Source organism: Podarcis vaucheri (genome assembly GCF_965113315.1).
Source record: "Podarcis vaucheri genome assembly, chromosome: 10".
Classification (NCBI taxonomy): Eukaryota; Metazoa; Chordata; class Lepidosauria; order Squamata; family Lacertidae; genus Podarcis; species Podarcis vaucheri.
Genome location: NC_138748.1, coordinates 10,030,239 through 10,519,453, shown reverse-complemented (window position 1 = coordinate 10,519,453; position 489,215 = coordinate 10,030,239). Strand labels below are relative to the sequence as shown.

Genomic DNA, 489,215 nt, shown 5'->3' with positions numbered 1-489,215 from the left:
GCCCACAAACTTATTTGCTGGGACAGGACATTGATGTTGTAGACCTTTGCTGCCAGCCATGGCAGAGCTCAGTGGAGGGAATCTCAGGGGCGGTACTTGCCTGGAGGCAAAGTCCATATATACAAGGTTCAGTCCGGTCCTAAGGTCAGGAATATCTCGGTTCACGTAGTCAGACGATCCAGGGTGGGTCAAGAAAGCCGAGGATCCAAGGTCACAAGCAGCAGCAAGGCCTGGCCAGGAATAATGAATGTTGTTTCCAGCAACTGGCTGAGGCTGAAAACCCTGCTTAAGAAAGCTGGAGCCAGCTGGTTCTCATCAGCAAGAAGGCTGATCAGCAGCAGGTAAAGGAACTTCACCTTCTGCTCCTTCAGGCTGCTGCTCAGCAGGTGAAGTCAACTCCTGGCCCATGACAATTTAGGTCTCCTCCACATAGCCAGGTCAGAAACCAGCCCAAAAAGGGTTGAAGAAGTATCTACCACTCATGAACCCCAGGAGTTGCAGCGTATGTTACCACCCTTCCTTAAAAGAGAAGACCTAACACTAGCTTATTTTATTTTATAAGTGACTGAATCACTGCAGTCTTTGAGGAGGACAGAATTCTCAAACTTTGACTTTCAGGAGCCATGATGGGCAAAACTCAAAACTAAACGTGATAGCCTTCAAAGTGTGAAATAACTTGTTGACATTTTCAAGAGAGATTAGGCTTCATTGCCACAAGCAATCCCCAAACCTGGTGATTAAATCTTAAATACTTAGGATATTGATGTAAGATATTGCTGCATGCATTCTGACAGGTCCTACTTGTAAAATAAATCTCCTTATGCAGTTCAATCCAGAGCAGTAGTTGGTGGACGTGTCGATGATTCAAACCTCAATAATGTTAAAACAACTTGGTGACCGAGTATATTGTGGAACACACTAATTTTCAGAATTGAGAAACTTCAGGCTTTGACCTTTGGGAAAGAACAATGCAGCGCTTAAAAGCAACAGAGAAACAGGTGTATCCTGTAGTCTTCATGAGCCATTTCTGAGCAGCAGTTTATATCATATAAATTAGTCATCCTAGTCATCATTCAATGACTCAATGTAATCCTTTTAGAGCTGATCACCACAAAACCAATGCTCGCTCCAGGATATAATAAGAGTTAAAGTAGGCAATGCAAGGCAAATTATTTCAAGCTGGCAAAGTCTCATTTTCAACTATGTAGCATACATATATATAATCTTTAAGATGATAACAATGCCAGAAATATGCTACTCAGTAACTTTTCAGCTTTAAGTGAGGATACCATGAATCCCAAGGGCATGATCATGATATTTATAAATAAAATATTTTTTAAAATGTTCCTGAGGAAATGGACTATTACTTCTTTGCATTAAAGGAAAAAGTTGAATGACTGAGAATGCTTCAAAATGACACTTCCATGCTTAAATCCTGATCTAGTTCCCAATAAATTTGAAATTTATTCCTAATCCTAGCTGTAACCACTAAACTAACAAATTACCTAAATTTACTTTGGATACTGATTCTGAAATCAGAAGGCTGTGGGGTTTTTTTTTACTACAGTTCACATGGAACCGTAAAGTTACTTGTACTTTATAGACTTCTAATTAAATGATTTGAGGGTTTTGATCTATGTTTATTTATCTATAAACCTCTTCTGCATTTTTACAGCTACGGTTACCATGCCTGAGCTCAGCAGCTTTTCCTGGCATGTAAACAAATGGGAAAAACTTCAATTCTGATTAAAACCTGCGCATTGGGTTGTTAGCTGTTAAAGGCGCAGGAGAAAAAGCTCAGTTCTCTTTGGTTGGTCATATTCACAGAAGTCCACACTATCAGAGTTGCAGAACATGAATCTAAGCCGTACTATTTTAAGAAGTGTGCGCAAAGGGCGGAGACCTAATAAATAAGTGTTTGTAAAGCACTGTGAGAACTTCACACAGAAAGCGTTATGTAAGATCTGCAGTACTGAACACATTAACTTTGGCTACCAGCCTAAATGCACTTGTTCCAGCAAAGCCGTACTGACTTAATGTATTTAGGCACTTAAGAGTTTTCTTAAGGACAATATAATACATTGTATTTGGAAAGAATGTATGCCATTATGAAACACCGTTTCTAAACTGGGGGAAGAAATTATGAAGTTTAAGGGCTCTTCTATACAGAAAGTAAATTGCACAAATTTCAAATAATCTGTTTTCACAGGCCCTGCATTTGCTTATCACTTGTTGTACGCAGACCACGTATTATCTCAGGCTCAGGTGCATGCCTTTGTTTGCAGAAAAATCACATTTTTAGCACTCAAATGTTTGATGCTGTGAAAAACACATGTGGCAAATCTAAGAACTGCATGTGTTTGTCAGTAACATTTATGCATGACAATATCCCGGCAGCACCAGCTCCCCCTCTGGTGTAATCCAAGTAGGACTTCATATGTTAAATGGAAAAATGCCCATTTTTGCTGCAACAGAATGACCTGGCTACCCTTCTGGTACATGTTTCTGGCTATATTTCTAAACACAAATATTCTTGTGACACCGTAACAGCAACCACAGAACGGCCTGAATTAAATAGGGACCATGTCACTGGGGGAAGTGTTCAACTGAGTTTGCTCCCAGGTTAGCATGCAAAGAAGATTGAGTCTCAAGAGGAGTTGAAAACATTGGCCGCATTAAGATAAATTCAACAGTGTAAATAAGTTTTGATGGAATACTGAAGGGTTTAGTTTATGTAAAATATGCAAGGATTTATGGTATGCAAAATAAACCATGGAAAGAAGAAGGGAAGTCATTGATATTTTGAGGATGTTTAAATAAGTATTCAAAACTGTAAAACAGAAAACTTAATAAAAAATTATATAATAATAATAATAATAATAATAATAATAATAATAATAATAATAAATTTTATTTATATCCCGCCCTCCCCAGCCGAAGCCGGGCTCAGGGCGGCTAACAACAATCAAATAATCAGTCAAATCACACAATCTAAAAATATTTCATTATAAAAATTAATTAAATCAAATTGATGGCAACCAATTAAGCAAAATTCTGTGCAGGTTGCCAGAGGAGGGAGTCAGGCTGCGCCCTGACCAAAGGCCTGGCGGAACAACTCTGTCTTGCAGGCCCTGCGGAAAGATGTCAGGTCCCGCAGGGCCCTAGTCTCTTGTGACAGAGCATTCCACCAGTTTGGAGCCGCAGCCGAGAAGGCCCTGGCTCTAGTTGAGGCCAGCCTAACCTCTCTGAGGCCTGGGACCTTGAGGATGTTATTATTTGCAGACCGTAGGTTTCTCTGTGGGGCATACCAGGAGAGGCGGTCCCGTAGGTACGAGGGTCCTAGGCCGTATAGGGCTTTAAAGGTTAAAACCAGCACCTTAAACCTGATCCTGTACTCCACCGGGAGCCACTGCAGCTGGTGTAGCACCGGGTGAATGTGATCTCGCAACGAAGACCTCGTAAGGAGTTTCGCCGTGGCATTCTGCACCCGCTGGAGTTTCTGGGTCAGTCTCAAGGGCAGCCCCACGTAGAGCGAGTTACAATAATCCAGTCTGGAGGTGACCGTCGCCTGGATCACAGTGGCTAGGTCAGGACGAGAGAGATAAGGGGCCAACTGCTTAGCTTGGCGGAGATGAAAAAATGCCGCCTTTGTTATAGCTGTAATCTGCGCCTCCATAGAAAGGGAGGTATCGAAGATTACACCCAAACTCTTAACGGACGGTGCTGGCACTAATTGCACCCCCGCAAGAGATGGGAGTTGCCCCCTCGATCCCATATCGCTCCGTCCCAGCCAGAGGACCTCTGTCTTCGAAGGATTTAACTTCAACCGGCTCCCACGTAACCATCCAGCCACAGCTTCCAAACATCTGGTCAGTGTGTCTGGGGCCGAGGCAGGATGGCCATCCATCAACAGATAGAGTTGGGTGTCATCAGCATACTGATGGCAGCCCAGCCCAAAACTCCGGACAAGCTGGGCGAGGGGGCGCATAAAGATGTTAAAAAGCATCGGGGAGAGAATTGCACCCTGAGGCACTCCACACACCAAGGAGTGGCGGGATGACAATTCCCCCCCAAGCGCCACCCTCTGTCCCCAACCAGAGAGAAACGAGCGCAGCCATTGAAGGACTGTGCCCTGGATCCCCACGTCGGCGAGGCGGTGGTCCAGGAGTTCGTGATCGACCATGTCAAAGGCTGCTGACAGATCTAGAAGATATATATATATGTATATATAGTCTCAAGAGGAGTAGTCTTAGGCCTTCTGCCACTGTGAGAGGAGGACTGCGGAAAGCACAGTGATTTGCTTTCATTAAAAATAAAATTATTTTTATAAATTGCTTACTATTTTTAAAATGCATTAAATAGTAAGAAAAAGCATAGAGACAGTATTTTCCCTTGCTCGGTAAAAAAAAAGACAAAAAAACCACCTTGGATTGTAAAGTGAACAATGACATGCATTAGCCCCAAAGACAATTACCCACAAAAAATGATGTAATTTTTGAATTGTGGTACAGTTTTCATTATATATTGTTGTGGCACACTTCAAATATACTATGGAATAGTTTTGCAATAACCTTAGCTCTGTGTTATTTCTCATAGGAATTGGCCAGCGGCAGCTGTTACATCCATAATTTTAAAAGGCTGTAAAAATTAGCGCGGTGCTTCTCCAGCTTTTTTCATTGCAGAATAACAGTAGTCACACCCTCTTTGATGCTTGTGCAGATATCAGTACACACCATGTTAGGGCTACACATAAACTTAACCTAGACAAGACAGGAGTCCTGTTAATGAAAAATGTTGATTCTGGGGTAGAGAGATAACATGTTTTGGACAGAGTTGCATTCTCCTTGAAGGCCAACACTTTTACTCTCCAGTGGTCTTGTTTGCCAACTGGTTTTTTTCCTAGAAAGGAATTACGGTACCTAGCCACAGTAATTCATGCTCAAATCACTAGATTGCTGTAACATGCTTTATTTGGTGCTGCCTTTGAAGCGTTATTCCAATTTATAATTGGTAAAGGTAAAGGATCCCTGGATGGTTAAGTCCAATCAAAGGTGACTATGGGGTTACGGTGCTTAACTTGCTTTTCAAGCCGAGGGAGCCAGCATTTGTCCACAGACAGCTTTCCGGGTCATGTGGTAGCATGACTAAACCACTTCTGGCACAATGGGACACCGTGACAGAAACCAGAGTGCACAAAAACGCCATTTACCTTCCTGCCACAGTGGTACCAATTTATCTACTTGTACTGGTGTGCTTTCGAACTGCTAGGTTGTCAGGAGCTGGGACAGAGCAATGGGAGCTCACCCCATTGTGGGCATTCGAACCACCAACCTTCCAACTGGCAAGCCCAAGAGACTCAGTGGATTAGACCACAGCGCCACCCACGTCCCCTACAATTGGTGTACCATGCTGTTTCCTGATGGTTAACTAGGGCAAGAACATACAGCAGCAATCTAAAGCAACAACCCCATTGGCTCCCTGTTGGTTTCTAGGCCCAATTCAGAATGCTAGTGTTGACCCATTCCTTGGAGGTACCCAAAAGACTGCTTCCATTCGTATACACCTGCACATTACACCAGACCAGATTTATACCCAACACCTGGGTAATGGAAGATTATACAGCGGGGGTGGGGAATCTGTTTCAGCCTGAAGGCCACATTATGTTCTGGGCAACTTTCCAGGGATAACATGCATTTCTTCCTGTCAATAATCCTGTCCTGTTAAGTCCTTCCCACCGCCTTCCTGCCCCAGTGTTGGTTTCATAATGTAGAGTTCTGCCCATGCTCATTAGTAAAATGTGCTATATTCCTCTCACTATCTCCGTCTAATCTACCTCACAGAGCTGTTCTGTGGATAAAGTTGCAAAGGCGGTCATGAACACAGATGATCTCTTAGAAGGGTGGAATATAAATGTAACCAATAAAATAACAAATTATTCAATTCCATCAACACACAGAAATAACTACCTGAGGACCACTCTGTTAACTGTTCAATAACTGAAGCTGACCAGAATAACCTCTTTATTTCAGCTTCTCTACGGAATTGCACCATATTGATTTCTGGGTGTCCCAGCCGTTGCACAACCCAAAGTTTGCCTTGAATGTGCTCTTAACCAACACAGAGAAGTTTTTGCAAAACCCTTGCCTATACCACAAACACCTTTGTTCGTCTCCACCCATTGTAGGGTGTGGTTTTTAAAAAATGGCTGGTGAATTCCATATATTTGCAGAGTGCCGGGTGATTCCAGAATGCTAGCCTTCATTAGACTAGCATATAAAATGCTAACCTGCTTCTGTACATAGAGCAATCCACTGTATCTTGTGTGATAGAGCCAGATTTCCCAATATTCTGCTGATTAAAGACAGAAACGGTCCCAGATTTAAAAAAGTCTTGCCATCAGATAAAAGCAAAAAATGTCTTTATTCCCTGTTGTTGTATTTGAAACATCTGTCTGAAATACAGCTGGGAATATCTATAGATTTTTTCAAAATCCACCTCAACCAAGATGCAAATCCTTGTCTTATACAAGGTTAGAAAACTCCCTCACAGTTTGGAATCAAATGAGATATTTTTGTTGAGGTGAGTTCAAACACTTAAGTAAGTCTGGCCCTACCATTGGGCAGAATGAAGTGGAGATCTATGAACTCTAAGCCCATCTGCTGCCCTCATGAGGCCAGTGTTCTATTAAAAAGGTAAAGGTAAAGGACCCCTGACAGTTAAGTCCAGTCGCGAACTACTCTGGGGTTGCGGTGCTCATTTCGCTTTACTGGCCAAGGGAGCCAACGTTTGTCCGCAGTTTTTCCGGGTCATGTGGCCAGCATGACTAAGCTGCTTCTGGTGAAAACAGAGCAGCGCATAGAAATGCCGTTTACCTTCCCGCCGGAGTGGTACCTATTTATCTACTTGCACTTGGACGTGCTTTCGAACTGCTAGGTTGGCAGGAGCTGGGACTGAGCAATGGGAGCTCACCCCGTCATGGGGATTCAAACTGCTGACCTTCCGATTGGCAAGCCCTAGGCTCTCTGGTTTAGATTAAAGCTCTACCTGCGTCCCTGGGTGTTCTATTACCAGTGTAAAAATAAGATTCAGCTGCCAATCTAATCAGCTTCAGCATAGGAAATAGGGGGGTATCTTGTCCTTTGCCTTGGGCAGCAAGATGTCAAATGTCCATTTGTTTCAGTGCATAAGATTGCAGGCTTAAATTATTTGCAGCTCAAGTCTGTGCATGTTTACTCTGAAGTCACATTGTGTTCAACAGGATTTATTCCCAATGTAAATACACAGAGGATTGCCAGAGCAACTGCAGCAATCAAGCTTTGCCTCACATTCTAGCTGTGAACCGCTTCCAATAAGCTTGGAATCAAAGCCAGAAATGGTTCGCAAGTCCACTGTTTGCTATTGCACTGATACACATCCATTGTTTCACCTATGCTGCAATGCTACAAGATCAGAAACACAGAGCAGTGCATAAGTTAGCTGGTAACTCTTAGCTATGAGTTCCCTTCATTGGTGTTTTATCTGTGGCCTTTACAAAATGTTCTTGCCCGTTTCCCATTTGTCTATCTCTAACCTGTCACTCTGCATGCCTACCTTGTCTGGTAAACACTTTGGATGGGTATTGTCTCTGTAGCTGTTCATTAGCCAATTGGTCCCAGTCCCCTGCTTGGAAATCACAGATGTCTCTGCAACATAAACCATTTTTCAAAAGGCACTCTTCCGCAGGTGGGAAACCACAGTGTAAACAATCAACCATCAGTGATAAGGGAGCCTGGGGCAGGTAAAAATCTGTATCTAGCCAAACAATCACAACTGCTTTTAAAAATAACATAAACATTTCACAAGGGAATAGCAGAAGCACATGTATTTACAGGCCATGAAGAGCCTAATGACAACTCACTCCTAAATGTTTGATCAATGTTGTACACATCGGCCCACGAATTAAATACTTTCTGTAGGATCCAAACAATGAAGGGCAGGGATGAGTGAAATAGAGAGGTGTCTACTGGGTGGCCGAAAAGATCAGTCTTCTTTTTATTAAGTGGAGCTATCTATGGTAAGTAGGCATGTGAAAAGCACATGCTACTAAAATGCAGATTGTATTAAACTGGGTGGAGTTGCAATGTTCAATACAAAACAAAGGGGCAATTTGACAGCGTAGCAAGGGGGACTTAGAAAGGGTAAGACATTTGCTATAATAATGCATAGCATCACATTGTTCATTAAGACAGTGTTAGGTCACATTTCTTGATGGAATGGAGACTGAAGCCATGGCAGGCAGGTCCTGGGGTGAAGTGGTTGTTATCCTGGGAGGGGAGTGGGGGGGCTTTTTCTTGCAATATAAGAACCAGAGCAGGGACGCGGGTGGTGCTGTAGGTTAAACCACAGAGCCTAGGACTTGCCGAGCAAAAGGTCGGCGGTTCGAATCCCAGCAACGGGGTGAGCTCCCGTTGCTCGGTCCCAGGTCCTGCCAACCTAGCAGTTTGAAAGCATGTCAAAGTGCAAGTAGATAAATAGGTACCGCTCTGGTGGGAAGGTAAACAGCATTTCCGTGCGCTGCTCTTGTTTTGCCAGAAGCGGCTTAGTCATGCTGGACACATGACCCGGAAGCTGTACGCCGGCTCCCTCAGCCAGTAAAGCAAGATGAGCGCTGCAACCCCAGAGTCGTCCGTGACTGGACCTAATGGTCAGGGATCCCTTTACCTAAGAACCAGAGCAATGCCAAGTAAATGGTGCAAAAACATTTGCAAAAGCACCTCCATCTTCAAGCTGAAAACAAAGTCTCTATCGGCAGCATGCAGGAACCGAGTCATGCCGAATAGACCACCAGTGATGGGCAGAAATTAAATACAGTTCACATGAACTTGTCTAATTCACTTTCTGAAATAATACGCAAACCTAAACACAGCTGTGCTTTGAAAAACTCGCTTCTCTGAATTTTGCAGTGCCGTTCTCCAGCCATGCGTACAAAAATGCATAGGCTAGGGTAAGATGCACATAAAACGCGTGTATTAGTGAAAATAACATACAAAGCTGCATTGTATATGGGGAAATTGCTTTGCAAAAATGTGTATGTTCAGAGAATATTGCACTAAAATGCTAACGAATCTTCATGAGGAGATTTTTAAAAATTCACATACTTATGTGAACTGAACTTACAACTGGAGAAATTAGAAGCTGATAGAAGCCAAAAACTGACAGCGTCAACCATCCCTATAAACAATAAGAAGAAAAAGAAGACACTGGCACACAGTTATACGTTTACAATGTTACGGCAGAAATGGAAGATGGAAGGAAAACATAGGAAGACAGGACCAAAACTTAGTTTCAGTGTGGAGTTCTAGTCAACAAAGCACAGTTTTCCAAGTTCCTTGATCTCCAAGGCAAATATATATATTTTCACACATTTAAATAATGTTGGTTTTTTAAATAATAATAATAATAATGTTGGTTTTTGACAAGTGCAGTGCTTAGTGTAATAATATAATAAGACACATTAAAAAATCTGGAGCATTAGGAAGGCTGCAGTACCAAAAGCAAGTGTTATGTTTGCCAGAGCAACCTCCTTCCACAACAGCAAAGTTAGCAACACACGTAATCCTGAGCTTTGCAGGAAAACAAGCACACGTGTGTTTGGCAGTTAAGGAAGAGAGAGATTTCCTCATATTACACCCCCTAGAGCCATTTCCCCAAGATAGCAAATTGGCAAACGTTGGCATCTTCTGTATGTGATGGATCTGACAGAGACCCAAGATTCTATCTGATTGGGCAGTTTCCTCCCCTCCTACCTGTCAATCACCACCCCTTCTAAAACACAAGATAAAAATGGGGAGGTTTGAGCTTGTCTTCCTTTCTATTTCCTGAAGCCATTTGCTTGTTTACTCCAAGCTCAGTGGGTCCTATGCATATTATCTGCTATATATTTTAGAAAGTGGCTTGTCTGTCCGGATGCCTCTTAAGGCCTCATAACCAAATTTTGCAGGAGGTTTCCTGACACTGAGGAGTAGGTTTTCATTTGGATACAGCATTTTGAATCAAACTTTCACAACTGCACCAATTGTTTTTGGTTTCTTAGAATTCCCAAGCAATTCTGGTGTCAGAAATGAGTTTTTCTCTAGTCAAACATACCAACTTTATCTCCAGTCATGTAATATCCTTGAGGTGGAGGTGTCTGAACTGGGCTCCACATGCTGAAATGTTAATAACATTTTATTTCTACATTTTTCAACATGTTTTCGGCTCTGCCGTGGCAAACACACACCCTTTTAAAAATCAATTGTTAGGTGAGGCCTAAGATCTATCCCTTATGATATATACCAAAAGGAAAACAAGTGAGCGTTCTTAAAACATAAAAAAGATTCATTCATATATGAATCAATTAATCAATCTTCCACAAAAGCAAAACAGACCTCCCTCACCATAATTATATAATTAATTCATCACATAATCACCACCATCTGGCATCTATAATAACATAAATATCCCTAAGCATTTCCAAAATTAAATTCCTTTCTTTAGGAGGATGAATACATACTGTATTTACTCTTTAAAATTATAAATTTCAGTGGAAAGCTAGTTAAGAGCATGCACTTTCTAAGCATTTCAGAGGACAGGTCTGAATATATACAGATTGCTGAATTTTACCCTATTCTTAATTTAGATTTTTATGTACTATGGTCCAGTACAGACATAAGGTCCCCTTGCCTGCTCTTTTATTAATGTGTAATACAAGGTGTGACTGGAATGTTCGGTGAATGGTTACAGAAATCAGACAGCGAGAAATATTCTAACATACAATCGGCATCGGAAACCCATGAAATGCTCACAATTGTGTATGGAGATGAAGCTGTGACTCGAAAGACAATGTCTGAGTGGTTTAAGCATTTCCGCAAAGGACGGCAAACTATCGAAAATCACCCTTGGTCTGGCAGACTGTCAACAAGCAGAACGGCGGCAAATGTCGACAGAGTTCGTGAGTTATTGATGTAGGATCGGCATCTTTCCATCCGAATGATGGCGGAAGAATTGCCTATTCCACGTGAAATTGTTACTGAGGTTACTGAGTTGTCCCACCCTCCATATTCTCTCTATCTGGCCCTGCCAGATTTCTTTCTTTTTCCAAAACTGAAATCTGCACTGGAAGGACACAGATTTTCCAACATTTCGCATGTCCAAGCTGCTGTGACGAGGGAACTGAAAGCAGTACAAAAAGAGGACTTCTCCAGAAGTTTCCAGCAGTTCTACGAACGTTGTCAATGGTGAATTGTATCATAGGGGGCCTACTTTGAAGGCCTGTAAGGCTGTATGTTTGAATATTTCTCTCTGTCCGATATCTGTGACCATTCACCGAACTTTCCGGTCACACCTTGTAGATTTAGCATGTAGTCGTGTCGTAGCTGGATCCTAAGAAAAATGAACGGAAGGAAAGGATGTATTGGCTCTGTTTTTCGTTACCTCTTGCTTAAGCGCTGGAAGATGTCTTTGTACAATGCAGGGCAGTGATGAGTCAGGGACTGGGTTACAGTATGAAAAGGATGAATAAAAGAAAGAGCAAGCTGTAACACACTGGGCCGTGTAAAGGTCTTGTGCAAAGCCTCCATCAAGAATCTGCACAAACGGAGGTGTTAAGTTGTGGGTGAACATATCAGACGACACAGCGATTCTTCAAACAGCTCTTGTTTATTCACAGGCCAGGACAGAACTGAACTGAAGGGCTCAGTCAGCCTGCTTATATAGAGCTCCAGTACAACGTTACTGTAGCAACTTTCTAAAACTATCCAATCACTGAACGTCACTTTCGATCCTTCATTTGCATAACTATCTACAGTATCCCTCTGCTGGCCCAGGGTGAGAACTTCAGTACATAACAAGAGGAGCTTTTCTCCCTCCGACAGCACTCTTACCCAAGTAAAAGGGCATTTCCTCTAATGGAAACACATATTTGGACCCAACCCATAGATAACATAAAGAGCTGGAACTACTTCCTATGTATTTGCTCACTGGTAACCCTTTCAACAGTACTGTAGGGCAGATCAATATTATAAGCCTTGCATTTCAAGAGACGAGACTGCAAAACAGGGGCACAGATGTTGACCTTGCCATTTAAGCAGACGCACTGCAAACATTCTGCAGAGCTGAAAATGACATGGCCTTGAACTGTAATTTGAAAGCTGCATTATAGAAATATCAGTCGATAAAATGTTCATTTAAAGAATCGTCATTAAAGAAAGTGCAAAACATAAAATCATACAAAACTACTGTCTCAGAAGAAGCAGCTAGGGAAGGTGACAACTTAGGAATTAACAATTGTAACAGGTCTAAAAGATACTACAGCATTCAGATTATTACTATTACTATTACTATTACTATTATTAGTATTAGTATTAGTATTAGTATACCACCCTATACTTGCAGATTGCAGGGTAGTTCATAACACAAAACTACAATATAAAGAACACAAAAATACATAATAAAAACAACAACAAAACCAAATCAATAACCCCCCTTTCCACAGCACATTTAAAAGGGCATTGGATGTCAGTCAGCCAAAGGCCTGGTTAAAGAGGAACATCTTCACTTGGTGCCTGAAGGTGTCTAATGAAGGCGCCAGGCGAACTTCCCTGGGAGAGCATTCCACAGACGGTGAGCCACTGCAGAGAAGGCCCTGTTCTCGTGTTGCCACCCTCTGGACCTCTCGAGGAGGAAGCACACAAAGAAGGGCCTCAGAAGATGATCTCAGGATCTAGGTAAGTTCGTGTGGAGTTACATTGCTACCTGTTTAGTACCATATTTATTAGACCTCCTCAAGGAAGATATTTAAAGGGTTCTCTAAGGATCAAACAGGAAACTATCTCATAAGGGGACAAATTATGCATTCTCTAACCCAGGCTTCCTCAACCTTGGCCCTCCAGATGTTTTTGGCCTACAACTCCCATGATCCCTAGCTAGCAGGACCAGTGGTCAGGGATGATAGGAATTGTAGTCTCAAAACATCTGGAGGGCCGAGGTTGAGGAGGCCTGGTCTAACCCCTTGATAAAATCTGCAGTCGGAAAACACATGGGAGACTGTTTCAAGCTCTACATCGGGAGAGAGAGAGGGTAGACCTGAAGACCTCAAAGTGTTCTTGGACTCCAGCTCCATCTGCCCTGGCCAGTATGGCTAATAGTTAGGGATGATAGGAATTGTAGTCCAACAACATAGGGAGAACCAGAGTTTCCCCAATCTCGCTCTAAATAGTTGCAAAGGCAGCACCTATCACTGAAGAGAATTTCAGCAAATCTGCTGTCTAGGATCTTGTAGGTAAGCTACAAACACTTAAAAACCCAACCAAGAATTGTAGACAAAATGGAAACATATCTGAAAGCAAATTACAGGCTCCTTCCCTTTTTTTACTTTTTCTTTTTAAAGACTCACAATTCGAGCAATTTTTTATTATTTTTTATGAAGGAGCAGACAGTACTGCAGATAATTTTTAAGGAGCCATATTGCAGTCGCCAAACTCTGCCAGAGAGGTTTGTGAGCCATTTCTCAGGGATGTCTCTTTTTGTACTAAGTTTCATGAAACACTTTATTCATGCCTTAGGAGAAGGGCTATTGACAAACAAGAAGGGAGTTCACAGAAGGCCAAGAGGGAGGCAACCTTGCAAGGCTGATGAATGGATCAGTCAACAAGCAGACTCGGCAAGGATGATGGATGGTTATGTGGGGGAAGAAAACAAAATCCTAAGTAAACACACATAACTTGGCTAAGAAACAAATTAAGCAGATTGTGACAGATGCCTAGAAATATTTGGATGGTGAAAACAAGGCTGGAGGTAAATTATTTAGGGTGGAGGTTATGGTATAATTATAACTAATAGGAGAAAAGGAAAAGGGGGGTGGAATTACTAAACACCACTAAAAAGATTCTCAATCATGAGCTCTAGTAGCACGTGAAAAAGCATTTTGGGAGGCATTTAGAGTAATAAGGAAAGTCTGCAGCTAGTTGGCACTTGGGAATAATCAACTAATGCTGGAGTAGGGATAGCAGAGTCATGTGCAAGAGAAAACTGTGCTCCTAAACCTTTTATAGTTGTATTGGAAAGGGAGTTTCAGCAAAGGCAGCCTGCATGGCAAATGCCCTCTTCTAGGCAAAATCCCCCAGGCCCCTCTTCTACACAGCTTTTAAAGGAGCAGGACTCAATTTGCCATCTAGGTCAGAGATAATTAACCCTAATAAGGGAGAGCAGGAGCCTTGAAGGGACCCATTACCTGGTCAGCAGGCAGGTTACCTGGCCACAAACTATGGTGAGATGTATTGTGCATATACTATGTTTGCATCTATAGCTACAAATTGGCAATCTGTGTCCGCTTTTTTGATGACGCGTTGTTTACATGCATGACGTGGACACGTCGAACGGCGTGCACACATTGCCACGGGACATTGAGGGAGGACAGCCCCCTCCTTGAAAATTTAAGGGGGGGCCACAGCCCCTTGCCCCCCATTGGCACCCTTCAACCTGTGGCAGATAGTGTTGGTAGGTGTGTGATTTTAAGCAACACACACACACTATCTGGCAAAGCAAGCACATATATCATTTTACTTGCAATTACATGTCTCAGCCATTCATTTATAAAGTCTATATACCATTTTTTTAATGCAGAAGCGCCATTTCAGACTGTAGTAGACAACAGTGGGAAACAAAGAGATCTCGAAAGGTGAAGCTAAATTCTCAGCAAAGTTTCTTGGACACATTTATTATTATCATTATTCAAAATTATAACAAGGCATATTATCCAAAAACATATCGTCCTTGTACCCCCCCATTTTTCCTCCCTCCCCCTCCCACACAAAACCCACCCACCCCCACCCCACCCCCGACTTCCCTCAATTCCAGTCTTTGGTTTCTCTGAGAATGCTGTTTTCTGCATGTTACAAAGCTGTATAGATCCTCAAACTATTTAGCTGATTATTATCAATAAAAAGTTTGTGAATGTTTATTCAAAACCTGCCAAGGAGTCCAGTTCGCTTTGTTGCGTCTTCAGATACTTTGTAAAGGGTTTCCATTCATCCTTAAAGTCACAGTTATCCTTGTCCTGTAGCTTATATGTCAGTTTTGCCAGTTCTGCACAGTCCGTCAATTTTTCTTGCCATGATTCTTTAGTTGGGGTTTCTTCAGTCTTCCATCCTTGTGCTACCAGAACTCTTGCAGCCATTGTCGCATACATGAAGATGTTTTTCAACTTTTTTGGCAGGTCTTTCCCTACAATCCCCAACAAAAATGCCTCGGGTTTTTTTAACAAATGTTAAATGGAACATTTTCTTCAATTCGTTGTAAATCATTTCCCAAATTTTTTTAATTACCTTACAATCCCACCACATATGATAAAATGTCCCCCCCTTTTCCTTACACTTCCAACATATATTTGAACTAGTTTTGTACATTTTCCCTAACTGCACTGGTGTTGGTTTCTTGGACACATTCAAGTTCAGACCACGAAAAAGAAATGTTAATAGCATATGCTATGTTTATGTTTCTTTAAAAATGTAGATTACTGTAGCACAGGGGGTTTTTTAAGTCGGAACGCAGTTCAGGCCCCTCTCAGGTGGGTGCCATTGCCATTACAGTAGAAGAGAACAAGGGAGGCGTTCATTGTGAGTTCCAGCATCTCTTCTTCTGGAAATAAAGTCCTGCTTTTGCAGTGCAATCTGCTGTCTACCAGATCAGGCTCCCTGACCAGAAGGGGAGTTCTTGCTGGTTCTGTTACCGTTGGATTCTGCTGACTTGGCGCTGAACAAGGCCTTCTTGGTAGTGGGTCCCCATTTGCAGAATGCCTTCCATTATAAGACACATCTGTCTCCCTCACTATTAACATTCAGGAGGAACACTAAAATATTCCCATTAATCCAGGTATCTGGGGGCTGAAAGATACTGTTAATGGCAAGCCTGAAATTGCTAGATCCAGTGGCGTAGCGTGGGGGGTGCAGGGGGGGCCCGGCCGCACCAGGTGCAACATCTGGGGGGCGCGTGCTCACACTCGCAGTGCTAAAATCAGTGCTAAAATCCATGGGTTAGGGGGCGCAAATTACTTGCCTTGCCCCGGGTGCTGACAACCCACGCTACGCCACTGGCTAGATCTGACTAGATATGTGATTCTTTTTAATTTTTTGCAGATGCTTTTAACTGTTTTTAAATCTTTCTACTTATTCAGTTTTTTAACTGTGCTGTTTTGTCGCTCTGTTGTTTGCTGCCCTGGGCTCCCTTGGAAGGAGGGGTGGGATAGAAATGTAACAAATAAATAAATGTCTACTCTGAAATAAGCATAATAAACTTTCCACTAAGTTTACTCCCAGGTAATGCTTCCAGCCACAATAACTGTTTTCTTATTCTTATTAATTTAATTTATTACCTGCCCTTCACCCTAAAGTCCCAGGGCGGGTTACAACCCAACATTACCAACTGTTGGAAATGAATTAAAAGCAGGGTGGGTCCTAAATATATACATCTCAGGTGTCAAAGGCCACGGTGAATAGGTACATTGCGTTCGCTGAAAACGTAGTGAAAGTGCATTTTAGTGGGGAGGGAGTTTCACAACTTGGGGGCTGCCTGAGTAAGTATCCATATGTAGACTCATCTAAATAACTGGTGAAATACAGATGCTTCTGATTAATAAACCACAAGTAATCTGAAGTAATTAGGCTGATCGCCGAAGAATTGATGCTTTTGAATTATGGTGCTGGAGGAGACTCTTGAGAGTCCCATGGCCTGCAAGAAGATCAAACCGATCCATTCTGAAGGAAATCAGCCCTGAGTGCTCACTGGAAGGACAGATCCTGAAGCTGAGACTCCAATACTTTGGTCACCTCATGAGAAGAGAAGACTCCCTGGAAGAGACCCTGATGTTGGGAAAGATGGAGGGCACAAGAAGTGGATGACAGAGAACAGGATGGTTGGATAGTGTTCTCGAAGCTACCAGCATGAATTTGACCAAACTGCGAGAGGCAGTGGAAGACAGAAGTGCCTGGTGTGCTCTGGTCCATGGAATCACGAAGAGTCGGATATGACTAGACGACTAAACAACAACAATCTGAAAGACAATAGGGGCAGCAGCAATATCATGATTGCTGTGTTGCATTCAGTGCAGGGCTTTGCAGCAGAGGTCCGGGGCCTTGTTCAGCAAAATGAACACATGGACAACCAATGTAGCAGTGCTGATTTAAACACACACACCCCTAAATAGTATGGCAATATATATAGGTAAAGGTAAAGGGACCCCTGACCGTTAGGTCCAGTCGTGACTGACTCTGGGGTTGTGGCGCTCATCTCGCTTTACTGGCCGAGGGAGCTGGCGTTTGTCCACAGACAGTTTTTCCGGCTCATGTGGCCAGCATGACTAAGCCGCTTCTGGCAAAACCAGAGCAGCGCATGGAAATGCCGTTTACCTTCCCACCGGAGTGGTACCTATTTATCTACTTGCACTTTGACGTGCTTTCAAACTGCTAGGTTGGCAGGAGCAGGGACCGAGCAACAGGAACTCACCCCGTTGCTGGGATTCGAACCGCCGACCTTCTGATCGGCAAGCCCTAGGCTCTGTGGTTTAGACCACAGCAGATGCATAATTACAGCAAAGCCCAGGTATAGGTAAGGAGAAGGATTCATTGGGAAACACAAGAAACCTCCCTTCCCAAAAGTATGGAGTTTAAAATAGCAACTTGCAGCCTTTTCTGCATATTAAAGACCATGGCACTTCCTTCCTTTAGCTGCCCTGTTTATGGAGCATTTTTCCTGATTTGCTTGCATAAAACTGACATCGAGGTTAGACTATGCCCACTCCTTCAACTAGTTATACCATGATAAACATTTACCCCCATTTCTATGCACAGTGTTTATATGCCTTCCCACTAATCCTTCCTCTATCCTACACCTTTCAAGACATTTTCCCATCCCTTTTCTAACTGCAAAAGTCCATTTTTAAAAAAACTTTAAAAAGTTGGTTTTTTTGTGCTAGGGCGCCACAGTTCTTTTAACTGCGCAAACCTACATTTCTCAAATGCATTCAAGTCCGTCCCTCAATATACTGACAGTCCGGAGGCAGCTTAGGAAACTGGCAACTCTTGTTCACCTGGGACTTTCAGAAATTTTGGTAGGTGTGGACCTCTCCTCTGATAAATAAAGGAGCAGTTAGTGCCTCTGCATGTTTGGAACACAGCAAGGAGAACTGCGAGTACTCAATTTGGCCATGTGAAACCCCCACAAATTAGGGATTCTGGAGAATTTATGGGAAACTATTTTGCTTGGAGAAATCTTTCCACTGTCAACCAACCAGAATTTCATGCCATTCTGCACCTCTCTCCAGAGAAGCTCCACCAAGAAATTGTGCCGCAAGCTGGTGTTTCACAGAATCGTGCATTATCTTCATATTTGTACTCTAACATAGGTTATAAATTGCAGCTCTCTGAACTGAGAGGCATTCAGCCTCTGGTCCCTTGCAATACTAGTTTAAATGCTCTAGGTGAAAAAGGTGCATGGATGGAACATGGGTGTGTCTGCGTGGAAATGGGTGGAAGCAATTTTCCCAGGCAAGCAGGCGTTCTCTTCCTGTATTGCAAGGGATCTTACTTTGCCACTGTGTACAAGCAAGCTGGCTTCAGTACAGTAGCTCTGTCATTGACTCACATTCCTGCAGAACTCTCTGTTGATATTTCCCATTGCGTGTGTAGGTCCCCAGGCCACCCCTCAAATAATTTCACACATAACACATAATTTTTGTTTTTGTTTTGGGGCACTATTTTGGCCACAACTTTATTAAAATACAAAATCAGTGAGTGGTTGTTTAGACATTGGTTATGACTATCTGTCCCCCCGCCTGGGACAGAACTGACATACCGAGGTCCGATTGGAAGCCAGTAGAAGGGAAAGTCAAAATTGGGGATCATTTGAGCTAAGCGTCGGACCCATGCCGCTCACCCCAGCAGCTCCCCAAGGCTTGCCGGCCCTGGTCCCATGACAGGGATTGGAGGAAATCGTGGCAAGCCCCAGGATTCCTTTAACGGAATTCCCTTCAGAGCAATAGGAGGGGTAGGCACAGCCTATCCTGACCCCTCCACCACCAGCATTTTATAACCAATGCCTAACCGCAACCTTACAAGTTGTGACGAATTGCTAAGTAGTAGGCAAAAACCAAATGGCACAGCCAAATGGCAAAATTCCTACTAGGCCCCTGCACCAAGGCAGGCGACCCCATGACAGGCAAAGCAAGGTCAACCGGAAAAGAGGGCAGGCGGGCGGGTGATCCGATGCACTCTGCAAAGAGAAAGAGAACCAGAGTGCCCCAATATTTAAAGACTATGGTCCCACCCACCCAATTTACAACATACAATTTGCCCCAGCAACCCGGTTATCCAATCAAAGTACCAGGCAACAACCATTAACCTGCCTGGCAACAATAGGGCTGGCCCGGCGGCCCACACTGCAACATGCACTCTCTTTAATTGGAGAACGTGCTTTGGCCTAACAGACTGATACCTTCCTGTTATGCAATATTTTTCCCACAACTTATTCTTCACCCTTTCAGACCTGTCCATTTTGAATTGTTCCAGCCACCATCCTCTTGTGTGCAGCCTGCTTTCTAGATCCCATCTCAGAATCAACATTATGTTCATTGCTCTCAGGTTTTCACTGTTTCAGATAGAATTTTCATGTCCTGCTAGCAATATCCAAAGTCCAGCCACGTTACAATGTGCGCAGTCCTACCGTATCAAGTTGACAATCATGAGCAGTCGCTATCTCCTTTCTAGTAACTTGCTTGCATTTTTTAGACGTAGTTGAGAGCACCATCTAGTGCTAACATGAGTTTGTTGATCCATAAACAAAGTGCATCCACCACATTGCATGCGCTTTCGTTTATTGTTTTCCTGAAACCTATTTACTTAACCAGACAGAATCTTTTCTGGGGACAATGAGAACGCATCATTCCACCCATGCCGGATAATGGTGAACATGATTCTCAAATTGACTCTGATGCATACATCAAAGGTGGTGAACATAATACCTTCCAGGTGTTGTTGGACTACAACTCCCATCAACCCCCACCAGGTAGCTATGTTGACCTCGGGAGACAGGAGTTGTGGTCCACAACATCTGGAGCGCACCTAAGCCAGACAACCCCTGGCTTAAGACTAACCCTGTAACAACAACAACAACAACAACAACAACAACAACAAGTGAAGAATATTCAAGACTTTGTTAAAGGATAGAAAATTGTTTTGTTGTTTTTTTGAATTTTAGTTATGCTTTTCAGGTCTATACATTTCACTAATTTTACAATCATTTTAACATTTCAAAACTTGACTTCTTTCCCCCTCTTTCTGCGGTTCCTTAAATTTACTTTTAATATCTTCTGCATATCCAAATTAACTTAATTTGCTCATTTATCCATCTACTTTAAATATATCCTATTTATAAATATATCCTACTCCTATCAAATATATCCTACTCCTATCAAACTGCCGGTTATTACAATAATCCTGCCAATGTTCTTATTTATCTGTAAATATTCAATAAACCATTTCCATTCTTTTATTAAAAAAAAGTTTGTTATCTTGATTTCTTATTCTTCCAGAAAGTTTCGCCATTTCTGTATATTCCATAAGTTTTTGTATCCAGTCTTCCTTTGCTGGGACTTCTTCTTCTTTCCATTTTGGGGTGAATAACATTCTTGCCACTGTAGTGACATACATGAATAAGTTTCTATACAGAGATTGACGGAGGTTCTAGGCTGCAATAGCCAAAGGTTTGTTATATTGTATAAGATGGGATGTTATGTTTGGAAAACATGTGCAAAAACCAATAAAAAAATTGTGTGTGTGTGTGTGTGTGTGTGTGTGTGTGTGTGTGTGTTTTCCATACAGTTTCGGTAGTTCTGTCCCTATAGTTCCCCCCCCCAAAAGCTTCCTTTTCCCTTTTTTTACAAAAGTTATTTTAAACATCCTTTTCAATTCATTATATATAATTTCCGAGTAAGCTTTAACTTCACTACAAGACCACCACATATGGAAAAAAAGACCCTTCTTTCTCTTTACATTTCCAACACTTATTTGATTTAGATTTATACATTTTTGCCAAATTTACTCGGTGTTGGGTACCATCGAGATTTCATATTCATATAATTTTCTCCTAGACCATAACATGCTGAAAATTGTTAACGACAAAATTCATTAAATAAACTGAGACCAATACAGGCAAGACGGAGGTGCTACTAGGTGAGTGATGCTCAACCCATCACACACCCCTGAAAGGAAGACATTGTACTCCTACCAAAGGATCAGGTCTGTATCTCTGGTTGCTTATCATTACACTTATCATTACAGGAGCGAGTGGCCACTGTGGCTTGAAGCCCCTCCATGGCTTGAAGTTGCGACCGTACATGAATGGCGATAGCTTGGCTACCATTACCCTTACTCTGGAAACCTACCATTTAGACAAGGGATGGGGAATCTGTGGTACTCCCCATGTTGCTGGACCATAAATCCCATTGTCCCTGACCATTGACCATGTTGGCTGGGGCTGCTGAGAGTGGGAGTCCAACCCAATCTGGAGGGGCACCAGTCCTCCACCTCTGGCTTAGACCATTGCACTACATTCTATATGGGGTTGCATTTTAAAAACGGAACAGAAATTGCACTTTGTCCACTATAGGGCCAGAAGATTGCTAATCGGGACTGGGCGATTCTTATCACATTACATCTGTGCTTCACGAGCCTCACTGGCTCCCAGTCCATTTCTGGGACCAAATTAAAGTGTTGCTGTTAAACTTTAAAGTCCTTAATGGCTTGAGTTACCCCAAAGCTTGCCTTCTTCCATATGTAGCTCTCTAAGACGTTCTTCAGAAGCTCTGTCCCAAATGCCTCCATGTATTCCATGGGTGTCCATTCAAATTTATCTACCTTTCCTGAATATAAACACTATCCTATTTATGTCATGTTCTCCCCCCCGCGCCACCCAGTTTTATTGCACATAGCCAAAGGCTGCCGCAATGTACACAGAATCATTGAACAATTAAAAGAAAATATACTGGATTGATACAAAAGACTTAAAACATTTATATTATCAAAACATTACATACTCTAAACAGAGCTATAAAAGTACCCAATATACAAATCAAGACATTAAACAATAAAATCCATAAGCTAAAATCATCACATGGCCACTAATATATCCAAAAACAATGTCAATTAATAGAGTGTGCAATTATACTTGGAGTTTGGTGACAAAGATAGAGCATAGCCTGATGTAGATAGGGTCAAATAAATTCATCTCCTTTACAGTTGGTGGCTACCTTGGCTATATAATTTGCTCTAATTTTCCTAGCGGCAGTTGCAAAGAGTGCTGCACGCCAGGTCACATACTTATCTGCGTCTGTGAGATGTAAAATCATGTCAGAGGGGTTCTGGCCAGGGGACCTTGTCATTATAGGTGCTAAAAAACCTTTCTCTTGCATCATTATATAAGGGACAGCGCAAGATATAATGCATAAGGTCCTCTACTTCAGGACATCCCCTAATGCAAACACGTTCGTTTGTTGGTTAACTCTTCCTCGTTTGCTTCTATCAGCTCAAACCTGGTGGCCTCAGATGTTCAGTTGACTGGAGATATAGTCTAAAATTTCTTGAGGGCACTGGGTTGGGGAAAGTTGATTTGAATCTACTGAATAAAGAAAATTAGAGATGTGACAAGTGTCTCTAGCACACTGTTGCTAACTTATTCAGCAGTGCAGTGGCCAGAAGCCAGATATGCTGGAAACCATCCTTTCCCTCCTACCACTTTCCCAGAAAATCTTGTTTATGCTTTGGGAAAATATGCTTTTCTTTCCTTCCTTCGTTTCCTTTAATTTTCCAGCTTAGGGGAAAAAAAACCTGTAAAAAGCACAGCACGCAGGAAAAAATTGTGAGAAAGTGCTGGGTGCCTAACAGCTATTATTGAGTATTCTTTTCTATTTTATGCAACTGGATCTTGTGTGAATTCAGGGCTAGGTGTTTTAGAAGGAAGCTGAGGAAATGCCTCTGCGCTCTTCCTTCTCACCCCCACTTCTAGAGATCTTGGCTGGGAGCTAATTGAAGATAACCAGGGCTGCAACCCTTCACTTTCACCCCACATGCTTGCAATATCTACCCAAAGAACCAATCATATCAGGCCAAAGGTAGAGATCTGAATTCTTCTGCACTCAGGTAGCACACCAGTCAAGATACTGGACTTGGGGTAGCAGTCTTTGTATTGCAGGAACCATAAGAAGAATCCAGGGGGATGAGACAAAAGGCCATCAAGTCTATAATTCTTCCCGAAGAGGTCTCTGGGGAAGCCATGGTTAGTGTATTCCAAACTAAGGCCCGGGGGCTGGATCTGGCCCAAACGCCTTCTAAATTCAGCCTGCGGACAGTCCAGGGATCAGCGTGTTAATAATAATAATTTATGATTTATACCCCGCCCATCTGGCTGGGTCTCCCCAGCCAACCTGAGCAGCTTCCAACAAAGTACTAAAATACAGTGGTCTGTTAAACATTAAAAAACTTCCCTAAACAGGGCTGCCTTCAGATGTCTTCTAAAAGTCTGGTGGTAGTTGTTCTTTTTGACATCTGGTGGGAGTGAGTTCCACAGGGCAGGTGCCACTACCGAGAAGGCCCTCTGCCTGGTTCCCTGTAACTTGGCTTCTCGCAGTGAGGGAACTGCCAGAAGACCCTCAGCGCTGGACCTTAGTGTCCGGGCAGAATGATGGGGGTGGAGATGCTCCCTCAGGTATACTGGACCGAGGCCGTTTAGAGCTTTAAAGGTCAGCATCCACACTTTGAATTGTGCTCAGAAACGTACATGAGTAGAATGTGTGCTTTTATTTAAAATGCATCTCTGGGTTATTTGTGGGGCATAGGAATTCGTTTATTTGTTTTTCTTTTCAAAATATAGTCCGGCCCCCCACAAGGTCTGAGGGACAGTGGACCGGCCCCCTGCTGAAAAAGTTTGCTGACCCCTGGTGCATCTACTTGTCTGTATTGTCTGCCTGAAAGGCTTCTAGGGTTTCAGATAGGAGTCTTCCACAGCTGTACTTCGAGATGTTAGTGGCTGAAGCTGCAAATTTTCAGCGCAAACTAGATGTTCTACTGCTGAACCCTCCCCAATATGCCTCTCCACAAACATGTGGAAATACGTATTTGGCAATAAACTGAACAGAAAGCGAATCTCATGAGAAATCTTTGCTCAAAGATCTTATCAGTCTCCTTTTTCAGGGAGGGGCAGTTGAGAAATCCATCAAGCAGGGAAAACATAAAGCCAACTGTTCTCCTTGTAAAAGGTGGTTTACTGGACACTTAAGATGGGAGAAAATGCATCGAGTGTCCTGGGAAAGGGTTGCTGCTGCTGTTCCCCAAACCATCAGACACTTTCGTGCCTTTCCATATGGACCAGCCAGGGGTGGGGAACATGCGTTCCTTGGCTTAGTTTGTTGGGGATCTCAATCTAATTTTATGTGAAGAGAAGGGGGGTGGGAAGGGAGAAAATAGGAAAAGGGAACGCAGATTGGACAACAGAAAGGAGGGGGAGGAGAGGGGGTGGCAGTCAGAGAGAGTGAAAAGGGTCTGGCCCTGATAGGGATGGGTGAGTCTGCCAAGTTTGGTTTTTCTCAGTTTCTCATTTTTCTACTCTCTCTCTCTCTCTAATTTTTTATTTCCAAAACCGAAAAAAGAAAAATTACAATCAAAGTCAACATCCACATTCATTTTCTAACATAAACCTATTACATAATTAACTAAATTAAAACATACCTAATTACTCTAAACTTCTTTGCTGTATACAAATATAACACAGAAATTTCATATTAAGGCTTTCATATTATAAATAATATTTCAAATTCCCCTATACCCCCCATTCCCCTTCACTGTGGGTACGAACCCCCCCAGCTAATTATCCCAGGGAATTATAGACTATAAAGTCATATTGTCAGCACTCTGGGATAAGCCACTTTTCTCCATGCAAGGAAACATATTAATAGATCCAGAGTTTTGGACTGGATTGAAAGGCCGGGAATAATTTCTTTGTTTATTGAGCTGGACAGAGGGATAAAAATTGTTGTCTTCTACTCATTTGAGCCACACTACAACCCCTTGTGTGAATCTTAGGTTGTGTCAGTTTGCATTTCTTAGTGCAGAAAGTATTGATCTGGTGTGTAGAGGTCTTTCCTATTCTAATTAATTCAGGAGGGTTCTGGAAGTTTCTCTATGTGAAAGAAGCAAGCAGAAAGTTCATGATGTTTGGGTTTTCCTTCAGAGAAGCTGAGTACAGCTGGCTTAAACTGGTTCTCTTATCTCTTCTGTCAAGGTCATGCTGATTATAATAGGGGGCAGAAGGAGCCTCGGTTTCTCTTTCTCTTTCTATCGCGTTTCCTTCTGGTGCGGTATTCTGTACATAGCATGCTTAGTGTCAAAGTTTAGATGACTTATAAGTTATTGTAAGTTTACGTCTGCTGCAACTGGATTTCTTATGGACAGCGCCAATCCTGAATGCATTGGATTTGCATGGACAGGCGGAGTCCCCCCCCCCAGGCAGCCCCCGGGTGGAATAATGACTCAGAACACTGTGTTATGGGATTAAAATTGGCCATAACTTTATTAAAACTTCAGATGTAGGGAGACCTTGGCTTAGACATTGGGCGTTGATCCCTCCCAGTCCCTGGCAGGGGAGCTGGGGAACATCAGGGTTATCCAGATGGAGTGGGGATTGGGCTGGCTCTGGAGAACATATGTTCAAGCAGAGAGCCCGCCCCCCGTTTCGCCGCCATCACAGGGGAGAGCAATGACAACCTCTCGGCGTATGGCCAACGCCTCCCCTCGAACAACCCCTTTAACAGGGAACCCTGGGATCGCTGCCGTGAAGAGGAGGGGGCGTGGGTCACCGCTTCAGGGCCTGCCCCCCAGTTAGGGAAGATAGACTAAAGGATTCCACCCAAAGCCTGAAACTGCCAAAGTTGTGCCGTTTTGCTACGGGGAAGGCAAAACCTGCCAATGCAGGAAAATTCCATTCTGGCCCTTCAACAGCGACTGTGACGTAGCAGAACCCTTGTACCTGTGAAGAAGAGGTTCACCTGCAAAAGAAAGCTTAACTGAGGGAGGGCAGGGTGGGAGAAGCTCTGGAGCTGACTGAGAATTCCCAGGTAAGTTCCCCCCTCTAGTGTGTGGGCAGGTCGGTCCCTCCCCTTACCTGGCCAAATCTCCTGGCGACGCCTCCCCAGCGTATTGGATAACTAAAGGTCTCAGCCCATTTGGCCATAGTAATCGTTAAAGAAATTGGAGTTCTTGTTGAAACTGCACTGAAAAGGATATATCAAGAACTCTGGCCAAAAGTTTCAATATAAGGAATAATTCCTACTCAAGAGTTGAAATGAAAAACGTGTATATTCTGCTAAGAATAACAGTTTGAAGCTAGTAGTAAATTTAAACACAACGTGTAAGTACGAGAGTTTTAAAGTAATGGTAAGTTTGGATACAACATTTAAGTACAGAAATAATGTAGTTTCAAATATAGTACAAAGGTACATGAAATACCAGTGCACAACAATTGTTTTATACAAGTCTCAATAGCAGTCAAAAAGAGTCCATATTATATAAAATCAGAATAAAGAATAAAGGATCAAATGGGGCCAAAAAGGAGTATCCGGAGTGTGAATCAGATGTACGACTCAGTAGTGGTGACCAGGACAGGGCCCTGTTTCGGAGTACACGCCTTCTTCAGCTCGGGGGCTGCCGGGGGGGGGGACTCCGCCTGTCCATGCAAATCTTACACGTTGTGTCTAAATTTACTACTAGCTTCAAACTGTTATTCTTAGCAGAATATACACATTTTTCATTTCAACTCTTGAGTAGGAATTATTCCTTATATTGAAACTTTTGGCCAGAGTTCTTGATATATCCTTTTTAGGGATTGAATAACTGGCAGAGGTAGGCGGAGACCTCCAGGTGTTTGGCTGGGGGGGGGCGAAGCCAGGCTGTACTGCCGAGAGCCACATAGGTCCGGGGGGGCCACGCAAGGCACCCCCCATTTGATGTGGGGAATGGTCATTGTGACCATTGTACTCATTTGCCTTCAGTAGCAGTGAAGCTCTGCTGGATGAAATACAATTGCCTCTGAACTATTTCTGGGGAATCCTGCAACGTGTGGAGCCAGTGTGTAGTGGTTAAGAGCGGTAGTCTCGTAATCTGGTGAACCAGGTTCGCGTCTCCGCTCCTCCACATGCAGCTGCTGGGTGACCTTGGGCTACTCACACTTCTCTGAAGTCTCTCAGCCCCACTCACCTCACAGAGTGTTTGTTGTGGGGGAGGAAGGGAAAGGAGAATGTTAGCCACTTTGAGACTCCTTCGGGTAGTGATAAAGCGGGATATCAAATCCAAACTCCTCCTCCTCCTCTTCTTCAAGTTTTTACTCTGCTATGCAGTGGAATCTGCTCTGGATCAATATTGAGTAGAATTTCAATGACAGTAAGATAGTGACTGAACCAACAAAACCCAAGAGCTTCATAGCTGAATGTCAGGTCCTGATCACACACTCTGACCACTTGACCACACTGCCTCACATTCCTATAGCAGCAGCAGCAGCAGCAGCACAAACCAAATGACATAGACCAAGCCATATGCCATTCCTCATTCACGCAAAGAAAAGCATCACACGTACCACTGAAGCCTTACCCATTATGATCTGTAGGCAAAGGTCTGCTCTGCTTGCCACAAATACATGAAGTAAAACCCATAATTTATAGAGCTGCAACATTTACTCTGTTAGTTAATTAAGGATTAAAAATCTTTTGATAGAAAGAGGGGGCATGATTATTAAGCATCCAAAATAATGTGATAAGAGAATAAAAGAGGCGTTAATGGTGAGTTCTGGCACCTCTTTTTCTAGAAAAATAGCTCTGCTAATAAATGATAACTATAAAAGGGTGGGGAAGAGTAAAAAAATGAAAGAAAGAAATCAGGGATAAAATGGATAGTAAAAAAAAAACCTGGAATAAATATAATTTTAAGAGGGAACTCCACAGAGAATTTGAACAAAAGAAAACATTCACAAATGGGACACAAGGTTTTATGGAGCAAACAAGGAACTAAAGAATGAAGAGATCATAGAAAGATATTTATGCAAAGAGGTCACTTTCATAGGAAAGATATGAGGAAACCACGCAACTGACCGTCTTAAAAGCTAATAAAGCATCTTGAACTAAAGGGTAAGGAATCTGTGAAAATAAATCATGGAAAGAGTTACATGATCAAAAATAATAAATCAACGAGCCAAAGAATGAAAAGCAGAAATAATTGCCCTGGGATGAGAGACGGGAAAACCAATCAGCAAGTAATTACGATAATCCAAGGGTGGCAGTGAAAGAAAGAAAAGAAGTCTTAGAAGGATAAAGGAGCAAAAGAATCAAAAGTAGTTACAAGAGCAGAATTTAAAGAGGAAGCTGCAGTAACATGAGCAGACATTGCAGAAACAGAAGATAGATATTGCATTAGGTGAGCTGAAAAAAGTTTAGATTGATGGCTTTGGTTGGCATTTTTGGAGCTAACGTCTTACTGCTTTATTGAGGTTTTATTTGTTTGAATAATTAATTTTATGATGTTTATACTGTTCTGGTGACTGATTTTATAAAGTAGCTTAATAGACACTCATAAACTCGAAATTATGGCTATGCTGCAATCACCACAGTAGAAGACAGGGGAATGCATATGGTATACTTCTCGGTAGTGGAGCTCACCCAGTGGAACGCCCTCCCATCAGATGTCAAAGAAATAAACAACTATCTGACTTTTAGAAGACATCTGAAGGCAGCCCTGTATTGGGAAGTTTTTAATGTTTGAAGTGTTATTCTGTTTTTAATGCTCTGTTGAAAGCCGCCCAGAGTGGCTGGGGAAATCCAGCCAGATGGGCGGGATATAAATAATAAACTATTTATTATTATTATTATTATTATTATTATTATTATTATTATTATTATTATTCAGATATGCAGATGACACAACCTTGATGGCAGAAAGTGAAGAGGAATTAAAGGACCTTTTAATGAGGGTGAAAGAGGAGAGCGCAAAATATGGTCTGAAGCTCAACATCAAAAAAACGAAGATCATGGCCACTGGGCCCATCACCTCCTGGCAAATAGAAGGGGAAGAAATGGAGGCAGTGAGAGATTTTACTTTCTTGGGCTCCATGATCAGTGCAGATGGTGACAGCAGTCACGAAATTAAAAGACACCTGCTCCTTGGGAGAAAGGCGATGGCAAACCTAGACAACATCTTAAAAAGCAGAGACATCACCTTGCCAACAAAGGTCCGTATAGTAAAAGCCATGGTTTTCCCAGTAGTGATGTATGGAAGTGAGAGCTGGACCATAAAGAAGGCTGATCGCCGAAGAATTGATGCTTTTGAATTATGGTGCTGGAGGAGACTCTTGAGAGTCCCATGGACTGCAAGAAGATCAAACCTCTCCATTCTGAAGGAAATCAGCCCTGAGCGCTCACTGGAAGGACAGATCGTGAAGCTGAGGCTCCAATACTTTGGCCACCTCATGAGAAGAGAAGACTCCCTGGAAAAGACCCTGATGTTGGGAAAGATGGAGGGCACAAGGAGAAGGGGACGACAGAGAATGAGATGGTTGGATGGTGTTCTTGAAGCTACCAGCATGAGTCTGATCAAACTGCGGGAGGCAGTGGAGGACAGAAGTGCCTGGCGTGCTCTGGTCCATGGGGTCACGGAGAGTCGGACACGACTAAACGACTAAACAACAACCACATACACAAACTGGTTCCTTAACCAAGAAAGGCATAGAAGCTAACTGAACAAGTATAGGACAGCGACTACCAACATCACAATTTTGTCCCTGGGATTCTAGGAAACAACAAAGTAGATAACACAAGGCTGGCGTCTTCCAACCGTCGAAACAAAATTAAAAAAAAAGTCCTTCCAGTTGCACCTTAGAGACCAACTAAGTTTGTTATTGGTATGAGCTTTCGTGTGCATGTACACTTCTTCAGATACACTGAAATACAAAAGACCCTTATATATAGTGAGAGGGTGGGCAGGGGTATTACTCAGAAGGGTGGTGGGAATGGGTGATTGGCTGATAGGTGTGGTAAACCTGTTGACGATTGCAATTGGTTTTACAGGAAAAAGCAAGGGGTGAGATGGCTAAAAATAGCTTTATCATGTATAATGAGGTGAGAATCCAATGTCTCTATTCAGACCAGGTCTCTCCCTGGTTTTAAGTTTGGTAATAAGTTGCAATTCAGCAACTTCTCCTTTCAGTCTATTTCTGAATTTCTTTTGTAGTAAGACAGCTACTTTGAGATCTCTTCCAACCGTGGTACACCATTTAAGCATTGAAAAAAATTGTTAAAACAGGGTGCCTGTTTTGTAAGCCAGCCAACACGCTTAAAGGGGTGAGGTTTCTCTTCATGTGCCTTTGAAATGTCCTAGTGCAGTTGGTACTCCAGGTTTCCCATTAGACAAATGGGGCATATAATCATAGGCGCCGACTCCATGGGGCTTGAGGGGGCCCGAGCCCCCTCAAAAATTCGTTTGGGGGGGCTCGGCCCCCCCAATAATCTCCGGCGCCCCTCCAGCAGAGCGCCATCGCCGCCGCTCCTCCCCCAGCCCAAAATGCACAGGGTCGGGCTGCCTGCATGCCTCTTGCCCTCCCTCCCGAGCAAAAGCTCCACCCAATTTCCTTCGGAGCTGATTAATAGGCGCAGCACGCTCTCCCCTATTCGCTCACGAGGAGGCGGCGCCACTTTATTTGCATATTCATGAGCTTATTTATTATTCATGAGCTTTCCCGGCCCCCCCCCAATATTTTTTATAAGTCCGCGTCCCTGCATATAATGGAAGGCATCCATTATAAGGAATGTCAGCTAGACGCTTCCTGCTATTGCTGTCTCTCCCAGCAGTGAGGGGACAGAGGAAAGAAAGCACTTCTTCACACAGTGCAGAGTTAAACTATGCACTGTTTTCCCCCTCAGGACGAAGTGATGGCCAGCAACCTCAATGGATTAGATAAATTAATGGAGGAGAAAACTATCAAAGGCTATTAGCCATGATGGCTTTGCTCTGCCTACCCCATTGGATGAAGCCAGGCTTCTGAAACCACATGAAGGGAGACTGCAATGAGGCTGAGGGTACGTTATGTCAGATGTAGTGGACTTGTAAAAGGGTAAAAGAGTATTGGGAAATAATTTATAATGAATTGGGAACATTTTTTTGAAAATACTTTAAAACACACACACACCAGAGCCCTTTTTGTTGGGAATAATTCAGATGGAAATTCCCAGGTGTCAAAAAAAATTTTTTTTGTATGCTACTACTGCAGTCTGTGATTTGTTAGCCCCAAAATGGAAAACGAGCGAGGTCTCAACTAAAGAAGAATGGCAACTTAAGCTGATGGAATATGTTCAGCTTGCAGACTTAACATACAGAATAAGAGAACAAGAAGAACATACGTTTAGAGAAGATTGGAAATGTTTATTGGATATATCGGTGAAATTGTGTACAGCTGAAAACGCTGGCAGCATTAAGATTAATTCAACAGCGTAAATAAGTTTTGATGGATGTAATAGTGGAATACTGGACGGTTTCGTTTATGTAAAACATGCAGGGATTTATGTTATGTAAAATGAACCCGTGGAAAGAGAAGAAGGGAAGCCATTGCTATTTTAAGGTTGTTTAAATGATTATTCTAAACAACAACTAAATGGGACCGGGGTGGACTTTGGTAATATGGTGCCCTGAGGGACGACAAAATTTGCCACCCCACAACTTTGAGTAGGCACCCATATACATATAAGTTGTTGTTGTTGTTGTTGTTGTTGTTGTTGTTGTTGTTGTTGTTGTTGTTGTTGTTGTTTTGCTCCCCCTCAGCTTGGTGCCCTGTGTGGGGGAACCGCCTGCACCATCCTAAATCCGGTGCTGATGGGGCAGACCAGGTAATGACTGGTGCAGAAGAAATGATATCCTGAGTTGTTTAGGGTTAGCCCTACATAAAACTACCTTTGGTACCGATAGGTCCTCTCAGGTCTCCACCTGGAAACTGCCAGGAAGCAAACACACAGTAAATAAGTTTTAAGGCAGGGCAGCTGTAGAACGAGTAAAGCTCCATTGTGGTTTCAACATCTGCCAAGATGTGCGCGATCAAGTAAGGAGGGTGGAGAAAGTAAGCAGAAGAGCAGATAAACGAGAAATATAAATAGCTCCACCGAAGCCACAGATAAGTGCAAGTATGCTCAAGGCATCTGTACACGTGAGGTGCCAAGGTCAGAGATGTCTCAAACCAAGATTTCCAGCAACCGGTTGTGTACCTCGTTTGTTAATAGTGCTCTGTTTCTACTGCCAAGTGGATAGCCTGAGCTCTGGTCTCTAGGAGGGCCAGCAAGGCTCCAGTATGTAAAGGTAAAGGTACCCCTGCCCGTACGGGCCAGTCGTGACCGACTCTGGGGTTGCGTGCTCATCTTGCTTAAGAGGCTGGGAGCCGGCGCTGTCCGAAGACACTTCCGGGTCACGTGGCCAGCGTGACGAAACTGCTCTGGCGAGCCAGCACCAGAGCAGCGCACGGAAACGCCATTTACCTTCCCGCTATAAAGCGGTCCCTATTTATCTACTTGCACTTAGGGGTGCTTTCGAACTGCTAGGTGGGCAGGAGCTGGGACCGAACGACGGGAGCTCACTCCACCACGGGGATTCGAACCACCGACCATACAATCGGCAAGTCCCAGGCACTGAGGTTTTACCCACAGCGCCACCCGCATCCCTGGCTCCAGTATGAGCTTGCCTGAATGCTCAATCTGCTGACTCCAGTGGCCAAACCCTGTCCACCAGACCCTATAAAGCAGGGGCCGTCAACCTGGCACCCATGAGGGCTTCCGGTGCTGCCCCAGACTCTGAACTTTCATCTAAAGTACAGTGGTACCTCAGGTTACAGATTCTTCAGGTTACAGACTCTGCTAACCCAGAAATAGTACCTCGGGTTAAGAACTTTGCTTCAGGATGAGAACAGAAATTGCACGGTGGCAGCGCAGCGGCAGTGGGAGACCCCATTAGCTAAAGTGGTACCTCAGGTTAAGAACAGTTTCAGGTTAAGAATGGACGTCCAGGACAAATTAAGTTCTTAACCCATGGTACCACTGTAAGTCTCTAGCCCTCCTAGAAAGAAAGTTACGGGACAAAATGTGCAGGTACCTTCTAAGTGATTTAAGTGAAAAGACAGTGATGTGGCACCTTGTATAGTATCCTTGTACTGCATAATGCAGAATTAGACAGCAATGGTTTGTTTGCATATGACAGGGAGAGAGAGAGAATGAATCTATAATCAGGAGCAGCAGGACATAGCTGACTTCCCATGGTAAGCATAAGGTTGTTGAGGGTGGTTGTCTCTTATTTTGTGTAATACCACACTCCCTCTTTGGCAGCCATTTTGGGACTGGCACCCCAGCACACTCTCAAAAGTCAAAATGTGCCCACTTGTCCAGAAAAGTTGATGAAGCCTGCTATAAACTTTGAGCCTCAGAACTTATCCTCAAGTAGCTTGTCTCCTGTTTTAGAACTATCTGCATACCCATCTCCGCTCTAGAAAAGGGAAAGTAGATGCAACTAAAACAAACAGAGCAATTCTGAGAGGAAAACACACATCTGAAAAATAAATTAGCCGATATGGATAGCCGCCAAGAAAGAGAAAGCATGGAAGCGAGAATTAAACTAGCAGACCTTGAAGATCACAGTAGACGCTGCAATATCTGCTTCCACAATTTCCCTGAGAAAATGGAGGACAAAAACTCAGTCAATCTCATCACACGCTGACTAAAAACCACAATCCCAAACCTGAAACTTGTAGACGATCTGAAAAAGAAACACACAGGTCTAAGACCCATGCCAAAAGCCAATGCCCCGCAGCACATGGTTGCATGCTTTGCCCACTACAAAAAGAAAGAAGACATATGGAACAATCTCAGAAACTCAACCAACCTCCGATAGGAGAAAATCCCATCCTGGCCTTTCAGAATTTATTGTAAGAGACACTAAACCGAAGAAAAAACCTACGCCCATTTATCCAACGTCTTCAACAAGCAGGAATCAAGTACCAATGGGGCTTCCTCTTTTGCCTCATTGTAACAACTGACACAACACAGCACACAGACACCAACATACCTGAAGCCCTGCAACTACCGGAGAACCTCAGACTTAACCCTCCACCAGAATGGCAACCATCAGACCCACCGAACGACAACCAAGACGGAAATACAGTGAACGATTGGAGGACAGTCAACAAGAGAAAGAAGAAACAACAGAAATGACATGACAATGCAAACCAAGACAGTCAAGTACCACTCAAAGAACAGCCCCATCGAACACACAACACAAGACTACGAACCAACCAACCAACCAACCAGGCAGAGGGCCTTCTTGGTGGTGGCGCTCGCCTTGTTGAACGCCCTCCCATCAGATGTCAAGGAAATAAACAAGACATCTGAAGACAACCCTGTATTGGGAATTTTTTAATGTCTAGTGTTTTACCATTTTTTATGTGCTGTAAGCCACCCAGAGTGGCCTGGGAAACCCAGCCAGATGGACGGGGTATAAAGAATAAAATTATTATCATCATCATCATCATCATCAACCTCATCTAATGTCATGGTCCGGTCTACGGGCGATCGAAGTCCCGGCTGAGGACGTTGGAACTGGGGGCAAGATGGCGGGGGGGGAGCAGGAACGAGAGTCCAGAAGCCAGGGGTCCAAGGCTCAGGAAGCAGGAAGTCACGAAGTCAAGTGTCCGAGGGTCGAGAAGCAAGGAGCCAAGTAGCCAATGTTCAAGGATCAGGAAGCAAGAAGCCAAACACAGCAAAGCAGGAAACGAGTTGCTGTGGCAAAGAGCTGAAGGGAAATGCTGACCTTATATCCCTTCTCGGCTCTTGCCACCAGGTGCAGTGAGTTACCAAGTGGCCTCACCTGTGTGGCTGCGCCTTGCCTCTCCAGAACAAACTTAGGAAGGCCCCAGTCCTGCGAAGCCCTACTGGTCACAGGGCCTGGCTCCTGCAAACACTCCTGACAGCAAACCCACACACCAAAGATTGACAACCCTGCATCAACAACCACTGCCAAATGAAGCAGCCAGAAACCACCTTGAACCAATGGACTGGTGAACTGCCCCTTTCCCCCCCTTTCCTCTCCCCCCTTGCTATCCACAGGGACCCCTCCCACACCAACACCAACCCAGATGACACTCACCCTTGCCACCCCTCCCACCCCACCTCTCCACAGACCAACCCAGGTGACAGTCCTCCATTCTCTCCAACTCCACCCACCCAGCCCCTAATATGGTTCCATTGTTGAGACATTTTTATCTGGCTCCTAGGAGGAGGAAGGAGGCTGCAATGTTTGAATAAAGTTTTAGGGTGTGTTATGTGTGTGTGTTTCATTTTGTGGTTGTAAATAAAAATGCTCCTAAAGATTTTGAGATATTCCACGCACAGTTATCTCTCTGTGTGCGATTCATATAACTTACATTGTATTGCCACTGAATTAATCTCTCATTGATCACATTCACCTGGTGCCTTCAAAACATATACAGTGGTACCTCTGGTTACGAACTTAATTCATTCCAGAGGTCCGTTCTTAACCTGAAACTGTTCTTAACCTGAGACACCACTTTAGCTAATGGGGCCTCCTGCTGCCACTGCGTGATTTCTGTTCTCATCCTGAAGCAAAGTTCTTAACCTGAGGTACTATTTCTGGGTTAGTGGAGTCTGTAGCCTGAAGCCTCTGTAACCTGAAGTGTCTGTAACCTGAGGTACCACTGTATTTAGGCATTTCTTCTCCCAGACCTTTGGCTAATTATATTATTATTATTATTATTATTATTATTATTATTATTATTATTATTATTATATCCCACCCATCTGGCTGGGGTGTTGTTGTTGTTATATTAACATTTATATACTACCCTTTGTTTGTTACTATGTTACACATTTTTGCTTTTTTATATTGTCAACCGCCCTTGGGTGAAGGGCAGTATAGAAATTTTATTAATAAGTAGCAATAAATAGTAAATACTTTTGATGAGCTTCAGGCAAGTTTCTTGACCAGTGCTTTGCCACTGGGAGTGAAAAAAGAATAATCCTCATGGTCAGCTCTGTTTATTATTAAACGTTTCCCTCTCCGTTAGGCCCGCCCCATTAATCCAGTCAGTCTAGTCAGATTTGGCCTGTGGTCCGGAACACGAGGGTAGGAATACTAGCATAAATGGTAATGTTCACAGCAGACATAATTTGTCGATCTGCCTGTGCCAATTTGGTCCACTGTGACACAAATTAAGAATCTCCTAATAAATCTAGAGAGCCCTGCAACTTGCCATATGGCACCCATATAAATGAAGATTAGACAGGAGTTGAATTCCCTGTAATATGATTATGGTATATAAATAGGAGCAGCAGAGACCAGGATAGCACCTCCCCATTCATTTTGCACTATCCTGGGACGCACAACCCTTTAACAAGCTCGCTCAGTACATACAGATTTGTTTAAAAGTCGCAGCTATGACGGAGAGTCCACCCTCTGCCAGGGCCAATACGCTTGCTGTAAATCCCAAAACATCCTCTATTTAGCAACCTATTTAGTGCAGTTCTTTTGATGAAACCCTCCCCTCCCCGAGCCTGAGAATTAAAGAAAGCTCAGATGAACGTTACCGTTTCAATTACCATGCCATATTTATGTATGTGATAAAAAACACTCCACCTTTCTGCCCCACCTCGCCGTAGTTCAAGGCAGCTTACAACAAACCCCATCTACAAGCAACAAAAGATAACAGAAGTTAATAAGAACAACACGAGGACGCCATCCAGCAAAAATGAAGCGTGTTGATCTCAGTGGGGGAAATGAAAGCCCCTCTCCTGTTTCTCCATTGAAATAAATAGGTATTAAAATGCATTAAAAGTGGCTGGATCGTGCCTATGACAATTTAAAAAAATATAACTAAAATAACAGCTGCTGGGGGGGGAATCGTCTATCCTATCTTACTGGTTCTACGACATACCACACCTTCAGTCATTATTCAAAGGCCTTGAGGAACAGGTGTGTTCTGTGCTCTGTGGAAACCACAAACGTCATCTGTCGTTCCACAGCCTCAGGGCCAACACAGTGAAAGCCCTGCTCCTAGCAGATATTATTCTAACTTCACACTGCAAGAACAAAACCCTACCTAGTTAAAAGATTGCACTTAGCAGAGGAATGTATATGGGCCAGGCTCTGAGTGAAGGGGGTGGGTCTATCCTTGTGCAAGGTTTTAAAGGATATGTCCAATTTCACAGTAGGAATGAACTGCTTTCAAGAAGTTAGTAGGGTAGGTTTTTAAGGCTGCAAACACACCATACATTTAATGCACACACACACACCGGAATCATGGAAACTGTCATGTGTTAAAATAAATTTAAAAATTGTCCAGTAGCACCTTAGAGACCAACTAAGTTTGTTCTGCTTTCATGCACATGTTGTTGTTTAGTCATTTAGTCGTGTCCGGCTCTTTGTGACTCCATGGACCAGAGCACGCCAGGCACTCCTGTCTTCCACTGCCCCCCGCAGTTTGGTCAAACTCATGCTGGTAGCTTCGAGAACACTGTCCAACCATCTCGTTCTCTGTCGTTCCCTTCTCCTTGTGCCCTCCATCTTTCCCAACATCAGGGTCTTTTCCAGGGATTCTTCTCTTCTCATGAGGTGGCCAAAGTACTGGAGCCTCAGCTTCAGGATCTGTCCTTCCAGTGAGCACTCAGGGGTGATTTCCTTCAGAATGGATTGGTTTGATCTTCTTGCAGTCCATGGGACTCTCAAGAGTCTCCTCCAGCACCATAATTCAAAAGCATCAATTCTTCGGCGATCAGCCTTCTTTATGGTCCAGCTCTCACTTCCATACAACACTACTGGGAAAACCATAGCTTTAACTATACGGACCTTTGTCGGAAAGGTGATATCTCTGCTTTTTAAGATGCTGTCTAGGTTTGTCATTGCTTTTCTCCCAAGAAGCAGGCGTCTTTTAATTTCATGACTGCTGTCACCATCTGCACTGATCATGGAGCCCAAGAAAGTAAAATCTCTCACTGCCTCCATTTCTTCCCTTTCTATTTGCCAGGAGGTGATGGGCCCAGTGGCCATGATCTTCGTTTTTTTGATGTTGAGCTTCAGACAATATTTTGCACTCTCCTCTTTCACCCTCATTAAAAGGGTTTAATTCCTCCTCACTTTCTGCCATCAAGGTTGTGTCATCTGCATATCTGAGGTTGTTGACATTTCTTCCGGCAATCTTAATTCTGGCTTGGGATTCATCTAGCCCAGCCTTTCACATGATGAATTCGGCATATAAATTAAATAAGCACATACACAGAACAAACTTAGCTGGTCTCTAAGGCGCTACTGGACAATTTTTTATTTTTTAAAATTTATTTTGACTGTGTCAGACCAACACGGCTGCCTACCTGAATCTAGCTAGTGTCATGTGTTAAGTTTGCTGGGAATTATAGCTCTGTGAGGGCTAGGAACACAGTTCCAAGGAATCTTTGGAAGTTAATAATCTGCTTTAAATGTATGGTTGTGCATGAAGTAAGAGCAGAGTATGAGAAAACTTATCTTATGGAAGATGTTGGGTAGAGTTGAAAGCAAATGCTCCATTTGTTAGGAGGGTAAAATCTGAGCTTCTCCTGTTGGTGATTTTCTTCATGGCCTTCAAATAAAAGAGAAGTCAAAAAGTTGCTGTGAAAGAACCTTGAAAGGTGAGCACAGGATGAGGTTTGCAGACGAGGTTGTATTAACACATTCTTGTTTCTGGACATGCTCTTTGATGGGTATTAGTAAGAGGATATCGTAATTACAACTGATCCTCCACAGACTCACGTGTGTGGGTTAACACAAAGAAAAGTGGCTTGTGCTTGTTTTTGAAATGCAGGGCTTACACATAAAGAGCCCAGTAGCAGAATTTAAATCCCATCATTAGGCAGATTAAATGGAACATAGGAATACGTTTTTCAACCTTCTTTTTAATATGTTCCGGCTCCTTAAGGAAGCTGGCACCTTCTTCCCTGTTTCTCAATAAGACAGACCACATACTGCAAGGTAAGTTTTAAAATGCTTTACTTACAGTTACTATATCCCAGACTTGCAGTTTCCTTAGTAGCAACGATAACATGCAGGTTGAAAAATGTACAGCAGGGGTGGCCAACTCCCAAGAGACTGCAGTCTACTCACAGAGTTAAAAACTGGCAGTGATCTACCCCCTTTTTGGGGGTTCGGGTCAAATTTGTTAATTTTTTTCAGGGAGCTTTTTCAGAGGAGCCACAGTTGTTCAGCTTCTTTGGGGGGAACCAATGATCTACCAGTGATCTACCGCAGACGTCCAGTGATCTACTGGTAGATCACGATCTTCCTGTTGGACATGCCTGATATACGGCAAGGCAGCCTCAGATCTGAGTCAGAGAGCTATGTTAAGGCATGTCTTTTTCTGTCCTCAGTGGGAGCTGGGGGAGGATAGGAAACAAGCTTTACATCACAGAGCCTACTCTAGGAATTTAGAACTCTGTGATTCTTAACCCCTTCACATACTAACTAGCATTGTTAGATTTGACTCCAAATCTCCCACACTCTTCACATGACAGAAATGGTTGTTTATCATGAGGTAACTTATCACCATGTGCATGTAACCAACTACTAAGCTGGTCCTCAGTGATGTTCTGCAAAGTGTCATATGGGATGACACCACTCTTAGCTTCTCGGGATTTCCAACCTGGTTTGAATGTACCAAGAAGTATGTTCTTTCCAACCACCTCACAAAATGGTTGCACGCACATCACCTCAAGGTACCGTGCGGTGAATGGTAATCTGTATTCACTGCCCATTGCCTGCAGCTAAGCTGCATTCCATATGGTCAAAGAACCATTGCATGAACCAGCAGCCCAAGTCACATGCAAATAGAATGTATGGGATTCACACTGGAGCCGAAACAAATGGCTCCCCAAAATTCAATTAGCCCTGCAAATGCTATGCATATTAAAAGAGATTGCAATTGTGGTTCTCCAGTTTATGACAGATTACCACAGCGTGTCTGTGTGTTGAAACAACTTGTCCCTGGTTTGGGATGTGGGTTTGAGCATAAGAGACAACTCTGATTGAAGTCCCTTTTGCAGCCCAGCCTCGTTTCATTATCATTTTAAGCGCATAACATCACTGCTCAGGAACATTGAACAGCGGCAGTTTTCCTTACAGCTGCTTTAATACTGAAAAGGCAAAAAAATAGGTTTTAATCTTTGTTGCCTCGGGGAACCGTGTTGCAGCACAAGGGGCATGCGCATAGCGGGTGTGTGTCTCTCATTAGAAAACGCAGCTTGGGTTTCAAATTAATAATTTTGTGACTACAGAACTGAGCTCGTTAATATCCTTTGATGTGTGAGCAAAGAGGCAGCGCTATCCCTTAGAGGCTCAGTTCATAAGCAGCTTAGACTTGTTACAGCAGACATATAATCCAAGGGGCAACACAGGGCCATCCCTACTCCTGACACTGAAAAGTGTGGCTTAGGAAAACACTTACATAAAAGTGTCCCCTAAGTACGGCCAAGACCAAAGCGAGTGACTAGCTCATGTCTAACACAGAAAAAGAAGTACAACAGGCCATCTCCTCTGTGTTCAGCATATTGCAGCGCCACATGTGAGCCAGGCCAAACCACAGCCCCAAATTGACTTGAGCATTAACTCAGAGCTTCCGGGGAGTCATGGCTCAACCAGTCCTACAACTTCAGGATTTCAGATTTAATGTTCTTGTATCAACCTTGATTCAAATGGCAGGATTAAACTGATAAGTGCTTAGCATGTACGATTAGGAGGAGGCTGAATATTTTACTTACCTACTGAACTTGGATGCCAGAGTTCACACAGAGCTGTTGCCAAATATTTTGGTTTGCTGATCAGTTTGTTCAGCATCAGTATTTCTGCTTCAGGTTCAGTATCAGTTTGTTGTTCAACAAACACAGAAATCTAAGCCAGGTGGTTTAATATTTTTCTCCTATTGACCCTGCACACATATCCCCTCTTGCCTGCCCCTAAAACCTATCAACCTTTTTTGCTACCCCATCAAAACCCAGTGCGGCCTTCTGTTGATCTGCCCGAATCTCAGCTCTCTTCCTTGATCTGCTTAAAAATGTGAAAATTCACCTTCTCACTTTCCAAAATTATATTAGCCTTCACCTATTCAGAACCCAACAATCCATCGTCCGCTGATCAGGTACTTTTACAATCACCGATTGGCAGGCCTAGGACCACACAGAGCCACTAATAATAATAATAGTAATAATAAATTTTATTTATACCCCGCCCTCCCCAGCCAAGATCAGGCTCAGGGCAGCTTACACCTGGTATAGAAACAATTGATGAAAATACAACTTAAAAATAAGATTAAAACACAACATTAAAATGCAGCCTCATTTCAGTAGAAACACATTATTGACACATTTGCAATTAAATTTCCTTCTAGATTAAAGGAAGCTGCTATTGGTTTCCTGAGACTGTTGTGGCTAATTTGGTACATTTTAAACGGGGGCCAGAATTGTTTATGGCTCCATGCTGAGAGGGGAAGTTTAGTGACTGTGGACCTTTGAGGTAATTTTTGGAAGTCAGGCCTATCCATGATGGAACTATGTCAGGCCTTACGAAATTGACCTCAGGGATAGACTACCTGCGGCTCTCCAGATATCACTGTATTGCATCCCTGATCATTAGACATGCTGGAGTCTGGCAACACTTAGAGATATACAGGTTCCCCTGAACAGGTTAGTATTTTGCATTTGTTTTTAACCTGCTAAGAGGATTATATCCAACTAATCAAGATTGGAAACAAGGACAGGGAAAGAGTTTTAGGTATTGTTAATTGTTTTTATGATTTGATTTTATTATATCCCTGCCTTCCTCCCAAACCCCTCAGTTAACTATACCATTACACAATTATAATACAATTTGCAATATTAAAATACCATAGTAGAGCACTTGCTTTGTTTTTGTGGTTTTAATTCTATATGAAGGTCAATTGTGTTATACTTTTTTTATTTATTAATTTACGGTGAACACCACCTTTATCCAAAGGTCACAGGACAGCTTGCAACATGAAAATTACAATATATTTTAAACATTATATTTTTGCAACCAAGGCTGGGATCATTTGGTGATTAAAAGAACTCTCCATCTGGCATTTGGTTTTCTGTATACTTGGATTTTTGTTTTAAAATATGGATGAACACTTGTTTGGCAGATGGGAAAATATATGGCTTAAGTGTTTTGGTTGGTTTGTTTGTTGTTTTGCAAAATTCGGCAAGATGTATGTACCCAAAATAAAAATATTTGGGCCAATTTTTAGTGACCCAAGGAACTTACCGTATTTTTCTCTCTATAGGCTGCACCTGACCATAGGGCACACCTAGTTTTCAGAGGGGGAAATCAAGGGGAAAAATATGATTCCCCCCCCCCCAGCTCTGGGAGCAGCGGACAGGCTGCACGCAACCTGTGCACGTCTCCCAGACCTTCTCCCTGCTATTGCGGGAGGTGGGGGAATTCCCCCATCTCCCGCAAAAGCCCACAGGAGGGAGAAGGGACTGACTCGGCCAGTCCGTCCCTTCTCCCTCCTTGGGGAAAAGCCCCCAAGAGCGACGTGCTCTTTAAAGGCTGCGCGGCTCCTGCGGGCTTTTCTAGAAGCCGTGCATCCTTTAAAGAGTGCGTGCTTTTGCGGGAGGTGGGGGAATTCCCCCATCACCCACAGGATCTGTGCAGCCTTTAAAGAGCGCGCCTCCCCGCTGCCCCCCGAGTCTGTGGGGCTGGCGGTGGGGGAAATGCTGCTTTCCCCCACCGCCAGCCTCAAAGACCAGACTCTCCTGGCTTCGCGTTGCTATCGCTGAAGCCAAGGAAGGAGCCTGCATTCGCTCCATAGGGCGCACACACATTTCCCCTTAATTTTTGGAGGCGGAAAAGTGCGTCCTATAGAGCGAAAAATACGGTACTTCCCAATTAGGTTGGCCAGATGCAAAAGAGGACAGGGCCTGTGAACCTTGAAAATCTGTGAAGAGTGGATTTCAGGAGGTACACCTGCTGAAATTGCCTCTTCTCCATGACCATCAAAGGTATGTTAGCACTATCGTCTCTTGTTGCATGTAAACATGTTGTGTCCACATGTGTAGTTGTACCAAAACAAAGTTTGGGACGCTTGCTTCAATCTCCATTCCATTTAAAGTAATGCAGTGTAGATATATCCCACTTATTCTTCTTACTGACTTAACTTGAGGAGGAAACCTTACTCATGGGTAGGGACTTGGGAGAAATTCGATTCAGGTCTCATTTGAAGCCGAATCTATAAAATTTGCAAATTGCTGCCAAATGTAGAGAACTCAATTTAATTTTAGTAAAATGAGAACCAAAACAGACAAGGTCTTCCATTCAGGGCTGGATTAAGACCTTTAAAGACCCCCAAGCACTTAAAAGAATTATGTCTTTTATATAATATATAAATATATCCCCAAATATATCTAATTCGAAATATAAACAATAATGAACCATAAAATAAAATGTTATTTTTTGAAACCAAACCTACAGTAAGATAGAAAATAATGTTTGTTTTTGTAGGTTTGTATAAAAATGTTTATTTTTGTTCAGCTGCACCATGGTAAATCCAGCAATGGGAAATTTCTGTGGTGCTCCCCTTGATGTACTTATATTGCTTAATGGTTACTCCAGCACAGCTTCCATCCCTACTTATGAGTAATTGCTATGTGACCTGTCGGATCAGGCCTTTTGCAACTGGAGCTATGTTTCCTCTAAACTGGTTCTGTTGTTTAAATAAACTGGCTGCCACACACCTGTTTGTGCAGGCCCACTGAGAAGTTTGTTTCCAGAGAGGCATACCTGCTGTAATCTCCACACTTTGCAAACTGTATTTGCAGCATCCATCTTAGGAAGGGCAGAATTGGCGTGAACACCTGGCTCCCGACAAGCCTCTACAAGAAGCAGCAGATTTATTTTCTGCGTCTAATGAGGCATCATAAGCACCTGCTGTGAAAGTGCATTTCCTGAAGACAGCTTTGTGTAGCATCAGCCTGTCAGAGTATCTTTTTGCAATGGTTTATTTCTGGGCGTGCCGCTATTAAGCATTGGACACAGCAAACCCAGCAGGGCTTTTTAAAATGTGCCAGTCACAAAGCAAGCAGGTCGGGGGGGGGGATGCGCACTTCTAAAAGAACATTTGCGCAGTTCAAAAATGCAAAGTTGCATTTTCTTCGGTGGCGTGACAAGTTGTGTGACGTTGCCAAAGTCATGAAAAGGGTCAGAAAATATCCAATATGTGTCAAAGCAGGAAGCTCCTGCAGCCAATCGGAAGCTGCGGAAGCCCCATCAGACGTTCGGCTTCCAAAAAATGTTCGCAAACCGGAACACTCACTTCAAGGTTTGTTACGTTCGGGAGCTGATTTGTTCAACAACTAAGGCGTTCGACTACCAAGGTACCACTGTACAGAGCAACAGGGAGAAGGAATCATGAGAGAAGCAATGACTGGCTTCACGGTTTTCTCATACTGCAATTTTTTTGCATAGCACACACACACACACACACACAGAGAGAGAGAGAGAGAGAGAGAGAGAGACATAGTGATTTGCGATATATCAACACGTTGATTTCAGTAAAGAGGACTTAACTGCTGTCTCTGTGCAATTCTTGGCTAGGGGTCAGTAAAGAGCTACCTTTCCACAGTCCACTCAATAAGTGTACTAGGGCTAAACTTTTCAGTTTCAAAAACTGTGAACGGATTCATATTTCTTCAGGATTACAGAGTAGGGCGAGCCGAGGTGCTTCTCCTGTATCATTGATCACTCCTCACCAAACACGAATAGCCTTTATCATGCTTTATCCTGGTGATTAATAAACACTGTAGCATCAAAGTAAATACAACACAGTTTATTTAATGCTGGATTGAACTACAGCTGTAACAAAGCAAATTTATTGCTTCCAAACCGGTCTCCTTTTCAAAACTTGAACAAAAACAGGACAAGGCCAAAACGTGATGTTTTAATTAATTCATTAAACCTTCAGACACAGGCACATGTACAGGAGTAATTTAATTTGATGTCACACAGCTCGTAAATTTTAGGAAGCTTCTAACACATCCACTATGATAGCTCAGATTTCTTCAAAGCTCTAATGTATCTTTAACCAAGGAAAATTTCCCCAATGTAATCCATTTGCTGTCCTGATTATTTAGATGCTATTCTAACTGATTTTAATGAGGTCAGTGAAGTAGGACCACACTTGAAGAGAACTTTGGAAAGTCTCAAAACATACTGGTTTTATTTGCTGAGGAAAAATATTTTAGTAAATGAATTTTAACTGTCCCAATTAATAAATGCCTTCGTTCTGTTTTAAGCTCCTATTAAAAAATCACATCGGTCTCTGCATTTTGCATCCTGCCGCCTTCAACATGGTTCACAACAGTTTTCCATTAGCATTCTTCTTTTTAAAATAATAATAATAATAATAATAATAATAATAATAATAATAATAATAATCCACTGCTGTGGCAAACCTGCCAACATTTGCAGGACAGGCTATTATGGCCCCATTACCAGTCAACAAATAAATGTTGCAAGTAGGACCCATGAACAGGTTCTCCAAGTCTTGACTGCACAAACAACAACAGCCAAGCAGTTGTCAACACTGGCTTGAACCCAACAGTATGCAAAATTCAGGTGCATAGCATGAATTTACTATGCAAAACATCTCAGTCCAATTCCTGGCATCTACACATCCAGCTTCAAACTGGACTGTCAGTCAGTGCAAACCAGGGAAGGGGAACTTGTGGTCCTCTAGATGTTGTTGGACTTTAACTCCCATCAGGCCCAGCCACCATGGCCAATAGTGAGGGATGATGGGAACTGGAGTCCAACAAAATCCGGAAGGCCACGAGTTCCCCATCCTTTGTGTAGATATATTGGACTAGATGGGCCAAAGGCCCAGCCTGGAAAAATATAGCTTCCATTACTGCTGGGAGGGGTGTGGGATCTCCAATTGCCAACAGTTCCCACTCACACAGCTGCAATCCCCCACCACCACCACGTCAAACATCATTCCAGATGGTTTCCCAACCTTCAGATGTAAGCAAAGAAAAGACAAAGCAGAAAAGCTCCGTTCCAAGAGTGGAATTTTGCTTGCAGTTCTTAGAATCCTGGCTACCATGTTTACAGATGCCAGCGAAGTAGCATGCATGATATGAACGCATGCATCCCAAGTTGTTGTGCAAAATACTGGGAGCAATATGCGTCAGCATCCCACATGGAACTGCAAAGGATCCTAGAACATACCACAGTCTTGCCTTCGTAATGGACTTGCAACCACCAAGGCCTTGTTAAAAACTAGGCTGTGGGACATAGATCACCTGGAACTAATCTCAGCTGCGGAAAGAACATGTTCCCCTCTTTATTTTTGACTCTCTTGGGCGCAGGAATTTAACCTTAATTACTTACCATTTTTGTTTAACCCGCAAGAAAGAAGGGCTTTTTCGCTGGCTAGGTTCAATTCTAATCCTTCTTCCTTCTAACCTCCTTTGGGGTAGGTTCACGGGTATGGCAGAAGGAGATAGGATCTGCCCATGTGATGCCCACCTGGTGGAAACTCTAGCTCACATGGTCCTTAAATGTAAAACGTATGATGATCTCCACCAACAATTCTTAGACCAGCTATGTATCCCAATATGGAAACCAGAGACAGAGGTCATACGCTTCTTATTACAGGGGAGAGACCAGGAGCTCACCAAGACAGTAGCTAAGTTCCTCTATTTGATTTTTTGCCGCCGAAGTACGCTACAGGATCCTGCCCTTGCTGGAGACCCACAGAGGTGAAATCGATTGCTCGCCTCTTCTTCCCTTTGGCAAATGACTGTACTGTTGAAATGGCGACGAGATCACATTGGCCTACTTATTCTGAATGTTTGTATGTGTGATGCCAATAAAGGTTTGATTATGATGATGGTAATGGACTGGATGAGAGCCAACAAACCAAAGCTCAGTCCAGTTAAGGCTGAGGCACTGCTAGTGGGTGGTTCCCCAAACTGGAAGGATGAGAGGTTACCTGCTCTTGATGAGGTTAAACTCCCCCTGAAGGAGCGAATATGTAGCTTGGGAGCCCTTCTGGGTCTTTTGCCAGTGGCACCCACCCTGTGGAACGCCCTCCCTTCAGATGTGAAGGAAATAAGCAGCTATCCTATCTTTAAAAGACATCTGAAGGCAGCCCTGTTCAGGGACGTTTTTAATATTTAACGCTGTATTGTTTTAAACACTTGATTGGGAGCCGCCCAGAGTGGCTGGGGAAACTCAGCCAGATGGGTGGGGTATAAATAATAAATTATTATTATTATTATTATTATTATTATTATTATTATTATTATTATTATTATTTTGCCGCCACTTGAAACTCAGGTAGCCTCCGTGACATGGAGTGCCTTCCATCAGCTTTGGAATATAAAAAAAATCCTTCCAGTAGCACCTTAAAGACCAACTAAGTTAGTTCTTGGTATGAGCTTTCATGTGCATGCACACTTCTTCAGATACACTGAAACAGAAGTTGCCAGATCCTTCTATATAGTGAGAAGGTGGGGAGGGGTATTACTCAGAAGGGTGGTGGGAATGGGAGATTGGCAGATAGCTGAGATGAGCCTGTTGACGACTCTTAACAACTGTAATAGGTCTTACAGGAAAAGGCAAGGGGTGAGAAGGTGAGAAATGGCTTAGTCATGTATAATGAGATAAGAATCCAATGTCTCTGTTCAGAACAGGTCTATCCATGGTTTTAAGTTTGGTAATGAGTTGCAATTCAGCAACGCTTTGGAATATGTTAGCTAAAACTTGCCGTCGAATTTTGAGAAAAGCAAAATTAAAGGAGAAAGTGGGGCTCCTGCTCAGGCAAAGAGGAAGTAAAAAAAAATACAATCAAGGAAAAAATATTAGTTTGATTTTACACAACAGGCATCACAGCTTAGTAGCACCCCCATTTTTTGGGGGGGTCACACTTTAACTCTCTTTAGTGGTAAGGCAGGGCTGTCAGGCTACCTGATCACTAAACCATGGTTTGTTGATTGGGAGCACCCTATAAACTCACACATTCCCCCCCCCCTAATTTCTTGCATGTGCCTTCCTTGGTTAGCGTTAGCCATGGTTCAACATTATATCTGAACCATAAAGAGTTACTTCTTACTGAAGTTTGCTTTTAGAGTAGAAATTGACCCGGGCTAGTTTCAACCACTAGTTTAAAGGCAAACTACAATTCGCTCTAGGTTGTTATTGTTGTTATTTTGCTTTTTGTGTTTAATTTCTTTATTTGATCGGAGCCATTTTTATCCCACCATTCCAAAAAGTTCAAAGGTGCACACAAAAGGAACTACAACAGATAAAAAAAAGCACAATTGAGATATGACACAACGCTAAAGCATCATTACTTAGAAGAAACAGAGCAGCAAAAACCTTAAGAACAGTGGCAAAAGGTTCGCCAAAATCATCAAGAATATCATCAAGGAAAGGTCAAGAAAAGGGGGAGGCAACTCTCTCTGGGCAGGGAATTCCAAGGTCTGGGTGTGGCCACTGCAAAGGCCCTGTCTCTTATTCCCCATCACACAGCACACTGGGTCGCCAGTAAGCTTAAGAGAGAAAAGTATTTTTTTAAAAAAAGAATTATAAACAATTAAAACTATGGTTAAATACAATGAAATATAACACTGAGCCAATTTATGCTATCCATAAGTTGTGACTTCTGAACAGGCCCCAATAATGCCATTAACTACAAGCTGGTTGCTGAATTCTTATTATGAAACACTTGCTGGTCTGCGACTACATATCAAAATTAGCATTATGATCTTAGGTTTCTCCCAGACAGCCTGTTTATTCAGCATTACCCCTGATTCGTTTGCGGGAGGTCAGATGATAACATGACAAGCAATTGTTACTCCACATTTTCCAGAGTGCATTTTCTCATCGCCAAGAGTCTGTTTTGAGGAGGAAGCAAGTTTGTTGTGGAAGAGAGCCAAATCAACTTTCACTGCGCTACTTGAATTGGCTGGCATGTTTTTGAATCCTACTCAAAAATAGTGACAGTCTGGAAGTGCCTTTTCTTATCTTTCCTCCCATATTAGTTTATTGAGAAATTCCGTTCTCAAAGAAAAACAAGCAATTACTTTTCAATTGCTGGGATTTGGAAATTGTTAAGTACTCTGTCTACTCCAGTACAGCAGGGTGAGAATCAGATCATTCACTTTTGCACTAAGACGCACAGTAATAATTTTAACATGCAGGAGGGAGCAATGGCAGGACACATGCCTGGCATGCAAAAGGTCCCAAATTCAATCCCTGACACCTCCAACCGAAAGCATGAGGTAGCAGGTAATGTGAAATACGTTTGCCTGAGACTCTAGTAGACAGCTGCTGCGAGTCAGTGTAGACAATATGGGGCTGAATGGACACACAGTCTAACCTGATAGAAGGCAAATTCCTGTGGCTTGTCGGTGGAAGAATCAACAAGCAATGGGCATTCAAGTCAGGTGCCTGGAATTGGGAAACGGGATCAAGGAATAGACCCTAGGAAGCCGCAGAACCCAATTGGAAGTAACTTGGCATTTTCCAAGGATAGACCATTCTCTCCAAAATGGCAGGTTACTTTCAAGGATAGACCATTCTTTCCAAAATGCAAAAGGGAATCAGAAATCAACATGACCTTGCTAAAAGAGCACCCAGTGAACCTTGAATTGGCGTATAGGCTAACTTTCTGTGCATGTGGCTGGTACATCCCAAACAGCCCATTGCAGGAATCACCTGCCACCTTGAAACAGTTCAGAACGGTCTCCCTCTATTGCTACTACAGTGAGAACTATAATAGGAGCAACAAGGGAAGCAGCGTACAGTTTTGTGAAAATAAATGGAATAAACTCGTAGTATATCACCTTGAATTACTTTAAGTGAGACATAGATACAAGTGCCCATTGCGTTACAGAGCGCAGATGCATGCCTCCCAGTGTAAGAGTAGAAAAAAGCCTCCAAATTTCTTCTTCGTGACGTACTTGCCATGTCGTGCACAGAATGAAAAGGCCAGGGCCGTCCCCTTATTTTCTAAGCTGCCTGTCATTTTGTTGCTTCCTAGGAAAGCACAGCTGCTGACATGCATGTGTTATTATCTGCAAATATCATTTTCACAGGTTTTTTTAAAATAAAAAATGACCCCCCCTCCATATATGTTATATTCTGCCTCCCCCTGTCCACCATGCACCTGAATACTCACCCAGCCCTGCCCTTCTGTTGCTCCATGCCTGCACAACACACCAGGCATATCATATGCACATGGCAGGATGGTGGGAGATCATATTCTACCTCCTGGCTTTGAAGCAAGAATCTGCCAGGGTAATCCAACTACACAAGGAGCTTCCCAGGAGCACCGTGAGCTTGGAAGGTGTAACGATTGATATATACAGTGCGTTTCTTGATAATTTTCTGGGGTTCAAACTAGTGCCGAGCTGAAAAGGAGGAACGTGTTTTGCAAACAGTTCTATCACACCGCACACCACCGTGACACAAGCCCTACTTTTCCAGTGAATTTTCTGCACCTTTTCGCAAAGAAATGTCAGTGCTCCCATGGTGGTGGGTACTGGGGTCTTCCGAGTGCTCTTTTTCTAGAAAAAGAGGTGCCAGAACTCACCACAAACACCTCCCTTGATCTCTTATATAATGGTAATGGTGCCAGAAATGAGTTCAGGTGAGTTCTGGATGGGGAAAAAAATCCTGGATCTTCCCCTGATCCAGATCTGTAGGCTCAGATTCACTTGGGGGCTCCTTAGAGAATCTACTAGGCCCCATACCATGGTTGACCATGTTCTGGGCTCTAAAATAATAATCCAAGAACAATTCAGGTGGTGGATGCCATCCCTTTTTCCAACCATGTCCTGGCCTCCAGCCACCCTTGTACGTCCCCCCCCCCGAAATGTTAGGGGGGGCACCATGGCAAAGGAGTGCTCGCACAACAGCACTTTGCCCAAAGCCCCCTCAGCTCTTTATAAATATAAAGATAGCCGAATACAGAGTTAGGACATAATGTGGGCAACTATTTGGATACACATGCGCACCCATTGCAAAATGGATGGATGGCATCCGAAAGTTATATGCGCAACTAATGCACATCCAAATGTAGACTTTCATCCATTAGATCTGCATCTGGGTGTACATATTCAGCATGCCTACATTCTCATTCTGTCCCAAACTGTCAAGCGTCAGAATGCACAACATGAACTAGCTGGCAGCAAACAACTTGCCATACAGCAAGAAATCTGGGGAATACAGGAAGCTGCCCCACATCGCGTCAGAGCATTGGTCCATGTAGCTCAATATTGCCTACACTGACTGGATGTGGCTCTTCAGGGCTAGGTCTCTACCAGGAGATGCTGGGGACTGAACATAGGAGGTTGACATGCAACCCATGTGCTCCCCCACTGTGTCACAACCCTTCTCTGAACTGGGAGTTAAATCCAGTTGCCTCTTTTGCCCCCAAAACTCAGAGCATGTTGTCACATCTTCAAATCTGATTTGCTCTGTGGTGCTGTGCCTGAAACCAGTCCTAAAACAAAGCCCTAAAAATTGCATCACACCAGGAGCATATTAGGAAGGTAGAAGATTTTGCAAGAGCCTTTTCATACGCCTTCTCAGAACGGTTTTCCCCACACTGAAAACCAGAACTCACGAAAATTCAGGACAGCCTTAGTTTGAACCACTTTCTTCCTTCACATTAGAAAGCTGACAGTTATCTGAAGCATTGAGTTTGTGGCCAATTCCTTACAGTCTACACTAATCAGGTGCATGCAAACCACTGTGTCTCAGAAATCAAAGTGCATCGTTAACTTTTTAAAAAATTGGGGTGGGGAAATGAACTAAAAACATTTATTCTTCTTTGTCCATTGTTTTAAGCACGGAATCTTCCCCTAGGATTTTGCAAAGTTCGTTCAGTCTCTGCTGCATTTTTGGCATTCCTGCAAGCTGGGATTCTAGTCTTTGTTTCTCCTCACTGAGGGTTAAGCGGATAGCATTGTCCAACTGCTCAAAGCGCCAGTGTCCTTCCCCATCAAACTGTAGCAAGTGTGTATGGTACTTCCTGCAGGAGAAGAAAAGAAACACTCAGAAATCCAGCAACAAAACCTCAAACATGATGAGCGGGCAGACTCTCAGGAAGACACCAGAAACGCAACAAGTTCCCTAGGGTTCATTCAGAAGAGCATCTGCGAAAGCTTGGAAGCTGCAAGAATTACAGCGTCCAGAAACTAGTGCTATGTCTGCAGAGAGCAACCTCCATTGGCTTCAACGGTTAAGAAGACGGTTTCTGCACGTGTTGTAGAGGGAAGTGAGGGGCAGATGGGGCTTGTCAACCTGGGAAGGGAGCCCATCTAGGAGAAGGAAAACTCTGATCCTAACCATTTACTGCCTTTTTCGATAAATATAAATATATATAGCTAGATAGATATGGGACGCGGGTGGTGCTGTGGGTTAAACCACAGAGCCTCTTGGGCTTGCCGATCGGAAGGTCAGCGGTTCAAATCCCCGCAACAGAGTGAGCTCCCATTGCTCTGTCCCAGCTCCTGCCAACCTAGCAGTTTGAAAGCACGTCAAAGTGCAAATAGATAAATAGGTATCACTCCAGCGGGAAGGTAAACGGCGTTTCCGTGCGCAGCTCTGGTTCGCTAGAAGTGGCTTAGTCATGCTAGCCACATGACCCGGAAGCTGTACGCTGGCTCCCTTGGCCAATAAAGCGAGATGAGCACCGCAACCCCAGAGTCATCTGCAACTGGACCTAATGGTCAGGGGTCCCTTTACCTTCCTTTAGATAGATATAGATTTTCCAATATTGTTCCAATAACAGCCTCATTATAACAATGCCAATTTTATCCAATTAATACAGTTATTAAAACCAATTATTTATATACTGAATTATACAGTTTGGTTAAAGTGACTTCCTCACCTGGTAGTTTTGATGGGTTCCTCTTTGTTTTGTTTTATTTTCTGCGTTCCAAAAGCTTAATAATTTCAATTGTATTCCCTTCAAGATAGTAATCCCTTATACAACAGCTACAATCTTATGGTTTCAGTTTGTGTTAATATATTAAGTACCGTATTTTTTTGCACCATAACACTCACTTTTTTCCTCCAAAAAAGTAAGGGGAAATGTCTGTGCGTGTTATGGAGGGAATGCCTACGGGTGGCATGCCTACAGATTTTCCTCCTCTAAAAACTACATGTGTGTTATGGTCGAGTGCGTGTTATAGAGCGAAAAATACGGTAATTTATAAAGTTCCGAGTTAGGTACTCAAGTCTGTAATCATTGTTATTTCCTGTGTGTGGTAATTCCTGCCCCCATGATGTTGTCCCAACCATATATGATGTTGTGTCCTTCATTCTTCCAACTGTTGATATTTCCCATCATGACTTAGAGACTTAGAATAAGTGGTTGTCTCACAGTTTTCCAATAGCCTCTACATCACTTCGTCTCGTGATTGTAAGCTTGTGAGAGACTCCTCTGTTTCAACAAATAAACTGTCCTCACCAGTCCGTCCCCCCCCCCCAACCTAGGAAGAGCAGTCCGATTCCAAACTGCCAGAAAACCTCTGACCTTGGAGCTGGCAAACTCCTCTCCTCCTTTATGTCACGGTGTAATTTTTAACCAATGAAACTGTGAATTATAGATTGGAATAAGAAAACCTGCGGAAGGGAAGGACGGAAGTCAACGGCTCTATGGAGCATAAAGCAGGATATATGTAATAAGATTTGATGCTTTTGTTGGTTGGTGTTGGTGTTCTTAAATCTCAATAAAAAGCATTTGGGGGGGAAAATTAACTGAAAAATTATAGTCGGTTATCTTTCCAGTTAGATTACGTTCAAAATTGTCTCAGCCTCCTTCACATTCCTTTGAAAATAACAGAGAGTGGGGGTGGTTTCATTCTATATTCCAACATAGTCCTTTCAAAGGATGAAACTCCTCCACCCTTTCCTCTCTCTCTCCATCCCATTCTTCTCACACATGCAGTTCCAGTTTGATGTTAAATTTCATGTTATTAATCCAGTTTCTTCAGCCTTCACTTTCTATATTATATTTTAACCTTGCATTCCGAGGAGGGTTGCCAAATCAGAAACGTAGAAGAAAAACTTTGAAAAACAAAGTCTGTGGCACCGAATAAAACCTTATCTCAATTCCAACCTTCAAATCCTTGTAGCTGAGATGTTCCGCAGTTTGTTGTCTCATCGCCTCTAGCATATGCCTTTACTTCAGTTAAAGCCCAATCAGCAAGATATCCTCTGCTTCTGGGCCCGGATTGGGGGGGTGTGTCACGATAGTCACATTGAACCCAGTGCTTTTGCTTGCCCTCACATTCCATAGGGAAGTGAGTACCAGACCGCAGGGCAATCTGCAGGTGAGAGCCCATTCCTCTCCCACCCAGAGAGGAATTCAAAGGAAGAGTTTCCCCCATCATTCTTTGTTTATCTCCGTCTGTCTCTCCCTGCGGTGTCGAGGGAGACCTCCATTCCTGGCACAGGCAGAAAGCCAGGAGGAGGTGGCGTTGCGGGCTCACGCCCCCAACACACACGTGGAGGCTGGTTTCCAGCCCTGCGCAATCAGGGGAATCCTCGGGCCGCGTCATTCCCTGAGCCAGCCAATCAGCTGGCTCAGGGGGTGTAGCTTGCCTCAATTAATGCAAGCACGGCCCCGGGATCTCCCTCTTTGGCCCACGCAGCTGTTGTGGTTTCCCTTCTGACCTCGCTATGGACTTCAGTTGGTCGCCGTTAAGGGGCCTGGTAGGAATTTTTTCCACTTGGCAAATTGGCACCGGCCATTTGGTTTTTCAGCTACCTCGTGGAAAATCGTCACAACTCCTTGGCTTTGGCGGTTAGGCATTGGTAGGGGTATTGTTATGTAGATGTATTGGGGGGAAGGAGTGCCATCACCTCCCCCAAATATTGAAGGTTGGCCGGGTTAAGGATTCCGGGGGGCGTTGTCTCGTCCGAAGCCTATGGAGGCCAGGGCCTAAAGCGCGCCCCCGAGCGGTGACCCCGGGGGAGTCCCTAGTTGATGTGCATCAGCAGGGTTCCCCCTGCTGGTGTTAACCCTATCTGGTTTTTTAGCAAACAGGCTGAAGCCGGATAGTCTGATAGGACCAATGCCTAAGCCAGGGGTCTGCAACCTTTAAGACAAAAAGAGCCACTTGGACCCATTTCTGAAGAAAAAAAACCTGGGAGCCGCAAAACCATTGCGACATTTAAAACAAATATATCTCCGGAGCCGCGATCTGACAGCGGGCGGGAAGGTGACGTTGGGACGGTGCATGACTAACACACGCACCGCCCCCATGCGACGTCACAGCCAGTACAGCGCCCGCCACAGTGGGGAGTGTCGGGGCGCACAATGCGCCTCCTCCGCTCGCTAGTATCCGCCCCGGTGTAAAGGTGTAAAAGAGCCACATGCGGCTCCAGAGCCGCGGGTTGCAGACCCCTGGCCTAAGCCAATACCACTCTTACCTGTAACCAATAAAGTTGTGGCCAATTTTAGCCCATTAACCTTAAATAATTGTGTCCTGTGTCTTTATTCCTACTGGGGGGAGGCGGGAACTCGCCACGCAAACAGGAAGCCCTAACCCTCCACTGCCTTGCAGGATATCTTCGGGAGAGGAAAGGCTAAGGAGCAAACCCTACACGAATCTGGAGTGGAGTCTCTAAGACAGTTGGATGGCACCTTGTACGCCTCCTTCTGGCAACTCCTGTAGCCCACCTGGTGCCAAACATATTGCTCTGCTTTCCTTTGGACCACATCAGCGAGGCCAAGATGAGGGTCTTGTTGGCTGGGCAGCCCAGGACCTCAAGACACGCTGCCCAGACTTGCGCCCCTAGGAGGTCACTTCAGTGTTGCTAACATGGTGGTTTGACTTCACATCTGGAGGTGCACTTCATAGTCTCTTGAGACAGACAGATGCCAACAATAGGTGCTATTTGCTTCAAGAGTCTTCCTGTGATTGGGAATGCCACATAATCGTGAGGTGAATACAGTACTTGATGAAACCTACATACATTATCTGGCAACAAGGTTTTTTTAAAAAGGTCCTACATAAAGACTCACCAAAGAGATGGTCTGTGTGTTATTGAAAGCAGGGATATGCCAGCCCCCTTAGCAGCCTGAAATATCTTTCCTTCGACGTCAATGCTGACAGCACTTGTACACTCATCCAGCAACGCATATTTGGGCCTTGTAAAGCAGGAAAACAAATAGTTATTCATTCACTTTTTGAAACAGCTAGGAGGCATGATTTAGGCGAACAAAGATGCACATTCTCGTGCGAATCACACTTGCAAGAGTGCACTGGATTCCCCCCACATGCGCTGAAATTTTGGATTCAGAGCAATCGTCTTAGCTATATACTGAATGAAATTCCCCCCCCCTTTTTATGTGGTAGGCTGCCCAAGATAACTTCTGTAAGCTAAATGAAAAGTTACATCAGACACCCACATATTAGAAATTCAAGGCAGCTCAAGCTGTGTGCACCCATGAGAACGATCCACATTTGAACTTGAAACAGACTTAATTGACGTGAAATGCAATTTGCTCTCATGATCACTATGAGCAAAGCAAATGAGGATCCTTCAGACTGTAAAACTGATTTCAGCAATCCTCTCCCAAAAAGTTGAAGATGATCTGCATCAAGTATTTTTCTTGATGCCCCCAGTGACATAGGGAACAGCTGGTGCAGAGATCTCTTCACCCCAAACAATGTCTCTTCTAAGTTTTTCTCTGGAAATGGGAGTCCATGCTGTTTCCCTCACCATGTACTTGACCAGGCACAGGCAAACTCGGCCCTCCAGATGTTTTGGGACTACAACTCCCATCATCCCTAGCTAACAGGACCTGTGGTCAGGGATGATGGGAGTTGTAGTCCCAAAACAATTGGAGGGCCGAGTTTGCCTATGCCTGTGCTTGGACTGTCCCTTAATTTCAAAGCAACCTGGACCACCTGCCACAAGTAAACAATACTTAAATGCAGCTTCTGTCAGCTTGGCAAGACAAGTTGCTGGACCTTAAGAAAATGGTTGTTTTTTGTGTGTGTGTTTTTGTTTTTCAGCACAGTAAGGTTCTTGTTTGTACAGACTATAAATGCGCAAAGAGCAACTCAGGAACAGCTAAAGTCTCATGTTGCCACCCTCCAAACCTCTCAGGGAAGGGGGACATAGAAAAGGGCCTCAAATGACGAGAGCAGGGTCCAGGTTAGTTATTATGGAGAGAGGCGCCTCTTAAGGTCTTGAGGCTTTATAGGTCAATACCAGCATTGAACTGGGCCCTCTACCGCACCATGTGCTTTATTCTGCCTTGAACCCCCTGAGCAATACCAATACAATCTACCCATGTCCATCCTATCCATACTTGGAAAAAATTTACTTACTTGTGGTAGAACATCCGAGCCATCCCCATTCTCTGCTTTTCTCCTCCGGACAGGACATCCTTCCAGTCTGTAACAGCATCCCACCCTTCAAAGGCACCCAAAAAGAACAGGTACATTTTACTCTCCAATTTAAACTTCCTTTTCTTTCTTTTCTCCATTTTTGTCTTTAACAGGTCAGCTTTAGAGTACAATCCTAACCATGTCTACTCAGAAGAAAGTCCTGCTGAATTCTAAGGAGCTTATTTCCAGGTAACTGGAGTTCAGAGAGCAGCTTTAAGTAACAAATGGACGTTTACTATACTGTACTTTGGGTATTTTTATAAATTTGGATTATAAACATATGCACAGTGCAGATGAGCTGCACAAGGGCTGCAACCTGAGAGAGGTAGCCTGGGCATGGGCTTAAAAGTTGAAAGCAGATTGAGCTTAAAAGGCTCAACTTCAGTGGTACCTTGGGTTACAGACGCTTCGGGTTACAAACTCCGCTAACCCGGAAGTAGTTGCTCCAGGTTGTGAACTTTGCCCCAAGATGAGAACAGAAATCGTGCGGTGGCGGCAGCAGGAGGCCACATTAGTGAAAGCGCGCTTCAGGTTAAGAACAGCTTCGGGTTAAGAACGGACCTCCGGAATGAATTAAGTTCATAACCCGAGGTACCACGGTACAGCAAGTTCCTACAGATAGTTCCTTGGAGCTATCTGTGGTCCTGCAGTATCTGCTCTGCCACCTTCTCTGGGGGATCTGGCAATGGCGCCGAGCAGGGCATCAGATTTGGAGAAAACCCAGCAACAATTATATTGCTATTAATTACCGTATTTTTCGCTCTAGAAGACGTACTATTCCCCTCCTAAAAAGTAAGGGGAAATGTGTGTGCGTCTTATGGGGCGAATGCAGGCTGCGCAGCTATCCCAGAAGCTAGAACAGCAAGAGGGATCACTGCGCAGCACTCCCTCTAGCTCTTCTAGCTTCTGGCTTAGCCCCTCAGTCCCTTCCCCCACCTCCCGCAAAAGCCCCAAAGAGCCGAGTTCCCTTTCAAGAGCCACGCGGAGTGTGTGTGCCCTTGGGCCCTTCTCCCTCCTCGGGGAAAAGCCTGCAAGCACCGCACACACGCTCCACGCGGCTCGTGAAAGGGAGCACTGAGCAGAGCCTGGGATGCATACAGGCTCTGCTCAGCGCTCCCTTTAAAGAATTTTTTTTTTATTGCATTCCCCCTCTAAGAACTAGGTGCGTCTTATGGTCAGGTGCATCTTATGGAGCGAAAAATACGGTACTTGCAAAGTCAGAAACCTTTCCAGACTGAAGGCAGATCCTGAGTTCTCCCAACAGACCCCTTCCTCCTCCCCTCTAAGTGGGCAGGTTGTGTCTGACATTACTGGGACATTGGTGGCGCTGTGGTCTAAACCATTAAGCCTCTTGGGCTTGCTGATTGGAAGGTCGGCGGTTCAAATCCCTGCAATGGGGTGAGCTCCCGTTGCTCTGTCCCAGCTCCTGTTGTTAAACCTAGCAGTTCGAAAGCACGCCAGTGCAAGTAGATAAATAGGCACCGCTGCGGCGGGAAGGTAAACGGCATTTCCGTGCGCTTTGGTTTCCGTCACGGTATCCCGTTGCGCCAGAAGCGGTTTAGTCCTGCTGGAAAGCTGTCTGTGGACAAATACTGGCTCCCTCGGCCTGAATTGAGATGAGTGCTGCCATCCCGCAGTCCCCTTTGCCTGGACTTAACTGCCCAGGGGTCCTTTACCTTTTTACCTCGACATTATTGGGGCAGCCCTGAATTTGCTCAAGTGTTTACCTCCTTCTCTTTGCACTATGTGATTCAAATGAACTATCTGCAGGATGCACTCCAGATCCTGGTCTTGGTAGCCCTTCTCGCGCATGTCGTCCACAGAGTCAGGATAGATCACTTGATCCCGTAGCGTTCCAATGGACATGTAAGGTCTGTAAAGCAGCAGAGAGAAAATTAGCCGCCTCCCGGGGAGTCACATCTCAACCCTGCTGTTTAGGGTTCTTTGAGCAGCGCATAATGCTTTAAATGTGGTGTTTCTAAATACTGTAATTATTTGAGGGTGACTGTTTCAGTAAACACACTCTAGAGAACAATGCCTTGTTTGCAGAACAGACTGCAGTGCAGCGACATGGATCACTGTGGCTCAAGAGCAACCCGCCTGATAAAGAAGAACCGCACATTATCCCTCGCACAAAAGTCACCTTGCCTGAGTACACAGTAGCGTACATCAAAGTAGGAATGCATTTTCCTGTTCAATTTCTTCCAGGTACACCGTGGAACTCTCATTTTTGAGCCTCGGTTATTCAAAAGCTGCGATTTTTCGAAATTAACATTGCCCACATCTAACAGTGAGTAGAATGCCCCACACCCCATTTTCCAAGACAACGGATTGTTTGTATACATTTATCAGGAGCTCCCAGGACTTAAGCAGGGAATCTTCAGCCCTTTGCTGCTCTCTGTGGTGAGCTACTAGGATTGCAGTCTGCAGCATATTTTTTTAAGGGATGTATTAGTTCTCAGCTGCTCGACTGGTCCTACCGATCCAGGCAGGCCACCAAATCCTCCTAAACAGGAAGAACTACAAAAGCCTTCCTCCTCCCAGGTGTCAAAAACGGTTATTTATGTATGCTTCTACTGCGGCCCGTGGTTTATTAGCCCAAAAGTGGAATACGAGTGAGATTCAAACCAAAGAAGAATGGCAACTAGAGCTGACAGAATATGCACAGCTTACAGAGTTAACATGGAGAATAAGAGAACAAGAAGAACATACGTTTAGAGGAGACTGGGAAATGTTTATTGAATATATCGGCGAAAATTGTGTACAGCTGAAAACGCTGGCAGCATTAAGATTAATTCAACAGTGTAAATAAGTTTTGATGGATGTATGATTGATTGATATTTATTATGGATGTAATAATGGAATACTGAATGGTTTAGTTTTTGTAAAACATGCAGGGATTTATGATAAGCAAAATGAACCATGGAAAGGGAAGAAGGGAAGTCAATGATATTTTAAGGATGTTTAAATGAGTATTTTATATTGTAAAACAGAAAATATATACCTACACAAACACAGCCTTCCTCCTTGGGCTAGAACAGGCATAGGCAACCTCAGCCCTCCAGCTGTTTTAGGACTACAATTCCCATCATCCCTGACCACTGGTCCTGTTAGCTAGGGATCATGGGAGTTGTAGTCCCAAAAGACTGGAGGGCCGAGGTTGCCTATGAGGTTGGCTAGAACTTGCCTGGGCAGCAAAAGCCTTCCCAGCTCTGGCACATTTTGGATTTACTCTTTCAAGCTTTCATTCCTAGCCTTGTTCCTCAGTATTGACTCCTGACTTGACTTCCCAGCTCTGACCTCCTGGCACAACTTTCTGGTTTCCAGCTTCACTCTGACAGGTGCTCAGCCTTGAGAATGTCCTCTGGCACATTCAGATAATGGCAGACACAGAAAAGTGCCGGACTCTAAAACTGTCTGTGCCACAAACAGGCAAATACAGCAACATTTCACCAGGTTTACAAGCAAAGAATCTACAAATATTTACGACCAGGGTACATGAGAACTAGACGTAAGATTCAATATTCGTTCTCCGCAAATGGAGCATAGCTGGATGCCTACAAAGAATTATTTCATTTGGGCTTATGGATGGTATCATTTTTGCTATAAAAAACAAACAAAATTTCCAGGACAATTTGCCAAGCTAGATTCTCCTATAGATAAGCACACAGGCAGTCTAGAGCGCTCCAGTTGGAGAACAGCCTTTACCAAAGGTGTCATGGACTTTGAAGACACTCGAACTCAGGACGCAAGGGAGAAACGTGCCAAGAGGAAGGCACACTTGGCAAATCCACACCGTGATCAACTCCTGCCTGGAAACCAATGTCCCCACTGTGGAAGGACGTGTGGATCCAGAATTGGCCTCCACAGTCACTTATGGACTCATTGTTAAAACCGTGTTTATGGAAGACAGTCTTACTCGGCTACGAGTGACTGTCAAAGAAAGAATATTTTTGAGCAGAAAGAGTAATTGCTTTGTTGTTGTTTTATGACAGGTTGAAGGTTCATCCTAAACACCTTGTGGGAATTTTTGCTTTACAGTTCCACAATTGTTTTCACATGAAAACTTAGTCTACTTTTATAGAAGTAGATACTAGAAATAAATTTTCACGGAATCAGATGCAATACCTATGTAAACATGATATTAACTGTAACTCCAAGGCTTGTGTTTCAGATCATCTGTGACATATCAGGACAGAGTTAGAGCACCAGTGAATATTTGCTTGACATTATATGATGGCTTCCCAGAAATAAGAGAGCAAATATTACAATGTATTTGGACAGAGGCTATATAATATTATAAGCCATTTGAGCAAAGGACTCTGTTTTATGTGTGAGAATCCCCAGAATCTCTGTTTTACTTGCTTTTATACACTGCATATGTTTTGAGGTTGTTTTATTATTATTATTATTATTATTATTATTATTATTATTATCCTATTTGTTTTGATGGATATCGTTTTTATACTAGAGATAGTGTACACCACTTAGGGGTTTTTAAAGGGCTAAAAGGTTTAGAAATTCCTTTAAATAAATAACTAAACAATGAAACATATGATGAGCACAGCAGTTGTCGGAGGATTCAGGATCAATATGTGCATGTGAAATGAGCTTAAGGCGGAACTGCGGTCTTTTGCTGTGGCTTACTAAAGGAATTCATTTGCTCTGGGCATTTAAAAAGAAAACTGCATTCACTGAATACTGGCACCCAGTGCTCCAAAAAATGCTTCCTTCTTTGTGTTACATGGACACATGTCACATGAATGTCACATGTGACAAATGACATTGACTCAGTACGACATCAGAGTCAGGATGTGGCATGACCAAAAAATGTTACATTCTTACGGGTTTTCCAGCTTGGTTTTTTGCTTTCTACAAATGCATATGTACATATTACGCGTGATACTATGTGTTCCCATGTCAGAAAGCTGTAATAATATTACCTGAATTTATTATTGATAATTTTACCCGATGCTGAAAACAAATGTGATCAGAGGACTTTGGCTCTTCCGCCCTTCCTTCCTTCCTTCCTTCCTTCCTTCCTTTCCAAAGAAACTGGTCTATACTGCATTTCACAAGGGTCTTTATCTTCACAGCAGTGGGAAGAGAGACAGTGTGGTGCAGTGGTTACAGTGCTGGACTGGGACCAAGCAGACCTAGGCTCAAATTCCCATTCAACCACAAAGCTCAATGAGGGGCTCTGGGCTAGTCATGCTCTCTCAGCCTAACCTACTTCAGAAGGTTGTTGTGGGGATTAAATGGGAAAGGGGGATCAAGTCATCTCCAGCTCCTTGGAAGCAAGGTGCGATATAATTGCAATAATAATAAGTGCCACGTCATAAAGATAAAGCAAATCTCTGACCGGAGAGGCGGCTGTCTCCAGTTCTCACATGCAGTGGGCATCACTATAGTGAAATCTCTGAGAAGACCGCCAGCTCAATCCACAATTCCTCACACACCATTTGCACCCGATGCAATTCCACACGCATATTATTTGGATGATGGTCCATGATTAACTATGTATAAATAGGGGACTGGATCATTTGAAAAGCGATTTAAACACAGAATCAGAACTGAAACAAACAACTGGGTAGTGAGAGCTAGTAAAGGTAAAGGGTCCATTAGGTCCAGTCGTGGCCGACTCTGGGGTTGTGGCACTCATCTCACTTTATTGGCCAAGGGAGCCGGCGGAGAGCTTCCGGGTCATGTGGCCAGCATGACTAAGCCGCTTCTGGCAAACCAGAGCAGCGCACGGAAACGCTGTTTACCTTCCTGCCGGAGCGGTACCTATTTATCTACTTGCACTTTGATGTGCGTTTGAACTGCTAGGTGGGCAGGAGCAGCGACTGAGCAATGGGAGCTCACCCCGTCGCGGGGAGTCGAACCGCCAACCTTCTGATCGGCAAGTCCTAGGCTCTGTGGTTTAACCCACAGCACCACCCGCGCCCCTCACGTGAGAGCTAGTATTGGTGGCAATTTCTTAAGGCCTCTGGACTGATTTTATTCTGTTGTTCCTGGGAGAACCGTCCCTCCAAAGCTTAGGAATTAGGCTAATATGGGTGCTGGGCTGACACAGCAGTCTTTCAAAACCTGCATCTTACAGATGTGCAATGCACATTTGCTGGAATTCTCAAGGCTAATGGATAGGAAAAAAATATCTATAGAAAAAATGATCTACAGAACACAACGGAAGGCTTTTGATGTCAGGGAACTGACATCGGAGCTAGAGGCGGAGGGAAGGCTCTCAAATGATGCTGGAGAAGGGCCCAGCAGGGAGAGAGGCTGGGGAAGCAAATCAGCGCAACACCAGGGATATAGAGGGGCTGATGGGGGAATCGGCGAGAGGGCTCCAGGACTCTTCACCGGACACCAGCGGGGAGAGCACGGGTCCTCTGCTACCCACGCCCACCCTGCGCAGAAGACTTCCGCGCAGAGAGAGTAGGAGGAGACTGGGTGTCAAACAACTTTTATGTTGGAAAAGATTTAAGAAGCGCCCACTGACGGATTCTGCTAGCGACTGAGGCAGCCACGAAGTGAAGGGCTGCCCAGACTGAAAGGTTTAGCAAGGCAACAAAGCCCGGAGAGGCGGCAACTTATGCACGAGCAACCCATACACATTACATTTACAGAACATAAAAACTAAGGGCATTTCTTATACTGAAGACTTTGGTGGGTTAAATACCCATTCCCCATCTCCCGGGAACTTTGGGAACTGTAGTTCTGTAACAGCTTGGTCTTTAACCAAGAATCCTCAACACCTTTAACAAACTGCGATTCTGATGATGCACTGTAAATTTGTACTAAGGGCAGCCTCAATGGTTTTTATGTATGTGACGACAGAGGCAAGGATTCTCTATGAACCAAAACGGAAGACGTGAACACCCTCAAGGGAAGAATGGTTGATAAAAATCTTTGTAATATGCAGAGATGGCATATTACAAAACTGACGGCACTGATAAAACATACAAGTAAAGAATCTTTTAAAGAAGACTGGGAACCCTTTCTAGTCTATAGAAAAAGTTATTTCCCATATGCGAAGACCACAGTGGGGTCTGAAGTGTAAGAAAATAGCAGAACATATTAGGAAACATGTTAGAGAGGATGAAATTAGACGACGGAACTTTAAAACGCAATTATATGTAAAGGTAAAGGGACCCCTGACCGTTAGGTCCAGTCGTGGCCGACTCTGCGGGTGCAGCGCTCATCTCGCTTTATTGGCCGAGGGAGCCGGCGTACAGCTTCCGGGTCATGTGGCCAGCATGACTGACTAAGCCGCTTCTGGCGAACCAGAGCAGTGCATGGAGGTACCTATTTATCTACTTGCCCTTTGAAGTGCTTTCGAACTGCTAGGTTGGCAGGACCTGGGGCTGAACAATGGGAGCTCACCCCGTCACGGGGATTCGAACTGCCGACCTTCTGATCGGCAAGCCCTAGGCTCAATGGTTTAACCCACAGCGCCACCCGCGTCCCTAATTGTATGTAACTTGGGTTATAAACATTGATGTTGGATGAGAAGGAAGTCACTAGTTCTGTTGAACTGGAATATGATTGTTGAGTATCAAATGTAACTTTCTATATGGAATAAAGAATAAAATATTTATTGCAATAAAATAAATAAAATAAAATAAATATGTACCGTAGATTTGCCCTGTTGGAAGTTAAGTTCTGTTATATACATTTGCCCATCATGACGATGGAGGAACTGCTAAAATATACACGTCTGGTGGAATGTCTAACGAAGAGCATCTTCTCTCTATAGCATTCTCCCACTCCATTGAAATAAGTTCAAGGGTGTTTTAGGGCAAGCTTTAGTTTCCACAACTCTCTCCAGATATAAATAATTGATTTGAGCCCAAAATAGCCAACCGTAAGCTTTCCTCTCCAGTATCCAAGAGCGCCTGCTAAATATTTCAAGGAGCTCAATTACCAAGCCTGAGCATAATTACCTTACACCCGCTAACATAGTTTACGGGGCACAGATCATAGAGCTTTCCCAGCACGATGTGTAATTAGAAGCTACTGTCACAGGCAGAAATATATTATTGCACAATAAACAACCGAACCGCAGAAAGAGCACAAATCCTTAATCTGGAAAGGAAGCCGTGCGATTGAAGGATAAGCCAGGTTAAGCAACGCTCCTTGATTTCATGAAATTTTTATCGGCTCCCTTGCAGCCGCGCAAATCAGAAACTGCCTCCGTCAGGGATTCAGAACCACTGGGGAGACGCAGCAGGGAGCTGGCTGTCAATCACGATAAAGTCAGCGCTGTGAAATCTCAAGCAGCTGTCAGGACATTTCCTGCCCTTTATGACACTTCCTTTGTAAGGCTCTGGTGCGAAACGGAGGAGCCGGAGAGTTGGGGAAAAGATTACAAGAACACGTGGCCTGAACGTAATGCATGACCGTGACATGCAAGTAAAAAAGGCGGTCAACTTTTCTTGTTACATCACCACTTGGGAGCACACTGATGAAGAGCTGTTGCTGACATGATCGTGATTGCTATTATTATTTACATATAAGCCAGTACAAGTATTTGAACAACTGCCCCCCCCTAACAAATAGATGTCAGTATCTGTTTCAAGCTGGGAGGCACAACAGGAAAACTGGCCAAATCTATAGTAAGACAGAAGCACTTACCGTGCTGGCCTGAATATAAGCCTCACTTTCCCCCCAAATTCAGACCGCGAAAAGTTAAAGTGGGGCTTAAATTCGTGACCTTACAAAAATGGGCTTTTATGACATTGCTGCTGAAACAGATATACAGTAAAACGGAATGGGCGTGAGTGCCTGCGGAATTTTAAGGGAGCGGCTTATATTTGGGTATTGCCTTTTTTTCCCCCCCCTTGAATTTTAAAGGTGTGGCTTATATTCGGGTGCGGCTTATATTCGGGCCAATACGGTATGAGAAACCATTCTAAACCACGTGCAGAACTGAGATGGGATAGGTTGACATGGCAAAATTATGTAAATATGTGCAACCAAAGGCCTACAAAAAGAGGGTGGGAAAGAAGTACCACATTCCTAAGATACGGCGACCAGGGGGAAAGCATTCAGTGGGCAGATGCAAGACATGTAGGTTTTTGAAATGGGGTGTGGGTAGCTGAATCAATTTACAGTGGTAGCTCTGGATGCGAACGGGATCCATTCCAGAGCCCCATTCGCATCCTGAAACGAACGCAACCCGCGTCTGTGCGTGCTGCGATTCGCTGCTTCCGCACATGCAGGTGACGTCATTTTGAGCATCTGCGCATGCGCAAGTGACGAAACCCGGAAGTAATGTGTTCCGTTACTTCTGGGTCACCGTGGAGCGCAACCCGAAAATACTCAACCTGAAGCTACTTCAACCCGAGGTATGACTGTATAGTGACTGTACGGTTATGTTTCCTGCTAAGCCTACGAAGACAGAATTCGGAGTCAGGGAACTCTGAAGAAAGGGCTGTGCATAAAGAATTGAAATATTCTACTGCACCACACAACCCAGTAGGGAGGAATGGTTAGAGTGGGGGAGGCACCCATCAGGCCCAGGGTCAGTGAAGATGGAAGCTAGGTTCAAAAAGCTCTGGGATGTGTGTGTGTGTGTGTGTGTGTGTGTGTGTGTGTCATATTGCTAGCTCTGGGTCTGCGTATTGGATACTCAAATCTGCAATCCATCCAGGAAGCTCCTTCGGCCAGTGATCTTATCACAGCTTAACCCACACTGGGCTGATCTTGATCTATAACGTGGGGAGGGGAAGGACCCTGAACCCACCGCCTGAGCTTCTTGAAGAACAGCAGAAGCAGCTGGGAAGAGAAGAGTTCAGGATATTAAAAATAATTTTATTAAGCTGTGTGTTCTTGATTCTCAATTCCTGAACCCACCGCCTGAACTTCTTGAAGAACAGCAGAAGCAGCTGGGAAGAGAGGAGTTCAGGGATAATTAAAAATAATCATGTTATTAAGCTGTGTGTTCTTGATTCTCAATTCCACCCTTTTACGTGGTTTTGTATGGTTTGTGGCATTTTATGCATTGTGACTTGCCGTTGCTTTTATCAATTGTAGTTTAGTAATTCTTTATTGTAAGTGTAAGCTGTTTAAATGTCAGCAAATAATACTATTTACTATTAGATTCTAATGGATTGTTGAATCTTGCTTTATTTGATATGTTGTTTATTTTAAAGTTACTGTTAGTTTTTTGTATTGGGTCAGACTGTTGTTATTAATGTTTGATGTTTTATTATGTTTTTATATGTGTTGGAAGCCGTCCAGAGTTGCTGGGGCAACCCAGCCAGATAAGTGGGGTATAAAATTATTATTATTATTATTAGATAAGATGGTGAATGTAATAAGTAATAGCAAGAAGTATTAAAATAATCTGCAATACCAATTAAATGAAGAAAGCAAAATTATGTACAAAATTTTTGCTTTGGATGTAATCTACATAGTTTTTATTATTTTTAAAAAAAGGTTTTAAAAAAGTTATTACGTGACATTTACACACACCTTAGGGCGCAAGTGTAAATATGTGTTCCTTAACTTTGACCAAATCCTCCGTCATTCAAAACCTCCCAGGCAAGGGGCATTATAAATATCAACTTTGACGTTGTGCAAAGTATTTTAGGAAATATAATCCCTGTCTGGGATTTCTCTAACTCTAAGCCCTGGTTCTAATTAGCAGACGGCCAGAATGCCTGGGACGCTAGGGGAGAAAATGACAGTTAATCTCTAAAGCTAATATTCCCTCCTGGAGACTTGCCCAGGTTACTCCTATACATTTTATAATGGTAAATTGTATGGTCACATTTCTGGGCCGTATCTCATGCTGTATCAGTAGGCACAATGATACAAAAACAATTCCTCAGGCTATCTGTGTATTCACTTATAAATGGAGAGTTCTTACAGATGAAGGCAAGCAAAATTCTCAATTAAACCATATGGAATCAAGACAATCCCCATCTGGGCAGATTCAGCTAGGGCTACATTTAATTAGGAAGACAACACAGCATGTTGCCTTAAAGGGCTAGTCTACTAATTCAGAGAAATCCAATACAAATAGTGGCATTTGCAAACTGTGCTGAGTAAGATTCAAGCAGATGATGGCTGCAATGTCTCCTTCATTATTGACTTTCGGGAGACGTTTAAAAACATTCCTGTTTACCCATGCATTTGATGGCTAAAAGAAACAGGTCAGGACAACTTGAAACCAGTAAGCTTTTAGATATCCTTTTTAAAAAATGTTCTTAAAGGTAAAGGGTAAAGGGACCATTAGGCCCAGTTGTGACCGACTCTGGGGTTGTGGCGCTCATTTCGCTTTATTGGCCGAGGGAGCCAGCGTACAGCTGGTCATGTGGCCAGCATGACTAAGCCACTTCTGGCAAACCAAAGCAGCGCATGGAAACGCCGTTTACCTTCCCGCTGGAGCGGTACCTATTTATCTACTTGCACTTTGACGTGCTTTCGAACTGCTAGGTTGGCAGGAGCTGGGACTGAGCAATGGGAGCTCACCCCGTTGTGGGGATTCGAACCGCTGACCTTCTGATCGGCAAGTCCTAGGCTCTGTGGTTTAACCCACAGCACCACCCATGTCCCCAAAATGTTCTTAGGTGGGTTCAAAATATTTTAAATAGGTTTTTGTTACATTTTAAAATGTATTGTTTTGATGTTTTTGATGTTGGCTGCCCTGGGCGACTTTGGGAAGAAGGATGGCATAAATAGTGACATAAATCCATAGATGTTTTCCTGCACTAGTCCAGTTGTGGTGAGCCCTCAGCCCTCCAGAAGTCGCTGAACTACAGCTCCCATCACTCCTGGCCACTGACCACGCTTGTTGGGGCTGATGGGAGTTAGCAGCATCTGAAGGTCCACAAGTTCCCCACACACCACCAGCAGCCCCTTTCTCTTGAAATATATTCACACAGAAAAGCCCTCTGGTGGTTTAAGCTTATTGTCCCCACTTCAGTTGAGAGTTATTCATGGCCGAATCTCACGGAAAGCAACAATGCCAGCTCTTCCATTGCTTTCAGCAGCTAGGTAAGAGCTAATGTGCTTTTCATGTTAGGAGTGGGCAGTTTTTAATCAAGCTATTGCACAAGATCCAAACATCATTAAAAGTCCCACTTGCTTTTGTCAAGATAGAGCAATATTCTGCTGTTGGACCACCCTAATTACTCTTCAAATTGCTGCTTACCCTGTGTCTGTATCTCGCGATGAGTAAGTCCCCTCCTTTCCTATATCCTCCCACCTACCACACCAATGTGAAAATTTCAATAATCCTCCTTTTGATTTTTCCCGTTTAGAGATTGAGAAGCATCCCTAGTGTCACTCTAGTGGAAGCTAGTGTAGCCTTTTAAGAAGTCTGTCAACAGTTGTTGACTATGGCCTTTCTCTCGTTTTTCTAAAATCAATACCTGCCCCCGCCCCAATCCAAGAAATCAAAGAAGCCCAGCTGACACTCATAGACCTCCGATAATCTTATATTGGTTCATTGTTTTTAATTGTTTTGTTCCTTTGAGTTGCCTTGAGCACTATATCTCCAAAACACTTGTTATTTATAAAAAATATATTGTTTTGCGAAAACAGATACAAGTAAAAGCACAAACCTCTGAGGAATGTAGAACATATGCTGAGGAGGTGGTTTGTAAAGAACTCCTTCATAGACAGGCCACAAACCACTTAGAATCCTGAAGAGAGAACTCTTCCCACAACCATTAGGTCCAGTGATTAGAAGATGCATACCTTCTTCCACCTACAAGTTATGAGAAACACAATAACCTTTGAGAAAGCAATTATTTCCATCAGCAATCTAACACAGGACTGACTTTGATGCAACGTCAACCAAAGTTTAGAGTTATGACAATGCGTCTCAACAAGCTATGGTTTTCTGTCTGAACTTCAAACTACAGCTTAGGAAGTAGGCTTGTTTCAAGCAACCATAGTTTTGACAAACCACAGTTTAGGGGTTAGGCAACATGCTAAACTGTGGTTAATCTAACATGGAAACGGACGCTTCCCATCTCTTTCTTGTTGCTGCGGCGAAAGAGGCGAGGCGGGAGGGCGATGCAAGCTGGAATGTTAAACCACAGTTTAGCATTAAAGAGTGTTTTTTATGCACATGATTCTCAGCGATCCACACAATTGACCTTTTTAATATTATGTTTGGGGGAAACACGGCAGTGAAGAAGAATGCTGCAGTGAGAATTATGCATAAAAAAACACTCTTAGACTAGTCTTCTGTGCTCTCACTGTGGCTTGGACAGGAAAAAAGCAATTGAAATATAATTGTGGAGTCCCATTTACCATAACCAAGAACAGTGGCTTCATATATATAGTCCATAGCTTGTGTTTTATTCCCATGTGCTTCCTCTATTGGCTATAAACTAACTGCAGTTTATTTTTTACTAAGTAGGAACATTTGGCTTCTGCAAAAATAGGTGTGTGAAAAACACGCCCATGCAACATGTGCCATAATCAACAAGAGTCCCAATATTTCTTGGACTGGGCCTACAGTTTTAGGACAAAACCTTTCCTCAGTTGACTTGACCACACTAAGGTCAAAATCGTAACATTTGCTTTCCACAATGTGTTGAGTTTTGCGGTCTTTATGAACTGAGATTAATATGGGAAATCTAGGATCTCATTCTATGTCAGCAATTTGTCGTTAGTGAAAATGGATATGATTATATTTAGATCTAAATGAATATCAGAGCGGAGGAAGTAAACTATATATAAACATGGCAATTTTTCGCCAGAATTTTTACCCCTTCTGCACTTAGAAAGTGTCTCTTTTTAAAGAGACCATGTATAGTTACAACAATCATAAACGTTATAGTGCTAATAAAGTATGAGACACCCCCTTCTCCCCCCCAAAACTAATTACACACACAGAGAGAGAAGTGGGAACTGATACCCTATGCCACAATCTCATACCATTGTGTGTAAAACGTTATCATTGTGTGGTACTGCCAATTGCTTGGGTTATTCCCACCTGATATATATTCCCCTACTGCCAAATGAGGAATGGCGCAGTCAGTAGAGCGGAAGACTCTTAATCTCAGGGTTGTGGGTTCAAACCCCATATTGGCTGAAAGATTCCTGTATTGCAAGGGGTTGGACTAGATGACCCTCGTGGACCCTTCCAACTCTGCAATTCTACAAATCTATGATTCCTAGGGAAGTGCTGAGCAGGCGAGGAAGACCCACGCGATCAGCCCTGGCCACCTGGTTGCAATATTAGCACACATTCCCTACTGGGAATTCCCCACTAAGATGTTCTGTGGGGGGGGGAGTGTGAAAGATTTCCTGGTGTTTACAGTGGTACCTCGGGTTAAGTACTTAATTCGTTCTGGAGGTCTGTTCTTAACCTGAAACTGTTCTTAACCTGAAGCACCACTTTAGCTAATGGGCCTCCTGCTGCCGCCATGCCGCCAGAGCACAAATTCTGTTCTCATCCTGAAGCAAAGTTCTTAACCTGAAGCACTATTTCTGGGTTAGCAGAGTGTGTAACCTGAAGCATATGTAACCTGAAGCACATGTAACCCGAGGTACCACTGTATTTCCTAGCACTGAAAGTTCTAGGAATAAAAATGTACCTACTAATTCGCCAGGTATAAAGCACCGTGTTTTTCTCTCTATAAGACGCACTTTCCCCCTCCTAAAAAGTAAGGGGAAGTGTGTGTCTGTCTTATGGAGCGAATGCAGGCTGCGCAGCTATCCCAGAAGCCAGAAGAGCGAGAGGAATGGGTGCGCACCAATCCCTCTTGCTCTTCCGGCTTCAGCGATAGCCACGCAAAGACTCTTGAGCGCAGCCGGAGCGCTCCTGTCTCTTCACTCAAGAGGCTTTGCGTTGCTTTCTTGTTTTCCTCCTCTAAAAACTAGGTGCGTCTTATGGTCGGGTGCGTCTTATAGAGAGAAAAATATGGTATTGCTGGCTCACGGCATCTACATGATCAGCTCTCAGCCAATTAATGTGGCTGAAAAAGTTTATCACATCAATGGGCCAACAGCTGATTTGCATATAAAGCCATGCAATGCTATCCACTTGGTGAAGTAGTGGGTTCACCATCACCATCATTATTTTTATCATCATCATCACATATGACTCACCCCACCACGCCATGAGGAAGCAGCGTGGAACAATGATATCACATGGATCTATGCATATGTAGGGAGAGAGGTTATATGCTTCTATTCTTTACTGTGGAGGAAGCCCCTAAAAGGATCCTCAAGGGAAAATTATGGGCTATCTGGAAAACCACATAGTCCAATTCCATTGCTGATACTCTGCCATTTATGGTGTCCTCTGCTCAGCTGGGTCCTGCTTCATCTCAGCGGATGGAACTACAGAACACACAGAAATTAATGTGTGCAGTTGATGTATTAAAATGAATGGGAAAGCCAGAGAAACTCTTGGGTGCACATCTGTGCTGAAGCACTTATGTGTCAGGATCAGGAAACAGCATCAAGAACACAGAAGCACAAAGATAAATTCCCTCCCTTACGGATCATGTCCTAATTTAATTATTATTTTTTAGATTCTGCTCTGAAGTTTGCAATTCCGTAGCTTGCACATTTGCTTAGTTCCTTAAAACTCAAGGTCCGTTTGAGAGCTTTGGCTGGAAATGAGCCATGCTTCAAATCCTGAAGGCTCCTACCGACTTTTAAAAGGAACAGGATCAGTTTACTGATATACAATCCTTGTTTACAGACTGCAAAAAGACAGATCGTGAATCTCAGGGCCAGTCTCTTCATGCTATTAATCAGGGGTCACTAACCTAAGACCCGGGGCTGGATCCGGCACAATCATCTTCTCAATCCTGCCTGCGGACAGTCCTGGAATCAGCGTGTTTTTACATGAGTAGCATGTGTCCTCTTATTTAAACTGCATCTCTGGGTTATTTGTGGGGCATGCCTGGTGATTTTACATGAGTAGAATAAAGTAAAGGTAAAGGGACCCCTGACCATTAGGTCCATTCATGACCGACTCTGGGGTTGCGGTGCTCATCTCGCTTTATTGGCCGAGGGAACCGGCGTTTGTCCACAGACAGCTTCCGGGTCATGTGGCCAGCATGACTAAGACGCTTCTGGCGAACCAGAGCAGCGCACGGAAACGCCATTTACCTTCCCACCAGAGCAGTACCCATTTATCTACTTGCACTTTGATGTGCTTTCAAGCTGCTAGGTTGGCAGGAGCAGGGACTGAGCAACGGGAGCTCACCCCGTCACGGGGATTCAAACCGCCGACCTTCTGATCGACAAGTCCTAGGCTCAGTGGTTTAACCCACAGTGCCACCGGCATCCCATGAGTAGATTATGTGCTTTTATTTAAAATGCATCTCTGGGTTATTTGTGGGGCATAGGAATTTGTTCATTTCCCCCCCCTTCAAAATACAGTCTGGCCCCCCACATGGTCTGAGGGACAGTAGACCGGCCCACGGCTAAAAAAGGTTGCTGACCCCTGCTATTAACACTTTTGGTGAAGTGAGAATTTCAGAACACATTTCTTCTCCCACAGTATATGGGGGAAATCCCCACAGTGTTTTGTTTTTTGCAATTACTGAGTAAAGTAGAGGCTGACACCTTGCCTTATGTGGAATCTGGACACTTGCCTTCTAGGTAGTGGCTCCCACCCTGTGGAACGCCCTCCCATCAGATGTCAAGGAGATAAGTAACTATACAGTGGTGCCCCGCAAGACGAATGCCTCGCAAGACGGAAAACTCACTAGACGAAAGAGTATTCCGTTTTGGAGGTGCTTCGCAAAACGAATCTCCTATAGGCTTGCTTCGCAAGACGAAAATGTCTTGCGAGTTCCTGCGGGGTTTTTCCCCTCCCCCCTTTTTCTAAGCCGCTTATCAGCTGATCCGATAAGCTGATAAGCCGCTAAAAGCCGCTAAAAGCCGCTAATAGCGCTAATCCTCTAATCCGTCAATGGGCTTGCTTCGCAAGACGCAAAAACCGCTAGACAAAGAGAATCACGGAACTGATTCTTTTCGTCTTGCGAGGCACCACTGTACAACCTTTAGAAGACATCTGAAGGCAGCCCTATATGGGGAAGTTTTTAAATGTTTAATGTTTTATTATGTTTTTATATATGTTGGAAGCCGCTGCCCAAAGTGGCTGGGGGAACTCAGTCAGATGGGCAGGGTACAAATTAATAATAAGTAATAATCGTAAATTAATAATAATAAGCAATAATAGTACAATAATAATAATAATAATAATAATAATAATAATAATAATAATAATAATAAATTCTCAGTAAAGGTGTCTGGATGAAAGCACAGAAAAACTAACTTCTTACTGTAAAGCTAAGTGAAGGGGTCACATCCACATCAGGCACACCCACACGCCCACCTGAATCCTGGGAACTCTAGTTCACCCCTCAACAGAGCTACAGTTCCCAGCACAAACAATCCTCCCACAGATTCTTTGGGGGAATCTGTGTGCTTTAAGTGTGCTGAGAAATAATATATGTATGGAATGTATGCTATCATCCGGCGCAGGAGGATGGGATAGATTAAAGAAGTATACACAAGCTAGTTAAAATTCCTTTCAGTAACTAAAAACAAAATCCAAAAACCAAGCCCAGTAGGTTCTGTTAATACTTCTAGCCAGCTATCAAGCATGCTTTTCCATCTTCCTGGCCCTCAGGGTCACGGATTCTGAAGTCTCAAGGTTGTCTCAGCAGTAGAGCACTCACCCAACTTTAATACTCTTTTCTTGACTTGATAATGTTTTTAAGGCAAGAAGCAGAACTGCTTGTCTACTTAGGAGGCAAAGATAGGACATCTAACGGTAGCAATGGAACCCAAGAGTAGCTCTTAGGTGCTCTGAGCGTTCCAGCTGTTGTTATTAACCTGGAAATGGCATGATAATGGGAAAAGGCCATCCTCACTGTCTAGCCCTCTTTGCACATCCCAGTCCACACATTTAAATCAATGCCTTGAGGGTGGCAGAACTGCAGCAACTGCCCTTGTCCTTAAGCTAAGGGCTTGTGTGCCAGTGACCCCATTCCCAATAGTTTAGTCAGTATAGCTGAAATCACTAATTGAACAGCGTCTGAAGGACTTGGAGCAACAGAACAATCTGGCCATTATGAAGAAGCGCTGCCTTTGGTATGCCTTACCCCCCCCCCCAGTTTGACTCCCTGGCACCATATTTGTATAAATTAACCATCCCAAAATACAGACGTGCCTTCACATTGGCCAGATTGGATGTGATGCCCTCTGCCATACTTGAGGGCAGATACCGAAGGATTCCAACTGAGAAGCGACTCTGCCCCTGTGGAGACGGCAAACTGGAAACAGTGGCTCGTGTTCTCCTGTCTTGCCCCCTTTATAAAGACCTGAGGAATGAGATCTTCACCCCACTGCTACTTAACATCCCAGGCCGCCCATCTGAGGCCACACTGTTCTTCCTGCTATCAGATCAGAATGATCAGACAACAGCAAAAGTTGCTAGGTTTATCAAGGGTGCAATGAGATTAAGGGCCACTATTTGAACGATGGTCTTGGTCATTTGACGGTCCTTTTTATCCATTGTTGTTGTTTTTTAATTGTGTATATATTGCTTGTTTTATGTTGCTACGGCCGTTGGCTAATGCAAATAAAGTTTATCTATCTATCTAGTCAGTATAGCACGGAACTCTTAATCTCAGGGTGATGCGTTCGAGGCCCACGTTGGGTAACAGTTTTTTGCTTTCCAGGGGGTTGGACTAGATGACCCTTGCTGTCCCTTCCGGCTATATACTCCACTCACTGGGTGGAACAAGAAAAAGGACTGTACTTACACAGGGCCTGTATACATGGCAAGGGCTCCTTACTACAAGTACTGATCCTAGATGTGTAATAGTTTACATGCATGTATAGTCTTTTCTCATGATCTCTGCAATGGACAGGGGCAAAAACCCATAGATGCCTGTTTTCCTCTGCACATTGATTTAATGTGCGGGCCGCAGCATGGGAAAGGGAATCCTGTCTCCCTGTTTACCAAAGTCAGAGAAACTATAAGCTTCTAGCTTTGAGTCACTACATCTGCTTTGCTTGGTTCCCCCTCTTTTATATACTGTTGTCCAATTAATTAACAGAAGGTACATGAACTGCATGCTGCATTTATGCTAACTGTGGTGGCCACGGTCGGAAGATTCTTGCACATCGTCTTACTTTGAAGTTTAGTCTTGACGCCACCACATCTCCATTTGGGGTAATGATAGGAACGTTTTCACAGATAATTCCATGATCAACATCTATTACTCTTCCTACAAGTAAAGCAAACAAACAAAAATTACAACATGTTAGTGAAGCACACACATGTACAGGAAGACAGACAAAAAGCTGCCAGTCTTGGGAGGGCTTATTCATGCAACGGAGCCCTGACCGTTAGGGTCCAGTCGCGAACGACTCTGGGGTTGCGCCACTCATCTCGAATTACTGGCCAGGGGAGCCAGTGTACAGCTTCCGGGTCATGTGGCCAACATGACTAAGCCGCTTCTGGTGAACCAGAGCAGGGTACGGAAACGCCGTTTATCTTCCCGCCAGAGTGGTACCTATTTATCTACTTGCACTTTGATGTGCTTTCGAACTGCTAGGTTGGCAGGAGCAGGGACCGAACAATGGGAGCTCACCCCGTCGTGGGGATTCGAACCGCTGACCTTCTGACTGGCAAGCCCTAGGCTACAGCACAACTTCTGAACCCACCCTTCTCCTTTCAGGATCTTCTAAGTCTGCAAAGCACTCCTTGGCTTCACCTTCACTTAGCATTAGAGAGAATGAATGGTATTAGGGGTGATTAAACAGCATTAAAGCACACTGCATGGTTATTTCTTTTAAGTCCCAGCAGATGGAGCATGAACGCTCTTTCCAGCCATTAGCTGGAATACGGTGTTGTGTGTTGGGCCGCAGAAAGGTTAGCCTGTCTCCTTTTGGCTGGATGTGAAGGGCACTGCCTTACCTAATGCTAAACAGGAGTCTCACAGCTGTTTCTCTCTGTGAATCTGATCTTAAACATTACACTGAAGCCAGCCTCTAACTTCTGAAATCACTGGTTTAGCATCGTATTTCGATATCCAAAGCATGCTTCGCTACAGATGAGCAGAAACTGTTCAGAAAGTAATAAGAAAGGTGGAGCCATTTGACTTTTTTTTTAACTTATATGAATCCACATGTCTAACCTAAATACTGAAACCCTTCTTCATCGCAAGAATGTATCACTGAATGAATGCAATACCTTTTCTCAAAGACCTAAAACTGTTCCAAATAGTTGAAAACTATTCAACTATTGTTCCTAATGTAAAATAAACAATCGTTTCATTGTAAAGTCTGGCAGCATTTCTCTGAAGATTAACAAGAGTTCAGATATGCTTTTAAATAATCCAGATTTGTAACCAGGGAACGACTAAAGCAGTAGCAGCATACTATAGCCACACTTTTGACAATGTATTTATAGAATGACCTTCCCTAACCCCCATTGTTGTATGCCACTATAATTGTAAAAGTAAAGGGACCCCTGACCATTAGGTCCAGTCATGACCGACTGGGGTTGCGGTGCTCATCTCGCTTTATTGGCCGAAGGAGCCGGCGTACAGCTTCCGGGTCATGTGGCCAGCATGACTAAGCCGCTTCTGGCGAAACAAGAGCAGCGCACAGAAACGCCGTTTGCCTTCCCACCGGAGCGGTACCTATTTATCTACTTGCACTTTGACGTGCTTTCGAACTGCTACGTTGGCAGGAGCAGGCACCGAGCAACAGGAGCTCACCCCGTCGCAGGGATTCGAACTGCCAACCTTCTCATCGGCAAGTCCTAGGCTCACAGCGCCACCCGCGTCCCTATAATATTGTAATCTATAATTGTAGATTACAATAAATACAGTAGTGGGCTATATAACTGCTTTATTATACACTTTTGATCATGAGAAGTGAAGGAGACATAACGGTATAGGGTACAATACCTATCCGAGATGTAGTCAGAAATATGTAAAGTGGAGATTGTCTCCTTTACAGTCTCCCTCCTACATAGAAAGGTTCTAATTTTCAACTCATGGACTTTGAAAGAGAGCTGGGAGAACTATCCTCAGAACACAAAACTTAACCAGAAAATGTGGTTACAATTTAGAAAAGTGCACACGATTTGAAACCTCACTGCAGAACCAGAAATTACTTTTCAGTAAGTTCTCTTAAAGAATCTTCTAATGAGGGTGAAAGAGGAGAGCGCAAAATATGGTCTGAAGCTCAACATAAAAAAACTAAGATCATGGTCACTAGTCCCATCACCTCCAGGCAAATAGAAGGGGAAGAAATGGAGGCCGTGAGAGATTTTACTTTCTTGGGCTCCATGATCACTGCAGATGGTAACAGCAGTCACGAAATTAAAAGAAGCCTGCTTCTTGGGAGAAAAGCAATGACAAACCTAGACAGTATCTTAAAAAGCAGAGACATCACTTTGCCGACAAAGGTCCGTATAGTAAAAGCTATGTTTTCCCAGTAGTGATGTGAGAGCTGGACCATAAAGAAGGCTGATTGCTGAAGAATTGATGCTTTTGAATTATGGTGCTGGAGGAGACTCTTGAGAGTCCCATGGACTGCAAGAAGATCAAACCTCTCCATTCTGAAGGAAATCAGCCTTGAGTGCTCACTGGAAGGACAGATCCTGAAGCTGAGACTCCAATACTTTGGCCACCTCATGAGAAGAGAAGACTCCCTGGAAAAGACCCTGATGTTGGGAAAGATGGAGGGCACGAGAAGGGGACGACAGAGGACGAGATGGTTGGACACTGTTCTCAAAGCTACCAACATGAGTTTGACCAAACTGCGGGAGGCAGTGGAAGACAGGAGTGCCTAGCGTGCTCTGGTCCATGGTGTCACCAAGAGTCGGACATGACTAAACGACTAAACAACAACAACAACATGTGAATAAGGATCACTGAGTTTTCCCAGTAGTGATGTACGTATGGAGGTGAGAGCTGGACCATAAAGAAGGCTGAGTTTGACCAAACTGCAGGAGGCAGTGGAAGACAGGAGTGCCTGGCGTGCTCTGGTCCATGGGGTCACCAAGAGTCGGACACGACTAAACGACTAAACAACAACAAGTTCTCTTAGTCTGAGTAAGTCCTCCAATCCTACCCTATTTCACAACATGCTAGGATGCTGTGGAATTCAATACATATTTAAGGCAGCACCTTAAAAGCCACCATTTAACAATCCTGCAAACAAGATAATCCCCAAAATAATATACATGTTAATAGATAGAATGAGGGGTGGTCAAAAATCAGCTGTGGGGGGAAAGAGTATGCATTGGAAGCAATGAACAAGAAAAGAGTATTTACTAAGGTTAGTTAAAGAGAAGGGAGATAATGGGGAGGGAAGTTTTCTGGATAAGCCAGGAAATAAAATAAGTATTAGATGAAGAGTTACAACAATTTCTTTAGAGAGGGCTACTGGAAGGCAAGCCGCATGGCATCCCATGAGAAGTAAGAGGCACGAAGAGGAAAGCAGAATAAGGGAGAGCTGAATGAAAATATTGGAATTCCATTAGCAGAAGACCTTCACACAAATGTACTCATACAATTCCTGGGATTGTACCAAGGTGGAAAAGTGAAAGTTTGAAATGCACTGCCACATTTTTCATTCTATCATGGAGAATACTAAACTAGAATGATCTTCCTGACATACTATGTTTCCATGTGCAGGGGGATTTTGAAGTGGTGGAGTATTCAGGTATGTCACCTTCCATCTGAAATGGTGCAGCCACAGGAACCAGGTACCATGTTGCTATTATTATTATTATTATTATTATTATTATTATTATTATTAAATGCACAGATCAGCCTTTAGCATCTCACAGAAAACAGTTTATAAAAGTCAAGAGTTGGATGTGGAATATGCATAGCTGGGACCAGAAGGCACCAGGATCTATTATTCTAGGCAAAGGGAACGAATTAAGTGGATAGTTTTGTTTAAATAGCTGGCCCAGGGTTTCAATTTCAAATTGCAAGCTGTTAAAGAGGAATCTTTAAAAAAAATTAAAAATGCATCATTCATTACCCTTGATTTCCAATGGGCCGTCGATATGTTGCTCTGTTTTATCACTTTTCTTATTGTTGCTTTCACATTCTTGAGAAACAGCTGTCCTTTTGTAAATGCCCCTCTTCACTTCATCGAAGACTGAAAACATGTTGTACACACGAGCTGTGTAGCCTGCTAACTCTGTGACCTGCAAAACGATAAACAATTGCAAAGATTAAAAACAGAACTGTGCCGACGAATTATTGTAGCACGTGCTTTTACTCTACCAAGCATACCGCCGTGTTATGTGCATTGTGTTCTGTTATTCCAGGGGGAAAAGATGATTCCATGAAAGCAATGAATCCAATTTTGATGGACATTCAGATATTTCTTCCTAAAGATAGGAGCTTCCTATAGAAATTCAGCTTCTTAGCGTAGTGTATGATGATGACACCACCACCTGAAAATCACTGGATGGCAGGGGCAGGAAAAACTTCAGCAGCTTTAAGCTGTCTGTAAGTGATTTGTGGACCAATAAACAACAACCTCAAGGAAAGAATAAGTACTTCTCTTTTTCATTTCTGCTGCCAACTTCTTAGAGAAAGGCAACACCATTCACTTGGCTTCAACCAGCATCTGGTGACTGATATAGAAAGCAACTCTAGGCCTAATGCGCTCCTGCTTGATTTAAAAGTAGGGTTTGATGCCTGCTTACCAATTTATTCCCCCCTTCCCTCCCGGAAACATTTGTTTGAGATGTTATTTGAAGGAGGAATTTTGCATGTGAACGAAAACTGGATTAATGGTCTGTTGTGGACTCCCCAATTCATCTACATCATGGGTAGGCAAACTAAGGCCCGGGGGCCGGATCCGGCCCAATCGCCTTCTCAATCTGGCCTGCGGACGGTCTGGGAATCAGTGTGTTTTTACATGAGTAGAATGTGTCCTTTTATTTAAAGTGCATCTCTGGGTTATTTGTGGGGCCTGCCTGCCTGGTGTTTTTACATGAGTAGGATGTGTGCTTTTATTTAAAATGCATCTCTGGGTTATTTGTAGGGCATAGGAATTCATTCATATGTTTTTTTCAAAATATGGTCCGGCCCCCCACAAGGTCTGAGGGACAGTGGACCAGACCCCTGCTGAAAAAGTTTGCTGACCCCTGATCTACATGCATGTGTGCATGCATACACGCACACACACTCATGCATGCTCACATATCGGGTCAAGCACAACAACATTCAGACTACTATTGCACACACTTTCAAGCATACTCTGATTTTTTTATGTCTACGTCCGGCAGTGTTCTGGACATGCCATTGCTGCTGTAGGTGCAGCCGGATTCAGCACAGCATGCATCCACTGTAACCATTTTACATCCCTGCTTTAATTTTGCAATTGATTTTTAAATACAGCTGTAGGATTTTTCTGGCTTTAAAAGAAAACGAAGAGAGATGTCCAGCGCTACCACAACATGCTGCTATACTGCTGCACAACATGAATTCCATAGTGTTATGATCTTACACACCTCTCTTTAACTAGAAAAGCATTTGAGTGATAACTGAAAGATTGACTTTAACAAAACAAAATTGGGGTCATAAAATGGTACCCACCACAAGGGTTATAATGAATGGGTGTTAAGTAGAGATAAATTGCCTTCCTGATCCGTCCCTGCCCATGTCTAAACCCCACTATTTTAAAAAGATTGACAAGTAGTGCTAAAGGCATATACATCGTAAAAACAGTGATATTCTTCCAATCTCTTTTTAAAAGACTGCTTTTTGCAGTCTGAGAAGAGACAGAAGCTCCACAAGTGAAATAAATAATAACAAATAATAATAATAATAATAATAATAATAAATTTGTATTTATGTACAACCTTTCTGGGATGCGGGTGGCGCTGTGGGTTAAACCACAGAGCCTAGGGCTTGCCGATCAGAATGTAGGCGGTTCAAATCCCCTCGACGGGGTGAGCTCCCGTTGCTCGGTCCCTGCTCCTGCCAACCTAGCAGTTCGAAAGCATGTCAAAGTGCAAGTAGATAAATAGGTACCGCTCCGGCGGAAAGGTAAACGGTGTTTCCGTGCGCTGCTCTGGTTCGCCAGAAGTGGCTTAGTCATGCTGGCCACTTGACCCGGAAGCTGTACGCCGGCTCCCTCGGCTAATAAAGCGAGATGAGCGCCGTGACCCCAGAGTCGGCCACGACTGGACCTAATGGTCAGGGGTCCCTTTACCTTTACCACCTTTCTGCCTAAGGCATCCAAGGCAATTTACAATTTTTATGGACTAAAAAAATGAGATAACATTTAATGTTGGCTGTGGGGAGGGAACAGTCCTGCTAGAGCAGGCCTTATTGGTGTCTGCTTCCGGCACATCCTTGCTCCTCCTCGCAGTATCCCAATGGATACCATCTGCCCAAGAGAGGCAGGAGCAGTCTGACTGAAGCAGGCCTGGTGTTCTCTGTGCCTCCTTCCCTCGGCCTCTTATTTCTCCTGACAGGGCAGATGGTGAATGACAAGGATTAGATGACAGTGTTGCGTGAGAACCTCATTAAACACAAGTGAACCAAACCTGCTGATTCAACGCTGAACATCTATGTGGAAGCACTCCCACACACACAGACCAATTTTACAACAGAATCATTCAGTTGTGTCTTGACCCCAATGAAAGATGATGAAAGAAATCGCCCGGTGGCGGCAGCGGGAGGCCCCATTAGCTAAAGTGGTACCTCAGGTTAAGAACAGTTTCAGGTTAAGAACAGACCTCCAGAACGAATTAGGTTCTTAACCCGAGGTACCACTCTGAATCTGAACCCAGAGGTCACAGCTAGCTATCACCGTCTCCCCTCCCACTTTCCAAAGCCATATAAGCTTGTGGGCATCAGCAGGTCTTCTCAGAGCAAATTCCATAAATTAACTGAGGGCTGGCAGAAGTTTTGGGCTTCATGTCTGGTACTGAGCTCTCTGTGCCCTGAAACGGGGCTGGTAACCTGTGTGTGTGTGTGTGTCCAAACTGGTTTGCCAGTTTGGGTGGGAGCCGGGATGTTTAACTGTCTCGCCAGAGTGGTACATGCTCTGGTTATCTCCTGCTTGGACTACTGCAATGCGCTCTACGTGGGGCTACCTTTGAAGGGGACACGGAAACTACAATTAATCCAGAATGCAGCAGCTAGACTGGTGATTGGGAGCAGCCACCGGGGCCATATATAGCACCGGGCCTAAAGGCTCTACACTGGTTCCCAGTATGTTTCCAAGCACAATTCAAAGTGTTGGAGCTGACCTTTAAGGCCCTAAACAGCCTTTGCTCCTGAAGGAGCATCTCCACCACTGTCATTCAGCCTGGACACTGAGGTCCAGCTCTGAGGGCCTTCTGGCAGAGCCCTCACTGCAAGAACTGAAGTTACAGGGAACCAGGCAGAGGGTAGGGCCTTCTCAGCAGTGACGTCCTCCCATCAGATGTCAAGGAGGTAAAGAGCAACTTTTAGAAGACATCTGAAGGCAGCCCTTTATCGGGAAGATTTTAATGTTGGATGTTTTGTTACCGTATTGGCCCAAATATAACCCGCACCCGAATATAAGCCGCAGCTTTAAAATTCAAGGGGGGAGGAACAGAGACAACATTCCGCAGGCACTCACACCCGTTCCATTTTACCGTATGCCTGTTTCAGCAGTGATATCGTAAAAGCCAATTTTTGTAAGGTTGCGAATTTAAGCAGCACTTTAACTTTTCATGGTCGGAATTTGGGGGGAAAGTGGTGCCCCGCAAGACGAATGCCTCGCAAGACGGAAAACTCGCTAGACGAAAGAGTTTTCTGTTTTGGAGGTGCTTCGCAAAACGAATCTCCTATGGGCTTGCTTCGCGAGACGACAATGTCTTGCGAGTTCCTGCTGGTTTTTTTCCTTCCCCCCCTTTTTCTAAGCCGCTAAGCCGCTTATCAGCTGATCCGATAAGCTGATAAGCCGCTAAAAGCCGCTAATAGTGCTAATCTGCTAATCCGTCAATGGGCTTGCTTCGCAAGACGAAAAAACCGCTAGACGAAGAGAATTACAGAACGGATTCTTTTCATCTTGCGAGGCACCACTGTATGTTCTTATATGTGTTGGAAGCTGCAGAGTGTGGGTGGGACAACCCAGCCAGATGGGCAGGATAAGAATGATGATGATGATGATGATTATAATATAATAATACGTGGCCAGAAGCAACAGCGTCTTAAAAAGCGACACACACATTTAAAATGCCACCTTTTGTGAGGGCAGCAGTAGGTTTCCTGTCCTGTTCTCCCCATGGTGCTTTCTATTAAAGCAGCAAGGGCTGGGACTTCTCCACTAGCTTCCACTATGTCTTCCTAAAGGTAAAGGTAAAGGGACCCCTGACCATTAGGTCCAGTCGTGGCCGACTCTGGGGTTGCGGTGCTCATCTCACTTTACTGGCTGAGGGAGCCGGCGTACAGCTTCCGGGTCATGTGGCCAGCATGACTAAGCCGCTTCTGGCGAACCAGAGCAGTGCATGGAAACGCTGTTTACCTTCCCGCCAGAGCGGTGCCTATTTATTTACTTGCACTTTGACGTGCTTTCGAACTGCTAGGTTGGCAGGAATGCTAGGTTGCTAGGTGCCAATTAAAACACAGGTGGGGATCAGGGGTTCATGTAGGGAGAAGATGTCTCTGCCTTCGTCACTGGAAGTGACATTAAAACATTACAGAAAGGTCCTGCCACAGACACTCTGCTAAGATAGTAAGATATCTGCTGAGATTGGCAGCCCTACCGAGATTCCCAGCCAATCACAGCTGATCCCAGAGGAAAGTGAAGCCTGAAGTTGGTGCCGATAAGCTTTAAAGCAGGGGCCAGCAAGCTACCGTATTTTTCGCTCTATAACACGCACCTGACCATAACACGCACATCATTTTTAGAGGAGGAAAACAAGGGAAAAAACATTCTGAATGAAACAGTGGATGTATCATTTTTGTGCTTCATGCTGTGGCCACAGACATGTGATCTGATGGTGAATTTGGGCTGACCCAATGCAAAGATCCTGAGGATCCATGTGGATCCATGCTTTTTAACCACATTTTTGCACCATTGCAGCCCCAGGCAACAGTGGGTGCATGATTTTTGGGGGGCAGGCTGTAGCCATGGACATGCTATGTGCTCTGATGGTGAATTTGGGGTGACCCAGTGCAAAAATCCTTAGGATCCATGTGGATCCATGCTTTTTAACCACATTTTAAGTGGGGAGGGAAGGAAAAACACAGAAGGGCTAAGAATGCAGGAGTGGGGTATAACGGGAGGGAGGAAAGGAAGGCAAAAGTTTCCCCCACGCACCCACCCAAGCCAGCCAGCGCGCTCTCTCTCTCTCTCTCTCTCTCTCTCTCTCTCTCCCTCTCTCTCTCTCTCCCTCTCTCTCTCTCTCTCTCCCACCTGCATGTTTTCAGCAGCACCGGAGCACAGAGAGGAAGGAACGGCACTCTGCTTTCCCCTCTTCTTTCCTGGAGGGGAGGGGCTTTCCCTGCTCTTTGTTCCGTTTCAGCAAACACAGTAAGGAAACAGAGGAGGGTGGGCAGTAAGACCCTGAGGCAGAATGCAGGAAAGCACCCACTTCCTCTTTTCAGGTTTCCCTTCTCCTGAAGCGCGATTTGATTTTTGCCTAATTTTTTGGCTCCAGGGACCACACATTCGCTCAATAACACGCACAGACATTTCCCCTTCCTTTTTAGGAGAAAAAATCTGCGTGTTATAGAGAGAAAAATACGGTACTTTAGGAGGGGCCAGTCCACTGTCCCTCAGACCTTGTGGGGGGCCGGACTATATTTTGGAAAAGAAAAAAAGAACGAATCCCTATGCCCCACAAATAACCCAGAGATGCATTTTAAATAAAAGCACACATTCTATTCATGTAAAAACATGCTGATTCCCGAACCGTCCGCAGGCCGGATTTAGAAGGCGATTGGGTCAGATCCGGCGCCCGGGCCTTAGTTTGCCTACCCATGCTTTGAAGCCTGGATAAGCTCAGTTGGTTAGAGCATGGTGCTGATAACACCAAGGCTGCAGGTTCAATCCCTGTATGGGACTGCAACATATTCCTGCCTTGCAGGGGCTTGGCTTAGATTATCCTCAGGGTCCCATCCAGGTCTACAATTTGAGGATTCTTTTTTTAAAAAAATTAAATTTTATTAAATGTTACAAAAAAATAAAAATAAAATAATATAAATAGAAAGAATACATAACCGTACATTAAAACATTTCTCTATACAATTTTCCAGAATGCAGACTAGAAAAGAAGAAAGACGAAAAATAAAAGAAACAAAAAAAGAAGAAGAAAAATACTTTTCATAATCAATAATTCCAAATTCACACTTCAAACATTACAATATATAAATCCTAGTTAAAATATTATAAAAGACTTCCACCGCATTCACCACACGTTTCTTGGTTATCTAATTTTTTTAAAAATTATTTATTTTCTATTTTCGCCATTGCCCGAGACAAAATGGCAGCCGGGTCGCTTCCGGTGGCTGAGGCGAATGCCAAGAGGGCAAAAAACAAAAACAAAACAAAACGAAAAAACCTCTTGGTTATCTAATTCACCTCACAATTTGAGGATTCTATGTCTGAGCAGTAGCTTCAAGGCCTGCTGAGCTGTACTAGGATTTTCCATTCTAGCACAGCCCACCACACTGGAAAGGAAAAATGAGTCACCTGATATCATAGCGTTATCAGGTGTCTATAATGTCCCTGCTTGCTCACCTGTCTTCTGAACTATATAACCCTATCCTGCACAGTTCTCAATGAAATGTGCATTCCCATGTACACTTGGATGAACACCTTTTCCTGGTGGAAAAAAGTCACATATAACTCTTTATTTGAAGGCTCAACCAGACCGAGTAGGTGTTGGCATTTGTTTGAAAAGTTTGTACTGAATATTAAGATTATTATTATTTATTTTCATCTTGCCTCTACTTCCAGAAGGTGCCCAGAGTGGCCACTCAAACAATGAATAAATACAATTTAAAAATCATGACAGGTAACCATCTCAAACATGTCAGAAATGATGACAGTTTGAGATGCAGGGTTGAGTTGTCTTTTAGCCCAAGCAACCCGGGTTCAAAAACAGTCCTGGCAAAAAATGAGGAGCTTGGTGTTGGAACTTTCTACACAATTCAACAGATTTGTACTTGTAAACCTGCACGTGTAGCTCTAGTATTACATTGCATAGTATTGGTTTCATCATGAATAAATAAATAATAATAATAATGTGGACATCTATTTCACAGCAAGAACTTGCAGAAATGTAAACCAACTTGGGAAATAAGAACACAGTTTTTAACCGTCTCTGGCGCTTAAGTTTGGACTTGTAGATTGCAAATCTTAACTTACATTAAAACATCGCCTGTATGGAGTAAGGCTGAGACATATTCTACATTCTCTCCACAGAAACATCTGGGGTGACCAAGTGCACTAGTGGAAGCCACTACAAGAACTCTCACTGGTGCAATGGATTTCAGTGTTTGATCTAGGGAAGGGTTTGTACCAACACCTGACCAATGAGGAATTTGTCAGCAAATGGCAGAAAACCATGGCTAAAAAAGCCACCTCTATTGGTCTGTCACCCCCCAACTGTATTACCTGGGTTATGAAGGCCCCCTAAAGACGTTAAAGCAAAGATTATGGGATAATGCACACAGTGACTTGCGATCTCGATCACACGCAGTCTGTAATCCGCTGGCAGTAGGAGTACAATATGGGCATGTCTTTAAGTTAACATCTTACATTAAAAACCTGACAGTCCAAACTACCAAAGGCTTTTCACCAAAGCCAGACTAAACGTCGTTCCTTCTGCAGTGTTGGATGGCAGGTTGAGAGGAGTTCCCTACCAGGAGACACTTTGCTCGTGTGCTCAAGACATCGATTCCATAAAACATATTTTGTTGCACTGTGCGAAGTATGAGCAAGCCAGGGCTGAACTGATATTACCCTTGCTGGTACCTTTCCTGGGAAAATCAGAGGCTCACTATGTCAGGTTCCTATTGGAAGACCAGACAAACGCTAGAACATTTTGGCAGTGGCAAAGTTTTTATCGGTGGTTGCAAGAACCAATGATCCCTATACCCGGAACAAAATGCTTTATTTAACCTGGAGGTAGGCTGTATGAATTGTGTATTGCTTTGTAACGATTTCTTGGGTCTCTGGACCCAAGTAATAAAGATTGATGATGAATATATTGATGTTGCTAAATCTGAAGTGCATGTACAGTCAGGGGCACAGCGTGGGGATGTGTGTGTGCTGGGGGGGCGTGGTCCCAGGCACACAATTTTTGAGGGGGCGTGAACCAGGTGCCCCCACGCAAGCAACCCCAGAGCAGCCTGGCTCCTCTCCACCTGTCAAGGGCTGTGTCGGCCGGCTGGGCTCCCCCTGGGCAGGTGGCGCAGCACGGCCCCACTTTGCTCTGGTGGGGATGGGGTCACATCGGTGGCATCGGATGGGCTGACGCCCTCTCTGCCCAACGCCCGCCCGCACCCACTCACCCTGGGCACCAGCAACTGATGCTACACCACCGTGTACAGTGGCTGTGGTGGCAACTCACCCTTCAGCCTTCCTTTCTAATTGCATGGAAGGTCTCAGCCTTCCTTTCTAATTGCATGTACAAAGCAATATTTCAAAAACTCCAGGCAGCATACATCCCCCAAACCCCAAGCTATTTACATTCACTTAACAGGAGTTCCCTGTCTCCCAGCCCCCTGCTGGTGGTGGCTGGGTGGATTGGGGAATTCTGGTGTGAAATATCCTGCAGGAAGCTGCTGATGGAGGGGGAAGTTGGTGAAAATCACTTCATGTGAATAGAGGAGCAACTTGGGATTCAAGTCTATTTATTCCTTAGGAAGACTAATGATCTGTGGTCATTATAAGAAATACAGTCATACCTTGGAAGTTGAATGGAATCCATTCCGGAAGTCCGTTCGACTTTCAAAACGTTCGGAAACCAAACTGTGGCTTCTGATTGGCTGCAGGAAGCTCCTGCAGCCAATCAGAAGCCACGGAAGCCCCGTCGGACGTTCAGGTACACAAACCAGAACTATCACTTCCGGGTTTGCGGCGTTCAGGAGCCAAAACGTCTGAGTTCCAGGGCGTTTGGGATCTGAGATACGACTGTATTCAAACGTAGACACAACAAATGCTCTTAAAAAAAACAACCTTGGGATTTAATAGTGACTATATCAAGGAACCTTTGAAGCTTCCTGTGAATCTTGTCCGGATTTCCTGTTCCCACCCTCCCTCAGATGGGTATACACAACTCCATTTTAGACTACGTTTACGATCCCCCCCCAAAAAAAACCCAGTTGTTATTTTTCTGCTGTCAAGCGTATTTCATCCAGTACCTCTTTGTAAGAAGACATAATCCTTTCAATGGCATCTGCTCCAGAGGCCAGTAAATTTCTTGAAGTGGTGAAGGTTTCTGTCCTCTCGCTGACCATCGCTTGTTTCTGACCATCTTCTAATTCTAAAAGGCAAGCAAGAAAGCTTAATTAGAGCAAACCTACTTGAAGCGTAGTCTAACTCCACTAAAGAAACTTCTCTAGAAGGAAAGGAGATACGGGCAAAATTTGTGTAGTTAAATCAGAATCAGTCAAACGCAGTTGCCAAATCCTGACTCAAAGAATGGGCCTGTGGCAGCAGCAGCGTGTCAAGGAGACCTTGACAGATACTCCTTCTCTTGCCAGCACACTCAAGGAAAGGAAACTGCAGCATCTGCCTAAAGTCTCCCCACTATGAAGTCATCAAAAATACAAGAGCATTTGAGTAATTCCGGTTCTGGAAGAACAGTTTTGGAGAGACTGCGGCAACTCAATTTCATATTTGCATCTCAGCATAATTCAAAGCACTGGTAGCTACATTAAAAAACCTACAATCAGGTGGCAAATGCGTAGTCTGATACGGCCCCTGAAAACCCCTGGTAGTTTGGCGACAGCAGCTGCAAAAACAAATGCAGTCCTACCGATCTCATTTGGGTCACATGGTGAAGTACCTGGCATAGATTTCTGCTGCAGTTGGCAGGGGGAAAGGATGTGGGGGAAGCTGTGTGCGGTCAAAATTGTGCTACGATTTCCATCTAGGGCCAAGGATCCAAATTCCACAGCCCATCATGGTGTGCTGTGTGTGCGCTCTGGTATACATACATGTGTGCGAGGGCACTTTTTTACTACACACATTTGGGGGGCCATTGACATGTAGCCAGTGTGGTGTGGTGGTTAAGAGTGGTGAACTCGTAATCTGGTGAACCGGGTTCGCTTCCCCGCTCCTCCACCTGCAGCTGCTGGGTGACCTTGGACTAGTCACACTTCTCTGAAGTCTCTCAGCCCCACTCACCTCACAGAGTGTTTGTTGTGGGGGAGGAAGGGAAAGGTGAATGTTAGCCGCTTTGAGACTCCTTTGGGTAGTGATAAAGCGGGATATCAAATCCAAACTCTTCTTCTTCTTCTTCCTTGGAGGACCATGTAACTATCAGGTCATAAAGCTTTGACCCAAAGGCCTCGGATCCAAAATACCCAAAAGAATACATTCTGCTATATCAATCAATTTACCTGCTCCCTCCACTCCTCTTAGTGCGGAGCACAACTGATTGTGGCAAGAGATTTTTTGAGGTGCACCAAAAACCATTCACCATGCAGGAGTAAAAAAGCCCTAGTTGTCATGTGCTGGTTGGTGAGGACGCAACTGGCCTCCAGCGTCACTTACGGACTCATTGTTAAAACCGTGTTTATGGAAGACAATCTTACTCGGCTACGAGTGATCGCCAAACAAAAAGGAGAAGAAAAGAAGGTGAAGACTTTTATAAAGTTTGGCAAGCTTTTTCTTTGCTAAGCACCTAATGTTTTATTTTAAAAGTGTGGTTCATGTCTCTGTTTGTTGTATTTTCACTGAACTGTAATTGAATTGAATTATTATTATTATTATTTATTAAGTTTCTATACAGCTCTTCACCCAAGGATCACAGGGCATTTTACAATATAAAACTGAAATTTCAGGAAGGGATTCACGATTATGTGGATTTCAAAAACACATGTGTTGTTTTTAAAGGACAGTACGGTTTTAAATTGTTGCAAGCCACCCTGAGTACCGCCATAGGGACCAGAAGTGTGGGACAGAATTTTTTATATAAAAATAAATACAAATAGTATAACATAAGCAAACAAATGGGAACAATTGTCTTCAGCTTTGCCATTACCCAGTTATTTGTCACCCAGTGCCCCAGGATTCCTGTTTGTACGTCTTAAAAACGTCGTTCATTAGTTCATTCTGTCCCTGTTTTCATCATACAAAATGATCCCAGAAGGGAATACAATCAATTATCATTAAAATAAAACATAATCCATAGTGCAATTGACTGAAGGCAAATTCTATCATGTGTGTGTAAAAAACCAAACCAACCTGTCATCAAAATAAAATTTAGGAAGCCTTAGGAAGTCAAAGAAGAATGTAGGAAGCTAAGGCTTCATTCTTGTACACACTGTATATATCTATTTATAATATTTATAAGCTGCCCTTCCCAAGGTGACACAGAAGTTTAGGGTTATTTATATTGCATATTGATTATTCAAAAGTATAACGCTAAAAATGAAGAACAAATAAAACTAGCGACATTTAAAAGCAATAAAACACATCTAAGTCACATGGGCAGCCATATTGTTCACCACTGGAAGGTTCCAAATTATCTTTAAAAGGCAGCCATATACAGAGCATCACCTCCCTTGGAGAAGCAGATGGAAACAAAATTTTCACTCACAGAGTGATGACACTTCAGCCAAAACTTCTGCGTTGCAGTGGAACCTTGGTTCTCGAACACACTCCATTCCGGGAATCCGTTCAACTCCCGAAACGGTTCCAAAACCAAGACGCAACTTCTGATTGGCTGCAGGAGCTTCCTGCACTCAAGCGAAGGCTGCGTTGGATGTTTGGCTTCCGAAAAACATTCAAAAACCGGAACACTTACTTCTTGGTTTTCAGCATTCGGGAGTCAAAACGAACGAGTACCAAGGCATTCGAGAACCAAGGTACGACTGTACTTCCCTCAATTTTTTCATGCAGATGTTAAAATGCACGGGGCACACAATGGAATCTTGTGGCACACCATAAGTCAACGGCCAACCCAGCGGAATTGCTCCAGAAAGATACCATGGTTGATGATATGGAAAGTTACTTAGAGGTTCAGGAGAACCAATCCGACTGAACCTCCTCATCCAGCCCTAAGTGTAAGTTGTCCAACAAGACAACCATGGCTGTGTCTATCCCATAGCCAGGCCTGAAATTGGGAAAGCAAGCTCCACTGAGCTCAGGGGCGGATTAGAGTCACATAGGATTTGTACTGTAAAGCCTGAATAATTTCTTCACCTCTACCATTAATCACTGATCATTACTAGAACTCTTAACAATTTGTTTCATTAGGGAAGTTTTTAACGACTGACGTTTTAATGTATTTTTAATCTTTTGTTGGAAGCCGCCCAGAGTGGCTGGAAAACCCAGCCAGATGCGCGGGGTAGAAATAATTTATTATTATTATTATTATCATTTATATTCACTATATTTTTTCCACAGAATTCAAGGCGGTGTTCCCAGGCACTGGCAAACAACTAATTACTTTCAGCAAAGTCCCTGTGTTATGTCCCTTCAGAGCATGTGCCGAGAGAACAAATTCCTCTCAAGGCTCGACTTTCATCTGCTTGTTTTGACTAGAACAGCTATTAAATGTGTTCTTGTTATTTTAGAAAACAAGCCCCCCCCCATTTGAGAATATTACAATAATGCATAGTTGAATAAAGAAATGTACTTTGTGGGGAATCATTTTATTTTTGTCACTAGGGCATTATGTTTGCGTTGTGAGGGGGGGAAACCTAAATTTTTTAAAAAAACGCAAACTGACATGGAAATGTGGAGAAGTCTGGGAAAATGACAAAAGGGAGTGAAACTGAAATTCAGAGATTTATGCATCCCAAGTCAAGCCTCTTTTGAGGCATGGGGTGGGGAGGAAAGAGGGAGAATAATTTCCTGGAATATCCTGACATGTCAGGCTGCCCATTCAATGGTTTGTTTCAGACCCCATTTGCATATATCCACTGCTGCAGAGGGATAGGCGATAACTAAATGCTGAATATAATAAATAGTGTTTGCACAAGTCAGTTTAATGTATTGATTACACGGTATGAACTGGCTAGAATTCATCTTGTTTTCTCTTTCTTTCTGAGACTGCTTGCAAGTACAGAAAAGGTCTTGCATGATGTGCTAAAATAGTTATCAGAAACAATTAAGAAAAGAACAAAAATTGCATGTGTGTAATAGCTGGACCCGCCTTTATTTAAAGGGCAACAAATCTGTAGTTGTTTCTTTTAGTATTATTGTACGTTTACTGCCAAGAAGATGTGCTGGGGGATTTTCTGCCAGGGGCACCAAGGTAATTTGACCTACCTTGGGCACTAAGCACCTTGACTTGAGCCTGGGGGCACCATTTACTATTCTGCCCAAGACAACAAAAGGTTTTGGGGTAGGACAGCTGTTTTTATAACTTAGCTTTTCTTAGAGTTGTTCCAGCTAGCCACACAATGCTGGGCAGACACAGGGTTGCTGCAGCTAAGAATATGTAGACACCTTCCTGACCGACTCCTCCAGATAATCCCACTGGGACGAAACCGCCACGCAAAACGTTTCACGTTCAATAAAATGTTATTACCGCCATCAGCAAATCCCGTCGCAGTGATGATGGGTACGGCCACCATAATCAAGCCGCTGCTGCTCCAGACGTACTTCATCAGGAATTGCTCCAGCATGATGTACCATAAGCGTTTGGACAAAATGAGGTTCATTTGGTCTGCTAGAGCTTTGTAGCTTTTCTGTAGCTGGTTCATTTCTACCTGCAGTTTAAAAATGCAAATATTGATAAGAGCACGGTACATGTGATTATGTATGTACTTTACACAGACAAGCCTAAACAAGTGAATATATATCTGTCCAGAGACAGACAGAAACCAGCAACACCAGGTGACCAGAAAGTAGACTCATATTCTTACCGGGCTTTTAGTACACCATTAACACCGGTCCTGAAAGACCTACATTGGCTCCAAGTACGTTTCTGAGCACAATTCAAAGTGTTGGTGCTGACCTTTAAAGCTCTAAATGGCCTCGGTCCAGTATACCTGAAGGAGCGTCTCCACCCCCAACGTTCTGCTCGGACACTGAGGTCCGAGGTCTGGCAGTTCCCTCACTGCAAGAAGCCAAGTTACAGGGAACCAGGCAGAGGGCCTTCTCGGTAGTGGCACCCGCCCTGTGGAACACCCTCCCACCAGATGTCAAAGAGAAAAACAACTATCTGACTTTCAGAAGACATCTGAAGGCAGCCCTGTTCAGGGAAGTTTTTAATGTTTGATCGTGTTTTTGATATTCTGTTGAGAGCTACCCAGAGTGGCTGGGGAAACCCATCCAGATGGTTGGGGTATGTATGTATGTATGTATGTATAAATAAATAAATAAATAAATAAAAAACTGTTAGGCAGGGTCTCAGTTGGTATATGTAAAGGTAAAGGTACCCCTGCCCGTATGGGCCAGTCGTGTCCGACTCTAGGGTTGTGTGCTCATCTCGCTCTAGAGGCCGTGAGCCGGCGCCGTACGAAGACACTTCCGGGTCACGTGGCCAGCGTGACAAGCTGCATCTGGTGAGCCAGCGCAGCACACGGAACGCCGTTTACCTTCCCGCTGGTAAGCGGTCCCTATTTATCTACTTGCACCCAGGGGTGCTTTCGAACTGCTAGGTGGGCAGGAGCTGGGACCGGACGACGGGAGCTCACCCCGCCGCAGGGATTCGAACCGCCGACCTTACGACCAGCAAGTCCTAGGCACTGAGGTTTTACCCACAGCGCCACCCGTGTCCCAGTTGGTATATGTAGTTTTGATCAACTCAACAACCCAAACTGGGTAGCTTGGACATATCTTCCTAGAAGTGAGTTATGCAGTGGAGGCTGCAACATTAAGGCAAACAAAGCACTGCTCTACCAACCTCAGCCTGCCCTCACCCAATCCCCACCCGCTTGCCCAAATTCTTACAACCAGTCCAGTGAGGTGGCACTGCTTGTCAGCTTCATCTACCTTAGCCTCAGAGTTGCTCTTGCAGAACTCAGCAGGGAGGAGGATGGAGACAAAACTAGAATTAATTGACTCTGGTTTTACTTACTGCCTTCTCTCCTACCAATCCTAATGGGCAACAGCCACCAATGGAGATATGTTAATTCCCAGGCTTCGTGTAAGATAATGATAATAAGTATGGCAAGAGATTGTTACTCACTCATCCTTCCACTTTGTTTCCCATCTGGAACCACCAGAAAAGCAACCTTTGTATTAATATGGTAACATAGGTAGACCTGTTGGTTCAAGATACCTGATCCTGGTTGTTTCACATATTACGTAGCAGCAAATCAAGGTGTGTACACCCAACAGCAACCTACCCCAGTTCCATGAGGGCTGTACCTATCGCCCAAATACTGCCTACTCTGATGGGCAGAAGACTTCCAGGGTATTAGACAGAAGTACATCTCAGCCCTGCTTCCATATCTATATAGAAATGTGAGAGGTTGAACGTGGGACACCATATATGTTCTACCACTAAGCTCCATCTCCTCAGTCACATAAAATGGTGACTCATTACAACTCTACCCATTCTACAGCTTCTCCATCAAGTTCAGTGTAGATCTTTGCACTATTCTATGGCATCCTTTCAAGCTGTAATGTTATGGAACAAGGTACACTTTCTGGCTCCTATGGGACACTGCTGCTTTGGAATAAGAGCTAATCCTTTAAACATCCTGCAACCCTCTTCATTTTGCTTGGCTAAGGAATCTCTACCAACATATACCAGCTGAACATCTGGCCAGTTAATGCTAACATCAACTCAATCACTTACAGCATGGATGATGATGATAATACTTTTATAACGAGTACAGATATTTATGAATCAGAATTGCTGTTTGCAAATGAATGGTGATTTTAGCAAATACCCATCTTCAAATTAAAACGAAACATTGCGTTGTTATTTTTAACTCCATCAAAATACAAACCAGGAGCCAAGGCAAGGATAAATAACATAAAAGCAAATTATAACTTAATGGCTTTGTTGCTGCTTTTAGATTCAGACCTGCAAGTCTTGCTTAGGTCAGAGAATTCTAGGAGCTTTGATTCAGTCAAACTTGATTATAAAAATTGCTTTTAATAATGTTTGTGTGCTTCTGCCTGGAGCTGTGATATTTGAAGTATGGCGAAGCATCATCCGCAGGAATTATCAACTCTGTTTTTGTGGGGAATGCTCTATTTAAGTGCATAACTGATATAGGCTTAGGTACCTGATAGTTGCTGAATGTGAAAATGAGCAGTCCGTTATTTTTCAGAGGATTAACCCTTAATAATAACAATAATAACAATAATAACAATAATAACAATAATTTATTATTTATACCCCGCCCATCTGGCTGAGTTTCCCCAGCCACTCTGGGCGGTTTCCAATCAAGTGTTAAAAACAATACAGCGTTAAATATTAAAAACTTCCCTGAACAGGGCTGCCTTCAGATGTCTTTTAATAAGAAGATAGCTGCTTATTTCCTTCACATCTGAAGGGAGGGTGTTCCACAGGGCGGGCGCCACTACAGAGAAGGCCCTCTGTCTGGTTCCCTGTAACCTCACTTCTCACAATGAGGAAACCGCCAGAAGGCCCTCGGAGCTGGACCTCAGTGTCCGGACTGAATGATGGGGGTGGAGACGCTCCTTCAGGTATACTGGACTGAGGCCGTTTAGGGCTTTAAAGGTCCGCACCAACACTTTGAATTGTGCTCGGAAACATACTGTGAGCCAATGCAGATCTCTCAGGACCAGTGTTATGTGGTCCCGGCGGCCACTCCCAGTCACCAGTCTAGCTGCTGCATTCTGGATTAATTGCAGTTTCCAGGTCACTTTCAAAGGTAGCCCCACGGAGAGCGCATTGCAGTAGTCCAAGTGGGAGATAACCAGAGCATGCACCACTCTGGCAAGACAGTCTGTGGGCAGGTAGGGTCTCAGCCTGCATACCAGATGGAGCTGGTAGACAGCCGCCCTGGACACAGAATTAACTTGCGGCTCCATGGACAGCTGTGAGTCCAAAATGACTCCCAGGCTGCGCACCTGGTCCTTCAGGGGCACAGTTACCCCATTCAGGACCAGGGTATAGGTTCTGTTATACACTCAGGTAATAATATTCCTTTGATCAACTTTCCTTTCTGTTTTCCTCTGAATGAGCCTGAGACTTGGTTCAGACTCCCATTGGCCCACATGCAATCCCTTGTGGGGCTGCATGGGTTCTTCATCGCCTTGTGTGGGCGCTCTGACCATATGAACTACTGCCTCCACGTGATGCCCACACACACAATCACTGTAAGTTGCAAGAGGACTGCTAAAACTGGTACAAACTGTGATGGCTGCATATGCGTTTGCCACATCAAAGCAATTATCGCCAGCAGTGCCACATTTCCCCACGCCAAGCAGTTAAGTGGGCACCACCAAGCACATGCCCACATGCTGCAAGTCAACTGCGAATTCCTCAAACGCTGACAGCTAAACTTGCCCATGGCTGCATATCAATCATTTCCTGCATAGCCTTAAAGGGTTAGGAAGGCTATAGCCAGAAAACTTCTATTCTAGATAGTAGGGTAAAGGTAAAGGTACCCCTGACCATTAGGTCCAGTCGTGGCCGACTCGTGGTTGCGGCACTCATCTCGCTTTATTGGCCGAGGGAGCCGGCATACAGCTTCCGGGTCATGTGGCCAGCATGACTAAGCCGCTTCTGCAAACCAGAGCAGTACATGGAAACGTTGTTTACCTTCCCACCGGAGCAGTACCTATTTATCTACTTGCACTTTGATGTGCTTTCGAACTGCTAGGTTGGCAGGAGCAGGGACCGGGCAACGGGATCTCACCCTGTCGCGGGGATTCGAACCACCGACCTTCTGATCGGCAAGTCCTAGGCTCTGTGGTTTAACCCACAGCGCCACCCGCGTCCCCAGATAGTAGGGTAGGAGAGCTGAAAAGAATGCCAATATATTTCACATCTGGCAAACAATGTGCCCCTTTGGTTTCGGATGGTACATGGGTAGATGAGTTTAAAAAGCCCGGGACACAAATTTTAACAGCCTTCCAGTGTATGTGGTGGTTCATTTACCAGAAGTGATGTATTCAGCATTAAGTCTGGAAGGGTTTACTCAATTCTGACCAAACTAAGCTCCTTGATGTATTATTTTGTTCTAGGAGGCTTAGTTTGTTCTGGGTTTTTTAGTCTCGTTTACCCATGTACTATCTAAAACCAAAGGGCACATTGGTTGCCAGATTTTATTTTTTACCAGCTCTCCTAACCCATTAAGAGAAAGCAACATTTTGGGAGAATTTGGAGGTACAGCTGGTATGAATCAGGCCTGCACTGTTCTTGCACCAGCTCTAGCTCCTTGTTCATCAGCACAGCCATGATGGTGATGGGAGTCTGCTCCAAGGAAGACAACTTCTTCTCCTTCCACCTGTGCTAAAGACCAATGTGACACCATAAGAAGTTCTGGTGCAAGCAGGACCCAGGTCCAGGTTAGTGACAAAAGAAGAGCCTGTTTTTAAGGTGAAAAACTGTGTCCCCACATTAAAACAAATTTTTAAAATGCGCACTGAATATATTTGCCACCTTGATTTTTAAAAAATACTCATTCATTTTATGTAACTAGTTGTTAAAGCACCCACAACACTTTGGCCTGAGCTATTTAAAGACTTTGCAGCGCTGCATCTCTGCTCAGCTACGCAGATCAATGGCAAAGGTTGTATTGCTGTCCACATTGAAAGAGCAAAGTTTTCCCCAGGCTGCCAAGTGAAAGTGCTGCATTGATCAGCGTGGGACAGGAGCGGGAGGGGAAATGATTTCTTGCAACCAGTACATTTGAAAGAATAGGAAGAACAATCTATAAGAAACGAATGAAAACAAAGCCCATTTTATGCTTAGCCCTCACATGTGTTTTCTCAGGAGTGAGTCCCTCTAAATTCAGTGGAGCTTACTTGCCAGTAAGGGTTTAGGGATTGCAGCCTTTGGCACTCTTACACGGGAGTAAGCCCTACTGAATATGATGGATTTACTTCTGAGTTAATCATGCATAGGCCTGCACTATCAGTCATCCAAACAACTGGGAGAGAAAGAGTAGAAAATGAGATTCACATGGGAGTGTGCAGATAAGTCCGTGGCCTTTTTATTCCGTATTAATTAATCCCAAACCTCAGGTTCTGCAGCTACTCTGGCTGCAACAGAAGGGAAATTCACCCTTTTGTAGGAAGAAAAGAGTACTTAGTACGTATTAAAGGGAGAGAGCTAATGATTGTTAAGCTACTAATGCCAGTACTTGCTCTGGCCTTTTCCAGGTAAAGGAGAAAAACAAGACTCCTTTACTAAGCCTGCAGGAACATATATTGTAAACAGGTCTGGGTGTCATAGGAATTCAACTCTCCCAGGGATGAGGGCAGCAGCAGGAGGAGGGATTGCCAAGTACTACAGCTGAGAGGTCTCTCCTGTCTCCGATGTCACCCAGCTCCTCCTCTTCTTCTTCTTACCTTGTGGCCCCTGTAGAAGGCGATCTCCTCCACGTTGGCGATGATCCGAGAGTGGACGTAGCGCAGGTAGCCCTTGCGCTGGGCCTCCTCGGCCACCAGCTTGCCAAACCTGGGCGAGCAGGCTTTGAGGACCTTGGCGGTGGCGTAGACCACCAGCCCGGCCAGGAGCGTGGGCCCGATGGGGCTGGCCCCCCTGGACCTGGCCGTCTGGATGAGGGTGTAGGAGGTGAGCACCACGTCGAGGATGGGCTTGGTCAGGTTGGAGTAGAGGTGCGCCACCGACTGCGAGAACATGGCCATGTCCTCGGTGAGCGACTGGTCCGGGTTGGCCAGCCGGCTGTCCATGTTGATCACCTTGTAGTAGGTCTGGTCGGCGAAGTAGGTCTGGTAGGCGTGATCCACCAGGCGGGTGCGGAAAGCCAGCGCCAGCTTGCCCTCCAGGTAGCGGATGGCGCTGTTGACGAAGGTGGCCGGGATGGCGATGGCCAGCCACTTGATCAGCTTCCAGGCGAAGCTGCGCGGACGCTTCTCCACGATGCTCTTGACGATCTTGCCGTCCAGGCCGGCCACGTAGATGGAGAGGAAGGTCCGCGACACCAGCGCCGCCGAGTGCAGGCACAGCCAGCCGCTCTCCGCGCTCACCGCCCGCGGGAAGAGGATCTTGCGCAGCGCCAGCAGCTGGCGGAAAAATTCCGCATTGGCCGCCGGAGACGCTCGGCCGGCGGCGGCGGGGAGACCCGGGCAAGGCAGCAGCTGCAGCTCCGGAGGAAGATCAGCCCGGCTGCCGCTGGCCATCTGCCTCTGCTGCGGGTCCTTCCTGCAGCCCGCCTGCCGGAGCCGCCTGCGGACCAGCGGGCAGAGGATCTTCAGCCCGTACACCGCAGCCAGCAAGCACGCCGCCCTCTTCGCGGCGCCCGAGCGGCTCCATTTCTCGCGCCCGGGGGGCATTTTCCCGGGGATCCTCCTCCTGCCTGGCTTATCTACTCCACCCGCCCAGAGGGAGGGGCGCAGGGACGGCAGCCGCTCATCCAGGCCTGGGGAGACCCATCTTCACGTGGCCCCCTTCCCCCCGCGCCGCCGATCGCGCCCGCGACCCAGGCGGAATGACTCCGGGTCCGCCGGCAGCCGAGGCTTTTTCCCTGCCACCACCGGCGAATCATTGCCCACCCCGCCGCGGCAAGCCACGCCCCCGCCGCCCGCTCATTGGTCGCCGAGGCCTGGGAAATCCTCGGCCGGCGAGCGGCGTCGCTTTCCTTCTGGTCCTCCACAGCGCTCTCGGTTAAAAAGTGGGATTCCGAAGCCGAGCAGCGGAAATCCTTTCCGCTGCCGGGTTGGTGTAGCGTCGAAAGCATCTGCTGTCATCTCTCTCTCTCTCTCTCTCTCACACACACACACACACACACTGCTGTCAATAAGGGACCAGCAGCCTCGAAAATAAGGGATTAGCAGCCAAAATAAGGGATTTTGCTTAGTTTATACATCAATCCCGCTTCGCCTTGCCGTGGCAAAGGGGCTTGAATAACTCAGAGAAGCTATGAGCTATGCAGTGCAGGGCCACCCAAGATGGACAGGTCATAGTGGAGAGTTTTGCCCAAACGTGATCCACCTTAAAAAGCAGAGACATCAGCTTGCCAACAAAGGTCAGTATAGTTAAAGCTATGGTTTTCCCAGTAGTGATGTATAGAAGTGAGAGCTGGACCATAAAGAAGGCTGATCGCCGAAGAATTGATGCTTTTGAATGCTGGAGGAGACTATTGAGAGTCCCATGAACTGCAAGAAGATCAAACCTATCCATTCTTAAGGAAATCAGCCCTGTGTGCTCACTGGAAGGACTTTGAATTTGAACTATGGATGGACAAAGGATTTATAGAGTTATGAAAGGGATGCAGAGGGGGAAATCACTACATTAAGATGCTGCACTGGTTGGAGGGTATGCTAAGCAGCACGTCGGGCCTGCCGTCGTCCTGGCGCGAGGAGTTCCATCGGCCCTTCCCCACCTGAGGGAGAGGAAGGGAGAGAGACTCTTGCCCACGCTGCCCGCGAGCCTGGCATGAGGCGGTTGCTGCCGCGGCCACTAAAGCGCCACCCTTCTGCGTCCCTCCCCATCCCCTCCTCTTCCTCCTCCCGCAGGCCGCCTACTCAGCCGCTGCCGCCTCCAGCTTCCCCTGGCAGCGCGGCAGAAGTCTCGCAAGAGAGGGGCTGCCTGCTCACCCAGCACCACCCATCTCCACATGACACACCCCTGAGGGGGGAAAGGGAGAGACAGAGACGCGGTAGCTCGTGCGCACTCTCTCTCGAGCCGGAGGACCCCGAGCCGCTGCTTCCCTCCCAAGCCGGGCAAGCGTGAAACGGACATCATCAATCCGGGACAGCAGCGGGAAACGGCACTGGGATAAGGGAGTTTCCCGCCAAATAAGGGACAGTTGACAGCTATGCTCTCTCTCTTCTCCCAGTGGTGGCATGCGGTGATCTAGGTGCATTTCCTTTCGGGATCTGCTGCCCCACACATGCTCCTGTCCTGGTGGAAGGTGTGGAACACAGAGGTGGAAGGAGGGGGTTCCACCCACCACAGGCTTTCTGAGGTCGATCTGTAGCCTAGCCTGCAAAAACGTGCCCCTCTCCCCCCCCCCGTTGCTTCTGCAGCCCGAATTGCAGCCTTCCCAAAAGGGTTGCATTGCGAGCCGAGGCAGTGGAAGCCGAGAAATTGTCCCTGCTCACATCCAGGGCTTTAAAAAGGAGGGGTTCGCACATGCAAGTTCCCCGTGCATAGTGCTGCCTTGCATATCTGAATGAGCCTTGCAATCAGAGATGCAAAATTTGGAATCAACTTTAAAAAAACACAAAACGAAGTTATCCCTGGAATGGGGACTGGTCAGGTGACTTGAGAATTCCGTGAATGAATCTGCATGTGCAAACTATTCTTAGTCACATCAAACTGTTGTTGTTGTTTAGTCATTTAGTCGTGTCCGACTCTTCATGACCCCATGGACCAGAGCACACCAGGCACGCCTGTCTTCCACTGCCTCCCGCAGTTTGGTCAAACTCATGTTGGTAGCTTCGAGAACACCGTCCAACCATCTCATCCTCTGTCGTCCCCTTCTCCTTCTGCCCTCCATCTTTCCCAACATCAGGGTCTTTCCCAGGGAGTCTTCTCCAAAGTATTGGAGCCTCAGCTTCAGGATCTGTCCTTCCAGTGAGCATCAAAATATTATTATTGCTATTATTAATAGCCCACACTTCACCCTAAGGTCCCAAGGCGGAGTACAGCAATTAAAACACATTGTTAAAAGCAGTTTTAAATAATTTCCAATCATAGAAATAAGGTGGGTCCTCAAAATATACATCTCAGGTGTCAAAAGCCAGGTTAAAGAGATGTCTTCAGCATCTTCTGAAAGCTGTATAATGAAGATGCCAGACACATCTCTATGCGGAGGGAGATCCACAATTTAAGGGCTACCACAGAGAATTCCCTCTCCTGGGCTGTCAACCCCCCAAGGTTCAGAGAGTGATGGAACAACCTAAGGGTGGGTTCTGTAGGGAAGAAGGCAGATTTTTCAGATGGCCTACTAAGGAGAAGAGCTCTCTAGTCATTTCTATACCGTTCTCAGACAGACCCTTGAGCAATAGAAAATAGGTTTGCTGCTGTGGAGATGAGGGGGACAGGGTCTTGGTACCATATTGATGCAATTGCATGTTCAGAAAAGTTTTGTTTTCTGTTTCTGCCACATCAGAAAAATGGTGGTGGCCTCAAAATAATAATAATAATAATAATAATAATAATAATAATAATAATAATAATAATAATTTATTATTTGTACCCCGCCCATCTGGCTGGGTTTCCCCAGCCACTCTGGGTGGCTTCCATAGAAACCAAAAAACACTAAAATATCATACATTAAAAACTTCCCTGAACAAGGCTGCCTTAAGATGTCTTATCGTTTTGACATCTGATGGGAGGGCGTTCCACAGGGCGGGCGCCACTACCGAGAAGGCCCTCTGCCTGGTTCCCTGTAGCTTTGCTTCTCGCAATGAGGGAACCGCCAGAAGGCCCTCAGTGCTGGACCTCAGCGTCCGGGCAGAACGATGGGGGTGGAGACGCTCCTTCAGGTATACTAGGCTGAGGCCATTTAGGGCTTTAAAGGTCAACACCAGCACTTTGAATTGTGCTCGGAAGGACAAAAGGATGTTAGGGCTCTCTGACAGCACTCCATTGATAGCAGAACTTGGCTAGCAGAACCTTCCTCATGCGCTAAGTGCTGAACTGAAAGACAAAGTGCTAAGAAGACCACAGCACAGTAATTATCATCTGGAAAAACCCTGTGTGGTTACTGCTGCCCTCATCCTGACATTGATTTAAATAACGTACAGTACATATATAAACATCTATTCTCGTTTGTGAGCTAGCAAGAATACAGTTTAAGGCTTGAGGTTTTCGCTTTCTGCAAGCCCAACATTTTTATGGCACTGTTTTGATGCTGACTTGTCTCATGAAGGCTGTGATCCTAACCACATTAATCACGGAACTTTCCCCACTTTTTAGTATTTTAGGTTGCAACCCAATGGGCTGCCAAAACATGGTGCCCGTGTCAATGAGTTCAAGCTGCAGTTCTCCTTTCCGTGGACTTTTTCTTTCTGCTGCTGGCTTGGCCGACTGTGGAATTTGGCTCCTAATTTACATATAAGGAAAACATCCAGTACACCACTTTAACATGCTTTAAACAATTTCTAAATTAAAATACTTGTAAGCACCAACACAACGATCCATTTTGCAACAAGAGGCTTGAAACATCTTTTTCTTGTGACTAATAGCCATTCATGTCCTATCTAGTTTTCTTCCTTTGAGGATCAACGCATACCGGAAAGCAGCTGTAATACTGCTCATGTTTCATGGCCTGGGTTCTGGTCAACGCCGTCCAGCTTCTCTGCAGACCTATGACTGAGAGGCCATCACATATGCATGCCATCTTGCCAGGTTCACCCCAAAATATGGCACCAATCATCTCCACATCCCTGTAATTAAGGGGCAGATGTACACATTGCAGATACACACACAAACACACAACAAATGTGGCCATCATCTCTCATAAACAATGTAGTGCATATGAGTGTGATTTGAAACCTCATTCTGGTTGGTAACTCTGGTTTATCTGTCTGTGTTGAGTGGTCCCAAAGTGTCAAATGAAATAAATGAAATTTATACAGACAGGTTGTTAACAGTTTGTGGAGGTCACTTTGATCTAATTTCACTGTTAGACACATAAACATCCAGAAATACACATATACACACGTACGTGTGTGTGTGTGTGTCTTTTAAAAATACAGTTTAGTTATTTTAATTGTAACTGTATTTAAACAAATGATATGGTTCAGAATGGAACAGCCATTTATAATGTGGAGGGCATGGATGGTTTTTGGAGGCAAAGCCTGTGGACCAAATAATGTGGTATTTGGAAGATTTGTGGAGCACTGCCATTACAGTAGCAAGAGGGCAAGTTGGAGAACTAACTGAAAGGAGAGTTCTGCAATGAGTCAGGAAGCCCAAAGTTAGATGTAACTGCAAACCAAAGTGAAGCCTGATGGAACACAGTCTGTGTAACAAGCTTAGTTTATTTAGCTTTTTCATTTAACCATTTATATTCCACTTCTCTACCAATTTGAGGCAGCATGCAGTATTCTGAAATCACGTCAGATATCACCACCCATATATAATAAGAAGCTCACAGCACTCCAAAAATGACACATTGCACAAAGCTGACCATATCAGCAGGATATGCAACATCTCTCAGCTTGCAGTATTTTAAAATCACACCAAGTGAATTAGCACCCATAGCTAAATATATATAAATGCATAGCACTATAATTATAACACATTGCACAAAACATAGCACGTTAACCAAGCATGAAATATATATTTACTTTTTTTTAAAAAAATAATTTTTCTTGATTTTCTTTCTTGCAACAAATATCCATAATCATTACTAAACATTCATTTTCCAATTTCCCCCCTCCCTGTTGACTTCCCTCAACCTCCATTTCTGGTTTGTTACATCAAATGGTACAATCTACTGTTTATATATGATACTATGTTTTCCCATTTTTATATTTCTTGTTCTCTGTAAATAAAATTGTAAATCCTGCCAGTGAGTCCATGTTTTTTTGTTTCTGCAAATATGTTGTAAAGGGTTCCCATTCTTTTTCAAACTCACTATTGTCCTTTTCATGCAACTTGTCCGTTAATTTTGCTAACTCTACATAGTTCATCAACTTTTCTTGCCATTGTTCTTTGGATGGTACTTCTCTGGTCTTCCAATTTTGTGCTATTAACATTCTTGCTGCTGTTGTAGTATACATAAATAATGTCCGTTTTTCTTTTGGCAACTCTTGTCCCAAAATACCCAACAGAAAAGCTTCTGGTTTTTTAACAAATGTTATTTTAAACATTGTTTTTCAATTCATTGGACATTATTTCCCTTTTTAAAAAAATAATCTTGCAGTCCCACCACATATGGTAAAATGTACCTTTCCCATTATATATATATTTACTGACCAAACAAATGGATGGCTTTAATGGCCCTTTTTAAGGACTAGAAGGGATTATACCTGACCAAGGCTGCAATCCTATACACATGACAGGGCAATGAGGTCATATTTAGATGCTTTCCCCCACAATCTGAGGTATGGTGGTGACCAGATGCCAAGCAAATAAGATCCCTGTCTCCTCTCATTTTAGAAACTGAACACAGGGAAGGGGGTAATTAGGGAAACTTTTCAAAAAATAGTATTTGCCAGGCTCGAAGGGCAAAACTGCTGTGTGGCTGGCTGGCATGCATCCAATCCCAAAGCTTGGAGGAAGGGAAAGAAAATCTTCATACATAAAGCAAATAAACAGGTTAACCAGGATAAAAGAGAATGGAATCTCATGTATAGCTCCCCAAATATGTTTCCATCCTTGCTGTGCTCAACCTTTTAAAAGCAAATCTGCTACAAGTGTTTCAGCAGAAACCTGTTGCTGCTTTTACAGTGTTCAGTAAAGGCTTTGGGCTCATCTGCAGATAGTTTTAATTGAGGACCCAAGGGCAATGAGCTGGGTTGCTAAGGAAAGGCACCTGCAAATGATATGACGGCAAAAGCAATAGAGCTAACTAAGTTGCATGGGGAAAACAATGCTTTCAGTACCAAATATTCCACACCATATACACAAGATCACATCCTTGTCTGTATTCTGCTTTGTTCCAGAATTAACACCTTTCTGGTTTCACGCCCAACAGCAGAGAAATAATTCCTACTGTGAGCATGACATGGCGGTTTAAGGTTGTTAAAGGGTAACTAATCCAAATGTGGAACATGCAACCCTCAAGTTATGAACCATCTTTTCTGCCGACAAGCTGATTTTAAACCTGCCAACTTCAAAGGAGTTGTGACTTTGTGTTTGTGTTTAACTTTCTACAACCTTTGGGGAGACCCAGTCCCCGAGAACAAGACAGTATCATAGCCCTTGGCAGCCTTGAGAAAAAAGAGGATCATAGCTCAAAAGACCACAGTAGAGTGACACCAGACTGCTAAATTATTCCTCTACAAATATGATCTGTGGTAGGTTAATTTCATGTCCTCCAACATTTCTCTGATGAAAATAGGGATGTCTTCTTCAAGTGTTATTTTTCAAGTGTTATTTTTCTAGAAAAAGTGCCGGAACTCACCAGGAACGCCTTCCTTGTTCTTTTATCATGGCAATAGCACCCACCTGAGAGATGTCGGGACTGAGTTCCAGTGAGCTCCAGCTGAAAAAAAGCCCTGATGATGATGATGATGATAATAATAATAATAATGTTATTATTTATAACATAGGGATTGAATCCTGACAAGACAGAAGTACTGTTTTTGGGGGACAGGAGGCGGGCAGGTGTGGAGGATGATTCCCTGGTCCTGAATGGGGTAACTGTGCCCCTGAAGGACCAGGTGCGCAGTCTGGGAGTCATTTTGGACTCACAGCTGTCCATGGAGGCACAGGTCAAATCTGTATCCAGGGCAGCTGTTTACCAGCTCCATCTGGTACGCAGGCTGACAACCTACCCGCCCGCAGACTGTCTCGCCAGAGTGGTGCATGCTCTGGTTATCTCCCACTTGGACTACTGCAATGCGCACTACGTGGGGCTACCTTTGAAGGTGACCCGGAAACTGCAATTAATCCAGAATGTGCCAGCTAGACTGGTGACTGGGACTGGCCGCCGGGACCACATAACACCGGTCCTGAGAGATCTGCATTGGCTCCCAGTACGTTTCCAAGCACAATTCAAAGTGTTGGTGCGGACCTTTAAAGCCCTAAATGGCCTCGGTCCTGTATACCTGAAGGAGCGTCTCCACCCCCATCATTCAGTCCGGACACTGAGATCCAGCGCCGAGGGCCTTCTGGCGGTTCCCTCATTGCGAGAAGTGAGGTTACAGGGAACCAGGCAGAGGGCCTTCTCGGTAGTGGCGCCCTCCCTGTGGAACACCCTCCCACCAGATGTCAAAGAGAAAAATAGCTACCAGACATTTAGAAGACGTCTGAAGGCAGCCCTGTTTAGGGAAGCTTTTAATGTTTAACAGACTATTGTATTTTAGTGTTTTGTTGGAAGCCACCCAGAGTGGCTGGGGAAATCCAGCCAAATGGGCGGGGTATTATTATTATTATTATTATTATTATTTATTATTATTATTATTATTATTATTATTATTATTATTATACCCCAGCCATCTGACTGAGTTGCCCCAGCCACTCTAGAAGGCTTCCAACATATATAAAAACATAATAAAACATTTTTATTAAACTTCCCTATACAGGGCTGCCTTCGGATGTCTTCCAAAGTTACTTGTATCTCGCATAACTCCAAATGCTGGGGTGAAAATTGGTGGAGATTCTATATCTTCCACACAGTACAAGCCCCACCCCCAACATGTTTAAATCATGTATGGCCATGAACACACATGCAGAGGCGAGAGGGGGGGGGAAACGCAATGTTCTGTGTGGATGTTAAATCAGACGGGATGAGAACTTCGGCCATTGCCTAATTCTACCCCAGCTCCTCAAGCCTTTCGATCTGCACCCTTATCTGCCCCCTGCCTTTTTTAAAAAAACAATATTTCTGGTTTCTATTCCTTATTTAACTGCTGGAGAAAAGCTGTCTCTGAGGGGAAGAGAGACACAGAGGAGTCCGGCCTTCGTGCCGCATTCACTCCTGGGGGGCTCATCGCAAGAGCCAGTTGCCTTCCTGCAAGGCCTACCTAGAAGGGTGGTTTTTTAAATATATAAAATAAATAAATCATCCATAGGCCGCTCTGTTTTGAGAAAATGAACTGGGTTGGTGGCTCTCGGTGAGTGCAGCCCAAAGGGCCTCATAACTGCTCAAGCAAACAGCCTGCAGCAGAAACGAAGGCCTCTGACCTCAGGCAAAGGTTTTGTGAAAAGAATTGCTGAGAGACAGCATATGAAGTTCCTCAAATGCAGATTTGCAAATGTAGATTTCCTTAAATCATTATGTTACGCTTCCTCAAATGTAGGTTTTGGTTTCTTTCAGTCACTTACTGTGGTTCTGAGGGCTGTAGGGCCACCAAAGCAGTACCACAATAGATAAAGAACGAAGCTTTTATTTTTGCAAGGGGAGGGCTTTGAATTTTTGCCTGCTGTTTGGGGAGAAGATGGCAGCCATGTTGGAACTGATCTGTGCACCTCAGGTGCAAAAGGACACCATCGCTCCCTATTCATTAGAACACTTGATTTTTAAAAGTGCTTTCCAATGAGCGTTGTGCTTGCCAGTTCAAAAAGTTGTACTGTTTATAATTCACAATCGGGCATTTGAGGATGACAGAAGCGGATGTGCCCAAGATGGCAAATTCATTCCGTGACCCAAGTTTTCCAGAACCTCCATCTTTGTGGTCTTAGAACCACACAGGCCTTGACTAAGGCCTAGTTTTCCTTCAGGTGATAAAAGCTGCCTCAGGGCTTCACCGCTTCAGGTCAAGGCTCACATGACTGAGGGTGAAGAGAGATATATATAAAGAGTACAGTAGTGCCCCGCAAGACGAATGCCTCGCAAGACGGAAAACTCGCTAGACGAAAGAGTTTTCCGTTTTGGAGGTGCTTCGCAAAACGAATTTCCTATGGGCTTGCTTCGCAAGACGAAAATGTCTTGCGAGTTCCTGCGGGGGTTTTCCCCTCCCCCCTTTTTCTAAGCCGCTAAGCCGCTTATCAGCTGATCCGATAAGCCGCTAAAAGCCGCTAATAGCGCTAATCCGCTAATCCATCAATGGGCTTGCTTCGCAAGACGAAAAAACTGCTAGACGAAGAGAATCACAGAACGGATTCTTTTCGTCTTGCGAGGCTCCACTGTAACTCCAAACACCAATGCACTTTTTTGTTGTAAGAAGACCCCACACTTCTTTATATGTGCATTGGAAAGACACAAAGTATAAACATGTTTGACTTTCTCATGTTTGGAATGTTTCTCCAAATATACATTCCTTCCGCATCCAAGACTGGATATTGGGAAGAAGACCCTTGTCACGTTGATTTTTCATGTCAGGGATTAAAAAAAAAATTAAGGAGAATTATTGACTCAGATGAGGCCCTAGGATTAGACAAATCCACAAAGGATAAGACTAGCAATGGCTATATTCTGCCTCCACTGTTGGAATGTCAAGTTGCTGGGAATCACAAGTAGGCAGAGCACTGTTGCGCGCTAGTCCTTTGATCAAAATGTAGAATTTAAGGATTTATCTTTATTTTATTTGTTTTCCCTCCAGTGGAGAGAAGTCTATTACTGGCTAGTTGGCTTTAAAACTTCGAATTAACAGGCATTTAAGAATTTAAGCATTCAATTGATTAGTGCAGATTTGCTTTAGCTGATGACCTGGTAAATAGAAGAGTATTAAACATGCAGTATGTAAATGTCCCCTAAATGTCTGCAATCATTTATTATTTCTGTATATTACTAATGTCATTACAAATTCATGTTTCTTTTAAATCTTTCAAGTAAAAGAATCATGCTCACCAAGGAGAAAAGAAAGCAGAAGGTAAGGAGGAATTACACTGAATTAAGAGGCAGGTGCAAATGTGATTTCTGCTTGCCAGAAATCAACCACAGAGAGGAGAGTATTTGCATCATTCAAGTCTGGAAACAGATTAATTTTTCCAGAGAGGTAGATGTGATATTATGAAGCCATTCACAGGGTTCAGACACTCCAATTTTTCTGCTTGTAGACAGAAATGTCCCGTGATTGGAAATGAGGAATTAAAAACCCATGCAAGTCAGCCATTCCCAAATCATGTTTTTTTGGTTCATATTGTCAGTGTCCTTTTCAAGGTTCTACTTTCAGGCTGAATTCTTTCACAACTGCTAACTCTTCTCTTTTGCTGCCAATGGCACTAGCTGTTTTGAGGATCTTGGTGGAATGATCCAGGGAAAGTTCCCTTTTTTTTTTTAAGGCAGTTTGTAATTGTTTGCCACCTTGAGCCTTGAGGTGGGATATATGTATGACTAAGGGCCTGTTTCTTTAGCAAGGAAGTGTACATTGTTATGACATTTTCCTGTCATTCTTAATATAACAGGACTTTTTCGAAAAAGAAAAGCTTAAATCAAAGATGAAGCTGTTGGGAATTTCTCCTCTTAAAAGCTCAGCTGTCAGCTTAGATCTCCTCAATCTGTGTGTTGTTAATCAGATATCTACCAAGAAAGATTGTTCTGGTGAGTTTAACTGCAAACTTAATTGTCAAAGTTTTACCATTAAAAGCATGACCATAAGAAAAATGTGGCTAAGTTCTCCAACATTCACTCCATCAGATTTACTCCTACTTCATCAAATCTGAACCACAACCTTTTTGTGTTCATTGAATGTCTTGCTAACTAAAAATGAAAACATAATGCCGAAAAAGTCGTAACCTACAATGAACATATCACCAATAATGAATACTGTATAGCACTGTTTAAAAAGTGTTTTGGTCCTGCACTCTTACCAAAACATTGGATGTCCCTCTTTAATTCCCTCAAAGGACTGTTAATCTTTTGAGTACTTTCATTACAGAAAATGTTCGAAAAGCAGTTCATGTGGATATTAACAGAGGAGTAAAATTCCCGCTGAGAAGGCACAATGTAGAACTTCCCGAGTCACCACAACGTAGACAGTCCAAACCATACGAAGATGACACTGAGCACAGGTACATCCCAATATAATTTTCTGAATTGTAATATTTTGATTCTTTGTATCTGTCTACCTAACGACGTACGTACCTACCTATCATAGACTACATTGGCATGCAGGTGCAGCTATGTGAAGAGTTATAGGTTCTAGCTGAAATGAAGACATCCCAGGAAAATGTTTTAATAATATCTGCACATCACAGATTCCTAGCTTTTTTTCTTATATATGCCACAATCTCTCTCACATTAAAGTGAAAATGTAAGTAGCCTATAAGAATGCTATGGAATTTTTTTGATCCTTTATGAAAATCAATAGCCATGAGATGCTACCATTTCTTTCTGGAGTCAGAGGATCCCAACAAGACACGCTGAGAAAAGTTTTAACATTGTGAAAGAATGGGAGGCAGGGCTTGGTGAGGTTGACAGTGGTTGCATACAGCTTGAGCTCCTGCTTTAAACTGATTAATAGATCTTCCTGTTGGTATAAAACTGTGTGAATTTTTTTACATTTAAAAGAGGTGTTCCATGTAGAGATGTGTTTGGGAGCCAACACAGCAGAAAGCCCACTTTAGTGTCCCTAGTAAAGCTATTGGGCTCAGAATCAACATTATTTATTCAAATAATAAAACATGACTAATTTATTTGGGCTCTGCATAATAAAGTGACACACCTCATTATCTTTTGCTTGGCTTGGCCTTTTGGTGATATGATTACTATCTTTTGTTCTCCATTTGACAAAGTGGAGTCTGGGACATGCAAGTTTATGCCACAATATACAAGTTAGCTTTGACTCAAGGTCCTTGAGGAGACCACAGCCTCCTTTTGCTGCTATATACCTGAAGTTTGTCACTAAGGCCATGAGTAGAGAGGCATAGGATTATATGTAAGAGTTTTAATTTTGCCCGAGTCAGCGTCAAGAAAACCTAAGAATACCAAATGCCCTCTACTTAGTCTGATAAAAGATGCAAATCTCAGTACCTCTGAAAATATGCACAATTTTCCATAAACAATAACACCTTGGAGGTTCCAGGCCTCAAGGAGGTTAGACTGTCCTCGACCAGAGCCAGGGCCTTTTCAGCTCTGGCCCCGGCCTGGTGGAACGCTCTGCCGCAAGAGACCAGGGCCCTGCAGGATTTGACATCTTTCCGCAGAGCCTGCAAGATAGAGCTGATCCACCAGGCCTTTGGCTGGGGTCCAGTCTGACTCCTTCTTCTTTTTATAAGACCCTGTATGTAAGTGGCCTCCCTAGCCCTTTCCACTGGCTCATATAAGACGAGTACAAACATTTGGGCCTAGTGAGCACTCAATACTCCCAACCCCTATAGTTATAATCCGTGGGTTGACATCTGATTTTATTCTGCTCCTTGATTTTTAGCTGTATTTTAATCGATTGTTTGATTTATGTTTTTAATGTATCATATAATTTGATGTTAGCTGCCCTGAGCCTGCTCTTGGCCATGGAGGACAGGGTATAAATAAATTATTATTATTATTATTATTATTATTATTATTATTATTATTATTATTATTATTAAATTTCCTTGTCATAATAGGATACAACAGGATGTATTAGAAAACAGAAGAAAATATCTCTCTGAAAAGCAGAACATTCAGTCCCAAGTAAGCTATGCTTATACCATGCCTACCAAGCTTTTTCTGTTACACTCAGTTGTGTCACTGTTGGCTCCATGCTAGTTGCAGCATAATATTTTGCATCCCCCAAATGGCTCTTGCTACAATTCCTGTGAGATCTTGTACAATAAAAGTTTATGCCCTAGTGATTTACATTTATTGCATAGTTTTGTTTAATAGTTGTCTTTCCCAAAATAGTGCTGGTGGTGGCATATAAACCCATCATCATCAAAATACTATTTTAAAATAAGATTCATAAGCATAAGTAAATCAGTGTACGCTAGTGGAAAGTCTCAAGGTTCATTTGATTGTCTGTCAGAAAAAAACAGATTTCCCAGGGTTTTAGAAGTTAAGCACGTGTCCAAGGACATACTGCATCTGCTACAAAGTGTTTTTATAATCTGTTGACAGTGCCTACAGTCTTCTCAGCCAGCAAATACTATGTGTGAAGAACCTTGGTTTTCAAAGGCTGCCTGCAGGCAAAGGAATTTCAGTAAGCCAGATGTAGACACAGCTTCTGGTCTATATTTCCAGCAGTTGAATAGGTAGGGACAGGCTTTATATTGCAAATAAAATATAATGCAGAGTGGATTTTTATCCACTTAAAAATATAATGGCTTCTGAAGTGCATAATTATATTACTTTTTGTGTTTTCTGCATCCTGAAGATAAAACTTGTGCTAAGATATTGCTGTACTGGACTTCCCGTGCTTTTTGTTTTTCATATACAGAGAATTCAGTTCTTTGTTGTTTTGAGAATTCAGATTCTAGAGTTCTTTTCACAACATATATTGTGGTATTGCTGGAGCTTTGTGCAGACATTGGAGACTAGGCATGGCGAGCATATCAGAATCACGTTTCCCCTCGCACACAACTCCAGTCCTAGCATCACATGATGGATTGTCATATTTACAGAGGGGCCTACGCTCATAGAGCCCATTGCCTGCAGGGTGCAGCTGCCCAATCTATACATTCTAATTTTGTCATGTACAGATTGCATTGCTGGAGCCTTGACATTTTTGACTACAAACGTAGGCCCATATGGAAAAGGATGATCCAATATTACAACGTGGTGTTACAACACCAGATAAGCAACCAAACATCACAATTGTGATCCCTGCACCATGCATATCAAACATCTACATGACACTTCGGTTTAATGTCAATAGTCTTCTTCTGCCAGTTCTTGCATTAATCACTGTGCTTAATTTATGAATTAGCTTATGACGAAAGAGGATCAGAACGATCTCATAAATTACATAAACAGAACAGGGAACAAGGCCAAATGGACTATTGAAATGACACAGCGTGACAATTATTAGCTTCTTTTGTCTCATTAAACCACACTTGCACAAATAGGATCGTAGACTACTGTGGCTCTCAGCAAACACACTGCCTATTTTTAACAATACATTTAAAATGTCTTGTTAAGTATGGCATGATAGTATTCTGGGAGCCATTATGGATCCGAACATGCTTTCAGAATTCTATCACAGTATACATGATAGCCCATTAGGTGTTGCATATTGCTAACATCTTTCCCTGTGCTTTTCATGCAAAAGTGCTTCATTCCTCTCCTCCTGCTACTGTCAAGTTTACTGCAGTGGAGCAGCAGTGACATACAGTGGTTGAACAAGTTAGTCACAACTGCTTAAAATAAGATGTTTCATATGATTCTGAAAAAGACTAAAACAAGGTCCCAGTTTCTCTTCATAATCGAGATATAACATGCTTAAAGTATTCAGAATTCTAAAAAATTGGGTAATTCCAGAGAGAGAGAGAGAGAGAGAGAGAGAGAGAGAGAGAGAGAGACTGAGAGAAAGAGATCGAGATCATATTGAAGTGAAGAACATGCATGTTTATACTAGTAATATAATATGTCAGCAGATTATATGTTGCTTAGCTGTTTAACTGTTCACCTTTTCATTTTCCCCACCTCATCCCCACAAAGTCCAGACTATAGTAACCCACTTGGCAAGTCTCCCAAGGTCAGTGATGACACAAATTTCAGAAGCCTTCGCAATGAAGAGCCATTGTTTGGATTTGTGAATAACATATTAGAGGCTACCGCTGGTGAAAGCTCTGGACCCATTGCAGCTTTCTTTGAAGAGGAGAAACAGCAGTTTCCGACTGCTCCTTCTTCCGATTCCAGCCATTCTTTCGGTAACAAAAGCATCATCGACCAGCTGTTTACCGATTCAGCTAATGCAAATGAAATATCCAGAATGCCTAGTCCTTATGATATGGAAGAAATGCACCAGATGTCAAGTTGTGCTCACAGGTGCCCTGCTGAAAGAGACCTCAGAGGCATTTTCACAGCTCCGGAGCAGATTCTCTTCCCAAACAGCCAGAGCTTAAATGCAAGCACCCAGGAGTCCATTAATCAGCCAAGAGATTACTGTATTCAAGAACGAAAGCCTGTAATGTTTTCTGAACAGCAAGAGAATGCTAAAAACTTTGGAAACACAGGTAAATGTAAAAGTAAAGTAATTACAATGTAGAGGTCTTCTCATATTTAAGGAGCCCAATAATACAATTAGCAAAATGTCCTTTTGTTAATATAAGTGCTTCATAAAGTAAAGGCAAAGGGACCCCTGACCATTAGGTCCAGTCACGGACGACTCTGGGGTTGCAGCGCTCATCTAGCTTTATTGGCCGAGGGAGCCAGCGTACAGCTTCCAGGTCATGTGGCCAGCATGACTAAGCTGCCTCTGGTGAACCAGAGCAGTGCACGGAAAAGCCGTTTACCTTCCTGCCGGAGCAATACGTATTTATCTACTTGCACTTTGACATGCTTTCGAACTGCTAGGTTGGCAGGAGCAGGGACCGAGCAATGGGAGCTCACCCCGTCGCGGGGATTCGAACCGCCAACCTTCTGATCGGCAAGTCCTAGGCTCTGTGGTTTAACCCACAGCGCCACCAGCATCCCTTAAGTGCTTCATATGAGGACCTGTATATCAAAGGGACCTCTTGAGGTCCTATATATTGAAGGGGATACACACAGATGCACTGCACTCACCATAGGGTGCTATTGGTAGAGACAATGTCTCTTACACACTGCTTTCTTTTTCTCCATGTAAGCGAATGGCAGCCATTCACTTGTCTGGGAGAAATTAGAGGGAAGGGTTGGGTGTATCTTACTAGGCCCAGAATCCCAACTGAGGAACAATATCTGCTTTCTCTCTAATGTATTTGCACTGCATCCCACTTTATCCCATATTACTGCATGGATTCCATCAAGAGGACAGAGCCAACCTCTGCAAAGCCCCACTTGTGCACTTGCACTTCTTTGTACAGAATACGTCTTGGCTTTTAAGCTTATTACCAATACCCTTGTCTTTTAAAATAAGTTACCAATATCATCATTATATGTGCAGTGCATTGGCTTCCTGCCAAATTTGGAAGTGGATTAACAGCATACATAACTGTTCTTATCATGGAGCTATGGGGAGATGCAGCAACAATTATCACTGCTGGTTATCTGGTTGCATTTGGAATTAGATTACAGAGAGACATATTGATCCAGAATTCTATGTGTGTATATGAAGCTTCTATACAAGTGGGGATTCCCATTCATTTCCATGGAGGAAGTCAGTGGGCGAATGGATTCCCATTAAAATTAATGGAGAAATTGTTGCAGGGAAAATGTTCATTAAGATCCTCCACACCTAAAACACATCACATCACATCACATCACATATGTGGGGTACATACTTGGTTCTTGCTTTTTTTGTTTTGTTTTTTAAATAGCTTTAATAAATGGTTATTAAGTACGTCCCATGGAGAGCCTCAAGGTCCATAAATAGCAACACCCTAGTGGCCCCGGGCCCTAAGGAAGTTAGATTAGCTTCAACCAGAGCCCAGGGCCTTCTCAACACTGGCTCCGGCCTGGTGGAATGCTCTGCCTCATGAGACCAGGGCCCTGCAGGATCTGATTTCTTTCCGCAGGGCCTGTAAGACAGAGTTGTTCCGCCTGGCCTTTGGCTTGGAGCCAATTTGATTCCCTCCCCCTCTTTCTTTTTTCTTTTCCTTCTCCTCCTGCAATGAGGCTACCTTTTAATATTTTAATGTTTCAATATTTTAATGTTGTATTTTAATTTTGTTTTTAAGTTGTAATCATTCTTCTTGTTTTTATTATTGCTTGTAAGCTGCTCTGAGCCCGGCCTTGGCTGGGGAGGGCGGGGTATAAATAAAAATTATTATTATGGGTGTATCTGAAGTTATATTTTATAACCTTTTTATTTTCAGTGGGATTTGAAAGCCAAAAGAGAAATATCAAGGTAGCAGACAGCATGCAAAATCGCTTAGAGAAAAGGTAAGTCTTTGAAGCTGTCAGGGAACTGCCATCGGGTCAGGGGGGAGAGGGGGAAAGCTGGATGGATTACAGAGAGCCCCCAAAGATCGTGGGGAGCAGCTCCTCCTCAGCAGAGGAGAGTAACCACGCCTCCAGTGGAGAGGAGCTTCAGGGCTCGGAGGAGGCGAGGCAGTGCCAGGACACCTTGCCTGGGCAAAGTGGGGAGAAGAGAGGTCCTCCGTTACCCACGCCCTCCCAGCGCAGTAGGCTTCCGCACCGAGAGGGGAGGTGCAGACTGGGTGTCAAGAAACTACTTTGCTGGGGAAGGTTTAAGGACCGCCCACTCACGGATTCTGCCAGTGAATGAGTCAGCCACGGGAGAGTGGCGCTCTGGACAGATAAAGTTTATTTTGGCATCAAAAGCAAGGCTTCACAGCCGAGCAGGGAGGCATTTGCCTGCTTGCTCTCTAGCAACCCCTTGGAACCCTAACAGAAGCATTTGTGCTTCATTTAACCCAGGGTTCGGCACGGTTTACCTCACCTGGGCCAGTTCACTCCCACGGAGATTACTCTGTGGGCTGGATCGAGTCTGCGCAGACACAATTTCTGGCACCGCGGAAGCGAGTCCCCGCTCTGTGCCGGTTTAGCGCAACGCGCAGGGACTCACTGAGAGGGACTCGGTTCGGGGGTGGCTCATCAGCCATTTAAACGACCCCTGTGGGCCGCAGGTTGTCGGGCCCCAATTTAATCTTTAAAGTAGTGATAGGGTGCCTAGTGCATATATGCAAGTATTTCTGTTGTGACAATCTCTATAGCACTCTGGCTCTCCAGTTTCAGTGTCCAATTCAATGTGTGCATTTTTAAAAGCCATTTGATAAAGCCACCGTGGCCAGAAAATAGTTTTATGAGCCACATCTGTCAGCCTGCACACCACAGGTTAGCGGTAACCAACACGGTTCCCTCCATATCTGGGGGACTACAAGCACCATGATCATTGACTCTCGGCCATGCTGCCTGGGACCGATGGAAGCTGAAGTCAGACAATGTCTGGAGGGCAACATGCCAAAGTCTGAGGTAAAGGGTATAATCCATGATAGCAGTTAATTAGTGATAGCTGCTGTTCAGCAAAGTATCATAGATGTTTACGTACTTACTGCAGTTTCTCAAAGCAAGTCACTGTGCAGTTGCCCTGAGGCCTAAGAGTTTTTAATTGATCTGCATCCTCCCATTGGAATGACAAAAGGACATACCAGCACATCACACTGAAGGTTAGGCTGGTGTTTGTGTTACATCAAACGATCCCATGCTATCACTCCATTTCAGGTTGCAAGATACCTCACACTCCTTCCCCAACTTTGTTTCCTAACAAAAATGGTTGTGTTGGGAAATACAGTGATACCTGTTGAATGTTTAGAAGTTATTACTGAGCAAGGAAACCTACTGCCTATTGCATGCAATTATTATGGAACAAAGATCAAGGCTGAGGATATGACTTATTTTAGAATTACAGTCTTTGGCCCCATTAGGCTAATGTTTTAAATTATAATGCATCTTATTCTTCTACTGTTACAGTGTGGCATAGAACAGGCGCTTTCAGATCAGGAGCCCAGTGTTAGATCTCCACTATTCAAGAGGGTATAAACTATTCAGTTAACACTATAGTTTAATTATAGCTACCATAACATACCAAAACACCACTAGCAATGTTAGTTTTAGTTTGGTGATCAGGGACTGAAACTGCGATGGAAGTGACTCCCCTCTCCCGATATTTTGCAGCAGGAAGGCTGGATGGGCAGAACATAATCTGAGTAACTTGCAGATATTTGGACTTGAGCAGGTAAAAGCTCTGTATGATTTGCATTGTGTGTAAAGGGAAGCAGCTCGAGTAGAATGCGGCATGTTTTCAGTGCTACTTATGATCTGAACATAGAATTATTTTATGCTGTGTGCCCTCTGGTGCTGAAACCTGGCATCTTGAGCACTTTTCTCATTGTATGAGGAAAGGAAGTCTCTTCCAATGAGCTTAGGTTGGGCTCTTGACTATTCCTTAATTGTCTGAATATTGGTTGGTGGGGTACACCAAATTGCAAGCAAAATTCTTAAGGGGTATGTTTTGAAGAGTAAATTTTCAAAAATGCTCCAGGTTAGCAGTGCTCCTTAGAGGAGCATGACTCACATTTGTTTCAAACACTGCATTTCGTGCCACTGTACTGAGAGTTTGTGCAAACAGACACATCATGATGCGAACTAAACTGGGAATCAGAATCGATTGTGGGTAGAGCTGAGGAGAATGCAATAAAGGAAGGAGGGACAAAGTGATGGAATAATTACAGCTGAGAATGTAGATGGCAATACAGTGGTACCTCGGGTTAAGTACTTAATTCGTTCCGAAGGTCTGTTCTTAACCTGAAACTGTACTTAACCTGAAACACCACTTTAGCTAATGGGGCCTCCTGCTGCCGCCGTGCCACCGGAGCACGATTTCTGTTCTCATCCTGAAGCAAAGTTCTTAACCCGAGGTACTATTTCTGGGTTAGCAGAGTCTGTAACCTGAAGCGTATGTAACCTGAAGCGTATGTAACCCGAGGTACCATTGTATAGGTAGCAGGCAAGCAGGTAGATACTATGGAACTCCAGGACAGGATAACATCATGCAGGTTGTTCCTGGCATCCACTATGCCTCTGTGGGCATGGTGAACAGAGTAACTTGCTGTAGGGTTTCCATTTTTGTTGGCCAACCCACATTCGTTGTCACATCTAGACCAGCCTATAGAATCAGCCCTTAAGAACTCAGTGGGAGCAAAAGGCTGAGGCGTGAACAAGAGAGATCAGTATTTCCTATGCTGGGATAGCTCACTCGGTAGAGCATGAGACTCTTAATCTCACAGTCATGGGTTTGGGCTCCACGTTGGGCAAAATATTCTTGCATTGCAGGGGTTGGATTTGATGGCCCCCATGGGCACTTCCAACTATATGATTCCATGGCAGCTCTTTGCTCCTTCTTTTCTAGCTCTGCTATAACGTCAAAGCAATTATTAAAGTTAGTATAATTTGAAATTAGTATGACAAATGCCATTATTAGTATGTGTAGCTTTTACTTGGGTTACCTTGGAGTGGATTTTTGATTTTTTTTCAAGTATAAAATTGACAGCCCTTTCTATAGATGACCTGATATGGCAAGCATCAAGACATTGACATTTTAGTTGTTTTCTGAAACTCAGTATGACAAAATGTTAGGTTCTGTATAGAGAATGGCATTAGTATGTTGGCAACTGACTTGTTTTTGAGAGTATGATTCAGCTGTTAAGGGGGAGTTAATTATGAAGTGGGAAACTATTACTAACCCAAAGAGGACTGGCTAATTGCCACTCATCACTCCTGTGGAAAGTGGGCAAATTCCCAAGGATTTATATCAGATATGAAGGTTGTGATGAGGAGAAACAGTATTTGATTTTCCTGAAGTGTTTTATAAATTAATTTGTCTGTTTTATTTATTCATTAAACCTATATCGCACCCTTCCTCCCAAAGGGGCCCATACTTTCTAGGTCATCTTTCAGGGTTACCCCTTCTAAGCCAGCTTCCAACATATTGAAACAAAGTGCATTACAAGAACAAAAGCATAGTGTAAGACACCACATGGCTCATCTCAAATGTGTGTGACAGGAGCCTATGTGCTGCACATGATACACTCGAGTGTTACCCTTCCCTATCAGTTCAGCGCTTATTTCTCTTGTGTGTGTGTGATAATGGAAAAGCTGAAATATTAGAGACTGTTCTCATTCTGCAGTGGTCCAGTTGCCTGCCATTCCCCCAAACTGCTCTCAGCAAATCTGAGGGCCACACCCCTAGAGTACATATGGAGAAAAGAGCTGGATCACTGTAGAAGCAGAACTTGGGAAGATCAGATCAACTTGGTTCAGGCAGTGGAGCTGCACAGATGAAGGGCAAGATGATTCTCCTAATCATACTCTCCATTTTTAATAGCATCAGATGTTGAATAAACTCATTTGTCTCATCTGGTGGTGAAAAGATAACTTACCCGGTTCAGACCAGGACAGAGGAACGGCCTAGAATGATGGAGATGCAGGAGAAAATTCACCAGACCTGCCAATGGCAGCACTCAAGAGGATGGGGGAACAAACTCCTGCAAAGAGCCTCACTTCCCCCATTTCGTTTCAGCAAGCTGTGTTTGTGCATGAACGAGAAGCTACAGCGCTTTTGTCTCAGGGTGCAATCTGGGGGATGCCTATAGTCCAGCCCTCTACAAACAGTAGTTGTAGCAATAACAATGAAGCACAAGACTCCCCGTCTGCAGCTTCAGGTGAGGGAAGGTCCTTAGGTCAACTTGGCTTGATAGGTGTTGCCTTTTACTCGTCCTTCCCACCAGACTTAAGCAATAGCAGAAATTGTGAAGCCTATGGAGAAAGTGTAGGAGGCCTGGTTCCTTATACTGAATGACCTCTGCTATGTAGAGTCAGTGTTGTGCAGCAGTCCCATGAGTGAATATCTACACCTTGTCAAGTCATTTAGCAAAGGTCCAGTGGTCCAGTTGCTATGAAGACAGATAATGACCTAGTAATCTTTATTTATGTAAAAGGCAAGTTATGTCCATTTTCCTGGGTTAACTTCGAAGCTTATGGTTTGAGCTCATGGTAGACATAGGAGAATGTGAGCTGCTTAGTGCAATATTATTGGAATGACTGGTCAACAATTTATGGGATTTGCCTGAAACAGAATTGAGGAACCCAAAGTAAAATGTACAGTAAATGAAGTTAGGCTAACATCATCTTTAATTTTCTTTAAAAAACCAACAACCCGAGAAAGGAAGCCTGCAGTTACTATGATCAGAATTCAAAGCATGGAAGACAAAAAGGTTAGTACTAATTTCAGATTCCTTAGTTTTCTTAATGGTCAAGAAGAACAGAACACATGTTCTTTAAGTCTTGAGTTTCTCACCTAATGAGTTGTTATGTAGCTTTAACTCTTCTTAAATAGGTAAACCACTGGGTGGAACAAGCCTATGAAGGTGAGGAGGGAGAATCTATGGTGGAAGATATCCCCCAGTCCAAAGCCATATGGGGCTCTTGACAACAGAGCAAAATGGGTGGTCTTTAATTCCCCCCCCCCACTGTCCCTTGCCACTTAGTCATTTTCATCTTTTAAATTTTTTTTCCCTCCCATGGGTTCTAAAAGATGGGGAAATTAGACAACATTCTTTTCGAAAAGTTTGTTAGTGCTTAGAATTTTGAGATATATATTGTTTCAGATGAAGAATCTCAGCTAAGCAACCAATCACCTAGTTATTCTCCAAACCGAACAGAGAGCTATGCCACTACTACATCTGCTGAGGTAAAGCGAGGCAAATATTGCCATAACTGAGTTTACACAAGCTTATCCAAGTGTCTGGGAATAAGCAGGGGTGCCAATGGTTTTTTGTTTTGTTTTAGCCCAGTAGAGTATATATATTTATGAGCAGGGTTGAATGCAGCAGGGTCACATAAACACCAAAAACCATTCCTATATGACATTAACAAGAATGGTGATTCACTGGACCCAGATGTGCACGATTAAACTGATAATTCTGTTTCAACAGTCTGAAGAGGAAGAGCAGGATGGAAGAGCATTGTCTTACTTTGAGAACTCTTTTGCAAGAAATGATGGCAATTCACTTCCAGTTTCAGGAAATCAAAAGCTGCAGTGCAGTTGCCAGTCAATGGCCATGAATTCCATTTTCCTCGACAAGAAAACAACTGACATTCACCCCCAGGCAAAACCAGCCAGGCTTCTGAAGAAAGATATGTTGCGCAGAGCTCAAACGCACAGATCATGTGAAAAGAAACATGCTAATTTCAAGGCGCAGCTCAACGCTTGGTCGCAAACAGAGACACGTGCTGAAGAAATAGAAAAATCTGACGCAGCCGTGCAATGCAATATAATGCAGGCTTGCAGCTGTAATAACGTGCCATCCTCTGTCCATAGTGCTGAAATCACCACTTCCGCCAGCAAGGTAGAGACCACTGGAGGGCAGAACATTCCTGCAGATGAATGCTGAAGCGCTGCTCTGAGAAGCATCCATTCGTTGAGTTAAGAGTTTGTCTCTTGAAACAATATATGGCAAAATAAACTTAGGCATTCTGGATTACAGTAATAAAGGGGAGGCGTGTGATTAAATAAAGTAGTCATATCAAATCAATCTATATGCTTATTAGCTGTTTAATAAATAGGGGAGTTTTGACCGATTTATTCTTTTTAAAGAACGTGGACACACATATTTGTCCTGCTCAGACACAGTTAAATCCCTTGGCCATGATCAAACATAGGGTTAAATGTACACTACAGTGATTGTAACAGGCTTAAGCATGGTTAATTTAGTGTTAATTGGAGCCAGTTTAAATAAGGTGTGTTGCGTTGGGTGGCGACCTCTTTTGCACAGCTGTTTGCTCCTGCCCCCCCCCCCAAAATTCAGTATATCCTTCTGTAGTATACACAACTGATAAGAACATATGGTAAAAGAAATGTCTCTATTTTAATTCTGCCTTTTTCTTCCCGAAGGCAATGGACCACAAACCATGGTTTGTTGGTAGATGAACAAGCTTGAACAAGCCCTCCTCTACCCCACCCCTCAACCTCCTCCATGTGGTTTAAGCACTGACTACAACCAGAATTACTTTGCAGTGCTGGTTGGGGGGCAGCACTTAAAACACAGTTTCTGGGTTTATATTCAAAAACTGTGGTTTATAAAACTGTGTTTCCTCTGCAGCTGACTGTGCAAAAGGAAGAGGAATGGAAAGGGACAGGATAGGGCAAGCTTGTTGCTTCTTCATGTGCCAAGAAACTGATGGCTTGGAAAAGGCCCCTTGCATCTGAATAGGATCGTGGAAAAGGGAGTCTTTATATAGAACCATTTGTTTCCACCTCTGTTGTCAACAAAACAAAATACTCTTTTCATTATCTGCATTAGAAATTGCTGAACAGGAACACAGAAATTCATTGTGCAATTAGAACTGTTAACCAAAGTTACTTCATTGTAATCTGCTATTGCATAAACATTATGAATGGTAGTATATAAAATAAAAAACATATTCCAAAACATCATTTCTCAGCCATTTAACTTAATTTAACCACTATTGGCTTTTACTTTGTTTGGATGATTTTCTTGAGCCTGAAAGGTTGATATTTACTCTTATTCAGTAGCTATGTGATCTGCAATCTGAAATAAAATTGTTTTCTTTTACTCTCTGTTCTTTGAAACATAACTCTGCTAAGACATCCAAATCCTCTATTGGCTGTTGACTGTATTCCCTGCTTCAGCACAGCCACATCAATGTCAGTCAGCCCTGACAAGCTGTGGTTGAACAGAACCTCCACTTTTATTTTAAACTCTGGCCTTCTGATTATTTCCCACGATCCCATTTTGTTAGGAAATGTTTTGGGTCAGAAGAGAGACATTAACTGTTGTTCTTTCAGTACTGCAAGAAAGGCAGGGATTATCTGAAGGTTAATATGCTGTGCCTTTTTCCTTCTCAGTGAGCATTGTTGAAAGATTTGCTGACCCTGCTTCAGCTGGGTCCTTCTGGTAGCACGTTTCTCAATCAGGAGACGTTGTCATGTAAAAGGTGTGTGTTCTCTGGCATTCAAACTGTGTTTTAAAGCACCAGAAGCAGATCCACACATAAAACAACAACAATAACAACCATTTTCCTTGACAGGCAACACACAAACCAGTAGACATTGGCCAAGTAGGTGTTTCTACTGCAGGACACTCCAGGGTGCAATAATTCCTACATAACTGAAAACTGAAAGAGCTTCATTTAGAATCTATAGCAACCTACTGGCAGAGGAAGAATCCAGAAGAAAGACACAAGACTATTTTCTTTACTTGGTCCTTTCCATCTTCTGCAGGCAAGATTTAAGTGTCCATTCTGGGCTTACCAGTCTCATCAGTCTTAGTAACTAAACTGCCTTGTACTCAACATTTTTGGAAAAGGCAATATATACAAACAGATTAGCAGTCGTGTCCGACTCTTCATGACCCCATGGACCAGAGCACGCCAGGCACTCCTGTCTTCCACTGCCTCCCGCAGTTTGGTCAAACTCATGTTGGTAGCTTCGAGAACACTGTCCAACCATCTCATCCTCTGTCATCCCCTTCTCCTTGTGCCCTCCATCTTTCCCAACATCAGGGTCTTTCCCAGGGAGTCTTTTCTTCTCATGAGGTGGCCAAAGTATTGGAGCCTCAGCTTCAGGATCTGTCCTTCCAGTGAGCACTCAGGGCTGATTTCCTTCAGAATGGAGAGGTTTGATCTTCTTGCAGTCCATGGGACTCTCAATAGTCTCCTCCATCACTATAATTCAAAAGCATCAATTCTTTGGCGATCAGCCTTCTTTATGGTCCAGCTCTCACTTCCATACATCATACTGGGACAACCATAGCTTTAACCATAGGGGCCTTTGTTGGCAAGGTGATGTCTCTGCTTTTTAAGATGCTGTCTAGCACACATCCTTCACCAATATTTCAACCAGTTCAAATGTCCTTTATGTAATAAAAATCAATTCAATAAACACATTTCAGCAAAGCAAGCAAAAAGAAGAGTATCATTTATACATCAGAAGAGTGTATATATTATATATAAACTGGGATGTATGTGATAACTCTAATTACTGAAGTTAAGAATACTGTTTCCAAAAGTTGTGAGCTGAAAGTCTTTCCTTTTACTAATAAACGTGCAACATTTTTGTTCTTGCCCACTTGCTGAGCTTACATGGACAAAGCCATCTCTTCAAATACAAAACTAAGGAGTGGTTTGCACTGCCTCTCTCGTCTGAGCAACCGCAGCCTTATAATCAAGGGATTCAAGTTCCTTTTTGGAATACTTGTTTGGCTGGAGTGCCACAAGGAAAAGGTGGGGTTTTCCGGTCCAAATGCATAGTATGGAGGCAAAGATATTCTAAGCTAGCATTTCTCAAAGTCACTGTGCCTTTGGGTGGTGAATGATAAGTAAGATGATGATGATGATGATGATAAATTATTTATACCCCGCCCATCTGGCTGAGTTTCCCCAGCCACTCTGGGCGGCTCCCAATCAACTGTTAAAAACAGTACAGCGTTAAATATTATAAAACTTCCCTGAACAGGGCTGCCTTAAGATGTCTTCTGAATGTCAGGTAGTTGTTTATCTCTTTGATATCTGATGGGAGGGCGTTCCACAGGGCGGGTGCCACTACCAAGAAGGCTCTCTGTCTGGTTCCCTGTAGCCTCACTTCTCACAATGAGGGAACCGCCAGAAGGCCCTCGGCGCTGGATCTCAGTGTCCGGGCTGAACGATGGGGGTAGAGACGCTCCTTCAGGTATACAGGACCGAGGCCGTTTAGGGCTTTAAAGGACAGCACCAACACTTTGAATTGTGCTTGGAAACTTACTGGGAGCCAATGCAGATCTCTCAGAACCGGTGTTATGTGGTCCTGGCGGCCACTCTCAGTCACCAGTCTAGCTGCTGCATTCTGGATTAATTGCAGTTTCCGGGTCACCTTCAAAGGTAGCCCCACATAGAGCGCATTGAGGTAGTCCAAGCGAGAGATAACCAGAGCATGCACCACTCTGGCGAGACAGTCTACGGGCAGGTAGGGTCTTAGCCTGCGTACCAGGTGGAGCTGGTAAACAGCTGCCCTGGACACAGAATTAACCTGCGCCTCCATGGACAGCTGTGAGTCCAAAATGACTCCCAGGCTGCGCACCTGGTCCTTCAGGGGCACAGTTACCCCATTCAGGACCAGGGAATCCCCCACACCCACCCGCTCCCTGTCCCCCAAGAACCAGAAAATGAAGTGTTTCCCATCCTGTAAGTGCAACATGAGATGCTGTACCTGTGTATTCTCTTCCTGCCATGCAAATGTTACAGAATACAAGGTATTCTATGGTGGCACTGGCTGAAGCTGCATAAAACAGATACAGGAAGAGGAAAGCCTTTTTAGATCTATTGGTTGTGTATGTTTGTGCAGTCTTTGAATTCACCTCGGGGCACTGCGACATGGATTCACTGCTGTTGCTCATCCATTCTCTTCTCAGCCTCGACATAAATCAAAACACATTTTCATCAGGGCACAGTCCCCACATAGCTAAGTCATTTCAAGAGTGCTTTGGCAGTTCATCATGGAAAATATTTAGGAATGCACCCCCTTCAAGAGACAGCTGGTTTTCAGTGCATCACTGCAAAACAGTAACAGGTTCCCTGACAGGCTCTCAGTCCCAAAATACCATTTCCATTGAACGTCTCACTTGGTTGAAGGAGGGCACAAAGAACACGCCCTTATAAACCACACTACCTATATTTTATAATGTATTTTAATATAATCTGTGGTGCAACAATCGCTACCTACTTTGATCTTTTCACTCTGTTGGAGTGCATGCTAAAAGAACTTGAAAACTTAATGTGTAAATCATTCAAAATCCAACTTCAAAAGGCCCCATGGACTGAAGATTAGTAAACATTCTACGCTGTATTTGTCTCACCCTTGTGGGATTTAGAGGCTGGAAGACAAGTTCAGCCCAGAGTAACTTTCACATGAGAAACCTTTCAAGCATAGTTCTAATTAGCGCAGCTGATTTCTGATAGGAGATCATGCATCTTCATTGACCATATGTTATCTCATAGATAGACAGATGATGATAGATAGATAGATAGATGATAGATACAGATATGCTCTTACTTTAGTCAGCGCTAAGCTATCAAGCTGGTTATATATGGGCAAGGCTAAAGCTCAAGGAAATCCTAATCACATGATCTCATTTGCATTTTGGCTGTACTATTGTAGTCATGGTTACCAGGAGCCAGAGCAAGTTTCTTAATGTAGAGGATCATACCTGCCAAGCTGGCTTTCTGGTCATAGAAATGAATTTATCAACTAGGCACCATGACCAAGCATGGAAATTCCATATGCAGGGTAACAGCTGTTTGGCCCAGCATAAGGATACTTCACAAGAATAAATGTTTCCTTTTAGAAACCTGTGATCCTAGGCTTGTTTGTGCTGTTTGTAGTTTCAATTAGGTACCTGTTCTCTGAATTCTGTACTGCAGGGTTTTAATGGAAAAACTCTTTTCATCGTTCTTCAGCTGCTTATATCTCACTATGATTTTTATTATTAAAAAATATTTATTTGGTTTTTCAAATTAGATTTTTACATTCACATATCCAACATACAACATAAAGACAAGCTTCCAAAGAATATCCAGGACTTCCCTCCTCTCCTTTGTGGGTCCTATTATTAATCATTTCCTCCTGCATCTTTTATAATAATCCAAATCTTTTTTGGGGGATGGAAAGAAAAGGCCAAATGGAATATGGAAAAATGGAATGATTATGTTTTTGAATACGTACAATCAGAAATATTTGCACAGATAGTTGTAGAGGATAGATGGGAAAACAAATGCCAAAGAATCAAGGGAAGTAATAGTGCCACTGTATTCTGCTCTGGTCAGACCTCACCTGGAGTACTGTGTCCAGTTCTGGGCACCACAGTTCAAGAAGGACACTGACAAACTGGAACGTGTCCAGAGGAGGGCAACCAAAATGGTCAAAGACCTGGAAACGATGCCTTATGAGGAACGGCTAAGGGAGCTGGGCATGTTTAGCCTGGAGAAGAGGAGGTTAAGGGGTGATATGATAGCCATGTTCAAATATATAAAAGGATGTCACATAGAGGAGGGAGAAAGGTTGTTTTCTGCTGCTCCAGAGAAGCGGACACGGAGCAATGGATCCAAACTACAAGAAAGAAGATTCCACCTAAACATTAGGAAGAACTTCCTGACAGTAAGAGCTGTTCGACAGTGGAATTTGCTGCCAAGGAGTGTGGTGGAGTCTCCTACTTTGGAGGTCTTTAAGCAGAGGCTTGACAACCATATGTCAGGAGTGCTCTGATGGTGTTTCCTGCTTGGCAGGGGGTTGGACTCAATGGCCCTTGTGGTCTCTTCCAACTCTATGATTCTATGAATCACAAATAAATGGGCTTTTTATAGGAACTGGATAGAAAGAGGGGAAGCCAACCCTAACATACAAGCTCGAATGAACAGACTGTGTACATGGATAAAGATATGAAGAAGGAAGGCCTGACAGGGGGCGGAGAGGGGAGGGTTGGAGGGGGGAGGGAGGGGGGAAAGGAAAAAAGAAGAAAAGTTAAACCGGATGGTATTTTGAATGGATTTTGTTATGTAAACCCTTTTTCAGAAACCATATATATTAATGCTATGTAGGTATGCATTGTAGTATGAATGAATTGTGTTTTGTATTCTTTGTTTATAGAATATATATAATAATGTTACGTTACTAAGCAAATTTAATAAAACAGTTAAAAAAAATAAATACAAAATAATCCAAATCTTTTACATCTCCATTATATCCAAAATTCACCATTAAACTACAAGTGTTAGACCAATCCTACTAATGATTTCAACTGTTTACAATGGTTTTTAAGGTAAATTATAAATTTTCCCTATTCCTTATTTAAATTTTGGTCTTCCTGATTTCTGACTCTTCCTGTCATTTTTGCCATTTTGGCATAATCCATCAACTTAATCTGCTATTCTTTGTCCTCTTTCCATCTCTTGACCAATAACATCTGCACAGCTGTGGTTGCATACATAAATAGGATTTTCTGCTCCTTTGGGATTTTGATACCTCACTATGAAATCTAATGCATTTGGAAAGGGCAAGGTCCAGTTGTGCAGATACATACACTGATTCTCCAGCAGGAAGCTAACTAACTAAATAACCATTTCCAAAACTCAATTTGCTTGCAAGAGGATTTGATTTCCAGGCTGCATTCCACACAGGCTCCTTTGTCAGCTACATCCGTCACCTCAAAAGGGGCCTTCAAACCTTTGCCAAAAAGGAGTCAGTTCCAACAGAATTAATAGTACTGCCAAGCAAATATGGCCACATGGTCCAGAATCAACATCCAACCTTTAATAGTTATTCTTTCCCAGTAATGTTTCATAAAGTGGTCCCATCACAGTTACCTTCAAAAATCCACCTGCTCATATAGAGGGCTAGCAATCTTATGAAGGGTTTTAGCATAGCCTTTCGTGCAATCCTAAGCACGTTTACTCAGGAGTAAGTCGTCCTGAGTTCAACGAGGCATTCTCCCTGGTAAGTGCATTTAGGATTGCAGACCAAGATTGTAAATTGCTTGGGGCGGGGATTTTTGCTGTGCCGTTGACAATGCTATTTATACAACAATTATTTCAAAATGTATGCAAGACACCATTTGAGTAAAAGCGACCAGTGCTCGGTTATGTTGTTCCATATTTAAATACTACTTTTCTTCACTGGGAAGCAGTTTGAAGTTGTATGTATTACACTGGCTAATAATATTAATAACAACAATAATAGCAAGAATTCATTTATATGCCACCCATCTGATTGGGCTGCCCCTGCCACCCTGGGCAGCCTCCAGCAAATTAAAACATCAAACGCAGTAAGACGTCAAACGTTTAAATACTTCCCTCTACAGGGTTGCCTTCAGATGCCTTCTAAAAGTCAGAGAGTTGTTTATTTCCTGGACATCTGATGGGAAGGCGTTCCACAGACCAGGCGCCACCACTGAGAAGGCCCTCTGCACATTTCCATATTCCAAGAAACTGTGATTAGTAGTGCGTCTCTGCTAGATAAATATGTTCATGTTGGATAATATGCGAAGTAGCCCTACGAACAGTCAGAAGGGTAGACCTCAGTGACCTCATAAGGTCACCCTTGATCAATGTTCTCACCAGTGATGCACATTGCAGAGAAAAAAGGCTGATTGTCACATGGAATCTGGCGTCCGTGACCACGCTGTACGTGGCATCGCGTAACCGAAGTCACCAACCCACTTCATTCATGTTATTGATGCACGCCCATCCACAAGGAGACATCAACTGTAGAGCCTATATGAAGGCAACGGAAATTCCAGCTGCTGTTTCCTAGGATACCTGAGTCTCCTGACTATGCATACCCTTGTCCAGATTAATCTGAATTTTGCGGCAGCAGCTGCATTCTGCCGAAATGCCTGCTTGCTCACCATAAGCATATGTAAATAGCAAATTTTTTAAAATCCTGTTGATATAGAATGAAGCCAGTGGAGCAGAATCGTCGCAGACAATCACTCTTTGGAATCTCATTCGGGCTCTGCATCTCCAGATCTAAAGCTTTCGCATTTTCCCAACAAATCAGATAGGTAGTAATGATTTCTGACCCCACAGGGAAGTTTTATTTAAAAGCTATCAAGCAGGGGGCATAAGCCATCTTCCTCTCTAGCTCATAAGAAAATTGCTTACTCCGTTGCGGCTACTTTTATGTTATCTCTGACGACTCCCGTCTTTTCCAAGTAATAAGCAAGCGGCAGGTGCTGCTGACTTGTGACTTTGCTTTGATGCCACTACACAGCACACAACATACCCCCCCCACCTCTCCCCGGCAAATTCATTAGGCAGGATTGCGTCAAAGCACCAGGGAATAGCAGGAGGGGAAGCGGTACTCGCGCCCACGCAGAAAAAGGTTTCGCTGTCATCTTGCATCGGTGGCATTCAGGGAAGATGCAAAATCATCAAGTCTACTGCGTTTAGACCGCAGATCAGCAGGACGGGCAGTTATTATCTTTAAATTGAGGCCTGGATCCAAAGAGCTGTGCCACCACTTTCCGCACACCCAGAAAGCGTTGGATCTCAAGTTCTTCGTGCAGATCTTCCTCATGGCAAACCTTGAAAAGCAGTCTGCATGGCCACGACCTCCCGGCAGATCAAAATAAAAATCATCGTCATGGCCAAACCCTCAGCCTTTGGATCTCGACGCTATTAAGAAGGATCGCTTCTCAGCAATATCTTCATGCAGTTTTCACATAGGTATTTTAGTTCCACTTGTGCTCACTTTACGGTATGCCTTGAGAAACAAGAGGGAGGCCTAATGTTTTACCATATGACGACATTAAAACTTGCTGCCTTCTGGGTAAAGATCTGAGGATTATATGAGAAATGCCATTTCTTGTCCAAATTAGCATACACAGCTGTAGGCCTCAGATACCCATTTGCAATTTTAAAGTTTTGCTGCCAAGTCTAGGTGGGTGTCTGAGTAGAGAAAACTTCCTAGCTAAGGCGGTTGTTAAAAAATAAATAAATAGACATTCGAATTCTATACCAGCTGCCTTAAAAAGCAGAGTATTTTGCTTTTCACAGTCACAATTTGTGGGTGGTTTTAATCGAAGCATAGTGTTAACCTTTGACACTAAAGGCAGCCTTTAATAGGTCAAAGTTAACAAATGACCAAATGCTACATAGATCACTATGGATTTTATGACGTGTCTTGACATTTATCAGTTTAATTGCCATAAAATCAAAAAGTGCTTCAAAAGTGACCTTTTCACATGAAAAGGGGTCTCTTTTTGGGGTTGTTTTGGAGCAGAGAAAAAGTTAGTTTCAGACCATAGCTAAGTTACCCTGGGCTCTAAAGTTAAGGGTGTTCACTGAAGGAAAGTTTACAACTCAAGGAGCCCATAGCCCCATTTTCCTGGGTATGACTGTTTAAAGCTTGCTGAATGAAGGCAAAATCTGAGACTGGTTGACATCATATTGGAATTAGAACTTTTATGCAGCATCATTCAGCAAGACTTCAGGAGTTTGGCCTCCTATGAATTTTACTACCACTTAGGAGAGGTAGGTGTCATTTTGCAAAATATATTCACACAATTCCTTATTAGGTTCTCTCACAGCAGTTTCTTGACAGTGTTCTTTCAAACTCTGTCAAGTACAAATAAAACCCCAAGAAAGGTTTTGTAATCAAGTGCCTCACCTTTATTTTTGTTCATTTACAATTGTCAGACAATTCTTTAATAAAGATATTTATTCTTATGTAGAGAGACACTGAACTTTCAGGAGGGTAATTTGAACATAAAAACATTCAGCTGTGTAGCACTACATTGTCATAAAATTTACACCACTTTTTATACATTATAGGCTTGGTTGGTTGAGCGACAAAACGGCGTTATGTTGAATGTGGAGGGAGAGGAGGATGACTGATTCAATACATGCCTTTCTGATGTGACAGGCAGAATTCCTCACGTGTTATTTCACCACCCAAATTTCACACGGCGAGGTGTTTGCCTAAAAATCACCAGCATGTGGAAACAAATGCTTGTGTTGAGGCATAACTGCTTTTGGACGCCACTTCAGACTTGGGCGGCGGATCGGTGGAGAGATATGGGAGAAATATGACTGAATATTCTGCAGCAGGAGAGGTGAGACAAATGTATAACTAAATTTTCTTCCATAAAAAGATAATCTCTGACATCTAGGTTTCTAAGTGCCGGGAACTTTAAAAAACAAACATAAAACAATACAGTCCAGTACCAATCATGTACTTAAACATGTTCCAGGACAGAGGCTCTAATACAGATTTTTTTCTCTTTTATAACAATCCATGTGACCCTTGAAGTAGAAAACATCTACTTCCCTTCTTTGGTATGTTACATAAAATAAAATAAAATGTCAACATCCATTTGGAAAAGACCCAAAGAATATATGTACTCCAACATTATATATTTATATGTAAAGCTTTATAGTTACACATGCCCAGTTCCTGAATGTAATATAGTTTATATTTATTACATACAAAAATTTATAGAAACTAGTTTCTTACACTAATTTTAACTGCTTTGATTTCAAGAGATGCAAGTCAGATTAGGAAATATGTTTTCATATTGTACTAACAAATCTGTTGGCTAAAATATTTTCATATACAGTACTTGGAACAACATTAGCACTTTGTTACAAAACACCACAGTGATTATTATTGGCACATTAAAAACCTTTCTCTATATGAAAATACACAAAATAAATAACTCCCCAATATTTTTCTTATTTTTAAATCTATGTAATTACCTTTAAATAATTTGCTCTCCAGTACTGGAGCCATTTTTACCGAGAAGAATATACTTTGCTGACTTCTTACCTTGAAAACATTATTTCAACTGAAACCATTCTAGGTTACACCAAATGGTAGCTGTACACAAGGCTATTTATAGAAAACAACAATTTTGCAAGAAAAAAAAGTGACTTGTTTAAATCCAAAGAATAATTCAGGATTATTTTGTCATCAGTAGCTACATTTAAGCTGTCAAAGTTACCCGCAATAACACACGTTTTAATAATTAAAAAACCCCATAAAACACATATTGTAGCCTCGCTGCTTCTGGCCTGATGCACATCCAGAAAAGAGGCAAAAGAAAGAAAAACGCACAAATCAATTGATTAAAGTGCTACTCAGATAATTTATCTTCACATTAATTTTTCAAATACTGATTTCATTGATGCTTCTCTCACGCTTCTAGAAGTTTTAAGGAAACACATTTGACATTTAGCGATAACCACGGGCACAGTCCACTGGGAGCTTCTCCTATGAAGGGCCACCAAGTCAAACGGAAGATGTACAAAAACATCCATGGGCTCATATCTATAGAATGCAACCAAAGTTGCAGTAACTTCTGAATCACTCGTTTTGAGCTAGTACTGGGTGAACATACCTTGTCGCCCTGGACCTAGCTCAAAAACAAGTCTAGCCTTTCAAAGTCCAAGCTGGGGTTGGTGGACAGTTCAGCTTTTAGGTCCCCATGATTACTGGTGACACAATGGACACTCTTCACCCCCCTTCTACTGCCGCTGAGAATTAATTTGAATTCCTCCAATCTGAATTGAGTGAGCTGAGAAGACGTCAAAATAAAAACTCACAGATCCAGAAGCAACGGATCCAGAAGCATGCTCATTAGGTACATAATGTTGCTTAGAGACACTGGGAAGTTAAAGCTGGCCCTTTGACATGCCTTGAAACGATCTCCCAGTAGGTAAATTTCAGAAAGGGGAGAGGGAAATTGGAAGCTGGAGTCCAAACAACCATCAGGCCAAATATGGGCTTCCGCTGTAATTAATGGTGCTCCTTTATTTATTTTTAAATGGGCACATTCTTCTGAATCCATCCAATTCTGAAATGTGATGCCACCCCTATTTTAAGCCAACACAGTTCTTCTTGGTGCACAATGCTTGGCATGTATGTTGGCTATATGCTTATATGCAGTCTGTAAATTTCTCAACCAGGAGCCACCAAGCTTTCAGGGCCACTGGGCATTCTTGGAGTTTTGAGAAGGTGCCATGGGCAGCAGGCACAAATGGCTACTGTGGGGACATGGCATAATGGATGCCACATCTCTGAGACGTGGGACCAGAAAATGGTAAGGGCATTCAATGGTGAAAAGGGGATCTGCATCAGCTACTACTGCACTCACTCGCAAAGAATTTGTACACCATTTCTGTTCTGAACAGATGGGAGAGTGGGTTGTCCTGGCATCCAATGAAACGTGGGAATGTTTACAGGACCATGTTTAAAGGGGCATGTTCAATATAGGAAGGGCCGAGCCAGTGCAAACAGGAACAGAGCAAAAACAGCCAACAGTTTCTGGTGTCTTGTGGATTTCTGAGGTCACCATAGGAAGTACTGGAGGATGAACTGGTACCTACTTGCACTAAGTTGGCAACTCTTTCCCAATGCCTGCTTTGAGATCCCTCTTTTTTGTCCTATATAGGCGAGCTGCTCTATGTCTGAGTTGGAATGCATTCTTGTACAAAGCCTTCTATGTTGAATGGGACAGAGTCTACTATTTTGGTATATTTACTGAATACATTCCAAACCCGCTTAATGTTCTTTAATCTTTATAGAATTCTCAACAACAACACCTCATCGTTACTAATGGTGGGCATCAATCATAACCTGTTTCCTTGGCATTTCCCTCAGTGGTCTTAGACCTTAAAAACATATTGACTTCCCATTCCTAATGTGAGCTTCCTTCAAAATAAATTCTACATGATCTCCTGCTCTCATTTTGCTTGTGACAGTGCTTTCACTATAATTCACAGGACAATAAAAGTTATGGAAATTAAGTCTGGTGCACATATAACAAGCAAGGCTACTTGTTTTTATTAAGTTCCTAAGAACTCACCCTATTTACTCATGCTTAATAACTTAAGGGGGGGAGAGAATGTATAACAGAAAATAAATGAATATTTTCTACTTAGCTAAATCAGTAGGGCATGGGACTCTTAATCTCAGGTTGTGGGTTTGAGCCCCAAGTTGGGTAAAATATTCATGTATTGCAGGGGGGTTGGACTAGATGACCCAAGTGGTCCCTTCTATACCATTCTGTCATACTATGAGACAAATCAAAATCTACCTGAATGTTGAACAAAATAGAAGATATGGATAAACCAGGGCGGGAGAGGGAGAGACAGAATTAACCAACAATCCAGAATTATCATTATTTTCCAAAGATGTGTTTGTAACAACGATGTGCTACTTTAGATCATCCCAGAGCGGGCTGCATGGTTTGTGACAAACATCTGTTTAGAGCAATCACCTTCTGATTCAATCAGACAAGCAACAAATAAGTGTTATTGTCCCAAAGCAGGTACAGTGGTGCCCCGCAAGACGAATGCCTCGCAAGACGGAAAACTCGCTAGACGAAAGAGTTTTCCGTTTTGGAGGTGCTTCGCAAAACGAATTTCCTATGGGTTTGCTTCGCAAGACGACAATGTCTTGCGAGTTCCTGGTTTTTTTCCCCTCCCCTCCTTTTTCTAAGCCGCTAAGCCGCTTATCAGCTGATACGATCAGCAGATAAGCCGCTAAAAGCCGCTAATAGCGCTAATCCGCTAATCCATCAATGGGCTTGCTTCACAAGACGAAAAAACTGCTAGACAAAGAGAATCACAGAACGGATTCTTTTCGTCTTACGAGGCACCACTGTAATTAGAGCCATAAGATGGTGAGCATATTGAGCTCTGATAGTACCAATCATCTGCCCTATCAAATGTGCTCCCTTGGACCCAAACTGGTATGGTCCATTCCACACACAACCCTAGGTGTAGACAGATGCCACCACTCCAATCCGGCACTGCAAATTTTTGTGCCCAAAGGACCTGATCCTCGGACTGGAAGCCTCCGTCCATCTGCAGATTGCTTTTGCTAAGCTAGGATGAGTTCTTAGAAGAGGTGTTTTAAGACTTCTCAAATACACCATATCTGAAACTACTAACTGACCTGAAGCACAATAGATCTGAATCGAACAGACCTAGAGATACATGTGGGCATTAGAACGTTTGAATAAAAGTGTTGTGCTTAGGTATGCTGTTCGTGTTCTGTTACAAATAAAAGTCCTAGTAGAAGAGATGGACCTGCTACATTGGAGAACATTCAAGATTAGTCCACCGATCTCAATGGGTCTACTCTTGAGTAGGGCTAAACTACATATCATCTATTGTAATTAAATAGCTGTATCTCGAATATTAAAACTAGGCTTTTCTGACAAAGTCAAGATGTAAAATATAAACAAAAATATGCTGTAAAATAGAAACATTTCCCCTTTACTCTTTGATTATAAACATTCACAGATTCCAAAAATAAAAACCCCAATTTTGTAGGACTTTTTCAAGTAACATTCGATTCATTGTTATTATAAGTAATTCTTGGTACTGTGACTAAGGCATTATTACAGCATAAAGCAAGATCAAAAGGAAGACTTATGCCAGCGTGTCCAGAAGGGAAAATAAAGCAATGGGGAAAAGGTGGCTGTGGATTTTGTGCTCTTGTTAGTGAGCTCAAATATACTGCTTTCGGCCTCTAACAGGTAGAGAGAGGGGGAAAATGTCAGGCCTGGCTTTAAAAAAATATACTCCCTAAGAAGATAAAATATGTTTCAGAAAAAGAGATGAGGATGGCGGATGGCTGAACGTCATTTGAGAGAATGTCAAAGAACCAAAATGCTGGCTAATGCTTTTCCGTTGATAAAGACGTCAGCGCAGTCTGGAAAAATAAGAAAGTTAATATAAATGGGAACACTATTTGCAATGCTCAACACATGGGCTTGTGACAAGGTTCTGTCTGGAGCAATCGTCTTTTGATCTGATTGGGAGAGCAAGGAGCAATTTTTATTGTCCCAAAGCAGATAACCAGAGCCACAGAAGACGAATAGATCACCGATTAAACACCCATACCCTATGTGGCTTTAAGTCCCAACCCTGCAAATTTCTGAGATCAGTTTGAAATCTCCTCCTGGGCATACCTTTCACACATTTCCCCTCAATTAAGGCTTTAGGCAGGAAAACCAGTGAAGGCATATTTAAGGACTGGCCCTATTAAAGGCAGCATTTTGGCACAGACTTCATTATCACTGGACTTTATTGGTCATTGCAACCAATTCCAAGAGAATGTTTAAGGGGCAGGCAGAAACCAGTTTCATCATAAAAGCAGACCGGTTTGGTGTATTTGCCCATTTTTAAAAGGCAGATGCAAATTAAACCCATTTTAAGGCAACACTGTTCGTTTGATGGAACCATACATTTCAAAGTTGAACGGTGGCTGTGGAAAATGTGGAATTGTTCTGGAAAGAGAGCAGCTAGCTTGAAAAGGTGAAGCTCTACACATCGGAGCCTTGAGAAAGACAGCGCTTCCTTTCCATCAGTTCCCTGCCTGAAACTTCAAAAGGTTAAAAGGGCACATGGATGTTCAGCAGAAAGAGCCAGTGGGAATGTAAGTCCTCTTTGGGGTCACTCTCATGCCAAACCTCCCAAACAGCTTTTCAAATGTGGGTTTTACAAGCAGCACTTAAAAATGAGTGATTAATTTGCCTTTTAAAGGTATCCTTTGCTGAAGAAAAGTCTTATTTCCTTTCTCCCAGTCACAAAGGAGGATGCATATGCCTTAAATGCAATTTGGAAGAGGCTATAAACTACAGATCGGGATCTATAATATTATCCCCTTAACTGTTTTTTTTTTTAATCCCAAAAGTCTCTTGAGCCAAATGCTATCCAAGGGAAGCAGAATCAGAAGGGGCAGAGGGAATAACAGGAGACACCCAGTCAATATAGCAGAAATTTGATGGCAGCACTAACTCTTTGATTAGTGCAGTTACTAACCTAGGTAAAGGTAAAGGGACCCCTGACCGTTAGGTCCAGTCGTGGCCGACTCTGGGGTTGCAGCGCTCATCTCGCTTTATTGGCCGAGGGAGCCGGCATACAGCTTCTGGGTCATGTGGCCAGCATGGCTAAGCTGCTTCTGGAGAACCAGAGCAGCGCACGGAAACGCCGTTTACCTTCCCACTCAGTGGTGTAGCGTGGGTTGTCAGCACCCGGGGCAAGGCAAGTAATTTGCGCTCCCTAACCCGTGGATTTGCGCCCCCTAATCCGTGGATTTGCGCCCCCTAACCCTAAACCCCAGATGTTGCGCCCGGTGCGGCCGGCCCCCCCTGCACCCCCCACGCTATGCCACTGTTCCCACTGGAGCGGTACCTATTTATCTACTTGCACTTTGACGTGCTTTTGAACTGCTAGGTTGGCAGGAGCAGGGACTGAGAAACGGAAGCTCACCCCGTCACGGGGATTCAAACCGCCAACCTTCTGATCGGCAAGCCCTAGGCTCTGTGGTTTAACCCACAGCGCCACCCGTGTCCCTTAGTTGCTAACCTAGACATGTGCTTTTAACTTCTAGTTCTTCTGCAGAACCACCTTTTCCTTAGGTATACAATTATATGCAGGAGGGGGTAGGAGAACCTTGCAGCCTTCCAGGAGTTGTTGGCACTATAACTACCAACTACCACCATTTCTGACCACTGGTCACACTGGCTGGAGCTGATGGGAATTTAGGTTCAACAGCATCCCGAGGGTCACAGGACCCCCACACCTGATGTAGGCTTCAGAGTGTTCTGTACTAGAGCCCTTTCGTTTTTACTTTTCTGTGTTTAGCTGGAAGTGAAGGTTCCACACAGTATTTAATCCAGAACTATATTACCAACCACACTTTCCTCAATGGCCAAGAGTCTTCTGCAGTGTTTAGCCATGAGCAAGTTTCATTCAATAAAAGGTGCTCAACCAAGTTAATGGAAAGTTTCCTGTGCACAGGTCTTGCCTGCTTGTTTGATCTTTTGGAGGGGAATAGAGATGAACATTAGTTGCTCCAATGGGGCTTTCCATTCTTTGGGGAGGGCAGAATAAGGGGAAATAGTGTATCTGCCCCCTCACCCTTTTTATGGTAGAAGTTCTAGCTCACCCATAGCTTCATAAAGGAGAAGGGGCTTCATGAAGGGATCAGCTTTTGTCAAATTTTACCAGGTTCAAGGAAGCAATGTGCATGGATCTGCTGTTGAACCAAACAGACTGCTACCCAGAATTGCTCGCGTGCAGTTGTGTTTCAAGCAACCACCCACAACACTACCCAAGAGAGAATGCTAAAAACCAGCGCCAAAATTCTCTGCAGACCTGCCCTGTGGCTGTTCTCGGGGGTCCCTTGTGCAGAGCAATGGTCGTAAAACAGTGGCAAGTTATTTCAAAGATAGGCATGCCCAAAGGAAGGAAGGAAGGAAGCGACCCAAAGGGCTGCAACACCCTGCCTTCTCCTTGCATACAAATGAATCTACTTTTGAAAGAAGTACGGTACTAATATTAAATTACAATTTCCACAGCAGGCAGCCGATTTCTCTCTCTCTCTCCCGCTTGTTTTGTAAGAGGCTGAGCACTTTTGTATCAACCCTCGGTTGCCAGGTAACCGTACTTTAATGATTCATTTGGTTTCTGACTAGCTGTTCTTTTTCACTTTTTTCAAGTGGGACAAAAATGCATGGTATATCATCAATTGAGTTTCGTATCGTCATTTCTAGGACCTCAGACATACACCCACATGGAATGTTTGTATCCTCCCAGAATAATTCCCTCCCCCTCACAATTGTCCCTTTTTGACTAATTGAAAGATCAGTGTCCTGTTTTGCTGTATTCGTCTCAAATGACATGGTTTGGAACAGGAAAGTGAAGCTGGATAAGACAGTAGAAAGGAGAACCAGACCAGAAGCAGGGCAGTGAGGTCATCAAGAACTGCTCCTTCACCACCACCCCCTGCCAAAAACAACACCACCCCGGCTTGATTAAATACACCAGCAGCTGAAAATCATTCCACATCAGAAGCATCATTGTCAGAAAGATGGTAATTACTTCCCTTCACCCGGATATATTCAATATACCTCCCGTCATCTGAATCTGAAATGCCACATGTACACAGTGAGTTCTCAAATAAGCATTCAATTTCCTCCAGTTTCTTCCCTTTCGTCTCAGGAAGGCAGCCGTAGAGGAAAATGAGTCCCACAAAAGCAAATCCCGCATAAAGGAAGAATGCTCCTGCAATACAAACAAACAAACAAACAAACAAACAAACAACCCCCCCCAGACACAGAGTTAATAGAAAGTTTTCCTCTAAAACAAAATACAAGGTCACAACAATAAAAGATCTGCTATATATCTTAGCAAAGTTAAAATGAAGGTTTCAGAAACAAATAATTATTTTAATATGCATTCAAATAATTATATTGGTCAAGATTCCAAATATTTAATTTTTGCAAAACCATGATGGCGTCCCAATAACACTCAAATCTCATTTAAAATTTCTTTAGTAAAGAGACTTGCTAAAGAATGCAAGTTACCACAGAGAGAGACTGGAGGAACTCAGTAATATGGGTTTTTGGGAAAAGGGCAAGGCTATCAGCTAGATTATGGGATGTGGGTGGCACTGTGGGTTAAACCACAGAGCCTAGGATTTGCCAATCAGAAGGTTGGCGGTTCGAATCCCCGCGACGGGGTGAGCTCCCATTGCTCGGTCCCTGCTCCTGCCAACCTAGCAGTTCAAAAGCACGTCAAAGTGCAAGTAGATAAATAGGTACCTCTCCAGCAGGAAGGTAAACGGCGTTTCCATGCACTGCTCTGGTTTTCCAGAAGCAGCTTAGTCATGCTGGCCATATGACCCAGAAGCTGTACGCCAGCATCCTTGGACAATAAAGCGAGATGAGCGCCGCAACCCCAGAGTTGGTCACAAACGGACCTAAGGGTCAGGGGTCCCTTTACCTTTTTCAGCTAGATTACAAGCAGCATGACTTGAAGGACTCAGGAATGGGTCCCCAGACACGTCCTGGCATCATGGTGAAGCTAGCAAGGTGGTAACTGCTGAGCCTCCACACCAGGCCCTGGATGCCACCTTAGTTTTCCTAAAGTGCAATGTCCCAGACTTTCCACTGTTCCATGCCAACATGGGTTTTTGTCACCACAATGTCACACAGCCAAGCATTACGCTTTGGGAGAGCTAGAATTTATGGGTACAAGCACAACTGTTGGGGAACCAACAGAGAGCATGTGGCCAAGGGCCTCTCAACCCTGAAACTGGCCCAGGATGACTCAGTGATGGGTGGCTTGGCAACACACCCTGTTCTTAAAGCCAAATGATTAAAAAATGTAAAACGTCTACTACTTGGAAGTTTAACTACTCACAAACCACTGAAAGCACTAATACAGCTTTGGGAACGCTGTTTAGAAACAAAACTCAGCAACACAAAGTCTTGAAAAGAGAATATATACACAAATTTTCTAGAGGCCTTTAAAAAGGAAAGCTAAACTGCCCATCGAGACCTTAGCTGATGAAAAGCTAAAATTCCAAGGATCTTAAACGCAATGATCTTGGTACTATTTAAGACAGAACACACTTCTTACCATAGTACGTCAGATATTCAGCTGTGTGCAGAAATGTAAGTGACACTAGGACGTTGAAAATCCAGTTCACGCCGGAAGAACAGGCATTTCCTGTACTTCTAGCCCAAAGGGGGTATATTTCAGAATTTACTGTCCACGGCATTGGTCCCATTCCTTTTAAAAGAAACATGCCACAAAATTAATATTAATGAACATTCACATCAAATACCAAAGGATCTTCAAAAATGGGATGTGGTACAAACAGAATGTTGGAACAGTAATATTTTACTTCAGTAGAAAGCCGCCATATGAGGAAAAATTAAGTTACTCAGAGATCTAAATCTTATATTGGGGGGGTATTATTCAGCACACACTAGTGTCTGTTGGGAGTGACAGAAGGAAATGGAGATTGAAGAATACTGTACCTAACTGTGGATCTAATGAAGGGATACTTTTGGGAAGAGGAAGACGGAAGTCAACCTGTTTTTATAGATGCATAGATGGAGGTATTCCAACCATTATTGTATGTATGTATGTATGGCTTAGAAAGATGACTCTTTATTGTACCTATTTCTGTAGTTCAGAAAATTGTCGTTTGCATAGAATTATTTAAGTACAGTGGTACCTTGGTTTAAGAACAGCTTAGTTTATGAATAACTTGGATTAAGAACACTGCAAACCTGGAAGTAGGTGTTTTGGTTTGTGAACTTTGCCTTGGAAGCAGAACATGTTTCGCTTCCTGTTGAGTGTGTTCCGTTTGTAAATTGAGTCCCCCACTGCTATGGGAAAGCACGCCTTGGTTTAAGAACGCTTTGGTTTAAGAACGGACTTCCGGAACGGATTAAGTTTGTAAACCAAGGTACCACTGTAGTTAAATGCTTGCTCCTACAATGCTAAAAGGACTAACTCTTCAACATACTGACACTCGGCACATGGAGCTGATAGTTTTAGCAAGAAGAATATACGAAGGATATTGAAACTGGCAAGGGCACCAAGAAAAGCAAAGAGATACTTGGGCTTTTGGGGGATTATTTTAAGTAAAGGAATGAGGTATGGAATGTGTTAACAATATGCAGAAATGGCAGGAGAATGTAGCCTTAATCCCCCTCCTTTGATTTTTCATTTAAATTTAAAATCAAGGAAGTGAACAGCAACATTAAGGGAACTGGAAAAGGGGGAGAAATTCCTGGGAAACACTGGGAAAAAAATATGAAAAATTAAAAAGGTATAGTAAAACAAAGGCTGAGTAGCAAGATGATATTAATCATTATTGCAAAGGTCAATCTGTTGAGTTGTTACATTCCAGGAGAGTTCCTGATCCAATATGAGCCTGAGGCTCTCACACGGACGTCTTTCTCGGGGGGAGGGGAGTAATGAGTGAGTGAACTGGGTTATACCAGTTATTTGAAAGCAGTATCTCCCTGCCCACTTTTGTCAGAGAACAGAGGTTTTCAATCCGGTGGCCAAGGAGACAGTGTGTTCAAATAATGGCAAGAGAGGCAGTTCGCTCATCATTTTCTCCTCGAAGTGAGGCAGGCACACAAATATGTCTAAGACTTTTATCAGTCCTAGAACTTTTCCTGGAATATAACAGCTCCACAGGTCCAATTTATTTCACATGAAAACTAAACACGCCAAATCTGTTTACCTGGTGCAAAGAAAACCAGGTATAAAATAAGTCCCACGAGCGCCGTCCAAGAGTATGGCGTAGGGCAGAAGTTATATGCCCAATATGTCTCTTCAGTTTTGAGTCTGGTCTCATTTGAACATCTGCAAGATAGCCAGCATATAAAACAAAGGTTTAAAGGTAAAACCGACATCTATAAGCAAAGAGCAAAACAAAGGCTTAAGGATAAAGTGAGCACCTATAAGGAAAGAATAAGAATCATTAAGTTACAGCAGGCAGACTCAGACCAGAGAAACATAGTGCCTTCTGGCTAAAAGCAGATCACTGCATGCAGGCAAAGTCTCTAGAAGAAGACCGTTCCATAATACCGCAGGCAGCTTATTCCATTGCTGAATTATTCTTATAGACAGAAACTTGACAAAAATTGATGCCCTGTGTATTTCAGAAGTGTTGCTTATTTTCCTGCCTCAGAGGATAAGGTGGACAAATATTGCTGCTCTTCTGATCTCCAGAGGGGTAGCTGTGTCAGTCTCCCACAGCACCCCCTCCCCAACCCCCCCCCAATAACAAAATAAGTCTCGTGGTACCTAAAAAGCTAATAAATAATTTTATTCAATTATTTTACTTAGGAACAGTTGCTCATGAAACATCCCGAAGCCATTACAATAAAAACATAGCCATAAGAATATACAGAAAACCAGTTTCAGATCAGGACTGATACAGAACAGGGTGGGGTAAATATCTCCACTTAAAAGGCTTGTTGAAATAAGGAGGTCTTCAACAGCTGCTGAAAAGAAAACAGAGATGATATTTGTGTGATATATTATGGGATGGAATTTTTAAGGGTAGGTGCTGTCACATTAAAGGCACGATTCCTACACCATACGGAATGAACCTCCTGATGAGATGGTATCTGCTGGAGGGCCTCTCAGGTATACAAAAGATGAGGTGGTATATTAAATATCCTGGTCCCAAGTTGTACAGGGCATTGTTCAGGGAAGTTTTTAATGTGTGACATTTTAGTGTATTTTTTGACTTTGTTGGAAGCCGCCCAGAGTGGTGGGGAAACCCAGCCAGATGGGTGGGGTACAAATAATACATTATTATTATTATTATTATTATTATTATTATTATTATTATTATTTGCACCAGCATCTTGAACTGAGCTCAGTAATGAATTGGTGGCATTGAGCAGTCAAGCCCACTTGCTCACAAAAGCTTATGCTGTATAATTACCGTATTTTTTGCTCTATAAGACTCACTTTTTCCCTCCTAAAAAGTAAGGGGAAATGTGTGTGCGTCTTATGGAGCGAATGCAGGCTGCACAGCTATCCCTGAAGCCAGAACAGCAAGAGGGATCGCTGCGCAGCGAAAGCAGCGATCCCTCTTGTTGCTCTGGCTTCTGAGATTCAGATTTTCCCCCCCTTGTTTTCCTCCTCCAAAACCTAGGTGCGGCTTATGGTCAGGTGCATCTTATAGAGCGAAAAATACGATGATTTGTTAGATGCCTCAAGATTCTTGTTGTTTTGCAGCTCTTCTGAGATTCTTTTAAAGCTCAGAACTGCCTTGAACCTTTTCTGCAAGCGAAACACACACACACACACACACACACACACACACTGTTCCTTTAGGACCCTGGAGTAAGATTCTACACACCGTTGTGGAAGGGTTTCCCCACGCTACAGAAGGCATAAGTGCCCAGAAGGCGGAATGCCATGATCATCAAGCTTCTCACATGGGGAAAGAATAACAACATTTCTGAAGCATGTAAAAACCAGAATGCTGTAGAAGGTAAAAAATTAACTGAATTCTGACTGCAAGCGTGCAGTCAAAATAAACAGGCCCCATTTCCTTTGTTCAGAGACTACCAATAGCAGCAGATGCCAGCTGGTACTTGCCTAGGTAGTTCTACTTCACGCATGGCTGTTCGTATTTCTCTATGCAACTGCATATGCAGATCCATTATCACATGGAGGAGGGGGGAAAGTGAGAACTGGGATTGGGGAATGGTTTCTCCTAGAAGCTCAGCCAGTTCTTTGATTTGGGGAACCTGTCTATGATCAGATTTGAAAGCCACAGGGAGAGAGCAGGCTTTGAATGCAAGCAGTTGTCCAATACAAATCCTAAACTGCTCCCCTTCACAGTCTAGTTTCCCCCATTAGTTTGGCTTTAATTTTTGACTGCTTTGTCTGTCTTTTCATACCATTAGCCACCTTGAACTTGAAAATGTTTATATCTGGCAGTCCCTTATAGAAAATAAATAAATCATATCTCATGTAGGCTTAAACACATATTGTAAAGATCGTATCAGCTGCAACCACAATCTCTTCTTTCTCATTTCATCTGCTTGTTTTGTATGAAGTGTGATGGCTGACTCCAGTAACCATGAGAGCCTTTGTGATAAGCCTTACATGGTAAAATAGTTATATATTCGCCCATTATTGCTAGTAATTAAGGGTAGAGGAGGCAATTTTTGTCTTTGCATTGAAGAGCAGCACTACGCACATGCGCGGTGGGTTTCTCCCCTACTAAACAAGTGGATTCAACACATCTTATTCTTTCTCTGACCCACCTTGTATGGCCAGATTCTTGTATTTACGTCAGTTTAAATTACGGACAATAGGATAACAGCTTCACATCCCATCAGCTCCTTTTAGTATTGCCGTTAGTATTTTTTGAGCAGGTGCACAGTGATGAATAGTGGCTGATTATCCATGTCTGAAGTGTCTTGAAGCAAACAATACTGTAATTGGCTTAGTAGATTCCTTTCAGGCAGCACTGCAGCTGCCCACTAAAGTGAAGTCCAATGTTTTCTTAGGAACGCAGTAAATAAAGATGCTAGTCAGTTTGTCATCTTGTATCCCTGTTAGGCGGTATGAAGTTGTCTGCTCAGTAGCTTACATTTGTAATTACCAAAACGCCCATCCTTATAACTGGCAGAATATGCAAAGCATGAACGTCTTGAGGTCTCATAAGGCAGGGGTTGGCAAGGTTTACCTCACCTGGGCCGGTTCACTCCAGCAGAGATCCCTCCATGGGCTGGATCGCGCACGTGCAGCCGCGATTTCCGGCGTCTGCACAGATGCGATTTCCAGCACCGTGGAAGCGAGTCCCCGCTCTGTGCCGGTTTAGCGCAGCGTGCGGGGACTCGCCAAGCAGGCAGCTCGTTTCGGGGGCGGCTCGGGGGCCGGTTAAACGACTCCCGTGGGCCGCTTGTGGCCCATGGGCCTTAGGCTGCCTACCCCTGTCATAAGGGATGCAGTGCATCTCTAGATGCTCTGCACTTGAAATCTCTACTGCAGGAACAAGGCTGGAGAGCAGTCTTCTGCCTTTAACATAATAGAGATCCTAGGAACCAGGAGAAACAGCAGGGTTTGGCAGTGTCCCAGACTGCAAGTCAAGAATCAAGCCTCTCCTGTCTACATAGCCTCACCTCTCTATCTGGGGACCTGATTCTTGGGCATGCTAAAGGATGGTGAAACTCTACAAATTGGTTTCTGTATACACAGGCATGCAGAGACTATAACCCTGGGCAGAAATAACTTCCATCTTCACACGTATAGCACTCAGGATGTTCTCCATTTTTCATCTTCATCTGAAGATAGCAGGGGTCTTCCTGTGAACAACTTGTGGCCTTACAACTTCTATCAGCCCCAGTCAGCATGGACAATGGTCAGTGATGATGTCAGTTGTAGGCAAATAACATCCGGAAGGGCCAAAAAATTCTCCTGCCCTGACTTAGGCGAAGTGCAGATTAAGTGAGGATTTCTAGCTGAGCTGCAGGGCAGGAGTGAATGTGAAGATGAGAGACCTATTCACTTCAAAATACTGCATGGAGGGCAGCAGGAAATGAAGCTGCTTACTCATTCCTCCCAACCTTGCTGGAAACACCAAAAATCCTCTTTCCTTCGTCACTCCATTAATGGCTACAGTGCCCCGAAACACAAACCAGGATGACAAACGAGACACGAGCCTAAGAGATTCATGCTGGGCTCTCATGCCTCTAATTTCTTTTAAAAGCAAATAACTGAACATGCTATTTATACTGTTAGGAAAGCTTAGCCTTCACTCTCCCAATGTGCACGAGGTGGTATTTCTTGGAAAGAAGGGTGAATGGGCAAAGATGCTCAGTTATTCTATCAGATAGGAAGAAAATAGGGCACATAAATGAAATTACTTCTCACCTCATTTATGGATTCCTTTCTTCACCAGCCTCCAATACTTGTGCATATTGCAGCAGGTGATTTAGGCCAAATTAGATTAGATGGTGGTGATCTGCTGATAGTAGTAATTATTTCCTATTTTCCTAAATAAAAAAAACTGTCATGGGAGCAGCCATGATTGCCTTAATGCAACAAACAGCAACTCCAGGGTGAGTGGATTGCTTTTGAAAAATGGCACAGGAGAAAGGGTTAACCCCCTGCCACATAGCATGTGGCCCTGTACCTTATTATATGAGACAAAGATGGATACCCTGTTGGATCAATCCATCAACCTCTGATGGATTATTTAGATGATGTCACACTGTGTATGTCCAAAGAACAGCTCCCACAAAAAACGTCCTTGCATAGTCAAAGTAATCTCAGCCTTTTGCTGCTTCTTGAGACCTTCAGCATTCCCCTGAGTTTGGCTCTTACTTCCGTTCTTCCAGCTGTGTCAGGGCTGATGGGATTCAAAGCCTTTCCTTCAGCAACTGAAAAGCCACGGCAGCACAGGGCCAAAGGTGCTATCTTCTCTTAGCTCAAACTGGAGTCAGGTGGATGATACGTTTTCCAATTGCTTTGTTGACTTTGGCTCCACCAACTCCCCACTTTCCTTGTCACACAGGATCAGAAAGCCAAGATGCCTGGCAGCTTGTTTTCCCAACTGTCACATTTAATTAGCCTCTCCAATTCCCATAGCTTCTTTAGCCATTCCCAGAGCTGGTTGCTTCTGAGCATGCTCATTAGTGTTGGCAAGTTGAGAGCTCTAGGAATTCTTCTCCATCTGCCTCAGACCTATTTTTTCAGCAAACCCCTGGAGAGGTATAAACAGAATGCCAGCCGGTTTTAAATCAGCTTTGTTGCTATTGCAAAAGCAAGCAGGAATTCCAAGGAGCCCAAGGGATGCATTTTTAAAGGGCTAGTGCAGTCACTTTCCAGAATAGCTGTTCAAAGTAATCATGGGGAGGTAGAGGAGAGACGCACACACTCTTCAACTTGCTCTTCAGTGACAGGGAACATGGCATACCCACAAAATGTTTTCTAAATATGAGGTATAGGAGCAAGCTTGGCATGGCGAGAAAGCAGCATATATATCTGATGTGTACAGAATCAAATAATTTTAAGTTGGAAGGATCATCTAGTTGAACTCACTGCGATGCAAGAATCCTGCCCACAGCTATCCCTGGGTGGGCTTGAAACACCAACCTTCTGGTTAACAGCCAGCCACAATGACCCTTTGCACCACCTGAGATGCCAGGTACTAGTTCAAGGTCATGTTCAGAATAGACAGAGCTCTAAACTTGTAACTATAGCCAAAGTCTAGCAAATATGCGCCTTTTGGGACGGCATCTTCAACACAGAACACAGGAAAAGATCCAGGCCACTGATGACCGTTGAAGCTGAAATGACACATGTGTTCCACAGGAAATCAAGTCACATCATTGGTCTACCTGGGACTTTTTGTATGCAAAACAGTTGCTCTACCACTGTGTAACAGCCTTTCCATTATTATTTCCAGCAATATTCTTGTTTTTCAATTGTAAGACATGGCCTTGTTGTTGTTGTTTAGTCGTGTCCGACTCATCGTGACCCCATGGACCAGAGCACGGCAGGCACTTCTGTCTTCCACTGCCTCCCGCAGTTTGGTCAAACTCATGTTGGTAGCTTTGAGAACAGTGTCCAACCATCTCGTCCTCTGTCGTCCCCTTCTCGTGCCCTCCATCTTTCCCAACATCAGGGTCTTTTCCAGGGAGTCTTCTCTTCTCATGAGGTGGCCAAAGTATTGGAGTCTCAGCTTCAGGATCTGTCCTTCCAGTGAGCACTCAAGGCTGATTTCCTTCAGAATGGAGAGGTTTGATCTTCTTGCAGTCCATGGGACTCTCAATAGTCTCCTCCATCACTATAATTCAAAAGCATCAATTCTTTGGCGATCAGCCTTCTTGATGGTCCAGCTCTCACTTCCATACATCACTACTGGGAAAACCATGGCTTTAACTATACGGGTCTTTGTTGGCAAGGTGATGCTCTCTGGCCTTACCAAGCTGCTTTAAGTGGAGGAAGGATGGTTTGGGAGATGCTGCTGAGACCTTTCTCACATGGTCACTTATTTCCAGCTTAGAATCACTATGCCTTTGGGAACTAGAGGACAGGGGAAATAGCTGTGGTCCCTCTGTCTCTTCACCCATCACCTGTCTCTATATAAAAAGCAGTTTTGGAAAGAGTATTTTGAGCATTAAGCAGCCATTAGCCAGGAACACTTCCTCTACTAGGTCACAGCCTGATCAAGGTGATTTGGATGGAGACAACAGTGAATTCTGTGAGAAGTGTATTCTGAGCATCACCACATGCAAACAAACAAGAGAACACGCTCACAACTCTGCTGCTATGGAAGTACTGTAAAAGTGTGGTTATTTTGGCCTCTTTGCTTAGATGCCCTAACCCGACACTGCATGTGTTGCCACAACATCATGAGGTTTATTTAGTTTTTGCGTATATAAATTATTTAGACACTCTTCCAACAATTAACTCAGATTAATGGAAATGCAAACCTAAAAGGAGAAAAATTATGGCAAAATAATTTGCAGAAAAATTATATGAGTCAGGGCTAAAGAGTTGTAAACAAGAACATGCCATGATTTATATGGACTATAAAATAATAAGGCTAGATAACAACATTTCCCTCAAAATTACTGAGAAAGTAGAAGCATAGCAGCCTTGTAGTTAAAACAGATTTATGCATATTGATCATCTTGTACTTTCCACAGACATCATACAAAGGGTGTGTGTGTATGTGTAACTGCCACAATAAATTAATAAATATAGCACAATATATATTCTTTATACTTCAGAATATCTCCAGTGATGTTTAACTGTTCCATCCCCAGCTGTGCTTCTAATCAATAAGAAAAGCCTTACGAAGAAAACCTCCCATTGGCGCCAATTAGAGTCACTCTCTTTCTTAAGGAGTTAATTGTGTGTGATTTTGGTCAAATATATAGCTAAACTTTTGCCCCTTATACCATGTGTTCCCAATGACAACTGGAGCCCTCTGCAACTAGTATTCATGAAAAAGGAAATCCTCTGATGTGGTTGCTAACCAAACAACTAAAGTAACATCTAACTTGATCCTACGCAGGACCATGGGAGCATTATAAAATTATTAGTATGCAGAGTAGCTACAGACACATTCTGCTCTGTTTTGTACAGCACAGAACTCTGGGCCGCCTAACAGAATTGGCTGAGGACAGATGAGATTCAGGAGACACAAAAGAAAGTAATTCCTCACAGCACATATGAAATCCCCCACTAAACTGTGTGGCGACAACCATTAATTTAGACTGCTTTCGGCTAAGCACAAACTACTTTGCAGAGATGTGCAAAAGTAGTCCCCTTTTGAATCCCTCCCCCATGTTCACCAATTTATTGGGTGTCATTACTATTCTTTGGGATGCGGGTGGCGCTTTGGGTTAAACCACAGAGCCTAGGACTTGCCGATCAGAAGGTCGGCGGTTCGAATCCGCGTGACGGGGTGAGCTCCCATTGCTCGGTCCCTGTTCCTGCCAACCTAGCAGTTCGAAAGCACGTCAAAGTGCAAGTAGATAAATAGGTACCGCTCCGGCGGGAAGGTAAACAGCGTTTCCGTGCACTGCTCTGGTTCGCCAGAAGCAGCTTAGTCATGCTGGCCACATGACCCGGAAGCTGTACGCCGGCTCCCTCAGCCAATAAAGCGAGATGAGCGCTGCAACCCCAGAGTCGGTCACTACTGGACCTAATGGTCAAGGGTCCCTTTACCTTTACTATTCTTGCTTTTAAGAACCAATGCTCATGCTGTCCTTAGCTTTCAATACAGTCAAACTCGGTTGTTGAATGTAATCCATTCCGGACACCGTTGGACAACCGAGGCGCAGCTTCTGATTTGTTGCAAGTGCTTCTTGCACTCAACCAGAAGTTGCATTGGACGTTCAGGTTCCGAAAAAGGTTCGAAAACCGGAGCATTTACTTCTGGGTTTTTGGTGTTCAGGAGCCGAAATGTTCGGCAACGGAGCCTTTTGAGAACCAAAGTTTGGCTGTAGTGTATGCATTCCTAAACAGCTAGTGCAAGACCATGTGTCTAGTACAATAGTGATAAACTCTTTCCAGGGTCAGATGCGAATCATTTGGTAACAACAGAAGGAGAGAGCTACTGCCCTTGTGTCCTGTTTGTGGGTTTCCCATAGGCATCTGACAACTATGGGAGCAGGATGTTGGACTGGATAGGAAGGCCTCTTCGTATCTTCTCTTGTGACTTATCCAGGAAGAAGCAGCAACAAGTGCCAGACCAACAGCAGATTAAAAATATGGCACTGAGCGTTATTAAAAGGAGGAATACTGCTATCATGTTTTTTGAAGTTTTCTCCTCACAGCACTTTTAAGCTCACAAAATTAAGAGAGAGGAATATTTAGGGCACAGTCCTTATCTGCTTTTAAAATAGATTAAAATTGTGAGGGATAATTATGTCAATACCCTGCCTCTGATTACCAGCTGTCCACTTCTTGAAACAATGACAACTAGATGGATCTTAGTCTGACTCAGAATGGCAATACTTAGATTCTCAACTATATGAACAGGAAGTCTGACAACATGGGTGTTGTTTCTGTGTGTGAACCAAAGTCATTGAGACTTAATTGTACAAGTATTCAGCTTACACATTATGCTGCTCGTGTATATTTCATCAAGGGCTCTATTCTTTCATTATGAACAGGAACTCATTTTTAAGTTTAGCAGCTCTAGAAAGTGGGCCAGGAAGCTATTAAATGCACATACGTAACCAGCTGCAAAAGGAAAATATGTTGTTACTTTTGTGTGTCTCAAAGAACCCAAAGGCACACCTAATCCTGTTCACAGTGGCCAACCTACTTCCCACAGGCATTACTGTGACAGATGAACAGAGCCAAACTATAGCTAATGGTTTACTGTGAGCACACAGATGGCTCTTGCTTCACTGCTCCCCCAGCAGTAGCAAAAATCACAATCCCTGGCTTAGTATTACATCCAAACCGAGGATCATGGTTTGCCGTGTTCCAAAAAACCCAACCATGTTCAGACAAGGTTTGCTCTTGACTAACCAAGTATGGTTGGTTTGTAGAGAAACAAACTATGACTCCCAGGTTAGATGCAGAAATAAGGCAGGGATCGTTGTTTGCTCTAGAGGTAGGGGAACATACACAAAATTCTATGGTTTACCATGATGTGCAGATGGGCCACTGTAATCCTGAATTTCAGTAATCCTGAATTTCACCACTAAATGTGCGCTGTATGTCCTCAGCACAGCACAGGGAAAAGCACAGCTGCATGAACAGGGAAGACTGTTTGCTTAACTCTCTCCAGCTTTCATACAATTTATTATGACACTAAGCAAGTGACTAGGCAACTGAACTGCAGTTGAGGGCACAATGGTGTCATTTTAATCAGTTTCGCCCAAACAAGGCATTTGCTACTGTATACAAACCAGAAAGTTTGTCTAGAGCCGAAACACCAGGAGCTGTGCTCTGCAGACTTCAGAATTTTTATCACCAATCATCCTGACAGCAATGCAGAAAATGCTCATGAACATCTAACACCCCAGAACGTCACAGCATGGCCAAAGACACTAAGCGGGGTGGACATTAAATATATTGTCTGCATTCTGAGCACATCCACCCTCCTGTTCTTATAAAGGTTTGTAACTCCTCCACTTTTCAATTGAGAAGGGTACCCTTGGACACATTGCAACCACCCAGCGATATACTTAGCAAACTGGTCCTTAAGCAGATCAAAATCAGGGAATAGAAAACAAGCTATTCAGTAGTGAATAACACCTCCCAAGAATACTGCAATGATTAATTAGGTTGCCAAGAAGCTTTTTGCATTCGCCCAGGTTTAATGAGACTTAAAGCTAAAGTGTTTCTAATGTCCTGATGTAAGCTTGTTCTCCAATGCCATCAATTTCAAACATAACTTTGATTTTAGTCAAAAAGAGTAAACCAAGTTGGGTTTTCTTTTCAATTTGTTTTCTTCTTCTTCTTCTTCTTCTTCTTCTTCTTCTTCTTCTTCTTCCAATGTGATATTCCCTTTTCCTTATGTTACAAGACTCACACTTCATTGGATTGCAAGAAAGCAACTTTTGCAAGCAAGCAACAGTATTTAGTTGGTCTTTTATGCTCTCACCATTGTGAAAGGTCTTCTTAACAGAAAGAAGTAAAGCCTTGCTTTAATGTCCTATTATTCTAAACGCTATTTCAGTCATTAGCCATCATTAAGTACAATTATAACAGCTGTAATCAACAGCACAAGAATAGAAGAGCACAGAGACATGTTTGTCAGAAGAACAATGATTACATTAATCACACTTGATGTTGATTTTTGTCTTGAAATATTTCAACTGTTTTAGAGTCGGAAGGTGAATTGTGAAGCTTCCAGATGACAGAACTAGGTTCTTCCCACATGAATGAACTAACAGCATGATTGTGTTCTAATCCTGAATGATACTTTCAAAAGGTAGTGCAATTCATTGGTGCAGCTTTGAGTACTAAATATAAATTTCATGCATTCTTATAGCACATTATACAAATACCATTTGCTAACCTGACTGACCTATACATTATTAAACTAGCCAGCCTTAACCTATTTCACAACTGCATTGAAGTTATGTTACCAATACAATTAGTAAATCCAATCTTAAAAAATTACCCTTTCATTAAAGTTTATTTATTTAATCTATTAAATAAATTATTTAATAGATTATTTAATCTATCTCAGGAAAATAAGATTTATGAAAATGACCAAAAATAGCTCAATTTTTTGGAATGCTTACAATTCTTCAATCTCTTTGTCTTTTGAGGAAAGGGGGAAAAAGAAGTGGAAGGCTAAAGAGAATACCGTTCTGCGTTGGGGTGTGGAGGTTAGGTTGTTATGATGCCTAAGCCCTTTCTAATGCCTGGATCCAGCAAGGGTTAAAACCTAATGGAGGATCCCATTGGCTGTACTGGTCACTAGTATAAGAAAAGAAGTTGCACTGTGCCAGAGAGCAAATGGGTGGGCCCTTTCCCTCACTTGGCTGGTAGTGAAAAAGACAAAAGTGCGGTGTGTGTTTGAGCTGGACTGGAAGCAGGCTGCAGGCAGACGCCAGAGAGTGAGAGCCATGCTTGATTTCTGCTTGAATCAAAGACTGTGGCTATGGGAGAAGCAAGACCCTCTGCAGTGTTAATGCTGCGAGCTCCTCCATCATAGGCTCAGGTTGCATTTATGTGTAAATAAACCATATATCATTAAGACACCACAGTCTCCGCTGTCCCTCATGCCAAGGAAACCGAACCCTGGGTAAATAAGCGCCTGGAAACCCTTTAATCTTGAGCCGCTCAGAGATTGGGATGGCATGCAAGAGTACATATTGAGAGGGGCCATATTCTAAAATCCCCCTAAAACTGAGAGGTATTATACATTGTTGCAATTGATGTAAGACTGAACTTCTACTGGCACCAAATTAGGAACTTTTATAAACACTGATGTGGACATATTTTAAAAAAGCACTAATGGTGTGAAAAGAGTGTGACACTCATTAACAAACAGCCCATTACTTCTGACAACTGTGACTAGATTTGTATGAACCCAAGTGATAATTCCACCTTCTCAAGCACAGTTTAAGTCAGTCATTCTGACAGCTATGCAGTTTGATGCATCACATGAAAATACTAAAAAGGAGTGAAATTTCAGCAGGTCAATGGGACACGGATGTCACAAAATAGTATGTAATCTTGGTATTTGCTTTTCAAGAGGTATCTGAATGAAAAGCAGTGTGTGTGTGTGTGTGTGTGTGTGTGTGTGTGTGTGTGTTATAACCATAAATCACAAGTTTTGGGTTGGTGGGACATATTAAAGAAGCATGAAGGGATATGGCACATTAGAAGGTAGCATCAGAGATGGCTACTTTGTGAATGCACACACTGGCTGCCTTTTGGCTCATTGAAATTCAGTGAGTAGCATGTTCTTGAATTCACCACTATCTATTTCCTTTGGCCTTTTCCCCTACTATTACTTTCTATGCCCCTCTACCTGGGAATAAAAAATGGGAATAAAATGGCTCACAAACAACGGTCTGTACAACAGAAAGCTCTTTAAAAGTATTTTGTTCAGTTTATACGACAGAAGGAAATGGGCTTGCTTCTTAATTTCTGCAAAAGAGCATTTGAGGGTGTTCAGAATTTGCAAGGAAGTCACCAATTACAAACCCAGTTAACCATACTGGAGTCAAATAGTATACTTCCTTTATATAATTTCCAAATTCAGAATGAATTTCTAGAGTTAGAAACTGGACTTAAGGACAGAGATTGTTTAAATTCCTTGCCAGCCACCTCCATATTAACTGGAAGTGGGGTAGTCAATAGCACAGCATAGTTTAGAAAATTTTACCAGACGTAGAAATATATTCTGGTAGATACCAGCCAAAGTAGTGAAATACGTCATCCTGAATTATGTTTCAGTTAAACTTGTCTCAAAGTATCATTACTGTCACTTCTTTGTCAAACAATAACGGGCTTCTGAGTAACTAAAGCGATTGATTAGTATAGGTACTCTGTTGCCATAGGAGCTAATGGTTGGGCATCCTTCTAGATGGGGGCATGGTCTTTCTTCTCCCTCTTCTGGCGGGATGTGATGTCATGGAAATGTCATGGAGTGCAAGTGAACAAAAGGGCCTGGAAAACTAGAAACTGGGCTGGACAGATGCAGAGGCTTGGCTTGCTCTCCAGGAGAAAATAAAGCTATGGGTTTGGTACCCCCACCCCCAAAAACAACAAATAGGCGAATGCAATCTGTTTGAGTGATACAGCTGTGAGCCTTCCATCTAATGCTAAGCCTGAACATATGTGTAAAATAAACCTTTGATCACAGAAAACCCTACCAGTCTCCAAAAACCAAAAACCAAGGTAATTGCCGGAACCCCTGAAAGCTGCTCAGAGATCAGGGTGCATGGTGCAATATTTACTGTTGCAACATTGTGTCATCTTTAATTATTTTTGCTTCTTGCCACCTCATCAATTTGATGTGCACTAAGTCCCTCCACTGCCAGAGTCAGCATTGGGTCTTGGCACAAGGGTTATTAAGGTTTGTTTTTGTCTTTGCCATTGATGTTCAAAAAGAAAGTGTGATGTGACCTTTAAGTCAGCACTCACAAACGATTCCATCCTACAGCGTTTTTATTTTTTGAGAAAGGGGGAAAATGGAAGCAAAATGAGAGGGTTTTTGACAAGAGGAAACCTCTGGTGCACATTATTATTATAATGACAAAATACCAGTTTGAGGACAAGTGTAACAGTGGCACTTCTTATAAAAGGATATTAAGGTCCTTTTAATATGAAATTAAGCAACACAAAAGCAACGTACCTGCCCCAGGCTGCTTCCATTGTAGACTTCCTATCGACAGGGACACAGGAGGACTCCACAACACTTGACTTGTTTAGTTTGTAGCAGAAGCCACAAATTGGATCCAGCATGCACCCATTACAGTAACTGAAAGAAATGAAAAATCACAATAATAAGCCCAACCTTTTCACAGCAAAACATCAATTAGCCAATGGAAGCAATCAGACTGGCTCATAGGGCAAGTTTGTACCTTGGATATCAACAACTTTTGGCAACTCTTGCTAACATTAAAACTGAGAAAGTTTTGCTGCGCAGAGAACATCTGCACAATTGCTGAAAATAAAAGGTAAATAAGCTGAACATACAGAATAAAATCCCGTCAAAATTAAGTAGTACAGATTTTCCCATGGTTTTAATTACATAATTAAGCATGCTGAAAGCTTCCCTTTGAAATAGAAGCAGACGGATAGGAGAAACATCAGCTGGATCATGAATATTGTTGCTAAATTCTGATGAAGCTGGACTAGCAATATAAATCATGCTAATGATCTAAGTTTAATGGTTTGTCTCCAACTTGTGTTTTGCTTGGAAAGTGTACATCAGCACACTGCTTGTTCACGTTAATAGTTCATTTTTAACTATGGTTTAAACTAGTGGTGGTGAACCTCTGGAATTTTGTGTGAACCACAACCATCTTTCCTGTGCCTGATATCATATGACATCAAGCAACTGACAGATGGGTGGCCCCATACAGCTGTTAGAAAGCAATCTGAGGAGGGCTAGCCACTTCTGGATCTGGACAGACAGAAAAGCCCAGTTTGATGGATAAGTCATCATTGGACAGCGGTGAAACTTTCCTCTCAATAAGTAGACAGATAAGAAAAATATCCCTACAATTACCAATTGCAGACAGGAAGGAATTAAGACACTATTGCACTGGAAATTAAGTTTTAGCAATGATAATTAAGGCAGGGTTGATCATCAGTCAAAATAGCATATATTTTGTGTGTTTGTGCGCATCTCTACGCACTCACACATTCTTATATACATCCCTAACTTTGGATGAACAATAAAACCAAACACACATCTTACACCAAACAGCAACAAAATTTACTAGTTTTTACTAGTAGTAGTTCAAAGCTACTAATCAATTGAGTATGCTTACTACTTTCCAGAAAGGGATAGATTCCAAGTACTGTTAGCAATTGTGACTTTTCCGTCCCTATTTATATGAGGGTTTGAGTCTGTAAAAAGGTGAGGGCTGTTCTTTGCAAGTGCGTGTAATATGAAGTCATCCAGTATCAGTGATGGAAATGATGTTACCACCACATGGAGACCAGCTCCTTTTCTTTCACCTTGTTTTTGGTTATTATCCATAAATTACATGCAAGATTAATAGCTGAGCCAGATAAAAAAAATAAGCAGATTAATATTTAAACGGACCTCATCCCTTGAAATAAACTGTGCACAACTGACTATAAGCCACTAAAAAGGAACAGTTTAATATTATAATTTTAAAGTATATCTTTTAAAACCAAAGGCAATGGTGGCATTATACTCCACTATAAAGTGTCAGGAGCTCATTCTACACTTGAGTAGGACCCTGGTAGAGACACACACCTCACTGACATGTTCCCTCCCTCCTGGTCGATCGTTCGGGAGTTTCAAAAGCTTTCTTCTGACCAAACATCACAGCGACCGATGCCAACAGACATCAGCACACTTAGGGATCCGCAGAGTCTTCGCAGCTTGCATAACAGACCTCAGCAACTCAGCATTTTGGCTAATCTACTTTATTTACATATAAACACACACGGAACACTGCAACATGACTCCCTCTCTAGCATCAGACAGCAAAGAGAAAAAGAACAAAGGACAATAGTCCCACTTCACGGAACACAGTAACACAAACATCCTGTCTCTGTCACTTCCCACTTTGTGGAGTCAAAACATACACCATCATGTGATAGACAACAATCCTATGACTGCAAACATGGAGCAGGAATTCTAACATAAAAGACATATGAGGTATTGCTGGTATGTCCAGTTATTGTCCATATGTTCAGTAAGTTTACCTATATAAATACTTTATTGGGAAAATAATGTTAGTAGGAGGAATCTAGTGGAATATATTGCTCAGCTTTTACAATGGGTGCCAGTTGTGGCCCAGTGCAGTTCACTGCTGAGCCAGGGAGGCCTGCACAGCTGGCAGAGGACGTCACTTCTTCCTACCTGAGACTTTCTTAAGAACTCAAATGTGAAATTGTTCATCTTTTCACAAAGATGTGTAACGTCTTACATATTTCTGTACTAGATAATTAGAAGGTAGCCAATGTAAAATCAACACAGGAAATTATAGGCCTGTTGGTCTAATGTCTATCCATGGTAAATTGGTAGAAAGCATTATTAAGCATATTGAAGAACGAAGTACAGAGCCAATGGGAAGCACTTCCTCAATGGGGAATCCTGCCTCATCAACCTTTTAGAACAATCCCTATCTAACAGGACCAGTGGTCGTAGAATCATATAATTATAGAGTTGGAAGAGACCACAAGGGCCATCGAGTCCAACCCCCTGCCAAGCAGGAAACACCATCAGAGCACTCCTGACATATGGTTGTTAAGCCTCTGCTTAAAGACCTCCAAAGGAGGAGACTCCACCACACTCCTTGGCAGCAAATTCCACTGTCAAACAGCTCTTACTGTCAGGAAGTTCTTCCTAATGTTTAGGTGGAATCTTCTTTCTTGTAGTTTGGATCCATTGCTCTGTGTCCGCTTCTCTGGAGCAGCAGAAAACAACCTTTCTCCCTCCTCTATGTGACATCCTTTTATATATTTGAACATGGCTATCATATCACCCCTTAACCTCCTTTTCTCCAGGCTAAACATGCCCAGCTCCCTTAGCCGTTCCTCATAAGGCGTTTCCAGGCCTTTGACCACTTTGGTTGCCCTCCTCTGGACACGTTCCAGTTTGTCAGTGTCCTTCTTGAACTGTGGTGCCCAGAACTGGACACAGTACTCCAGGTGAGGTCTGACCAGAGCAGAATACAGTGGCACTATTACTTCCCTTGATCTAGATGCTATACTCCTATTGATGCAGCCCAGGATTGCATTGGCTTTTTTAGCTGCCGCGTCACACTGTTGGCTCATGTCAAGTTTGTGGTCAACCAAGACTCCTAGATCCTTTTCACATGTACTGCTCTCAAGCCAGGTGTCACCCATCTTGTATTTGTGCCTCTCGTTTTTTTTTGCCCAAGTGCAATACTTTACATTTCTCCCTGTTAAAATTCATCTTGTTTGTTTTTGCCCAGTTCTCTAATCTGTCAAGGTCGTTTTGAAGTGTGATCCTGTCCTCTGGGGTGTTAGCCACCCCTCCCAATTTGGTGTCATCTGCAAATTTGATCAGGATGCCCTTGAGTCCATCATCCAAGTCGTTGATAAAGATGTTGAATAAGACCGGGCCCAAGACAGAACCCTGTGGCACCCCACTAGTCACTCTTCTCCAGGATGAAGAGGAACCATTGATGAGCACCCTTTGGGTTCGGTCAGTCAGCCAGTTACAAATCCACTGAGTGGTAGCATAGTCAAGACCGCATTTTACCCAGCTTCTTTACAAGAATATCATGGGGCACCTTGTCAAATGCCTTGCTGAAATCAAGGTAGGCTACATCCATTGCGTTCCCTTCATCTACCAGGCTTGTAATTCTGTCAAAAAACGAGATCAGGTTAGTCTGACATGACTTATTTTTCAGAAATCCATGCTGACTATTGGTGCTCACAGCATTCCTTTCTAGGTGCTCACAGACTGTTTGCTTAATGATCTGCTCCAGAATCTCCCCTCGTATTGATGTCAGACTGACTGGGCGGTAATTATTTGGGTCCTCTCTTTTCCCCTTTTTGAAAATAGGGACAACATTTGCCGTCCTCCAGTCTTCCGGGACTTCGCCTGTTCTCCAGGAATTCTCAAAGATGACTGCCAGTGGTTCTGAGATCACATCTGCCAGTTCTTTTAATACTCTTGGATGCAGTTCATCTGGCCCTGGAGACTTGAATACATCTAAACTAGCCAAGTATTCTTGTACTATCGCCTTAGTTATTCTGGGCTGTGTTTCCTTTGCTGAATCATTTGCTCCAAATTCTTCAGGTCGGGCATTGTTTTCTTTATCGGAGAAGACTGAGGCAAAGAAGGCATTGAGGAGTTCAGCCCTTTCTGTGTCCCCTGTTTGCATTTCACCATCTTCTCCTCTGAGTGACCCCCACTGTTTCTGGTCAGGGATGATGGGAATTGTATTTTTTTTATAAAAAGATATTTATTAAAGGTTTTAAACAATACATCACCAAACATAAAAGAACACCATCACCAACATAAAAAAGTAAACACAAAACAAATAACATACAACATAATTAGATTTCAATAAACCAATTTTCCATAGCCTACCTTTCGGACTTCCTCACATCTCCCTTTCCTGCGTTCCCGTTTATAAAGTTATATTCAGCAGTGCTTCACCTTCTTTCAAATCTTATTTTGTAATTTTCAAATATTATGTCTCCAATTTTAGGCTTTATTATCAAATATTTAGATATTTAAATTTGACATAATATTAATCCAAATTTCAACCTTGTTCTTATAGTTCGCTTATTTTCATACCTCTTTCCACTAAGTTACTAATGCCAGATTATTTTCTATCCTGCATCATCTTAACATTCATACAATTTACAATGCTTTTGCAAGTAGTCCTTGAACTTTTTCTAGTCCTCTTCCACTGTCTCTTCTCCCAGGTCCCGGATTCTGCCAGTCATTTCTGCCAATTCCATATAGTCTATCAGTTGCGTCTGCCATTCTTCCAGCGTGGGCAAATCTTGTGTGGGAATTGTAGTCCCAAAAAACTGGAGGACCGGAGTTTGCCTATGACTGTTTTAGAGGTTCATGTCAACAAACACATTAAGACACTGAATACTTGGACTTCCAAAAGGCTTTTGACAAAACCCATCACCAAAAGCTCTTAGGAGTCACTGAATATGAAGATTGGTTCTCTAATGGATTGTAAGTGTTTAAAGAACAGGAGGTTGAAAGGTAAGAATCAACAGACTATTACAGTGGAAAGAGGTAAATATTCAGGTTCCACAAGGATCTGTATTGGCAGGGATATTTATTTTAGAAATATCTGAAGCTTGAGGTGAGCAGGTAAGCACCCATATTTGTGTATGAGACAAACATGATTCAGGATGGTAAAAAAACCCCAATATAACTCCAAAGGAACCTTTCCAAATTGGGAAAGCACAACAAAAGAGTAAAATATATGCAGGTATAAAATGATAAGCTCTGAAACTAGGATATTTTACCCTATTGGTACATATGCAAGCTGACAGTAACCAGTCAGGAAAAGGAGCATGGAATCACTGTGAATAACTCAATGAAAAATGTCAACTCATTATGTTTAATCAGTGAACATGGCAAATTTCCATGCTGGGAATTATTAGGAGAAGGACTGAATGATCATAAAAATAAAAATGGACAATGTAATAATGTTCTTATGTAAATACATGATCTAGCCTCATATTGAATATTGTGTTAGGTAATACTGGAGAACCAAACACTGCAGGAAAAAGGCAGGCAAAATTATCTAGGGGGTTGGGAGCACTTTCTATATGAGAAAAGGTTAAAAGGTTTGAAGCTTTTTACGTTAGAAAAAAAGACAAGAACCCAACAGAGAGGACGATAAGAGGTTTAGTTATGTATGGTGTGGGGAGGGAAAGAATCTGTCCTCTTGTTCAATGACTGCAACTATTTCCTGAGTAAATGGTGGGGAGGGGTCTTGCCTTTAGGCTCTCTTGTGAGCTTCTGCTAGGCCACTTTAAACTGGGTCCTAGGCTAGACAGGCCCTTTGTCTGATTAAGGAGATGTATTATTTTGTTCTTCTAAGGAGACCACGTAAAAATTGGGTAGTTTTATTGTGGCAAGTAGGAATCACAGCACTGAATTTATAGGGACCTATGAACAGGATGTGGGTGGCGCTGTGGTCTAAACCACAGAGCCTAGGGCTTGCCAATCAGAAGGTCGGCGGTTCGAATCCCCACAACAGGGTGAGCTCCCGTTGCTTGGTCCCTGCTCCTGCCAACCTAGCAGTTCGAAAGCACGCAGTGCAAGTAGATAAATAGGTACCGCTCTGGTGGGAAGGTAAACGGCGTTTCCGTGCGCTGCTCTGGTTTCGTCAGAAGCGGCTTAGTCATGCTGGCCATATGACCCGGAAGTGGTACGCCGGCTCCCTCGGCCAGTAAAGCAAGATGAGTGCCGCAACCCCAGAGTCGTCCACAACTGGACCTAACGGTCAGGGGTCCCTTTACCTTTACCTTACGAACAGGCCTTAGTTCAGGTGATGCAAATGTTATTTTTAACATTGATACTTTTAGTACCCTTAGATGGGAGCCAAACACACTTTTGTATAATTTAGATTTTGATAATATGTCTAAGACCATGGAGGGTTTTTTTAGACATGCCTTTAAAAAAAAGCAATTGTTGGTATTTAATGTAGTTCTATTAGATATTGCTAAAATTCTCTTGCTTAATCAAGATTGTTGCAGAAGTGTGTTTTGGGTATATGGTTTATCAACCTTTCATTAAGTTGGATATATCATGGAATGGAGCTATTTTTCTTTGGTAACTAATAACTGGGTATAAACATGCCTTTCTTTGAACATCTTCTACCACCCTCTCATTTTATATCATTTTTTGCTTGCCGCCCAATTGTATCCTTGCTGAATCAGGTAATTAAGGGTTTCTCAGCAATCCATCAACCAATATTTTAGATTTGTTCTGTATGCTATTAATCTCAGGTATCTTCTGGAATGCTTGATTAAGTTCTATTAAGTAAACAAAATATATTTAAATGTCTGAAGACTCTTCCTTAAACACTAAATATTCTGTGTGCTTATACAAGGGTATGGGTAGGCTGTTGTTATGGAGGAAAGCAAGGTGAAAAATCGAACTGTCAGTCTGCTACATAGAAATCAGGCTTAGATTTGTCCTCTACAGAGAGGGAAATTGTCACAGCTGTAGCTCACATTCTTCCGCTGTTAGAACTAGTACCGAAATGCTGCACAGTCGATCTATTCCAGGGCTATTTCCCATGTACCTAGTTGCAAACTGCATTACAAGACTGAAAGTGGCCTTTTTTTCCATCATGGAACCCAAGGTAGCATCCACGTGGTTACCAGGTGACCACACTGAGACCTGCTCAGCTTCTGCAAGGTGGTAGCTTCATGTGCCTTCCTATCATTAACCTGGAACCAATATCACAAGGTATTTTACCTTCTGAGCCCAGCAAAACCACTGCTGGGAGTGCTGCCTGCAGAAACAACACCCCACTTCAAATGCCAAGGAAGAAAAAGGGGCTTGAGATAATTAAAAAGACAAAATGTGGAGCCCACAGAGCCCAGTCTGAAAAAGAAAGCGATCCCCTTTGCATAAAAATCTCCTTACTCCTTGTATTAGGGTTTGATATCAGGTTTAGCCGAGTGTCTAAATAAGATGGGTATCTTGTCCATGTCAAATACTGCTCATATGTTACATATAAAGCGTCCCTTGTGTTAATAATAGGTTGCTGTATTGCATTTTTATTATATAATACAAGGGGGAAGTAGAACAAAATGTTGCTGGGTGGGGTGCTCCTTTTCAGTGTTCCAGTTACAGTACCTTGAAAGAAAGCTCTTCCAGGGCCAGGGAACCTGTGGCCCTCAAGCTCTTATTAGACTACAACTTCCATCATCCTTGACCACTGGTCCTGTTGGGAGTTGTAATCCAGCAGCATCTGCAGAGCCATAGGTTTCCCATTCCTGCTCTGCTCTGTTCCCCATTCCAAGTTTCACATCTGACTACCATAAGCATAGCTGTCAACCGTTCCTTATTTGGCGGGAAACTCCCTTATCCCAGTGCCGTTTCCCGCTGCTGTCCCGGATTGATGATGTCCCTTAAATTTCCCGGGTTTCATGCTCGTCTGGCTCGGGAGGGAAGCAGCGGCTCGGGGTCCTCCGCCTCGAGAGAGCGAGCGCACAAGCTGCTGCATCTCCATCTTTCCCTTTTCCCCCTCAGGGGCGCGTCGTGAGGAGACGGGTGGCGGCGGGCAGGCAGCCCCTCTCTTGCGAGACTTCCGCCGCGCTGCCAAGGGAAGCTGGAAGCAACAGCGGCAGCAGCGGCTGAGGAGGCGGCCTGATGGAGGAGGAAGAGGAGGGGATGGGGAGGGATGCAGAAGGGCGGTGCTTTAGTGGCCGCGGCGCCAGGGCCACCTCATGCCAGGCACGCGGGCGGAGTGGGCGAGAGTCTCTCTCCCTCCCTCTCTCTTGGGTGGGGAAGGGCTGATGGAACTCCTCGTGCCAGGACGATGGCAGCCCAAACATGCTGCTTAGAAGAAGAAGAAGAAGAAGAGTTTGGATTTGATATCCCGCCTTTCACTCCCTTTAAGGAGTCTCAAAGCGGCTAACATTCTCCTTTCCCTTCCTCCCCCACAACAAACACTCTGTGAGGTGAGTGGGGCTGAGAGACTTCAGAGAAGTGTGACTGGCCCAAGGTCACCCAGCAGCTGCATGTGGAGGAGCGGAGACGCGAACCCGGTTCCCCAGATTACAAGACTACCGCTCTTAACCACTACACCACACATCCCCTCCAACCAGTGCAGCCTCTTAATGTAGTGATTTCCCCCTCTGCATCCCTTTCATGACTCTATTTTTATAAATCCTTTGTCCATCCATAGTTCAAATTTTTACTACAAGTTTTCTGTCAATCCTACCAATGTATGTAACTCCTTACAATAGCTTTTCAACTAAATTATAAACTTTCCCCATTCTTTATGAAAGAGGTCCTCTTCCTGGTTCCTAATTCTGCCTGTAAGCTTTGCCATCTCAACACTGTTCATCAGTTTTGTCTGCCACTCTTATTTGGTCGGAGTCATAGACCCTTAGGATCATCTAACCCAACCCCCTGCAAAAGACAGTCAGTGGCAGCCAAAGCAGCATGGCTCCATCAGTGCCAGATTTCTGTATAAGCTAAACCAAAATCCCTTATTTTGGCTGCTGATCCCTTATTTTCAAATCTGTAAATTGATAGCTATGCATAAGGAAAGCAGAAATGTTAACACAGAAATCGCTGTACCACTACATTGAATTCATTCCCTAGTTTGAATGTATCATTATTCATTTTTGCTGCTCCTAAATTTCTGTTTTGCTTTGTTCTTAAGTGTTAGTTGTATTTTATTGCTTTCAGAGATTGCTTTTTATCTGTCGTGTTTTATATGATAATTTATTTCATTTCTGAATAGCTTCCCATGAGGCATCCCAGAGCAATTTGTAATGTAAGGACATAAAAAAACAAAACAGTTGGATATATTAAAAAGTTGTAGAAAACTGAATATAAAAATAATTTTATAAAACAATTATAAATATAAAAGCAGTTTAAAACAACAGCACATAAAGTCAATGTCATTCAAAGACAGATATCAACAGGGATAAATATTTTAGGGGGGAAAGATTTCTTATGGTTTTGACAGTGAATTATACTGTTCTGGGTATTTTTAATGGAACAACATACATATAGTACTGAAACTGGAATCTTATTACTTGTATGTGGTGGGTTTAAATATAAAATGCATCAGAATGTAAACATATATGGGAGGAAATCATTTCCTATTGAATTGCAAGATTCCCGATGTTGCAATTCATTCTTTCGTAAGGGAAGCGCTATAACTTCTCATACAAACCTTTCCGTTGGTAGGGCTGCCAGCGCTTGAAATTTTTCAATATTTTCCTTATGTTTGTTCTATTATGTCAAGATTACATAAAATAATATACATACCAGATGTGTGATTTGACACTAACTTTTGAGGAAAGTGTTACTATTACTGCTTAGTGTTCTCGGATCTAAAATACAGTGGTATCTCGGGTTAAGTACTTAATTCATTCCAGAGGTCTGTTCTTAACCTGAAACTGTTCTTAACCTGAAGCACCACTTTAGCTAATGGGGCCTCCCGCTGCTGCCACGCTGCCGGAGCACAATTTCTGTTCTTATCCTGAAGCAAAGTTCTTAACCTGAAGCACTATTTCTGGGTTAGTGGAGTCTGTAACTTGAAGCGTATGTAACCTGAAGCGTATGTAACCCGAGGTACCACTGTATCTCAAGGTCAGTGTTTCCCCCCTTATACTATTTATTTTAAACCTTTTGTTTTCCAATGCACATTGGTGATATCAAGCATACCTCATCTAATACTCTAACACTCTCTGTGTCAGGCCGCCTTTGAAAAGTGCTCAGAAACTTCAACTGGCTGCAGCCAGATTGTTGAGTGGGGCTGGCTATATGGAGCCCAACAACTCCTGACTAACAGTCCTTTTCCAGCCACAATTCAAAGTGCTGGTTATATGGCTTAAGTCCAAACTATCCAAAAGTCTGTTTTCTCTCATACAAATCTGTTTGGGTTTTGAGATCTTTGTGAGAGGCCCACCACCACAGGCACGCTTGGTAGGGACGCCTACCAATTATTATTATTTAATCCCCCCCACCCTGTTTTGACCTGTTCTTATTTTATTTGTAAGCCACCTTAAGTCTGTGTCAGAAAAGGAGGGGTATAAACCAACCAACCAAGCAAACACCATCATCCATTAGCTTCCTGCCTAACCTGTGACAGCTAACCTATCAAAAATTAAGAGTGTGGCATTGCAAAATGTCAACATTCTATTACATACTAAAAAAAAATACTCCTTTCTTCATGTTGAGACTGACCTAAAAATAAAATTAATTTCATATTTCATATTTTATTACTAACATGACAGATGTCTGGACTCTTTGTGTTGAGAGATGCTACCCTCCAGGGTTTTAAATTAAATTAGGAGATTTAATAGAGAGAGGAACATGCTAAAGAAAGGTTAAATGATAGTACCCGGGAACAGCTTTTATTGCTTAGCCAATTTCAGGATTTATTATAAGGTCATTCTTCAGCTCTACAGCATGAGCTTTCCAATAGAATTTTAATTACATTTTGATTAGAGCAGTGGAAAATGGTTGGAACAGGCACATGTGCTTCATTCTGGGATTCGGTTCTTCGGAGCTTTTCATGGAAACCACCAGAACCTCTATTTTTCAGCTACATGGGGCTTGTATTTTATATTGTAACAAAACATAGAAGTGTTTTAAAGGGCACTAACTGGAGTAAAGTGTGGCTTTTAAAATCCCAGGGCACTTAAATGCTGGTACAGATTAGACCATGGATGAGCAGACCAATGGAATACAGACCAGTTTTTAATGGAGCATCTGCTGGTTGCTACATTAAAGAATATAAGAAAATCCCTGCTCAATCAAGTCAAGTGTTCATTTGGTCCAACGTCTTATTTGCAGAATTGCCAATCAGATGCGTACAGGAAATCCAATAGGGCAATGGTACACTCCATACATTTACACACCTGTAAATTCCAGCAACGTATTCAGAGGCATACTGCCTCCAGCTGGTGGCCATCACTAAATTTTGCAGCAGCAAACAATGTGCTGTTTCGACACACCGTGCATCTATTATACCAAAACTTTCATTTCAGTCAGCAGTGAAGATTGGTATGACTAATTTGCAAAGTTAATTCTGTGAAGATGACTCATTCATTGGTGATCTCCATAAATTGTGTGTGCTGGGGCAACAGATTGTCATCTTTGCCTCACATGAACTCTACACACAACTGGCTCTAGAAGACGTTTGTCTGGAGTAAAACGCATGTAGGAATGCAGCCCCATTTAATGTCTGGATCAAAGTTACACAAAACAGAACATTTAGATTTCTATTTTGTTGAAAACACACACACACACACACACAACTATCTATACAGAAGTTCGCATTTTTACACTGATCCACAAAGGCTTCAAAACTGAGCAGTAAATGGTAAATTAACACAACTAGAATCCCCTGCCATGTCTCATAGTTGAGCATGTGCTGCCTGCTTTTAAAAAATTATTTTTAAGTCCATTTGTTTTCCCCACCCTGCTTCTTAGGGCTAACCTACTATGTCTTAGGGAACCTTGTGCCTTAAAAAGCAGGCTCAATAAAGTACATTTCTGCTCCTCTAACAGTCCTTGCTCAAAATTGAAAGTGTAGTAATGGAAAAAGTGTACCAATTATGTAAATATGGAACAATATTTATTATTACACAAGGCTTCATTCTATTTGGAATATTACCATAATACTCTTAGAGTGTAAAAGAGTTTCATGTAGCAAGACAAGCATTTAAGATCTCCACTGTTTCTATTAAGACAGTGGATGGATAAAAAAATTGCCATATTTTTCTGTCTACAAGACGCCCCCATGTATAAGATGCCCCCTATTTTGGGGGACTCTGATTTAAGAAAAAGGGGGGAGGTGTATCCGTGTATAAGGTAAAGGTAAAGGTACCCCTGCCCGTACAGGCCAGTCTTGACAGACTCTAGGGTTGTGCGCTCATCTCACTCTAGAGGCCGGGAGCCAGCACTGTCCGCAGACACTTCCGGGTCACGTGGCCAGCGTGACGAAGCTGCTCTGGCGAACCAGCACCAGAGCAGCACATGGAAGTTTAAAAGTTTGGGATTTTTTGTTATTTAGTATAATTGATTTTTTAAAAATATTTTAAACCCACTGCCCGAACGAACCCCGAAAGTACTTGCAGAGTTTGTAGTCTAATACAAGGTAGATATTTTGGTTCTCTTTTATTGCATCAATAAAGTAACTGGGTGTTATTTTATTTAATAAAGGCTGAAATAAAAGGACTGCCAGTGGAGCATGCAATTTAACAGTTACAATGAGAGTAAGAAGTGCTCCACCCAGTTCTGTCAACAATACCACATTATTCTTTTCTGAAGAAAAGAGCTCCAAATGCTTTTACGTTTCATCACAGGGAAAGTGCTCTACCCCTTTATCATTCTGGATGACTGCCCAACCCCTTCTGCCCTTTTCTAGCTCTATAATATCTTTTTTGAGACAGGTGATCAGGAATGTACATAAAATTTCCACCCTTAGGCAGTGGGCACCCAAAGCAATTTACGGCAATTCAGCACAATCAGATATAATCCACAATCTGAACGTCTAATGAAATTGCTTAAAGTGTATTCATGCCAATCCACAGCAGCGAAAGAAACACAAAAGTCAAGTATTTTCAATGTACCTATTAGAATCTAATAGCATATTCCAACCTTAATTTCATCCAGCGCACCTGAATATGATCTGAGTACCGTTAACTATTTTTCTTCTGCTCTCAACTTCATTTGTTAGACTGAAAGTGTACCTCATCCATTGCTAGATGATGTAGCCAATGTAAAGTCTTCCAGATATTTGGGGTATAGCTCCCATAAGCCCAGCCAGCACGGTCAGGCATGATGGGAATTGTAGTCCAAAACATTTGAAGAACACCATGTTTTCTACCCCTGATGTAATTTCCACAATGCCACCAATAAACTACAATCTCAGGTTCCATTTCTCCACTAATTTGTACTATAACCGGAACCTGTTTTTCATTTTATGTGAACTAAGTTTTAAACTGAGGAGTTACTATATTAAGTTGCATCTCTAACACATTTCTCTGCAGTGTGCTATTTGCCCTTCAAACATCCTACAACGAAAAGAGATGTGTGCATTAAAATTGCTTTCCCTAAGTTGTGAAAGCAATTCTGTTCTTATCATCTGGAGTTAGTTCCGTCTTCAATCTTGTTCTAGTAATAGCAAAGAAATCATGTACTGGGAGAAGAGAGATAGGGTCAATCAACACACAAATGAGAAAGCTATGCTACACTGGCATTAGAGAAACTTCTGTGACAGAGGTTTGTTTATAAAACTTTACATGGAACCGCATTTCTTTGGCAGTTTGCATGCAGATGGGAATTACCGTTCTCATTTGACTAAATTTCCAGCAATTATAAATTAGACAGACATGGTCAGCTGGAATTGCAGGGTGATATCCAAAGCTTTTGACAGCTGTAAAACCTTACAAGGAGGAGAAATATCACATCAGAAGCTCCATGAACATAATGGACTGTCCCCTACTTCAGCAATTGTCTACACCCACAAACTGAACACCTTTTTAGGTATTACTTGTGAAATAACAAGTCAGTGTTATATAGTTGTAACTCTGCACAGCTCCTTCATCTCCAACACTCCAGGCATCTGCTATTGGTTTCCAATATGCTTATAGGTAGCAGATACACTGGAAACGTAAGCTGAGTTTCAGTATAATATCATGCTTTCATCCAAGCAATGTATCCCTTAGAGGAGAGCTGGCAATATTGCAAGAATCAGTTTCCACAAGCATTCCTTTAATTTACAATTTTTTCATCTATGCCTCCTGTATTGCCAAATGCAATTCAGTCAGTCTTTCATCAGGAAGAGAAAAAATCATTAGATTTCTATAAATATGCTTAGTTTAAAATATAATACTGCCCTCTTCCTTTGTTGCTCTGACAACTTCTCTTTACAAAGAAAGGCTTATTTATTTAGAATATTTGTAAAGCACTTCTTCAAAAGAATTTTCCAAACCAACATAGGGCTAAAATCTGTAAAACGAAAACAGGCCATGACCACTTCAGATGCATCTTATGTGCATGATCTCACATGCACAAACCACGCCAAACCTAGATGTAACCCACAAACGTCACAGAAAGGGGCAGAGGTCTAGAACATAACCCTCGCACAAATCAGTCACTGCCTATATTAAAAACCTTCATAATTAAAAACAAATATAAAAAACCAACAACACTTTAAAACAAATAATAAGTAATCAAATCATTTTTCTGGATAAGAAACATTTGCAGCAAGCATCTAAAACAACGTAGTGAGAATGGCTCACAAGAGCAGAGAACATTAAAGGGACAACAACTTCTCAGAAATGTGGAGCAAATATTATGTGAAAATCGTAAAAGTACAAGTTCTCCCAAACAAAGTGATCAAATAGGCATACATGGAGCAATGGGGGTCCCTTAAGTAACCAGGTCCCAAGCTATTAAGAGCTTTATATACCAACAGTGAAACCACAGAAGATTGTTGAGCAAAAGCATAATATGCCGACAGAACTGAAGTCTCATCAAGCAAATGTGCTGTAGCAGTTTGCACAAGCTGCACAATGTAGAAACCACCCTGTCATGAGTCCTGAGGCATCATCGAACTCAGATGTGGAGTACCAGGCTGAGAGAGATGAGGGGAAAATGAGATGACATGGGGAGTTAATACTGGGGGAAGAAGGCAGCTGCCCTGGCTGGGGAACGAGGACTCCCATCTTCCTTCTTTCCTCCCAGGGAGACGAGGAAGAATGGGCATCTCATGGGCTTATGGGGAGGGCACAGCCTGGTTGCCCAGGACCCAGTGGCACTCCTGTCGCTGGGAAAGATGCATCCTCCCTAACCCAGAGAGCATCTCCATGCTTGGTAATCTTGCAGGGCATGAGTCTTGTGAGTAAGTGTTCTTTGCCCTGTCTTGTGCCAGGGGATCTTTGGATCTAAGCCAAAGTGTTTGCCTAAACCAGGAATGGGGAATGTGTGGCCCTCCAGATGTTGTAGACTACAACTCCCAATCGTTCCTGACCACTTGGGCCTAATAGGAGATGGAACAAAAAATAAGATAAATGGAAGGGTGAAGGGAATCTGGACCAGCTTAGGAATTCTCTACAGGAAGGGTGCATGGAGTAAGTTCTGAACAAGTTGAGTTCTTTCTATGTTTTTACTGCAGACAGACAACTACCAAAGTGGTCAGTACATCTTATGCTGATATATAATTAATAGCAATCAAAATGCAATGAGCCACTAACATTTCTCATTGGCAAACCTCAACCGCAAAGGTACAAACCTTATGAAGGAAGGAACAGAAATATCCCTAATATGTTTTGAACACAAAATCCTCGGCCAATGAAAGTCTGCACTAGAAAAATAAATTGGATTCTCATCAGAGGTTTTTATGAGGAAATCACAGCAACTTACCTGTATTTTGTGCAGGTAGAATTTTGACCTGAAGGGCCTTCGGGATTAAGAGTGACTTGTGGTGAAACCTGAGCTGACAGCAAAAATCCCAAAGCTAAAATAAGAAGCGCAACTGTAGTGCCTACAAGAAAGAAACAAAACACTTTAGTTCAGAACAGAATTTTACTACCACAAATGTGCTTCTTTAGCAGAAAACTGCTATTTTGTTCAATTTAAGAATGTTGAGCTGACTTTGTCCGTTGCAATAAAGTATTTATATTAGGCACCTAACTCCTTGACATATGCAATGCTCAAGAACATCACATAACACAGAATGGCCAGGAACAAGGGACCCGGTTGCTACTTTGATGAAAAATTCCTCACAATATGTTGGTGCTTCATCCACATGCTCAGATGGAATTATATCTACAAAAAGGCAAATGTCACAATAGCATCCAATTCTAGCATCTGTCAATCCAATCTGCCTTATAACACCTGAGTTAGAAGTAAACAGGTGTTTAGACAGTCCTTTTGTTAAGAAATACTGAGTGTAGAATTCTGTTTATCTGAGGAAAACATGGCAAGTAGCATTAAGAGGACAACATTTCTTCAGAGATTTGCATTCTTGTAGGCCCAAATTCATTCTATGGCATCTATAAACAAGAAAAAGATGTTGCGTAGACCAGGCAAGAAATGATTTATCCTTACAATATAAGAAAAGGAGGTTGGAACCTTATGGCTGCAAAGTCCTACACTACCTGTAACTTCAAGCCTCCCCAAACAAGAGACAAATGAGGTCCTCTGCAGGCCTTCCTCAAAAAGGAGAACACAACACTTAGTCAGAGCCAGCCAAGTAGCAGGTGTTCATAAGTTCTTCTTGAAGCTCACTTGCTAAGTGTACTTTGAGGGAAATGATAGGTCTGCCTCTCATCAGCATTGAAAATTTAGATCAGGCGGGCAATGACCCTTCCTTCTCATCTCTGAAACGTGCTGAAGCATGTTGAAGCACTTGAAAAATCTGCGACATTCAGTCTGAAAACCAGTCTCTCTATAGTAAGATGTATTCACTGAAATCTGTCAGCAGAACTTACAGTACTCTACAGGTTTGAAAAGGATGGAGTTTCAACACCCCTTTTTTCAGAAAAAACAGCAAACTGACTTCTTTATTAAAAAAATGCTTGAATTACTACAGGGTTTCAAAAAAGCAACTGGAAATTGAAAACAGTCACCAGCTGAGAAAAGTTAGTTACTCATTGTTACTGAAAATTGCTATTTCCAAAATGCTTTACATTACTAGCTCTTACAGTGGTTTAGGGCAAACAGAACAGGGTATCTCTCGGAATTTCAACATAGAAAGCACAATCAAATCAAAAGCAGACAGCTGATTAAATAGAAGCTGTATTTGGTATTTATTTGTTTTGGCTTATATCATGCAAACCTGTGGCTTACCAAGAGCATGCAGATGTGGAGGCCGTGGAGAGCTGCTCAAAGCCTCTTTCTTCCTCCTTCCTCCCTTTTACTGCTGCACTATGCAGAACCAGGTCAACATTTGGCTTAGTGTGTCATCCAAACTGGGTTCCACAGGTCAGCTATCACTTCACAAATCACAAGCTGTAGCCAAGGTTTGTTCTTGGCTCCAGCTCGGGGTTGAGGAGAGAGCTTACCCACATTCTGCAGTGCAGACACACAAGCCAAGCCTTGGCTTTGTTCAGGAGGAACGAAAAAGACCAGGAGGCAGCAAAGCAGCTGTGAGCTCTTCTCTGGGTGCCTGCCCTTTCACATGGTCTAGGGAAGTCCAACTTTGGTTTACCACATTGTGTGAACCAGGTCTAGGCATACAACAGTGAACACTAAATAAAGATGAGCATACCATAGCTAGTTCACTTATCAATGCAAACCAGGCTGGATAAAAACTATTTACACAGGCAAATTAATTTAGAAACTCTTAAGAATTTGCACAGAAGACTGAGAGTTACATTATTTTACTGTGCAACACTGTTATCAAGATTAGTTATTACGAAGTCTTACCATTCTACATTGTTACTTATAGAAGCATAGAATTGTAGAGTTGGAAGGGACCGTAAGGGTCATACAGTGGTACCTCAGGTTAAGTACTTAATTTGTTCTGGAGGTCCGTTCTTAACCTGAAACTCATTTGCTCTACTTAGATTGTTCTCGGTCATTTTTTTTTCCTTTAAAAAAAGGGGAGGGGGAACAAATGACGAAACCTGGTTTCGTCCCCCACCCCCCGCTCTTACTTTACAGAACAAGTTTCAAAAGCTAGATTCAGGAAGAACTTTATGTAAGCTTGGTTTTCAGGCGACATTGAAACACTGGGGGTGGGGAGCATCTAAGCTAAAAAAAACACACAAGATAACACAACAAGGTAATGAAGAAGGTCTGTGGGGAAGCCCCCCGCACCCCATCTGGCACCCAACTCTTCTTCTGAGAAGACTTGCTCACCCCAAGGGGGTTCATTGGCCTGCAAGAACCAAGCAAGGCACCCAAAAGGCGGGAGGATGTGAGGGCGATCTGGCTGCGACATCTGTCACCCCATTGATCGCCAGGGTTGATTCAGCTGATCTGGCTGGCTAGGCGGGTGTCCCCTTCCTCCCTCACCGCTCCACATGCGTCCCTCCCGAAGCTGCGCGCTCGGTGGAAGAAGACGACCATCCCAGATAGAAGGAGTGTACCGTTCTTCGGTCAAGGGTATACGATAGCTGTGCTCCCCTGCTAGAACCTCCAAACCTGAAACTGTTCTTAACCTGAAGCACCACTTTAGCCAATGGGGCCTCCTGCTGCCGCCATGCCGCTGGAGCACGATTTCTGTTCTCATCCTGAAGCAAAGTCCTTAACCCGAAGCACTATTTCTGGGTTAGTGGAGTCTGTAACCTGAAGCGTATGTAACCTGAAGCTTATGTAACCCGAGGTACCACTGTATAGTCCAAGTCCCTGCAATGCAGAAATCTTTTGCCTAATGTTGGGCTCAGACCCACAAGCCTAAAATTAGGAGTCTCATTCTCTAACAACTTGGCTATCCCAGGTCTTCGATTCATAACTGCTTGTTACTGGTTGCTATTCCTGCTCCCGAGGCTTGGAACTGAATCAATAGATCCAAGTTACAAGAAAGGAGATTCCTGCTAAACCTCAGAAAAAAACTTTCTGGCAGTTAAGAGCTGTTTGATAGTGGGACAGACTCCCAGGAGAGAGTTCCAGGTGGGCTCACCTTCCTTGGAGGTTTTTAAGCAGAAGTTGGATGGCCATCTGTCATGTATGATCTACAGTGATATCTTGGTTTAAGAACAGCTTAGTTTATGAATAACTTGGATTAAGAACGCTGCAAACCCGGAAGTAGGGGTTTTGGTTTGTGAACTTTGCCTTGGAAGCAGAACACGTTCCGCTTCCTGTTGAGTGTGTTCCATTTGTAAATTGAGTCCCCCGCTGCTATGGAAAAGCACACCTTGGTATAAGAATGCTTTGGTTTAAGAATGGACTTCCGGAACGGATTAAGTTTGTAAACCAAGGTACCACTGTAGTTTAAACTCCTGCATCACAGGGGATTGGACTAGATGACACTTGGTGTCCCTTCCAACTCTACAATTTTATAATTTGATTGTTCACATGCTTTTGGGGGCATATATGCTTATTACCTTTCATTCTAAACCTGCAGAGAGGCAACTCATCCAAAAGAACCCCAAATATGCCACACCTGATCAACACAGGCCTGCCTCTTCCAAAACCTACAGACACCAACTTGGCTTGTTAATTTAAGAAGCTTTAAGAGCAATCTTCTGCCATCGTTACTGCATTTCCCTGTCTCAATAAACTTTCTTCTAAGCAGTCCATCTTGGCCTGAAACAACATGTCACACAATAATGAAGAGAACTAACACAAAATTGTACCTGCTAAGCTTCCAAGGGTGAGTTTTCGCCGGCCCACTTTCTCAACAAGCCAGACTCCAACAAGAGTGAAAATGAAATTAGTGAATGCTGTCACTGCAGCAAGCCAAATTGCAAGCCGGTCATCTTGAACACCAGACATCTGCATAATGGTGGCACTGTAATACCTGAAATGTTAAATAAAAGAGAATAAAAAGCATTGCCCCTGATTTGGTCAATGATAAAATGATTTCATATATGGGTTTTCATTATGGAGAGTACTGTATGAGGTTTCTACATTTGGGCAGCTACAATGTTTTCTTTTACAATGGCACTAAGGAACTGAACACGTCCTGTGCTTTGCTGGGCAGCTTGACTCGGGAGACTCCAGAAACTTGTTGCTTAAAAGGCTCTGAAATTTCCAACACATGTCCTAGGAACACTGTTCTCCTGACACTCACAAATCCTTGTTGCTTTGAGGCCAGTTGGGGACAACACTGGAGAGATCTTCCTACAGAAGAACATGAGAAAGGATGGAATGTTGCCATGGAGAATGTGACACCAATTAAGAGTGTTAATTCATAATAAACTTAAGAATTAAAAATTCTTAATTGCTATTCTCCACTCCTGTAAGAAGGACAGATCCTGAAGCTGAGGCTCCAGTACTTTGGCCACCTCATGAGAAGAGAAGATTCCCTGGAAAAGACCCTGATGTTGGGAAAGATGGAGGTCACAAGGAGAAGGGGATGGCAGAGGACGAGATGGCTGGACAGTGTTCTCGAAGCTACTAGCATGAGTTTGACCAAACTGCGGGAGGCAGTGGAAGACAGGAACGCCTGGCGTGCTCTGGTCCATGGGGTCACGAAGAGTTGGACACGACTAAACAACTAAACAACAACTCCTGTAAGTTAAATTATAATTTCTATACTGCCATTCATCAGGGAATCACAAGACAGTTTACAATATAAAAACCTAAAAATACATTCCATAGTAATAAACAAAAACAGTTTAAAAGGGCATAGATTGTTTAATCAGCCAAAGGCCTGGGAAAAGAGGAATGTTTTTGCCTCGTGCCTAAAGATATGTAATGAAGGTGCCAAGTGAGAATCCCTGAGGAGAGTAATCCACAAGTGGGGAGCCACTGCTGATGGGAAGTTCTGCTTCTGCACATGAGTCTGGCAAACCGCTCTAAGCTGAAACATTCCTTCCTCATCCATCCTAGAATGTTTAGTTCACATTGAGTTCATGAAACATCGTACCCTGACCTGTTCTTAATGCATGGTTGACCACATCTACAGAATGCGATTGTTATGCTCTTTTAAGTTTTGCAATATCAATCACTAGTAATAGTTTAATAAGGAGGTTTTCATACCTGTCCAACCATGTGTTCCATTCCCAACCTTTAATCTATTGATGATTAATGCCTATATGCAACCCTTGCATTGTATTTGTGTTAACCAATCAGCAACAAGCACATATGTGGCAATGCTGTAATATTCAATAAAAGGGACTTCCCGAGACATGCTCGGCAGATGCCTCCCATATGACACTTGTCATTCGTCTGTCGCTTATTTCAACCCAACACACTGCAGAAAAGGCCCATTCTCATGTTGCCACCCTCTGGACCTCGTGTGGAGGAGGAACACAAAGAAGGGCCTTTGATGACGACAAAAGACTCTTCCAGTGTCTATACTGCATTCAAACAAAATGTGTTGCTGTTGCAGGCGATAAAAGCGCTTGTCACTAGTGGGTCTGCTGAGCCGTCTATTTAGTACACATTTCAAAATAACTGAATTTAACAAGTGCTATAAACTTTTAGGGGGTCTGAAATCTTATGCTTAGACCTGACCAATTTAAGCCAACCTTTAAAGCAGAAGGATTCCTTTTTGTCCTAAACAGCTGGTAGTGTGTTCTTATGACAAGATTGCACGTCAAATTTCAAAATGGATTTCTAAATTACTACTACAAATGCTATCACTCTGAAATACTTCAGTGAGAATTATTTAAGCATTCAAATTCTTGATTCCAAATTGCAAAATCTTTCAAGTTTTGATGAAGTCACCAGCAAACAAAATGCTGCAGTCCAGCTTTCATTTTAAGTTTGCACCTCATTTGTATGAAATGCCATCTCATCAACACACAAAGATTTTATGATCCAAAGAAACGTAATGGTTGTGATCTTTTGTTCTGCTATAACTGAAATATCCTGGAATCACCAAATCATTTCTATTTTACCATCACGTAAAATACCAAAGGATGCTGGTACTTTCAAAGCCTCTCAGAGCCAATTCCTCCTTTCTGCTCATGTTTTTTTCCTTATTATTACATTAGTCCTTCTCCTCCTGCTTTCAGGGCAGGGGTCTGATTGCAGATCCAATTTATCTGTGCTTTCCACAAGAAAACTGTGACAAAGCTTCCATTTAGCCTTCTATTCACAAGAAAGGGTCTCTATTGTTTAGACACAATCTTAAACCATAGTGAATTCGTCCCTATTTCATATGCTCCCTTCTTCCCTGACACAGCCATGAGCAGATTGGCAGGGTCTGCATCTGTTTCAAGATAACCAGAATTATTCATTATATCTGAACTCAGAAAAGCAGTGGTTAATCTTAACTATGGTTTAAGGCAGGGATGGGGAAACTCTGTGGCCCTCCAGATATTATTGGATTTGAATTTCCTTCACCATGGCAACACATGGAGGGCCACAGCTCCTCCATCCCAGTGCAAGACTAACCAGAGTTGCCTGAAAGCAGAAACAAGAGCTTCCAATCTCTTTGCAGCTACACCAGAGCAGCAGAAAAAGGAAATATGGGCACTCCAGCCTAGTGCACATCATGCTAAGCCATAATTATGTCTGGAATAAATCACTATCAGTTCCTGACTATGACAAAAGTCTAACTGATTAAACTTCATTTTCAAGCATAGTTGGCAAACAGACAGCTGCCACCTGCTCAACTAAGGACACTTAAAAGAAAAACTGTTCTTGATAGAAGTCCTCTCAGACGCTCCAACTTTTAAATTGAAAACGATTCCAGTGGACAAGCCACAGCTCCTTATACTTCTCAGAGTTGGTAGCAGAGACTGCCAGAGGGAGCCCTCACAATAAACAGTATACTTCTGAGGAAGTGGTGGTTTTGAGACATTTTCTCACCTATAAGTATCAGCTCTGTATGTAGCACAAGCAACCATGCTTTCACATGATGGAATGAACAGACTAAGTATCCTAGGCTAAGAACACAATTCAGGAACAAGAGACACACTGGAACTGGGACAAAAGAGGAGACAAATTAGACAAAGGCTGAAAGGCAGACCTTTAAAATGTGTTTACAGGAGTGAAAAGGTAAATTGTATATATCAATGTATTTCAGAACAATCACCACTCTTTCCCTTTTTCAAATGTTCCTGCTCACTACATATTGACATTTCAGTAATATGCGCTTGTTAGTCCCTTTCCTCCTATGAATTACATCTGGCTCAAAATTACTGCCTGCAATTTTTAATCCTCAATCTGAAATCTTAAACTATTTCTTTGGATGTCACTGTGTCATCGCAGGTAAGAGAAAGAGGAAATCCCAAATGTCAGTATCATTCATAATTTAGATTTTCTGTTTAGCTCATCAAACTGCTGGATATGAAACCCAAACAAGTGAACGCTGTGCTTCCTCAATGAAAACGATGCTGTCATCATCTTAGTTTCTTAACTCTGTAATTATTTAACCTTCATTTATATGTAATTATTTAACCTCTCTTTATAGGAGGAGCATCTTTTGCAAACTGATTCTTAATGAAGTTGGTTTTTCAGTGGTTTGACAGACTTTTCAATCACAGTTAAATAGGATGAATGTTCCCAGTGCAAAACCACCTTTCAGCAGTTACAGTAGTTTCTCTTTTAGAGACATGATACTGTTACATACCTTTTACAATGCAAAAATAGCAGGAGCAAAATTTTAACACATTAACACAGTTTAGGAAAGTGTCTAGGAAACCGCTTTCCCCACAACTTGTAACTCAACTGCGAACTCAGCTCAAGGCAAAATGATACCACAAGCAGCACTCTAGCAAAATTGTTAAAGCTTTAGAAAAGAACTGAAGCAGTTTTATAACTGACTCATGTACCTTCTTCTGCCTTCAAAATACCAATTCTTATGGGACTATTTTATCCATTTGACTCCAAAAAAAGGTATCTTGTAGAAACACAGTGAGATACTGAAATTCAAAATGCTGTTCAAATATGACTGTGCTTAACCAAATCAGGTTTATGTTGTTAATATATACAATTCCTGTCAGAAGGAGAGGGGAAGATTGAAGCACACAAGTCGGTTGATTCACATTATGCTAAAACCCAGTGTCTGAACCCAGCTATTGGCTATTCTTCGCCTCCATTTCCACAAATCAGAAAACAGTGCTGCTGTCTTGCAAATTTTGCAACCATTGAGCCCAGGTTAGTCTCACACAAACCAAAGGAACATTTTACAAGGCAGTGATATATGACAAGAACGAGAGGGGTGGAGGGGGAAAATCACTGAACTGAAAGTGTTCCATTTAAAGCTTCGTAACTGAAAAAAAGCTGAACGTAAAGAGTACAGTCCATTCATTATGTGCAGCAAAATATTTCTTTCCTGAGTAGCAAAAACTGTCCCACAACTGTTTCAACACGTGAGGTTAAAAATCAGTTTATCACACACACAAAAAGAGCCCACAATGGTCTTGTAATATATTAATGGATAGTGTATTTAATATAGTCATGCATACTTACTTTCATGATCCAGTAAAGGTAAACTATATTTCTTAAGGATTATTGAACTTATTTTTTCCCTTTAGGGCAGATGAGGCTAACTTGTAACTCTCTGTTGACCATGCTAGGTGTGGCTGATGGGAGTTGAACAGGTTAGCCACTCCTGCTTAAAGGTAACACATTCACCATCTTGCTGGGCTTTTGCACATGCACATCAGTATAGAAAATTTCCTGAAGTTCTGAGAAGAAAGCAACACATACACTAGCTCAATTCAGACCATCCTGTAGCCCAAACCATGATATGATGGATCAGGAACAAGCTGATGGGCCATATACTACCTCTCCCCACTATATGCAACTCCACTTTCTATTTCCGGCCTTGATATTGACATTCTGCTGTGATGTCCCAGTTAGCAAACTATGCTTTACTGCTTTCCATTCAAACCAGAACCAGAAACCCTTGGTTTGGAGCATCATCTAAATTGCTTCAGTAATGCTTTCTGTGACAATATACAGTGGTGCCCCACAAGACGAATGCCTCGCAAGACGGAAAACCCGCTAGACGAAAGGGTTTTCTGTTTTTCAATGCGCTTCGCAGGACGAATTTCCCTATGGGCTTGCTTCGCAAGACGAAAATGTCTTGCGAGTCTTGAGATTTTTTTCCGCTCCCCCCTTTTTTCTAAGCCGCTAAGCCTTTAATAGCCTTTTAGCAGCTAAGCCGCTAAGCCTTTAATAGCCGTTAAACCGCTAATAGCGCTAATCCGCTAAGCCGCTAATAGGGTTGCTTCGCAAGACGAAAAAAACCGCTAGACGAAGATACTCGCGGAACGGATTAATTTCGTCTTGCGAGGCACCACTGTAACCATGTTCAATCCTTAATGTGGTTTTCGAATCCATTTGCCGAGACAAAATCCTCGTCTAGTGGCTACCACACAGCTATTTTTAAACTCTTCCTTGATTTTCCAGATAGCTTGATAAAGGTGCGGCCATGTATGAGTATCTCTTAGTTCAAGTCAAGTATAGGGAATCATGCTAAACCACTTAACTTGTATCTCTTTTTTTACTTCTACCTCTTTCATCAGAGTGCTTATTAATCTTTGCTACTCTTCTCTCAGATGTGGCGTGTCTTCCTCTGCTGCACATCTACACAATCTTTAAACAGAATGGATTGTGCCTCATCCATTCCAGTACTCCGTTGTATTTATTGCTTTTGGTGAAAGGTCTAGCAAATTTAACAGTTACAATATATAAATGAATACAATAATATGAAACATTAAACCAATTTAAGGGCTATGTTCAGGTGGAATTCAATTGCATACCAACAAATCCAGGTTGTGCAACTAAAGCTGATTTGGTGCTCTTGTGTAGCAAACCCTCTTTCCACCAAAATTGAACATTTTGCTGAAGGAGAGTGACAGGAAAATGTGCTAGAAAGTGTGGGATAACCATTGCTTGACACAACATTTTATAACCTCTCTAACCTTGTCTAACCTCCCCACAAACACTGTTGAACATTTGTTTGAACAAACAGGAAGTCTGAAAACAATCCAAGATTATGTCACTACCGTGTGTTAATCACCAGTACGGATTGAAACACCATTTTATCAGCTAAGGCAATCTGCTGCAGAGTAAATAGACATCTCTCCTATAAACCTTATCCTAATTTCTTAGTGACAATAGCAAAAGAGGGCAACACAGCAGGCCACCTATTTACTGATATCATTTAGCAAAGGAAAAAAATCACAGCCAACTTTGGTGAGAAATTGTTGTTATTATTATTACTGGAAATTTTATAATGCAACTAAACAACCTGCCAATGGTGCATTACCCACAATACAAATTAGACAACAAGGACATAAAAGAAGAAAAAGCAAGAAACATGTCCACACTCAATAAAGAAACAGGCAAGACAACAGGACATACCTGTGTATTTCTACTGCTAGACTGGTATGGTTATGCTTGAATCCTGAACAGAACATTCACAATATTCAGGCATTCTTGATGGGGACATGGGAGACAGCCTTATCAGTGGTCTGCTCCCAGACTTCTGGGAACTCCTTCCCTAAAGAAGCTAGACCAGCTCCCTCCTTGCTGTCCTACTGGCAGGTGAGGACTTTCTTGTTGCCACAGGCTTTTGGGAACTGATTGCTTTTAATTAAAGAGCTGGTGCCCTGCTGTTTTTATTGTAGTCACTGGTATGTTTTTAAATGGATCTTATATATGTATATAGTTTTAATTCTATCAATTGTATTTTAATTATTGATTTTCTGATTTTTTTTAGAGGTTCTTGTTTTTAATCTGTAAGCCGCCTTGAGTCCCATAAGAGAAATAGGCGAAGTATAAATAAACGTATAATAATAATAATAATAATAATAATAATAATAATAATATACATTGTAATGGACTAAGACAAATAAATTCCACATTTGAAAATTAATTGTGGTGACAAAAGCATACTAGAATACATCTAGAATACATCTAGAATAAAGACACCAGACCTCTCCAAAAAGGAAAATTGTACACTTTGAATGATGATTATTCAGCACCAGAGGCACTGTAAAATATCATAGATGAGATTTTCATGTTCAGAACACATATCCCCAATACAAAAATGTTGGGCGTGCTAGAAAGCCCTGTGCTGTTTTCAATGATAAGCTAGTCAACACAATGTATGCTGTTGTTTGTGGGCAAACTAGTATTCAGCTCAAACATACCTTTGAAAGCTAGAATTATCCACCCCTTGGAGTTACTGACATGTCAAATCAAAAGACCATGGGAGGAGCAACGCACCTGCCTCCTCATTCTGAGGAAGCCACGCTTTGGGCTTAATGTTATGTGCAAATGTGGTTGTTATGTTCACCTGTCTTTTACTAGAACCCCAAGTTACCCAGTGCAGAAGACATGCACTGACGCCCTTTTCATGAGTTTGAGAACCCTCAACATTCGCCAATGAAAGGCTCCCCATTTCAGATGGTTGCCTCCTAGTGAGAGAAGGGAGAGCAAGTCATGTCATGCATGTTTTGTTTTGTTTAATACTCAATTGTCACAGTGCAGCTAAACTAAAACTGTGTGGATAAGGCCAATATATAGTTTGGTCATTAGGTGGTACTGGACTAAGTTGTAAATGGGCAGAGCTGGAAATGGGCAGACGGTTTCCTGTTCTTATTTAAGGTATATAACAAAGCTCTTGTCTAGCTTTTGGACTGGTAGATAAATCAAGCCATGGTACCTTGAAATTACACATTCTATGTCCCCCTCCCCCCTCCCAACATCCCTTACTATGATGACATAGTAAAAAAATCAAAAAGACTGCACAATTCCTCAACATTATGAAAATGCATTAGCGCACAGACTTCTTTGCATACAGAGCGTTATCCCCTAATGAAATCATTCTCTTGAACCAAATTATTCTTGAATAGCCTAGTGAAGGTATTTAAAATTCTAGGAACACTTCAAGTTTAAGTTCACACACAGAAACCATCTCATTATTTTCTCCTTTTTCAACTTTTAATTAAATGTGCTACATCAGTAATATTTACCTTGCATAAATTAACTTTTTAAAAGAAGCACGTCTAAACTTTTAGGACTGCTTAATTAACATCAGTAAGAGCCGCCAGCCTAGGTAAAGGTAAAGGTACCCCTGCCCGAACGGGCCAGTCTTGACAGACTCTGGGGTTTGTGCGCCCATCTCACTCAAGAGGCCGGGGGCCAGCGCTGTCCGGAGACACTTCCGGGTCACGTGGCCAGCGTGACAAAGCTGCATCTGGCGAGCCAGCGCAGCACACGGAACGCCGTTTACCTTCCCGCTGGTAAGCGGTACCTATTTATCTACTTGCACCCGGGGGTGCTTTCGAACTGCTAGGTTGGCAGGCGCTGGGACCGAGCAGCGGGAGCGCACCCCGCCGCGGGGATTCGAACCGCCGACCTTTCGATCGGCAAGCCCTAGGCGCTGAGGCTTTTACCCACAGCGCCACCCGCCAGCCGCCAGCCTAAAACCAGACAATTCCTGGGAATACTGGTTTTCTTTTCATAATCAAACATTGAGATATTATATTAGACTAATTATATATAAAGAATATAAATGCATATCTTTAGGTGCCCACCAATCTTAAATTTTGAAGCAACAGGCACAGTTGTTAGTTCTGAATAGCATTTTTGTATATGTGTATACAGTGGTGCCTCGCAAGACGAAAAGAATCCGTTCTGTGATTCTCTTCGTCTAGCGGTTTTTTTCGTCTTGCGAAGCAAGCCCATTGAAGGATTAGCGGATTAGCACTATTAGTGCTATTAGCGGCTTATCTGCTGATCGGATCGGCTGATAAGCGGCTTAGCGGCTTAGAAAAGGGGGGGGAAACCCAGCAGGAACTCGCAAGACATTGTCGTCTTGCGAAGCAAGCCCATAGGAAATTCGTTTTGCGAAGCACCTCCAAAACGGAAAACTCTTTCGTCTAGCGAGTTTTCCGTCTTGCGAGGCATTCGTCTTGCGGGGCACCACTGTATTTATTAAAATATTAAAATATTTAGAACCCACTCTCTATCCAAATACTTCAGGGTAGGGGCACACTAGTAATTAAAACAACCCAACTACGAATCAGGAGTTGATATAAGAAATAACTTTAACACGCAGTGACAATCATTACAAAACTAAGCTGTGAAACTAACAGTTACTGAAGCTTCAGTATGCTTAAATATCATAGTGTAGCTTGCTCCCATGGTCCTGAGTAAATATCATTGCAGCAGGCTGTGTACAATGCATTTACTAAATACGTTCAGCAGGGCCAAGAGGTGGCTCATGACCAATAGCAGACTTGATCCCGAGTTTTCATGTTACTCACATACATTATGAAAGAGCATCTGGGTCATGCATTTCTTCAGCATAGTTGCCTAGAGACCGTTTCGCCATCTGCAGCAACAATCTAGACCCGTGCGAGTTAAAGGCTTTTATGCATTTACATAGGCATACACCTGATGCAAACCGCCTGCAAGTCGGGTTACACATTGCTATTCCTTTGGTCCTCGGATATTATCTACCACTCACTACACATGAGGAAGCAAGTGAAGTTATCCATTGGGCAGTGAAGGATAATGTCATTACTTTCTATGTATTACATAACCTGGGAAGGCAGCCCATATAGCAGAAGGAAAACTCTGATCTGAAACCTCTACTGCCTTGAGGAATTATATTCAGGAGAAGAAAAGGCTAAATAGTCAATTCTACACAAATCCGGAGTGGAGTCCCTAAAACAGTTGGATGGCAACTTGTACGCCTCCTTCTGGCAACTCCTACAGCCCAGCTGGTGCCAAACGTATTGCTGTGCTTTCCTTTGTTGTTGTTGCTTAGTTGTTTAGTCGTCTCCAACTCTTCGTTACCCCATGGACCAGGGTATGCCAGGCACTCCTGTCTTCCACTGCCTCCCGCAGTTTGGTCAAACTCATGCTGGTAGCTTTGAGGACACTGCTCAACCATCTCGTCCTCTGTCGTCCCCTTCTCCTTGTGCCCTCCATCTTTCCCAACATCAGGGTCTTTTCCAGGGAGTCTTCTCTTCTCATGAGGTGGCCAAATAACATTGTTATTTGGTATAAATAACATTGTTATTGTTGTAGTTGTTGTTAAATACGATGTCCCTATTTTCATCGGAGAAATGTTGAAGCATATGTCACTTTCTCTAAGCTTCACCTACTTCACAGGGATGTAATGGGGATTAAACGGGGGGGGGGAGGCATAGAGACCACCTTGAGCTCCTTGGAGGAAAAGATGGGCTATAAATTGGATAGAGGTAAATATTCAGAAGCAAGCATCGTAGCACCAGTGCTCTGGCTGGCATTGACAAGAGTTGTGGTCCAAAGTATCCAGAGTAGACCAGGTTGGCAGAGGCTGGTTTGCTGCTGGGTAGGAACACTGCAAAGGCTTTATTCACAACCTATCTGCTTACCTAGGGGAAAACAAAATAGCAAACCTTCTCCCCGGTTTCATGTTGGAGGAGATTACCTCTGACTATGATCTAACGCAGCGGAAATTGTGAATGTGATAAAGTCCACATGCGCTCCCCCTCCACATCAATGAAGCCAAGAGAGGGGGGATTTTGTCATCTGGGCAGCCCAGGACCTCCATATACCCTGCCCAGGCTTGGACTCTAGGAGGGTCACTTTGGTGCTGCTAATGCAGGAGTCTGACTTCACCCCCCAGAAGTACACTCCACTGTCTTTCGAGAGAGACAGTGTTGCCAACGCCAACAATTACATAAGTAAGTAATAAGTAATGTGCCACAAGACCAATTAAATTTATTATTCTGTGCTTTCAAGACACAATGTAAATGAAATCAAACTGAACTGAGTATCATCCCCACTTTCACAGAACTATTCATATCCAACGAATGTGGGGCTTTTGGTGATGATGTAGCTCATAGAGCATCAGTTTTTTATGCAGAAGGTATCATCACATAGGGTTGGAAATGTCCTCTGTCTGAAACACTGGAAAGCTGCAACCTGCCAGAATAAAAAACTGAACTAAATGGACCAGTGGTCTGATTCAGTATAAGACTACAATCAGTCCTCAGTTCCCGAACGCCTCCATTTTGGAACATTTCGGCTCCTGAACGGTAAAAACCCAGAAGAAAATGCTCTGGTTTTCAAACGATTTTTGGAAGCTGAACATCTGACGTGGCTTCCGCTTGAGTGCAGAAAGCTCTTGCGACCAATCAGAAGCCGTGCCTTGGTTGTTGAACGTTTCGGAAGCCGAGCGGACTTCTGGAACGGATTACGTTAGACAACCGAGGTTTGATTGTACTAATTTTCCTAAAATTGATGAATGTTTAGGTGGGGGTGACTGCTGGATGCTAAGGTCAAGTGAGTTGCTTGAAGTGTTGAAACATTTTTGTTGCTTAAAAATTCTTAAACCTACACTTTCCCGGAAGGGTTATTTGATTTTACCACACCCACACCAAACATTAATTCAATCTTGGGGGTATTTTTGCCCCATCCCCACAAAATGTACCAAAAATTACTATTTAGGCCCTGGTAGTTAACTGCATAGTAATATTAATGTGTATGCCATCTGCGTACTAATTAGGCAGCATCCGCTCCTGATACACACAAACCTAAAATGTTTGCTTCTGCTCCATCTGTTTTGGCATATTATTCAGTGATCATGGGAACCTACAAAGAAAATGTCTGGCAGCTACAAATCCCAGAATTTAACTTTTGGAAGTTATGATCAAGAACAGCCAACATCCACAGCCTTGTTAATTGTCTCAGGATGCTTCATTGTATACACATCTTGAAGTAGCAATATTCCCTCTATTCTATTTCTGACAATGCAATCTATACCTTCAAGCGTTCCAAAATGTCCCTTCCTAAGGTGAGGAGGCTGCTCAGAGATGAGGGCTTTGAAAGCATGTGCTGGGCCAGTTCGTAGTTCCCTCTCACTTAAAAGGAAGGGTTATCAAGGCAAGGAACAGGCTGGCTGATAGCCATCCCAACTTTCAGCCACCTCTCCTCAAAGAAAATGTGTAAACCTTCATTCTTTACACCAGCATAAATTGTTTAGAGGAAATCTGGACTGAATATGGCCTGGAAAAGGTTTAAAAGTAAGTCAAATCCAGGGTTGTCACCTTATTGCTATCTTTTGCGATACAGAATGTGGAAAATCATGACTATTAGGGGATTTGAAGAACTGGAAGGGAAATGGAGTAACAGAATTGAGGCAGGTCTACAGACAGATGGGTGGAAGGGTTAGGATTCTGGTGTTACCAAGGCCAGCACAGGGCCCAGATTCTTTTCTTTCTTTCTTTCTTTTTTAAAAAGGTTGACCAGACATTTCTGAAGAAAGTTAGCACACAACATGCAGATGTAGCCATTATGATTCAGCACTCAGGCAGCACAATTGCAAATGACCATCGCTTAATCACTGTTGCTGAGCATTAAGAGGAAGAAATGTGGATGCCCTCATCTGTGATTTGGGAAGGGTCCCTCCCAGAGCGGCGAAAGAAAGAAAGAAAGAAAGGCAAGAGAAGGAGGAAGATACTGGGGTATGCTTGTTAGAGCACCTTCCTCATTATCATTTCATTCATTCAATGTGCTGTCTTTGCAGAATAAAACACAATTGGTATGCTTTACTCAGAAGTAGCTCTGTTGAAATAAATGAGGCTTCCTTCCTACTGGGGGTAAATGATATGACAGGAATTTCAGTTTTTGCCCACTATATTTATTCATGTGTGTGTGTTTTTCTGCACTTATTTTTCTGAACATGTCTTTCTCAACTCTGCATTTAAGCACTAGACCCCAATCTGCATATTTTGGAGCACATTTTAAAGACTCCTTGACAGAAATGAGCTCTTCAATTAAATCATTAAATTAACTGGCTCTATATCAAAAATACGACAAATCCAAGAGGCAAACACAGAAAAAGCCATAAAGACACGGCCAAATTAATTTTAATCACACTGCCTCAAGTATGCACATGCTTTTTGCACACTCATTTACCCTCTTGGATGCATGGATGCTTAGAATACACACAACCAATAAACTACACTGGTTAAATTGGTGACAACAAGCAAGAGGTCATTGGACTGTCATGCTGGACTCTGTGCCTGTAACTAGGCATAATTACATATTAAATCCAAGTGGTCAGAGCTCCACTGTTCTATCATGCATAAAGAATAAAAGTATGTGAAAAGGGCTACTGTATAGAAAGATAAGACTATCAACATAGCATTCTGGGATATATTCCACTGCCCCCAGGTTGCAATCCCTCAATCATCTTTGCTGAAGCAGACCCAGACAGAATAGAATGTGATTCAGGAGGTACTGCCTAAGGAATAAACAATAAACTTTAAATACAGACAACACACACACTTCAAGGAGATCAGCATATTATCCGTGGCACATTTCAGAGAGCTGAAAAATTTCATCATTTCAAAAAATCCCATTTGGATCCGATCAATATCAAACTTTCATTAAAAACGCTGGAGCTACATGTGAATGCAACAGTTTTCTGGCTTTCATTAGAAGTTTTTCAACTTTATGAGTGTGGAGAAATTCTAATCACAAAAGTGAAAAATACCTTAAAATATAATCCAATATAATCCATTATAAATAAACCATTGCCATGATTTCATCAAATCAGGTTATAAACTAAATATTTGGATTTGCAAAAGACAATATTTTAAATAATTGTTGCAATGCAAATAAGGATTAATAAAAGTGTTTTGCTCTTTGTGGCAACTCTGACCTTATCACTAAATATAATTCAGGAATGATTAAGAACTCAGTTATTTCATTATTGCCTTTATGTTAATCAAAACCATCTCAACCATGGTCTCAAAGGGGTCCATCATCTAAGACTGTGTATTCTGGAAGTTACACAAAGGGATCCAAAGTGCTGGAAAGAAGGGGGGAGTCGTAGCAAATATGACCAATGTTCAGGGTCAATGGGAGTTGTAGTTCAGCAACCTAAAGAGCCCCACACCTATTAGAATTTTAAAGCCTGCAGAAAGTGACTGAGGCTGTAATCTTATTCCACTTACTTAGAAGTAAATTCTATTCAACTTAATAGGTTTACATGTAGTTTACATGTAGAGGATTGCACTATAAAATGTGTTTTTTTAAATTTCAGACTCTTTGAATGAGATGCTGCCCAAAGAGAAAATTCTAGACAGTTTTGCTTGACCCATAGTTTTTTTTGTGTGTTTTTTTGAAAAATAAAGAGAACAGTTGATGTAAGAATTTAATATCTCTGTTTTTGTTAATCACTGCAATATATTTAATTTTTATATATTTAATCAGGCAAAACGTAACAGCTATTTCTACCTCTGAGCTACAATTTCCTTATCAGATTATTTTTCTCACATGAGAGAATGATTAGATCTCCAAACTTAATTAATCCCATAGGAAAAAAGGAACAAAAAGGAATATACAAAGATTTTTTGCAAAAAAGGGTTCACCTCTGAAAATGTAGTAGTCCAAACCTACTTGTGTTTCTGAACAATTCAGTTGACTTTTACAAGACTACTTCAAATCAAAATATATGTGAAACATTTTCCAATTATGTGTGTGTCACTCACAGCAACTATTCTACTATAATGGACATATTTAAGATGAAGTAGACACAGCAAGAGGAGGGTGAAATGATTCAAAATGAGAGCATATTTCCCAAGAGGACTGTCCTATTTTACTAATAAGCCGCACTCCACTCCCAGGCACATTACACGCATCACATCTCATAATGCATTTCGCTGTCTGTGTATGTGTTTTCTAAATGGGGGGAGAGGAACTCCACATAATAAACTTGTTACAGGGTAAATGGTAGGAAGTAATGAATGCTGAACAGCAGGAGTCATTTTCAAAGCTACTGGTAGGGCAAGCAGTGAACCCACCCAGAACTACAACATCTGTAACACACTTAAGTCCTGGATACAAGGGACATATCAAAACACAACCTCCAGGAGCCCATAGTTTTAAGATTTCCAAAGAAGGCAAACCTCAAGAGCAGCAGAAGTCATAATGGTCCCTCTTCACCAGGCTACTGTTGCTAAAGATTAATAATGATAATAATAATAATTTTTATTTATACCCCGCCCTCCCCAGCCAAGACCGGGCTCAGGGCGGCTAACAAGCAATAATAAAAACAAGTTGATTGAAATACAACTTAAAAAACAAGATTAAAATACAACATTAAAACATTAAAATGCAGCCTCATCACAGGAGGAGAAAGGAAAAAAGAAAGAGGGGGAGGGAATCAAATTGATTCCAAGCCAAAGGCCAGGTGGAACAACTCTGTCTTATAGGCCCTGCGGAAAGAAATCAGATCCTGCAGGGCCCTGGGCTCATGAGGCAGAGCGTTCCACCAGGCCAGGGCCAGTGTTGAGAAGGCCCTGGCTCTGGTTGAAGCTAGTCTAACTTCCTTAGGGCCCGGGACCACTAAGGTGTTGCTATTTATGGACCTTGAGGCTCTCCATGGGGCATACTGGATATAAATTATAAAATATAAATTAACATGCCACCTAGACTTTTCAGGAACACATGCATATGAAAACTGCCACAGGATTTATTGTTAGCGTCGCCTGCAGCAACCAAGCAGGCAACTTGCTGCACTGGCAATAATCTTCTCTTCTCCAAGAACCACCAAGGTCATAGATGTGCTAGTAAAGGTAAAGGACCTCTGGATGGTTAAGTCCAGTCAAAGGTGACCATGGGGCGCGGCGCTCATTTCACTTTTTAGGCCAAGGGGAGCCGGTGTTTGTCCACAGCTTTCTGGGTCGTGTGGCCAGCATGACTAAACCGCTACTGCACGGAGGACCGTGATGAGTGCCAGAGCGCACAGTGGTACCTACTAATCTACTTGCACTGGTATGCTTTTGAACTGCTAGGTTGGCAGAAGCTGGGGCAGAGTTGGCATAGAGGAGCGATATTCCTTCCTCCCCAGACTCTCTATACCTTACTATTCTAGCAGGTACCTTCTCAGCTATCAGATCACATGTAAGAGATATGTAAAGAGAGCTCTTCCTACTTCTTGTTCAGGAGAACTGATAGGTAAGATGTCTTTCAGGGGTAGATTAGAAAGATACACAGTTCCCAAGCTGGATAGGGAATTTGGTTTCTTGTGCAAGAATAATATTTTTTTGTCATTTCTAGCTAAGCTTTAATATTCTTCAAAAGGTGTTAGCCAGCTTATATATTGCACCGAGGGGTGGGGAGAATAAAGAAATGCTACAGGCAACATTTTGTTGAAGCATTAAGAATACAAAATACCACAAGGGGCACTATCCTCTATCATTTTTAGTCAAATTTTTGAATGGATCCAGTATCCCTTTCATCTTGCTATTGTCGTTGTAGAGCAATACTGAAGGAGTGTCTTAGAAGTGAGAAGGTTCAGTTAACACGAAAAGTCCAACTGTGGGTTGTCACAGTCGTCAAACAAATAAACAAATATTTGTGGACTATTAATTTCATGCACAACGTGCATTAAAATAAACTGGAACCTATTTGGACCAACTGACATAGCAAGTCTCTTCTGCTAACTGCCTACGCATTTTATAAAATACCATATTTTTCGCTCTATAACACGCACCAGACCATAACATGCACGTAGTTTTTAGAGGAGGAAAACAAGGGAAAAAATATTCTAAATGAAATAGTGGATATATGATTTTTGAGGTTCATGCTGTGGCCACAGACATGTGATCTGACAGTGAGTTTGGAGTAGCCCAATGCAAAAATCCTGAGGATCCATGTGGATCCATGCTTTGTAACCACGGAGGAGAAAAGGAAGGGGAACCATGGATCCTCTGCTCACAACTGCAGCAGATCCCCCCCGCCACCCGCAGGCATTCGCTCCATAACACGCACAGACATTTCCCCTTATTTTCTAGGAGGAAAAAAGTGAGTGTTATGGTGCAAAAAATACAGTATATAAAGGAGTTGCCTCCTATTGGAAAGTACACCTCAGTCAGAAGATAAAAGAACTTATTTCCAAAAGGTGCGACTCTTTTTCATCAAGTCCTGCCCACTCACTTAATCTTGGTGTGAGATTGTTTCTTGTTAAACTCCAACTGAGTTTGGTTACCTAGATATGTCAGTCTCTCACCAGCAGAACCTGTTTTGACGCTCTCAAAATAACGGTGACTAAAATCCACAAAGTGCAAGACATGGTGCCATTTGCTATAATAACTTTAGCAGGCTATTACACAAGGGTTGCGTTCAATTCCTGCCAACCATCGTCAGATTTCACACTGACCATCTTTCAAAAGATTTCACCTCAAGGCAAATCGTGTCTCCCCCCTTTTTTTAAAGGAAAAATGGGTTGTATAAAGTGCAGTATTTATAGCTCCAACTCCAAGATGAACAATTGAGTAAACATCCTGATTGATCAGTGTTTTTCAAAACGTATAAGAAATGAGCCCAAGAAACCTCCTGCACAACCTCATTAACAAATTTATGAATTTGGCTTGCATCAAGTGTGCATGTAAATGCGGAAGACTAAAGTGACTTAAGTGACAATGAGGTTTTTAAACATACCTACCTTCCATACCTTGCTCTTGATACAGATAATGTTGGCTATGTATTCTTCCAAACATCAACAAATATCTGATGAATAGTGGGAAGGATGCATAGGAATATTGTGAAAGGGAAACCGATTGACTGAACGTTACATTTTTTTTTAATGGAGATGAATTTCAGCACCTCAAATCTGGCAGGCTGCTATGTTTGAAAAAAGCAAGTCGTTCTCTCTCAGTTTTACTAATTATCAAAGCTGTGTATTACAACAAAGCCTTTGGGCTCTCTCCCACATAGCACACACTCACAGCTTTTTGATCGTGCAGTGAAGTTATAATGCTGAATTTGTGACATTACAGTTATTACCAAGGCAACAGGCTGAAATCAAATAGTACTATGACTTCCTGGCAGGATCAAGGAGGAGAAATGGCTGGACTGTGAAAGACTCACACAAATGGCTTAAAAATAGGAACAGAGAAGAATACAAAGACACCAGCAGTATACATTTCTCCCAAAGCAAAATTATTAAGTCTGCAGTACTACTGAATTCTTACACAGGATCTCACAGCCACAAAAATATTGTCTGAAATCGTTAAAATAACTGATGGTTTTCATATTTAAGACATATCAGTTCCTTAGGGTTATGAGTACAACATTCCTACTAATTTCTACTAATTTTGTATGATTTCATGCAACATCATTTTGCTAGAGTTTATCAGCAGGTCATGTAATCTCCTAGTCCTTTGACATTTGAATATCCTCACTCTGATTTAGTTTTCAATTATACTTCCTATCATTGAATCCCACGATCAAGTGTCACATTATGAGGATGCAAGTCTACAAGGCCAATAAAGCATTTCTAAATGACCTCCACCATTAGAATGACAATTACTGTCCCGTAAGTCGGGAGTTTCTTATCTCCAATACCCTTCCCAAAACAGACTAGATTTTGCCTATGGCATTCTCCCATTTGTTTGTTTTTAAACTTATTTAAGACTTTCTTCACGTAGCAATGCCACCAGCTAGGCTGCAGATATAAGCTTACATGATGCCCGTCCACATAAAAATCACTGCATGTGTCAGTGAGATTGGGGTGGGACAGAGCTGTCCTGCCCTTCTTCCAAGGAGCACAGCGCCTTCATTTGAGAGAATTATTGGCCCCATGTCATCTATTCAAGTGGAGCCTTAAACCTTGACATTTCTGGTGTCACTCTGACTGCTATACCATATTCACAGTAAGAAGCCTAGGCTGTAACCCTTCTTTGTGCAGGGATATTAGAAAGGGTTATGGAGCTACATTCAAGGATGTTAGCCCAGTCCCAAGTTCTCAACACAGGTTCGCCACACCAGTGACAATAAGCAGGCATAAAATGAGCAATAATAAATTTTGAAGATCGTAAAAGTTATGCAGGCAAACTAATGGAGTCAGAGTTCAATTAGGATTTAGGGCGCAGTAATATCGGGCTCTCTGAATCTTCCACTTGGTTGCAACTGACAGAAAAGAAACAGTTAGTCCTCCTTTATCAGCTCAGCTGGGTCCAAATGCCATGTGGTTCCTCTTCTATCTCCATCAGCTGCTATTCCAGCTGGTTGTTATGTAACTTCATTACATAATAGCGTGAAAGAATTAGTACCTGAATTTGCTTATTTTCCTCCTTTGTATCAGATCACGTCACTGTTATAAAAATGCAAACAAAAAGTAATATATAGGAACACAGGAGGCTGTTTTATATAGGCTGAGACCATCAGTCCATTAGCTCAGCACTGCTTAAACTGACTGGCAGCTAGCTGTACAAGGTTTCCAAAAAGGAAACTTTCCCAGCCTGTGATCTTCTATATGGAAAGCAGATTCTCCACCACTGAACTATGACCCTTCTGTACAAAACATGTAGTAAATATAATGAGACCAGTTTCTTCAACAGCTGCACATGGAAAAACCTTGTTTAGCACATTTTCCTCCCTACCCAACACGCAAAAGCGATGGTTCACTCTGCTACCATGGTCCTCTCATTTAAAATACAGTCAGCTGGAAAAGATATGGCAGAAGGCTAAATGTGTGCAGTGCTGCATCTTTACGTTAGTAAGCCATTAAAATGTATAGGTCATAGAATGTGCTGAAGGTTACCAAGCAGTCTGCTGTCATATACTATAATTCATATCTAGCAAGGTGACAGGTTTTCAATCAAAGCATTTCACAGTGCGAGTCCCCTAACATACATTTGTGTGTGTCTGTATCTCAAACACCAAAAAACAAATTGAGGGGAAATCAATTTACACTGAATTGTGTGTTTCTAATACTTGGTGCCTAAAGATTTACTTAATAAATCCACACCAGAGCTGCTGTAACGCATTTTAGAATTTAAGAGGTTTTTTTACAGTAACTTCCGCCCTTCTCCACTTCCTCATTGTCAACTAGATCTGTTCCATTCACAGTCTGCAAAAACTACTGCTTGGTAAGGTGTTTCTGATCTAAGCACATCTGTAAGTTTAGGATAAGCAAAGTCAGCTAATGAGTACCATAAATTTTACAGGGTTTCAATATATTTCCAAAGAAAGAAAAAAGATTTGGACCTACTCCAACTGTGTTTTTTCTTCGGGAACTTCAGATATTTTCTCATTTACCATATGCACACATCACATTTTCAAAGTAATTTGATACCAGCCCTACACTTTGTGGATTTTGTTTCGCCTCGTAGGGAAGCATGCTTAAATAGGTGCACTGCAGAAAAATCTGCTCTGTTACCTTGAACCTTAGTCTAAATGCAGTTGACAATGCATTTTCATGCAAAATTTGAAAAGCACACATCTAAAACAAAGGAGAAGGTCCCCAGGGATATGAAAAACAGAAAATCACAGGAATCTACAGAAAAATGTAAATAGTAGAAAAGTGATTATTAAATTTACAAAATATTATTACATGTGAATGTATATATAAACTTAAACAGTTGCCACTGTTGGGTAACAATTACAACAGTATCTCCAAACATCTCAAATTAATATGACAAGATTTCCTGCACTGCATTCCATGCTTTATCGCAACAAATGGAGAGTTTCTTACAAGTGGAGTTTGTCAATTTATAAATCACCTTTATACTATTTCCATTGTTTCTGGGCTTCCTGACATTTTCTCTACTGGTCACCCCTCACCCTCTATACTATCTGAAAAATATACATGTCACTGAAAGCTTTTTGTCTATTTTCTGTTGTACCAAATGAAACATGTTTTTTAAATAAAAAAACCAAAGTTGAAAAAGTGATACATACATGACTGTGTTAATACCTGCCAGTTGCTGGAACATTTGCAGACCACAACCCACTATTAACTCTCTTCGAGTTGGAGGATAGGTCAGCATTCTGCAGATCACAGGTCCAGCTTGAAAAAATAAAGAAAAATGAAATTCATTACATCAATCAGTATTTCCCATTATGGCAACCAACCACATCCCATATTTTGAACTTTTTCACACGCTATTTATTTCATACATTCTTTATTATGTATAGCAGATGAATAACTAACCACAGATCAAGTGGTTTCAAGACTGTTGTCATGCTGGGACATAACAATCAATGAAATAAAATGTTTCAAGCCTCTGGAAGACCAATGATATATAAAGGTGGGTATTTCAGGAAAGAGGAAAGCCAAAAATGATAGTGCCATCAAATCCACATCACAAATGGCTTACAAAATTAATTAATTTCAGATATATATACAACAATTGTTCGTATACTGGTCTAACGATAAGAATTTAAATTAATAATTTTCCAATAATAATAATAATAATAATAAATAATTTTATTTATATCCCACCCTCCCCAGCCGAAGCTGGGCTCAGGGCGGCTAACAACAATCAAAATAATCCAACATTCTAAAAACATTCATTATAAAATTAATTAAAATCAAATTGATGGCAACCATTAAGCAAAATTCTGTGCAGATTGCCAGAGGAGGGGGTAACTTTAGTTTAATAAATACTTCAGGACCTGAAAGAAGGGATACACTGTACCAGGGTTTCCCAGTCTTAGGTTTACAACTCCCATCATTCCTAGCTAGCAGAACCAGTGGTCAGGGATTATGGGAATTATGGCCCCAAAACAGCTGAACACCCATGTTTGGGACACCTTATGATATAGAAATACCAGCAGGGAAAATGAAAGTTGGTTAATTATACAATTGTTTCTGAAATCTATATAAAAAACAAGAAGCACTAAGGTTATTTCTCTATGCTATTCCCCTATTAATTTTAATGTCCATATTTTAAGATTAGCAATGTAACTAAAATCCATAAAAATATAATACTATAGCCATTGCATACTCACGGCAGGTTTATTAATTCAGATATTGCTCTAGTCTTTAAAATTATGCATTGTTCTAAAAATTTAAATTATGATACTATTCCCCACATATATAAAACATGGTAATTAAAAGTATCTACTGCAACAATACAGGCATAAAAACAAGTACTGATAATCTTCTGTCTTAATAATTATTATTATTATTATTATTATTATTATTATTATTATTATTATTATTTATATCCCACCCATCTGGCTGGGTTTCCCCAGCCACTCTGGGCGGCTTCCAACAAAATACTAAAATACAATAGTCTGTTAAACATTAAAAGCTTCCCTAAACAGGGCTGCCTTCAGATGTCTTCTAAAAGTCTGGTAGTTGTTTTTCACTTTGACATCTGGTGAGAGGGCGTTCCACAGGGAGGGGGCCACTACCGAGAAGGCCCTCTGCCTGGTTCCCTGTAACTTGGCTTCTCGCAAGGGAACCACCAGAAGGCCCTCAGCACCCGGGGGTGAACGATGGGGGTGGAGACGCTCCTTCAGGTATACTGGACCGAGGCCGTTTAGGGCTTAAAAGGTCAGCACCAACACTTTGAATTTTGCTCAGAAACGCACTGGGAGCCAATGTAGGTCTTTCAAAACTGGTGTTATGTGGTCTCGGCAGCCGCTCCCAGTTACCAGTCTAGGTGCCGCATTCTGGATTAGTTTTCGTTTCCAGGTCACCTTCAATGGTAGCCCCACATAGAGCGCATTGCAGTAGTCCAAGGGAGAGATAACTAGAGCATGCACCACTCTGGCAAGACTGTCCACAGGCAGGTAGGGCCTCAGCCTGTGTTCCAGATGGAACTGATAAACAGCTGCCCTGGACATAGAATTGACCTGCGCCTCCATGGACAGCTGTGAGAAGTCATTAAGTTTCTCAAAAACTGAATAGATGTGGTGGTACACGCATCCTTACCATATACAGCAGGATGAGTGCTTAGTATACTAAATGACAGATTATCAGTCAGTTCTCTTCCAATCAATAAGATATAAGAGATGTCTTCACTCCCCCTGCATTGCTTATTGGTAAACGAAGCAGCTATTGTTTCTTCAAGCTTATTGCTCCTCTAGGACCTTCCCTAAGCAGTCTCTTTTCTTGTATTATCTGTTTGCCTCCATGTAGAAAACCATTTTTAGCATGCCTTAATTATACATGCTAAGGGCTGGAGAATTCACCAAAAGAAATAAAAGTGGCTGTGGTAGCTCAACCGTCTTCAGTACAGTGACTCCTAGGTCAATATATTCACAAGGGATTAAATGCATGGCATTCAGACAACACTGTCCATGAAGTTTGGCTCAAAATCAATATTTATAGGGAATAAATTATACGTAACTTTAGATATGATTTTTTTCTATTTGCTTAACAGCATTCATTCGCTACCCAATAAGGTTGATTCACTGTTATATTAAAAGACAGTTAACTGCTGCATTTGGACGAAAGGTAACACAAAAACCTAACTCATCTGCCTCAAATTTAGATCTCTCAATTGTACCTTTTAAGGAGGTCCAATCTGCGCACTTAAAAAAAAAAAGAAGAAGATTAAACCACAACTATCCAATTCAGGAGAGCCAACTTTTCCATTATAAATAATGTACAGTATAAATTATTTAATTGTTAGTAAAACACTGTAAGACACTTACTGTTGGCTTAATAAATTCATTTATCTAAAACATAGAATCTGATTTCGCTCCTTCAAAAGGTACCCCCAATTTAAAAGCAAGGAGACAAAACAGTCAAGTACAGCAGTTCAGAACAAGATGCATGGTTTATGGTCATTTAGTGCTATCTTAAAAGTATTGGGGGTTTTCCTACCAATGTTTTAGGATACAGGTAACTGACAACTTATGTTTATTTAACTTGTGCGCATTCAGCTTTATGCACTTGGCAATAAAATAGATAGATAAATAGATAGGTAAGTAGGTAGGTAGATAGAAAGAAAGAAAGAAAGAGGGAAGGCCAGGGAAGGCCAGGAAAAAAAGACCTTGGCAATCCCACCCCCCACTGAATCCCACGCACTTTGCCATATGTGATTTTGAGTTTTATGCATTATCCCCGAAATGTAACCCCAGTGTAAGTTGAGAATTGCCTGTACAAGAAAGTTCACTTTGCAGCTTTGACTCCAAACAGATCTACTTGAAAACCAAATGCAGCCTTTTAGCCCATTTTACCAATGCCAGCAATTGACTTCACAACCACAATTTTATTCTACCTAGGCAGAACCATATGTTACCCTTCTTGAAGCCAATTTATCACTAAACAAAATCCAATGAAGTTCTCATTAATGAACGAAAGCACTACACAATTCCAAAACACATCAGCAACTGCAGATGAGAAGTTTTTATTCCCATGATATGTTTTCCTATCAAATAACATTAAAGTGCTTATTTATTTGATTTGTCATTTTAAAATTATATCTGTGGTCTATAAACCTCCATAAAAGTTTTTCAAATCAAAATAGCATGCATAACTAATTATTTCTCCAGAATTTTCCTATTATGCTATTCAATACAGTTTAATTGTTTGAAACAGAGGTTTTAATGCTCACTTTATTACAACTGTACAAAGACTATGCATCTTCCAGTAGGGGTTCCAGAGCTTATTTCTTTATTCCAAGTCTTCCTCGGATATTTAAGAAATCAACAGGAAAATAACATGGTGCCAAGGTCATCCTGCTCTGATTTAATCATTTCTGTTGGAATAGAGTATTGTTCTACTCTCCAGCACAGTTTAAATGACCCGGGTGTTTTGTTAACTTCTCACAGGAACAGGGCATGGCTATTTTCAAAGGAATGGAACACCTTCAATTATGTCAAAATATTCTATCATATTATAAAGTCTAGAAACGTCACTGTAACCATTTCTTCTCAGGATTAAAATCAGAACGTCAAGCCACACTTCCCAGGAAAAAAAATGGATGATTGAATAAAGGCCCCTTTCCTTGTTTTCTTAGCGGAATGAGAGCCATGCACCATACTTCATCCCTGCCAGCAATGAAGTTAAATATGGAAGAAACAAGTTCTGTAACAAGAGCAAAATAATACAAACCGAAAGGGACTGGTGGGGAGAATGATGCATGACAAAGACTCTCCTCCTGGAAGAGAGGGGAGTGGTTGTGGGCGGGAAGCCGAGCCCCGCCTCTAGCAGGGGGCGTTAGCCCCCTGCCTCCCACTCACCTGGCTGGCGCCCATGCCCATCGTCAGGCACCCAACCAGGTGCCTCCGAGGGGGCGTGTTCAGCAGCCTAAATGCTGCGGCGCCAGCCCCTCCCTCTGCCTCACTCTTCGTCGTCCCGTCGCGATTCACCCACCCTCCACTCCCTTTGAGCTCAGGGTCTTAGTTTTCCTTGGCCTTGCTATGGACCTTAGGTTGGTCGCCCTGGTTGTCCGGGGGGCCTGGTAGGAATTTTTCCATTTGGCATTAGGCTTTGTGGTTTTTTCGCCTACCTCGTAGCAATCGTCACAACTTCCGTGGTATTGGTGGGTAGGTTAGGCATTGGAATAATGTGTTGTGGTGTCGAAGGGCTAGGTGTGGTCATCGCCTATGCCTTCAATTTTTGGGTATTCCATTAAAGGAATCTGGCGGTTGTGTATTCTGTCCGATGCCTGCTTGGCGGGAGGCCATGGCACGACCCTCAGTGACATCAGGGGAGAGCCTATAGTTGGATTAGCATCAACAGGCTCCACCTACTGGTGAATAAACCCCCCTCATTTCAGACTCACCCCTCTCTGAGGGGGTGGAGTCAGCTGACGTAATCCAATGCCTAAGCCAATACCTTTTCACTTGCTGTAATCAATAAAGTTGTGGCCTTTTCTTGCCCATTAACCTTATATCACGTGTCCTTGTGTATTCATTCCTCTTTGGGGGGATCGGGTCCTCGAACCACAATGATCTTTTAAAAAACCAACCACACTGTGCAGACCCCATGCTTACCATGGGAAGTCAGCTATGTCTCATTGACCCTGACTGTGGAGTTACAGCTTTAAAAGCAACAGGAACTGTCCTCCCTCAAAAAAACCCAGCCCTTAAACAAAGCTTAGGCTGCTATCCTGTAACCACTTACCCCAACAAACACAAAGAAATCGACTTCTGAGTAGACATATAATGTGTTGTACTGTAAGTGAATTCTTATTGAGTGTCTGCTGTAGAGCAGAAGACACGTCTAAGTCTCTTTGAACTAGATGAACTCTTTTCCAACTCTACAATTCTATAACTCTTTGTAAAGTGTTAACCTTTTGCATTTTCCATTTGGGTCAGAGATTCTGCATTTATTGTGTAGCAGTATTCTGGTTTCACCAGAAGCGGCTTGGTCATGCTGGCCACATGACCTGGAAAAACTATCTGCAGACAAACATCAGCTCCTCGGCCAGTAAAGCGAGATGAGTGCCGCAACCCTGGTGTCATTCGTGACTAGACTTAACTATCAGGGGTCCTTTACCTTTACCTTAGGGATGCGGGTGGCGCTGTGGTCTAAACCACTGAGCCCAGGGCTTGCCGATCAGAAGGTCGGTGGTTCAAATCCCCATGATGGGGTGAGCTCCCGTTGCTCGGTCCCTGCTCCTGCCAACCTAGCAGTTCGAAAGCATGTCAAAGTGCAAGTAGATAAATAACCTTCCAGCGGGAAGGTTAACGGTGTTTCCGTGTGCTGCTCTGGTTTCGCCAGAAGCAGCTTAGTCATGCTGGCCATGTGACCCGGAAGCTGTCTACAGACAAAACGTCAGCTCCCTCAGCCAGTAAAGCAAGATGAGCGCCACAACCCCAGAGTTGTTCGTGACTGAACTTAACTGTCAGGGGTCCTTTACCTTTACCTTTTATGTGCAGAAAATACTTTCTAAGGTGTATCTGACCTCAGACAAACTCAGCACAGGAAAAATACATTCTGGTTGCTTGGAAAAAAGGAAGAGAAAACCACAGTGCTTCCAAGGACTACCAGACAACAGGGCAGAAGCAGTACACATACACTAAAGGGGGAAACAGCAGCTCTTTAGGACTCCAGGGATTCCTATTGCCCAGCGTCCAAACAGTTTGTTAAATATTTATCTAGATGACTGATGCAGAGTGAAAATGTTATTTTTCAGATTATCATTTAAGTACTCAAGCAAACACAATTAACCAAACATTCATTTGTGAAACATGTAGACATAAGAATAAAGATTTTAAACCATTAAATCTGATACACTGATTAACCTTTCCAAGGGTTATAATATTTGTTGTATAATATTTTGTAGTTACTACTATTCTGGAAAAAGTCGATAGAATTAGAAAATCCTTTAGTAGACGTGCTTTAGACTTCAAGTTATCTTAAATTTGTAGATTTTTTTTTAAAACTGAGGGTAGATTAATTTTTTTTAAAGTAAGGGTCCCTAATGGCCTTTGTGCATATTGCCATTCTTGTTGCTAGGATACACTGAAAAGGATTCTACAAAAGGTTGGACGACGATGAACTCAGAAGCAATCTCACTGATGCAGAGAGGATACTTCACCTTCCCCACAGCTGAAACCAAGCTCTGGAAAACCACAAAAACATGTTTTAGAAGCAGGGCTGTTAGCGGTGAAGGACTGGCACTCCTTCCCTATTCCACATTCAAAAACGGCCTGGACAGACAGTTGAATCTTACTTCAACAGTGATAGCAGATTAGCATCATTCACTGCACCTAAAGTACCAGGCTAGGTCTGGGGGGACCGGAGAGGCTACATAGCATGTACAAGCTCTGTCCTCCAACAGAGGAGAATCGCTAAGTGGCTTAGAAGTAACAACCCCTGAATCTGCCACTTGACCCAGTTGCCTCATCCAGCCCTGTTTGGAAAGGAGTTGTTGCTGCTGCCACCGCCATCGCCTACCACTGTACTAATTCATAGGCTGCTTTCAAACCACTGTACGTGGTAAACCACTCCGAACACCAGGACAAGTCACACCATCTACATGTATTATTGCTTTGCGTAATGCTACAATCACGGCTGTAAAAAACAGTATTAGTTAAAACTATGGCACTCGCTCTCACAGGAGGCAGTGATGAGACTCAGGAGTTTTATGTTCTCTATAATTCTTATTACAAAGCACTATAATACAGTGGTGCCTCGCAAGACGAAAATAATCCGTTCCGCGAGTCTCTTCATCTAGCGTTTTTTTCGTCTTGCGAAGCAACCCTATTAGCAGCTTAGCGGATTAGCGCTATTAGCGGTTTAGTGGCTATTAAAGGCTTAGTGGCTAAAAGGCTATTAGCGGCTTAGAAAAAGGGGGGAAAGTGAAAAAAATCGGAACACTCGCAAGACGTTTTCGTCTTGCGAAGCAAGCCCATAGGGAAATTCATCTTGCGAAGCGCATCGAAAAACGGAAAACCCTTTCGTCTAGCGGGTTTTTCATCTTGCCAGGCATTCGTCTTGCGGGGCACCACTGTAAAGGTCGACAACTCTTCAATATTCCCTTTTCGGTGTTTATTAGGAATAAAAATATATGCTAGACCCCGTTTTCCTTTCAATTAGATTAGTATATCCTCATATTTAATCTTCCATCAATCTACATAAAATAATTAGGAACAATTAATATGATCATCAATATCATTATACTTTATTTTGTGGGTGGGTGCATGATTCGCTGTTTGCTGCCCAAAGCATATCATCATCTTCTTTTTTACACATTTTAGCTATTGTTAGTATGTACAGATTCCGCCAACTATGCTATGTGCCCCAACTATGCTGGGCTAGGCAGGACCCAATGTCATCTCACAAGGCACACTCCCCCAGATGGATGGGTGTGTGATTCATGTTGTGGGGTCAGCACAACCAGTTGCTGATTTAATTTCTTATGAGCATTTCATAAGCAAGATAATTTGGACCAAAAACAACTGTTCTAGGACTCAAAGGTGGGAGTCCCCAGTCATGGAAATATACTATATGGGGCACTTCAAATGCTATCTGGGGGTTCAGAGATGAATGAATTTTCATTCTTTTCAGTGTTTTGAACTTGCAAGCAAATAAGGAACTGGGAACTAGTAACCTACTTGAGCACTGTTTTTATGTAGCATCAGGGTTCCAGATCCCAGGGCATGGCATACAATACATGAACTCTGCTGAAACTACATAGGCCTGGATTGGCTTGGAAACTCCCCAGGAGTCCTATACATGCTGCCTGGAGTTCAACGGAAGCCAGGAAGGATATAAAGGCACAAAATAAAACAGAACAGGCTCTGAAACAAACAAGGGTAAATTGCTCCTTCTAAGCTGGATAATGAAATGCTGAATGGCAAAATAAGGAAAGGGGAAAGCCAGCTGAAGTAGAAGCCTTCAAGGCATGTAGGAAAAGCATGTTTTTAAGAGCACTTAAAGAACCAAACTATCAGAAAAACAGGACCATGGGGGCATGCTACCCTCATGTTGTGGCCAGCGCTTGCAGCAGTAGACTGGTACAAACCCTCAGTTGCCTGGGGCTTAATGCTTTCTTCTCTTCAGCCTGGCATAGGATACTAAGAACGGTTACTTACTTGAAGGCTAAGGCTTGAATCCTATGCACCTTTATTTGAAAACTAGTCTCTTTGAACAACGTACATATGTGAACAATAGACATACAGTATATCCTGAATATACATGCATGATTGGGGTATAACAGGGGTCTAAAAGCAGTGGGTGGCAGCAAAATAGTGTTTCTCAATGAGATACAAAGTGAAAGTCCATGTCATTTGGTTGGTAGAGTCATAATGATTTTGGTTTGTCTTTTTTTTAATAACAATTCAAAAATATCAATGCGTGGCAAATGCAACACATGTCAACTTAAACCTTTTCTGTGTTCATACTTCCTAGAAATAAGGTATTGCCAAAATTGTAACTTCAGTTTAATACATCTGTTTGTACTCTTTTTCAAGGCTGTTGGACTGTAGCTATATCCAAACATTTTCTTGCTCTGCATTTACAAATGCTGCAAGCTACTGGGAAAACTGTTTTCCATTGTCATAGCAATGGAAGCTAAATACTATAAAGCGCAGCGCTTTTGAAATAAAATGTGAATAAAGATGTTCTATACAGGCATTTCTGTAGCTATTCACTTGTTTAGAATCTGCCATGAACTGTCATTTTATTCTTGCTTCTAACAGATCTAATTTAGTTTTAACAGAATGTTAACACTTCAGAGCTCCCTCTTAGAACTGCTTGTTCACTCTTATAAAAAAAAATGCTAACATGCAAGAGAATAATCCAATTCCGGTATAATCACTGAAGTCACAGAAAACCACTCAAACACAATAGAGCTTAAGCTTTAGTTCCATTATTTATAAGCAATCTTTTTGATGCAAAAATAGCGCAAGGTTGATATTGTTTGTATTTCAGGCTGTGATGTAAATTCAAGAAATCTCCACCCCTGCATAATGAAATTTGTAGTAGTACTAAGGTTCATGTGCTGCCTCTCCCAGCTTCTTGTTGGGGAAGAGGAAATCCTAAAAACAGAACTCCTCTAATGCAGTGTTGACAACAATGCTTGACCTGAAAGCCAAAGTCATAACAGAATGAACACAAACAAGATCACCGAATATCACTGCATTCAAAGCTCACTAAAACTGCTAGCTCTGAAATGTTAAAATCTTCTGAGTTTTTAAGGAGGAAGGAACTTATCTGAAACCCTTCATCATGACTTTCCAAAGTCCCATGAGCAAGAAATATATTAATAAATTAGTTTGAGTAGTCAGGGCTGCATAAACTTGAGACCAGACTTATCCTGCTAATATCTGTTTTTACAGGAAATAAGAATTATATATTAATCTGCTTATATCCATACACTATAAATAAGAGGCCAGTGTTTCAGAATCTGTTTTGCATCTTGAAAGGTAAATGAGGAAAATCCTCTTATATCCTCTCATATCAGTGTCAAGAGCTTCTTAACCAATGCAAAATTCACTTTGAGAAAAACATATTTTTCCTAAACAATTATTTGGGTACAATACCAGAAGGAACTTCTTGTGTCATTTTTAAGAAACCCCATTTTACCATCAATGAGAAAAACAAAAATTGATAATATCTCAACACAAACATAATAACAACCCTTGAATCACAATAATTTGATTTTATTTCCATTTTTAGAATAAACTCTGATCCAAGAAAAAGCCATAAGCCATTTCCCCCTTATGGTCAACAGCACATAATATTATGTTACATACAGTGGTACCTTGGGTAAAGTACTTAATTCGTCCCGGAGGTCCGTACTTAACCTGAAACTGTTCTTAACCTGAAGCACCACTTTAGCTAATGGGGCCTTCTGCTGCTGCCACATCGCCGGAGCACAATTTCTGTTCTCATCCTGAAGCAAAGTTCTTAACCTGAAGCACTATTTATTTCTGGGTTAGCAGAGTCTGTAACCTGAAGCGTCTGTAACCCGAGGTACTACTATATTTAGTGTGCAGAACTGCAAGTTAGTAAATGCATAAAAAAAACTTAACCTATGATTCAGTTTAACACTCTTATGTCAGACCCACATCTCTCCATGGAAAAATCATCATGGGCTAGATGCCGAACAGCAACATTAAGCAGCACAGTTTGGGCAAGCCCAGAGGATTTTTTAATATTTTTTTTAGCTACAGACCCCGGAGACACAAACAGCTCTTAAAAGTCCACATGGTTTCAGAAGTGGTTTGCAATACGGCACAGTTTCAATTCACAAAAAGAGAAGCCAGAACCTCTTGGCACACAGAACTAGTTGTGGGGGGGCTTTCTGGATCTCAGCCGAGATAACAGCCACAATCCAAAGAAACCGAAACACTTGCAAGGGGATCTGTAAACACAGGCCACAGAAGAGATAGGCTGTTTTGCAAATTTTAAGATTTCACTCCCTTTTTCCAGCACTGGGAACTGCTGTGGTAGAAACAGCAGTCAAACTACAGACTGCATTCAAGTTTTTCATCCTGTGTCATTATCTTGGGACCAGTAATGAAGGCTTGGGGTGGAAAAGATCACCTCACTGCCTGCTCCAGTTGGACTACTTCACAGCATCCTCCTTACAGGGCCACCAACTACAGTCCATGTGTTGGTAACCACAAGGCTGGATTACTGCAATGCCTCTACGTGGGGCTGTCCTTGGGGTCTGGTATGGAAGCGCCAGCTGGTGCAAAATGCGGCAGCCAGATTGCTCATGGGGGCATCTGGCTGACAACATATGAAAGCATTGTTGAAGAATCTGAACTGGCTGCCCATCTACTAGAAAGCCAAGTTCAAGGTCCTTGTATTGAATTACAAAGCCCTGGACCATTTAGGTCCAAGCTACCTCAGAGACCACCTTAACCCTTCTATCCCAGAGCAGCCAGTGGGATCACCTGTAGAAGCATCAGTGGATTTCCCCCTAGTTGGCAAGGCACATTTGATAACAACAATTGACCAACCCACCTTCTCTCTGAAGAAGCATCTAAAACATGGGTAGGCAAACTACGGCCCAGGGGCCAGATCCGGCCCAATCACCTTCTAAATCCGGCCTGTGGCCATCCGAGAATCAGCGTGTTTTTACATGAGTAGAATGTGTCCCTTTATTTAAAATGCATCTCTGGGTTATTTGTGGGGCCTGCCTGGTGTTTTTACATGAGTAGGATGTGTGCTTTTATTTAAAATGCATCACTGGGTTATTTGCGGGGCATAGGAATTTGTTCATTTTATTTTTTCCCCAAAATATAGTCCGGTCTGAGGGACAGTGGACCGGCCCCCTGCTGAAAAGGTTTGCTGACCCCTGATCTAAAACATAAATCTGCCTCTTGCATTTCCCTGCTACTGGATCTGTACTGTACATTGCCAGTCCGTGTTTATATACTTTTTAACAGATTAAAAAAACTAATCCTGTTAAATAAACTCTAACAGAGACTGGTATAAATGGGGAAGTTCAAACACTAGCAGCATGGGTTGAAAAGTTTATTCCGTTCACGAACATGTTCACTATGACTGAAGTCTCACTCCAGTTTGGTTATAGAAAATGCACAGAAGTGGCTGTATAAGGCACGTATAATTTGCATGACCCAAAAGCTAACAGAAGCAACTCACAAGAATTCAATATGCTAGTTGGAATTTGCCAGCCTTTATTTCTTTGTAACCATACTGGGAACCTCACACATCAAAATCCACTGCGAATAAAGAGAGGCAACAGACTGAAAGGTCACTGTAGAATCCCAAGTTTTAATATCGCAGTTGAAGGATATCAGAGCTAGCGTGCACTAGTGAGTTACTCCTGACAAGCAATTATATAATTAGGTTGTGACAATTAGAATATATACACCTAGTCAATTGAGAACAGAACAAAAATTATCCTTCAAATTATTAATTTGTTTGAAAAAGTATATATGGCTGATTCATTATATTGGCTTCCCCTGTTTAACTGAATCCTTGAAACTCATTAGCAATTCTTAAGACAATTATAATTTCATTATGTTAAAGTACGGAACCAAGTCTGATATTAACATATTAATTTCTTCTGAAAAATACCAATAGAATTGATGTAGGAGCAAGGCTGTATAAAGAATAGAGCTTAGTTTAATCTTATTTTCACTGGGAGTATTGTTAGAACCAATTAGGATTGCCTGAAACCATGGGTTGCAAATTATTGGTTCTTCTTGTTTTTATTGTTATTATGTATTTTGTGTTTTAATATTGTGATTTTAAGTTGAGAACTGCCCTGAGACCTGCAGGTGCTATACAAATAATATTAGTAGTAGTGGCAGTAGTAGTAATAATATAAAATCTATTTCAAACTAACCTAAAATACTGTTAACAGTGTCACTCATTAATAAATGTACAAAGAAAGCAGAAATTCAGCCTTACCTGCACCAACTTCTTTTTCTTCCTCTTCTATGTTATTCTTGATGCTATCATATTCTTCATCTATTGTTTGATTACCCCGCATCAGAGACAGGATTCTTCTTGCCTTTTGAGTCTGTCCTTTTTGAATAAGCCAACGGGGGCTTTCAGGAAGAAAGAGGAAGCCAAAAAACTGTATTACAGCTGGAACTGCCGAGAGGCCCAACATATATCTGGGGGAAAGAAAAGAAACATTTTTAATGCAAATTTATCAAGATTCTCTCCATAAAGAACAGCAAGGCTTTAAACCGCTTTCTGAATACTCTCAGTATTTCTCTAAATAAGCAGATGGAGGTAACATAGTTTATATCCTGAGATTTCCGTATCAGACGATTCCAAGAACTCTTGAACAGGTTTTCAGTTGTTCCCTGCAGACATAATTTTAACATTGCTGTTTGCAAATCAGTTATTTCAATTACTGTTAGATAACATAAACTTAGCCCAAAGTTAACTTATATTAGCGAACTACAATTATTTACATGTATCAAACAGCAAATACGCTGAACAAATGCAACTCCAGACCAACTAAAGAGGCCTACAACTACAGTGGCATGACAGCTGACATATTATTCTCTCCCATTATGGATCTAATATAGAAGACAATCACAGCTGTCATGTGTCAGGGGACTGCCATCGGAACAGGGGAAGGAGGCAGGGGAATACAGAGAGCCTCGACGCCAGCTCCAGTGGTGGGGAAAGCCATACCTCAAGTAGAGTAGAGAGGGAAGGGGCCAGCCAAGCGAGGAGAGGGCTCAAAGATGCTACTGAGAGCCCAAGCGCCTCACCTAGCCCGGCTGGCCAGGAGGGATGTGCGCCACTTCCGTCGCCCAGCTTACACAGGGATGTGAAACACAATAATAATAATAATTAGCCGGGCTCAGGGCGGCTAACAACAATAAAATAGTGAAACATTCTAAAAACATTTCATTATAAAAATTAATTAAAATCAAATTGATGGCAACCATAAGCTTAAGTTCTGTAAAGATTGCCAAAGGAGGGAGTCAGGCTGTGCCCTGACCAAAGGCCTGGTGGAACAGCTCTGTTTTGCAGGCCCTGCGGAAAGATGTCAAGTCCCGGGGGGCCCTAGTCTCTTGTGACAGAGCGTTCCACCAGATCGGAGCTGCAGCCGAAAAAGCCCTGGCTCTAGTTGAGGCCAGCCTAACCTCTCTGTGGCCTGGGACCTTCAATATGTTTTTGTTTGAAGACTGTAAGTTCCTCTGTGGGACATACCAGGAGAGGCAGTCCTGTAGGTACGAGGGTCCTAAGCCGTATAGGGCTTTAAAGGTTTAAAACCAGCACCTTAAACCTGATCCAAGGAGGGGAGGTGGAGATTTGGGGTGTCTAAGTTCTTACATTGGGGAAAAGCCGGAAGGGGCCACTCCCGGATTCTGCAAGTGACTAAGACGGACATGAACTTTGTGGTTATGCACTGTAAATAGTTTGCACCAATAAAACCTGTAAAAGACAGGTCGGAGTCCTGCCTGGTTACTCACGAGCAACCACCACCTGCACCACCCGCACATTAATTGACAATTCCTTACATACTGAATCATTAACTATTTTTCCAAATTGTTCCACACTGGGCTGGAAGCATTCTTGTACTGTTGGTTTTCTTGGAATCAAAAATAAAAGTACTTCATTCTGGGGGAGTAAAATTCCATTTCACTTTTCTCCCTTGATAAGATAAGCTGCTGTTCCTGCTAAAATGACATTGGTAAGTGTGTTACATTTAGAATAGCAAAAATGTTCAGATACTTTTAAGTGTAATGAAAATCTTATGGATTACTATAGTACGCAAACACACAAAACCAGCAGCATGGTTGAATTTTATCTTGGTAATTAGCATTCCAAAAGTTGGCCATTCTATTTTTCAAGATATTTACTGACTTGCAGATTGCAATGGCTTCTAACAAATGGTTAATGTTATTATATTTTAAAATGTTTTTACTTAATGTTACTAACATACAAGTAAGTTTTGCTTTAAGTAAATGTTTTACTTTAATGTTACTAACATGCAATATTTGTTCCTTTCACTATTATGACAGAATTTCTTGTAATGGCAAGTGGAAAAAACTGAATCTGAAATCCACACCTCCCAACTCACTCACTCTTAAATCAATTCAAGCACACTATTGCAATTTTCTATAAAAAGGAGCTCCCCTCCCCTGATAATTCAAATATTATTTTTATTACAGTTCAGTTTAAAAATACAAAAACCATGCAAGAGGAAATCTTATGGTGGGTTAGTTGGCTATCACCCAGGGTTCTATAATGAATCTTTAAAGTACAAACAGGTTCTCTTCACTAACTAAACAGGCATGAAACTATACCATTTAAAAATACTTAAGTACCCTGCGGGATCACACTCACAGAGTGCTCAACCAAATGTCCGAGGGAAGCCTGCAAGCAGGAACTAAGTGAAACAGGGCTCTTCCCGTTTGTGATTCCAAGCACTGGGCATTCAGTGGGCATGCAGAGATAGATCATAGCCATCATGATTGAGGTTGAATCCCGACAAGACAGAAGTGCTGTTTTTGGGGACAGGGGGTGGGCGGGTGTGGGGGATTCCTTGGTCCTGAATGGGGTAACTGTGCCCTTGAAGGACCAGGTGCGCAGCCTGGGAGTCATTTTGGACTCACAGCTGTCCACGGAGGCGCAGGTCAATTCTGTGTCCAGGGCAGCTGTCTACCAGCTCCATCTGGTATGCAGACCCTATCTGCCCACAGACTGCCTCACCAGAGTGGTGCATGCTCTGGTTATCTCCCGCTTGGACTATGGCAATGTGCTCTATGTGAGGCTACCTTTGAAGGTGACCCAGAAACTGCAATTAATCCAGAATGTGGCAGCTAGACTGGTGACTGGGAGTGGCCGCCAGGACCACATAACACCAGTCCTGAGAAATCTGCATTGGCTCCCAGTACATTTCCGAGCATAATTCAAAGTGTTGGTGCTGACCTTTAAAGCCCTAAACGGCCTTGGTCCTGTATACCTGAAGGAGCATCTCCACCCCCATTGTTCAGCCCAGACACTGAGGTCCAGCGCCGAGGGCCTTCTGGCGGTTTCCTCATTGTGAGAAGTGAGGTTACAGGGAACCAGACAGAGGGCCTTCTCAGTAGTGGCGCCCACCCTGTGGAACACCCTCCCTTCAGATGTGAAGGAAATAAGCAGCTATCCTATCTTTAAAAGACATCTGAAGGCAGCCCTGTTTAGGGAAGTTTTTAATATTTAATGCTGTATTGTTTTTAACACTCAATTGGGAGCCGCCCAGAGTGGCTGGGGAAACTCAGCCAAATGGGCGGGGTATAAAAAATAAATTATTAATTATTATTATTATTTATTATTATAGCTACTGCAAGCCCTATCCTCCATGAATTTGTCTACCACTCTTTTGAAGCCATCCAAGCTGGTGGCTATTGCTACATTTAATGATTTTTCTAGATCACAGACAGAAGATGGTCTATTCAAAACCAAGCAATTAAAAAAAATTTTTTAGCTTTGGGGATTCTTAAAATTAGTTCTCTGAGTAGCAGAAGAATCAAGACGTTACATGATGTTGTACTGAGAACCATAGAATTGAAGCCATGGGTCTCCAAGAAAGCTAGCATGCATATTGATTACATTTGCTATAGATCTTGCCACCCAGCAAATTACAATGTTGAAAGATAAAATCCGTAGCTCCTTAATTCAATCCATTAGTAAATTTCAGCTAGATTTGCTGCCATTATTCAAAGCCAATTAGCATTCTAAGGGCACCAACTTAAAACCACAAAAAGGAAGATTCCAAGCGTGCAAAAACAAAGCAAAGTCTACATTTAATTCATTTAGATTTGCATCTAAAATTGTTGGGTTTAAAATAAAAATGTAATCTGTAAAATGTAACATATTCGGATAGTTTCTTTTTCACCTATTATTATCATCAATCTTTATTACGGTCCAGAGACCCAACAAATCGTTACAAAGCAATACACAATTCATACAGCCTACCTCCAGGTTAAACAAGCATTTTGTTCAGAATATAGGGATCATTGGTTCTTGCAACCACCGATAAAAACTTTGCCACTATTATTATTATTATTATTGCTCCTTATTGTGATTTTAAAAGGGTAATTAATTTTTTCACTAAAGAGTACAAAAGACATTGCAAACAAAAAATGTATCTATATCATGTGTGTATACAACTAAATATTTGTGTGTACTACACACACATTTCACACACAGAGCATCTAAATGGCAGTGCAGCTCTAACTTTACTTTCAATAACAAACAAACAAATTACACTAACCTCCATCCATCCTTTGGAAGATAACTGAAGGCTCCATCTATAACGCTTGCAAAGAACTGTCCTCCTGTGATGAAGAGTGTGTTTATAGTAACTAATCTGCCTCTTAGATGAGGTGGAGCAACTTCTGCAATGTATACTGGGACTGTCATAGAAGCAATACCTGGAAGAAAGTAATTAAAATTCAGTATGAACCTATTTACAAATAAGAACTATTATTTTATCATTGGTATGTTTTATCTACAATTATAACACTCAATCATAAACAGGAGGAAACGTTCTACCTTTCAAATAAGTAATCAAACCAAAGTACATGCTATATAAATATAGCATGTTTACAGCGCATCTGAAAGGTAAGAGTTCCAAACGGAGGAGAAATCATTTGATCGTGCATACAGCATAGAGAATTGCACTGCAAGTTGAAAATAATCAGATAAAAGAGATTGTCAATAGATAAGCAAACAGAAGCTGAACATGTAGGAAGTGTGGTCACTATTTATATGTTTGAAGGGATTTATATCCCCTCATTTCAAAGCATAATACAAAAGAATAGTAGCAAACAACATAGCCGACTAAAAAAGGAATGAGTTGTAAGCAATCCATTAAGGGATATCTGTAACCATTAAAAATCATCAAAGGCAATTAAAGCCTAATAGAACAGGGCATATGTCATCTGGCACCTTAGAATATTTTAGCCCAATACCAACCCGGGCTACATTATGACTCCCTCATACTGGTGTATTTCCATTGACATGAACTAATTTACCAGCAGGTCCACAAAGCACTTTATTAAAATAGATTTCAGTAACAGGCATCTTACCAAATTGCTACAACTTTCTATGAAAAAAGTAAACTAACTAGTTTTTGTGGCTGTCTTTTTTATGTTGTGTTTGTCTCAAAGCACACCTAGTACTTAGAGATTAGTCTAAGTACTTAGAGAGTTAAGAATATTATAATCTTATATCCATCGGAACCTTACTTATTCTGCCAATTCAGCTGTATCAAGTCAGATGCTAGAAACCAACCCCTGTTCAAAACCAAAGCCAGAAGAACTGTATCAGATACACTCTGTCTCTGTCTTCACAGGGAAGAGCATAGAGCAGGTCTCTGTGCCTGAACTAACTTTTGCAGAAATGGAGTCTTAAGAATTAATTAAAATAATAATTATTATTTTTTTTAAAAGCATGCTAAGAAGTCCAGTGATCCACTGAATTGTTGGCCCATACTTTATCTGCACTGAGCTTGCAGAAATAATTCAATTCCAGGTGAGCTGAGTGCCAGGCAACCTCTGTATTTTATATGAATTACGCTCTTCACTACTCTTGGTTCTCAGGTTGGCTGCCTTGGCATGGATTTTGTTGCAGGACTAATATCTTGAACCTAAGAACACTAAGATTTTTAAAGACAGTAACAAACAAACAAACAAACAAAAAGCTCTGTTTTGAACAGCCTCAATAAGCTGCCGTACTCTATGTTCTTCAACCTTGGGTACCCAGATGTTGTTGGGCTGCAACTCTCATCATCCCGAAGCTGTAGCTGAAGATGATGGGACCACATCTGGGCAGCCATGGTTGAAGAACACTGTGTACTGAGCTTGCAGGACTCTGCAAGGGACAAACTAGAAACATGTAGCAGAAACTCTCCCAGCAGCCATTTGTACATGTTACAACCAAGACGAAATCCCTTTCATCTTCAAATGCTTTGTGATAGATGAGCCCAGGCTACTCGTGTCAGTTTCTCCAATTTGTGGCCACCGTTCAACAGATACCTGCCAGCAGCATATTGTACACGGTATTATGCTAGCCAAACAGATGGCCTAAACCACCAATTACAGGAAATTATGAGAAAGGATAAATTGAAAGATACAAACGAGCTGGTTATGGTTTTCAGTTCCACACAACAAAGTTGCTGGAACCTCTCTTCTGCCAACTCTGTCCCACCATGTTAAACTGAAATGGGATGAAGGAGTGCAAGTTAATGCTTTCGGACACAATTAGAGTTAGAGCCAAACTAAACATTACAAAATGTGCATTATCTGCATTGTCTTTCTATATATTTTTTCCCTCTGCCTTCTTTCTAAGACTTGGCTTCTCCCTGCCAGCCACAAATCAAGGGGATGGCAGATGGTGATTCACACATTACACAATGTTTACATTACACATTACTAGGTAGGAGGAACGGTGGCAGCTTTGAACATTTTAATGTCTATTTTCCCCCTTTAAGATCCTCCAGCTAATTCAACTTATTAACACTACACACTGCTTTTCAAAGTCTATCATTCTCATTGTGAAATGTTTGCAGTATGGGAAAATATTTCATTCTAGAGAAAGAATTTGTAACAGATACAAGTTTTTAGGTGATGTACAAGTTAATGAACAACCAAGTAAATAGGGCTGCTTAGTTATACTCATAAGAGCCAACTCCTAGGGGCCAAGGTCCCACAGTGTACCCCCCCCCATAAATTACTTGATGGGGCTGCACCCCCAAAGCCTTTCATTAACTTTTAGACACAATAATACAATACAGAAAACTTGAGTACATGTTCAGAATGGAGACCCGTGACATGCTTCAGAAATGTACCAGAAATGACAGGCATTAGCATGAAGGTTGTTAGTTACGATGGTATATTCGAATTCCAAAGTCAATCTGAAGTTCATGAATCACAAACACACTGGTAGATAACTTTAAAAAGAAATAGATATAGTCTTATTGCAATAATACCTCAAAGAAGTAAATCAGTTTGCAACCTTTAATATTTGCCAATGTAAGCAAGCTTATCATATGTCCTAAGATTGTCCATTTCTTACAAGAGAAATACAGAAACTTGGTTGTATAATCATTCATTTATGCATTTTATTTGTATGCCGCTTTTCCACACACACAAAACTCGAGCTCTAAGTGGCTTACAACAAAGAAAACATGAATACATTTCAAACAAACACCACAAAAACATTTCATAATAACATAACGCAAAACAATAGCAAATAAAGGTAAAGGTAAAGGTACCCCTGCCCGAACGGGCCAGTCTTGACAGACTGTGGGGTTTGTGCGCCCATCTCACATTTATTGGCCGGGGGCCAGCGCTGTCCGGGGACACTTCCGGGTCACGTGGCCAGCGTGACATCGCTGCTCTGGCGAGCCAGAGCCGCACACGGAACGCCGTTTACCTTCCCGCTGGTAAGCGGTACCTATTTATCTACTTGCACCCGGGGGTGCTTTCGAACTGCTAGGTGGGCAGGCGCTGGGACCGAACAGCGGGAGCGCACCCCGCCGCGGGGATTCGAACCGCCGACCTTTCGATCGGCAAGCCCTAGGCGTTGAGGCTTTAGCCCACAGCGCCACCCGCGTCCCAACAATAGCAAATACTGTATACTAATATACAAAATCCCCATTATCAACATGATAAAGATAACAAGATTACTTAAACAACACGCAGCCTCCAATAGTGAAAATAACAAAAGATGTGTCATATCAAGCACAGGGTTTACACTTAATGAGTTAAAGAACACATCCACCAACTCATGTTCCAGATGTGGCTGTGAAGATAAGAGGCAGGTCACTTCAAAGTAGCGCTGCTTCTTATACACATTAACTGAATCAATTAATGTCATATCAAGCAGTGCACATTAATTTATGTGAACTATATTTAGATAATACAGGACATTCCTAACAAAAGATAGTTAATTATCCCCGTGATCCAAAAGGGGGTGTTTAAATTACACCTTGGCATTTTCCAATAAGCTTTTGTTAGTCTAAATAAATGCAGTTGCTCTGGGCAAGTACATCAGCATCAGTATAAAGGAAGAAGCTATGAATATAACAGCCACTGATGTGGGGTCAAAAATGCTCCATGAACGATTATCTACTTTGAAACGACTTGTTTCATAAATTAAATCAGTGGTATAATTCAAGACAAATTCAAGTCAGATTAGGCAACCGGAAGGATATTAGACAAATCTTTAAGATGTAAACAATATAAGTGCAGCGTTATCCTATTGCACTGCTAAATATCTTAGGATACGACCAGCCAACTGCCCCTCAGATTTGGTTTTGAGACTTTGCCATTAACAAAATCTGACTGGTGACATAGCTTTATGATACTGCCACATTTATTATACCATTTCTGAATAGTATTTCTGAATAGTATTAAAAAGGGATGCGGGTGGCACTGTGATCTAAACCACTGAGCCTCTTGGGCTTGCTGATTGAAAGGTTGGCAGTTCGAATCCCCGTGATGGGGTAGAAAGAAATTGCAATTGAGTAGATTGCAATTGAGTAGATTGGAAGTCTAACACAAAGGTGGGGTGTGGGATGAGGGGTGGTGGATGGTGATGGGAAAAGGAATTATTTGCGGGATTGAGTGTAGGTATGTTTGAATATTTTAAAGGATTGTATGAAATGTATGTTTGTATATTTGATTATGGAGAAAGCCAGAGAGTTCCAGAAAGACATCTACTTCTGCTTCATTGACTATGCAAAAGCTTTTGACTGTGTTGACCACAGCAAACTATGGCAAGTTCTTAAAGAAATGGGAGTGCCTGATCACCTCATCTGTCTCCTGCGAAATCTCTATGTGGGACAAGAAGCTACAGTTAGAACTGGATATGGAACAACTGATTGGTTCCAAATTGGGAAAGGAGTACGGCAAGGCTGTATATTGTCTCCCTGCTTATTTAACTTATATGCAGAATTCATCATGCGAAAGGCTGGGCTGGATGAATCCCAAGCCGGAATTAAGATTGCCGGAAGAAATATCAACAACCTCAGATATGCAGATGACACAACCTTGATGGCAGAAAGTGAAGAGGAATTAAAGAACCTTTTAATGAGGGTGAAAGAGGAGAGCGCAAAATATGGTCTGAAGCTCAACATCAAAAAAACGAAGATCATGGCCACTGGGCCCATCACCTCCTGGCAAATAGATGGGGAAGAAATGGAGGCAGTGAGAGATTTCACTTTCTTGGGCTCCATGATCACTGCAGATGGTGACAGCAGTTACGAAATTAAAAGACGCCTGCTCCTTGGGAGAAAGGCGATGGCAAACCTAGACAACATCTTAAAAAGCAGAGACATCACCTTGCCAACAAAGGTCCGTATAGTAAAAGCCATGGTTTTCCCAGTAGTGATGTATGGAAGTGAGAGCTGGACCATAAAGAAGGCTGATCGCCGAAGAATTGATGCTTTTGAATTATGGTGCTGGAGGAGACTCTTGAGAGTCCCATGGACTGCAAGAAGATCAAACCTCTCCATTCTGAAGGAAATCAGCCCTGAGTGCTCACTGGAAGGACAGATTGTGAAGCTGAGGCTCCAATACTTTGGCCACCTCATGAGAAGAGAGGACTCCCTGGAAAAGACCCTGATGTTGGGAAAGATGGAGGGCACAAGGAGAAGGGGACGACAGAGAATGAGATGGTTGGATGGTGTTCTTGAAGCTACTAGCATGAGTTTGATCAAACTGCGGGAGGCAGTGGAGGACAGAAGTGCCTGGCGTGCTCTGGTCCATGGGGTCACGAAGAGTCGGACACGACTAAACGACTAAACAACAACAACAACAATATATGTGTATTAATGATGAATTATTTTAACAATAAAAACTTATTTAAAAAAAAGAAAAAAAGAGCAAAGCCAGAGGAAAATGGCACTAGGAACACAGAGGAAACAATCCCTGTAAACAGATGAAAATGTAAAGGAGCTACATTAAAGGGGCTATTCAGGAAACAGTGCATCCATTGAAAACCTCCCTTTCTCCCCAAAATTACCGTAATAGGCTACACTTCAGCTTAGCCCTCCCAGCTATGCTGATTATAAAAGATTACCCTAGCTGTTCCAAGCGCATCACGTACCCCAACTTGCTTTTGCTGGTAACTAATGAAGTTCTACCTTTTAAACAAATATTTAATTTCAGTATGTGCTGCCTCATCTCTTTCCCCTCCTGGTTAGCAAACTCTCAGTTCCAAGTCACATGGGATGAATAAATCCTCAGGCCTTTTGCTAGCTGCTGGGCAGAAAGGTCTATTAACACTTCTGATTTTTCCATCACCTGCATGACAGTTTGAGATAAGAGTTTTTACTGTTCAATTGCAGGATCTGGAAGGAGTGTTAATAGACGCAGTAGAAACACAGAGGTGGCAGGATGTGTGTGTGTGTGTGTGTGTGTGTGTGTGTGTGTGTTCCACAATATACTGTAGTATTTTCTGCACAAAAAAAGCCACCATTAAAACAACTGGCATTAAGTTGAGTGTGACCTGCCTGCTTCCCTATCATATTGTTGGTATCCTCTGGCTCAAAAGACAATAGACCACCTCTGAGGGTGAAGTCAAACCACTGCAATAGCAACACCGAAGTGACCTCTCTATGGTGCTAGCCTGGACAGTGTGTATGGAGGTCCTGGTAGTAGTAACTAAATTTTAGTCAGAGTAGACCCATTGAAATTAATGGACCTAACTTAGTAATGTTCCTTCATTTCAATGGGTCTACTCTGGATAAAATATAATTGAATATCACCATAAGGAACAAGTGATTTAATCCTTCTAAGTGTTTACTTTGGGGGCAATAGCTTTCCAAGCCAGGTGCCCATTACCTTTCATCCTCTCCCTTTTGACATTCTGGCTGGTTTTTGGCTGGCTGAGATGGTTTTATGATACTGGTATCAATCATTTGTTTTGTTTCCTTCTGCCGCTTTTATCTGTTCTGTTTTATCTCACTGATGTATGCTGCTTAAATTTTTGTATTTTCCCCATGTCGCACTGTTTTAGATGCTAGCTCCCTTGGATTACTTTTAGGAAAATAAGGGTTGCAAGTCTTAAATAAAAATATTAGCAACAGTAGACTCTAGACTATTACATTTGGAAAATTTCCTTTATATGTATCTTTTTTCGTGGCAAATTGAGCCAACATGGTATAGTGGAAGTGGGAAATCAATGCTTACATCTGCAATACTTTAGGATTTCACAACATGAGAGTTAAGGTGGGTGCCATCATATTTTCACTTGCTTGGAGCCTTGCGAGCTCTTGACATTATCATACAAATCCAAATATTCCAAACATCAATGGGAGAATAATTTGAAGAGCTTTTAAAACCAATTTGAACTCCGTTTTTATAGTATGTATTTTCTGAAAAAAATAACCTGAATATAAATATGTTGGTCTACATTTATCTCATAAAACTGAATCATGACCATCTGTCAGACAGATAAAAGCTACTTTAGGTGTGGGCATTATAAATACAGTAGGCTGCATATTGTATTTATTATTATGAGGTTCCAAATGAACCCACGACTAGCTACTCATCACGGTGCAGAAATTTAGGAAGTGTAACTTGGCAAGATCATCCATTAAGCCCATATGGATGGTCCTGTACTTCAACAAGGATATTTACTTTCCATCACATTCTATTTTAGCCAGCACTATTTTGTACAGTTACTACCATCTGCTGCTTCTTGAAAACACTTGTTACAGCCATCTTATGGCCATATACTCTGAACTCAGTCCCGCTTTGTTCACTAGTATTGAATGCCAAATCCATAAGAATTACAAATCCATAAGGATTGCACCCATCAGAAATCTGGCTGCTGTTTCCAAGCAAATAAAATTCAGCAGCATGATTCAAAGATTAAAAATGTGTTCTTAGGTTATATTCAGTCTCTTGTTGGCCTTGTTGCTGGCATCTATCTGTCTTGGGAGACAATGGAAGAGTGCACCTTCAGGGGTAAAACCAAACTGTCGGCGAGTTACAGCACCTGCTATGGCTGTAGAGACCGATATGGAAGAGACATGTATTGTTGCAGCAGGGTCAGATGAAGCCATCTGGTTTTGCTGCTATGGATGCACAATGGTGTTTCTTCTCCCTGCACTCCTCCCAGCAGTCATACCTCCTCTGGTCACTGCTGTGGATAGACAACCTGCCTTCAGGCATTGTAATTGTCTGTCTCCCATATGGCGGGTTTAATGTTGCCAGCCTTCATGTCAAGATCGCAGACATCTTTGTAACACAGAGTTGGTCTGCCAACAGGCCTAGTGCCTGAAGCCAGCTCCCCATAGAGCATGTCCTTGGTGATCCTACCATATAAATTCAATAAATAAATCTTCCATTCTGTGGACATGACCAAGCTGGCGTAGACGTCACTGAGATCAGAGTACAAAGATGCTGGGAATGCGTGCTTCGGAGTGCAGATCATTGTTTGGTCCTGCTATGCAATGCTCAAAATTTTCCTAATGCAGCACATATGAAAGGCATTGAGGCATTGGTCCTGGTGGATGTAAGTTGCCCACGACTCTTTCCCATAAAGCAGTGTGCTCAACATGCAAGCCTGGTAGTCCTTCATCTTGGTATTGGTCATTAGCATCACATTCTCCCATACCCTTTTGGAGAGGCGAGCTATTGCTGTAGCAGCCTTGCCAATACACTTGTGCAGCTCAGCATCAATGGAAAGGTTGCTGGCTATGGTGGAGCTCAGGCAGACAAAATTGTCTAGGACCTCAAGCATGTGTTCACCACTGCTGATGCGTGTTTAGATTACCCACATTTTTAAAAAAGCTTTCAAGCTCTTGGACTTGCTGGGGGGGGGGGCCACTTGATGTGCCAGTTTTGGAAGGCTAGAGATTTTCCTGCAAAAGCATCCCTGAGCCTTGCAGAGGTGGTGCGCTGAGCAGACATTGCCCAGCAAGCAAAGTGGAGAGCTTAAAAGATCTTTTTGCTCCAGGTAACCACAAGTGGACCCAGAATGAAAAGAGCTTTTAAGCTCTCTGTTATGCTTGGGATTTGATTTGTGGAATTTTAACCATCCTGCCTTCTACCACATTTGTTTAAAATCGTGCAAGACTAATAATAATAATAATAATAATAATAATAATAATAATAATAATAATTTATTATTTATACCCCGCCCATACAAATGCATGTAATATGAGGGATTACTGAAAAATAACCCAAGTGGCAGAGTAATAAGTGATTGGCTGAATTGTGCCCTACTAGGGTTTGGCACTTTTTATGTCTATTTCAATGGAAGGATTAAGCATGTGCTGAAATCTCCCCTATTCATCCACAGGTTTGAAGGGTGCTTGACTTAATTTCCACTCTACCTTCTTGTAGCCTGTCTTTCTTATGGTGTTTCCATATCAATTTTGCAGCATAGTTATAAAGTGGTTAGGAGACCAAAGGTATTTATTTGCCAGGATGCCACAGTGGCTCATTCATGATAAACTGATTTTGTAAAATTGGGGAGAGTGCAGAGGTAATAGCATGAATAGCAGGGCAAGTACAGCACCATGAATAGCAGAGGAAGACGACGTCTGTACTTTAATATATGAACCACTCTCAGGCTTTGCATTTTAGCGTGGAAATTTCCTAAAATGCAATCTCCACAGCTAATTCAAAAGGACTCCTTCTACATATAAAACTAGATTTTAAGATACTTAGCCACTTTAGAGGAAATCCAACACTGAAGATGCAAGAGAATTTATCCAATATTAAACGTCAAGTGCCTTCAGCTTCTTTTTTGCTTCTCTGCAGACCAAAAGACACTTTCATTAATAATTTTCTTTCTATGTTGTGCTCATGAACTACACCCTAGGCTTGAGTGTGAATCACTGTTATTGAATGGAAAGTGACTGGGAGAGGGAAAAGTTGGATAAAAATGGTGCCTTAAACTCACTAGAAAGTTAACATTTTGAAGGAGGTATATTTTTATCATGTACCTACTAAACCAACTGTTCAGGAATAGTGCTATACAAAGCAAAAACGAACAAGGATAGCATTTTTAGAAGTGTTATTCATTACAATAATTTATATCCTGTCTTCCTGGATACAAGTCCTTCAAAGGCAATTTACAAGTAACATTTGTTGTTGTTGTTGTTTAGTCATTTAGTCGTGTCCGACTCTTCGTGACCCCATGGACCAGAGCACGCCAGGCACTCCTATCTTCCACTGCCTCCCGCAGTTTGGTCAAACTCATGCTGGTAGCTTCGAGAACACCGTCCAACCATCTCGTCCTCTGTCGTCCCCTTCTCCTTGTGCCCTCCATCTTTCCCAACATCAGGGTCTTTTCCAGGGAGTCTTCTCTTCTCATGAGGCGGCCAAAGTATTGGAGCCTCAGCTTCACGATCTGTCCTTCCAGTAAAGTAACATTTAACTACTTTTAAAAAATCACAATAATATGGACATACTGGTGTCATCAGGATCCTTCCATCATGACAACTGTTAGTAGCATAGCCGAGTGACAGACTCTATCATGGGGAGCTGAGTCTTGCCAGAGCAAACCCTGATGTCTCCTTCCCTCTTTCCTGGTATGTTTGAGGTTTGTCACAGCAACAAAAGGCTTTTTCCACTGATAGATATTTATTAAGCTTTATTAATATGAGGGACTTTAAGAAGGTACCGTATTTTTTGCTCTATAAGACTCACTTTTTCCCTCCTAAAAAGTAAGGGGAAATGTGTGTGCGTCTTATGGAGCGAATGCAGACTGCGCAGCTATCACAGAAGCCAGAACAGCAAGAGGGATCGCTGCTTTCACTGCGTAGTGATCCCTCTTGCTGTTCTGGCTTCTGAGATTCAGAATATTTTTTTTCCTGTTTTCCTCCTCCAAAAACTAGGTGTGTCTTGTGGTCTGGTGCGTCTTATAGAGCGAAAAATACGGTAGTTTGCATGTTCACTTAGACACCAGCTTTACAGACCTTAAAAAGTCCTTTTAAAAAGGTCCCTATTCCACAGGTTCAAGTCCAACTACAATCAGACACAGGAGTGGTATCCTTCCTGTTTAATTAACTGAACCTGGTAACCTCCAATTCAGAGACCCACTCAAGTCAATTTTTGTCCAGTGTTCAGTCACTTTCCATTGGGGAGAATGAAGTGATTAACTTTATCTTCCTTGGTCTAATGACTGCTCCTCAAGCCAATAATTAAAGAGAGCATAAAAGCAATGAACACCGAGGGCAAATAAAGAAAAAAGACAAAATCTTAATACATGAAGTCTGATCTATATATAAACTAGTCACAGCTTCTGAATAAAAGCTTATGCCCCTACAACATGTAAAAGTACCTGCATCAAGTGTCCTATCCTATGACATGGATGGTTAACATTCTCAGTTAATACTTAAATATTTTTCATATTGGGGCAGGAGAGGTAAATAAACTCAAAGCAATTACACAGCGAAAACACATTGTCTATAAGCAGACACCGAAATGCTGAAAAACCAATGCCGTCCCGAGGAACACCCTATTGTACCAATACTTGGGCTTGTGGCTGCGCCACACCAGCCTGCTTGAGGCATGTTTTACCAATCTTTTACAATGCTTAATAGATTGTATGAACAGTTTTGCAGGTAGCAATAATAACAAAATGCATTTCCAACTGTGTGGCTTCTTGCTACCTAAGATCTTTTTTTTTTAAAGCGGCTTTTACTCTGCTGCAGGGGTGCACATCATATTTTACTGTTCTGCTCGTTTTATTGGTTATGTGAATAGGGAATATGCAAGGAACAAGTCTCTAAAATCACCATCAGATCAGAAGGAAATGAATGCTGGTTACCTTCACTACACCCTAATTAACACTCGCAAATGAAGGAAGACCATGAATCGCTCCTGATCTTTTAGCCATGGTGAAGAGATCAGCAGCATTACGTCTGCATCAGCTCTACATCTATTTGGGCAACAGTCCGCCCAGGGGAATAGAAAAAGTGCTGCTGGTTGTCTGGGTAACCAACCATTTCAAGGATAACTAAAACAACCCTATAATACAGCTTCTCGATGACACATGTCACTTCACACTCAGTTTCCAAAAAGCTTATTGCTTGACAGAATGCTTCATTATCTTTTTCACATCACCATGCAACAGAATGAGAAACCATGGAACAACAAAACGCATCCCAGTGGAAGGGTTCTTGTACTATGTCATTAAAAACTGGGAACTGTAATCAGATCTCAAAGTAGATTATGTGTATAATTTCAGGGATTTAATACGCCGACATGAAGCAATACTCAAAGTGCAATGAATCACGTCAAACATATGCTTGCTGTTTTCCAGCCAAAGAAACAATGCATATTACCAAAATGTATTTGGTAATTAATTGCACTTTCCAAGTTGACTTCCCTGGAAGCTGACATTACTGCAGTCATTAAGAATCTGAAACTGTTTTAGCATTGAAACCTATGCCCTTCCGTTAAATATCAAGTCTTAGGTTTCCCCAAATACAAACAGAATCATAAAACAAATATAAAGGACTAGTAGAAGTGGACAGAGAAGTCACTGCAACCCTCACTGCCTCAACTCTGCATCTTCCCCTTCTATTTATCCACTACTTATCTGAGAATCCCAGGTTTTCTCAAGCACATACACAAAAAGACAAATATTTTCAACAAAAGTTGTTCTATTGTATATACTGTAGAAAGCATCTTAGCTGGACAGTAAAGGAAATTTAGCCTATCAATCTACTGTGCTTCTACTTGCAAAACATGAGTATCTCAAGTCCAGAGTTCTGCAACTCCAGCATGCTACAAACAGAAAAATTTGGGTATCTTCGCTGTTCTACTACTACATCAGTAGTAGCCTTCTTGCAACCAGTCTCTGGATTTTCATTACAACATGGATGACATGCTTAAACACTCCAAATATCAATCCCACAGACAGAAATAGGGACCTCAATTTCTGTAGATTTCCAATTATTCTGCTCAAGTTTTTCACCTTGAAAATATCTGTCGCCTTCTAAGGGCAACATGTTATACAGCAGTCAAGTAATTTGAATAACTTACACATCTTAATTTAAATTCATGTGCATCTACTGATTTCCCTAATGAACCAGAAGCAGTTCAAATACTGGAATGCTCATTATGCAGCTTCCAAAGAGGAACAGAAAACCCACACCTCATTTGTCTGTCTTACAGAAGATGTACTGAAGAACAACAGTCAACATAGGTTGACTGTCAAGTAACAACAGAAATCTGTTCATGCATTAGTAATAAGCATCACTCCCATTATTTACTGCAGACACTGGCTGTCAGTACATAGCCCCCATTAATTTGGTAGCTGCTGCACTTTAAGTTTGACCTCTCGTACTGTAATCGCTCCTAGTCACACTGAGTGGATGGAATGGATTTTTAAAATCAGATTTAAAAAACAAAAACAAATACAGCATGTTTCAAAACAACCTAATTTGAAAAGAAACAGAATAAAAAATATGCTCAAGTCTTAACTTAGGTCTTAAAAATTATTCATAAATACCTGCCAAGCAAAGAGTTAAAAATCAGTGATGTTCTGAATAGAAAAATGAGATAGTGTCATGTACTGTGTCATGGGGGAGGGAAGAGAAATGTGCTTTAAATGTAAAGCATTTTTTAAAGCATTCAGCAGTAAATTTCAAGGTTCTGTTTTACTAAAGGATAAATAAAGGTAAAGGACCCCTGACCATTAGGTCCAGTCGTGACTGACTCTGGGGTTGCGGCGCTCATCTCGCTTTATTGGCCGAGGGAGCCGGCGTACAGCTTCCGGGTCATGTGACCAGCATAACTAAGCCGCTTCTGGCGAACCAGAGCAGCGCACGGAAACGCTGTTTACCTTCCCACCGGAGCGGTACCTATTTATCTACTTGCACTTTGACGTGCTTTCGAACTGCTAGGTTGGCAGGAGTTGGGACCAAGCAACGGGAGCTCACCCCGTCGCGGGGATTCGAACCGCCAACCTTCTGATCAGCAAGTCCTAGGCTCTGTAGTTTAACCCACAGCGCCATCCGCGTCCCTAAAAGGATAAATATTTCACTTCAAAAGTGGTCGTTCGAGGCATTAGAGTTTTCAGTGATTTTTAAAAAGCTGACATATTAGAAGCTTTCAGGCTGCTATACTTTCCAGTGTTCAAAGTATGTTAATTGCCTGCAAAAACTTCAGCAACATCTACACAAGCAAGCTCTGGCGAAAGCTAACTGAAATTGGAATTAAGAAACAAGCCCATATAGAAGGACAGCTGGAAGTGTTTTGTTTTTTATGCATACAACTCACCCAAGGGCAAACTTCTAGCATTTCTCCTCACTTGTCAGTGTGGGGGTTATAGAAAATGGATACAACATGCACTGTTCCTTAAACAAAAACATTAAACAGTAGTTTGTACCTGCATCGCATACAGTATTTTCAATGCAAAATTAGAAGCAAACTCACTACAAGTTTTTCATTTAAAGCTATTAAGCACAAATCTGTTGTTGGTGGGGAAAGCATGAGCTGGATGTTGTTATACAGCTACATTACTAAATCACAGGTATGTGGCTAGCTGATAGCCACATACTGGTATTCATGTTAGAAACTCCTCAATATATAAGCTAAGTGCCAAATGGCTGGCTCCTTAAACCAGGTTTACAGTCACAAATGGAATGCAAATGGAATGCCTAGTTGCCATTTTGGGGCCAGACGGTTCGAAACTCGTATTTTTCAATATGACTTTTTTGTTCTTGAAATTCATTCTGATTGTGCAGATAAAATATAACAGATATGTGTTGCTAGTGTGTGAAAATAGTCAAGATCCAAGGATCCCCAGGCATGTACCTCCAGATGGTGGAGACGTCAGGAGCCAGGATGGCACCCAGGCATCTTCACTTGGTCGCAGGTGGCTGATAGCCAGGTGCAAAATATACCTGGCAAATTTCTAATGCTGGTGTATATACCAGTGGTAAGTAAGAACTATTACCATACAACAAGGCAATAAACCTCTTATCAGCAAAGGCAGCTGGATTCTTTGTTTCTCCCCTTTCCATCAGAATTCCACAAAAGCACTGACACAGGTGTGCTGGCTATTAAGTTTTGTGGACTTAATTGCAAAGCTGCTCTACTGAACAACAATCAACATGACAACATGTCTAGGACTTTATACTAATCAACTAAATAGCAATTATTTGGCATCAATTCAGTATCACCAACCATGTTCATACTGACAGCAGTGGTGATAATTTAATAAGGTACCTCTATTTAATAGTATTTAACTCAGTTTTTAATATATCAAAACAAGAAACAATGTTGAAAGATAAAATATAAAATGAGTAAAGACAATAGCCTTGTCCAAAACATTAAGTCACAATACACACAAAATGAAAACTTCTACTAGTGCCCCAAAACTCAAGAACACAGAGAAGATGAGTCAGTTTTCCTTATTGCTCTTTAGTGTTCCAACCTATTATGTCTAATTTGAACATACACTTACTGTTCAGCTATGTTTATTGGTTTTTTTACAGCCCTCAAGAAGTTACTTAAGCCCCTTAGCTCCCTCTGATGGTCGATTTGACAATGAAAAAGTTAATTGTGATTTTTTTCAAGAACAGAAAAGAGGCCTTTAAATTTAGGGATATGGTACTAGAAGCACTCTAGATATTGTTGGATTCACAAGTCCCATCAGTCCCAACCTGCATGGCCAATGGTAACTTAGTCTAAAAACCTCTAAAGGTCTACAGGTTCTCGTGTCTCCCTTAAATCTTGCTGCTGCTGCTACTACTATTATTTTTAATTACCCACTCTTTACAATAATGCCCCAGGACGGGTTACATCAATTTTAAATTCTGTATTAAAAACAGTTCAAAACAAATTACAGTCACAGGAATACTTTAATACTTGAAGTCTTGGGTTATTTTCATTTGGTTGGTATGATTATGTTTTTTCCCATTAGATGTTGTGTTCAGCTTATCAGAAGCTGAAAATAATTGATTAAGCCTTTCAGAGATGTTGCATTCCACCCAAGAATTGAACTAATTATCTTTCTCTACAAAGAACCCAGTTGACTTCTAAGTGACTTCCAAGCATCCTGCTACAAACTAGGTCCACTCCTGCTTGCTTTTATACTGCAACAGGCACTTTTAAGACACCCTGCAGACTAAAGCAAGTTTTTTAAGTTCTTATCTTACCACCAGAAAAAAAACAAAGCCTGCTGAAGGCTACACCTATAAACACACAGACACCATCATTAAACTATTTCACTATTTTTCTAGACCATTTTACAACCAAGTAATTCACATCAGATACATTTGCTGGGCACCTAAGGCTGAAATCTATTATTCACACTGAAGTGGTTCCATCTGGTGACCTAGGACTACTGAATTAAATGGACTACTGTTTAAATCCATGCTATTCATGATTCAATGGGCAAATCTGGTTTTGAATCAATCAAATGAAGAAGGGCAGCAAGCCAGGGTTTCACTCCCACTAAAGCATAAGTGTTTGGACCAAAACCTGATAACTCAAACCTATTAAAAGAGATAACATGTTGATTAATTTTCCTTTACAAGACGTGCAGAACACAGACTGACATACAGATTAGTTAGTCTATGCAAATTATATCAATTTAAAAGTAGGTGCACATAAAAAGAGAAAAACAATAATGTTCATTTTTACTTTTAAGACTAATTGCCAAATTACCTTTTTTTGCAGAGGGTTAGATCCAGTCTAACTGCACTTCAGTCCCAATAATTACAGTACCCAAAAGCTTTGTACAACAAACGAAGAGTCAAATATATGTACTTCAAGTGTAAACACACTAAATTATGAATTCCCAGAAATAAACACAGCTGAGCAGCATGAATAATTATGAATTATTACTCACGATTCATTAGCCTTATGCCAATACAATTACACTAACTTCTTAGAAGGAGTATTCTACAAACTCCTGTAATTGTTCAATGAATGGCTGAGAGCAGAGGCTCCCTCTATCTGTTTTCAAAAAGTTGTTGCTCTGTTTGAAAAGCACATCCCATGCTTCTGATAACAAAAGCTTGCAACACTACAGCTTCACAGATGCAAACTGTGAAAAGCAATGAAACAATGGTTCTCCACTAGCTGGTTCTGTCTCCCAACAAGAAACAAGCTTGAAGTATGCATCATAACTGAGCAAGTTATTAAAAAAAAGGAGTGTAGTACACAATTATGTAATGAAAAACCAATGGCAAAAGAAACAAGTGTGATCTCATGTATTTGTAGTACTTGTTGATAACAAGGTTTAGTTCTTATTTATATTGTCAAAGGGTTAAAATAATGGAAACAGACTCTGCCCACAGGATCCAATTCTAACAGAACACATTAGAGGAGACAAATGGAAGTAAGACTGAAATCAGAATATGTATGACAAAGATAACAGAATGATCTCTAGGAAAAGATGTAACTGAAGGCATGGGCTGAATCAGTGACAAAGTTTTCACACTGCAAACAGCCAGAAAAAAAGAAGATATACCAAGAGAAGAAAAGGTAAACACGGGCAGAATAACAAAAGCACACAACAAAACCACAAACGTTTAAGATAGAGAAAAGAGGTTTCAACGATAGAGAGGCCAATAAGAAGATAATATGTACTGTGAAGAATACCAAGTTGTGAATCTCTGGCTAATGCATTTTCAGGAAATTCTTGCCATCTTGCCTTTGTCCAAGATTGAGAGTACCGAAGGTAGACACCTAGACATACTTATATAAGTGTGTTCTACTTAAACGAAATTCCAAATGAACTGTTCAAAAATGAGGTAGAAAAGGTGTACGTGTTCCATTGTTAGTAATTTGATCATCTGACCACCACTTATCACTAGGCTTTCTTCCCCAGCATTTTTCTACACAAATAGTAAGCTGTACAGGGCTGATGCCTGGGTTAGAGAGTTATGGGGAAAAGAGAGTGGGAAGATCATATAGGCTTCCCTAAACTCCATGCCAGGAGGACTGAATAAAGGTTCTACAAAAAATATTCCTTCTACAAAAATGTATGCCACTAAATGCAAAATCCTACACACATCTATGCAGATGTCCCACATTATTCAATGAGACTTACTCTAAGGCAAGTTTGTATGGTTGCAATTTATGTGTTATCAACTGTTAAAAGACTTTAGTAAGTTTATCTTCCAAGGTCAATTCATAAAGCAAGTTCTGGGAAAGCTCAACTTTCAGATACTGTGTATTACTGAACGATGGCATCATAAGAAACAGCAAGGACCCTTCAATATGCTAGGAGAAAAAAAATGAAACAGGTAAAGACTATCTGTTTGCCATTACTGTACTTAAACTTACTTAAGTAATGCTACACATTAACTGTGGGATTGCTTTCCCAACTGTACAGATAAATGGTGCCTGTCAGGGGTTCAGGAGCAGAGACGCAGAGAAGGGAGGAAGCAGAGAGCGAGGGGGAGGAATCCGAAGGGAAAATGAGTGATGATGACGACCCGAGATCTCCAAGCCTAAGCAGTGAGTCAGAGGACTCCCAAAAGGGAGCCCCAGTGAGCAGAGCAAGGGGGGGATCCGGGGGGACACCCCAGGAGGAAGGGAACAGAGGAGATTCAGAGAGTAGCAGCTGGAAGTCGGGACCCACGCTCATAACTGAGGGCGGCAGCAGCTGGAAGTCGGGACCCACGCTCAAGACTGAGAGCAGCAGGGAGGAAGGTAGCCAGGCATCGGGTTCCGGAGGCTGTCAGCAGGAGGGAGGGCACGAGTCAGGGGTGGTCACGCCCTCCTCAGAGAGCGAGGCAACGGTTAAGAGGAAAGTAGAGAGTTGGGCGCGCGCGCCAAGTTCAAATGCAGCGGAAGCTGGAGCAGTAAGCAGCCCGGAGAGTGAGCCAGGTCCCAAAGCCCGCCGCAAGGAGGCAGAAGGATCAGGGGGGTCAGCGTCAGAGGAGAGTAGAAGGGAGGAGGCCCAGGGGGGCAGAAGGACCCAGAGACGTAGGGAGAGGCGAAGGAGGTGGAGCAAGGCTAGGGTATTAAGCTGGTGTGCAAGAGGCGGGGACTCAGACGGGTCTTCGCCGACCTAGGGCAGAAGGTGTAGAGCTGCACGCTGCAGTTCGGAAATGAAACCTGTAACTTAATAAAGACTCTTATAAAGTGAACGCTGGCGGACTTGGTCCTATGTGAGCTGGGACTGGGTGGCAGCTCTGACAGTAAGACCCGTCTCTGAAAAGCTTCGGGCACCTGATATCTCGCAGCGGAGAGAGAGGCAGCTGGAGGAGGGGATCGGTGTTTGGGAGCAAGCTCACGACGGTTAGCAGAGATGACGGAAGCAGAGACAGTTGCAGCGCTGCAACAGGCAGTTACCCAATTGAACGCGGAGGTACTGGCATCCAAGAAGAGGGAGGAGGATGCGGCAGCCGCCTACAGAGATCTCCACGCCAGGTTTGAAGCATGGGTTAAACACGGGCAGCCAAGACCCAGACCGGAGGGGGTTGGGTTGGCACGGAGAGCAGGAGGGCTTGTGGCTCACTTCGATGGGAATTTACAACAGTACCCCAATTTTCGAGCAGACGTAATGTGCGCACTGCAACTGCTGGCAAAAGACTTTAGAGATGAGGAAGAGAAAGTGGGGTTCATACTATCCCATTTGCATGGGGATGCTAAAGCGTGGCTACGCAATTTGTGGAGGGATAAAGATCCGGCGCTTCAGAATGCAGATGCCTTTATCAAAGCGATGGATGCGTGTTTTTTGTCTACTATTGATGTGGATCTTGCCCGACGGGAGATTCATGGACTAAAACAAGGGAGGGCAAGCGTCCGGCAGTACCACGCCCGCTTTTTTGCGCTGGTCAGTGCCTTAGAGTGGGACCGGGATTCGCCCCCTGTCAGAGACCTGTTCTGGGAGGGTCTAAGCTCTGCGGTCAAGGATGAAATTGCAAGGGGGGAGAGGCCCCGAAGCACGCAGGAGGTGGTCCAAAGGGCGCTGACTGTGGGGGTGAGGCTGGAAGAACGTCCATGGTGCAGAGATGAAGGACGTGGAGGGCGCGAAGCAGCGAGAAGTTTCTCTTTCGTTCCAAGAGAAGCAGCGCGTGCGCAATCCACACCTCCGCCTGGAGGGGGAGGGGAACCGATGGAGGTTGGAGGTGCAAGGGCTCAGTCAGCAGCCAGAGCCCAAGCACCGACAGCAGTGAAAGCGAAGCCTCCTAGAGGGAACAGGAAGTGTTACATCTGCGAGGATCCAGGCCATTTGGCGAAAGAGTGTCCCCGGAGGCTCCACAAGCACACTGCAGCCTCAGCAATGGTGACTGCAGCAACGCAGCAAGGAGAACCACAGCAGGGAAACGACGATGTCTGGCTGGAGACAGAGGCACTGGGGCCCAGCCAGACGCATCAGTGAAGCAGTCCCCAGCGATCTTGCAACCCACGGACCCCCTCCCACCCAAACCAGTAGTGCAGCTCACAGCATCTCTCCAGCTACCCGATGGCGTCACTATCGAAGTGCCGCTTTCTGTGGATTCTGGAAGCAACGCAGACTTTATAGCGCAGGATTTTGTGGAGCAGCACGCTATACAGCTACTGCCTGCCACTCTGCCCCTGCAAGTCGTCACAGTGGATGGCAGAGAGTTGCTAGGGGGGCAGGTGGTGAAGCAAACGCCACCGATGGTGATGCGCCTTGGCAACCACAGGGAAGTCATCAGTTTTAATGTCACCCAACTGTCGGACACGCCCATTGTGTTGGGCATGAGTTGGCTGGACAGGCACAGTCCGACACTGGCTTGGTACCAGAGACAGCTGATCTTCGGCTCCTCTTATTGCGCAGAACACTGCATCCTGCCCAGACAGGAGGGAGAGGAGGAGGAATCACAACTGCAGTTGGGAACGTTGCAAGCAGTCCCCCACAAATACGCAGACTTTCTGGAGGTCTTCTGCGAGAAAGAGGCTGACAAGCTACCACCGCACAGGCAATATGACTGCAAGATTGACCTCCTACCAGGGGCGACGCTGCCGAAAGGGAAGCTGTATTCCATGTCTGAGGACGAATTACAGGAACTCAAACAGTTCATAGATCACAATTTGCAGCGCGGTTTCATCCGGGAGTCCAGGGCAGTAGGGGGCAGTCCTGTTTTCTTCGTGAAGAAGAAAGACACGCCCCAAAAAAGACTGGTGGTGGATTTTCGCCTCTTAAACAAGATGACCAAGCCTTCTGATTTCCCCATGCCCAGGATTGACGACCTACTAGCGACGGTGCGCAAGGGACGCGTGTTCACCAAGTTGGACCTGCGAGGTGCGTACAATCTCATCCGCATGAGGGAGGGCGATGAGTGGAAGACAGCCATGTTCACGCCTCTGGGCACCTACGAATACAGAGTGATGCCGTTTGGATTGCAAAACGGTTCTCACTGTTTCCAAGCTTTCATGCATCATGTGTTGGCGGGACTCCTTTACAAGAAGTGCGTCTGCTTTCTGGATGACATCCTGATATTCTCCGAATCGCAGCAAGCCCATGACCAAGATGTTCGGGAGGTGCTGAAGAGGCTGCAGCAGCATAGACTGTACGCCAAACTGGAGAAGTGCCAGTTCGACACGACGGAGGTGGATTTCTTGGGTTACAAGTTGTCGGACAAGGGGCTAGCCATGGACAGCGCCAAGGTTCGTGCGGTGTTGGATTGGAAGAGCCCGCGCAACCGGAAGGAGGTCCAGCGGTTTGTCGGCTTCGCCAACTTCTATCGCAAGTTTATCAAGGGGTTCGCGATGCAGACGGCGGCCATTACGGACACGCTAAGCTCCAAGAAAAAGAAATTCATCTGGACGGAGCAGGCGGAGCAGTCCTTTCAGGCACTCAAGCGTCTCTTCGCGTCGGAAGAGCAACTGCTGCATATCGACCCCAGCAGACCGATGCGGGTAGAGACAGACGCGTCCGATAGAGCAGTGGGAGCTGTCCTGCTGCAAAGGGACCCACAGGGGGTCTGGAGGCCGGGAGCGTTCTACTCCAGAAAGCTCAGCAAGTCGGAGCAGAACTACACCATCTGGGACAGGGAGTTGCTGGCCATTCATGCAGCTTTCAAGGCGTGGAGGCACTTCCTGATCGGCGCCAAGCACACGGTGCAGGTCTGCACGGATCACAAGAATCTGGAGCACTGGCGCACGGCTCAGTTCCTGAACCAGAGGCAGATACGTTGGGCGGAGTTCTTTGCTGACTTCAATTTCCGAATAGAGTACGTCCCAGGCGACACCAACGTCATGGCGGATGCACTGTCCCGCAAACCGCAATACCTCGAAGAGGCGACGCCAGCGGCAGCCATGCACATCTTCGCGCCAACAGCGTGGGCGTGCGCTTCAGCCACAGTAGACCTGGATGCGGTGCGGCGGGCGTTGCAGGACGACTCCTTCGCGCAGGCGAAGATGGCAGAGGTGCACAAGGGCACGGCGAAGGGCGACGAGTTCCAGATACGAGACGGCTTGCTCTTACGTAAAGGGGCCATCTACGTGCCGGGAGACGAACTTCGCGCCAGGGTACTGCAGCAGCTGCACGACGCACCCACGGCCGGGCACTTTGGCACGGAAAAAACGGTGGAATTAGTCGCAAGGGACTTTTGGTGGCCCAGACTGAGAGGGGAAGTCGCGGACTACGTTGCGAGGTGCGACACCTGCCAGAGGGCCAAACCGGTGCACAAACCACCGGCGGGACTGCTGGAACCGCTGCAAACGCCGTTTGAACCGTGGGAGAGGGTGGCCCTGGACTTTGTTACGGATCTACCCAGCTCGAGAGGCAAGACAGCTGTACTAGTGGTGGTGGACTTGTTCACCAAGATGGCACATTTCATTCCGTGTGCGAAGGTGGCCACGGCGGAACAAACCGCCAAACTGTTCATAGATCACGTGTTCAAAGTGCATGGTCTGCCGCGGTCTATCCTGTCCGACCGCGGGCGCCAGTTCGTCTCGAATTTCTGGCAGAAGCTGATGAGTTTTCTAAATGTCAAGGTCGATCTGGCATCAGCAAGACACCCGCAGACCAACGGGCAAGCAGAGAGGGTCAATGCCATCATGCAGCAGTACCTGAGATGCTATGCCAATCAACAACCTGCGACCTGGGTGGATTACCTGCCGCTCGCCGAGTTCGCTTACAACAACACGAAGCACGTGTCCACAGGGGTGACGCCGTTCTTCGCCAACAATGGGAGGAATCCCAGAACCTTCCCGGGACGGGAGAGAGTGGGGGACGGAGAACCACAGACGGCGGACGCGTTCGCGTCAGAGTTGCAGGCGGTACACGATCAACTCAGACGGCAGCTGGAGCTAGCTAAGCACGCCTACAAGGTGCAAGCTGACAAGCACAGGCGGGTTGGCGAAGAGATCCAAGTGGGAGACTGGGTCTGGTTGGCAGCCCACGCAGTGCCGACCAGGTCACTAGCCAAGAAGAAGTTGGGGCACAAGCAAATTGGTCCGTACCAAGTCGAAGCACAGATCAACCCGGTAGCCTTCCGACTGGCGCTGCCGGAGGGTTCCAGAATGCATCCGGTGTTCCACAGGTCGGTGCTCACTCCCTACAAGGCACCTCACAGATTCCAGGAGCCAGGGACGGCACCGAGTCCGTTCCGGGAGCGGACGGAGACGCGAGGGGTGACGCAGCAAGACCCCATCAACGAGGTCACGGAGATTTTGGACTCCAGATGGGGGGAAGAGGGAGTCGAATACCTCCTAGCCAGAGAGGGCACCCGGGCCAGCGCCAATAGCTGGGTGCCAGACTACGCTTTGGAGGAACCCCTGCTCAAGGACGAGTTTCATGCCCTTTTCCCACACAGACCCATGCCAGCGAGCTTCTTCGACGACTGGCTGTTCACGCCCACACTTTCTTCCAGCACGTTCCATGGATTCGACTCGGACGGGGAACCCGCACTGAGCACCCGTTCCCCAGAAGGATCGCCGGCGGGTTCGGCGTCAGACACCTCGTATTGGTGGGACGATCGACCGGAGGAGCAATGGCGCCGGAAGTGGCTGGAGATGCCAGGTCGAGCGACCGACGCAGAGACTGACATGGACGTGTTCGGGGAGGACCTTGGGTTCGAGCACGGCGGTACAGAGATGGAAGCGGAACAGGTCAACGTCGGCGACCGCGAGGAGGAAGACTCGGAGGTCTTCAGTTGGCGGCCAACCACGGGGAGCGAACTGTATCCGGCATTCCCTCCCGTGATGATGGAGCACCCAGCACCCACACCTGAAAGCGGGGAGGGGGGAAGGGGGGGCTTCGAGGGGGGGATGGATGTCAGGGGTTCAGGAGCAGAGACGCAGAGAAGGGAGGAAGCAGAGAGCGAGGGGGAGGAATCCGAAGGGAAAATGAGTGATGATGACGACCCGAGATCTCCAAGCCTAAGCAGTGAGTCAGAGGACTCCCAAAAGGGAGCCCCAGTGAGCAGAGCAAGGGGGGGATCCGGGGGGACACCCCAGGAGGAAGGGAACAGAGGAGATTCAGAGAGTAGCAGCTGGAAGTCGGGACCCACGCTCATAACTGAGGGCGGCAGCAGCTGGAAGTCGGGACCCACGCTCAAGACTGAGAGCAGCAGGGAGGAAGGTAGCCAGGCATCGGGTTCCGGAGGCTGTCAGCAGGAGGGAGGGCACGAGTCAGGGGTGGTCACGCCCTCCTCAGAGAGCGAGGCAACGGTTAAGAGGAAAGTAGAGAGTTGGGCGCGCGCGCCAAGTTCAAATGCAGCGGAAGCTGGAGCAGTAAGCAGCCCGGAGAGTGAGCCAGGTCCCAAAGCCCGCCGCAAGGAGGCAGAAGGATCAGGGGGGTCAGCGTCAGAGGAGAGTAGAAGGGAGGAGGCCCAGGGGGGCAGAAGGACCCAGAGACGTAGGGAGAGGCGAAGGAGGTGGAGCAAGGCTAGGGTATTAAGCTGGTGTGCAAGAGGCGGGGACTCAGACGGGTCTTCGCCGACCTAGGGCAGAAGGTGTAGAGCTGCACGCTGCAGTTCGGAAATGAAACCTGTAACTTAATAAAGACTCTTATAAAGTGAACGCTGGCGGACTTGGTCCTATGTGAGCTGGGACTGGGTGGCAGCTCTGACAGTGCCTTTTCAGAGATGTGCCGTTTCTCCCCACAATACCATTAGTTGCACCATCTGAATTTTAACTCAGGATCTTTTGAGCCAAAGTTAGCCCTCCTGAACATCTTTCAAAAATATAAAGTACCGCTTTCAAGCTACAATATAATTGTATTTTGCCAGCTAGGCTACATTAAATATTATATGCTAAAGAAAACACCACTGGCAGTGACAACAATGATCACCTTTAAAATGAATTTCTGACTTGCAAAAGGACAATGAGAGAGGGCAACTTAACAGCACAAACCGTTCCCTTTGAGAACAGATAAATATAGGGCTTTTCTTTTAAAAAGGCAATTACAATGATGATAAATAATAATGACTAACATCTTGAATAACTTCCTTCTTACATTAGAGTCAGGCTCTTCACTTGGCAGTAGACATTAAGAGCTGAAGTCTTAATTTCTAAAGTTATCCGAGAGCCAGTGTGGTGTAGTGGTTAAGAGCGGTGCACTCGTAATCTGGGGAACCGGGTTCATGTCTCCGCTCCTCCACATGCAGCTGCTGGGTGACCTTGGGCCAGTCACACTTCTGTGAAGTCTCTCAGCCCCACTCACCTCACAGAGTGTTTGTTGTGGGGGAGGAAGGGAAAGGAGAATGTTAGCCGCTTTGAGACTCCTTAAAGGGAGTGAAAGGCGGGATATCAAATCCAAAACTCTTCCAAAAACTCTAAGCAGTGGACAGATGAAGGGGGGGGTTGGTTGGGGAGAGCCATCTCTTTGCTCTAAATGGAAAAAACGCTGAGGTTAAAGGTAAAAGTAAAGGTACCCCTGCCCGTACGGGCCAGTCGTGTCCGACTCTGGGGTTGCGCGCCCATCTCGCTTAAGAGGCCTGGGGCCAGCGCTGTCCGAAGACACTTCCGGGTCACATGGCCAGCGTGACAAGCTGCATCTGGCGAGCCAGCGCAGCACACAGAAACGCTGTTTACCTTCCCGCTAGTAAGCGGTCCCTATTTATCTACTTGCACCCGGGGGTGCTTTCGAACTGCTAGGTTGGCAGGCACTGGGACCGAACGATGGGAGCGCACCCCGCCGCGGGGATTCGAACCGCCAACCTTTTGATCGGCAAGTCCTAGGTGCTGAGGCTTTACCCACAGCGCCACCCGCGTCCCTTAATGCTGAGGTTACAAGGGTGAAAACCCCGAGCAGTTTGATAAAGTTACCTGTTCTGCGCTGCACACGCCACACACTTGGGGGCCTTTTGAGGAAGAGGAGTTCCCTCCTCTAGCCCCACCAATACTACTCTCAAGAAAAGTTTGCTGTATGTTACAACCAGTGCTTTTTTTTCTAGGGATACTCAAGGGCGTGCAGTATAGGCACATTTTTCTAGAAGAAAAGCCCTGGTTAAAAGTGTGACACTTACTGTAACCACTTTATGGCAAGCTCTGGCACCTTTTTTATGTCCCTACTGTGAAATGACATGGGGATCCAGAATTGGCCTCATTGTAAAACCATGTGTATGGAAGACAATCTTACTTGGCTACGGGTGATCGCCAAAGAAGAAGAAAAGCCCTGGTTAAAAGTGTGGCACTTACTGTAACCACTTTTTGGCGAGCACTGCCACAGGCACCTTTTTCTCTAAGAAAAGCATTGGTTACAATAGCCGGGGGAACTCTACATATGTGCAAAGAAACTAGCTTTGGGGGGGGGGGGAATGAAAAAGAGGCAAGCTGCAAGATTCCTGCACAAAACAGTCTCAGTCCACTTCCACTGAAACAAGCAGGCACGCAGGTCTGTTGCAATGCCCCAAAGTGGAGCTGAAACGGGGGGGGGGGGGGGAGTCTGCTGTGTGCAGTGCAGAACATAGTGATGTATGGAAGTGAGAGCTGGACCATAAAGAAGGCTGATCACCGAAGAATTGATGCTTTTGAATTATGGTGCTGGAGGAGACTCTTGAGAGTCCCATGGACTGCAAGAAGATCAAACCTATCCATTCTAAAGGAAATCAGCCCTGAGTGCTCACTGGAAGGACAGATCCTGAAGCTGAGGCTCCAATACTTTGGCCACCTCATGAGAAGAGAAGTCTCCCTGGAAAAGACCCTGATGTTGGGAAAGATGGAGGGGAACAAGGAGAAGGGGATGACAGAGGACGAGATGGTTGGACAGTGTTCTCGAAGCTACCAGCATGAGTTTGACCAAACTGTGGGAGGCAGTGGAAGACAGGAGTGCCTGGCATGCTCTGGTCCATGAGGTCATGAAGAGTCGGACACGACTAAACGACTAAACAACAACAACATGTGAATGAGTTAAGGACCACTGAGTTTTCCCACTAGTGATGTACGTATGGAAGTGAGAACTGGACCATAAAGAAGGCTGATTGCCGAAGAATTGATGCTTTTGAATTATGGTGCTGGAGGAGACTCTTGAGAGTCCCATGGACTGCAAGAAGATCAAACCTATCAATTCTTAAGGAAATCAGCCCTGAATGCTCACTGGAAGGACAGATCCTGAAACTGAGACTCCAATACTTTGGAGAAGACTCCCTGGGAAAGACCCTGAAGTTGGGAAAGATGGGGGGCACAAGGAGAAGGGGACGACAGAGGACGAGATGGTTGGACAGTGTTCTCAAAGCTACGAACATGAGTTTGACCAAACTGCGGGAGGCAGTGGAAGACAGGAATGCCTGGCGTGCTCTGGTCCATGCGGTCATGAAGAGTCGGACACGACTAAACAACAACAAGTTCTCTTAGTCTGAGTAAGTCCTCCAATCCTACCCTATTTCACCACATGCTAGGATGCTGTGGAATTCAATACATATTTAAGGCAGCACCTTAACAGCCACCATTTAACAATCCTGCGAACAAGATGACCCCCCAAATAATATACATGTTCATAGTCCATGGGGTCAGGAAGCGTCGGGCACGACTAAACAACAACACTGGAGGGAAAGGGGTGCGCGGAGGATGCAAAAAAAAGGATGACAGCCATGCCCCAAGTTTTCCCCGGGGGAGCCGAGGGGAGGGTGGCTTACCTATGCCCAGCCCCACCACGAGGCGCCCGGCCAGCAGCGTCTCCTTGTCCTGCGCGGCCGCCAGCACGGCTGCCCCGGCCGTGAAGATGCCGCTGGCCAGCAGGATGCAGGCTCTCCGGCCGCACCAGCCGTTGAGGACGCCGCCCAGCAGCGCCGAGAGGGCGGCGGCGCCCACGGTGCTGGAGACCAGCAGCTCCTGCCAGAAGGCGTCCAGGTGCAGCTCCTTCTTGAGCAGCAGCAGCGCCCCGGACACCACGCCCGTGTCGTAGCCGAAGAGGAAGCCGCCCAGCGCCGAGAAGACCGACGCCACGTACACGAAGCTGGGCGTCTCGTCCCGCTGGAACTGCCGCCGGGCCGCCCGCTCCAAGTCCGAGCAGCCGCCGCCGCCGCCGCCGGACGCTTGGCTGTGGAGGCTGGAGCACGACTCGGCGGCGGCCAGCAGGCTCCTCTCGCCCAGGCTAGCCGAGCCCTCGGCGGCGGGCGCCGGCTGCTGCTGCTGCTGCTGCTGCCGTCGGCGCTTCTCCCCCATCAGGTTGCTGAGGCTCTTCAGGGTATATTCCACATTGGCCTTGCGGGACATGGGGCAGCCGGCGCCGCCAGCCCTCGTCGGCGGCCTCTGCAGGCGGGCGCGGGAAGAAGCGCCCTGAGGTAAAAGCCCCGCTCGGGATGGCGGTCAGGCGGCCGGCGTGTGTCGAGAGGCGGCTCAGTGCGCGACTCGCTGCCGAGGCGCCTCGCTGCTGCTGCTGCTGCTGCAGCCGCCTCTCATCCTCCTCCTCCTCCTCTTCTCCGCTCGCTGAGGCGAAGGAGCGCCGCTTGCCACCGTCGTCGCCTCACGCCCACCGGGGCCTCGAGCGGGGGAAGGAGCCAGGAGCGAGCTGCCACCTCAGCCCGTGACTGGCCCAGCGAGGAAGCGAGCCAGGCGGCCATGAGGCGGGGCGAAGGGCGGGAGGAAGGGCGGAGCGGCCTGTGCGTGTGTTTTGTGTGTAGCCGCCCTCCTCTTTTATTTTTTATTTTTTTACATTCTTTCCCTCAGGAAAATAAATAAATATCCCTTTCTCGTCGTCGCGCCCCCGCCGCCTCGCAGGCACAGAGCAAGCGCGGGGAAGGCGTATCTTGAGCACGCGCGTAGTGGTCGCCGCTGAGGGGGAAATGGCCCAGCCTGCTCCCTCAGGGGTCCGCGTGGGGCTTTGAAATCCGTGGCAGGGATCGCGTGGGTTTGTACGCCCACGCGTCACGGGGATCCCGCCCCTGGAACTCACGGCAGGACTGGGCAGGAGGGGCCCAAATGCCAGCACATTTTGAAGCATTCTTTTTAAAAAAATAATATTTATTTGGTTTTTTAGATTAAAATGTTACGGTCACATATCCTGACTCAGGGTTGATTTCCTTCAGAATGGATAGGTTGCATAACTCCATACCCTCCAACATTTCTCTGATGAAAATAGGGGCGTCCTGAGAAAAAGTGGGATATTCCGGGATCAAATTGGAAACCGGGACAGCTTCTGTTAATCCCGGACTGTCCCTGGAAAACAGGGATGCTGGGAGGGGCTGTCATCCTGATCTGCTTGTGCAAAGCATATGTGGAGGATCATAGAATTATAGAGTTGGAAGGCGCTATGAGGGTAATCTAGTCCAACCCAATGCAATGAAGGAATCTTTTGCCTAACAGGGGGCTCGAACCCATGACACTCGGGTTAAGTGTCTCGACCTCTGCCAACTGAGCTATGCAGGCTTTAGGATAGTCTATGTCTGGTCTTTATTGAGCATCTGCTCTGATTTGTTTCCTGGAGGACTTATACAACCAAGAGGTGTCATCCTGATTTCGTTGTGGGTTGCTGATTGATTATTTTTAAAAAAATCTTCATTCCACACTTTTGGGTGTGTTTCCCCTTCGCTATGCTAACCCCAAAAAGCCACTTTTGTTGAAGTTTGCTAATGCAACAGAGCACTTTGATCCACTAAATGTGCAACCCTAAATTTCCGGTATGTGCTGGAATCCCTCCCGTAAAATAGTGGCTCCAAAGTGAAGTAAAATGTTAAAGAAGGGCTTATAGAAGACCGTTAAGTCTGAAATTACCTAACTGCGCTAGGGACAACAGCTTGAACCACCCAAATGAAGACTGCAATTACTATTGAGTAAATATGAACAGGATCAGGCAGTAAAATGGCAATCCCATTCGCGTTGGCAGCTTGAGTAGTTTGTGGCAAATCTCACTGAGTACAGGAATTGCAGTAGGACAGGGATAGGAGACTTGTAGGCCTTCAGACACAGTATTTCCAACTGCAGCTTCAGATACAGTATTTCCAACATCACACACACTGCTTGGGCCTGTTGCGAGTTGCAATGCAACAACATCTGGAGGGCTGTAGGTACGCCATCCCTGCAGTAGAAAATTTGTTCCATGGCACACTCTCTTGGAATTCAATAAGACTTGCTTTTGAGTAGATTTTTGTTTTGTTTATAATATATATATATATATATATATATATATATATATATATATATATACAGTGGTACCTCGGGTTAAGTACTTAATTCGTTCCGGAGGTACGTTCTTAACTGAAACTGTTCTTAACCTGAAGCACCACTTTAGCTAATGGGCCTCCTGCTGCCGCCGCACCACCAGAGCACGATTTCTGTTCTCACCCTGAAGCAAAGTTCTTAACCTGAAGCACTATTTCTGGGTTAGCAGAGTCTGTAACCTGAAGCATATGTAACCTGAAGCGTATGTAACCTGAGGTACCACTGTATTCATATAGCACACCTTCACAAAGCGTCACGGCAGTGCACAACAGCATAAAACATTTTTCAAGCAGTTTGAAGCGATGGTTAAAATGGCTGGCTGCTCAAGGGACGTTTTTAACAATTGCATAGGCTCGTTGACATAAAAAAAGTCTTTAAGAGACTCCTGAAAGTCAAAAGTGAGGATATACAGTTAGGCATCAGATTTTAGAATCCTAAACTCTTTAAATGTGGGGATGGAAGTCTTGTGTAAAACTCCAGTGGATGCAACTCACTTGGTGGGTGGATCTTCCCTTAACAATAAGAAAGTTTCTTTCCTCCTTCCTTCCTTCCTTCCTTCCTTCCTTCCTTCCTTCCTTCCCCATCCCTATGGTTGCTTCCAGATGGGGGCTTAATTCTGCAAACAAGTCATTCAGATATAGAAAGCAAGCTGTTGGCAACAGTTATTTAAAAAACAACAACAACAACTTTGTTTTTCTCTGCAGAAAGGGTAAATCCAGATTAAACGAGAAAAAATATGGCATTTTAACACCAATGACATGCGGGTGCAATAGAACTTTCTTCTGAATAGAGAACTGCTGGGTTAAAATATAAGGCAAATGACATTGGTTCTACTTAACTGGTTTTGAACTTGTCTAGCTGGTTTTCTCTCATGTAGCCAAACTCCCCCCCCCAACTCACTAGCTTGGAAGCTAAACATGCAAATGGCCCATGGGCAGGATTTTTTCAGTGGGAAAGAGGACAATTTCTAACTCATTTTCTTAGGAGGGTTGCAAAAATGCTCCTTATTTTTATAACAACGGATTAAACCAGCAAAGCCTCAGCTGAGTGTCTTTTCATTTAAAATTGCTTCTGCTTCATCCAGCTCTGTTAAACAAACCTTCCAGGTTCACATTCTCTCTCACATTTAGACATTTTTAATTGGATGGCTTATGAAAGCATGTTTGATATACGCCCTAGTCTGAAAATTAACAGGATGCTAAGAAAATAAAGAGGCCAGTCAGTAAAAAATTTAAAATAATAGATCTCTTTGTTTCCCATAAACTTTTTCAAATCTTCATTCTGCAATAAAAATATAGTAATGAAATAATATGGAATAAAACATGGAGCAGGATGAAATACAAGCTAGTTGTGTGGATGTAAATCTCAGAATGCTCAATGGGACTTATTCCTAAGAAAGTACCGTATTTTTTGCTCTATAAGACTCACTTTTCCCCTCCTAAAAAGTAAGGGGAAATGTGTGTGCGTCTTATGGAGCGAATGCAGGCTGCGCAGCTATCCCAGAAGCCAGAACAGCAAGAAGGATTGCTGCTTTCACTGCACAGCGATCCCTCTTGCTGTTATGGTTTTGAGATTCAGAATATTTTTTTTCTTGTTTTCCTCCTCCAAAAACTAGGCACGTCTTGTGGTCTGGTGCGTCTTATAGAGCGAAAAATACGGTATGTATATTATCTATCAATCTAAGCGCCACCTCTGTACGTGGCACAGCTGTGACACTCCAGGTAGTGCATAGATGGGACTCTGGAAATGTTAATGCATTTAAGGGACAATAGACAAAAGGGAAACAGCAGAGAATGAGGGGGGACAGAGGCAGGAGTAAACAAAAGAAGATGCAATTACATTCTGAGGGTTTAAATTATATTTCCGCAACTCTGTGAAAGTAGTACGGATAGGATCACTATGCCTCCTAGTGGTTGAAAACATTAGGCTTAACAAAGGGGAAAAATATACAGTAGTCTAAGGCTTGGTCCTATTTTTGCCAGAACAAGGCTTTTAGTTTTGTTGGGTTTTTAAATAACAAAACTGTCATCTCTGATGACTATATCCCTGATTCTTATATACACAGGACAGTTCACTCAGCTCAACATGTTTCCTGAACGCATTGCAAGGGACAAGTATTCCCAGGTTCTGTGGTGTACCCCATTCCAATGCGTGTTTATTCAGAAGCAAGTCCTCTTGATTTCACTGGGATTCTTCTTCTTCTTCTTCTTTGGCGATCCCTCATAACCGAGTAAGATTGTCTTCCATAAACACGGTTTTAACAATGAGTCCGTAAGTGACTGTGGAGGCCAATTCTGGATCCACACGTCCTTCCATAGTGGGGACATTGGTTTCCAGGCAGAAATTGGTCACGGTGTGGATTTGCCAAGCGTGCCTTCCTCTTAGAACATTTCTCCCTTGTGTCCTGAGTTTGAGCATCTTCAAAGTCCATGACACCTTTGGTAAAGGCTGTTCTCCAACTGGTGCGCTCGAAGGCAAGTTTTTCCCAATTGTTGGTTCCCAACATTTTTTAAGATTTGCCTTGAGGCAGTCTTTAAACCTCTTTTGTTGACCGCCAGTATTACGCCTTCCATTTTTAAGTTCGGAATAGAGTAGTTGCTTTGGAAGATGATAATCAGGCATCCGCACAACATGACCAGTCCAACGAAGCTGATGTTGAAGAATCATTGCTTCAATACTGGTGATCTTTGCTTCTTCCAGTACACTGGTAATTAGTTTGCCTGTCTTCCCAAGTAATGTGTAAGATTTTTCAGAGACATCATTGATGGAATCTTTTGAGCAGTTGGAGATGGCGTTTATAAGTGGTCCATGTTTCATAAGCATACAGTAAGGTTGGTAGTACAATAGCTTTGTAAACAAGCATTTTGTTTCCCTGCAAATGTCCCAGTCCTCAAACACTCCGCACTTCAATCAGGAGAAAGCCGCACTCACAGAGCTCAGGTGATGCTGGATTTCGGCATCAATCCATACTACCCTGAACATGCCCAATCTGGTCTGATCTTGGGGACTTATTCCCAGCTAAGCAGTAATACACATTTCACTTGCCTCCTGGTTACGTAAGTTATCTGTGTAGTATTGCGTGAGCTTATAAGGAAGTAGACAGCTTATGCATTAGATGGCAAATACATGACCGTACCTGTTATGTATTCAGTGGCCTGTGTTTGCCTGAGCTTGAGTCTGGACTAAGGATTCTGAGCCCCCGTGTTCTGATTCAATACATGATATCCAATCACAGAACAATTCAGGATTGGGGTCTCTGCCATTGGCCTTTAAACTCAGAATTATGATTCGCAGCTTGGAAGTTTAGATAGCCAATCACGTTGGGAGTGGGAGTGGCCTCAGGCCTTCAGAAATGTATATAAGCAGTTGCTTTGCCCCTGTTGTCTAGTTCTGTTAGCTCAAAAAAGGTTCTCGCTGCTATCACTGTGTCTTGCCTCGTGGGAACCCACCTACACTTCAGAACCTATCATGGTAGATGTTTAAGAACATAAGAAGAACTTGATGGATCAGGCTAATGGTCCAATTAGTCCAGCATCCTGTTTTTACAACCAGATACCTATGGGAAGCTCAAAAGTAGTACTAGGGAAAGTGTGTTCTCCTTCATGGAGAGCACGTGTTGCGGTGGGGTCTAGCAAGACACCCCCTCTAGGTTTCTGGGTGGAACCGTTTGGGTGGCCATGACTGTGATTGGGCCAAGTTGGTTTGTTGGGGAGATTTTGATGTTACCATTTAGAGGGTTGGCGTAAAGGTTATATATTCTTGGCACACAGGTTTTTTCAGTCTCTTTTGCTACGTGCATCGGATCGGCCGCCCACCCACCCTCGCTAATTTAGGGCATAGCCGTCAAGTGTCCCTTATTTGAAGGGACAGTCCCTTATTCCAGCACCATGTCCCGCTGCTGTCCCTTATTGATGGATGTCCCTTAAATGATGTCCCTTAAATTTCAAAGGAAGCAGCTCCTCTCCCTCCCTGCCTGCCAGCCAGGGAGGAGGGAGGCTCCAACTGTGTTGCTTGGCTGTGTTGCTCACCCAATAAGAAGTCTAAGAACAACTGGGGGGTGGAGCTTGCATGCCTTGTGTGTGGCTAGTTAATGCAAGCTGAGGGGTTTTTTGAATGCTGGACACCATTTTGTTGCACGTGCTGCTGCAAACTTTGCAGTGCAAAGCCATCTTAAGTTGAGGCTGCATAGGCCTTGTGGTGCATGTGATTCAGATTCTATTCAGTTGAACCTCTGGTTACAAAGTTGGTTGGACAGTGTTCTCGAAGCTACCACCATGAGTTTGACCAGACTGCAGGAGGACAGGAAGACTGGAGTGCCTGGAACAGGTGAGGCTGCAGGTCCCTTATTTTGGCTGCTGGTCCCTTATTGTCAAGGCTGCTGGTCCCTTATTTTCAAATCTGTAAGTTGACAGCTATGATTTAGGGCTGTTGCGTTTGACCTCGCTATGCCTGTCATGGGGTCATCTGCTTTTGGGGCAGGGGCCTGGTAGGATTTTTGTCCATTTGGCAGATTGGCTGGTGCCATTTGGTTTTTGCCTACTGCGTAGCAAATCGTCACAACTTGTAAGGTTGCGGTTAGGCATTGGTTAAAATTTGGTTGATGGAGGGGTAAGGGTTGGCTGTGCCTGCCCTTCCAATACTGCTGCTGCAAGGGAATTCCATTAAAGGAATCCAGGGTCTCGCCATGCTTTTGTCCGTATCCCCGGCAAGGGGCTAGGGCCGTGCAACCCCCGGGAGCATGCGCGGAAGGGTGACAGTATGGTGCCCAGTCCCATTCTCTCCCCAATATTGTTTTCCCTTACTGACTTTCACTGGAATCTGGAAGTCAGTTCTGTCCCAGGGCAGGGACAGATAGTCTTAACCAATGCCTAAGCAACCACTCACATTAGGTATTATAATAAAGTTGTGGCCAAAATTATGCCAAAAACCTTAAACAAAAATTCTTTGTGAATTGTGATTCATTTAGGGGGGTGGCTTGGGGACCTCTACACGCAAAAACAGCATTCTTCTCTTGTGATTCCCAGCAAATGGTATTCAGAGGCACACTGCCTCCATCATGGCCAGTAGTCGCTGATTGCCATATCCCCCACAATTAGTCTTATAGCTGCATATGTCAAGGCTACCTTCATTCATTTGATTAGCTTACAATGATTAAGATAAATGTAGAACCGTGCATGCAAATATCTTAATAAAAATCTTTAAATTCCAAGACTTAAGAGAGAGAAATCCCCATGCGTCTTGATTCCCAAAGTCAAAGGGTCTTGGGTTCCATCCAGTAGACTTTTGACACATGTTAGATAGCACAATTATAGCAAAACAGATTGCCCCACCGCTAGATTTGATAGCGGTCTGTAAAATCAAGATGATGGCTTAGAAGATGATGCTCACTGACTATGAGATTTGTTACCTGTCTCTTAATCAGTTCTTGTGTCCAATTTTACATGGGGAGAAGAGTTTGGGAGGAACTTTAACTGGGCAAGTGAGCGCCACTGTAATGCGATAACAGCAACGGCTTATCTCAGAGAAGACGGCTTTCTTGTAACTGCACCCACAAGTTTCCAAACAGGTAAAAATGATTCCTTTTAAAATACGCAAGCTTTCAAGTTTCTGCTAAACTAACAGTAATTATTTTATACTTCACAATTAGTGCCCCAATTAGTTGCTAATTAGGAGGAGGACTAATAGGCAGACATACTTTCAAAAGCCAATTAAAAAACAACAACAAAGCTCATTGCGGAAGCAATTCCAATGGCAGTAAAGGCTCTTTAGTCAAGGTTGCCTTAGCCAAGCAGGTATGCTGCAATCTCTGAAGTAGATCACAAAAGAAAGATAAACGCAGGCATTCCTCACTGAATTTTCTTCTCTGTTCATCCTCCACCGGATCAATGGATTTGTAATGGGGTTTTGGTTGTGTTGGATGTGTTGGCCCAGAATATGGTCAAGGTACATGAGGCCACTGTTTTGCTGAAGTTAGACGGTTCTGGTTAGTGCACAGATGTATAAATGTCTTTCCTGGGAATCACATGTATGTTGCCTTGGGTTTGATGATGGAAGAAAGATTAGATATACCGTAAATGGCAGAAAATAAATAAGCAAATAAATGGTGCTAATTGGCTCCTTACAGTGGGGAAGAAAACAACATAATCTGTGACAGCTCTTTATCTGCAAAGCTCTTCTCTGGATTGGATGTTTTTATGGAGAGCAAATGTCTCCGGAAGCAATGTGTCCATGTAGTTTTTGTCTATTACTCTTTTAGCATTTCAACCAATAAAAAAGTAGATACTTACAAGGGTTTTTTCCCCCCACTTGTGAAGAAATAGTCCATCAGCGATCGTTATAGCAGGATCATTGACTTAGAAAGGCTGTAAGAAATTAATCTAAAGTAGATCCCATGAAACAATTTAGATTCTCAGTGTTTCTGTTAGTTCTTTAATCCTTTGTTTATGAGTTACTATTGCCGAAGATCACAGGGTATATCATTGCTCATTTTTAATTTCCTAGATAGTGGTTTTTGTTATCTAGCGCTGAGAGACCATTATTTTAATCTCCGGAAGGCCCTCTGCCTCTATTCCAAAAATTCTAGTTCCTTTTTTTTTTAAGCACAGTCTTTCAAAAGGATTAAAGCATGTCATTCCTACGAAGGTAAAAATAGTAATGTTTATTCTATTCAACCGGCACCACAGGATTAGCAAACAATTTATTGCTGTTATTATACTTAACATCTCTAAAATAATAAAGTAATAAATATGAAAAACATGTCATGGATACCCACAGAGAGCTTTTCGTCTGTACATGTGGAAAACAGAGGGGATTGCATTTCAGAGCCATGGATTATTGTGATGATGTACAATAAAGGATAACACAAATCTGCATAATAGAATTTGATGGAACACTGACTTTTCAAAGGAAACCTTTTAGCACATTGCTTTTCAACCAGCTTTCAAGGAGAAGGGGGGAAAGGCCATTCTTCCCTGTGGTGTGATACAAACCTAGCCCTATATTTCTAGAAAGAATTATTTTGTTGGATTTTAGGTTTTGAGCACATTTTGATTGGGTCGCGGTTTTTCTTCTTAGCAAACTGTATCTGATGGAAAGAATGGAAAGGGAAATAAAAAGTTAAGACTGAAGATTATTTTTTTTTTTTTAAAAGTTTCTATCATGACAAATAACATAGTAGAATGGCACTCTAATTTATGTGGACATCCCATTTTTACTGGCCCTTCCACTGTACTTTTTGCAGCAGCCTGAAACAAACTGGTAAAGCTTTACCTGACACAGATGAAAGAAGTGGGAAAAGTTTGTCCTAGTTTAAATTTGTGTAGGATACTGTTGAAGGCATAAGAGCAGTGCCATCAAATGAATGAATGAATGACAAGTTTTGTCTGTCTAGAGGCTGCAATCCTATATCTGTTATGTACTGAAGTTCTCACCCTAGGCCAGCAGGGGGATACTGTAGATAGTTTTCACTCAGGTCCACATATGCAAATAAGGAATGGAAAGTGACATTCAGTGATAGTTACAGAAAATTGTTACTGTTGCCTTGTAGTTGAGCTCTATATAAGCAGGTTGGCTGAATCCTTCAGCTCAGTTCTGTTCTGGCCTGTGGATAAACAAGAGCTGTTTGAAGAATTGCTGTGTCGTCTGATACGTTCACCCACAACTTAACAATATCCACTTACCTGGGAGTAAGAATGCACAGGGTTGGACTAACAGTGTCCTTTTCTCAGGTGATCTGTTCCTGGGAATTAAAGCATGCAATGAAGGAGATTTTTATGGGATACAGCAAGTCACAGGAACAAGCAGGATGAGTAAAGAAGGCCTTGCTAGGTTCAGTAGTTAAGGCCGTAACAAGACATTTCTCCACCTTCCTTGGTTTTGGTGACACACTTTAAGGCTCAGTGCCACCTATGTAAGATGGGTTCAAGAATACCTCTTTAAAATATACCCCATCAATAATGGGCTGGTTAAACCCAAGTATGGGACATGGCATCAGTGGTTAAACCAATGATAATATGGATGCAAGAGCGAAGAGAGAGAATATCTTTATAGGAAATTGCCTTTATTTTTGACACAGTAAATGTTCATGGAAGCCGTATGCTACCATTCAACCACTTTTTTAAAAAAATAAATAAATTGTTATTTGTTTTCAAAAATATAAACATACACCAAAAACCAATTCAGAATCCAAATATCGAGATTACTCTGAATCTCCTGGCTTCCATCCATCCCTTCCATGGCTCTTATTGATAATATTTTCAACTACATATCAATACTTATCCAATTTTTTGTCTTTCTAAATTATCCATACATTCCGTTACATTACAAGTGTGGTTAAAATCCTGCCAATGTTTTAACTTGCTTACAGTGATCTCGTATATATATTATAAACTTTCCCCATTCTTTTTTTAAAGTTCTTGGCTTCTTGATTTCTGAGCTTCCCAGTTAATTTTGCCATTTCGGCATAATCCATCAACTTGGATTGCCATTCTTCTCTGGTCGGGGTTGTCTCTTACTTCCATCTCTGGTCTAAAAGTATCTGTGCGGCTGTTGTCACATACATGAACAGTCTTTTCTGGTCCTTTGGAATCTCAGTACCTATAATCCCTAATAAGAAAGCTGGTTTTTTTTAACAAACGTTATTTTAAATATTTGTTTCATTTCATTATATATCATTCCCCAGAAATTTTTAATTACCGTATTTTTCGCTCTATAACACGCACCTGACCATAACACGCACATAGTTTTTAGAGGAGGAAAACAAAACAAAAAAAATTCTGAATGAAACAGTGGATGTATCATTTTTGTGCTTCATGCTGTGGCCACAGACATGTGATTTGATGGTGAGTTTGGGGTAGCCCAATGCAAAAATCAGGAGAATCCATGTGGATCTGTGCTTTGTAATCACGTTTTTGCACCATTGCAGCCCCAGGCAACAGTGGGTGCGTGATTTTTTTGGTGCAAGCTGTAGTCATGGACATGCTATGTGATCTGATGGTGAATTTAGGGTGACCCAATGCAAAAATCCTGAGGATCCATGTGGATCTGTGCTTTGTAACCACGTTTTTGCACCATTGCAGCCCCAGGCAACAGTGGGTGCGTGATTTTTTTGGTGCAGGCTGTAGCCATGGACATGTAATGTGATGTGATGGTAAATTTCAAACCTGTTTTCCATAGCCTTTCCCACTATTCAACCACTTTCCCTCCTTGATCTTGTTTGCGGACATCAACGTTATAAGAATTATCCATTCCATAGCATTGCTCTGAGGTAAACACATTTTTGTCTGCCCTGCAGTGTGAAACCAAACCAATCGGTAGCCCCTCTTGCTTCTTTCCATCTTACAACTATAATAATTATGATTTTATTATTTATACCCCACCCCCTCTGACTGGGTTTCCCCAGCCACTCCGGGCGGCTCCTAGCAGAATAGTAAAATCAAGCATTCAGCTGTGTAAGATCCCATTGAAGGAGTGCTGAGAGGGAGCTAGATAGCTTCTGCTCTACTTGCTTAAGTTGCCATTTTCACTCTGAGGCACAATCTTCTGCTTGCTCCAGAATCGCAACAGCAGGAGATGGAACTGGGCTGCCTGTCTCACGAGAGTCTCCAGAGAAATACCACTTCTGCTTGGAAATACCAGAGAACGAGCATATGTCAGAATGACCTTTTATGTTCTTATGTGTCAAACAGAAAACTCCCGCCTGCACTGCAAATAGGCTTAGCCGAAAAGAACATGGTATTCCTCAGTGACCTCCACAGTCTGAAAAACAGTTATTTGTAAAGTTATCGTTTCAATAACGCCGAGAACCCATGAAATGTGCAGCAAACCGGTCTGTACGAGAAGCGCAAACGCAACAACAAGATAATTGAATACAAAAAGAAGCACCTAATTCAAAAGCCTGTCATTTAATAATCACTTAACAGCATAATCCTCTTATGAATGTTCCAAAGAAAGTCCCATGAGACGCTGTTCAGGTTGCTAGAACAGTATCTGGAGCCAGAAAGTGGCTGAATGAGAGACAGGAAACTGAAGATGAATCCACTCAAAATGGAGGCCTTGTTGATGATAGGCAGTTCTCAAGTCCAAGAGTTGGGTTGACAGCCTGTTCTGGAGGTGTTGGGCTGCCCCTAAAGGAGAAGGCTCATGGCTTAGGGTGTCATGGGACGCAGGTGGCGCTGTGGTCTAAACCACTAAGCCCCTTGGGCTTGCCAATTGAAAGGTTGGTGGTTTGAATCCCCGTGATGGGGTGAGCTCCCGTTGCACTCCTGCCAACCTAGCAGTTTGAAAGCACGCAAGTGCAAGTAGATAGATAGGTACCGCTGCAGCGGGAAGGTAAACGACATTTCTGTGTGGTCTGGTTTCCATCACGGTGTCCCGTTCCATCAGAAGCGGTTTAGTCATGCTGGCCACATGACCCGGAAAGGACAGCCTGGCTATGGTTGCAAACACTCTGGCAATCTCATGTTTAAGTCCGTTGCAGTGCATTCAGCATGGGCCTGCCCTTGAAGGCAGGTCTGAAAGCTGCAGCTGGTACAAAGTGCAGCTGCCAAGGTGTTGACTGGCACTACAAAATGGGGTCATATTTCACAAGTCTTACAAGAGCTGCTCTAGATGCCTGTTGGCTCCCAAGCCCAGTTTAAGGTGCTGACTAAGTCATATTGTTGTTGTTGTTTAGTCGTTTAGTCGTGTACAACTCTTCGTGACCCCATGGACCAGAGCACACCAGGCACTCCTGTCTTCCACTGCCTCCCACAGTTTGGTCAAACTCATGCTGGTAGCTTTGAGAACACTGTCCAACCATCTCGTCCTCTGTTGTCCCCTTCTCCTTGTGCCCTCCATCTTTCCCAACATCAGGGTCTTTTCCAGGGAGTCTTCTCTTCTCATGAGGTGGCCAAAGTATTGGAGCCTCAGCTTCAGGATCTGTCCTTCCAGTGAGCACTCAGGGCTGATTTCCTTCAGAATGGATAGGTTTGATCTTCTTGTAGTCCATGGGGCTCTCCAGAGTCTCCTCCAGCACCATAATTCAAAAGCACACAGTATATACCCTAAATTATTTGTGACCCAAACATGTGAAAGAGCACCTCTCCCCATAGCTACCAACCTGTGCCTTAAGATCTGGGGGTGGAAGCCATGCTTGTCGTTCAACTGACAACTGCAGTTCACTGTGCAATAATGTGAAGCAGGGACTTTTCTGTTGTGGCACCCTGGATCTATTTGCCATTAGAGCTATGCTTCTCCCTTACCTTAACAGCTTTTTGACATTGAGACATTTTTCTTTCTGGTTTATTTTTTTTTTGGGGGGGGTGGCATTTAAAGAACTGATGTCTCTTTCTGCTGAGGTGCTGTTTTGCATTATAAATTATAAATTGCTTTTATAGTTTCAATACGTTGGCAAATGTGTTTGTTTGTTTGTAATGCTTTTATTTACTGTGAATAGCTATGTTTGATCTTTTGTATGCTGGTGTGCGTCACTCTGGAAACCTTTGGGTTGCGGGCGGTGTGTAAGTATGCATGTCTGTCCTGCATAAATAAATAACTTTCTGCGCCTTCTGTGAAATGAAGCATACTGTGATCTTCAAATTAAAATCTCATTAAGTAAAATCAACCAACGGATCATTTTAGCAGTAAGCACCAAGTCTCACATTCTTTCTGTCAAATAGATGTCCCGTGAGTGACATATGGGTAAATGAAATCATTTGAGCTGGGTTTGCAGATGAAAGAGAACACGGGATAGAGCAAATTGAATCTCTCAGCTCCTTTAGACTGGAGTGGACACATACTGTATAGCAGTGTTTCCCAACCTTTTTTGGACTCGCCCGCCTCCCTCCAGGCAACATCTCGCGGCACACCAGGCAACATCTCGCGGAACACTAGTGTGCCGCGGAACACCGGTTGGGAAACACTGCTGTATAGTTCCTTATCATTTACACATAAGCCTTATCAGGGCAGACATTACCCTTTACTAGTATGTCACTGTGCTTCCTTTCCACATTAATAGTGGGTTGTGCCTGAATTGAGAAATGTTCCATTTCCAATGTTCCAGTCTTCACACTCTTAATGTACCCTCATGTTCCCCCACCCTGTAAATGTTGGGAGTTATGGGTATGGGCACAGTGACAGTCCTCTTTCCCCTCCCCCTATTTAATGCCTAGTATATCGTCTACTGATTATATAGGAGCATAGGAGATTAGAAGAGTAACTACATGTCTTCCTGAGCTATGGCAAACCTGGTTATCATGGTGAAGTTTTGCCTGCAGTTGGACAACTGTCTTTCTCAGCCATCTCTCTCCTCTGAACTGAGCTTGCAAGCAGATACCTTGCACAGACAGAGGTGTCTCCCAAACCACACACCCAACCCCTTCCTATAAAAAGTGGGATGGTGTTTGTGCACATGCCACACTATAAAATATCGAGGATCGTGGTCTAAACCCCCCTTTAAATCCATATCAAGGAGAAGAAAAGAACTCACTCTGAAACTCACCTACAGGTGGTACCTAACACCAAGAAAACTAGCGCTAATACGGCCAGGAACCTCACCAAAATGCTGGAGAGGGTGTAGCTCCACAGGCACATACCTCCACATGTGGTGGGAGTGCCCCAAAATCCAACTATTCTGGACAACAGCCACACGAGAAATATGTAAAATAACTAAGCAATTATTAGACATCACCCCAGAATTGGCCCTACTAAACATCCTCCAGGGCAACAATGCCCATTTACACCACAAAGAATTCATAACCCACCTACTTTCAGCAGCCAGAAACACCATAACCAGACACTGGAGAGACTGTCAGGAGTAAGCATGGACCAATGGTACCAAATAGTATGGGAAACAGCCCTACTAGAAAAATTAACCAATAAACTGAAACTGACATGGGGACAAACAGAAGAAGACGCCTTTACCCCAGTATGGCTCCCCTTTATCACATACACAGCTCAACAAGACAACGACAATAATCCACCAACAGCATACAAATCAATATGGCTGATCCAAAACACCCACCCACCCACCCCACTCATGCACGAAAACAAAGACCACCACAGCCAACCACAAATGAACAGCCACACCCTAGGCCAACCCCAACCTCTCCCACCACCAAAGGAACACAAGTGAACAGCACAAGCAACGCTGACACCAAACCCTACATACATTAAGCATAATAGGAACATCGCCCCCGACCCCACCCCCACCCATCTTCCCTCCCTCCACCCCCCTTTTTTTCCCTTTTCCCCCTAATGTCTCAACAAATGAAATGGATTTGTAAAAATGTTACTTGGAAAAAATACGAGAGACATTACACTTACTTCTGTAAAACAAGAAAATCTTTAATAAATAATAAAAAAAACAAGAAAGGAAAGGGAAGTTTCCCACTATGAATGGCAACTCCCAACTTTCAAGCATAGCCTTTTGCATTACATTAAATTGCTACGGGTGATATAAACAGCTTGTCTGGCCACCACTGCAATGAAATAAATAAATGTCTTCTTGCTGCCATAAAAAAAAATCCAGGATCCATGCCAGATGTTTCGCAAAGTCAGATTTTGGGTGTTACAAGAAAAAGTGGGGTTTTGAGTATACATTATTCCAGAATGCTAGCTGAAGAGCCCCTGGTTCTTCAGCAATGTGTGCACTAAATGCTTTTGTGGAACAGCTCCAGTAGAAAATTCTGTCCAAATTAACCAAAAATCCAGTAGTGTGTTTGCATTGCTACAGAAAAATAATTGCACCAAGCCCTGTACAGCACATTTTGCTTTGCTAGAGCACAATATACTCTTTTGTAAGGATGTATCAAATAATCTACTGACATGCAATGTATTTAAAATCTACTCCAACCTTGTGACCGTTGGTTTAAGGAGTGGCTTTTATGTGGTAGAAGACCAGCTCTTTCATTTCGGTTGACTTTTTTTTACCCTTTTAAGCCTTGTGTGCTGCACAGTTTGTGGAAGATGATATTAGAAAAGGAAGCTAATCAGTAGGGCAGGCTACATCTGTGAGCATCACATGATGGTGACTGCTACAGTTGGCTTCTTCTGGAACAAGATGTTATTAAAAATCATTACTCCCAAGACCAGACTTGTTCATCATGCAGCTGCACTGGGGAAAAGATTATGCACGGAAGGATCTAATAAGATGTGCTCGATTAGATTACAAACGGAAAAATCCTTAAAAAGTTATTTTCACACACATTTAAAAAAAAGTGATAATTGGAAAATCAGATGAGTTTCTTTTCAATATATTTCAAACATCTGGGTCTTGTCTGGGGGCAATCCTATACGTGTTTCCTGCTACAATGGGGCAGGTGTAATGTAAGATAAAGGAGGGGCATGACTCACCTGTCTCTTTTGTCACAGAAAACAGGCCATTCCATCCCCTTTGAGGTGCCTCTATCACAGGTAAATCCTGGAGACTAGAATTTATCCGTAATAACCTTCAGCAAATTTTCACAAAATATTCAGGCTGAGAAAAGTTTGCCTTCTTTCCGGCGGTGATTCACTATTGCATTCTTGGAAAAACTATTAATTGAAGCGATAATTGAAAAGACCTTTGCAGGAGAAAGCTGATGGCGGTGTGACGAGTCAGGCTGCCCCAGAATCAGTTACTCATCCAGCTGGTTGGGCAATTAATATCTCTGAATTATGGAGAACACCTAAGGAAGCTTCTGTAGAAACATTGAGAGTAAAGGAAACCTCTTTTCCCCCATTACTGTCTGTGAAGATTAAATAAATCCAGATGAGTTCCCTACTGCATCCAGGGTATGACTTAAAGGAGAATAGTGAAAGGGACTCTTTTTCATGCTCCAAAACAAATAGTCATCTCTGTAGCCTGGAGCAGGAATGAGGAATGCTTTCTTCTCCAGCTTTGAGGGACAAGGCAAGAGGGAGAATGTACCATATGACACTGCCATCCATTGCACTTGTGAGATTTCTTTTGTCCTCTGTTGAAGCAGAAGCAGATCTGTTAACCGAAAGGATTGCTTCCATTAACTTTGGGCACAGATATGAATTTATTTAATATTTAAAGATTGCTACTCTTGCTCGCTCGCTTGCTCTCTTTTGCTTTTCGCTTTTTCACTACAGCCTCAAGGTCTCAAGACTAAGAACAATAAATATAAAAATAAAAAAACAAGAGTATCAAAAACTGGAAAACAACAGATAAAACACAAAGTAAAAGGGAGGTATCCACCTAAATGGTTCCACTAGGGGTCAGCCAACTTTTTCAGCAGGGGGCCAGTCCACTGTCCCTCAGACCTGGTGGGGGGCCAGACTATACTTTTTTTTGGGGGGGGATGAACAAATTTCTATGCCCCATAAATAACCCAGAGATGCATTTTAAATAAAAGGACACATTCTACTCATGTAAAAACATGCTGATTCCCAGACCACTCACGGGCCGGATTTAGAAGGCGGTTGGGCTGGATCTGGTCCCCGGGCCTTAGTTTGCCTGCCCATGTGCTAGCGCAAGGAGTTTTAGCTGTGCAAGGAAACCTCTTCTCTCCCCATGTTCTCCCTCTGTGTGGCCCCTAACTCTGTTATGGTGTTTTCCCCAATCCTCAGGAGCAGATTTACAGAAGGCATAGTGGATTCATAGGAACAAGAGAAGGTGAGAATGTTCCTTTGAGCAGCTAAAACTCCTTGCACTAGCAGAGCTGTTTAGTTTGATTCTGCCCAAGGTATTACTAAATCTGTTTATAGATGGTAATGTTGGATGTTTGTATCCAATAATTGGGTGACTGCACAGTCAAAAGTTCAGCAAAGCGATTAAATCATGCTCTTCTGAAGTTTACTATACAGCGGACAGTAGCAGCCAAGCATACTAGGACTCAATTTCTTGACTTTAAGAAAGCCGACTTCATAAAACTTAGGGAAGTGCTGGGTGAGATCCCATGGACAGCAATACTAAAAGGAAAGGGAGTTCATGATGGCTGGGAGTTTGTTAAGACGGAGATAGTAAAAGCACAACGTCAGGCAATACCAATGAGACGAAAACATGGAAGGTGCCTAAAGAAACCAGGGTGGCTATCTAAAGAACTTTTAACTGAATTAAGATTAAAAAAGGATGTGTACAAAAAAATGGAAAAGGGGGGAAACCACCAAAGAGGAATTCAAACAAATAGCCAGCACGTGTAGACACAAAGTCAGAAAAGCTAAAGCACAGAATGAACTCAGGCTTGCTAGAGAGGTTAAAAGCAACAAAAAAGGCTTTTATGGGTATGTTCGTAGGAAAAGGAAGAACAAAGAAACAGTGGGGTCACTCAGAGGAGAAGATGGTGAAATGCAAACAGGGGACACAGAAAGGGCTGAACTCCTCAATGCCTTCTTTGCCTCAGTCTTCTCCGATAAAGAAGACAATGCCCGACCTGAAGAATTTGAAGCAAATGATTCAGCAAAGGAAACACAGCCCAGAATAACTAAGGAGATAGTACAAGAATATTTGGCTAGATTAGATGTATTCAAGTCTCCAGGGCCAGATGAACTGCATCCAAGAGTATTAAAAGAACTGGCAGATGTGATCTCAGAACCACTGGCAGTCATCTTTGAGAATTCCTGGAGAACAGGCGAAGTCCCGGCAGACTGGAGGAGGGCAAATGTTGTTCCTATTTTCAAAAAGGGGGAAAGAGAGGACCCAAATAATTACCGCCCAGTCAGTCTGACATCAATAGCAGGGAAGATTCTGGAGCAGATCATTAAGCAAACAGTCTGTGAGCACCTAGAAAGGAATGCTGTGATCACCAATAGTCAGCATGGATTTCTGAAAAATAAGTCATGTCAGACTAACCTGATCTCGTTTTTTGACAGAATTACAAGCCTGGTAGATGAAGGGAACGCAGTGGATGTAGCCTACCTTGATTTCAGCAAAGCATTTGACAAGGTGCCCCATGATATTCTTGTAAAGAAGCTGGTAAAATGCGGTCTTGACTATGCTACCACTCAGTGGATTTGTAACTGGCTGACTGACCGAACCCAAAGGGTGCTCATCAATGGTTCCTCTTCATCCTGGAGAGGAGTGACTAGTGGGGTGCCACAGGGTTCTGTCTTGGGCCCGGTCTTATTCAACATCTTTATCAACGACTTGGATGATGGACTCAAGGGCATCCTGATCAAATTTGCAGATGACACCAAACTGGGAGGGGTGGCTAACACCCCAGAGGACAGGATCACACTTCAAAACGACCTTGACAGATTAGAGAACTGGGCAAAAACAAACAAGATGAATTTTAACAGGGAGAAATGTAAAGTATTGCACTTGGGCAAAAAAAATGAGAGGCACAAATACAAGATGGGGGACACCTGGCTTGAGAGCAGTACATGTGAAAAGGATCTAGGAGTCTTGGTTGACCACAAACTTGACATGAGCCAACAGTGTGACACGGCAGCTAAAAAAGCCAATGCAATTCTGGGCTGCATCAATAGGAGTATAGCATCTAGATCAAGGGAAGTAATAGTGCCACTGTATTCTGCTCTGGTCAGACCACACCTGGAGTACTGTGTCCAGTTCTGGGCACCACAATTCAAGAAGGACACTGACAAACTGGAACGTGTCCAGAAGAGGGCAACCAAAATGGTCAAAGGCCTGGAAACGATGCCTTATGAGGAACGGCTAAGGGAGCTGGGCATGTTTAGCCTGGAGAAGAGGAGGTTAAGGGGTGATATGATAGCCATGTTCAAATATATAAAAGGATGTCACATAGAGGAGGGAGAAAGGTTGTTTTCTACTGCTCCAGAGAAGCGGACACGGAGCAATGGATCCAAACTACAAGAAAGAAGATTCCACCTAAACATTAGGAAGAACTTCCTGACAGTAAGAGCTGTTCGACAGTGGAATTTGCTGCCAAGGAGTGTGGTGGAGTCTCCTACTTTGGAGGTCTTTAAGCAGAGGCTTGACAACCATATGTCAGGAGTGCTCTGATGGTGTTTCCTGCTTGGCAGGGGGTTGGACTCGATGGCCCTTGTGGTCTCTTCCAACTCTATGATTCTATGATTCTATGATTCTATGATTCTATAAACTTCCCACAGTAGACAAAGTGTAGCAGAGGTTGTGTCGTGTAGTAAACATAAAACACATTATACACACACTATACACAGTTGTTTCAGGAAAGATCCTCTCTCTCTGAGCCCAGAGAGGGCTTTCAGCTTTCAGAGTCCGTGCTTAAAGTTCTCAGCAAGTCCAAAGTCCAGAGTTGCCAAAGTCCTGCAGCTTCATTCTTCTGTTTCTTCTTCACAAAGTCTTTCCAGTTCTGTCTGCAACAATTCTCCACAATCCACCATTATCTACACTTCACAGAAAGCCATAATTGGGGTTTCAGATATAGGCCAGCAATATGTGACAGTCTGCACATATTGCTCTGCAAATCCATCTGGGTGTGTGTGTATGTACATTTTATACCAACTTATGGAAAATTAACTACCTCCTCAACATGTAATACTGATGTACACAGTAAAATCTTGATGACTGACAATTATCCAATACAGTGGTACCTTGGTTTACAACTATAATCCGTTCCAGAGGTCCGTTTGTAGACCAAAACAGGTTGTAACCCAAGGTACGCTTTCGCAATGGGGCCTCCCCCCAAAAATTGTTCGTAATAAAAAGGTTTGTAATCCAAAAAAAGTTTGCAAACCAGGACATGCACTTCCGGGTAATTTTATTTATGGGTATTTATGGGTAATTTTAGTATACAGTCATACCTCGGGTTACATACGCTTCAGGCTGTGTTTTTTTGGGTTACGGACCTGCCGAAACCTGGAAGTACCAGAATGGGTTACTTCCGAGTTTAGGCAGTCGCACATGCGCAGAAGTGCCAAATCACAACCCGCGTGTGCGCAGATGCACCGCTGCGGGTTGCAAACATGCACCCCGCACGGATCACGTTTGCAACCTGAGCGTCCACTGTACGTTAACTTTGTATTAAGTTTTTTTTAAAAAATAAAGCATGTACTAACAGTCAAAGGGGGGGAAAGCATCTGAAAAATACTAGAACTCTAGGTAATGGTAAAGGTAAAGGGACCCCTGACCGTTAGGTCCAGTCGTGGTCGACTCTGAGGTTGAGGCACTCATCTCGCTTTACTGGCCAAGGGAGCCGGCGTACAGCTTCCGGGTCATGTGGCCAGCATGACTAAGCCGCTTCTGGCGAACCAGAGCAGCGCACAGAAACACCGTTTACCTTCCTGTTGGAGCAGTACCTATTTATCTACTTGCACTTTGTCGTGTTTTGTAACTGCTAGGTTGGCAGGAGCAGGGACCAAGCAACAGGAGCTCACCCCGTTGCGGGGATTCGAACCGCCGACCTTCTGATTGGCAAGCCCTAGGCTCTGTGGTTTAGACCACAGCGCCACCCACATGTATTAAAAAGGGGGGAAAGCATCTGAAAAATGCTAGAACTTTACGGATGTGCTAATGCTTCCAAGTTTGTCAACATAGGAGAATGCCCTCCCTTCAGATGTCAAGGACATTAAGAACTACATAGCTTTTAGAAGACACCTATAACGGGAAGTTATTAATGTTTGATGCTATATTATGTTTTATATATTCTGTAAGCCCCCCAGAATGGTTGGGGAAACCCAGCCAGATGGGCTGGGTATTATTAATAATAATAATAATAATAATAATAATAATAATAATAATAATAATAATAATATGATTATAACACACCAAGTAGCCTTGCCACTAAGTTTGTGTGACCATCTGTAGTGACCTTGAAGTGTTCCTGCCGGTCAGAATCTTCCATGTATTTTGGAAAGTTGTTTTGTTTGTTCATTATGCATTTGGAAACTGCCAAGAAAATTGTTCCCTAGCTTGGGTCTCTTCTTTTGGAAAGAAGCTACTTCCCAGTAATTGGGATGAACTGGAAAAAATTCAAAGACTATTTACAAAAACATTACAATGCTAAGAGTATGCATGATAGAAAACAATACGGCATCAGTAATATAGTTGTATGAGGTATGAATAAGTGATGACTAAGAAAAGGAGGAAATTTGAAGTAATATTATGTCTAAATTAAGCAGTTCAGTACGTGATAAAATATTGAAAGGTTGGGACATAATATCTGAGAACTAGTAAATAAGAATTGAAATAAGGTAATAATTTGCTGTTTGTAACTATATGACTAAGAACACAGGAAAGGGTGATGTGAGGAAGTCCAAAGATTATGAAAATAAGATTCAAGGATAAATTGATTTTGTTGTACTTTTCTCTCTTATGTTATGTTTTTTCTTTAATTTTTTCTGTTGTTTTTGTGATGGTGTATGGTGATGGTATTTTATATGTTTATTCTTTTGTTTAAAATCTGCAATAAATATCTTTTTTTAAAAAAAATGGGGATGATCTCATCGAGTTGAAGCACCTGTGTTCTCCGGGCTTCAAGGCCAGGGAGGAAGCCTACTAACTGGGGACTCATTTCTGTGGAAAAACAGTTTGCCCAAGTGCCAGAAAGTGCTTTTTACAATAAAGCTAGCTTTCACCTTTGTCTCTAACCTATTTCTATGCAACCCCTGGGAGATTATATATTTTTTGTGTCACAGATTGATTCTTACGCCCAACCATCATTGACAACTGTATTTTAGATCTGTAGTTTTTGTGGGCCTTTCCGTCGCCTTACATGCGGCTATCTTTATTCGATTTTACTCCTTTCTTTAAAAATAAATCTATCTCATTTAAAACTGGCTTCCATTTTGGGTCAAGCCTTGGTACTGGGCCCACGTCTTCTAACTTCTTTATGATTTGTTACTGCGTAAGTTATTTACCTGAGTTTCAGGGAGACGCTAGCTCTTTTCTGGAATCTTAGGGGTGTCTGGTAAGGCCTGGGAGTCTCCTGTGTCAGGAGTTCAGCCTACACTCGAGTAGGACCCTGGCAGAGACACACGCCTGACTGGCATGTTCCCTCCCTCCGGGTCAATCAATCATTCACAGCGACCGATGCCAACCGACACCGGCACACTTAGGGGTCCACAGACTTTGTGCATAATGCGTGTGACAGACCTCAGCGACTCAACACATTGGCTAATCTACTTTATTTACATATAAACACACACAGAACACTGCAACATGGCTCCCTCTCTCTCTAGCATCAGACAGCAAAGAGAAAAAGGACAATAGTCCCACTTCAGGAAACACAGTAACACACAAACATCCTGTCTCCATCACTTCCCACTCTGTGGAGTCAAAACATACACCGTCATGTGATAGACAACAATCCCATGACTGCAATCGTGGCGCAGGAATTCTAACATCCTGGCCTAGGCTGCTTGGATTTGAGGAGTAAGGGCAGTGTACTACCTTGCAATGTTGGTGCTAGACCCTGGACATTATATGGCAGCCAAATCACCAAGGTCTGAGTTTTAGGGGCTTGGGGACAGAGGGGCCTTTTGCAGCCCTCCCTGGAGATGTTGGGGGCTGAAACTGGAACCTTCTGTGTGCAAAACAGATGCTTTACCACTGAGCTATGGTATAAGTGTACCCCCATTCCAATTAATCTTTGATTAACATCTTTCCCCTGCAATCCCATACCGCTGTGCTGCGACTCTAAGCTCAGCAATCAACCGTTTTGTTTTTGGAAGCTTCATAATTCTTTCCCTAGTGTTCCATATCTCTCCGTTCCTGTCCACTTTTGCCCCCCGACTGCATTGCGGCATCTACCGGAGAAGAAACCATGCTCTGACAGATGTGAAAATCGTTTGTTATTCCTGCTTTTAAAAACAACCTATTGTCTTTGTCGAAAGACAGATCTGCAAGGTAGTGGATGAGTTCATGAATCATACGCTGACAGTTAAGCAGGTAAGAAGCAAAGATAATGGCAAAAAAAGAGTCATGTGTCAGTCAACTCCCCTACAGATCATTTTTCAAACGCTGCTGCTGGCAGGGTTTGAGGGGTAGATGTCAGGATGGCTGCTTCAAACTTTAAAATGTTCCTCCAAGTCCCAATGGGGAAACCTTGCTTCAGTGCCTGCAAGAGCTGCCAAACCAATCCAGTTTGCAGAAAGTTATAATGAAAGCCACAAATCTTGTCGGGAAGATCTGGGACCCAACAGCCGACACTACATGCCTGCAAATCTTCCCGGTAAACAAGCCAACAGTTTTCAGACATGGTCTATGAAGACACTTACAAAAGGACAGCGAAACAGAAATGGAGAGGGAAGTGTTATCTGTACTGCTTTATTTAACATTTACAGCTTGCTGACAGCTAGAAGGTTAGGAACAAAGGCAGCCATGTTGGTTTATAAGGAGAAGGAAAATATTGGGCGTTTTTGGTTACGGACCTTCGCCTTTTATTAAATCAGTAATAGTTCTCAAGATCACCTTCAAGGCTTGTTCTTAAATTCCAGCCTATATATCACATTGACTAGATACTTCCTGTTTCTAGATAGATAGCATAATCCCAATTTGTTTGTAGGGAGATTTGTTGTTGTCGTTTAGTCGTGTCCGACTCTTCGTGACCCCATGGACCAGAGCACGCCAGGCATTCCTGTCTTCCACTGCCTCCCTCAGTTTGGTCAAACTCATGCTGGTAGCTTCGAGAACACTGTCCAACCATCTCGTCCTCAATCGTCCCCTTCTCCTTGTGCCCTCCATCTTTCCCAACATCAGGGTCTTTTCCAGGGAGTCTTCTCTTCTCATGAGGTGGCCAAAGTATTGTAGTCTCAGCTTCACTATCTGTCCTTCCAATGAGCACTCAGGGCTGATTTCCTTCAGAATGGAGAGGTTTGATCTTCTTGCAGTCCATGAGACTCTCAAGAGTCTCCTCCAGCACCATAATTCAAAAGCATCCATTCTTCAGCGATCAGCCTTCTTTATGGTCCAGCTCTCACTGGGAAAACCATAGATTTAACTATTCGGACCTTTGTCGGCAAGGTGATGTCTCTGCTTTTTAAGATGCTGTCTAGGTTTGTCATTGCTTTTCTCCCAAGAAGCAGGCGTCTTTTAATTTTGTGATTGCTGTAAACCATCTGCAATGATCATGAAGCCCAAGAAAGTAAAATCTCTCACTGCTTCCATTTCTTCTTCTATTTGCCAGGAAGTAGAGTTGGAAGGGTTCCCCTCCCCAGGATAATCTAGACCAGCCCCTGCAATGCAGCAATATACAGTTGTCTCATGTGGGGCTCGAACCTGCAACCTTGGCATTATCAGCACCACACTCTAACCAATGGAGCTATCATTACATTCCTCCTTGGAAAATGACCAATGAGGCAAGGTCTAAAGGCAGTTCAAAGTTCAAACACAGGCCAGGGATGGGGAACTTGTGGCCCTCCAGATTTTCTGGACTCCAGCTCCCAGCAGTCCTAGCCAGTACAGTGAAGGATCATGGGAGTCGTTGTCCAGCAGCAGTTGGAGGCCCACAAGTAGACGGCTTAAGAAATCATTACATTGGTTGACAAGACATGGTTCCACTGCTCTGACTGGAACGGAAGGCTTGTAAATCTTCATAGGCCCACACAGAACACAACCGCAGGCCATCTGTGCTGCTGGAAGTTTTGGTCTGCTAATATGCAGTAGATTATTTCTGAATACAGTGGACACTCAGGTTGAGAACGTGTCTGTGCATGCGCGGGCTGCGATTCAGCGCTTGTGCACACGCACAAAGCACGATTTAGCACTTCTGCGCATGTGCGACCGCCGAAACCCGGAAGTAACCCCTTTCCGGTCCTTCCAGGTTTCAGCAAGTCCCTAACCTGAAAAAATGCAACTTGAAGCGTCTGTAACCCGAGGTATGACTGTATCCCTTTACTCCTCAGGAGTCCTTGTTCCTCAGGAGGGTAATTGGGCATCTGGTGGCTGACTGAGTTTGTATCTTTAGTCATTTGATCTTCCTAAGGCTTCGTGGCTGCTTGACATCGGCCTTCGATTCCAAGGAGGGGTTATCTATGTCTTGAGGGGGACACATTTATTTGTACTGGATGGAAACTTAACAGCAGGGGTAGCCAAATTGGTGCCTTTCTTATATTGTTGGGCTATGTAAAAACGTAAAAGACCCCTGGACGGTTAAGTCCAGTCAAAGGTGACAATGGGGTTGCAGCACTCATTTTGCTTTCAGGCCGAGGGAGCCGGCGTTTGTCCACAGACAGCTTTCCGGGTCATGTCACCAGCATGACTGAACCGCTTCTGGTGCAACGGAACACTATGACAGAAGCCAGAGTGCGCGGAAACGCTGCTTACCTTCCCGCCGCAGTGATACCTATTTATCTACTTGCACTGGTGTGCTTTCGAACTGCTAGGTTGGCAGGAGCTGGGACAGAGCAATGGGAGCTCACCCCATCGCAGGGATTTGAACCGCCGACCTGATTGCCAAGCCCAAGGGGGCTCAGTGGTTTAGACCACAGTGCCACCTGCGTCCCTACTATTGTTGGGTTACATCATCCCTGGCCCTTGGCCATGTTGTCTGGGGTTGATGAGAACTGGAATCCAACCATGTCTAGAGTGGATCACTTTGGCTACTCCTGGCAACCTAGCAGTTCAAATGCTTACCAGTGCGAGTAGATAAATAGGTACCACTGCGACGGGAAGGTAAATGACGTTTCCATGTGCTCTGGCACTTGTCACGGTGTTCTGTTGTGCCAGAAGTGGTTTAGTCATGCTGGGCACATGACCCAGGAAGCTGTCTGCGGTCAAACGCCAGCTCCCTCAACCTGAAAGCAGAGATGAGCACTGCACACAAAGGCAAATTCGACTGGACTTTACCGTCCAAGGGTCCTTTACCTTTATGTTGGATAAATGGAGTGACATCTTTTCACATGTCAAAAAAGAACAATTTGCTTAAGTGGGCAGGTGCTAAATCAACTTTCACTTTATTTGAAGAAGAAAAAGGAAATCAGCTGATTCTCACAGCTCACTATGAGAGTGAACTCTGCCAAACACCCACGCCTTCAATCTGGTACAGAGGCTAAGGATAACTTGCTCTCCTCAGAAATCAGGCTAAATGCCTATAATTCAAAAAGGAGGGAAAGAAATAAAAATAGATGTTTAAAAATGGATATGCAGTAACAAAAAGGGGGGAATAGCCAAGGACCAAATAGGAGGACATTTTAGATGGCATATTAGAGAGAGTGAATGGAATGTGGGCTTTTAAATATCAATAAACGCTAATTACATATTTGGCAGAAATTTCTTTTTTCCTAACATTTCCTAATAATGGAACTAACATCCTGCTCCAGCCAGACTGCCAGCCCATGGGATGCTAAGCAGGGTTTGGAGGTGACTGGCATTCATTTATTCATTCATTCATTCGATTTATTTGTATGCCGCTTTTCCACACACACAAATAATAATGCTCCAATTGGCAGGGGTTGACAGTTACTTGTCCTCAAAGAGGCTTACAACAAAGAAACAGGGGTCCATTTCAAGCAAACACTACAAATATGACTTCATAATACAGTGATACCTTACAACCATAATCCGTTCCGGAGGTCCGGTTGTAAACCAAAACAGTTTGTAACCCAAGGCGCGCTTTCGCCAATGAGGCCACCCAAATTTTTTTAAAAAAAATTGGTTGTAATCCAAAAAAAGGGACACACACTTCAGGGTTTGACGTGGTTGTAATCCAAAACGGTTGTAATCCAGGGTACCACTGTATAGCACAGAAGGAAAACGATAAAAAGAGGAGGAAAATGTTTTGGTCCCTAAAACCTTCTTAGCTTGTTTGTACCGACTGCTCTGAATATGAGAAGAGCCTCCCAGTTAAGCCAGTGGCCTAAACAGCCCAGCTGTCCTCCCAGTGGCCCACCAGACACCTGTGGGAAACCTGCAAGCCAGATTGGAGCCCCAACGCACTCTCCCCTCCCGCCATTTCTAATACCTGGTATTCAGAAGCAAACTATTGTCCAACAGTGGAAGGAGAACGTAGCCATCAGGGTTAGTAGCTGTCAGGGAACTGACATCGGAGCTAGAGGCGGAGGGAAGGCTCTCAAGTGATGCTGGAGAAGGGCCCAGCAGGGGGAGAGGCAGCTCATCAGCTGGGGAAGCAAATCAGCGCAACACCAGGGATATAGAGGGGCTGATGGGGGAATCGGCGAGAGGGCTCCAGGACTCTTCACCGGTCACCAGCGGGGGGAGCACGGGTCCTCCGCTACCCACGCCCTCCCTGCGCAGAAGACTTCCGCGCAGGGAGAGTAGGAGGAGACTTGGCGTCAAACAACTTTTATGTTGGAAAAGGTTTAAGAAACGCCCACTGACGGATTCTGCTAGCGACTGAGGCAGCCACGAAGTGAAGGGCTGTCCAGACAGAAAAGGTTTAGCAAGGCAACAAAGCCTGGAGAGGCGGCAACTTACGCACGAGCAACCCATACACATTACAGTAGCCAATCTGAATTCAGCTTAATGAAATATCTCCTGTTCCCCATCAGCTGAGCTGCTGAAGTTACAGGACGATTATAGAAGTGTGAATAATTACTGTTGTGTTTGCTGTATTATAAGGAGAGATATAGGGATTGGTGGTGTTAATAGGAAAGGATGCATCACCGTCACAATGGTAGCCAGCTATTCATTTGTGTGGGTTGTGTGTGTGTGTTAACGTGAATGTGAATGAATGAGTGAGTGGGATGTGAGTAGCAGCCGAGGGTAAAATGCAATTAAAACCATGGTTTCCTGGCCAATACTGTGGCCATGGGGGGTCCCACTGAATAAGATTCTGCTGAATCATAATTCCTACGCCTCTCCAAAATGGGGCTAGAGGGCACAGCACCCCCTCACTCAGGCTTTCATAAATGTGTAGTGTGGAAATTGGATTTGTGACTATCTGCTGAATCAGAATTTCAGTGGTGTCATGCTCTAAGACATTTCTCAATTGGGGGTTCGGGAGGTTGTGTGCCATACCTTTTTTTTTTTTTTGCTGAAGTACAAATACCAGCTATTAAATGTACAGTGGTACCTCGGGTTACAGACACTTCAGGTTACAGAAGCTTCAGGTTACAGACTCCGCTAACCAGAAATAGTACCTCGGGTTAAGAACTTTGTTTCAGGATGAGAACAGAAATCGTGCAGCAGGAGGCCCCATTAGCTAAAGTGGTGCTTCAGGCTAAGAACAGTTTCAGGTTAAGAACAGACCTCCGGAACAAATTAAGTTCTTAACCCAAGATACCACTGTACTTCGGTGGGTGTCATGGCCCCTGTGTCCAGCAGCAGTCAAAATTCTGAGTCGGGGGTCAGCTAAGGAGAGTTACAGGGGTTTGAACCTGCTGCTGGAGATGAGGAAATACCTGAGGAATACAAGGCCTTAGAACATGGGTAGGCAAACTAAGGCCCAGGGGCTGGATCGGGCTCAATCGTTTTCTAAATCTGGCCTGCAGACGGTCCGGGAATCAGCGTGTTTTTACATGAGTGGAATGTGTCCTTTTAATTAAAATGCATCTCTGGGTTATTTGTGGGGCATAGGAATTCGTTCTACCCCCCCTTCAAAATATAGTCTGACCCCCCACAAGGTCTGAGGGACAGTGGACCAGTCCCCTGCTGAAAAAGTTTGCTGACCCCTGCTCTAGAAGACAGTGGTGTAGCGTGGGGGGTGCCAGGGGTGCCGCCCGCACCGGGCGCAACATCTGGGGGGGGCGCGAGTCCAGAAGGCCCAGCCCCATTGTGCCCTCGGCCCGCCCCTATTGTCAGAGCGGCTGGCCAGCCTCTGCCTGCTCCTACCTTGCCCACCCGAGGACTGCGGCAGCGCCCGCCCCCGTGGCCACCTACCCCCGCCTCGCCCATTGGCTTGCCTCCCTCGGCCCCGCCTCTCTCCGATGGCCGCGGGGGTGTCCTGCTCGGCGCCGGCACCTTTTTTCAGGAGGTAGGGAGGCTGGACGGGGAGGTGGGGTCGGAAGCGGGCAGAGAAGGAGGGGAGCTCGTAGCCAAAAGGGCTGCACCGGCCGGCAAAGGGCCGGGGAAAGTTTGGAGAGGAGAAACGCACCGTCATGATTTCCCGGTGGAAGCGGCAGGATTAGGGATGGCAAAGCGTAATTACGCACGAATTTCGCTGGGTGAGAGCTTTGGGGATCGATCGGCGGAAATGGGAATCAATTGGAATATGAGAAAGAGAGAGAGAGAGGGACCATCATTCATAGGCATAGATTTGTAGGGTTAGGGGGCGCAAATCCACTGGTTAGGGGGCGCAAATTACTTGCCTTGCCCCGGGTGCTGACAACCCACGCTACGCCACTGTTAGAAGAACCCCCTGGATCTATAGGGCCAGAGCCTGAACCTTCACAGCAACCTTCCTCTGAGCCTGAATAACTACCCCCCACTCCCCCTGAGACCTTACCAGTCCAGCGATGAAGGGAGGGCACCAGACAGGAGGTTGAGGAGTAGAGAAGTCCCCAGCTCCGGGCACAGTAGTTACAAAAGGGTGGAAACAGGGAGATGTTTTATGAGCAAAAGAGGCTCAGTCTGCGCTCAACCTGTCTTGAAACAAGTTGCTCACCTGGAGCTATCTGTGGTGCTGAAACTTCTAAGCATCCTCAATAATAAAATAATCCAATTGCTGTAATGTGCAGAACAAGGATTATGCTTAGTTTACTAAGATTGCACTATAGCTCTACTGGGATCACCGAGTTTATTTCTTTGCAATAAAAAAACAAACGAATAAAAAATGCAGTCTTAGTAAACTGACTAGGTTGTACCCCACAAATTGTGATAATTGTATTGACTCTTGTTATAGAGCCCAGAAACTTGTTTCAGCTTACAAAACTGTTTCCTTCCCCAGAGACAATCTCAATATGGGAACATTGCACCAAATGCCATTAGTTCCGCCCCACCCCCCAGTGTGAATGTGTGGATCATGCATGCGAAGGAGCGAATGGGATATGGGCACAAAGAAGGGATTGCAAAAGGCAAATCATATCTGCACACAGTGTGGAGCCAGTGTGATGTAGTGGTTAAGAGCGGTAGTCTCATAATCTGGGGAACCGGGCTCGTGTCTCCGCTCCTCCACCTGCAGCTGCTGGGTGACCTTGGGCTAGTCACACTTCTCTGAAGTCTCTCAGCCTCACTCACCTCACAGAGTGTTTGTTGTGGGGGAGGAAGGGGAAGGAGAATGTTAGCCACTTTGAGACTCCTTCAGGTAGTGATAAGGCAGGATATCAAATCCAAACTCTTGTCTTCTTCATCTGTAGGTCTGCAGCTGTACAAAGATAGTGAACAAGTCAAACGCTAGATCATAATATTGCATGTACTGTAAGATGTTATTGTCAGCTCACAGTCATAATAAATGAGGAACTCACAAGGTTGCAATCTTTAATAGTGTCATCTACCATTTCAGAGACATATTTTAAAAAGCATCTTTAAAAAGATATCTTAAAAAGCAGAGACATCACCTTGCCAACAAAGGTCCGTATAGTTAAAACCATGGTTTTCCCAATAGTGATGTATGGAAGTGAGAGCTGGACCATAAAGAAGGCTGATCGCCAAAGAATTGATGCTTTTGAATTATGGTGCTGGAGGAGACTTATGAGAGTCCCATGGACTGCAAGAAGATCAAACCAATCCATTCTGAAGGAAATCAGCCCTGAGTGCGCACTGGAAGGACAAATCCTGAAGCTGAGGCTCCAATACTTTGGCCACCTCATGAGAAGAGAAGACTCCCTGGAAAAGACCCTGATGTTGGGAAAGATGGAGGGCACAAGGAGAAGGGGACGACAGAGGACGAGATGGTTGGACAGTGCTCTCGAAGCTACCAGCATGAGTTTGACCAAACTGCGGGAGGCAGTGGAAGACAGGAGTGCCTGGCGTGCTCTGGTCCATGGGGTCACAAAGAGTTGAACACGACTAAACGACTAAACAACAACCATTTCAGATAGCGGGTGGATTATTCAATAGGGGCAGTCTGACTTAGGCCCTATCTACGCTACACATTTAAACTTGCCACTTGAAATAGTTATAGCTTCCCCCAAAGGATTCTAGGAACAGTAGTTTGTTAAGAGTGCTGAGAGTTGCTATGAGGCCCCTTGTCCCCTCCCAAAACTACAATGCCCCAAGTTCCCTGATAAACAGGGATTACGCCACTCTATAGCTGGGGGGGGGAGAGATGCAGATTAAGGGCGATATACAAATTTAATAAATAACAACAATAAATAATTTGTAGTTTACCACACAGAGGAGCTGCACACATACCCAGAACTTCAAAATAGGGAGTTTGATGGTGGAGGTTGAGGTGAGCAGGGCACAATTTTGGATGCAGAAAAATTCCGTGGAACACGGCATTGTGGGATTTCTCTTGCATTGCTTCAAAAAGGCAACACTGCTTGTTTTCGTATGAGCCCTGGCTGATGTGCTTTTCTCATTGCAATTGATTTCCCAAGCTGGGGTGAACTTACCTAATGAAGTCATTATTCATGACTTCTAATGTTTATTACTTCTAATCTTCTGGTAATTCCGGAGTATTTAATGCATAGCAAAGTAGATTTTCTTCTTCTATTTCTATGTAAGGAATTGATCTAAAGTTATTCACTTAGAATAATATTAAGCCTTCAAATAGGATAAACTTCAATGAAGAGAGAGTGGAGGGTGGGGAACGCTACAGGTATATTGTGCTGGTAGGTTCTAAATATTATTAGAGTATAGGGATGTCCTACTTAAAATCTGGGAGACATCCACATCTTGCCCTTACTGGGCTCTGAGCTCCCAAGGAAATGGGCTATATTTGTGGTACCTCTTAACAGAATGGTGTTGCAGCAGATATGGTGCATTAAGGCCTAGGAAAGTGATTAATGCAGCCTCATTGACACAAATGCACTATAGTACAGTACTTAGTCAATCAGGTTTTCAGGGGATGCGAAAACCAGTGGCATCTTGGTATGTGCTCATGAGTTCTTGAAACAGCACCATCATAGATTCTGTGACTGGGAAGGAGGTTCCACTCTGGTCCATAGCAGTCCCATTACATGTACCAGATTCCCAGCTAGGTGAAATTCTAAATTCAAATACTGGGTGTTAAAGTTAGAAACAGAACTGTTAGAACCCAATGCTAAGATACTATCAAGAATGTATAATCTGCTGTTGAAATAGAACACTGAGGAAGAAACGGTAAAATCTGTAATGATAAAATGGGCACAAGATATAGGACATAATATTATGTTTGCTGACTGGGAGAAGTTGTGGACCACCGGGATTAAATTCATGGCATGTAATGCCCTAAGAGAGAATATTATGAAAATGATGTACAGGTGGTACATGACTCCAGTCAAGCTTGCAAAAATATATCACTTGCCCGATAATAAATGTTGGAAATGTAAAGAAGTTGAAGGTATTTTTTTTCACCTTTGGTGGATGTGCCCAAGGATCAAGGCTTTCTGGGAAATGATATATAATGAATTGAAAAAGGTATTTAAATATACTTTCCCGAAGAAACCAGAGGCCTTCCTCCTGGGCATAGTTGGCCAATCGGTGTTAAAGAAGGACAGAATTTTTTTCATGTATGCTACAGCAGCAGCAAGAATTCTCATCGCAAAGCATTGGAAGACACAAGACCTACCCACCTTGGAAGAATGGCAGATGCAACTAATAGACTATATGGAGATGGCGGAAATGACTGGCAGAATCCGAGATCAGGGAGAAGAATTGGTGGAAGAAGACTGGAGGAAATTTAAAATGTATTTGCAGAAATATTGTAAAATTTTTGAATGTTGAGGACATTGAAATGAATTGCAGGGGTTTTAGCAACAAGGTAAAATGCAAGATTGGATTAATAAATAGATAGACTAACAGGACATGAATTTGCTGAACTAACTTTTAAAAGGGATACAAAAATGGGAGACGCGAGGGAGTCAGGAAAATAAGTTAATCAAAGAGGAGAAATTAAGAAAGAGGGAATTTTTGTCTTTTTATATGTGCTTTTTTCTTTTCTTTTCTTTTGTTTAATGTCTGTATTTTTGTATTATGTAATTTTGTATCATTTTCGTTTTTTGTATTTTTCTAAACTTTTCTATTGATAAAATCTAATAAAATATTATTTTAAAAAAATTCAAATACTGGGTGTTGGGCACATGGAACAGAATAAAGATTCTGATAGTGCACCAACCATCCTGCCGCCTAACAGAATGTGTGATGGCCTGGGATTCGGACTCGGAGGCTGAACCGGAGGAATCCCAGCCTGCACAGGAGTCCCCGCCTCCAGAACCAGCTGAGCCGGGGCTGGGGCTTGAGCCTGAAGGGTCCTCACTTGTGCTGGGTCCTCAGGTGCAGGCACCAGCTGAGTCTCCTCTGGCTCCTGAGGTGATGGAGGACCCATTGCCTGCAGGTGCTCCACTCTTCGCCCCGTCAGGGGAAGCTGAGGTTGCCTCTGGGTCCGGTAACCCTCCAGCATCTCCTGAGCTGCAGAGGCTCAGGGCAGAGAGGCGGAGGGAACTAAGTTCCCGCAGGAGGAGTGCTTGCCCCCAGGCCAGGAGAGGTGAGTCACCTGTGGACTGGGGCCGCCCTATGCCTCGGGGCAGATAAATGCCAGCCAGCCCAGTCCCAGGTTGTGGGAGCAACATTGTTGGTGGCCTGTTCCTGCCTGCACCCTGTCCTGCTCTTCTGCCAGAGTTCCTGACCTCACCCGACTCCCTGCCTTGGACCCAGCTACAGCTTTGATGGACTGCCTTCATACTGCACCCTCGACCTCGGACTGGACTCGGACCTCGCTGCACGGTTTGCCCTCAGGACCAGCACACTCTGCCTGTACCAGCTGCAGTGGCCCCCGACACAGGTTTTCAACCTCTCTTGACCAACTACATTTTTTCCTGTGGCACCCCTGTGGAGCTCAGGAGCCCAGTTATGCCACCCCTTGTCTGCAGAGCCGGCAGTCCCTCACCCCTTTTTTCAAACACCCTTCCTTGTGGAGTGTTCCCTCAGCCTCCTCTCCTCTCCCTTCTCCTCCGGAGTCCTCTGGGCAGCCGCTGCTTCTGCCCTTGGTCTCTGAGCTGCCCCTCTGCCCCAAAGAGAGCTGCTTCCTCACACTGCCCTACATGGGCCTGGGAAGCACCCCCTGACCAGCCCCAGAGGCACCATTTGCCTGCGGAGCTTGTAGCCAGGGCTGCTGCAACAAACAGCTGTGCAAGCCTTTGGGTGGCAGAGATGCGAGAGGACGTCAGAGGAGGGAGGGAAGGACAGAGGGACAGAGACCAGTGTTGCCCGCGGCACCCCTGACCATCACTGAAGGCACCCCAGGGTGCCATGGCACTCTGGTTGAAAGCCACTGGCCTAAGACATAGTGTTGATGACTCCCAGCCTTTTGTATTAGACTATTGAGACTGCCTTGTCTGGGATCACAGAGGACTGCTGTTATGTACTGAAGTTCTCACCCTGGGCCAGCAGGGGGATACTGTAGATAGTTTTCACTCAGGTCCACATATGCAAATAAGGGTTTGAAAGTGACGTTCACTGTTGCCTTGTAGTGGAGCTCTATATAAGTAGGTTGGCTGAACCTTTCTGTTGAGTTCTGTTCTGGCCTGTGAATAAACAAGAGCTGTTTGAAGAATTGCTGTGTCGTCTGATATGTTCACCCACAACTTAACAACTGCCACAAAAGCTATAGAGCTTTCTGAAAATGTTTTGGTCCTGCATGTATGCCTGATTTTGTTTTCTCTCCTGGGTGGTTTGGTGTGATCTGCACCTGGGGGCTATGTCCAGTGAACAAAAACCCAGGTGTATTAGACACCATACACCCTCCATAACCCTTTTATTTTGCTTTCACATATTGTAAGAAAGAGGGGATTGTCTTATCACTGACATTTGTAATCTGTTCTGAGAATTCTTTTTAGGTGAAGAATGAGACAAAGCATACTTTAAATAAATAAATACACTTGTACCTTGGGATAAGAACTTAATTCATTCTGGAGGTCTGTTCTTAATCTGAAACTGTTCTTAACTTGAGATACCACTTTAGCTAATGGGGCCTCCCGCTGCCGTTCTCATCCTGAAGCAAAGTTCTTAACCCGAGGTACTATTTCTGGGTTAACGGAGTCTGTAACCTGAAGCGTATGTAACCTGAAGTGTCTGTAACCCAAGGTACATGCTGGAGGTGTAAAACAAAAACCAGATGCAGCGGAAATGTATGGAGACTTAAATTTTAGATAAGGCAATGATCCCATTTGGACAAATAGATTTTAAGGCAAAAGGTAAAGGTAAAGGACTGCTGTACAGTTGAGTCCAAAGTCAAAGGCGACTATGGGGTGGCGACGCTCATCTCTCTTTCAGGCTGAGGGAGCTTGCATTTGTCCACAGACAGCTTACCGGGTCACATGGCCAGCATGACTAAACCGCTTCTGGTGCAACGGAACACTATGACAGAAACCAGAGTGCACAGAAACACCGTTTACCTTCCCGCGGCGGCGGCACCTATTTATCTACTTGCACTGGTGTGCTTTCAAACTGCTAGGTTGGCAGGAGCTGGGACAAAGCAATGAGAGGTCACTCCATCGCGGGGATTTGAACCGCTGTCCTTCTGATCGGTTTAGACCACAATAGGTTGAAATACACATAAACTTTTTGGTTGTGTATCCTGCCCCTTCTTGCCTCCTTTTGTGTGCACTTGAATGTAGTATTGAAGTGTTCAATTAACCATAGTTTCTCATTTACCGGTAATTGAAACCAGTAAACAATGGTCACCAGGTTCTAACTAAGCCAGGCTCTTTAACCACAGCTACCAATGTGCAAGAAATGATGTCAGTTATATGTTAGGTTTGTTATTGGCTTAATCCTTGTGGTTTGTTTAGGGGTATCAAACCATGGCCCCAGACTCAGACATAATGCTAAACCAGACCGTGGTTTGGCTCCCAGCAGCAGGAGGAGCAAAGCACTCACAATTTCAGCGGTGTGCACTACCATGCTGCATATTCACCTATAAACCATAGTTTAGTTTAACTAATGTTTGAAATGACGTATGGACATGCGTGTTTGTGTATGGGTTTCTAATGTTATCCAAGGATGTGTATTTATGCATATATATATATTTGTTGCGCATTTGTAGGTCACATTTTCTCTGATCTGTTGTACCCAAAATAAGTGATTAAGGCAGAAATAAAACAAGTATAAAGCAAAAGCATCAAGCATCAAAAAGAACATAGACACAGCAGTAAATTGCAGATAAAAACAAATAAGCACAAATTAAAAGTCTTAGCAGCCTATCTGCCACACCCAAATAGGCTTCAAGTAAAAAAACCCAAACAAACAGAACAATAACTATATACTAAACACCCCCAAAGTCAAATAATTAGGGTGGACTTTTCATAGTGTTTAAGGCAAAATAAAGAAGGCGCCAGTCAGATCTCTTGTGCGAGGGAGTTTCAGAGAATAGAACATAAACTGGATTTTCTTATATAAACTCAATATATTCTGTTCCAATATTAACAGACAAGCACCATGACGTATAGCAGGTGTCAGCAAACTTTTGGCCGGTCCACTGTCTCTCAGACCTTGTAGGGGGCCGGACTATATTTCGAAGAAAAATAAATGAACGAATTCCTATGCCCCACAAATAACCCAGAGATGCATTTTAAATAAAAGCACACATTCTAATCATGTAAAAACACACTGGTTCCTGGACCATCCATGGGCCGGATTTAGAAGGCGATTGGGCCAGATCCGGCCCCCGGGCCTTAGTTTGCCTACCCATGACATATAGATTCCGCATTAAAAATATTGCACACATGAAACACTAGGTGTCACTCTAAAGTAAGACATATTCATAGACACAATGAAGAGAGAGGAACCGAGTTAGCAGCAGCTTTTATATATATATTTTAAGAAAGATAATATATTTAATTACCTTTTCCAAATTAATTCTTTTGCAGCTAACACACATTCTATTCTCTCTCTCTCTCACACACACACTATATCTATATCTATCTATCATCTATCTATCTTTCTGTCTGTCTGTCTATCTATCTATCTATCTATCTATCTATCTATCTATCTATTTTTTTTTGGGACACGGGTGGCACTGTGGTCTGAACCACAGAGCCTCTTGGGCTTGCCGATCGGAAGGTCAGCGGTTCGAATCCCCGCAACGGGGTGAGCTCCAGTTGCTTGGCCCCTGCTCCTGCCAACCTAGCAGTTCGAAAGCACGTCAAAATGCAAATAGATAAATAGGTACCGCTCCGGCGGGAAGGTAAACGGCGTTTCCATGCACTGCTCTGGTGCGCTGCTCTGGCTTAGTCATGCTGGCCACATGACCCAGAAGCTGTACGCAGGCTCCCTTGGCCAGTAAAGCAAGATGAGTGCCAGAGTCGGCCACGACTGGACCTAACGGTCAGGGCTCCCTTTACCTTTACCTATCTAATTTTTAAATATCAAGTATAAAAGCACTCATAGTTCAAACTACAGTCTGATATATCCTGGTTTAATTTTTGAGGGCAAACATATTTGTGCTTGCTTGCTGAAGTGACCTAATTGCAGCACATTGTACAGTACAAGGATTGTTCCCAGCAAAATAAAACCTTGCATTTCTGCTTCCCAAACATTCCACAAGAAGTACTTAAACAAGCATCTTTATACGAATCATTGGCTTAAGTGCTGTAAAGTCATGTTTCTCTTCCAGCGCTTGGACAACTCACTTCATCAACCATCTGAAAAATGTCACAGATAGATTTAGTCACAGTTTATGGCCTCTAATTGTGAAGCAAATTGTGAAACGAAGACAAGAGTTTCTTTGTGGAGGAAGCCTTATAAAATATGTGATAATGACAGAAGCAAAGTGTCCCACTTTTCAGAAATTAGAGGACGGCGCTTACGCAACAACGTTTGCACATTTAAGCAGTCATTAGCCATGTTTTCAGCTGAAAAAGAATCCCAAACTGTTAAGTGCAGGTGGATTTCTCTCAATCAGATGTCTTTAAAGAGCAGATTCATGACTTGGCCTAAAACTGCATTGTAAAGAAATAATCCAGAACTTTACATGCATCATGTACTTTGCTCCTTTCAGGAAACCAAAGCAGGGAAAATAGTGGATGATTGTAAATGACCATATAGGTATTTTTTGCAGGTGATTTCCTCTTATCTCATATTTTATGCTGCTAAATTTAGATCACTTTGTCACCAAAGTGTTACATTGCTCCCAGGTTTTGCAATCTCATGCATACTATACCCTGGCTTTTGACACCTGAGATGTGTGTTTTCAGGGGCCAACCTAATACTGTGGTTGTAATCTGTTTCAGTTAGGGACGCGGGTGGCGCTGTGGGCTAAAGCCTCAGCGCCTAGGGCTTGCCGATCGAAAGGTCGGCGGTTCGAATCCCCGCGGCGGGGTGCGCTCCCGCTGCTCGGTCCCAGCGCCTGCCAACCTAGCAGTTCGAAAGCACCCCCGGGGGCAAGTAGATAAATAGGTACCGCTTACCAGCGGGAAGGTAAACGGCGTTCCGTGTGCGGCTCTGGCTCGCCAGAGCAGCGTTGTCACGCTGGCCACGTGACCCGGAAGTGTCTCCGGACAGCGCTGGCCCCCGGCCAATAAATGTGAGATGGGCGCACAAACCCCAGAGTCTGTCAAGACTGGCCCGTTTGGGCAGGGGTACCTTTACCTTTACCTTTAATCTGTTTCAACTGTTTTTCATTCTGAAATTTAAATTGCTGTAACCCACCCTGGGACCTGCTGCGGAAGAATGGGACATGGGTAGCGCTGTGGGTTAAACCACAGAGCCTCTTGGGCTTGCCGATCAGAAGGTTGGCAGTTTGAATCCCCGCAACGGGGGATCCCATTGCTCGGTCCCAGCTCCTGCCAACCTAGCAGTTTGAAAGCACGTCAAAGTGCAAGTAGATAAATAGGTACTGCTCCAGCGGAAAGGTAAACGGTGTTTCCGTACGCTGCTCTGGTTCGCCAGAAGCGGCTTAGTCATGCTGGCCACATGACCCGGAAGCTGTATGCCGGCTCCCTCAGCCAATAAAGCGAGATGAGCACCGCAACCCCAGAGTTGGTCACGACTGGACCTAATGGTCAGGGGGCCCTTTACCTTTACCTTGGGTTACAAACTTAATTTGGTCCGGACGTCCGTTCTTAACCCGAAACCGTTCTTAACCTGAGGTGCGTTTCGCTAATGGGGCCTCACGCTGCCACCACACCGCCGCACGATTTCCATTCTCATCATGGGGCAAATTTCGCAACCCGAGGTACTACCGTATTTTTCGCCCCATAAGACGCACCGGCCCATAAGACGCACCTAGATTTTTGGGGGGGAAATAAAGGAAAAAATTTTTATTTCCCCCCCAGGTGCGCTGCGCTACAGCAGGAGCTTGGGGCGTGCGGAGCTCAGCGCGCCCCAAGCTTCTGCGTGCCGGCAAGGTCTCCGCTAGCGTGGGAGAGCCGGGCGCCTCTCCCAGGGCTAGCGGACCCCTGCGCTAATCCAGAAGCTTGGGGCGAGCTGAGGTCAGCGCTGTTGGTTTCTGCTCTCTTCACTGTGCAGCGAAGTGCTTGTCACAAGACAATGTTTACATTCCACAGTCAGAGTACTGTTGGGTTTTCCCACGGGAATGGGAAGCTGGATGTGACGTACACTGGTTTCCTGTTTTTCACTTTCTCTCGGTGTTCTTCATTCCGAGGAGAAGGACGGTTGCTTCTCTGCTCCCGCAGAGGCAAGATGCATGTTTGTAATTTCTCAACATTGAACTGAAAATAAAGCAACATTAAGCATGTGGCACGTACTGCTCATCATTCCGTTGTGCACAGGACTCTGCAATTACAACATTTTTGGTTATGGGCCCAGAAAGACGAAATCAAACTGAAGAATGAAGACTCCAGCAATTGAGTCGGAATGCCAGCAGAGGTACAGAGAAACGGATCGGCGTTATCTGCTCTGCGCGTCGAGTTTGATTGATGAAGGTATGTGCTCATGCTCCGGGCAGCCTGCCAGCTTCTAGTTTATGGTTTTATGGCTGGACTTTGAACTTTTGAAGCCGTTTTGCCGCGATACAGGCAAAGGCTATAAGGCACAAGCTCACAGGCTTGAAGGCTGCAAAAGCGAAAGTGCTTTTTACAAGTGCTTTTGGAAGCTGCTGTACTGTGACGCAGCTTGATTTAAAGCAGCGGAGATGGCTAATGCAAGCCTAGCTGACGCTTTTGGGATTCCTAAGCTCAATAAGGAAAATTATACGGACTGGGTACTCTATGCAGAGGCAATTCTGCGGAAAGAGGGTCTGTTTAATGTTATTACAGACAACCCCCCAGCTCCAATTACAGCTCAATGGGCAGCTAAGGATTCCAAAGCGCGGGGAACACTTACATTGATAGTATCCCCAGAAGAGCTCTGTCTGTTGCGTGGAAAGACCACAGCCAGAGAAATTTGGGACACTTTAAGACAGGCTCACTTGAGGACAGAAGCTGGTTCCTCAATGTACTATTATGCCAAGCTGCATGGTATGGCTCTTGCTGAAGGTGGAGATGTGCGTACACATCTGATGGAGATGCAGAATCTGAGACATGAGCTGCAACAGAGAGGACTCAACTTTCCAGAGGCTGTGTATTCCTTTATGATACTACATTCTTTGGGTCCAAGTTGGGAGTCCGTTGCCACTCAGATTGCTGTTCAGCCAACTGCTCAGCTCACAGTAGCCTATGTTACTGCCGTGATCCAGAATGAAGCAGATCGCCGGGGTGCTAGCTGCATGGGTACGGGGGAGTCTTCACAGACATCATCCCAGAGTGCAGTGGAACCACCAGAGGGCGCCAAAGCTTTGAAGGCAGTGAAATGCTACTCGTGTGGACGTCTAGGCCATATGAAGAGGGAATGCAGATATCCCAGGGCCAAGACAGAGCAGCGCAGTGGAAGTTCATCGCGTGGAAAAGGCCAAAGCAAAGGCAAAGGTCCGGTGTCCAGGACAACACAGCACAAGGCAATGGTCTCACGCTTCACTCCAAAGGTTGCAAAGGTCCAGAAGACGTCTAGATCTTTCTTCGTCGTTGATTCAGCAGCTACCCACCACATGTGCAACGATAAGCGACTGTTCGTGTCTTTTACACCACAGGAAGGTGCGATTCACCAGGCGGATGACCACACGATCCCCAGTCAAGGCTACGGAACTGTTGTACTTCACAGTTTGGACTTAGAGATACAGGATGTACTGTATGTTCCAGATGCCACACACAATCTTCTCAGCGTGATGCAGCTGAATGAACGGAACATTGACGTTTCCTTCAAGAACAAGAAATGCACCATCACAAAGAAAGACGATTATGTATTGCATGCTGAAAATGTTGATCGTTTGTTTGTTTTGTATTATGATGATGTTGTGCAGAATGAGACTTGTTGCATTGCAGGTTCTAACAAAAGTTTGCATGCAGGATGTATTCACGATTTTCACCGAAAATTTGGTCATTTGCATTTTGAGGCGGTTTCTAAAATGCCTGCCTTGGTTGAAGGTATGACTATTAAACCCTGCAGGTACCACATGAAGTGCAAGGCATGCGCAGCAAACAAGGTGAAAATGGCTGCGAAAGGTAAGGTGTCTAGTAGGCAAGCTACAGAACCATACCAGATTGTTCATGCTGATTTAGTTGGTCCACTATCGCCCTCTTTGGGTGGCAATAGGTACTTCATGGTTCTCATTGATGCATTTTCCAGGTATATTTATGCGTACAATCTCAAGCAGAAATCAGAGGCTTTTCAAAGATTCAAGGAATTCTGTGCTTGGTTGGAAAATGTGCATGGTAAGAAGATAAAAACTCTTTTCACTGATCGCGGGGGAGAATTCACTTCTCAGCAGTTTGAAGCTTTTCTGACTGAGAAAGGAATTCAACACGATTTGTCCAGTCCTCGCTCGCCATGGCAGAATGGACTTTGCGAAAGGGCAAATCAGACATTGCTTCAAGGGTTAAAAACCTTGCTGCATGATGCCAATCTTCCAGAGAGTTATTGGGCCGAATCTCTCTCGTGTTTTGTTTACAGTTACAATCGCAGGTTATCTTCAGTGATTGGTTGTACCCCCTATGAGAAGATGTTTGGCAAGAAACCGTACATCAAACACATGAAAATTTTTGGTTCTGACATGTGGGTTCACTCACCACAAAGCTCCAAATTAGGCAAGCGTGGATTGCATGGTATCTTTCTAGGATATCAGAAAGGTTCTTACAGAATAATGATGACTGACTCTAAGACAATTAAGCTCACAAGAAGTGTTGAGTACAATGCCAAGTGGGGGGAGAATGTGGGAATTTTCCAATGTTATCCTGATGACAGTGATGAGACTGAGGATAAGCAACAACAACCCACACCCACTGATGAAGGTTCTGATTCTGAGTCTGAAACTGAATCGGATAATTCAGAAGATTTCAAGAGTGCGAAAGCCTCTATGCGACCCTCTGAAAGCTCTGATCAGGAATTGGAAGAACCATTGTTCACAATAGGCCACTTTTCTCCTAAGAAGGAAGAGGAAAGTGTTGAAGACCAAAGGCTAATTCGCAGGTCACAAAGAGCCACAAAAGGCAGACCTCCAAAGAGATTTGCTGATGAATTTGCTAAAACAGCAGTAGCAGCTGTTAAAAGCTCCAAGAAGGTATTTGAACCTTCAAGTTTCCAAGAAATCCAGGATTTGGATTCTAAGGAAGCTGAGCCATGGTTAAACGCCATGAAGGCTGAGCTTGATTCCTTAGAAAAGAACAAAACTTGGGAGCTAGTTCCAGTAGTTCCAGGAATGAAACTGCTTGGAAGCAAATGGGTCTTCAAAGCGAAGACTGATCAAAATGGCAAGATAGTCAGACACAAAGCCAGATTGGTAGCCAGAGGTTTTGCACAGGTACCAGGTGAAGACTATCACGAGACCTACTCACCCACAGTAAGATATGAGAGCATTAGGCTTATGCTCAAGCTAGCTGCAGAGGAGAATCTACACATTAGTCACCACGATGTAAATACAGCATTTTTGTACGGATCTCTAGGTGAATCACTTTATATGCTTCCACCTGATGGCGTACAGGTAAAACAGGGATTTGTTTGTGCTCTGAAGAAGTCTCTTTATGGTCTCAAACAAAGTGCACGGTGTTGGCACACAAAACTCACTGAAGCATTGTTTTCTCTAGGTTTTCAACAAGGGAAAGCTGATCCATGTGTATTTGTCAAAGAGGAGGGGCAAAAGAAGCTGTATTGTTTGTTTTATGTTGATGATATTTTATTCTTTTGGAAAGATGTCACAATGTACAATAACGCCCTAGCTCAACTGAAAGAGCACTTTGACATGAAAGATCTTGGTGAGGTAAACAACTACCTATCTCTGGAAATAGAGAAAGATCAAAGTGGTAACATTCTAGTACACCAGTCACGGAAAACTGCTGATGTGTTAAGCAAACTGAACCTGATGGATGCTAACCCTGTAGACACACCGATGACAACAGGTTATCAGGTAGATGACACTGAAGAAGCATTTTCTGACACTACACTGTACAGAAGTGTGCTAGGCAAGCTAAACTTCATTGCCAGATGTTCAAGACCTGACATTGCTGTTAGCTGTAATTTGCTAAGCAGACAAGTTAACAATCCTACTGTTAAGGATTGAAAAGCTCTGAAACGCATAGCACGCTATTTGAAAGGCACTATGCATTACAGACTGAGATTTAACAATCAGAAGTCTGGTGGTCTTGAGATTTTTGCAGATGCAAGTTTTGGAAGTGACACTACAGACAGGAAAAGTACGTCTGGAGTTTGCTACATGTACAATCAGGGTCTATTTGATTGGTCATGCAAGAAGCAAACAACAATTAGCCAAAGTACTTGTGAAGCTGAATTGAATGCACTGTCATTTTCACTCATGGATTGTGAATGGTTGTTACAATTGTGCAAAGACATGAAAATTCCTGTCAAATGTCCAATCCAGGTTTACCAGGACAACAAAGCATGTTTGGCTTTGCTGAATTCGGAAGGTTGTAAGCAAAGCACGAAGCACTTGCAATTGAAGGTGCAACATGCTAGGGAACATATTCAGAAGGGACTCGTAACGGTGTCCTATATGCCAGGTAATGAAATTCCTGCTGATGTATTGTCCAAGATTGTATCAAGGGATCAACACTGTACCTATGTACAGAAGTTGGGTTTGTACTGATATTGTACGAACACGCTGCCCAGTGATGTTCACAGAAAGGGGGAGGATGTTGGTTTCTGCTCTCTTCACTGTGCAGCGAAGTGCTTGTCACAAGACAATGTTTACATTCCACAGTCAGAGTACTGTTGGGTTTTCCCACGGGAATGGGAAGCTGGATGTGACGTACACTGGTTTCCTGTTTTTCACTTTCTCTCGGTGTTCTTCATTCCGAGGAGAAGGACGGTTGCTTCTCTGCTCCCGCAGAGGCAAGATGCATGTTTGTAATTTCTCAACATTGAACTGAAAATAAAGCAACATTAAGCATGTGGCACGTACTGCTCATCATTCCGTTGTGCACAGGACTCTGCAATTACAACAAGCGCGCCCCAAGCTTCTGCGTGCCGACAAGCAGTCCGCTAGCCTTGGGAGAGCCGCGGGGCTCTCCCAGGGCAAGCGGATCGCTGCGCTACACCAGGAGCTTGGGGCGTGCTGAGCTCAGCACGCCCCAAGCTTCTAGGTGCGTGGAAGCAGTCCGCTGCCGCCCCAAGCCTCGCGCACCCGGCAGGAGGTCCCACCGGGTGCGCGAGGCTTGGGGCGGCAGCGGACTGCTCGCGCGCACCTAGAAGCTTGGGGCGTGCTGAGCTCAGCGTGCCGCAAGCTTCTAGGTGCGCGGAAGCAGTCTGCTGCCGCCCCAAGCCTCGCGCACCCGGCGGGACCTCCTGCCGGGTGCGCGAGGCTTGCAGACACTCCCCTGAAGCAGGGGGAGCCCTCCCGAGGGCTCCCCGTGCTTCGGGCGACAGGCTGCCGCCCCAAGCCTCGCGCACCCGGTGGGACCTCCTGCCGGGCGCGCGAGGCTTGCAGGCATTCGCCCCATAAGACGCACCCCGATTTCCCCTTCATTTTTGGAGGGGTAAAAGTGCATCTTATGGGGCGAAAAATACGGTACTTCCAGGTTAGCGGAGTTTGTAACCTGAGGTGTTTGTAACCCAAGGTACCACTGTAATACATAAAATGAAACCTTCCCCCATAAAATTGTCTTTTATAAGAACCATAGAAGTAAATGGAGCCACACAAGAGTGCATTTACAGACCCTCCAAATGTCCCTACTTTCCAGGGACAGTCCTGGATTTACAGAAGGCATCCTGGTTTCTGATTTGATCCTGGAATGTCCCGCTTTTCCTTAGGATGTCCCAATTTTCATTGGAGAATGCTGGAGTATATGGAGTTATGCAACCTAAGGAAGTTAGATTGGCTTCAACCAGAGCCAGGGCCTTCTCAACACTGGCCCCGGCCTGGTGGAACACTCTGCCTCATGAGACCAGGGCCCTGCAGGATCTGATTTCTTTCCGCAATGCCTGTAAGACAGAGTTATTATGCGTGGCCTTTGGCTTGGAGCCAATTTGATTCCCTCCCTCTCTTTCTTTTTCTTTTCCCTCTCCTCCTGCGATGAGGCATTTTAATGAGGCATTTTAATATTTTAATGTTTCAATATTTTAATGTTGTATTTTAATTTTGTTTTAAGTTGTAATCATTCAACTTGTTTTTATTATTGCTTGTTAGCCACCCTGAGCCCGGCCTTGGCTGGGGAGGGCGGGGAATAAATAAATTATTATTATTATTATTATTATTATTATTATTATTATTATTAACCTCTGAGCCAATGAGATAAGTAACTATTCAACCTTTAGAGGACATCTGAAGGCAGCCATGTACAGTGGTACCTTTGGTTACAAACACCTCGGGGTGCAGACTCTGCTAACCCGGAAGTAGTACCTCGGGTTAAGAACTTTGTCCCAGGATGGGAACAGAAATTGCACGCCAGCAGGAGACCCCATTAGCTAAAGTACCTCAGGTTAAGAACGGTTTCAGGTTTAGAACAGACCTCCAGAACGAATTAAGTTTGTAACCAGAGGTACCACTGTATAGGGAAGTTTGTTTAATGTTTAGTGACGTTTTTATATATGTTGAAAACCACCCAGAGTGACTGAGGCAACCTAGTGAGATGGGCGGGGTATAAATAATGAAATTATTATTGTAATTATGGAATAGGATGTCTCTATTTTCATTGGAGATATGTTGGGGAGTATGCATTTGTATTCTTGCACAGCTTCTATTACTTGCACAGGACAACTTTCCAGACGACTGTGCCTTTACTTGGAAGTAAGTCCTATTGAACTTAGTGGGCACCTGCTTCTGAGTAAGGAGTAGACATGTTTAGGATTGGGCTAAACACACAAACACAAAATGGTGCTTAGGACTGGGGCAAAGTGACAGAATGAGATTTTCTTTTAAACTGGCAAAGTAATAATGTCATTGCAATTTTCTTGTGGCCAAGTATCCCAGCTTAATGTTTAGGACCATTGAGGCAATTATATAACATTAACAAACAGAACTTTCATATTAAGAATTCCCCAATAGATTGGTCTTAAGATCAAAGTCAATAATATACAGACTCTTTGTTAAAAAACAAGCAAACCATTCTATGTAATATCTAGTCTATGGAGGAATATATTACAGAATATTAACAGGCAAGCTCGTTCACATAAGAAAAATACAATAATAAGCCAACAATTTTTCTGTTCCCAAGTATAATCTCTTCCTCTTGATCATCAGATTCCTTGACTCCTGGACCATCTGACCACTTGAACTCTTGTTGTCCGATCCTAGGACTGGACCTGACACTGGCTATAGACTCTGCCTACAGGCAAGTGCACCTCTGACACTCTGTTGGTTGGCTGGTTTCCCACTCCCCTTAGCTTGCTCGTTGTTTCTTCAGCACGAAATTGTGACATATTACACTTTACCCAGCCCGCAATAGCTCCTTCAAATCCCCAGCACTGTTACCAATCCTCATTCCCTACAATTTGCCAAAATGTCCCCACACTTCATCCATAAATTCTCCCTCCTCTACGTAGATTGCCCCAGGCCCAAGATCTCACGGCCACTTGTGGAGGGGAGGATGATGAAGGGCAGAAAGTATTGGATGGATTTGCAGGTAGCTGACTGACCGAACCCAAAGAGCGCTCACTAATGGGTCCTCATCAACTTGGGGGAAATTGATAAGTGGAGTGCCACGGGCTTCCGTCCTGAACCCATTGTTGTTCAATGTCTTTAGAAACGACTTGGATGAAGGCATTGAGGGGATGCTCATCAAATCTGCAGATGACACCAAGATGGGAGGGTTAGCCAATGTCGTTGAAGACAGATGTCTCGACAGACATGCACAAGAATGCACACCTGCACACACACACACACACACACACACACACTGATTCACGTGTGTTTTGAACTTTCCCACAAATAAGGTATTGGGAACTAGTAACCAACTTCAGCATCGTACTGATGATGAAGATGATGATGATATTTATATACCCCACCCTTCATCCAAAAGATCACAGGCTGGTTCACAGCATAAAAATACAAAATGAGAATGCAAAATGATGTTAGGTTTTTTGATGTTGAGCTTCAGAGCGCAAAATATGGTCTGAAGCTCAACATCAAAAAACCTAAGATCATGGCCACTGGTCCCATCACCTCCTGGCAAATAGAAGGGGAAGAAATGGAGGCAGTGAGAGATTTTACTTTCTTGGGCTTTCACTGCAGATGGGGACAGCAGTCACGAAATTAAAAGACGCCTGCTTCTTGGGGAAAAGCAATGACAAACCTAGACAGCATCTTAAAAAGCAGAGACATCACCTTGCCAACAAAGGTCTGTATAGTCAAAGCCATGGTTCCCCCAGTAGTGATGTATGGAAGTGAGAGCTGGACCATAAAAAAGGCTGATCACCGAAGAATTGATGCTTTTGAATTATGGTGCTGGATGAGACTCTTGAGAGTCCCATGGACTGCAAGAAGATCAAACCTATCCATTCTGAAGGAAATCAGCCCTGAGTGCTCACTGGAAGAACAGATCCTGAAGCTAAGGCTTCAGTACTTTGGCCACCTCATGAGAAGAGAAGACTCCCTGGAAAAGACCCTGATGTTGGGAAAGATGGAGGGCACAAGGAAAAGGGGACGACAAGAGGACAAGATGGTTGGACAGTGTTCTTGAAACTACCAGCATGAGTTTGACCAAACTGCAGGAGGCAGTGGAAGACAGGAGTGCCTGGCGTGCTCTGGTTCATGGGGTCACGAAGAGTCGGACACGACTAAACGACTAAACAACAACAAAAGTATGCATAAATGATTTCAGCTTAAAGATTCTGAAATCATAACTTTGTCACATGTACAAGACTTTGTCAGCAGCCTGAATGCCACGTTCTAAACCAGCTGAAACTTCCAAAGGCTTTTCAAAAATCGCCCCATGTATAATTAGTAGGTTCACCAACCCCTGGGAACAGGAGACTAGAGTTATGTGCTGAAATACATTGTAACTGTTAGAAGGCCCAGGAGAAAGGTATACTGCATTTAAATATTATCCTACGATTCTGGATAAGCAGAGAAACTCAGTAACATCTACATAATGTGTTCCTTGTCTTCTTTCCTGAATGCACCCATTGTCCAGCATAACTTGACTTCTCATAATTACATATAATTAAATAAAGTAAAATTAAGTGTGACTGGCAAAATAGAAGACTAGGGTAGTAGCGGGAAAATACATGGCCTCTGTATGTGCAAATGTGAAATTCATTTCAGAATATGTTGTTATTAGAGTGCAGCATAATGCGTACATTTGAATGGTGGCACAGGGGCGTAGGAAAGGGGGCGGGTTGCCCCAGGTGCCATCATGGGGGGTGTGTGTGTGACAGTTTATCAAGGAACAATTACTGCCCTAGTAGGGCGGTTCATAAAAAACGTTTTTTTGAAAATGCCTGCTCCGAAGGTCTTATCTTACTATAGTAGGGATTATATAGCTATATATGAAATTTCATGCATATCAGTTAATATATTGACCCTCCTCCATGAAAATAGCTGTTTACTTATCTGTTTTCCTATGTCGTGAAGGCTGAAATTTCAATTCAGTGGAGCAGGGTTGTGATATGCATGAAATTTCAGATAGAGACTTTGAGAGTATGTTGTCCCTTACTCATGAAAAAGAACAGAAACTAAATCTCAAACACCTTATCCCCTTTTGACATGCCCCTGATAGCCATACATAGATAATTAGCGGCTCTGATTTGCCTTTCCAGGGACGAGCAACAGCCAGTTGTGCTGTTGTCAATGAAAATAACATTTCCCCATAATTTTTGCACTGTATTGCAGGCCCACTGTGCATGGAAACAGGAACCACAATTCCTACAGCCTTTTCAACACAATGGGGACATTGATGAATCACTGTATTTTAATATTCTGCTGGAAGCCGCCCAGAGAGGCTGGGGAAACTCAGTCAGATGGGTGGGGGTATAAATAAATAAATAAATAAATAAATAAATAAATAAATAAAAAAATTATTATTATTAAGACCATTATCTGAAGGAAGGCAGAAGGTAGGTTTTTTTTGGGGGGGAGCAGAACCACATCCCCTCCTATTTGTATTCAACAATTGCTTAAAAAAAAAAGGACAAGGGGAACACAGATTTGCCGAAAATGTGCATACATTTGCTAACATACATACATACATATATGCACATTTAGAAATAAATGCTATAATTTAAATAGTCAAGTACATATCTTGCATTTCTATCTGCTGTCTGGGTTTTGTTTGATTGGCAACTTCAAGACCTCTGCTCTCTTTTTGGTCCTAAGCTGGGACTGGAAAGGCCTTTAAACCGATAACATCTTTAAAAAGAGGGTTGTCCTCTGTACAGTAGTACATCTGGCCACTCTAAAACAGTTGTGTGTACAAATTTTATACTAAAATTTGCAGATGGTAGGGAAGAGGAGGTGATGTCATTCTGTACATGGGTGGGGAATAGCTGAACAAGCTATGGGTTTACAAGGATTGCTATGAGTCACATTTTACTGTGTCATGAGCCCTCTGATATATTTACCAGAAAACTCCTGGTATCTGCTACTGCTGAATGTTTAATGTGAAGTATTTGTTCTACTGATATGCCGACATTAGAGCAAGCATAAAAAAGAAATTATGAGATGGGTAGACACTGTGCACTGAAGACTGAACTCAGTCCCTTTTCTGGGGTAGTTCTTGTATAACGACATCAGAAAATGAAAAAGAGTAATGCAAGCAACTCTCTCTCTCGTGGAATGATATGTAATCTGATATCAAAGTGCAAAATAAATATTTATCCATCTAACACTCAGGATAGATGTATGTCAGACCTTCTAAATGTCCCTATTTTTCAGGGACAGTTCTGGATTTACAGAAGCCGCCCCAGTTTCTGATTTGATCCTGGAGCGTCCCGCTTCTCCTTAGGACGTCCCTATTTTCACGGGAGAAATGTTGGAGGGTATATGGAGTCCTGTATATGGGTTTGTTTTTTTAATGTTTTATTATGTTTTTATATATGTTGGAAGATGCATGGGGTATAAATAGTAAAATGATTATTATGGAAATCCCTATTTTCACTGGAGAAATGTTGGAAGATATGGTAGGGCCTTCTGGCAGTTCCCTGTGCGAGAAGCAAAGTTACAGGGAACTAGGGAGAGGGCCTTCTCGGTGGTGGCACCCGCCCCGTGGAACGCCCTCCCATCAGATGTCAAGGAAATAAACAGCTATCTGATTTTTAGAAGACATCTGAAGGCAACAATGTTTAGGGGAGTTTTTAATGTCTAATGTTTTACGATTTTTTAGGTGCTGTATGCCACCCAGAGTGGCTTGGGAAAGCCAGCCAGATGGCTGGGGTATAAATAATAAGAGGCACTTGCTGACAATTTGGCACAAAATGGAAAGAAATCCCAGCAAAGGAAGACTGGATATAAAAACTTATGGAATATACAGAAATGGCGAAACTTACTGGAAAAATCAAAAATCAAGATAACCAACTTTTTATAAAAGAATGGAAATGGTTTATTGAATATTCACAGATAAATTGCAAACTGATAAAAACATTGGCAGGACTATTGTAACAACCTGTAGTTTCATTAAGAGCGTATATGTAAAGCAGATAAATAAACGAGCAAATTGAAGGAATTTGGATATGAAGAAGGTATTTAAAAATAAATTTAAGGAACTGCAGAAAGAGGGGGAAGGAAGTCAAGCTTTGAAATGTTAGAATGATTGTAAAATGAATGAAATGTATAAATCTGAAAAGTATATATATATAGATAGATAGATAGAGAGAGACAATTTGGCGCAAAAGACAACAACCTTTTGAAGGAAAGGAAATTAAAAATAATAGTAATAATAATATACAAAGAAGAATGAAGGCAGGGATACCGGCTATGACCGGGGATATTTTCCCCTCAGCTTGCTTTTGTCAACTCATTACCACACTAACGATAACTTATGTTGGAAATGTAAAGAGAAAGAAGGCACTTTTTTCATGTGTGGTGGACGTGTCCCAAGGTGAAAGACTTCTGGGAAAAGATTTATAATGAATTTTTTTAAAAAGTTGAAAAATACATTTATTAAGAAACCAGAAGCCTTTCTACTTGGAATAACAGGACCGGAATTGCCCAAGAAGGCTGTTAGACTGTTTTTGTATGCCACTACAGCAGCAAGACTTTTATTAGCCAAAAATTGGAAATACCGACATTAGAGGAATGGCAGATGAAGATGGACTTTTTGGAGCTGGCTGACCTGACTGGAAGAAGCCGCGATCAGAAAGAGGAGGAAACAAGAAGACTGGAAGAAATTTAAAGAATATTTAGCGAGATTCTGTAATATAATTAGGAAATCCCTAGAAGTAACAGATTAGGCTAAGGGATAGAAAAAGATGAATAATAAAGATTATCATGGATGACAATTGGAAGTCAGCTTAAGAAGTTTGCAATGAAAGAAGAAAGTGATGTTATAAATATGAAATTGGGAACTGCTAAATATGTAATAGGATGAAATCCAGATTGGAGGGTGTCGGCGAAGTCTTTTAGCAATATAAATACACCAGGGAATAAGAAAAAAATCTTCTTTTATTTTGTGTGTTTTTATTAAGTTTTTATGTCGTGTCAAATGTAACGTTTTTCTTTTGTGTTTTTGTCTGTGTTATAAGAGAAAACTAATATTATTATTATTATTTGGGGGGGGGGACAAAACTCTGAGGCGGTTGGGCGCCTCGAAACCGCCTTTTCCTCCCGCCTTCCCACAACCACGAACGCGCCACCGCCGCCTTCTCGAGACCGCCATGAGGTCGCCATTCCTGCCCTCAGGAGAGCCGCCATTTTTTGGCGCGGGCGAGGGGCCCTTCGCCGCCCCCATCCCCTCACCCGGGGTTGCCCAGCCATCTTCCCTCCGCAAAAATCCCGCTCCCTCGCTTTCGTTTTCGGCGCCTGCGGCTCCTCCCGCTTCCCTCCCCTTTGCGAGGCTCGGGAAAGCCCAGCCGCCGGGCGGGCCGAGCTGATTTCCCGCCTCTTTTCCCCTCCCCGCCTCGAGGCCGGCGGGGCGAACGCCCGCGACGAAAGCGCCATCTACGGGCATGGGGCGCGCACTGCCGCCGCCACCCCTCCTCCTCCGCCTCCTCCGTCGCGGCCGAGCGGGCAGGAGGGAGCCTGCCGTGGGGCTGCGGGGTTCGTGAGGGGGGATCCCTCCGAGCTGCTCTCGCTGAGGGAAAGTTTGAGACATGAGCAGCGGGCGGAGGGGGAGCGGCAGGAGCTGCCGGGGCGGCGAGGAGGAGGAGGAGAGGGAAGCGGCTCTCCAGAAGCTCATCGTCCGCCTGAAGAATGTCCAGGAAGGGAAGCAGATCGAGACCCTCGTCCAGATCCTGAGGGATCTCCTCGCCTTCGCCTCGTCGCCCAGCGGTAAACTCCGGAGAGCAGCCTTCGCGTTTCGGGGTTTTGTTCTTGCTTGGCTTTCCGAGCTGTTGAGTAACGTGGCAATAACTTTTTTCCCCTCTCTCTCTCTCCCCCCCCCCCGGCATTTTCCTATTTCGCTTTTCTTTCTTATTTTTATTTTCTCTCCCTCTTCGGTCTCGCTCAGGTCCCCCCTTGCTCGTCGGCAAGAGCGTCCACGTGCCTCTGTTGTTGGTGCTGGCCTCGTACATGAGGGTGGCGAGCGTGCAGCAGGTAAATGAAGAACAGCACGTGTAAAAGAAGGACGGAAAATGCTTGCATGGGTGAAAAAATGTGTGCGTTTTTTAAAAAAACCCGCTGGCAGCACTGAGATGAGAAATTCAACGGTGTAGATCAGTTTTGAGGGATGCAACACTGAATGGTTTCACGTACGGTGTTGCCTCGCAAGACGAAATTAATTCGTTCCGCAAGTTTTTTCTTCTTGCGAGTTTTTCGTCTTGCGAAGCACGGTTTCCCATAGGAATGCATTGAAAATCAATCAATGCGTTCCTATGGAGACCGTCCGGGGACAGAGGGGAAGCGCCCCAATGTCTCCTCTTTTGAAACAAGGGGCGGAGGGGAGAAGATCGCTTCTCCCTCTTGCCGCCCCTTGGTTCAAAAGGGGTCCGGGGAGAGAGGGGAAGGCGCTGCGCCTTCCCCTCTGCCCCCGGAGCTTGCGGGGCTGGCAACAGGGAGAAGCGTTCTTCTCCCCGCCACCCCTTGCTTCAAAAGAGGTCCGGGGACAGCGGGGAAGACGCGCTGCGCTTCCCGCTATCCCCGGAGCTTGCGGGGCAAGCTTCGTTTTGCGAAGCAAGCCCATAGGCAAATTCGTCTTGCGAAGCAACTCGAAAACGAAAAAACCTTTCGTTTTGTGAGTTTTTCATCTTGCGAGGCGTTCGTCTTGCGGGGCACCACTGTATATAAAATGGGCAGGGATTTGTGATATGTAAAATGAGAAAGAGAAGAAGGGAAGCCGTTGGTTTAAGGTGGTTTAAAAAAATACAGTGGTACCTCGGGTTACATACGTTTCAGGTTACACACTCCGTTAACCCAGAAACATTGCTTCAGGTTAAGAACTTTGCTTCAGGATAAGAACAGAAATCGGGCTCCAGCAGCAGCAGGAGGCCCCATTAGCTAAAGTGGTGCTTCAGGTTAAGAACAGTTTCAGGCTAAGAACAGACCTCCGGAACGAATTCAGTACTTAACCCGAGGTACCACTGTATTCTAAAATGTAAAATAGAAAAACTTAATAAAAATCCTACAAAATAAAAAATAAAGAACTGTTGGGTCGCAGAATTGAGCACTTGGAAGGGAACCCCCCGGGTCATCTAGTCCAAGGCAGGAAGAAGCAGGTGGCCCAAATGGCAATCAGACCCCTTGGCTTTATCAGCGACATGCTCTAACCCACTGAGCTATCGGCTCCTCTTTTTTTATACTTCTCCCACCCCTGCTCCCAGCCCAGCGCATAGAGAATTGTGGAGTCGGAACCACAAGGGTCGTCTAGTCCAACCCCCTGAGATGCAGGAATGTTTTGCTCGAACCCAGAACCCTGAGATTAAGAGAGTCGTGATCTACTCACTGAGCAATCCCAGCAGATGAAGAACAATTCGACTTTGTTTTCTCCAACCTCACTTTATTGCAGGGTGATATCTACTGCAAAGTTTAATATGATATCAGGATATAGAAAGGGATGCCAAAATGGAAATCCTAGGTCCGAAGATGCTCTTTGTGGTGATTGGGGATGTCTCAACTCAATTTGTACCCATTTCTAAAGCAAATTTGGGTTCAGTTCATATCTCTCTGAAAGGCGCATGTGTGAGTTACTTGAAAATGGGGAAGCAAGAAAAAACGTGCCATCCTGAAGACAAACTATTAGGCTCATGACATAAGCATTCATCCTTAAGGGGCCCTAAGACTTGATGTTTCAGCTGCTAGTGCATGAGACTATTATGTCTACCCTTTGAAAATGAGAGTACTGCAAAAATAAGTGACTTGAATGTTCAAGTTCAGCCATCATTCCAGTTCCGTAAATCCAATTGACCTTGTCTTGAAGCTCTTCCCCTGGGGCATTTCTACCTTTTGTAAACCACCCTTTGATCCTTGAATGAAGGGCAATATAGAAATTTAATAAATAAAAATAATACATTTTAACAATTTGATGACTGGCAATGGTGTAACCCATGAAATTCTTGACATTATTTTCATGTCGGGAAAAATGTTAACTGTAAAATATGTGCTGCAGGTATAGACTTCAGCATGCTGTCTCATTTTGGTTAAGTTTAAAAGCAGCGCAAGTTGAAAGGAAATGAACCCATCTATTATTGGTATATGTCTTAAGATTCACCCTGGATGTTCTAACAGGCTAGCTCACTTTAAAACAACAATGTGCAAAGTATTATTTGAAGGAGTTATTCAACTTTGCTTGACTTGCATGTATAATTTTATTTGAGATATGTAATTATAAGTATTTTCAAACAGCGTTCTTAGAAAACATGAATACAAAATAGTTAGAGACTAAATGTCAAGAAATTTACATATCTGTTCCATCCGGCTGATATAAATGGTTTCTGCTTTAAGTGCACGACATATTGTATAATGAGCAGAGAATATCACACCTCAAGCAGTAATTTTAAATAAAGGAAACTGTTGGAATGCGAACCATACATTTTAAAAAGGAAATTATGTGGGTGTGTTTAGTTATCATAATATTATGAGTGTTTTTCAGGCAGAAATGAACAAGAAGGCAGCTGGCAGCCTCTATGTCCTATCAAGTCTGGTTCTGCTTTTGGGGGAGGATACCTGTGAAGATCTCTCCATGATTAAGTTATCATACAGTCAAATTAAATAAGAAGTGATTCCCCCCCCCCTTCTGTTCAGGGTTTGATATGGATGCTTTGGACAAAGTTGATGCACTGCTGTGGCCTTTTTTCATCAGGGCAAATCAACATGCTAGTTTATTATTGGCTTCATGACTGCAATACAAGCAGTGGCTTGTGCCGTAAAGCCAAATGTGCATCCTACACAATGCATTTCTGGAAATAAGCGATTTGCTTTGGTTTTATAAAATCTACCAAATCAAGTGGTTAAAGCTTTTCCTTCAAAGTGTGAGGGGAGGAGTTTTAAAGAATGTGGACGAGGAAATATTTGATCTTTGCACTCTTGGGGGGGGGGAGTAGAATACAATGGACGCTTGGGTTGCAAACGTGATCCATACGGGATGCACTTTCGCAACCCGGAGCATTGGCAATCTGCCTGAAATGGTAGATTCCATGATAATTCCTCCCATTTTGATTCTGCTGATTATTTGAAGTGGCTTTTAGTTATGTTGTCACTTGAGGAACAGGGCTGCCCTGAGGGCCCTTAAAATGAGCGCAAGCCATTTCTGGCAGCTCTTGTCTTTTCATGCTACTCTCCAAAAGCACTTGAAGCAACACTCCTAAGAGTGACTTTCCTCCTACTTACTAGTAGTTCCATGTTCCATGTTCGAAGCTTGGACTGTTGCTGGGTAGCAAAGCACCTGATGCTGCCGTCACTGCAAAGGATTGGATCAGGAGAGAAATAACAAGAAAAACTTGGGCCAATCTCATCCTATTTTGTGCCTTGTTAACGTGTATGCTGCGTCCTATTAATTTGTTGGACTAGATGACCCTTGGGATCCCTTCCGACTCTACAATTCTATGATTCTAGGAAGTGAAAACCAATTTCAGATCCTCATGACAGTGTGTTTTATCTCTTGAAATTGACAGAAGGAGCAGTAGCATATTTTTTGCTCCATAAGACACACTTTTTTCCTCCTAAAAAGTAAGGGGAAATGTGTGTGCGTCTTATGGAGCGAATGGCGCTGCGCAGAGAGGGAGAGCTGCGCAGCGCCCCTTCAGTGAAGCGGGAGGAGAAATGGAAGGGGCTCCGTTCTTTCGCTTTGCTGGAGAGACGCTGCGCCGAGGAGAGATTTTTTTTCTTGTTTTCCTCTAAAAACTAGGTGCGTCTTCTAGAGCGAAAAATATGGTCATGTCCTTAGGTGATTTGCCTTTACTATCTTATTGCCTTTAGGGTAAACTTGAAGTTTATATTTCAGACCTCAGTTTCTGAATTTGACTAAATAAGTAACACAGTTAAAATGCAAATATGTACTTGTGTTGTGAATTGGTCACATGGCATGCATAAATTGGCAGGACGCCTCTGGAATCCTTTCAGATTACCACTTCGATGTTTATTCTGCAGAGATCTGACCTTTTAAGTGTGTATTATTCACAGCTGAAAGTATATTCCATGTAGTTTACTATTTAAATGGATATTCTTTGAACTGGAGTGATGTGGGCATTGCTTCCACATTGTCTGGACATGCAGTGCATTGATAACACATTAATACACAATGCCTATCTCACTATGTATGATGCATACATTATCAGTGAATTACCAAGCTGAAGTCTCTCTTATGGAAGCTTGAGTAGTGTTGGGAAATCCCTAAGCATGTGAATGAGGCTCCAAAGGTGTCTTGTGACAATAGCAGTAGCTGTCAACTTTTTTTGGACTGGCAGTTGGAATCAAATGCAGAATGAAAATACCCAAATTGTGCCATAGGAGGAAGTGTTTTTGTGTATGTGTCTTTAAATAGCAATTGTGCATGTATATATATGTGTGTGTGAGAGAGATATATAATATTTTTGAAGCAAAAAATCAATTAAAAATCCCCTCAAACCACTACAAGTTAAAAACTTGTAAACTAGTACAGTGGTACCTCGGGTTACATACGCATCAGGTTACAGACTCCGCTAACCCAGAAATAGTACCTCAGGTTAAGAACTTTGCTTCAGGATGAGAACAGAAATCATGCTCCGGTGGCGCGGCAGCAGCAGGAGGCCCCATTAGCTAAAGTGGTGCTTCAGGTTAAGAACAGTTTCAGGTTAAGAACAGACCTACAGAACGCTTTAAGTACTTAACCCGTGGTACCACTGTATCTCAGTCTGAATAGTGTAATAGCATGTTTTGAAAGTTGGACTAAATCTGCCATTGTAACAGTCCATCCTAAGAACTCTGTAGTTGTAAAGTCTTGTGATGGCGCAAAAAAGAGCTTGATGAGTGCTTTGAAAACTAGTTGTGTTTTTTGCTTTTAAGGTGGGATGGTCGCTTCTTTGCAAACTTATCGAAGTTTGCCCAGACACGCTTCATAACTTAGCAGCTCCTCAAGGTGTTGGGAAGGATTGGGAAGTGCTTGGTGTTCACCAGTAAGTACATTAATGTTTTAAAAATAGTGTAATGTGTACAATTCAGTGTTTCCACGAAATGGAAATACATAGAAATTACTGTTATTACTGGAGAAATGTGATACTCTTCTCTAAACCTTTGTTAACTATTTCAATTTCTGGGCAAAATCAAGCAAGCCTTACTTTTATCACTGTTTTGGGGCAAGAGTTGTGGGGGTTGGGGTCTTTTTTACCTAATAATTTCCCATTTGAGATTGTGGGGCTGTTCGCTAGGTTTGGAAAGAAGCAAAATATGGAAAGAAATTCCTAGAGTGGTGTGCCATTTTAGCTTTCTAATGTATAAATGTATTGTTGTGTTTGGTTTGGTTTGGTTTGGTTTGGTTTTATTCTTTTGTGGCAGGGTGACTTTAGTGTAAATGTTTATGTTATGTTTAAAAGCTGTTTATCACCTTGTGCATTTGTATTGTTTTAAAATATGTGTTTTGACAGAGTTCCCTGCAAGAATATTGATAACTTACACTAAAAACAAGTGAATAATAAATTCTCACTAACAGTTGGCAGAAGACTTGCTTCTTCTCCTTTGGCTTAATAACCAAATGTATGAATCGTTCTCAGAAGAAAAGAAAGAACAGTTGTAAATATAATAAGTTGGTGTTTAATTTTGCATGTTGTTACTGTGGACCAGAATATAATATCTGATGTCAGGAATACCTGATTGTCTCAGCCTCACTATGTGAAAAACACAGGTTTAGACATCTCTGTTTCTTAATTTTCCACTGCCACCAATTCTCTCAGAATGTTTACAAAACCTGCTGGTAGCTAGTGTATTAAGCTTAGGTGTGAAGTGGATGCCAGCACTAGACAAAGGACGATATTTTAACTAAGATTGTTTTATTGAGTGGAAACTATGTACATAAGGAAGCAGCATTACAGTATTTACATTAAGGTCTTAAAAGTGCTTGACAAGAATTTCTATGGCCTCAAGACAATGTTGCTGACCCCAGCCTTTTGCTGGCTTTTACCTCAGGCCAAATTCCATTATCTTCCACCCTAGCCAATTACTCCCACAACCCAGTCTAGCCGCTGGAGACAATCTGCCTCCTAAATTTCCTTCTCTGCTTTTACAGTGGTACCTCTAGTTGCGGACATAATCCGTTTTGGGGTGCCATTCGCACCCCGAAAAGTCCACAACTAGAGTACCTCTTCTGCGCATGTGCGCAGCGCGATTGAGTGCTTCTGTGCATGCACGTAGTGTCAGATCGCTTATGCGCATGTGCATGCCGTGTTTGTAAGCTGAAAGTCCATAATGAGCAGAACGCAACTTGAGGTACCACTGTACTGGCTGCTTGGACAGGATAGGCCACTTGTGTAATCTCAGGAGAACTTTTCAGCCCAACTCAATTACCAGGTCTTTTTCAATCTTGACCACACAAGTATTAACAACACACAAAGTATTAATATCCAGGCCTTAGCTATTCTCCTCAACTTTTCTCTCTGGTCTTTTGCTCACTCCTTCCTTTTTTATTATGAATTTATTTATGATGTTCAATTTTATACATTTCAATAATTTTATAATCATTTTAACATTTCAAAACTTGACTACCCCCTCTTTCTGCAGTTCCTTAAATTTATTTTTAATATTTTCAGTACATCCAAATTAACTTAATTTACTCATTTGTTCATCTACTTTAAATATATACTTTTATAAAACTGCAGGTTATTACAATAATCCTGCCAATGTTCTTATCTGTTTACAATTTATTTGTAGATATTCAATAAACCATTTCCATTCTTTTATAAAAAGTTGGTTATCTTGATTTCTTATTCTTCTGGTAAGTTTCGCCAAATCTCCGTATTCCATAATTTTTTGTATTTATTCTTCCTTTGCTGGGACTTCTTCTTTCCATATCTGGGCAAGTAATATTATTGCCGCTGTAGCAGCGTACATAAATAAATTTCTATACAGTTTGGGCAGTTCTGTCCCTATAATCCCAAAAGGGAATTGCTCACTCCTTCCTCATCAACTCCTTTATCTTCCACCTCTTCAACTGCTTTTCCTTAACTGACAGTTGACTTCCCTATGACATATAACTCCCACCTGACTGGACCTTCAGCCAATCAGATTCTGCTCTTAACCACACCAGCCAGACTAAGAAGGTAAAGGACCCCTGCATGGTTAAGTCCAGTCAAAGGTGACTGTGGCCTTCTTCAGGCCCGAGGGAGCCTAAATTAACCTGATTCAGGACCCACTTAATAAAATCTGAGATTGGCTCCCTCTCTCCTCTGTTAGAACCAGTCACCAAAAACTGCTGCTACACAGGGCTGTGGCATCGTAACACAAGGGGTCCTGCCCAGATAGAACCACTGTTCAGATTATATTCCCCTCCAGTTTACATCATTTTCCTTCCAACAAGCCATTGTACTGCTTATAGGATCTGTGCATAAGCTTCAAAGAAGCAAATGGGTGGGGTATAAATATTATTATTATTAAGTTTCTTGAAGAGGAAATTGATTACAAATCCGTGAGGCTGGGTAGAGCTAATTTGGGCAACAACTTCTATAGCACAGAAGGGGCCTGGGTGGAAGGTTTGGAGAAGATAGGCTTTTTCTCATTACATTCTTAGTTTTACCTAAGTGTCTCTAGCTTTTAATGAGTTTTTAGGGTGGTAATAAGTCCATCTCTCTTTCTTAGGAGCTGAGTAAAAAACCATGGAAATGTGATATTAATGCTTATTTTGTCTTTTGTCTATATTTGTATATTAGTATCAAGCGGATGACCTGGATATGCTAAAGGAAATCTTAAAAATGTACACGCAACAGCAGTGCTGTAAGATGATTAAAACTTTCAGAAAAATGTCTGTCCCTTTTTAGAGAACAGAAACTTCTGTAACTGATGAATTTTTCATGAAAGCTTTTGCCATAATGAATGTGTTAGTCTTTAAGATGCCCCAGGACTCTTGGATGTTTCTGTGGTAGAACTAGGCTAAATCTGCCCAGGCAGCCTACCTTGTCCCTTGGGTCTGATGACTAATGTTGTGGTAAATAGTAACCATTTTCAAGGAGGAAAAAAAGTAAAGTCTCCTAGTTACTTTTTGAATATTTCAACATCTGTTTTGTCACAGAGCTTTCAGGAAGTAGGGGAGATGAAAACATTTCACTTCTGTCTTTAAACAGCTTTTGAGGTTGTGAATACTGGGAGAGAGGTTTCCGCAATATGTTTTACTGTTGATCTGAGTGGTGAACTAATAATTTTCTGCGTGTTTTTTTACCCCACCTTCATATTGGTAGCTGCTTCTTACTATATTAGTTCATAGTTTTACACAGCTCATATTTCCTACTCCTCTTCTGGGCTCAAGCCCTTTCATTGGCAGGAGGACACTTTTGGATCCAGCCAAAAATGTTTTGTAAGGTCACATAAATGTATACTTCTCCAGAAATCGAGAAAAAAATCCATCATTTGATAGACCTGCCAAATTGTAGCAGGTTAGCTCCTGTCCCCTCCTGTTTCCAGCAAATGGTATTCAATCGCATACTAGCTCCGGCCATGGAGGCAAAGCGTAACCATTGCGGCTGGTAGCCACTGATAGACTTATCTTCCACAAATTTCCCCAATCCTTCTTAAAAATAATCAAACACTACTACTTTTGGGAGTGAAATCCACAGTTTAACTCTGAATCTTCCAACACTCAGGTTCACTGGATAGCCCTGAGTTCAAGTGTTAATGAGAGGGAGAAAAACTTTTCTCAATCCATTTTCTCCACACCATGCATCATTTCATACAACTCTTTCTCCCCTTACTCACCTTTTCTCTAAAATAAAAAGCCGCAGATTTTGTAACCTTTCCTTATAAGGGAGTTGCTCCATTCTCTTGATCATTTTGGTTTCCTTTTCCCAAACCTTTTCCAGCTCTACAATACCCTTTCTGAGGTGGGGTGATGAAAACCGTGCACAGTATTCAAAATATTTGTATAATGGCTTTATGATACTGATGTTTTTATTTTCAGTTCCTTTCCTAATGATTCCTACCATGACACTTGCATTCTTTGCAGCTCCCATGCACTGGCTCAACACCTTCATGGAGCTATATCTGACACTATACACTACAGTTCCAAGGTTTCACTAGTTTAGACCCCATGAGTGTTTGTGTGAAATCACAGTTTTTTTGTCCCAGTGTGCCAACACATTGAATTGCATTTGCCATTGAAGCGCATTGTCCATAAACCCTGTTTGGAGATATCCTTTTGGAACTCTTCACAATCTCTCTTCATTTTAACCACCCTGCATGATTTCGTATCATTGGCAAACTTGCCTATCTCAGTGGTCACCATTGACTCTAAATAATATACAGTTCTAAGCTGCATATGTGGCAGTACTTGAACACAGCATGTGCAACTGGGAAGATAAAAAATTCTGAAGATCTGTTGATCTTAAGGAATAACAATACAGTATATAATATAAAAGCAGATGTGCCACATTAAGAAAATGTGGAACCCACCTGACACATTAAGGGAAGAATAAGATTGACAGCAAAGCCAGCTGTTCTCTGTGTGTTCGTGTTTATACACACATGTATAAACTGACACCAGGTAATTGCCTTGCTGCCTGCTAAAAATATTTTTGTTCGGTTCTATTTGATCAAAAAAATGACCACTGAGCATATGCAGAGTAACTTTCATCACTAAGAATAGGTTGCTGTTGTCATACTCTTAAAATTAATTATCCCCAGGGCAGACAGCAAGGATGTCACATAGATCTGAGCCGTCTTTCTTGTTAGAGATTAAGCACTGCTTGCCCTCCCTGGATTATATTCTGAGAGCAATCCATTTTTTCTCTTATGAAGCTGACAGTGCTCCTACTTTCACTACTACCAAATGACATGAAAGAATTTCATATCTGACTATATCTTCTTAATTTTTTATTGCTGTACACAGTTGAATGTGGGATGAGTTGAAGGTATACAGCACTGCTACCTAAGACGTTGTATTCCATAGCCTGTGGAGCCATTCTAAAAGTTTGGAGGAAATTTGCCCTATCCCTTCATTTCTGCATATCTTTGAAGCTTATTTACATGCACTGAATGCAAAGCTAATAATTAGACCCTTCGGGGAAATATCACCCTGGTATGTGACAAGGTTTTAAGCTGATTTGAATCTTTCCTTGGAGTCTGTCAGTGCAGAGTTTAATGATACAAGGCGGTTGCACAGGAGACAGTTGTGCCTTGGAGTACCCTCTGCAGCATAATAAATATTGACAATGCACCATGGAAGCTTAACAAGTATCATGCTTAATTAGTGTGTTAAGCTGAATCTTCCTTTCTAACTGTCTCAAACTTCTTCAACAACCGCTAAATCACTCTTCCTATAGTTAGTGCAAAAAGCTGAGGCTGCTCTGTCTTATTGGCAGAAGTTCAACAGTGATTTCAAGTCATTGCAGGACCATGTATGTATTATGTAGAAGCTTTCAGCTGCATTGCATTTCACCAGTGTACCATAAATATCTTACGAATACTTTGCTATATGATCACCTCCATGCATTTGTATGTAAAGGGGCAGTGGTCAAGGTCATTTGGTCGTTGTTTGCCTATGAGCCTTGCTATATCCTCAGCAACAATGCCAGTCCCTTCAGCCAGAACTCATTTTGGTTCAAGTGTATGCACGGAATGGGGAGAATGCATAGCATCTTCCTCTGATAATCCAGGAGATCCTTATTTATTTTATTTTACTTGTATCCCATTCACATCCCCACCACCACCAAGGACCTTAGGGCAGTTCTATCCCCTTTTCATTCTTGGAACGCTTTGAGGTAGGTTAGGCTGATTTGATAGTGACTGGCCTAGGGCTTTTGAAATTCATGGCTGAGTATTTGAACTTTAGTCTCCTCAATCTAACACTCTAACCCAGGGCAGTCCAACACACAGTCCTCAAGCCCTTTTTAAGCAGCTCTTGGCAACATTTCATGCCCCTTACCCTCCTGTGAAGTGCTGGACTTTGGCAAGGAGGTGTGAGGGCTCTGACAGGGTCCTCCAGCCTGTTTCCCCAAGCCTAGTTCGTGCTTTCTCAGCTTTAGGAAGGAGAGGTTGGAGAGTTCAAGGACCTGTCAGAGCCTCACGCCGCCTTCTCAAAGCCTGACTCCTCACTTATCCAGCTTTGGAAAGGCAGCATGAGGGTGTGTGTGTGTCAAATTTTGACTGTGCTCCCCCCACCTCTCCACAGTAAGGCAGTGTGCGGCCTGTGGGTTATGTGTCGAAGTACTTTTGGATCCCATTTGGTCTGGAATGTTGGGCTGCCCTGCTCTAATCAATTTGGCTCCCTTTGGGTGATGTGAGAGGGTCCCTAGAGGTCTGAATGCTCAGTATACAGGCAGATATTTGATGACAGCCACCTGATATAGATAGTGAGATTTGTGTTCAGAGGTGCATGGATATACATCTGGATATTCATCCACGTTGTGATATTAATTCAGATTCCATTAGCTAGTTGTGTCTTTTGAAGCATATGTCCATCTCAATTGGTAGTTATTCATTGTTGCACTCAACTAGAGCAACTAGAAGCATCTATGTATGTCATGTTGTGATTTTTATTAACTCTGATGTGGAAGGAAAGTACTAGCTTTCTTGAAACCTAATTTGAGTGTTTTCTGGTATCAAGTTCATTTTTTTCTGTTTCCACTTCAGGCACATTCTTAAGATGCTTAAAAACCACAATGTGAACATACACCTTTCAACAGTTGGCCTCAAAGCATTAAATATGCTTCTCTCTTCAGGTACTGCCTTTTTCAAATGTTACAATTACTTAGGGTTAGAATACTGTACAGAATGCTGCCAGTCTTGCATTTACCTTAACCTTTTACCTTTACCTTACCTTTAACTATTGGTGCTGGTGGCTGTTTAATCTATATTGCATTAGTTAATGCATAAATACCTCCTATCCCAGGAGAAAAAAAGTGTGTATGTGTGCCATCAGTATCCTATTCCTGGATTGAGCAGGCAGCTGTTCTAGTGTGGCAGAAGCTGTTCAAACATAGAACCAGAAGCATAATTGAAAATGGCACAAAACTCTTCCACCATTCTCCAACAATTATCTGTGGAAGCAGGGAGGTAAGCAGCCACCCACTTTATGCTCTTAAGAGGGTGGGAGAGATTGATTGTTAAATCACATTTCGGCATGAGACCAAGGTGTCACCCTTCCTAGTAAAAGGATTTAAATTATTTTACATCATGAGAATTCTGGTCCTAGGGACTTCAAAGCAAGCATGTTACCTGTTGCTTTGCTGAGGGACACAAGCTTTACTTGTATTTTTTGCACAGCGGTAACACAATTATGTTTATTGCTTGAATCCTGCATTGCCTATTATCAAATTATATGGATGCAGAAAATGTGTAAAACGGCTGCTAACACTTTTACTTTTGAGGACAGTAGGATTAAGGATTAATGCTGTTCTAGTACAATATTTATTTGGTAGTAAGTAGGCATGGGGAAGAAATTCAATTCAGTTTGCGTGTAATGGTGAATTTATGTAATCCATATACAGTGCTGTAAAATAATTCACACTTCTCATAATTTTCCAATGCCAAGCATTATGCACAAAAGTGTGTATACCAGGTTAAAGTGTGTGTGTAATTGCATATGTTAGTGAAAATTACATACAAAATGCATTACAGTATGGGAAATTGCTTTACAAAAATATGTGCACAGGCAAAATTACACACAAAAATGTGTTTATCAGGAGAAATGTGCACTAAAATGGTGATACATTATCCTATTTTTGTTTTTAATCACAAACTGATGTGGAAATGTGGAGGACTGAATTTAAGATTGGAAGAATCTGACAAATTGCCCATTCCTAGTAGGAAGTCCCATCAAATGCAGTGGGTTGTACTTCCATTGTACATAAACATGCATCAGGTTGTTGTGTAATTTAGGCATGCAATCTACATGCATACCTGGGAGTAAGTCCCACTGAATCTTTGTGGCTTATTTTTGACAATCCAATTCTGAGGTAATGTATTTTTAAAGTGGTTTGTGACTGCAGGAAAAAAAAAGGTAAACCTGCAACTTCCCTCCCCCCCCCCCATTTGTAGATGTAATAACACTTCTTCTCTTGGAGGAAGGAACAGACGTATTTTTGCTGATATTTGATGCCATGGACACATTTTCTGATAATGAGGAGATCCAGAAATACGGATGTAAAGCTTTGCATGTGCTTCTTGAAAAAGGTAAATCGTAAGAACAGGTATTTTTGCTCTTCAAGTTCTTGGTGTTGCCTAATGAAACAGGAAATAGGTTTGTGAAATAAGGTGTTCCGGAAGAAAATACTTTGTAGTTAAATTCTCAGCTGAATCATTTAAATTACTCATTTTCCAAGCACTATTTTGGAAAATAAAGTGACAGCAGTAGTTCTGGGTGGGTAGCAATGATAACCTGCAATTGTAAGCTGCTGCTTACAAGAAGAGTTGATTAGCCAAGGTGATATTGATTAAAGAAACCACCTCTTCCTAAGATTGACAGCCGCAGGAGTGTGTGGATATCTGCATCATCACTGGTGCAGGGAGCTACAGACTGTCCAGTAAATAAGGACACATATCCCAGATCACTTGATGTTGAATTGGTACCTTTATAGGCTTTAATTAACCTGTCTGTCTACTGATTGGTGTCAAAGCAGATCCCACCATTCCTTTAAATACATTCCTTGCCCTGCCAAGCACTGGAAAACCCAAGGCATAAAAGAGGTGCTATTCAGTTCCCTTTAGTGCTCCTTTGCTTGTGTCTGGAAAACTTTGTGGCTGCTGTGGCCAGTTGCAAATCTTCTGTGACACAGCAGCAGGAGGGGTAATGGCATATGGTCAATACACAAATACTGTATCTGGATCACGGGCATCTCTTGGATCTTGTGGCAGAGCTTGGCCTGTTAAGCATCCACCCACAGTTTTTGTGAAATTAACATTTCGTTAATAGCACCAAAAACTGATCAGTTCATGCCGAAAAATCTATTTTAACCTTGGAAATCCTTTTCTGAAAATGGTACAGTTTTGTTTTTTAAAAAAATCATTTTCTGTAAGCAGATCGAAGTCAAAAAACTTGTTTGATGCCAAAAAGGTGTTGCACGTTATTCTTTCCACAATTTGCCATGTACAGTAGGGATTTCAGAACTTCCTAGTAGACTTTTATTTTTAAAATCTAATTTTCTTTGGAGATTGTCTATCTACTATCCTTTAATTATACAACAGTCCAAAGACCTTTGTGTCTGACTTGTGTTTTGTTTGGAAGACGATAATAAAAAGAAAATTGTATAAAGTTGGTTCATCAGTAAGGACTGCAACTCAGCGATAGAGTGCGTGCTTAGCACACACAAGGCCCCAGGTACAATATCCAGAATCTTCAGGTAGGTCTAGGAGGGACCTTGGTCTGAAAACGTGGAAAACCGCTTCTAATGGACAATACTGAGCTAGATGTACCAGTGGTCTGACTCAGTATATGGCAGTTTCCTGTGTTCTGTGTTCAAAAGCCTCCTGCATGCTGCTATGTGGAAAGTAAATAAAATAAAAAGTCACTTTTGTAGCTAATGGTCTTGTTTTTGTTCACCAGAGCTCATACCCAACAACTATTATTAGTATCAAGGCAATAGCTAGAGCTAGAAAGAATTCCCTAGGGAGGGGAGTTGAAATACAGTGGAGTAAATACATTTGGTGTGTACAGGAAGAATCAGGCATTCATGAAAACTATATTTTGGACCAGACAGGAAATGGAAATGTGTCACTCTTCCTATTCCTTTTCCTCTCTATCCTGTACAAAATTCCTATTGTGCAGACATCCAGCACACATTCTTAACAAGGGAAAATAATTCTCTTCCTGCTGATCCACCCCTCCCCCCCCAAAAAACCCCCAAAAACCTGTGACTTCCACTGCCTAGGAGATGTGCAGACTGCTCTCCTTTCTGGAGTTGGCACATCTCTCAGGTGGAGGAGATGTGCAAGTATTTTTTGCTAAAACAGAGCCAGTGAAGAAGTTAGCGACAACCAGCTCACACACTCCCACCTTAGGATAAAGAGTGGGTAAGTAATCAAATAAAAATAAGCGCTCACACAAGTGGTCTGCTCACGTTAGTTGTGTAACATTGGAAGATTGAAATGACACAGGTGAATGGAGAAATCCATTCATAAAAGAGGAGATATCTTTACCAGTTCAGATGTGGAGGATCAGGATGGATGAAACTCCAAGTTGCAACAGAGAGGACGCCAAGAAGGGAAGTGGGTGAAGATGAAATAGAGGAAGGTTGGATGCTAAAGCAGGTTGGATGCTAAAGCAGGTACAGTGAAACCTTGGTTCCCAAATGGCTTAGTTTTTCGAACAAATTGGCTCCTGAATGCCGCAAACTCGGAAGTAAGTGTTCTGGTTTGTGAACGTTTTTCAGAAGCCGAACATCCAATGGGGCTTCTGTTGCTTCCGATTGGGTGCAGGAAGCTCCTTCAGCCAGTTGAAAGCCGTGCCTTGGTTTTTGAATGGTTTTGGGAGTCAAATGGACTCCTGGAATGGATTCAGTTTGAGAACCAAGGTACCGCTGTACTTCCTCTGGGCTTGGGAGTCTTGTTTTATTTTTCTTAACAGGCTCATGTCTCCCTAGCTTCACTCTTAATTTTTCTTCCCTATTGTTAACTCACCTGAATCATAATTCCTTCTATCATTTGCTCATTATACTTTAGAACAGTCAGGTTTGCTTTGGAAAGAAGAAGAAAGCATGGATAGTGGTCTGGTTGCTGGTAGACTGCTCTTGTGTTGTCCCAGGTGTATCCTTAGTTTGCCTTCAGTGAGTGAAAATTTACACATGTATTAAAGCGCTTATGTCTTTACGTCTTTATTTTTAAAATTCAGTTCCAGAGCAGCAGCTGATTGAATTTGTTGAGGACAGAGATCACATGATCATACTGAATGTGCTCAAAAAATTTCCAAAAAAAGAAAACTTGGTACTCCTTGCCCTGTTGTCTTTACATTCATTGGCAGGACCACGTAAGTATTGTAGTTTTTAATATTTAGAGTGTGCATGGGGTGAGGGTGTGCCCTTAAGAATTAATCAGCAGTTCCTGTCTGGACTTGCAAATGAAGGGCAGTTCTTAAAAGAGAGTTCATTGGTGTGCTCTGATCTGTATTTGATGTCTGAAAATTATTTCTGAACTGAAAGGTGGGTGCTACCTTTGTTTTGGCACAATTCCTCAGTTTAAGAGCTGTACTGAAATTCACATCCCCTTTGTGAAACCATTTGTACTGCATGAATACAAAAGTGAGTAGAGATTGACTATGTGCAAATTTCATAAAACTTTTTGGGAGTGACTTGCCTTTATATGAGGTTTATAGGACGTTTCTTCTCATTCATCTTTTCACTTTCTTAAAAATAATTTTAAAAGGTTAGCTGCTGCTTGTAGCAGTGGCAGGGCTCCCCACAGCCTCCTGGTCATGTTTCCTGTACCATAGCGCTCATACGTATAATACTTAATAGGTTTAATCATGCTAGCTATATGACCTGGAAAGTTGTTTGCGGACAAATGCTGGTTCCCCATAGTTAAATTCGACTGGACTTAGCCGTCCAGGGATCCTTTACCTTTTACCTATGTTCCTAATGTAGAGATTAAGCAGGCAAAGCTTTTCCTGGCCTGGAGATATGGAGTGAAAAATTGGAAGTATAGTAAAGCAGTGCATGAAACAGAGCTAAGCACAACTGGAAGGTTCAACACAACACACTGAGATTCTTTTTTGGGTGGGTGTCAGTCTTTGAAATAGTGGCTGCTGGCACTCTTTTCTGCTCAGCCTACAGCTGGCATGCCAAAGCTAAAGTGGAAAACATTTGAAAATAAAGGTTTCTCAGAATTCTGTGTTGAACATTATAACAGTACATTGAAACTGTGTGTTTGCCTAAGATATTGTGAATGTTCTGTTCAGAATGTAGGGTAAAAAACCATGCTTGGTCTAGCAGTAGAAATATGCAAGGTGATTTTGTTGTGCACTTCAGTCTTACAATGAATTAATATTCCCATCAGTCAATTTTAAAAGAACACGTGTGCATGAATCTTTCTTCTTCTCTCAAATAAGTTTATTCCTTCTGTTGTGTTCAGCTAGCAATGCAGAAATTCTTATGTCTGGAAATGTGAGGTGTTACAATGTCATCGTTGAAATGATGAAAGATTTCCCCGACAATGAACCAATTCAGGAAGTGAGCTGCTGCTTGTTGCACAAACTTGCATTGGGTGAGAACATGATCCACTTTATTTAACATGGGTGATATTTCTAGAGTAAACTGGATTTAACTGTAGAGAAAAATAGTAGTAAAAAGGGTGCAGAAAGAGCTCCATGAATATAGAGGAGCTTCTGAAGCCCTTCTTTCTAAGAGAGCATGTTATGCTGGCTGACAATATTTCCTGAAGCTCAGGGGACTTTGGGGGAGCAGCCTCCAGTGCAGCAAGAGAAGCTGCAGTTGAAAATAAAGCTGTGAAACCCCAGTGAATGCACAGAAGCACTCACTAAAGATCCAAGGAGTTCTTTGGATCTTGGGCACTTACATAATCTGAAAAGGTCTCATTTGTTCAGGCCTTTTCTCTTCTGGGTATAGCTGCCTTAATCAAAGGAAGAACCCCCTTTTGTGTGAGAAGAAATTGAGGAGAGGCCTGCTCACAGTTGTGTGTTTAGATTTGTTGCCTCACCAGAAAAACAAAACAAAACGCCACATTATTTAATGTGTCAGATTGGTACTGCTTGGGAGGGATTTTCCCGGTAGAAGCATAGCTTTTGGTTTCAAGATTTGAATTTGACTCCTTGGGACTGTTTCCTTTTTAAAGCAGGGATATGGAACCTGTGGCCCTCCAGATGTTGGAGTCCAGCTCCTGTTAGTCCCAGCCAACATGATCAATGGTCAGGGTGTTCAGAAATATAGTCCAGTCACATCTGGAGGGCTACAGAGCCACAATTGCAAAACCAAAACCAATCTTAAATGCCTTTGAGTAGTTGTGATTCCTCAGAAGGAACAGAAAGCAGGCAAGGGATTGGACAGAGCTATCTATTTGACCTTCCCTAAAGCAACAAGGTTTTCCCACTGCAGCCTCTATCACCCCAGTTCATGTACCCCCACTTTTGCAACTATGTTCACATAAAAACAACTCATAGTTGTTTCAAGAGGAGAATTTTGGGGCCATTGATTGAAAAATTGTATTTAATTTGCATGAATTTATATTTTCTTCTTCATATGACGGCCATTGCTGCACAGTATGTGTGTAAAATGCACGCATCCAGTGTTTGCATGCGACTCAGTTAGCTTTTTTTAATCTCTTGTATACAGAAAACTTTTTCAATATCCTGGTATTGAATGATGTACATCAATTCATTGTAACAGCTGTTGGAAAATACCCTGCTAGTGCAAAGCTGCAGGCTGCAGGCCTCAGTTGCTTGGCTCTTCTCAGTAAGTAGTTGTATAAGTTAAAGAAATTATGTTTCTCAACGCTCCTACAACTTGCTGATAGAATATTTTGGTCATATGTGACTGCAAAATTGAAAGAACAACAGCTTGCTCAGTAAGGAAAAAGGTAGACCAGTCTTCCCCAATATGCTGCCCTTTAGATTTTGTTGGACTAAAACTCCCATAATCCCTGACATTTGGCCAAGCAAATAGGAGTTGGAATCCAAAATATTTGGACAGCAGCCGGTTGGGGAAGACTGCTCTAAATGACTCTATAAACACTTTGCTGGAACCCCTCTGCCCCAAATCATTATTGTGTTTTCCACTTTTCTGAATCGATGGCCACTTTCTTTGTATCCCCTTTGCAGCCCATTGATCACTTCTTGTTAGAGCTGATCAGCACATTCTTGCTTGCTGCTGGAAGCAGCCACATCCTGTTGAATCATCCATGTTCTTCCTAAAGGATGGAGGGGCTTCTGACCCTGTTCCTCACAAAATATTGTTGAGGTCCCCATGTTTGAAGCTAATGGAGACTTCCAACATGATAGCTGTAATCCATGTAATTATCCCACAGGTTATGGATGGAGCAGGTATTGACCATGAGGAGGATGCTTTGGGCAATGTTGCTTTGGCACCTCATAACAGATATTCCAGTTCTTTGTTTCCCTTCTTCTCTATCCAGACTCCTGATAGCTTCCTCATCTCCAGTCAGGTTACCAGGCAGGCCACCAACTTCCCTTGACTTCTTATGCAATCATGTCAGCAGCACAGGGGCTTTCCTTTCTCCCTGAAATTTTCCTCAACCTTTGCATCTTACAGCCTTTCTGTGTGCACCCATCCTATGAGGTGGATCATGTGCCATAGAGTTTCTGTTCTTGTATTTATTTATTTTTCTACCGCTCTGTGTGTGCTCTCTTGCTGGTGAGACACAGAAAAGCCACACTGTGTTTGGGACTTTTAAAAAGGGAGAGGAGAATGGCCGTCTTCTGCTTACCCTGTCAAGAGGGCAACCATTCCCATTCTGGCCTAAAACAACGCATGTAGCAGAAAACCTGTAGCTGAAAACCTGAGAAGGCTTAGTAAATGGTAAATCTCCAGAATTCTTCAAAAAAAAATTCTTTTTTTAAAAATGAGGAAGGCAGAAGCAAGAGATGAATAGGCAGAGTGCTGGATAAAAATATATATGCAAATGTTCATTTTGTTTGCCTGGAGGAGCAAGTTGTGAGCATTTCATATGCTTGTGGTTGCAGAGTTTGGCTTCTCGTGGTCAGATAGGAAGGTGTCTTTGCAAATGAGTGTCATCTCCTTTTAAGACAACATATTAGCTGTATTAAATAACCTCAAACCATCTTTGTTTGAGTGTAATAGTTTTAATCAGTTAAGACTAAGACAGTCAAGCAGCTAAATACTTGGAATAGAAGACAGACCTAACACATAGTCTTAGCAGTCATAAGCTTGCTTTTAATTTTAAAGCATCTTCTGGCTGAAAGAAAAGCAAATTGTAGATAATAGGAACACACCATGGGAGTGGCAGCTGCCTCACCTAGATCAAGTAAATCAATAAAAACACTTAAGTAACTGAGGTTCTGCTCCCACCCTAACGTGAAGTCTGTCCCTCCTAACATGGAGCGTGCCCCCATCCCAAATCCTGGCCATGCACATGGAGCTCACAGTCTAAAGTTTTAATGAACACCATTCTGTATCAAAATGCCCATTAATACCAGTGATGGGGTTTCAGCTTTAACAGAATTCAGTTGCTGTCTTAAATTCTTGAGTCAAATGGTAGCTTGCTGAAGCTTCTGTTAAAATGCTTCTGCTATAAATATGTCATTGTGCTTTTGGTTTTCCTAATGATAAGCAGTTTTTTGATCATTGTGTTTCATCACCTTCAGTAGTCTGTTCTAGAGTGTGAAAACAAGGGAATATTCATATTTTCAAAATGTGAATAAATAACTTTTTCCCCAAGCGGAAACAATATTTTTAAACAGAGACTTGGAAGAGGAGGAGGTGGAGGAGGAAGAAAAAGAATTGTGTTGGCTGGAAGCCTGTTATAAAGCATTAAAATTGCATCGGAAGAATATAGATGTACAGGTAAGAAACTGCAGATAAAGAATTGGGAAACATGAAAAGAGTCCTAAATGATGTGTATATAAATTGCAACCAGAAGAAACAACAATAAAATTGGGTAGAAATATTTTTCTTAAGCATTTATTTGCTGCCAATAATGTATTGCATTTTTTTTAATGTATTGCATTCTTAATTTTCAAATCATACCTTATAATCTTCAGTGTGTTTTGTGGTTGGTTTTTTCACCGTTTCTCTGTTTTATTTCTTATTTCTCTGTTCTCATTTCTCTGTTCTCATCTTACTGGAGAGGAACTGAAGCTCAGGGACAGTAGTTAGCATAGTTGGACTTGGCTTTACTGTGGTTCAGAGAGCAGGGTCCAAGGGCTTGAAGTCTTGGGCTTGGGATGGAGGAGCTTAAATGCTATGGCTTCCTTGATCCCTAACCTCTTGCTGCTTGACAATCTTGTTTGGTCCAGATTTTTAAGCAAGCAGATACATTTTGTACTTCCCAGACTAAACCAGGATAATACAGAAGGCCATTATATCAATTGTATCTGCTTGTCTTATTCTAATATATGATGTCATTCCTTCTAATTTAGCCACAAGCCATATTTTATTAAACTTCTCTGTTCATGTGAAGTATTGTATGCTGTGATCCACATGACATCAAAACTGACTTGGAAAAATTTTTACATTACAGATTAAGCTCACATCGTTTATTAACAACAATACAGTAATCTCCCTTGCGTCTCAGTTACAGCAGCCACTATGGTGAAATTGTCTTAGCACTTTAGATTGAAGTACATGCTGTGGCCATGAATTATATTGATTATTCTTCTTGGAATAGTTTGGAAAGGTTTAATTGAATTTCTTGACCAAATAGTTTCTTTTGTTGTTCCTTCCTTCACTAGGAGGCTGCATGTTGGGCTTTGAACAATCTGCTTATGTACCAACGTAATCTTCATGAGAAGATTGGAGATGGAGAGAAAAAGTTAGTAGCCTGAATTGAGTGCTTGGAAATGTGAACCACTAGATTTATAGCCCAAGATCTGTTTTTTCCCTCTTCAATATCATTTGTCTTAAGAATCTAAACTGGGAGAAGGAGACTGCCTTCTGGTGACACTGGCATTGTTGCTTCCTGCATATCTGTCTTGCGTGGCAAAGAGGACAGCCTGCACCTAGCCGCTCCCTTAAATACACCAGGGCCGTCGCCATCTTGGACCCTCCTCACCCGTAAGGTCCTGTGCGGCCAGAGGTAGCCCTTCCCCCGGCTGTGCAGGAAGGCGACATCCTCCCAGAACCAGCTGTGGCCAGTACTAGGGGTAAAACACGAAAGAAAGGGAATCCCCTTGGACTAGGGTTTGTGTGTAGAGCTCTCTGTTTGGAATTCTCTCGCCAGGGAGGTTTGTTTGGTGCCTTCATTATATATTTTTAGGTGCCAGGCGAAAACATTCCTCTTCAACCAGGCCTTTGGCTAATATTTTACAGTCCTTTTAATGTGTCTGTGGGAAGGGGGGGGTATTGTTTTGCTGTTTTGTTTTACTTATTTACTTGTTTTTATCTTGTATTTTATTCTATGAACCACCTTGAGATCTTATGATGAAGGACAGTATATAAATCGAATTAACAACAACAACTTAAACCTTACCGTTTCTGTTTTCTGGCACAGTTTGTTCATCGTTAACCTTTGGAGCAGGGGTAGAACTGGTGATAACACTGACAAGTTAGATGAAAATCTGACTTTGTTAAATTATAAATAAAAATTACCCTTGTTGCTTTTGGTTCCTGACTGCTTTGGAATGGCACTTTGGCCCAAGGTGCATGGTGACAACTTGATGCTAGAACAGAATAATAACATTTATTGGCATCTCTTTTTGCTATAACAATGTTTGATTGTTATCATATCCTTTTCTGTTTGCATTAGATTCCCAGCCCACAGAGAAATGATGCTATCCATGTTGATGCATAATTCTTCAAAAGAATTATTTCAAGCTGCTGCAAATGCCTTGGCAACTCTACTGGAGCAAAGTGGTAAGGGATTGCGTAACACTAAACCTGAGGATGGAGTGGAGCACAAAACCTGTCCTTGACGCTGAATTTGTCAGATATAAATTCCAGTGATAATTTAAGATTTAACTAGGACGACAAACAATTAACAATTTGGGGCTGTGAATATAATAGCTGGTTAGATTTTTTCACAAATTCTTTTAGATATGCAGTTCCCCAATATCCTCTGCTGTCAACCTGACATATTGCTCCCTCCAATTATAAACACCAAGAACAAAAAAGTAAGGAGAAAAAAAGGCAAGTAAAAAGAAGGGGGGGGGAGTATTTAAAAATGTTCCACCGCATGATATGTCATCAGTTCTGTTGGTCTCCAGGTGTTAGCCTGCAAACAGCTCTACAAACCCATTCCAAATCTCAGGCAATTGTGGGCTAGATCTGCACTAAGGCTGCAATCCAAATCACATCTACTCTGGAGTAAATCCCATTAAATTCAACAGGGATTACTCCCAGGTAAGTGATGTTGGGATTGCAGCCTAAATTGGTTGCACGTTATACCATTTATATCAATGGCACCAAAGTCCTGTTGATTTCAGTAGTGCACCTAACTTAGACTGCACATCCCTTACATACTTAACAGAGAGTCAGTTGGATTGAATTCAATAGAACACACATCTGAGTAGACTTAAATCAGACTGCTCGTTTAGTCTGCATCCAACCTGAAGTAGATGTTACACATGTCTACTACCTTTTGGGTAAAAATGAAAAAGTTAGGTAGGTGTTTGCAGCCAACATTCATGCTCTTTTTATATAGTACCCTATTCTTCTTGTAGTAAATATTAGAACAGTTCTGCTGGCAAAAGGAATACACATGAATGTGCTGGAGATTATGAAGAAACACTCCAACTCCCCGGAAGTTGCAGAAAGTGCTTGCAAGCTGCTGAACCGTGCTTTCGAAGGAAGGTAACGAAATGTAGTTCTGCGATAGGCACACCCAAAATCAGAGCCATGATTTTGCAAATGTATCATTATATCCTAGAGCAAGTTTAAATTTTGCATTTCATTCATTGGATTTGTATGCCACTTTTCCAGGAAAAGAAATCACGCTCAAGGCAGCTTACAACAAAGAAACAGGGATGCATTTCAAACATGCTAAAAATCAATTTCACATTAATACAGCAAAACAGTAGCAAATATATTAATACACCAAAAACACATTTTATACAATAAATATAAGAAGCTCGCTTAAACATTAAGCATCCCATAGAAAACATAACAAGGGAGCTTCACAGTTTCACCTTAGTCCTAGAAACATTCCTCCCATGATGTTGCTGAGTGTCCCTCTCCTTCTGCAGCTTCTTATAAGGCTTCCAAGGGCAAGGTGTGTGGTAACTGGAAACACTCAAACCCTTGATGTTACTCACAGACACTCTCCTTGCTTTTAACCCACCCTCCATTGACAAACAGTCGCAGAGAGAGGCGCAACAAAACAAAATAGTTGTGCATAATACAAAAACAGGAGCAAATACCAAATCAGCACAACAACTAGTACAGCAAAACCATAGCACATAACCAGATCCTAGTACTAATTGTGTCGATCACACAGGGTCCCCGGACATTTAACAGTCTATTGATCCCTGTGCCACCACTGTGATCGCTTCCCTGCTGCCACCAACCAGTTACTCTCTGGTAAAACACTGAGTCCAGTCAGTTGTTAAAAGTGAACCAAAAAAACCAAGTTTATTTTACAAACATTAACAAGTTTATGGTTTCTCAGATAATTTTCCTGTCAGTATCTTAACTTTAGTCTCTTTACCTTCCTAATACCTTCTGACTGATTATCTCAACTGTTTGACTGACTCCTCTTAACAAATTCTCTCCCTCTCTCACACCAGACTAGCCCAACCCACAGACGTATCTTCCCTCTCTCGTCTAACACCAGACTGTCTTCTCAACCACTCTAACTCCTCTTAACAAATTCTCTCTGTGCTTAAACCTTATACACAGTTAACTCTGCCCCTTGGGTTCGCATTGGTTAGTCATTTTACAATTAGTTAACCCTTTCCCTATGAACCCAGTATGGTGATGTCACACACCTAGAAGGGCAAACGCTACACTAATGCTCTACAAATGTCTGTGGAAAAACATTTCTTTCAAACATGTGGCAGATACTACTACATATCTCATGGGGAATGGCATTCCATTAGCAGGTGCCACCACTGAGAAGGCATCTCTCATGTTGCATCATAACAGATCTCTTATGCCTGAAACACAGGCAAGAGGGCCTCCATTGCTGATCTAAGTCAAGGGGCCTCCCACCAGCCACCCAGGTTGATGCTGGATTTTATCATATTTAGTAGCTACCCGTGTGTCTTGGGCACTGCTCCCCACATTACTGCACAATCTCACCATGTGACAGCCACTGCTATGTAATGATTATAAAGTGGCTTTTCAACATAGCTGCATGTAAGTAGTGAAATCAAGACGATGATGATGATGTTGAAGAATATGTGGTTTGTGTATTTCTTAGTCCAAGCAGGTTTCAAAGCACTATGTTAGGTGTGCCCAAAGCATGCCCAGTAGGATATTTGATTCCCTTTCATTGAGGACCAGGTTGCCACATGGATGGCCTTGGAGTGGAGAGGGGCTGCTGTTCAAGAAAGACAAGATCACAGCCCTTTTCAGTATAAGGAAATAGGTGTGTATTATATTGGATCCTTGCCAGGATACATAAATAATATACAAAAATTTAGAACAGATTATGCAATATTTCATAATGTAAAAATGAATGGATATCTAATAAACAGATGTGTATTTGAGGATGTGGTTCGTTGATCCTGCAGTTTCCCCCCTCTGGATATAATGACAGAAGTGGCATCAAGAGTTGTAAAGGCTATGAGAAAGCATAAATCATCCCCATCTGTACAGCTGGAGGCACTAAGAGTTATTTTACATTTTATGACTTCAGGTAAGAAAATGCATGAAGAATATTTGCTTACATCATAATCTAAATGAGCAACTAGAAATAAGGAGTTAATGAGCCTGCTGCCTAGTCATTTTGCTGTATGGCTTCTCATGAAAGAGTGATGGAAATGAAAACTTAATCAGTTTCTGCTAATAGGAAGCCAAGTGATTTTATGTGGGGGAGGGGGACTTGTTGTTGTAGGAAATATACAAAGTTTTATATGTTTAGGTCCCATTGGTTTATGTGAGAAAGGTTTAAGTATGTACCGTACTTAACTTTCCCATTGAAATTAACAGAAGTTACAGGTGTTTTGACTTTAAATGGATTCTGGTTGTAATATATACTTATTCAAAGTGAAAACATCAAACCAATACATATTAATTCACAAATGCAAATTAATCCCTAATGTGTCACATACCTGTTTTAGTTGTAGATAGGTAGCCGTGTTGGTCTGCCATAGTCAAAATAAAAAAATTCCTTCCAGTAGCACCTTAAAGACCAACTAAGTTAGTTCTTGGTATGAGCTTTCGTGTGCATGCACACTTCTTCAGATACACAGTGTGTATCTGAAGAATACACATACATACATCTGAAGAATACAGATACACAGTGTGTATCTGAAGAAGTGTGCATGCACACGAAAGCTCATACCAAGAACTAACTTAGTTGGTCTTGAAGGTGCTACTGGAAGGAATTTTTTTTATTTTATACCTGTTTTAGTTCAAGTTGCAAAGACATACACTAAAAATACACACACCAAGACACAGGAAATTCTGGGTCTGTGGTTCTATATATATTTAGTGTAAGTGTCATCTCCACTTTTTCACCTGAAAGGGAAATACAAGTGTTTGTGTTTTGTTGCTTGCTTGTATGCCAATTTTTGTCCAGATTTGTATGGGGCTTATGAGGTAGACATGTGAAAGTTGTTGACTGAGGATGTAAGACTGAATTATGGGAGTGTTTGCAGAGCGTGGCGAGTGATTTGAGATTGGTTTAGACTAGAGTACTGATGTGTTTGGCACACTTGCAACAATCAGTCAAGTAATGGTGTGTTTGAGTGAGATTGAATGGAAAGTATCCTTAGTTGTCGTTAGATTAAGTTTTGTGTATTGCAGTACAGGAAACCGGGAATTTAATTGGATTGATTTGCTTAATAGTATGATTGATTAGTGTATGGTGGTTTGGAAAAGTGAGTTGATTTTCTTTTGCCTAACAGTCAATCATGTATGTCATTTAAAAAGTTGGAACTTAGAGCTCCTAGTTCATTTCTCATTTGTAGTATTTTACATCCTGACATTTAGAGGATAATTTGTTTAGCTGTTTACTGTGATGCACTATATTTCTGTAGCCAATATTTATGTGCAATGTTTATTTTGATACTAAAGAAGATACTTTGTTAAGTTGCTAATTGTGTTTGAATAGAATAGAAAGATTATGCTGTAATCTCTCAGCATGTTTTTTGGAAGTGAGTTTCACTGAACACAGTGGGTTATTTATGAGTAAACATGTTTAGGATCAGGTTGTTTGGGTTAAAAAAAATCCAAAATGAACTTGGTAACTATCTGGTATAGAAACTTGCAGCTTTTTCCATTTTGAAAATGGGAAATATTCAGTGGTAATATATCCCTTGCAGTAGCTTATTTAGCCTGCATTTTTAGTGTGGCATCTTTTCTCATGACTGAGTCATGAGAATGCTCTAAATAAAATAAAGTAATTTAATTTAACAGTCATTGATTTTGGCATATTACAGCCAGTGATGGGGTTTGCTTTCCTTTCCTTTATTCATTCAGTGTATGACTTGCTAGCTGAAGATCTGCTTTTTTAAAATGCTAACATTTTGTAGGGTATAGAATGTGTGAAATTGAACACTAATGATCTGATCTTGTGGGTGTTTATAGAGAATAAGATGCCACTGGTTTGAATGGTACTTGGGTCTGCAAAAGCATGTTTAGAACTAGGCGCACCTAAATCAGAAGTGAGGCTATCGTAATTTACGTTCCAGGAAATAATAAAAAATTTGTAATAAGTTGCCGAACTCCCTCCTCACAGAGTTGCATCTGGCACCTTCATTATATAGTTGACTTGCAACTTGTGCAAGTGTTAAGTTCTGGGGATTGTGTGTAAAGCTGAAATTGTGTATAGCAAGAGGAACCGCAGAACCGCCACTATGTGGTCACCCCTGCCTTTCTGAAGCTGTTTAGAGACCAACTAAGTTTGTTCTGGGTATAAGCTTTCGTGTGCATGCACGCTTCTTCAGATATGTTTAACACTTCAGATACATTTAATACTGGTATCTGAAGAAGTGTGCGTGCACCTGAAAGCTTATACATAGTTGGTCTCTAAGGTGCTACTGGACAATTTTTATATATATTTTGACTGCGTCAGACCAACATGGCTACCTACCTGAATTTCTGAAGCTGGCACGTCGAACAGGCCTTGTCCCCCACATAAGACAAAGAGCCTTTAAGTTCTCTGTCTTGCTTTCTGGGCTCTGGAAGGTCTCATGCAAGCTCTCAAAAAAGACCTCCAGTAAGTTAGCCATAGAGCTTTTAAGCTCTCCACCTTGTGTGTGTTTAATTTGTGCAGTTGCATGCCGGCCAGCCACGATGCACGTAAAGCATTAAACACAAGTTTAATGCAAATTGCAAGTCGACTGTGCAGTTTTTGGTATGTGCTGAAAATACCTCTTTATTCTGGCTTTTGACACTTGAGGTCTATGTTTTAGGACCCTTCTTATTTCTGTGATTTAAGTTACTTTGAATTGTTTTTAATACTGTGTTTCAGTAGTTGTAAACCACCCTGGGACCTTAGGTTATTAGAATTATAATAATTATTTATAATAAAACTGTGTATTGTCTTCCCCAGCATACCGTAAGGCACTGATAGATTAACCTTCTTTTTTACTTTTGAAGATATCAGCAAAATAAAATAACAAATTGCAAAAATTGTTATATAAAAAGAGGGAGGGAGAAACAAAGAAACAGCTGATTACTTGGTCTGTAGTCATACCCAGAGAAATTTAAAGTGAAAATATTGGGCTTTCGATTCATATATATAGATCTATATATCCTTGACTCATTTTAACTACGTATTTCTTTTTACAAGGAAAATATTTTGGGGTTTTTTATGTTACAGGCGTGCTGAAAAAGCAACCAAATAATTCTGACTTGGGAGATACAGAGTTGGCGCTAATGCTGAAAGTGATAAAAAACCAATGTTTGTTGCAAGGTGCTCACTCATTAGTCCTTGATGCTCTCAACACGGTATGACTCGATTTTTTCCTCCCATGGCAAATTCCCTCTAAATAATTTCAGTCTCGTTTTCTTTTCAAATCAAGATTTCTTCTGTTTCTCTCTACTCAAGTTGGAATATTCCGTCCATATTTAAAGTGTAAAACATAAATTGTAGCCTTGTGTATTGAAATGTAGATTTATTCAACTACACGGCATAATTAATAATAATAATAATTTATTATTTGTACCCCGCCCATCTGGCTGGGTTTCCCCAGCCACTCTGGGCGGCTTCCATAGAAACAAAAAATACAGTAAAATACCACAGATTAAAAACTTCCCTGCACAGGGCTGCCTTAAGATGTCTTCTAAATGTCAGGTAGTTATTTATCGCTTTGACATCTGATGGGAGGGCGTTCCACAGGGCGGACGCCACTACCGAGAAGGCCCTCTGCCTGGTTCCCTGTAGCTTTGCTTCTCGCAGTGAGGGAACCGCCAGAAGGCCCTCGGCACTGGACCTAATTGTCATTTAATCATATCAGTCACTTATTTACCCTGGTTATTTGAAGTCCCTAATTTTCACCTGTCACTTGGAGCTCTCTGAGGACATGATCCAGAGCTTTAATGTACTGATGCACACATTTCTGGCAGTCCAAGCAGCATATCACCAACACACCCCAACCTCTGCAAGGAGACTGGATGCTGCCGGGCAGTTGTGCCAAATAGTATTCCATCTCTTAGGCATGTCTAGATTTTGCCAGTGCTTGCCTTCCGTGCTGGAGCTGAAGGGTATTAGTGCAGTGATGCAGTGGTTATGAATCTCAGTGAGCATTGAAGAAGTCTTCCAGAATAATAGACGTTTTTAAATGTAACATCTGATCCTGCATTAATTACAAAACTTAGTAGAAATAGCTTAACAGTTTGTTTTTGCTTTTTCCATATAAGACAACCATACTTGTTTTTGTTTCTAGTTTATTGGAAATCCTGGTATTCAGAAATGTGGATTTCAGGTACTTTCTTCTGTTGTGGAATGTTCAGGTGCGCTAGAAATGTTGACACAGCAAGGAATGACAGATACCGTACTCCATACGCTACAGATGTATCCTGATGATCAAGGTACAAAGCAAGATGGGGCTAATTGCACTTAATTGCATCTTGCCTAACTTAACTGCAGCTAACAAGCAAACTGAAAGTACCATTCCACATTAGAAGTGGCCCTTAACAGCTGTGATTTCCTGGCACTTTGGAGCTTGAATGGAGCCTTAATATGCTTAATCAAAAGTTTTTTTCGCTGACTAGATTTAATTATCTTAAAAAAAAAAGGGGGGAATGGAGCAAGAGAGGAAGAAATATATTTATTAATAAGAAATCACACACCATTTAGCAGAAAAGAATTCACATTCAGCAGATGAGACACACACAGAGCCACATGGTTTGCCCAAAAATCTCTCTCCCACTTTCTTCTGAAAGGAACTCCTGTGTTTTCAAAGCTGCACCTCTACCCTGCAGCCACCTGCACATTCTCTGGAAGGTTGGAGACCCTCTGGAGCAGATATGGGAGGAATGTGGGAAGAGAGGAAGGGGAACTCCCTTGGGTGTGCAGAGTTCCACTTGTAGAATGTTGTGTACCGCCCTCTGTGCAATAGGAGCAAATAGGAAAGACACTATTCTGTGTTCAATACCACACATTTATTTCAATATTCCTGACCTTCCTTTCCCTTTTCTCTTTCCAGAAATACAGTGCTTAGGCTTAAGTCTTCTGGGATCCTTGATTACAAGAAAGATATTGTGCATTGCAATTATACAAGTTCTGGCGGCAATCTTGGTTTCTACTTTACGGCGCTTTAAGGAGGTTGTTGAAATACAGGCACATGTATGTAATGTGTCTGGTATAAAAATCCAGCACTTTTCTGTTTGGCTGGGAGGCTTCTTTGGGGAAGGCTGATTTCGGAGATGTATTTTCATATTAGGTTTTGAATGTAACCACTTTTAGTGGGCTATAATTCTGTGTCTCACTGCTGGTTTACTCATGACGCTAGGTCATATCTCGAAACTTATTTTGTTTTAGATCTTACAGCTACATCTCAAATCCCTGTTGTAGCCCTTCTGATTATAACATGCTTATAGTTGTTTCATGCACAAGTTGAACCCACCTCTTTTTGTGATCACCACCCATTGCCCCTTTCCCTCAAAACTTTTTTGGCCATATTCTTGTGTCTCTGAGAATATCGTTTCTCCTGAAATACTTTCAGTTGTGACTGTGAAACAGCTAAGACAGTTTCATATTTTACATGCCACACAAATGATTGCTGCTTCAAATGTTGGTTTAAATTTACAGTAATCTTGGTGATCTGCAATTTCCCATTACTATCTCTACCATAGAGAAGCATGTTTTCATGGCTCTCTTCCTGGGGTATATAGCCTCTCATTCACTGAAACGTATGGCATTTCCAAGAGCATGAAAACTGCATCATGAGAATTTTGTGCAAATGCAGAAAATTCATTAACCAAACTAAGTTACTTTTGTGGAAGTGGATGTATACCACAAGCATGTTTGCTTGAGAACAGGTTCCATAGATTCCAAGTGTTGTCCATGCATGTGTGTACCAGAATTTAGGTTTTCTCCATGAGGGATTACCTAAAAATTGCCTTCTGGTGGTTGGCAAGTGGTACTAGAAAGTGAAATGGAGGAGTGGTCATACGTCTTGTCTTATTAAGACCATATTTTTTTAGAGCTGAGCCAAAATATCTCAGAAAGCATGTTGTTGACATTTCTTATCTCCCCCCCCCCTTATCCCCGCCCCTGAAAAAGCCATTGTTGTTTGGTTGTGGTTGTGGTTTCTCTTGTGAATGTTAATCTGCCATCATTGTGGGTGTTGAATGACACCTGGCGGTTGAAGGCAAAATTGCTGTTCACAAGAAAGCTTCCAACCTCTCATGAGCTCTTAGTTTTGATTTTGTCTTCACCATTATCATTGATTTTCAATAGTTATCTGCATCTCCACTTCTTACATGCTTGCTTCCCTTGTTTGTGTGTTTGTTAGCCCTGTTTTGTCCTCTGTTTTTCCTTAATAAAAAAAGAGGCCCTTCTTCCTCTGCTCTTTGCTCAGCATTGCCGCTTCAGACTGCTAATACTTCCCATCATTCCACTCCACCAGCTGGGAATCTCCCTCCTATTAAAAAACAAAAAACCTACAGCTGCTCAGCCACGAGGAAGGTAACACTAGATTCCTCCATTTCCCACAGGTCCCAAGAGTTATTGTCTCCCTTGCCAACATCGCAAGCTTTCACTGCAAGTAAAAAGTTGGGGAAATTGCAAGAGCAACTACTGTAATGCACCCTTAGTGTCAGGATAGGACCTCAACGTCAGATGCAGGAGGGGCTGGAAATGGTGGCATTTCAGTGGACCCCTCTAGCCCTTCTATTCAGTCCTTCACTTCTTTTGGGCTCAGGTACCAGATGGACCACCTCCAGTGTGCCGGGCTCCTTGCACTTCAGCTTCCCTGAAATGCAGGTAGGAGGAAGAGATGGGGAGACTCTGGGACTGACCTTGAATCTTTTAAGTGTTATGGTAAGTGGAAGAGGAAAAACAGACTAGTCAACTGCTGACAAAACATTAAGGTCTGGGAGGACTTGGCAACAATCCAGAAGAGGTCCATCATCAGGCCCCTCCGCTCCTTCTGTTGCTGCCTTTGTACCAGTATATTTAAAACCAAGAGGAATGTCGACAGAAGAGGCTTTAGTGGCTGCATTATATAAGATAAATGACTCATTGGATCAGCTTAACAGGAAAATGGACACGATAAATGCAAAAGTGGATGTTTCAATTACTAGTATTAACCTAAATACAGAAAGCAAAAATAATACCAATACAGAAACCACCCAGAAATTGATACAGGAACCTACTTTGATACGGCAAACTGCGGAGGAAGCCAGGGAAAAAGCTGTTGTTGCGGAATGTAAAGTAACACAACTGGAGAGAAAGAGAAAGAGAGCCCCAGCCCTACAGAGGCAATTTGATGAACATAAGTTGACGCGTGCTATGACTGAACTTAAAGAACTTAAAGAAAAACAGATGAATTTGAGGATTAGAGTTCACCTTTGGTGGACATGCCCAAGGATTAAGACACTTTGGGAGATGATTCATAACGAAATGAAAAAGGTATTTAAATATACCCTTTTGAAGAAACCAGAGGCCTTTCTCCTGGGCATGGTCGGCCAATTGGTGTTAAAGAAGGATAGAACTTTTTTCACGTATGTAACAATAGCAGCAAGAATACTCATTGTGAAGTACTGGAAGACACAAGATTTATCTATTCAGGAAGAATGGCAGATGAAGTTGATGGACTATATGGAATTGGCGGAAACGACTGGCAGAAATCCGAGGCCAGGGAGAAGAGTCGGTGGAAGAAGACTGGAAAAAGTTTTACACTATTTATAGAAATACTGTAAAAATAATGAATGTTAGAAAAATGTTGGAGTGAAGTTATATGGCTCTAGTAGAAATGCTATAAGGAATCAAGTATAAATAGACTAATAGAGTATTAAAGGGAAAAATAAGGTTAGAATGTGTTAAGATAATTATAGGATAGAAAACAGAGGAAGATGGAAAGGAATTGCTGAAACAATTAACAGAAGTGGAATACAAAAAGGGAGGTGTGAGGAGGTCGTGGCAATAAGGGAAGGAAAGATAAGATATTGAAATTGTTTTGTGTTTTAAATGGTTTGTGACTTATTTTGTTATGCTTTTTGTTGTTGTTGTTTTTTCTGTTTTGTTGTGTTTAAAACGGTTGAAAAATTAATAAATATTATTTAAAAAAAAAGAGAGAGATGGGGGAGACCTACCTCACAAGACAAGGAATCCTCTCAGTGTCTCGCACACATACCTCAGAGGAACTGAGGACTATTTTTACTGCCCAGACCTTTTCTGGGAATTTTTCAGGCTTCCAGGGGGCTCAGAGCATTTCAGATTCCTAACCCGACTTTATCAGTTATTACTACCCTGACCACTGCCTCCCAGCTTCCAATGCAGGACCTGCCCTTTGCTCACCAGCTCCTAACCCTTCCCTTGCTGCAACAGCTTAAGGCAGTGCTTTTCAATCAGTGTGCCGTGGCCCCCTGGGGTGCCTTGAATGATGGTCAGGGATGCCGCTGGCAACATTGGCCTCTGTCCCCCTTTCCTTCCTTCCCTCCCTCCTCTGATGCCCTCTTGCGTCTCGCCTCCCAAAGGATTGCACAGCTGTTTGTTGCAGCAGCCCTGGCTACAAGCTCCGCAGGCAAATGGTGCCTCTGGGGCTGGGGTTGCCAGGAGCTGAGGTGGCCTTGGAGCAAGCAAGCAAGTGGGTGAGGGAGCGCAGCCAGCCAGTCCGCCAGCCCTTGCTGTTATGAATGGACAGACAAGTCCCAGGCCCCTGTGGGGCAGTGTGAAGAGGCAGCTCTCTTTGGGGCAGGGGGAGGCAGCTCAGAGACCAGGGCAGCAGCAGCGGCTGCCCAGAGGACTCCCAAGGGAGAGGAGAGGAGGCTGAGGGAACACTCCAAAAGAGAGGGTGTTTGAGAAAGGGTGAGAGACTGCTAGCTCTGCAGACAAGGGGTGACATAACTGGGCTCCTGAGCCCCACAAGGCTGCCCCAGAAAAAATGTAGTTGGGTCAAGGGAGCCATGGACTCATAAAGGTTGAAAACTTCTGGCTTAAGGAGGTTTTGCCGTCAGATTTCGCCACAGAGCTGGCTTCTCATCTTTGATTCCTGCACTGGCTGTTTGTTACTTATAACCCAGCTCTTCCTTCTTCTGTGTCTCAGCAGCATCCCACTTTGAACTCTGGTGAAATAGTCCCTCCAGTTTCTCTGCCCATAAAAAAGGTAGAGGATTTTGAGAGGCCATTTTACCCAGCTTTAATTTTTCCTCCTATGCTCCCTGTTTACTGTTCAGTGTAGAGAAGATACCTAGCTGGAAAATATTTATTCTGTAGAAAGAGTAATCATACACATGGTTTTTTTTAATGTGTAAAAACTTTCATACTCCCCCTCTGTTGTTTATGGAAGCTGCAGTTTCATTTCTAATTTGCTAGAATTCTGATGTGAAAGATAACAACGTCTTTGACATGCCATGGTATTGTTCTGTCTTGTCAGTGCAGGAATCTTCTGTTCGTGTGCACCAAGGCTTACTGTTCAATTCTGCCCTGTGGCAAAATTGAACAATATGATCAAGGGCTCATCTAACATTTCCCTTTGCACTGCGCTTTCAAGCACAGGTCTGGGATTTCCTGATCTGTGTCCAAGTGGTTATTGCCATTTGCTCCAATTCAGCAGTAAAACACTCTTGATACGGACTTGGAAACTGCAGACCTGTGGCTAGAAATGTGGCACAAAAGGAATTGTGGATGAGTACCAAAATATTTTTGGTCCTATTTGTCATTTGGTCTGAAGGTTTGTTGTTTTCTTGAATGTGTTTAGCAATATATTATTGACTGTTGTCCTAACCATTTTGATTTCATTTTATCTGTAGGGATTTAATGTGATTATAAAAATACTTGACCTGTCACCTTGTTTTGCAAAGCTGTTAATACAGGAGTCATTTGATACAGCCATTTTTTATCAGATGTCCATGTGTTTCACTGAGCAAAGAGACCAGCAGGTATCTCATCTTGCAGTCTTCTCTTTTCCTCTGACCTTCTCCCTGCTCCTTCCCCAGAACATTTAATACGACATGCTCTGGAAGATGTTCACCCAGTTTCAATTGCATGTCTTCTCAATTTAGTTTCAGAGTCTTTGTTGTAAATGCTTTGCTAAAATAGCTGACAACGATGATTTAAAAAACCTGATGTTGGAGAAAGCCTGTGCTGAGTATAACAGCATTATGGTTGAATGCTTACTCTTGCTGGGAGCTGATGTGAATAAGGAGACAAAGAAAAACTCTTTAATCTATCAAGTATGTATGTTAAAATATAATTTTTTGCATCAGTTTGAAATATGTATGCCTGGCCTTTTTAAGAAAAACATCCTGCAGAAAAAGCTGAAACACAGATGCATCTGACACCATACTGAATACACAAGAGAAAAATTCTTAATAGTTAATTTAGAGGCTGCCTTTTGAAAAACCGATCACTTGGCTCCAATCATGTCAAACACCCTAAGCATGCATGAATTGCATATAAGTATAAAGCAAAGTCAGTTTCCATCCTATTCCTCAAACCTTCTGTCACACTTTAGTGTGACCATTGACTAGAACTCAGAATGGTGCTACACAGGCAGCAACAAGCTTGAAAAATCTAGAGAAACACTAAAGACAATGAACAAGCATAGCTCCCAACTCCATAATGTTCTGGTTTCCTTTCCAGTTCATTCTCCGATTTGAGTGACTGCCTTTCATTTTTATAGAGGAGCACCATTGGATTACTCTTAAATGCACGATGGCTGGCTCAGCCATGGCCAGAAGGGTTTCCCAGAGGCTCTTGAACAGTAAAAACCTTACTACTGCATAGTCATGTGGGTTTTCTGGAAAATTACAGTAATTTTGCATAGTTAAGAAACTGAAAACTTCGAAACAGGCATGTTTGCCTAATATTAATTTGCATTTGGCATGCATGGTTACTTATGAAATGAAAAATGTTGATGGAAAAATAAAACTAGAAAGCAGGGGTGCCAACTTGTCCCCCACATTGAGGAGGCACAGTCATGTGATGTGTCACATGATGCTGCTTGGCATGCACCAGGCAGGGGCAGGCTGCACAGAGGGTGATCTCTGCACTTGCTCATTCCAGCCTCATCCCAGGAGCCAGGCAGCGGCTGGGACGCGCAAGCGCAAAGGTCACCCTCCATGCTTGTCCCAGCCGCCGCCTGGTTCCTGGGATGCCGGGTGGAGGCTGGGGCCAGGGTACGTGAAGGGTACCTGGCAGCAACGGGGGGATAGCGGCCCCCTCAATATTGGGGGGCAATGCCCCCTGCCAAAATACATTGGGGGAATTGAAGCCCCCTTTGCCCCATATACCTGCTGCTGCTGCTGCTAGAAAGAGAGTGAGAGAGAAAGAAAGAAAGAAAGAAAGAAAGAAAGAAAGAATTGTAGGAACAGGAGACACACCCACTAGCTTGCCAAAATCATGTGCCAGTTGCATTAATCATCTATTTCTCTTTCATAGATTTGTGAGAAAGGCAGCAATCCTAAATTGGTAGAACTGCTATTAAACGGCGGTGCTCGAGAGCAGGATGTCCGGAGTGCTCTCACAATCAGCATCAAGAAGGGAGATAGCCAGGTCATTAGCTTGCTCTTAAAAAAGCTTAGTCTGGATTTGGCCAACAGCAGCATATGTCTTGGTGGTTTCTGCATTGGTAGAATTGAACCTTCCTGGCTGAGCCCCTTGTTTCCAAGTAAACAAGGATCCTTCAAGAAACAAAGTAAGTGGCTGTAGATGTTCATGTTAAAGTATGTATTGTGCTGTTGATACCTGCATGGCCCAACTACATGTAATTTTCAGCTTGTTTAAAGCTAGTTCCTTCAATAAACAGGCCCCTGATTTTTCTTTGCCATTGATTTCATCTGTACATATTGCTGGAACTCAAACATGACTTGTAACAGGCCATGTTTTACCTCCAAAGTTCTGCCCAACCCAAGTTTCCTGGCTTTTTATGTAGGAGGTTAATAGTTCCAGGTATGTTCTTTATTCACTGTATTGTAGCAACACTGGTGCATTCTTTCACATTGCGCCGGTTCAGACAATCGTAACTTGATTTAGTAAGCCAATAGATGAACGAGCGTTTTGCTCATAAGACTGGGAAACAGTGGTTATCAAGTCTGGAACAAACTAGAATATTGACTCAAGTTCAGATTGTGGTTTAATGTTTGGGAAAGGGTCACTGCTGAGTGGCAGAACATCTGCTTTGTAAAAGGCCCCAGCTTCAGTCCTCAGCATCTCTAGGAAGGACTGGGAGAGACACCTGCCTAAAACCCTGAGAGTCACTGCTAATTGATGTAGACAACACTGAACTGATGGTCTGAGTCAGTTTGAACCAGCTTCCTATATTCCTATTCTGGAGTAGGGTGGGGCTTCAGGGAATCCAATCCCTCTCACGGTGGGAAGCCAAGAATTAGATAAACAAGAGTTCTTACCAAGTCTTTTATTCAATATTCATGGAGAGAGGCTTTGAAAAGTGCCTCTCCTGCAGTAATGGCATTGCTCCGAGTAAAGTCCCACTCCCTCTGTCTCTCCTACGTATTGAACATCATCCCTATGTTGGCTGATCTGTGCTTTCTTCCTATGCGCTTTCTGTTCTACAATCCATGCCTGCTGGGCTCTGGGAGAAGGGGGGTGGGTCTGGAATGCTTTCTAAAGACACTGAGTTTGTCAGCTATCTCTCCCTTGGTGCTTTTTCTTCTTCTTCCTGCTCCTCTCCCAATACTTCCCAGCTTCTCCCATCTGCAGCCTCTGAACTATGACCTTCTGCAAACCACTGTTGTAAATCTATGCTGTCTTCCTCTTCTCTGGGAAGTGTGGGGGGGGCAGTCTCCACCATTCCTCCTCAGACCAGTCCCTGACAAGTAGTAACCATAATTTCTTGTTTGGGATTAAATGGTTAATTAGAGACTTCTTGGTTTAATCACAGTTCACACAAAGGGCAAAAGACCTGTGCATATCTCTGCTTATTAAGCTGAGATACAATTGTCCAAATGCAACTATTGTATATATACCCTGTCCAATGCTTCTAAAAAAATGTGAGTTTTTTTGTTTCCTACCCATTAGATGCAGGCTCTGCGCTGGCCAGAATGGTGCTTCGATACCAAAAGAAAAGCAGCTATGAGGACCAGTCAAGTTCTAGTTTTGAAGAAAATACTGATGAAAATATAAAGGAGCCGCTTGATGACTGGGAACTTCTTCCTGACCATTTAGTCGACAGTGTTTTCTGCTTGAGTGATGGTATAGATAGTGAAGGTATATTTGCTAGATTAGATGAAGGATTTGCCACTCCATTACAATCTTTTATCCAAATAATTTTTATTGGTTTTCATGTGAATACAAGAACAACATATAACTACAGTAACTTGTCCAGTGGTTTATTCTTATTAAGTTTCATATGCAGTACACAAGCAATACCTTTATTTATGCATTGTCAGTTCAAGTATCCTCTCCACAGAGATTCTTGTGTTGTGGGTGGAATAAATGTATCTTCTGTCTCATTTATAAAAGAAAAAAATGGAAGCCAAGTCTCACACAAAGTGTCTTATCTTTGAAGTGCCTTTAATTACACTTCTGTGGTGAGTAAGGCATTCTGATAGAGGCACATTCCAAATATTATTTATCCAGGTTTCAATGGGGATTTCTATAGGTTATTTCCAGTATTGGGCTATTGTTAATCGAGCTGCTGATAATAGAAAAACATACTCCCTGCATTTAAGGTTATTATTTAAATTTGAGTCTAAAGATAACAAGGCAAGAGCTGAATTAGGTGGAAGGGATTGCTGTGTAATTTTGGAAATAATGTGGAACATGTATTTTCCAAAAGGAGTATAGCAACGTGCAACTCCACCATGCATGAAAATATGAGCCTATCTCTCTGCAGCCTTTCCAGCATAGGGGAGAGATGGTAGTGATTATCTTGGCTAGACATGATGAAGTCCAATGCCAGTGAAATATAATTTTAAGAGAAGCCTCCTGCAAACTCCATTACAATCTTAGCCTTCAATTTGTAGCCTTAACCTGACCTGTTTGACTGTTTGGCACAAGTGTACCTAGCTACCCTGTATACAGGGGTCTTGCATAGGGCTAAGGCTCCTAAGTAAGGGACGTGGGTGGTGCTGTGGTCTAAACCACTGAACCTCTTGAGCATGCCGATCAGAAGGTCGGCGGTTCGAATCCCTGCGACAGGGTGAGCTCCCATTGCTCGGTCCCAGATCCTGCCAACCTAGCAGTTCGAAAGCACGTCAAAGTGCAAGTAGATAAATAGGTACCACTCCGGCAGGAAGGTAAACTGCGTTTCCATGCGCTGCTCTGGTTTCGGTGTTCCGTTGCGCCAGAAGCAGCTTAGTCATGCTGGCCACATGACCTAGAAAAACTGCGGACAACCACCATCTCCCTCGGCTTGTAAAGCGAGATGAGCGCCGCAACCCCAGAGTCGTCTGTGACTGGACTTAACTGTCAGGGGTCCTTTACCTTTACCTTTAAGGCTCCTAGTGCTACACCCTCCCTTCTTTGACCATGTTCTATGAACACAGTCCCTTGTATTCACATTTATTTTTTATTTGTTGAAATAAAAATTAATTTAAAAGCACAGATGATTTCTGTGTATGCACACATATACACACATGCACACCTGAGGTGAATGTGCAATGTAGAGGAATGGGGGGGGGCGGAAGGTGGGTAAGAATTATGCTTCTGTAGAAAATAAAAAAGGAATGACTGTTCGGATGGAAAGATAAATGAACTGGACTTGTCCCTTGTGCACCTCTTTATTTTGTTTGACCTTATAATGCTGCTGCTGGCAGAACTGAATCCCACCAGAGAAAAGTTGCTAAAATATAAAGTCACATCCAAAGTTTAGTATTTGAAATGGTGACCACAAGTCAAATTGCCCTGCATGGAAAGGATGGTAGGAAAGGGAATCTAGAAAGTGACAGCAGTGTGGAAAATCATGAAGTTAAAGACTGTGTTAAAAGGAAGCTTTTTGAGAGACACTGAAGGATAGTAGATTCCATCCAATAAGAAAAAAATAAGAAAAAAAACAGCGAGAGAAACCACTCTAATCAGCAGGATGTAGTCAAAGAAAGGGCACGGGAAAAGAAAAAAAGGAAAACAGTACAGTTGTACCTTGGTTCTTGAACGTAATCTGTTCCAGGAGTCCGTTCAACTTCTGAAACATTTGAAAACCAAGGTGTGGCTTCTGATTGGCTGCAGGAGCTTCCTGCACACAAGCAGAAGCTGCGTGGGATATTCAGCTTCCAAAAAACGTTCGAAAACCAGAACACTTCTGGGTTTTCGGCGTTCGGGAGCCAAAATGTACAAGTACCAAGGCATTTGAGAACCAAGGTAGGACTGTACAGAGAAACAGTATCTGCTGTATGTGTAAATTAGTCTTCATAAATGTTAACATTTATTATTATTTATTATTATTTTATATCCTGCCCTTCCTCCCAAAGGAGTCCAGGGTGGCAAGTATCAGTTCCTGCTCCTGGTGGTGTTCTGGTGACATTTCTGGCATGTAGGCTTCTATTTGTTTGAATTCTTGGCTTCAGTTTATGTAGCCATTCTTGCAATCTCATTTAACGCCCCCCCCCCTTTGCCTCAGGGAGTGAAAACTCAATTATCGTGAAGAAGAAATCCAACTCCGTGGCTGTTGCAGACGTCCACAAAGACAGGGCTTTGCAGATGTGTTCTCAGACCCTGAAAAGGAATTCCAAGTCTGTGGTAAGAAAAATAATCAAATGGGTGTAAAGTCACATTAGATGGTTTATGTTGTAAACCGCCCTGCAGTTTTTTGATGGTGGGCAGTATGTAAACTGAATGAATGAATGAATGAATGAATGAATGAATAAAAGGTGTATCTGTAAGTAAGTGGTAAAGGGACTTCTTTAGCTTTTTGTCTCTTGACTCCTTGTCTGGGGAAAGGGCAGGATATAAACAAATATCATCATCTACATACATAGCAGAAAGAAATGCAATAACTATAGCATAACAGTGCATTGCAGATGTGCAATTTGTATAAGAAATAGCTCCTGGACCACATATCCTTCTTAAAGCACCTTTGTCCACAGTGCTAATCACATCAAACAATCTGCACTGATTTCTCATATGCTCATTAAGTGCACACGGGGCAGTATTCAACTAAAATGATTGTGGGAACACAAGGAACACCACTGGCGCAACAGGACTAACCTCTCTGTTCACCCACGTCCACCCCATGCCATTCCCAAATCTGCTCTAGAGGGTTGGAGGTGGTCAGTTAATGGGTTAATTCTCCACAAGTCAGCAGAAATTACTCATTTCCCGCAGTACACCTGCAGGTATCTTGTGATTCTCTTATCTGGAAAGTAACTTTCTATATAAAAGGGCTCAGGTTACAGCATACTGTGTGTTTCTGAAACTTAGGTTGCTTTGTTAATGCTGGTACTGCAAGCAAAGCATAATAATTTGATCATCCACTCTTTTTAAATGCATCTAAATGTTCATAACTGCAGCATTTAAGCTTTTGGTGTTTTCCAGGGACCTGGGTCACATCACGAACCATTTAAGAATCCAAGAAGAGGGCAAATGTCTTCTGAAGAATCGCACAGTAAGTGTATATCCACAGTAGGTTTTTAATTAAAGAAGTTTACATCATTCTGTATTCACTTAAATTCTACATACAGTTAAATTCTACATACAGTTACACATAAGAATATGTGTGTAATTTAAACATCTAAGAAGTAGATTACATAGTACAAACTGGTATAGTAAAGGTAAAGGGACCCCTGACCATTAGGTCTAGTCGTGACCGACTCTGGGGTTGCGGCGCTCATCTCGCTTTATTGGCTGAGGGAGCTGGCGTACAGCTTCCGGGTCATGTGGCCAGCATGACTAAGCTGCATCTGGCAAACCAGAGCAGCGCACGGAAACGTCGTTTACCTTCCCGCCAGAGCGGTACCAGTTTATCTACTTGCACTTTGACGTTTTTTCGAACTGCTAGGTTGGCAGGAGCAGGGACCAAGCAACGGGAGCTCACCCCGTTGCGGGGATTGAAACCGCTGACCTTCTGATCAGCAAGTCCTAGGCTCTGTGGTTTAACCCACAGTGCCACCCGCGTCCCTTACAAACTGGTATAGAATTGTGCAATTGGAGAAATAAAATGCCCACCTAATTAAATTTCTTGCTACATCAGTGGGTACAGTCCCATCAACACATTGTATGCCCAAGTCTTCTACATGCCTAGAGAAAGTAGTTGTAAAGAACTATGCTTGTAAAGAACCGGATCTCTGGCCTGAAGCAAAATTCCTTCTTCATGCAAAATAAAGTAATACAGCCAAGATTTTGAGCATATGTAAAAACATTTGTGCATTTCCTCATACCTTGAACAACAACATCATAGTATAGCTTGTATGTATTAAAGCTGCAAGAAAGAGAATAAGCATTGAATACGTGGAAACTGTCAAGTTGTTTTTGGTCCGGCTAGCCTAGTGTTGTCTGCTCTGGCTGGCAGAAACTGAGGTTTCTGGAGGTGATATTTCTAACTCTACTTCCTGAGATCCTTTAGGTGAAGATAGGAGCATTTGAACCTGGGACTGTCTAGCTGTAAAGCATGTACCTGGTTTATCTATAAAATATTTGTATACCAATTTGTCATTAAAAAAATCAAAGGGGTTTTTCAGCAGTAGAAACATAAAATCATACAGGAAAAACTATAAGAAAAATCAGACATCAGTTAACCATTCTTGATTGCCTGTCTAAGCCTGGTGCAATAGAAAAATTTTCAGCAAGCATTTAAAAGTTGGCACAGAAGGCCGCCTGAGCTATTTTATTTCTCCGCACCCCCTGAAGATGGAGGGAAAAGTTTCCTTATTTATTTATTTAATTCAATTTTTAGTTTTTTTATTTGTTTTCCAAAAATGTCCGTTGCACAAAAAATACAGTGAAGCAAAAATTATATACACCTGGCTATCCTGAAGCTTACCATTCCAGAGCCTCACAAATAAAAACCATATTTCTATAAATTTATTTGACTGTTGTTCCTTACTCATTCTTCTGTAAGTTTAATTTAAATAAGATAACTATTTTCCATATTCTGCTAAAGCTGTTTGGTAACACTGGGACTGTGCTCTTTTTTCCAATTAGCTGCTATACAAATCCTAGTAGTGATAAGAAGATTAATAACCATTTCCAAGTTAACGTAAATAATTAAGTCTTTTAAATATCCCAGTAATTATACCTTTGGATCTAGTGGTAATAAGTAACCAGTCATTTTCCTAATCAGACTTTGAATTGTAATCCAGAAAGTCTGAATTATAGGGCATTTCCAGAATATATAAAAAGAATGTCCGTTCTGCTTTGCACCTCCAAAAATGAATCTACTGGCAGATAAATCTTGCTTACACTGTATGGTATTAAATGCCATTGATACTGAATTTTAGGAAATTTTCTCTGATATCAATCTGTGTAGTATCTTGTTTCACATCTGTTGAAATTCTCAGATATTTCTGTCTTAGATTTCTTACCCTTTTCATCATAAAGGTACCTAATTTCCCCCCAAGTAGAAATCAGCGTATTACAAATGTTCCAGCTGCGCAGACATTGCAGCTGGCCAGATGGAACAATTGGCCTTCTCCCTCTGAATACTGTAATGGGGTTCCCCTCCCCAGAGCCAGGGGTCCAGGGCACAAGGGGAGGAGAGGAGGGGAAAGCCCCGTTACATGAAGGAAACCTTGCTCAGGCTTCTGCTTGATGAGCCATGTTAGGTGAATCCCGCTCAAAATATGTATTTTGCCTATGCTCGTTATATTGACATTTTGGTGACACTATGGCAGAGAAATGTATCTCTGCAGATACATTTCCATGTAAATCTATTTGTTTTCCTCTTTACTTCCATCCAAAATGGTAGATCCCGATGGTTAGCATTTTGAGGCAATTTCTCAACCATGTGGCAAACCAATCAGGAAGTTCTTAAGTGTTCATAACTGCTGGTCAAAAAGAAATGTCATTTATACTGTAGCAAGCATTTCCTGATAAAGCTAATGTTTCTGCATTCATTCATTTATAAAATAGACACCCCAAATCGATTGGACAGTTCCTCTTCGTCAATCCCTGACAGGGAATTTATTAAGTCACTTGATCTTTCATCAAATGAGCTGGAGAATATAGATAGCATCAGTCAAAGCTCTTGCTTAACTACTCATTTGGAACATCTTGAGAAATTAGAGCTTCATCAAAATGCCCTTCCATGCATTTCTGAACAATTGTGTGAGGTGAGTCTAACAGTGCTGGAATATATATTTATGCCATAATATCAACGTATTTACTGTATCATAAAGCAGTTTAAAGTGCCCACTAAAAAGATCCAATTCATCCTTCTTTCTTTCAGAGCTTGAAGTGTTTAACTTATCTGGATCTGCACAGTAACCATTTTAAATCGTTTCCTCCATACCTGTGGAAAATGCCTCATATAGCACATCTTGATATCTCCCGCAATGAGATTGGTCCTTCCTTAATTTTGGATTCAAAGATTGTCTGTCCATCTCTAAAGCTACTGAATTTATCATACAACCAATTGTCATGCATTCCCGAATTTCTCTCCAATGTTGCACAAAACCTGGAGCACCTTATATTAGAAGGGTAAGAACAGGTCATGGTGATTTTGCTATATGGTTCTCAAGGGTTGTTGGCAGCAGTGAATTGAAAGATGAGGAAAGGACCTGTAGGTCCCTCCATATGATGCTGTATTAAAACTCCCAGCATCTCTGACCACTCGAGACCAACATTTACAGGGTCACCCCTGCCCTACATGAAAGTTCTGTGGCTGTGTATGTCCCAGTTCATCATTTTATGAAACCCTATGAACCTCTCCACCGCCACCCAGCCATACAGAAGGAGGAATGGGAGCATGGGAGCCTGAGGTTTCCTCTGGCTCATTCCTCCACATAATGTTAAACTATGATTTAGCATGACATGCAAATGTGGCCAATGCACTGCAGCCCAAAGTGTGGGCTGCAGACCTCTAGCATCTTTTAGAATCATAGAATCATAGAGTTGGAAGAGACCACAAGGGCCATCGAGTCCAACCCCCTGCCAAGCAGGAAACACCATCAGAGCACTCCTGACATATGGTTGTCAAGCCTCTGCTTAAAGACCTCCAAAGTAGGAGACTCCACCACACTCCTTGGCAGCAAATTCCACTGTCGAACAGCTCTTACTGTCAGGAAGTTCTTCCTAATGTTTAGGTGGAATCTTCTTTCTTGTAGTTTGGATCCATTGCTCCGTGTCCGCTTCTCTGGAGCAGCAGAAAACAACCTTTCTCCCTCCTCTATGTGACATCCTTTTATATATTTGAACATGGCTATCATATCACCCCTTAACCTCCTCTTCTCCAGGCTAAACATGCCCAGCTCCCTTAGCCGTTCCTCATAAGGCATCGTTTCCAGGCCTTTGACCATTTTAGTTGCCCTCCTCTGGACACGTTCCAGTTTGTCAGTGTCCTTCTTGAAGTGTGGTGCCCAGAACTGGACACAGTACTCTAGGTGAGGTCTGACCAGAGCAGAATACAGTGGCACTATTACTTCCCTTGATCTAGATGCTATACTCCTATTGATGCATCCCAGAATTGCATTGGCTTTTTTAGCTGCCGCGTCACACTGTTGGCTCATGTCAAGTTTATGGTCAACCAAGACTCCTAGATCCTTTTCACATGTACCGCTCTCAAGCCAGGTGTCACCCATCTTGTATTTGTGCCTCTCATTTTTTTTGCCCAAGTGCATTTCATATGCATCTTTTTTGTGTATGCTACTTATAACTCTTATTTGGTTTTCTGTTTTCCTAGTAACAAGCTTTCAAGTGTATGCTCACCGTTATGTTTGAAGGAACTGAAAGTGTTAAACATTAGTAAAAATGCTGTATCCTTCTTGGCTGAGAATTTTCTAAAAGACTGTTTGAAGCTGGAGACACTCAATGCTGGGATGAATTCACTCGGTGAGTGTATGAAGTGGCACAGTATTATGGCTGTGAGGCATGGGAGCAAGTGAAGTGGGGTGTGTAGGAGGAGAAGGAAAATGATGTAGTTAATATTTGTGCTTTTGTTTGCTGTCTACTGCAGTGTATTTATAAGACTAGTACTGTCATGAGTCACTTTTAGTGTATATAAGTCCTTGGTTTTTGTATTGTATGTTTTTTTTAAAGGTGTTCGTCACCTTGGATGCCTTTAGGCAGAGTGGTGACTGGGAAATACTATAAATTAAATATAAAACCAACCTGAAAAATAGAAAGCTTTAGTAATTGCTATGCCACTGTAAAAGGCCTTACTTTCTCCTTAAAAGGAGAAAGCCATGATTTTCGCAAATGTGTGAACAATAAATGGGGTGGGTGTGTTTTGTGCTCATACATCTGCACCCAAAAGAGAAATGTCTTGTTAGAAGTGGCCCTAATGTTGCCATTATTACAAGATGGGAAATTGAGGTTGAGAGATGATGACCTGCACAAAGCCGCTTGTCAAATTCATGACTTAGATGTGATTTTTAGTCCCATGCCATCTTTACATGTCTTTTCCAGGCTGATTAATTTTATAGCGCAAAACATCCATAGCTGCTGCTAATTTGTGCATTAGGATCCAGACATCTTCCAAATTTCATGTCCAGTCCTGATGAGGCAGAACCCGTGGACGGATCAGGGAAATGGAGATCAGACAAATAGCCTGAGGCAGAGGATGTTGAAACACGAAGTGTTAGGAAAGCAAAACAGTAGATGTCTCTTATTTCAATGGTTGGCATCTGTCTGTCTCAGGAGACAATAAGAGTGTGCCTTCGGGGCTGAAGTCAAACTGTTGGTTATAGTTAGATTATATGATAACTGCCTTCCTATATTGTGTGTGTTATTTAACAATTTTACTAACTGGTAATGTAATTGCTTTTCTTTTTTCTGTTTTTAGAGGCCACACCTGATTTGCCGCCTAACATAACTACATTGAAATTATCTCAGAATAATTTTTCTAGTATTCCAGAAGCAATTCTTCTTCTCCCACAGTAAGTTTCTACAGTATTTCCCTTTCTGAATAATTGCATGCTCGTGTAGCCAGTGCAGAGATTTAAGGATAAGCAACATGTGTTGCTGCCCCACTAAAACAGCCCCTCAGTGGCTTTCTGCATCAGCTGCAGAAACCAAACAGTCTTTGAAGTTAGCCCCACATACAGCACATTGCAACGCTCCAATTGTGAAGTTGCTACAGCATGGGCTGCTGAAACCACACCATCCTGCTCAAGCAGTGGCTGTAGCTGGTGAAGCAGCCATGCTGGGCATAGGCTGAATCCACCTGGCACTCTAGTAACAGGGTAGAACTGAGGAGTGTCCCCAAGCTACACTCCTGTTCCTTCAACAAAAGCGCAATTCCATCCAGCTTCCCTAAATTCTAGACCTCAGAACCATGCACCCACAGCATCCAACTTTTCAGGATTCAGGCTCACTTTACTGGCCCCATCACTGCCTCCAGGCAGCACCTGCACAGTCTCGATCCTGATTCAGATGGAATGGAGAGACAAAGCTGGGGGGGGGGGTGTCATCAGCATATTGGTTACACTGTGCTCCAAAACCCAAAATAAAGTCTTTCAGAGGTTTCATATAGCTATTAATTAGCATTGCTTCCTTAGGGGCAAAGCCCTTTTGGGAGAATGTAAGGTGGTCTTCCAAGTCAAACTCTGTCCCACGATCGTCCAGGTTCTGCTTATGCATAGACTTTGGAAATCCAACTGTCTGTATTCAAAAGACTTAACATGTATGTTGCTTCAAAACTGCATTTTCTGTCTCTATCTTGAAGCTGAATGTCCAGCAACTCTGTCATAGTTCGGCTATATTAAGTCTTTCATAGACTGTCCTATGGCTTTCTTAGTTTAAGAATGTCTGAGGATCAAAGCAGTCCTAGTCCATCTATCTGATGGAGACCACAATGAGTGTTCTAACAGATGCCACTTAGGCCTTATTAGTACAGTGGTGCCTCGCAAGACGAAATTAATTTGTACTGCGAGTTTTTTCGTCTTGCGAGTTTTTCGTCTTGCGAAGCACGGTTTCCCATAGGAATGCGGTTTTAAGAAAAAGGAAACAAACTTGCAAAACGTTTTTGTCTTGCGAAGCAAGCCCATAGGGAAATTCGTCTTGCGAAGCAACTCAAAAAACGAAAAACTCTTTCGTCTTGCAAGTTTTTCGTCTTGCAAGGCATTCGTCTTGCCAGGTACCACTGTATAGAAACAGAGATAAACAGGCATCCACTGGCTTAATCTTCAACACGGTGGGTAAAATAAATATGCCTGTTCCAGGATAATAATTTTTTTTAGTGTATAGTTCTTTGAAATAATCTTCTCATAACAAGTTTGCATATTCCTCATTTTCTTTTTAGTCTGAGATCAGTGGATTTAAGCAACAATAAGATTACAACTCTGCCTGGGCCAGTTCATTGGAAAACATCTAATTTAAGGGAGTTGCTGTTTAATCATAATCAAATAAGCATCCTGGATCTGAATACAAAAGCTTTCTTGTGGTCTCGGCTCGAAAAGCTTCACCTCTCCCACAACAACTTAAAAGAGGTAAGCTGTGAGCTTCACTATTAATAGGGTGGTTGCTTTTAAGAATGATATTCTTACTTTACCACAGCGCAGTTCTATAAAAAAACACACACACAACTGTTTGATAGGGGCAAGGTTTTTCCTATGATTTCTTGTCGTTGTTGCTTTATTTTCAAACTTACTCTTTCAACACCCATTTCTTTGGATGCCTGAGTAGCAAGGTGGCCTTATCACTAAACAACTGCGTAGGGTAGTACTTCTGCCACAGAAGCCAATGGGAAAAATTGTGCTGTGGAGGAATCACAAGAAGACAAAGGAAGAGCCACAAACTTGATACTATAAGTATGCAAGGAAGGCTGAGACAACAGGCAAAAGTCTCCCCCAAAACAGTTTAAACAGGATCAGGCTGTATTTCATTATGCCAACAGCTGTGTGTGATGGATGGACAGTGGCGCCCTAATAAGACCCAGTGAAGTAGTTGTCCTGGAAGGGGTCAGTTTACTGGCCTAGTTATGAGAAAAGAGTTATAGAAAGCTCTGCTTAAGCTTAGCAAGCCAGTGGACACAGTCAGTTTGGTGAGACTCTTAAGAGGAGGGAAGGAGAGGGACATCTGCTCAAAGATCCTCAAATGGTGAGGAGTGCAACTTTGATTAATCATTTGCTCCTTTTCAGAACCCTGTGTGTGTGTGTGTGTGTGTGTATATATATATATATAGGTATGTGTAGATTCATATTTCTTTGGTCCATCAATGTTTTCAGAGGGATCACTAAGAATGAGTCACTAGGTCCAGGATCTGTAGGGTGATGTCTGAGCAGAAACATAACACCATTTTTAAATAGCTCTCCAAGGGTATTAGCATGCCTAAAATCAGTTTTGCAAAGGAGTAATATAGCATTTCTATAGAAGGATGCATTGCTACTGGAGAAAAATGATTTATTCTAAATTAATCATTTGTTCCAAATTGCAAGCTATCCACTGTAGATAAAATATGTTTATGTTGCAGATATTGTAGAATAGTAAATGAAACAAGGGATTTGCTATATTAATTATTATTTGTTCATTTTAGCTGTTGACATGCTTGATGTTGCACAGATAAATTACTCTATCCCTCCCCACAAGAAGGATTTTTGTTAATATGCTTCCTCTCTCTCTCTAGATTCCTCCTCAGATTGGGTTCCTTGAAAACTTAACATCTTTCGATGTAAGTTACAATCCAGAATTAAGAAGCTTTCCTGATGAAATGGGAAAGTTATCCAGAATATGGGACCTTCCTTTGGAAGGATTAAATCTTAACTTTGACTTCAAGTATGTGGGATGGAAAGCCAGAGACATTATAAGGTTAGTTATCTCAACATTCTTATGGGTGGGTGTGTATTGACTGTTTAAAAACAAAACAAAACAATACCAACAGTATACCTATCAATTCAATTTAATTTGTATGTTTAAAAAATGGACAAATTGTTCAAAACAGGAAGGCTGAAGTGGCAAATCTGTAAGAGTAAATTTGGCTGCTTTTTTGTTAATGTTTTAGAATTTGCTGGTATCAACAGGATCTGTCTTAACAGGTAAAACTGCTAAGCTGCAGAACAAAACTATGCAATTGGAATAAATAAAAAATAAGGACAAATTTTTACATAAGTAAAACTTTGTGGGATCATGGGCTTTCTGATGCTCTCCCTGCCCCCATGATGGTCACTGGCTTTAAACAAATAACTGAACTGAGCTGAAATGTAATGTAATGTAATTAGTCTTAACTAATGGTTAATTGAAACAAGCCATAGAATCACAGAATTGTAGAGTTGGGACCCTGAGTGTCATCTACTCCAACCCTCTGGAGCAATGCAGGAATCTCAACTAGATCATACATGACAGATGGCCATCCAACCTCTGCTTGAAAACCTCCAAGGAAGGAGAGTCCACAACTTCCCAAGGGAGACAGTTCCACTATCAAACAGCTTTTACTGTCAGAAAGTCATTCCTGATGTTTAGTCAGAATCTCCTTTCTTGTAACTTGAATCCATTAGTTTGAAGTTGGCTTTTTTCAACTAACTATAGGTAAGATTAGCCACAGGTTGTCCACGTTCAAACAAAACACTTCTTTGTAGTTGGTCTGAAATTAAAACTTTTGGTCACAACCTCCTGCTGTTCTGATGGGGAGTGCAGGAGTATACAAGTCTGTGACTTCTCTGCCTCCTTCTCATAGCAATAAACTATACATAATGCTGGGACGCGGGTGGCGCTGTGGGTAAACCTCAGCGCCTAGGACTTGCCGATCGTCAGGTCGGCGGTTCGAATCCCCGCGGCGGGGTGCGCTCCCGTTGCTCGGTCCCAGCGCCTGCCAACCTAGCAGTTCGAAAGTACCCCCGGGTGCAAGTAGATAAATAGGGACCGCTTACCAGCGGGAAGGTAAACGGCGTTCCGTGTGCTGCGCTGGCTCGCCAGATGCAGCTTGTCATGCTGGCCACGTGACCCGGAAGTGTCTCCGGACAGTGCTGGCTCCCGGCCTCTATAGTGAGATGAGCGCACAACCCTAGAGTCTGTCAAGACCGGCCCGTACGGGCAGGGGTACCTTTACCTTTATACATAATGCTAATATTAATGTTTTGCAACTTGATCTGCATGGTTCATATGTCTTTATATATGAAGGAGTGTTTTTTTTAATTACAATTTTCTTACAAAGGTTCCCTCCCTTACTCAAGGTTTCTTCAACAGCGTTTAAAGAAAGCTGTCCCTTATAACCGGATGAAGCTCATGATAGTTGGAAATACAGGCAGCGGTAAAACTACACTGTTACAACAATTAATGAAATGCAAGCGACAAGACATGGAAATTCCGAATGCGACAGTTGGCATTGATGTGATTGACTGGAGGGTTACAGTGAAGAGTAAAACAAAGAAAGAGCTTGAATTAAGTGTCTGGGATTTCGGAGGTATCTTGTCGTATTTACATTTAACATCAAACTTGGCTTATGCACAGTGGGGAGATGGAATCACAGCTACTTCCTTATCAGTTGTGCCCCCATACACTTTTTTTAAAGGTCCAGTTGTGTAGTCCCAAATGGCATAGTTGTTGTTTCCTATATTTTATGTAGATTAATAACTGCATGGCCTTAGTCTGTTTGGTTCAGACCTATGCACAAGGCAGCCTATGAGAGTGAACAGACCTGGCCAGTGGCTGGTGTAAGTCTCAGTATAAATGTGTGTTACGAACTTCCAGCCTTGTCCAAATCCAGCTTGCAATGATTCATCAAAACAATCTTAGGTTACATAGTAAATATTGGGTGGCTCATAACATTTTAGCAGTGTGAAAATACAAGTGATCATTGAACGTTTGTAATGAAAGTGTGTTGTCAGCCTTGATAGGTAAGGTGTTCGGTCTGGTTTAGTAGTCATAGAAATAGAGATAATTGCTAGGTTTCAAAGACTTAAGCATGCAGACGCAAGAGAACTGTGCACAACCTGCAGCCTGCTTGCTTATTTATTTATTCGATTTATATACCACCCTTCATTCAAGGATCACAGGGTGGCTTACAGTATAAAAAGACAAAAAACATAGCACAATGAAAAACAAAAATACCTCCCCCACCCCTGGACGCACACACATAGTTTAAAAGGCCTTAGATTGTTTAAAAATCTCAGAGAAAAGGAATGTTTTCACCTAACACCTAATGAAGGCACCAGGCAAACCTCCCTGGGGAGAGCATTCCACAAACAGGAAGCAACTGCAAAAAAGCCCATTCTGGGGTTGCCACCCTCTGGACCTTTCCCTTTACGTAGTTAATTTTGTAGCAAAATGTATAATATCCTTCCAATATTAAAAGTAGTGGAAATTGTTGCAGAGAAGAAAGAAACTGGATCCTGTCAAATCTGGGCATAAGAATATGAATACTGCTTCCAAATTTCAGGGTTCTTGGGAGTGTGGTTACCTAATTTGGACTCTCCTGGTGTGTTTGTGGGGAGCTTTTCAGAACAAGGTGCCTCTCAAGCTGTGCAATGTTCTTTTTTTCTTAGCCTAAAAAGGTTTGAACTCTGGGGGTTTTCTGTAAGAACTGGAGGTTGTGCAGATTACAGTATAGGAATGTTATTGTGGTTTTCTGTGACCTAGAGGAGAGTAAAAGCAAGTGCATAACACAAAAAAATGATGTTGTTATTTAGGCCAGGAGGAATTCTACAGTGCTCACCCCCACTTTATGACCCAGAGAGCTCTGTACCTTACTGTTTATGACCTTAGCAAAGGAGAGGCTGAAGTGGATGCTATGAAGCCGTGGCTGTTTAATATCAAGGTAACTTTATCATACTGGAGGTAGTACCCCCAGTAAGGTGGGTCCAAAGTTTGTTGAAAACACATTTGTGTGCTCAGGCTTTTCCTGACAGTGTTATTGGCCTGTCTTAGATACTGTTGTTTTTTCTTCATATTTTCTTTAGAGTTTATTAAATTATAAATTTAATAGATATAGTAACAATAACATGTTTTGTACTATGCTCATAAAATGTTATGTAAGATCATAGGTGGACAAATTTTAAATATTCGTTTTTCAAGTCTGCATATAGCATTACGTAGTGTCCCAGTTTGCACATAATACTAAGCCAAATCATGATTTAGCTCAAACAATCAAGATTCCAGACCAAAGTTCATGGTTGCGCAGTGCTCTTCTCCTAATCTACCTGAGGCTAAGTCTTGGTTTGGTTTAGCATTATGTCCAATCCTGGGCTTATAGTTTGTCTCGGTTCAGAGAAACCATAAACCTAGAACAAACCTAGAACTGGTGCAGTGACTGTTGAATGTCCAAACTATATGTGATGCACTTTATGGGAAATTTACTCCAAGGTGTAGGGGCAATGACTGACTCAGCAAAACCATCCTAAAAACTGTATATTATGTACTGGATGAGAATCTTAATCAAGCACTGTGATTATATGTTCTTTGCAGGCCCGAGCTTCATCTTCACCTGTGATTCTCATTGGTACTCATTTAGACATCTCTAATGACAAACAGCGTAGAGCTTGTGTCAACAAAATTACCAAGGAACTGATGAATCAGAGGGGATTTCCAGCAATCCGAGATTACCATTTTGTGAACGCTACTGAAGAGTCTGATGCTATGATGAAACTTAGAAAAACTATAATAAAGGAGAGTCTGAATTTCAAAGTAAGCCATGCCATTCATATAGATACACGTTCACATGCAGGAAAGTTTACTGTAGCACTTTTTTCTTTAAGGCTTGCAAAGTTGAATCAAGCTTATGGTCCCATTTATTGGAACTACTACACAATCTGCAGTATGGTATCTCCTTAATGAGCCAGTGTGTTGTAGTGGTTAAGAGTAGTAGACTCATAATCTGGTGAACCAGCTTCGCTTCCCGGCTCCTCCACATGCAGCTGTTGTGGGGGAGGAAGGGAAATGAGATTGTTAGCCGCTTTGAGACTCCTTAGGTAGCGATAAAGCGGATATCAGATCCAAATTCTTCTCTTCTAATGTGCAAAAAGCATTTTACCAATCCTTATATCATAACCTTACAACAAAAAGTAGTTCATAAGTTATTCTCATTGCATAGACAGTGACTGTAAAGGCTTCAGAGAAATTGTAAATAATGCAAAGTATCCCAGTAAAGCCACTGTTGGGCTCCTTTGTAGGAAGGTGTGGGGTATAAATCTAATCATCAGGAGAAGGGAGAAGAGATTTGGAACTAGAAGTCAAGTATTATGCACAGTGTCATGTGAATTGTAAGTCGAGAACAGTAGAAATAAGTCAGATGGATTTGTACATTTCTATGTCTTAAAACACACTCTCTTGTTTTCTCTTAAGATTTGTTGTGGTTGTTTTTGCTTGCCTTTTTCCCAGAGTGGGATTCAAGGTGGCTTGCACAAATTATCATGAAAAAATACAAAAAGGTAAAAAGATAAAAAAAGACAATAGTTTTAAAGTAATTAAATTCTAATAGAATTAAAACAATATGAAAACAAATCTATTAAAATACTGGTAATAAAAATAGCACAGCACTTTTAAAAGCACTCTCCTTAAAAAGTGTCAGTTCCAAATGGCCTGTTGGAATAAAACTGTCTTCGCCTGCTAGCAGAAGGACAATGAGTTTTGGCAGTGGAATAATAGAAGGAGGTCTCCTTCCTCCACTGTCTTAGCACTCTGCTTTGACTGAGCCAGCACTGCTGAGGTCAGTAGCATTGGGAAAACCACCTCCTGCTCTGACAGAGTACAAGAGCAGGAGGTGAAGAACTTCCCATCTTCTTCCACCGCAGCAGCTGCCCAGGCTACTGAACGGGCAGAGTGGAGGCCGGCCAGCCAGGATTTGGAGTTCCATTTCCCATGACATCATGGCTGTGATGGGGTCCGGTTTGGCCTAGAAATGGGCTCAGACTTGACCAAACTGTCCCCCAAGTTTTGGGATAAATCATTTAGCTTTCCAAACCTGAGTAAGGAGGTTTGACCAATCACTAAAGAATTCATAAAAAGGTCTAGACAGAGCATGTTTGTTCTACAGATCGGAGACCAGCCCGTTGTTGGGCAGCTAATCCCAGACAGCTACTTGGAACTTCAGAAGAGAATTTTAGAGGAGTGCAAAAATGTTCCAGCTGAATTTCCTGTGATTGACCACAAGCGGTTGTTAGAATTGGTGCAAGAAAACCAATTGCAGTTGGATGAAAATGAGCTCCCCCATGCTGTTCACTTTCTGAATGAATCAGGTAACATGCATCATCAAAATATGTTGTTCTTAGCTTTTGCATCCTTTCCACCCTCCCTCCCCTCCCTTTTTTCTTACAGCTGGATTCCTACAGACTCATACCCTTAACTAGGAGAGAGACGACCCTGAGGAAGGTATTTGTAGGGAGAATAGATAGGCAAGAAAAAAGGTAAAGATGCCACCCATCACTGCTCCTCTGCAAATGCCTCTCCTTGCATTTTAGCAAGTAGAAATGTGTTTAGGAAATGCGTTTGCTGCAACAATGTATATTTCTTCCTTCGCTCTAGCATAGTTTTGGTGTGTGAGACTATTTTCAAGGGAATTTTTAAATGATTGGAAGCCCCTTGCTTACCTGCAGTACTGCCCCAAGATTTTAAACAATCTATCCATGTCTGAAAATGTACTACAGTGGAACCTCTGGTTATGTACCGTCCTCCTTATGAACGCTTTGGGTAATGAGCTCCACTAACCTGGAAGTAGATGCTCCTGGTAGTGAACTTTGACCCAGGATGCGAGCGGAAGTCGTGCACGGTGGCAGCAGAAGGCCCCATTAGCAAAAGCGCACCTCAGATTGAGAACAGTTTCGGGTTAAGAACAGACCTCTGGAACAAATTAAGTTCGTAACCGGAGGTACCACTGTATGTACATTTCTGTTTGTTTATTTCTGCTAAGAATAGCACACCCCATGTATAAAAGTTTTGATATTGATCTGAAGTAGAATATCTTAATTTTCTTCTAAAATAAATAGACAACTGCTGAGATTCGTATTGTTGCATTAGTGAAAATTGCTTTGCAAAAATGGGTATATTGGGAGAAATTTGCACTAAAATGCTGGTGAATCTTATTGAAGATCTTTTGAAGAAAATAAAATCACAAGCTGATGTGGAAACGTGAAGAAGTGAACATAAGATTGGAAAAAATAGAAAACGAAACTGACAGATTTCCCCATCCCTAATCCAAACGCACTGTTCCATCAAAATTGTCTTCTTCCTTTAAGATTCAGTGGAGTCTTGCTCTTGGCTATTTTGGGTCCAACCTACCACAAGAACCAAGCAGTGCTAATATCTACAAGTACAATATGTGTTGATTAAAATATTAATTTGTTCTGCTCTTCACCCAGGTGTTCTGCTCCATTTTCAAGATCCGGCACTTCAGCTAAGTGACTTGTATTTTGTGGACCCTAAATGGCTATGTAAAATCATGGCACAGGTGAGTTTTCAGATGTTTTCTTTTTTTGTGACCAACTGAGTTCACATCGACCTCTTGCTTTCCTGCTTCAGGCCCCACTTTTTTTTTCAAGAACTCTGAGTTTTGTTTCTTTTCCCTAGATCTTGACAGTGAAGGTCGAAGGCTTTCCTAAGTACCCAAAGGGAATCATAAAGCGTACCGATGTAGAGAACTTCCTGCTAAAGAAAAGCAAATTCCCTAAGGTTTACATGTGTAAATACTTCAGGCTTCTGGAGAAGTTCCAGATAGCACTGCCACTAGGAGAAGATCAGCTCCTTGTTCCAAGCAGGTAAACAAAAGGCTTGAAGGCAGGTGCTGTGTTAAGGAAATGTAGTGTTAGAACTTCATGACTTGTTTTATCTTTGGTCTTTTTAGACTTGCCCACTAATCAGAACGATGAAGAACACCTGAGAAAGAGACTCATTGCACATTCTGGCTACTTCTAACCCCTGCTTTCAGTCTATAGAAAAAAATAAAATCAGAAATAATAAAAACAACTTTACTTTTTCTTCCAGCTTGTCAGACAATAGGCCTGTAATAGAGTTACCACACTGTGAAAACTCTGAAATTATCATAAGGCTGTATGAAATGCCCTATTTTCCCATGGGATTCTGGTCCAGGCTAATCAACAGGTTGCTTGAAGTGTCACCGTTTATTCTTTCAGGAAGAGGTACATTAATTTTCACATGGCTCCATTATTGTTCTCCTTGGCTAAAACGTGATTAAACATAGGGAGTCTTGGGTGGGAGAGGGGACAGTATCCCAATGCAATGTTGAAAGTAACTCAGAACTCTTAATACTGAAATTGCTGGCTTCTTTTTGTTTCCTTTAAAAAAAATCTGTTGGGGTTTTTATATTTTCTGTTTGATTTCTAATATTTTTACATGGCATTAGTAAGGGGAAGTGACCATAGCCTATACAGAAGGCCCCTGATTCAATCCCTAGGATCTCTATTTAGCAGAAATGCCTCTGCTGCTGGAAAATTGATGCCAAGTCAGGAATAAACAATAAGGAATTAAATGGTAGTCGGATCCAGTATAAATCAGTATTCTGAACTGGTATAAATCAGATTCCTGATACAGTAGTAGGTTATTTACAAAATTACAAATTGGGGTGGGCACAGGGGAGGAAAGGTTGAAATAAATAATGGAGCTAATTTTGCTTACTAATTTTTATTGTGTTATAGTTGAACCCTAGCCTTTGCTGAATCAATATTTCATTATTTCAGTTTATCTTTCTCAACTGATTCATGACATGTTATATATGCTCTGAGGCCATACTAACATGCAAATATGCAGTTACCTACGTGTTTATGCTTTGCACTTTCATGCAGTGATATAAAATCATGGCAATATATAGCTAAGAGGTGGTGTGCTTTGTCAGATAACCTGTGTAGACTTACAGCAGGAAAATAGTCTTTGCAAAGCTATTTTTTTCTTTCTCTGCAGAACGAGCTCTTCGTCCTAACAGGATGTACTGGAGGCAAGGCATATATCTGAACTGGTCACCTGAAGCCTATTGCCTGGTTGAATCAGCAGTTTTTGAAAACAACCCAAACAGTTTCCTCAAAATTACTGTGCCTTCTTGCAGAAAAGGTTAAACTTACACCAGAGTGAATATTTTGGGGAGGAGAATGCTGTTGGGTTTGCACTTTGTAGCTGTAGCACACCACGGTCCGAATAATATTTTCTTGACTCTCATCCAGGTTGCATCCTCTTGGGGCAAGTTGTTGATCACATTGATTCTCTTATGGAAGAATGGTTTCCGGGTTTGCTAGAAGTGGATGTTTGTGGTGAAGGAGAAACACTCTTGAAAAAATGGGCTTTGTATAGCTTTGAGGATGGTGAGGAGCACCAGCAAATATTACTTGATGACCTTCTGAAAAAAGCAGAAGAAGGTATCTAGTGCTTTAACAAAGCTATCCTGAAATACCTTTTCAGTGTGCAAATAAATGTATGTCTGTTCTCATCAATATACTCGTATTTTTATCACAGATAGCCTAATTCACAGGTAGGGGACCTTCAGCCTGGGGGGGCGTGATTTGGGACCACCAAGGATCCCGATTTGGTCATGAGACTGTTTTCCCCAAGTCCCACCAAGATGCCCCACACCTGACATCGTTTGATATCAGGCATGGAGTTTATGCAGCCATGTCTGCAAAAGAACTATTGTGAGCATAACAGTGCACTCCCAATTGTTCCTCTGCAAGCAAAGCTTGCATTTGGGGCCAAATACAAGGCCCACTGTGATTGGTTCCAATCAGGAGCCTCCCAAGTGCAGCCAATCCGTCAGTGGCACAACTTGATTTTTGTACTGAATTTAAATTCAGCACTGAATGCAAACACCGCTGAGATCAGCTGTACTCAGGAACTCCTAGGATCAACTTCATCCTGGATGGTAAACTCCAAACAGCTTCTGTTAACTGCCAGTACAAATATAATACATACTGCAGCTCTGGATATCATTACTTCTGTGGTTTCTGTATGCTTCTGTTCAGCTCCCAGTACAATGATGCATTGCACAAATATATCTACAGCTATAAGCCAAGATTTTGCACCTTCCAAAATAACAGAAGTTTCACAGTGGTAATAAGCTGTTTGATTTGATCTTTCAAGTTACAGAAACCCTCTGTCCAGAGGACCTTTAACAACAGATCAGTGTTTTCATTGGATGCTTCACAACAAATGATGCCATTTAACCTCTTTAAATACATGGCATTTATTCAAAGGTACATAGAATTTTATATGTATCCTAATACATATATGCATGGAATAATGGATACCATGAGTATTTGCAGGGGCCAGGTCCTGAGCGCAGTGAGGAGTTGCAAAACCAGGCCTTTGCTGTGTGTGTTTTGGGGGAGTCGGGTGCAGCCTGCCAGGTGTGGCCAGATCAGGAGATGCATTTTTCCCTGGCTCTTTGCCACAACAACATGGTTTATTTCCAGCTGTTGCCAGTTCCTACTTTTGTTCCTGATCCAGTTCCTGATCCTACTTCAGCATTCCTAGCCTTGCTCCAGTTCCTTCTCCTTCTCCAGTTTCTGCCCTCCATTGAACTTCTTAGCATTGTTACCATCTATAGCCTGGTCCCGGCGTGTCGGGTCTGGACTGCTGCTGCCAACGACCCGGACCGTGACAATCTGTTCATTCAATCTTTTGTATTTCTGTTTCTCTTTATCCATATAGGTGACCTCTTGGTGAATCCAGATCAGCCAAAATGTACTATTGCAATTGCCCGAATTGCTCCAGACCTGATACTGGCAGATTTACCTAGAAATATAATGTTGAAAAATGAGGAACTAGTATTTTGCCAAACTCCAGAATTTCTTCTAGGTAACTATTATTGTTGCTATAGCTGTGAGACTGCCAGCTTGTATAATTTTCCAAATTGGTATACATTCCTTGAATCAAGAGGGGCATACTTATATGAGAGTAGGCCTATTGGTACTGAACACCCTGATTACCCTAGTACATAACATTTTAACATTTATCCATTTTCTTCTGAGTTGACTGAAATAGATTAACTGTGCAAATTGATTGATAAATTATATGAGGCCTAATTTAACTTGTTCATTGACCAGTTCTTGAGAAGTATAGGGAGCACCTATATTGTAGAACATACAAAAAGGAATTCTTTGTACTGTATATTTTAAAGAACGGGCCCTGGCAAATTTGGGATGGATTACAGTCTATATATTTTTTACATTGTGTTCTGTTTTCTTTCGGGAAAGGTGATGGTGGATTTGGATCTGTATACCGTGCTTCTTACAGTGGAAATGAGGCAGCTGTAAAGATTTTTAATAAGCACACATCTCTTAGACTTCTAAGACAAGTAAGTCTTTGAAGAGCTTGTTTGAGAGAAGCACCCTTTCTAAAGGTTTCAGCAGCTTAAAAGAAGAAAAACTCACTTTCTAAATATTGTGAACCACTTTTTGAATGGCTTGAGGGACTGGGTGAACAATTTAAATCCAGATAAGACAGTAGTACTGCTAGTTGGGGAAACTGGTTATCCGCAGGTTTTTGTATCCCAGGGTTATTTTTGTGTTTTTGTATTTTTTAAGTTTATATTTTAATTGCTTGTGCTTGGCCACCTTGGATTTCCTCTGTAAAAGAAATGGGGGCTATTAATATTTGAATTACCTTAACTTTTAAGAATTTGTGTTTCTGGCTTATAGGGAAGTTATTACAAGTTAACACAATAACTTGTCGTATAACATTGGCAAAGTGGAGATTTAGAAGCCCTTCCCAAATTGTTTTCTGACACTTTGTGCATACAAGATAGAGCTGGCTCCAATAATCTATTTGACCTCCCACCCACCTGAGCACAGAATTGCCACTGAAAAACCAGTGCTTGTGCTTCTGTTGTTTCATTTTCATTTTACTGTTTCCAGGAACTTGCAGTGCTTTGCCATCTTCATCACCCTAGTTTAGTGCTCTTGCTGGCTGCAGCAGTGCGTCCCCGAATGCTTGTCATGGAATTAGCACCAAAAGGGTCTCTAGATCGATTGCTGCAACAAGACAATGCCAGCCTAACCAGAACACTCCAGCACAGGATAGCTCTACATGTAGCTGATGGCTTAAGGTAAAACTATCTTTAAATGTTTGTTTCAGCACAAAAATATCAAAATGGATTTCCCCTCATTGCAATAAATGTTTCTGAATATTCTATTTCTGCTAAGTAATTTTCACTTATACTAATGGATTTCCTAAATTTGATAAATCTGAAGTGTTGTGCACTCTGTTCACATATGACTAGATGTTTTGAAGCTGCCTTGTGGACTGGCACTACTTCTCATTTTCAATATTTCCAATACATATATTTTTCTCACAGGTATCTGCATTCAGCAATGATCATCTACCGTGATCTAAAGCCCCACAATGTGCTTCTCTTTACACTGTATCCCAATTCAGCGGTCATTGCAAAGATTGCCGATTATGGTATCGCCCAGTATTGCTGTAGAATGGGGATAAAAACATCTGAGGGCACACCAGGTATGAAGGACTTCATATTTAATCAAGTCAAGGTAGCACATCAGTCTCTTGTAGTGTAACAAGGTTAACATCATGACACATTCGAGAAATGCAATTTAGAAGAACTAAATTTTCCAAAGCCAGTGACCAGCCTGACTCTCCCCATCCTAAGGGGAAATGGTTTTAAAGTAAACGATTACTCTTTTCCATTTGGGAACACAGGGTTAACTCCTGCTTCCTAGAACCCTGTCAGGGTCCTGCAGGTAGTGATGGCAATTTTTCGTCTTCATAAGCCTTTCCTTGAACATACACAATTGCTTTTTTTCCTATGTCTCTGTAAAACCACTGAGCAGGACTGTTCAGGGATACAGAATAAGAGGTTTCAACATGCGTTATTTTAATAAGCCGGCTTGCAGTGCAATGCTAGTCATGTCTACTCAAACATAAGTTCCATTGGGTTAAATGGTGCTTACTTAATGTATTTTTAATCTTTGTTGGAAGCTGCCCAGAGTGGCAGGGGAGACCCAGCCAGATGGGCGGGGTACAAATAATAAATTATTATTATATTACTCTCGGGTAAGCAGTGGTGGGGTTGCATCTTAAAACAGGCACAGAATCTTTACTGAATTTGAAAAACAAAATCGGCTTTGCATGCAGAAGGTTGTTGCTTGTTGACTCATAGCCAGGCTTGGACTTTGAGTAGATGTATGAGAGCCTGTGTATAAAGTCCTTCAGTGACTTTCTTATTCTCCTTTGTATATTATGCTTCTGTGGAAAGAGAGACAGAGACCGAGTGTGAGAGATGGTTTTCTTATTAACGTTCATGATTGCTTTCTGGAAGCTCTCAGCTCTTTTTAGGCCCTAAATAGTTGGTGTTCATGTGAAGTTTCTTATGTCGCTTAACATAACTTGAGATTCCTAAATTAAAACAACAAATACATCAACAGCATGGCAAGAAGCATAACAATTAATGACTTGGGTGTTATTTTTTAGGCTTCAGAGCACCAGAAGTTGCAAGAGGAAATGTTATTTACAATCAGCAAGCTGATGTTTATTCATTTGGCTTGCTCCTGTATGACATTTTAACAGCTGGTGGGAGAATATTAGAAGGCATGAAATTTCCTAATGAATTTGATGACTTAGCTATCCATGGAAAATTGCCAGGTATGTTTACTTCTCCTAGTGTTCAATACAGTGGTTGTTGCATGAGCAGTAGACAGTACTGAAAGCCAAAAAGGCAGAAGAGGAAGGGTTTGGAATAAAGATATCAAGTGGCCTGGAAACTGAAGGCACTGCAAACATTCGGTGCACAGTGTTCCATTAAAACCAACAGAAATTCAGGGCAGCTAATATTATCTGGCTCAACCACTGCCGTGTAGGTTTACAGAATGCATTGTGCCTCCTTATTTTTGTTGATATACTCAGGTTGTTCACTGGTGGTTTATTTTTCATTATTTAATGTCCTTCTCATATAAGATGGTATGTAGGACATTATGTGTATTATGTGTGCGCACCATTCTGCATGGGTGGGGGTGGTTCATTCTATTTTTTTTTTTTTTTTTAAATACATTTTTATTGAAGTTATACACGGAAAACAGACATATATGAAAATACAGAGAAAAAATTACAAAAGAAAAAAGAAAGAAAAAAGAAAAACCACACATCCGAAAAAAGAAAAACACACAATCTGAACTTCCCTCCATCCTTTTGATAAGTATCAAATATCTCCTTCCATTACGTATTTGATTTTCAATCTATAGTCTTAAATTCACTCGCTGGTCGTATTGTTCTAACCCCGTCAATTCACTTTAAGCATTTATTCCAATATATTTCCAAAATTTACTCCAATTTTTCAGAAATTTCTGTTCATCCTGGTCTCTTATTTTACCTGTTAGTTTGTCAAGCTCAGCATAGTTTACCATTCTAATCTGCCAGTCCTTTATGTTGGGGATGGATTCCACTTTCCAATATTGTGCCAACATAATTCTCGCTGCTGTGGTGGCGTAGAGGAATATCGTCCTATCTTCCTTTTTAATTTCTTTATCCATCATTCCCAACAGGAAGGCTTCAGGCCTCTTGGGAAAGGTATACTTAAATATTTTTTTAAGTTCATTATAAATTAATTCCCAAAAGCCTTTCACCTTTTTACATGTCCACCATAAATGATATAGGTCACCCTCCACCTCGCCACATTTCCAGCATCTCTTATCCTTTAATCTATACATTTTGGCCAATTTCACAGGGGTGTGGTACCATCTATATAGCATCTTCCAGATATTTTCTCTCAATGCCATACATGCTGTAAACTTTATGTTACAATTCCAAACTTCTATCCACCTTTCAAAATCAATATTATAACCAAAGTCAATTGCCCATTTAATCATTGCCTCCTTCACCTCCTCATCTTTGGTGTACCACTCTAGTAATATATCATAAATTCTGGACAGGGTTTTATTATTGCCTTCTATTACTTCTATATTAAATTTTGATTTTTTATCATCAAAACCCGCCTTCCTCTTATCCTCTTTTAACAAATCATTCACCTGGTGGTATTGCAGCCAACCAGTGAATAATTTTTTTATTTCTTCATAAGGTCTGAGTTTGGGCCCTTGGTCAGTTTTTCTTAACATTTCTTCATAGGTGGCGTTTATCTCCTCCATATTTATTTTCTTAATCGTTAAGGCCTCTATTGGTGAAATCCACCATGGGGTTTTTCTTTCAAGGAGGTTTTTGTTCCTTTCCCATGCTTGATATAATGGTCCCCTAAAAATATGGTCTAAGAAACTCTTGTGAACTCTCACTTTCCCATACCAAAGGTACGAATGCCATCCGTACCAATTATTAAAGCCTTCCAGGTCCAGTAGCTCTTTATTCTCCAGTTTTATCCAATCTTTTACCCAATATATACAAGCCGCTTCATAGTATAAGCTTAGGTCCGGGAGAGAAAAACCCCCTCTTTCTTTTTTGTCTATCAAAATTTTCATTTTTATCCGTGGCCTTTTCCCCTGCCAAATATACTTTGCCAAGGCTCTCTGCCACTCTTTACATTGTTTTAGACCTTTAAGTATGGGGATGGTTTGGAATAAAAATAACATTCTAGGCAGAATGTTCATTTTAACAACAGCTATCCTCCCCAAAAAGGAGAGTTTCATCCTCCCCCAAATTTCCATGTCTTTCTTTATACTCCTCCAGGTGGCATCGTAATTATCCTTGTATAGATTTATGTTCTTGGCTGTAACCCAGATCCCAAGATATTTCACTTTCTTAGCTACCGCAATTTTGGTCTTTCTTTCTAGATCTATCACTTCTTCCTTTGTTACATTTTTAACTAACATTTTGGTTTTGGTTTTATTTACCTTAAGTCCTGCCACGGCTCCAAATTCATCAATTTTTTGTAAAGCTTCTTTTACGCTGTTTTTTGGATCTTCTAAGGTTAGTACGATGTCATCTGCGAAGGCCTTGATTTTGTATTCCCTCTTTCCTACCCTGACTCCTGTGACTTCTGTTGCCCCCCTCAGTCTCTCGTTTAATATTTCTAATACTATTATAAACAATAGAGGGGACAGGGGGCAGCCTTGTCTAGTTCCTTTATATATACTAAAATATTCTGTTGTGGTGTTGTTTATTACCAATTTTGCCTTCTGTTCCTTATATATAGCTTCTATGCCTTTTCTAAATTTCTCTCCCATTCCCATCATTTCCAAACTTTTCTTCAAGAAATCCCACGAGATGTTATCAAACGCTTTCTCAGCATCTATGAATACCAAGGCCGCTTGTCTATCTATGCTCATATCCAAATATTCAATAATGTCTATCAAGTTCCTTACATTGTCCCTTAATTGTCTCCCTGGGAGGAAGCCCGTTTGATCTTTATGTATTCTGTTGTTCAAAACCTTTTTTAGTCTTTCTGCCATTATATCTGCAAATAGCTTATAATCATTATTTAGTAGTGAAATTGGCCTATAGTTTTTCGCTTCCAAAGTATCTGCCTCTTTTTTGGGAATCAAAGTAATATATGCTTCCTTCCAGGTATTCGGGATCCTTCCTTCCTTTAATATATTATTCATCACTTCACCTAACACTGGAGATATTTGGTTACTTAGTGTTTTATAATATTTGGCTGAGAGCCCATCTGGGCCTGGCACTTTCCCATTTTTCATCTTTTTAATAGCCTTCTTTATCTCTTCTTGGGTAATTTCCTGGTCTAATATCTCTTTTTCTTCTTTTGGGATTTGTTTTAAATGATGTTCTTGCAAAAACTGCTCTATTTCTTGTTTTGTTTCATTTCCTCTTTTATATAAGTCCTTATAATATTTTTGAAATATCTTCCTTATTTCTTTTGGCTCTTCCACAATCCTTTCTCCTTCCCTTATCTTACTAATCGTGTTTTGTTTTCTTCTTTCTCTTATTTGCCACGCCAAATATTTGCCTATCTTGTTTGCGGATTCAAATGTCCTCTGGTTCATCATTTTAATTTTCCATTCTACCTCTTGATCAATTATTGTAGAAAGTTTAGTTTGTAATATCTTTATATTCTGTTTTGCAATCTCCTCACTGGGGTTGATGATTATTTTTTTTTCATTTTCCATAATCTGTGTTAGGATCTGTTCCTTCTTTAACTCTTTTTCTTTTCTTACTTGGCTATTTTTCTGTATTAAAAAGCCCCTCATAACTGCCTTTCCTGCGTCCCACACCGTCTCTATAGCAGTTTCCCCGTTTAGATTCCATTTAAGGTAATCTTCTATTGTCTCTATTGCCTTATTTACGATCTTCTGATCATTGAATAGAAATTCATTCATTCTCCATCTAGTTGTTTTAATATCCTTGCCTTTCAGCTCACTGTAAACCGCATTATGGTCATTCTAACATTAAAGCAAGGTTAAGGAAATATTTGTGTAAGCAACAAATATTTACACTGAAGAGAACAAAGTTACCGTATTTTTCGCCCTATAGGACGCACTTTTCCCCCTCCAAAAATGAAGGGGAAAAGTGTGTGTGTCCTATGGGGCGAATGCAGGCTTTTGCTGAAGCCTGGAGAGCGAGAGGGGTCGGTGCGCACCGACCCCTCTCGCTCTCCAGGCTTCAGGAAGCTCTCCGCAAGCCTTGGGAGCCCGCGGGAGTTCCCATTGGGTTCCCTAGGCTTGCGGATAGCAGCCTGCATCTCGAAGCCTAGGGCACGCTGCACAGCGTGCCCCGGGCTTCGGTTCCCCAACCTGGTTTGGAGGCTGGCGGTGGGGAGAAGCGCGCTTCTCCCTGCCGCCAGCCCCTCATGCTCGGGGGACAGCAGGGAGGCGAAACGCCGCCATCCCGCTGTCCCCCGACCTGGTTTGGGCTTCAGGCAGATATCCACAAGGCGTGGGAGCCCGGCGGGAAGTTGCGCCAGTCTCCCAAGGCTTGCGGAGAGCTGCCTGTTCTGGGGGCTGGGGTCGGGGGAAGCTCCCACCCAAAAACTAGGCGTGTCCTATGGGCTGGTGCGTCCTATGGGGCGAAAAATACGGTACATAACAATATTAAATAACAGTGTACCATCCACTGCTTGGAGTTCATGAGTCAGGACCAATATTTTAAAATTTGTAATTTGTTTAATTCTCTGCGTCTTGATGCCGAGAGTAAATTTTGGGCTCTTCTTCGAAAGAACCAAGACTTAGCAAAATACCTCATCTTATACACAGAAAAATATGGTACTTATGGGAGAAATGTACATTCTTTTCAAACCCATTTTGACTTAAGGAATTCTTTAAAAGCAATTGATTTTACTATAAAAAGGTAAAGGACCCTTGGACTGTTAAGTCCAGTCCAAGGTGACTATGGGGTTGCGGCACTCATCTCACTTTCAGGCCGAGAGAGCTAGTGTTTGTCCACAGAAAGCTTTCCAGGTCATGTGACTAAACTGCTTCTGGTGCACAGAGGACTGTATACTTAACACTGGTCTGTGTAGTTCTTTTTCTTCATCTGAAACTCAAAAACTTAAATTCTAGATCCTGTCAAAGAATATAGCTGCACCCCCTGGCCAGAAGTTGAAGATTTAATTAAGAAGTGTTTGAAAGAAAATCCTCAGGAAAGACCTACATCTGCTCAGGTAGGCATTTGCTGTGGGTTATGTGTTTATAAGTGGAAAAGACCATCTGATCTGCTGTATAAATGAATGTGTCATTAAATGCCTTTCTAAACAATACAGTGTATGCAGTATTGGCAGTGCATTTTATTACTGTGGTGTAAGAAACATAATGTATAAGAAGGAGCCATTACTCACTGTTGCTACTAATGTGGTATTTCTGCAGGTTTATGATATTTTGAACTCCGCAGAACTGGTCTGCTTGATGAGATACATCTCAGTACCCTCTCCTTTTGGAGCAGATTGCATGGTTGCTACAAATCCAAGTTGTAAGAAGACAGGAATCTGGATAGGTAGCGGAAACTTAGAAGCAGCACAGATCTCATTTATTGATTTAAATTCAGATGGACACAGGTGTCAGGTAAGTGTAAAAGCTGGTGCTTAATACAAATGCTTCAGTCCTGGTAGATGCAGTATATAATAAACGTCGTGCCTTAATTAGTAGAATCTCAAAGGGCAGTTAATTCAGCATGTATATATATTTGCATGCCATAGAAAGGTTTGTTTTGTTTTGCATTTTGTAATGGAGATTTCTTTTACATATCAGATCTATCAGTCTCATAATAGCATTCAATTACATACTCATTTGGTAGAGGAATGATAATTGTTACCATAGCTGTTACAGTTTTCACTGTTAGCCTAGCAACAGTGAGTCCTATCTTTTAAACCTCTTTATGTGTCAATAAGTGCTATAATCTTACGGGCATATAAAACATTAAATAAAAATATATGGAACCCTGACTTTAAAATAATAAATTTTAAATTTTTGAGAGAGAAAAAGAGGACAGCCCAAAGGAGATGATAGGAGGCAGGCTCAATATGTCTTTTCGCTGGAAAGAAGTCAGAGCTCTGAACTGGAACAAGGGTTCTGGTTCAAAACAAAAGAACACGTGTTTCAGGACCACAGTCAGCAATCATGCAGGAGAGCCTAGTATTCAGGTGGTGAACTTTTCGAGCTGCTGGGACTTGGCCAATGGAAGCTGTGCCGGGCTTTCTTGGTCCTCAGAGGAGATGGCAGTCTATCAGCTTTCATAGATAAAGGTACTTCCTCTGAAGGCTGCGTGTAGAATCTGGTGCTTTGTAGGCTTACTCGGGATGGGCCCAGTGAGTGGATTCATTTCCTCCTTTGAGCTGCTACTCCTTGGACATTCAAGAATCCAGGTTCGTTACTACTATGAGTAGAGGAAGGGCAGCAGGGAACTGGTCACTTAATCTTTGCTCCTTAATGTACTGCTGCTTACAAAAGTGTAATATTCAGAGAAAGGGAAAGTGCACCCGACCAGCTGTCCTTAGAGAAAAAGAAGCATTTACATGTTCCATAGCCCCATGGTAGCTACTAATTTTGGAAAGATAAAGTAGTCAGTCGAATGGAGCTTTTTCTAGAATTCGAGGGAATTGGTAAAATAAAAAGATAATAATAAAATTAATGTGTTTATGTAATTGTGTCCAGATGTTTACTATATATATTGTTCCCCACCAGGAAATTGCAGATAACAGAGTATTGTGCATGGCCTTGGTAACTCTTTCTGCAGAGAAGGAGAACTGGATTGTAGCAGGAACTCATTCTGGTTGTTTGTGGGTCTTTCACGCAGAAGAGGAGAAGCCCAGGCACCAACTTCAGAAGATGTCGGATTCTGTCACATGTCTTTACTGCTACTCTTATGCAAAGCAAAAGTATGGTTGTATCTAAGTGTAGATGAAATTTCATAATTATTAATTATTTCATAATTATTAATTAATTATTTCATAATTATTAATTAGAAAAGTACAAAAAAATGTCCACCCAGAAATAATTTTACATACCTTTGCATCTCATACCTACATATTCAAATGGCTTAAATGGGTTGTTGTGAGAATTATTATCGCCTTTGTGCAGGTGTTTAATTGCAATATTACTTGAAGGGTAGACTTTTCAAAAATGAAATTGAATGCTTTTGATTTGTGCTTCCAGTCATAATACTGCACACGTATATTGGTGCATCTCACTAAGAATCATGCTTGTGTAATGGTTCATTTAGTATGCAGTGAACGGTTATTTCTATAAGAATCATGCAGTGGTTTAGTAAGAGATATATAATCAGTTTATTTCAATGATATACTTGCAAAATTCCCTGTTTCATTTCAGCAAACAGAACTATTTTTGTGCTGGTACAGCTGATGGACAGCTAGCGGTTTTTGAAGACACAGCAGTAAAGGTACATCTGCAACACTATCTTCCAGTAATTCTGAAGCAATGAAACACATACATAGTTTTTGATGCACTTCCCCCTTTTCATTTGTGTTCAAAGGTTAGAGGTCTTTCTAAAACTCTTTGACAGCTGATGCTATTGAAATATCACTGAATAGGGAAGCCACATAAAGGCCCCTTTCACACATTATGGTAAGCCATAGCCTGAAACAAATTATGGGTTACCACAAATGAGCAGTGGCCTTTTGCACAATGATCAAATCATGGCTAACCTGCTCCTCTCTTTCCTTATAAATATAGTAAACTGTACAAACGGCTCAGGAATTTTAATCAAAATCCATTTTATAAACAATGTTAAATTCATTTATAGCATTACAGAAGAATTGTGGATCGTACTCAATGAGTTTCATTCCTTCACTAGTCATGTTTACCTCTTCAACAATTGTGTCTCCTCATACTTTCTCGTTTTCCATAATGCTTATGAATGCATCTTCGTTTATATTTAAGTTGTTTATGCTTAGAAATTTTAGATTTTGTATATCCCATTATTTTTTTTAATGTAATTATTTTTAGGTTTCAAACAGATTTTATATATGTATATAGTTTTAATTTTATCAGTGTTTAATTGTTTTTAATGATTGTTCCCCCTATATTTTTAGCATTTATTAATTTTATTTGTAAGCTGCTTTGAGTACCGCCAGGGAAAAAGGCAGGGTATTTTGTTGTTGTTGTTGTTAGTATTGAATGACCATGCAACAACATGTAAAGTTATGTATATCAGCAGGGACTGGTGTTTTATTCATGCCTGGAGATTTTTCTCACCGATGTTTTTTGCTATACTTCCAGTGCAAAGATGCTGCACCTTTGAAGATTTTACAACTTGGAACCCGCAGCACCCCACTTATGTGCTTAAGAGAATCTGTTTATTCATGTGAAAAAAATACAATCTGGGGAGGCTGTGGAACAAAGATTATATCATTTTCTAATGTCTTCTGCGTCCAAAAAATCATTGAGACAAAAACAAGCCAAATGTAAGTTCATTTGTTTTAATTTTCACTACATGCCTTTGTCTCTTTTGGTTGTGTTCTTTAAAATACATCATTTATTCTTTAAGTATCTTGCTTATTTTTTTGCCTGGTACTTCTCTTTACAGTTACCCTATCTGCATCTTTTTGGCGGAATCAGGAGAATAAGATTCTCCTCGCCCATCCATGAGAAACCTTATTTGGCCTTATCACTTGTAAAATATAAATTGTGTGATAAAGTTCACCAAACAGTTTACAGTTCATATGACTGAGGGTCAGGGAGTCCCAAGTACTTTCACACTTGCATAAACGTTGCACGCCTTTGTCAGATTTATTTTTCCATTTATTTCTATTATGCTGATCCATGTGTATTTCTTATAAACGCCCTGGAATACATTTTTGTGCGAACTCCCACTGATTTTCCCTCGTGAACTTTGGACGCCCAGAAGCTGATCTGAACAAATCCATGGATGTCATGGAGGTAGTCTTAAGTGACATCAATTGGCAATAAATCAAGCCCTCATTGAGCATATATAAACGTTTGCACATTATCTGCACGTATCTACATCAGAGTTGGTCATGTGATACCCTCCAGATGTTGTTGAACTCTTAACTCTCATTGGCTCCAGCCAGCATTTTCAATGTGCAAGGATTATAGGAGTTGCATACCCTTCAACTTACAGATACTAGGCTGGATACAGAACCGTGGTTCCCAACGTGGGGCACACACCCCACAGCAGGGCAATTTGATTTTTAAGGGGGGCAATTTAAGAATGCGTTATTAACAGTTAATGTCCTTCTATGCTTCCTCCACGTGAATAGGAGTTCACTTTTTGAATAGTAATAATTATACATCACAGGGGAACATCAGGGTTTTAGAGATACTTAGGTGTGGCATGGCCAATAAAAGGTTGAGAACCACTGGTATAGAACATGAAATACACCACAACAGAACAATGAAATTCAGAGCAAAGTCAGCTCAAAAAGCAGAGGAGGCTAAACAACCATCAGCTAAACCAACAACTATTGGGGGGGGGGGATTAATTTGGCACTAGAGTGATGACAACATTGATGCCAGTCAGACTTGTGGGAGGAGGGCATTCCACAGCTGAAGGCTCTTAGTTTGGACACGCATTAAATTAAAACACGTAGCCACTGAGGATAGCTCTGAATATTGGCCAGTACCCAGAGATTTCTGTGTAGGAGCAGAAAGTACTTACCTGTGTGAGCTGGTGCTGGGGAAGGGAAGTATCCTCTCCCACTGTGGCACACATTTTTTTGAAGGGTACCTCAACGCCTAGGAGCAGATTTTCAGGGGAGGTGAACAGCTCTGGATGTGGAACTTCTGCAGGTAGAATCTAGGTTATTGCAGGGATGGGGGGAGTCCACCAAGCTTTTCAGAGGTGTCTATTGTAAACTTCCCATCTTTGCAAACACATGTTATATGTTCTGTACTATCGTATGTCAATCTGCTTTTTTCTTTTCTGCCCCTCAGATTATGCCACAGGGCTCACAGTGATGCCAATATCATTTCAATAGCAGTAGACAAATCCATCTACTTGGCGAAGAAAAATAGCTATTTTGTGGAAGTTTGGGATAAAAAGACAGAGAAGCTTTGTGAACTAATCGACTGCATGCATTTTCTAAAGTGAGTGTTTGATATTTTGTGTACAGCTGTCACAGAGAAGTCAGGGATATCATGGGTGGTTAAGCTGATTTTAAAAATGTGTTCCACAAGCAAAGCTTTAATAGTAAAAAATAAATAACAAGGCTTCCAGAAAACCTGTTTGTCCTGATTGCACAGAGGTTATACAGTGTGGTAGTTATCTGATACATTCCTATGCTTTCCCCCATCATTTTTCTTACTGTAATATATTTGCCCATTTAAAGTGGATTTGTAGCTCAAAAGTGCGGTAGAGATTTTACTATGTAATACAATGCACAAACTTTTCTTGTAGGTTTATTATGAAGGCACACTTTATTGCAAGAAGCACATATGTTGGCAACTACTCAAACTGGGCAGTTGTTCTCACAGGCAGGAAGTGACCAGAGATTGCTAGGCGTCTGCTTTTAGTATTCTAAATGATAGTGCAAAGAGAATAGGAAGTCGGTGTAGCTTAAAGCATTTCTGTCCTTCTTTCCGTTAAACAAATGGCCGCTTAATGAGATGCTTATGTGAAAATATACGGGAAACGAAAGGAAAGGCATGACCCATTGCAACGTTAACATACAATGGTATCATATTGTTTTAGGGAGGAGGTGCCAAACCTGAATAAAGAATCAAAACAAGAAGTTGCTATTTTGGGAAGAGTGAAGAGCATCTGCCTGCAGAAGAATACAGCCCTTTGGGTTGGCACAGGGGGAGGACATATCTTACTGCTTGACCTCTCAACTCGTCGGCCCATAAGAATAATAAGGGATTTCTGTGATTCTGTTAGATTCATGATGACAGCCCAGTTAGGTAAGTGAAGGCTTCACAGGAAATCATCATGGTCCCAGGAATGAAATGTATTTATGTATGGCTTATCCTTTGCTTCCTTCAAGGAACCGAGCACACATGTTTACCATTTTCATTTTTACTTTACACACATATGTGTGCAGTTTTTAACATCTGATCCATGACCATTTTGAACCATTTCGAAAGTAGTGCAGCACATCTACCCTCTTATACCTTTTTCACTAACCTCCGTTATTAAAATTAATGTGTGTTAGTTGAGCAAGACCACTTTGCTTATGGGAAACGCATCTGCAGTCTCCAGTTCCCAAGTTAGATATTCATAAAGACCTTTTTCATTGCTCTACACACATGGTTCTTACAGTGTCATACTATACATGTCTATTCAAAAGTAAGTATTGTTTTCGGTGGAATTTACTCCCGGGTAAGTGTTTAGGCTCAAAACGTAAAGTCTAAACATTAACTGCAGTTGGTAAGGCTTACTATGGCTTGCTGCATAAGCTAAAAGTCGAGCTCCGAAGTCTCCTCCTCTTGTTTGTAAAAACTTGAGTATGGAATTTAGAGCAATAGTACTATTTGTCATAATTCTACAATACATGCTGTAGTTTATTTCTGCCCTCTGCACTTTCTTGATTGTTTATTTTCTTGGCAGTCTTCCTCAAGTGCAGCCTTAAATTATAATACTTTGTCAAAGTACAGGGGCTGAATCTAAAGAAGCCTCAGTTTGCTCCTGCTTACACAAAGAAACTTTCCTGCTTTCCTCCAAAAGCCCCTGTCAAAGGTTTGGGGGTGGCATTAGAGACTACAGTCAAAGGGATAGGACAGGGGTCTGCATCCTTTAAGACAAAAAGAGCCACTTGGACCCGTTTCCGAAGGGGAAAAAAAACTGGGAGCCGCAAAACAAGCCAAATGTAAATAACCACACATTCTTCCCCTTCCCCCATTCTCTCTCTTTTCCCTGAGTCTATTTCAGATAGCAAAGAGGGGTATGGTACCTCTCATATCCATTTTTTGCAAAGCACCATGTGCATAGAGGGCATTATACAAATTAATACATAGAAAAGTGTCTGTCCCTCCCTGCAGTTCAATTCCCTCTCTTTTTACTAACAGTACATATCCATTCCTTCTGCTGGTGCAACTTTCTCATCATTTCTACATAGCAGCATTTATAAACCAGTGCCAGAGAAACTGGGTGAAAGGAAGGTGAGAGGGAAGAGATATGAATATTTATATGTGTATATGTATACATACATACACCTACACAATTACAGGTTTGAAGCCCACTTAAAATAAGCAAAGGAATCTGTAGTGCTTTCCATGGGATCCGGGGACATGCCAGCTAATACTCTTCCCTTTCTTCTTCATTTGCTTGTCTCTGCAGCAAATCTTGAGGGGGAAGGGAGAAGGGCAGGAATTGCATAGGCACAAGAGAACGGGGGAAATCCCGCATGCAGGATTTTGGTGCCTAACAGCCCCCCTCCCTCTGCAACTGCTCTCGTGCTCCCCCGCCTCTCCTGCTGGCTACCTCTGGACCCCCTCCTCATCACTGACGTTATTCACCCCTTCCTCCCTGACAGGGAGGGCGGGCCCATTTTGTGGTTCACCTCAGGTGCTCTCCCTCAACTCGGCAGCCACTCAGAAGCAAGGCACGGAAAAGGATCCCGAAGCACCACCGCCACCCCTCTCTCTCTCTCTCTCTCTCTCTCTCTCTCTCTCTCTCACACACACACACACACACACACACCCCGCCCTGCCCTGCCCTGCCATCTCCAGCGCGCGCGCTCTCTCCCCCTCGCCTCAGGTGCCTCACGCGCGGGGCTAAGGAGAGCGTGGCCTGGGTGGGCGGGGGAAGCTATGAGCCGTGAAGCCGCCTGGCAGAACTTCCCTCCGGCGGCAGAAGCAGCAGCAGCAGCCCTTCTCTGGCCGCCGCCGCCTCCTCCATCCCAGCAGCCGCCGCCTCTCGAGCTCCGCTGCCGCCGCTGCCTTGCTTTGCCCTGCTCGGCTGCCCAGCTCCATCCCCCTCCTCTTTCTGGCGCTTCTGCTTTTCTGCTCAGGGTCCCCGAGGATCTGCGGAGCCGCGGCAAAGGTGCAAAAGAGCCGCATGCGGCTCCGGAGCCGCGGGTTGCCGACCTCTGGGATAGGACAATCCCTGCCGCTGCTGCCAATGCACGCATTGAGATACTTTCCATTTGCACACAGAGGGTGGGGCTGGATCCAAGCCGATGTACTTTTAATACTGAAACTGATTCGTTACTAATTAAAGTTTAACTTTGGATACTGGATTATATCTTACCTTTGTTTGTTTGGTAAAAGGGAGCCTGAAGAACGTAGTTCTGGTGTTGGGCTACTGCCATAAAGGTGAAAGCAAAGACAGCGAATACGCCACAGGTAAGGATTAGTGCCTTCTGTATTAAACATTTTAAAGGGAATCTGTACAGCTTTTGTGAGATCATGCCATGATAATATTTTCACCGCTGTTTATTCACTCTTCTGCTCCTGCTGACTCTTGGCAAGTTTATGTTACACGGCGTCAGTCATACACAACAGAATGTGATAATACACAATAGAAAGCCCCACATAGTCTTTCCGGGGACCATTTCTGTCTACCCAAAGTTTTAATATGCCACATAGCATGCTGATTAACTAGGAGTGCGGACCTTTGCAGACTTATTTCCAGGTAAGTGTTTAGGATTGCAGTTTACTGCTTAACTTGTTGACTAAAGCATTCTGATGGATAGCTATTGTTAGGTCCACCAGTCAAAGACCAAGGTCCAGTTCAGATGTAATGGGAAACCTTGGTTTTCTGTTGTGAAGCACAATTGTGCAGGGCTCTTCATACATGTTTCACTGCTCTTCAGTGAATCAAAAAAGGGGATCTAAAGGTCTCACTTCTGCTTTGAAACTTATCTCTGTTCTTGATTATGTCCAAATTCAGGCTTTGTTTATAAAAGGCACAGAACAGGAGACTGTGGTTTTCCATTATGTTTGAATCAGGCGTAAATAACCACATACAGTATAAAGTGCCCTTGTGAGGTTGTAGGTCCATCCAGCCCAGAACTCGGCAAATTCCTTCACAGAATAACCTGATACACACCTCTTGGACTAGTGCAGATCAGAACATGGCTTTGCCCTTGTCTGAATATTGTGATGCAGTTCATGTAAGCATGCAAGATGCTCTTTTAAATAATTGCTTTGAGAAGATTTTAATTTAAATGTTCACAAATTAATGCAAAAATCAAATGGAATTGTGGGTAAAAGCACACAAAAGTGATTCAGGCCATAAATGCAGAGTTGCCCATTACTGCTCCCAGGCCTCAGGAGGCAGAGGTCTTTCCTACCTTCTGCATGCAACCACGTAAAAGGTTGGATCTGCCTGGTTAAAAGGACTTTTCTCATGTGAGGCAACCATGATTAGTATTTCACTTGCAGATACCATAGAACTCTGAGATCAGGAATCCCACTCACGTATGGGTCTCATATATGCAAGATTTTCCTTTCTTAACCAGACTGATGAAAAATAAGCTTGGAGATAAATTTTGCCCACATGAGTCTGCTGCCATTATGGCTAGCTTGTCCCTTTCTCACACTTGGGCTACATGGGAACTGTGGTTTACCTATCACAGAGCTACATTTCCCAGTACCCTTTGCAAACGACTGTATCCAGGAATTTTTGCAGAACTGAGGCTGGGTACACAACGTACATTTAAACCACATATTGCTAGCCATTAACAATGCAATCCTATGCCTGTCTACTCAGAAGTAATCTTATTGAGTTTGATGGCACTTTCCCCCCAGTTGTGTGCATAGGATTTCTGCCCAAGTGACTGTTTCAGCTCCTATTTCTAAAGTTTCTAAAGTCCTATTTCTAAGTTGCCCAACAGCTGGAAAAATGCTTGAGATATATTTCCTGATTAATATCTTCAACCATATTTGCCTCAATTTGTTCACAGGAATACAGTCATGTTTGACTATATGGGACATTAATCTGCCACATGAAGTGCAAAACCTGAGAAAACATATTGAGCTGAGACAAGAGTTAGCAGAAAAAATGAAGAGCATTTCTTTGGATTAACTGGCTATGAAAACACGTATCTCACTGGGCTCATACAGGAGGTTTCTGTTCTAGCTCCATTGAAATATGCAATGTAAATATTTCCCAGGATGCATCAGCATCAGTTTTGTTGAAAATATAGAGAATATTATTGACTGGGCAGTGCCTTAATTTTCCAGTGGTGAAAGGTACGTAGGAAACCCAGCTGTAACATGTAACCTGAACTCCTTTCATCTGGTTTTCAATGTCTTTTATACCACTCCACGTTTAGAGTAATTCCACTATCCCATGCTGTATTTATGTATGTATATTTAATCAAGCAATATTTTTATACTTCGTAACTTTTTGAAGCATTATGATATAAATAAAGGCATGTTATAGAGCAGGGGTCGGCAACCTAAGGCCCTTGGGCCAAAAGTGGCCCATGGGGTCATTTTACCGGCCCACGAGCCACCCCCGAGCAAAGCTACCTGCTTGGTGAGTCCTTGCACGCTGCGCTAAACTGGCGCGGCGCAGAGACTCACTTCGGCGACGCCGAAAATCACAGATGCCAGTGCCGGAAATCGCTGTCAGAATAACTTCATTGGACACAACCACATGCCAGGTCAGCACTAAGTCCAACTGAATTAAATGGAATTTACTCTATGGTAAATGGGGGCTAGCCCAGCTTTGGTCCTGTTGAGATCAATTCAACTTACATAATCCTGTTTGCATCCAACCTGTTTAAAGCACTTTAGATTGCTATTGTTGTGAATGTAATTATGATTTCATGGCGTCATTTCAGTTTGTGGGGCATTGTATCCAATGGAATGGGTGTTCACTCTGTCGCGAGACACTAGACAAGAGCAGACTTGCAGGAAGTTGGCTGGACTCCCTCGGTTTTTCCTCTTGTCTAGACACACACAGTACGTTCTCCTGACTCAGCTAAGTTTTTTACTAGATTATGAACCGCCTTTTTTTCTTAAGATTTCCTTTAACGTTGTTTTTGTTCTACAGTTTTTGTTCTACAGTTCTTTGTCCGCACGTTGTGGTTTTTTCCACGAAAAAAGAAAACCCTTTCCATTGCTCTTTAAGTTTGGTCATCCCACTTATTTGCTTATTTAAAAACAGTTTGGCCACCTCCTCCCAGTTTGCTGTTTTGACACTGGCAACGGAGTGAGCGTTCCTATTACATCCCTGCCGGTTCGCTTTGGCAGAGACATAGTGCCTGCCCCTTGTCCTTATCTTCCTGGTCAGTGGTTGTCACAAGGAGAGTGTGTGTAGCTTCTGTTTCCCCCCATTCCAGGTCCACAGCGTGGCAAATGGAGTGTGTGGTGTGGTGTGAAGCTTTTGCCTGCCTTTTCTCCTGGTCCACGGTGTGGCAAATGGAGTTGAGTATTTATTTGGTGAAAATTTGAGTCTGTCTCTGTGTGCGCGCACGTGCACGCACGGATGCCTCTTTGCTGTTTTAATGGCTGCTATGGAGGACACTTGTGGCTTAAGCCGCCCACCTCTGAAGCAAAGCAAAAACTGAAGCACTTAATGTCCTATAAAGCCGGAGGATGTGCTAAGACTGCTCCCACAGCTCTTCCAAGGAAGCGTCTTTCTTCCATAATTTTACCCCAGTCCCAGGCTCACAATACAGAGCAGGCATCAGCTCCTAAAAGTGCTTCCACTCAGTTGAATGCTCAGACTATACCACCACCTGCTGATTTTATTACAGAAATTTCTAGGGAAGGGGGAAGTAGGCAGGTGTTTTTTTTCTCTTTAGGGACTCCGTCAGTACTTTCTGCTTGGTGAATCCAGAAAAATGAGGGAGTCCAGCCGACTTCCCACAAGTCTTTGCTCCAGTCTAGTGTCTCCTTTGGATGCAACGCCCCCCTCTCAAAACGATACTTCAGATGAGATCAATTGTTCTTTCTCTGTTGAATGCCAGTAGCATATTCCTTCCCCTTTCCCACATTCTCCCTTGGCAAAATTGTATTTAATTCTGATATTCCAGGAGATGTTCTGTTTGCCCTTTCACACCATTCACCTTTCCCTTCTAACAAGCTGGAATTATAGTGGGAATGTAAAGCAAGGTGATTTAAGGCGGTTGCTGATGACCCGAAGGGGTTTGATTAGGACCCTCTTCACATGACAGAGGCAGGAGAGGAAAAAACTCCATCAACGGAGTGATGGCTCCTTACAGGATGAGTAAGTTACCACTCCAATGTGTCCAGAATCTTAATTTTACTACTCTGTTCCACAAGGTCATGTCTACTTTAGGTTTGGCTTCACAGAAAGACAAATCTGCTGAGACCTCAACTACTAGTGATATTTCTTTACTGACTGATAGCCGATAACAGGCCATTTAAAGAGACTGAGCTGGATGTTCCTTTGCAGTTTAGAAAGGGCACCAATTTGGCAGATAAGATTTATTTTCTGGAGACTGATTTCACGGCTTATATTAAGACTCTTCCTGTGGACTGTCCGGATGCCATTCTTTCCTCTTGCAATTTATTGCCTCAGGAGGTTGATGCTCAACTGAAGGATATGACAGATAGGCATTTGGATTTTGCCTTGCGTAAGGTGCATGAGGCCACAGCATTGTCTATGCAGGCGGCTTGCCCAGCTGCCTTTTGTGCAAGGGCATGCATGGTTTGGTTGGAGGACTTGCTGCAAAATCCACCGCAGGATATTGTGAGGCTGAGGCAGACCTTAAATAAATCACTGAAGGCGCAAGCCTTTATGGCTCATGCTACCTTGGGTGTGCCTCAGTTTTCTGCCAGGGCAATGTTGGCTCAAGTCGAGGCACGCCAAACTTTGTGGTTAAAAAATTGGTGGGCGGATGCAGCATCAGAAGTCAATTTGGCCACCGTCCGATTTGTCACTGGTTTGGGGATGGGTCCCTGAAGGATGTGCTTATTGCATCTAAAGATAAAAGAAAGGTGCTGATGACAGTGGCGGAGCAAGCTGATCGCGTGACTGCGACGGCACACGTGCCCTGTGCCCGGGGGTGCGGGCACCCACCCACATGGGCACCACGGGGCCACTGAGGAGTCTGCCTGCCTCTTCCCACTCAGCGCGGAGCATGCGGGCGCCCAAGCCACCGCGTCACTCCCAGGAGGGGCGTGTGGCTCAGGTGCGCTGCAGGCCCCGCGGTGAATGCCACCCACCATTTTGTCACCCCCCTCAGTGGGGACACCTGGGGCAGACCGCACCTACTGCACCCGCCTTGCTACGCCCCTGGCTGATGAGTCAGAAGGAGGATAGGAGGTATGCCAGGCGTTACTCCCCAGTCCTTTTGCACCTTTCGTAACCAATTCAGGCAAAGGGACTTTAGGTTTAGACCACAGAGGTTTAAGCCTAGATTCTATTTTTTATTATTATCAAGTTCTTTTTTGCATACATCCTTATACATTTTCCATCCTTAATTTGAACTATACCTAGGAATAAACAGTTATGAAAGAAATAAAGAAAAAATTACGTAGCCACTAGATTCTATGCTAGACAGGGTTCCCAGCGTTTCCCAAGCGCTGCTGGTTCCAAGTCCCCCAAGAACCATAACCAATGGTGGGACAGCCAGCCAAGTGAGGGGTTGACTGCAAAAAAATTATTTGTGCTTGGGTGGAGGAGGCAAAAAAACTGCTTGGGGTGGCTGGGTGGAATGGAACAGAAGATAGTTTAATAAAAATGCTAGTTTTGAGGGCTGGCAATGAGGGGTTGTGGCCTTCTCTTTTGATGTCCTAGGATGGTGCGTTCTCATTTCTGACTTACAAGACCAGTGCTTTAGGTTATTTAAGCTATTGGGCTGGTTATCATTTAAGGAGTTTGTTTTTTATTATAATGGCTATAGGTATGAGGAGAAGAAAGATTGTGAAGTAGAATGTTGAAACTAATTGGCCGATAATCATGAATGGGTCTTCTCCGGGTTGGCCCCCAATTTATGTTAAAATGGTGATGTCTGAGATTAAAAGTCAGAATAGTATCTGGGACAGTGGACGCTAACAGTAGGTGTGTTGTTTTGATAGATGAGTTATTGGCATAATAAGTAGGATGAGGATTGAAAATGACTAGGACACCACCCAGTTTTTTAGGGACTGAGTGAAGAATGGCATGGGTGCTAAAGACTGATTAACTATGGTGGACGATGAAGCCACTGGATTGGGTAATTTCTCACCACGTGACTGAGGCAGGAGCAAAGAATTGTGGGAGGCAGGCTGAATCTCCTCAGTTTTTTCCTCCTGCCTTGATGGAGCAGTTCGTCGTCCCCCCCCCCCCCCGGCATAAAACTTAATGCAAGTCCCCCATCCAGCTTCATTCCATCTCCAATTCCAAAGCCCCCAGAGAGTTGAGCAGCAGTTGAGGCTTGCATGCCTCACCTACTAAACATGGGGGCCATTGGTACCCTCCCAGCAGAGGGTGCTACCAATTTCAAGGACTTTACTCAATCTTTGTGGTTCCAAACAAAAGGCCACAAGTTGTAGAGGCCAGTGTTGGATCTCAGATTCCCCAATCTCTGGATAGTTTACAAGAAGTTCAGGATGCGCCCCATTCGACTCATCAGCAACCTATTAAAGCGCCACTTCGGGTAAGACCAATTGTCCTTTCTCATATAATGTCTTATACTTTTAAACTTCTTTTCTCTTTAAATAAAATAATGTGCTACCATTTTCTGTTTTTTGTCTATTTGTAATGTTGTGGCTACATGCAGATTCAGGATTGTGAAGTTCTCTGCTTTAACACATTCTTGTTGATATACCACAAATTTTCTGTGTATATACGAATGTATAATTTGCAGACTGTACATGACCTTTATGTAATAAAAATAAACATTTTTTTTAACTTTCACACAAATTTCATTTTATAAGTCTTTTGACAGATGCTACACATAACTTTAAGCTGAGTGAAGTTTTCTGTTGAAATCAGATTGTTCTTAGTAATTAATCAGTTACATTAATGAGATAATGTATGTGTATATCACTTGAAATATGTGTAAAAATTTATTCATTACGTATGATGTATCTGAAATGAGGTGAATTGGAGTAATCAAATTACGATGCCAGTAATCCCCTCCCCCAAATACGATCAGGACCTCCACAAAGCCACACATACAGTTGCTTCCTTTGGGGAACTCTGATGATGGAAGCACGGACAGGAAGCCTTGCTTCTCCCCTAAACTGCTCTCATCACAGATTCTTTTCCAGATTTATAAACTGCCTTACAGCTAGAAGCTGCTGGCATGGTATTCAGGAAGATAAAATACAAAAGATTAAGCTCCAGTCAAGTAATATACAAAATGTATATGTTAGGGTAAAGTGTGCCTAAAACACATAAATTAGTGCAAATAGCATACGCAAAATAGCCTACTGACTGTATTCTAATTATCTTGGCAAATGTGCACAAGTCCCTTTGAAACTATCAAGAGCTCCTATGAAAGGGCTTCAGGAATTTGGAAGGGACTACTGCAACCCCAGAGTCAGCCATGACTGGACCTAATGATCAGGGGTCCCTTTACCTTTACCTTTTTACAGGTTCTCTCCAGCTATAGCCCCTCATTGGCCGTGCTGGCTGGGCTAATGGGAGTTGGAGTCAAAATATCTGGAGGGCTCTGTGTTGACTACATATATTGGATACAGAGGGTCTTTGCTTTAATTCTCAACATCTCCCGCTAAATTTTTTGTTGTAGGTCAAGCAACGATTACATCAAACATTTAAAGAAGTTGCTGGACCGTATTGATCTAACTACCCACAAGCAAGCTTCATGTGATCACACAGAGGTTCAGTACTTGAAAAAGAGCTTTAAAAAGTGCTCTCCTGGCAAGGACAAGTTCTGGAAAGTGACAGGCCCATGTTCTGATTGGCATTTTTATTCTGTACTTGTTTATTGGACTTCCTAGATTGTCGATGCTCAAATAATGACAGGAGCAAAGGGACACTGGTAATAGCATTTTGCCAACTTGTGACAGAACAGTGATGAATCAGAAGCAGCTGTGTACTCATTGAGATTGTCCCAAGAAGTAACAGCGCCAACCTTACAGGTTCTAGTTGAACTTTGTAGGGGAGATCCCAGTTTTTCCTTTAGGCAAATTAGCTGTTTATTCAGCTATCACTATTGTGGATATCAGCATATCAAGGAAATAAGACAGAAAAACAAGAGCAAGTAGTAGATTATAAAAAGCCAGATGATGATGGAAATATTAATCTTGAGTGGCAACCACAAGTCACCATTATGAAATGGACAGTGCTGTACTAAATTCTGATGTTCGACATTTATGTCAAAGGTAAGGGAATTTCATTAAGACATTTTGGGAGGGTGCTTCATTTTCCTTTTCCACCCTTCAGATGTTAATGCTTACATAGCATAAGGCAATCATGAGTCTTACCTGTTCTCACAAATGAGAGATTCCACATGTATAAGCATAGGTTTCATATGCTTATACAAAAGTTCAGCACCACGAAAAGAGGTTTAGAATGTCCTCCATTGAGTGAGGATGAATTCCTGAACTTGCATGAAATCTTACAAGAATAGCTCAGGATACAGCTGTCGCCATTAAGTGCAACAGTAATTTTTGACACATCATGGACTGGAGCAAGTGACTTTAGCTGATTGACTGCTAGCTTGTAAAATAAGGATGTTGTGCTTGTAACAAACTATCCATATGACTCATTGAGTACCATCTTGTTTTAAGATGAGAGCCAAACCATATAAATAGTTGTACATGGAAGTGGGGTAGGGGGGATGTGTTAATTCAGCAAAGGCTAAGCATGTTTGGTGATTATTGAATAGTGACTGTTGTGGTAGCAGAGACAGAAAATCAGGTGGGAGTACAGGCAGAATAGAATATCCTGGAGTGGGGAGTAACTGACTTACTGGAACACTGAGCATCATCAGAAGTCAACATTGCAATATTTTGTTGCAACTCAGTCATTTACATCAGGTATCATAGGTACCGCTATGGCGGGAAGGTAAATGGTGTTTCCGTGCGCTGCTCTGGTTCGCCAGAAGCGGCTTAGTCATGCTGGCCACATGACCCGGAAGCTGTACGCTGGCTCCCTCGGCCAATAAAGCGAGATGAGCGCCGCAATCCCAGAGTCGGTCACGACTGAACCTAATGGTCAGGGGTCCATTTACCTTTACCTTATCAGTATCAAGAGCCAGCATGTGTGTGTTTTTCTCTTTTTAAGTACAATTTCAGAATGGTACCCTTGTTTTAGAAGATGGAAAGTACATGCTTATTAAAGATCCTGGAAGCTCTCAGTGTGAAACTGACAAGCAACCATACACAGTGCACACAGTTGGGCTGTACTTGATAATCAAATACATACATGGAATAACATTGATCTGGGACATAAATACCAAAGTTTCTATTATAATGGAGCCAAACTGGAAGGTAAGCACAATGTAGATAATTTAAACACTTAACTATTTTTACTTAAGAATTTTGTTTAACAGTAAATTGTGCTTGAGCATATCCCTGGCAATAATAATGCAAGCAGAACCCTGCTTTTTATATTGTTACATCAGCTTCTTACATCATCTTCATTAGTGTTATTACCCCAACAACATATGTAACCTATAGATTAGGCTTCCTCAACCTCGACCCTCCAGATGTTTTGAGAATACAATTCCCATCCTGACCACTGGTCCTGCTAGCTAGGGATCATGGGAGTTGTAGGCCAAAAACATCTGGAGGGCTGAGGTTGAGGAAGCCTGCTATAGATTCTTATTTATACCTCAGGAGCAGACCAGAAGTGAGCAGTTCCCTCTCTGGTCCACACAGAGGGCCTGCCCCCAAGGAAACCTACTGGTGTGGCCAATTCCCTCCCGGGATAGGGCTCAGGATGCAGCACAGCCAAGCCTACGAGGTGCCTCACCATATCTTTCTGCTTGCAATACCGAGACAACTATGTGGCCTTTGTGGAAATCGCAGTGGAAATCTTCAGGACAAATTCACCACTAGGCATGGTTCACTAGCCACCAGACCAATGGAGTTTGGCAACAGTTGAAAGACAAGCTTTGCATGTTGGGACACAATAGCCGAGATGTGCCCATGCGATGCAAATGCATACTGCAAAGAGTGGGCTGAGAAAAAAATGCAAAATTATTAGAGGCTGTGGGTTCGGAGCCTGCCACAGCCAGGTAGGCCTTTGGAAATAAGATTTGCTCAACACTTTTATGCATAAAATCCCTGACAATACTTTGGGGTGGTTTAGACAATAGCCTCGTAAGGCCCTATATGAGGCAGCTGCTATGTTTCAGTCTAACCTACCTCACAAGCATATTAGTAGTAGTAGTAAGCATAGTAGTAGTAGTAAATAATAATAATAATAATAATAGTAATAATAATAATAATAATAATATTTTTTATTATTTATACCCCACCCAATCTGGCTTGGTCATATGGTGGAGAGCAGACACATTTCCAACGCCATGCTGGGCAGCGGATCTTGGCGCCTGGCTAAGCAGTGGAACCACAGACCTGCACCCTAACAATAATGGTAGTTCAACAACACCTTCTCCTTGGGTTGACCCCACTCCATTTCACAAGGCTTGCATCGAAGAAGCTTGTGCCTGCACCATGGGCTCTGTACTGCTGTTGCGATATACGCAGAGGCATGTGCAGCAACTGGCATCTGTGTACAGTGGCGTACCCTAGAACTTTGCCGTAAGTGAAACATCTACTAATTCACATGAACGGTTTCACATAGTTTCCCATAGTGTTTCAGACAGGGCTTCACATGAACTGTTTCAGATAGTGTTTCAGACAGGGCTGGTGAGCTTGTCTCTCTCCAAATGTTATTGGGATGCAGTTCCCATCATCCCTGACCATTGGCTATCGGAGCTGAAGTGTATCAGCATCTAGAGGACCACAAGTTCCCCATCCCTGCGCTAAATAATCTCTGCTTCTCTTAAAACAGGGTGGGCCTTAAAGTGCACTCCCAGAGGTCAAGGCAAGGGTGGATTCAGCTGTAGCACCCATCAGTTGGTGGCTGGGGAAAGCAAAGCCATCCATCAGAGTCCCCTTGGCTGGCAAGCAGCAGTCCTCCAGAGACAAAATCATAAACCTGTAACACAGACTGGGGAAACATGAGACATGTATCTGCTTAATATGGCCATTTTTGGGAAGCACCAAAAACAAAAGGCGAAGATAAAGGGGAACAGGGGCTTTTAAGAACACTGAAATGGGTTTGGAAGTTACTAGAGTGTACAGATTCTGAGGCCTCATTCACAGCATGCATTTAAAGCTCCAGGATACCACTTTACAACAGTCACAGCTCCACAAAAATAATTCTAGGACCTGTAGTTTGTTAAGGGTGCTGAGAGTTGTTAGGAAACCCCTATACTCTCCCCCCCCCAGAGCTACAATTCCCTAGGAGGAGGGATTGATGATTAAACCACTCTGGGACCAGTTGCCTGAATGTCCTTTATACCTTCTCCATCCCGGTTATTATCTTTATCACAGAAATTCTACCCAGCAAAGACAGTTTTAGTTTTTCCCGTCTTAACATATCCTTTTTTATTTTCACCCACGTCATAACAAAATTATTTTGAAACAACATACAATTCATATTAGTCATAGTAATACCAAAATACTCTATTTTTACCCTTTTAAATCCAGTCTTTTGCTCTGCTATATTCATTTTGGTTTTCTGATGGTTAACCTTAAAACCTGCTAGCATGCCAGATTCATTTATCAAAAAATCTTCCTGTCCAATCTTCTTTATTTTCCAGACCATGTGTCCTCTCTCATCACTTATAATCTATTGTCATGTCTATAGTCTGGTATTAACACAGTTCATAATGTTGGAAATTTATGTCCAGTCTCCTCGTAGTCTGTAATCCATTTTAGAAAAGGAATTTCAAGCATTACACAAACGTCCAGGTTTCCTTTAATAGACCTCACTTTGAGGCTGTATTATGAATCTGCAGCTTTCTGCTGGCTGAAAGATTGGCTTCTTCTTGAGAACACTGATGTCCTGGATCTGGAAGGGTTTAACAATGCCTTTGGATGGCATGCATATTTGTGGTACGACAAGGTAAAAATCCATAAGGCTTTTAAGAACCATATTGTCAGGAAAGCAGTGTTTAATGTCTGGATAAAATACAAAGACCTATTAGAAAACAGGACCCCAAGGTGGCTATCACCAATGGAAGCCAAGGCTCAGAAAAGACTCAATATGGAGGCCAAATGGCCGAAATATTGGGAAATACTAGAAAGAGAAGGAGATACTTGGAGATTGCAGAGTTTTGAGAAATCAAAGGATAAAGTGCGAGATTGGTTACACTATGCTCAGATCAGGGAGGTCTTTAATTTGGATAAAAAACAGGCTTCCAGGTGGAAAAATCGAAATTGGAAACAGAACTGTTAGAATCTAAGACTAAGGTACTTTCAAAAATGTATAACTTGCTGTTGAAATGGTATACTCAGGATGAAACGGTTAAATCAGCTATGATAAAATGGGCACAGGACAATGGGCATAACATTATGTTTGCTGACTGGGAAAAGTTATGGACCGCCGGAGTGAAGTTCACGACATGTAATGCCTTGAAAGAAAACATTATGAAAATGATATATAGGTGGTACATGACCCCAGTCAAGCTTGCAAAAATCTATCATTTGCCCGACAATAAATGTTGGAAATGTAAGGGAACTGAAGGAACATTCTTTCACCTCTGGTGGACATGCCCAAGGGTTAAGGCCTTCTGGGAAATGATCTATAATGAGTTAAAAAAGGTATTTAAGTATACCTTCCTTAAGAAACCGGAGGCCTTCCTTTTGGGCATTGTCGGCCAAGGGGTGTTAAAGAAGGATAGAACCTTCTTTATGTATGCAACAACAGCAGCAAGAATACTTATTGCAAAGCACTGGAAGACACAGGATTTGCCCACTCTGGAAGAATGGCAGACGCAACTGATAGACTACATGGAGCTGGCTGAAATGACTGGCAGAATTCGAGACCTGGGAGAAGAGACGGTGGAAGAGGACTGGAAAAAATTTAAAGACTATTTACAAAAACATTATAAGCTGTACGAATGTTAAGAGAATGCACGATAGAAAGTGACATGGCTTCAGTAATTTAGTTGTAAGATATATGAGAATAAGTGATGTTTAAGAAAATGATGAAATTTGAAGTAATATTATGTTTAAGCTAAGCAGTTCAGTATATGATAAAAATACTTAAAGTTTGGGACATAATATTTGAGAACTACAAAATAAGAACTGAAATGAGGTAATAAATTGCTGCCTATAATTATATGATTGAGAACGCAGGAAAGAGTGATGTGAGGAAGTCCAAAGATTATGAAAATATGATTTATGGATAATTGTTTTTTTTCTTTTTTGTTGTAACCCTTTTTTCTATGTCTTTTTCTAATTTTTCTTTGTTTTTCTTTGTTTGTTGTATGGTGATGGTATTATATATGTTTGGTGGTTTGTTCTTTGTTTAAAATTTGCAATAAATATCTTTATTAAAAAAAAGACCTCACTTGTGATCCTTTTATTTCTTTAAACCAGATGGGGTAAGTGTTAAGTCCTTGCAGACTTTAAATAATAATAATAATAATAATAATAATAATAATAATAATAATAATAATAATAATAATAATAATAATGTTCCCCTCTCCTCTTCTCTCCATTTTTAATCACGGCAGGACATTCAGATTTCATCCCTCCATCTCGATAGTCTCATTCAGATTGCAGCTCACTGTCCACATTTCCTCTGGAGGCGCCTTTAATTTTGATCCAATATATCAAGAGGTGAAGGAGCTTTGCCTCTTGCAATGGCAGCCGTGGAGCCTGCCTCAGCGGCGCAGGGCATGAGACCAGCAGGAGCAGGCACAAAGACGTCCACAGGTGCCTTGTCCCCCGACTGCCTTCAGGGGTTTTTAGAGGGTTTTACAACCTCAGGTAACCCCCTCTCCTCCGTCTGAGTCTGGTCCCAGAAGGGAGAGACGTTGCCATGGCAGAGGCCAGAACCGGAAACCCTACAGATCTTCAATAATGATGTCCTCTGGAAGAGAACGGAAATGAGAGACTGAATTAACAGCCTCTCTCAACAACGCCTGCCAAACAATACCCAAACCCAAGGCTTCAACCACCTCAGCTTTTGTAGCTGGAGTCAGTCAGGGCTCTGCCTACTGAGGCGAAGTGAAAAAGGCCTGCTAGGCACAGCAAATAGGCCTGGGAGGTCTTTCTTGGGCACGAACCATAACACTACTAAGTGAAAAGTCCCCAGGGTGTGGAGATTCGTTTACCTTCTTCAGGAGCTGGCTGAATACGGGACCGGTGTCATTGGGCTATTGCCTTCTGCAGAGGAAAGAGAAAGCTGGATCAGACGCCATACACGTCCCGGCTGCTGCAGGAGGAACAACGCTAATTACAGTCCTGTTATCTGCGGAGCTCCGAAGCCTGCTTGCTAAGCCATCGCCATCTTGGAACCACTAGAAATGCTTCCTCTCCTCTCTCAGTCAGTAGCATCTTCATCAACCCCACTAGGGTGGGTTTCCAGATGAGCCTTGGGTCAGATCCAGCAGTCTGGCTCTTTCAACTTTTTTTCTTACTAGCTCCCCCCCCCCCAATCCTATACCCTGAGCTGCCTCCCTAGCCTATTCCTGCCTTGCCCTTCCCAGAATGGTGTCTGTGGGGAGTACTTCCTCTCCTGGTGTCACAGGCTCCTCTTTGGGCTGCAGCGGGGCCACTTTATTGCTCCTTTTCACCTGAAGAAAGCTTCTCATTCGCCTGAGCCTAGAAGAGGTGACGCAGAACAGAAATACGTTGAGCCTAATAGAGAATTGCCGGCACGTCCCTCCCTATTCCTTCCCTCTTTCTGCAGTTGAATGAACTGTAGGACTTCATAAGAGCTGCAGAGAGGCAGCCAAGAGCGTTCAGGGCTTGGAGAGAAAGGAGGTACCAGCTCCTGCCATTCCAGGACCGAGAGAGCCTGGCTGCCATAGTTCATGCCCTGATTGCTTCAAGACTGGATTGCTGCCATGCACTGTACGTGGGGCTTCCCTTGTGTTTGGAAGTTGCAGTTAGTGCAGGATGCTGCAGCGTGAGTGCTGACAGGAGCGAGGCCTTGTCAACATACATTATTCACCCTTCAAAAGCATGTCTTCAATTTGGTACCTCGTCGAAGGTGCACACCTCATTCCTGGCATCTATCTGCCCTGTGCACACTAGAAACACATTTGTACTACAAACAACAACACAAACAAACAAACAGCAAACCACCAATCCTACATTGAACATATATAATAGTCATTAAATTTTCTGTTTTGCAATTTAGAATATTCATTTAAACAACCTTAAAATAGCAATGACTTCCCTTCTTTTCTTTCCATGGTTCATTTTGCATAACATAAATCCTGACACCCCAGGGACACATGCCACTGCAGAATTGGTGGGCAAAGACCACAGTCAGAGGGTCTGGGGGATCCACTCCCTCTTTTGTTTCCCCTACTACTAACCTCAAGCTCAGGAAAAGTCCTGAAGAGCTTTGGCACCACTGCAACAAGAGAAGGACATGGGGACAGGTTAGTTCGTCCTTTTACAGCTTCCCAGATTGTTTCAACAATCTTCTCCTTGATTTCCCTGCTTCTACGCTCCTCCTACAGGGGTGGCAAACCCCAGGCCTTGGGGGCCAGACTTGGCCTGCAGCCCCCCGAATGCGGCTCACAAGAGAATGTGGCCCTCTAGCTGACCACTGTCCCCTAGCCCTGTCCTATCAGCTGCCTTGGCCTCCTGCCAGATCCAGCAGTCTGGCTCTTCCGACTTTTTTTTCTTACTAGCTCCCCTCCCAATCCTATACCCTGAGCTGCCCCCCTAGCCTATTCCTGCCTTGCCCTTCCCAGAATGGTGTCTGTGGGGAGTACTTCCTCTCCTGGTGTCACAGGCTCCTCTTTGGGCTGCAGCGGGGCCACTTTATTGCTCTTTTTGAGCTGCATGAAGCTTCTCATTCGCCTGAGCCTAGAAGAGGTGACGCAGAACAGAAATACGTTGAGCCTAATAGAGAATTGCCAATAGGGGTCACTCCTATTCATGGAGGAAGAGGGGAGTATCTACGGTTATGATCTGAAATAGCTAAAATGAAACGAGCATTAGACAAAGGGAGGGTCGGGTGGGTGAAGCTCTGGAGCGAATCACATGGTTATGCCAGCTCCGCCTCCTATTTAAGCAGTCTGGCCCCGCCTCCCTGCAGGGCTGATTGGCTAACTGAGGTATGGCGGGAACCTCCAAAGACTAGCACAGGGAGGCAGGCCAGCCCAACCAGCTGATGGGTCCCAAGTGGGCCGAGGTGCCGTGCACCTTTAAGGAAGGTGTGAGCGCTCACTGCGTGCCCAGGCGGAGACCCCAGCCCCAGCCCCCAGAGACCCACCCGAAGGAAAGATGACTCGTGACAACGTGTTCTGGAATAAAAAATTGGCCACAAATTTATTAAACCTTTCAGATGTAGGAAGACCTTGGCTTAGGCATTGGGCGTGTCTCCCTCCCAGCCCCCCCCCCAGGAGGAAGCACAGGTGTTTGTGTATGCTGGCAGCCCACCCCCAGTGTATGGCCAGTAACTCCCATATACAAACCCCTTTAAGAGGGGACCCTGGAATCGCCACCACGGGGGGGTGTCACTATTTCAGCCCCCCCCCCAATTTAGGGAAGATACACTAAAGGATACTGCGGGCAGTGCAGCTGTCCCATGCAGGGACCGAGCCTGCAACCTTGGCATTATCAGCACCACGTGATAATGAACCTATGGGAATAATTCTGCGGAGAAGGAGATGGGGCAAAGAATAGGATGGACAATAGCGAAGGACCAGTCCGCTGATCCTGCCTTCCTCCTGGATTTCTGGAATTGACCGCATTGTTGCTGTTGCCTCCGCCTCCTATTTAAACAGTCCCTGCCTCTCCTAAACCAAAGCCTCTCCGAAATCTCCTTCTGTACTCCCACCTCTCTCTCTGTCTCTCCTCACTAACCCACAATGGACACCTGTAGTTGGAGGCTTTTAAGGGAGAAGCAGGAGATGTCACAAAGGAGGGCAGGTGATTGTTCCCATGGCAACCCACCCACCTGGGCCAAACTTGCCCCCCCCCCAATGTTTCTTCAGAATTTGGAAGCTGCTGTTCCATCTGCAGGTGAATCTTCTCTTTTGGAGTTCATGTTTTTATATCGGATCGTTCTTCGTTCAGCCCCATTTCCAAAGGGAGACAATCCCAACGTCCCTTGAAATGCAGGAGAAGACGCCCAAGTCTAGGGGTGTCCATAGCACAGGATTAGACAATCCGCTTTGCATTATCACCATCCTCATAGATGATCCTGGATGACATCTCCAGGTGGGGCAGAGAAGGTTCCCTGTCTGAAACCCGGGAGAGATGCTGCCGGTCAGTGTAGACGACGCTGAGGTGGATGGGTCAATGTCTGACTCTGTCCCAGGCAGTTTCCTATGAATATTCCTCTTAAGTCATTTACCCTGAAGACAAGCAAGCTAACTTCTCCACAAGACCAACAATCAATTTCTCCATTTAGAAATCTTGAATATGAGAGGATTCTGACCTCTGTAATGAAGCAATAGGCAAAGGGTCCTGAAGCAGAGCAAGTTGGGGGGGGGATCTGTCAGGGACTCTTCAGCTGTGATTCCTGCATTGCAGGGGGTTGGGCTAGATGGCCTTTGGTGTGGCCCCCAGTTCCACGAGTCTGTAATTCTAGGTTTGTACTCTGTCCTGGGTCCTGTTATATTTATGCAGCATCACTTTTCTATATGCCTGCTTCAGTCCTTGGAGACCTAGTTCATTATCCCTTCAAAAGCATGTCTTTAATGTGGTACCTTGTTGAAGGTGCACACCTCATTCCTGGCATTTATCTACCCTGTGCACACTACAAACACATTTGCACTACAGACAACAACAATAACATAAACAAGCAGCAAACCACCAATCCTGCATTGGACATATATAATATATATAAAATTTTCATTAAAATTTCTGTTTTGCAATTTTGAATATTCATTTAAACAATCTTAAAATATCAGTAACTTCCCTTCTTCGCTTTCCTTGTTTCATTTTGCATAGCATAAATTCCTGCATCTTTTACATAAACTAAACTATTCAGTATTCCATTACTGTATTACATCCAGCAAAACTTATTTACATTGTTGAATTTATCTTAAAGCTGCCAACGTTTTCAAGTATACACATATATTCAATAAACATTGTCCAATCTTCTTTAAACATATGTTCTTCTTGTTCTCTTATTCTATATGTTAGGTCTGCAAACTGTGCATATTCCATCAGTTGAAGTTGCCATTCTTTGGTTAGATATTAGCCCTGCCCTATAAATCTGTTGATTAGAATTCCGTTCCTCAATTTAAAAAAACCTTGTTTATTTCCCCCCATTGTGTTCCCTGGGTGTAACCAGTGTGGGGTGATCTTGTGGGAGTGGCCCAAAGGGCCACAATAAATGTGATAATGTGTTCCCCTGTAAATCCTTGAGTGTGCTTCTAATAGAGATATTATGGTAGCCTGTTACTTTATGAAACTGATGATTTTTCAACATGTGCCACTCTCGTTGGGGGCAGAAATACAGCTAATATGTAAATCACAAAGATACAGCACAACGCTAGAACATAAGTTGCTCCGTGATGCAAATGGCTGCACATGACACAGGTTCCCAACATGCACACTAACACAATGTATTCCTGCAAGGTCATCGCAGAACACGGTGGGAATCCGAGCTTAGTCAGCAGAAACAGCCAATACTTATGCATATGATTGATCTATCAACTTAAATGAGGTAATGAAGTACAATTGGTGGAAATTGAAATGCTTTGTTTGAAACTTTATAAATACCACTGCCCGATCCACTGGGCGGGGTTGCAACTTTTGCAAAGCTATCCCATTGTAACCTATTGCTTTGCAATAAACAACATTGGATTTCTACCCTGCAGTCTCCTGAGTTTTCTTTATTGGCATAACGCAGGAGATAAGGCATTTTTTGCTTACCACAATGTGTGTGTGTGTGTGTGTGTTCACCTGCATGCACTTGTGTGTGTTTATCTGGACCTGTTCCCTAAAAGAGGCACCCCAAGGGTTTTGAGACTCAAGAGCTATTCCACAAGGAGGTTTTGATGTCATAGTAGGGTTATCTCCACGTACCTCTTTGGGCAGATCTTGATGTGGTTGGTGGGGAGTCCTAAGACAGCTTTGATTTTGTGCAGATGATCATGCTTTCAGCCCCATGGTGGAGACATGTGGCGCAACTGCTCATGCATCTTAGTAATGTGAAGTTCTTTTACTGCACCGTATTTTTCGCTCTATAAGACGCACCCGACCACCATTTTTGAGTGAACCGAAAGTCAGATTTTTGCTGAGATTGTGACCCCGGGGCTTAGGGATTTTTTCAAAAAAATCTTTTCCCCCGGATAATTTGTCGAGGGATAATTTCTTGTCCTGTGATAAAAAGACTTCTGTTTCCATCGCCAAAGCTTTCAGGGGATCATTTGCAACCTTCTGGCACCATTTTTGAGTGAATTGCCAAAAGTCAGATTTTTCATGAAATTGTGACCCCGGGGCTTAGGGATTTTTTCAAAAAAATCTTTGCCGCCGCTTAAGTTGTTGAGGGCTGATTAATTGTCCTGTGATAAAAAGCCTTTTGTTAAGACTATCAAACCTTTAGAGAGAGCTTTTTCAAGCTTTTGGCACCATTTTTGAGTGAATTGCCAAAAGTCTGATTTTTGCTGAAATTGTGACCCCGGGGCTTAGGGATTTTTTCAAAGAAATCTTTTCCACCGGTTAAGTTTTTGAGGGCTGATTTCTCGTCCTGTGATAAAAAGCACTCTGTTTCCATCACCAAAGCTTTCAGGGGAGCATTTGCAACCGGTTGGCACCAGTTTTTAGTAAATTCCCAAAAGTCAGATATTTGCTGAAATTGTGAAGTAGGGGCTTAGGGATTTTCTCAAAAAAAATCTTTTCCGCCGCTTAAGTTTTTGAGGGCTGATTTCTTGTCCTGTGATAAAAACCTTCTGTTTCCACCGCCAAATCTTTCAGGGGAGCATTTGCAACCGCTTGGCACCATTTTTGAGTGAATTGCCAAAAGTCAGATTTTTGCTGAAATTGTGACCCCGGGGCTTAGGGATTTTTTCAAAACAATCTCTTCCGCCGCTTAAGTTTTTGAGGGCTGATTTCTTGTCCTGTGATAAAAAGCACTCTGTTTCCATCACCAAAGCTTTCAGGGGAGCATTTGCAACCGGTTGGCACCATTTCTGAGTGAATTGCCAAAACTGGATTTTTGCTCAAATTGTGACCCCGGGGCTTAGGGCTTTTTTTAAAAAAAAAAAAATTCCCACGGTTAAGTTGTCGAGGGCTGATTTCTTGTCCTGTGAGAAAAAGCCTTCTGTTTCCATAGCCAAAGCTTTCAGGGGAGCATTTGCAACCTTCTGGCACCATTTTTGAGTGAATTGCCAAAAGTCAGATTTTTGATGAAATTGTGACCCCGGAGCTTAGGGATTGTTTCAAAAAAATATTTTCCGCCGGTTAAGTTATCGAGGGCTAATTTCTTGTCCTATGATAAAAAGCCTTCTGTTTCCATCGCCAAAGCTTTCAGGGGAGCATTTGCAACCGGTTGGCACCATTTTTGAGTGAATTGCCAAAAGTCAGATTTTTGATGAAATTGTGACCTTAGGGATTTTTTCAAAAAAATATTTTCCGCCGGTTAAGTTGTTGAGGGCTGATTTCTTGTCCTGTGATAAAAAGCCTTCTGTTTCCATCGCCAAAGCTTTCAGGGGAGCATTTGCAACCGGTTGGCACCATTTTTGAGTGAATTGCCAAAAGTCAGATTTTTGCTGAAATTGTGACCCCGGGGCTTAGGGATTTTTTCAAAAAAATATTTTCCACCGGTTAAGTTGTCGAGGGCTGATTTCTTGTCCTGTGATAAAAACCTTCTGTTTCCATCGCCAAATCTTTCAGGGGAGCATTTGCAACCGGTTGGCACCATTTTTGAGTGAATTGCCAAAAGTCAGATTTTTGCTGAAATTGTGACCCCAGGGCTTAGGGATTTTTTCAAAAAAATCTTTTCTGCCGGTTAAGTTGTCGAGGGCTGATTTCTTGTCCTTTGATAAAAAGCCTTCTGTTTCCATCGCCAAAGCTTTCAGGGGATCATTTGCAACCTTCTGGCACCATTTTTGAGTGAATTGCCAAAAGTCAGATTTTTGCTGAAATTGTGACCCCGGGGCTTAGGGATCTTTTCAAAAAAATATTTTCCGCCGGTTAAGTTGTCGAGGGCTGATTTCTTGTCCTGTGATAAAAAGCCTTCTGTTTCCATCGCCAAAGCTTTCACGGGATCATTTCCAACCTTCTGGCACCATTTTTGAGTGAATTGCCAAAAGTCAGATTTTTGCTGAAATTGTGACCCCGGGGCTTAGGGATTTTTTCAAAAAAATCTTTTCCTGCGGTTAAGTTTTCGAAGGCTGATTTCTTCTCCTGTGATATAAAGCCTTCTGTTTTGATCGCCAAAGCTTTCAGGGGATCATTTGCAACCTTCTGGCACCATTTTTGAGTGAATTGCCAAAAGTCAGATTTTTAATGAAATTGTGACCCCGGGGCTTAGGGATTTTTTCAAAAAAATCTTTTCCCGTGGTTAAGTTTTCGAAGGCTGATTTCTTCTCCTGTTATAAAAAGCATTCTGTTTCCATTGCCAAAGCTTTCACGGGATCATTTGCAACCTTCTGGCACCATTTTTGAGTGAATTGCTAAAAGTCAGATTTTTGATGAAATTTGGCCCCGGGGCTTAGGGATTTTTTCAAAAAAATCTTTTCCGCCGGTTAAGTTGTCGAGGGCTGATTTCTTGTCCTGTGATAAAAAGCCTTCTGTTTCCATCGCCAAAGCATTCAGGGGAGCATTTGCAACCTTCTGGCACCATTTTTGAGTGAATTGCCAAAAGTCAGATTTTTTATGAAATTGTGATCCTTGGGCTTAGGGATTTTGTCAAAAAAAAAATTCCGCCGGTTAAGTTGCTGAGGGCTGATTTCTAGTCCTGTGATATAAAGCCTTCTGTTTCCATCGCCAAAGCTTTCAGGGGAGCATTTGCAACCGGGTGGCACCATTTTTGAGTGAATTGCCAAAAGTCAGATTTTTGCTGAAATTGTGACGCCGGGGATTAGGGATTTTTTCAAAAAAATCTTTTCCGCCGGTTAAATTGTTGAGGGCTGATTTCTTGTCCTTTGATAAAAAGCCTGCTGTTTCCATCGCCAAAGCTTTCAGGGGATCATTTGCAACCTTCTGGCACCATTTTTGAGTGAATTGCCAAAAGTCAGATTTTTGATGAAATTGTGACCTTAGGGATTTCTTCAAAAAAATATTTTCCGCCGGTTAAGTTGTTGAGGGCTGATTTCTTGTCCTGTGATAAAAAGCATTCTGTTTCCATCGCCAAAGCTTTCATGGGTTCATTTGCAACCTTCTGGCACCATTTTTGAGTGAATTGCCAAAAGTCAGATTTTTTCTGAAATTGTGATCCCGGGGCTTAGGGATTTTTTCAAAAAAATATTTTCCCGCGGTTAAGTTTTCGAAGGCTGATTTCTTCTCCTGTTATAAAAAGCCTTCTGTTTCCATCGCCAAAGATTTCAGGGGAGCATTTGCAACCAGTTGGCACCATTTTTGAGTGAATTGCCAAAAGTCAGATTTTTGATGAAATTTGATGAAATCCCTTAGGGATTTTTTCAAAAAAATATTTTCCGCTGGTTAAGTTGTTGAGGGCTGATTTCTTGTCCTGTGATATAAAGCCTTCTGTTTCCATCGCCAAAGCTTTCAGGGGAGCATTTGCAACCGGGTGGCACCATTTTTGAGTGAATTGCCAAAAGTCAGATTTTTGATGAAATTGTGACCCCTGGGCTTAGGGATTTTTTCAAATAAATCTTTTCCGCCGGTTAAGTTGTCGAGGGCTGATTTCTTGTCCTTTGATAAAAAGCCTTCTGTTTCCATCGCCAAAGCTTTCAGGGGATCATTTGCAACCTTCCGGCACCATTTTTGAGTGAATTGCCAAAAGTCAGATTTTCGCTGAATTTGTGACCCCGGGGCGTAGGCATTTTTTCAAAAAAATCTTTTCCGCCGGTTAAGTTGTCGAGGGCTGATTTCTTGTCCTGTGATATAAAGCCTTCTGTTTCCATCGCCAAAGCATTCAGGGGAGCATTTGCAACCGGTTGGCACTATTTTTGTGTGAATCAACAAAAGTTAGATTTTTGCTGAAATTGTGACCTTAGGGATTTTTTCAAAAAAATATTTTCCGCCGGTTAAGTTGTTGAGGGCTGATTTCTTGTCGTGTGATAAAAAGCACTCTGTTTCCATCACCAAAGCTTTCAGGGGAGCATTTGCAACCGGTTGGCACCATTTCTGAGTGAATTGCCAAAACTGGATTTTTGCTGAAATTGTGACCCCGGGGCTTAGGGATCTTTTCAAAAAAATATTTTCCGCCGGTTAAGTTGTCGAGGGCTGATTTCTTGTCCTGTGATAAAAAGCCTTCTGTTTCCATCGCCAAAGCTTTCACGGGATCATTTCCAACCTTCTGGCACCATTTTTGAGTGAATTGCCAAAAGTCAGATTTTTGCTGAAATTGTGACCCCGGGGCTTAGGGATTTTTTCAAAAAAATCTTTTCCTGCGGTTAAGTTTTCGAAGGCTGATTTCTTCTCCTGTGATATAAAGCCTTCTGTTTTGATCGCCAAAGCTTTCAGGGGATCATTTGCAACCTTCTGGCACCATTTTTGAGTGAATTGCCAAAAGTCAGATTTTTAATGAAATTGTGACCCCGGGGCTTAGGGATTTTTTCAAAAAAATCTTTTCCCGTGGTTAAGTTTTCGAAGGCTGATTTCTTCTCCTGTTATAAAAAGCATTCTGTTTCCATTGCCAAAGCTTTCACGGGATCATTTGCAACCTTCTGGCACCATTTTTGAGTGAATTGCTAAAAGTCAGATTTTTGATGAAATTTGGCCCCGGGGCTTAGGGATTTTTTCAAAAAAATCTTTTCCGCCGGTTAAGTTGTCGAGGGCTGATTTCTTGTCCTGTGATAAAAAGCCTTCTGTTTCCATCGCCAAAGCATTCAGGGGAGCATTTGCAACCTTCTGGCACCATTTTTGAGTGAATTGCCAAAAGTCAGATTTTTTATGAAATTGTGATCCTTGGGCTTAGGGATTTTGTCAAAAAAAAAATTCCGCCGGTTAAGTTGCTGAGGGCTGATTTCTAGTCCTGTGATATAAAGCCTTCTGTTTCCATCGCCAAAGCTTTCAGGGGAGCATTTGCAACCGGGTGGCACCATTTTTGAGTGAATTGCCAAAAGTCAGATTTTTGCTGAAATTGTGACGCCGGGGATTAGGGATTTTTTCAAAAAAATCTTTTCCGCCGGTTAAATTGTTGAGGGCTGATTTCTTGTCCTTTGATAAAAAGCCTGCTGTTTCCATCGCCAAAGCTTTCAGGGGATCATTTGCAACCTTCTGGCACCATTTTTGAGTGAATTGCCAAAAGTCAGATTTTTGATGAAATTGTGACCTTAGGGATTTCTTCAAAAAAATATTTTCCGCCGGTTAAGTTGTTGAGGGCTGATTTCTTGTCCTGTGATAAAAAGCATTCTGTTTCCATCGCCAAAGCTTTCATGGGTTCATTTGCAACCTTCTGGCACCATTTTTGAGTGAATTGCCAAAAGTCAGATTTTTTCTGAAATTGTGATCCCGGGGCTTAGGGATTTTTTCAAAAAAATATTTTCCCGCGGTTAAGTTTTCGAAGGCTGATTTCTTCTCCTGTTATAAAAAGCCTTCTGTTTCCATCGCCAAAGATTTCAGGGGAGCATTTGCAACCAGTTGGCACCATTTTTGAGTGAATTGCCAAAAGTCAGATTTTTGATGAAATTTGATGAAATCCCTTAGGGATTTTTTCAAAAAAATATTTTCCGCTGGTTAAGTTGTTGAGGGCTGATTTCTTGTCCTGTGATATAAAGCCTTCTGTTTCCATCGCCAAAGCTTTCAGGGGAGCATTTGCAACCGGGTGGCACCATTTTTGAGTGAATTGCCAAAAGTCAGATTTTTGATGAAATTGTGACCCCTGGGCTTAGGGATTTTTTCAAATAAATCTTTTCCGCCGGTTAAGTTGTCGAGGGCTGATTTCTTGTCCTTTGATAAAAAGCCTTCTGTTTCCATCGCCAAAGCTTTCAGGGGATCATTTGCAACCTTCCGGCACCATTTTTGAGTGAATTGCCAAAAGTCAGATTTTCGCTGAATTTGTGACCCCGGGGCGTAGGCATTTTTTCAAAAAAATCTTTTCCGCCGGTTAAGTTGTCGAGGGCTGATTTCTTGTCCTGTGATATAAAGCCTTCTGTTTCCATCGCCAAAGCATTCAGGGGAGCATTTGCAACCGGTTGGCACTATTTTTGTGTGAATCAACAAAAGTTAGATTTTTGCTGAAATTGTGACCTTAGGGATTTTTTCAAAAAAATATTTTCCGCCGGTTAAGTTGTTGAGGGCTGATTTCTTGTCGTGTGATAAAAAGCACTCTGTTTCCATCACCAAAGCTTTCAGGGGAGCATTTGCAACCGGTTGGCACCATTTCTGAGTGAATTGCCAAAACTGGATTTTTGCTCAAATTGTGACCCCGGGGCTTAGGGCTTTTTTAAAAAAAAAAAAAAATTTCCCACGGTTAAGTTGTCGAGGGCTGATTTCTTGTCCTGTGAAAAAAAGCCTTCTGTTTCCATAGCCAAAGCTTTCAGGGGAGCATTTGCAACCTTCTGGCACCATTTTTGAGTGAATTGCCAAAAGTCAGATTTTTGATGAAATTGTGACCCCGGGGCTTAGGGATTGTTTCAAAAAAATATTTTCCGCCGGTTAAGTTATCGAGGGCTAATTTCTTGTCCTATGATAAAAAGCCTTCTGTTTCCATCGCCAAAGCTTTCAGGGGAGCATTTGCAATCGGTTGGCACCATTTTTGAGTGAATTGCCAAAAGTCAGATTTTTGATGAAATTGTGACCTTAGGGATTTTTTCAAAAAAATATTTTCCGCCGGTTAAGTTGTTGAGGGCTGATTTCTTGTCCTGTGATAAAAAAGCCTTCTGTTTCCATCGCCAAAGCTTTCAGGGGAGCATTTGCAACCGGTTGGCACCATTTTTGAGTGAATTGCCAAAAGTCAGATTTTTGCTGAAATTGTGACCCCGGGGCTTAGGGATTTTTTCAAAAAAATATTTTCCACCGGTTAAGTTGTCGAGGGCTGATTTCTTGTCCTGTGATAAAAACCTTCTGTTTCCATCGCCAAATCTTTCAGGGGAGCATTTGCAACCGGTTGGCACCATTTTTGAGTGAATTGCCAAAAGTCAGATTTTTGCTGAAATTGTGACCCCAGGGCTTAGGGATTTTTTCAAAAAAATATTTTCCGCCGGTTAAGTTGTTGAGGGCTGATTTCTTGTCCTGTGATAAAAAGCCTTCTGTTTCCATCGCCAAAGCTTTCAGGGGAGCATTTGCAACCGCTTGGCACCATTTTTGAGTGAATTGCCAAAAGTCAGATTTTTGCTGAGATTGTGACCCCGGGGCTTAGGGATTTTTTCAAAAAAATCTTTTCTGCCGGTTAAGTTGTCGAGGGCTGATTTCTTGTCCTTTGATAAAAAGCCTTCTGTTTCCATCACCAAAGCTTTCAGGGGATCATTTGCAACCTTCTGGCACCATTTTTGATTGAACTGCAAGAAGTCAGATTTTTGCTGAAATTGTGACCCCGGGGCTTAGGGGGCTTAGGGATCTTTTCAAAAAAATATTTTCCGCCGGTTAAGTTGTCGAGGGCTGATTTCTTGTCCTGTGATAAAAAGCCTTCTGTTTCCATCGCCAAAGCTTTCACGGGATCATTTCCAACCTTCTGGCACCATTTTTGAGTGAATTGCCAAAAGTCAGATTTTTGCTGAAATTGTGACCCCGGGGCTTAGGGATTTTTTCAAAAAAATCTTTTCCCGCGGTTAAGTTTTCGAAGGCTGATTCCTTCTCCTGTGATATAAAGCCTTCTGTTTTGATCGCCAAAGCTTTCAGGGGATCATTTGCAACCTTCTGGCACCATTTTTGAGTGAATTGCCAAAAGTCAGATTTTTAATGAAATTGTGACCCCGGGGCTTAGGGATTTTTTCAAAAAAATCTTTTCCCGTGGTTAAGTTTTCGAAGGCTGATTTCTTCTCCTGTTATAAAAAGCATTCTGTTTCCATTGCCAAAGCTTTCACGGGATCATTTGCAACCTTCTGGCACCATTTTTGAGTGAATTGCTAAAAGTCAGATTTTTGATGAAATTTGGCCCCGGGGCTTAGGGATTTTTTCAAAAAAATCTTTTCCGCCGGTTAAGTTGTCGAGGGCTGATTTCTTGTCCTGTGATAAAAAGCCTTCTGTTTCCATCGCCAAAGCATTCAGGGGAGCATTTGCAACCGGTTGGCACCATTTTTGAGTGAATTGCCAAAAATCTGATGTTTGCTGAAATTGTGACCCAAAGCTTAAGGATTTTTTCAAAACAATATTTTCCGCCGTTTAAGTTGTTGAGGGCTGATTTCTTGTCCTGTGATAAAAAGCCTTCTGTTTCCATCGCCAAAGCTTTCAGGGGAGCATTTGCAACCTTCTGGCACCATTTTTGAGTGAATTGCCAAAAGTCAGATTTTTGCTGAAATTGTGACCCCGGGGCTTAGGGATTTTTTCAAAAAAATCTCTTCCGCCGGTTAAGTTGTTGAGGGCTGATTTCTTTTCCTGTGATAAAAAGCCTTCTGTTTCCATCGCCAAAGCTTTCAGGGGAGCATTTGCAACCTTCTGGCACCATGTTTGAGTGAATTGCCAAAAGTCAGATTTTTGCTGAAATTGCGACCCCGGGGCTTAGGGATATTTTCAAAAAAATATTTTCCCGTGGTTAAGTTTTCGAAAGCTGATTTCTTCTCCTGTTATAAAAAGCATTCTGTTTCACTCGCCAAAGCTTTCACGGGATCATTTGCAACCTTCTGGCAGCATTTTTGAGTGAATTGCCAAAAGTCAGATTTTTTATGAAATTGTGATCCTTGGGCTTAGGGATTTTTTCAAAAAAAAAAATCCGCCGGTTAAGTTGCTGAGGGCTGATTTCTAGTTCTGTGATATAAAGCCTTCTGTTTCCATCGCCAAAGCTTTCAGGGGAGCATTTGCAACCGGTGGGTCCATTTTTGAGTGAATTGCCAAAAGTCAGATTTTTGCTGAAATTGTGACCCCGGGGCTTAGGGATTTTTTCAAAAAAATCTTTTCCGCCGGTTAAGTTGTCGAGGGCTGATTTCTTGTCCTTTGATAAAAAGCCTTCTGTTTCCATCGCCAAAGCTTTCATGGGGTCATTTGCAACCTTCTGGCACCATTTTTGAGTGAATTGCCAAAAGTCAGATTTTTGCTGAAATTGTGACCTTAGGGATTTTTTCAAAAAAATATTTTCCGCCGGTTAAGTTGTTGAGGGCTGATTTCTTCTCCTGTGATAAAAAGCCTTCTGTTTCCATCGCCAAAGCTTTCAGGGGAGCATTTGCAACCGGTTGGCACGATTTTTGACTGAATTTCCAAAAGTCAGATTTTTGCTGAAATTGTGACCCCGGGGCTTAGGGATTTTTTCAGAAAAATATTTTCCGCTGGTTAAGTTGTTGAGGACTGATTTCTTCTCCTGTGATAAAAAGCCTTCTGTTTACATAGCAAAAGCATTCAGGGGAGCATTTGCAACCGGTTGGCACCATTTTTGAGTGAATCGCCAAAAGTCAGATTTTTGATGAAATTGTGACCCCGGGGCTTAGGGATTTTTTCAAAAAAATATTTTCCGCTGGTTAAGTTATCAATGGCTGATTTCTTCTCCTGTGATAAAAAGCCTTCTGTTTCCATCGCCAAAGCTTTCAGGGGAGCATTTGCAACTGGTTGGCACCATTTTTGAGTGAATCGCCAAAAGTCAGATTTTTGATGAAATTGTGACCCCGGGGCTTAGGGATTTTTTCAAAAAAATATTTTCCGCTGGTTAAGTTGTTGAGGGCTGATTTCTTGTCCTGTGATATAAAGCCTTCTGTTTCCATCGCCAAAGCTTTCAGGGGAGCATTTGCAACCGGTTGGCACGATTTTTGACTGAATTGCCAAAAGTCAGATTTTTGCTGAAATTATGACTCCGGGGCTTAGGGATTTTTTCAATGAAATCTTTTCTTGCGGTTAAGTTTTTGAGGGCTGATTTCTTCTCCTGTGATAAAAAGCATTCTGTTTCCATCGCCAAAGCTTTCACGGGATCATTTGCAACCGGTTGGCACCATTTTTGAGTGAATTGCCAAAAGTCAGATTTTTGATGAAATTGTGACCCCGGGGCTTAGGGATTTTTTCAGAAAAATATTTTCCGCTGGTTAAGTTGTTGAGGACTGATTTCTTCTCCTGTGATAAAAAGCCTTCTGTTTACATCGCCAAAGCATTCAGGGGATCATTTGCAACTGGTTGGCACCATTTTTGAGTGAATCGCCAAAAGTCAGATTTTTGCTGAAATTCTGACTCCGGGGCTTAGGGACTTTTTCAAAAAAATCTTTTCCGCCGGTTAAGTTTTCGAGGGCTGATTTCTTCTCCTGTGATAAAAAGCATTCTGTTTCCATTGCCAAAGCTTTCAGGGGGGCATTTGCAAATTCTGGCATCATTTTTGAGTGAATTGCCAAAAGTCAGATTTTTGCTGAAATTGTGACCCCGGGGCTTAGGGATTTTTTCAAAAAAATCTTTTCCTGCGGTTAAGTTTTCGAGGGCTGATTTCTTCTCCTGTGATAAAAAGCATTCTGTTTCCATCGCCAAAGCTTTCACGGGATCATTTGCAACCGGTTGGCACCATTTTTGAGTGAATCGCCAAAAGTCAGATTTTTGCTGAAATTGTGACCCCGGGGCTTAGGGATTTTTTCAAAAAAATATTTTCCACCGGTTAAGTTGTTGAGGGTTGATGTCTTGTCCTGTGATATAAAGCCTTCTGTTTCCATCGCCAAAGCTTTCAGGGGAGGATTTGCAACCGGTTGGCACCATTTTTGAGTGAATCGCCAAAAGTCAGATTTTTGCTGAAATTGTGACCCCGGGGCTTAGGGATTTTTTCAAAAAAATATTTTCCGCTGGTTATGTTGTTGAGGGCTGATTTCTTGTCCTGTGATATAAAGCCTTCTGTTTCCATTGCCAAAGCTTTCAGGGGAGCACTTGCAACCGGTTGGCACCATTTTTGAGTGAATCGCCAAAAGTCAGATTTTTGATGAAATTGTGACTCCGGGGCTTAGGGATTTTTTCAAAAAAATCTTTTCTTGCGGTTAAGTTTTCGAGGGCTGATTTCTTCTCCTGTGATAAAAAGCATTCTGTTTCCATCGCCAAAGCTTTCAGGGGAGCATTTGCAACCAGTTGGCACCATTTTTGAGTGAATTGCCAAAAGTCAGATTTTTGATGAAATTGTGACTCCGGGGCTTAGGGATTTTTTCAAAAAAATCTTTTCTTGCGGTTAAGTTTTCGGGGGCTGATTTCTTCTCCTGTGATAAAAAGCATTCTGTTTCCATCGCCAAACCTTTCACGGGATCATTTGCAACCTTCTGGCACCATTTTTGAGTGAATTGCCAAAAGTCAGATTTTTGCTGAAATTGTGACCCCGGGGCTTAGGGATTTTTTCAAAAAAATCTTTTCCTGCGGTTAAGTTTTCGAGGGCTGATTTCTTCTCCTGTGATAAAAAGCATTCTGTTTCCATCGCCAAAGCTTTCACGGGATCATTTGCAACCTTCTGGCACCATTTTTGAGTGAATTGCCAAAAGTCAGATTTTTGCTGAAATTGTGACCTTAGGGATTTTTTCAAAAAAATATTTTCCGCCGGTTAAGTTGTTGAGGGCTGATTTCTTGTCCTGTGATAAAAAGCCTTCTGTTTCCATCGCCAAAGCTTTAAGGGGAGCATTTGCAACCTTCTGGCACCATTTTTGAGTGAATCGCCAAAAGTCAGATTTTTGCTGAAATTGTGACCCCGGGACTTCCGGTTCGGCGCCAGCGCTAATGGCTGCTCCCTCTCCGAGCTCCGGAGAGAGGACGGCTCTGCGAGTTCGGGTCTGACCCGCTACGGCAAGCGGGGGACCCCTAAAATCACAGGAACGGAGCCTGTGAACAAGGAGATTCGGTGGGCACCTGAAGCGCCCCCTTTACCGCAGAAAGAGCCTTTTTAAAGGCTCCGGAACGACAACGGGGAGCGCGGTGCTGAGAATCGCTACCCAGCCCGCAGGGTGAAGCCGCGTCGCCATTAGTGGAGAGCGCCGATTCCCTTCCTGAATAATCTGGACAAAAAAGACCCGTGAGTAAGATTGAACTTCTATTCGTGTCAAAACTACCTGAAATTAGGCTGAAAACGGGAAAGGCGAAAATTAAGGAAGTCTGCCTTCCCCCGACTGCATGACAATTAAAGCAACGAAAGTTATTAAGCTGCATCCGTATGGGATATTGTTTTTAACTGCTTGAATCCGACATTTGGACTTTGACTATCCCCTCTAGCTTGCAGGGCAGAGGGGAGGAAAAAGTGACTTTATAAGCTGCATGACTAACTTAAAGGAAAAGGAAACTCTCTGCAGCCTTCAACCTGGCACAAACTGCTTATAAAACAAAGGAACACTGAACTGACTTCAGACTCCTGTGAAAGTAACAAAGTGGAAGTCTCATTGTTTACTTGTTACAAAGTTTTGGGACTTTGCGGACACAATATATCAGGGAAGGCTGGGACTCTATCTATTGGGAAAGTGTTGCAATATACATATAGAAGCCTCCTGATAAATTTGCTTTTTAAATACTCTTTACCTTTGTTTGCGGACATTTTGATTTGCTCCCTCTAGAGGGTAAATTAAAAGTTGCTACGCTTTGGGACAGTGGAATTTTCCTTTAGGAGAAGGCTCTCGTGGGAAACGACCTTGGGATATGAGTGGCCCAGCAGACGAGATAAGCACGAGAGCCAAGACAAGGCAATATCAACAACAGCTACAGCAACATAAGAAAAGAGGCTCGATCTCAGGTATAACTCCTACAGTGACAACAGGACAAGAAAAAGGTACAGCAGTCTCCATGGATGCAGTATCGCAAGCCCTTCTTAAGATAAACCAATCTCTGGAGAATCTAACAAAGCAGACGGCAGAAAATACCAAGAAATTGACAGAGAATTCACAGAAATTGACAGATTTAACAACAAGACTTGACCTGAATACAGAATCTATAAATAGGCTTACGCAAGAAAATTCTGCCACACGCCAAATTGCGGAGGAAGCCAGAACTATTGCTGGAGAGATCCAGGAAAAATTAGAACCGATTGCCAGGAAGGTCTATGACCACGACGCAACTCTGGCATTGTGGGAACTACAAAGAAAAGAAAGGAATTTGAAATTACGATCAATTCCAGAGGACGAAGGAGACAATCTTACGGATTTTTTAACGAAAGAGTTTGCTGATGCCTGGGAAGATTTAGAGGAAGACGAATTTAAAATCACAACAGCATTTAGACTGGGCAGAAGACAGAACAGAAAGGCACCGAGAGACTGTCTGATTACCTTGAGATCGAAGGAGGAAAGAGATAAAATTTTAAGACTGCATTTTGAAAAGGCCTTACAAATTGGGAACTCACCGATACAGATCTTTAAAGATATTCCTAAACATATTTTGGACTTGAGAGCTTCTTATAAGGATTTGGTTTACCTGTTGAAGAAGAACACCATTCTCTTCAGGTGGGAATTTCCACAGGGACTGTCCTTTGACTACAGGGGGAAGAAGGTGAAAATAAAGACGATACAGGATAAAGACAGGTTCCTGCAAAGAAATCAAGAAGACTTACAGAAAGGAACTGTAGACCCAATTGCTGAGCAAAAGAGTGTAATAGATATCTTGAACCTTTCGTTTGGACAGAACCTTCCACCACCAACAGAGGAGGAACAACAATTGGGAGCAGTTGGAGGAATACCAGAAAAATAACAAGATGGCCCTGCAATTCCTTAGCTGGAATTGTAATGGGATGAACATGCCTTTGAAGAGACGACAAGTATTCCATATTTTGTACAGAGAACAACTGGACTTGATTTGCTTACAGGAAACTCATATAACTAGAGCCCACAGGAGACTGCTTATGAATAAAAAATTGGGACAAGAATTCATTTCGTCGGACAAAGTGAAAAAAAGAGGAGTTGTGATTTATGTAAAAGAGAAGTGGGCTCCAAAAATGATTTTTAAAGATGAACAAGGAAGATATTTAGCGGTGGAGATACAGGTACAAGGAGAAAAATTTTTGATAATTGGGATCTATGCACCAAATGAAGGCAAAGCAGAATTCTTCAAAAAACTTCATGAAACTTTGACGGATTATTTGGAATATAATATGATAATCATGGGAGATATGAATGGTGTAGTTTCTACAAACATGGACAAGACACAAAGACTGACACTTACTAAAGAAGGGAGACTCCTGAAGACTTTCTTCGAAATGACTGAAAATATGGACTTAATAGACATTTGGAGAACAAGGAACCCTCTTGAAAGAGAGGGAACCTTTTTCTCCCAAGCAAAGATGACCTGGACCAGAATCGACCAAATATGGGTTACTAGTGGAATGGCTCCGAAGATTAAGAAGGTAGAAATCTGCCCAAAAACCTGTTCCGACCATAACGCCGTGAAGATGGAAATGAAATTTACAACAACTGGTCAGTTTAGATGGAGAATGAATGACACCCTGTTTCGAGATAGAGAGATACACATGAAGGCCCAAAAAGCTTTAAAGGACTATTTTGAAATCAATCTAAAGGGCGATGTGGAAAAAAGAGTGATCTGGGACGCAAGTAAAGCTGTGATGCGAGGGTTTTTGATTCAACAAAATTCAATAAAGAAGAGAAAGCAGAATGAGAAAAAGGAAAAATTTTTGGAAAAGATAAAAGAAGGAGAGAAAAAATTAAGGTCAAAACCAAAGTCCCAGGAGATTTTGAGGGAGATTAAGTTGTATCAAACACAATATATGGAATTGATGAACCAAGAGATAGAGTGGAAAATAAAGCAAATGAGACAAAAGACATTTGAGTCGGCAGACAAATGTGGTAAACTTCTGGCATGGCAACTCAAGAAAAGACAGAAATTAAATACAGTCACAAGTTTAGAAGTGGATGGAAAGATTATATCTAAACCAAATGAGATAAGAAATTGTTTTGTGAGCTATTTTAAAAAACTTTATTCCCAAGGATTACAAAACGAAGAGGACATAGATAAATTCCTTAATAAACATGGATTACAAAAAATCTCTCATCAAAGCAAGGTGGATCTAAACCAGAGAATAACAGAACAAGAGATAGAGGGTGCCATTCAGGACATGCAACTGGGCAAATCTCCAGGGCCAGATGGACTGACTTCCAGATACTACAAATCTTTAAAGGAATGGTTGATACAACCGTTAAAGGACGTCTGTAATGAGATCTTAGAGGGAAAAAAGGCACCCGAATCGTGGAAAGAAGCATATATTTCACTCATACCAAAGACAGAGACTGAAAAGACTCAATTGAAGAACTACCGCCCAATTTCGTTACTCAATGTGGATTACAAAATTTTTGCAGACATTTTAGCAAAAAGATTTAAAAGAGTACTGATGGAGAAGATTCACAGAGACCAAGCAGGCTTTCTCCCAAAGAGACACCTCTCAGACAATGTTAGGAATATAATAGACATTTTGGAAAAGTTAGAGGTGAACATAAATACTAAAGCAGTTTTGATATTTGTGGATGCGGAGAAAGCCTTTGACAATATTTCGTGGAGTTTTATGAAAAAGAATCTTCATGGGATGGGGGTAGGACAAGGATTTGAGAATGGTGTGGGAGCAATATATTCCGAACAAAAAGCTAAGCTGATTGTAAACAATGTAATAACTGAGGAACTTAAGATAGAAAAAGGAACACGACAGGGGTGCCCAATTTCTCCATTGCTTTTTATTTCGGTCCTGGAGGTGTTGCTGAACATGATCAGAGAGGACCAGCAAGTTAAAGGTGTAAAGGTCGGAACCAAACATTATAAGTTAAGAGCGTTTGCAGATGACCTTGTATTGACTTTGCAAGAGCCAAACACTAGTACAAAAAGAGTGTTGGAAATAATCCAACAATTTGGACAGGTAGCTGGATTTAAATTGAATAAACAAAAAACTAAAGTCTTAGGGAAAAACCTAACAGATATGGAGAAGAATAAGTTTCAAGAAGAGACAGGTCTGATGGTGGTTAAGAAGGTGAAATATCTAGGGGTTAATTTAACATCTAAAAACTTGAATTTGTATAAGGACAACTATGAAAAATGTTGGTCAGAAATTAAAAAAGATCTAGAAATATGGTCAAATTTGAGATTGTCAATGTTAGGCCGAATTGCAGTGATTAAGATGAATGTATTGCCTAGAATGTTATTTTTATTTCAAACTTTGCAGATTATTGACAAGATGGACTGTTTCAAGAGGTGGCAGAAAGACATTGCGAAATTTGTCTGGCAGGGCAAAAAGCCCAGAATAAAATATAAAATATTAACAGATGCAAAAGAAAGAGGGGGATTTGCCCTGCCGGACTTAAAATTGTACTATGAGGCAGCAGCATTCTGCTGGCTGAAAGAGTGGATGCTCCTCGAGAATACAGATATCTTGGATTTAGAAGGTTTCAATAACGCATTTGGCTGGCATGCATATATATGGTATGACAAAATCAAAGTGCATAGTACCTTTAAAAATCACATTGTAAGGAAAGCGTTGTTTAATGTTTGGATGAGATATAAAGATCTGTTGGAAAACAAAACCCCTAGATGGTTGTCACCCTTAGAGGCTAAGGCCCACAAGAAAGTCAATATGGAGGTCGGATGGCCAAAGTATTGTGAGATTCTAGAACAGGATGGAGAGAAACTGAAATTAAAGAGTCATGAAAAACTAAAACCCAAAGTACAAGATTGGCTCCACTATTATCAAATAATGGAGGTTTTTAAACAAGACAGGAAAATTGGCTTCCAGGTGGAAAAATCAAAACTTGAGACAGAATTGTTAGAACCCAATACTAAGAATTTGTCAAGAATGTATAACTTGCTGTTGAAATGGAATACACAAGACGAAACAGTTAAATCAGTTATGATTAAGTGGGCACAGGACATTGGTCATAATATTATGTCTGCTGACTGGGAAAGGTTGTGGAACACCGGTATTAAATTTACGGCATGTAGTGCTTTAAAGGAAAATGTGATGAAAATGGTCTATAGGTGGTACATGACCCCAGTTAAGCTAGCAAAAATTTACCATTTGCCTGATAACAAATGTTGGAAATGTAAGGAAACTGAAGGTACTTTTTATCATCTTTGGTGGACATGCCCGAAGATTAAGGTTTTCTGGGAGATGATATATAATGAAATGAAAAAGGTATTTAAATATACCTTCCTTAAGAAACCAGAGGCCTTTCTCTTGGGCATTGTCGGCCAATTGGTGCCAAAAAAGGATAGAACTTTCTTTATGTATGCAACAACAGCAGCAAGAATACTGATCGCAAAGTATTGGAAGACACAAGATTTACCCACCGTGGAAGAATGGCAGATGAAAGTGATTGACTATATGACATTGGCGGAAATGACGAGCAGAATTCGTGACCAGGGAAAGGAGACTGCGGAAGAAGACTGGAAGAAATTTAAGATTTATCTTAAGGACTATTATAAACTTGATGAAGTTTAGAATGTCGAGATTTTATAGAGAGAAAGGGTTGCAGTAATATAAGATTAGATTAAGAAAGGACTAAGATGAATTAGGATGGGAAAAAACATTTATAAGTTGCTATAAAATTTGGACATGAGGATGCAGAAAGGGGAGGTATGGGGAAGTCCGAGGAAAGAAGTCTATGAAAGGACATTATGAAATTATATTTGTTTGTTTGTCTGTTTTTTTTATGTTTGTTTGTTATAAAAACTTTTGTAAAACCAATAAAAATTTTATAAAAAAAAAAAAAGAAATTGTGACCCCGGGGCTTAGGGATTTTTTCAAAAAAATATTTTCCGCTGGTTAAGTTGTTGAGGGCTGATTTCTTGTCCTGTGATATAAAGCCTTCTGTTTCCATTGCCAAAGCTTTCAAGGCAGCATTTGCAACCGGTTGGCACCATTTTTGAGTGAATCGCCAAAAGTCAGATTTTTGATGAAATTGTGACTCCGGGGCTTAGGGATTTTTTCAAAAAAATCTTTTCCCCCGGTTAAGTTGGTGAGGGCTGATTTCTTGTCCTGTGATAAAAAGCCTTCTGTTTCCATCGCCAAAGCTTTCAGGGGAGCATGTGCAACTGGTTGGCACCATTTTTGAGTGAATTGCCAAAAGTCAGATTTTTGCTGAAATTGTGACCCCGGGGATTAGGGATTTTTTCAAAAAAAATATTTTCCTGCGGTTAAGTTATCGAGGGCTGATTTCTTGTCCTGTGATATAAAGCCTTCTGTTTCCATCGCCAAAGCTTTCAGGGGAGCATTTGCAACCGGTTGACACCATTTTTGAGTGAATTGCCAAAAGTCAGATTTTTGCTGAAATTGTGACCCCGGGGCTTAGGGATTTTTTCCAAAAACATCTTTTCCGCCGGTTATGTTATCGATGGCTGATTTCTTGTCCTGTGATAAAAAGCCTTCTGTTTCCATCACCAAAGCTTTCAGGGGAGCATTTGCAACCGGTTGGCACCATTTTTGAGTGAATTGCCAAAAGTCAGATTTTTGATGAAATTGTGACCCCGGGGCTTAGGGATTTTTCAAAAAATCTTTTCCGCTGGTTAAGTTTTCGAGGGCTGATTTCTTCTCCTGTGATAAAAAGCATTTTGTTTCCATCGCCAAAGCTTTCACGGGATCATTTGCAACCTTCTGGCACCATTTTTGAGTGAATTGCCAAAAGTCAGATTTTTGCTGAAATTGTGACCTTAGGGATTTTTTCAAAAAAATATTTTCCGCCGGTTAAGTTGTTGAGGGCTGATTTCTTGTCCTGTGATAAAAAGCCTTCTGTTTCCATCGCCAAAGCTATCATGGGATCATTTGCAACCTTCTGGCACCATTTTTGAGTGAATTGCCAAAAGTCAGATTTTTGATGAAATTGTGACCCCGGGGCTTAGGGATTTTTTTCAAAAAAATATTTTCCGCCGGTTAAGTTGTTGAGGGCTGATTTCTTGTCCTGTGATAAAAAGCCTTCTGTTTACATCGCCAAAGCTTTCAGGGGAATATTTGCAACCGGTGGGCACCATTTTTGAGTGAATCGCCAAAAGTCAAATTTTTGCTAAAATTTTGACCCCGGGGCTTAGGGATTTTTTCAAAAAAATATTTTCCACCGGTTAAGTTGTCGAGGGCTGATTTCTTGTCCTGTGATAAAAAGCCTTCTGTTTACATCGCCAAAGCTTTCAGGGGAGCATTTGCAACCGGTGGGCACCATTTTTGAGGGAATCGCCAAAAGTCAGATTTTTGCTGAAATTGTGACTCCGGGGCTTAGGGATTTTTTGAAAAAAAATCTTTTCCGCCGGTTAAGTTTTCGAGGGCTGATTTCTTCTCCTGTGATAAAAAGCATTTTGTTTCCATCGCCAAAGCTTTCACGGGATCATTTGCAGCCTTCTGGCACCATTTTTGAGTGAATTGCCAAAAGTCAGATTTTTGCTGAAATTGTGACCTTAGGGATTTTTTCAAAAAAATATTTTCCGCCGGTTAAGTTGTTGAGGGCTGATTTCTTGTCCTGTGATAAAAAGCCTTCTGTTTCCATCGCCAAAGCTATCATGGGATCATTTGCAACCTTCTGGCACCATTTTTGAGTGAATTGCCAAAAGTCAGATTTTTGATGAAATTGTGACCCCGGGGTTTAGGGATTTTTTTCAAAAAAATATTTTCCGCCGGTTAAGTTGTTGAGGGCTGATTTCTTGTCCTGTGATAAAAAGCCTTCTGTTTACATCGCCAAAGCTTTCAGGGGAGTATTTGCAACCGGTGGGCACCATTTTTGAGTGAATCGCCAAAAGTCAAATTTTTGCTAAAATTTTGACCCCGGGGCTTAGGGATTTTTTCAAAAAAATATTTTCCACCGGTTAAGTTGTCGAGGGCTGATTTCTTGTCCTGTGATAAAAAGCCTTCTGTTTACATCGCCAAAGCTTTCAGGGGAGCATTTGCAACCGGTGGGCACCATTTTTGAGGGAATCGCCAAAAGTCAGATTTTTGCTGAAATTGTGACTCCGGGGCTTAGGGATTTTTTGAAAAAAAATCTTTTCCGCCGGTTAAGTTTTCGAGGGCTGATTTCTTCTCCTGTGATAAAAAGCGTTCTGTTTCCATCGCCAAAGCTTTCACGGGATCATTTGCAACCTTCTGGCACCATTGTTGAGTGAATTGCCAAAAGTCAGATTTTTGCTGAAATTGTGACCCCGGGGCTTAGGGATTTTTTCAAAAAAATCTTTTGCGCCGGTTAAGTTGTCGAGGGCTGATTTCTTGTCCTTTGAAATTATGCCTTCTGTTTCCATCGCCAAAGCTTTCAGGGGAGCATTTGCAACTGGTTGGCACCATTTTTGAGTGAATTGCCAAAAGTCAGATTTTTGCTGAAATTGTGACCCCGGGGCTTAGGGATTTTTTCAAAAAAATCTTTTCCGCCGGTTAAGTTATCAATGGCTGATTTCTTTTCCTATGATAAAAAGCCATCTGTTTCCATCGCCAAAGCTTTCAGGGGATCATTTGCAACTGGATGGCACCATTTTTGAGTGAATCGCCAAAAGTCAGATTTTTGCTGAAATTGTGACCCCGGGGCTTAGGGATTTTTTCAAAAAAATATTTTCCGCTGGTTAAGTTGTTGAGGGCTGATTTCTTGTCCTGTGATATAAAGCCTTCTGTTTCCATTGCCAAAGCTTTCAGGGGAGCATTTGCAACCGGTTGGCACCATTTTTGAGTGAATCGCCAAAAGTCAGATTTTTGATGAAATTGTGACCCCGGGGCTTAGGGATTTTTTCAAAAAAATCTTTTCCCCCGGTTAAGTTGTTGAGGGCTGATTTCTTGTCCTGTGATAAAAAGCCTTCTGTTTCCATCGCCAAAGCTTTCAGGGGAGCATTTGCAACCGGTTGGCACCATTTTTGAGTGAATCGCCAAAAGTCAGATTTTTGATGAAATTGTGACTCCGGGGCTTAGGGATTTTTTCAAAAAAATCTTTTCTTGCGGTTAAGTTTTCGGGGGCTGATTTCTTCTCCTGTGATAAAAAGCATTCTGTTTCCATCGCCAAACCTTTCACGGGATCATTTGCAACCTTCTGGCACCATTTTTGAGTGAATTGCCAAAAGTCAGATTTTTGCTGAAATTGTGACCCCGGGGCTTAGGGATTTTTTCAAAAAAATCTTTTCCCCCGGTTAAGTTGTTGAGGGCTGATTTCTTGTCCTGTGATAAAAAGCCTTCTGTTTCCATCGCCAAAGCTTTCAGGGGAGCATTTGCAACCTTCTGGCACCATTTTTGAGTGAATTGCCAAAAGTCAGATTTTTGATGAAATTGTGACCCCGGGGCTTAGGGATTTTTTCAAAAAAATATTTTCCGCCAGTTAATTTGTTGAGTGCTGATTTCTTGTCCTGTGATAAAAAGCCTTCTGTTTACATCGCCAACGCTTTCAGGGGAGCATTTGCAACCGGTGGGCACCATTTTTGAGTGAATTGCGAAAAGTCAGATTTTTGATGAAATTGTGACGCCGGGGCTTAGGGATTTTTTCAAAAAAATCTTTTCCGCCGGTTAAGTTGTTGAGTGCTGATTTCTTCTCCTGTGATAAAAAGCCTTCTGTTTCCATCGCCAAAGCTTTCAGGGGATCATTTGCAACCGGTTGGCACCATTTTTGAGTGAATCGCCAAAAGTCAGATTTTTGCTGAAATTGTGACCCCGGGGCTTAGGGATTTTTTCAAAAAAATATTTTCCGCTGGTTAAGTTGTTGAGGGCTGATTTCTTGTCCTGTGATATAAAGCCTTCTGTTTCCATCGCCAAAGCTTTCAGGGGAGCATTTGCAACTGGTTGGCACCATTTTTGAGTGAATCGCCAAAAGTCAGATTTTTGATGAAATTGTGACTCCGGGGCTTAGGGATTTTTTAAAAAAAATCTTTTCTTGCGGTTAAGTTTTCGAGCGCTGATTTCTTCTCCTGTGATAAAAAGCATTCTGTTTCCAACGCCAAAGCTTTCACGGGATCATTTGCAAACTTCTGGCACCATTTTTGAGTGAATTGCCAAAAGTCAGATTTTTGCTGAAATTGTGACCCCGGGGCTTAGGGATTTTTTCAAAAAAATCCTTTCCGCCGGTTAAGTTGTTGGGGGCTGATTTCTTGTCCTGTGATAAAAAGCCTTCTGTTTCCATCGCCAAAGCTTTCAGGGGAGCATGTGCAACTGGTTGGCACCATTTTTGAGTGAATCGCCAAAAGTCAGATTTTTGCTGAAATTGTGACCCCGGGGCTTAGGGATTTTTTTAAAAAAATCTTTTCTTGCGGTTAAGTTGTCGAGGGCTGATTTCTTGTCCTGTGATAAAAAGCCTTCTGTTTACATCGCCAAAGCTTTCAGGGGAGCATTTGCAACCGGTGGGACCATTTTTGAGTGAATTGCCAAAAGTCGGATTTTTGATGAAATTGTGACCCCGGGGCTTAGGGATTTTTTCCAAAAACATCTTTTCCGCCGGTTATGTTATCGATGGCTGATTTCTTGTCCTGTGATAAAAAGCCTTCTGTTTCCATCACCAAAGCTTTCAGGGGAGCATTTGCAACCGGTTGGCACCATTTTTGAGTGAATTGCCAAAAGTCAGATTTTTGATGAAATTGTGACCCCGGGGCTTAGGGATTTTTCAAAAAATCTTTTCCGCTGGTTAAGTTTTCGAGGGCTGATTTCTTCTCCTGTGATAAAAAGCATTTTGTTTCCATCGCCAAAGCTTTCACGGGATCATTTGCAACCTTCTGGCACCATTTTTGAGTGAATTGCCAAAAGTCAGATTTTTGCTGAAATTGTGACCTTAGGGATTTTTTCAAAAAAATATTTTCCGCCGGTTAAGTTGTTGAGGGCTGATTTCTTGTCCTGTGATAAAAAGCCTTCTGTTTCCATCGCCAAAGCTATCATGGGATCATTTGCAACCTTCTGGCACCATTTTTGAGTGAATTGCCAAAAGTCAGATTTTTGATGAAATTGTGACCCCGGGGCTTAGGGATTTTTTTCAAAAAAATATTTTCCGCCGGTTAAGTTGTTGAGGGCTGATTTCTTGTCCTGTGATAAAAAGCCTTCTGTTTACATCGCCAAAGCTTTCAGGGGAGTATTTGCAACCGGTGGGCACCATTTTTGAGTGAATCGCCAAAAGTCAAATTTTTGCTAAAATTTTGACCCCGGGGCTTAGGGATTTTTCCAAAAAAATATTTTCCACCGGTTAAGTTGTCGAGGGCTGATTTCTTGTCCTGTGATAAAAAGCCTTCTGTTTACATCGCCAAAGCTTTCAGGGGAGCATTTGCAACCGGTGGGCACCATTTTTGAGTGAATCGCCAAAAGTCAGATTTTTGCTGAAATTGTGACCCCGGGGCTTAGGGATTTTTTCCAAAAACATCTTTTCCGCCGGTTATGTTATCGATGGCTGATTTCTTGTCCTGTGATAAAAAGCCTTCTGTTTCCATCACCAAAGCTTTCAGGGGAGCATTTGCAACCGGTTGGCACCATTTTTGAGTGAATTGCCAAAAGTCAGATTTTTGATGAAATTGTGACCCCGGGGCTTAGGGATTTTTCAAAAAATCTTTTCCGCTGGTTAAGTTTTCGAGGGCTGATTTCTTCTCCTGTGATAAAAAGCATTTTGTTTCCATCGCCAAAGCTTTCACGGGATCATTTGCAACCTTCTGGCACCATTTTTGAGTGAATTGCCAAAAGTCAGATTTTTGCTGAAATTGTGACCTTAGGGATTTTTTCAAAAAAATATTTTCCGCCGGTTAAGTTGTTGAGGGCTGATTTCTTGTCCTGTGATAAAAAGCCTTCTGTTTCCATCGCCAAAGCTATCATGGGATCATTTGCAACCTTCTGGCACCATTTTTGAGTGAATTGCCAAAAGTCAGATTTTTGATGAAATTGTGACCCCGGGGCTTAGGGATTTTTTTCAAAAAAATATTTTCCGCCGGTTAAGTTGTTGAAGGCTGATTTCTTGTCCTGTGATAAAAAGCCTTCTGTTTACATCGCCAAAGCTTTCAGGGGAATATTTGCAACCGGTGGGCACCATTTTTGAGTGAATCGCCAAAAGTCAAATATTTGCTAAAATTTTGACCCCGGGGCTTAGGGATTTTTTCAAAAAAATATTTTCCACCGGTTAAGTTGTCGAGGGCTGATTTCTTGTCCTGTGATAAAAAGCCTTCTGTTTACATCGCCAAAGCTTTCAGGGGAGCATTTGCAACCGGTGGGCACCATTTTTGAGTGAATCGCCAAAAGTCAGATTTTTGCTGAAATTGTGACTCCGGGGCTTAGGGATTTTTTGAAAAAAAATCTTTTCCGCCGGTTAAGTTGTTGAGGGCTGATTTCTTGTCCTGTGATAAAAAGCATTCTGTTTCCATCACCAAAGCTTTCACGGGATCATTTGCAACCTTCTGGCACCATTGTTGAGTGAATTGCCAAAAGTCAGATTTTTGCTGAAATTGTGACCCCGGGGCTTAGGGATTTTTTCAAAAAAATCTTTTGCGCCGGTTAAGTTGTCGAGGGCTGATTTCTTGTCCTTTGAAATTATGCCTTCTGTTTCCATCGCCAAAGCTTTCAGGGGAGCATTTGCAACCGGTTGGCAACATTTTTGAGTGAATTGCCAAAAGTCAGATTTTTGCTGAAATTGTGACCCCGGGGCTTAGGGATTTTTTCAAAAAAATCTTTTCCGCCGGTTAAGTTATCAATGGCTGATTTCTTTTCCTATGATAAAAAGCCATCTGTTTCCATCGCCAAAGCTTTCAGGGGATCATTTGCAACTGGTTGGCACCATTTTTGAGTGAATCGCCAAAAGTCAGATTTTTGCTGAAATTGTGACCCCGGGGCTTAGGGATTTTTTCAAAAAAATATTTTCCGCTGGTTAAGTTGTTGAGCGTTGATTTCTTCTCCTGTGATATAAAGCCTTCTGTTTCCATCGCCAAAGCTTTCAGGGGTGGATTTGCAACCGGTTGGCACCATTTTTGAGTGAATCGCCAAAAGTCAGATTTTTGCTTAAATTGTGACCCCGGGGCTTAGGGATTTTTTCAAAAAAATATTTTCCGCTGGTTAAGTTGTTGAGGGCTGATTTCTTGTCCTGTGATATAAAGCCTTCTGTTTCCATTGCCAAAGCTTTCAGGGGAGCATTTGCAACCGGTTGGCACCATTTTTGAGTGAATCGCCAAAAGTCAGATTTTTGATGAAATTGTGACTCCGGGGCTTAGGGATTTTTTCAAAAAAATCTTTTCTTGCGGTTAAGTTTTCGGGGGCTGATTTCTTCTCCTGTGATAAAAAGCATTCTGTTTCCATCGCCAAACCTTTCACGGGATCATTTGCAACCTTCTGGCACCATTTTTGAGTGAATTGCCAAAAGTCAGATTTTTGCTGAAATTGTGACCCCGGGGCTTAGGGATTTTTTCAAAAAAATCTTTTCCCCCGGTTAAGTTGTTGAGGGCTGATTTCTTGTCCTGTGATAAAAAGCCTTCTGTTTCCATCGCCAAAGCTTTCAGGGGAGCATGTGCAACTGGTTGGCACCATTTTTGAGTGAATCGCCAAAAGTCAGATTTTTGCTGAAATTGTGACCCCGGGGCTTAGGGATTTTTTCAAAAAAATCTTTTCCGCCGGTTAAGTTGTCGAGGGCTGATTTCTTGTCCTATGATAAACAGCCTTCTGTTTACATCGCCAAAGCTTTCGGGGGAGCATTTGCAACTAGTGGGACCATTTTTGAGTGAATTGCCAAAAGTCAGATTTTTGCTGAAATTGTGACCCCGGGGCTTAGGGATTTTTTCAAAAAATCTTTTCCTGCGGTTAAGTTTTCGAGGGCTGATTTCTTCTCCTGTGATAAAAAGCATTCTGTTTCCATCGCCAAAGCTTTCACGGGATCATTTGCAACCTTCTGGCACCAATTTTGAGTGAATTGCCAAAAGTCAGATTTTTGCTGAAATTGTGACCTTAGGGATTTTTTCAAAAAAATATTTTCCGCCGGTTAAGTTGTTGAGGGCTGATTTCTTGTCCTGTGATAAAAAGCCTTCTGTTTCCATCGCCAAAGCTTTAAGGGGAGCATTTGCAACCGGTTGGCACCATTTTTGAGTGAATCGCCAAAAGTCAGATTTTTGCTGAAATTGTGACCCCGGGGCTTAGGGATTTTTTGAAAAAAATATTTTCCGCTGGTTAAGTTGTTGAGGGCTGATTTCTTGTCCTGTGATATAAAGCCTTCTGTTTCCATTGCCAAAGCTTTCAGGGGAGCATTTGCAACCGGTTGGCACCATTTTTGAGTGAATCGCCAAAAGTCAGATTTTTGATGAAATTGTGACTCCGGGGCTTAGGGATTTTTTCAAAAAAATCTTTTCTTGCGGTTAAGTTTTCGGGGGCTGATTTCTTCTCCTGTGATAAAAAGCATTCTGTTTCCATCGCCAAACCTTTCATGGGATCATTTGCAACCTTCTGGCACCATTTTTGAGTGAATTGCCAAAAGTCAGATTTTTGCTGAAATTGTGACCCCGGGGCTTAGGGATTTTTTCAAAAAAATCTTTTCCCCGGTTAAGTTGTTGAGGGCTGATTTCTTGTCCTGTGATAAAAAGCCTTCTGTTTCCATCGCCAAAGCTTTCACGGGATCATTTGCAACCTTCTGGCACCATTTTTGAGTGAATTGCCAAAAGTCAGATTTTTGCTGAAATTGTGACCTTAGGGATTTTTTCAAAAAAATATTTTCCGCCTGTTAAGTTGTTGAGGGCTGATTTCTTGTCCTGTGATAAAAAGCCTTCTGTTTCCATCGCCAAAGCTATCATGGGATCATTTGCAACCTTCTGGCACAATTTTTGAGTGAATTGCCAAAAGTCAGATTTTTGATGAAATTGTGACCCCGGGGCTTAGGGATTTTTTCAAAAAAATATTTTCCGCCAGTTAATTTGTTGAGTGCTGATTTCTTGTCCTGTGATAAAAAGCCTTCTGATTACATCGCCAAAGCTTTCAGGGGAGCATTTGCAACCGGTGGGCACCATTTTTGAGTGAATTGCGAAAAGTCAGATTTTTGATGAAATTGTGACCCCGGGGCTTAGGGATTTTTTCAAAAAAATCTTTTCTTGCGGTTAAGTTTTCGAGCGCTGATTTCTTCTCCTGTGATAAAAAGCCTTCTGTTTACATCGCCAAAGCTTTCAGGGGATCATTTCCAAACTTCTGGCACCATTTTTGAGTGAATCGCCAAAAGTCAGATTTTTGATGAAATTGTGACGCCGGGGCTTAGGGATTTTTTCAAAAAAATCTTTTCTTGCGGTTAAGTTTTCGAGCGCTGATTTCTTCTCCTGTGATAAAAAGCATTCTGTTTCCATCGCCAAAGCTTTCACGGGATCATTTGCAACCTTCTGGCACGATTTTTGAGTGAATTGCCAAAAGTCAGATTTTTGCTGAAATTGTGACCCCGGGGCTTAGGGATTTTTTCAAAAAAATCTTTTCCGCCGGTTAAGTTGTTGAGGGCTGATTTCTTGTCCTGTGATAAAAAGCCTTCTGTTTCCATCGCCAAAGCTTTCAGGGGAGCATGTGCAACTGGTTGGCACCATTTTTGAGTGAATCGCCAAAAGTCAGATTTTTGCTGAAATTGTGACCCCGGGGCTTAGGGATTTTATAAAAAAAATCTTTTCCGCCGGTTAAGTTGTCGAGGGCTGATTTCTTGTCCTGTGATAAAAAGCCTTCTGTTTACATCGCCAAAGCTTTCAGGGGAGCATTTGCAACCGGTGGGACCATTTTTGAGTGAATTGCCAAAAGTCGGATTTTTGATGAAATTGTGACTCCGGGGCTTAGGGATTTTTTCAAAAAATCTTTTCCGCTGGTTAAGTTGTCGAGGGCTGATTTCTTGTCCTGTGATATAAAGCCTTCTGTTTCCATCGCCAAAGCTTTCAGGGGAGGATTTGCAACCGGTTGGCACCATTTTTGAGTGAATTGCCAAAAGTCAGATTTTTGCTGAAATTATGACCCCGGGGCTTAGGGATTTTTTCAAAAAAAATATTTTCCTGCGGTTAAGTTTTCGAGGGCTGATTTCTTCTCCTGTGATAAACAGCATTCTGTTTCCATCGCCAAAGCTTTCACGGGATCATTTGCAACCTTCTGGCACCATTTTTGAGTGAATTGCCAAAAGTCAGATTTTTGCTGAAATTTTGACCTTAGGGATTTTTTCAAAAAAACATTTTCCGCCGGTTAAGTTGTTGAGGGCTGATTTCTTGTCCTGTGATAAAAAGCCTTCTGTTTCCATCGCCAAAGCTATCGTGGGATCATTTGCAACCTTCTGGCACCATTTTTGAGTGAATTGCCAAAAGTCAGATTTTTGATGAAATTGTGACCCCGGGGCTTAGGGATTTTTTTCAAAAAAATCTTTTCCGCCGGTTAAGTTGTTGAGTGCTGATTTCTTCTCCTGTGATAAAAAGCCTTCTGTTTACATTGCCAAAGCATTCAGGGGAATATTTGCAACCGGTTGGCACCATTTTTGAGTGAATCGCCAAAAGTCAGATTTTTGCTGAAATTGTGACCCCGGGGCTTAGGGATTATTTCAAAAAAATATTTTCCGCTGGTTAAGTTGTTGAGGGCTGATTTCTTGTCCTGTGATATAAAGCCTTCTGTTTCCATCGCCAAAGCTTTCAGGGGAGCATTTGCAACTGGTTGGCACCATTTTTGAGTGAATCGCCAAAAGTCAGATTTTTGATGAAATTGTGACTCCGGGGCTTAGGGATTTTTTCAAAAAAATCTTTTCTTGCGGTTAAGTTTTCGAGCGCTGATTTCTTCCCCTGTGATAAAAAGCATTCTGTTTCCATCGCCAAAGCTTTCACGGGATCATTTGCAACCTTCTGGCACGATTTTTGAGTGAATTGCCAAAAGTCAGATTTTTGCTGAAATTGTGACCCCGGGCCTTAGGGATTTTTTCAAAAAAATCTTTTCTGCCGGTTAAGTTGTTGAGGGCTGATTTCTTGTCCTGTGATAAAAAGCCTTCTGTTTCCATCACCAAAGCTTTCAGGGGAGCATGTGCAACTGGTTGGCACCATTTTTGAGTGAATCGCCAAAAGTCAGATTTTTGCTGAAATTGTGACCCCGGGGCTTAGGGATTTTTTTAAAAAAAATCTTTTCCGCCGGTTAAGTTGTCGAGGGCTGATTTCTTGTCCTGTGATAAAAAGCCTTCTGTTTACATCGCCAAAGCTTTCAGGGGAGCATTTGCAACCGGTGGGACCATTTTTGAGTGAATTGCCAAAAGTCGGATTTTTGATGAAATTGTGACCCCGGGGCTTAGGGATTTTTTCAAAAAATCTTTTCCGCTGGTTAAGTTGTCGAGGGCTGATTTCTTGTCCTGTGATATAAAGCCTTCTGTTTCCATCGCCAAAGCTTTCAGGGGAGGATTTGCAACCGGTTGGCACCATTTTTGAGTGAATTGCCAAAAGTCAGATTTTTGCTGAAATTGTGACCCCGGGGCTTAGGGATTTTTTCAAAAAAATCTTTTCCGCCGGTTAAGTTGTCGAGGGCTGATTTCTTGTCCTTTGATAAAAAGCCTTCTGTTTCCATCGCCAAAGCTTTCAGGGGATCATTTGCAACCTTCTGGCACCATTTTTGAGTGAATTGCCAAAAGTCAGATTTTTGCTGAAATTGTGACCTTAGGGATTTTTTCAAAAAAATATTTTCCGCCGGTTAAGTTGTTGAGGGCTGATTTCTTGTCCTGTGATAAAAAGCCTTCTGTTTCCATCGCCAAAGCTATCATGGGATCATTTGCAACCTTCTGGCATCATTTTTGAGTGAATTGCCAAAAGTCAGATTTTTGCTGAAATTGTGACCCCGGGCCTTAGGGATTTTTTCAAAAAAATCTTTTCTTGCGGTTAAGTTTTCGAGCGCTGATTTCTTCTCCTGTGATAAAAAGCATTCTGTTTCCATCGCCAAAGCTTTCACGGGATCATTTGCAACCTTCTGGCACCATTTTTGAGTGAATTGCCAAAAGTCAGATTTTTGCTGAAATTGTGACCCCGGGCCTTAGGGATTTTTTCAAAAAAATCTTTTCCGCCGGTTAAGTTGTTGAGGGCTGATTTCTTGTCCTGTGATAAAAAGCCTTCTGTTTCCATCGCCAAAGCTTTCAGGGGAGCATGTGCAACTGGTTGGCACCATTTTTGAGTGAATCGCCAAAAGTCAGATTTTTGCTGAAATTGTGACGCCGGGGCTTAGGGATTTTTTTAAAAAAATCTTTTCCGCCGGTTAAGTTGTCGAGGGCTGATTTCTTGTCCTGTGATAAAAAGCCTTCTGTTTACATCGCCAAAGCTTTCACGGGAGCATTTGCAACCGGTGGGACCATTTTTGAGTGAATTGCCAAAAGTCGGATTTTTGATGAAATTGTGACCCCGGGGCTTAGGGATTTTTTCAAAAAAATCTTTTCCGCCGGTTAAGTTGTCGAGGGCTGATTTCTTGTCCTTTGATAAAAAGCCTTCTGTTTCCATCGCCAAAGCTTTCAGGGGATCATTTGCAACCTTCTGGCACCATTTTGGAGTGAATTGCCAAAAGTCAGATTTTTGCTGAAATTGTGACCTTAGGGATTTTTTCAAAAAAATATTTTCCGCCGGTTAAGTTGTTGAGGGCTGATTTCTTGTCCTGTGATAAAAAGCCTTCTGTTTCCATCGCCAAAGCTATCATGGGATCATTTGCAACCTTCTGGCATCATTTTTGAGTGAATTGCCAAAAGTCAGATTTTTGCTGAAATTGTGACCCCGGGCCTTAGGGATTTTTTCAAAAAAATCTTTTCCGCTGGTTAAGTTGTCGAGGGCTGATTTCTTGTCCTGTGATAAAAAGCCTTCTGTTTCCATCGCCAAAGCTTTCAGGGGAGCATATGCAACCGGTTGGCACCATTTTTGAGTGAATCGCCAAAAGTCAGATTTTTGCTGAAATTGTGTCCCCGTGCCTTAGGGATTTTTTCAAAAAAATATTTTCCGCTGGTTAAGTTGTTGAGGGCTGATTTCTTGTCCTGTGATATAAATCCTTCTGTTTCCATCGCCAAAGCTTTCAGGGGAGCATTTGCAACCGGTTGGCACTATTTTTGAGTGAATTGCCAAAAGTCGGATTTTTGCTGAAATTGTGACCCCGGGCCTTAGGGATTTTTTCAAAAAAAGTTTTCCGCAGGTTAAGTTGTTGAGGGCTGATTTACTGTCCTGTGATAAAAAGCCTTCTGTTTACATCGCCAAAGCTTTTGGGGGATCATTTGTAACCTTCTGGCACAATTTTTGAGTGAATTGCCAAAAGTCAGATTTTTGCTGAAATTGTGACCTTAGGGATTTTTTCAAAAAAATATTTTCCGCCGGTTAAGTTGTTGAGGGCTGATTTCTTGTCCTGTGATAAAAAGCATTCTGTTTCCATCGCCAAAGCTTTCATGGGATCATTTGCAACCTTCTGGAATCACTTTTGAGTGAATTGCCAAAAGTCAGATTTTTGATGAAATTGTAACCCTGGAGCTTAGGGATTTTTTCAAAAAAATATTTTCCACGGGTTAAGTTGTCGAGGGCTGATTTCTTGTCCTGTGATAAAAAACCTTCTGTTTCCATCGCCAAAGCTTTCAGGGGAGCATTTGCAACCGGTTGGCACCATTTTTGAGTGAATTGCCAAAAGTCAGATTTTTGATGAAATTGTGACCCCGGGGCTTAGGGATTTTTTCAAAAAAATCTTTTCCACCGGTTAATTTATCGAGGGCTGATTTCTTGTCCTGTGATATAAAGCCTTCTGTTTCCATCGCCAAAGCTTTCAGGGGAGGATTTGCAACCGGATGGCACCATTTTTGAGTGAATTGCCAAAAGTCAGATTTTTTAATGAAATTGTGACCCCGGGGCTTAGGGATTTTTTCAAAAAATCTTTTCCGCTGGTTAAGTTGTCGAGGGCTGATTTCTTGTCCTGTGATATAAAACCTTCTGTTTCCATCACCAAAGCTTTCAGGGGAGCATTTGCAACCGGTTGGCACCATTTTTGAGTGAATTGCCAAAAGTCAGATTTTTGATGAAATTGTGACCCCGGGGCTTAGGGATTTTTCAAAAAATCTTTTCCGCTGGTTAAGTTTTCGAGGGCTGATTTCTTCTCCTGTGATAAAAAGCATTTTGTTTCCATCGCCAAAGCTTTCACGGGATCATTTGCAACCTTCTGGCACCATTTTTGAGTGAATTGCCAAAAGTCAGATTTTTGCTGAAATTGTGACCTTAGGGATTTTTTCAAAAAAATATTTTCCGCCGGTTAAGTTGTTGAGGGCTGATTTCTTGTCCTGTGATAAAAAGCCTTCTGTTTCCATCGCCAAAGCTATCATGGGATCATTTGCAACCTTCTGGCACCATTTTTGAGTGAATTGCCAAAAGTCAGATTTTTGATGAAATTGTGACCCCGGGGCTTAGGGATTTTTTTCAAAAAAATATTTTCCGCCGGTTAAGTTGTTGAAGACTGATTTCTTGTCCTGTGATAAAAAGCCTTCTGTTTACATCGCCAAAGCTTTCAGGGGAATATTTGCAACCGGTGGGCACCATTTTTGAGAGAATCGCCAAAAGTCAAATTTTTGCTAAAATTTTGACCCCGGGGCTTAGGGATTTTTTCAAAAAAATATTTTCCACCGGTTAAGTTGTCGAGGGCTGATTTCTTGTCCTGTGATAAAAAGCCTTCTGTTTACATCGCCAAAGCTTTCAGGGGAGCATTTGCAACCGGTGGGCACCATTTTTGAGTGAATCGCCAAAAGTCAGATTTTTGCTGAAATTGTGACTCCGGGGCTTAGGGATTTTTTGAAAAAAAATCTTTTCTGCCGGTTAAGTTTTCGAGGGCTGATTTCTTCTCCTGTGATAAAAAGTGTTCTGTTTCCATCACCAAAGCTTTCACGGGATCATTTGCAACCTTCTGGCACCATTGTTGAGTGAATTGCCAAAAGTCAGATTTTTGCTGAAATTGTGACCCCGGGGCTTAGGGATTTTTTCAAAAAAATCTTTTGCGCCGGTTAAGTTGTCGAGGGCTGATTTCTTGTCCTTTGAAATTATGCCTTCTGTTTCCATCGCCAAAGCTTTCAGGGGAGCATTTGGAACCGGTTGGCAACATTTTTGAGTGAATTGCCAAAAGTCAGATTTTTGCTGAAATTGTGACCCCGGGGCTTAGGGATTTTTTCAAAAAAATCTTTTCCGCCGGTTAAGTTATCAATGGCTGATTTCTTTTCCTATGATAAAAAGCCATCTGTTTCCATCGCCAAAGCTTTCAGGGGATCATTTGCAACTGGTTGGCACCATTTTTGAGTGAATCGCCCAAAGTCAGATTTTTGCTGAAATTGTGACCCCGGGGCTTAGGGATTTTTTCAAAAAAATATTTTCCGCTGGTTAAGTTGTTGAGCGTTGATTTCTTCTCCTGTGATATAAAGCCTTCTGTTTCCATCGCCAAAGCTTTCAGGGGAGGATTTGCAACCGGTTGGCACCATTTTTGAGTGAATCGCCAAAAGTCAGATTTTTGCTTAAATTGTGACCCCGGGGCTTAGGGATTTTTTCAAAAAAATATTTTCCGCTGGTTAAGTTGTTGAGGGCTGATTTCTTGTCCTGTGATATAAAGCCTTCTGTTTCCATTGCCAAAGCTTTCAGGGGAGCATTTGCAACCGGTTGGCACCATTTTTGAGTGAATCGCCAAAAGTCAGATTTTTGATGAAATTGTGACTCCGGGGCTTAGGGATTTTTTCAAAAAAATCTTTTCTTGCGGTTAAGTTTTCGGGGGCTGATTTCTTCTCCTGTGATAAAAAGCATTCTGTTTCCATCGCCAAACCTTTCACGGGATCATTTGCAACCTTCTGGCACCATTTTTGAGTGAATTGCCAAAAGTCAGATTTTTGCTGAAATTGTGACCCCGGGGCTTAGGGATTTTTTCAAAAAAATCTTTTCCCCCGGTTAAGTTGTTGAGGGCTGATTTCTTGTCCTGTGATAAAAAGCCTTCTGTTTCCATCGCCAAAGCTTTCAGGGGAGCATGTGCAACTGGTTGGCACCATTTTTGAGTGAATCGCCAAAAGTCAGATTTTTGCTGAAATTGTGACCTTAGGGATTTTTTCAAAAAAATATTTTCCGCCGGTTAAGTTGTTGAGGGCTGATTTCTTGTCCTGTGATAAAAAGCCTTCTGTTTCCATCGCCAAAGCTATCATGGGATCATTTGCAACCTTCTGGCACCATTTTTGAGTGAATTGCCAAAAGTCAGATTTTTGATGAAATTGTGACCCCGGGGCTTAGGGATTTTTTCAAAAAAATATTTTCCGCCAGTTAATTTGTTGAGTGCTGATTTCTTGTCCTGTGATAAAAAGCCTTCTGTTTACATCGCCAAAGCTTTCAGGGGAGCATTTGCAACCGGTGGGCACCATTTTTGAGTGAATTGCGAAAAGTCAGATTTTTGATGAAATTGTGACCCCGGGGCTTAGGGATTTTTTCAAAAAAATCTTTTCCGCCGGTTAGGTTGTTGAGTGCTGATTTCTTCTCCTGTGATAAAAAGCCTTCTGTTTACATCGCCAAAGCATTCAGGGGATCATTTGCAACCGGTTGGCACCATTTTTGAGTGAATCGCCAAAAGTCAGATTTTTGCTGAAATTGTGACCCCGGGACTTAGGGATTTTTTCAAAAAAATATTTTCCGCTGGTTAAGTTGTTGAGGGCTGATTTCTTGTCCTGTGATATAAAGCCTTCTGTTTCCATCGCCAAAGCTTTCAGGGGAGTATTTGCAACTGGTTGGCACCATTTTTGAGTGAATCGCCAAAAGTCAGATTTTTGATGAAATTGTGACTCCGGGGCTTAGGGATTTTTTCAAAAAAATCTTTTCTTGCGGTTAAGTTTTCGAGCGCTGATTTCTTCTCCTGTGATAAAAAGCATTCTGTTTCCATCGCCAAAGCTTTCACGGGATCATTTGCAAACTTCTGGCACCATTTTTGAGTGAATTGCCAAAAGTCAGATTTTTGCTGAAATTGTGACGCCGGGGCTTAGGGATTTTTTAAAAAAAATCTTTTCCGCCTGTTAAGTTGTCGAGGGCTGATTTCTTGTCCTGTGATAAAAAGCCTTCTGTTTCCATCGCCAAAGCTTTCAGGGGAGCATTTGCAACCGGTGGGACCATTTTTGAGTGAATTGCCAAAAGTCAGATTTTTGATGAAATTGTGACCCCGGGGCTTAGGGATTTTTTCAAAAAAATCTTTTCCGCCGGTTAAGTTGTTGAGGGCTGATTTCTTGTCCTGTGATATAAAGCCTTCTGTTTCCATCGCCAAAGCTTTCAGGGGAGCATTTGCAACATTCTGGCATCATTTTTGAGTGAATTGCCAAAAGTCAGATTTTTGCTGAAATTTTGACCTTAGGGATTTTTTCAAAAAAACATTTTCCGCCGGTTAAGTTGTTGAGGGCTGATTTCTTGTCCTGTGATAAAAAGCCTTCTGTTTCCATCGCCAAAGCTATCATGGGATCATTTGCAACCTTCTGGCACCATTTTTGAGTGAATTGCCAAAAGTCAGATTTTTGATGAAATTGTGACCCCGGGGCTTAGGGATTTTTTCAAAAAAATCTTTTCCGCCGGTTAAGTTGTTGAGTGCTGATTTCTTCTCCTGTGATAAAAAGCCTTCTGTTTACATCGCCAAAGCATTCAGGGGAATATTTGCAACCGGTTGGCACCATTTTTGAGTGAATCGCCAAAAGTCAGATTTTTGCTGAAATTGTGACCCCGGGGCTTAGGGATTATTTCAAAAAAATATTTTCCGCTGGTTAAGTTGTTGAGGGCTGATTTCTTGTCCTGTGATATAAAGCCTTCTGTTTCCATCGCCAAAGCTTTCAGGGGAGCATTTGCAACTGGTTGGCACCATTTTTGAGTGAATCGCCAAAAGTCAGATTTTTGATGAAATTGTGACTCCGGGGCTTAGGGATTTTTTCAAAAAAATCTTTTCTTGCGGTTAAGTTGTTGAGGGCTGATTTCTTCTCCTGTGATAAAAAGCATTCTGTTTCCATCGCCAAAGCTTTCACGGGATCATTTGCAACCTTCTGGCACGATTTTTGAGTGAATTGCCAAAAGTCAGATTTTTGCTGAAATTGTGACCCCGGGCCTTAGGGATTTTTTCAAAAAAATCTTTTCTGCCGGTTAAGTTGTCGAGGGCTGATTTCTTGTCCTGTGATAAAAAGCCTTCTGTTTCCATCACCAAAGCTTTCAGGGGAGCATGTGCAACTGGTTGGCACCATTTTTGAGTGAATCGCCAAAAGTCAGATTTTTGCTGAAATTGTGACCCCGGGGCTTAGGGATTTTTTTTAAAAAAATCTTTTCCGCCGGTTAAGTTGTCGAGGGCTGATTTCTTGTCCTGTGATAAAAAGCCTTCTGTTTACATCGCCAAAGCTTTCAGGGGAGCATTTGCAACCGGTGGGACCATTTTTGAGTGAATTGCCAAAAGTCGGATTTTTGATGAAATTGTGACCCCGGGGCTTAGGGATTTTTTCAAAAAATCTTTTCCGCTGGTTAAGTTGTCGAGGGCTGATTTCTTGTCCTGTGATATAAAGCCTTCTGTTTCCATCGCCAAAGCTTTCAGGGGAGGATTTGCAACCGGTTGGCACCATTTTTGAGTGAATTGCCAAAAGTCAGATTTTTGCTGAAATTGTGACCCCGGGGCTTAGGGATTTTTTCAAAAAAATCTTTTCCGCCGGTTAAGTTGTCGAGGGCTGATTTCTTGTCCTTTGATAAAAAGCCTTCTGTTTCCATCGCCAAAGCTTTCAGGGGATCATTTGCAACCTTCTGGCACCATTTTTGAGTGAATTGCCAAAAGTCAGATTTTTGCTGAAATTGTGACCTTAGGGATTTTTTCAAAAAAATATTTTCCGCCGGTTAAGTTGTTGAGGGCTGATTTCTTGTCCTGTGATAAAAAGCCTTCTGTTTCCATCGCCAAAGCTATCATGGGATCATTTGCAACCTTCTGGCATCATTTTTGAGTGAATTGCCAAAAGTCAGATTTTTGCTGAAATTGTGACCCCGGGCCTTAGGGATTTTTTCAAAAAAATCTTTTCCGCTGGTTAAGTTGTCGAGGGCTGATTTCTTGTCCTGTGATATAAAGCCTTCTGTTTCCATCGCCAAAGCTTTCAGGGGAGCATTTGCAACTGGTTGGCACCATTTTTGAGTGAATCGCCAAAAGTCAGATTTTTGATGAAATTGTGACTCCGGGGCTTAGGGATTTTTTCAAAAAAATCTTTTCTTGCGGTTAAGTTTTCGAGCGCTGATTTCTTCTCCTGTGATAAAAAGCATTCTGTTTCCATCGCCAAAGCTTTCACGGGATCATTTGCAACCTTCTGGCACCATTTTTGAGTGAATTGCCAAAAGTCAGATTTTTGCTGAAATTGTGACCCCGGGGCTTAGGGATTTTTTCAAAAAAATCTTTTCCGCCGGTTAAGTTGTTGAGGGCTGATTTCTTGTCCTGTGATAAAACGCCTTCTGTTTCCATCGCCAAAGCTTTCAGGGGAGCATGTGCAACTGGTTGGCACCATTTTTGAGTGAATCGCCAAAAGTCAGATTTTTGATGAAATTGTGACCCCGGGGCTTAGGGATTTTTTCAAAAAAATCTTTTCCGCCGGTTAAGTTGTTGAGGGCTGATTTCTTGTCCTGTGATAAAACGCCTTCTGTTTCCATCGCCAAAGCTTTCAGGGGAGCATGTGCAACTGGTTGGCACCATTTTTGAGTGAATTGCCAAAAGTCAGATTTTTGATGAAATTGTGACCCCGGGGCTTAGGGATTTTTTCAAAAAAATCTTTTCCGCCGGTTAAGTTGTTGAGGGCTGATTTCTTGTCCTGTGATAAAACGCCTTCTGTTTCCATCGCCAAAGCTTTCAGGGGAGCATGTGCAACTGGTTGGCACCATTTTTGAGTGAATCGCCAAAAGTCAGATTTTTGCTGAAATTGTGACCCCGGGGCTTAGGGATTTTTTAAAAAAAAATCTTTTCCGCCGGTTAAGTTGTCGAGGGCTGATTTCTTGTCCTGTGATAAAAAGCCTTCTGTTTACATCGCCAAAGCTTTCAGGGGAGCATTTGCAACCGGTGGGACCATTTTTGAGTGAATTGCCAAAAGTCGGATTTTTGATGAAATTGTGACCCCGGGGCTTAGGGATTTTTTCAAAAAATCTTTTCCGCTGGTTAAGTTGTCGAGGGCTGATTTCTTGTCCTGTGATATAAAGCCTTCTGTTTCCATCGCCAAAGCTTTCAGGGGAGGATTTGCAACCGGTTGGCACCATTTTTGAGTGAATTGCCAAAAGTCAGATTTTTGCTGAAATTGTGACCCCGGGGCTTAGGGATTTTTTCAAAAAAATCTTTTCCGCCGGTTAAGTTGTCGAGGGCTGATTTCTTGTCCTTTGATAAAAAGCCTTCTGTTTCCATCGCCAAAGCTTTCAGGGGATCATTTGCAACCTTCTGGCACCATTTTTGAGTGAATTGCCAAAAGTCAGATTTTTGCTGAAATTGTGACCTTAGGGATTTTTTCAAAAAAATATTTTCCGCCGGTTAAGTTGTTGAGGGCTGATTTCTTGTCCTGTGATAAAAAGCCTTCTGTTTCCATCGCCAAAGCTATCATGGGATCATTTGCAACCTTCTGGCATCATTTTTGAGTGAATTGCCAAAAGTCAGATTTTTGCTGAAATTGTGACCCCGGGCCTTAGGGATTTTTTCAAAAAAATCTTTTCCGCTGGTTAAGTTGTCGAGGGCTGATTTCTTGTCCTGTGATATAAAGCCTTCTGTTTCCATCGCCAAAGCTTTCAGGGGAGCATTTGCAACTGGTTGGCACCATTTTTGAGTGAATCGCCAAAAGTCAGATTTTTGATGAAATTGTGACTCCGGGGCTTAGGGATTTTTTCAAAAAAATCTTTTCTTGCGGTTAAGTTTTCGAGCGCTGATTTCTTCTCCTGTGATAAAAAGCATTCTGTTTCCATCGCCAAAGCTTTCACGGGATCATTTGCAACCTTCTGGCACCATTTTTGAGTGAATTGCCAAAAGTCAGATTTTTGCTGAAATTGTGACCCCGGGCCTTAGGGATTTTTTCAAAAAAATCTTTTCCGCCGGTTAAGTTGTTGAGGGCTGATTTCTTGTCCTGTGATAAAACGCCTTCTGTTTCCATCGCCAAAGCTTTCAGGGGAGCATGTGCAACTGGTTGGCACCATTTTTGAGTGAATCGCCAAAAGTCAGATTTTTGCTGAAATTGTGACGCCGGGGCTTAGGGATTTTTTTAAAAAAATCTTTTCCGCCGGTTAAGTTGTCGAGGGCTGATTTCTTGTCCTGTGATAAAAAGCCTTCTGTTTACATCGCCAAAGCTTTCAGGGGAGCATTTGCAACCGGTGGGACCATTTTTGAGTGAATTGCCAAAAGTCGGATTTTTGATGAAATTGTGACCCCGGGGCTTAGGGATTTTTTCAAAAAAATCTTTTCCGCCGGTTAAGTTGTCGAGGGCTGATTTCTTGTCCTTTGATAAAAAGCCTTCTGTTTCCATCGCCAAAGCTTTCAGGGGATCATTTGCAACCTTCTGGCACCATTTTGGAGTGAATTGCCAAAAGTCAGATTTTTGCTGAAATTGTGACCTTAGGGAATTTTTCAAAAAAATATTTTCCGCCGGTTAAGTTGTTGAGGGCTGATTTCTTGTCCTGTGATAAAAAGCCTTCTGTTTCCATCGCCAAAGCTATCATGGGATCATTTGCAACCTTCTGGCATCATTTTTGAGTGAATTGCCAAAAGTCAGATTTTTGCTGAAATTGTGACCCCGGGCCTTAGGGATTTTTTCAAAAAAATCTTTTCCGCTGGTTAAGTTGTCGAGGGCTGATTTCTTGTCCTGTGATATAAAGCCTTCTGTTTCCATCGCCAAAGCTTTCAGGGGAGCATTTGCAACCTTCTGGCAGCATTTTTGAGTGAATTCCCAAAAGTCAGATTTTTGCTGAAATTGTGACCCCGGGCCTTAGGGATTTTTTCAAAAAAATCTTTTCCGCTGGTTAAGTTGTCGAGGGCTGATTTCTTGTCCTGTGATATAAAGCCTTCTGTTTCCATCGCCAAAGCTTTCAGGGGAGCATTTGCAACTGGTTGGCACCATTTTTGAGTGAATCGCCAAAAGTCAGATTTTTGATGAAATTGTGACTCCGGGGCTTAGGGATTTTTTCAAAAAAATCTTTTCTTGCGGTTAAGTTTTCGAGCGCTGATTTCTTCTCCTGTGATAAAAAGCATTCTGTTTCCATCGCCAAAGCTTTCACGGGATCATTTGCAACCTTCTGGCACCATTTTTGAGTGAATTGCCAAAAGTCAGATTTTTGCTGAAATTGTGACCCCGGGCCTTAGGGATTTTTTCAAAAAAATCTTTTCCGCCGGTTAAGTTGTTGAGGGCTGATTTCTTGTCCTGTGATAAAACGCCTTCTGTTTCCATCGCCAAAGCTTTCAGGGGAGCATGTGCAACTGGTTGGCACCATTTTTGAGTGAATCGCCAAAAGTCAGATTTTTGCTGAAATTGTGACGCCGGGGCTTAGGGATTTTTTTAAAAAAATCTTTTCCGCCGGTTAAGTTGTCGAGGGCTGATTTCTTGTCCTGTGATAAAAAGCCTTCTGTTTACATCGCCAAAGCTTTCAGGGGAGCATTTGCAACCGGTGGGACCATTTTTGAGTGAATTGCCAAAAGTCGGATTTTTGATGAAATTGTGACCCCGGGGCTTAGGGATTTTTTCAAAAAAATCTTTTCCGCCGGTTAAGTTGTCGAGGGCTGATTTCTTGTCCTTTGATAAAAAGCCTTCTGTTTCCATCGCCAAAGCTTTCAGGGGATCATTTGCAACCTTCTGGCACCATTTTGGAGTGAATTGCCAAAAGTCAGATTTTTGCTGAAATTGTGACCTTAGGGATTTTTTCAAAAAAATATTTTCCGCCGGTTAAGTTGTTGAGGGCTGATTTCTTGTCCTGTGATAAAAAGCCTTCTGTTTCCATCGCCAAAGCTATCATGGGATCATTTGCAACCTTCTGGCATCATTTTTGAGTGAATTGCCAAAAGTCAGATTTTTGCTGAAATTGTGACCCCGGGCCTTAGGGATTTTTTCAAAAAAATCTTTTCCGCTGGTTAAGTTGTCGAGGGCTGATTTCTTGTCCTGTGATATAAAGCCTTCTGTTTCCATCGCAAAAGCTTTCAGGGGAGCATTTGCAACCTTCTGGCAGCATTTTTGAGTGAATTCCCAAAAGTCAGATTTTTGCTGAAATTGTGACCCCGGGGCTTAGGGATTTTTTCAAAAAAAGTTTTCCGCAGGTTAAGTTGTTGAGGGCTGATTTACTGTCCTGTGATAAAAAGCCTTCTGTTTACATCGCCAAAGCTTTTGGGGGATCATTTGTAACCTTCTGGCACAATTTTTGAGTGAATTGCCAAAAGTCAGATTTTTGCTGAAATTGTGACCTTAGGGATTTTTTCAAAAAAATATTTTCCGCCGGTTAAGTTGTTGAGGGCTGATTTCTTGTCCTGTGATAAAAAGCATTCTGTTTCCATCGCCAAAGCTTTCATGGGATCATTTGCAACCTTCTGGAATCACTTTTGAGTGAATTGCCAAAAGTCAGATTTTTGATGAAATTGTGACCCTGGAGCTTAGGGATTTTTTCAAAAAAATATTTTCCACGGGTTAAGTTGTCGAGGGCTGATTTCTTGTCCTGTGATAAAAAACCTTCTGTTTCCATCGCCAAAGCTTTCAGGGGAGCATTTGCAACCGGTTGGCACCATTTTTGAGTGAATTGCCAAAAGTCAGATTTTTGATGAAATTGTGACCCCGGGGCTTAGGGATTTTTTCAAAAAAATCTTTTCCACCGGTTAATTTATCGAGGGCTGATTTCTTGTCCTGTGATATAAAGCCTTCTTTTTCCATCGCCAAAGCTTTCAGGGGAGGATTTTCAACCGGTTGGCACCATTTTTGAGTGAATTGCCAAAAGTCAGATTTTTTAATGAAATTGTGACCCCGGGGCTTAGGGATTTTTTCAAAAAATCTTTTCCGCTGGTTAAGTTGTCGAGGGCTGATTTCTTGTCCTGTGATATAAAGCCTTCTGTTTCCATCGCCAAAGCTTTCAGGGGAGGATTTGCAACCGGTTGGCACCATTTTTGAGTGAATTGCCAAAAGTCAGATTTTTGCTGAAATTGTGACCCCGGGGCCTAGGGATTTTTTCAAAAAAATCTTTTCCGCCGGTTAAGTTGTCGAGGGCTGATTTCTTGTCCTTTGATAAAAAGCCTTCTGTTTCCATCGCCAAAGCTTTCAGGGGATCATTTGCAACCTTCTGGCACCATTTTGGAGTGAATTGCCAAAAGTCAGATTTTTGCTGAAATTGTGACCTTAGGGATTTTTTCAAAAAAATATTTTCCGCCGGTTAAGTTGTTGAGGGCTGATTTCTTGTCCTGTGATAAAAAGCCTTCTGTTTCCATCGCCAAAGCTATCATGGGATCATTTGCAACCTTCTGGCATCATTTTTGAGTGAATTGCCAAAAGTCAGATTTTTGCTGAAATTGTGACCCCGGGCCTTAGGGATTTTTTCAAAAAAATCTTTTCCGCTGGTTAAGTTGTCGAGGGCTGATTTCTTGTCCTGTGATATAAAGCCTTCTGTTTCCATCGCCAAAGCTTTCAGGGGAGCATTTGCAACCTTCTGGCAGCATTTTTGAGTGAATTCCCAAAAGTCAGATTTTTGCTGAAATTGTGACCCCGGGGCTTAGGGATTTTTTCAAAAAAATATTTTACGCCGCTTAATTTTTTGAGGGCTGATTTCTTGTCCTGTGATAAAAAGCCTTCTGTTTCCATCGCCAAAGCTTTCAGGGGAGCATATGCAACCGGTTGGCACCATTTTTGAGTGAATCGCCAAAAGTCAGATTTTTGCTGAAATTGTGACCCCGGGCCTTAGGGATTTTTTCAAAAAAAGTTTTCCGCAGGTTAAGTTGTTGAGGGCTGATTTACTGTCCTGTGATAAAAAGCCTTCTGTTTACATCGCCAAAGCTTTTGGGGGATCATTTGTAACCTTCTGGCACAATTTTTGAGTGAATTGCCAAAAGTCAGATTTTTGCTGAAATTGTGACCTTAGGGATTTTTTCAAAAAAATATTTTCCGCCGGTTAAGTTGTTGAGGGCTGATTTCTTGTCCTGTGATAAAAAGCATTCTGTTTCCATCGCCAAAGCTTTCATGGGATCATTTGCAACCTTCTGGAATCACTTTTGAGTGAATTGCCAAAAGTCAGATTTTTGATGAAATTGTGACCCTGGAGCTTAGGGATTTTTTCAAAAAAATATTTTCCACGGGTTAAGTTGTCGAGGGCTGATTTCTTGTCCTGTGATAAAAAACCTTCTGTTTCCATCGCCAAAGCTTTCAGGGGAGCATTTGCAACCGGTTGGCACCATTTTTGAGTGAATTGCCAAAAGTCAGATTTTTGATGAAATTGTGACCCCGGGGCTTAGGGATTTTTTCAAAAAAATCTTTTCCACCGGTTAATTTATCGAGGGCTGATTTCTTGTCCTGTGATATAAAGCCTTCTGTTTCCATCGCCAAAGCTTTCAGGGGAGGATTTGCAACCGGTTGGCACCATTTTTGAGTGAATTGCCAAAAGTCAGATTTTTTAATGAAATTGTGACCCCGGGGCTTAGGGATTTTTTCAAAAAATCTTTTCCGCTGGTTAAGTTGTCGAGGGCTGATTTCTTGTCCTGTGATATAAAGCCTTCTGTTTCCATCGCCAAAGCTTTCAGGGGAGGATTTGCAACCGGTTGGCACCATTTTTGAGTGAATTGCCAAAAGTCAGATTTTTGCTGAAATTGTGACCCCGGGGCCTAGGGATTTTTTCAAAAAAATCTTTTCCGCCGGTTAAGTTGTCGAGGGCTGATTTCTTGTCCTTTGATAAAAAGCCTTCTGTTTCCATCGCCAAAGCTTTCAGGGGATCATTTGCAACCTTCTGGCACCATTTTTGAGTGAATTGCCAAAAGTCAGATTTTTGCTGAAATTGTGACCTTAGGGATTTTTTCAAAAAAATATTTTCCGCCGGTTAAGTTGTTGAGGGCTGATTTCTTGTCCTCTGATAAAAAGCCTTCTGTTTCCATCGCCAAAGCTATCATGGGATCATTTGCAACCTTCTGGCATCATTTTTGAGTGAATTGCCAAAAGTCAGATTTTTGCTGAAATTGTGACCCCGGGCCTTAGGGATTTTTTCAAAAAAATCTTTTCCGCTGGTTAAGTTGTCGAGGGCTGATTTCTTGTCCTGTGATATAAAGCCTTCTGTTTCCATCGCCAAAGCTTTCAGGGGAGCATTTGCAACTGGTTGGCACCATTTTTGAGTGAATCGCCAAAAGTCAGATTTTTGAAGAAATTGTGACTCCGGGGCTTAGGGATTTTTTCAAAAAAAACTTTTCTTGCGGTTAAGTTTTTGAGCGCTGATTTCTTCTCCTGTGATAAAAAGCCTTCTGTTTACATCGCCAAAGCTTTCAGGGGAGCATTTGCAACCGGTGGGACCATTTTTGAGTGAATTGCCAAAAGTCGGATTTTTGATGAAATTGTGACCCCGGGGCTTAGGGATTTTTTCAAAAAAATCTTTTCCGCTGGTTAAGTTGTCGAGGGCTGATTTCTTGTCCTGTGATAAAAAGCCTTCTGTTTCCATCGCCAAAGCTTTCAGGGGAGCATGTGCAACTGGTTGGCACCATTTTTGAGTGAATCGCCAAAAGTCAGATTTTTGCTGAAATTGTGACCTTAGGGATTTTTTCAAAAAAATATTTTCCGCCGGTTAAGTTGTTGAGGGCTGATTTCTTGTCCTGTGATAAAAAGCCTTCTGTTTCCATCGCCAAAGCTATCATGGGATCATTTGCAACCTTCTGGCATCATTTTTGAGTGAATTGCCAAAAGTCAGATTTTTGCTGAAATTGTGACCCCGGGCCTTAGGGATTTTTTCAAAAAAATCTTTTCCGCTGGTTAAGTTGTCGAGGGCTGATTTCTTGTCCTGTGATATAAAGCCTTCTGTTTCCATCGCCAAAGCTTTCAGGGGAGCATTTGCAACCTTCTGGCAGCATTTTTGAGTGAATTCCCAAAAGTCAGATTTTTGCTGAAATTGTGACCCCGGGGCTTAGGGATTTTTTCAAAAAAATATTTTACGCCGGTTAATTTTTTGAGGGCTGATTTCTTGTCCTGTGATAAAAAGCCTTCTGTTTCCATCGCCAAAGCTTTCAGGGGAGCATATGCAACCGGTTGGCACCATTTTTGAGTGAATCGCCAAAAGTCAGACTTTTGCTGAAATTGTGACCCCGTGCCTTAGGGATTTTTTCAAAAAAATATTTTCCGCTGGTTAAGTTGTTGAGGGCTGATTTCTTGTCCTGTGATATAAATCCTTCTGTTTCCATCGCCAAAGCTTTCAGGGGAGCATTTGCAACCGGTTGGCACTATTTTTGAGTGAATTGCCAAAAGTCGGATTTTTGCTGAAATTGTGACCCCGGGCCTTAGGGATTTTTTCAAAAAAAGTTTTCCGCAGGTTAAGTTGTTGAGGGCTGATTTACTGTCCTGTGATAAAAAGCCTTCTGTTTACATCGCCAAAGCTTTTGGGGGATCATTTGTAACCTTCTGGCACAATTTTTGAGTGAATTGCCAAAAGTCAGATTTTTGCTGAAATTGTGACCTTAGGGATTTTTTCAAAAAAATATTTTCCGCTGGTTATGTTGTTGAGGGCTGATTTCTTGTCCTGTGATAAAAAGCATTCTGTTTCCATCGCCAAAGCTTTCATGGGATCATTTGCAACCTTCTGGAATCACTTTTGAGTGAATTGCCAAAAGTCAGATTTTTGATGAAATTATGACCCTGGAGCTTAGGGATTTTTTCAAAAAAATATTTTCCACGGGTTAAGTTGTCGAGGGCTGATTTCTTGTCCTGTGATAAAAAACCTTCTGTTTCCATCGCCAAAGCTTTCAGGGGAGCATTTGCAACCGGTTGGCACCATTTTTGAGTGAATTGCCAAAAGTCAGATTTTTGATGAAATTGTGACCCCGGGGCTTAGGGATTTTTTCAAAAAATCTTTTCCGCTGGTTAAGTTGTCGAGGGCTGATTTCTTGTCCTGTGATATAAAGCCTTCTGTTTCCATCGCCAAAGCTTTCAGGGGAGGATTTGCAACCGGTTGGCACCATTTTTGAGTGAATTGCCAAAAGTCAGATTTTTGCTGAAATTGTGACCCCGGGGCTTAGGGATTTTTTCAAAAAAAATATTTTCCTGCGGTTAAGTTTTCGAGGGCTGATTTCTTCTCCTGTGATAAACAGCATTCTGTTTCCATCGCCAAAGCTTTCACGGGATCATTTGCAACCTTCTGGCACCATTTTTGAGTGAATTGCCAAAAGTCAGATTTTTGCTGAAATTTTGACCTTAGGGATTTTTTCAAAAAAACATTTTCCGCCGGTTAAGTTGTTGAGGGCTGATTTCTTGTCCTGTGATAAAAAGCCTTCTGTTTCCATCGCCAAAGCTTTCAGGGGATCATTTGCAACCTTCTGGCACCATTTTTGAGTGAATTGCCAAAAGTCAGATTTTTGATGAAATTGTGACCCCGGGGCTTAGGGATTTTTTTCAAAAAAATCTTTTCCGCCGGTTAAGTTGTTGAGTGCTGATTTCTTCTCCTGTGATAAAAAGCCTTCTGTTTACATCGCCAAAGCATTCAGGGGAATATTTGCAACCGGTTGGCACCATTTTTGAGTGAATCGCCAAAAGTCAGATTTTTGCTGAAATTGTGACCCCGGGGCTTAGGGATTATTTCAAAAAAATATTTTCCGCTGGTTAAGTTGTTGAGGGCTGATTTCTTGTCCTGTGATATAAAGCCTTCTGTTTCCATCGCCAAAGCTTTCAGGGGAGCATTTGCAACTGGTTGGCACCATTTTTGAGTGAATCGCCAAAAGTCAGATTTTTGATGAAATTGTGACTCCGGGGCTTAGGGATTTTTTCAAAAAAATCTTTTCTTGCGGTTAAGTTTTCGAGCGCTGATTTCTTCTCCTGTGATAAAAAGCATTCTGTTTCCATCGCCAAAGCTTTCACGGGATCATTTGCAACCTTCTGGCACGATTTTTGAGTGAATTGCCAAAAGTCAGATTTTTGCTGAAATTGTGACCCCGGGCCTCAGGGATTTTTTCAAAAAAATCTTTTCTGCCGGTTAAGTTGTTGAGGGCTGATTTCTTGTCCTGTGATAAAAAGCCTTCTGTTTCCATCACCAAAGCTTTCAGGGGAGCATGTGCAACTGGTTGGCACCATTTTTGAGTGAATCGCCAAAAGTCAGATTTTTGCTGAAATTGTGACCCCGGGGCTTAGGGATTTTTTAAAAAAAAATCTTTTCCGCCGGTTAAGTTGTCGAGGGCTGATTTCTTGTCCTGTGATAAAAAGCCTTCTGTTTACATCGCCAAAGCTTTCAGGGGAGCATTTGCAACCGGTGGGACCATTTTTGAGTGAATTGCCAAAAGTCGGATTTTTGATGAAATTGTGACCCCGGGGCTTAGGGATTTTTTCAAAAAATCTTTTCCGCTGGTTAAGTTGTCGAGGGCTGATTTCTTGTCCTGTGATATAAAGCCTTCTGTTTCCATCGCCAAAGCTTTCAGGGGAGGATTTGCAACCTTCTGGAATCACTTTTGAGTGAATTGCCAAAAGTCAGATTTTTGATGAAATTGTGACCCTGGAGCTTAGGGATTTTTTCAAAAAAATATTTTCCACGGGTTAAGTTGTCGAGGGCTGATTTCTTGTCCTGTGATAAAAAACCTTCTGTTTCCATCGCCAAAGCTTTCAGGGGAGCATTTGCAACCGGTTGGCACCATTTTTGAGTGAATTGCCAAAAGTCAGATTTTTGATGAAATTGTGACCCCGGGGCTTAGGGATTTTTTCAAAAAAATCTTTTCCACCGGTTAATTTATCGAGGGCTGATTTCTTGTCCTGTGATATAAAGCCTTCTGTTTCCATCGCCAAAGCTTTCAGGGGAGGATTTGCAACCGGTTGGCACCATTTTTGAGTGAATTGCCAAAAGTCAGATTTTTGATGAAATTGTGACCCCGGGGCTTAGGGATTTTTTCAAAAAATCTTTTCCGCTGGTTAAGTTGTCGAGGGCTGATTTCTTGTCCTGTGATATAAAGCCTTCTGTTTCCATCGCCAAAGCTTTCAGGGGAGGATTTGCAACCGGTTGGCACCATTTTTGAGTGAATTGCCAAAAGTCAGATTTTTGCTGAAATTGTGACCCCGGGGCCTAGGGATTTTTTCAAAAAAATCTTTTCCGCCGGTTAAGTTGTCGAGGGCTGATTTCTTGTCCTTTGATAAAAAGCCTTCTGTTTCCATCGCCAAAGCTTTCAGGGGATCATTTGCAACCTTCTGGCACCATTTTTGAGTGAATTGCCAAAAGTCAGATTTTTGCTGAAATTGTGACCTTAGGGATTTTTTCAAAAAAATATTTTCCGCCGGTTAAGTTGTTGAGGGCTGATTTCTTGTCCTGTGATAAAAAGCCTTCTGTTTCCATCGCCAAAGCTTTCAGGGGAGCATTTGCAACCGGTTGGCACTATTTTTGAGTGAATTGCAAAAAATTGGATTTTTGCTGAAATTGTGACCCCGGGCCTTAGGGATTTTTTCAAAAAAAGTTTTCCGCAGGTTAAGTTGTTGAGGGCTGATTTACTGTCCTGTGATAAAAAGCCTTCTGTTTACATCGCCAAAGCTTTTGGGGGATCATTTGTAACCTTCTGGCACAATTTTTGAGTGAATTGCCAAAAGTCAGATTTTTGCTGAAATTGTGACTTTAGGGATTTTTTCAAAAAAATATTTTCCGCTGGTTATGTTGTTGAGGGCTGATTTCTTGTCCTGTGATAAAAAGCATTCTGTTTCCATCGCCAAAGCTTTCATGGGATCATTTGCAACCTTCTGGAATCACTTTTGAGTGAATTGCCAAAAGTCAGATTTTTGATGAAATTATGACCCTGGAGCTTAGGGATTTTTTCAAAAAAATATTTTCCACGGGTTAAGTTGTCGAGGGCTGATTTCTTGTCCTGTGATAAAAAACCTTCTGTTTCCATCGCCAAAGCTTTCAGGGGAGCATTTGCAACCGGTTGGCACCATTTTTGAGTGAATCGCCAAAAGTCAGATTTTTGATGAAATTGTGACCCCGGGGCTTAGGGATTTTTTCAAAAAAATCTTTTCCGCCGGTTAAGTTGTTGAGGGCTGATTTCTTGTCCTGTGATAAAAAACCTTCTGTTTCCATCGCCAAAGCTTTCAGGGGAGCATTTGCAACCGGTTGGCACCATTTTTGAGTGAATCGCCAAAAGTCAGATTTTTGCTGAAATTGTGACCCCGGGCCTTAGGGATTTTTTCAAAAAAATCTTTTCCGCCGGTTAAGTTGTTGAGGGCTGATTTCTTGTCCTGTGATAAAACGCCTTCTGTTTCCATCGCCAAAGCTTTCAGGGGAGCATGTGCAACTGGTTGGCACCATTTTTGAGTGAATCGCCAAAAGTCAGATTTTTGCTGAAATTGTGACGCCGGGGCTTAGGGATTTTTTTAAAAAAATCTTTTCCGCCGGTTAAGTTGTCGAGGGCTGATTTCTTGTCCTGTGATAAAAAGCCTTCTGTTTACATCGCCAAAGCTTTCAGGGGAGCATTTGCAACCGGTGGGACCATTTTTGAGTGAATTGCCAAAAGTCGGATTTTTGATGAAATTGTGACCCCGGGGCTTAGGGATTTTTTCAAAAAAATCTTTTCCGCCGGTTAAGTTGTCGAGGGCTGATTTCTTGTCCTTTGATAAAAAGCCTTCTGTTTCCATCGCCAAAGCTTTCAGGGGATCATTTGCAACCTTCTGGCACCATTTTGGAGTGAATTGCCAAAAGTCAGATTTTTGCTGAAATTGTGACCTTAGGGAATTTTTCAAAAAAATATTTTCCGCCGGTTAAGTTGTTGAGGGCTGATTTCTTGTCCTGTGATAAAAAGCCTTCTGTTTCCATCGCCAAAGCTATCATGGGATCATTTGCAACCTTCTGGCATCATTTTTGAGTGAATTGCCAAAAGTCAGATTTTTGCTGAAATTGTGACCCCGGGCCTTAGGGATTTTTTCAAAAAAATCTTTTCCGCTGGTTAAGTTGTCGAGGGCTGATTTCTTGTCCTGTGATATAAAGCCTTCTGTTTCCATCGCCAAAGCTTTCAGGGGAGCATTTGCAACCTTCTGGCAGCATTTTTGAGTGAATTCCCAAAAGTCAGATTTTTGCTGAAATTGTGACCCCGGGCCTTAGGGATTTTTTCAAAAAAATCTTTTCCGCTGGTTAAGTTGTCGAGGGCTGATTTCTTGTCCTGTGATATAAAGCCTTCTGTTTCCATCGCCAAAGCTTTCAGGGGAGCATTTGCAACTGGTTGGCACCATTTTTGAGTGAATCGCCAAAAGTCAGATTTTTGATGAAATTGTGACTCCGGGGCTTAGGGATTTTTTCAAAAAAATCTTTTCTTGCGGTTAAGTTTTCGAGCGCTGATTTCTTCTCCTGTGATAAAAAGCATTCTGTTTCCATCGCCAAAGCTTTCACGGGATCATTTGCAACCTTCTGGCACCATTTTTGAGTGAATTGCCAAAAGTCAGATTTTTGCTGAAATTGTGACCCCGGGCCTTAGGGATTTTTTCAAAAAAATCTTTTCCGCCGGTTAAGTTGTTGAGGGCTGATTTCTTGTCCTGTGATAAAACGCCTTCTGTTTCCATCGCCAAAGCTTTCAGGGGAGCATGTGCAACTGGTTGGCACCATTTTTGAGTGAATCGCCAAAAGTCAGATTTTTGCTGAAATTGTGACGCCGGGGCTTAGGGATTTTTTTAAAAAAATCTTTTCCGCCGGTTAAGTTGTCGAGGGCTGATTTCTTGTCCTGTGATAAAAAGCCTTCTGTTTACATCGCCAAAGCTTTCAGGGGAGCATTTGCAACCGGTGGGACCATTTTTGAGTGAATTGCCAAAAGTCGGATTTTTGATGAAATTGTGACCCCGGGGCTTAGGGATTTTTTCAAAAAAATCTTTTCCGCCGGTTAAGTTGTCGAGGGCTGATTTCTTGTCCTTTGATAAAAAGCCTTCTGTTTCCATCGCCAAAGCTTTCAGGGGATCATTTGCAACCTTCTGGCACCATTTTGGAGTGAATTGCCAAAAGTCAGATTTTTGCTGAAATTGTGACCTTAGGGATTTTTTCAAAAAAATATTTTCCGCCGGTTAAGTTGTTGAGGGCTGATTTCTTGTCCTGTGATAAAAAGCCTTCTGTTTCCATCGCCAAAGCTATCATGGGATCATTTGCAACCTTCTGGCATCATTTTTGAGTGAATTGCCAAAAGTCAGATTTTTGCTGAAATTGTGACCCCGGGCCTTAGGGATTTTTTCAAAAAAATCTTTTCCGCTGGTTAAGTTGTCGAGGGCTGATTTCTTGTCCTGTGATATAAAGCCTTCTGTTTCCATCGCAAAAGCTTTCAGGGGAGCATTTGCAACCTTCTGGCAGCATTTTTGAGTGAATTCCCAAAAGTCAGATTTTTGCTGAAATTGTGACCCCGGGGCTTAGGGATTTTTTCAAAAAAAGTTTTCCGCAGGTTAAGTTGTTGAGGGCTGATTTACTGTCCTGTGATAAAAAGCCTTCTGTTTACATCGCCAAAGCTTTTGGGGGATCATTTGTAACCTTCTGGCACAATTTTTGAGTGAATTGCCAAAAGTCAGATTTTTGCTGAAATTGTGACCTTAGGGATTTTTTCAAAAAAATATTTTCCGCCGGTTAAGTTGTTGAGGGCTGATTTCTTGTCCTGTGATAAAAAGCATTCTGTTTCCATCGCCAAAGCTTTCATGGGATCATTTGCAACCTTCTGGAATCACTTTTGAGTGAATTGCCAAAAGTCAGATTTTTGATGAAATTGTGACCCTGGAGCTTAGGGATTTTTTCAAAAAAATATTTTCCACGGGTTAAGTTGTCGAGGGCTGATTTCTTGTCCTGTGATAAAAAACCTTCTGTTTCCATCGCCAAAGCTTTCAGGGGAGCATTTGCAACCGGTTGGCACCATTTTTGAGTGAATTGCCAAAAGTCAGATTTTTGATGAAATTGTGACCCCGGGGCTTAGGGATTTTTTCAAAAAAATCTTTTCCACCGGTTAATTTATCGAGGGCTGATTTCTTGTCCTGTGATATAAAGCCTTCTTTTTCCATCGCCAAAGCTTTCAGGGGAGGATTTTCAACCGGTTGGCACCATTTTTGAGTGAATTGCCAAAAGTCAGATTTTTTAATGAAATTGTGACCCCGGGGCTTAGGGATTTTTTCAAAAAATCTTTTCCGCTGGTTAAGTTGTCGAGGGCTGATTTCTTGTCCTGTGATATAAAGCCTTCTGTTTCCATCGCCAAAGCTTTCAGGGGAGGATTTGCAACCGGTTGGCACCATTTTTGAGTGAATTGCCAAAAGTCAGATTTTTGCTGAAATTGTGACCCCGGGGCCTAGGGATTTTTTCAAAAAAATCTTTTCCGCCGGTTAAGTTGTCGAGGGCTGATTTCTTGTCCTTTGATAAAAAGCCTTCTGTTTCCATCGCCAAAGCTTTCAGGGGATCATTTGCAACCTTCTGGCACCATTTTGGAGTGAATTGCCAAAAGTCAGATTTTTGCTGAAATTGTGACCTTAGGGATTTTTTCAAAAAAATATTTTCCGCCGGTTAAGTTGTTGAGGGCTGATTTCTTGTCCTGTGATAAAAAGCCTTCTGTTTCCATCGCCAAAGCTATCATGGGATCATTTGCAACCTTCTGGCATCATTTTTGAGTGAATTGCCAAAAGTCAGATTTTTGCTGAAATTGTGACCCCGGGCCTTAGGGATTTTTTCAAAAAAATCTTTTCCGCTGGTTAAGTTGTCGAGGGCTGATTTCTTGTCCTGTGATATAAAGCCTTCTGTTTCCATCGCCAAAGCTTTCAGGGGAGCATTTGCAACCTTCTGGCAGCATTTTTGAGTGAATTCCCAAAAGTCAGATTTTTGCTGAAATTGTGACCCCGGGGCTTAGGGATTTTTTCAAAAAAATATTTTACGCCGCTTAATTTTTTGAGGGCTGATTTCTTGTCCTGTGATAAAAAGCCTTCTGTTTCCATCGCCAAAGCTTTCAGGGGAGCATATGCAACCGGTTGGCACCATTTTTGAGTGAATCGCCAAAAGTCAGATTTTTGCTGAAATTGTGACCCCGGGCCTTAGGGATTTTTTCAAAAAAAGTTTTCCGCAGGTTAAGTTGTTGAGGGCTGATTTACTGTCCTGTGATAAAAAGCCTTCTGTTTACATCGCCAAAGCTTTTGGGGGATCATTTGTAACCTTCTGGCACAATTTTTGAGTGAATTGCCAAAAGTCAGATTTTTGCTGAAATTGTGACCTTAGGGATTTTTTCAAAAAAATATTTTCCGCCGGTTAAGTTGTTGAGGGCTGATTTCTTGTCCTGTGATAAAAAGCATTCTGTTTCCATCGCCAAAGCTTTCATGGGATCATTTGCAACCTTCTGGAATCACTTTTGAGTGAATTGCCAAAAGTCAGATTTTTGATGAAATTGTGACCCTGGAGCTTAGGGATTTTTTCAAAAAAATATTTTCCACGGGTTAAGTTGTCGAGGGCTGATTTCTTGTCCTGTGATAAAAAACCTTCTGTTTCCATCGCCAAAGCTTTCAGGGGAGCATTTGCAACCGGTTGGCACCATTTTTGAGTGAATTGCCAAAAGTCAGATTTTTGATGAAATTGTGACCCCGGGGCTTAGGGATTTTTTCAAAAAAATCTTTTCCACCGGTTAATTTATCGAGGGCTGATTTCTTGTCCTGTGATATAAAGCCTTCTGTTTCCATCGCCAAAGCTTTCAGGGGAGGATTTGCAACCGGTTGGCACCATTTTTGAGTGAATTGCCAAAAGTCAGATTTTTTAATGAAATTGTGACCCCGGGGCTTAGGGATTTTTTCAAAAAATCTTTTCCGCTGGTTAAGTTGTCGAGGGCTGATTTCTTGTCCTGTGATATAAAGCCTTCTGTTTCCATCGCCAAAGCTTTCAGGGGAGGATTTGCAACCGGTTGGCACCATTTTTGAGTGAATTGCCAAAAGTCAGATTTTTGCTGAAATTGTGACCCCGGGGCCTAGGGATTTTTTCAAAAAAATCTTTTCCGCCGGTTAAGTTGTCGAGGGCTGATTTACTGTCCTGTGATAAAAAGCCTTCTGTTTACATCGCCAAAGCTTTTGGGGGATCATTTGTAACCTTCTGGCACAATTTTTGAGTGAATTGCCAAAAGTCAGATTTTTGCTGAAATTGTGACCTTAGGGATTTTTTCAAAAAAATATTTTCCGCCGGTTAAGTTGTTGAGGGCTGATTTCTTGTCCTGTGATAAAAAGCATTCTGTTTCCATCGCCAAAGCTTTCATGGGATCATTTGCAACCTTCTGGAATCACTTTTGAGTGAATTGCCAAAAGTCAGATTTTTGATGAAATTGTGACCCTGGAGCTTAGGGATTTTTTCAAAAAAATATTTTCCACGGGTTAAGTTGTCGAGGGCTGATTTCTTGTCCTGTGATAAAAAACCTTCTGTTTCCATCGCCAAAGCTTTCAGGGGAGCATTTGCAACCGGTTGGCACCATTTTTGAGTGAATTGCCAAAAGTCAGATTTTTGATGAAATTGTGACCCCGGGGCTTAGGGATTTTTTCAAAAAAATCTTTTCCACCGGTTAATTTATCGAGGGCTGATTTCTTGTCCTGTGATATAAAGCCTTCTGTTTCCATCGCCAAAGCTTTCAGGGGAGGATTTGCAACCGGTTGGCACCATTTTTGAGTGAATTGCCAAAAGTCAGATTTTTTAATGAAATTGTGACCCCGGGGCTTAGGGATTTTTTCAAAAAATCTTTTCCGCTGGTTAAGTTGTCGAGGGCTGATTTCTTGTCCTGTGATATAAAGCCTTCTGTTTCCATCGCCAAAGCTTTCAGGGGAGGATTTGCAACCGGTTGGCACCATTTTTGAGTGAATTGCCAAAAGTCAGATTTTTGCTGAAATTGTGACCCCGGGGCCTAGGGATTTTTTCAAAAAAATCTTTTCCGCCGGTTAAGTTGTCGAGGGCTGATTTCTTGTCCTTTGATAAAAAGCCTTCTGTTTCCATCGCCAAAGCTTTCAGGGGATCATTTGCAACCTTCTGGCACCATTTTTGAGTGAATTGCCAAAAGTCAGATTTTTGCTGAAATTGTGACCTTAGGGATTTTTTCAAAAAAATATTTTCCGCCGGTTAAGTTGTTGAGGGCTGATTTCTTGTCCTCTGATAAAAAGCCTTCTGTTTCCATCGCCAAAGCTATCATGGGATCATTTGCAACCTTCTGGCATCATTTTTGAGTGAATTGCCAAAAGTCAGATTTTTGCTGAAATTGTGACCCCGGGCCTTAGGGATTTTTTCAAAAAAATCTTTTCCGCTGGTTAAGTTGTCGAGGGCTGATTTCTTGTCCTGTGATATAAAGCCTTCTGTTTCCATCGCCAAAGCTTTCAGGGGAGCATTTGCAACTGGTTGGCACCATTTTTGAGTGAATCGCCAAAAGTCAGATTTTTGAAGAAATTGTGACTCCGGGGCTTAGGGATTTTTTCAAAAAAAACTTTTCTTGCGGTTAAGTTTTTGAGCGCTGATTTCTTCTCCTGTGATAAAAAGCCTTCTGTTTACATCGCCAAAGCTTTCAGGGGAGCATTTGCAACCGGTGGGACCATTTTTGAGTGAATTGCCAAAAGTCGGATTTTTGATGAAATTGTGACCCCGGGGCTTAGGGATTTTTTCAAAAAAATCTTTTCCGCTGGTTAAGTTGTCGAGGGCTGATTTCTTGTCCTGTGATAAAAAGCCTTCTGTTTCCATCGCCAAAGCTTTCAGGGGAGCATGTGCAACTGGTTGGCACCATTTTTGAGTGAATCGCCAAAAGTCAGATTTTTGCTGAAATTGTGACCTTAGGGATTTTTTCAAAAAAATATTTTCCGCCGGTTAAGTTGTTGAGGGCTGATTTCTTGTCCTGTGATAAAAAGCCTTCTGTTTCCATCGCCAAAGCTATCATGGGATCATTTGCAACCTTCTGGCATCATTTTTGAGTGAATTGCCAAAAGTCAGATTTTTGCTGAAATTGTGACCCCGGGCCTTAGGGATTTTTTCAAAAAAATCTTTTCCGCTGGTTAAGTTGTCGAGGGCTGATTTCTTGTCCTGTGATATAAAGCCTTCTGTTTCCATCGCCAAAGCTTTCAGGGGAGCATTTGCAACCTTCTGGCAGCATTTTTGAGTGAATTCCCAAAAGTCAGATTTTTGCTGAAATTGTGACCCCGGGGCTTAGGGATTTTTTCAAAAAAATATTTTACGCCGGTTAATTTTTTGAGGGCTGATTTCTTGTCCTGTGATAAAAAGCCTTCTGTTTCCATCGCCAAAGCTTTCAGGGGAGCATATGCAACCGGTTGGCACCATTTTTGAGTGAATCGCCAAAAGTCAGATTTTTGCTGAAATTGTGACCCCGTGCCTTAGGGATTTTTTCAAAAAAATATTTTCCGCTGGTTAAGTTGTTGAGGGCTGATTTCTTGTCCTGTGATATAAATCCTTCTGTTTCCATCGCCAAAGCTTTCAGGGGAGCATTTGCAACCGGTTGGCACTATTTTTGAGTGAATTGCCAAAAGTCGGATTTTTGCTGAAATTGTGACCCCGGGCCTTAGGGATTTTTTCAAAAAAAGTTTTCCGCAGGTTAAGTTGTTGAGGGCTGATTTACTGTCCTGTGATAAAAAGCCTTCTGTTTACATCGCCAAAGCTTTTGGGGGATCATTTGTAACCTTCTGGCACAATTTTTGAGTGAATTGCCAAAAGTCAGATTTTTGCTGAAATTGTGACCTTAGGGATTTTTTCAAAAAAATATTTTCCGCTGGTTATGTTGTTGAGGGCTGATTTCTTGTCCTGTGATAAAAAGCATTCTGTTTCCATCGCCAAAGCTTTCATGGGATCATTTGCAACCTTCTGGAATCACTTTTGAGTGAATTGCCAAAAGTCAGATTTTTGATGAAATTATGACCCTGGAGCTTAGGGATTTTTTCAAAAAAATATTTTCCACGGGTTAAGTTGTCGAGGGCTGATTTCTTGTCCTGTGATAAAAAACCTTCTGTTTCCATCGCCAAAGCTTTCAGGGGAGCATTTGCAACCGGTTGGCACCATTTTTGAGTGAATTGCCAAAAGTCAGATTTTTGATGAAATTGTGACCCCGGGGCTTAGGGATTTTTTCAAAAAATCTTTTCCGCTGGTTAAGTTGTCGAGGGCTGATTTCTTGTCCTGTGATATAAAGCCTTCTGTTTCCATCGCCAAAGCTTTCAGGGGAGGATTTGCAACCGGTTGGCACCATTTTTGAGTGAATTGCCAAAAGTCAGATTTTTGCTGAAATTGTGACCCCGGGGCTTAGGGATTTTTTCAAAAAAAATATTTTCCTGCGGTTAAGTTTTCGAGGGCTGATTTCTTCTCCTGTGATAAACAGCATTCTGTTTCCATCGCCAAAGCTTTCACGGGATCATTTGCAACCTTCTGGCACCATTTTTGAGTGAATTGCCAAAAGTCAGATTTTTGCTGAAATTTTGACCTTAGGGATTTTTTCAAAAAAACATTTTCCGCCGGTTAAGTTGTTGAGGGCTGATTTCTTGTCCTGTGATAAAAAGCCTTCTGTTTCCATCGCCAAAGCTTTCAGGGGATCATTTGCAACCTTCTGGCACCATTTTTGAGTGAATTGCCAAAAGTCAGATTTTTGATGAAATTGTGACCCCGGGGCTTAGGGATTTTTTTCAAAAAAATCTTTTCCGCCGGTTAAGTTGTTGAGTGCTGATTTCTTCTCCTGTGATAAAAAGCCTTCTGTTTACATCGCCAAAGCATTCAGGGGAATATTTGCAACCGGTTGGCACCATTTTTGAGTGAATCGCCAAAAGTCAGATTTTTGCTGAAATTGTGACCCCGGGGCTTAGGGATTATTTCAAAAAAATATTTTCCGCTGGTTAAGTTGTTGAGGGCTGATTTCTTGTCCTGTGATATAAAGCCTTCTGTTTCCATCGCCAAAGCTTTCAGGGGAGCATTTGCAACTGGTTGGCACCATTTTTGAGTGAATCGCCAAAAGTCAGATTTTTGATGAAATTGTGACTCCGGGGCTTAGGGATTTTTTCAAAAAAATCTTTTCTTGCGGTTAAGTTTTCGAGCGCTGATTTCTTCTCCTGTGATAAAAAGCATTCTGTTTCCATCGCCAAAGCTTTCACGGGATCATTTGCAACCTTCTGGCACGATTTTTGAGTGAATTGCCAAAAGTCAGATTTTTGCTGAAATTGTGACCCCGGGCCTCAGGGATTTTTTCAAAAAAATCTTTTCTGCCGGTTAAGTTGTTGAGGGCTGATTTCTTGTCCTGTGATAAAAAGCCTTCTGTTTCCATCACCAAAGCTTTCAGGGGAGCATGTGCAACTGGTTGGCACCATTTTTGAGTGAATCGCCAAAAGTCAGATTTTTGCTGAAATTGTGACCCCGGGGCTTAGGGATTTTTTAAAAAAAAATCTTTTCCGCCGGTTAAGTTGTCGAGGGCTGATTTCTTGTCCTGTGATAAAAAGCCTTCTGTTTACATCGCCAAAGCTTTCAGGGGAGCATTTGCAACCGGTGGGACCATTTTTGAGTGAATTGCCAAAAGTCGGATTTTTGATGAAATTGTGACCCCGGGGCTTAGGGATTTTTTCAAAAAATCTTTTCCGCTGGTTAAGTTGTCGAGGGCTGATTTCTTGTCCTGTGATATAAAGCCTTCTGTTTCCATCGCCAAAGCTTTCAGGGGAGGATTTGCAACCTTCTGGAATCACTTTTGAGTGAATTGCCAAAAGTCAGATTTTTGATGAAATTGTGACCCTGGAGCTTAGGGATTTTTTCAAAAAAATATTTTCCACGGGTTAAGTTGTCGAGGGCTGATTTCTTGTCCTGTGATAAAAAACCTTCTGTTTCCATCGCCAAAGCTTTCAGGGGAGCATTTGCAACCGGTTGGCACCATTTTTGAGTGAATTGCCAAAAGTCAGATTTTTGATGAAATTGTGACCCCGGGGCTTAGGGATTTTTTCAAAAAAATCTTTTCCACCGGTTAATTTATCGAGGGCTGATTTCTTGTCCTGTGATATAAAGCCTTCTGTTTCCATCGCCAAAGCTTTCAGGGGAGGATTTGCAACCGGTTGGCACCATTTTTGAGTGAATTGCCAAAAGTCAGATTTTTTAATGAAATTGTGACCCCGGGGCTTAGGGATTTTTTCAAAAAATCTTTTCCGCTGGTTAAGTTGTCGAGGGCTGATTTCTTGTCCTGTGATATAAAGCCTTCTGTTTCCATCGCCAAAGCTTTCAGGGGAGGATTTGCAACCGGTTGGCACCATTTTTGAGTGAATTGCCAAAAGTCAGATTTTTGCTGAAATTGTGACCCCGGGGCCTAGGGATTTTTTCAAAAAAATCTTTTCCGCCGGTTAAGTTGTCGAGGGCTGATTTCTTGTCCTTTGATAAAAAGCCTTCTGTTTCCATCGCCAAAGCTTTCAGGGGATCATTTGCAACCTTCTGGCACCATTTTTGAGTGAATTGCCAAAAGTCAGATTTTTGCTGAAATTGTGACCTTAGGGATTTTTTCAAAAAAATATTTTCCGCCGGTTAAGTTGTTGAGGGCTGATTTCTTGTCCTGTGATAAAAAGCCTTCTGTTTCCATCGCCAAAGCTTTCAGGGGAGCATTTGCAACCGGTTGGCACTATTTTTGAGTGAATTGCAAAAAATTGGATTTTTGCTGAAATTGTGACCCCGGGCCTTAGGGATTTTTTCAAAAAAAGTTTTCCGCAGGTTAAGTTGTTGAGGGCTGATTTACTGTCCTGTGATAAAAAGCCTTCTGTTTACATCGCCAAAGCTTTTGGGGGATCATTTGTAACCTTCTGGCACAATTTTTGAGTGAATTGCCAAAAGTCAGATTTTTGCTGAAATTGTGACTTTAGGGATTTTTTCAAAAAAATATTTTCCGCTGGTTATGTTGTTGAGGGCTGATTTCTTGTCCTGTGATAAAAAGCATTCTGTTTCCATCGCCAAAGCTTTCATGGGATCATTTGCAACCTTCTGGAATCACTTTTGAGTGAATTGCCAAAAGTCAGATTTTTGATGAAATTATGACCCTGGAGCTTAGGGATTTTTTCAAAAAAATATTTTCCACGGGTTAAGTTGTCGAGGGCTGATTTCTTGTCCTGTGATAAAAAACCTTCTGTTTCCATCGCCAAAGCTTTCAGGGGAGCATTTGCAACCGGTTGGCACCATTTTTGAGTGAATTGCCAAAAGTCAGATTTTTGATGAAATTGTGACCCCGGGGCTTAGGGATTTTTTCAAAAAATCTTTTCCGCTGGTTAAGTTGTCGAGGGCTGATTTCTTGTCCTGTGATATAAAGCCTTCTGTTTCCATCGCCAAAGCTTTCAGGGGAGGATTTGCAACCGGTTGGCACCATTTTTGAGTGAATTGCCAAAAGTCAGATTTTTGCTGAAATTGTGACCCCGGGGCTTAGGGATTTTTTCAAAAAAAATATTTTCCTGCGGTTAAGTTTTCGAGGGCTGATTTCTTCTCCTGTGATAAACAGCATTCTGTTTCCATCGCCAAAGCTTTCACGGGATCATTTGCAACCTTCTGGCACCATTTTTGAGTGAATTGCCAAAAGTCAGATTTTTGCTGAAATTTTGACCTTAGGGATTTTTTCAAAAAAACATTTTCCGCCGGTTAAGTTGTTGAGGGCTGATTTCTTGTCCTGTGATAAAAAGCCTTCTGTTTCCATCGCCAAAGCTTTCAGGGGATCATTTGCAACCTTCTGGCACCATTTTTGAGTGAATTGCCAAAAGTCAGATTTTTGATGAAATTGTGACCCCGGGGCTTAGGGATTTTTTTCAAAAAAATCTTTTCCGCCGGTTAAGTTGTTGAGTGCTGATTTCTTCTCCTGTGATAAAAAGCCTTCTGTTTACATCGCCAAAGCATTCAGGGGAATATTTGCAACCGGTTGGCACCATTTTTGAGTGAATCGCCAAAAGTCAGATTTTTGCTGAAATTGTGACCCCGGGGCTTAGGGATTATTTCAAAAAAATATTTTCCGCTGGTTAAGTTGTTGAGGGCTGATTTCTTGTCCTGTGATATAAAGCCTTCTGTTTCCATCGCCAAAGCTTTCAGGGGAGCATTTGCAACTGGTTGGCACCATTTTTGAGTGAATCGCCAAAAGTCAGATTTTTGATGAAATTGTGACTCCGGGGCTTAGGGATTTTTTCAAAAAAATCTTTTCTTGTGGTTAAGTTTTCGAGCGCTGATTTCTTCTCCTGTGATAAAAAGCATTCTGTTTCCATCGCCAAAGCTTTCACGGGATCATTTGCAACCTTCTGGCACGATTTTTGAGTGAATTGCCAAAAGTCAGATTTTTGCTGAAATTGTGACCCGGGGCCTTAGGGATTTTTTCAAAAAAATCTTTTCTGCCGGTTAAGTTGTTGAGGGCTGATTTCTTGTCCTGTGATAAAAAGCCTTCTGTTTCCATCACCAAAGCTTTCAGGGGAGCATGTGCAACTGGTTGGCACCATTTTTGAGTGAATCGCCAAAAGTCAGATTTTTGCTGAAATTGTGACCCCGGGGCTTAGGGATTTTTTAAAAAAAAATCTTTTCCGCCGGTTAAGTTGTCGAGGGCTGATTTCTTGTCCTGTGATAAAAAGCCTTCTGTTTACATCGCCAAAGCTTTCAGGGGAGCATTTGCAACCGGTGGGACCATTTTTGAGTGAATTGCCAAAAGTCGGATTTTTGATGAAATTGTGACCCCGGGGCTTAGGGATTTTTTCAAAAAAAACTTTTCTTGCGGTTAAGTTTTTGAGCGCTGATTTCTTCTCCTGTGATAAAAAGCCTTCTGTTTACATCGCCAAAGCTTTCAGGGGAGCATTTGCAACCGGTGGGACCATTTTTGAGTGAATTGCCAAAAGTCGGATTTTTGATGAAATTGTGACCCCGGGGCTTAGGGATTTTTTCAAAAAAATCTTTTCCGCTGGTTAAGTTGTCGAGGGCTGATTTCTTGTCCTGTGATAAAAAGCCTTCTGTTTCCATCGCCAAAGCTTTCAGGGGAGCATTTGCAACTGGTTGGCACCATTTTTGAGTGAATCGCCAAAAGTCAGATTTTTGATGAAATTGTGACTCCGGGGCTTAGGGATTTTTTCAAAAAAATCTTTTCTTGCGGTTAAGTTGTTGAGGGCTGATTTCTTCTCCTGTGATAAAAAGCATTCTGTTTCCATCGCCAAAGCTTTCAGGGGAGCATGTGCAACTGGTTGGCACCATTTTTGAGTGAATCGCCAAAAGTCAGATTTTTGCTGAAATTGTGACCCCGGGGCTTAGGGATTTTAAAAAAAAAATCTTTTCCGCCGGTTAAGTTGTCGAGGGCTGATTTCTTGTCCTGTGATAAAAAGCCTTCTGTTTACATCGCCAAAGCTTTCAGGGGAGCATTTGCAACCGGTGGGACCATTTTTGAGTGAATTGCCAAAAGTCGGATTTTTGATGAAATTGTGACTCCGGGGCTTAGGGATTTTTTCAAAAAATCTTTTCCGCTGGTTAAGTTGTCGAGGGATGATTTCTTGTCCTGTGATATAAAGCCTTCTGTTTCCATTGCCAAAGCTTTCAGGGGAGGATTTGCAACCGGTTGGCACCATTTTTGAGTGAATTGCCAAAAGTCAGATTTTTGCTGAAATTGTGACCCCAGGCCTTAGGGATTTTTTCAAAAAAATCTTTTCCGCTGGTTAAGTTGTCGAGGGATGATTTCTTGTCCTGTGATATAAAGCCTTCTGTTTCCATTGCCAAAGCTTTCAGGGGAGGATTTGCAACCGGTTGGCACCATTTTTGAGTGAATCGCCAAAAGTCAGATTTTTGCTGAAATTGTGACTCCGGGGCTTAGGGATTTTTTCAAAAAAATCTTTTCCTGCGGTTAAGTTTTCGAGGGCTGATTTCTTCTCCTGTGATAAACAGCATTCTGTTTCCATCGCCAAAGCTTTCACGGGATCATTTGCAACCTTCTGGCACCATTTTTGAGTGAATTGCCAAAAGTCAGATTTTTGCTGAAATTTTGACCTTAGGGATTTTTTCAAAAAAACATTTTCCGCCGGTTAAGTTGTTGAGGGCTGATTTCTTGTCCTGTGATAAAAAGCCTTCTGTTTCCATCGCCAAAGCTATCGTGGGATCATTTGCAACCTTCTGGCACCATTTTTGAGTGAATTGCCAAAAGTCAGATTTTTGATGAAATTGTGACCCCGGGGCTTAGGGATTTTTTTCAAAAAAATCTTTTCCGCCGGTTAAGTTGTTGAGTGCTGATTTCTTCTCCTGTGATAAAAAGCCTTCTGTTTACATCGCCAAAGCATTCAGGGGAATATTTGCAACCGGTTGGCACCATTTTTGAGTGAATCGCCAAAAGTCAGATTTTTGCTGAAATTGTGACCCCGGGGCTTAGGGATTATTTCAAAAAAATATTTTCCGCTGGTTAAGTTGTTGAGGGCTGATTTCTTGTCCTGTGATATAAAGCCTTCTGTTTCCATCGCCAAAGCTTTCAGGGGAGCATTTGCAACTGGTTGGCACCATTTTTGAGTGAATCGCCAAAAGTCAGATTTTTGATGAAATTGTGACTCCGGGGCTTAGGGATTTTTTCAAAAAAATCTTTTCTTGCGGTTAAGTTTTCGAGCGCTGATTTCTTCTCCTGTGATAAAAAGCATTCTGTTTCCATCGCCAAAGCTTTCACGGGATCATTTGCAACCTTCTGGCACGATTTTTGAGTGAATTGCCAAAAGTCAGATTTTTGCTGAAATTGTGACCCCGGGCCTTAGGGATTTTTTCAAAAAAATCTTTTCTGCCGGTTAAGTTGTTGAGGGCTGATTTCTTGTCCTGTGATAAAAAGCCTTCTGTTTCCATCACCAAAGCTTTCAGGGGAGCATGTGCAACTGGTTGGCACCATTTTTGAGTGAATCGCCAAAAGTCAGATTTTTGCTGAAATTGTGACCCCGGGGCTTAGGGATTTTTTTTAAAAAAATCTTTTCCGCCGGTTAAGTTGTCGAGGGCTGATTTCTTGTCCTGTGATAAAAAGCCTTCTGTTTACATCGCCAAAGCTTTCAGGGGAGCATTTGCAACCGGTGGGACCATTTTTGAGTGAATTGCCAAAAGTCGGATTTTTGATGAAATTGTGACCCCGGGGCTTAGGGATTTTTTCAAAAAATCTTTTCCGCTGGTTAAGTTGTCGAGGGCTGATTTCTTGTCCTGTGATATAAAGCCTTCTGTTTCCATCGCCAAAGCTTTCAGGGGAGGATTTGCAACCGGTTGGCACCATTTTTGAGTGAATTGCCAAAAGTCAGATTTTTGCTGAAATTGTGACCCCGGGGCTTAGGGATTTTTTCAAAAAAATCTTTTCCGCCGGTTAAGTTGTCGAGGGCTGATTTCTTGTCCTTTGATAAAAAGCCTTCTGTTTCCATCGCCAAAGCTTTCAGGGGATCATTTGCAACCTTCTGGCACCATTTTGGAGTGAATTGCCAAAAGTCAGATTTTTGCTGAAATTGTGACCTTAGGGATTTTTTCAAAAAAATATTTTCCGCCGGTTAAGTTGTTGAGGGCTGATTTCTTGTCCTGTGATAAAAAGCCTTCTGTTTCCATCGCCAAAGCTATCATGGGATCATTTGCAACCTTCTGGCATCATTTTTGAGTGAATTGCCAAAAGTCAGATTTTTGCTGAAATTGTGACCCCGGGCCTTAGGGATTTTTTCAAAAAAATCTTTTCCGCTGGTTAAGTTGTTGAGGGCTGATTTCTTGTCCTGTGATAAAAAGCCTTCTGTTTCCATCACCAAAGCTTTCAGGGGAGCATGTGCAACTGGTTGGCACCATTTTTGAGTGAATCGCCAAAAGTCAGATTTTTGCTGAAATTGTGACCCCGGGGCTTAGGGATTTTTTTAAAAAAAATCTTTTCCGCCGGTTAAGTTGTCGAGGGCTGATTTCTTGTCCTGTGATAAAAAGCCTTCTGTTTACATCGCCAAAGCTTTCAGGGGAGCATTTGCAACCGGTGGGACCATTTTTGAGTGAATTGCCAAAAGTCGGATTTTTGATGAAATTGTGACCCCGGGGCTTAGGGATTTTTTCAAAAAATCTTTTCCGCTGGTTAAGTTGTCGAGGGCTGATTTCTTGTCCTGTGATATAAAGCCTTCTGTTTCCATCGCCAAAGCTTTCAGGGGAGGATTTGCAACCGGTTGGCACCATTTTTGAGTGAATTGCCAAAAGTCAGATTTTTGCTGAAATTGTGACCCCGGGGCTTAGGGATTTTTTCAAAAAAATCTTTTCCGCCGGTTAAGTTGTCGAGGGCTGATTTCTTGTCCTTTGATAAAAAGCCTTCTGTTTCCATCGCCAAAGCTTTCAGGGGATCATTTGCAACCTTCTGGCACCATTTTGGAGTGAATTGCCAAAAGTCAGATTTTTGCTGAAATTGTGACCTTAGGGATTTTTTCAAAAAAATATTTTCCGCCGGTTAAGTTGTTGAGGGCTGATTTCTTGTCCTGTGATAAAAAGCCTTCTGTTTCCATCGCCAAAGCTATCATGGGATCATTTGCAACCTTCTGGCATCATTTTTGAGTGAATTGCCAAAAGTCAGATTTTTGCTGAAATTGTGACCCCGGGCCTTAGGGATTTTTTCAAAAAAATCTTTTCCGCTGGTTAAGTTGTCGAGGGCTGATTTCTTGTCCTGTGATATAAAGCCTTCTGTTTCCATCGCCAAAGCTTTCAGGGGAGCATTTGCAACTGGTTGGCACCATTTTTGAGTGAATCGCCAAAAGTCAGATTTTTGATGAAATTGTGACTCCGGGGCTTAGGGATTTTTTCAAAAAAATCTTTTCTTGCGGTTAAGTTTTCGAGCGCTGATTTCTTCTCCTGTGATAAAAAGCATTCTGTTTCCATCGCCAAAGCTTTCACGGGATCATTTGCAACCTTCTGGCACCATTTTTGAGTGAATTGCCAAAAGTCAGATTTTTGCTGAAATTGTGACCCCGGGCCTTAGGGATTTTTTCAAAAAAATCTTTTCCGCCGGTTAAGTTGTTGAGGGCTGATTTCTTGTCCTGTGATAAAACGCCTTCTGTTTCCATCGCCAAAGCTTTCAGGGGAGCATGTGCAACTGGTTGGCACCATTTTTGAGTGAATCGCCAAAAGTCAGATTTTTGCTGAAATTGTGACGCCGGGGCTTAGGGATTTTTTTAAAAAAATCTTTTCCGCCGGTTAAGTTGTCGAGGGCTGATTTCTTGTCCTGTGATAAAAAGCCTTCTGTTTACATCGCCAAAGCTTTCAGGGGAGCATTTGCAACCGGTGGGACCATTTTTGAGTGAATTGCCAAAAGTCGGATTTTTGATGAAATTGTGACCCCGGGGCTTAGGGATTTTTTCAAAAAAATCTTTTCCGCCGGTTAAGTTGTCGAGGGCTGATTTCTTGTCCTTTGATAAAAAGCCTTCTGTTTCCATCGCCAAAGCTTTCAGGGGATCATTTGCAACCTTCTGGCACCATTTTGGAGTGAATTGCCAAAAGTCAGATTTTTGCTGAAATTGTGACCTTAGGGATTTTTTCAAAAAAATATTTTCCGCCGGTTAAGTTGTTGAGGGCTGATTTCTTGTCCTGTGATAAAAAGCCTTCTGTTTCCATCGCCAAAGCTATCATGGGATCATTTGCAACCTTCTGGCATCATTTTTGAGTGAATTGCCAAAAGTCAGATTTTTGCTGAAATTGTGACCCCGGGCCTTAGGGATTTTTTCAAAAAAATCTTTTCCGCTGGTTAAGTTGTCGAGGGCTGATTTCTTGTCCTGTGATATAAAGCCTTCTGTTTCCATCGCCAAAGCTTTCAGGGGAGCATTTGCAACCTTCTGGCAGCATTTTTGAGTGAATTCCCAAAAGTCAGATTTTTGCTGAAATTGTGACCCCGGGGCTTAGGGATTTTTTCAAAAAAAGTTTTCCGCAGGTTAAGTTGTTGAGGGCTGATTTACTGTCCTGTGATAAAAAGCCTTCTGTTTACATCGCCAAAGCTTTTGGGGGATCATTTGTAACCTTCTGGCACAATTTTTGAGTGAATTGCCAAAAGTCAGATTTTTGCTGAAATTGTGACCTTAGGGATTTTTTCAAAAAAATATTTTCCGCCGGTTAAGTTGTTGAGGGCTGATTTCTTGTCCTGTGATAAAAAGCATTCTGTTTCCATCGCCAAAGCTTTCATGGGATCATTTGCAACCTTCTGGAATCACTTTTGAGTGAATTGCCAAAAGTCAGATTTTTGATGAAATTGTGACCCTGGAGCTTAGGGATTTTTTCAAAAAAATATTTTCCATGGGTTAAGTTGTCGAGGGCTGATTTCTTGTCCTGTGATAAAAAACCTTCTGTTTCCATCGCCAAAGCTTTCAGGGGAGCATTTGCAACCGGTTGGCACCATTTTTGAGTGAATTGCCAAAAGTCAGATTTTTGATGAAATTGTGACCCCGGGGCTTAGGGATTTTTTCAAAAAAATCTTTTCCACCGGTTAATTTATCGAGGGCTGATTTCTTGTCCTGTGATATAAAGCCTTCTTTTTCCATCGCCAAAGCTTTCAGGGGAGGATTTTCAACCGGTTGGCACCATTTTTGAGTGAATTGCCAAAAGTCAGATTTTTTAATGAAATTGTGACCCCGGGGCTTAGGGATTTTTTCAAAAAATCTTTTCCGCTGGTTAAGTTGTCGAGGGCTGATTTCTTGTCCTGTGATATAAAGCCTTCTGTTTCCATCGCCAAAGCTTTCAGGGGAGGATTTGCAACCGGTTGGCACCATTTTTGAGTGAATTGCCAAAAGTCAGATTTTTGCTGAAATTGTGACCCCGGGGCCTAGGGATTTTTTCAAAAAAATCTTTTCCGCCGGTTAAGTTGTCGAGGGCTGATTTCTTGTCCTTTGATAAAAAGCCTTCTGTTTCCATCGCCAAAGCTTTCAGGGGATCATTTGCAACCTTCTGGCACCATTTTTGAGTGAATTGCCAAAAGTCAGATTTTTGCTGAAATTGTGACCTTAGGGATTTTTTCAAAAAAATATTTTCCGCCGGTTAAGTTGTTGAGGGCTGATTTCTTGTCCTGTGATAAAAAGCCTTCTGTTTCCATCGCCAAAGCTATCATGGGATCATTTGCAACCTTCTGGCATCATTTTTGAGTGAATTGCCAAAAGTCAGATTTTTGCTGAAATTGTGACCCCGGGCCTTAGGGATTTTTTCAAAAAAATCTTTTCCGCTGGTTAAGTTGTCGAGGGCTGATTTCTTGTCCTGTGATATAAAGCCTTCTGTTTCCATCGCCAAAGCTTTCAGGGGAGCATTTGCAACTGGTTGGCACCATTTTTGAGTGAATCGCCAAAAGTCAGATTTTTGCTGAAATTGTGACCCCGGGGCTTAGGGATTTTTTTAAAAAAATCTTTTCCGCCGGTTAAGTTGTCGAGGGCTGATTTCTTGTCCTGTGATAAAAAGCCTTCTGTTTACATCGCCAAAGCTTTCAGGGGAGCATTTGCAACCGGTGGGACCATTTTTGAGTGAATTGCCAAAAGTCGGATTTTTGATGAAATTGTGACCCCGGGGCTTAGGGATTTTTTCAAAAAATCTTTTCCGCTGGTTAAGTTGTCGAGGGCTGATTTCTTGTCCTGTGATATAAAGCCTTCTGTTTCCATCGCCAAAGCTTTCAGGGGAGGATTTGCAACCGGTTGGCACCATTTTTGAGTGAATTGCCAAAAGTCAGATTTTTGCTGAAATTGTGACCCCGGGGCTTAGGGATTTTTTCAAAAAAATCTTTTCCGCCGGTTAAGTTGTCGAGGGCTGATTTCTTGTCCTTTGATAAAAAGCCTTCTGTTTCCATCGCCAAAGCTTTCAGGGGATCATTTGCAACCTTCTGGCACCATTTTGGAGTGAATTGCCAAAAGTCAGATTTTTGCTGAAATTGTGACCTTAGGGATTTTTTCAAAAAAATATTTTCCGCCGGTTAAGTTGTTGAGGGCTGATTTCTTGTCCTGTGATAAAAAGCCTTCTGTTTCCATCGCCAAAGCTATCATGGGATCATTTGCAACCTTCTGGCATCATTTTTGAGTGAATTGCCAAAAGTCAGATTTTTGCTGAAATTGTGACCCCGGGCCTTAGGGATTTTTTCAAAAAAATCTTTTCCGCTGGTTAAGTTGTCGAGGGCTGATTTCTTGTCCTGTGATATAAAGCCTTCTGTTTCCATCGCCAAAGCTTTCAGGGGAGCATTTGCAACCTTCTGGCAGCATTTTTGAGTGAATTCCCAAAAGTCAGATTTTTGCTGAAATTGTGACCCCGGGGCTTAGGGATTTTTTCAAAAAAATATTTTACGCCGCTTAATTTTTTGAGGGCTGATTTCTTGTCCTGTGATAAAAAGCCTTCTGTTTCCATCGCCAAAGCTTTCAGGGGAGCATATGCAACCGGTTGGCACCATTTTTGAGTGAATCGCCAAAAGTCAGATTTTTGCTGAAATTGTGACCCCGGGCCTTAGGGATTTTTTCAAAAAAAGTTTTCCGCAGGTTAAGTTGTTGAGGGCTGATTTACTGTCCTGTGATAAAAAGCCTTCTGTTTACATCGCCAAAGCTTTTGGGGGATCATTTGTAACCTTCTGGCACAATTTTTGAGTGAATTGCCAAAAGTCAGATTTTTGCTGAAATTGTGACCTTAGGGATTTTTTCAAAAAAATATTTTCCGCCGGTTAAGTTGTTGAGGGCTGATTTCTTGTCCTGTGATAAAAAGCATTCTGTTTCCATCGCCAAAGCTTTCATGGGATCATTTGCAACCTTCTGGAATCACTTTTGAGTGAATTGCCAAAAGTCAGATTTTTGATGAAATTGTGACCCTGGAGCTTAGGGATTTTTTCAAAAAAATATTTTCCACGGGTTAAGTTGTCGAGGGCTGATTTCTTGTCCTGTGATAAAAAACCTTCTGTTTCCATCGCCAAAGCTTTCAGGGGAGCATTTGCAACCGGTTGGCACCATTTTTGAGTGAATTGCCAAAAGTCAGATTTTTGATGAAATTGTGACCCCGGGGCTTAGGGATTTTTTCAAAAAAATCTTTTCCACCGGTTAATTTATCGAGGGCTGATTTCTTGTCCTGTGATATAAAGCCTTCTGTTTCCATCGCCAAAGCTTTCAGGGGAGGATTTGCAACCGGTTGGCACCATTTTTGAGTGAATTGCCAAAAGTCAGATTTTTTAATGAAATTGTGACCCCGGGGCTTAGGGATTTTTTCAAAAAATCTTTTCCGCTGGTTAAGTTGTCGAGGGCTGATTTCTTGTCCTGTGATATAAAGCCTTCTGTTTCCATCGCCAAAGCTTTCAGGGGAGGATTTGCAACCGGTTGGCACCATTTTTGAGTGAATTGCCAAAAGTCAGATTTTTGCTGAAATTGTGACCCCGGGGCCTAGGGATTTTTTCAAAAAAATCTTTTCCGCCGGTTAAGTTGTCGAGGGCTGATTTCTTGTCCTTTGATAAAAAGCCTTCTGTTTCCATCGCCAAAGCTTTCAGGGGATCATTTGCAACCTTCTGGCACCATTTTTGAGTGAATTGCCAAAAGTCAGATTTTTGCTGAAATTGTGACCTTAGGGATTTTTTCAAAAAAATATTTTCCGCCGGTTAAGTTGTTGAGGGCTGATTTCTTGTCCTGTGATAAAAAGCCTTCTGTTTCCATCGCCAAAGCTATCATGGGATCATTTGCAACCTTCTGGCATCATTTTTGAGTGAATTGCCAAAAGTCAGATTTTTGCTGAAATTGTGACCCCGGGCCTTAGGGATTTTTTCAAAAAAATCTTTTCCGCTGGTTAAGTTGTCGAGGGCTGATTTCTTGTCCTGTGATATAAAGCCTTCTGTTTCCATCGCCAAAGCTTTCAGGGGAGCATTTGCAACTGGTTGGCACCATTTTTGAGTGAATCGCCAAAAGTCAGATTTTTGAAGAAATTGTGACTCCGGGGCTTAGGGATTTTTTCAAAAAAAACTTTTCTTGCGGTTAAGTTTTTGAGCGCTGATTTCTTCTCCTGTGATAAAAAGCCTTCTGTTTACATCGCCAAAGCTTTCAGGGGAGCATTTGCAACCGGTGGGACCATTTTTGAGTGAATTGCCAAAAGTCGGATTTTTGATGAAATTGTGACCCCGGGGCTTAGGGATTTTTTCAAAAAAATCTTTTCCGCTGGTTAAGTTGTCGAGGGCTGATTTCTTGTCCTGTGATAAAAAGCCTTCTGTTTCCATCGCCAAAGCTTTCAGGGGAGCATGTGCAACTGGTTGGCACCATTTTTGAGTGAATCGCCAAAAGTCAGATTTTTGCTGAAATTGTGACCCCGGGGCTTAGGGATTTTTTAAAAAAAATCTTTTCCGCCGGTTAAGTTGTCGAGGGCTGATTTCTTGTCCTGTGATAAAAAGCCTTCTGTTTACATCGCCAAAGCTTTCAGGGGAGCATTTGCAACCGGTGGGACCATTTTTGAGTGAATTGCCAAAAGTCGGATTTTTGATGAAATTGTGACTCCGGGGCTTAGGGATTTTTTCAAAAAATCTTTTCCGCTGGTTAAGTTGTCGAGGGCTGATTTCTTGTCCTGTGATATAAAGCCTTCTGTTTCCATCGCCAAAGCTTTCAGGGGAGGATTTGCAACCGGTTGGCACCATTTTTGAGTGAATTGCCAAAAGTCAGATTTTTGCTGAAATTGTGACCCCGGGGCTTAGGGATTTTTTCAAAAAAATCTTTTCCGCCGGTTAAGTTGTCGAGGGTTGATTTCTTGTCCTTTGATAAAAAGCCTTCTGTTTCCATCGCCAAAGCTTTCAGGGGATCATTTGCAACCTTCTGGCACCATTTTGGAGTGAATTGCCAAAAGTCAGATTTTTGCTGAAATTGTGACCTTAGGGATTTTTTCAAAAAAATATTTTCCGCCGGTTAAGTTGTTGAGGGCTGATTTCTTGTCCTGTGATAAAAAGCCTTCTGTTTCCATCGCCAAAGCTATCATGGGATCATTTGCAACCTTCTGGCATCATTTTTGAGTGAATTGCCAAAAGTCAGATTTTTGCTGAAATTGTGACCCCGGGCCTTAGGGATTTTTTCAAAAAAATCTTTTCCGCTGGTTAAGTTGTCGAGGGCTGATTTCTTGTCCTGTGATATAAAGCCTTCTGTTTCCATCGCCAAAGCTTTCAGGGGAGCATTTGCAACCTTCTGGCAACATTTTTGAGTGAATTCCCAAAAGTCAGATTTTTGCTGAAATTGTGACCCCGGGGCTTAGGGATTTTTTCAAAAAAATATTTTACGCCGGTTAATTTTTTGAGGGCTGATTTCTTGTCCTGTGATAAAAAGCCTTCTGTTTCCATCGCCAAAGCTTTCAGGGGAGCATATGCAACCGGTTGGCACCATTTTTGAGTGAATCGCCAAAAGTCAGATTTTTGCTGAAATTGTGACCCCGTGCCTTAGGGATTTTTTCAAAAAAATATTTTCCGCTGGTTAAGTTGTTGAGGGCTGATTTCTTGTCCTGTGATATAAATCCTTCTGTTTCCATCGCCAAAGCTTTCAGGGGAGCATTTGCAACCGGTTGGCACTATTTTTGAGTGAATTGCCAAAAGTCGGATTTTTGCTGAAATTGTGACCCCGGGCCTTAGGGATTTTTTCAAAAAAAGTTTTCCGCAGGTTAAGTTGTTGAGGGCTGATTTACTGTCCTGTGATAAAAAGCCTTCTGTTTACATCGCCAAAGCTTTTGGGGGATCATTTGTAACCTTCTGGCACAATTTTTGAGTGAATTGCCAAAAGTCAGATTTTTGCTGAAATTGTGACCTTAGGGATTTTTTCAAAAAAATATTTTCCGCTGGTTATGTTGTTGAGGGCTGATTTCTTGTCCTGTGATAAAAAGCATTCTGTTTCCATCGCCAAAGCTTTCATGGGATCATTTGCAACCTTCTGGAATCACTTTTGAGTGAATTGCCAAAAGTCAGATTTTTGATGAAATTATGACCCTGGAGCTTAGGGATTTTTTCAAAAAAATATTTTCCACGGGTTAAGTTGTCGAGGGCTGATTTCTTGTCCTGTGATAAAAAACCTTCTGTTTCCATCGCCAAAGCTTTCAGGGGAGCATTTGCAACCGGTTGGCACCATTTTTGAGTGAATTGCCAAAAGTCAGATTTTTGATGAAATTGTGACCCCGGGGCTTAGGGATTTTTTCAAAAAATCTTTTCCGCTGGTTAAGTTGTCGAGGGCTGATTTCTTGTCCTGTGATATAAAGCCTTCTGTTTCCATCGCCAAAGCTTTCAGGGGAGCATGTGCAACTGGTTGGCACCATTTTTGAGTGAATTGCCAAAAGTCAGATTTTTGCTGAAATTGTGACCCCGGGGCTTAGGGATTTTTAAAAAAAAAAATCTTTTCCGCCGGTTAAGTTGTCGAGGGCTGATTTCTTGTCCTGTGATAAAAAGCCTTCTGTTTACATCGCCAAAGCTTTCAGGGGAGCATTTGCAACCGGTGGGACCATTTTTGAGTGAATTGCCAAAAGTCGGATTTTTGATGAAATTGTGACCCCGGGGCTTAGGGATTTTTTCAAAAAATCTTTTCCGCTGGTTAAGTTGTCGAGGGCTGATTTCTTGTCCTGTGATATAAAGCCTTCTGTTTCCATCGCCAAAGCTTTCAGGGGAGGATTTGCAACCTTCTGGAATCACTTTTGAGTGAATTGCCAAAAGTCAGATTTTTGATGAAATTGTGACCCTGGAGCTTAGGGATTTTTTCAAAAAAATATTTTCCACGGGTTAAGTTGTCGAGGGCTGATTTCTTGTCCTGTGATAAAAAACCTTCTGTTTCCATCGCCAAAGCTTTCAGGGGAGCATTTGCAACCGGTTGGCACCATTTTTGAGTGAATTGCCAAAAGTCAGATTTTTGATGAAATTGTGACCCCGGGGCTTAGGGATTTTTTCAAAAAAATCTTTTCCACCGGTTAATTTATCGAGGGCTGATTTCTTGTCCTGTGATATAAAGCCTTCTGTTTCCATCGCCAAAGCTTTCAGGGGAGGATTTGCAACCGGTTGGCACCATTTTTGAGTGAATTGCCAAAAGTCAGATTTTTTAATGAAATTGTGACCCCGGGGCTTAGGGATTTTTTCAAAAAATCTTTTCCGCTGGTTAAGTTGTCGAGGGCTGATTTCTTGTCCTGTGATATAAAGCCTTCTGTTTCCATCGCCAAAGCTTTCAGGGGAGGATTTGCAACCGGTTGGCACCATTTTTGAGTGAATTGCCAAAAGTCAGATTTTTGCTGAAATTGTGACCCCGGGGCCTAGGGATTTTTTCAAAAAAATCTTTTCCGCCGGTTAAGTTGTCGAGGGCTGATTTCTTGTCCTTTGATAAAAAGCCTTCTGTTTCCATCGCCAAAGCTTTCAGGGGATCATTTGCAACCTTCTGGCACCATTTTTGAGTGAATTGCCAAAAGTCAGATTTTTGCTGAAATTGTGACCTTAGGGATTTTTTCAAAAAAATATTTTCCGCCGGTTAAGTTGTTGAGGGCTGATTTCTTGTCCTGTGATAAAAAGCCTTCTGTTTCCATCGCCAAAGCTTTCAGGGGAGCATTTGCAACCGGTTGGCACTATTTTTGAGTGAATTGCCAAAAGTCGGATTTTTGCTGAAATTGTGACCCCGGGCCTTAGGGATTTTTTCAAAAAAAGTTTTCCGCAGGTTAAGTTGTTGAGGGCTGATTTACTGTCCTGTGATAAAAAGCCTTCTGTTTACATCGCCAAAGCTTTTGGGGGATCATTTGTAACCTTCTGGCACAATTTTTGAGTGAATTGCCAAAAGTCAGATTTTTGCTGAAATTGTGACTTTAGGGATTTTTTCAAAAAAATATTTTCCGCTGGTTATGTTGTTGAGGGCTGATTTCTTGTCCTGTGATAAAAAGCATTCTGTTTCCATCGCCAAAGCTTTCATGGGATCATTTGCAACCTTCTGGAATCACTTTTGAGTGAATTGCCAAAAGTCAGATTTTTGATGAAATTATGACCCTGGAGCTTAGGGATTTTTTCAAAAAAATATTTTCCACGGGTTAAGTTGTCGAGGGCTGATTTCTTGTCCTGTGATAAAAAACCTTCTGTTTCCATCGCCAAAGCTTTCAGGGGAGCATTTGCAACCGGTTGGCACCATTTTTGAGTGAATTGCCAAAAGTCAGATTTTTGATGAAATTGTGACCCCGGGGCTTAGGGATTTTTTCAAAAAATCTTTTCCGCTGGTTAAGTTGTCGAGGGCTGATTTCTTGTCCTGTGATATAAAGCCTTCTGTTTCCATCGCCAAAGCTTTCAGGGGAGGATTTGCAACCGGTTGGCACCATTTTTGAGTGAATTGCCAAAAGTCAGATTTTTGCTGAAATTGTGACCCCGGGGCTTAGGGATTTTTTCAAAAAAAATATTTTCCTGCGGTTAAGTTTTCGAGGGCTGATTTCTTCTCCTGTGATAAACAGCATTCTGTTTCCATCGCCAAAGCTTTCACGGGATCATTTGCAACCTTCTGGCACCATTTTTGAGTGAATTGCCAAAAGTCAGATTTTTGCTGAAATTTTGACCTTAGGGATTTTTTCAAAAAAACATTTTCCGCCGGTCAAGTTGTTAAGGGCTGATTTCTTGTCCTGTGATAAAAAGCCTTCTGTTTCCATCGCCAAAGCTTTCAGGGGATCATTTGCAACCTTCTGGCACCATTTTTGAGTGAATTGCCAAAAGTCAGATTTTTGATGAAATTGTGACCCCGGGGCTTAGGGATTTTTTTCAAAAAAATCTTTTCCGCCGGTTAAGTTGTTGAGTGCTGATTTCTTCTCCTGTGATAAAAAGCCTTCTGTTTACATCGCCAAAGCATTCAGGGGAATATTTGCAACCGGTTGGCACCATTTTTGAGTGAATCGCCAAAAGTCAGATTTTTGCTGAAATTGTGACCCCGGGGCTTAGGGATTATTTCAAAAAAATATTTTCCGCTGGTTAAGTTGTTGAGGGCTGATTTCTTGTCCTGTGATATAAAGCCTTCTGTTTCCATCGCCAAAGCTTTCAGGGGAGCATTTGCAACTGGTTGGCACCATTTTTGAGTGAATCGCCAAAAGTCAGATTTTTGATGAAATTGTGACTCCGGGGCTTAGGGATTTTTTCAAAAAAATCTTTTCTTGCGGTTAAGTTTTCGAGCGCTGATTTCTTCTCCTGTGATAAAAAGCATTCTGTTTCCATCGCCAAAGCTTTCACGGGATCATTTGCAACCTTCTGGCACGATTTTTGAGTGAATTGCCAAAAGTCAGATTTTTGCTGAAATTGTGACCCCGGGCCTTAGGGATTTTTTCAAAAAAATCTTTTCTGCCGGTTAAGTTGTTGAGGGCTGATTTCTTGTCCTGTGATAAAAAGCCTTCTGTTTCCATCACCAAAGCTTTCAGGGGAGCATGTGCAACTGGTTGGCACCATTTTTGAGTGAATCGCCAAAAGTCAGATTTTTGCTGAAATTGTGACCCCGGGGCTTAGGGATTTTTTAAAAAAAAATCTTTTCCGCCGGTTAAGTTGTCGAGGGCTGATTTCTTGTCCTGTGATAAAAAGCCTTCTGTTTACATCGCCAAAGCTTTCAGGGGAGCATTTGCAACCGGTGGGACCATTTTTGAGTGAATTGCCAAAAGTCGGATTTTTGATGAAATTGTGACCCCGGGGCTTAGGGATTTTTTCAAAAAAAACTTTTCTTGCGGTTAAGTTTTTGAGCGCTGATTTCTTCTCCTGTGATAAAAAGCCTTCTGTTTACATCGCCAAAGCTTTCAGGGGAGCATTTGCAACCGGTGGGACCATTTTTGAGTGAATTGCCAAAAGTCGGATTTTTGATGAAATTGTGACCCCGGGGCTTAGGGATTTTTTCAAAAAAATCTTTTCCGCTGGTTAAGTTGTCGAGGGCTGATTTCTTGTCCTGTGATAAAAAGCCTTCTGTTTCCATCGCCAAAGCTTTCAGGGGAGCATGTGCAACTGGTTGGCACCATTTTTGAGTGAATCGCCAAAAGTCAGATTTTTGCTGAAATTGTGACCCCGGGGCTTAGGGATTTTTTTAAAAAAATCTTTTCCGCCGGTTAAGTTGTCGAGGGCTGATTTCTTGTCCTGTGATAAAAAGCCTTCTGTTTACATCGCCAAAGCTTTCAGGGGAGCATTTGCAACCGGTGGGACCATTTTTGAGTGAATTGCCAAAAGTCGGATTTTTGATGAAATTGTGACCCCGGGGCTTAGGGATTTTTTCAAAAAATCTTTTCCGCTGGTTAAGTTGTCGAGGGCTGATTTCTTGTCCTGTGATATAAAGCCTTCTGTTTCCATCGCCAAAGCTTTCAGGGGAGGATTTGCAACCGGTTGGCACCATTTTTGAGTGAATTGCCAAAAGTCAGATTTTTGCTGAAATTGTGACCCCGGGGCTTAGGGATTTTTTCAAAAAAATCTTTTCCGCCGGTTAAGTTGTCGAGGGTTGATTTCTTGTCCTTTGATAAAAAGCCTTCTGTTTCCATCGCCAAAGCTTTCAGGGGATCATTTGCAACCTTCTGGCACCATTTTGGAGTGAATTGCCAAAAGTCAGATTTTTGCTGAAATTGTGACCTTAGGGATTTTTTCAAAAAAATATTTTCCGCCGGTTAAGTTGTTGAGGGCTGATTTCTTGTCCTGTGATAAAAAGCCTTCTGTTTCCATCGCCAAAGCTATCATGGGATCATTTGCAACCTTCTGGCATCATTTTTGAGTGAATTGCCAAAAGTCAGATTTTTGCTGAAATTGTGACCCCGGGCCTTAGGGATTTTTTCAAAAAAATCTTTTCCGCTGGTTAAGTTGTCGAGGGCTGATTTCTTGTCCTGTGATATAAAGCCTTCTGTTTCCATCGCCAAAGCTTTCAGGGGAGCATTTGCAACCTTCTGGCAACATTTTTGAGTGAATTCCCAAAAGTCAGATTTTTGCTGAAATTGTGACCCCGGGGCTTAGGGATTTTTTCAAAAAAATATTTTACGCCGGTTAATTTTTTGAGGGCTGATTTCTTGTCCTGTGATAAAAAGCCTTCTGTTTCCATCGCCAAAGCTTTCAGGGGAGCATATGCAACCGGTTGGCACCATTTTTGAGTGAATCGCCAAAAGTCAGATTTTTGCTGAAATTGTGACCCCGTGCCTTAGGGATTTTTTCAAAAAAATATTTTCCGCTGGTTAAGTTGTTGAGGGCTGATTTCTTGTCCTGTGATATAAATCCTTCTGTTTCCATCGCCAAAGCTTTCAGGGGAGCATTTGCAACCGGTTGGCACTATTTTTGAGTGAATTGCCAAAAGTCGGATTTTTGCTGAAATTGTGACCCCGGGCCTTAGGGATTTTTTCAAAAAAAGTTTTCCGCAGGTTAAGTTGTTGAGGGCTGATTTACTGTCCTGTGATAAAAAGCCTTCTGTTTACATCGCCAAAGCTTTTGGGGGATCATTTGTAACCTTCTGGCACAATTTTTGAGTGAATTGCCAAAAGTCAGATTTTTGCTGAAATTGTGACCTTAGGGATTTTTTCAAAAAAATATTTTCCGCTGGTTATGTTGTTGAGGGCTGATTTCTTGTCCTGTGATAAAAAGCATTCTGTTTCCATCGCCAAAGCTTTCATGGGATCATTTGCAACCTTCTGGAATCACTTTTGAGTGAATTGCCAAAAGTCAGATTTTTGATGAAATTATGACCCTGGAGCTTAGGGATTTTTTCAAAAAAATATTTTCCACGGGTTAAGTTGTCGAGGGCTGATTTCTTGTCCTGTGATAAAAAACCTTCTGTTTCCATCGCCAAAGCTTTCAGGGGAGCATTTGCAACCGGTTGGCACCATTTTTGAGTGAATTGCCAAAAGTCAGATTTTTGATGAAATTGTGACCCCGGGGCTTAGGGATTTTTTCAAAAAATCTTTTCCGCTGGTTAAGTTGTCGAGGGCTGATTTCTTGTCCTGTGATATAAAGCCTTCTGTTTCCATCGCCAAAGCTTTCAGGGGAGCATGTGCAACTGGTTGGCACCATTTTTGAGTGAATCGCCAAAAGTCAGATTTTTGCTGAAATTGTGACCCCGGGGCTTAGGGATTTTTAAAAAAAAAAATCTTTTCCGCCGGTTAAGTTGTCGAGGGCTGATTTCTTGTCCTGTGATAAAAAGCCTTCTGTTTACATCGCCAAAGCTTTCAGGGGAGCATTTGCAACCGGTGGGACCATTTTTGAGTGAATTGCCAAAAGTCGGATTTTTGATGAAATTGTGACCCCGGGGCTTAGGGATTTTTTCAAAAAATCTTTTCCGCTGGTTAAGTTGTCGAGGGCTGATTTCTTGTCCTGTGATATAAAGCCTTCTGTTTCCATCGCCAAAGCTTTCAGGGGAGGATTTGCAACCTTCTGGAATCACTTTTGAGTGAATTGCCAAAAGTCAGATTTTTGATGAAATTGTGACCCTGGAGCTTAGGGATTTTTTCAAAAAAATATTTTCCACGGGTTAAGTTGTCGAGGGCTGATTTCTTGTCCTGTGATAAAAAACCTTCTGTTTCCATCGCCAAAGCTTTCAGGGGAGCATTTGCAACCGGTTGGCACCATTTTTGAGTGAATTGCCAAAAGTCAGATTTTTGATGAAATTGTGACCCCGGGGCTTAGGGATTTTTTCAAAAAAATCTTTTCCACCGGTTAATTTATCGAGGGCTGATTTCTTGTCCTGTGATATAAAGCCTTCTGTTTCCATCGCCAAAGCTTTCAGGGGAGGATTTGCAACCGGTTGGCACCATTTTTGAGTGAATTGCCAAAAGTCAGATTTTTTAATGAAATTGTGACCCCGGGGCTTAGGGATTTTTTCAAAAAATCTTTTCCGCTGGTTAAGTTGTCGAGGGCTGATTTCTTGTCCTGTGATATAAAACCTTCTGTTTTTATCGCCAAAGCTTTCAGGGGAGGATTTGCAACCGGTTGGCACCATTTTTGAGTGAATTGCCAAAAGTCAGATTTTTGCTGAAATTGTGACCCCGGGGCCTAGGGATTTTTTCAAAAAAATCTTTTCCGCCGGTTAAGTTGTCGAGGGCTGATTTCTTGTCCTTTGATAAAAAGCCTTCTGTTTCCATCGCCAAAGCTTTCAGGGGATCATTTGCAACCTTCTGGCACCATTTTTGAGTGAATTGCCAAAAGTCAGATTTTTGCTGAAATTGTGACCTTAGGGATTTTTTCAAAAAAATATTTTCCGCCGGTTAAGTTGTTGAGGGCTGATTTCTTGTCCTGTGATAAAAAGCCTTCTGTTTCCATCGCCAAAGCTTTCAGGGGAGCATTTGCAACCGGTTGGCACTATTTTTGAGTGAATTGCCAAAAGTCGGATTTTTGCTGAAATTGTGACCCCGGGCCTTAGGGATTTTTTCAAAAAAAGTTTTCCGCAGGTTAAGTTGTTGAGGGCTGATTTACTGTCCTGTGATAAAAAGCCTTCTGTTTACATCGCCAAAGCTTTTGGGGGATCATTTGTAACCTTCTGGCACAATTTTTGAGTGAATTGCCAAAAGTCAGATTTTTGCTGAAATTGTGACTTTAGGGATTTTTTCAAAAAAATATTTTCCGCTGGTTATGTTGTTGAGGGCTGATTTCTTGTCCTGTGATAAAAAGCATTCTGTTTCCATCGCCAAAGCTTTCATGGGATCATTTGCAACCTTCTGGAATCACTTTTGAGTGAATTGCCAAAAGTCAGATTTTTGATGAAATTATGACCCTGGAGCTTAGGGATTTTTTCAAAAAAATATTTTCCACGGGTTAAGTTGTCGAGGGCTGATTTCTTGTCCTGTGATAAAAAACCTTCTGTTTCCATCGCCAAAGCTTTCAGGGGAGCATTTGCAACCGGTTGGCACCATTTTTGAGTGAATTGCCAAAAGTCAGATTTTTGATGAAATTGTGACCCCGGGGCTTAGGGATTTTTTCAAAAAATCTTTTCCGCTGGTTAAGTTGTCGAGGGCTGATTTCTTGTCCTGTGATATAAAGCCTTCTGTTTCCATCGCCAAAGCTTTCAGGGGAGGATTTGCAACCGGTTGGCACCATTTTTGAGTGAATTGCCAAAAGTCAGATTTTTGCTGAAATTGTGACCCCGGGGCTTAGGGATTTTTTCAAAAAAAATATTTTCCTGCGGTTAAGTTTTCGAGGGCTGATTTCTTCTCCTGTGATAAACAGCATTCTGTTTCCATCGCCAAAGCTTTCACGGGATCATTTGCAACCTTCTGGCACCATTTTTGAGTGAATTGCCAAAAGTCAGATTTTTGCTGAAATTTTGACCTTAGGGATTTTTTCAAAAAAACATTTTCCGCCGGTCAAGTTGTTAAGGGCTGATTTCTTGTCCTGTGATAAAAAGCCTTCTGTTTCCATCGCCAAAGCTTTCAGGGGATCATTTGCAACCTTCTGGCACCATTTTTGAGTGAATTGCCAAAAGTCAGATTTTTGATGAAATTGTGACCCCGGGGCTTAGGGATTTTTTTCAAAAAAATCTTTTCCGCCGGTTAAGTTGTTGAGTGCTGATTTCTTCTCCTGTGATAAAAAGCCTTCTGTTTACATCGCCAAAGCATTCAGGGGAATATTTGCAACCGGTTGGCACCATTTTTGAGTGAATCGCCAAAAGTCAGATTTTTGCTGAAATTGTGACCCCGGGGCTTAGGGATTATTTCAAAAAAATATTTTCCGCTGGTTAAGTTGTTGAGGGCTGATTTCTTGTCCTGTGATATAAAGCCTTCTGTTTCCATCGCCAAAGCTTTCAGGGGAGCATTTGCAACTGGTTGGCACCATTTTTGAGTGAATCGCCAAAAGTCAGATTTTTGATGAAATTGTGACTCCGGGGCTTAGGGATTTTTTCAAAAAAATCTTTTCTTGCGGTTAAGTTTTCGAGCGCTGATTTCTTCTCCTGTGATAAAAAGCATTCTGTTTCCATCGCCAAAGCTTTCACGGGATCATTTGCAACCTTCTGGCACGATTTTTGAGTGAATTGCCAAAAGTCAGATTTTTGCTGAAATTGTGACCCCGGGCCTTAGGGATTTTTTCAAAAAAATCTTTTCTGCCGGTTAAGTTGTTGAGGGCTGATTTCTTGTCCTGTGATAAAAAGCCTTCTGTTTCCATCACCAAAGCTTTCAGGGGAGCATGTGCAACTGGTTGGCACCATTTTTGAGTGAATCGCCAAAAGTCAGATTTTTGCTGAAATTGTGACCCCGGGGCTTAGGGATTTTTTAAAAAAAAATCTTTTCCGCCGGTTAAGTTGTCGAGGGCTGATTTCTTGTCCTGTGATAAAAAGCCTTCTGTTTACATCGCCAAAGCTTTCAGGGGAGCATTTGCAACCGGTGGGACCATTTTTGAGTGAATTGCCAAAAGTCGGATTTTTGATGAAATTGTGACCCCGGGGCTTAGGGATTTTTTCAAAAAAAACTTTTCTTGCGGTTAAGTTTTTGAGCGCTGATTTCTTCTCCTGTGATAAAAAGCCTTCTGTTTACATCGCCAAAGCTTTCAGGGGAGCATTTGCAACCGGTGGGACCATTTTTGAGTGAATTGCCAAAAGTCGGATTTTTGATGAAATTGTGACCCCGGGGCTTAGGGATTTTTTCAAAAAAATCTTTTCCGCTGGTTAAGTTGTCGAGGGCTGATTTCTTGTCCTGTGATAAAAAGCCTTCTGTTTCCATCGCCAAAGCTTTCAGGGGAGCATGTGCAACTGGTTGGCACCATTTTTGAGTGAATCGCCAAAAGTCAGATTTTTGCTGAAATTCTGACCCCGGGGCTTAGGGATTTTTTTAAAAAAATCTTTTCCGCCGGTTAAGTTGTCGAGGGCTGATTTCTTGTCCTGTGATAAAAAGCCTTCTGTTTCCATCGCCAAAGCTTTCAGGGGATCATTTGCAACCTTCTGGCACCATTTTGGAGTGAATTGCCAAAAGTCAGATTTTTGCTGAAATTGTGACCTTAGGGATTTTTTCAAAAAAATATTTTCCGCCGGTTAAGTTGTTGAGGGCTGATTTCTTGTCCTGTGATAAAAAGCCTTCTGTTTCCATCGCCAAAGCTATCATGGGATCATTTGCAACCTTCTGGCATCATTTTTGAGTGAATTGCCAAAAGTCAGATTTTTGCTGAAATTGTGACCCCGGGCCTTAGGGATTTTTTCAAAAAAATCTTTTCCGCTGGTTAAGTTGTCGAGGGCTGATTTCTTGTCCTGTGATATAAAGCCTTCTGTTTCCATCGCCAAAGCTTTCAGGGGAGCATTTGCAACCTTCTGGCAGCATTTTTGAGTGAATTGCCAAAAGTCAGATTTTTGCTGAAATTGTGACCCCGGGGCTTAGGGATTTTTTCAAAAAAATATTTTACGCCGGTTAATTTTTTGAGGGCTGATTTCTTGTCCTGTGATAAAAAGCCTTCTGTTTCCATCGCCAAAGCTTTCAGGGGAGCATATGCAACCGGTTGGCACCATTTTTGAGTGAATCGCCAAAAGTCGGATTTTTGCTGAAATTGTGACCCCGGGCCTTAGGGATTTTTTCAAAAAAAGTTTTCCGCAGGTTAAGTTGTTGAGGGCTGATTTACTGTCCTGTGATAAAAAGCCTTCTGTTTACATCGCCAAAGCTTTTGGGGGATCATTTGTAACCTTCTGGCACAATTTTTGAGTGAATTGCCAAAAGTCAGATTTTTGCTGAAATTGTGACCTTAGGGATTTTTTCAAAAAAATATTTTCCGCTGGTTATGTTGTTGAGGGCTGATTTCTTGTCCTGTGATAAAAAGCATTCTGTTTCCATCGCCAAAGCTTTCATGGGATCATTTGCAACCTTCTGGAATCACTTTTGAGTGAATTGCCAAAAGTCAGATTTTTGATGAAAGTATGACCCTGGAGATTAGGGATTTTTTCAAAAAAATATTTTCCACGGGTTAAGTTGTCGAGGGCTGATTTCTTGTCCTGTGATAAAAAACCTTCTGTTTCCATCGCCAAAGCTTTCAGGGGAGCATTTGCAACCGGTTGGCACCATTTTTGAGTGAATTGCCAAAAGTCAGATTTTTGATGAAATTGTGACCCCGGGGCTTAGGGATTTTTTCAAAAAATCTTTTCCGCTGGTTAAGTTGTCGAGGGCTGATTTCTTGTCCTGTGATATAAAGCCTTCTGTTTCCATCGCCAAAGCTTTCAGGGGAGGATTTGCAACCGGTTGGCACCATTTTTGAGTGAATTGCCAAAAGTCAGATTTTTGCTGAAATTGTGACCCCGGGGCTTAGGGATTTTTTCAAAAAAAATATTTTCCTGCTGTTAAGTTTTCGAGGGCTGATTTCTTCTCCTGTGATAAACAGCATTCTGTTTCCATCGCCAAAGCTTTCACGGGATCATTTGCAACCTTCTGGCACCATTTTTGAGTGAATTGCCAAAAGTCAGATTTTTGCTGAAATTTTGACCTTAGGGATTTTTTCAAAAAAACATTTTCCGCCGGTTAAGTTGTTGAGGGCTGATTTCTTGTCCTGTGATAAAAAGCCTTCTGTTTCCATCGCCAAAGCTTTCAGGGGATCATTTGCAACCTTCTGGCACCATTTTTGAGTGAATTGCCAAAAGTCAGATTTTTGATGAAATTGTGACCCCGGGGCTTAGGGATTTTTTTCAAAAAAATCTTTTCCGCCGGTTAAGTTGTTGAGTGCTGATTTCTTCTCCTGTGATAAAAAGCCTTCTGTTTACATCGCCAAAGCATTCAGGGGAATATTTGCAACCGGTTGGCACCATTTTTGAGTGAATCGCCAAAAGTCAGATTTTTGCTGAAATTGTGACCCCGGGGCTTAGGGATTATTTCAAAAAAATATTTTCCGCTGGTTAAGTTGTTGAGGGCTGATTTCTTGTCCTGTGATATAAAGCCTTCTGTTTCCATCGCCAAAGCTTTCAGGGGAGCATTTGCAACTGGTTGGCACCATTTTTGAGTGAATCGCCAAAAGTCAGATTTTTGATGAAATTGTGACTCCGGGGCTTAGGGATTTTTTCAAAAAAATCTTTTCTTGCGGTTAAGTTTTCGAGCGCTGATTTCTTCTCCTGTGATAAAAAGCATTCTGTTTCCATCGCCAAAGCTTTCACGGGATCATTTGCAACCTTCTGGCACGATTTTTGAGTGAATTGCCAAAAGTCAGATTTTTGCTGAAATTGTGACCCCGGGCCTTAGGGATTTTTTCAAAAAAATCTTTTCTGCCGGTTAAGTTGTTGAGGGCTGATTTCTTGTCCTGTGATAAAAAGCCTTCTGTTTCCATCACCAAAGCTTTCAGGGGAGCATGTGCAACTGGTTGGCACCATTTTTGAGTGAATCGCCAAAAGTCAGATTTTTGCTGAAATTGTGACCCCGGGGCTTAGGGATTTTTTAAAAAAAAATCTTTTCCGCCGGTTAAGTTGTCGAGGGCTGATTTCTTGTCCTGTGATAAAAAGCCTTCTGTTTACATCGCCAAAGCTTTCAGGGGAGCATTTGCAACCGGTGGGACCATTTTTGAGTGAATTGCCAAAAGTCGGATTTTTGATGAAATTGTGACCCCGGGGCTTAGGGATTTTTTCAAAAAATCTTTTCCGCTGGTTAAGTTGTCGAGGGCTGATTTCTTGTCCTGTGATATAAAGCCTTCTGTTTCCATCGCCAAAGCTTTCAGGGGAGGATTTGCAACCTTCTGGAATCACTTTTGAGTGAATTGCCAAAAGTCAGATTTTTGATGAAATTGTGACCCTGGAGCTTAGGGATTTTTTCAAAAAAATATTTTCCGCTGGTTAAGTTGTCGAGGGCTGATTTCTTGTCCTGTGATATAAAGCCTTCTGTTTCCATCGCCAAAGCTTTCAGGGGAGGATTTGCAACCGGTTGGCACCATTTTTGAGTGAATTGCCAAAAGTCAGATTTTTGCTGAAATTGTGACCCCGGGGCCTAGGGATTTTTTCAAAAAAATCTTTTCCGCCGGTTAAGTTGTCGAGGGCTGATTTCTTGTCCTTTGATAAAAAGCCTTCTGTTTCCATCGCCAAAGCTTTCAGGGGATCATTTGCAACCTTCTGGCACCATTTTTGAGTGAATTGCCAAAAGTCAGATTTTTGCTGAAATTGTGACCTTAGGGATTTTTTCAAAAAAATATTTTCCGCCGGTTAAGTTGTTGAGGGCTGATTTCTTGTCCTGTGATAAAAAGCCTTCTGTTTCCATCGCCAAAGCTTTCAGGGGAGCATTTGCAACCGGTTGGCACTATTTTTGAGTGAATTGCCAAAAGTCGGATTTTTGCTGAAATTGTGACCCCGGGCCTTAGGGATTTTTTCAAAAAAAGTTTTCCGCAGGTTAAGTTGTTGAGGGCTGATTTACTGTCCTGTGATAAAAAGCCTTCTGTTTACATCGCCAAAGCTTTTGGGGGATCATTTGTAACCTTCTGGCACAATTTTTGAGTGAATTGCCAAAAGTCAGATTTTTGCTGAAATTGTGACCTTAGGGATTTTTTCAAAAAAATATTTTCCGCTGGTTATGTTGTTGAGGGCTGATTTCTTGTCCTGTGATAAAAAGCATTCTGTTTCCATCGCCAAAGCTTTCATGGGATCATTTGCAACCTTCTGGAATCACTTTTGAGTGAATTGCCAAAAGTCAGATTTTTGATGAAATTATGACCCTGGAGCTTAGGGATTTTTTCAAAAAAATATTTTCCACGGGTTAAGTTGTCGAGGGCTGATTTCTTGTCCTGTGATAAAAAACCTTCTGTTTCCATCGCCAAAGCTTTCAGGGGAGCATTTGCAACCGGTTGGCACCATTTTTGAGTGAATTGCCAAAAGTCAGATTTTTGATGAAATTGTGACCCCGGGGCTTAGGGATTTTTTCAAAAAATCTTTTCCGCTGGTTAAGTTGTCGAGGGCTGATTTCTTGTCCTGTGATATAAAGCCTTCTGTTTCCATCGCCAAAGCTTTCAGGGGAGGATTTGCAACCGGTTGGCACCATTTTTGAGGGAATTGCCAAAAGTCAGATTTTTGCTGAAATTGTGACCCCGGGGCTTAGGGATTTTTTCAAAAAAAATATTTTCCTGCGGTTAAGTTTTCGAGGGCTGATTTCTTCTCCTGTGATAAACAGCATTCTGTTTCCATCGCCAAAGCTTTCACGGGATCATTTGCAACCTTCTGGCACCATTTTTGAGTGAATTGCCAAAAGTCAGATTTTTGCTGAAATTTTGACCTTAGGGATTTTTTCAAAAAAACATTTTCCGCCGGTTAAGTTGTTGAGGGCTGATTTCTTGTCCTGTGATAAAAAGCCTTCTGTTTCCATCGCCAAAGCTTTCAGGGGATCATTTGCAACCTTCTGGCACCATTTTTGAGTGAATTGCCAAAAGTCAGATTTTTGATGAAATTGTGACCCCGGGGCTTAGGGATTTTTTTCAAAAAAATCTTTTCCGCCGGTTAAGTTGTTGAGTGCTGATTTCTTCTCCTGTGATAAAAAGCCTTCTGTTTACATCGCCAAAGCATTCAGGGGAATATTTGCAACCGGTTGGCACCATTTTTGAGTGAATCGCCAAAAGTCAGATTTTTGCTGAAATTGTGACCCCGGGGCTTAGGGATTATTTCAAAAAAATATTTTCCGCTGGTTAAGTTGTTGAGGGCTGATTTCTTGTCCTGTGATATAAAGCCTTCTGTTTCCATCGCCAAAGCTTTCAGGGGAGCATTTGCAACCGGTGGGACCATTTTTGAGTGAATTGCCAAAAGTCGGATTTTTGATGAAATTGTGACCCCGGGGCTTAGGGATTTTTTTAAAAAAAATCTTTTCCGCCGGTTAAGTTGTCGAGGGCTGATTTCTTGTCCTGTGATATAAAGCCTTCTGTTTACATCGCCAAAGCTTTCAGCGGAGGATTTGCAACCGGTTTGCACCATTTTTGAGTGAATTGCCAAAAGTCAGATTTTTGCTGAAATTGTGACCCCGGGGCTTAGGGATTTTTTCAAAAAAATCTTTTCCGCCGGTTAAGTTGTCGAGGGCTGATTTCTTGTCCTTTGATAAAAAGCCTTCTGTTTCCATCGCCAAAGCTTTCAGGGGATCATTTGCAACCTTCTGGCACCATTTTTGAGTGAATTGCCAAAAGTCAGATTTTTGCTGAAATTGTGACCTTAGGGATTTTTTCAAAAAAATATTTTCCGCCGGTTAAGTTGTTGAGGGCTGATTTCTTGTCCTGTGATAAAAAGCCTTCTGTTTCCATCGCCAAAGCTATCATGGGATCATTTGCAACCTTCTGGCATCATTTTTGAGTGAATTGCCAAAAGTCAGATTTTTGCTGAAATTGTGACCCCGGGCCTTAGGGATTTTTTCAAAAAAATCTTTTCCGCTGGTTAAGTTGTTGAGGGCTGATTTCTTGTCCTGTGATATAAAGCCTTCTGTTTCCATCGCCAAAGCTTTCAGGGGAGCATTTGCAACTGGTTGGCACCATTTTTGAGTGAATCGCCAAAAGTCAGATTTTTGATGAAATTGTGACTCCGGGGCTTAGGGATTTTTTCAAAAAAATCTTTTCTTGCGGTTAAGTTTTCGAGCGCTGATTTCTTCTCCTGTGATAAAAAGCATTCTGTTTCCATCGCCAAAGCTTTCACGGGATCATTTGCAACCTTCTGGCACCATTTTTGAGTGAATTGCCAAAAGTCAGATTTTTGCTGAAATTGTGACCCCGGGCCTTAGGGATTTTTTCAAAAAAATCTTTTCCGCCGGTTAAGTTGTTGAGGGCTGATTTCTTGTCCTGTGATAAAACGCCTTCTGTTTCCATCGCCAAAGCTTTCAGGGGAGCATGTGCAACTGGTTGGCACCATTTTTGAGTGAATCGCCAAAAGTCAGATTTTTGCTGAAATTGTGACGCCGGGGCTTAGGGATTTTTTTAAAAAAATCTTTTCCGCCGGTTAAGTTGTCGAGGGCTGATTTCTTGTCCTGTGATAAAAAGCCTTCTGTTTACATCGCCAAAGCTTTCAGGGGAGCATTTGCAACCGGTGGGACCATTTTTGAGTGAATTGCCAAAAGTCGGATTTTTGATGAAATTGTGACCCCGGGGCTTAGGGATTTTTTCAAAAAAATCTTTTCCGCCGGTTAAGTTGTCGAGGGCTGATTTCTTGTCCTTTGATAAAAAGCCTTCTGTTTCCATCGCCAAAGCTTTCAGGGGATCATTTGCAACCTTCTGGCACCATTTTGGAGTGAATTGCCAAAAGTCAGATTTTTGCTGAAATTGTGACCTTAGGGATTTTTTCAAAAAAATATTTTCCGCCGGTTAAGTTGTTGAGGGCTGATTTCTTGTCCTGTGATAAAAAGCCTTCTGTTTCCATCGCCAAAGCTATCATGGGATCATTTGCAACCTTCTGGCATCATTTTTGAGTGAATTGCCAAAAGTCAGATTTTTGCTGAAATTGTGACCCCGGGCCTTAGGGATTTTTTCAAAAAAATCTTTTCCGCTGGTTAAGTTGTCGAGGGCTGATTTCTTGTCCTGTGATATAAAGCCTTCTGTTTCCATCGCCAAAGCTTTCAGGGGAGCATTTGCAACCTTCTGGCAGCATTTTTGAGTGAATTCCCAAAAGTCAGATTTTTGCTGAAATTGTGACCCCGGGGCTTAGGGATTTTTTCAAAAAAAGTTTTCCGCAGGTTAAGTTGTTGAGGGCTGATTTACTGTCCTGTGATAAAAAGCCTTCTGTTTACATCGCCAAAGCTTTTGGGGGATCATTTGTAACCTTCTGGCACAATTTTTGAGTGAATTGCCAAAAGTCAGATTTTTGCTGAAATTGTGACCTTAGGGATTTTTTCAAAAAAATATTTTCCGCCGGTTAAGTTGTTGAGGGCTGATTTCTTGTCCTGTGATAAAAAGCATTCTGTTTCCATCGCCAAAGCTTTCATGGGATCATTTGCAACCTTCTGGAATCACTTTTGAGTGAATTGCCAAAAGTCAGATTTTTGATGAAATTGTGACCCTGGAGCTTAGGGATTTTTTCAAAAAAATATTTTCCACGGGTTAAGTTGTCGAGGGCTGATTTCTTGTCCTGTGATAAAAAACCTTCTGTTTCCATCGCCAAAGCTTTCAGGGGAGCATTTGCAACCGGTTGGCACCATTTTTGAGTGAATTGCCAAAAGTCAGATTTTTGATGAAATTGTGACCCCGGGGCTTAGGGATTTTTTTAAAAAAATCTTTTCCGCCGGTTAAGTTGTCGAGGGCTGATTTCTTGTCCTGTGATAAAAAGCCTTCTGTTTACATCGCCAAAGCTTTCAGGGGAGCATTTGCAACCGGTGGGACCATTTTTGAGTGAATTGCCAAAAGTCGGATTTTTGATGAAATTGTGACCCCGGGGCTTAGGGATTTTTTCAAAAAAATCTTTTCCGCCGGTTAAGTTGTCGAGGGCTGATTTCTTGTCCTTTGATAAAAAGCCTTCTGTTTCCATCGCCAAAGCTTTCAGGGGATCATTTGCAACCTTCTGGCACCATTTTGGAGTGAATTGCCAAAAGTCAGATTTTTGCTGAAATTGTGACCTTAGGGATTTTTTCAAAAAAATATTTTCCGCCGGTTAAGTTGTTGAGGGCTGATTTCTTGTCCTGTGATAAAAAGCCTTCTGTTTCCATCGCCAAAGCTATCATGGGATCATTTGCAACCTTCTGGCATCATTTTTGAGTGAATTGCCAAAAGTCAGATTTTTGATGAAATTGTGACCCCGGGGCTTAGGGATTTTTTTAAAAAAAATCTTTTCCGCCGGTTAAGTTGTCGAGGGCTGATTTCTTGTCCTGTGATATAAAGCCTTCTGTTTACATCGCCAAAGCTTTCAGGGGAGGATTTGCAACCGGTTGGCACCATTTTTGAGTGAATTGCCAAAAGTCAGATTTTTGCTGAAATTGTGACCCCGGGGCTTAGGGATTTTTTCAAAAAAATCTTTTCCGCCGGTTAAGTTGTCGAGGGCTGATTTCTTGTCCTTTGATAAAAAGCCTTCTGTTTCCATCGCCAAAGCTTTCAGGGGATCATTTGCAACCTTCTGGCACCATTTTTGAGTGAATTGCCAAAAGTCAGATTTTTGCTGAAATTGTGACCTTAGGGATTTTTTCAAAAAAATATTTTCCGCCGGTTAAGTTGTTGAGGGCTGATTTCTTGTCCTGTGATAAAAAGCCTTCTGTTTCCATCGCCAAAGCTATCATGGGATCATTTGCAACCTTCTGGCATCATTTTTGAGTGAATTGCCAAAAGTCAGATTTTTGCTGAAATTGTGACCCCGGGCCTTAGGGATTTTTTCAAAAAAATCTTTTCCGCTGGTTAAGTTGTCGAGGGCTGATTTCTTGTCCTGTGATATAAAGCCTTCTGTTTCCATCGCCAAAGCTTTCAGGGGAGCATTTGCAACTGGTTGGCACCATTTTTGAGTGAATCGCCAAAAGTCAGATTTTTGATGAAATTGTGACTCCGGGGCTTAGGGATTTTTTCAAAAAAATCTTTTCTTGCGGTTAAGTTTTCGAGCGCTGATTTCTTCTCCTGTGATAAAAAGCATTCTGTTTCCATCGCCAAAGCTTTCACGGGATCATTTGCAACCTTCTGGCACCATTTTTGAGTGAATTGCCAAAAGTCAGATTTTTGCTGAAATTGTGACCCCGGGCCTTAGGGATTTTTTCAAAAAAATCTTTTCCGCCGGTTAAGTTGTTGAGGGCTGATTTCTTGTCCTGTGATAAAACGCCTTCTGTTTCCATCGCCAAAGCTTTCAGGGGAGCATGTGCAACTGGTTGGCACCATTTTTGAGTGAATCGCCAAAAGTCAGATTTTTGCTGAAATTGTGACGCCGGGGCTTAGGGATTTTTTTAAAAAAATCTTTTCCGCCGGTTAAGTTGTCGAGGGCTGATTTCTTGTCCTGTGATAAAAAGCCTTCTGTTTACATCGCCAAAGCTTTCAGGGGAGCATTTGCAACCGGTGGGACCATTTTTGAGTGAATTGCCAAAAGTCGGATTTTTGATGAAATTGTGACCCCGGGGCTTAGGGATTTTTTCAAAAAAATCTTTTCCGCCGGTTAAGTTGTCGAGGGCTGATTTCTTGTCCTTTGATAAAAAGCCTTCTGTTTCCATCGCCAAAGCTTTCAGGGGATCATTTGCAACCTTCTGGCACCATTTTGGAGTGAATTGCCAAAAGTCAGATTTTTGCTGAAATTGTGACCTTAGGGATTTTTTCAAAAAAATATTTTCCGCCGGTTAAGTTGTTGAGGGCTGATTTCTTGTCCTGTGATAAAAAGCCTTCTGTTTCCATCGCCAAAGCTATCATGGGATCATTTGCAACCTTCTGGCATCATTTTTGAGTGAATTGCCAAAAGTCAGATTTTTGCTGAAATTGTGACCCCGGGCCTTAGGGATTTTTTCAAAAAAATCTTTTCCGCTGGTTAAGTTGTCGAGGGCTGATTTCTTGTCCTGTGATATAAAGCCTTCTGTTTCCATCGCCAAAGCTTTCAGGGGAGCATTTGCAACCTTCTGGCAGCATTTTTGAGTGAATTCCCAAAAGTCAGATTTTTGCTGAAATTGTGACCCCGGGGCTTAGGGATTTTTTCAAAAAAAGTTTTCCGCAGGTTAAGTTGTTGAGGGCTGATTTACTGTCCTGTGATAAAAAGCCTTCTGTTTACATCGCCAAAGCTTTTGGGGGATCATTTGTAACCTTCTGGCACAATTTTTGAGTGAATTGCCAAAAGTCAGATTTTTGCTGAAATTGTGACCTTAGGGATTTTTTCAAAAAAATATTTTCCGCCGGTTAAGTTGTTGAGGGCTGATTTCTTGTCCTGTGATAAAAAGCATTCTGTTTCCATCGCCAAAGCTTTCATGGGATCATTTGCAACCTTCTGGAATCACTTTTGAGTGAATTGCCAAAAGTCAGATTTTTGATGAAATTGTGACCCTGGAGCTTAGGGATTTTTTCAAAAAAATATTTTCCACGGGTTAAGTTGTCGAGGGCTGATTTCTTGTCCTGTGATAAAAAACCTTCTGTTTCCATCGCCAAAGCTTTCAGGGGAGCATTTGCAACCGGTTGGCACCATTTTTGAGTGAATTGCCAAAAGTCAGATTTTTGATGAAATTGTGACCCCGGGGCTTAGGGATTTTTTCAAAAATCTTTTCCACCGGTTAATTTATCGAGGGCTGATTTCTTGTCCTGTGATATAAAGCCTTCTTTTTCCATCGCCAAAGCTTTCAGGGGAGGATTTGCAACCGGTTGGCACCATTTTTGAGTGAATTGCCAAAAGTCAGATTTTTGCTGAAATTGTGACCCCGGGGCCTAGGGATTTTTTCAAAAAAATCTTTTCCGCCGGTTTAGTTGTCGAGGGCTGATTTCTTGTCCTTTGATAAAAAGCCTTCTGTTTCCATCGCCAAAGCTTTCAGGGGATCATTTGCAACCTTCTGGCACCATTTTGGAGTGAATTGCCAAAAGTCAGATTTTTGCTGAAATTGTGACCTTAGGGATTTTTTCAAAAAAATATTTTCCGCCGGTTAAGTTGTTGAGGGCTGATTTCTTGTCCTGTGATAAAAAGCCTTCTGTTTCCATCGCCAAAGCTATCATGGGATCATTTGCAACCTTCTGGCATCATTTTTGAGTGAATTGCCAAAAGTCAGATTTTTGCTGAAATTGTGACCCCGGGCCTTAGGGATTTTTTCAAAAAAATCTTTTCCGCTGGTTAAGTTGTCGAGGGCTGATTTCTTGTCCTGTGATATAAAGCCTTCTGTTTCCATCGCCAAAGCTTTCAGGGGAGCATTTGCAACCTTCTGGCAGCATTTTTGAGTGAATTCCCAAAAGTCAGATTTTTGCTGAAATTGTGACCCCGGGGCTTAGGGATTTTTTCAAAAAAATATTTTACGCCGGTTAATTTTTTGAGGGCTGATTTCTTGTCCTGTGATAAAAAGCCTTCTGTTTCCATCGCCAAAGCTTTCAGGGGAGCATATGCAACCGGTTGGCACCATTTTTGAGTGAATCGCCAAAAGTCAGATTTTTGCTGAAATTGTGACCCCGTGCCTTAGGGATTTTTTCAAAAAAATATTTTCCGCTGGTTAAGTTGTTGAGGGCTGATTTCTTGTCCTGTGATATAAATCCTTCTGTTTCCATCGCCAAAGCTTTCAGGGGAGCATTTGCAACCGGTTGGCACTATTTTTGAGTGAATTGCCAAAAGTCGGATTTTTGCTGAAATTGTGACCCCGGGCCTTAGGGATTTTTTCAAAAAAAGTTTTCCGCAGGTTAAGTTGTTGAGGGCTGATTTACTGTCCTGTGATAAAAAGCCTTCTGTTTACATCGCCAAAGCTTTTGGGGGATCATTTGTAACCTTCTGGCACAATTTTTGAGTGAATTGCCAAAAGTCAGATTTTTGCTGAAATTGTGACCTTAGGGATTTTTTCAAAAAAATATTTTCCGCCGGTTAAGTTGTTGAGGGCTGATTTCTTGTCCTGTGATAAAAAGCCTTCTGTTTCCATCGCCAAAGCTTTCAGGGGAGGATTTTCAACCGGTTGGCACCATTTTTGAGTGAATTGCCAAAAGTCAGATTTTTTAATGAAATTGTGACCCCGGGGCTTAGGGATTTTTTCAAAAAATCTTTTCCGCTGGTTAAGTTGTCGAGGGCTGATTTCTTGTCCTGTGATATAAAGCCTTCTGTTTCCATCGCCAAAGCTTTCAGGGGAGGATTTGCAACCGGTTGGCACCATTTTTGAGTGAATCGCCAAAAGTCAGATTTTTGATGAAATTGTGACTCCGGGGCTTAGGGATTTTTTCAAAAAAATCTTTTCTTGCGGTTAAGTTTTCGAGCGCTGATTTCTTCTCCTGTGATAAAAAGCATTCTGTTTCCATCGCCAAAGCTTTCACGGGATCATTTGCAACCTTCTGGCACCATTTTTGAGTGAATTGCCAAAAGTCAGATTTTTGCTGAAATTGTGACCCCGGGCCTTAGGGATTTTTTCAAAAAAATCTTTTCCGCCGGTTAAGTTGTTGAGGGCTGATTTCTTGTCCTGTGATAAAACGCCTTCTGTTTCCATCGCCAAAGCTTTCAGGGGAGCATGTGCAACTGGTTGGCACCATTTTTGAGTGAATCGCCAAAAGTCAGATTTTTGCTGAAATTGTGACGCCGGGGCTTAGGGATTTTTTTAAAAAAATCTTTTCCGCTGGTTAAGTTGTCGAGGGCTGATTTCTTGTCCTGTGATAAAAAGCCTTCTGTTTACATCGCCAAAGCTTTCAGGGGAGCATTTGCAACCGGTGGGACCATTTTTGAGTGAATTGCCAAAAGTCGGATTTTTGATGAAATTGTGACCCCGGGGCTTAGGGATTTTTTCAAAAAAATCTTTTCCGCCGGTTAAGTTGTCGAGGGCTGATTTCTTGTCCTTTGATAAAAAGCC

At 42.4% G+C, this 489,215-nt stretch overlaps 4 protein-coding genes and 2 long non-coding RNA genes across 13 annotated transcripts; 3 read left to right on the top strand and 3 right to left on the bottom strand.

The window, feature by feature from the left end:
- Window positions 1–51,968: 51,968 nt before the first annotated feature.
- On the bottom strand, window positions 51,969–133,824 carry ABCD2 (ATP binding cassette subfamily D member 2). 3 transcript variants are annotated; one of them, XM_082239643.1, is made up of 11 exons: window positions 133,758–133,824; window positions 122,394–122,801; window positions 94,281–94,461; window positions 89,938–90,059; window positions 80,609–80,777; window positions 76,733–76,827; window positions 70,174–70,319; window positions 59,326–59,471; window positions 57,539–57,623; window positions 56,224–56,349; window positions 51,969–52,218 (listed from the first exon to the last, which is right to left on the bottom strand). In XM_082239643.1, the coding sequence occupies exons 3-11, from the start codon at window positions 94,453–94,455 to the stop codon at window positions 52,008–52,010; spliced, it is 1,275 nt and encodes a 424-aa protein (XP_082095769.1). In that variant the 5' UTR covers window positions 94,456–94,461; window positions 122,394–122,801; window positions 133,758–133,824; the 3' UTR covers window positions 51,969–52,007. The 3 variants fall into 3 exon arrangements, with proteins under 3 accessions (XP_082095769.1, XP_082095768.1, XP_082095767.1); XM_082239642.1 differs by lacking the exon at window positions 133,758–133,824 and having other exon boundaries at window positions 122,394–123,098; XM_082239641.1 differs by lacking the exons at window positions 122,394–122,801; window positions 133,758–133,824 and adding an exon at window positions 100,196–101,354.
- On the top strand, window positions 109,362–124,747 carry REDIC1 (regulator of DNA class I crossover intermediates 1). Of its 6 annotated transcripts, none has more exons than XM_082239708.1 (12): window positions 109,362–109,546; window positions 111,205–111,244; window positions 111,780–111,915; window positions 112,253–112,385; window positions 113,922–113,988; window positions 114,412–114,545; window positions 115,951–116,468; window positions 118,248–118,314; window positions 120,070–120,130; window positions 123,119–123,167; window positions 123,561–123,643; window positions 123,885–124,747. In XM_082239708.1, the coding sequence occupies exons 1-12, from the start codon at window positions 109,524–109,526 to the stop codon at window positions 124,344–124,346; spliced, it is 1,773 nt and encodes a 590-aa protein (XP_082095834.1). In that variant the 5' UTR covers window positions 109,362–109,523; the 3' UTR covers window positions 124,347–124,747. The 6 variants fall into 6 exon arrangements, with proteins under 6 accessions (XP_082095834.1, XP_082095839.1, XP_082095838.1 ...); XM_082239713.1 differs by lacking the exon at window positions 109,362–109,546 and adding an exon at window positions 109,658–109,728; XM_082239712.1 differs by lacking the exon at window positions 109,362–109,546 and adding an exon at window positions 109,757–109,906.
- A 271-nt stretch (window positions 133,825–134,095) lies between the features above and the next one.
- On the top strand, window positions 134,096–142,376 carry LOC309541740. The gene is made up of 3 exons (XR_014223863.1): window positions 134,096–137,779; window positions 138,114–140,278; window positions 140,825–142,376. It is a non-coding gene; the product is annotated as an uncharacterized lncRNA (long non-coding RNA).
- SLC2A13 (solute carrier family 2 member 13) lies at window positions 141,281–245,785 on the bottom strand. Its single transcript, XM_082239678.1, has 10 exons — window positions 244,750–245,785; window positions 217,033–217,192; window positions 212,715–212,923; window positions 199,871–199,979; window positions 178,903–179,066; window positions 175,022–175,142; window positions 159,089–159,214; window positions 145,508–145,629; window positions 143,881–144,033; window positions 141,281–142,521 (listed from the first exon to the last, which is right to left on the bottom strand). The coding sequence occupies exons 1-10, from the start codon at window positions 245,327–245,329 to the stop codon at window positions 142,295–142,297; spliced, it is 1,971 nt and encodes a 656-aa protein (XP_082095804.1). The 5' UTR covers window positions 245,330–245,785; the 3' UTR covers window positions 141,281–142,294.
- A 7,705-nt stretch (window positions 245,786–253,490) lies between these two features.
- Window positions 253,491–298,783, bottom strand: LOC309541788. The gene is made up of 4 exons (XR_014223934.1): window positions 298,687–298,783; window positions 254,953–255,011; window positions 254,794–254,873; window positions 253,491–254,357 (listed from the first exon to the last, which is right to left on the bottom strand). It is a non-coding gene; the product is annotated as an uncharacterized lncRNA (long non-coding RNA).
- LRRK2 (leucine rich repeat kinase 2) lies at window positions 298,368–380,382 on the top strand. Its single transcript, XM_082239387.1, is given in 54 exon segments — window positions 298,368–298,500; window positions 298,503–298,685; window positions 298,688–298,812; window positions 298,815–298,995; window positions 299,174–299,259; window positions 304,141–304,250; window positions 310,903–310,991; window positions 312,310–312,444; window positions 315,098–315,232; window positions 316,333–316,464; window positions 317,550–317,669; window positions 319,633–319,757; window positions 320,645–320,724; window positions 321,658–321,764; window positions 322,571–322,700; window positions 324,581–324,705; window positions 327,838–327,965; window positions 328,904–329,048; window positions 329,666–329,805; window positions 334,437–334,565; window positions 334,689–334,859; window positions 336,067–336,322; window positions 337,666–337,854; window positions 340,205–340,323; window positions 341,119–341,188; window positions 343,651–343,850; window positions 343,967–344,217; window positions 345,419–345,567; window positions 346,520–346,613; window positions 347,978–348,164; window positions 349,301–349,482; window positions 350,844–351,073; window positions 352,299–352,426; window positions 353,074–353,292; window positions 354,641–354,842; window positions 355,962–356,050; window positions 356,170–356,357; window positions 356,584–356,738; window positions 357,517–357,663; window positions 357,774–357,965; window positions 359,254–359,400; window positions 359,799–359,899; window positions 360,459–360,649; window positions 360,899–361,059; window positions 362,032–362,202; window positions 367,017–367,117; window positions 367,320–367,514; window positions 368,634–368,827; window positions 369,279–369,348; window positions 370,188–370,372; window positions 371,862–372,014; window positions 372,619–372,827; window positions 375,135–375,209; window positions 376,772–380,382. Coding segments are annotated over 54 exon segments (8,016 nt in total). The 5' UTR covers window positions 298,368–298,382; the 3' UTR covers window positions 376,894–380,382.
- The last annotated feature ends 108,833 nt before the right edge of the window (window positions 380,383–489,215 follow it).

Coding starts and splice junctions, on each gene's coding strand:
- ABCD2 (XM_082239641.1), bottom strand. CDS start 101,143: ATGCCCCCCGGGCGCGAGAAATGGAGCCGCTCGGGCGCCGCGAAGAGG. Junction 76,828..80,608: donor CGGCCCATTGGAAATCAAGG/GTAATGAATGAT, acceptor CTTTACTTGTAG/GAAGAGTAATAGATGTTGAT. Junction 56,350..57,538: donor GCTCGGATGTTCTACCACAA/GTAAGTAAATTT, acceptor CTGCTTTACAAG/GCCCAAATATGCGTTGCTGG.
- REDIC1 (XM_082239708.1), top strand. CDS start 109,524: ATGAACTGGGTTGGTGGCTCTCG. Junction 111,916..112,252: donor TACCAAGAAAGATTGTTCTG/GTGAGTTTAACT, acceptor CTTTCATTACAG/AAAATGTTCGAAAAGCAGTT. Junction 112,386..113,921: donor GAAGATGACACTGAGCACAG/GTACATCCCAAT, acceptor TTGTCATAATAG/GATACAACAGGATGTATTAG.
- SLC2A13 (XM_082239678.1), bottom strand. CDS start 245,329: ATGTCCCGCAAGGCCAATGTGGAATATACCCTGAAGAGCCTCAGCAAC. Junction 159,215..175,021: donor TCTACCTGCACAAAATACAG/GTAAGTTGCTGT, acceptor CATTTCTTTCAG/TTACTGTAATGGGTGCATGC. Junction 142,522..143,880: donor TGAATATCTGACGTACTATG/GTAAGAAGTGTG, acceptor TTTGTATTGCAG/GAGCATTCTTCCTTTATGCG.